This window comes from Schistocerca cancellata, chromosome 3, assembly GCF_023864275.1.
Source record: "Schistocerca cancellata isolate TAMUIC-IGC-003103 chromosome 3, iqSchCanc2.1, whole genome shotgun sequence".
Taxonomy (NCBI): domain Eukaryota; kingdom Metazoa; phylum Arthropoda; class Insecta; order Orthoptera; family Acrididae; genus Schistocerca; species Schistocerca cancellata.
Window position 1 is genome coordinate 839,073,017 of NC_064628.1, and position 576,716 is coordinate 839,649,732.

General features: G+C 42.4%; 1 protein-coding gene across 1 annotated transcript; it reads left to right on the top strand.

The window, feature by feature from the left end:
* The first annotated feature begins 111,463 nt into the window (after nt 1-111,463).
* On the top strand, nt 111,464-472,690 carry LOC126175891 (arylsulfatase B-like). The gene is made up of 11 exons (XM_049922945.1): nt 111,464-111,593; nt 248,945-249,080; nt 337,894-338,051; nt 366,156-366,315; nt 380,325-380,551; nt 405,774-406,023; nt 419,622-419,779; nt 433,112-433,260; nt 455,215-455,357; nt 457,887-458,178; nt 470,680-472,690. The coding sequence occupies exons 1-11, from the start codon at nt 111,567-111,569 to the stop codon at nt 470,843-470,845; spliced, it is 1,866 nt and encodes a 621-aa protein (XP_049778902.1). The 5' UTR covers nt 111,464-111,566; the 3' UTR covers nt 470,846-472,690.
* The last annotated feature ends 104,026 nt before the right edge of the window (nt 472,691-576,716 follow it).

The following is a 576,716-nucleotide window of genomic DNA, read 5'->3' on the forward strand; positions in this document are numbered from 1 at the left end:
ATCACTAGTTTATACAGGGTGTCTCAAACCTTTTGGGTCAAACTGAATGAGGTGGAGTGGGTCCACAACATCTTGTATTAATATAGGGAACCAATGGTCGCAAATGCATATTTATTGTATTATGGAAATACACAGAGTACACCGCATAACAACGACGAAGCTCACAGTAATTGTTCAAAGTGACGACCGCCAGTATTCAGGGATGCATGGCATCGGTGCATGAAATTTTCAAACATCCCTGGTCTCGTACCAGAAGAGAGGCAGCTTGGACCCTAGCATGAATGTCTTCATTCGTTTCTACGGGGTTTCATGCACCACGGTCTTGACGTAGCACAAGAGGAAAGTCCAGAGGTGTGACATCACGCGATCGTTGTTGGTCATGGGACAGGACTTCCCCTTCCAGTCTAACGATGAGGATACGTGTTGATCAGGTGCTCGCATCATTGACATCGAAGCGGAATGGTGCACCGCCGTGTTGAAGCCACGGCCTTTGGTGGACAACTAGGCGTACAGTCTCCGAGAATTGTGGCAGCACATCTCGCAGCTGCGCCAGGTAAAGTGGACCAGTCAAACGGGGAGGCTGCAAATAAGGCCCTATTTGGTGATCTTGGAAATTGCTGCTGTACGTTGACAGAGAATTGTTCCTAGTGGCTAGATGTGGGTGGCGTGGAAAGTGTTCTCTCTCGTTACCATAACGGGTAACTGAGTCGTCATCCGTGAACAATACCAACTGTGCGAAGTTTGGCACTATAGCATTGCGATAGGTAATCCATTAACAGTAGTGAACTTGGGGCTCAAAATCCGTTGGTCACCGTTCCCGCACATGTGGTTTATGATAGGGGCGTATTACCTGTTACACCAGTACTCTCCACACTGCGTCTTTCGAGGTGTGCATTTCACGGGCAAATTGACGGGTGCTTGTTGCTGGATGGTTGGCCACACGATCCAACTCTGACTTCGCAATGTCTGGTGTTCGGACATGTCTTTGGCAGGTAGCTTGGCCGGCTCTCTGTGGCGTGAACGTCTTTCGTAAGTTGGTATCCACGGAGGTAAAGTTCTCCCATTTAGGATGACGCCTGCTGGGAAAGTGTTCTCTGTACGCTCGTGCTGCTTTATGGGCACTACATCCTACCACACCGTCCATAAAATGCATGTCTGCCAACTCTCGTGACGAGTAACGTTCCATCTTTGATTACGTGTCATGCGCTGCACACAGTAACTCACTTCATCGTGGGCACCTCACAAGATGTCTGATGCAATGGACGACTAACACCAGGGATGGCGGCGTGCATGTGGCACAGGTTAATGCAGCGGTGCGATGTTTGCGGTCGTCACATGAGACACATGCTATGAGCTTAAGTTGCGTGCAGTATGTCCGCTTGGTGGTCGGGGGATGTACGCTGTTTTTATCACCCGCTGCCTGTTACAGAGTACAACAGACACTCGGGATCATTGCGAAAGTGCTACAGAACTCCATGCGCCGTTGCAACACATGCACTGAAACTGACGGTCGTGGCTTTGAACAATTACTATGAGCTACGTTGTTGTTAGGTGGTATACGCTGTGAATGTGCATAATACAATAAAATAATAAGCATTTCCGACCATTAATTCCCTATTTCTATGTAATAGGTTGTGGACTCACTACCACATGTTTTAATTTGAGCCCGAAGGTTTGAGACTCTTTGTAGTGAATGGTTATAACGGTGGCAACGACATCCTTCGGCTGCTGATAACTGTATACTCGAACTGTCGGCAACTGGAAATGGAACTGCAGCTGCGACTGGAACAGGCCGGATGTGGTGTTGCATATCCATGTATATGCGACTGGCGGAGCGATGTTCATCTGACCTGTGTTTTGCAAAAGTGGGAAATAGTTCCAAACACCAGCGCCTTCTGCGGCGGATGGACCAGACTATTTGAAAGTGTCGTGATCTAAGCGTAAATACCAGCGCCTTCAGTGGCGGATGGAGCTACTTGGAAATATGGTGATTGAAGTGTAAACTGGTTCCGCGTTATGAGCGCCATGTGACAAGAAACCGCTTGAGTTCAAATGGTTCAAATGGCTCTGAGCACTATGGGACTTAACATCTGAGGTCATCAGTCCCCTAGAACTTAGAACTACTTAAACCTAACTAACCTAAGGACATCACACACATCCGTGCCCGAGGCAGGATTAGAACCTGCGACCGTAGCAGTCCCGCGGTTCCGGACTGAGAGCCTAGAACCGCTAGACCACCGCGGCCGGCCACCGCTTGAGTGCAAGGCTGTAAGTCCAGTCTTCATTGAGGCTCATTTGAAAGTGTTGTGTTAACAGTTATGGCGGGAAAATTTATTAGCTGCTAATGACATACCAAGCGCATCAGGAGGGCGACAGAAAATGAAGGCTCAGGAGAGGCAGAGATCAACTTTCTGTGGGATTTATGTCACAAAATGGACATCTTAGACATTCAAGAATTTTCAAAACAGACCATTAACTTGCATCAGGAACACCCAATGAAAACTAGCGCGTCACAGTGCTCATAAAGGTCCGCACCATCGAGATCAAGGGAATTACAAACTGGAGCTACGTATCCACTGTTAAAGAATGCATGTAGAATCACATTGGTGCAATGGGGTGATGAGAAGTGACGGAATGTGATGGCATGCAACTGAATGCGAAACAGTACGTCATGGAGGTTATCATGGAAATGGCCATATTTTATAGTGTAGCTGCAGGTAGCCCAGTAATATGTTTTATGGGCACACGTTTTTCAGGACGGACAATTTGCTCTAAAGGAGCATTATTTTTGTACGCAGACCAGGAAGCAAGCAAAAGCAAGTTATTTTGATCAGCTGTTGGCCAAAAGTTCTCATACCATAGTTGTAGTTCTCTTACGCCCAGTTTCCTACTCCTGTTGTGACGTAAATATCCCCTACTGCCCTTGCAAGATCACGCTCACTAGGAAAAAATCGTTAGGGGCAGCGCACCTCAAACTTCTCGCAGCACGATAAATAACTTTCCTGTCAATTTACCATCCAGATTAACAGAAGGCATCATTGTACAGGAATGAGTTAAGGCCTTGATGTTAGCTGATCTTGGTACCTCTAATAACCAGGGTTGCTTTCACACTCATTTCCTCTTCAGATCTCGATTGGTCGGACTTGAAAACAGACTCCTTACTGAACGATGGGATACGTTTGTTCACATCTATAAATTTTCGGGTAGATTCCGCATTTTGCTGTGCATCGTCAAGTTGACACTTCGTTTGAAATTATGTTCTCTTACGTCTTCCAATTCCGTAGCACAGCTTGAAAATATGCAACCATCCACTGCTTCCGTTGAAATCACTGTAGTCTATGTCGCGCGCAGTTTGATTTGTATAACGTAAAAGGTCAATATAATGTACATCTTGTAAACTGGATCTTCATACGTGCAAACATCAGTTTCTGTAAGAAGTGCACCTTGTCCTCCCTTCTACATCGTAGTTTTTCTTATGCACTACACGATCATATTGCTACGGACTTGTTGGAAATCTGTCCATCATTTTTTTTAATAGTATTCTGCGGATGGACTTCCATTTACGTAATTATGTTTAGTACACGCTCCTTGGATAACTATTGTCCTTTACTACGTTTCACTGGAGACCGGTTTTGTGGCTCCCTGTCCGACTAGGATGACAAAGTACCTGGCTGAGCACCTGTTTTGATATCACTTTCATTTGTTAAGCACGTATCGTCATCATTGAACTCCTCGTGTACATTGCGTGCACTGCCGAGTGTATACTACACTTCACATCCCACTGACCCAACTTGCAGAAACGGCAATAATTCGTCACTTCTTTCTCATTATGCGAAATTTCTTCGGTTCCTTTCTGACGAACTGTCAACTTCGCCAACTGTTGTTCTACATATAACGCAATTTTTTCTTTGTTTATGACTGCCATTACTCTGCTTTCGATAACACCACTAGCACTGTTGTGAGTTACTCGTCGAATAAGCAGCTAAACTAACCTTCGTAGCCTCATACTGTGTTCACCATTGCACACCTCCAGTCCTGCCCCCTGTTACCATTAGCGACCAACATGAGAAAGTAAAATAATAAACAAACTATATCAACGTATTTTCATGCTTCAGTAGAATAGGCACACTGATCAAATACGTTTTGAGAGACTTCAGCGAGTGTGAAATTCGTCTATATCGAAGAATGTTGTAGAAGCGGGACTGACAGGGAAAAATTTAAGGCGTTCTGTTTACGAAAGTGGTAGACAATATACAGGGTGTTTCAAAAATGACCGGTATATTTGAAACGGCAGTAGAAACTAAACGAGCAGCGATAGAAATACACCGTTTGTTGCAATATGCTTGGGACAACAGTACATTTTCAGGCGGACAAACTTTCGAAATTACAGTAGTTACAATTTTCAACAACAGATGGCGCTGCAAGTGATGTGAAAGATATAGAAGACAACGCAGTCTGTGGGTGCGCCATTCTGTACGTCGTCTTTCTGCTGTAAGCGTGTGCTGTTCACAACGTGCAAGTGTGCTGTAGACAACATGGTTTATTCCTTAGAACAGAGGATTTTTCTGGTGTTGGAATTCCACCGCCTAGAACACAGTGTTGTTGCAACAAGACGAAGTTTTCAACGGAGGTTTAATGTAACCAAAGGACCGAAAAGCGATACAATAAAGGATCTGTTTGAAAAATTTCAACGGACTGGGAACGTGACGGATGAACGTGCTGCAAAGGTAGGGCGACCGCGTACGGCAACCACAGAGGGCAACGCGCAGCTAGTGCAGCAGGTGATCCGACAGCGGCCTCGGGTTTCCGTTCGCCGTGTCGCAGCTGCGGTCCAAATGACGCCAACGTCCACGTATCGTCTCATGCGCCAGAGTTTACACGTCTATCCATACAAAATTCAAACGCGGCAACCCCTCAGCGCCGCTACCATTGCTGCACGAGAGACATTCGCTAACGATATAGTGCACAGGATTGATGACGGCGATATGCATGTGGGCAGCATTTGGTTTACTGACGAAGCTTATTTTTACCTGGACGGCTTCGTCAATAAACAGAACTGGCGCATATGGGGAACCGAAAAGCCCCATGTTGCAGTCCCATCGTCCCTGCATCCTCAAAAAGCACTGGTCTGGGCCGCCATTTCTTCCAAAGGAATCATTGGCCCATTTTTCAGATCCGAAACGATTACTGCATCACGCTATCTGGACATTCTTCGTGAATTTGTGGCGGTACAAACTGCCTTAGACGACACTGCGAACACCTCGTGGTTTATGCAAGATGGTGCCCGGCCACATCGCACGGCCGACGTCTTTAATTTCCTGAATGAATATTTCTATGATCGTGTGATTGCTTTGGGCTATCCGAAACATACAGGAGGCGCCGTGGATTGGCCTCCCTATTCGCCAGACATGAACCCCTGTGACTTCCTTCTGTGGGGACACTTGAAAGACCAGGTGTACCACCAGAATCCAGAAACAATTGAACAGCTGAAGCAGTACATCTCATCTGCATGTGAAGCCATTCCGCCAGACAGGTTGTCAAAGGTTTCGGGTAATTTCATTCAGAGACTACGCCATATTATTGCTACGCATGGTGGATATGTGGAAAATATCGTACTATAGAGTTTCCCAGACCGCAGCGCCATCTGTTGTTGAAAATTGTAACTACTGTAATTTCGAAAGTTTGTCTGCCTGAAAATGTACTGTTGTCCCAAGCATATTGCAACAAACGGTGTATTTCTATCGCTGCTCGTTTAGTTTTTTATTGCCGTTTCAAATATACCGGTCATTTTTGAAACACCCTGCATGAGCGTCGAATGCCGTAAACTTCATAGGCCTTTTGCGATCTCGCACTTTAGAGGTTCCTTGTGAAATGCGACTATTATGAGCTTTGAAATGCCAGGCGTGAAGAGTGCCTGGATGGCGCCTTCTATGGTGCATATCGCTGTGTATCATGGTTGTGCGGGCACAGCATATTGCTTCTTCAAGGTGGCTATTGCCGAAAGTCTGATGAACAATAATCCTCTGAAACAGGAAGCACGAATACAGCAAATCTAAAAACGAAGAAACGGAAAGGCGATGAAGAAGAGAATACACGGAGCAGAAAATCATTTCAGACACTGCTGCCACTGCCCAAAGAATATGATGTGCTTTGCAGCTGGGAGATATGTTTAGCGAAACAAAACAAATCAAAGGGCAGAGCAGTGGCTTGTCAGACCCTGACAAATGTGAGGTGTTGCGAAAGTAGCTCTTGTTTGGTTCACTTATAGAATGAAATAGCTTTCAGCAGTTTAATATTGTACATGATTTTACTATTTCGTAATTACTTTTAAGGTAGTTTTTTACGTTTTAGAACGTTTATTTACATTTTTTTATCTTAATAAATGTCCACCCCCGGTAGCTGAGTGGTAAACGCGACAGAATGTCAATACCAAGGGCCCGGGTTCGATTCCCGGCTGGGTCGGAGATTTTCTCCGCTCAGGGACTGGGTCTTGTGTTGTCCTAATTATCATCATTTCATCCCCATCGACTCGCAAGTCACCGAAGTGGCGTCAAATCGAAAGACTTGCACCCTGCGAACGGTCTACCCGACGGGAGGCCCTAGTCACACAACATCACATCACATCCTAATAAATGACAGTAATGAGACAACATTCAACACTGTTGTTGATTTTACAGCATGATAAGAGGTTTGTATTATATATTGAAATTCAAATGGACTAGTACTTATTTTTATGCCTAATTTGTCTTCTAACCTGATTTATCATACATGATTAACTGCTAAACGATGTTTAAACTTAAAAATTTGTGTTATATTCAATGGCGCCATCCGATTCAGATGTCATTTGCTTCACTTTACTTTATAAATTTATCATTATATATTGGTCTAGAATCATTCAAAGGGAGTCTACACTCTGTATCGCAGACGTACCGGGATCATGCTATATTAGTCGGAGGCGACTTCAACCTACCTAGTATAGACTGGGATGTCTATGGATTCATTACAGGTGGTACAGACAAGCCGTCGTGTGAATTACTTTTGAATACATTATCCGAAAACTGTCTTGAGCAGCTAAATCGGCAGCCAACGCGTAATGGAAATATTTTAGCTCTGGTAGCCACGAACAGACCAGACTTCATCGACGGTGTCAGTGCTGAGACAGGGATTACTGATCAGGATGTTTTCAATACGACTATGGTTACGAAAGTTAAAAAGTCGGTCAAGAAGGCTAGGAGAGTATTCTTACTAGAAAGAGCAGATAAGCAGTTGTTAGCATCCCACTTAGTAAATGAATCGATTTCATTTACTTCCAGTACGATGGACATGGAAGAATTATGGACAAATTTTAAACACGTTGTAAATCACGAATTGGAGAAGTATGTGCCGAAAAAGTGGGTTACGGACGGAAAAGACGCACCGTGGTTTACCAGCGCTATTCGGAGAACACTCGGGAAGCAAAGACCGTTGCACTCGCGGTACAAGAAAGATCGGGAGAATGAGGACAGGCAAAAGTTAGTAGAGATTCGTGCTGCTGCAAAAAGAGCGATGCGAGAAGCATACATCCCCTATCACCGTCATATCTTAGCAAAAGATCTTGCTGAAAACTCAAGGAAATTCTGGTCTTACGTAAAATCGGTAAGCGAGTCGAAGGCTTCCATCCAGTCACTCACTGATCAGTCTGGCCTGGCAACGGAAGACAGCAAAACGAAAGCTGAAATTTTAAATTTAGCATTTGAGAAATCTTTCACACAGGAGGATCGTACAAATATACCGCCGTTAGAGTCTCGTACAGATTCCAGTATGGAAGACATAATGACAGACACTCCTGGGGTTGTGAAGCAGCTGAATGGGTTGAAAATAAATAAATCGCCAGGTCCTGATGGGATTCCAATTCGGTTTTACAGAGAGTACTCTACTGCATTGGCTCCTTATTTAGTTTGCATTTATACCGCGAATGTCTTGCCTAACGTAAAGTCCCGAGCGACTGCTAAAAAGCGCAGGTGACGCCTGTATATGAAGGGTAGAAGGACGGATCCTTAACATCGGTTTGTTGCAGGATTCTCGAACATATTCCCAGTTCGAATATAATGAATTACCTTGAGACAGATAAGTTGCTGTCCATGCATCAGCACGGCTTTAGAAAGCATCGCTCCTGCGAAACGCAACTCGCCCTCTTTTCACATGATATCTTGCGAACCGTGGATGAAGGGTATCAGACGGATGCCATATTCCTTGATTTCCGGAAAGCGTTTGACTCGGACTCCTAACTAAGGTACGAGCATATGGGATTGGTTCCCAAATATGTGAGTGGCTCGAAGACTTCTTAAGTAATAGAACCCAGTACGTTGTCCTCGATGGTGAGTGTTCATCGGAGGTGAGGGTATCATCTGGAGTGCCCCAGGGAAGTGTGGTAGGTCGCTGTTGTTTTCTATCTACATAAATGATCTTTTGGATAGGGTGGATAGCAATGTGCGGCTGTTTGCTGATGATGCTGTGATGTACGGGAAGGTGGCGTCGTTGAGTGACTGTAGGAGGATACTTGGACAGGATCTGTGATTGGTGTGAAGAATGGCAGCTAACACTAAATATTGATAAATGTAAATTAATGCAGATGAATAGGAAAAAGAATCCCGTTGAAATGGTTCAAATGGCTCTGAGCACTATGGGACTCAACATATTAGGTCATAAGTCCCCTAGAACTTAGAACTACTTAAACCTAACTAACCTAAGGCCATCACACACGCCCATGCCCGAGGCAGGATTCGAACCTGCGACCGTAGCAGTCCCGCGGTTCCGGACTGCAGTGCCAGAACCGCACGGCCACCGCGGCCGGCAAGAATCCCGTAATGTTTCAATACTCCATTAGTAGTGTAGCGCTTGACACAGTCACGTCGATTAAATATTTGGGCGTAACATTGCAGAGCGATATGAAGTGGGACAAGCATGTAATGGCAGTTGTGGGGAAGGCGGATAGTCGTCTTCGGTCCACTGGTAGAATTTTGGAAAGATGTGGTTCATCTGTAAAGGAGACCGCTTATAAGACACTAATACGACCTATTCTTGAGTACTGCTCGAGCGTTTGGGATCCCTATCAGATCGGATTGAGGGTCGGCAAAGAAGTAATTCAGAGGCGGACTGCTAGATTTGTTACTGGCAGGTTCGATCATCACGCGAGTGGTACGGAAATGCTTCAGGAACTCGGGTGGGAGCCTCTGGAGGAAAGGAGGCGTCCTTTTCGTGAATCGCTACTGAGGAAATTTGGAGAACCAGCATTTGAGGCTGACTGCTGTACAATTTTACTGCCGCCAACTTATATTTCGCGGAAATACTACAAAGATAAGATAAGAGAGATTAGGGCTCGTACAGAGGCATATAGGCAGTCATTTTTCCCTCGTTCTGTTTGGGAGTGGAACAGGGAGAGAAGATGCTAGTTGTGGTACCAGGTTCCCTCCGCCACGCACGGTATGGTGGATTGCGGAGTATGTATGTAGATGTAGATGTAGATGTACACTGAATCACGAATGAGACGGGCCACACGCAGGACGTCAGTTGATGTACCTAATGCATCTGAGCAACGCACCGCATCTGCACTCTGCACCCGCTTCTGTCTCAGAATCGTGTCAGCGATCGCCCTGTGGCACACAGTGTTCCTGTCCGCTGGGGCCTTCTCGCCTACAGACGCGTGTTGTTCTGTTGTTCGGTGGAAAGGCGAGCGTCGGCTGCCCGCGGTACAAACAGGACGGCCGCAGAGGGCAGGCAGCAGGAAGCTCGCGCTTCTTTGTAGCACCGCACCTGTCTGTCTGTGGGAATCGCTTTGCGCCGGCGGGGCGCGCAAATTGGCCGATGGCATTCAGCGGAGCTCCTGCAGAAAGAAGGGCGGTGCCCGCGCTACTGTGCTGCCTGCAGCACGGCGTCTTCTGAGGAAGACTTCGCAAAACGACGAGAATGTCAGCCACAGACAAGTGTAGCCTTCATGTAATGTACCGAGACATCTGATGTAGTTATCCATCCCATAACGTGGAACATATTACAAAGACGAGAGACTACGAAAGCAGCTGACATATGTTCTGTACGCTGTGAAGATTTTACCACAATCCTGTCCGCGTCACAATTTTAATTTGCCAGATGATTCATATCAGCGCACACACTACTGCAGAAAAAAAACTCGCTCTGGATTATAACTTCTGTTATATTCTGAGATATAGACGCGCTTTGTTATATACCAATAGGTAGTTACATGGAACAGCAATAAAAAATCTGGGGAGATGCATTATGTTTATGTTGTGTCTAGACAAGACAGTCTAGACACAGGGTGAGGTTACCGAGGGGCACGCGTCAACTCACACCGACTGGCGTGAAGTCTGGAACAGGATAAGTTGTGAATGCTATAGTGAAAAGTATGCAGCTTAGGTTATACTTAACTTTTATTCCATCATTGTGGTACATCGCTCTTGACTATACAAATTAGACTCTCTCCAGATAGGGTTAATGGCGCCTTGCTAGGTCGTAGTCATGGACTTAGCTGAAGGCTATTCTAACTGTCTCTCGGCAAATGAGAGAAAGGCTTCGTCAGTGTAGTCGCTAGCAAAGTCGTCGTACAACTGGGGCGAGTGCTAGTCCGCCTCTCTAGACCTGCCATGTGGTGGCGCTAGGTCTGCAATGACTGACAGTGGCGACACGCAGGTCCGACATGTACTACTGGACCGCGGCCGATTTAAAGCTACCACCTAGCAAGTGTGGTGTCTGGCGGTGACACCACAGTTTACATCATGGTCGTAAAACTGGATTTCGTAATCCGATTTCTTAATACCGCTTGTGCTTGGTGACGTGAACACTACAGTACTGGTTATAGAAATGCGGTTCTAGCTGCTGAATATCTTACTCCACAATCGCTTTTCGCTTCCATGTAAAAGCACAGCAGTTTTTTTACACATGGTTGGGTTTACAGGCTGGTCACGTTTTTAAAAATTCATGGCTAATCTACACAGAGTTTCTTTTTGTGCACTCAAGGGGAAGTTGAAATATTATACTGATCATGAAGTTGTCCGCGTACTTAATTATCGAGTGTGTCCCTATGAGGTCTGGAGTCTAGCTGACCTAGTACACAGTACTGCCCACAGAGGGCGCTGTCATCCCTTCCGTGACCAAATACAAGGTCGCGGTGAGTGGGAAAAATGGCGGGAAAAGGACTCAGCCTGTTCTGGGCTGCTGGAGAGAGGAAGGAGTATACTTTATTTATTTTGGAGCAATTTATTTAGGGATGAATTCCACATAGTTTATTTATTACAAAACACTCCGATGTGCTTGGGGTCACAGTACACAGCCTGCTGTCGAAAAACGTTCATTGTGCTCACTGAATAGGAAACTGAAACGCCTGATGTCCAGACGCCACTCGTGTAAAACGACTGACTATCGGAAAACCGATATTTGACTGGTGTTGCAAAACCGTCTCAGACCAGAAAACGGTTTCCAAAATTCGGTTTCCGTCTTCTGGAAGTTGCTTCATGTAAATGTAGCAATGGCAGTTAGTAATCGTTGGGTGTGAGAGAGCCATGGCACTTGAATGGTAACCACGTGAGATAATGTGAATTATTCAGATGTGAATCATTGATCTGTGAAGTAGGGAATGTCCTAAGAGTGTGTAATAGGAACGTTGATGTTCGTGTTATTCATCAATGACTTAGCGGACTGTATTAGTAGCACTGGCATACATTCTCAAAATACCAATCAAGCATCGAAGAATTCTACTCCTAATTTGAAACCTCTATCACTTGTGATATATAGAAATGATGTTCTACGTGCTTTGTTAGAAGATGAAAATTTTGTTGATGTGACTGATACGACAGGAACAAAAGTGGTACTAGTCACCTTACTGAAAATGCAGCGAACAGAACGTTTGAATACATGAACAGGGGGTTTAAAGTATATGAATTATCGTTAAATTTGGACAAGACTCTGTACTTTCAGTTCAGCACATCTCGAAAACTCCAAAAACTATAAAAATGTATACAATACAATATATAAATCGAATTTACATCCATGGTTTATTTATATATCCCAGAGTCGTCTCCTTGCCATAGCCATGGAATACACCAAGCGTAATTTACACTGATGTTGTTCTTTTTTTCTTTCTCTAGTGGTGTGTTCTGTATCAACGCTATAAATAGGAAGCTGTACTTAGAATCGAGGGAAGCTTTTAACAGTTCGTAATTTCACAAAGAATGCATTTCGTTTTCTTCGGCCTCTTCCTTTCGGTTTCTGATATTGTTTTCCTGCAAATGTCTGCAGTCATATTTATTGCAAAGTAATACATATCTTCCACATATGTTGCCTTCAGACACCTAGTAACGATCTTTCGTAGTAACTGAGGCCACATGTACTCTAAATTATACCCTACAGGTAAATATGTGAGTATACTGACCAACGTCAATGACGGAGTAAGTCTTAGACTTGTTGCGCCTAATGTAAACTCCGTCTATCCACTTTATATATCTCCTTACTTCTTTAGTACAATAAATATCATGCTAATCTGTCATTTTCCATTCGCCTGACATATGACAACCATTTTTATGTGCAATTCGTTATTCTGACTTTAACTGCAGTTTTCTTGTTTGTGCATCCACACTCAGCAAATCAAACTTTTCTACGCTGCAAACGAATAATACTGAATAACTTTCAGTATTCGGTACCTAGTTAGAGTTACTGTTGTCTCTTTCAGTTTAAAAATACGCGTAAACAGGCAGCCTTAAGTTGTTCCCTGTCAGACCCGCTTCTACAACATTTTTAGATGTAGACGAATTTCAAAATCGCTGCCAAGAAGAGCCTCAAAACGTATTTCGCCCGACTGTCTACTGAAGCATGAAAATGCATTGCTGTAGTTTCATTATTATTTTAGGTTTCTCATAAGCCCTGCACTTCTACGAGCAGATCAGAAAAGGTTTTCGCGAACATGCACAAATTTAGAATCAGTGAAGTTCATTTCGTCGATGGTGACGCTCACCCAAAAATCGTAGCTTCATAACACTGCTAAAAAACAAAGCTATAATCGTTCCGTTCCATTGTGGTTCAGCCACGTGCAATTTTCTCTTGGCAAGCGGAATAACTCTCTAAACAAATGCTAAAGTCAAAGGTGCAACGTAAAACACGTCACTATTCCATCAATTCCGGGCACTTGCGATGTATAGTTCTTAAAGTCTGAACACTAAGACCGACTATTTACACGTTCCCAAAAACAAATCATCGACGGTAGAAAAGTAAGTCATTTAAGGTTAGACACTTCCTACCGCATATAATCCTACCCGTGTCCGCCGGAAGCAATAATTTCAGATTCCGAAATCCACTGTTCGCATTAAACTCAACCGACATATTGTTTAAGTCAAGGGAACCCAAGAACAGCCTTTCTCAAGCCTATTTAGAGGTTGGGATTGGCTACATAAACTGGCCAATCACAGGTCCATGTTTCTGGTTTGGATGAGCTCTAGTCGATATCTTAAAGGATTCCCCGTTTCAAAATCTAGCAACCCGTAGGATTCTTATTTACATAGACACGAAAATTTATCTACAGGTCATGCTCCATATGTTCAACTATAAAATCATAAAAGACTCAGTTTTTAAAATAGGTTATAAATGGGACTTCTCAATGTACTCTATTTATGTTAAAAATTCCTACATCTACAGGTTTTTTTAGATACAGTCTTTATATTTGTTACATGTTCTTGATTAAAGCGTACGGTATCCACTGTGTTATTTCAAATTACCGCAGCTTTATTAAAAATTATGTGTTATCCAATATTTTTAGTAAATTTTTAACATGATTTGCAACAAATTTACATATTTGTGTATGAAAGTAAATGTAATATTAGGACCTATAGCGTTCAGAGTTATTTGTTTATGCCAATGTTCAAAATTTATGTCTCAAAAACTTGCGAAAATTTTATTCTGTAATGTTCAGTTTCTGAAAGGAAAACCATTGCATGGATTTATCTTGAATTTGGTAAAAATAAATTTCTAAACACTGTGAAAATAAAATAAAATTTATATCACGTCATACAACCTAAAATTACCAGAAAATATTCTGCACTACACTTGCTTCCTTATTTGGAAAATGTCCCTACTCATTATCTCCGTCCTCTTATAGGCTCTTAAATTCTGCGTGCACAGGAGTACCAACCAACTGATTCCTTCAAAGTTGTATATAGTTGTCTTCTGATACATCCGTTTCCCTGTCGATAATTTCTTCATAAAATTTTTTAAATCATTTTAGGGATCTTATCTGATGTGTTGTGCACTGTTTCTTGGTTCACGTCATTGTCCCAAGTCAATACGTCAATGTTTGTATAGCTATTGATTTTTAGAATTTCTAAATTGCTCCATCGCGTGCATTATTTTTTAAATGTTTAGTTTCTGTATCACATACTTGTTAGTGATACATAAACTAAACATTTAAAAAATAATGCACGCGATGGAGCATACTTGTTAGTATGTTCCAACTGTTTTCCCTGTTCCACCGCCTTGAATATTAGAGATGTGATAACGCAAGTGTAAAATTCAAGACTAGTTCGTGAACTTTACAGTACTATTTTTTAGCTAACTGTTTTCGCATCTTGGAATGCTATTATTTTTGTTTTTGCTGCAGATATTTTACGGTCACATTCTTTCAGAACAATAGAGGTCATCTTCTTCACAAAAAGGACTTCGTCTTCGGCCAATATAAGAGCATTATTAAAACAATTGTTATTACTTCTCACATCCAAAGGCGCTGTCTTCCCCATCTTTAAACAGAGTCGATGTATAAACTGAAAAGTATCGGTGATATGCACCAACTGAAACACTAAGCGTTGTGACACTAAGGCCTACCTACCGCTGTTTGTGATCACCATAGCTCGTGCAAAATAATTTAATTCCGGTGCAGAAATGCATTTCTGAGAGCTTTTCGAGTTCACCCGTTTGTTCCGTAGAGGCGTAGCGGTTTTCGTATTTAATGGGCTTGAATGATTGGGTTTAAGTAACAACTATCCCAACTTCACTCTCCCGAGAACTTAAGTCAGTTTTTACAAATCTAACTCGGGTGAACCGTCCATTAGACAGCGGCCTAACACAAAGCTCCCCTATAATTCCCAACAGATAATTATCCTTCTTCATGCAGAAAATTTCCATATGACGGCTTACACTCGCGTAATTCCTGCAATGACCATGACAGTGGCAATGGTAATGGCAATGGCAATCAGTTTCAGAGTATAAATATCAGAAGCAAAGGGTGATTATCTCTCCCTTGAACACACCTCAGACTTTAAGTGATTTTCTACTGCAAGAAATTCAATCGAGGTTCATCTCTCTCTCTCTCTCTCTCTCTCTCTCTCTCACACACACACACACACACACACACACACACCCTTATTGCATATATTCTGAAATATTAGTTACACTCAATTATCTCAGTAACATCTAGCAATCTTTTGAAAGATACATTCAGTATTGGTGTTAACTCCAAGAAAAATCTGTCCAGGCGCAGTGAAAGACTAACATCAGTCTCAAAGGAACACAGTACTACTAGTGATGCTTTGCCACAGTCTAACATAAACTGTCGCGACATTAACGGCTGTGAAAGTTGTTAACTTCTGACAGTTGGAGCGACATTAGTGCCCCTAGCAGCGAGAAAGACAGTTTTAGTTACTTTTATACTGAATTATTGAAACAGTTATTGTATTTTTGTATTTCGGGAATTAGTTAACTATCAGAAAAGAGGAATGATCGTGAAATAAATGTAAAAAACAGGCGAAACTCACTAATACATTGTCAGTGACATAAGCTACAAATCGTTCACAGAGAAATTTTTCGACTATAAAATGCCAGCTCATTCCTCTGAAAGCAAGAGAATATAAACAGCTATTTCGTGTAACTCTTCAGTCTTTCCCGGCGATCTAATGACATCTTGGGTTGTCGGGTGTTCTTACGGATATCAGCGTCGTACTTGCACGATATTTCGGTCACGTAGCTCGAGACCTTCATCAGGTGCGACCTGAGACTGCTCCTCGAGTGGACCTGGTCCAGTATTTATGCCTATGGCCTTCCCCATCCACCAACGGCTGCAGGCGCTTCCTCTGTGGTCCGCGCCCATTTCCTGCGACCTGCTGGAGCGTTGCTGCTCCAGAGACATGGAGATGGTAAACGAGCCACTGACGGACTGGGAGGCGCACCAGATCGAAGATAGAACACCCAGAAGTGGGACTGGTGGGCGCGGACCGCAGAGGGAACATCCAGAGCCGCAGCGGACGAAAAACGGAGCGGCAACGCTCCAACAGGTCGTGGTGAGCGGGCGCGGACCGCAGGGGGAACGCTTGGTACCCCAGACCGTAGATGAAACCCCCAGGAGCGGGTTTGGTGGGCGCGGACTGCAGAGGGAACACCTAGAACCGCAGCGGACGGAAAACGGAGCAGCAACGCTCCAGCAGGTCGCAGGGAATGGGCGCGGACCACAGAGGAAGCGCCTGCAGCCGTTGGTGGATGGGGAAGGCCATAGGCATTAATACTGGACCAGGTCCACTCGAGGAGCGATCAGAGGGTTGGATCCCCTCATTCGACGGCGTCAGATTGCAACGCCTGGGCTACTCTCAGGTTGTAATCTCCGTCTTCGAAGATTGTGTCCGTCTGTCTGTCTGTCTGTCTGCCTGCCCGCCGCTTACTGCTGTAGCTGTTCGTCCGTCCGTCCGTCCGTCCGCCTGCCTGCTCGCTGTCCGCCGCCGCCGCTACCGCTGCTGCCTGCTGTCCGTCCGTCCGTCCGTCTGTTCGCCGCCGTCCGTCTGTTCGCCGCCGCCGCCGCTGCCGCCGCCGCCGCCGGCCGGTGCTCGTCGCCGCCGCCGCCGCCGCCGTCCTGACCCTGGTCTACGGCCGTCTTCGTCTTCATCCGTCTTCGTCTTTGTCTGTCCCCAGTTTGTGTCCTTTCCTTTTCGTTCTGTTCGTTATTGTTTCTCCCTCTCGTCATGTCCGCCCCCACCACCACCGCCACCGCTACCACCACCGCCATAGTTTATACTTCCCCTTCCGCCGCCTCCACCACTATAACTTGGTGTGCCCAGTCCCAACCCCCTCCTTCCATCCCTCCTCTTCTTACTTTCCCTTCGCCCTCGCTCTTTGTCGCCCCCTCTCCAGCTTCTTCCTCCCGCTCCTCTCGTTCTGATCCTTTCCCCCCACTCCCCCAGCCTGTCACTGCAGCTCCGGCTCGGGTGGTGGCCCGTCGGGCCACTGTCCGTGCACAACTCTCCCCGTCGCCTTCGCCATCACCGCCGCCGCCGTCGCCGTCGCCGTCGCCGTCACCGTCACCGTCACCATCTCCGGCGCCGCCTGCTGCGTCCACGCCGGGACCTGTCCCTTCCCACCACCTCCCTGTAGCTCCCGTCCCTCTTGTCACCACCCGCTCTTCTGCTGCCGTGAAGCGCCCTAGTGGCACCGCCACCTCCTCCGCCCCCAAAAAGGCCCCGCCCCGTCCTCCTTCCCCCCCCCCCCCAGGGTGCCATGGATGTCTCCCCTCCTGGCCCTGCTCCATCCGCCCCTTCCTCCTCCTCCTCCTCCCCCCCTCTTCCTACAAAGACCTCCTCTCCCGTCCCGATCCTTCCCTTCTTGAGGCCCGGAATCTCTCCCTCCTCCTCCGCCAACACTTCCCTGGTGCACGCATCTCTCTCCTCACCCCCAGACGGGATTCCATTCTCATCTCCTCCCCCAGTCCCACCCTCCATACTGACATCCTCTCCCGCCTCCCCATAACCTGTTTTGGCCCCAACGCCTCCCTCACCCCTGCTCCTTCCCCGTATCCTACCCGCCAACCCCAACCCCCGCGTCGCCCGCCGACCCTCACCGCCGTGATCACTCGGCTCAGTCCGTCGATCACGGAGGAGGAGGTGTTGGCGGAGCCCATGCTGGAGGTGCGGGCGGTCCGCCGCATTTTCAACTCGGCTTGGCCCCACCCGCCTTATGCGGGTCTTCTCTGAGGACGCCCCCTCCATTGACCATCTCCTAAAGGAGGGTGCCCTCCTCTTCAACCAGCGCTACAAGGTCGACCCCTCCCGTTCCCCTCCTCAATCCCTGCGCTGCCAGAGGTGTCTGCACTATAACGCGCACCCCACAGCTGAGTGCCACGAGGCCCCCACCTGCCCGCATTGTAGGCAAGCGCACTTCCTCCGGCAATGCCCTAACCTCCAATCCCCTCCATCCTGCAATACCTGCGATCTCCCCCATCCCACGTACTCCCAAAAGTGTAAAGCCCGACCCCCTCCGACCACTCCTGAACTCACCGTCCCTGTCCGTCCTCTGGACGCCCCCACCCCTCCTGGCAATTCCCTTCGTCCCCCCCCCCCCATCGCTGAGGACATCATCTGGTTCCTCACCATCGTCCTCCAGAATGTCCATTCATTCGAGCGCCCCCACACCCTTCAACAGGTCTCCCTCGCCGCCCGTTCCATTTTCCACCTCAAAATGAACGCCACCTATTCCAACAACCAGGCCCATTTCACCTTCTCCCGCCTTGACACCCTCATCTAAATCCCTGTCATGGCGCGACAGCAACGTATCCTTTTCAACAACATCCGCTCCCTACCCGCCAACAAGAACCTCTTCCTACACACCCTTGCCACCCACCGCGTGGATACCTTCCTCCTTAATGAAACCTTCCTCCAACCCCACCACACCATCCACACTTCGCCCTATCTCCTCCACCACTCCGATAATCCCCTCCCAATTGCGCGTGGTGGAGTTGCTATTGGTCACCACCGCCAGATCCCCGTTCGGCTCCAACCTCTCCCTCCCGACCCCAACGAACACCTGATCCTTAGTCTCTTCTTCCCCGGCCTTACCGTTACCTGCGCCACCATCTATGTCTGCCCCAATGCTCCTCTTCTTTTCGACTTCCTCTCCCACGTCGACCGTACCTTCTCCTCCTACGTGATCGCCGCCGACCTCAACATCCATAGTCGTTTCGCTGCCCAGTTACAGCGGTGGCATCGGTTCCGCTCTACCCTTCAAGGTGACCTCATCCCCATCCCCCAGCACACCCGTCCTGAATCCAACTCCACTCCCGATGTTATTCTCTCCTCCCCCAACCTCCTTGGTCGCATAACGGTGGATGTCCTGGAGCCTATTGGTAGTGACCATCTTCCTGTCCTTCTCACCATTTCAGACGGACGTCGCCCCCGACCCGACCCCCGTAATGACCCTCCCCCTAAGTCCGTCCATGACTATTCCCGTGCCGACTGGAATGCCTACCGGGATACCCTCTCCACCCAGGTCAATAGCCACCCTTTCACCTACCACCACCCCGATGATGTCACCCATGCTGCCTCCTTTCTCCAGCGGACCTTGTCTGAGGCCGTGGAGGCCCACGTCCCTACTGTCGCCATCCACCCCCACCGTCCTACCTTGCCCCCACAGGCCGTCCTCCTCCTCCGTGAATCCTGCCGTCTCTACCGTGCCTTCCTCCACACGCGTGACCCGGACACACTACGACGACACCTTCGTAATTTGCTCGCGGCTAAGAAACGCCGGGACTGGCGACAGACATGCACCCGTTTAACTGCTACCCTACCAATCAACTCGTCCAAGTTCTGGTCAGCCTTCCGTCGCCTTACCGGAACTAAACCCTCCCCCTTCTATCCTCTTCTCCACGATGATCACCCCTTCCCTGACACCCTTAGTAAGGCCAACCACTATGCCTCCTACCTCTCTGATGTATTTTCCATCCCCGATGATCCCCAGTTGGATTACTCCCTCTTCCCGGATATCCGCGATCGAACTGACACCTCTGTCCCTCCCCTCGCTCCTGGTTTCCAGTACTTGGACAACATTCCACACACGGAACTCAATGCCCCTATCACTACACGGGATCTCATTGATACACTCCGCACAAAACGCACCACCGCTCCTGTTCACGATCGTGTCACCTACCGTCACCTTCGTGAAGCTCCTGTCTCTTTCCTCTCCACCCTGGCCAGGCTCTACAATGTAGTCCTGTCCACCGGTTACTACCCCGACCTGTGGAAAACCTCCCGTATCCTCATGTTCCTTAAACCTGGCAAACCGCCGTCCGCCGTCTCCTCCACCGTACCATCAGCCTTACCTCGGTCTTCAGCAAGGTCCTGGAATCTATCCTCACCCGACGCATCCACCAGCATCTCCGCCAGCACCGCCTCCTTCCCGTTACCCAGTGTGGCTTTCGGCCGTCCTTCTCTTCTGACGACCTTCTCCTTCACCTCACTCATCTCCTTTCTGAACAGCTTAATTCCCGTCGCTCCGCAATCTTCCTCTCCCTGGACCTCGAACGTGCATATGACCGCGTATGGCATTCCGGTCTCCTCTTCAAGCTCCAAACCTTCGCCCTTCCCATTAACTACGTCCGTCTGATCGGCTCCTTTCTCTCCCGCCGTCCTTCCTATGTCACCATCCATAACACAGATTCCTACACCTTTTTCCCCTCTGCCGGTGTGCCCCAAGGCTCCGTTCTCTCCCCCCTTTTGTACCTTTTGTACACGGCGGACATGTCGCCGCCGTCAGCCCCCGTCCACCTTCTCCAGTTTGCCGATGACACCGCCTTCCTTGCCCTTGCCCCCACCCTACAGCGCTCCCAACACCTTCTTCAATCCCATCTTGACAGGTTCACCGCTTGGTGCAACCAGTGGTTGCTCAAGGTCAATCCCTCCAAAACCCTGGCGATCATTGTAGGCAAAACCACCCCTTCCTTCCGCCTCCTTGATTTCTATCTCACCATCTATGGCCGTCCTATCGCCCTCACTCCCACCCTTAAGTACCTTGGCGTCACCCTCGACCGTCGCCTCTCCTGGGCTCCCCACCTCCGGACAATCCAAGCCAAGGCACGCGCCCGACTCAGTCTCCTCAAGCTCCTCTCCGGCCGTACGTGGGGTCTGGACCCCTCCACCATACTCCTCACCTATAAATCCCTCATCCGCCCTATCCTCTGTTAAGCCCAACCTGCCTGGATCTCCGCCCCCCCCCTACCTTTTACCAATCCCTTCAGATCCTTGAATGCCATGCTCTCCGCCTCGCCTATCGCATCCGTCTCCCCTCCCCCACGCGGATCCTGTATGATCTCATCCCCTTCCCCCACCTCCTCCTTTTCCTTGAAAGGATACGGATCCTGTACACCTCCCGCAAACTCGATCCTCCTCACCTGCTCGTCTCCCTCTCCCACCCCCGCCCACTGCCACGCCTGTATTCGCACGTCCCACCCGGTCTCCATCTCTCCACCCTCCTTACCCTCTCCCAAGGTGGCTTCCGCCAGCTCCCCCTCCCTGATGATGTCCTCATCCCCTCCATCTACCCCTCCTATCAACTTTAACCCTGCCCCACCCCCCACCTCCTGTGTCCTTTCCTTTCGGCACCCTCCCTCCCTTCTCTTCCCTTCCCTTCTCTTTCCTTTTCCCCTGTCCCCTCCCTCCACCCCCCTTCCCCCGGGCTTCCCCTCCCCTTCCTCTCACCCCCCTCTCTCCCCTGCCTGTGGCATCTCTGCTCTCCTCTCTCGCTCTCCCACTCCCCCTCCTCCTCCTCCTCCTCTCTTGGCAGGTCCCCGGACTCTCACACGCGTAGTGAACATTCGCGCGCCGGAGATCACCGCCATCAGTGTTTCGTGTGTGCCGTCGTGTTTAGTGTTCAGTGTTCACCGTCACACTCCCTCGTTCACCAGTGCCATCGTCATCTTCAGTGTTTGTGCGTCGTCTCATCAGTTAGCAGTGTGGATTGTCGACGAGTGTGAACGGCCCCGTGTTTGTCTCTATGTGTCTCCTGTTTTATTGCCCACCGTTCTGTAACTTATATGTCTTCTCATGTTTTTGCTGCTTGTATGTTCTATGGCTGAAGAGCAGCGTAGTGTGCTGCTGACAGCCTGCCTGTTCACTGGCTTTAAAATAACAATAAAGAAAAAAAAACACTCGAGGAGCAGTCTCAGGTGCACCTGATGAAGGTCTCGAGCTACGTGACCGAAATATCGTGCAAGTACGACGCTGATATCCGGCAGAACACCCGACAGCTATTTCGTGCTTGACAGGCAATTATTTCTGTTCTTATCTGTTATTATTATGATAGGCAGTTTCCTTGACACGTAACAATTTTGTATGGAGTCTAATGATTCGCACATTCTTCCACGTCATTCGGCTTTCTAAAACAGGAATGTAATTATTTTTGCTTCAAAAGCAAATATGTTCAATATTCTGGCCGCTTGACTCTCAGATGTACCAATAGTTGTGAAATAAGTTTCGTGTGTGTTGTAAAAGGGTTACGCTGTTTTTGACGTTTTGTTGTCATGTCTGCGCGCTTTACCCTTTAGCTACAGGTGTGGTGGCTTATTTGCTATGTTAAATACTGTAAGCATTGCATTCCATGCAAGTTTCCTACGATCGATATTCACTGATTTGATTGGAAGTGTAGCGAAGAAAATTTCACGTTGTTGAAGAGATACACGTCTTTCTACAAAAGGTCAAATTTCCTGCCATTTACTTGTCATTTGTTTTGTTAAAAGAAAACGTTGTTATTCAGTAAGTACGGATGTATATAGATTACAAAAGATCGTAAATAAACTGTCCTGTAATTTACTGTTTCGTACCTCCTATGCACCTTAGGAAACTAAAGAAACAAAAATTAGTGTCATTTTTCAGTTGTCTCTTTTTATGGCTCTACATACGCCCCCAATTGTAAAAACTATATTACGACTTAGTGTAAATGATACTACTCGCAATCATCGGATATCGTTTTGAGAAGTGTAGATTCCTGTCCGCTTGGAGCGCTGCTGTCGCAGTGTATAACGGAAATGGGCAGGAGTGTCGTGAAGAAGTTGCTGTATCATTACTCTTAGCTCTTCTATCGATGGTGGTTCTGTGTCTACTGCATCATCATCTCCATCCACCTCTTGTTCTTCTTCAGTTTCTTCTCTAGCCCCTCCATTTCTCTCTTCACTTACGATGCGTCTGTTTGATAGTTTGACAGTAACACTTCAAAATGTTGTGCCCATGTTTCTATTATTTTTTTTCCTTTCCAGCCCGTCTCATCTTTCAGCATGTCCATCCTTGGCTGATCTCTTTACTTGTCCCGCACCATAAAAGAATTTCCTCCCCTGCTTATTTTCAAAGTTCTTCTGTATTTCATCCATCCTTCCCTTTCCTCTACTCTCTTTTTAATCCGCGCTAAATTCTTAGCTACCCTTCTCTTCTCTTTAAACATAGCCACATTATTTCGTGTAGGTCTCTGTAACATTCTTTGTCGAGCTTGATTTCTATCACCTATCGCCTTTGACATCTCCTCATGAAACCATCCATTTCTTTTCTGTTTTCCTCTTTCTACAAGTACTTCTTGAGCTGTTGTATTTAAAGTTATCTTAGTTTCCTCCCAAAGTTCGTTGATATCCTTTCCCTCCATCCCGCTGATCTCTTGCAACTTCTCTTGCACTTTGTTCCTACACTCTTCCTCTTTCTTCTGATCTTTGAGCATCTCCACATTGCAGACATTACTTTTCTCCAACCCAGCCCTTCTGGCTTCAACTACAATCCTTTCTAAGGTTTTGATCCTTACTAAAATATGATCTGAGTCAATACCGCTCCTGGGCGGCTAATCACATCCAAAATATCTGAGGCATGCCGTCCATCAATCAGTACACGATCTATCTGATTTCTCGTCAACCCATCTGGTGATATCCAAGTCTTATGAACTCCAATAGAAGAGCTAAGAGTAATTTTAAAGCAGCTTGGGAATAACAAAGCTCTTGGACACGATCTGGTAACGGCGGAGATGATAAAACACGCAGGTGTAATATTAGTACGGAGGATACATAAAATAATTACAGTGGCCTGGGAAATAGTAAATGCCAGAGGAGTGGACGTTAGCAACCATCAGCCCTATACATAAGGAAGGATAACGCATGCAGTGTAAGAACTAACGAGGAGTATCTCTACTTAGTATCGTCAATAAAATCCTTTCTACGGCTATAACAAGGAGAGTGGTAGAAGAGCAGAAAATCTTCTAGGGGAGTACCAGGAAGGTTTTGGAGCTGGGAGGTCTACAGCTGTCCATATCTTTACAGTCTGTATGATTCTGTAGAAGGCTTACGAAAATAATGTAAGATTAGAACATCTCTTTATAGACTTTAAACAGGCCTATAACAGAGTTAAGAGATCAACACTGTGGGAAACAACACAGAGATTCAAATTTCCTAAAAAGCTAATAAAATTAACTAAGATTGATGGCTCTCGATCTTCCACCATAATCGAGTCCATCAACATGAGTTGGCAAATATGAGGTAGCCACGGAGGTAGAAACTTGGGTTCTACTATGCCAAGACTGCTTGGTAGCTACAACAGGAAAACACAATTAATTAGCACGAGTAAAAAATAAGAAAGTATTTATTACTTAACTTTGCTGTAGTCCATGATCAGTTGGTTGACAATTATAGAAGACGCGACTAGACTAAGCGTCTCTAGAATTCTTGCAGTGACGAATTAATCTTTCGTAATCTTGAATGTCGAATCCAGTGAATTTGAAGACTAACTTGGAGCGGAGCTACAAATGACTGAGCTGCAGGCGATGACTTAACATCGGTGCTGGCTGACCACTGAGCGCGGATACGAACTGTAGACTGGCACAACTGCACTACTCTCCTGCTACACATGAAGTGGCCTAGCGGCGCCTGGCGGCGAGCTAAGTACTGCAACTGGCTGTGTACTCTCTGGCTGTTCCGTTTATCGAGAGAATCGCATCCGGCGGATCGATCTCTCAGGCGGCGGTGTGGTCGTATGAGTGACGACATCACAAAGATGACCCTGTAAAACGGCAAAAGCCAGATTAAAGTTCAGGGATGTCTGTCGAGATCGTTCCCACCGGCAAAAAGACTAAGACAGGGAGACCCATTATCCCCAGTACTATTCAACTTGGTATTAGAGAATTCAGTAAGATCAATAACCACAAACCCAGGAGGCAATATTTACAATAGACTTCTGCAAGTCTTAGCCTATGCAGATGATGTAGTAATAAGTGCTGGAAGTATGTACGCGCTCACATCAGTCTTCAAAGAGTTTGAAGCTGCAGCCAAGAACCTTGGTTTAGAAATTAGTGAGACAAAATCTAAGTATATGGTAACTGAGAGAGATAGAAGAAACACAGATGATCTACAGTTTGAAAGGTACAACTTTTAAAGGGTAGATAGCTTTATTTATCTTGGCTCAGTAGTAACAGAAAACAAAGTGGAGGCAGATATAACAAACCGAATTAAGCCTGCCGAGAGATCATATAGAGCACTATATACCATGCTCAAAAGTAAGAACCTATGTAGGAAACTAAAGCTGACACTCTACAAAACAGTGATCAAACCAGTTCTTATGTATGGCAGCGAGGCATGGATACTGACGGAGGCTTTGGAGAAGAAACTAAATATATGTGAAAGGAAAGTGCTGAGGAAGATTTTGGTCCTGTAAAACAAGGTGAGATATGGAGAATTAGGACTAATGAAGAAATAAGGGCTCTGTGCAAAAACATGATTTGGTAACGTCAATCACAATAGGAACTCTAAGATGGTTAGGACATGTCCAGTGTATGACAGAAGAAAGGCTCCCGAAGAAGCTGATGATGGGACATCCTGGTGGTAGAATAAGGAGAGGACGACCGCGTGTGAGATAGCTGGAAGATGTGGAAGCCGACCTGAGAGCAGTGGGAGTGAGGTGGCGGCGCAGGCGTGCTGAAGACCGAGACGACTGGAAGTCTGCGATTGAGGAGGCCAAGGTCCTCAGAGGACCGCAGTGCCATGGACTCAGTCAGTGAGTCAGTCGTGAATAATTGTTCGACTGTGACATTACAGTATGATTCATTTATCTTTTCAAGCATTAAAAGGTTCTGAAGGGTCTTTGCTGTCCGCATTGTAGTTGCTGTCACCGATCACGTCGCTTCCGACCAAATACTCGGTGCCCTGGTGGACTGAAATACTGCGTGGCAGCTCTTTACTCACTTGAAACGATCTTCCGAAAGAAAAAATTAAGAAAATGATTATCTTCTATTCGCAGCTCTAATTCCGTCACTCGGCAAATATCTTTACAACATCGACCTGACATTACCGCCATGCTGGGCGAATAGAAAAGATGATGTACAGCCAGTACTGTCATACCATTGCAGGGGTGGCCACATCAGTTGACTGTCGCCTGCGCTACAGTCTGGAACCGCGTGACCGCTACGGTCGCAGATTCGAACCCTGCCTCAGGCATGGATGTGTGTGATGTCCTTAGGTTAGTTCGGTTTAAGTAGTTCTAAGTTCTAGGGGACTGCTGACCTCAGAAGTTTAGTCCCATAGTGCTCAGAGCCATTTGAACCAACTGTCGCCTGCTGACCTCCACACTTGGAGCAGTCTCGTTGCTATCTCTTCCGTATGTAGCGTGATAACGCAATCTTTGCGCACTGTAACACCAAGAAAAGTTCTTTATAACCTAGCACATGTGATTTTATGCAACTAGGGAACCCAGTAATGCTTCGCAATTGCTAAATGTGTATGGTAATTGGATATATGTTCTAATATCCGTCTCGTCCTCCTCCCTCTCCTCCTTTGCCCCTTCGTTATCCATCTCCTTCTCCTCCCCCTCACTTTTTCCATCTCGTCCTTCCTCTTCCCTATGTCCAATTCCTCCCTCTTCCTGTTTCCGTATCTTCTTGCCCCATCCCCCTTCCCTCACCCCTCCCGTTGACCTTGAGCCTCCTTTAACGTTATTTTGAACGAAATCTCGCTTGGGTGCTGAATTCGCTTGAAATAAGTGGGTAAATCGGTTGGGATTACACTATACGGCTATGAGAGAGACCACTCCTGCTGCTAGATCTATGAGGATTGTAGCTTCAATCACAGTATTTCGCAGATTTTCTCTGTAAAGGCACATTTTTAAAAATCTCAATAAATGCGGACGTCTGCCACCTAGGCCAGTGCGGAATTGAGGGGGAGATGTGGGCATAGAAGGTCACTTTGTATTCAAGCAGTACCCCTTCGTGAACACGCCACAGGTTGGCGTGAACCATGAGCACTGAGAAATCATAAGCATCTTTTGCTGCTTCGGGTCACGTTTTGAACGGTCCCTAGTGGTTCCACTCTGTATAACGGAGCAAAAATTGTCGTTGCACTGCACTCCAAAGGGATGAGGTTCCGTTCAATGGAGTTGCAGGCCCATGACGTCCGTCGGAAAGGGCTGAATCACCCAGGAGGTGTCAGTAGTACCAAAGATTGTCAAGAAACTGTAAACTGTTGTTCTCGACCCAAAATGTGTGGAAATCAACATTCCAAGAAAATGAATGGTTTCATTGACGTCCTTTATGCCACCACCTGAGGCATTTTATCGTAGATTCTGAGCGGTGAGTGTGTCTGAAATGCTTTGCTGCGCCACTTTTTGGGATCACAAAATGTCGAACGATTTAAATTCCTTAGTAATATACCTCATTAAGCCGTAAATACGACTTTCCTGTTTTCTATTAAACCCGACTGCGAGGAAGTAAAAAAACAGCTCATAAGTCTGTCGACAGGTTTCGTTGAAAATTATGTATAAGGATAAAGAATATACGTTGCACAACATAATTAAAGGATCACTTTTTCGAAACTCCGTAATTGTGTCCCATTTCGAAGAACAAGTTTAAAAATTGGCTGAAAGGTGGCTACAACCTTCTTCTGTAGCTGCGGTAAAGCGTGGCGCCCTGTAACGTCACCCTCTGGCTCGACAATGCTCCAAACAGCAAAGTGTCTGCTCATACGAAAAAAATTCCAAAGCTCAGAAGTTCATTTGATGTGTAATGTGAATTAATGATGTCAAATGTACAAACGTGTGTGAATTCCTAACTACTCAGGTCATCGGTCCCTAGACTTACACACACGTTAAACTAATTTACGCTAAGGAAAATACACCCACCCATGCCCGAGGGAGGACCCGAACCTCCGGCGGGAGTGGCCGCGGCTTAATGATACATAGGCACAAAATTTCACCACAACGCTGCCCATCGCCGCCCTGGACGTATCAAACGTTGGGACGGTCGTCACAGCTCCTCTTACCCACTTTTCACCCTTTCTTTTGCCGCCTCAGTGATAGACGTCAGAACCGCGACGCCCAGTGAATCCTGCTGTTTTCTTATGACTGGGCGAGGAAAACATTTCAGACACACTGTCGCTCAGAATCGACACGAAAAGGTCTCAGAGGGTGCCGTAAAGGACGTCAATAAAACCACCCCATTCCTTGGGACGTCGATTCCCAATCATTTTGGTGTCGAAAACTACAGTTCGCAGTGTGATGAGCAAAAACGTTCTTGACAATCTTTGACACCTCCTGACCGATTCAATCCTTCCCGACGGGCATCATGAGCCAGCAGTCCCACGGAACGTGATGACACCGCTTTGGTGTGCGGTGCAACGACAAGTTTTGGTCTTGTGCGGAGGGTGGTACCACTATGGACCGTTCAAAGCGTGACACGAACCAGCAAAGAATGCTTATGATTCTTCAAGGCTCATGTTTTACGCTCTCCTATTGAGTGATCACGGAGGGTGCGACATTGACTCATGCGTTAATACAGTGGCAAAGTATGTGAAATTTATTCACAGTTGCGAATATGGACAACCATCAGATGTACAATGAAATGACGATAGTGAAAATTTGTGCCTAACGGGGACTCGAACCCGCTTATTTGCGAGCTGTAGCCTTACTATTTTATTTATTTATTTATTTTGCATTTCTTCGTTGCATTTGGTCGTCACATGACATCCGTTGAAGTTCGTTTGTTGATCCTTTCTCTCAGTTTTTCATTACAGAGACCAGCCAGCTCTCTGACCGAACACGCTGAACTACCGTGCCGGCGACTATTTGGCCTCCAAGCATGACTCAAACTTCTGCATGTCGTCAACCATGTCCCTACATATGGTAGTTTGGTTCTGTCAATGAGTCGTGCTCGGATAGCCGAATGCTAAGGCGACCGCTCGCGATAAGTGGGTAATATTGGTTCTAGTGCCAGTCCAGCACAAATTTTTATCGCCATCATTCCATTGTACAGCTGTTCACATTCACAAATGCGAATACATTTCATGTATTTCATAACGACTGTCGTTGCTGCAGTGCTTGTTCCATCGGACATGCATGCATGTCTGAACGAACATTGCATCGTCATCTGGAATAGCATAGGCACTGCAGTATTGTGCACTGTCGAAGGGTCCCTCTGAGGCCCTCAGTTCGACAATAGCCTACGTGGCACCTGCCCACGTTTATTGAGAATTTTCAAAATGTGCCTTTACGGAGAAAACCTGCAAAGTAGTCCCAGGCACATGCAGAGAGGCAATTGGTACTGGACTTGTTTCAGGTGACTGCCTACTTGCAGTGCACCTAGGCCTACTTCACAGGTTTTCACTGTGAAGGCACATTTTAAAATTCTCAATAAATGTGGCCGGTGGCATCGAGGGTTTTGTAAACATGATAGTCTTTGCTTGAAGGCAGGGGTCTTTAATTGAGATGTGATGTGAGCAAGGTGGCATAATCATTAACATCTCTGGCTGGCACCCTGTGAGTCACTAGTTTAAACCAAACCATCAGCGATTATTTCGTATTTATGAGTTCTGTAAAGCTCATGAAGTTTCTCATGTCACCAGTCTTCTGACTGGTTTGATGTGACCTGCCACGAGTTCCTCACCTGTACTAACCTTTTCATCTCAGAGTAGCACTTGTAACCCCTACGTCCTCAATTAATTGCTGGATGTATTCCAATCTCTGTCTTCTCCTACAATTTTTGCCCTGTACAGCTCCCTCTAGTACCATGGAAGTCATTCTCTCGTGTCTTAACACATGTCCTTCTCCTAATCAGCGTTTTCCACATACTCCTTTCCTCTCCGATTCTGCACAGAACCTCCTCATTTCTTACCTTATCAGTCCACCTAATTTTCAACATTCGTCTGTAGCACCACATTTCAAAAACTTCGATTCTCTTCTGTTACGGTTTTCCCACAGTCCATGTTTCATTACCATACAACGCTGTACTCCAGACGTACATTCTCAGAGATATCTTCCTCAAATTAATGGCGATATTTGATATTAGCAGAATTCTCTTGGCCAGGAATGACTTTCTTGCCACAGCTGGCCTGCTTTTGATGTCCTCCTTGTTCCGTCCGTCATTGGTTATTTTACTGCCCAGGTAGCAGAATTCCTTAACTTCATCTACTTCGTGACCATCAATCCTGATGTTAAGTTTCTCGCTCTTCTCATTTCTGCTTCTTCTCTTTACCTTCGTCTTTCTTCGATTTCCTCTCAATCCATACTCTGTACTCATTAAACTGCTTATTCCGTTCAGCAGATCATGTAATACTTCTTCACTTTCATTCAGGATAGCAATGTCATCAGCGAATCGTATCATTCATAACCTTTCACCTTCAATTTTAATTCCACTCCTGAACTTTTCTTTTATTTCCATCAATGCTTCCTCAGTGTGCAGATTGAACAGTAGGGGCGAAAGTCTACATCCTTGTCTTACACTCTTTTTAATACGAGCACTTTGTTCTTTGTTGTCCACTCTTATTATTCCCTCTTGGCTGTTGTACATTTTGTGTGTGACCCGTCTCTCCCTATAGCTAACCCCTACTTTTTTTCGGAATTTCGAACATCTTGCACCATTTTACATTGTCGAACGCTTTTTTCAAGCCAAAAAATCCGATAAAAGTGTCTTGATTTTTCTTTAGTCTTGCTTCCATTATTAACCGCTACGTCAAAATTGCCACTCTCGTGCCTTTACTTTTCTTAAAGCCAAACTGATCGTCATCTAACGCAACATCAATTTTCTTTTCCATTCTTCTGTATATTATTCTTATAAGCAACATGGATGCATGAGCTGTTACGCTGATTGTGCGATAATTCTCGCACTTGTAAGCTCTTGCCGTCTTCGGAATTGTGTGGATGATACTTTTCCGAAAGTCAGATGGTTTGTCGCCAGACTCATGAATTCTACAGGGTAATGTGACCTTATGTCCTCCAAAGCTCTTTTAAATTCTGATTATAATACTGGATCCCCTATCTCTTCTAAATCGACTCCTGCTTCTTTTATCACATCAGACAAATCTTCCCCCTCATAGAGGCTTTCAATGTATTCTTTCCACCTATCCGCTCTCTCCTCTGCATTTAACAGTGACTTCCCATTGCACTCTTAATGTTACCGCCCTTGTTTTTAATATCACCGAAGGTTGTTGTTACTTTACTGTATGCTGAGTCTGTCCTTCCGCCAATCATTTCTTTTTCGATGTCTTCACATTTTTCCTGTAGCCATTTCGTCTCAGCTTCCGTGCACTTCCTATTTATTTCATTCCTCAACGACTTTTATTTCTCTATTCCTGAGTTTCCCGAAACATTTTTCTACTTCCTCCTTTCATCAATCAACTGAAATATTTGTCCTGTTACCCATGGTTTCTTCACAGTTACCTTCCTTGTACCTATGTTTTCCTTCGCAACTTCTGTGATGGCCCTTTTTAGAGATGTACATTTCTCTTCAACTGTATTGCCTACTGAGCTATTTCTTATTGCTGTATCTATAAGCATAGAGAAATTCAAGCGTAACTCGTCATTCCTTAGTACTTCCGTATCCAACTTCTTTGCGTATTGATTCTTCCTTACTAATGTCGTAAACTTCAGCCTACTCGACATCACTACTATATTGTGATCTGAGTCTACATCTGCTCCTGGGTACGCCTTACAATCCAGTATGTGATCTCTGTCTGACCATGATGTAATCTGACTGAAATCTTCCCGTATCACCCGGCCTTTTCCAAGTATATCTCTTCCTCTTCTGATTGTTGAAGTAGGTATTCGCTATTTCTAGGTGAAACTTGTTATATAACTCAATTAGTCTTTCTCCTCTCTCATTCATTGTCCCAAGACCATATTCTCCTGTAACATTTTGTTTTATTCCTTCCCCTACAATTGCATTCCAGTCCCCCATGACTATTAGATTATCATCTCCCTTTACATACTGTATTACCCTTTCAGTATCTTCATACACTTGATCTCTTCATCTTCAGCTTCGGACGTCGGTATGTGTACCTGAATTATCGTTGTCGGTGTTGGTTTGTTGTCCTTTCTGATAAGAATTACCCTGTCACTGAACTGCTCACAGAAACACACTCTCTGCCGTACCTTCCTATTCATAACGAATCCTACTCCCGTTATACCATTTTCCGCTGCTGTTGGTATTACCCTATACTCGTCTGACCAGAAGTCCTTGTCTTCTTTCCACTTCACTTCACTGACCCCTACTGTATCTCGACTGAGTTTTTTCATTTCCCTTTTCAGATTTTCTAGTTTCGCTACCAGGTTCAAGCTCCTGACATTTCACGCCCCGACTTGTAGAACGTTATCCCTCCGTTGATTATTCTCATGGTAACCTCCCCCTTGGCAGGCCCTCCCGGAGATCCGAATTGGGGGACTATTCAGGAATCTTTTGCCAATGGAGAGATGATCATGACACTTCTTCAATTACAGGCCACATGTCCTGTGGATGCACGTTACGTGTCTTTAATGCAGTGGTTTCCACTGCCTTCTGCATCTCCATGCCTTTGATCATTGCTGATTCTTCCGATTTTAAGGGTATTTTTGCACCCCTAGGACAAGGGAGTGCCCCGAACCTCTGTCCGCCCATCCGCCCTCTTACAAGGCTGTTGGCAGAATGAGGGTGACTTCTTATGCCGGGAGTCTTCGGCCGCCAATGCTGATTATTTCGATCCCGAGAGCGAAGACGTTTTGATTATGAATCAAAGACGCTACCATTGTTTTTTTTCTTTTTTTTCGTTGCGTTTGGTCTGGGCGGACGTCACAGGACATCCGTTCAAGTTGATGTCAGCGCCTCTGACCGAACACTCTGAGCTACCGTGCCGGCGCCCCTAAGCCACTAGACCATAGAAGCACTTGTACCATTTTTATATATTACTCCGAAATACTCAATGTCTCTACAAATATCGGCAGTCTTTGTTCAGTAGGTCAGTTCCGTTCTCTGTCTATGTTCGTAATAAATGTGCTTGCAACACAAAGTGTTATTCTTCATTGACGACCTTGCTTTCGAATATGGACATGATTCTGGTTACGACGTGACATTGTTTGGTGAAGATGCTGAATACTTCGAAACATCTACATTATCGTAGCTCCAATTAAGCAAAATAAAAGCCTTCACCAACATGATCAAGAACAAGACTATAAGCACGCCTCCTCCCAAGTCTTTATATTCAGGAGACAGATGGATTTTAAAAAAGCAGCAAGTCATCTGCACCCCAGAGATCAATCAGTGTTTTCTGCAGATGCTAGTCAGAGCCCGACGCAATGGATAAAAGCTTTCAATCTATTCGCAAAGTACAGTAGGTAAGATGACATGATCTGTTTGGCAAATGTATACTTTTACCTCGAAGCTAGAACCCACCAATGGTTGGACAGCGACGGAGAGCAGCTTAGTAACTGGGATAAGTTTCAGGCTCAACTGAAGAAGACATTTGGTACTTGTCGCTTAGCAGAAGAACAAAATGGTTCAAATGGCTTTGAGCACTATAGGACTTAACATCTGAGGTCATCAGCCCCATAGAACTTAGAACTACTTAAACCTAACTAAGCTAAGGACATCACACACATCCATGCCCGAGGCAGGTTTCGAACGAGCGACCTTAGCGGTCGCGCGGTTTCAGACTATAGCGCCTAGAACCGCTCGGCTACACCGGCCGGCAGCAGAAGAACAACTGAACAACAAGGTCCAGCGTCATGGAGACTGTACACATTTTTACATACCAGTTTCTTTACCCTATTCTGCACTGTGACTCCGAATATGATAGACACTAATAAAATCTCACACTTAATGAAATGAGTCACTGAAGACTTGTGCCGAGCTCTTTTGTTAAAGGACGCCGTGACAACATAGGAATATCAGATGGTGTCAGCGTATCGAGGAAGTTCAGCAGAAAGGTTTCGGATGAAAGAAGTATGACCGACTCCCGAATGTAGTCCCTATTGCAGTTGTGCGAAAGCATGACGACCTCATCTCTCTCAAACGCCAGGCAGCAAAAGAAACATAACAGTTTTTGGCAACCAGAACTGTGCAACCAAGTAAGCATCAGAACCAGCCATGAATGTCAAGAGGTAAATCGATCTGTTACACCAGTCTCCGCCACCAGTCGAAAGCGCGAGGAAGGATGGACTCCGCGAACTCTGACATATGCCGCATCCATCAAATGGCAGCCCTACACCCGACAAAAACAGGTAGATCTCCTCCACCTAGTACCACGCCTCGCAAAAGAACAGATATTTGGAGGATAGAGAACAACATGCAGATGTGAATCCACAGTGGAAATTTTGTTATTGCAGAGAAAGAAAGCGAGTTTTCGACGACTACTACGCCGTCGGACGTCAATCATCACAACAGTTCTACACATGCCAGTCACCTGAAGACGATAATAATCGATCTGTGGGACGAAGTCCACCACCGTACGCAGGACGTGGTCCTACACCAACGTGCCAGAGCTGGCTCTTGTAACTGTACAGTGGTGCCAACCGCTCTTCAAGCCACCGAATTCAGGAAACTAAATGAGGCGACCATCTACAGAAGTGAGATCGCCATAGACGAAAATACTTGACGGATGACATTAACTAAGCTGTAAGGAAATCTCTCCGACGTCATCATCGACGGCTCGTCTATGTGGTTGCCAGAAGACTTAGGGGCTTCATTTCCGTGGCGTCAAATGGTTATCATCGTCAGCCAACAGGAATACGTTCGATGATACAAAAGCGACTGCGCTGAAAGTCACAAATGGGAAATACGTCCAGCCAACAGGAATACGTATTGCTAGAATAACTATGAGTAACAGAACACAGCCCTTAGAATTTGTTGTTTTAGCAGAATGGAGTCATAATGTTCTCTCATGGGACTCTGCATGCAGCACAAGCGGTAACAGGTTGTAGAAAATCGGAGCTCCCGACTGGTAAAGTCCTTTTTTCGAAGGCATTTGAAGAAAATCTAAGCTGTTTGACTACCATTTTGAGGTGTGTTGAGACAGCAGGTCTTTTTTCCGCCCAAGAAATAAAATTTTTTGGACACGTAGTGAATGGCGGCAGAGTGTGTCCCAATCTAGAGAAAATAAGAGCAGTCACAAATTTTGAAACTACTCGGCACATTCACGATGTGAAAAGTTTTCTCCGAAAGTGCTCGTACTACAGGCGCTTCATAAATGACTCCTGTATCATGGTGCGTCCCTTGCAAGAAGTACTGCAGAGAGAAGCCAAATTTTCTTTTTACGTGGTGCAACAAAGCTCTTTCCGTGACTCCATTTAGGTGTTAACGTCTCTTCCAGTCCTAGCATTGTATGAGGAGAATGCAGTGACATAACTGCACATCATCGCCAGCGGTTCTGATTTAGAAGGTGAGTCTGAAAAGTTCGACAAGACTTACAAACAAAATACTCTACTGGTCTTCAAAGTAATCCTCACTGGTTACAATACACGTTTCTTGTGGAATCACTCGAAGCGCCATGATGTGGAGTTGTTGGATATTCGCATCATTACAGGAGATGAGGCGTGGTGCCAGTATACGATCCGGAGACCAAGCGACAACCAATGGCATGGTGATCAGCGCTTCCCCACCTCCCTCAGGTAGAAATTCATGATGCATGAAGCTCTTGAGCCGAGAAAGGCGACCAGTCGACTTGGGATTTTTTCAGCCTTTTATTGTTTTTTGGGAGGGCGAGAGGCGGGGTGGACAATGAAGAAGTGTGTCGTAGCCAATGGTCATTACTAGAAAATGGTTCAAATGGCTCTAAGCACTATGGGTCTTAACATCTGAGGTCATCAGTCCCCTAGACTTAGAACTACTTAAACCTAACTAACCTAAGGACATCACACACATCCACGCCCAAGGCAGGATTCGAACCTGCGACCGCAGGAGCCGCGTGGTTCCAGACTGAAGCGCCTAGAACCGCTCATTACTAGAGACCGGATTATATGCATCATAAAAACCTTAAAATATGCATGCAAATATCCATGAAAAATGCTTAAAATGCATGAAAAGCGTCGAAATATACAATGTCAAATAATAATAAAAATAACAAGGTAGTTACTGCGTCCATTATATCTCAAAGTTGAACCTGTGTCCCAGTCTAGAGAAAATAAGAGCAGTCACAAATTTTGAAAGTACTCGGCGCGAGGGAGAGTGCCGGCCACGCGAAAAATTTACGGCACATTTGCAATTCTTATCACTTTCTGAATACTTTCTGGTAGAGGTTAGGAAGGGCTACTTTCTGGGATTATTTTCTAAAAAATTGCAAAATGGGGACGCATATCATGTTTCAAGAATTGTTCTTTCTTTGCTATTTTTATCGGTAACAAGCGGAGCGATGCGAGTGAGTCGCAGCGAAAAATCTATATGTACAGGACCAACTTCGAGATGCATTGCACGCAGAGGGGCACGCTCAAAACCTCTGTAATGTTTTATTTAAAAAGTAACATACAAACGTGAATTTTTTTGAACAGCATTAACTTTTAATTAATGCTATTGGACCAAAGCATCGTTTACAATTTATTTTACATTTTTTTTACTATTGTAAACCTAAATGACCAAGTACTGTTCCAGATGTTCGGTAGTAAGATTGTGTCTTCGATCACTCAAAACATTTTTACAAGCACAAAAGGGCCGTTCTACAATAACTGAAGTAACTGGGCAGTATTTGAATTTGGGTGCTATGTTGGCACTTGTTTCTGGTAAAATTTCACACGTCCCATTAACAAAGCTATCAATTTGGCACAAGGGTTCAAAGCCTGGGTTATTGTTTAAAATGTTTTCAAACTTTTCTTTAAGTTTTCTCGGGAATACCTCCGGCAATGAGGAGTTCACTAGAATCATTTTATTCATTAACTGAATAGATGCATTCAACGCCAAACCTTAAGTTTCAAGCTTCTTAATACTTGCAGGTATACGGGAAAAATTAGTGCTAATCACAGCAATGTCTTTTTTAATGCCGGAATCATTAAAAGCTTCCTTGCACTGGCAAATTGCCAAACCCTCTGCCCTATCGAGGTCGTTTACTACCCCTATAATGGCCTCGAAATGTTCATTGTAAAACAACAGATCTTCGACCTAAGTACCCCAACGAGTTGTCACTGGCTCGGGAGGTAAAGGCACATTTGGTAGTTTTTTTTTGTAGGTCCTGATGTGAGCAGGAACCTTTAGATACACTTTCTTTGTGGATGAAATCAGTTTATCTACATTCAGGAACGTGGAGCGCACTTCTTCAGCAAGGTGATGTGCTCCATGAGCAAAGCACGTCACATGAATCAAATTGGGATAAAATACTCTAAGGGCCTTTCTTGCTTTGAGGACACAGGGAGCAGCATCTGAAATAAACACAAACACGCTTCCTCTGCAGAAGATTCTGGAAATATTTTTTTCTAATACCGTTATTCACAAATCTGCCGATCGTAGAATGAATTATTTTAAGTTCTCAACAGGCAGCTAAATAGGAAGAAGAAGGCTCTTCTTTTAAAGCACCAACAATTAAATTTTCAATATAACGGCCACAAGTGTCTGTAGTTTAGTCAACTGAAATTCAGATAATGCTGTCCTTGAGTTCATTGCGTATTTCTTACACAACATTTACGTAAATTGTCGGTATGTAATTTTTACGCAATGTTGATTCATCTGGTATACTTTGATTTACGCAGTATTTGCGCAGGGAGAATTTGAGGATATGGTTTGTGCTTGCAGTGAATGATTCACATAGATTCATGTTAAACGAACCTTTTTTGATTACCTTTGGAGAAATCCCTGATACTGCAGCTTGCTGTTGTCAGAAGTTGTTGTCGTGGTCCTTTCTTCTGCATTCCTGCGACATGAAGACTTGTCTTGACATGCTGGTCTATTTGAAAGTTTTTTTTTTTTTTTTGCGCGAAACGTTTTCTCGCAAACTCGACACTATAAAACAATCCTGTCACGTGTAAATGTTCCAGGATGGTCAGCTATCCACGAAACGACGTTTCTTTTTTTCGGGCGACATGACGCAGAACACGTTAGACACTACACATCGTAAACGTACACGTTCAATTGTGTACAAGTAAATAGAAACCTAAAAGGAAACAATGGACGTGCAACAAAAAGCTTGCGTAGTTTAATTTAATTGTTGCCAACGCGAACGGTATGACAGCGGAGAGGATTAACTCTGTCTGTTCCTATTCCTTTTCTGTAATGATTTTGCTAGGCAGTGGCCTCTCGGTTAGCGATTGCACGCAGTTCTAGATCGCGGTCAATCTGTGAGACATCAAATCTAGATCGAGCTAGAGACAGCCCGTCTAAATTTTTAAAATACTGTAAACACTCATTTTTAGTTAAAATATGCAATAACCGGTGAAAAGAAACGAAATATGCAAACGCATATACAACATGCAAATGCATATAATCCGGTCTCTAGACTGACTGCTTTGAAGGCCAGTAAAAGTATTTTATTTGTAACTTATTTCTGAGGCCATTCACCGAACTTTTCAGACATACCCTGTATGCGCAGGTCTAGTGCAAATTCAGATATGTGCGGAAAAGGTGATATGCTACCAAAGTATCTCCAAGTCTATGAACTACACTTCAGTCTAAACAGAATACCTTACAGTTGTTTGAGCCATCAAAATGTCACAGTCGCAATTGTTTGGCAAACCATTCAGCACTGTGACGGACCACAATTGTCTATGCTGGTTGCCTAGCCTGAAGGGTTCGGTAGGTCGATTTTGGGTAGGTACTGAGGCTTTGGAGTAGCATGATACAGTGGTCTACAGAAGTGGACACAAACAAAAGGTCGCCGACTGCCTTAGAAAGAATCCTTTGCCAGATATGCTAAAGTATGATCCTACATTTAATCACCTGGACATCTTAAAGACTCGGAATCAGAAGCAAATATTATTCTAATGGTTCAAATGGCTCTGAGCACTATGGGACTTAACACCGGAGGTCATCAGTCCCATAGAACTTAGAACTACTTAAACCTAACTAACCTAAGGACATCACACACATCCATGCCAGAGGCAGGATTCGAACCTGCGACTGTAGCAGTCGCGCGGTTCCGGACTGAAGCGCCTAGAACCACTCGGCCACCGCTGCCGGCCAAGTATTATTGTCCAAGTCCCTACTGACCCCTTAAACACTACGTGAGTCACTGTAAGGAATCCTAGCGATGGAAACACACGCCCCAGTTACCTCCGGGACACGTGCCACCAATTCCGCCTGCAAAAAAATGGTTCAAATGGCTCTGAGCACTATGGGACTCAACTTCTGAGGTCATTAGTCCCCTAGAACTTAGAACTAGTTAAACTTAACTAACCCAAGTACATCACACACATCCATTCCCGAGGCAGGATTCGAACCTGCGACCGTAGCGGTCTCGCGGTTCCAGACTGCAGCGCCTAGAACCGCACGGCCACATCGGCCGGCATTCCGCCTGCAGCAGTGCCATTACACCGAATTTGAAACGTTCTCTTGGGAGGATTCCCTAAGTTGACAGACGGAAATCGGTGGAGAATAGCCTGTACTGACTATCTCAGCTGCTAGGCTGTCGCAAAAACTGTGCCGACTTCTTTTAGAAGACATTATATCGAATCATGAAGCACCTCCTGTAATGATCTATGGTTGTAGAAAAGTTTGCCAGTCGAGACTAGTAACAGACGTAATTTCACAGTGAGAAATAATCCACAGGACGACATATGCCTATCATCCACAGACGAATGGCCTCACAGAACGCTTTATGAGATGTTGGCAACTATGCTTTCTATGAACTTTGACGTTGAAGACAGACATTGGGATACAATACTGCCCGTCGCATACGACACAGCGAAGCAAGACAGAACAGGATTGGATTCTGCTCCATGGTCCTGAGGCCGAAATACGGTGTACACACTGTTCCTGTTTACCGGACGATACTCAGGATGACCATATGAAGCGTCTCATCACTATGACTGAAGAAGCAAGACAAGTGGCTCGCATGAGGACCTTGGAGAACAAGGAGAAATACCGAGAACGCTATAACACCAAGCACCGATCAGTGGGATACAGTCTACAAGACGTGGTATCAATTTTTAAGCCAATGTGAAAAGTGGCACCATCAAAAATGTTATTGAAGTGCTACTTAGGACCGTATCGTGGTCCTCGTCGCTTGTAGGAAGTCACATGCGAAGCATTATGACTCTTCGTCAAGAAGACAAAAGCGCAGAGACGCCGTCCACAAAACACTGCTACAGTCCTGAGGCGTAGATCGACGATGTGGCTTCTCATTCGAGGAAATCGAAGATTTGCTCGACGATCACGGAGCTTCGGCGGGGGATACTCATCATACTAAAGAGGATGTGGCGACACGACCAAAACGCGACTACACGTCAGAGGTGCTCTACAGAGGACCATTGACACAATGAAGATCCAGGCTGCTGCACTAGCGCTTTGAGTTTGGAGTTGCGCTTAGTGTCGCTAGCTGGTGGTCTATTGGCTATGTAATGTTGATGCATTAAATTGTTCTGAAAGCGGTGCTGATATTCAAGACAATAAAATCGGGTTAAAAGTTGTGAGCTATGTGGGGAAGTTAACCTTGCATTACTGTGCAACTGTTGCACCAGGTATCCTGTCTAGCTTACCAAATTCCCAACCAGACTAACATTAATTGTAAATAGTCATCTTACAACAACCGTTGACATATATATAAAAAGAGAATTTAAATAAAAAGAAATAAATCAATTTATATTTGGACATTTATTTTTACATTGATCAGTGTTACGTTAAAATTTCAGCATATTAAACTTGATTCATAACTAAACTGGTGCCTTATTTAGGATTGTGGAAATGTGAGTTTGTGATCTTACAGAACACCAAATATGGAGCCAAGATTGGGAGACTGCATACAACACTGCATTCATAAAATAACACACGAAGAACGTTGAAACATATGCAAGAGGAAATTAACAACAACCAACCGATTCAATTTTCACCCAAAGAAGTTACTTTCATAGCGCAATCCTGTCCGTCATGAAATTACCACACGCTGGTATACTAAATTCATACTAACTCTCTGTGAAATCTTCCCGAAAAGAATAGCTGAGGGCTACTTTGATGATTACACTACATGCTTTACGCGGTCAACTTGGTTTACACAGATAATTTTGATAATTAAAATAAATTACATCGAAACACAATTTACAAAAGAAAAACCTCAAACTGGTTACTATCGTCTTACTATTAACCTGATGGGTCAAACAATTGTATAAACACGTGGTTCCACTTTACTCACAAAGTAGTGACAAAGCAACTACTGGAAGATATTCAGAACATCATACTCGAATTACACTGCGTTCCAATTTAAGATAACATTAGATATTTTAGATCTAAACCTGAAATAAAGGTGATTAAATTTTCAGTTAGGCTGAACTTAAGAAATCCATTGCCCCACAGACTTAGCAGAGACGCGCTTAGCCGGAGATCTTACCACTTCAGACGCTCGCCACAGACAGACTGGCGTGGGCCCCTACTGAGGGTGGGTGCTTCACAGATACAAATGGAAGTGACCAGAGAGGCAGCTTCCTATACCAACACGCCACAAGGCGGCATCCAATAGCGAGCCAGGCAGTAGTCATAATGTTATGGCTAACCAGTGTGTGTCAGTACGACAGATAATATGTCAAAAGTAGACGTTCAAAGTAAATATTTTTTTTTAGACTAACGCAAAAGAAGAAGTTGCACAAACAAATATTAACCAAAGCAAAGCAGATAAAAAACAGGTGCAAAAATGTAGCGTAGCAGACAACGTCGCTAACTACAATACTGACAATGTAAAATAATGAACATATTTCACGCGGAAATTATGTGTTAGCGTCGTGACTAGAATCAGATCCAAATCCGCATCGAAGGTCGTCCAAGATGTAAGACTTTTAGCACTGACAGAACGTTTGTTACAAATATCATTGTACAACCAGAACAGAACTGACCTCCTTAACGGAGAGAGCTACTGCTTATGCAGACATCGAATATTCCAGGTTATTTTAGTATTTATCCATCTTCAACAACTGTAGTTGTACATGTCGAAATAATCGGTAACCAGTGCTGTGAAACCAATTTAATTTCTTAACAGGTTTCAGGCATTTATAACTATTGCATTATTTGCGAGTGTCAACAATGCGATGCATGCAGCCCACTGCTTGCATCCTACTGTTGACACTCGCAAGTAATATGATAGTTCTAATGTCCTGAAAAAAAAAAAAAGGAAATGAGCGTTTGGCGTCATTGGCCGGGAGGCCCCTTACGGGGCAGGTCCGGCCGCTTTGGTGCAGGTCTTATTACGTTCGGCGCCACATTGAGCTACCTGCGCGCCGGATGGGGATGAAATGATGATTCCCAGCCGGGAATCGAACCCGGGCCCCTTAAGACGGCAGTCTGTCACGCTGACCATTCAGCTATCAGGGCGGACAATCTCCTGAAGAAGGGCACTAAGTACCTGGAACGAGTTAAGAAATTAAATTTTTTTCATGCAACAGATTGTTGATTATTTCGATATATTCCATAACATACAAATATTACAAACATGAGAACATTCGAGAGCCTTCCAGAAATGACAGATACTAAATAAAAATTAAGTGCTGGGTGCCAGGTTTGAAATGGTAGCTGAAAGATCTCTGTTGGATTCCTTTCATGTCAATTTCGTAAATCTGTTGTCATTTACGCCATACATTCCACTTCTAAATTTACTGTGGTGTTTCTGACTCTATCTGGGAGGAGACTGAGCAGTGGAACGTGTTACTTTTAACACATAATCAAGAACGATCTGTCACACTACTACACTTTAAAGCACAGTTTATATGTAATTCATATCACACAGTCTCATACGGAGCCTACATCTGCTTTCTTTTATATAGTGTGGATAATAAGATACTGTCATCCCCCTTCCCTTCATTGTGAAAGGATGAATGAGCAAATGTATTTCTAGTTTCATGCTTAATGGTAGCAGACAAAACTGTCTGCTAGAGAACAGTAGGACCAGCGTCGGAACAGGTAGCTACACTTTCTAAAAGCAAAGAGGTTTCTATTCTTAGTATGGTAAGCATATAAGCGTAGCAGACAAGGACGGGAGATCACCCTAGCGAAGACGTGGGCTGCAAGTGGAGAAAACCATTTAGATAAGCGACTTTGACAAAGGGCAGATTATTATTACGCACAACCTGTGGACGAGTTTCTCTAAAACGACAAATCTGGTCGAATGTTCACGTGCTACTGTCGTGAGCATCTACGGAAAAAGATATATGGATACTGAAACTACCACTAGGCGCTAAATGCTCGGAAGTACACGATTCTTCACACAACGTGGGGTTCGGAGGCTTGTCTACTCTATAAAGTAAGATAGATGGTGATCTGGGACATCTCTGCCGAAAGAACACAATGTTGACGCACGCAAAAGTGTTTCGGATCACGCCTTTCATCGTACATTGTAGAACATTGTAGAACGTGTTCACATATTGTCCCAAGGACATCGTCATTTACGACTGCAGTGGGCACGGGGCCATCGGGATTCGACCGTCGGTCAACGGAAACGTGTCGGCTCTTCGGGTGAATCCCATTTTTGCTACACTAGGTCGATGGTCGTCTCCACAAACGCCGTTATCGAGGTGAACGGCGGCTTGAAACGTGCATCGCAACACGGACGCAGGATTATGCTATGGGAGACATTCTCCGGCTCTTGCATGGGACCTGTCGTAGTATTCGAACACACTTTGACAACTGCGAACTACCTGCTCCCCTTCATGATTGATGTCTTCCCCGACGGCAATGTTAATCTTTTAAGAGTATAATGCTACAGTTGTTTCAGGAGTGTTATGGTGAAATCATGTTGATGTCTTGGCAACCAAACTGGCCTGATGTAAATCCTATGGAACAGTTCTGGGTCTCTATAGCGTGCCACCACCGCGTACGCAAATCAGCGGACCTTTAGAATGAGATTTTCACTCTGCAGCGGAGTGTGTGCTGATATTAAACTTCCTGGCAGATTAAAATTGTGTGCCGGACCGAGACTCGAACTCGGGACCTTTGCCTTTCGCGGACAAGTGCTCTACCAACTGAGCTACCCGAGCACGACTCACGCCCCGTCCTCACAGCTTTACTTCCGCCAGTACCTCGTCTCCTACCTTCCAAACTTTACAGAAGCTCTCCAGCGAACCATGCAGAACTAGCACTCCTGAAAGAAAGGATATTGCGGAGACATGGCTTACCCACAGCCTAGGGGATGTGTCCAGTTCGAGTCTCGGTCCGGCACACAGTTTTAATCTGTCAGGAAGTTTCATATCAGCGCACACTCCGCTGCAGAGGGAAAATCTCATTCTGGAAACATCCCCTAGGCTGTGGCTAAGCCATGTCTCCGCAATATCCTTTCTTTCAGGAGTGCTAGTTCTGCATGGTTCGTAGGAGGGCTTCTGTAAAGTTTGGAAGGTAGGAGACGAGGTACTGGCGGAAGTAAAGCTGTGAGGACGGGGCGTGAGTGTTGCTTGGGTAGCTCAGTTGGTAGAGCACTTGTCCGCAAAAGGCAAAGGTCCCGAGATCGAGTCTCGGTCCGGCACACAGCTTTAATCTGCCAGGAAGTTTCAGCGGAACTTTATTTACGCGAGTTACATGACCTGTGGATTGATATCTAATGCCACATACCTCCACAAACCTATCAACAAACTGTCTGATCCCTGATACGCACAATCAGTGCCGTATTTCGTTCGAGAATCGGACGAACACGCTATTAAGCAGGCGGCCATAATGTTTCGGTTCATCAGTGTAGCTTGTGAATGCGATCATTTCAGAATTGCTACTTGCAGCTGGGTGATGACTGGGTGTTGTTGTGTCGTGTTCATCATCATTCATCCCCATTACGGTCGGAGGAAGGCAATGGCAAACCACCTCCACTAGGACCTTGCCTACTCGGCGGTGCGGGTTTCCCGCATCGTCCCCTACGCTCCTCGGTGTATGGGACATCATCATCATCATCAAATGGTTCAAACGGCTCTGAGCACTATGGGACTTAACATCTATGGTAATCAGTCCCATAGAACTTAGAACTACTTAAACTTAACTAAGCTAAGGACATCACACAACACCCAGTCATCACGAGGCAGAGAAAATCCCTGACCCCGCCGGGAATCGAACCCGGGAACCCGGGCGTGGGAAGCGAGAACGCCACCGCACGACCACGAGCTGCGGACCATCATCATCATCAATTGCAGCTGATACGTTTAGTGAGATACGAGTTTATGCGACAACCTCAGCTGCCAAACTACACCTCCCCTTCGACGGGGTGATCGAACATAATCCATTGCTACCATTATTCCCTTCGCTACTGCGCCGTCTCTGCAGGTAAGGGCCAAGTTATTTTGCTCGCACTCTACAGACAGTAAATGTTCGCATGGCGTAATTCTGGCTCTCATCGTCTGTATCCTACCACCTTATTCTGAGCTTTCTGTTCCTTTGTCATGTGTTTATGAAATTTGAATGGGATTAGGTAAGTTTTGACCTACTACTGGAATCTAGTTTTTCTTGGCCACCAGATGAAGAATAGCGTACATAAACATCTTAGTTCCTTGTTGCGTATGTATTGAACTGAAAAACTTTCCAGTTTCTACCGTTTTCTTCTTGCGAAGCAACAAAACTCCATACACTGTACCAGTAGAATCTTAGGTAGGCTAGCAAAGTGGCTGCGGCTGGCTGTATTGTTGTATAGTCACAGACATATTATTTTGCATATTTTTTGTTGAGCATCATGCGACACTGGCCAATAAATAGATAACAGAGCACTAAATAATATTGTAGTTCTATTTCCTACCTCAAACCTATCTTCTATTCAACGTATTAAGTTAATTTCTTCTGCTGGGCATATACACTCCTGGAAATGGAAAAAAGAACACATTGACACCGGTGTGTCAGACCCATCATACTTGCTCCGGACACTGCGAGAGGGCTGTACAAGCAATGATCACACGCACGGCACAGCGGACACACCAGGAACCGCGGTGTTGGCCGTCGAATGGCGCTAGCTGCGCAGCATTTGTGCACCGCCGCCGTCAGTGTCAGCCAGTTTGCCGTGGCATACGGAGCTCAATCGCAGTCTTTAACACTGGTAGCATTCCGCGACAGCGTGGACGTGAACCGTATGTGCAGTTGACGGACTTTGAGCGAGGGCGTATAGTGGGCATGCGGGAGGCCGGGTGGACGTACCGCCGAATTGCTCAACACGTGGGGCGTGAGGTCTCCACAGTACATCGATGTTGTCGCCAGTGGTCGGCGGAAGGTGCACGTGCCCGTCGACCTGGGACCGGACCGCAGCGACGCACGGATGCACGCCAAGACCGTAGGATCCTACGCAGTGCCGTAGGGGACCGCACCGCCACTTCCCAGCAAATTAGGGACACTGTTGCTCCTGGGGTATCGGCGAGGACCATTCGCAACCGTCTCCATGAAGCTGGGCTACGGTCCCGCACACCGTTAGGCCGTCTTCCGCTCACGCCCCAACATCGTGCAGCCCGCCTCCAGTGGTGTCGCGACAGGCGTGAATGGAGGGACGAATGGAGACGTGTCGTCTTCAGCGATGAGAGTCGCTTCTGCCTTGGTGCCAATGATGGTCGTATGCGTGTTTGGCGCCGTGCAGGTGAGCGCCACAATCAGGACTGCATACGACCGAGGCACACAGGGCCAACACCCGGCATCATGGTGTGGGGAGCGATCTCCTACACTGGCCGTACACCACTGGTGATCGTCGAGGGGACACTTAATAGTGCACGGTACATCCAAACCGTCATCGAACCCATCGTTCTACCATTCCTGGACCGGCAAGGGAACTTGCTGTTCCAACAGGACAATGCACGTCCGCATGTATCCCCTGCCACCCAACGTGCTCTAGAAGGTGTAAGTCAACTACCCTGGCCAGCAAGATCTCCGGATCTGTCCCCCATTGAGCATGTTTGGGACTGGATGAAGCGTCGTCTCACGCGGTCTGCACGTCCAGCACGAACGCTGGTCCAACTGAGGCGCCAGGTGGAAATGGCATGGCAAGCCGTTCCAAAAGGACTACATCCAGCATCTTTACGATCGTCTCCATGGGAGAATAGCAGCCTGCATTGCTGCGAAAGGTGGTTATACACTGTACTAGTGCCGACATTGTGCATGCTCTGTTGCCTGTGTCTATGTGCCTGTGGTTCTGTCAGTGTGATCATGTGATGTAAGGAATGTGTCAATAAAGTTTCCCCTTCCTGGGACAATGAATTCACAGTGTTCTTATTTCAATTTCCAGGAGTGTACTTTCGCGCCTGAAGCTTGCGAGTTTGGAAATCAGTTAATTATCAGTCTTTGGTACCAAGCTATTCAGCGGCAGCACCTTGAACACTTTAGTGAGAGAGATAAATAAATTGTAGGTCCTTGTAGTTCTTATCAAGATATTATAACTACTTAGGTTTTCCTGCGTAGATAAGTGGCAATTTCATTCAATATCTGAAACGAAATTGAAAAAAGAGGAGCAGACATGTTTATATCTGATTTGCGGCTGGTATATCCAATAGATAAGAAAGATTAGAAAAGAAAGGAAGATAAGCAACCTCTCGACTGCAAGGTCAGTTAGAGATAGTGTGTTGTGCTACACTTGCCGGAGTCACCACATCACGCAAAAAATTAAAGCGGATTCTATCACGCGTAGCCTTGGAAAATCGTAGTTTTTCCTACATACAAGCTTGAATCAAGCAGTCAGCTGTAACACTGCGTAACCAAGGTTAATCATGGGGGTGTAGGTGAGCAGAAAAAGCCATAAAATAAAGAACAGCCCAAGTTTGTTGACTCGCTAATTACAACAGGACAGCAAGTCAAAATGTAAAGGCTGTTATCTATAGATACTTTTAATTGGGAAAGCAACATTGTAAGTAAAACGATTTCTCTCAAACACTATGTACATGGTCCATCTCTTGACAAATTTCATAATTCCATTCTGGAATAATTTCTGTGGCGTCTTGCACATTAACTCTTCCACCGCCTCCACGTCCTCGTTATCCGAACGAAGACTTGGATTCACGCAGGCGCTTCTTCTCCGTAGACAAAAGATGAAAAACGCTTGGAGCTACTTCAGTTGTGTATGGTGGGTTCTCCAGCAAGTCAAAACCAAAAATTTCCCTGCAGAAACATGTTCCAGAAGTAGCGGAGACTAGGATAGAACCAAATATCTTAACTTTTAATTCATATAAATTATATTCAGTGATCATTAAGTTTGCAAAATGAGCTTAGTCAGATCTCTTGCATATTCAAACACGTAAGAGTAGTCCGGTATCACCTTAAAAGAAAGTATATGAGCATAAGAAATAATAAACTCATTAGGTACAAAGTACCAGGTTTGGATCCACGTGCGAGGTAAAATGGGGTAGACTCCTCATTTAAATGAATGGTAGCACTTGCAAACAAGAAACAGTTTTATCCTACTGCACAAAATATATGAAAACGTACAGAAATCCTTAAAGTTACTACCAAGGGATACCATTAATTTATTTCAAGCAAAGCTGGTTTTCAACAAAGGACTTCAAATTTTCAGAATGTTACACTGATGTAGGTGAAAGTCTCAATAACTGGTGCTAATTAAAAACGAAAACACCCGATTTTAAGAACAGTAACCGCAGTAGTCACCTTCTTCTTCAGCTTTGGAACATTGTTGATGAGCACAGCGCAACAAGATAGTCACTGGGCCCATCTTTTGTTCGATAATTAATCTGAGTATACCCTACTACAAAATATGCATGCTTCGTCTGGATCTTCTTCGCCTGATGAAGTCGAATAACATTTTATTTAGCTAGTCTAGTCCTTCAAATTGTCGTATTCAACTTCTCCGCCTTCTTAACGGCTTGACTCTTTTGATTTTTCCCCATAAAAAGTTTTCATTTTGGGTTTTTCTTTTCTTCTTCCTATTTCCAACCTTTCCTTTTCAACATCCAAATCATTTTTGTATCGCAAGGAGGTCAGTATTATTGTTTTGCCCTTGTTCCTGCTGGCGATTTTCTTTGCAGTTTTTGCCAAATTAACATTTGGATGAGGCGTTAGAATCTTTGGTGACGTAGAGAATGACTATGTCGCACCAGAAGTTCCAGCAACCGCAATCAGTCTGGCCAATGTCATTTCCGAAATGCGAGAAACAGCTACTAATTCATTCTGCGTTATGGAAGTTTTTCGATTGCAGATTATTGAAAAAATTTGTCCTGGAGCACATTCTTGTCATCTTAGAATGTCTCACTTTCAGAAAGCTCTCCTTGTCGTGCTTTGACTTTTTCTTTAAAGCGCGAGGCGAAACAAGGTCGGCCAGGTTTTACACAAGCTGGTGTAAGCAGTTTTGCCCCGCAGTGTAAAACTGACCAAAACAAGATATTGGAAAGTTAGCATTCGCGTTATGTGTGTCATACGAATATTGAAATACACTGAAAATACGCTTAGTTGAAATAATTACGTACCTATTTGTTATCAGGTAATGTTTCTCTTCATATCACTGGTCCAAGAGGCGCCAATATCAGGAAAAAAATTTAACCAAAAGCTTTAAAAAGGGTACAGGGGAAAAAAAATGGTAAGGGAACAGGCGTCCCCTAATTACAGTCACCTACAACTCCCCGAGTGGTATCAGACCAATGGTAGCACTATGTACGCAGATTTGAAGTTACCCAGTTTGACCCCTCTACTTCATTCTACCCTATGCTCCTCCATTCAGGTGTAACAAAAATGTGCAGTGCAGATTGCAAGACACATTCCTCATAATTAGACGAGAAAGTTATGTCGTATGAACATTGAGCCGCGGCGACTCTTTTCGCTATCGATAACTGCGGAGCCGCGGTGGTCTCGCGGGTCTAGGCGCTCAGTCCGGAACCGCGCGACTGCTACGGTCGCAGGTTCGAATCCTGCCTCGGGCATGGATGTGTGTGATGTCCTTAGGTTAGTTAGGTTTAAGTAGTTCTAAATTCTAGGGGACTGATGACCTAAGATGTTAAGTCCCATAGTGCTCAGAGCCATTTGAACCATTTTTTGATAACTGCGGATGACTTCCTTGTGCGGTTATCGCTGCCTCGCCTAGTCTTCGAAAGTGGCCGCTGGAGTCGCGTCTAAAGGAAGAGAGGCCTCCGAAGAGTACTCCGCAGACGACAGAGGGATATAGAAGCAATTAAAATCACTCAAAAAGAGGAAAGGCCGCTGGACCTGATGGGATACCAGTTCGATTTCACACAGAGTACGCGAAGGAACTTGCTCCCCTTCTTGCAGCGGTGTACCGTAGGTCTCTAGAAGAGCGTAGCGTTCCAAAGGATTGGAAAAGGGCACAGGTCATCCCCGTTTTCAAGAAGGGATGTCGAACAGAAGTGCAGAACTATAGACCTATATCTCTAACGTCAATCACTTGTAGAATTTTGGAACACGTATTATGTTCGAGTATAATGACTTTTCTGGAGACTAGAAATCTACTCTGTAGGAATCAGCATGGGTTTCGAAAAAGCGGTCGTGTGAAACCCAGCTCGCGCTATTCGTCCACGAGACTCAGAGGGCCATAGACACTGGTTCACAGGTAGATGCCGCGTTTCTTGACTTCAACAAGGCGTTCGATACAGTTCCCCACAGTCGTTTAATGAACAAAGTAAGAGCATACGGACTATCAGACCAATTGTGTGATTGGATTGAAGAGTTCCTAGATAACAGAACGCAGCATGTCATTCTCAATGGAGAGAAGTCTTCCGAAATAAGAGTGATTTCAGGTGTGCCGCAGGGGAGTGTCGTAGGACCGTTGCTATTCACAATATACATAAATGACCTTGTGGATGACATTGGAAGTTCGCTGGGGCTTTTTGCGGATGATGCTGTGGTATATGGAGAGGTTGTAACAATGGAAAATTGTACTGAAATGCAGGAGGATCTGCAGCGAATTGACGCATGGTGCAGGGAATGGAAATTGAATCTCAATGTAGACAAGTGTAATGTGCTGCGAATACATAGAAAGATAGATCCCTTATCATTTAGCTACAAAATATCAGGTCAGCAACTGGAAGCAGTTTATTCCATAAATTAGCTGGGAGTAGGCATTAGGAGTGATTTAAAATGGAATGATCATATAAAGTTGATCGCTGGTAAAGCAGATGCCAGACTGAGATTCATTGGAAGAATCCTAAGGAAATGCAATCCGAAAACAAAGGAAGTAGGTTACAGTACGCTTGTTCGCCCACTGCTTTAATACTGCTCAGCAGTGTGGGATCCGTACCAGATAGGGTTGATAGAAGAGATAGAGAAGATCCAACGGAGAGCAGCGTGCTTCGTTACAGGATCATTTAGTAATCGCGAAAGCGTTACGGAGATGAAAGATAAACTCCAGTGGAAGACTCTGCAGGAGAGACGCTCAGTAGCTCGTTACGGGCTTTTGTTGAAGTTTCGAGAACATACCTTCACCGAGGAGTCAAGCAGTATATTGCTCCCTCCTACGTATATCTCGCGAAGAGACCATGAGGATAAAATCAGAGAGATTAGAGCCCACACAGAGGCATACCGCCAATCCTTCTTTCCACGAACAATACGAGACTGGAATAGAAGGGAGAACCGATAGAGGTACTCAAGGTACCCTCCGCCACGCACCGTCGGGTGGCTTGCGGAGTGTCTATGTAGATGTAGACGTAGATATTCTTCGCCAGGACTGGACAAAGGCGAATGTCTGATTCGCTTACGTTGTGGGCAACTAGTTGTTCAGCTCTGTGCACCGATTCCCCGCCATGCAAGCTGGAATAGGGTGTTGCTCTGTCTGCTCTGTGTGCTTTTGAAGTAACTTGTTTTAATCTGCTGGCCAGCGTTTTATCTCGAATAATCTGCTACGGTTAACGTTGCTATGGTTGTGCAATTTTCCCAGGTGTCACGCATAGCTATATCAGGAGGCTATTCCTTATCTAGTTGTTGGTTTTGAAACTATTATGCAAGAAATCCAGCTGGTCCAAGGTTTGATGTTTTAGAAGCAGCTGGGCTCTGGTATCACTATTTTTCGGACCTTTTGAAAGTTTTTTGAGTTCCAGTTAATGGTAAGACCCGAGCGTGTTGTTTTATACCTTCCTGGAAGAAATTGCAGCTTTCTTTCTATAGTTCTCTGCTAGCGAAGCTAATTTCCTAGTGTGTATGAATTTTTTGGAAACGTTCTATACGTACAATCATGGTTAAACTACACTACTCAAAAAAAGTTTTGCATCACGCCGGTTCCCAGAACTCCTGGAGACAGATGTTGACTGTGGATATTGTATCACAGACACAGTCCCTTTGACTGTTCAGAGATGTCACTAAACCCGCCCAAAGATGTAAACAACCATGCATGAGCAGCGCCTATTAGACGCAGGGGATCCGACAGCCGATCAGTTCCAGTCATTCCACCAGGAAGGAGGTACACGGCTCGTGTTGTCTGTAGTTCTATCATGCCTAGAAGGTCAATACCGCTGTTTGATCGATTCCGCGTTGTTACTTTGTCCCAGGAAGGGCTCTCAACAAGGGAAGTGTCCAGGCATCTCAAAGTGAACCAAAGCGATGTTATATGGACATGCAGGAGATACAGACACACAGGAACTGTCGATAGCATGTATCGCTCAGGCCACCCAAGAGCTACTTCTGCAGTGGATCACCACTACCAACGGATTATGGCCCGGAGGAACAGTGACAGTGACAACAACGCCACCATGTTGAATAATCCTTTTCGTGCAGCCACAGGACGTCGTGTTACGACTTAAAATGTGCGCAACAGGCTGTATGACGCGCAACTTCACTCCCGACGTCCATGGTGAGGTCCATCTTTGCAACCACGACACCAAGCAGCGCGGTACAGGACTGGCATCATATTCTCCTTACCGATGAGTGTCGCATATGCCTTCAACCAGACAATCGACGCCGCAAGGCGTTCGATACAGTTCCCCACAGTCGTTTAATGAACAAAGTAAGAGCATATGGACTATCAAGCAATTGTGTGATTGGATTGAGGAGTTCCTAGATAACAGGACGCAGCATGTCATTCTCAATGGAGAGAAGTCCTCCGAAGTAAGAGTGATTTCAGGTGTGCCGCAGGGGAGTCATAGGACCGTTGCTATTCACAATATACATAAATGACCTGGTGGATGACATCGGAAGTTCACTGAGGCTTTTTGCAGATGATGCTGTGGTGTATCGAGAGGTTGTAACAATGGAAAATTGTACTGAAATGCAGGAGGATCTGCAACGAATTGACGCATGGTGCAGGGAATGGCAATTGAATCTCAATGTAGACAAGTGTAATGTGCTGCGAATACACAGAAAGATAGATCCTTTATCATTTAGCTACAAAATATCAGGTCAGCAACTGGAAGCAGTTAATACCATAAATTATCTGGGAGTACGCATTAGGAGTGATTTAAAATGGAATGATCATATAATGTTGAGCGTCGGTAAAGCAGATGCCAGACTGAGATTCATTGGAAGAATCCTAAGGAAATGCAATCCGAAAACAAAGGAAGTAGGTTACAGTACGCTTGTTCGCCCACTGCTTGAATACTGCTCAGCAGTGTGGGATCCGTACCAGATAGGGTTGATAGAAGATATAGAGAAGATCCAACGGAGAGCAGCGCGCTTCGTTACAGGATCATTCAGTAATCGCGAAAGCGTTACGGAGATGATAGATAAACTCCAGTGGAAGACTCTGCAGGAGAGACGCTCAGCAGCTCGTACGGGCTTTTGTCAAAGTTTCGAGAACATACCTTCACCGAAGAGTCAAGCAGTATATTGCTCCCTCCTGCGTATATCTCGCGAAGAGACCATGAGGATAAAATCAGAGAGATTAGAGCCCACATAGAGGCATACCGACAATCCTTCTTTCCACGAACAATACGAGACTGGAATAGAAGGGAGAACCGATAGAGGTACTCAAGGTACCCTCCGCCACACACCGTCAGGTGGCTTGCGGAGTATGGATGTAGATGTAGATGTAGATGTAGACGTGTTTGATGGCATCCCGGTCAGGCTGAACGCCTTAGACTCACTGTCCAGCGAGTGCAGCAAGGTGGCGGTTCCCTGCTTTTTAGGGGTGGCATTATGTAGGCCTTTATGATACGTGAGTGCCATCCTCCGACCGATAGTGCAGCCATATCTCCAGCTTACTGGCGATGCATTCGTCTTCATAGACGACAATTCGCGCGTCCCTCATGCACATCTTGTGAATAACTTCCGTCAGGATAACGACATCGCTCGACTATAGTGGCCAGGATGTTTTCCAGACATGAACCCTATCGAACATGCCTGGGCTAGGACGACGTGACCCACCAACCACTCTGCGGGATCTACACCGGAACGCCGTTGAGGAGTAGGAAAATCTGATCTAACAGTGCCTTGATGACGTTGTGGATAGTATGCCACGACGAATACAGGCATGCATCAATGCAGCAGTACGTGCTACTGGGTATTAGAGGTACCGGTGTGTACAGCAATCTGGACCACCAAACCTGTGAAGGTCTCGCTGCATGGTGGTACAACATGCAATGTGTGGCTTTTATGAGCAATAAAAAGAGCGGAAATGATGTTTATGTTGTGTTCTATTCCAATTTTCTGTACAAGTTTCGGAACTCTCGGAACTTCTTTTGATGTGTGTATAACTTTACTTGTAGTATAATCTAGTCACTTATCTTTCTTGTTTGTTGACAGCTCTTACTAAGTTGCTGGAAGAGTGTTTCGTGTCGATGGCTTCTCGCCACGTGGGCCTGGCTTAGTTGCAGCCGTATGCACTGCATTTCCTCGAGCGTTTCCTAGCACTGTTTGCAGTCACGCGTTCTGGCTGTCTGTGCTCAAGCTGAGTATCTTACGTTATCTGACTTGCACTGCAAAGAAATTTTGCTGTCGACCAAGAGGCCTTTGATTAACAGGCTTCGCACAAGAAGATTTCCCTTTAGTGTTTAATACATATTGTAACCTTGTTTTAAGGTTTATTGTAAGCATTCGACATTAACCTTTCTGCGGGTCTGCCTAAGGTTTTGAAGAGATTTATCCAGAACTGTTTCAATTATTTTAATTTGCTGGTTTATTTAAAAAAGTTTAATTTAAAAATTTTAAAAGGGTCAATATTGTTAACGTCTTATTTCTTGGACTGGTTTGAGATTATTATTAATTATTATTGTAATTCAATGGCTGTCTTATTCACCATTTTGAACGCCTTCATCTTTGTAATGTCAAATCAGCTTTGATTTTCTTAACTGTTTTTCAAGGAGGATTTATTATTACGCAAAAAATATATAAAAATACATGCTGTTGTCAATGGTTGAATGATGTTAGTTAATGGGGGTCTAGTCCTTCCCTTCTCATTTCCTTGATCCTGGGCTACAGTTTGGAGCCGCGCGACCGCTACGGTCGCAGGTTCGAATCCTGCCTCGGGCATTGACGTGTGTGATGTCCTTAGGTTAGTTAGCTTTAAGTATATCTAAGTTCTAGGGAACTGATGACCTCCGAAGTTAAGTCTCATAGTGCTCAGAGCCATTTGAACCATTTTGAACCTGATCCTGGTAATTCTAGATTTCAGACATGGGTCTCAAAACGCTTTTTTTTTTTTTTTTTTTTACTCGTCCCCCTTCTCATGCGACGTACGTCATCGCTTGTTTGCAGGTGACATCAATTTTTCCAGCGATTAGTACGACTGTTGCAAGCACACAGGTTTCTACATAGAGTTAATCATAGACTTGGCTCGTGCAATGGCAGCGTACACAAAAGATTCAGAGGTGGCATATGCCCATTTGATGTATGGATTAGCTGGCGGCAAAGGCGCTCGCCTTCATCGTTTGTACCGGGAGAGATTTCCAGGAGGAAGGTGCCCCAACAGGAAAACGTTTGAAGCCATTGATTGTCGACTTAGGGAACATGGGGCACTGAAGCCTGATATCCGCGACCTTGGGGCCTAGAAGAACGAGGACACCGCGGCAATTATTCATGCAGTTGACGATGACCCTGGTGTCTGTAGAAGACGTGTAGCTGCAACACTGAATGTTGACCACATGAATTTCTGGCGAGTGTTACACGAAGATCAGCTGTGTCCGTACCAGTTACAGCGTGTGCAGGTGCTATCAGCGGCTGATTTTTCTGCGCAGGTACTCTTCTGCGAATGATTTATTCAACAATGTGTCAAATGGTTCAAATGGCTCTGAGCACTATGGGATTTAACATCTGAGGTCATCAGTCCCCTAGAACTTAGAACTACTTAAACCTAACTAACCTAAGGACATCACACACATCCATGCCAGAGGCAGGATTCGAACCTGCGACCGTAGCAGCAGCGCGGTTTCAGACTGTAGCGCCTAGAACCGCTCGGCCAACAGAGCGCGGCCAACAATGTGTCAACCCTAATTTTAGTGCATCGGTGCTGTTCAAAGATGAGGTGCCGTTTCAACGAGATCAGAGTGTAAATTTTGACAGTCGGCGTGTATGGGCAGACGTCAATCCTCACGCAACTTTTCCTCATATTCTGTAAGGCCACCTCTCTTATGTTGTGTCAACAAAGAGTTTCTCTCAGTTTTTGGGCCTGCATTGTTGTTGACAGGAAGGGCATCACTTTCTTTCACCCAAGCTCAACGGAAAAAGTTATCATGATTTCGTAGAGAATGTTCTACCTTATCTGTTATCAGATGTGCCTTTAGCTGTGCGACATATCATGTACTTCATGTACGATGGAACACCACCTGGTTTTATGCTAATGTCTGCCAGCTTCTAAATAACAGATTCGCCGATGATGGATGGGTAGAGATGGACCAATTTCCTGACCTCCACGCTCTCCGGACCTGAGCCCACTGGACTTTTATTTGTGGGGACATTTTAAGGCTCCTATTTACGGAACCCCAGTACAAGGTGTTCAGAATATCCGCGCCCGTATTGTCGAAGGCTGTGAAACCATATGCAATACTCCAGGGATATATGAGCGCATCCGAGATTCACTACTACGTGAGAAAGAGCTGCATGTGGTATGCTAGTGTGTTCTGTTCGTGTGTGTTTCCTATGATTAATGAGGTGGAGAAAATGGGTTGTAGCATGGAAAAAAGCGTTTTCAGGCCATGTTCTTTTAACATACCGTAATTTCTTCGTCTACGTGTGAGGGATGAGTCCTGCAATTTCTGCTCATTTTTGTTACATCTTGTATAACAACTATTAGATGCGTTTGTTGGGACTTGAGATGCACCATTGTTTTAAAATGATTCCGTAAGTACGGCTTAAAACAAAAAAAAATGTACAGTCGGATGGACTGGGAAAAGTATAATAACATAAGAAAAAATTATTTCTGGGGTTTATATTCTACATTTCAAACTCAGAATTTACAGTTATTCCGTAAAGCAATTATTTTAAATCCAAAAGTTTATTTACGCAGCCTGTTTCCTTTATTTCAGGCAACAGTTTGACACTTGAGCTGGAAGACATAACTGCAGCAAACAAAAACCTTGAACAGAAAGATCACTTGATATGTCAAAGAAATTCAGAGACTAATTGACTGTTAGCAATATATAAGGGGACGCCACAGTGAGTCCTCAACCGATGAGAGAAACCTGTCCTTTGAAGGGTCAGAATTGTTTCTGACATTGCTCTACACTGGCATCAGTTTTTTTGTCCCTACTGGAGCCTCTAGTTTGCTGGAGACACGTGGTTAGTAGTAGAGCAGTCCAGAGACAATCATCTCAAATAAAAGCAACACCTGCTCGAAATTTCTCTAGATTTGCCACAATAACTTCGGATCAAGTTGAAAAAATTGTTTAATATTGCTACATAATCCGTTGCTAGCTTTTCCTCATATTCTGTAATGCCACCTCTCTTATGATGTGTTTCAGAAGATTTGAGACTGCGTTGATAGTTTTGCACGTAAATCTTTCCTACGTTTCACAACTTTAGCAACTAATTCATCTTCTTAAGAAAATATTTTACTCTCCTTCAGCACTGCCTCTACATTAGCTGAAATCACAGGAAACGTTAATTTGTTTTGGACAAAGCAGTACTCTGCTTCTACTCGAGTTACAGTCTCTTGCGTAGATTTCAGTTATCTCTTTCAGTTTCTGCATGTCTCACACTCTAGCACCGCATCGTGTTCGAGATGGAAGTTTGAGTGTGACAGTTGATAAGCAGTGACTGTGATTTTCTTAGTCTCCAGTATTTCATGGAAACATGGCTGAACTTCAAATATTTAATTATCTTTATGGCTAGACGGTTAAGTTCGCGAAGTACTTCTAGGCTACAACATCTTATACCAGTAGGATGATGCTGTGCGCTGCGTAGTCTGTGCTGGCGATATGCAGATATCGGCAGTGAAAAATGTTTCTTGCAGCCCGAATATTTCGAGCCTTGCCTGTTACAGTGATAACGAACTTTTCACTGTCTAACTCATCGATAACATCGAGGACGAATGCTGTCGTAAAATTCTGGATCCGGAGTGGTTATTATGAAATTAACCACACTGGGACCTCCAGCAACCAGCCATCCACAATTAATGCGAGCGAATGTGACTTTTGGATCTTCTGCATAGTATTCAGCATTTAGGAGGCCTCCTCCAAGTGCATGACGAATTGGTGGCCAATATTTAGGTCCTACCTTGCGGAAGGCATCTTGCCAGTATTTGGTTCCTACAGGTGTTACATTGTCTGCTCCAGCAATACTTCCGTCAACTTATTCACCTTAGAAAATATAAAAAGAACGGAGACAATGATATGGGCAACGGTACATCACGACGTGTTCGCTGATGTAGCAGGCGTAGACCCAGCATCTTTCTTTCAGTTCCTATTTGCGACTGTCTCTGTTTTCATCTTGTCATAGGCTGCGATTGTTGAAAGATTGTTGGCTCACCTGACATTCTTTGACATGCTGGAGCAGTCGTTTGGTCCACGAGGCTTGATAACTACGATGGACATGGACACTCCCGCAGATTTATGTACCTGTGTAGCGAGTAAGCAAACGCATCACTGGACCGAATGTTCTATTTCCAGCATCTTCTAGCTCTTTCAGATTCCCTAACAAGAGTTTCCCCTTTTACGACTGCTTCGCTACCTCCAACACACATCTGTATTGCGGGTTGCACCAATTCAAGCAACCAGCTAAATCCGTTATACACAAAACCCTTTAAACCACGACTATTGCATTAAAACAATGGTCGTTGTCCGCTTCCAATGGTGAGAGGCCAGCGCGGTAGAGTGCCATGCGAGGGGCCCTGGTTCGATTCCCGGCAGGGTCAGAATTTTTCTCCGCTCGAGGACAGGGTGCTGTGTTCTCTTCATGATCATATCATCCTCACCGACACGCAAGTCGCCGAAGTGACGTCAACTAAAAAGACTTGCACCAAGCGATCCGTCTACCCGACAGGAGTTCCTAGTCACCCGACATTTCACTTCATTGGTCGTCAAACTGCGGCCCGTGGGCCGCATGCGGCCTAAGTCGAGCATTGGCGCGGCTCGCGGAATTTTAGGAGCATTTTATGATAAAATGCATCCAGTAGCTAACAGCCGGATCCAGAAACGTCAACCAACGTTAAGAGCTTCTTAAGAGTGCAGCTTTCTGCTCAGTAACAAATAAAAAATAGATACAAATACTGTAGTTTTTTTAAGATGGGCTTAATTTTAATTGACGCTGGCGAATTTGGCCGTGAACTGAGTAAAGTCGGCGGCCTAACTCAGCCACAGAGGGATAAGCAGCGTTGCCCTTGCCGAATTAGAACGTGTGAGATGAGATTTTTTTATTGTTTGTCTTCAATTACCGGCTACTCGTGGGCTTGCACGGCTAGTACCGATCAGCTGCTGTTGTATAAATTTTGACACTGAAGGGACATGGATTCGTGAATCCAGATTACAGACATGGTCGTTTTCAAATGCGGTTCATGTTTGTAGCAATGAACAGTTAATTAAGGCTGTTGTAATACAATGCAGTGAGTAGAAGGCAACTAGTATTTAAATTCTAATAAAAATTCGTAATAACACTATTATTCATCAAAGTCACTCGTACACACAGTGAAACCAACAACGCCACGCTTCTATAGTGTCACGATTATTAGACAGCTCAGGTTTGCAGCAATCTGAACAAAGTGTTCGGAATGGTACCGACATGTAGCGATCAGTCAGGTAAAATGTAATTTTAACCGCAATATAATGAGAATGTTGTGTCACTCGATACTCAAAATTTATCAGCCCCGGTGTGAACGTGTTAAATGTAAGTACCATTACTGTTATTAATCACTTAATCATCTCCTCACGCCAGCCGGGGTGGCCGAGCGGTTCTAGGAGCTACAGTCTGTAACCGCGCGACCGCTACGGTCGCAGGTTCGAATCCTGCCTCGGGCATGGATGTGTGTGATGTCCTTAGGTTAGTTAGGTTAAAGTAGTTCTAAGTTCTAGGGGACTGATGACCTCAGAAGTTAAGTCCCATAGCGCTCAGAGCCATTTGAGCCCATCTCCTCACAAAGACAGCAGAACCACACTTCGTCACACAATTTCATTGTCAAAACCTTAGGTCGCTGAGTGTGGCAGCAATCTGAAACACAGAAAAATTGACACGTAGTGTATCGTATGGTGCCTATGGGACAAACTACAGGAACTTACTAAAGGACGCGGCACGTGAAAAAAATGAAAATAGAGTTGCGAAGCCAGGTTATTTAATTTACAAGAAGCGATCGGAAAGTTTCCATTCGAAGGCCGTGCAAACCACAAACGCTATGCCAGTCAGCCAGATTCGCCGTGAGCACTGCGGCAATTACCGGACCGGCGCACCAGATTGAAGATACCCCTTTGGGAAACACCGTGTCTTGCTGCATGAAGAAGTCAACTGACTACCTGCCGCCCATACTCGTTCGATTTTAAGGGGCCGAAGGCGTAGTAATCGGATGGGGAGGGCTCAGGACTCTAAGACGGATGCTCATTATCTCCCACTTGAGTTGGCGTAACTTCGGGCCTCCCAGATGGGCCGGCGTCTTGTGTCGAATCACAGCCAGTACGGAACTTGGCATACCATTCCACAACGTTGGTTTTCGACAGACACTTTGCTCCATACACACATTCACCGATAGATGTCTAGTAGTGTGTCCTCCGGGAGTCAAGAAAAGAATAACAGCGAGTCGGTTCTGTTTGGACGCATTTCTTAATAACGTCGCCATAGCTCACGTTTACGCATTTACCACATGTACGTCGGGAAGACACGAATCCACAGTAATACACACTAATCACTTGTATGGTTTGGAGGTCAGAACAACAACTGTGTAAGCTGTGAATAATTTTGTTTTAATGTTGCAATCTTATCACAGAAATACACGCATTTACACAGTTTATAATGTGATAATGTGACGACAGTTGCCAAACAAACACATCTCGTCCTCAGAAAGTAAAATAATCCTAAACATAACAATAGTAAATTTTAACTAGAAGATTCCTTACAAAATTATTCTTACGACTACGTCATGATGTTGGCCAGTACTACGATAAATCATCCGCTTCCAGTTCAAATTTAGGTACTATTTAGGAGGGCAATCAAGCCTACAGAAGATGGTTAGTTTTGTGACATGTTGAGCAACAGATTACCCAAGGTCGCTCGAGTTTACAGTGGATGCAAGCTGGTGAACCAACAAGATCACACCTCTGCTCGTGTTATTTACCTTAGCTGCGAAGAGGTGTCGTCTGCGTGGCTGCTCTCGCCCACTGAAATTCCTTTAAAAACTAATTAAGCCTTTGCTGATTTTTCCAGCAGAAACTCTCCCTATGTTTCTCATGATGCAAGAAAACATGTACTCATCCCTAGTCTTGGAATATGGTGATATGCACGCGTATGGCTGGAGCAGTGTGAATATTAAAATGCCTTCTCAGTCCTCTCAAGGACAATTGACCAACTGGCTGGTTCGTTTCTTCACAGTTGGAGCTTAACGACGCTTCAGCTAATATCTAGCTGAATGTCAGCCGCAATGAACGCAGTGTTCTCACAAATTTCTCCTCTGAGTCGTACAGAGCGTTATGCGCCCGGCTCAGCACTTGATGCCATATCAAGAGTCCACGAAAATTTCGGTCTTGCCTTTCTCATAGCCGCACTGTCTCCCCACCTACGTTCTTTCGTTCTTCACGTCACGGCTTTTTTCGACCAATAAGAGCGTTCCTCTTATTTTGTGGAAACACACTCTGCCAATCGCAAGGGCCCTGCCATTGAACTGCATCGAAATCTCGGCATTTTAATCCTTCCTAGTTAGTTTCCGCCAGTCGGACGTTTTGTGTCCACTACAGACACCTAAGCGTACATCACAAGTGTACCATTCGCTGTTCACATGATCAACTGCGTCACTGGATTGGTTTTTATCCATTTGGAATTTCAAAACGTAGTTTTTTAAAGCTTCTTTCTGTCCTACTTCTGGTGGCCCATTACTTGCTCTCCAGTATGCATCACCTGTCCAGTTGCTGACTCCCGCCATGGGACGCCCCCTAAGAGCTTTTCGTGGTGCCTCCCATGGTGCGGCCTCTGCTTCTGCCCGCACTCACTTCCACAAAAAACGTTTCCTCTAGCTGCTTGTTTCACCTTCTGCTCATTGACATGCATTATATAGGAGCAGTGTGTTAATACCATCGATTGTGTGTCATCTCTTTTGCATTATATATTTATAGGCAAATCTGCTCATTACTGCTGAAGTAAGTTAGGTGCCATATTAACCTTCCTGTTACAATGTAACTTCTCTTATGTAAGGTGCGAAACTGACTTTCACTTATTCTGCCACCTTACACCCTTGCCTACATTTTGCTGCTTATACACCCGTATCAGGGTCGCGCTACATTGCATATAATATGCTGTAGCGACGCCTTCAAGCGGAAACTTTTTCGTCGCACCTTCTAAACGCCTAAAAATGCATTTTAACGAGACGCTAATGTGTGTTCCGAGCTTCTGCTTTTTCATTAAAGGCTGGTAATGTGGGAGGCGGCACGAGATTTGCCCCTAAGATCTACCTACTGCGGCGTTCTGTATTGCGCAGCCTCACAGTGCTAATCATGTATGAGCGCATGGCATCAGTGAAGTGATCGAAGAACTGCTCAGTGTCACGAAAGTAAATACATAAAAACTACAAAGTTGGCATGATATCATGAAACATCTCAATTCCTGACCATGTCTGTATGTTATTCCTGTGGCTGTGGGAAAGGGTCTTGTTCTGGTGGAGGAGGCCTTCTTCAGGCTGGAGCTCTTAGGCTAGTCTTTCCCTAATCCTCCTAAATGGACTGTGGTCGGAACCTATATGACTGGCTTACAGGGCGGTAAATTTCCCTATGACGGCCGGTGTTGCCAACATACCTTACAGAGAATCTCATGCCAAAAAGTAGCAGCACCTTAGAGAAGCGCTGCTAGTGGCAGCAGGAAATGGCCAATGAAAATTCCTACATTCTTCTAATTGGCCGAAAGGTCTAAAGATTAAATAATATCATGGAGCATTTTGGGAACGGGGAAAACCGGGATGATGGCCAGCAGCATTCTTGAGATGCAAAGGTTGTGAGCTTCTCGTGTGTTTCTGTAGTCGGGTGTGATCCGGAATGACCGTCCAAGCAATTCTTTCAGTACAAAAAGGCTACAAGATTCCGAAAAGCGTACCCATCTGCGAATTGTGATACCGACTTGAACCATCCCAGTTTCTTCTGGGTGAGCGTTGCCGTCTAGCGAGTGTGAAACCACTCAGTAGGCAGAGACGTCAAATAAAATTGTGGCGGTACGTAGCCAGCTGTACTCTTTTTAAGTGAACTAGACGGACTTACTGTTGTGGCGTAGCAAAACTGCCACGTCACTTTGAGGTAGCCGAAAGGCACGCGTACACACTCGCCGGCTGGCGTGAATTCTGGAACAGGATACCTAATTAATGCTATAAGAAAAGTGTGCAGCTCCTTGAATACTTAACTTTAATTCATCCTTGTGGTACATCGCTCTTGACGATACAAATGAGACTATCTCCAGATACGGTTAATTACAATCACTGTAAGGCTAATGGCGCCTTGCTAGGTCGTAGCCATGGACTTAGCTGAAGGCTATTCTAACTATCTCTCGGCAAATGAGAGGAAGGCTTCGTACGTCTAGTCGCTAGCATTGTCGTCCGTACAACTGGGGCGAGTGCTAGTCCGTCTTTCTAGACCTGCCATGTGGTGGCGCTAGGTCTGCAAGTACTGACAGTGGCGACACGCGGGTCCGACATGTACTAATGGACCGCGGCCGATTTAAGCTACCACCTAGCAAGTGTGGTGTCTGGCGGTGACACCACACTTACCTGCGGTTCATTCACACCAGTAAGATTCGTTCATTTCCGTGCAAATTTGCAAGAGATGTTTTTGCGTGATTCTTTCTATTGATTTTGATCTGTGTTGCTGTTTTGTCGGTGGGGTGCTTATCGGCAATCGTCGCTAGTGGCCAGTTGGAAGCCGTGTACGATCTGTTATCTGTTTGCGTATTATCGTCTAATGGTTGGATATTGGAACGTTTCTGAAAGTAGAACATTAAGTAATTGACATTTCTGTAGTGGGGAGCTTGAGCCTGCCTCGCGGGTCAAAGCGAGGGTGGCGGCTCTTGCTTAGACTATCTGGCAGTGTAACAGAGCACGTGATTCATCAGGCCCACCAATAAACGTTTCAGATTAGACCTGACGAGCAGTATGTCGCGAATTTTGCCTCGTGGTCCAACTATTCATATTTCTTTACGTACTACACGAATATGTAATAAAAAATTGGGGTTCCTCTTTAAAAAACGCAGTTGATATCCGTTTGAGCTATGGCAGCGCCATCTAGCGGGCCAACCATAGCGCCATCTGGTTTCCCCCTTCAAGCCAGGCAAGTTTCGTTCTTTGTAGTTTTTTCGTTTGACGCTTATTTCGTGAGATATTTGGCCCGGTCACGATCAATGGACCACCCTGTATATCGTATGTTTCCTGGCCGGAGGCAGTTCGCTCCGCGCTCTTGTATGTGCAAGTGCTGAATAAACCGTCGTAAAGTGAAGTTAGTGTTCGTCATTCATCTACTTAAACCCTCCTCTACGTGACATTTTTCAACATTGCACACATGGAACTCAATGCCCCTATCACTACACAGGATCTCATTGCTACACTCCGCACGAAACGCAACACCGCTCCTGGTCACGATCGTGTCACCTACCGTCACCTTCGTGAAGCTCCTGTCTCTTTCCTCTCCACCCTGGCCAGGCTCTACAATGTAGTCCTGTCCACCGGCTACTACCCCGACCTGTGGAAAACCTCCCGTATCCTGATGTTCCTTAAACCCGGTAAACCGCCGTCCGCCGTCTCCTCCTATCGTCCCATCAGCCTTACCTCGGTCTTCAGCAAGGTCCTGGAATCCGTCCTCACCCGACGCATCCACCAGCATCTCCGCCAGCACCGCCTCCTTCCCGTTACTCAATGTGGCTTTCTACCGTCCTGCTCGTCCGATGACCTTCTCCTCCACCTCACTCATCTCCTTTCCGAACAGCTAAATGCCCGTCGCTCCACAATCTTCCTCTCCTTGGACCTCGGAAGTGCCTATGACCGTGTGTGGCATTCCGTTCTCCTCTTCAAGCTCCAAACCATCGCCCTTCCCATTAACTACGTCCATCTGATCGGCTCCTTTCTCTCCCACCGTCCTTCCTACATCACCATCCATCACACGGATTCCTACACCTTTTTTCCCTCCGCCAGTGTGCCCCAAGGCTCCGTCCTCTCCCCCCTTCTGTACCTTTTGTATACGGCGGACACGCCGCCGCCGTCACCCCCCGTCCACCTTCTCCAGTTTGCCGATGACACCGCCTTCCTTGCCCTCGCCCCTACCCTGCAGCGTTCCCAACACCTTCTCCAATCCCACCTTGACCGGTTCACTGCTTGGTGCAACCAGTGGTTGCCCAAGGTCCATCCCTCCAAAACCCAGGCGATCACTGTAGGCAAAACCACCCATTCCTTCCGCCTCCTTTATTTGTATCTCACCATCTATGGCCGTCCTATCGCCCACCCTCAAGTACCTTGGCGTCACCCTCGACCGTCGCCTCGCCTGGACCCCCCATTTCCGGACAATCCAAGCCAAGGCACACTCCCGACTCCACCTCCTCAAGCTCCTTTCTGGCCGTACGTGGGGTCTGGACCCCTCCACCATACTCCACACCTATAAATCCTTCATCCGCCCTATCCTCTGTTACGCCCAACCTGCCTGGATCTCCGCCCCCCCTACCTTTTACCAATCCCTTCAGATCCTTGAACGCCATGCTCTCCGCCTCGCCTATTGCATCCGTCTCCCCTCCCCCACACGGATCCTGTACGACCTCATTCCGTTTCCCCACATTCTCCTTTTTCTTGAATGGATACAGATCCTGTACACCTCCCGAACACTCGATCCTCCTCACCCGCTTATCTCCCCCATCCGCTCCCACCCCCACCTGCTGCCGCACCTGTATTCCCACGTCCAACCTGGTCTCCATCTCTCCACACTCCTTACCCTCTCCCAAGGTGGCTTCCGCCAGCTCCCTGATGATGCCCTCCTCCCCTCCATCTACCCCTCCTACCAACTTTAATCCTCCCTCCCTCTTCCTGTGTTTGCTCCTTTGGGCACCCTCCCTCCCTTCTCTCCCCCCTTCCCTCCCTCCTCCATTTCTCCCCACTCCTCCCCCGGGCTTCCCCTCCCGTCCCTCAACTCCTCCTCCCATCCCCTCATCCGTTGGCATCTTTGTTCTCCCCTCTCCCCCCCACCCCTCACCCTTCTTCCCCACTTGGCAGGTCCCCGGACTCGCACACGCTATGTGGACATTCGCGCGCCAGAGATCATCGCCATTAGTGTCTCGTGTGTGCCGTCGTGTTCAGTGTTCAGTGTTCACCGTCACACTCCATCGTTCACCAGTGCCTTCGACATATTCAGTGTTTGTGCTTCGTGTCAACAGTTTGTAGTGTGGATATCATCGTACTTTCTTTGGCTGAAGGGCGGCGTATTGTGCTGCTGCCAGCCTACCTGTTATACGGGTATTAAAATCACAATAAAGAAAAAAGAAAAAAGTGACATTATTCTGGTGGAGGTGCTGGGTATTTGGTACCCGTGTTCTAGGGGTAGCGTCTTTGATTCATAATCAAAACGTCTTCGGTCCCGGGTTCGATCCCCGCCACTCCCTAAATTTTGATAAATAACCAGCATTGGCGGCCGAAGACTTCCGGCATAAGAAGTCAGCCTCATTCTGCCAACGGCCTTGTCAAAGAGGGCGGTGGAGCGGATAGAGGTTCAGGGCACTCTCTTGTCCTAGGGGTGGGAAATTGCTCCTAAAGGCGGAAGAATCAGCAATGATCAACGACATGAGGATGCAGAAGGCAATGGAAACCACTGCATTAAAGACACGTAACGTGTATCCACAGCACATGTGGCCTGTAATTGAAGAAGTGTCATGATGATCTCTCCATTGGCAAAAGATTCCCGAATAGTCCGCCATTCGGATTTCCGGGTGGGGACTGCCAAGGGGGAGGTTACTATGAGAAATAGATTGAATAATCAACGAAAGGATAACGTTCTACGAGTCGGGGCGTGGAATGTCAGAAGCTTGAACGTTGTAGGGAAACTAGAAAATCTGAAAAGGGAAATGCAAAGGCTCAATCTAGATATAGTAGGGGTCAGTGAAGTGAAGTGGAAGGAAGACAAGGATTTCTGGTCAGATGAGTATCGGGTAATATCAACAGCAGCAGAAAATGGTATAACAGGTGTAGGATTCGTTATGAATAGGAAGGTAGGCAGAGGGTGTGTTACTGTGAACAGTTCAGTGACCGGGTTGTTCTAATCAGAATCGACAGCAAACCAACACCGACAACGATAGTTCAGGTATACATGCCGACGTCGCAAGCTGAAGATGAACAGATAGAGAAAGTGTATGAGGATATTGAAAGGGTAATGCAGTATGTAAAGGGGGACGAAAATCTAATAGTCATGGGCGACTGGAATGCAGTTGTAGGGGAAGGAGTAGAAGAAAAGGTTACAGGAGAATATGGGCTTGGGACAAGGAATGAAAGAGGAGAAAGGCTAATTGAGTTCTGTAACAAGTTTCAAATAGTAATAGTGAATACCCTGTTCAAGAATCACAAGAGGAGGAGGTATACTTGGAAAAGGCCGGGAGATACGGGAAGATTTCAATTAGATTACATCATGGTCAGACATAGATTCCCAAATCAGATACTGGATTGTAAGGCGTACCCAGGAGCAGATATAGACTCAGATCACAATATAGTAGTGATGAAGAGTAGGCTGAAGTTCAAGACATTAGTCAGGAAGAATCAATACGCAAAGAAGTGGGATACGGAAGTACTAAGGAATGACGAGATACATTTGAAGTTCTCTAACGCTATAGATACAGCAATAAGGAATAGCGCAGTAGGCAGTACATTTGAAGAGGAATGGACATCTCTAAAAAAGGCCATCACAGAAGTTGGGACGGTAAACATAGGTACAAAGAAGGTAGCTGCGAAGAAACCATGGGTAACAGAAGAAATACTTCAATTGATTGATGAAAGGAGGAAGTACAAACATGTTTCGGGAAAATCAGGAATATAGAAATACAAGTCGCCGAGGAATGGAATAAATAGGAAGTGCAGGGAAGCTAAGACGAAATGGCTGCAGGAAAAATGTGAAGACATCGAAAAAGATATGATTGACGGAAGGACAGACTCAGCATACAGGAAAGTCAAAACAACCTTTGGTGACATTAAAAGCAACGGTGGTAACATTAAGAGTGCAACGGGAATTCCACTGTTAAATGCAGAGGTGAGAGCAGATAGGTGGAAAGAATACATTGAAAGCCTCTATGAGGGGGAAGATTTGTCTGATGTGATAGAAGAAGAAACAGGAGTCGATTTAGAAGAGATAGGGGATCCAGTACTAGAATCGGAATTTAAAAGAGCTTTGGAGGACTTACTGTCAAATAAGGCAGAAGGGATAGATGACATTCCATCAGAATTTCTAAAATCATTGGGGGAAGTGGTAACAAAACGACTATTCACGTTGGTGTGTAGAATATATGAGTCTGGCGATATACCATCTGACTTTCGGAAAAGCATCATCCACACAATTCCGAAGACGGCAAGAGCTGATAAGTGCGAGAATTATCGCACAATCAGCTTAACAGCTCATGCATCGAAGCTGCTTACAAGAATAATATACAGAAGAATGGAAAAGAAAATTGAGAATGCGCTAGGTGACGATCAGTTTGGCTTTAGGAAAAGTAAAGGGACGAGAGAGGCAATTCTGACGTTACGGCTAATAATGGAAGCAAGGCTAAAGAAAAATCAAGACACTTTCATAGGATTTGTCGACCTGGAAAAAGCGTTCGACAATATAAAATGGTGAAAGCTGTTCGAGATTTTGAAAACAGTAGGGGTAAGCTGTAGGGAGAGACGGGTCATATACAATATGTACAACAACCAAGAGGGAATAATAAGAGTGGACGATCAAGAACGAAGTGCTCGTATTAAGAAGGGTGTAAGACAAGGCTGTAGCCTTTCGCCCCTACTCTTCAATCTGTACATCGAGGAAGCAATGATGGAAATAAAAGAAAGGTTCAGGAGTGGAATTAAAATACAAGGTGAAAGGATATCAATGATACGATTCGCTGATGACATTGCTATCCTGAGTGAAAGTGAAGAAGAATTAAATGATCTGCTGAACGGAATGAACAGTCTAATGAGTACACAGTATGGTTTGAGAGTAAATCGGAGAAAGACGAAGGTAATGAGAAGTAGTAGAAACCAGAACAGCGAGAAACTTAACATCAGGATTGATGGTCACGAAGTCAATGAAGTTAAGGAATTCTTCTACCTAGGCAGTAAAATAACCAATGACGGACGGAGCAAGGAGGGCATCAAAAGCAGACTTGCTATGGCAAAAAAGGCATTTCTGGCCAAGAGAAGTCTACTAATATCAAATACCGGCCTTAATTTGAGGAAGAAATTTCTGAGGATGTGCGTCTGGAGTACAGCATTGTATGGTAGTGAAACGGACTGTGGGAAAACCGGAACAGAAGAGAATCGAAGCATTTGAGATGTGGTGCTATAGACGAATGTTGAAAATTAGGTGTACTGATAAGGTAAGGAATGAGGAGGTTCTACGCAGAATCAGAGAGGAAAGGAATATGTGGAAAACACTGATAAGGAGAAGGGACAGGATGATAGGACATCGGCTAAGACATGACTTCGATGGCACTAGAGGGAGCTGTAGAGGGCAAAAACTGTAGAGGAAGACAGATATTGGAATACGTCAAGCAAATAATTGAGGACGTAGGTTGCAGGTGCTACTCTGAGATGAAGAGGTTAGCACAGGAAAGGAATTCGTGGCGGGCCGCATCAAACCAGTCAGTAGACTGATGACAAAAAACAAAAAAAAAAAGATATCGCATATTATCGACAACACAGTGGCTCCCATCAGGCCACGACAGAGACGCCGCCGTTTACGTGGTGAGAAACCCGAGTTCGAGCCATCTTCAACAGATCGCAAGATCGCAAGCTATCGGAGACATAAGAAGAAGAGGACGTCACGATGACAGCAACTGTGTGCCACCACGTGAGACATCCTTCCGGGTTCTCTGGTGACGATGGCCAAGATCCAAACAAGTGGCTGAAGGTATATGAGCGTACAGCCAAATTTAAGAAATGGGATGACACCGTGAGTTTGGCTAACGTATTTTTCTACTTGGAGGGTAGTGCCAAGCAATGTTATGAGAACAACGAGAAGATCACAAGCAGGGACGTATTACAGGCGGAACTGCGACGCACAATAACAGAAGTGCACGGCTCAGGATAAATTAAAGTGCAGAGCACAGCGTCCAGGAGAAAAGACAGCATCCTACATTCAAGACGTCTTGGAGCTGTGTAAGATAGTGGATCCTTGAATGAAGGCGGAAGATAAGGTTGCACATCTCATGAAGGTTGTTGCTGAGAACATTTTTCAAGCCCTACTACTGAAGGAGGTTTCAACAGCAGAATATCGAGACAATGCATCAAAAAAGAATTACACGCAAGAAGTTTGAACGGTTTCCAAACGTCGTATCGATGTCTGTGAGGGAGGAAGAAGTGTTCTTCGTCAGATAGTGAGAGAGGAAGTTCAGAAGGCATTTCGACTGCACGGCGAGCAAAAAACCGAGACGCTTCAAGAGGTCATAGGGAGGAAGTGGAAGAGACATTGAACCCAATCTCTCGTCCTTCATTTCCCTTTAAAACGGTAAAAAAAGTCGAGACCCAGGCGAAGTTACGTTCCTACAATGTCGCATGAGGAACCTGTTTGGTCCCCAAGGAAGACTGATGTCTGGAGGACCCAGGATAACCAACCAGTATGTTTCCACTGCGGACGACTGGGACATGTGGTGTGCTATTGTCGAGAAAGGCGGCGAATATTTGACGACGCCCGCGCCAGAAGACAGCAGACCGATCTTAACCGATGCCAACTCCGGGACGACGAAGATGAACAAGAAGATGTGGGTGCAGGATGACGTAGGTCACCATCGCCGCAAGCTAGCCGTCGGAGAGGACGCTCCCCAACACGCCGATCAAGGTCTCCATCGCCGTTTAGAAGCTACAGCCTATCACCTAGCCGCCGCAACCTGGAAAACTAAAGGGTGCGATCTTCCTTGGAGGTGAGGCCGCCGAGGAGAAAAATCCTCCGCCGTCGATCGCTACAAAAATGGTAGGAAACTACATCCTTATGGATGGCCGACCAGCCCAGGCTCTTGTGGACTCTGGAGCATCATATTCAGTCATTACGGAGAAGTACCGTCGCCAGTTGCAGAAAACCGTATTCGTCGACAACAAAACATCTCTGCTGAAGGTGGCTAATGGGAAATATGTAAAACTTACAGGAAGATGTGTCATTCGTGTGGGTATAAGTGGCCATACACAGCCCTTAGAATTCATCGTCTTACAAGAGTGTAGTCATGACGTCATTCTCGGATGGGACTTTTCGACAGCTTCTCAAGCAATTATAGATTGTGGTCGCTCTAAGATTATGCTAGACGAGATGAGATACTGTGCATAGGAAGATGCTCATCCGAGTTTGAAGAGACTATGTGTGCTGGATGAAGTGATCATTCCTGCAGTCAGCGCTAGAAAGGTAACTGTCACGTGTAATGCCATGCATCAAACCACGGATCTTGTACTGGAATGTAAGAGAAGCATACCACTGAAGAATAACTTGGTCATTCCAGCCTCCATCATCTCGTTTACGAACGGGTTCGGTGAATTGTGGATAGTTAACTGTCGCCGAGAACCGCAGATCCTTCCAAGACGCACGTGCGTAGCAAACGCTGAGCCGTTAATTGCAGAACAGCTGAGCGTCATAGAAACCTCCCATGTCGAGTCTGTGGACGAAATTAGCGCTACCACTACGAGACAAGATATTCTAGCTCTGCTATCACAATATCTCACTGAGGAACAACAGAAGAAGCTACTTGCCATTCTTCAAGAGTTTCTCTGAATGCTTCAATCTCAGGTGAAGAGCAAATTAGACAAAACGACGGCGAAGCACCGGATTAGCACTGGAGACCATCAACCAATAAGCCAGAGAGCATACCGTGTGTCAGCAACGGAACGTCGAATAATTCGCGACAAGGTAGAGAAAATGATGAAGAATGACATCATTCTGCCTTCGCAGAGCCCATGATCGTCAACAGTGGTTCTCGTCAGGAAGAAGGATGGCAGTTGGTGCTTTTGTATTGATTACAGGAAGCATAATAAGATAACTAAAAAGGACGTTTATCCTCTGCCACGAATTGACGATACACTAGATCGTCTGAAGGGGGCTAAGTTTTTCTATACCATGGACAGGTACTCGGGATACTGGCAAATCGAAGTAGATGAGGCTGATCGTGAAAAAAACTGCACTCATCACCCCTGAGGGCCTGTAGGAATTTATGATAATGAATGATGGATAATCTTCTAAGGCACCTGAAGTGGACGATGTGTCTTTGTTATTTAGATGACATTATAGTGTCCTCAGAGACATTTGATGGACACATAAAAAGACTGAGGGCCGTTCTTAGGCATCTCCAACAAGCCGGAATGAAACTTAATCCAAGAAAGTGTGTCTTTGGAGCAAAAGAAATCAAAATACTTGGACACCTTGTGTCAAACGAATGTGTGCGGCCAGACCCAGAAAAGGTGAGATCTATAACGGAATTTTCTATTCCTAAAAGTATTAGATATGTGAGAAGCTTCCTCGGACTGTGTTTTTATTACCGTCGTTTTATCAAAGACTTTTGTATCAAAGCCAGGTCACTCTAAGAGCTGTTAAAAGTCGATGCTAAATTTATCTGGGGTGGTGCTCAACAAGATTCTTTCGGTGTGCTGTGAAAAGCACTGACGACTAACCCTGCACTTGGTCTGTATGATGAGAGAGCACCTACAGAGCTACACACAGATGCCAGTGGGTATGGGATCAGTGCCGTTCTGGTGCAGATTTCAGATGTGAAAGAGGAGGTTATAGCCCATGCTTCTAGGACACTTACAAAAGCCGAGAGAAAGTACTCAACTACAGAAAGAGAATGTCTTAGTGTGATGTGGGCCATGTGCAAATATCGACAGTATCTCTATGGAATGCCATTCACAGTTGTTACAGACCATCAATCACTTTGTTGGTTGACAGCTCTTAAGGATCCAACAGGGTGACTTGCCAGGTGGGCACTACGTCTTCAAGAGTATGACATTACCATAGTGTACAAAAGTGGAAGAAAACACCAAGGTGCCGACTGTCTCTCAAGAAACCCTGTGCAAGGCCATCAAGACTTTGATGAAGATAGTGACTGTCTCGCTGCACTCTAGGATCTCTCTGCTGAGCAGAAGGACGCCAACATAAATTATGTTTGCCTTAAATCGGTCAGAGGATGTGAAAGGACAATTTAAGGTAGTTAATGGATTACTTTTCAAGAAAAACTTTGATCCATTTGGAAAGAGGTGGCTACCAGTGATTCCTAAACATATGCGCTTAGATGTTCTACATTAATTCCATCATACACCTGATGCCGGACATTTAGGATTTATTAAGACATACGATCGGATCGGCAAGAGGTTTTTCTGGCCAAGTTTATCTAAGAGTGTCCGTCACTATGTGTCGCACTGTCGAGAGTGCCGATGCCCCAAGGTCGTTAATTACGGATCGAGGGAAAGTTTTTCAATCGAATCTTGTGACAGAGATAAACCGTCGGTGCAACATTACTCATCACATGACGACTGTCTACCATCCGCAAACTAACGGTCTTACTGAACGGCTTAATAAGACCTTGTCCGACATGCTATCAATGTTCGTCAATGTTCAGCAGAACAAGAGGGATGAGGTGCTACCTTTCGTGACGTGTGCCTACAACACCGCCAAACAAGATACCACAGGATTTGTGCCATTATTTCTCGTGCATGGGCATGAGGCGACGACGACGATAGACACTGTGTTTCCGTTACATCCTGATGACGTGGACGACGACTACATCGCCAGGTGTTACCCAGAGCTGAGGAAGCACGGCAGTTAGCTCGACTCCGCACGATGCAGGCTCAAGAAAACGATCGCCGAAGGTATGACGCGAGCCACTGCCCTGTTGTCTACCAGCCTGGTGACCTCGTCTGGATCTTCACTCCTGTTCGGAAGGTAGTGCTCTCTGAGAAGCTCCTCAGGCGCTACTTTGGACCTTATAAGGCTTTAAGACAGTTGTCTGATGTTACTTATGAAGTTGAAAATTTCGACCCCGACACAAGACGACGAAAGATCAGAGATACGGTCCACATCCTTCGAATGAAGCCCTATAAGGATCCTGCAACCCAGGGTAAATTCGAAGCTCCAGCGACAGGCAACTAGCGGAAAGGTAACGAAGAGCGTAGCGGCAAAAGAAGTTCTAAGAAGATCACCACCAAGGCGAACATCAGTCATCGGGAGTCGGAGTATGCAGGACCGATGACTCATTCCTGGACTAGGACAACGTAACACCGAGATCCTGTTCTCTTAAGGAGGGAGCAACGTCGCAGCAGAAACCGACTAGCTCAGTCACCGTAGTGCAGTGCTTATGATACTAGATTGTTGCATGGATCAACTCTCACATAAACTGAAATACTTTCATTTCTGTCTTCGGTTCGAGTACTTTCTAGAAGAATCCACAAATGGCAAGAATCATTATACTGCAATGTTCTGCAGCTGTATATATAACGCATGTGTTCTGGCCGGAGGCAGTTTGCTCCCCGCTCTTGTATGTGCAAGTGCTGAATAAACCTTCGTTAAGTGAAGTTAGTGTTCGTCATTCATCTACCTCCTTCTACGTGACAATATACAACCGCGAGGGGTTAGCCGAGCGGACTAAGGCGCTGTAGTCATGGACTGTGCGGCTGGTCCCGGCGGAGATTCGAGTCCTCCCTCGGGCATGGGCGTGTGTGTTTGTCCTTAGGATAATTTAGGTTAAGTAGTGTGTAAGCTTAGGGACTGATGACCTTAGCAGTTAAGTCCCATAAGATTTCACACACATTTTGACAATATAGTAGTTTTCTTTATATTTCACAATAGCAGGAGAGCACGACAATGAGTTTGATGCAAAATTAAATAAATATAACTTCATCTTCAGCGTAAGCGAATAGTGAAGTTCGATGCTAAACTGGGGGAGGTTATATATGGCAACGCGTGTGTCGGGTTTTGATTCCACAGCAATCTTCGGAGACGACGGAGAAGAGAACACAGCAAACGGTGAGTCAGCAGTATTTCAGCTGAGCAGCTCATACAGTACCACATACGCTTAGCTGACGATATTCCTGTGCGATAGTCTCCTTATCGCCTCTCGCCACTCAAAATGAAAATCCTGAGACAGAAATAGGGGGGGGGGGAGGGGGGAGGCATTAGGCAGTCTCCCTACGCGTCACCGATTTTTCTCGTTCCTAAAGCTCAGGGCCAGGACTACAGGCTGATGGTCGATTACAGACTCCTTACCAAAAAGGTTATGCTATAATCTTTCCCATTGTCGGATCTTCACAAATGCTTTACCTGGTTTTCGGGGGCTAAGTGGTGCAAGGTGCTTCAGCTCAAGCAAACTTATTGTCAGATTACTCTTACGACGGTGACTAAACATGTCACCGCATTCTGCAGTGATTGGAACCTCTATGAGTACAACGATGTGCCGTTCGGCTTGTCGACTTGGGCGGCGGTTTTGTCTCGTTCGTTAGACCATATCCTGGGCGACTTGTGTTTTTAATTACCTTGATGATGTTGTCATTTAATGGAGTGTGTACGATTGTGAGCTTCTTGCTGTGTACAAAACAACTAAGTACTTTCTCTTACTGTTGGAGGCAAGAGAGTTTACGATTTTCACTGAACACAAACCGCTCGTCTATGCCTTTCGATAGAATAATGATAACTGCTCTCACCGGAAATACAATTAGTTGGAATTTATCGCTCAATTCAGCACTGACTTGTCAGGAATTGATAGCATAGTAGTCGACTATTTATCCCGCGTAAACAGCTTATCGAATGCAGAGGATTTTGCTCAATCGCTAAAGCACACGTGTCTGAGTAGGGGCTTCCGGACTTTCTGGGAGATGCTTCCTCCAATCTTCAGCTGTAACTGATCGACGTTCCTGACACTAAAGTAAAGTTTTATTGCGAAGTGTTGAATGGAAGATCTTGTCCATACTTACCTTACTTATTCCACAGACACGCTTATGGTTAAATTAATCTTACACACCACGATAAGTTAACATTATTGATTTATAATTCTGAAGAATTAATTAAGGCAATAACCTTCGAGCACCTATTGTAGTGTGTGGAAACAAACCATCACAGTAAATAAATTGAGTTGGTTCCACCTAGTTCCTTATGCAGACCAATGTCTGTTCAGTGGAATGGACTTTGTCAAGACAAAAGCAGCTTACTTCCCAAAATCAGAAACACAGTGCCTCTACAGCTTTACCACACCAAGTCCAGACAAGAAGTGACCAAGTACACAGAGACGACAAAAGTCATACGACAGCGACATCCACATGAACAGATAGTGCCAGTATCGTGTTAACAAGGTATGAAAGGGCAATTATTTACACTCAAGAGATTCATGCAAAAAAGGTTTCCGACGTGATTATGGCCACAAGACAGGAATTAACAGACTCTGAACACGAAATAGTAGTTGAAGATAGTTGGATGGGACATTGCATTTCGGAACTCGTAACGGATTTCAGTATTCCTAGATCCGCAATGTCAATAATGTGCCAAGAATACCACATTTCAGGCAATTCTTCTCACCATGGAGAACGCAGTGATCAAAGGCCTTCGCTTAACGACCGAGAGCAGTGACGTTTGCGTAGAATTGTCGGTGCTAACAGGCAAGCAACACTACTTAAAAAACCACAGAAATCAATATGGGACGTATGGAGAACGCATCCTTTAGGATAGAGTGGCAAAATTTGGGGTTAACGGGCTATGGAAATATATGACCGATTGGAGTTCCTTTGGTAAAAACAATACGTCACCTGCAGCACCTATCATGGGCTCGTGACCACATCAGTTGAATCCTAGACAACTTGAAAATTGTGGCGTGTTCAGATGAGTCCAAATTTCAGTTGGTAACAGCTGATGGTAGGGTTCCAGTGTGACGCAGACCCCACGAAGGACCTAAGCTGTCAACAAGGCACTGTGCAAGCTGGTGGTGGCTCCATAATGACGTGAGCTGAGTTTGCATGGAATGGATTGGGCCCTCTGGTGCATCTGAACCAATCATTGACTGGACAAGGTTATGTTCGCCGACTTGGAGACCATTTTCAGCCATTCATGGACCTCATGTTCCCAAACAACGATGTCATATCACCAGGCCACAGTTGTTCGCGATTGGTTTGAAGAACATTTTGGACAGTTCGAGTGAACGATTTGGCAACCCAGACCACCCGACATGAATCTCATCGAACATTTATGGGCTGTAATCGAGACGTCAGCGCGTGCACAACATCCTGCATTGGCAACACTTCCGCAGTTACGGACGATTATAGAGGCAGCATGGCTCAACAGTTCTGCAGGGGACTTCCAACTTGTTGAGTCCATTCCACCTCGAGATGCTGCGCTATGAAAGGCAAAGGAGGTCCGTCATGATATTATTAGACGATATCCCATGACTTTTGTCATCTCAGTGTAATTTCAAACGAGAAAGCCCACAGTTTCTGTACCTGCAAAGAAATACTATTGGCGGGAAACAAAACCGACTCGCCAAATACTTGTGTCACAGTGGTCAGGTGAAGAGGTTGCTGAAAAACTTGTGTCAATATATAGAAACTGGTTAGAGCAAGATCTCATAGATTACAGGAAATATAAGCAGTGTGACACACGAAAAGACGAAATATACTGCGGGAGAATTAAATTGTTAAGTAAGAGGCACCTTTCAACCAGTGCTTTCAAGTGGGAAGTCGGTCTGCACCGATATCGCCCACATGTTTTGTGCCGACAAAGACATTCGGGCGAAAAAGAAGCCGGAACACGTAAACTTCGTGCAAAATACATGTCTGTGTCCTAATTGAACTGAGGTCATATCTCTTTGACATCTGAAGTAGAGACTCTTGTAAGATGAGCAAATGTAAAATAATAATAATAAATGAAATATACTGCACTTAGAAAAAGTGCAGGCCGCAAAAAACACCGGAAGAAATTGGAACGAAAATAAAGACACATCATTCACGGTACTTCCGAGAACGATAAACTATTGAGACCTCAAAGAAAAGGGGTGCTGACAGATTATGTTTTCATATAAAAAGTTTGGTTGTTTGAGAGACTTCGTTTTCTGGGCTCAGCACTGCGTGTAACATACAAGTAAGATTGGATTTGTGAATAAACAGAATCGTTTGTATACATTAGAGACTGTATGTTTACGTATATTTAATAATTTTTTTTTTATTACAGTACTTCATTGGTACTTCTTTTCGACGAAATGTCAAGCTTACTTATTCTCCTCTCCTGGCTGCTCATCCATCTTTCTTTCTACCCTTAATGACGTTTTTCTTTTTTTTCGTACGTTCACTGCTACAACGTATAATGCAACGTATAATAACGTAAGAATTGCTGATTTGCTTTTACTACTCGAGGCCATGATTGTTTGCTCTGAGCGTGCAGTGCCGATGTTCGCTCTGTGGTGGGTCTAACCACTTTAGCGTGCGCCTTGTGCCCTTTAAGCAAAGTGTAAATGGGCGCTAATATACAGTACATGACACCAGGAATATTTTCACATTTCCAACATTTTCCTGCTGGCGTCCTCAAGACATTGCGAACGTCTTTCTATGGCTGAGCTGAACATAGTGCCATATATAGCTCATCTCCTGATAACAGAGAATGATAGTCATCATACCACACTCGCTCAGAGAGTGAATATTACTTAAAACTTAGTTCCGACTGTCACGAGTAAACAATTTAGCAAGTCGTTTCGTATGCTTCAAAAAGAACTGAATCATGCTTCTACAGTAATACATGCTACATTGTTTTCTTATTATGCTCCTATTGAGTGCTTCTCTCAGACAGGTCCTATGCGCGAAAGATGAACTCGCCTTTTCGCAGGCATCCTAGAAGAGTATGTAAGCGTTGGTAATCTAGCTTCAGGCTGCTGCGGGGGAAGGAGAGGACTAAAGTGAAACAAGCTCCGTCATTTTCCCGCAGGACAGGCACCACCCTAGAGTCAACATCGTATTCGCAGTGTCTACAGCGTGTTGTATTGTTAGCTAAGTAAGGTTGGTAACGAGAGGAAACGTATCAGCCTGAAATCATCCGACTTTCACTGATCCCTTCGCTCTCAGAAAAGGACCAAGCTAAATGAGTCGTATAATAATCGTAGGCTTACGGACGTCTAGCATGATACCGGCTTTAGCAGGGCATATTTTATATGACGCCAAGTAAGATGTTTTTAAGTATCAGTATCAAATACATTTAAAGTATGCTGTTAACTATATATTGTAACACCACAATAAGATTATCTCAATGTTAATATCATTGTTAGACATGAAAGAGTAATGAATTCCTTATTACAAAAAGGGATAAGTCAATGAATTTAACTTTTGAGATAATGAAAGAAAATGTTTTGTCTTTCAGTAATTAAGTAATATTTTAGCGTTTTTCCCATACTTATTTTAGTGTTAAACAACCTTAACTGTGCATGCTTGAAGACCGAAATATCAAACAAGTTTTCAGAATATTCTGTAATCTATCCTAGACTTATACCCTTCCCACAATGAAGTGTCAGATATCTAATAAGAATCTATTGAAATATGATTATGTGTTTTTAACATTTACTATTAAATAAGGCTAAATTACAACAGAACATATACAAATGACATAAACTCCACACTATACTGCAGTTTATCAGTCTTATTTCTCCTAAAAAGGAATATGTAAGGTACTGCATACAAATAGAATTATGTTATTGTTTTCCTGTAAAATAAAAAGATTATACAATGCAATAAAACAGAACATGCATGAAATGCAGGAACACCAGCCGTGACTCCATGCTTGGTGCGAGAGTGACAGTTGACTCTCAACATAAATAAGTGTTGTGTACTGCGTACACACTTAGGTGACAAAATTCGTCAGATATCGCCTAATATCGGGTCGCACCTCCTCCTGCCCGGCGTAGTGCAGTAGCTCCACACGGCGTGGACTCAACGAGTTGTTGAAAATCCCCTGCAGAAATGTTTAGCCATACAGCCTCTATATACGTCCATAATTGGAAAAGCCGATTCAGGTTTCTGTGGGCGAACTGATCACTCGATTACGTCCATTAAATGATCGATGGGCGGCCGAATCATTCGCTCGAATTGTCTAGAATGTACTTCATACCAATTGTGAAGAATTGTGGCCAGGTGACATGGTGCATTGTCATCCATTAAAATTCGGTAGTTGTCTGGGAACCTGAAGTCCATGCATGGTTGCATATGGTCTCCAGGTAGCCGAACATAAGCATTTCCAGTTAACGGTCCATTCAGTTGGACCAGAGGGCCCATTCAATTCCATGTAAACACAGCCCACACTGTTATGGAGTCACCACCAGCTTACACAGTGCCATGGTGACAACTTGGATCTATGGCTTCGTGGGTTCTGGGCCACAATGGTACCCTACCGTAAGTTCTTACCAACTGAACCTGTTGTGCAGGGTCCAGACCAGACGAGATGCTGCGGGCGATGTCGTGCTGTTAGCAAAGCCAATAGCTTCAATCGTCTGGTGCCATAGCCCATTAAAACCGAATTTCGCCGCACTGTCCTAACTGATACGATTGTTTCTACGGTTATTTCACGCAGTGTTGCTTGTCTGTTAGCACTGACAACTCTATGCAACGCTGCTGCTCTCGGTTGTTAAGTGAAGGACGTCGGCCTCTGTGTTGCCTGTGGTGAGAGCTAATGCCTTTAATTTGGTATTCTCAGCACACTCTTGACCAGCGGTGTCCAACACGCTGCAAATATCAATGCAGCCCAAAATGCGAGCATCTGTCCTGTGATCAGTAAAGAAAAAAAACAATTAATGTGAAGTTATGATAAATTGAAACATAATTCTATAGACGAGACGAAATACGGAGCCATACTTTTCGATCTGATGCAAAAATTTGAAAATTGATTTCATGATTTTCGAAAAAGTAATCAAAATTTTTGTATTTATGCCACACCTTTTTACAAACAATAGACACGTTGCCTAAAGATTTTCAGATGGAATGCGTGGACTTGCAATCTACCTTCTAAATAAAAGAAAAATCTGATCCTGTATTTTTGTTGGAGTCTTGCAAGTCATACATGCCCAGAGACGAATATACCTTGCAGCAAAGTCATGCGTTACATACTCTGTTGTCTTTGTATGGAAGCCCGTACGTTTGTGAACACTCATTTTAAAGAGCGTGTAAAAACAGAATAAAAATCTCAGGTCAACAACTTGAAAACACGCTGATAATTGCAATGTCTTCGATCGAACCTGGTACTGATCCTTTACGTTCTCAATCTCAAAAATAAATACGACATTAATACTAAGATTTGTAATTAATTAAATATAAAATTGTTAATGAAGTCTTCATATATAAAATATCAAATTAATCTCATCTTGCTTTATTTATAATAAAGAATCATATATCAATGAATTCTAAATTACTTAAATGTGTTAATTATATACCTCCGACTGTCACTATTTTTGGCCCACCTGTTAGTGTTAAGGATATTACGTGCAGCCGAAAAATATTCGTCTTCTTCCATAGTGGTCCAGGTAAGCTAAAAAGTCGAAAACCCTCCACCCCCTCCCGACTCGATCGAACCTGGTACTGATCCTTTACGTTCTCAATCTCAAAAATAAATACGACATTAATACTAAGATTTGTAATTAATTAAATATAAAATTGTTAATGAAGTCTTCATATATAAAATATCAAATTAATCTCATCTTGCTTTATTTATAATAAAGAATCATATATCAATGAATTCTAAATTACTTAAATGTGTTAATTATATACCTCCGACTGTCACTATTTTTGGCCCACCTGTTAGTGTTAAGGATATTACGTGCAGCCGAAAAATATTCGTCTTCTTCCATAGTGGTCCAGGTAAGCTAAAAAGTCGAAAACCCTCCACCCCCTCCCGACACTGTGGATCCCAGAATATGGAATTCCCGAACGACTTCTGACATGAAATGTCCCATGCGGTTTTAGGCGCTCAGTTCGGAACCGCGCTGCTGCTGCAGTCGCAGGTTCGAATCCTGCCTCGGGTATGGATGTGTGTGATGTCCTTAGGTTAGTTAGGTTTAGGTAGTTCTACGTCTAGGGGACTGATGACCTCAGATATTAAGTCCCATAGTGTTTAGAGCCATTTGAACCATTTGTCCCATGCGTCTAGCTCCAACTACTAATCCGGGCGCAAAGTTTGTTAATTCCGGTCATGTGGCCGTAATCGCATGGAAAACCTTTTCACATGAATCACCCGAGTACAAATGACATCTCCGCCAACGCACTGCACTTTTATAGCTTGTGCACGCCATACTACTGTCATCTATACAGGGTGGTCCACTGTGACTGGGCCGAATATCTCACGAAATAAGCATCAAACGAAAAAACTATAAAGAACGAAACTCGTCTAGCTTGAAGGGAGAAACGGCGCTATGGTTGGCCCGCTAGATGGCGCTGCCATATGTCAAACAGATATCAACTGCGTTTTGTAAATAGGAACCCCCATGGGGAAAGTTGAAGGATATTTGCTATCGTGATCCACCGACAAGGCGAACTACTCTCTGTTGAGAGGAATGTCGTTACACGTATTGCCAAATGTATTGAGGTTGACGGACATGATTTTGAGCATTTATTACATTAATGTGGTATTTACAAGTAATCACGCTGTAACAGCATGCGTTCTCAGAAATGATAAGTACACAGAGGTACATGTATCTCATTGGAACAACCGAAATAAAATGTTCAAACGTACCTAAGTTCTGTATTTTAATTTAAAAAACCGACCTGTTACCAACTGTTCGTCTAAAATTGTGAGCCATATGTTTGTGACTATTACAGCACCATCTATCACAAAGCGAAAAAAGTGGTCCAACTAAAACATTCATATTTCTTTACGTACTACACGAATAAGTAATAAAAATGGGGTTTCTATTTAAAAAAAACGCAGTTGATATCCCTTTGACCTATGGGAGCGTCATCTAGCGGGCTAACCATAGCGCCATCTGGTTTCCCCCTTCAAGCTAGACAAGTTTCGTTCTTTGTTGTTTTTTCGTTTGACGCTTATTTCGTGAGATATTTGGCCCAGTCAGTATCAATGGACCACCCTGTATGTGCTCATATCGCTATACTGTAACAGCTCTGCTAATGCTTGGGCACTTATCATGAGAACAGTACAACTTCTTTGTCATTACAGCCAATGTCTTCTTCTTCTTCTTCAGTCATCGTCAAACTGAATGATAGATGAAACTTTCCTGTGTTTATGTACATAGCTATGAAAAGATGTGGGTGGACTAATTCTCTTTGATCAGAATGTAGTCATTGTAGCTCTGTTGGTAAAAGTTATTGCACTACAGCGGCTACACATATTACTACAAGTGTTTTTCTTTCTATAAAAGCTCATTGCACACCAATACCTGATGTGGTTGGTATCATGGCGGTCTGGGTGAAGCAGCTGGTCCTGTGATGGTATGGAAGACCAGAAGAAGAAGAAGAAGAAGAAGAAGAATGGGATAGTCCTTCCTGATAACATACGAGCGATAACTATGGCTCCATGCAACTGTAGCAAGATACATCTTCTCATGTTATTGCTAACACACCTATATGGAGTCTGCCTTGAGCATGTATGTGTATTTTCAAAAGTGCTATTTCAGCCCAAATACTAACTATTAAAGGATAAATTGCTGCGTGTCGATGGTGTGATATATACAGCATTCTGTGAAAAGTAAAGCCAAACACTGTGTTCATATTCGACGATGTTGCCATTGAAAAATGGGATCAAATTCGAAGATATTTCTGTTTTGGTCGAGTATTTTGCTCGAGTCAGACATATTCCAGGATCTCAAAACAGTTGGTGCAAACCTCTTTATAGCCTTCAAACAAGACATGCTGAATTTAAAGTAAATTTACTAGGAGATGTAGGAACTGATATGTCATCCAACGAATTCATAAATATATGTGGCGGTTGCTGGAATCACACACAGTACTGGCTTCTTGTTATTCATAAAACAAAAAAACTGAATGATGGTAGATATATACAAAACGTCCAAGAGATTCTGTATACATAACTATGATCAGAGATGACTACATCAGTATACATCACACCATGGACTAGTTCGCATGCATGTTGAGTACTCGATCTGAGAGGTTGGGTATACATGGACAGAACATTTGCTTGCACATGGATGGAAAAATTTTGGCTCTCAAACGTAAAGTTGGGAATGTATGCAAGGGACTACTAATGTATTATGAGATTGATGACTATGTTAAATGATACTGTTAATGTAACTGAAAAGAAAGTAAATGACCTAACTGTAAAGATCGATGCAATTGAAAACAGTGTATATAAGATGTACCCCACACAGAACTCTGCTCAGTATATAACAAGATGCCGATTAAACATTAAGTCATCGAGGCAAGGAAGACCACTGGAGAGAAATTATGGCTGCTAAGGTTATCACATTTGGAGCAGGAGCAGACGCTAAGAGATGGTGTATGAATGCGTGGTATCTGTTCCAATGAAAGAACAGACACCACGCAGATCCTACACTATATGCAAATGGAAGGGGGATCACTGTTGTCAGCTGCAGCGGGATATTAAACGGAATCAGCGGTGACAAGTGAAAATGTGTACGGGATCAGGATTCGAACTCGGAATCTCCTGTTTACTAGGCAGGTGTGGTAACCATTGCGCTATCCTGGCCTCAGCGTTGTCGCAACTGCATGGACTATCTCGGTATGCCTCACTTTGTGTGCATCAGATGTGTGGCACACTGAGATAGTCCGTGCAGTTGCGACAGTTCTGTGTCCCAGATGGTGCAGTGCTTACTGCACTTGCCTAGTTAGCAGGAGATCCCGGGTTCGAATCCACAAATTTTCGCTTGTCGCCGTTGATTCCGCTTAATGTGCCGCTGCATCTGACAGTTACTAAGAGAAACCTGTATGTCTGCCACTGACTCTCTTGGTCAGCTCTAGGCAAAATTACATGATGACAATGATGCCATTGGCGATTTCATTAAACGTCACAACGATGCTAAGACAGAATATACGGTGTTAGCAAGGTAAAACCATACATGCTGGGCTCGCAGCCTATAAGTTTAACAGATAAAATAATACAGATGCGTGATAGGGAATTACAAAGAACACCAGGCCTACTGAACCCTATTTCCCTAAGACCTTCAAAAAGTGTAAATCATTAATCAACAGATCTAGAAATGTATGGTCAAATATTAAAATTGACAGAGGTACATAACAAAGCAAATGGAGTACCAAAAACCCAAAGGAGCACGAAAAATAAAACCACTATAAAGCCGATATTAGTTGCTGAACATAGCAGCGGTGATAGTATTGACATTCAGCATAATTGAGTGAAGTGTGGTTGTGTGGTTTTGGATCTGATTGGCGCCCAACGGCGAGGTCATCACCGCCATTACACTTATGAAATCAAACGAATATGGAGATGAACTAAAAGTGTTGTACACGCATGCACTCGAAATGACCACGCAGTCGTCTGCATCACATGCCCTCTCACATGCACTAAAACCAATTAGGAGGGAAGACAGCTAATCAAGAAATTAAAACACGGAGAAAACAAAACACAGAAGAACTAAAAGAAAAGCACTGGGAAATGTGACTGGCTGACCACTTATAAAAAACTTGGGTGAGCCAGCTACCCTTTGACACATTAACAACATCTCCCTAAAATCTTGTTAAAAACGTTGGACAGTTCACAAAACTTTAAAACCCAAACACATTCGTTTGATCATCACATAAAACAGACGGCATATCCGCCGGCAAATCCGCCGTTGTTCGCCAAATAAAATACAGTACAATAAAATGCGGCGCATCCTCTCGATGGAGTAGGAATCCCTGTGTCATAGGACTGTGGCCTGTGTGAAGACGAGTAAGGACCTCGACCCGCCGATGTAGGTGGAAGGAAGTACTCCACGGTTGAGTTGTGGGCTTGAAGACACGGAGCTTGTTATTGGCCACTTCCAGCTATTCGTCTTCCCATCGACAGATGACCTTGTAAGTCAACAGCGAGGTGATAGCATGCAAGGGGGTAGCACACCGAAATACCAGAGGATCACGACACACCTCCTTGGCTGCTCGATCCGCCCTTTTATTCCCCGCAATTCCAATGTGCCCCGTTACCCAGCAGAATGACACATCCGTCCCCAATCGTTTTAGCTGTAGGAGGGCATTCTGGATATTCTGGGTTACCGTATCTGTTGGGTGCAAAGGTTGGAGAGAGTAAAGGGCACTCAGAGAATCTGAGCAGACGAGAAATCTAACACCGGGAGAACGTGTCATCTAATCCAGTGCTTACAAGATCGCATATAATTCCGTGTCGAAGACAGTAAATTCTGGAGACAGTCTCACCTTGACACGATCCAGGAAAAAGACAGAGCAACCAACAGAGTCCCCCTGCTTAGACCCACCTGTAAAAATAGCTACATGATCGTGGTAGTCAGGTAAAAATCAGAGAATATCGCATTAAAAACGGAAGCAGCAGTGCTGTCTCTCCTGTACCACACCAAATCTAAAATCTGTGCCTCTCCAGTAACCAAGGCGGCAGACGGTTAAAACTCTGGATTTGGGATCATACTGGCTCCACAGCGTGAGACTCCAGCACACAATGCTTGCGGATCCCAAATGGCATCACGACATTCGGACGGTTGGAAAAATGGCGTACCAGAGGTAGACGAGCAACAATATGGTGTGCGGGTGAAGTTGGAGCGCCAAGAAACTTTCATGCCTGATGCACCGTGAGGAGCTGGCGCCGGATGATAAGTTGCGTTGCCCCCGCTCAGCACAGATGACACGTATGGGACTGGTCCAATAAGCACCTGGCCAGCCGAAACTCCTCATGATGGACAGCGTCAATGATCCGCAAGGAAGAGAGCCTCGCTGACCCTTACACCGTGCAACCATAGTCCAGCTGCGTACACACAAAAGCCCTGTCCGCTCCCCTAGACCTGTGGCTAAGGCACTTGCCTTCAGTGTTCTGACTTTCAGGTCTCGCAGCTGTGGTAACCACGATAATCGGGAGTCAAAAATGAAGCCCAGAAACCGCACTGTGTCTCTAAAATGTAGGATGGTGACCGCATATTCAAGGCAGGCAAATTAAAATGACGACGAGAACGATTAAAATGAACAAACACACACACACTTATCTTCAGAAAACAGGAAACCCATATTTCCAGCCCATTCCTCTAACCTCCGCACTGTAAGTTGCAACTGAGGCATCCTACTTCTTAATTGAAGATGACAGCGTTAAAAAGACATTTAAAACTTTGCCTCTATCTTTACTGCAATTACGTTCACAAATTAAGTTACATAAGAGTGGTCACCCAGTTAGATTGATAGTAAATCAATTGCTCATCTCCAGATTTTAAATTAAGTGACGAATGCAACACGAAAATAAAAGCGGTGCATATGTTCCAAGAATTCTTTAATGTTGAGAAATGCCACTACTTGGAAACTTTTGTAAATGAAACTGAAATCCCAGAAGGGACAATGCTGGCTTCATGTCATATCATAAACTTCTGTACAACCTCATTAACAATTCTTATCGAGTAATTACAGAAAGTTTACTGAAGTGTCAGAAGATTAGTAAAGACGAATGTGTGGAAGTAACAGAGCCTCTGTAATTGGTGCTTTCTTTTAATTGCTTTAAGTTTAATGAATGTATGAGCAGAAAGATGGATTAGTAATGGATGGTAGTTTACCTGAAACAATAGCAGAGATTTTTATAAGCGACTTGAAGAACAGATTCCTTTAAGTGAACCAGGACGTAGAACAATTATATATTATAAGAGATATGTCGATGACATTATTTTATTACACAGATGTAATGCCGATGTAATACAAGAAGTCAAGAGGAATATCAGTGGCATGCATCCGAAAATTACTTCATGGTGGAGTCAAAAAAAGATAAAAGGATAACCTCTTTGAACCACGTTATTACTAATATTACTAATAATAAAATAGGAATTCACGGGAAACCAAACAACACTGACGCGATCATAAATAGGAAATTATGTCATCACTAAAGGTATAAGTATGTCTTCTTCAGGTTTATGTTATACAGAATCCTGAAGTTACTGTCGGAGTATGCCAAGACTGAGAAACATCTTCAAATAATTATGAAAATGGGTCGTGAAAAAAGATGCAGGAGTCATCAAGATGTACAGGAAATCAAAATACAGAAAAAGTACTCGACCACTGATACATCAGAATAATACAAGATATTCAGTGTTAACACTTAACAACTGGTCTTCTGAAGCACTGTTTAGTATTTCAAGAAAGCTAACGTTAGCATAGGCTTTGAAACCAGGTTTCGCCACAACTGGGAGTAAACGTGACAAATACAGTGTCTCAGAAGTGTATAAAATTAACTGCAACTACTATGGTAAATTTTATACAGAACAAACAGGGAGGAAGTTCATGACAGCGTGTAGAGAGCATTCCTGTTCGTGCAGATGGTTGTTGTCTTGCAAACGTCCCTATCTGTTGACTCAGGGATCGAGACGTGGCTGCACGATCCGTTTCAGCCAAGCGGATAAGATGCCTGTTATCTCGACTGCTAGTGTTACGAGGCCGTTGGGATCCAGCACGGCGTTCCGTATTACCCTCCTGAACCCACCGATTCCATATTCTGCTAACAGTCATTGGATCTCGACCAAAGCGAGCAGCAATGTCGCGATACGATAAACCGCAATCGCGATAGACTACAATCTGAGTCTTATCAATGTCGAAAACGTGATGGTACGCATTTCTCCTCCTTACATGAGGCATAACAACAACATTTCATTAGGAAACGCCGGTCAACTGCTATTTGTGTATGAGAAATCGATTGGAAACTTTCCTCATGTCAGCACGTTGTAGGTGTCGCCACCGGTGCCAACATTGTGTGAATGCTCTGAAAAGCTAATCATTTTCATATCACAGCATCTTCTTCCTGTCGGTTAAATTTCGCATCTGTAGCACGTCATCTCCGTGGTGTAGCAATTTTAACGGCCAGTAGTGTATTTCCTACGGACAGGTGAACATCCGACAACAAGCCGATATAGTGGACATCTCCTGGGAGCGTGTAAGTTTCATTATTACAATATCCAATATGCGAAGGAGCCTGTAGTGAGCTGGCTGCCCAGACGCTTGAACAGTGGACAGAAGAAAGGAAGAGTTAAAGCATCCTCCGTTGTTTTGGCCACTACTGAAGCTACAAAGGAGTTCATGTCTACGTTAGTGACTGAGAATGAAACCTGACCCGCCGTTTACGACCCCGAAACGATGGAACCGTCCAAATAATGGTGCCGCAGTGGGCCCTCACCTGGGAATCGGTCATAAAAGTTCTGGCGTCCGTTTTCTGGGACAAAAGCAATACTGTGCTTGAGGATTGCTTATCTCAGGGCCGTAGGGTAATCGCAGAGTATTAAGCCAATCTTTGTGAATATCTCTAGGAGGTGATTAAGAGGAATCATAGTGCTAATTTAGCTAAAAACACCGTTTTGTTGCAGGAAAAAGCACCTCCCTCGCGCTTAAAGTGATGTCTGCCAAATTGAAGGGCCTAGGTGTTGTTCGTGCTTAGTATTCACCCCTCCGTAAGAGCCCGAATTTCTGACCGAGCGAGGTGGCGCAGTACCTAGCACACTGGACGCGCATTCTGGAGGACGACGGTTCAATCCCGCGTTCGGCCATCCTAATTAAGGTTTTCCGTGATTTCCCTAAATCGCTCCAGGCAAATGCCGGGATGGTTTCTTTGAAAGAGCACGGCCGACTTCCTTCCCCGTCCTTCCCTATTCCGATGAGACCGATGACCTCGCTGTCTGGTCTCCTCCAAAACCCAACAAACCCTGAATATCTGTTATCTTAACTTCGCAGTCCTTACGTGACATATTGCAGCTGCGATCTAGGAGCAGCGCCTTTGATTAACAATCAAAATGTTCTCCGGACTAGTCCCCTATTCGGAACTCCGGGTGGTGACTGCCAGGGGGGAAGGAGGGAAGTGGGGGGAGTGGTTGAGGGGTCGGTGTGGTCATGAGAAAAAGATTGAATAACCAACGAAAAGATAACGTTCTACGAGTCGGGGCGTGGAATGTTAGAAGTCTGAATGTGACAGGAAAGCTAGAAAATCTGAAAAGGGAGATGCTACAGGTTAATCTAGATACAATGAAGCGAAATTGAAGGAAGACAAGGAGTTCTGGTCAGAAGAGTACCGGGTAATATCAACAGCAACAGAAAGTGGTACAACAGGAACAGGATTCGTTATGAATAGGAAGGTAGGGGAGAGTGAATGGTTCAGAGATAGGGCTGCTCCCAATAGAATCGACAGCGAACCAACACCGACAACGCTAGTTCATATATACCTGTCTACGTCGCAAGCGGAAAACCAAGAGATAAAGTATATGAGGATACTGAACGACAATTCAGGACGTAAAGGGAGATGAACATCTAGTAGTCATGGGGGACTGCAATGCGGTTGCAGGGGAAGGAGTAGGAGGAGGTGTAGGGGAGCATATGGGCTTGGCTCTAGGAATGAGAGAGGAGAAAGACTATTTGAGTTCTGCAATAAATTTCAGCTAGTAATAGCGAATACTCTGTTCAAGAATCACAAGAGGAGGAGGTGTATTGGGAAACGCCGGGAGATACGGAAAGATTTCAGTTAGATTACATCATGGTTAGGCAGAGATTCGTCAAGCAGAGATTCCGAAATCAGATATTCGACTGTAAGGCGTACCCGGGAGCAGATATAGTCTCACATCACAATTTGGTAGTGATGAACAGTAGGCTTAAATTTAAGAGACTAGTAAGGAAGAATCTGTGAGCAAAGAATTGGGGTACGGAAGTACTAGGAATGAACAAATACACTTGTAGTTCTCTGAGGCTGTAGGTACTGAGATAAGGAATAGGTCAGTAGGTAGTCCACTTGATGATGAATGGGCATCTCTAAGAAGTCACAGAAGATGGAAAGAAAACCGTAGATACAAATAAGGTAACTACGGAGAAACCATGGGTAACAGAAGAAATACTTCAGTTGATCGATGAAACAAGGAAGTACAAAAATGTTGGAATACAGAAACACACGGCACTTAGGAATTAAATAAGCACGAAGTGCAGGAAAGCAAAGCCGAAATGGCTGTAAGAAATATATAAAGAAGTAGAAAAAGAAATGATGGTCGGAAAGACTGATTTAGCATATAGGAAATGAAAGCAGCCTTTTCTGAAACTAAAACCAGGGCGGTAATACTAAGAGTACAATGGGAATTCCCCTGTTAAATGCAGAGGAAAGAGCGCATAGGTGAAAATATGTAACTGGAGTCCTCTATGAGGGGGAGGACTTGCTTGATGACGTAATAGCAGAAGAAATAAGAGTCGATGGGGAAGAGACAAGGGATCTGGTATTAGAATCAGAATTTAAAAAAAGCTTTGGAAGACTCTGGAGGAAGTGAAAACAAAACGACTACTCACGTTGGTGAGTAGAATGCATGAGTATGGTGATATACCACCTGACTCCGTAAAAATCATTATCCACACAAATTCGAAGATTGCAAGACTCGACATGTACGAGAGTTATCGCGCAATCAGCTTAGCAGATCATGCATCCAAGTTGCTGACAAGAATAACAGACAGAAGAACGGAAAATAAAGTTGAAGATGTGTTAGATGACGAGAAGTTTGGATTTAGAAAACGTAAAGGCACCAGAGAGGCAGTTCTGACGTTGCGGTTGATAATGAAAGCAAGACTAAAGGAAAACCAAGACACGTCATCGGATTTGTCGTCCTGGAAAATGCGTTCGACAATGGAAAATGGTGCAAGATGTTCGAAATTCTAAAAAAAGTAGGGGTAAGCTATAGGGAGAGACGGGTCATATACAATATTTACAACAGCCAAGAGGGAATAATAAGAGTAGATGACCAAGAACGAAGTGCTCAAATTAAAAAGGGTGTACGAAAGAAATGTAATCTTTCGCCTCTATTGTTCAATCTATACATCGAAGAAGCAATGACGGAAATAAAAAAAGGCTCAAGAGTGGGATTAAAATGCAAGATGAAAAGATGTCAGTGATAAGATTCACTGGCGACATTGCTGTCCTCGGTCAAAGTTAAGAAGAATTATAGGATTTTCTGGATGGAAGAACAGTCTAATGAGTACAGAATATTGTTTGACAGTAACTCGAAGAAAGACGAAAGTAATGAGAACTAGCAGAATTAAGAACTGCGCGAAACTTAACATCAGGATTGGTGATCACGAAGTAGATGAAGTTAAGGAATCCTGCTACGTTGGCAGTAAAATAACCCATGACGGAAGGAGCAAGGAGCACATAAAAAGCAGACTATCACTGGTGAAAAGGGCATTCCTGGCTAACCAAGAGAAGTCTACTAGCTTCAAACATAGTTCTTAATCTGAGGACGAAATTTCTGAGAACTTAAGTTTGGAACACAGCATTGCATGGTAGTGAAATGTGGACTGTGGGAAAAACGGAAAAAAGAGAAGCAAAGCTTTTGAGATGTTAGTTTTCTAGCAGTAGAATCGTTTTGCAATCAGCCGCAGGTGCCGGTTCTCTAATGTTTGTCTTTGGTGTTTAGCGGAAAGACGTCGTCTTCTCTCCATGGATTCCCATTTGAGTTCATGAAGCAATTACGTAATAAAAAATGGTTCAAATGGCTCTGAGCACTATGGGACTTAACTGCTGTGGTCAGCAGTCCCCTAGAACTTAGAACTACTTAAACCTAACTAACCTAAGGGCATCACACAACACCCAGTCATCACGAGGCAGAGAAATGACGTAATACTCACGGTCGAACATAGCAGTAAAAATTTAGCAGCACTCATCTGAATTACTTCGATGGATTCCTGTAAACCGAGATGGTGGTGACCCCAAACACTCGAGCCGTGCTCGAAAACGTATCGTACAAATGTTCAATACGCGGTCTGCTTTGTATATAAGCCACCCTTTCCTAGAAATCTCCCAATAAACCTAAATCGACCACTAGACTTCTCTAGTACCGACGTTGCGCTCTCGTTCCAGCAACTGAAGCAGCAACACTACATAGAATCTCTGGTTAGACACCCATGATACGTGCAACTGAGAACTGGTTTGACCGCCTGTCATCTCTCTCAAAGTACTAAGAGAGATGCAAAAACATTAGAAATCCCACATATATATTGTTGTGGCGACGTATTACAATGAAAATAGTCTAGAGACAATAGTTGAGATGGCTAAGAGATTCACTGCTGTTGTTTATTCTTTATAATTCACTGGTTGTCACAGATTAGAGTTCGTTATGTCGAAGCCAAGGTAGCCCACGAGGGCCGGTAACCCTTATTACACCACAGAGGACGAGGTTGTCTATGCCCAAGGCGTACCAAAAGCACCATGGTAAACACCAGCTATTTACATACATGATAATGGAAACAGACATTCCGCGCACTACTTCCTGCAGGGGGATCTCGAGCCACGGCCTGCAGGAAGTATCACTACGCCAAAACCTGACTGGCTGGAAACAGCTATATAGGGGCTACGAGCCGAAGTTCAGTTCACGCCGGATGCCAACCTCGTGTACTGCGACCGTCGAAGAATACGTCTTCGTCTCGGAATTGGACTGTTACTAGTGTGTGAGTGTGTTACCACGAATCTTTGTGGAAAATTAGAAGTGGACTTTTGTTTGCAGCAATTAGGAGAATTTTTCGCTATTGTTACCTTTCGTTTGTCTGTTCAGTCATCAACCTTGTGAACTTACACCAGTAAAAGTTGTGTTTGTGAAAAGTTGCAAATTGTCAATCACGAGAGTTTCTGAGAGTAATAATTAATATTTGGTGTTTGGGTTCGACACTAATCTATTAATTCAGTTATATCGGAGAATAACGAGCGGCTGTGAAGAGCGGCACTGACAAACTAAGCTAGATCAAGAGCTAGAAAAGGTAGCACGAGATCTCATAATAAAGCCAGTTCATGAGCAATCGTATGAAGTTTTTAAAGAAAAAGTCATGAACCGCTTAGTATTGCCCAAGGAACAACGCGTGAAGTGTGTTTTGTTTGAGGAAGCAATCGGAGATTTACTCCGTCGGAATTACTGCAACATCTACGAAACTTTGCAGGACATAGTCTATTTTCGGACGAAACATTACGTACTATTTGGCTCAACCGTCTTCCAATAAGTATCGGATTACTACTGACAGCCCATGAGAACTTGTCGCTACCAGAATTGGCAAAAAAGCGGCTACATCATTAAGGACATGTGCCGCAGTTAAGGAGGAATCTAAAGCTATACCTCAAGAGGACAACACAGAAGAGAGGAAGGTGGAAGCTGCGCGTATAGACTAAAAACGAAGAAGAGTACAAATTGCGTGGAGCCTTGAGAGACCTACAGCTCTACGATACTGGAAGACTAACTCATCGCTAGTTGGCGTCCAACGGAGACATGGTTTTCTCAACTGTACGACCACAGGCGACGTTCGAGAAAGGAAAATTCGGTGGAGTGGCGCTGGTATTACAGCAAGATAGGTTTACGGGCTAATAAGAGTGAGCAACCATGCGGGTATCCAAATGCCAAGAGGGCCGACAAGGTGCGTTATCGTCCGCCAAAAAAATAACGATTTTATCGCCCCACATATGTCAGTAAGAGACAGGAACAGCACAACGTGTCTGCAGCGCGAAGTGCTAATCAACAAGTCAACAACACCAAAGACAGGTGTATTTTTGTCAAGGACACTTCGCATGTGAAAGAATATCTTGTCAACAGCGAATCAGATATTAGCATTATGTCGCAACAGTGTATTGCGATGATGCAACCCAGACAAATGATTAGACTGAAAGCAGTGAACGAGACAAAGATACGGACGTTCGAAATAACTCGAACGTCTATGACACTAAGTCCAGAGATTCAGGGAACATGGAATTTCGTCGTGGTTGTAGTCCCATCTCAGGGACGGACAAACTAGAACGTGTCAAGTTACTAATTGATATACATAACAACAACTAATTATTAGCGATTTCTCACACAAGATTTCTGGAATCAAACTGGTGGGATTTCAAACAACAATAACTAAGGAATACGACAGATTTCTACAGATAATGCATGACTACCCGGAGTTAGTAACTCCTACGACACGACGGAAGCAGAGTCAGCACTCAACTATGCACTACATCAGAACTGTACCTGGTCCGCCAGCCTCCGCCTGCACCCACCTCCTTGCACCAGAGAAGTACGCAGCAGCCAAGCAACACTTCGATAGATTGTTAGACACAGGGATTGTACCTCGTTCGGACAGCCCCTGAGGATCCCCTCTACATCTGTTGAGTAAGAATGATGGTACCTATAGACCTCGTGGTGATTTCAGGGCGTTAGACGCCAGGAAAATGCCAGACTGTTACGCAGTCCCAAACATTCGGGACTTTACTGGTATGTTACAGGGGGCAGTGGTATTCAGTGCCAAAGATTCTATAAGGTATACACCCAGATCATGATGACTCCCTGCGATATCCCAAAAACAACGGTTATAACTCCTTTTGGGCTATTTGGATTTCAATTTATGTCATTTGAGCAACGAAATGCTGCGCAAACATGGCAGCGTTTCACAGACGAGGGCTTCCATAGATTAAATTTTTGTTTCGCCTATATCGATGATCGTTTACAAAATTTTGCCATTCTTTTAAACTCAAATAAATGTACATTAGGAAAAAGGGAGATCAAGTTTCTGAGGTACAAAGAACGGCAGAAGGTATAAGACCCTTCCAGAGCGTGTACAAGCAATAGTAAATATGCGCCAACCAGAAGCATATCAAGAGTTACATCGTTTCTTGGGAGTGATAAATTTTTACAGACATCACTTACCATATGTCGATGAGATTCAAGAGCCGCTTAACACTGTGCTACAGGGAAACATACCATTGGTAAACGTTAGGAGCTGTGGTCTCAGCAGATGATAAGTGATTTCTCTAAACTCAAGGATTATTTGGTATCGGCTACTCTGTTGTGTCATCCAAGTCATATTACAATCGTTGACGAAAGCCAGAGCGCCATTGGTGCAGCAATGCAGCAGCTGGTAGCATTGGCATTCTTTTCAAGAAAGCTCACGCCAGCTTAAACTCTGTGGTCAGCTATCGACAGGAAGTTACTGGCAACGTACGAAGCGGTAAAATATTTTCGAACAAATTTAGAGGAAAGACCCTTCTCTATTAATACAGACCACCGCCCACTAGTCAATGCCTTAGAGAGGATCCACCGAGACAATTCCCCACGTCGCATCAGACATTTGGAATTCATAGGACAAATTACTACAGACAACTGTCACATCAATGGTTATGAGGACATTGTAGCGGACTATCAAGAGCGTGTACAGTGATTCAAGGAATTTCATGGCCAGCTATTGCGTCGGCACAAAAAGTGGACGAAGAACCGCAGAGAGGACGACAAAAATTCGAGTTATGAATTGAAAGAAATTTATAAAACCAGCCACGCAAACGACATTGTGGTGCGACACAGCTGACAGTCAGATTCGTCTCTGTTCACGACCTTTCGCATCCAGGAATTCCCTCGTCGGCACGCTCGGTTATCAGCATGTTATTTGACGGAACGCAGACAAGGCAAAAATTTTATAGTGTCAACAATGTAAGGTCGGACGGCATGTTTTGGCACCTATTGTTAATATCAGTATTTCAGCAATAAGTTTTATCCATATACATGTATACATTGTGGGACCAAAGCCCTTGTCGGGACGATATAGATACCAACTTGCAGTGATTGACCGCTCTGCACGTTGACCTGAAGCTACCGATTACGGACATCCCGGCAGAGACGGTGGCAAGGAAGTTTTCCAGATGGAGTCCCAACCAAGGTGACAACCTACCGGGGACATCAGTTTGAATGTGAACTTTTTCAGAGCTTACGAGATGATAAGGAATATTCCATTTGCGAACTACAAGTTATCTTCCTGCCAGCAATGGCATGGTAGAGAGACTCCACAGAACTCTTAAAGCTGCACTGAAGTGTCGGCTTTATCGGTAGTGCTGGTTGGGCTACGAACAGCTGATCAAACAGATATCGACTTACCAACAAGTCAATTGGCTATTGGCCAGCAGATACGTATTCCCGACGATTTAATAGAGCAACGAAATACAACGACCCCTTCAGACAGGGTGCTACATGAGTTCTCACAAAACTTACAATGTTCAGTGCAAAGACTTCGCCCACAGGCTCCTCTACGTCACGGTACAACACTTATATTTATTCATAAAGATCTTCATCAGTTCAAAAATGGCTCTGAGCACTATGGGACTTAACTACTGAGGTCATCAGTCCCCTACAACTTAAACCTAACTAACCTAAGGACATCACATACATCCATGCCCGAGGCAGGATTCGAACCTGCGACCGTAGCGATCGCGCGTTTCCAGATTGTAGCGCCTAGAACCGCTCGGCCACCCTGGCCGGCGATCTTCATCAGTGTTCACATGCATGGTTACGAGTAGATGCAGTGAAACTACCACTGTCCTCGCCATACGTGGGTTCAAATGGTTCAAATTGCTCTAAGCACTATGGGACTGAGGTGTACTTCTAACGGCAGTGGTGCAACGGAAACAAGTTACTTGACTCTCACAAGGGAACCTCCCCATCGCACCCCCCTCAGATTTAGTTATAAGTTGGCGCAGTGGATAGTCCTTGAAGAACTGAACACAGATCAATCGAGAAAACAGGAAGAAGTTGTGTGGAACTATGAAAAAAATAAGCAAAATATACAAACTGCTTAGTCCATGTGCATGACATGCGACATCAAGGTACGTGTATGCTCAGGAAAGCCGTTGTCCCGTGGTTAGCGTGAGCAACTGCGAAACGAAAGGTCCTTGGTTCAAGTCTTACCTCGAGTGAAAAGTTTAATTTTTTATTTTCAGACAATTATTATCTGTCAGTCCGTACGATGCGAGGTAACTGCGCCGTAGTATGGGGACGCTACACCTAAACAAACATCGAAAGGTAGAAGAATCTTTTTACCCATTCGTCACATGTACAAGTTAGGTGGGTCGACAACATATTCCTGTCATGTGACGCACATGCCGTCACCAGTGTAGTACAGAATATATCATACGTGTTTTCCTGTGGAGGAATCGGTTGACCTATGACCTTGCGATCAAATGTTTTCGGTTCCCATTGGAGAGGCACCGTCCTTTCGTCTGCGAAACGAGAGGTCCTTGGTTCAAGTCTTACCTCGAGTGAAAAGTTTAATTTTTTATTTTCAGACAATTATTATCTGTCAGTCCGTACGATGCGAGGTAACTGCGCCGTAGTATGGGGACGCTACACCTAAACAAACATCGAAAGGTAGAAGAATCTTTTTACCCATTCGTCACGTGTAAAGTTAGGTGGGTCGACAACATATTCCTGTCATGTGACGCACATGCCGTCACCAGTGTCGTATAGAGTATATCAGACGTATTTCCCTGTGGAGGAATCGGTTGACCTATGACCTTGCGATCAAATGTTTTCGGTTCCCATTGGAGAGGCACGTCCTTTCGTCTACTAATCGCACGGTTTTGCGGTGCGGTTGCAAAACACAGACACTAAACTTATTACAGTGAACAGAGTCGTCAATGAACAAACGGACAGATCATAACTTTGCGAAAATAAAGAAAGTAAAATTTTCAGTCGAGGGAAGACTTGACCCAAGGACCTCTCGTTCCGCAGCTCCTCACGCTAACCACGAGACCACGGCTCTCCGGAGCTCGTGCTCTCCTTGATGTTGGCTATGTTGCACATGGACTTCTCAGTTTGTATATTTTGCTTATTTTTTTCATAGTTCCACACAACTTCTTCCTGTTTTCTCGATTGATCTGTTTTCAGTTTTTCAAGGCCTATCCACTGTGCCAACTGATAACTAAATCTGAGGGGGGGGGGGGTGCGATGGGGAGGTTCCCTTGTCAGAAGAAGTTCCATGCTGTGACCATAGCCACGTTAGTCGTTTGGAGAGAAATCAGCATGGAACCTGTAGAATTAGAACTACATAAACCTAACTAACCTAAGGACATCACACACATCCATTCCCGAGGCAGGATTCGTAACTGCGAACGTAGCAGCTGCGTGGTTCCGGACTGAAGGGCCTGGAACCACTCGGCCACGGCGGTTTTGTCAAAAATCAAGAAGACTAGACCACGACAGTATCTGTAGAGAAACTAAAAACCAGCATATGTAGCGCAGGAGGAGGATTCAGTGCAGCCTGCAATACTCGGAACCACGAAGAATCGACATAGTGGAGAGATATTAACATCTGACAGTACACCAGTCTTTAAGAGCGAGCAGAAAAGTAGTTCACAAACGTGTCAGAAGAAGAGGACGAGCTGCCAGTTGAGCACACAGACGAAGCGGAATACAGAACGCGGGCAGGCAGAAAAGTCGTACCTCGACGCCCCTACACTCCAGACATTTCGGCAGCCCGTCAACCGCAGCCACGGGAACAGCAAAGAAGGCCATGGGACCGGCCACGGTACCCAGTGAGATACCTTGATCAACAACAGAACAGCACAGAGAAGTGTTCTCCCGAACTGAACGTCGCTTTAAACCTACATGTCCATAAGTTCCAGGCGCACTAGGGTAGCAGAAGGAGATTTTTAGGGTCGGAAGAGAAGAAGACAAGAAATAACAGCCATATTCTCCAGAGAGTCGCCACACGATAGTACCTGCTTGTCCCACATTAAAAAAAAAAAGAGGGGGGGTGGGGGGGAAACTGTGGCGACGTATTACTATGACGATAGTTGAGGGGGGTAAGAAGCTCATCGCCGTTGTTTATTCTTTGTGATTTACTGGTTGTCAAACTTAAATGTTTATCAAATAACAATGATTTGTTTTTTGGATTAGACACGAATCTATTAATTCAGTTACACTACTGGTCATTAAAATTGCTACACCAAGAAGAAATGCAGATGATAAACGGGTAATCATTGGACAAATATATTATACTAGAACTGATATGTGATTAAATTTTCACGCAATTTGGGTGCATAGATCCTGAGAAATCAGTACCCAGAACAACCACCTCTGGCCGTAATAACGGCCCTGATAGGCCTGGGCATTGAGTCAAAGAGAGCTTGGATGACGTGTTCAGGTACAGCTGCCCATGCAGCTTCAACTCGATACCACAGTTCATCAAGAGTAGTGACTGGCGTATTGTGACGAGCCAGTTGCTCGGCCACCATTGACCAGACGTTTTCAGTTGGTGAGAGATCTGGAGAATGTGCTGGCCAGGGCAGCAGTCAAACATTTTCTGTATCCAGAAAGTCCCGTACAGGACCTGCAGCATGCTGTCGTGCATTATCCTGCTGAAATGTAGGGTTTTGCAGGGATCGAATGAAGGGTAGAACCACGGGTCGCAACACATCTGAAATGTAATGTCCACCGTTCAAAGTGCCGACAATGCAAACAAGAGGTAACCGAGACGTGTAACCAATGGCACCCCATACCATCACGCCGGGTGATACGCCAGTATGGCGAAGACGAATACACCCTTCCAATGTGCGTCCACCGCGATGTCGCCAAACACGGAGGCGACCATCATGATGCTGTAAACAGAAGCTTTATTCATCCGAAAAAATGACGTTTTGCCATTCGTGCACCCTGGTTCGTCGTTGAGTACACCATCGCAGGCGCTCCTGTCTGTGATGCAGCGTCAAGGGTAACCGCAGCCATGGTCTCCGAGCTGACAGTCCATGCTGCTGCAAACGTCATCGAACTGTTCGTGCAGATGGTTGTTGTCTGTTGACTCAGGGATCAAGACGTGGCTGCACGATCCGTTACAGCCATGCAGGTAAGATGCCTGTCATCTCGATTGCTAGTGATACGAGGCCGTTGGGATCCAACACGGCGTTCCGTATTACCCTCCTGAACCCAGAGATTCCATATTCTGCTAACAGTCGTTGGATTTCGACCAAAGCGAGCAGCAATGTCGCGATACGATAAACCGCAATCGCGATAGGCTATAATCCGACCTTCATCAAAGTCGGAAACGTGATGATACGCATTTCTCCTCCTTACACGAGGCATCACAACAACGTTTCACCAGGCAACGTCAGTCAACTGCTGTTTGTGTCTGGTTGGAAACTTTCCTCATGTCAGTACGTTGTAGGTGTCGCCACCGGCGCCAACCATGTGTGAATGTTCTGAAAAGCTAATCATTTGCATATCACAGCATCTACTTTCTGTCGGTTAACGTTTTCGTCTGTAGCACGTCATCTTCATGGTGTAGCAATTTTAATGGCCAGTAGTGTATATCCAAGGATAGTGAGCAGCTACATTATATACTGAAAAGCCAAAGCAACTGTTACACCTGCCTAGTATCGTGTAGGGCCCCCGCGAGCACGCAGAAGTCCCACAACACGACGTGTCATGGACTCGAATAACGTCTGAAGTAGTGCTGGAGGGAACTGACACCATGAATCCTGGAGGGCTGTCCGTAAAACCGTAAGAGTACGAGGTCATGGAGATATCTTGAGAACAGCACATTCCAAGGCATCCCAGATACGCTCAATCAAGTTCATGTCTGCGGAGTTCGCTGGCCAGCGGAAGTGTTTAAACTCAGAAGAGCCATCCTGGAGCCACTCTGTAGTAATTCTGGACGTGTGCGGTGTCGCATTGTCCAGCTGGAATTTCCCAAATCCTTAGGAATGCACAATGGACATGAATGTATCCAGGTGATCAGACAGGATGCTTACGTACGTGTCACATGTCAGAGTCGTAACCAGACGTATCAGGGGCCCCATATCACTTCAACTGCACACATCCCATACCATTACAGAGCCTCCACTAGTTTGATTAGTCCCCTGCTGACAAGCAGGGTCCATGGATTCATGAGGTTGTCTCCATACCCGTACACGTCCATCCGTTCGCTATAATTTGAAACGAGACTCGTTCGACCAGACAACGTATTTCCAGTCATTAACAGCCCAATGTCGGGTCCATGCGAGGCGTAAATCTTTGTTTTGTGCAGTCACTAAGGGTACACGAATGAGCCTTCGACTCCGAAAGCCCATATCGATGATATTTCGTTGAATGGTTCGCATACTGACACTTGTTAATGTCCGAGCATTGGAATCTGCAGCAATTTGCAGAAATGTTGCACTTTGTCACGTTGAATGATTCTCTTCAGTCGTCGTTGGTCCCGTTCTTGCAGGATCTTTTTCCGGCCGCTGCGATATCGGAGATTTGGTGTTTTACCGGATTCCTCATATTCACAGTACACTCATTAAATGGTCGTACGGGAAAATCTCTATTTCATCCTACCTCGGATATGTTGTGTCCCATCACTCGTCCGCCAGTTATAACACCACGTTCAAACTCACTTATATCTTGATAAGGTGCCACTGTAGCAATAATAACAGATCTAACAACTTTGCCAGACACTTGTCTTATATAGGCCTTGCCGACCGCAGCGCCGTGTTCTGCCTCTTTACATATCTGTGTATCTGAATACGCATGCCTATACAAGTTTCTTTGGCACTTCAGTGTAAATTCGAGAGGTTGAGTGTGTGTTTGTTACTGCTTTACGCTGTAACGGCGGAGGGATTTGGAGAAAATTTGAAATGAAATTAGCGTATTCCCTGGGCTACTAGTAAAAGTGTTTTTATACAAGATATTTATTGATTTGAAGAATATAACGGGAAATGTTGAACAATAGCTGTAAAATGGCTCTAAGCAATATGGGGCTTAACATCTGAGGTCATCAGTCCCCTGGACGTTTTTTTTTTTTTTTTGGTCATCAGTCTACTGACTGGTTTGATGCGGCCCGCCACGAATTCCTTTCCTGTGCTAACCTCTTCATCTCAGAGTAGCACTTGCAACCTACGTCCTCAATTATTTGCTTGACGTATTCCAATCTCTGTCTTCCTCTACAGTTTTTGCACTCTACAGCTCCCTCTAGTACCATGGAAGTCATTCCCTCATGTCTTAGCAGATGATCTATCATCCTGTCCCTTCTCCTTATCAGTGTTTTCCACATATTCCTTTCCTCTCCGATTCTGCGTAGAACCTCCTCATTCCTTACCTTATCAGTCCACCTAATTTTCAACATTCGTATACAGCACCACATCTCAAATGCTTCGATTCTCTTCTGTTCCGGTTTTCCCACAGTCCATGTTTCACTACCATACAATGCTGTACTCCAGACGTACATCCTCAGAAATTTCTTCCCCAAATTAAGGCCGGTATTTGATATTAGTAGACTTCTCTTGGCCAGAAATGCCTTTTTTGCCATAGCGAGTCTGCTTTTGATGTCCTCCTTGCTCCGTCCATCATTGGTTATTTTACTGCCTAGGTAGCACAATTCCTTAACTTCATTGACTTCGTGACCATCAATCCTGATGTTAACTTTCTCGCTGTTCTCATTTCTACTACTTCTCATTACCTTCGTCTTTCTCCGATTTACTCTCAAACCATACTGTGTACTCATTAGACTGTTCATTCCGTTCAGCAGAGCATTTAATTCTTCTTCACTTTCACTCAGGATGGCAATGTCATCAGCGAATCGTATTATTGATACCCTTTCACCTTGTATTTTAATTCCACTCCTGAACCTTTCTTTTATTTCCATCATTGCTTCCTCGATGTACAGATTGAAGAGTAGGGGTGAAAGGCTACAGCCTTTTCTTACACCCTTCTTAATAGAGCACTTAGTTCTTGATCGTCCACTCTTATTATTCCCTCTTGGTTGTTGTACATATTGTATATGACCCCTCTCTCCCTATAGCTTACCCCTACTTTTTTGAGAATCTCGAACAGCTTGCACCATTTTATATTGTCGAACGCTTTTTCCAGGTCGACAAATCCTATGAAAGTGTCTTGATTTTTCTTTAGCCTTGCTTCCATTATTTGCCGTAACGTCGGAATTGCCTCTCTCGTCCCTTTACTTTTCCTACAGCCAAACTGATCGTCACCTAGCGCATTCTCAATTTTCTTTTCCATTCTTCTGTATATTATTCTTGTAAGCAGCTTCGATGCATGAGCCGTTAAGCTGATTGTGCGATATTTATTGCACTTGAAACTCTTGCCGTCTTCGGAATTGTGTGGATGATGCTTTTCCGAAAGTCAGATGGTATATCGCCAGACTCATATATTCTACACACCAACGTGAATAGTCGTTTTGTTGCCACTTCCCCCAATGATTTTAGAAATTCTGTTGGGATGTTATCTATCCCTTCTGCCTTATTTGACCGTAAGTCCTCCAAAGCTCTTTTAAATTCCGATTCTAATACTGGATCCCCTATCTCTTCTAAATCGACTCCTGTTTCTTCTTCTATCACATCAGACAAATCTTCACCCTCATAGAGGCTTTCAATGTATTCTTTCCACTTATCTGCTCTCTTCTCTGCATTTAACAGTGGAATTGCCGTTGCACTCTTAATGTTACCATCGTTGCTTTTAATGTCACCAAAGGTTGTTTTGACTTTCCTGTATGCTGAGTTCGTCCTTCCGACAATCATATCTTTTTCGATGCCTTCACATTTTCCCTGCAGCCATTTCGTCTTAGCTTCCCTGCACTTCCTATTTATTTCATTCCTCAGCGACTTGTATTTCTGTATTCCTGATTTTCCCGGAACATGTTTTTACTTCCTCCTTTCATCAATCAACTGAAGTATTTCTTCTGTTACCCATGGTTTCTTCGCAGCTACCTTCTTTGTATCTATGTTTTCCTTCCCAACTTCTGTGATGTCCCTTTTTAGAGATGGACTTAGAACTACTTAAACCTAAATAACCGAAGGACATCACACATATCCATGCCCAAGGCCGGATTCGAACCTGCGACCGTAGCAGCAGCGCGGTTCCGGACTGAAGCGCCTAGAACCGGCCGGCCACAACGGCCGGTGAACAATAGTTACTGTCAGATTAAGCTGCTTATTCTTTGACTTGTGGACTGTATCATATTTGTGAAAATTCTTTTACTGTGTAATATGTCTTACATGATAAGTTCAGCGTAAAGACTGCCGAGTGAGGTGGCGCAGTGGTTAGCACACTGGACTCGCATTCGGGAGGACGACGATTCAGACCCGCATGCGGCCGCCCCAATTTAGATTTTCCGTGATTTCCCTGAATCGTTTAAGGTGAATGCCGGGATAGCTCCTTCGAAAGGGTGCGATCGACCTCCTCCTCCATCCTTCCCTAATCCAAGCTTGTTCTCTGTCTCCAACGACATCGTTGTCGACGAGTCGCTAAACACTAATCTTCTGCTCTTCCCGTAATGAATACAAGTCTCACACGATCTTCAAAGTATTTAATCCATGATCCATACAAACTCTTGCATTTGAGCGCTTGGAGACCCACAACAACGGTGTCAATTAACTGCTGTACGATAAAGAGACGTCGTGCCTTTACATATAGAACCTGTTAGGCTTTTAGTATGGCAGCATTTTATTATGATACACTCGCACCATCCTTCTGTGATAGGCATGTCGCAAAGAGTCGCTAAATTACGAGGTGCGACAATAAAGTAGTGGCTCTGAGCACTATGGGACACAACATCTTAGGTCATAAGTCCCCTAGAACTTAGAACTACTTAAACCTAACTAACCTAAGGACACCACACACACCCATGCCCGAGGCAGGATTCGAACCTGCGACCGTAGCAGTCCCGCGGTTCCGGACTGCAGCGCCAGAACCGCTAGACCACCGCGGCCGGCAATAAAGTAGTGAGACTGATGTGGAAAAAAAATGTTGTTTATTCAAGTATAGTGTTGCCACCATCAAACTACACTACCGGCCTTTAAACTTGCTACACCACGAAGATGACGTGCTACAGGCGCAAATTTAACCGACAGGAAGAAGATGCTGTGACATGCAAATGATTAGCTTTTCAGAGAATTCACACAAGGTTGGCGCCGGTGGCGACACCTACAACGTGCTGACATGAGGAAACTTCCCAACCGATTTCTCATACACAAACAGCAGTTGACCGGCTATGCCTGGTGAAACGTTGTTGTGATGCCTCGTGTAAGGAGGAGAAATGCGTACCATCACGTTTCCGGATTGTAGCCTATCGCGATTGCGGTTTATCATATCGCGACATTGCTGCTCGCGTTGGTCGAGATCCAATGACTGTTAGCAGAATATGGAATCTGTGGGTTCAGGAGGGTGATACGGAACGCCGTGCTGGATCCCAACGGCCTCGTATCACTAGCAGTCGAGATGACAGGCATCTTATCCTAATGACTGTAACGTATCGTGCAGCCACGTCTCGATCCCTGAGTCAACAGATGGGAACGTTTGCAAGACAACAACCATCTGCACGAAGAGTTCGACGACGTTTGCAGCAGCATGGACTACCAGCTCGGAGACCATGGCTGCGTTTACCCTTGACGCTGCATACAGACAGGAGTGCCTGCGATGGTGTACTCAACGACGAATCTGTGTGCATGGATGGCAAAACGTCATTTTTTCGGATGAATCCAGTTTCTGTTTACAGCATCATGATGGTCGCATCCGTGTTTGGCAACATCGCGGTGAACGCACAAATGGTTCAAATGACTCTGAGCACTATGGAACTTAACATCTGAGGTCATCAGTCCCCTAGAACCTAGAACTACTTAAACCTAACTAACCTAAGGACATTACACACATCCATGCCCGAGGCAGGATTCGAACCTGCGATCATAGCGGTCGCGCAGTTCCAGACTGAAGCTCCTAGAACTGCTTGGCCACACCGGCCGGCCGTGAACGCACATTGGAAGCGTGTATTCGTCATCGCCGTACTAGCGTATCACCCGGCGTGATGGTATAGGGTGCCATTGGTTACACGTCTCGATCACCTCTTGTTCGCATTGACGGCACTTTGAACAGTGGTCGTTACATTTCAGATGTGTTACGACCCGTGGCTCTACCCTTCAGTCGATCCCTGCGAAACCCTACATTTCAGCAGGATAATGAACTACCGCATGTTGTAGGTCCTGTACGGGCGTTTCTGGATACAGAGAATGTTCGACTGTTGCCCTGGCCAGCACATTCTCCAATTGAAAACGGTTGGTCAATGATGGCCGAGCAACTGACTCGTCACAATACGCGTCACTACTCTTGCTCGACTGTGGTATCGTGTTGAAGTTTCATGGGCAGCTGTACCTGCACACGCCATCCAAGCTCTGTTTGACTCACTGATCGGGCGTATCAAGGCCGTTATTACGGCCAGACGTGGTTGTTCTGGGTACTGGTTTCTCATGATCTATGCACCCAAATTGCGTGAAAATGTAATCACATGTCAGTTCTAGTATATTTGTCCAATGAATACCCGTTTAAAATCTGCATTTCTTCTTGGTGTAGCAGTTTTAATGGCCAGTAGTGTAGTTCCCTTCTGATTGCACACACTTTTTCCAGCGCTTCTGCCATTGATGGTAACATTTCAGGAACTCATCTTCTGTAATATCCTCCAAGACCCTCGTCACAGCTTTTTAGACATTATGTGTTGTTTGAAAATGGTGTCCCTTGAGCGCCGTTTTGACTCTTGGGAAAAAAAAAAAAAAAAAAAAAGTCGCACGGAGCGATATCTGGTGAATAAGGTGGCTGTGGTAGTACTGAAATTTGCTTTGAGGTTAAAAATTGCTGTACTGACAGAGCAGTATGGGATGGCGCATTACCGTGATGCACAATCCAATTATCAGCAATGTTGGCACGGACACGAAGAACTCTTTTATGAAGTCTTTCTAAAATTTCTTTGTAGTAATATTGGTTATCTGTTTGTCCAGGAGGCACCCACTCTTTATGAACAATTCCCTTGGAATCAAAGAAGCACACAGGCATGCATTTCACTTATGACTTTGACATGCGAGCTTTTTTTTGGTCTGGGTGATCCCTTTGAGTACCATTGCGAACTTTGGCTTTGTCTCTGGATCGTACTGAAAAAAAGCAACTTTCATCACCAGTGATAACACAGCTCAACAATTCTGGGTTGATTTCCGTTTCCTCTAACAGATCGGCTTCCCCATTTTTCCGTGTTTCTCGCTGTTGTGGTGTGAGATTTTTGAAGATCATTTTTCCACAAACCTTTCTCATACCAAGACCTTCAGTTATTATTAGACGAACCGTTTCTCGATTGATGTTCAGTCCTTGTGCAATCATTTTCACGGATAATCTTCGATCAGAGTTCACGCACCCTGAACAAGTTGACATCCGTCTGTGAGGCTGATGGTAGTGCACTACGGTCTTCATCTCCAACGTTCGTTCTGCCTACACTACACATTTTGTGGCAACGAGAAACTTGAGCTCTTGACATAACCTCCTCTCCAAAAGCCTTCTGACGCTTACTGTAAGTTGTCGTCGCGTTTTCACCCAATTTAACGCAAAAAGTTGAGCAATATTATGCGGTTCCATTTCCGTGATGAGAGACACAAACATGTGTTAACTTGTAAAACAATAAACTGGTAGCCAAGATTGCAGGAATTCTTTTTATTCCATAATTACTGGTTTCGGAGAAACGAAAGCCGCCATCATTGGATCTTAGGACACATACAGGTTACAACATCAAGGCAAACAATGGTGATATTACTAGTTGCCTATAACACGCAGGCCTTACAAAATTGTCGTAAGTGTTAACTTATTACAGCACAACCCACGATTGAACAGTTGCATCGATGTGCCGCTTGGACTAGAAGCAGCTTATGACCAAGGTCAAAGATATTATGCCTACGCAAGCCTACAGGGTTGCCACATCATGCAAAGAAAATTAGTCTCGTTAGTTTATTGTCGCGCCTCGTATGTACTCCCTTTCCTGGCATATTTCGTAATTTGCCTTTCGGTCGCTTAAAATTTTTTTCCCTTAAGTGAACGAGTGAGTTTTGAGCAACATGATTTCTCTCAACTTCTTCCGTCGTCTCAGAATATGGTTTTTTCCTATATCGTGGAGTATGCTGGACCTCAAGTGGCTCACACATCAAAATCTCCAAGAGGTAACTCTTGTGATGGCGCATACGCATGGATAGTGAGTTTCGGCATTTCCATTTCTTTCTAAAGAACTGTTTAATGTCAGGTAACACTGTGGTATATACAGGGTGTTACAAGAAGGTACGGTCAAACTTTCAGGAAACATTCCTCACACACAAAGAAAGAAAATATGTTATGTGGACATTTGTCCGGAAACGCTTACTTTCCATGTTAGAGCTCATTTTATTACTTCTCTTCAAGTCACATTAATCATGGAATGGAAACACACAGCAACAGAACGTACCAGCGTGACTTCAAACACTTTGTTACAGGAAATGTTCAAAATGTCCTCCGTTAGCGAGGATACATGCATCAACCCTCCGTCGCATGGAATGCCTGGTGCGCTGATGCAGCCCTGGAGAATGGTGTATTGTATCACAGCCGTCCACAATACGAGCGCGAAGAGTCTCTACATTTGTTACCGGGGTTGCGTAGACAAGAGCTTTCAAATGATCCCATAAATGAAAGTCAAGAGGGTTGAGGTCAGGAGAGCGTGGAGGCCATGAAATTGGTCCGCCTCTACCAATCCATCGTTCACCGAATCTGTTGTTGAGAAGCATACGAACACTTCGACTGAAATGTGTAGGAGCTCCATCGTGCATGAACCACATGTTGTGTCGTATTTGTAAAGGCACATCAAGACATCACCAACAATGCCTGCCCAAACGTTCACAGAAAATCTGTGTTGATGAGGTGATTGCACAATTGCGTGCGGATTCTCGTCAGCCCAAACATGTTGACTGTGAAAATTTACAATTTGATCACGTTGGAATGAAGCCTCATCCGTAAAGAGAACATTTGCACTGAAATGAGGATTAACACATTGTTGGATGAACCATTCGCAGAAGTGTACCCGTGGAGGCCAATCAGCTGCTGATAGTGCCTGCACATGCTGTACATGGTACGGAAACAACTAGTTCTCCCGTAGCACTCTCCATACAGTGACGTGTTAAACGTTACCTTGTACAGCAGCAACTTCTCTGACGCTGACATTAGGATTATCGTCAACTGCACGAAGAATTGCCTGGTCCATTGCAGGTGTCCTCGTCATTCTAGGCCTTCCCCAGTCGCGAGTCATAGGCTGGAATGTTCCGTGCTTCCTAAGACGCCAATCAATTACTTCGAATGTCTTCCTGTCGGGACACCTTCGTTCTGGATATCTGTCTCGATACAAACGTACCGCGCCACGGCTATTGCCCCGTGCTAATCCATACATCAAATGGGCATATGCCAACTCCGCATTTGTAAACATTGCACTGACTGCAAAACCACGTTCATGATGAACACTAACCTGTTGATGCTACGTACTGATGTTCTTGATGCTAGTACTGTAGAGCAATGAGTCGCATGTCAACACAAGCACCGAAGTCAACATTACCTTACTTCAATTGGGCCAACTGGCGGTGAATCGAGGAAGTACAGTACATACTGACGAAACTAAAATGAGCTCTAACATGGAAATTAAGCGTTTCCGGACACATGTCCACATAACATCTTTCCTTTATTTGTGTGTGAGGAATGTTTCCTGAAAGTTTGGGCGTATCTTTTTGTAACACCCTGTATAGCTAGTACTTCAATAAGGGGCAGTGGCGCGGGGGAGGGGGGGGATATGTCGGATAACTGTGTGGTCGAAGAGCTCTGTGTTTTCGATGCAGAAATGGAGCTCTTCAGCCCCCTCTCGTATCTAGCTCTGCATACATTCGAGCGGCGCGGCGCGACCTCCTCCACGCGGCGCGTCTGCTTCCCCTCCCACCCCCCTCCATTCTCCCCGCCCTGCCCCAGCCCCCTCCACTGCCGGCGTCGCCCACGCGACGCTTTATTGAGTCGGCTCAGAGGCAAAGCGCCAGTTTGGCGCGTGACGGCCGTGCCACCAGCAAGCACATCGGCAGCAGTAGTTCCGTGCTGTGCCGTCAGAACCGGCGGCAGCGCCACAGCCAACCCGGCGCCGCATGACGCGTTCCCAGCCGTCGCCAACGGTGAGTGGGCCGCATGCACAGAACTTTCCTTGCATTTTGTCAAACTGGTCCATCTTCTTCGCTCATCTTCTCTCGGCAAACGAAACGCAAAAACTGTGGAGTTTAGACCAGTGGTTGCGAGCTTAACAGTAATATGCATCTAGCAATAACAGCCGAAACCAAAACTGTCAACTAAGGTTAAGAGCATCTCCATAGATTTCATGCTCAGTAACAATCAAAAATACAGTAAAACGACGGTTAACGGCACTCGGATCAACCAAAATTCGGTTTACCCGAGCCGACCGTTGTGGCCGAATGGTCCTAGGCTCTTGAGTCCGGAACCGCGCTGCTGCTACGGTCGCAGGTTCGAATCCTGCCTCGGACATGGATGTGAGTGATGTCCTTAGGTTAGTTAGGATTAAGTAGTTCTAAGTCTAGGGGACTGATGATCTCCGATGTTGTCCCATAGTGCTCAGAGCCATTTGAACCATTTTTTTCGGTTTACCCGAAACTCCTCCGAAAATCCGAAATTAAGCTGTTTCTGTCCGTTGCGTCCGTATTTTTGTGATGTGTCGATTAAAAGCTGATTTATAAGCTGCTATCAATGTAATTGGAAAAGAAAGTTTATTGAAAACGGTCGCAGCTAATTACGGAGTTGACGTTACTATCGTTACTATCTAAATTTCCAGAGCAAACTGTAAAAAATCATCATAGAGAAACACTGAAACCTTTCGACAGAAATAGTGGGCGAAGTTCACCTATCAACTATAAAAAGGCTTGCCTTTGACTGGACCAATACTGGAAGAAAAAGCTTAAATGATGACTGAGTCGTTAAATAAGGGAGGAAAAGATTTTCCTTCACGTTCTGATGCGAAAACTGATACGGCATTCGGCAAATCAATGTATGTGGAGAAACGCTATCTGCAGACCCAGACGCAGTTGATGCTTTCAAAACAGAGCTTAAAGAGTACACCCAAAGCTATACAAAGGATCGCATTTATAACACCGATGAAGCGGGAGTTAACTTCAAGATGTTGCTAACAATATTCTTAGCATCTTCAAAAGGAATATCTGCCCCAGGACAGAAAATGATAAAAGAACGGATAACTGTTCTTTTGGCATTAAACCCTTCTGGCACACACAGAATGCATCGGGAAGTCCAAGAAACCTCTAGCCTTGGAGAATGTTGCCCAAGTCACTCCATAAGTTTTTTATAGAGTCCAAAAAAGTTCCTGGACGTCTTGTCTTGTTTGGTGATCAGTTTGTAACGGAAGCTGAAAATTTTTTAATTGAGAAAGGTCTGCTTAAAAAGCCCCCTTATTAAGTGACAGAGCGCCTACACATCCTTGCGAGCTGAAAGGTGGCGATAATGTTGTGCGTTCCTTCCTCCAAATGTTACCATTCTAATTGAGGATATTCGTGGAAAATCTGGATAATCCTCTAATGTAAAAAAGTGTTGCCATCTGTTGCTGGGTACGAGAACTATCAAAACTGACATTAGTTGGCCGGCCGGTGTGGCCGTGCGGTTAAAGGCGCTTCAGTCTGGAACCACGTGACCGCTACGGTCGCAGGTTCGAATCCTGCCTCGGGCATGGATGTGTGTGATGTCCTTAGGTTAGTTAGGTTTAATTAGTTCTAAGTTCTCGGCGACTGATGACCTCAGACGTTGAGTCGCATAGTGCTCAGAGCCATTTGAGTCATTTGACATTAGTTCAAATGGCTCTGACCACTATGGGACTTAACATTCGAGGTCATCAGTCCTCTAGAACTTAGAACTACTTAAACCTAACTAACCTAAGGACATCACACGCATCCATGCCCAAGGCAGGATTCGAACCTGCGACCGTAGGGGTCGCGCGGTTCCAGACTGAAGCGCCTAGAACCGCTCGGCCACCCCGGCCGGCAACTGACACTATCTTATTCCTAAATGTTCTGACGTGATATTTAGGGGTGAGACCAATGTCAATGTTGATAATTCCCGTACCCAGCAACAGATGGCAACACTCATCTCTGAGGTTTTACATTTGAGAGTTAGCCCGTTTTTCTGCGCGTCTCTTCAATTGAACCACTGGATCAGGACGTAACAGCGACATTTACAGGGCGCTACCGATGGCTGTTTTTGAGAACAATTCCTCAAGATAGTAACATGCAAAACAAAAACATGAACGATGCGCTGAAAGCAGCATAAATGAAACACGTGATTTATTGGTATGCGCAAGCCTGGCATAACATGAAAGCAGAAACTCTTCAAAGTGCTGGAGAAAACTGTATGACGAGTCAAGACATGAATACGTCCTAGGTGGAAGAATGGGTTGTCGCGGACGACTTGCAAGAAGCCAGGAACAACTAAATTGTAGAAACAATGTTGCTGTCAAATGCTAACACGGTCAAAGAGGACTCAATAGATAACGTGGGTGACAGAGTGACAGCTGACGAAGGTTTTCGAGCACTAAAGGTAAGCCTACATCACGAATTTGTCTTTCGAAAACATCCTGGGTATGGTTTGCAGTACGAGTGTTGTTTTTATTGTAGGTTGCCCTAAGATTTGTTAACAATGCAGATTTTTTAACAAAGCCGGCTGACGTATTTCTAATGAAACGACGGCGGGACGTCGCTGCTCAAAAACATGTGGAGCAACACAAGAAACAAACAAAAATTACTGTTTTTTAAAGAAATTCATGTGCTAAAGATGATTAAGTATTGCACTGTAATCCCAAAAATTTAATTTTAACTTTAATGAAAAACGTAAGCGCAGTCCACGAAAAGATTTTGGAATTCGTTAGACCTTAAAAAATTTTCAATGTACGTACTGTCATTACAGTACAAAATATTGTAGTACGTGTTAGATGTTCATGGGTTTACCCAAAAAATTGCTATCCGAAACGGCTTCCCCAATCCCTCCCCCCTCCACCCGTTTTGTTCGGTTAATCGGAGTTGTACTAACGGATACAGAAATATTTCAAGATGAGATTAATTTTAATCGGCAGTGGTTAATTCGGCTGTGAGCTGAGTATTGTTGGCCGCTCACCTCAGGGGCTGAAGGGCAAATAGCAAAGCTACTGCGGTTTCGAAGGATATGACAAGGAGGAATGTTTTGTAGTTTGTCTTCCAGTACTGACAACTCAAGGTCGTACGCGAACGTACCAAGCAGCTGTTATGATATAAATTTTACATGTCAGTAACAAGAAATCGTGAATGCTCATTGTAGAGACGATCATCTTCAAATGCGGCATATGTTTGTGACAAATGAGTGTTCAAATGTGTATGAAATCTTATGGGACTTAACTGGCAAGGTCATCAGTCCCTAATCTTACACACTACTTAACCTAAATTATCCTAAGGACAAACACACACATCCATGCCCGAGGGAGGACTCGAACCTCCGCCGGGACCAGCTGCCCAGTCCATGAATGCAGATTTCTGGCAAGGAATATGGAACTAAATTAAGGTTGTTATAATACAACGCTATGAGCAGAAGAAAAAAAAAAGACACTCAAAACATTTAGTAAACATTTGTGAATGTGTGTCATGCTTCATAACGGACTTACTGTTATGAATCAGTTAAATTATACGCTCACACGGACAACGCCGCAACACAAGGTCAGGAAACTAAAGTGTCACAAGTATAGGGTCGCTGGCAAGCAATATGAAACAGAGAACAGTAGACACGAGCTGAATCCAATGGTGCCAACCTTTGACGATCAGTCCTTGGAGCCGGCGGCCAACTTATTGAGCCATTATTATAGCTAGTCTGTTGGGAATTCATAACATACTAACTTATCCGGGTTACGACTTAATAGTAAGGTCAGTACATATGCGGCCACAGATGCCATCCCAAGATGTCAGTATTGGCTCTTGAGGGAAAAGTTTGACGACCGCTGTTTTAGACCATAAAGAGTGTCTCTGTCGAGCTGAACTTGAGGGGCAACTTCAAATGTCGCGTGACAGGTGGAGTAAAACAGATCCCTGTCATTAAGCGCTGAGCGAACAAATTATCTCATTTGTGGCTGAAATCAAACTCAGATTTTCACATTTGAGCGAGCTTCAGTATTAGCATCACATCATTAAATCTCCACCCACAATTCAGTGAAGAATCGAAGTCCCGTGTATAAAACGTCATATATGATATGAAATGATATAATTTTGCAGCTATGTTAACTAGTACATTTCGATACTGTCCGAAAACAGTGTTACGAATGGAGTTGGTAGCAAAGAAGTAATAAAACGTCTTGCTTGATGCTGCAGTTTTACTGCATGAACAGCGAAAATGTAGTAAGCGAAAAAAGATTTCCTTTCATTATTTTATAGAGAACGTCAGCGGGAAAAAGTCAGCAAAAATTTGAAATTATATGCAAAGTTTCTCTCCAGACATATAAACAGTTTCTGTTCGTAATTCTTGACTTACGGTTCTAAACCTTTAACATAAGTGTAATGAGTAGACGATGACAATATTCTAAATTTCTATATTCCCTCAGTAACTCCTACTGAAATCAAATTTTTGTTGCCCCCGAGAGACGTTAGTAGCCAACCTGTTACTCGGACAGTGCACCGGCTTAGGTGTTTGGGAATACGCAGAAGGCGAACAAAAATACAGAAACGCCAAAATCACAATCCATTAACATGATTAATACAGTGTACGAAAACAGCTGGCGTTCAAAACAGCGTCCAGTTATCTCGGAATGAGGCACCGTATGGTTTTCAAGGGAATCTTATGCTATCCTAGTGGCAAAATAGTGATAAGTTCAGGTAACGATCACGCAACCTTGTCTCCAAAGTAGACCGCAAAGACTGCATTATATTGAGACCTGGTGACTGTGGTGACAAGTGCAGATGCGACAATTCATCGTCGTGCTCACAAAACCAGTCCTGGACGATGCAAGCAGTAAGAACAGAGGCCCTGCCGCCTTGGAACACAGCCAAACCATTAGAGAACAAACACTGTACCATGGTATGGATCTGATCAGCCAAAATGGTCACACAATCCTTGGCGCTAATGCGATCTCGCAGAGTAACCATGGGGTCTGTAGAATACCACGATGTGGCTACCAAATCATCATCGAATCGCCGCTATGTTTCACTTTTAGGACTTAAACTCGTCCAGCAGTTGGAAACAAACAGGATTCAACTGACCGAATTGCATCCTTGCTTTGCTCCATAGTCCAGGCTTTGTGGCTTCGGCTCCGCGTTATCCTGTTAGGGCCGTTAGCATCACTGATGAGTGATTTTGAAATTCGAGTTCTCCCTGCAGTTACCTGCTTATGGAGACTCCGTCGTGTTTTTTGATCCTGACAGGGTTCACGTGTGCGATATGCAGTTTTTCAGTGAGTTTTGCAGTTGTCTTATTTTTCGTCACAATACTCGCCAATGACCCTCCGTCACGATCACTCAACAGCCACTTTCGTTCGCGTTGTGACTCAGCAGATGATGTTTTTCCGCTTTCCCTGTATGCGATGTAAATCTTCGACACGGTCCCTCTTAAAACACCAACACTTCGGCTCCCTCGATTAGAAAAGCACTCAACAAACGGGAATCAACAATTTGCTCACCCGAAATCGCTTAGCTCCGGCTTACACCGAACACTGTTCTGACCACGGCTGACACTTTCAGCCGACCACTGGTCATCGGGGCAAGACTATCACTGGAGACAATTCTACTCACTCAATAAGATTCCAGGCTGAAGACGAGTCTGGAAATGCCACAGACAGCGGTGGTATATCAACCTGACTGTGCCCCACCATGCGGCCAGACAACCAGGACTGACCGCCTGCGGAGCCATTCCTTTTCATTGCAGAAGCCCTTTGGTTATAATTTGCGGCATCAGTACCGCGGTACGCCGATGATATTGTACGCCCCGTTTTGCTGCCCTTAATGGCAAGCTGCCCTGCGGTTACACTTCAGCAAGATAATGCCCGCCTGAACACGGCGATAGTTTCTACTGCTTGTCTTCGCTCTTGCCAAACCTTACCTTGGCCAGTAAGGTCTCCGGATCTCTCAAGAGCTGAGAACGTTTGGAGCATTGTAGGCTGGGTCCTCCAACCAGGTCGAGATTTCGACGATTTAACGCGCCAAGTGGTCATAATTTGGCACGATACCCCTCAGGAGGACATCCAACTCTGTCAATTAATGCCAGGCCAAATAACTCCTTGCATAAGGGCCAGAGGTGGACCAATACGTTACTGACGTCCTCAATATGTGTAAGCTCTTTCTCTTGAATAAATCATCCATTTTTTCTGAAATTGTAATCGTTTGTTTGTCTTTACATATACATCACATTTACCGATTTCCATTCGGATAATTCCTAGTGGTGCGTAGGTCGATTTTTCCTTTTTTTGTCTTGAAGTGTATAGCACGTCTGTGTGGTTACTATTGGTTACAGGATGTGCTTGAAGCCAACAAGTCCATGGTGTTGCTGCTAAAGAGCGGCCTCTCCGCTTTGTTGTTACAGTTGTGCATCCAATACTTTCCGGAGGGAGAGTTCCCATCATTTTACTTTTTTTGTGACTAATTATGTCAGTGAAGACAATTCTTGCCTTTACTTTTTTTTAAGAATGTGATATTTATGCGATATACACAGTTAAGTGAAATTGAAAACGCTTTTCCAACATTTTGAAGAAGGGTGAGTAGTTATGTAGGTAGTCGGTGTTCCGTACAATAGCCAGTGTACTAGCCATAATGACAAGGTAAATGCTATTGACCGTTATATCGACTGCTCGTAGTCCCAAAGACGAAAGGTTCTTCAGTAGGAAAAACAGAGGTGGTACATCACCTCACCTGACGATGACCAGAGAGGAGCACAAAGGGGTGATGCAGACATTTTAGCACACGAAAGCAATAGATAAGAATTAATTACACATACAGACACTGCAAACAGCCGTTAAGTAGCCATAGCCACTTGTAAAATTTTGTAAATTCTAACCTTTGGATAGTTCAAAAGTTTTACACAATTTACTGCTTATTCTCTTACTTTTACGGTTTCCACTCTATTCCCTCATAAAATGGTTCCCTCAGTTTATTCAGAGTCCACGTTGACATGTATGTGACACAAAAAATAAAATGTAAATTGTAGGGGAAAGCTACAAACATTAACCTACTCACTACGCTTCCTACAAACAGTCCAACCATTATTATAGCAATACAGGATGTAGAACTGAATTCCACCCTGAAAGGAGTAATTATTATGAGTTCAGGAGACTGTTACGAACCATTTCTGTCCTATGTGTAGCATGTCTCCGTAGGAAGTTAGTAATCTATTCCATCCCGATATTTCTTGGACTGATTGTACGTACATCAAGGACGCCACGTCGTGAAAGACCACCGCATTTTGGACGTAATTTCTGCTCACTTAGCAGTGATTGGTAGGTTTCTGTCCCGTTAGGGAATACCTTGGACTCACTTAAATGATAATCATCATCCTAAAGTTAGATTCAGAAATCGGTGACATTCGGTGATACGTGTGCTAGTATACTTCACTTCGGTGAGGTTCTACGTGGACACCATTTAACTGTGTCAGAGTGAAAGATGTGTACTAAACGGTCAAACTGTTTCCCACGGTGTAAGTGTGTGTCGAAGGGTATTTCTAATATCACTATATTATCCTCCTTTCCTGTTCCATTCGCGAATAGTGATTGCGAAGTCTCCGCATGACCTTACAGATAACTTTACTGATTCTTTCACTTGTGTTCATAGCCGGCCGTTGTGGCCGTGCGGTTCTAGGCGCTTCAGTCTGGAACCGCGTGACCGCTCCGGTCGCAGGTTCGAATCCTGCCTCGGCCATGGATGTGCGTGAAGTCCTTAGGTTAGTTAGGTTTAAGTAGTTCTAAGTTCTAGGGGACTGATGACCACAGATGTTAAGTCCCATAGTGCTCAGAGCCATTTGAACTTGTGTTCATTTCGCGTAATTTATGTGGGAGGAAGTAATATGCTGAGCAGCACTTCTTGTAACGTACGCTCTCGGAATTTCAAAGGTGTGCGTCAAGCACAACGGCTCTCTTGTAACTTATGCCTTTGGACATTCCTTACTCCCCTATTAATCCTACCTGCAGAGAGTCCCAGACTGCCAACTAATATTAAGAGTCGATTGTACGAGTGTTCTGAATGGCCCTTACTTGCCGGATGAATTACGTTTCCTAACGATTCTTCCAATTAGTCCACGCCTATAACCCACTTTACCTACAATTAGTTTTATTAACGGTATGCTTCAGGCTCTGTTGCCGAATGGTTGATTCCATTATGAGCATAATATTTCGACGAGCAATCCAGCCGTCTTCTGGTGGTCGTCGGAATAGTGTGCACGAAACGGAAACAACGATTCGGCAGAACACTTCCCAGCACACCATTAATTAATCAAGCCGCGAAAAGCAACTAGTTTTAAGTGGTCATTCCACTGCATGTCATCCCAGGCGGTTACTCCCAGCTATTTTACGGTTGTTACCGTTTACAGAGATTCACTGAAGTGACAAAGGTCACGGGATGGCGATATGCATATACTGAGTTGCCGGTAATATCATGTACACAAGGTATAAAAGGGCAGTTCATTGGCGGAGCTGTGACTTGTGTGGTGTCACCGCCAGACACCACACTTGATAGGTGGTAGCCTTTAAATCGGCCGCGGCCCATTAGTATACGTCGGACCCGCGTGTCGCCACTATCAGTGATTGCAGACCGAGCCACGCCACACGGCAGGTCTAGAGAGACTTCCTAGCACTCGCCCCAGTTGTACAGCCGACTTTGCTAGCGATGGTTCACTGACAAAATACGCTCTCATTTGCCGAGACGATTGTTAGCATAGCCTTCAGCTACGTCATTTGCTACGACCTAGCAAGGCGCCATTACGTTACTATTGATGCTGTAAAACATGTACCGTCAAGAGCGATGTTCACCATTTACGGATTAAAGTTAAGTATTCCAACAGCTACGTCCTTTTTTGCTAAAGTCTAACTTCCTTGTCCTGTTCCAGACCTCACGCCAGCCTGCGTGAGCTAAAACGCGTGCCTTTCGGCTTCCTCTCATAGTGGGTTGGCTCTCTTGCCAATCCACAACAATTTGTAATCAGGTGATTCATATGAAGAGGTTTACGACGTGTTTTTAGGCGCACGACAGGAACTAACAGGGTTTGAACGCGTAATGGTAGCTGGTGCAAGACGGATGGGACATTCGATTTCGGAAATCGTTAGGGAATTCAATATTCTGAGATCAGCAGTGTTAAGAGTGTGCCGAGAATACCAAATTTCAGCCATTACCTCCAACTATGGACAACGCATGGCCGATGGCCTTCACTTAACGACCGAGACCAGCAGAGTTTGCGTGGAGTTGTCAGTGCTAGTAGACAAGCAACACTGCGTGAAATAACGGCAGAAATCGAGTGGGACGTACGATGATCGTGTCTGTTAGGGAAGTGCGGCGGAATTTGGCGTTGATGGCTATGGCAGTAGACGACCGACGCGAGTGCCTTCGCTAACAGCACGACATCGCCTGCAGCGCCTGTCGTGAGATCGTGACCATATCGACTGGATCCTAGACTGATGGAAGGCCGAGGCCTGGTCAGATGAGTACCGATTTCAGTTGGTAAGAGCTGGCGGTAGGGTTCTAGTGTAGCGCATTCCCCACGAAGTCATGGACCCAAGTTGTCAACAAGGCACTGTGCAATCTGTTGGTGGCTCCACAATGGTGTCGGCAGTGTTTACATGGAATGGACTGCGTCCTCTGGTCCAAATGGTTATGCTCGGCGACTTGAAGACCATCTGCAACCATTCATGGACTTCGTGTTCCCAAACAACAATGGAATTACCTCGAACGAAACGGTCTATTGACACACAGTCAACATGGGTTTAGAAAACATCGTTCCTGTGAAACACAATTAGCTACTTTATTCACATGAAGTGCTGAGTGATATTGACAAGGGATTTCAGATCGATTCCGTATTCCTCGATTTCCGGAAGGCTTTTGACAATGTACCACACAAGCGGCTCGTAGTAAAATTGCGTGCTTATGGAAGATCGTCTCAGTTATGTGACTGGATTTGCGATTTCCTGTCAGAAAAAAATGGTTCAAATGGCTCGGAGCACTATGGGACTCAACATCTTAGGTCATAAGTCCCCTAGAACTTAGAACTACTTAAACCTAACTAACCTAAGGACATCACACACACCCATGCCCGAGGCAGGATTCGAACCTGCGACGGTAGCAGTCCCGCGGTTCCGGACTGCAGCGCCAGAACCGCTAGACCACCGCGGCCGGCTTTCCTGTCAGAGACGCCACAGTTCGTAGTAATTGACGGACAGTCATTGAGTAAAACCGAACTGATTCCGGGCGTTCCCCAAGGTAGTGTTATAGGCCCTTCGCTGTCCCTAATCTATATAAACGATTTGGGAGACAATCTGAGCAGCTGTCTTCGGTTGTTTGCAGATGACACTGTCGTTTATCGACTAATAAAGTCATCAGAAGATCAAAACAAACTGCAAAACGATTTAGAAAAAATATCTGAATGGTGAGAAAAGTGGCAGTTGGCCCTAAATAACGAAAAGTGTGAGGTCATCCACATGAATGCTAAAAGAAACTCGTTAAACTTCGGTTACACGATAAATCAGTCTAATCTAAAAGCCGTAAATTCAACTAAATACCTAGGTATTACAATTACGAACAACTTAAATTGAAAAGAACACATAGAAAATGTTGTGGGGAAGGCTAACCAAAGGCTGTGTTTTATTGGAAGGACACTTAGAAAATGTAACAGACCTACTAAAGAGACTACCTACACTACGCTTGTCCGTCCTCTTTTACACCGAGCGAGGTGGCGCAGTGGTTAGACACTGGACTCGCATTCGGGAGGACGACGGTTCAATCCCGCGTCCGGCCATCCTGATTTAGGTTTTCCGTGATTTCCTTAAATCACTCCAGGCAAATGCCGGGATGGTTCCTCTGAAAGGGCACGGCTGACTTCCTTCCCCCTCCTTCTCTAATCCGATGAGACCGATGACCACGCTGTCTGGTCTCCTTCCCCAAAACTACCAACTACCGTCCTCTTTTAGAATAGTGCTGCGCGGTGTGGGATACTTTCCTAGTAGGACTGACGGAGAACATCGAAAAAGTTCAAAGAAAGGCAGCACGTTTTGTATTATCGCGAAATATGGGAGAGAGTGTCACAGAAATGATACAGGATTTGGGCTGGAAATCATTAAAAGAAAGGCGTTTTTCGTTGCGACGGTATCTTCTCACGAAATTACAATCACCAACTTTCTCCTCCGAATGCGAAAATATTTTGTTGACACCGGCCCACATAGGGCGGAACGATCATAACGATAAAATAAGGGAAATCAGAGCTCGTACGGAAAGATATAGGTGTTCACTCTTTCCGCACCCTATACGAGATTGGAATAATAGAGAACTGTGAAGGTGGTTCGATGAACCCTCTGTCAGGTACTTAAATGAGATTTGCAGACTATCCACGTAGATGTAGATGTAGAATCCTTACGGATGTCGCCGGGCCACGACAGTTCGCAATTGATTTGAAGAACATTCTGGATAATTCGAGTGAGCTATTTGGCCACCCGTATCGCCTGGCATGCATCCCATCGCACATTTATGGGACACAATCGAGAGGTCAAATCGTGCATAAAATCCGATACTGGCAACGCTTTCGCAATTAGGGACGCCTACAGAGGCAGCATGGCTCATTTTTTGCCGCAGGGGACTTTTAGTGACTTGTTGCGTCCATGCTGCGTCGAGTTTCTGCACTATGCTTAGCAAAAGGAGGTCCGAAACGATATTAGGAGGTATCTCACGACTTTTGTTACCTCAGTCTATGTCGTCATTCCACTGTATGTCGCTCCAGGTAGTTGCTCCTAGCTGTTGTTACTCTTTCCAGAGATATATCGGCGTTTAATCGAATAGTGATGGGTCTTCCCGCCTATTTATGGGCAATGCGTCACATTTATTTATCATACATTAAGGCGGCTCAACTGCCACTCCATACTCCAAGCTTCCACACTCCGTAAATCTTCCTGCATTTCGCTACAGGTTTGTGGTGTTGCATCTGTCATATATACTACCACATCGACTGCGAACAGCCTTCGAACGATAAGCCCTCCTAGAAGAATTCAGAAGAAAAGTGAAAGAGAGGGGGTATAACTCACAGGAATGCATCCTTTTGAGCCAACAGCTAATAAAGTTGTAGTCACTATGATTAATTGTTGAAAATACCATACTCATTATATCTGGAGTTGCTCTAATTTTTTTTTAAAAGAAATTGTCTTGTCCCTCATTGACCCATACGGAGGGTACAAAGCCACCTTCTTGCCGTCACTCTTAAATATGTCCACAGGACATTGCGCGTTGCAGATGATCGCCGTTAATCTTGAAATATAGTTGCTATAAGCAATATCTTTTCTTTAACCCACTCATTAGACCAAAAATTTTGAGTCACGCATATTTCTGAAGTAATATCGTAATTCATTTCCGATATTCGGAGTACATTAGAAAGAATTAATTAGAAGTTTTAAGGGTAAATCTTCCGTGCAGTATTCGTATACGGTGTTATTGTTTGTGTTATCAAATAACAGTATGCCTTATGACAGTTATGTAACATTCGTGGGTCATCTATCTTGCCTCTCCTGGATAAAAACGATGTTGAAAGCCATTATCTAAAAAATTTTAAGCGTGCAGGTACCTGTTCTGGCTCGTCAATACGAAGTTCCCTCCATGAAGAATGGCGGTATTACATCATATTGCGAAATCGACTCGGGCATTGACCGGTTTCGTATGCGGGGCATTGACCGATTTCATATGCGGATGTTTCTTTCGCAACTCTCAGAAGCAAAAATGAAGTAAGATTAGAGTTTAACGTCCGTCGACGACGAGATTATTAGAGACGGAGCATATGCTCCGTTTGGGGTAGTGTTGTAAAGAAAAACGGCCGTGGTCACTCAAGAGGATAAAAAACGAGGAAGGACGGGAAACCTTAGTCTGGATGTTCAGACGGGGATTTGAACTGGCATCCTTCTGACTACGATTCCATTCTCTTACCACTGCGATACTTAGATCGATTTTATCACAAGCAGGGGAAAAGGAAAACTTAGCTTCGCGATCAAGTCTCTGAATCAGATTTCTGTTCGTCGCCATATCGATCATGAAGTGTCATTATATCAACAGTCTTGTGCAAACAGCAGATACTGTTTTTTTCTATAGGACCGTTTTAAAGTTGAACGATAGATATAGGCTCTGTTCACATGACTTACTAACAGCTGATTCTGCACACAGATAAGGCAAAGTACACATGGAAAAGTGTTCGTCCCCGTAGCGTTTGAGTAAAGTTTCGGCACTGATACGTTAAATAAGTTCCAGCGTCCAAGTGAACTGTAATGACAACGCAGATCTCATAGCGCAGTAAGGTAAAACGCAACATATAGAACGTACACTATCTAGTCGCAAGTATGCGGAGTCATCAGTCTTCTGACTGGTTTGATGCGGCCTACCACGAATTTATCTCCTGCACCAACCATTTCAGCTCAGTCTAGCACTTGCATCCTAGGTCCTCGATTACATTTTAGATGTATCCTAGTCTCTGTCTTTCCCTACAGCTCTTACCCTCTACAGCTTCCTCTAATATCATGGAAATTATTCCCTGATGTCTTAATACAAGTCCTATCAGGCAGTTCATTCTTCTTGTCAGTGCTTTCCACGTGTTTCTCTATTCGCCGATTGTGCGGAGACCCTCCTCATTCCTTACCACATCAGTCCACCAAATTTTTAACATTGTAGCACCACATCTGAAACGCTCCGCTTCTCTCTCTCTTTTTTTTTTTTTTTTTTTTTTGTTTGTTCGTTTCCCAAAAAATGTTCAAATGTCTGTTAAATCTTATGGGTCCACGACTGCAGCGCCTTAGATCGCTCGGCTAATCCCGCGCGCCGTTCTTTTTCCCATAGGCCATGATTCACTACCAAACAATGATCTGCACCAAATGTACATTCTAAGAAATTCCTTCTTCAATTTAAGCCGCACGCTTCATACCAGTAGACTTCTCTTGGCCAGTAATAAATGCCCTCTTTGCTTGTTCTAGTCTACTTCTTACCTCCCTCTTGATTCGTCAGTCATGGGTTATTTTTCTCCAAAGATAGGAGAATTCCTTAACTTCGTCTACTTCGTGATCACCAATTTTGATGTTAAGCACCTCCGACTTCTCATTTTCGTCCTTCTTCGGTCTACTACCCAATACCCAATACTCAATAATCAATAGACTGTTCGTTCCATTCAACATACTCTGGAATTTTTCTCCACCTTCACTAATGATAACAATGTCACCAGGTATAATGTTATCTGATAGCGCAAAGAAGAACACCAAATTAAGGGTGAAAGGGTATCAATGGTCTTCTTTCCTCCTGAATTTTAATTCCACTCTTGAATCTTTCTTTTATTTTCGTCATTCCTTGACCTATCTGTAGATCGAACTGTAGGGGCGAAAGACTATCTGCCCCGTCTTACACCTTTTTAATCCGAACACTTCGTTCTTGGTATCCAATCATTTTTCCCTCTTGGTTCTTGTACATATACTATTTTACCCGCCTTCTCCTGTAGCTTACTACAATTTTTCTCAGAATTTCGAACATCCTGTACTATTTTGCATTGTGAAACGCTTTCTCCAGGCCGACAAATCCTATGAACGTGTCTTGATTTTTCTTCGATATTGGTTCCATTGTTGTTGTTCTTGGTAGTGGTGGTGGTGGTGGTGTCTTCAGTCAAAAGACTGGTTTGATGCAGCTCTACATTCTACACTATCCTGTGCACGACATCTCTTGGTTTCCCTCTACGATTTTTACCCTCCACACTTCCCTCTAGTACTAAATTGCTGATCCCTTCATGCTTCACTGGACTCGCATTTGGGAGGACGACGGTTCAATCCCGCGTCCGGCTATCCTGATTTTAAGTTTTCCGTGATTTCCTTAGATCACTGCAGGCAAATGCCGGGATGGTTCCTCTGAAAGGGTACGGCCGACTTCCTTCCCCATCCTTCCCTAATCCGATGAGACCGGTGACCTCGCTGTCTGGTCTCCTTCCCCAAACAACCCAACCAACCTTGATGCTTCATTATGTGTCCCACCAACCAATCCCTTCTTCTACTTACGTTGTGCCACAAATTCCTCTTATTCCCAGTTCTATTCAGTACCTCCTCATAGTTGTACCCATCTAATCTTCAGCATTCTTCTGCAGCACCGCATTTCAATTCTCTTCTTCTCTAAATTGTTTATCGTCCATGTTTAACTTCCATACATGCCTACACTCCATACAAATACCTTCAGAAAAGACTTCCTGACACTGTATCTATACTCGATGTTAACAAGTTTCTCTTCTTCAGAAACGCTTTCCTTGCCATTGCCAGTCTACATTTTATATCCCCTCTACTTCAACCATCATCAGTCATTTTGATGCCCAAATAGCAAAACTCATCTACTACTTTAAGTGTCTCATTTCCTAAGCCAATTTACTTAGCATCACCTGATTTGACTCATTCCTTTAGCCTCGTTTTGCTTTTGTTGTTATCATCTTTTATCCTTCTCTCAAGACACTGTGCATTCCGTTCGACTGCTTTTCCTAGTCCTTTGATGTCTCTGACAGAATTACGATCTCATCGGCAAACCTCAAAGTTTTTGTATCTTCTCCCTGGACTTTAATTCCTACTCCCAATTTTTCTTTTGTTTCCTTTACTGCTTACTCAATATATAGATTGAATAACATCGAGGATAGGCTACAACCGTGTCTCACTTTCTTCTCAACCATTTCTTCCCTTTTCTGCCCCTAGACAGCCCTTCACTCCCTGTATTTTACTCCTGCCACCTTCATAATTTTGGTTCCATTGCCAAAGCCAAAGTCAGGACTGCCTCTCTGGTGACTTTACCTTGGCTAAAGTCGAACTGATCGTCACTTAACATATCCTCAGTTTTCTTCTCTATGCTTCTGCTCATTATTCTTGTCAGCAACTCGGATGCCCGAGCTGTCAAGCTGATTACGTGGCAGTTCTCGCACTTATCTGTTCTTTCTTTCTTCGGAATCGTATGGATGATCTTCCTTCGAAAGGCTGATTGTATGTCACCTGTCTCATACACTCTACATGCCAAGTTAAATATGTCCGTTTACCACTTCCCTCAGCGAGTTTAGAAATTCCAGTGGAAATAAATCTACCATTCTGCCTTATTTCATCTCAAGTCTTCCACAGTTCTGACAACTTGGGGTGATGCCAAACGTAAAATGAACATGTTACATAACAAAAAAATCCTTAAGACCTGAAAATGACAGGAACTGTCGAAACCGGTTGTTTTAAATAAATAAATAGTTATGCGATCTTAGCTGTTGAATGTTTTTGGAAGTAAAACAAAAAACTCCTTCGGTCTTCTCAAAATGAAAAAAATCAGTCTGATTCTAATACTTGATCCCCTGTCTTTTCCATATCAACTCCAATTTGTTCTTCCATCACGTCATATTGGCCCTCACACAGGCCATTAGTGTACTCTTTACACTTGTTCTCTCTCTCCTCTGTGTTTAACACTGGGATTCCCATTACACTCTTAATGTTGCGGCTCCTGCTTTTCATTTAACTGAAGGCTGTTCTGACTTTTCCATGTGCTAGATCCGACGATCATTTCCTTTTTTTTTCGATTTCTTTGCTCTTTTCCTCCAGCCATTCTTCCTTGCTTTCTCTGCACTTCGTGTTTATTTCATTCCTGCCTGTCGACAGGTGATGTTTGAAGTGATCGCCGTCTCAAAAATCTACAGGTACCATTCTTTGAATGCTGGCTCATATTTTGACTGTACCAAAGGTGGGAATTTTCCTACACGTCGGTCAGGGGGCCTGAAGATGGCGTAATATATCGCCGAAACTGGTAGTCCAATAAAATAATAATTTGGAAATTAAGACGGCTGAAAGGTGTTCTGTCTTGCACTTCCTTCTTTCGTCGATCAATTGAAGTATTTCTTCTGTTACCCAAGATTTCATCGCAACTACCTTGCTTTACCTGTGTTTAGTGTCCACTCCTCTTCAAATGAACTGCCTACCGTGGTATTTCTTAAGGCAGAATCCTCATTTTAAGCGAAGTTCAAGCGCGTCTCAGTAGTCCGTAGTATTTCATTATACCACTTCCTTCCAGAATGGTTGTTCCGGACGATTTTCTCAAATTTCAATGCACTCTTCATCATTACTAACTGTGATCTTAGTCTGTATATGCTCCTAGGTCACCATACAATCCAGTATCTGCTTTCGGCATCTCCGTATGACCATGATGTAATCCAGTTGGAATCTTCCAGAGTGACTAGGTCTTTTCGGAGAATCCCTCCTCTTGAGATCCTTGAACGCAGTACTTGATAGTATTAAATGAAATGCGTTACAGAACTCAGTTATTCTTACTCCCCTTTCATTCCTACTACGAACTCCGTATTCTGCCGTACCTCATTCTTCTACTACAACAGCATTTCAGTTCTCCACGCACATTAGATATTGTTCTTCATTTGCATTCCGAAGTACCCGTCCAGTACCCTGATATATTTTGTTTATGTCTTCATCTTCTGAATGCGACATTTGCTTGTATACATGAACTATTGTTGTCGTCGTTGGTTTGCTGTCGAACCTGATCAATAAACTGTTCCCTGTAAGTTAGTTTCTGCGCTACCTGCCTATTCATACTGCATACTACTCCCAATTACCCTTTTATGCTGCTGTATTCATCTGACTAGAAATCCTTATCATCTTTCCACTTCACATCACTTACTTTTTATATCTAGAATGTGCCTTTGGATTTTTATTGCAGATTTTCTAGCTACCCTACCATGTATTAGCCGGCACGGTAACTCAGCGTGTTCGGTCAGAGGGACAGCTGCCCTCTGTAATAAAAAAAACTGAGTTAATGGATCAACGACGAACTGAAACAGTTGTCTTGCGACGTCCGCCCCGACCAGATACAACGAACAAAAACGAACAAAATGAGATAAATAAAAAAAATAAAAAAAAGAGTGGTCAGCGTGACAGAATGTCAATCCTAAGGGCCGGGTTCGGTCCCCGGCTGGGTCGAAGATTTTTTCCGCTCAGGGACTGGGTGTTGTGTTGTCCTAAACATCATCATTTCATCCCCGTTGACGCGCAAGTCGCCGAAGTGGCGTCAAGTCGAAAGACTTGCAGCCGGCGAACGGTCTACCCGACGGGAGGCCCTAGTCACACGACATTATTATTATACTGAATTGTGTCCACCCTTCGCCTTTATGATGGCTTGAACTCTGCTGGGTGCTTTTGGGGTGTCCGAATTTCTGTGGAGGAATGACAGCTCATTCTTCCTAAATATTCGAAAACCAAAGAAGAGGGTTGTCAGACGGTGGGACCTGGAGCGAAGACGATCTATCTCATTCCTAAGCTATTTAATTAAGTTCAGGTAGGGACTTTAAGCAGGCCAGTCCATTTCAGGAATGTTACTGGCCACAACCATCACTTCAGACACTGCTTTATGACAGCATGCATTGTCATGCTGATATAAACAACCACCATCTCCGAACTGTTCCTGCCGGCCGCGGTGGTCTAGCGGTTCTCGGCGCTCAGTCGGGAACCGCGCGACTGCTACGGTCGCAGGTTCGAATCCTGCCTCGGGCATGGGTGTGTGTGATGTCCTTAGGTTAGTTAGGTTTCAGTAGTTCTAAGTTCTAAGGCACTGATGACCACAGATGTTAAGTCCCATAGTGCTCAGAGCCATTTTTTGAACTGTTCCTCTTCTGTATGTAGTACGCAGTGGTGTAAAATGTGTTCAGATTCTTCCGCACTTAGAGTTTAGTTAAGCGCAATAAGTGGACCACACACTAACCTCGAGAAACCGCCAAACCGTAGCCACATTGCGCATCAATGTTAGTACTGCACGTGATGGGGGCTAACGTTCTCCAACCATTCGCCAAACCCAAACCCTTCCATCGGATTGCCAGAGGGTACAGCGTGGTTCATCACCCCCAAAACACTCGTTTCGAGCCATTTATGTCCAGTGGTGTTGCTATTTACGCCACCTCAAGTATCACTCAGCACTGACGACGGAAATGTGTAGCTTATGAGGAGTTGCTAGACCACTGTACCCCATTTTTAAAACTCTATGCGCACAGTGATTTTACTGGCTGGACTGGTGGTAGCATTTACAAGTGATTCTTTCCACTGATTTCATAGGAGTTTTTACAACCAGCCTCAGAAACTCTCGACTGTCCGTCAGTACTCGAGGTCTGCCAGGTCATGGTTGTTCCTTCGCGTTTCCACTTCACAATTACTTTACCAATAGTCGATTTGGACTTCTTTAGAAGGGTTATAATCCCATGATGGGCTTGTTACTCATGTGACCTGCAATGACCAATCCACGTTAGAATTCACTGAGCTCTTCTGATCGACCCATTTTTCCATTGCTGTTTTTCTGCTGACAACACATTATTCCTCACCTTCATTTATTATGGTCCACCTCTAATGACCTCGATGTCGACGGGACGTTAACGCCAATCTTCCTTCCTTTTATACTGGCGGGTCCGTCACTCGTGACATGTACTGGTAAATTCTGCGTTACATAGGGGAGTCTGAATACTTTTGATCACTGTATGAGGTGCATTCAAGTTCTAAGGCCTCCGATTTTTTTTCTCCGGACTGGAAAGAGATAGAAACATGCGCATTGTTTTAAAATGAGGGCGCATTCATTGTCAATACGTCCCAGAGATGGCAGCACCGTACGGCAGATGGAATTTTACCGCCAGCGGCGACAATGAGAACTGTTTTAAATACTTAAAATGGCGACGTTTTCCTTACTTGAACAGCGTGCAATCATTCGTTTTCTGAATTTGTGTGGTGTGAAACCAATTGAAATTCATCGACAGTTGAAGGAGACATGTGGTGATGGAGTTATGGATGTGTCGAAAGTGCGTTCGTGGGTGCGACAGTTTAACAAAGGCAGAACATCGTGTGGCAACAAACCGAAACAACCTCGGGCCCACACAACCCGGTCTGACGACATGATCGAGAAAGTGGAGAGAATTGTTTTGGGGGATCGCCGAATGACTTTTGAACAGATCGCCTCCAGAGTTGGCATTTCTGTGGGTTCTGTGCACACAATCCTGCATGACGACCTGAAAATGCGAAAAGTGTCATCCAGGTGGGTGCCACGAATGCTGACGGACGACCACACGGCTGCCCGTGTGGCATGTTGCCAAGCAATGTTGACGCGCAACGACAGCATGAATGGGACTTTCTTTTCGTCGGTTGTACAATGGATGAGACGTGGATGTTTCAATCCAGAAACAAAGCGCCAGTCAGCTCAATGGAAGCACACAGATTCACCGGCACCAAAAAAATTTCGGGTAACCGCCAGTGCTGAAAAAATGATGGTGTCCATGCTCTGGGACAGCGAGGGCGTAATCCTTACCCATAGCGTTCCAAAGGGCACTACGGTAACAGGTGCATCCTACGAAAATGTTTTGAAGAACAAATTCCTTCCAGCACTGCAACAAAAACGTCCGGGAAGGGCTGCGCGTGTGCTGTTTCACCCAGACAACGCACCCGCACATCGAGCTAACGTTACGCAACAGTTTCTTCGTGATAACAACTTTGAAGTGATTCCTCATGCTCCCTACTCACCTGACCTGGCTCCTAGTGACTTTTGGCTTTTTGAAACAATGAAAGACACTCCCCGTGGCCGCACATTCACCAGCTGTGCTGCTATTGCCTCAGCGATTTTCCAGTGGTCAAAACAGACTCCTAAAGAAGCCTTCGCCGCTGCCATGGAATCTTGGCGTCAGAGTTGTGAAAAATGTGTACGTCTTTAGGGCGATTACGTCGAGAAGTAACGCCAGTTTCATCGATTTCGGGTGAGTAGTTAATTAGAAAAAAAATCGGAGGCCTTAGAACTTGAATGCACCTTGTATGGAGCGTGCTATGGATAACAGACAAGAGAATCGTGCGGCTACCAAGCACAGCAGCCCACCGAACAGGCCAGCTCCCGCTTATTGCCGGCGTTAGCTGCAATTGGTCTCTATTGGAGGAGACCATCGTGCGTTACGTGACGACACACTGCTTGCTGCTCGTGGCCAGTGGGGCTGGGTGCTGTGGTCCACACGTGGGAATCTGGCTTGTGAGGCTTACAGTGGTGCACAAGCTAGAAGACGGGTGTGTCCGCGTTCTGGACCGAGAGAGACGGCAAGTAAGTTGTGGCGTCGCCACTGTACTCCGACTCAGATCACGCCCTGCAGCTTCTGCTTGGCAGCGCTTGAGGAAGCGCCACATTGTCCCACTGTTTCAGCTTCTGACTCTCCCCAGAAAATTTTATATGCTCTTGAGCCTACTGTTGTCACTTCTTATCGTAATGGTTGTCGTGTTTGATATATGCTACCCACGATCTACATCTACACACATACTCTGCAAACCATTTGGAAGTGCATGGCAGTGGGTACTTACAAGGGAACCTCCCCATCGCACACCCCTCAGATTTAGTTATAAGTTGGCACAGTGGATAGGCCATGAAAAACTGAACACAGATCAATCGAGATAACAGGAAGAAGTTTGTGGAACCATGAAAAAAATAAGCAAAATATACAAACTGAGTAGTCCATGTGCAAGCTAGGCAACATCAACGACAGTGTAAGCTCAGGAGCGCCGTGGTTCCGTGGTTAGCGTGAGCAGCAGCGGAACGAGACGTCCTTGGTTCAAGTCTTCCCTCGATTGAAATGTTTAATATTTTTTTTATTTTCAGACAATTATTATCTGCTGTCCGTCCGTCCGATGCGAGGTAACTGCGCCGTAGTATGGGGACGTTGTACGAAAACGTTAAAAACATATGTTTTGACAGAGCACAGGGAAAACTTTGCGACTGTGAAAGTGTTGTATTCATTTGTTGCAGTTTATGTGACAAACTCTTATGTTTTGATCACTTTTTTGGGAGTGATTATCACATTCACAAGAAAAAGCTAAACCGGGCAAGGTAGAAGAATCTTTTTACCCATTCGCCAAGTGTACAAGTTAGGTGGGTCAACAATATATTCCTGTCATGTGACGCACATGCCGTCACCAGTGTCGTATAGAATATATCAGACGTATTTTCCTGTGGAGGAATCGGTTGACCTATGACCTTGCGGTCAAATGTTTTGGGTTCCCATTGGAGAGGCACGTCCTTTCGTCTACTAATCGCGCGGTTTTCCGGTGCGGTCGCAAAACACAGACACTAAACTTATTACAGTGAATAGAGACATCAATGAACGAACGGACAGATCATAACTTTGCGAAAATAAAGAAAGGAAACCTTTCACTCGAGGGCAGACTTGAACCTAGGACCTCTCGTTCCGCAGCTCCTCACGCTAACCACGGAATTACGGCGCTCCTGAGCTCACACTATCCTTGATGTTGCTTATCTTGCGCATGGACTACTCAGTTTGTATATTTTGCTTATTTTTTTCATAGTCCCACACAACTTCTTCCTGTTTTCTCGATTGATCTGTTTTCAGTTTTTCAAGGCCTATCTACTGTGCCAACTTATAACTAAATCTGAGGGGGGTGCGATGGGGAGGTTCGCTTGTTAGCATGATACCACGTGTTAGCGGTTTCTTGCCATCCCAATAGCGTCAGAAGAATGACTGCTTAACCCTTTCACAATTAAAATTTATTTTGCCTATATTTGAAAAATTTAAGGTCACAAAACTGTCTTCCTCTGTGAAAAATAATACACTTTAACAACCAAAAACATTTTAAGCTGACCGATTTTGAAGATCAGTGAAGCGGGACGCACGTGTCCTCTGAACCAAACTGCGTACACGTTTTCATGTGAATTTAGGTTTTTCAGAGTTAATTTTTTTATTTTTAAAATATTTTAGCTGGTTGGAAATTATGGAAAGAATTACAGCAAATCGGTACCAAAACACATTTATTCTGCTGGAAATGAAAACCATGAAGTATCTCACACAAGTTTTCAACATAAATTTGAAGATGGCTGTAACGTAACATACAGCAATGTTTTCTGCATTCTATGAGGTTTTCTATGGCGTCTACATACCACTACATTAAAATTATGTACAAACCAATAATATTACTGAGGTGTGTAGGAATATCTCAAAAATGGCTCTGAGCACTACGGGACTTAACATCTATGGTCATCAGTCCCCTAGAACTTAGAACTACTTAAACCTAACTAACCTAAGGACAGCACACAACACCCAGCCATCACGAGGCAGAGAAAATCCCTGACCCCGCCGGGAATCGAACCCGGGAACCCGGGCGTGGGAAGCGAGAACGCTACCGCACGACCACGAGATGCGGGCAGGAATATTTCAAAACAATGTCTATGACGCATAAGAAAACACAGTTACTTCAGACATTCTTGGAATGGAGAAGATAGTGATTCGATCTGATCTTCGTGCCTATAAACACACGCCGCCCCATCTGATCACACAGCATATTTCTTCAAGTTCCGAAAGCATCTCGCTAAATGCTAGCACTAGACGGAAATGAGATACAGACGCCCCAATGCTCGCAAGTGCATATTACTTTAGTGGGACATATGTATCCTATCAACCACGAAAGCGTTAAATGTGTCCGTGCGTACTGTGGTTCAAATGGCTCTGAGCACTATGCGACTTAACTTCCGAGGTCATCAGTCGCCTAGAACTTAGAACTAATTAAACCTAACGAACCTAAGGACATCACACACATACATGCCCGACGCAGGATTCGAACGTGCGACCGTAGCGGTCGCTCGGCTCCAGACTGTAGCGCCTAGAACCGCACGGCCACTCCGGCCGGCGTGCGCAGTGTGATTTGTATAATTTTGTCTTCACAATCCTTATGAGAGCGATACGTAGACTGCTGAAGAATTTCCCTAGATTCATCATTTAGTTTAGGTTCTTGAAATTTCGTGGGATAATTTTGCGTCTAATACCGTTTGCCAGTTCAGGTTTTCAAACTATGTCTGTGACGCTCTTCTTTGACTCAGATTTGTGATCACTCGTATCGCCTCCCTGTATTTAAGTTCAGTATCTCCTGTTACTCCCATCTGGTATGTGTCCCTGGCATTTGAAGACAATGAACATGGCTACATACCCTCACGATATGTAAACTAACTCGTAAATCAAAGTTAAGTATTGCACACACTCCGCGAAGTGCACGCTACAGACAGACTCAGCAAAATGTCGCTTCTAGCAGGAGCGTCACATGGGACACTGCGCATAGCCGCTCTCCCCCCCCCCCCCCCCCCACGGGTTCTTAAAAGCGGGCCACTATAACAAATAAGCTCCATCAAAAATTTCAACACATCAGCAGAGATAAAAGGCCAAGAACAACGTAACAAATGTGTCAGTATGTGTAAGACGAACTCTCACAGTTCTTTTATGATGTTTGCAATTGTTTTACGTGTCCACCTTTGGTCACACATCAAACACCTAACTGGTACACTAATTCTCTTCCTACCTTACCCCGTGTATCAGGAGCAACGGTAAGAACAGCTGCTGCGATGCACTATCGCATGACTTCGACGTTCAGTGGTAGGTGCGGAACATAAACGCTATCTTTGCTGTAACTCCACAAGGAAAAATCGCAAGGCATCAAATCCAGCGATCTCGATGCTCACTCGAGTAGCGCCAGGTCAGTGGCCGCAGAATGACTTATCCAGTGATGCGGCAATGACACATTCTGTTATGTATCTCTGTTTTTAAGATCTCTGTACTTCTTGACCTAAGATCTTTGATCATAATCTCTCTTTTTCAATGCAAAGAAATTGGGTGTTGTGAGTTCATGTGCTCTGAAGTTATCAAATACATAATATGGAAGCATCAGTTATTAGCGTAGTGACAAATATACAGTTATCAGTAAAAAACGAAATATTTTAGTTAATGTGTGATGAATGTAATGTGAAAAAGATATAGGTACTCCAGCAGTATGTAAGCACTAGAATATTTTACAAAACACACATCGCTTAGTTATTCATTTGTGCCTATTTAATTGTCATCGCGTTAAACCACGTGAAATTGGGCACAAACCCGAAACTGCTCGTGTGATAAATAAAATCACTTTCATTGTCACTGGTAGCCGTTATTATTCTGCAGCCAATAAAGGTAGTCACGGAGTTGAACTGCTTCCATCATAAACAAAATTCAGATTCAGTTAATCCCTTATACAATTTTGGAAATATGAAGGTGCGCTATATTATTGAAAAATGAATCAGTGCAATCTTAGTTCATTTCATTTTTTTCTTTTTTTTATTCATCAGTCTTCTGACTGGTTTGGTGCGGCCCGCCACGAATTCCTCTCCTGTGCCAACCTCTTCATCTCAGTGTAGCACTTGCAACTTACGGTCTCAATTATTAGCTGGATGTATTCCAATCTCTGTCTTCCTACGCAGTTTTTGCCCTCTACCGCTTCCTCTAGAACCATGGAGGTCATTCCCTGATGTCTTAACAGATGTCCTGTCATACTGTCCCTTCTTCTTATCAGCGTTTTGCACATACTCCTTTCCTCTCCGATTCAGGGCAGAACCTCCTCTATCCTTACCTTATCAGTCCTTCTAATTTTCAACATCCGTCTGTAGGACCACATTTCAAATGCTTCGATCCCCTTCTGATCCGTTTTCCCACGCTCTGTGTTTCACAACAATAAAATACTGTGTGCCAAACACACATTCTCATAAATTTCTTCCTCAAAAGGCCTATGTTTGATACTAGTAGACACATCAAAAAAAGTTTTTCATCATCCCGGTTCCCAGAATTCCTGAAGATAGACGTTGACTATGGATATTGCATCGCAGACACAGTCCCTTTGACTGTTCAGAGATGCCACTAAACCCGCCCAAAGATGTAAACAACCATGCATGAGCAGCGCCTCTTAGACGGAGGGGCTCCGACAGCCAATCAGTTCCACTGATTCCACCAGGAAGGAGGTACACGGCTCGTGTTGTCTGTAGTTCAACCACGCCTAGACGTGGTTCTATCGCGTCCGCATTGTTACTTTGTACCAGGGAGGGCTCTCGACAAGGGAAGTGTGCAGGCGTCTCGGAGTGAACCAAAGCGACCTTGATCGCACATGGAGGACATACAGAGAGACAGGAATTGTCGATCACATTCCCCGCTCAGGCTGCTCAAGGGCTACTACTGACTGCTGCAGTGGATGACCGCTAGTTATGGATTATAGGTCGGAGGAACCCTGACTGCAACGCCACCGAATAATGCTTTTCGTGTAGTCACTGGACGTCGTGTTACGACTCAAACAGTGTGCAATAGGCTGCATGATGCGCAACTTCACTCCTGATGTCCATGGCGAGGTCCATCTTTGGAACCACGACGCCATGCAGCGCGGTATCGACGGGCCCAACAACATGCCGACTAGATCGCTCAGGATTGGCATAATGTTCTCTTCACCGATGAGTGCCGCATATATCTTCAACCAGATAATCGTCGGAAACGTGTCTGGAGGCAACCCGGTCAGGCTGAACGCCTTAGACATACTATCCAGCGAGTGCAGCAAGGTGGAGGTTCCCTGCTGTTTTGGGGTGGCGTTATGTGGGGCTGAGGTACGCAGCTGGTGGTTATCGAAGACGCCGTAACGGCTGTACGAATGCTATCCTCCGACCGATAGTGCAACCAATCGCCAGATGTGAAATATGGAAGTGTTACTTCTAGTTTCACTTGAACCAGAACTGTGTCTTTAATCTGACTATCGGATTTTTTCAATTGATCTCGAATCATATGTCTAAAAGTAGGGGCTTACTCGTAATCTGTTTTGATCAATTTATTTGAAGTTGAGCAGACATATCAATTAACCTTCAGTGGCTGTCATTCAGCATACGAGTGAAAGACAAACATAAACTTTAGAATAAGATACTGTGAATACCTAAAGCACTGAAAAGTGGAAACACATACGCACACCATATTTTAAAACCACTTCATGTAACAGAATCACCAAAATTCTGGTGAGTAAGCAGTAATAATAATTTCATGACAGCTAACATCTACCTACCACAACCCAGAAAGATCTGCTACAGTAATTTTAAGCATAAGATACGCCATCCTTGTCCTTGAAAAAATTACTTTTCGAGGTTATGATCCACACTTCAAATTTCCGATATGATTATGCCTACTTCTGGCTTCCAATAAACACTCGATTTCAGTCCACAGATTCCGAATGATATGCCAATTATGATACTTTTTATGCTCAGGATTCCATAAACGCCTTCTCGGACTAATCTTATCAGTTTCTCGTAGTCCATGTTTCGTGTCATGTTGGACATTACGTCCGATGTCACCCGAAATCTGTATGTTCAGGCGATGAGATCGACTACGTTGTGACGACGCATGTACTGGCGTACTGATTTGGAAAGGTCGGCCGTCTTCGGCCGATATCGGTCGTAAGATTCGGTTTAACGTCCCGTCGACATCGAGGTCGTTAGAGACGGAGCACAAGCTCGGATGGTGTCAAGGATGGGGAAGGAAATCGGCCGTGCCATTTTGAAGCAGCCATCCCTGTATGTGCCTGGAGAGATTTACGGAAATCACGGAAAACCTAAATTTGGATGGCCGGACACGGGTTTGAACCATCGTCCTCCCGAATGCTGGTCCACTGTGCTAACCACTGCGCCATCTCGCTCGGTGATGTCGCTCATCGGTAAAATCAACCGGTATTTGTGCCACTGTCACCGCAGCCTAAGGCGGTGCAGATAACATTCCGTCCAAACTTCTGGTGTCACTGGGGCAGTAGCAACCAAACGACTGTTTACGTTGATGAGCAGGATTTGCCCGCATCTCGTGGTCGTGCGGTAGCGTTCTCGCTTCCCACGCCCGGGTTCCCGGGTTCGATTCCCGGCGGGGTCAGGGATTTTCTCTGCCTCGTGATGGCTGGGTGTTGTGTGCTGTCCTTAGGTTAGTTAGGTTTAAGTAGTTCTAAGTTCTAGGGGACTTATGACCACAGCAGTTGAGTCCCATAGTGCTCAGAGCCATTTTTTTTGAGCAGGATTTTTGAGACAGTAGATATATCATCAGACTTTCGAGAAAATGTCATGCAAACATTCCCGAAGATAGCATGATCAAGTAAGTGCAAAAAATATCGGATGTTAAACTGAACAGCTCATGCATCCAAGAATAATATACAGAAGAATAGAACAGAAAACTAAGGATGTATTAGATGACGATCAGTGTCACTTTAAGGAAGGAAAAGGCACAATAGTGGAAGTTATGACGGTGCGATTGATAATGGAAGCTTGACAAAAGAAAAACAAGACACATTCAAAGGATTTTTCAACCTAGAAGAAGCATTAGAAAATATGAAATGGCGCAAGACGTTAGGAATTCAGAGAAAAGTAGGTGTAAGCTGCAGGGAAATACTGATAATATACAGTATGTTACAAAACTAAAAGCGACCAATAAAAATGACAAACGCAGGACGAAGGGCTCGGACTATAGACGGTGTAAGAGAGAGATGGGAGCTTTCGCTGCTACTATTCAATCTGTGCATCGAAGAACCAAAGACGAAACAAATATAAAACTCCAGGGGTGCGAATAAAATTCAGGGTGAAACTATTTCTATGATAAGATTCGCTGATGACACTGCTATCCTCGCTAAAAATGAAGAAGAACTATTGGACCTATTGAATGGAGAGAATAATGAAAAATAGTATACAGTAAGAACTGAAATACGAAGAAAGACGAAAGCAATGAGATGACCACCCTGGGAGCAAAATAAAAGATGATGGGGGTAGCAAGGTGGACATAAAAAGCAGACCAGCACCGACGAAGAGGACGTTCCTTGGCAAAAGAAGTCCAATAGTATCAAACTTCGGCCTGGGCTGGAGGAAAATTTGTGAGAATGTATGTTTTAAGCGCATGAATGTGTGGAAGTGAATCGTGGAATACGGGAAACGGGGAAAGAAGAGAATCGAAGCTTTCGAGATGTGGTGCTATAGAAGGAAATTGAAAATGAGGTGGACTGCCAGGATCCGGAATCAACGTGTTCTCCGCAGAATGGATGAGAAGAGGAACACGTGGAAAACATTGAAAAGTGAAAGTCCAGGACGACAGAACACGACACACATCAAACCAGTCAGAAGGCTGATGAAAAAATGTGTCGATCTCTACTGCTTTTAAGAATGCTTCCAGCTCTGGCATTTTGTTGTGGATGCATCGGCATTCGATCATTTGTGTTCAGTAGTATCATATGTGGGGTATTTCATAGGGTTTGTAATACTTCGGGGTTTCGTAGTTTTACAACTTTCAATTAAAAAGTGAATTTGATTGGGAAGATTCAAAATTATACAACAGACAATAGTGGAGCGGGTGATCAATAGACTAAAATTGCGTGAATCAGCCACACACATAACATCCATCCTAGAAATTTCGTCTGCGGTCTGATGCGTTATTTCTTTTGAACTGCAAATTCCTTAACCTTTAGTATAAAGGGAGTGGAAGGACTTGACCCACACAGTGACCATTTGATTTCAACACATTTATTTGCAACATAGATAAGTCATTAAGAGAATTACAATCATAAATCAGATAATGTCATTAAGAAACGCCACTCAGGCAAACTTTACAAACTGCTTGTTATAAAACCACAAATGAATTAATCTCTTTGAAAACATTTAAAAACCCGCCACTCAGGAAAATTTTACAAACTACTTGTTATATGAAACCACAAGCGAATATTACCAAACAACTTTCCCAGGTTATAGACAGTTCGATCAGTAATAACCCAATTATTTCCCCATCAAAACTGACATACGCCACTAAGGCTGGATTGCACCACAATTAAAAAAAAAAACGGTTTCAATTAAGACACATTCCAGAAATCCCTCAAAATTCTTCAGACAAATATTTAAAACATTTAACCCGGGCAACCTTGCAGAGCCACCACAAGTTTAAAAAAACTGCAACTTGTACAATAACTGAGGCCAGAGATTGTGAAGCCGCGGCTTGGCCACGAACGGTGGAGGCGACTGAGTACTTATCTTCGAATTAAGATGTGGACTTCGTTTGTACTCCCACCCCGTTCAGAACGCCGAAATCGAAACCAAACAGCACACGCGAACTCAGGCGAAGTCCACCGCCCGTACGCCAACTAGTAACTTAAAGGGTGAGGCTCTGCACTTCGGTTGCCCACTGCTTCCGATCTCTGAAACATAAATCAGAAGCGACAACAGGGCACCAAACAAACCTTCCTTCACCTTAATACTCAAACTTATACAGAAGACTACTTCGATAAAATTAACAATAATAAAACTGTCATTCCTTTAAGCAGAACCACGTACGCTAATGATGCAAACGAAACTGGCTCATTGAAATCCAAGCATCACATGGAGTACCTTATGTGGGCCAGCTGAAGTAAGACCAATATTATTAAGAAGCGAAGCACACACTTAATAAGAGTCATGAAATATCACATCACAGTCGTTGCGAAACTTTGCTGCCTCAAGAGCAGTCATCATCATATTTCACTAATCGTTGGTAGGACTTGAATTACTTAACTTGATGCCAGCTGCTGGATAGATGTGGCGAAGACGCCAGACGTTGCTTAGTGCGATAGTAACAGCTTGATCCTTCACGGAAGCGAGCACATGCATAGCTTCACGAGGTTGCCACGTGCCGTGCCCGAAGTTGTTGTTCCTTACCACTCCGTACTGCCCGCTATATCCTGAGCCGGCTCAGGCTCCAAAGACAAACTTTGCCAGAGGGAATCGATAGTGCCTAACCAAAGATAGCCCTGGCAGCAGTCCCGCCACGGCTCAGGGTCCAGTCACTACACAGATATTGAAAATCGTCACGACACTCGTCTTCTCGTCAACTAAAATAGGGGGCAAGTCCTCAGTTACTTTCACCCTCCGTCAAGATATGAAATACACTCAGTTAAAAGGTGTAGTTATGTGATTTATAAGCCACAGGAATATGAAGCTATGCGTTAGTGGACAGTATCCTAATTGGAGGCAGGTGAGTATAACTTCACCCTCTCTTACGAGACAAGGAACGGCGCAGCAGTTGGCGACACTAGAGCTTGTTGCCTCCCACTGGCATACACTCTACTGTTTCTTAGCTCTCTGACTCTAACAGAGAGATGACAGTCTGCAGGGAATGTCACATTTTGTCAAGCTATGTTCCCTGCAGCCCTCCTGTGCTGCTTACTTGTTACCATAGATCCCCTCTTGCACTGCTTCCTATCTGAATTATACGAGAGGAGTTCAATGAGAAATACAACCTATTTTAATTCAGCCAGTTTCGATTTAAAAAATGCGGGATTGTTATGAGACATCGTGGAAAATTCCCGCTTCAGCCCCTGTAGTCGCGTGAAGTTCCGATAGGTGGCGGCGCTGTAAGTAACCTTCAAAATGGCATCTGTAACATTCTGGCATCTGCGCGTTAGAAGCAGAGAGCAGTAAATGAGTTTCTTTTGGCGCAAAACCAGAGCATAGAAAATATTCATAGACGCTTGCAGTGTGTCTACGGAGACCTGAGAGTGAACAAAAGCGCGGTGAGTCGTTGGGCGAGGCGTGTGCCATCATCGCAACAAGGTCGTGCAAACCTGTCGCACCTCCCGTGTGAAGGCCGGCCGCATACAGCTGTGACTCCTGCCAAGTTGGGACGTGCGGACCCTCTCATTTGAGGTGACCGACGGATGACAATCAAACACATCGCTGCACAAATAGTCGTCTCCGTTGATAGTACTGACACACCTGTGCTCTAGTTGGGGTTCCTCACCGCCTAACAGAAGACCATAAAGAGCAACGAAGGACTGCCTGTGCGGAATTGCTTGCGTTACGTGGCTGATCATGACAATTTTTGTCGAGCATCGACGCTGGAGATGAAACATGGGTTCATCACTTCGAGCTGGAAACAAAACAGCAATCCATGGAGTGGCGCCGCACCAAATCTCGTCGAAAGAAAACCTTTAAAGCCGCATCATCAGCCATTAAGTCATGGGACGGTCTTCAGTGGATCTCAAGGGGCTACTCTGTTTGATTTCCTCCTTCATGGTGCAACAATCAACTCTGAAGTGTATGGTGCACGCCCTCAGGTAAATGAAGAAAATGCAAACGAACTTCTCCTTCTCCATGACAAGGTTTCACACAAGTCTGAGCACCCGAAAGGACCTCACAAAACTTCACTGGACTCGTCTTCCTCGTCCACACTCCAGCCCGGATTTCGCACCTTCCGACTTCCGTCTGTTTGCCCCTATGAAGGATGCTCTTCACGGGAAGCAGTGCGCGGATAATTGTGAGGTTATTGATGCAGGATGACATTGGCTCCGATGCCGATCAGTCGGCTGTTACCATCCCTCCCAGTGACGTGACGTAAAGACGTGGCACTAAATGGAAATTATGTTGAAAAATAGGGTTTTGTAACCAAAAGGAGTAGCGTATAATACACTACTGGCCATTAAAATTGCTACACCAAGAAGAAATGCAGCTAACGGGTATTCATTGGACAAATATATTACACTAGAACTGACATGTCATTACATTTTCACGCAATTTGGGTGCATAGATCCTGAGAAATCAGTACCACCTCTGGCCGTAATAACGGCCTTGATACGCCTGGGCATTGAGTCAAACAGAGCTTGGATGGCGTGTACAGGTACAGCTGCCCATGCAGCTTCAACACGATACCACAGTTCACCAAGAGTAGAGACTGGCGTATTGTGACGAGCCAGTTGCTCGGCCATCATTGACCAGACGTTTACAATTGGTGAGAGATCTGGAGAATGTGCTGGCCAGGGCAGCAGTCAAACATTTTCTGTATCCAGAAAGGCCCGTACAGGACCTGCAACATGCGGTCGTGCATTATCCTGCTGAAATGTAGGGTTTCGCAAGGATCAAATGACGGGTAGTGCCACGGGTCTAACAGATCTGAAATGTAACGTCCACTGTTCAAAGGGCCGTCAATGCGAACAAGAGATGACCGAGACGTTTAACCAATGGCACCCCATACCATCACGCCGGGTGATACGCCAGTATGGCGATGACGAATACACGCTTCCAATGTGCGTTCACCACGATGTCGCCGAACACTGATGTGACCATCATGATGCTGTAAACAGAACCTGGATTCATCCGAAAAAATGACGTTTTGCCATTCGTGCACCCAGGTTCGTCGTTGAGTACACCGTCGCAGGCGCTCCTGTCTGTGAAGCAGCGTCAAGGGTAAACGCAGCCATGGTCTCCGAGCTGATAATCCATGTGCTGGAAACGTCGTCGAACTGTCCGTGCAGCTGGTTGTTGTCTTGCAAACGTCCCCATCTGTTGACTCAGGGATCGAAACGTTGCTGTACGATCCGTTACAGCCATGCGGATAAGATGCCTGTCATCTCGACTGCTAGTGATATGAGGCCGTTGGGATCCAGCACGGCGTTCCGTATTAACCTCCTGAACCCACCGATTTCATATTCTGCTGACAGTCATTGGATATCGACCACGCGAGCAGCAATGTCGCGATACGATGAACTGCAATCGCTTTAGGCTATAATCCGACCTTTATCAAAGTCGGAAACCTGATGGTACGCATTCCTGCTCCTTACACAAGGCATCACAACAACGTTTCACGAGGCAACGCCGATCAACTGCTGTTTATGTATGACAAATCGGTCGGAAACTTTCCTCATGTCAGCACGTTGTAGGTGTCGCCACCGGCGCGAGCCTAATGTGAATGCTCTGAAAAGCTAATCATTTGCATATCACAGTATCTTCTTCCTGTCGGTTAAATTTCGCCTCTGTAGCACGTCATATTCCTGGTGTAGCAATTTTAATGGCCGGTAGTGTATGATGTACTGGAATTCTACATAAAATCAGCTTGCTTTGAGGCGGAAAAGTGTTGCCGTACTTATTGTACACCCCTCGTACATATCTCCCTCATGTTGCAGGAGTGCATTCTTTACCTTTCCTAGTAGTTGCTTAGTTGGATATACATGCTACAATGATTGTGCAGCACTAAGAGAAACTTTTTGCTTTTAAGACGTCTCATCAACTGCTGTGTCCTCAGCGTCAATAATTGACACGCAAATTTTCCATATAGAGCCAGCGTGATATTAAAAGTGGCCCCATTAGACGTGACTGGTTGTACGGCGCCTGTCCGTACTGTCAACTGTGCCTGCTGCACGGGACGTCAGAGCTGAGCGGCTGGGGTCCGCAGCTCTCCTTGCCGCCCCCGACATCCGCCCCACGCAGCCCATTATCGCTTGCTGGCCTCGCCTCGTTGCCTGATACCGTATTTCGCCACCACGCAGCCTCCACATCGGCTGCTCGGGCTGTCAAGTTTAGAAAGCATGTCTAAAGTGGGCTCCCGCAAAGTGTTTTGCAGAATTCCACCAGACTGCTTACACTGAGTCCAAAGATAACTATTGAGTGCAGCCACAGTCCAGAACCTCGTCAATTTTCGCACGGGTCCATGCTCGGACTCGTCGTTGAAGGTCGTTCTTGTATTCAGCAGCCAACAGAACAACGTCAGGATACAGTGTTTTCCAATGTGCTAATTTCTGAAGTTCTCTGGTGGCCGCGTTCATTATTATGATCAAGAGGAATAACGAAATCCTGGTAGACACACACAGAAGCAGGATGTCACCTGACGCCTCAGCAGCAGATAGCACTCGACTCTAGGTTCGTGGTAGAACAGCTGGACTCATTCAGTTAATTCTTCAGATATTTTATGCCTCTTCTCCGCAAATCAAAATACCAGTGCTGACAGTGGGTAACCCCACTTTACATCTCTCCTGATTTCAGTGTCTTGCACCACTGATCCTGAGATATACGAAAGTTAAAAAGTACTTTCTGGTGACTCAGTCAAATGAAGCAAGTAATGAATAAGTTTCTAAAAAACAAATATTCGTGAGATAATCACCGAAGTTAATTCTTCTGTAAAAGAAACCAAAACCTCATTTATCCTGTTTCACACTGACAAAAATAGCGTAACATCATTTATATTAATTTTGTTACTTTTTTTAGATATAATACTTTCAAGTAGATACAAAAACTGCAGATTTTGAAAGTGAATATCATTATTTTGCAAGTTGAATGCAAATTACGTTATATGTCCGCGACATTAATTATACACTGAGGTGATGAAAGTCATGGGGTACCTTCTGATACCGTGTCGAACCTCCTGTTGCCTCGACATGGCAGGGATTCAAAAAGTCCTTGAAAGTCCCATGCAACAAATATTCAGCCACGCTGCATCTACAGCCGTCCATAACTACAAAAGTGTTGCAGATGCAGGATTTTTTGCATGAACTGACCTCACTACTAAATCCTGTAAATGTTTGTTGGAATTCACGTCGGGCAATTTGGGCGGCGAAATCATTCCCTCTAATTGTCCAGAATGTTCTTGAAACCAATCACGAACTGTACTGAGCCTGTGACTTGGTGCACTGTCATCCATAAAAATTCCATAGTTGTTTGGGAACATGGAGTCTATAAATGGCTGCAAATTATGTCCAGGTAGCCGAACATCATCTTTTCCAGTCAATGACCGGTTCAGTTGGGACAGAGGACCCAGTCCATTCCACGTAGACACAGCCCAAAACGTTATGGAGCCGGCTTGCACAGTTGACAACTTGGGGTCCATGGCTTCACGGGGTATGTGCTACACTCGAACACTACCATCAGCTATTACCAACTGAAATAGGAACCTGTCTGGCCACGGTTTTCCAGTCGTCTAGGGACCAAGCGATATGGTCACAAGCGCAGGAGAGGCGATGTCGTGCTGTTAATAAAGGCACTCGCGTCGGCCGTTTGCTCCCGTACCCCATTAACGCCAAATTTCGCCGCACTGTTCTAACGGATACGTTCGTCGTACGTCGCACACTCATTCCTGCGCTTATTTCACACAGTGCTCCTTGTCCGTTGTAACTGACAACTCTATCCATACGCGACTGTTCTCCGCCATTAAGTGAAGACCGTCGGTTACTGCCGCACTGCGTTGTCCGTGGTGAGAGGTAGTGCCGGAAATTTGGTACTTCCGGCACAGTGTTGGCATTGCGGATGTTGGAACGCTGAATTCCCTAACGATTTACGAAATGGAATGTCGCATGCGTCTAGTTCCAACTACCATTCAGCGTTCAAAGTTTGTTAATTCCCATCTTGCGGCTATAATCACTTCGAAAACCTTGCACATGTATCAACTAAATGCAGATGACAGTTCCAGTACCTTATGTACAGGGCTATTACAAATGATTGAAGCGATTTCATAAATTCACTGTAGCTTCATTCATTGACATATGGTCACGACACACTACAGATAAGTAGAAAAACTCATAAAGTTTTGTTCGGCTGAAGCCGCACTTCAGGTTTCTGCCGCCAGAGCGCTCGAGAGCGCAGTGAGACAAAATGGCGATAGGAGCCGAGAAAGCGTATGTCGTGCTTGAAATGCACTCACATCAGTCAGTCATAACAGTGCAACGAAGTTCAACAAAGATCCACCAACTGCTAACTCCATTCGGCGATGGTATGCGCAGTTTAAAGCTTCTGGATGCCTCTGTAAGGGGAAATCAACGGGTCGGCCTGCAGTGAGCGAAGAAACGGTTGAACGCGTGCGGGCAAGTTTCATGCGTAGCCCGCGGAAAATTGGCTCATGCAAGAACTGGAGACCGACAGCGCCGACTTCATCTTTCAACAGGATGGTGCTCCACCGCACTTCCATCATGTTGTTCGGCTATTCTTAAACAGGAGATTGGAAACCGATGGATCGGTCGTGGTGGAGGTCATGATCAGCAATTCATGTCATGGCCTCCACGCTCTCCCGACTTAAGCCCATGCGATTTCTTTCTGTGGGGTTATGTGAAAGATTCAGTGTTTAAACCTCCTCTACCAAGAAACGTGCCAGAACTGCGAGCTCGCATCAACGATGCTTTCGAACTCATTGAAGGGGACATGCTGCGCCGAGTGTGGGAGGAACTTGATCATCGGCTTGATGTCTGCCGAATCACTAAAGGGGCACATATCGAACATTTGTGAATGCCTAAAAAAACTTTTTGAGTTTTTGTATGTGTGTGCAAAGCATTGTGAAAAAACACTCCTGGAAATGGAAAAAAGAACACATTGACACCGGTGTGTCAGACCCACCATACTTGCTCCGGACACTGCGAGAGGGCTGTACAAGCAATGATCACACGCACGGCACAGCGGACACACCAGCAACCGCGGTGTTGGCCATCGAATGGCGCTAGCTGCGCAGCATTTGTGCACCGCCGCCGTCAGTGTCAGCCAGTTTGCCGTGGCATACGGAGCTCCATCGCAGTCTTTAACACTGGTAGCATGCCGCGACAGCGTGGACGTGAACCGTATGTGCAGTTGACGGACTTTGAGCGAGGGCGTATAGTGGGCATGCGGGAGGCCGGGTGGACGTACCGCCGAATTGCTCAACACGTGGGGCGTGAGGTCTCCACAGTACATCGATGTTGTCGCCAGTGGTCGGCGGAAGGTGCACGTGCCCGTCGACCTGGGACCGGACCGCAGCGACGCACGGATGCACGCCAAGACCGTAGGATCCTACGCAGTGCCGTAGGGGACCGCACTGCCACTTCCCAGCAAATTAGGGACACTGTTGCTCCTGGGGTATCGGCGAGGACCATTCGCAACCGTCTCCATGAAGCTGGGCTACGGTCCCGCACACCGTTAGGCCGTCTTCCGCTCACGCCCCAACATCGTGCAGCCCGCCTCCAGTGGTGTCGCGACAGGCGTGAATGGAAGGACGAATGGAGACGTGTCGTCTTCAGCGATGAGAGTCGCTTCTGCCTTGGTGCCAATGATGGTCGTATGCGTGTTTGGCGCCGTGCAGGTGAGCGCCACAATCAGGACTGCATACGACCGAGGGACACAGGGCCAACACCCGGCATCATGGTGTGGGGAGCGATCTCCTACACTGGCCGTACACCACTGGTGATCGTCGAGGGGACACTGAATAGTGCACGGTACATCCAAACCGTCATCGAACCCATCGTTCTACCATTCCTAGACCGGCAAGGGAACTTGCTGTTCCAACAGGACAATGCACGTCCGCATGTATCCCGTGCCACCCAACGTGCTCTAGAAGGTGTAAGTCAACTACCCTGGCCAGCAAGATCTCCGGATCTGTCCCCCATTGAGCATGTTTGGGACTGGATGAAGCGTCGTCTCACGCGGTCTGCACGTCCAGCACGAACGCTGGTCCAACTGAGGCGCCAGGTGGAAATGGCATGGCAAGCCGTTCCACAGGACTACATCCAGCATCTCTACGATCGTCTCCATGGGATAATAGCAGCCTGCATTGCTGCGAAAGGTGAATATACACTGTACTAGGGCCGACATTGTGAATGCTCTGTTGCCTGTGTCTATGTGCCTGTGGTTCTGTCAGTGTGATCATGTGATGTATCTGACCCCAGGAATGTGTCAATAAAGTTTCCCCTTCCTGGGACAATGAATTCACGGTGTTCTTATTTCAATTTCCAGGAGTGTACATATCGCCGTCTCATGACTTTTGTCATGTCAGTATATAATCTATATTGTAGAGCAGTCTGGCCAACGAGTCATTGCACAATTCTCAGTGCGCTCAGTCGTGCTGATTTGAGGAAGGCACTGAACAATACGAGCTAGTACGTACCCGCGCCCGACCCTGGCACTTCTATGCAGACGGCGATGCGTGCAGGGCGTGGCCTGGCCTGGCCTGCTGCCTCACTTTCGCCACCTGCTGCTCTGCGCACTTTGCCTTGGTGCCTCTTTCCATATCGATCACAGTCAGGGACTTCATACGCCTTAGAAATATTTTTCAACCACAGAAGACGATAACCAACAATATTCAATGGGGAATGCAGGAACATCAGTCTTTATCTTTGCAATATGTCGTTATCAAAGCATATTTAATCAGATTCTTCTATCTCCAATGAGTTCTTATGTGAACGATTATGTGTATCGCTGCTTGAAAACTGGTAAGATACGTGAGAAATGATATAGTTGTGGATCTGTTGTCGCTACTTTGTAGTGGAAGTAACTTCATTGTTAGTTAACCGGTTCAATATTGTCTGTACTTTTATTTGCTATAATGCTACAGTAATTATTTGGCTGTTGAATTCACAGTGAGTAAACCAATGTTCATTATTTTTTCCCCATACGTTTTAGAGCTAAATCATTATTTCATGCGAGACACATCTTTAGACTCGAGATGGGATAAATTTAGGGGACCATTTGAATTGGAAAGGGGATTAAATAGTCAAAAACGTAGTAATATTGAATAAATAAGATCTACTAACTTAAACTGTTAAGATCTATGAAGTTTTTCAGCGTGGGGCTAGGTACCTAGTAGCATTTTCCACCGTATGCATGTGTTATTAGTTCCTGTCCCTTGTGCTCCATTGTCTTCACCACCTCTGTGCGCTCTTTGTGCTTCTCCTTATTATAAGGGGAGAACAAGAATTTTTCTTAAATCATCCACAATTCTCTGACAGACTTTCATGGTAAAAAAGTTATGTGGGTGACACAAAATCATCCATATAGTAGGAAGTGGGCTTTAAATTTAACTCAACAGTTTTTATCGTTTCTCATTTAGTACACTCAAAACAAAAAATGCGATGCACCTCGAAGGAATTACCCGAATGGGACGGAAATCGGTAGGTGTGACGTACATGTGCAGACAAACAAACGATTACAGTTTCAGAACAGTTGGATGATTTATTCAAGAAAAACAGCTACACAAACTGAGCAAGCCAATAACGTCTTGATTCACCTCTGGCCATTATGCAAGCAGTTATTCGACTTGTGATTCCTTCATAAAGTTGTGGGATGTCCTCCTGAGGACTATCGGGCCAAATTTTGTTCAATTGGCGCATTACATCGTCAAAATCTCGAGATGGTTGGAGGGCCCTGTGAATAATGTGCAAAGATTCTCATTTGGGGAGAGATCTGACAGCCTTTCTAGCAAAGGTAGAATATCGTGCCAATTTTTTCTAAATTGGTGCATTACATCGTCAAAATCTCGAGATGGTTGGAGGGCCCTGTCAATAATGATCAAAGGTTTTCATTTGGGGAGAGATCCGACAGCCTTTCTAGCAAAGGTAGGGTTTGGCAAGCACGAGCAGTGCAAACTATCGCCTCGTGCGGGCGGGCATTATCTTGCTGAAGTGTAAGCCTTGGGCGGCCTGTCATGAAGGGCAACAAAATGGCGCGTAGAATACCTGCGACGTACCGCTATGCTATAAGGGCGCACCTGACGACGACCAAAGAAGTCCAGATATGAAAAGAAATGGGACCCCAGACAATCACTCCTCGTTGTCAGGTCGTATGGTTGGCGACCATCAGTTTGGTATCCGAGTGCTACCTGGAGCGTCTCCAGACGCGTCTTCACTGGTCATTGGGGCTCATTTCGAAGCGGGATTCATCACTGCAGACCTAGTCCAGTCAATGAGATACCAAGTAGAAGGCGTGAATGATGGAAACGCCCAGGACAGCGGTGGCATAACAACCTGTCGCCCCTGTCAACAACTAAAAGTGATGGCCTTAGGTGACATTTATTTTCATAACAGGACCACTTTCGTTGACATCCGCGGCAAAACACGATGGTACGCCGGCAGTATTCAGCGCCTCTTTTTCGTTTCCCTTCATAGCGAGCCATTCAGGCTTTACATTTCAACAAAATAATGTCCGCCTGCACACGATGAGAGATTCAACTGCTTGTCTTCGTATTTGCCAAATCCTACCTTGACCAGCAAGGACGCCAGATCTCTCCCCAATTGATGTGAGGACGTCTGGAACACTGTGGGCAGGGCCCTCCAACCATCTCCGAGGGTTTTGACGATCTAAGCCGCCAATTAGACAGAATTTGCCAAGATATCGCTCAGGAGGCCTTCCAGAACTCCGTCAATTAATGCCATGCCGAATGGCCAGAGGCGGACCAAGAAGTTATTGATTTGCTCTGTTTGTAGAGCTGTTCTTCTTGAATAAATTATCGAATTGTTCTGAAACCGTAATCGTTTGTTTGTCTGCACATGTAAATCACATCACTCGATCTCCGTCCAATTCGGGAAGTTGCTTCCTGCTGCGTCTTTTTTTCCGCTGCTCGGAGTGTATGAAGAATGGCTAAAAATTACAGACGATAAGCTGTATCTAGTAACAACAATGCGGCCGTGACTTTCTTCCAACCGCACCCGACGAGACGAGGACATAGTCCTATGACGTTTGGACTGTTGGTCCAGCGAAAGGACCATCCAATGTGTAGTGCTTATAGGGTGCAGATCGTAGTTCTCCACGTTTAATTTGACTGTTATTTTCAGGTAAAAGGGCAGCTGCTAAATTACCTGCAGATTTGCCGTTTACTTCAAACGAAAACGAGACGAATGTGGCAAAAATTTTAAGGTCCTGTGAAATGTCCGACTTGCTGACTGAAATGTTAGGAAGTAGTTTTCAATCTGTTATCAGCGTGGGTGGATGTCCATGTTTCTTGTAAGTGATCATGCATCCACATTCTCGACTCTCCCTATTTTAGCCTTCTTCTTGTAATATCTCCGTTTAATAGAACATTTATTTATTGTCACTTTAAGTGACACTTTCTTTTCTGTTTTAGATGTATTAACCTCATTTCTTCCACTTACTTCAATAAGGAACAGCTGGTAACCTACTCGTTGAGCGATATATCCTGCTCATACCGTACGGTAAGTCTCTCTCGACCCGCAGTTCATTTCCTAGGCCCATCCAGTCCTTTTCCTTAACCCTTATTCCTTCCCTTGCCTGAAGAAGGAGCCACTGGCTCCGAAAGCTTGCCAATCACAAAAGTCTTTTATGTGTGGTTCTGTCGCCGCTTAGTTAGTAGATTCTTTTATCTATCCTATTACACGATGTTACTGTCTCCCAGCGAACTCAACAAGACTTTGATAAATTTAATACAACATATTGATCGATGCCTTAAATGAAAGAGTGAAGGCGACAACGGTGCGCAAATAGAAACAGGCCCTCGCTGCTCGAAGGGACTATCTGTTGGCGCTCTTATCACAGAATGTGTGGAGCTCGCTAGTGCGTGGCGCCCACCAAGAGATAGGGGAAACACGCCGGAAGTCAACGGCCGCGGCGAACGACTGAAAACGAGGCAGCTGATTCGTTATCTTAGAGCGATCGACGAAATTGCTATTTTAGTTGACGGAGGTGCTGTCTTATTCGTCTCTTCTTTCTCTCGTCTCCCACGGCGTAAAATCGATGACAGATATTTTGCGATCAAAATTCATCAACTGTTAAGACACTCCTGGGTTAATCAAACACGTACCTACCTGAAAGGATGAAACTGTGTGCCGAAATGGCATTCGGTTGGATTAGATTAGATCCGCATTGACGAGATCCTCGTGGACGTGGAATATTTCAGAGTTTTTCATGTTAAATAAAAAAATATAGTAATAATAATGATAGTATCAGTGCATACGGTACATCAACTGGTTATGTTTAGAAATTCTTGATTGAAGTACAAGGAGTTAGCTACAAGTGAGCCTTTCAGATTCCTGCTAAACTGAACTTTATTTGTAGGTATTTGTAGGTAAGTTTTTTATGGTTGCTGGCAAGTAATCGAACATGTGTATTGCTGAACAGTGAAGCCCTTTTTGGAGTAACAGAAGTGCCGTTCAGTCTTTATGCAGATTGTTCGTGCTTAATACGGAGCTGATTGTTGGGAGAGGGTTTCATTATTTATGTGTTGATGTTGTGGTCTACAGTCCGAAGACTGGTCTGATGCCGCTCTCCACGCTGCTCTATCCTGTACAAGCCGCTTCATCTTCTAAAAACGACTGTAGCCTACAGCCATTTGAATCTGCTTACTGCATTCATCTCTCGCTCTCGCTCTACACTTTTTACCCAAACGCTTCCCTCCAGTACTAAGTTGGTAGTATCGTAATGTTTCAGAATGTGTCCTGCCTACAGATCCCTTCTTGTAGTCAGGTTGTGTCACAAATTTCTTTGCTCCCCCATCCTACTCAGTAACTCCTCATTAGTTGCGTAATCTACCCATCTAATCTTCAGCATTTTTCTGTAGCATCACAATTCAAGAGCTTCTATTCTCTTCTTGTCTAAACTGTTTATCCTTCATGTTTCATTTCCATACATGGCTTCACTCCATAATAATAGGTTCGGAAAAGGCTTCCTGACAAATCTATCTTCGATGTAAATAAGTTTCTCTTCTTCAGAAACACTTTTCATGTCATTGCCAGTCTACATTTTATATCCTCTCTACTTTGGACATTAGTGTCTCGTTTCCCAAACTAATTCCCTCGCTATTTATTAATATCCAAGAAAATTTCATTTATAGCCCTTTCTAAGGCTATGCTCCACTTGCTATTTATTGCGATACTTGTATCACCTGCAAACAAGGGACTTTTACGTTTCTCGGGCAAGTGCTCTGCCGACTGATCTACCCAAGCACGACTAGCGACCCGCTCTCACAGCTTTACTTCCGCCAGTACCTCGTCTCCCACCTTCTAAACTTCACAGAAGCTCTCCTGCGGAACTTGTAAAACTACACTTCTAGAAGAAAGGACATTGCGGGCACATGGCTTAGCCACAGCCTGGGAGGTGTTTCCAGAATGAAATTTTCACGCTGCAGCGGTGTATGCGCTGATACGAAACTTGCTGGCACATTGAAACTTTGTGCCAGACCGAGAGGGAACTCGAGGCCTTTGCTTTCACAGGAAAGTGCTGCACCGGGAAGTTTCATATCTGGTGATAGGTTATTAATTTAATTTATGTCTGAAAAAGCTGTAATCCTAAAATAGACCCAACTTATCTCTGGCAGTGTAACTGATGGGGGGTTATTAATTTACTCAAGAAAAAGCAGTGACCTGGAAGTGGTCCTTTGTGAGATAGCACACGTAACTACTTCAGAGTGTGACTGTGACTGATAGCTTAGTCCATTGGTCTCTTGTACTGGCGCCCTTTGTTTCCTATTTGTGCGACATGGCTTGAACCATTTTGTGGCACACGTAGTGACACAATAGTATCGTACAATTTCTGACGAAAAGAGTGAGGCACCCAGAAGCGGAGCAGCAAACAGAATGAAATTTCACGGGTTGACAGGGTATGTGATGTTATTGCAGTAATTACGAAATTGAGTCAAATCTACAACGAACTTGGCAGCATGAGGCCACCTGTCAGTATGATACTGGACCCCTTCTGGTCTAGTTGCATGCATTGATTCGGTTGGGAAGGGTGTCAAAGCCGTTGCATCTTCTTCTGATGGAAACTGGCACACTACTTTTGTAACTGATTCTTTACATCGTGGATACCGGCGTTGGGACGAAGTTGATGTCTGATCAGGTCGCACACTTGTCCTATTGGGGAGAGATATGTGGATCTTCCTGGTCTCAGGAGTACCTCAGTATCACGTAGACAGTTCCATGAGTGGATGAGAATTGTCCTGTTGAAAAATCGCACCGCAGTGCTATTGTATGAGGGGTGACATATGACGCAGGTTGTGTGTGACGTACCACTGTGGTACCCTCAACTACAAGTCATGACCTAAAGTCATATCCTATGGCCACCCGCGCCATCGCCGTGCCTCTCTACAACGGTGAAAGAATGGGATCTCTCCCCAAGTCGCCTCCATGCTTGCCGAAGATGGTCATCCAGGGTAGGGCAGAACCACGGTTCATCGCTAAATTCAATGCGACTCCTTACACGAGCAGTCCATGCCTCCTGGCCACAACGTCACTCCAAAAACACTCGTTTATGTTGTGATGTTAAAGGTAATCTGTGCATGTGACGGCATTTCCCTGTTCCGACCGAGCGAGGTGGCGCAGTGGTTAGACACTGGACTCGCAATCGGGAGGACGACGGTTCAATCCCGCGTCCGGCCATCCTGATTTAGGTTTTCCGTGATTTCCCTAAATCACTCCAGGCAAATGCCGGGATGGTTCCTCTGAAAGGGTACGGCCGACTTCCTTCCCCATCCTTCCCTAATCCGATGAGACCGATGACCACGCTGTCTGGTCTCCTTCCCCAAAACAACTAACCAACCAAGCCTGTTCCGACTACCGTTAGTCTTCAGTGTGTGGTATGACAGAATGTTGCATGACGTCCATGATTTGTTCTGAGACGGCAGGCTTGCTGTACAGTACGGTGATCCTGCCTTGTGGTAGTCTGCCGTGGCCGATCAGAACCTTGGCGACGAGTATCTCCGCCCTCACACTCACATACACTCCAACATGGGGCCACTTTCACACCTGAATGACCAGAAATCCGGATATTGCACCATTCGACCAGGCGGCCACACATAGAGTCCCTTACAAACGCTGTCATCTGTTGATAACACTGTCCCACACGAGTATGCGGCGTATCCGTTTTTCTTCTCTGTGGTGAATCAATATCTGACGCTGTTCACGGCCCTTATATACCATACCAGAACTGGTAACAACATTAAACACAATTCACCTGTGCCGGCCGCGGTGGCCGAGCGTTTCTAGGCGCTCAGTCCGGAACCGCGCGACTGCTACGGTCGCAGGTTCGAATCCTGCCTCGGGCATGGATGTGTGTGATGTCCTTAGGTTGGTTAGCTAGGAGACTGATGGCCACAGATGTTAAGTCCCATAGTGCTCAGAGCCATTTGAACCATTTTTTTTTTAACAATTCGCCTGTCACAGAGAATTACAACTCTAATCATTTACATACCCGCTGACAAAGTTACATGTGCTCATGTTGCTTCTTTTTTCTTCTTTCTTTCTTCGTTTGGGTCATCTAAGGACCACGCACCAATTTCAGTGCTTCCTTCTTTCTTGTTGTTTCTTTTTCCTGCAGTATTCTTTCATCTTTTCACTATGTATCCGTTTTCTCTCCTCGGACCATTTTGACCCCGTCTTCTTCTTCTCCCTCCTGCCTTGTAATCCTTCCAGTTTTAATACCTACCTCTTGAAACTCTCTCTTTCTGTTGCACCTTTTTCACTTACGTTCTTTCTTTCCAAATCTTTCCTAACTTCTTGAATCCAGGCTATAGTTGACTTATTGTCCCAAAGATATTTAAAAATCTGTTTGGTTAACCTGTTGCTGTTCATTCTGTATAAGTGTCCAAAAAATAGCAGTCGCCTTTTTCGTAATGTTTCATTTATGTCTTCTATGTTGCGATAAACTTCTTTATTGCGTCTTAATTTCCATACCTCTGTATTTTTTGGTGGTCCAAGTATTTTTCGAATGATTTTTCTTTCTACGACTTCAAGTTTGTGTAATTTGTAGTTCTTTTTTATTTAATAATATATTAATTTTTTCACGCAGTGTAATTCATTAAAATCGATTTTGTGCTTCATACAGTCAAAAGTCGTTGACAGATCACAAAAAATACCTTCAGTTTGTAATTTATTATGTAATGAATTAAGTACGCCCTAATGACTGAGGTACCTAGGGCGCTACTCGCGACGGCGTCTCGCAGTTTTAATTATACCAGTACCTCTACCTAAAGGAACTCCGCTACATACCTCGCTGGTCTGGCACTCCACGAAGAAACGTGTGCCAGTCTAACGAGGTATGCAGGTAGCTTCTTTGACGTCTGGAAAGTACGGGAGCGGTAGTCTATTGACAGAATTAGGCCAGGCGCGCACTGGGACGCAGGCAACGCTAGCGCAGCGCGTGCCTTTGTGTGAGTCACAGGTTTCTTTCTGTGCAGCAGCGCGAGATGAGTCGTAGTGTAGGACAGCACAGTACTGTGCGCCTGCTTCCGCCTGGGACACGCAGTGTACGAGTCACGCACCACAGTACGCGCTCGCCACAGAAAATGGAGCGTCGAAGAGTCGGACCCGTTCGTTCAGAGCACTCAGGCTCGGTATCCGAAACACACTGATTTTAAATTAAAAAATTTCCTTGTCATTCTATATAAGACCGGTTAGTCCTATGACACATTCTACATAACCCCATGGAAGTGCGTGCAACTGCTAGACCTCACGCTGAACTCAAATCTTGTCAACAGATTTCCTAACTTTCTGAAGATACATTTTTTGGAAGGGAGAGGTCATCAGATTTCTGGTTGATGCGCATGTCACGAATTCCTCTCCAGTAAAAGCCCTTCATCTCAAAGTAACCCTTGCACCTTACATCCTCAATTATTTGCTGCATGTATTGCAATCGCTGTCCTCACTACAGTTTTTTAAATGAACACAGCCATTTGACTGTATTGTTGTTTATTTAATTACGACCCATGTTTCGGCCTTTTACGTCATTTTCAAGTGACTGAATTTAAGTCATTAACGTGTTTTGCAGGACTGGCCGAGCGGTTCTAGGCGCTTCAGTCCGGAACCGAGCGACTGCTGCGGTCGCAGGTTCGAATCCTGCCTCGGGCATGGATGTGTGTGATGTCCTTAGGTCAGTTAGATTTAAGAAGTTCTAAATTCTAGGGGACTGGTGACCTCAGATGTTAAGTCCCATATTGCTCAGAGACATTTAAACCATTTTTTTAAAATTGGCCATAAATTAAGTAAAATATTGGCACCCCACGAAATGCCAAATGTACAATCACCATCTTGTAAAAAGTGCTCCCACTATTATTTACTGATATACGAGACAGACGCCACAGCCTAAGTGACAAGTAAGAGCGCAACGCTACAGTTTCGGCGGATAATATTGACACGCACGTGAAATTGTAGTGAGGGCCGCGCGGGATTAGCCGAGCGGTCTCAGGCGCTGCAGTCATGGACTGTGCGGCTGGTCCCAGCGGAGGTTCGAGTCCTCCCTCGGGCACGGGTGTGCGTGTTTGTCCTTAGGATAATTTAGGTTAAGTAGTGTGTAAGCTTAGGGACTCATGACCTTAGCAGTTAAGTCCCATAAGATTTCACACACATTTGAACGTTTTTGAATTTGAAATTGTAGTGAGCGGACGAAAATACGGAAACACCAAAAACACAACACATTACCGTGCCTAATACAGTGTAGGAAAACCAATGGCCTTCAAAACAGCTTCCGGTTGCCACAGAATGAGGGCTGGTTTGGTTTTCAAGGGAATCTTATGCCATTGTTCCTGCAAAATAGGTAACGATGATCGAGATACATAACGCTCACGCACCAATCTCTCCAAAGTAGACCACAAAGGCTCAATAATACTGAGATCTGGTGCCCCTAGTGGCCAGGGAGTTGCGACAATTCATCCTCTTACTCACAAAATCACCCCTGGACGACGTGAGCTGTATGAACATGGGGCTCTATCGTTTTGGAATACAATGCCACCAATGGGGAACAAACATTGTACTGTGGTATGAACTTAATCAGCCAAAACGGTCATACAGTCCTTTGCACTAAAGTGATCTTGCAGATTAACCATATGGCCTATGAAGCACGAGGTTATGGCTGCCCAAATCATCATTGAACCCCTGCATTGTTTCACTCTTGGAACGTAAACTCAGCCAGAGGTTGGAAACAGCATGAAATAAAACTCATCCTACCAAACGATTTTCTTTCATTGCTTCAAGGTCCAGGTTTTATGACTTCGGGACCAGGTTTCCCTGATACGGGCATTTACATCGTTGATGTGTTGTTTTAGAATTGTTCGTCGCTTCGTGTGAGTTTTTCATCTACCGTCCCCTTATTTTTCGTCACAGTCTTCTTCAGTGACCGTCTGTCTCGATGAATCGACACACACTTTAGTGTGCGTTGTGACTTAGTGGGTGATGTTTCTCCGCTTCAACTGTATGCGGCATAAGATCTTCGACACACCAAAAACTTTTGCTACTTGGTTTCAGAAGCACTCACCATTCAAGCACCACCAATTTACACACATTCTCCTGCACTCACAACTACGCTTACCCGACTGCCACTTGTAACACACTGAGGAAACTGCACAGGTGTCATTCGTGGTCAAATACGGCAGCGCAACGGGCACGCTTTTCTAGTATCTGCAAATGTGGGTCTCACGGGGAGCGTGCAAGGGATAAATACCTGCAGTCGCACTATCCTCTGTCCCCTCGGTGGCTCAGGTGGATGGAGCGTCTGCCATGTAAGCAGGACATCCTGGGTTCGAGTCCCGGTCGGGGCACACATTTTCAACTGTCCCCGTTCATATATATATCAACGCTTGTCGACAGCTTAGGGTATTGATTTAATTAACTATCATTTCAGCCTATAGCTGAGGTGCGGTCCAAGCAGAGAGCTGTCACTGAGTTTCATTTGGCGGAAAACCAGAGCGTCGCAGATATTCATAGGCGCTTGCTGGACGCCTATGGAGACCTGGCAGTGAACAAAAGCAGGTTGACTCTTTGGGCGAGGCGTCTGTCATCATCGTAACGAGGTCTCTCCATGAAGTGGTACCACACCATCTCTCCTCCGAAGGAAAAGTTCAAAGCCACACACCTGACCGGTAAAGTCATGGCGAAGATCTTCTGGCACTCTGTTTGACGCCCTCCCTCATGGTGAAACTTTGAAATGCTACCCTCATGAAATTGAAGAAACGACTTCAGCGTGTTCGTCGCCACAAAAACAGAAACGAAAATCTTCTCCTCCATGGCAACGCAATGCCTCACACAAGTCTGCGCACCCGAGAGGAGCTCACAAAACTCCACTGAACCGTTCTTGTTAGCCCACCCTACAGCCAGGATCTCGTGCCTTCGATCTTAGCGGTACCATGTCGGGATACAGGCGCAGCCAGCAAGGTGGCGTAAGGCCGTCGCACTGAACAGAGATAGCCGCGCGGAATTGGCCGAGCGGTCTCAGGCGTTGCAGTATGGACTGTGCGGCTGGTCCCGGAGGAAGTTCGAGTCCTCCCTCGGGCATGGGTGTGTGTGTTTGTCCTTAGGATAATTTAGGTTAAGAAGTGTGGAAGCTTAGGGACAGATGACCTTAGCAGTTAAGTCCCATAAGATTTCACACACATTTTTTGAACGGAGATAGTGTTTAAAATAGTGTTCCGTAATTAAAAGAGTAAGGAATAAAACGGTGTATTCGAATCTTGAATTATACCAAACTGCTTTCAGAAAAAAATGTGTTCCATTACTTATTGAACGCCCCTCATACAAATATGCAATGGAGGGGGCATGGATGGTAGCGCTGTGGTGGAGTAACCCGTGCCATATACGGAAACTTAGCAACCACGTTGTTCCTCTTTGTAAGGGGTTCTCAGGGCCTAGTTAAAGCTTGAGACACTGCGCCGAGGCTGTCGGTGGGTGCAGTTCCAGGCCATGTGTTCCATGGCGTCATCAACATTAAGGATACTGTATACAACGCTGCTCTGTTGCCTTCATTCTGCGTATTTCCTTATGTGCAGTGTGGAGAAACTTCAGTGTGGAGGGGGAGGGGGCGTGTAGAGTGGGGAATAAGCACCCAGCATTCAGTTTCGTCTATGGCTAACAATAACATACCATCAGTAGCGTTAAGAATGTGTCATAATGAAAAATATGTGTCTTATGCTGGCTCTGCGGCGTTTGGCTGGTGCTCCAACCAAACCCGCTGGGTGGTAAACCGTACCCTAGCCAGCAGTGGACCACGGTCTGTTTATGTTGCTACTTTGTGCGCCATAATTGGGAAATCGTTAGGGTGTGTCACTGATTGGCGCCTAGGGCAAAGCAAAGTACTTTGTGCCTGTCAAACCCTGCTTCAGGGCAGCAAATCAATCAGAAAAGTGTTTCCGAATTTGTGCTGTTCCGTGGGACTGTAGTGGATCTCGCAGTTACAAATGGTTCAAATGGCTCTGAACACTATGGGACTTAACTTCTGAGGTCATCAGTCCCCTAGAACTTAGAACTAGTTAAACCTAACCTAAGGACATCACACACATCCATGCCCGAGACAGGATTCGAACCTGCGACCGTAGCGGTCGCGCGGTTCAAGACTGTAGCGCCTAGAACCGCTCGGCAACCCCGGCCGGCTCGCAGTTACAGTTACTAACAAACAACTCTCACCGTTGCAGCCGATGCGCCTTCTTATGACGATGTTTCGAGTGCGGCTTGTAATCAGTTATCAGATGAAACTTGTTCCCATAGAGATATATGTGATACTTTTTTACGCTGTATATGATAACAAACGCCTCTTTCTGCGCTTAAGAGTAATTTTACTGTGGCGCATTCAATGTTGATGCAAACCCGGTTGGCTGTTCTGTGGGGTCAGCGTGTCTGTATGACAGCACTGCAGCGATTTGATGTATCAACGACCAGCGTTAAGCATTTGTCCAGAGAGGAAGTTGTTTAAAAGGGGTTGACCTACCGAAATTTTTAAACTGCAAGGAAGTTTTCTGGCTTGCCTCTGGCAACATGAATGTAGCACCTTTTTTATGCAGTTGATTAAGCGTCAGGAAGTCTGTGACACATTGGCAATAAATTTCACGTAGCAATTAACTTTGTCAGGAACGATTGCCGTTCTTTGAGGTTGATAATTTATTGATTGTGTCCAGAGAACGCTGTCTGGGCGTATATGATCTAGGTACTTTACTCTTTGCCCAAAGAAACTACATTTGTGAAGGTGACAATGCAGACTGTGTGGTTGAAGATGCTCAGACAACACCTGTAGATTTTCAGGTCCTAGGTCTCATATGAGCCCAGTAATTAGTAAGTCATGTCAAAAATTAACACAATTGAGAGATACTTTGTATGAGATGCTCAAAGTATCTGAAATATTGTGAGAGACTTTGTGAGCCCAAATGGCAGCGTGTTATAACGGTACATGCCTAATGGTGTATTAACCGCTAAACACTGTTCAGCATAATTACATATAGGTAAGCCAAAATAGGCGTCTGTGAAATCTGTTTTAGAAAAGTAATGGCCCCCTGCTAATTTTGGCAACAGTCCCTCTGGGTACAGATCTACGTTAGCTTGAGCATTAATGATGGACATAAAATTGTCACGAAACCTTAGTGGCCCATTCGGCTTCTCTGCTAGTACTAAGGACATTGGCCATTGGCTAGACGACACAATGGCGCGTTTAAAATCAGTTGCGCCTTTTAACGTTTGGCTCATCAGACGGGGCGCGACGCCGTTGCCCAGCTAACAACAGCGAGCCGGCTTTCCCTACCACACCGCCACAGTTCGGTAGGTAAAGCGCCTCACTTGACAAGCCGTGGATAAACAGTACCATGTGAGGTCGCGCAGTAGATCTATCTACGTTCGTTAGCTCTCGTTATCAAGTGGTATTTTCTGACTTTGAAGTGTTCTTCAGTGATCAGGTATTGGGAACAAGTGTTTTATGATGTTGTTGCATTAACAATAACAGTGCAGCACGACTGAACACGAAATTCGCGTTAAAAGTGGTCGTCCAAGAACACGTTCACAGGCTGTGATATATAACGGCAGAACTTCATCTCAGTTAATCAGTAAATGTATTATTCTTTAAAAACCAGAACGCACAGAACCAGGACCCAGCAGAATGATACAATCGAAGGGAACTATCGACCGACAGTTACATTTCAAACGAGAACAGTTCCATACGTTTTTGAGTGGGGTCCGCCTTTAGCAAAACACAATTTTTTTTCCAGACATGTTTCACCGCAGTTGCAGCATCATCAGTGGGCTTTTTATTATTATGACGTCTTACCACATGGTGCAGCAAAATATTCCTCCGAATTCTTTACTAGTAATGGACAATGCGCCATACCTCTCCGTTATGACGGGTAAAGCTCAAATAATGCAGCGGAGGAAAGCGGATATTTTGCTCTAGGTACAAAGAAATGTTCCGCCGTATAAAGCTGAACCTAACATGTATGAGCGGGAGTTAGTGGAACTTTTAGTTCTGCACAAGCCAAAAACTACACGCTACCAGCTCCACGAACTGGCTAACGCTAAAAGGCATAGTTGGATCAGGCTTCCTCCGTATCATGCAATAAGAAATTTACTCTCGGTGAGATTGAAGTGCTGACAAAAGAAGCCATTGCAAATGTTACGCCACAGATCTGGTCTCGAGTCAGCCATACCAAGAAGATAGTAGAGGACACCTGGGTTCATGAAGGACTATGACGAGTTTTAAGTGATACGTAACTTACCTTGTTCCCAAGTTAAAGTCTTTCATCTTTCGCCAAAATACAGCAGAGATTACAAATATCGTCTTACTAACCTTCTAATGCAGTTGAAACTGTGACAGAATCCTGAAACAGTCTATTATTAAACTAGCTACTGAGGAGAAAACAGGTCAGTAGCTTTGAAGAAGCCCATTCTCAGTATAAAAATAAATGTGTAGCTTCTTGTTTTATATTGGTGCAAAACGCACAGCAATTCTCATTTCACCAGCTATCGATGCTTCTTAAAAACTACGTTATTTCATTGAAAAAAAAAACTTTAGTTCCTTAAATATCGCGGTAGATATAGAAGTTTCGCATATTAATAATATGGAAAAAAACTCTCCACTTTGCTTAATATTATTTACCAAAAGCATCTTTCGATATCTCAGACTGTTGATGAGATACGAGGGATTTATGAATATTTCATTCTGGAGTTTTCACTGGCGCTTGTGTTCGTACTGGCAGCTACGCCTCCCTCCACTAGCACCGTACCGAACTGTCAAAAATCGCAACTAATTTTAAACGCACTATAGCGATATTAACCCTACACTTTGCAGTCTGTCTACTTCCCCTATAGTTTTATCACACGCGGTGGTAGACACTGAAAGTGCTCTACAAAAATTAGGCACTGTACATTGCTTTAAGTGTACGTGGACTTGGTAACTGTTGCACTAGCTAATGTGGGTTCAAACCGTTGCTTATATTACAAAAATATCGTTTCAGGTTCTGTGAATGAAACCGCAGTTGACTTGGTAACTGTTGCACTAGCTAATGTGGGTTCAAACCGTTGCTTATATTACAAAAATGTCGTTTCAGGTTCTATGAATGAAACCGCAGTTGACTCTATGTTCACTTAGTCTTTAACCTTTCCAGACCAGAATTTTCTCTGGAGGAAGAAACATTTTTCTTTGTGTCGTAAAGGTCTTTAGTTGCAAGATTTATAAGAGGTTGGGTTGTGTTCCAAAAATGAACAGCATAGAGACAGAAGTGATGACACTTTCTGCAGGACCTGAGAATCATTTTGCAGAATAATGCACAAGCACGTACAGTGCAAGCTGTTACTGATTTGTTTGACGGATGGTCTGCTAAGTGCTATATCACCGACTGCACTCCCCTGACGTAAGCCCACGTAAGTTGCAACTCGATTTCTAAACTGAAGGACACGTCACGGCATTCGCTTCAGAACTGCTACAAATTCGACGGGCAATAGACCGCGCCACTCGAACTGTCAACACAACTGGGATTGCTAAGAGTATCCTACGACTTCCACATCGTTGGCAACGGGTTATACACAATTCTGGTGACTACTTTGAAGGTCAGTAAAACTTTGAAACACGTATCTATTTTGTACGAGCTGTAAATAAATAGTTGCCACTGTTGAAGTTCCAACCCTCGCATAAAAATATGCACCCGTTTTAGAAACATATTTTGTGCACTTGGTTTCATTTTATGGACTGAAATAAATAATTACGAAATATTCTCTGTTGTAATAAGTAGTAAAACGATCATTCAGTAATTAGCATGGAAAATAACAATAACAATTTTTAATTGTATAATGGGATGTAGCGAACTAACCACATCTGTGTATTCTGGTGGTCACTGACCTGGTGATATTTTCATAGTGATGCCCAACAGCTGGTAGTACAGGGTGTTTCAAAAATGACCGGTATATTTGAAACGGCGATAAAAACTAAACGAGCAGCGATAGAAATACACCGTTTGTTGCAATATGCTTGGGACAACAGCACATTTTCAGGCAGACAAACTTTCGAAATTACAGTAGTTACAATTTTCAACAACAGATGGCGCTGCGGTCTGGGAAACTCTATAGTACGATATTTTCCACATATCCACCACGCGTAGCAATAATATGGCGTAGTCTCTGAATGAAATTACCCGAAACCTTTGACAACGTGTCTGGCGGAATGGCTTCACATGCAGATGAGATGTACTGCTTCAGCTGTTCAATTGTTTCTGGATTCTGGCGGTACACCTGGTCTTTCAAGTGTCCCCACAGAAAGAAGTCACAGGGGTTCATGTCTGGCGAATAGGGAGGCCAATCCACGCCGCCTCCTGTATGTTTCGGATAGCCCAAAGCAATCACACGATCACCGAAATATTCATTCAGGAAATTAAAGACGTCGGCCGTGCGATGTGGTCGGGCACCATCTTGCATAAACCACGAGGTGTTCGCAGTGTCGTCTAAGGCAGTTTGTACCGCCACAAATTCACGAAGAATGTCCAGATAGCGTGATGCAGTAATCGTTTCGGATCTGAAAAATGGGCCAATGATTCCTTTGGAAGAAATGGCGGCCCAGACCAGTACTTTTTGAGGATGCAGGGACGATGGGACTGCAATATGGGGCTTTTCGGTTCCCCATATGCGCCAGTTCTCTTTATTGACGAAGCCGTCCAGGTAAAAATAAGCTTCGTCAGTAAACCAAATGCTGCCCACATGCATATTGCCGTCATCAATCCTGTGCACTATATCGTTAGCGAATGTCTCTCGTGCAGCAATGGTAGCGGCGCTGAGGGGTTGCCGCGTTTGAATTTTGTATGGATAGAGGTGTAAACTCTGGCGCATGAGACGATACGTGGACGTTGGCGTCATTTGGACCGCAGCTGCAACACGCCGAACGGAAACCCGAGGCCGCTGTTGGATCACCTGCTGCACTAGCTGCGCGTTGCCCTCTGTGGTTGCCGTACGCAGTCGCCCTACCTTTCCAGCACGTTCATCCGTCACGTTCCCAGTCCGTTAAAATTTTTCAAACAGATCCTTTATTGTATCGCTTTTCGGTCCTTTGGTTACATTAAACCTCCGTTGAAAACTTCGTCTTGTTGCAACAACACTGTGTTCTAGGCGGTGGAATTCCAACACCAGAAAAATCCTCTGTTCTAAGGAATAAACCATGTTGTCTACAGCACACTTGCACGTTGTGAACAGCACACGCTTACAGCAGAAAGACGACGTACAGAATGGCGCACCCACAGACTGCGTTGTCTTCTTTATCTTTCACATCACTTGCAGCGCCAGCTGTTGTTGAAAATTGTAACTACTGTAATTTCGAAAGTTTGTCCGCCTGAAAATGTACTGTTGTCCCAAGCATATTGCAACAAAAGGTGTATTTCTATCGCTGCTCGTTTAGTTTTTATTGCTGTTTCAAATATACCGGTCATTTTTGAAGCACCCTGTACTTGCCCATGATGAACATGCACAAATCTATATCTCAGGTTTCCATTGGGGAAAAAAATACTTCTGTTACAGCTAAGATACAGTAAATGTTAATATACAAATTATAGCCAGAAGGTCTGGAAGGGTTAATTTGGAAACCATAAATCTCAAAAGCGTCTACGTCAAATGCGTTAGTTACTGTCCAAAAAGTACTTACAAGTTTGTTCTTAACTTGGCGTACAATATGACCTAGCAACAGGATCGACTGCAGTGAGAAAAAAGTCTATAAAAATTGGCAATTTTAGTCTAGTTCTCTCTCTCTCATGACCACCACACTCCCTTCACACCCATCCCCCGTGGATAAATTTCTACAGGTATCCATGAGTTCTGGGAACGTTCTCCATAATCAGGCGCATGTGAGCACATGCAATGCCACAAAATTTCTGTGGGAAAAGGCAAGTGAGGAAGAAAAAAATCTCATTAAAAGCTGAGAGGGTAGCAGCCTGAAGGAACCACTAGCTATTCCCATCACTCAATTAAAACAATCAAACATAAATGAAAAAAAACTTCATATGTCTTCCATTATGTTGGAAATATGGAGAGAAGCAGAAGAAGAATATTTTTGGGCAATATTGCGAAATAGTCAGGGGACACGAGATAAATATTATTTACTTTACATTGTCAATATCATATAAGTGACATTGGCTGCCATACTACATTTTAGCCCGTTTTTTGAGTTTTGTGCCGGTAAAGACTAAGCCTTACAGGATCACTTTATTATACGTCTGTCTGTCTGGCTGTTAACAACTTTTTCTCGGGATCGGGTAGACATATCAAGTTGAAATTTATGTCGCATACTCAGGTCTATTGTCCCTTGGCGCAGTAATAAATGTAGGCCTCTGACTCAATGCAATCAAATGATACCACATAACTTCATACTCAAAAACTCGCTCATAAAAACATATAGGGTACTTTCTGTTGATGAAGAAACATGAAATTTGCTAAGAAAAAAGATTTCATAGCGAAAGTCAAGGAAAAAATCAGAAAATTGTTAATCTGTAATTGTATCACACGAAAAAATTATTTCTTTTGTCATTTGCTATCCAGTTTTCGGGCTATCCAATAAGAAAACGAAATGATGGTGTGGCCTTCAACTACGTACCCTCTGACTCAGAGTTGAAATATTAAAAGTTTTGGCTGGTTTTGTTGTCTAGGGGCTGGGATACGTAGTTGCCGCATTACAAGCCAAATACTGCTGAGTCTACAGTATACAATATGAATAGACACATCAATCGAATGGTCGAAAGTTCCTATCACTCGGCAATTGTGAATTTTGAATGCAACATAGTAATTTATAAATGAAAGATTGCAATTAAATAAAATCTGCCGGTACTATCTTAACGACTCTAAATGATGAGTACGATAGCAGAAGTACCTTTTAGAATGCCGTTTATTACTGCAAAACACTTACTGGAGTCGATGGTCCAGCAATTAAATAAAATATAAGTTGAATAACAGGAAAACAATAGATTCCTACTTCACGTAATTAGTTATGAACAACAACATAGCTCGCGAGATATTCACTTCTAAACGCATACTGCGTCTTCACTGCAGAAGCCACGGAAATCTCACAAGTGCACAAGTCGGCCCTACGAAATATTTCTATCTCCCGCTACCACGCGCAAAACTGCTACACTCTCCAAGTCTTTCTCGCGACTGTGCGTCCGTCGCGCTGTACTGTTTGAACTCCCCCTCCATTCACTTCGGTAGTCGCCTCCCTTAGTAACGAGCGCTGTGATTGGCGATAGCGCTCCCGTCATCTCTCCAAGCCAACGCACACTCACAAACATTTTGAAACACATTCCAAATACTGGATTTACATTTAAATAACCTGAAATTAAATAAATAGTCCTATGGCTGGACCATAAACACGCTCTAACACACATTATTAAATACATAAACATATATCAAAGGAATAGAACAGAAGTAAGCCAGTAGCCTAATGTCTCTGTGCTTTCTAAAACACAGTACATAATTGTTCAATTTCTTCATGAATCGTATATATCGGATATAAACAAAGACATAGATGAATAAATACAGGGTGAGTCGCGTAAGACGTAACACCACCATTATTCCGTTGGCGATTGCACGTATCGACAAGCGGTGTTCGGCGAATCATAGCCGTCTATGAGGCACTTACTTTGGTACATGCACAATAATCAAAACGTTTATATTGACCGAGATAATGAGGCAAGTACATGTTTTTTAAATGGGACGCTATACTTTTTGTACCATCATTCGAACGCTCTGGAAAAGACGCGTATAGTGATGCAACGCATGTTGCTATTGTTATTCAAACTTCGCTTAAAAGCCGCTGGGAAATATTGTACGATTGAAGGTCGAGGCGGCCGGAAGCGGCTGCAGACTGTAAACACACCTTGCGCGACCCGCAGGCCGAGTTGCCGTGCTCTATGCAGCTTGAGCGGCCTACGCTACGTAGGTAAACCCTCATCCGCCCTCTTTTAAGCAAAGTTTGAATCACAATAGCAACATGCGTGACATCACTATACGCGTCTCTCCCAGAGCGCTCGAATGATGGTAAAAAAGTTATAGCGTCCCATTTAAAAAACATGTACTTGCCTCATTATCTCGGTCAATATAAACATTGTGATTATTGTGCATGTACCAACGTATGTGCCTCATAGTCCGCTATGATTCGCAATACGTGCAATCGCCCCCGGAATAAAGCGGGTGTTACGTCTTACGCGACTCACCCTGTATATTTATAAGCATGCTGCTACCGTTTTTTCGTGTAACTGTGGAGTGCCTATGGCCTGACGCGATCGCTAGTACTTGGCCACATTGACCTCCAATAACTCGTGCAATATTCAAGTTACATGCCTGTAATTTATATCAGTTTAGGCCACTCGGTCGGCTAGCAACCACATGGTTCAGCTATTGTGCGACATCACGCAGTTGCCAACGAGCCGCGGCTTTGACGAGCGTCCTGTACGGCCGCCCCAACTCCGAACATAGAATATTTCCAGGGCGACACAACTCGCCCGTTACCTCATAAGTCACAGACATGAAATCAAAAACTTTTCGAAAATCTGAGCATCCCTGCCATCAATAACTTGCCAGCATCAATGTCGATAACAGGCAAAATTCGCCGAGATTCTCGACTCCCAGAATGAATGAACTGTTTAGTTCTAGTGGTCGGGATGGCGGCCACGCTTTTGCCTCTGTTATGTACAGCATCCGAATTGCAGCTCTCTTCTCTGTGGCAGAGAGACAACGTTCTTCCTACGCTCAAATTACTTAGAGCTATCAAAACACACGAACATTGTGCTATACATCCATAAGCCAGCGTTCTGAACAAACCGCAGCAAGTTGAATCTGCTGCGCACGCAACGTGTATTAAGCAAATTGCTTGGACTACAATGTTTAACAGAAACGCCGTAGTGACTTTCCAGTTTTTGTATCCACAACAAAACAAGTTGAATCGTCGGATATTTCTCATCTTCGAAATCATCTATTATATCTTTGAATGCCTCCAAAAATATCGTGCGTTAGCTTTCAGTATCGTTGCTCTGACCATGAAATTTTTCATTGACCATCTTTTCTGCACGTATTTGCGTGTCATTCGTACTACATAACTATAGACTGTAGCACTTTAAGGGGAGGTTTACTATCCTTTGGTTCAAAAAATCGAATTTTTAAATTGCATTTTTGGATCCATAAAAGTGTTTAGAATCCACCCCTGAAACGGTTTTTCCGAATACGGAACGGAAATGTTTGTAATTCGAGGCTGAACAAAAAAATGCACCTGCCTGAAATCAACCTTTTTCACGCACAAGTTTTTTTCTTTCTGAGGACGAGTTTTTTTACCGGTGCATGGGAAGAAACACACAAAATTCAAATGAAGGTGTGAACGCGTGTGTTTGGAAGTTAGCCCCCAAGCGTTTGCATTCTGGTGCGAAGACTGTGGAGATTGCTACTTCCTGGGACTGAGCAGCTTCAACGAAGGGTATTCAGCAATTCTGAAGACCATGACAACAATGGATGTCACGCTGGGACTATTCGACGCAGTTCGCCAAGCATTCGGACGACCACCGGATTCAAGCGACCGAAAACCGCTTGTCACCGGCAGCGGCTCTGGAGTGCAGGATGGCTCAGATCGAGCAGAGCGCCCTCTATGAGGAAGAGGAAGGACTAGTTTATGGACTCGGAACAGCAGATTGATCGTTCGTTGCATAATATTGCTTTTACATGTAGTCAAAACTTCAAATCCGTTTTTCTCGAAAAGACTTTTTTTTATCTCGCGGTATGGTAACTTCAAATGTACTGAACCGATTGGCGTGATTCTTTGTTTCCGACGAAGCTAACTAAATTGTCTAGGAGTTGTACCACTTTTATTCCGATCCATTAACTATAAATATTTTTACTTGGCCGACGAAGTCGAAAAATCTATGAAAAACCCTATTTTTTAAAAATGGCCGCCATTTTGTTTCCTATGGTCCAGATAACTTAAGCGAGGTACAACTCCTAAAGAATCTTATATGCTTCGCTAACGTCAACTCAATTTTGATTTCAGACGAGCCGGCTGACCTTTCACATACCGCGCATGGAGGTCTACATCGAAATTTTGTTTCGTCCCGAAGGCACTTCCACCTCTGCTCTTCGACATTTCCCGTCGAAAAAATTCCAGTTTGTAGAGGAAATATTAATAAACATTTTGACCAAATTTGAGATTGATATCTGTAACATATCCCGAGGAAAAAATTCTCAAAGAACATGCTTTTTTTCGGGACAAAGATAGTAAAGCTCCCCTTAAGTAGGCTGTTCTACTTACTGTTTCTTGCTTGAAAATTTTGTATAACGTCACCACTTTTCTTCGTTAAGTGGAACAGGATCTTTGGCAGCATAAATCATAGAAACAACTATTTTAGCTTAATTTTTCAGATAATTTCCACCAAAAACGTATGCATAATGCCGAAACGACTGCGTTGCCCTCATTGTATATAAGCGCATCTGTCAGCAACCAATAAAGTACTGCCTGCAGAGGCTTTACTCCTAAATTCAGGTGTGTTTTAGTTCAACTGAAAGACAGCGAAGCGGGGCACAGACAACAGTAGACGTAACGAACAGCATTTACTACCTCATTTGTTGCTAATGAAAATCTTCTCCAAACACTATTACTACGAGCACCATCTTTCACATTCAGAACATACTGGAATCTAGTTTCGTATGATCATGCAGCAAGAAACTGAGGATCGATCGGGTAACTGGACGAACACGTTATTCAAGCACGGAATTCCCGAATGATCCAGAGCAACCACAAGCGCCGAGGAATTCGTGCGAGCACAACATGTTCAGCATGTCTTACGCAGTCAGTCCCACAGGAAAGGTGACTGACGTGAAATAAAACACAAGACGTAATTTACTTCTTATTTATATGACTTTTTATTCGAAATATGTTCTCTGCAAATCAACACACCACTGGAAGCATTGGAAAAATTATTCGGAACAATTCTGATCCCCTTAGAAACTGCCTGCAGTATCATGGTCGTAGCTTATAAAATGGCTTTTATCTTAATAATATGAGTATTTATATATGTGTCTGGCGAGAGAGAGATCGATTTTTTATTGAGACTTTAAGTTGTAACTGGTACCTGAATTTTGGTTGCTGCCTCTTTAAATGGTCAGCCGGTGCACCAGTTGGTGACGTATTATAATTTGGAGGAAGTTATTGTTCCTTAAGATTTAAAATACGACTCTGTTGGTTACTTGGCCGTATTACGGATAACTGTGAGCCCAAGGTTTCGTAGCTTTTCATACCTAAGGGACCACTGCTGTAAGTAAATAAGATGAAACAGCAATCTGGTTTTCGTGGGAAAAGGAGATTGCTTGGCACACAAACTTCCTTCAAACTACACGTCCTGTTGCATCAAAATTGGTCAGTGGAGTTCGGCTCCATACTATTATACAAGAACATAATGCAATTATTGCAATTAAGAAATGATGAGAGGTTGTCAAATACTGAATGAACACTATAGAGAACGCATTTCCTTTCCTGTATTTTAGTGAACTTTGTACACTTACAATTCTATCGATTGATAGCCGGCGACGACAGTGAAGTTCACTTCCTTTTCCAAATACAAGATATTTCTATTCTTCACTTCCAGAAAATTTGTATACATAAATGTTTGGCAACTCTTACACACACTTTACTCGGTTTTATCACTGAAATAGCAACTTTCATTAAATGTACAAATACGTTCTGAGCGACGGCCTAGCAACACGTCCTCTTTCCACAGGATACAGATTAATAGTCCCCCCTTTTCCTTTAATAAATCGTCTTTTTTTTAGAGTCCATACTCAAAAAAGAGTCACAACTACTATCGTTGCGGGGACTGCTCGCTAAAGTGTTTCTTGCTCTCCAGCTGCCTTCACTTGACGTCCAGTACTTTTTGAATCAAATTTACATTTACGGTATTTACATACATTACTGAGCTTCTCAGAATAAAATCAGGTACAAACTAGTTAAAAAAAAAGGGCAGTGAGGCTCACATAACATTACAAGCTATCTAAATATCTGAAGTCCCATCGAAACGCTTCCCTTTCTGTGGCGTTTTCAGATTTGGAAATAAAGAGAAGTCACACAAACCAGACGATTAAGAGGGTGTACGAGCACCAAACATTCTCACCCAATGAACACAACGTTCCTTCATTCCGGTATTCAGGTCGAACCTGGACAAATCGTGCCCATAAAAGATAAAACAGCCTATTAGTACTCTGCATTAGCAATTTGATCTTCTGGAACGGATTCTTTACGGATAATCCCTTCTGAATCAAACAAAACAGTGAGCAGTGTCTCGATATGGCTAGTCTGTGTTAGCACTTTTTCGGTCTCAGAGATTGTGGACCTTCCCATTCCGGGCTACAAAGTGGCTCGTACTGAAAACATGTTTCATCGTTTGTTACGATGCAAGACATAAAGTCTGGTTTCCTGGAGGGCGATCTTTTCATGTTTACACTGTTCCGATTTGAAATCGTTTTGATCGTCAGTGAGTGGGTGGAACACAAAGGGACAACACCAATTCTTTTCGCCCAAGTTTGCAGATGTTGTCGATGCACAGTTGTTTTAGGAATTCTAGTAAACTCCACAATTAATGTGGTACTTGTTCAATGACTATTTCGAAGAATTTCAGACTCTTTTTGAACATTTTCTTCGGTTCTAACTGTCGATTATGCTTACGCGGAACGTCTTCAATGCTCTTTCTACCATCATGAGTTCTTGCATCCGCTTAAAAACATTTTTACCACTCATTAATTCACTATCATAAACAGTCTGTTTTATTTGAAAAGCGTCTGTAGCACTTCCACCCAATTTAAAAGAGAACTTGATGTTCGCTCGTTTGTCCATTGCGAAGTTGGAAACATACTTTTAAAGTTTGGGTTATTACGAGCAGTCTGTGATTCCAGAGCTGTTAAGTATAAAACGGAAGGTAGTCGAAATACCATGCTAGTTAATTCATTGTCGCCCTTCGCAAATGGCATTAGTACGAGGCGTGTTTATTTAGGTAAGTACCGTTTTGGAATTTAAAAAAGACGTGATAAGATACCTCAATAATTTTATTTTTGCGTGAAATCCTGTACCTTAATCTACTTTTCTGCATAATTTCCGTCAATATTGAGGCACTTGTCATAACGTTGTACCAGTTTTTGAATACCCTCATCATAGAAGTCTGCTGCCTGACTTGTTAACCATTGCATCACCACTGTTTTGACTTCGTCATCGTCTTGAAGACGCTGACCGCCCAGGTGTTTCTTCAAATGCAGGAACAGATGGTAGTCACTGGGCGCAAGATCGGGGCTGTACGGAGGATGATCTAGAGTTTCCCATCGAAAAGATGTGATAAGATCTCTGGTCTGATTCGCCACATGCGGACGGGCACTGTCTTGCAGCAAAACGATGCCCTTGCTCAACTTCCATGGACTGTTGCTTTGATTCTGGTGTGACGTAGGCCACCCATGTTTCATCGCTAGTAACAATTTGGCTTAATAAATCATCAGCGTCGTTGTGGTACCGCTCAAGGAAAGCCAATGGACTGTCTGAACGTTTGGTTTTGTGCACATCCGTCAACATTATCGGTACCCAACGTGCGCACAATTTCCGGCTATTCAAGTGCTCGGTCACAATGCCATACAAAAACATTAGGAAAGTCATCCCGCAAGGAGGAAATCGTAAATCGTCTGTTTTCTCTCACCTTATTGTCCACTTCCTGCACCAAACTTTCATTAACGACCGAAGGACGCCCACTCCGTTGTTCACTATGCACATTTGTGCGGCCATCTTTAAATGATCTCACCCACTTTCTTACTATTCCATCACTCCTAATGTTTTCTCAGTAAACTGCATAGATCTCTCGATGAATATCGATCGCTTTTAGGCCTTTACCACTGCGAAATCTTATAACAGCCCGTACTTCACAGCCGGCGGGACTCACGATTATAGGAGGCATCTTAAACACTCAGTACACAACGTAAACAAGGAAGAATCAGACTGTAATGGCGTGAGTGCGTAGGTTAAGGTATAGGCTTTCATGTAAAAATAAAATTTTTGAGATATCCTAGCACGTCTTTTTTTAGTTTCAAAACGGTAGGCCTACTCTCCCAAATATGTGAGTGGCTCGAAGACTTCTTAATTAATGGAACCCAGTACGTTGTCCTCGATGGTGAGTGTTCATCGGAGGTGAGGGTATCATCTGGAGTGCTGCAGGGAAGTGTGGTATCTCCGCTGTTGTTTTCTATCTACATAAATGATCTTTTGGATAGGGTGGATAGCAATGTGCGGCTGTTTGCTGATGATACTGTAGTGTACGGGAAGGTGTCGTCGTTGAGTGACTGTAGGAGGATACAAGATGACTTGGACAGGATTTGTGATTGGTGTAAAGAATGACAGCTAACTCTAAATGTAGATAAATATAAATTAATGCAAATGAATAGGAAAAAGAATCCCGTAATGTTTGAATACTCCATTAGTTGTGTAGCGCTTGACACAGTCAAGCGTAACACTGCAGAGCGAAATGAAGTGGGACAAGCATGTAATGGCAGTTGTGGGGATAGGCGGATAGTCGTCTTCGGTGCGTTGGTAGAATTTTGGGAAGATGTGGTTCATCTGTAAAGGAGGCCGCTTACGAAACACTAATACCACCTATTCTTGAGTACTGCTCGAGCGTTTGGGAACCCTACCAGGTCGGATTGAGGGAGGACATAAAAGCAATTCGGAGGCGGGCTGCTAGATTTGTTACTGGTAGGTTTGATCATCACGCGAGTGTTGCGGGAATGCTTCAGGAACTCGGGTGGGAGTCTTTGGAGGAAATGAGGCGTCCTTTCGTGAATGGCTACTGAGGAAATTTAGAGAACCAGCATTTGAGGCTGACTGTAGTACAATTTTACTGCCGGTGACTTACATTTCGCGGAAAGACCACAACGATAAGATAAGAGAGATTAGGACTCGTACAGAGCCATATAGGCAGTCATTTTTCCCTCGTTCTGTTTGGGAGTGGAACAGGGAGAGAAGATGCTAGTTGTGGTACGAGGTACCCTCCGCCATGCACCGTATGGTGGATTGCGGAGTATGTATGTAGATGTAGATGTAGATGTACTTGCTTAAAAAACACGCCTCGTAGTTATTCTAATATAAAATCAGCCACCTTTCCCGTCGGACGGCCTGTGTATGCAGAGAAACAGTCACACGGAATGGAATACGTCATCGCATGATAGACTTCCACACAAACTAAGTACGCTATTCCACTTCACAGTAGGCTGCAGGTTGCGGGGGATGTACAGGATCGGTTCTCGCGAGAATGAGGACGTCGCGTCCACTGCGCCGCGACCGCGCGCACGCGGCGCTGCGCTGGGCACGGGGCCAAGGCCAGCCGGCGCCGGGCGTCAAGGTCGCCGGTTGCCAGGGAGACGGCGGCCGCGCTTGTTTACAAACAGCTGGCCTGCTGCCGGCTGCAGCTCGTGCTCTGCAGCGCGCTCCTTCTCGCGAGAATCTTTCCTGAAGCTCCCACTCTCGACTGTCCCCCCCCCCCCCCCCCCCAATTACAAGCAACGACTATGTGACGATATTGAAATTACGTCCTTAGCCGCAATCGAGCACTGAAATAAATCCACTGCAACAAGTAATATGTCCGAAGTAACACACACTTCTATTGGATTTTTTATTATGGAGAACTCAAGTTTAAGCTTTAATTACAAGCGAATCAATATGTCTGTTGCAAAATGAGTTATACCAATATTTTCCTCATTTTATTCTGCTTTAGGCTATAGTAATTTGGTTTTTAAGGTCAAATTATATTTTTTTATTTTAGGTTGTAGTAAGGATTTTCCGGTTTTCGCCGTTTTCGTTACGATCTGCCCATTTCAAAACTCTATATCTTGAAATGTATTTCTCCGATGTTAATGAAATTGTAATAGGTTATAAGAACGTATACTGGTAGTGGAAATCTCAAGTCACAGAATTTTTCAGTCACCCACAAAAAAGTTCTTACGGTTTTTCTAAAGCAACTTTTTCTCACAAGGGAACCTCCCCATCGCACCCCCCCCTCAAATTTAGTTATAAGTTGACACAGTGGATAGGCCTTGAAAAACTGAACACAGATGAATCGAGAAAACAGGAAGAAGTTGTGTGCAACTATGAAAAAGATAAGCAAAATATACAAACTGAGTACTCCGTGCGCAAGACAGGCAATATCAAGGATGCTGTGAGCTCAGGAGCGCCGTGGTCCCGTGCTTAGCGTGAGCAGCTGTGGAACGAGAGGTCACTGGTTCAAGTCTTCCCTCGAGTGAAAAGTTTAATTTTTTATTTTCGGGCAATTATCAAAGTTCAGGCACTCACACATAATCAACTTCGCTCTCCAAAATTCCAGGACATGTTCAGATTTGCATGGACATATGCAGGATTTGACGGTCTACACACGGAAAAATTTGAAACCGTTAAAACATATGTTTTGACAGAGCACAGGGAAAACTGTGCGACTGTGCAACTGTTGCATTCATTTGTTGCAGTTTATGTGACAAACTCTTATGTTTTCATCACTTTTTTGGGAGTGAATATCACATCCACAAGAAAACCTAAATCGGGCAAGGTAGAAGAATCTTTTTACCCATTCGCCAAGTGTACAAGTTAAGTGGGTCGTCCTGTCGTGTGACGCACATGCCGTCACCAGTGTCGTATAGAATATATCAGACGTGTTTTCCTGTGGAGGAATCGGTTGACCTATGACCTTGCGATCAAATGTTTTCAGTTCCCATTGGAGAGGCACGTCCTTTCGTCTACTAATCGCACGGTTTTGCGGTGCTGTCGCAAAACGCAGACACTAAACTTATTACAGTGAACAGAGACGTCAATGAACGAATGGACAGATCATAACTTTGCGAAAATAAAGAAAGTAAACTTTTCACCCGAGGGAAGTCTTGAACCAAGGACCTCTCGTACCGCAGTTGCTCACGCTAACCAAGGAATGATGTGGCCTATCTTGCGCATGGACTACTCAGTTCGTATATTTTGCTTACTTTTTTCATAGTTGCACACAACTTCTTCCTGTTTTGTCGATTGATCTGTGTTCAGTTTTTCAAGTCCTATCCACTGTGCCAACTTATAACTAAATCTGAGGGGGGTGCGATGGGGAGGTTCCCTTGTCAGCACAGTCTAAGCATGTAACAAAAAAAAAAAGAGTTTGTTTTGAAGGTCTCTTTAGTAGTGGCAAGAAGTTACAATCACTTTGACCGTACAGTGTGATGCGGAATTTGTAAAGGATGATTTTAAGACCGGTTCTACGCGTGCTGAACCGTTGGCGGCGGTAATCAGGTGCTACGTATCCAGTCACAGGCAAACCGTATTCCAACAACCCGAGGGTCCGTGGCAACGACGCGTTCATTTTCAGAGCCGTACACGCTGTTAATTGCGAGGTCCAAGCACGCACAGAAACAGTCTTAAATATCACTGTTTATAACATCCGCATCACACTGAACGGTCACAGTTGTTGCAGCTTCTTATAACCACAAAAGATATTTATTTTTGCACAATTAGTATGGAGTACAAGACGTGATTACATTTGCACAAGCGGTTTTGAGGTATCAGGTATCTATCCATGCTGCAACACGCATATTAGTATAAGTCTGTCTGTAAACTCAAGAGTGAGCAGCGCTTTTGGTGGGGGAAGTGGCCTTTCCCGGAAGAACCCTGCCACTGGCCTACAGGGCAACCCAAAATCTGTTGCCCCTTGCCCGTTACCTGTGTAGCGGTTATAGTTCGGCGTGCAGTGATATACTTCGTTCCTGTTCGTTGGATCTTAGTTGCCAGTGTCAGTCAGTTGATTTTGTGTACTCACTGATATACTTCAGTATCCGGATGTGTGGATAATCGCCCTGCATTGCAAGAAAATGTGCAGAATACGAAGGAGATACTTACGCAGAACGAGCGTTCGATCGTCTCTAACGTTATTACACACGAAAAGAACTGTTGGCTAATATTACCAGTCCCAATCAAAGGACTGCAGTTTATGCAAACGTCAGCCTCGCCACAGTAGGAAGCACAAGGAAGGAACGCGAAAACAAGGCGCACGGTTTACTGGAATCGCCGCGAAGGAAAACTAATTTAGGGAGGAAACTCATCGTTATAGACGGTTTCACAAAATCGGTCATTCGACAAACGACGGAGGACTTTTACATAAACCAAAGAATAGTGCGCACATTACGGAAATTACTTACTGCCGTGAAACAAAAAATACATTTTCCTTGGCACACAAGACATTGCGTGAAATGGGATTCACCTGGAAATACTTTTCAGACATGTTTACGAAGACAGTGACAAAAAAAAGCAGTGCGAATCAAACTAATACAACACTCGAAATTATAAATTTATGGTTACTTCTTAAACACTTCGTGTTGCAAGAATTGTTAAGTTTCAATGCAGCCCTTCAAAGAAAACTTTTACCTTTTAGTAGAAACACACAGTAGGAACAAGCCTTAAATTCTACAGATTGATTGCACTTTATCTGGTTCGTCTTACGAATAGAGGAACATACATTCACATGAACAGGCATTCGGTTCTATGTTTGTAGTAGACTCCTGACGTCCGTTAGTATTATTATATGTTAATCTTATTTACTCTATAATGTTTCGTTTCGAAGAAGCTATCGTCTTTTTTTCCTTATATTCTTAACGCATTTGTCTAAAAATAAACGGCGTCGCCTCAGATTTAAAGCGCTCGCTGCGGCAGGGACTGCACTACGTTGTGAAACAGCCTGTAGAAGCGCCCTGTGACGTAGCAGGGTAGGCAGAGTGGGGACTCGTTCGCTCGCTCTTCAGTTTACCGCAGACTATACGTGTCGTAGCCTCCACGGGCGGCAATACAGGCGCTGAGTCTGACATTCAGTCGATCGTACAGATGGCGAATACTGTCCTGGGATACGTTATGCCAAGCCTGCTCGACCTGTTCACGTACTTCTGTAAAAACTGTTGCTTAACTAATCGCACGAGTCGGCTCTCGTCCCATCATATACCACACGTGTTCGGTTGGAGTCTAGTCTGGAGGGCGTGCTGGCCAGGGAGGTCTCTGCACGTCTTGCAGAGCATGTTGAGTTTCACGGTCAGTGCATGGGAAATTATTATCCTGCTGTATCAACACATCACCTTCCTGTTGCAAGAAAGGACGGGTCTAACAACATTCTGCGCGTGCTGGTCGCTGGTTAACGTCCCCTCCAGAAACACTAAAGGTGGACGAAAGTTGTAGCTTATCGCACCTCAGACAGTAAGCCGTGGGGTGAACCAGTGTGTCTTGGATGAATGCACTCTTCAAGAGAGTGCTCAGCAGGTCTACATCGTACAAGCAAACGAACATCACTTGCTGCAGACAGAATTCGCTTTCATCACTGAAGACTAGGCACGCCATTCCAAGTGATCCGCCGGGCGGGGGGACAGAGCGGTTCTAGGCGCTACAGTCTGGAACTGCGCGACCGCTACGTCGCAGGTTCGAATCCTGCCTCGGACGTGGATGTGTGTGATGTCCTTAGGTTAGTTAGGTTTAAGTAGTTCTAAGTTGTATGGGACTGATGACCTCAGAAGTTAAGTCCCATATTGCTCAGAGCCATTTGAACCATTTTGAACCAAGTGATCCTCTGATGACACCCGTCGAGCCGTAATGCTGTGACCTGAGTGGAAGGTGGCCTAGACGTGAGGGTGTAGGTAATCCCACTGTTAATAATCGGTTCGCAACAGTTCGTGTTGAGACGTCTGGCCTCGAAAGCCCTCTTGTCTGTGCTTAGGTAGCTGTACGATTAGCGACTGCAACCCTCACAATAAGACGCTCCTGATAGGCGTCTATGCTGCACGAACGTCTACGGGTGTGAGAATGTTCACGTGACTGTTGGTAGCAGCACTGAAACTTCCTGGCAGATTGTGTGCCGAACCGAGACTCGAACTCTGGACCTTTGCCTTTCCCGGGCAAGTGCTCTACCACCTGAGCTACCCAAGCACAACTCCCGCCTCGTCCTCACAGCTTCACTTCTGCCATTTCGTAGGAGAGCTTCTGTAAAGTTTGGAAGGTAGGAGACGAGGTACTGGCAGAAGTGAAGCTGTGAGAACGGGGCGTGAGTCGTGTTTGGGTAGCTCAGATGGTAGAGCACTTGCCTGCGAAAGGTAAAGGTCCCCAGTTCGAGTCTCGGTCCGGCACACGGTTTTAATCTGCCAGGAAGTTTCATATCAGCGCACACTCCGCTGCAGAGTGAAAATCTCATTCTGATAGCAGCACTGTTCCACAACTGACGCAACAACGTTCAGCTTCTATACCAATTCTTCGAAAGGATCATCCCGCCACTCGGAAGACCTCAATTTGACTCTTTTCAAACTCGTTGAAGCACGAGTGCGTCGCCATGGCAAGTGTGCTTGCTTGCTTCACACGTTCAGCTTCACAATGAGGCTTGTGGCTGTGAGCATTCCCTATTAAAGGGTAGACACAGATGGCGATCTAATAGCTATGACACTACGCTATCTGTTGCCGGACGACGCTGAAACCAGTATCAGTGGATTTGCTATCCTCCAGGGTGGCATATGCCGTCACTGGATCAAAATCGATGTCGTCTTTCCAGGTACACTTTTTCTTGTGGCAGTGTATTTTGTGTGTTACACCTACTCTCCCTCTCCATGTCCTCTTGCCTTAGCAAGTAAACGCAGCAGTAACCGTATAGGCCTTCTACAACTACGTCTACATAAATTCTCTACAAACCACCGTGATTGTGCATGCCACAGGCTACTTCTCGTTGTACCAGTTATTAGGTCTTCTGTTTTCATTCGATTATGGAGAGAGGGAGTATAATTGCTTAAACGCCTCTTTGCGCGCTGCAATTAGTCTAAACTTGTCCTCGTGATCCCTGCAGAAGCGATAAGTAGCGGGTTGCACTATATTCCCAGAGACGTCATTTAAAGCTGTTTTTTGAATACTTTAATACAGGGTTAATACAAATGATTGAAGCGATGTACAGCTCTACAATAACTTTATTATTTGAGATATTTTCACAATGCTTTGCACACACATACAAAAACTCAAAAAGTTTTTTTAGGTATTCACAAATGTTCGATATGTGCCCCTTTAGTGATTCGGCAGACATCAAGCCGATAATCAAGTTCCTCCCACACTCGGCGCAGCATGTCCCCATCAATGAGTTCGAAAGCATCGTTGATGCGAGCTCGCAGTTCTGGCACGTTTCTTGGTAGAGGAGGTTTAAACACTGAATCTTTCACATAACCCCACAGAAAGAAGTCGCATGGGGTTAAGTCGGGAGAGCGCGGAGGCCATGACATGAATTGCTGATCATGATCTCCACCACGACCGATCCATCGGTTTTCCAATCTCCTGTTTAAGAAATGCCGAACATCGTGATGGAAGTGCGGTGGAGCACCATCCTGTTGAAAGATGAAGTCTGCGCTGTCGGTCTCCAGTTGTGGCATGCGCCAATTTTCCAGCATGTCCAGATACACGTGTCCTGTAACGTTTTTTTCGCAGAAGAAAAAGGGGCCGTAAACTTTAAACCGTGAGATTGCACAAAACACGTTAACTTTTGGTGAATTGCGAATTTGCTGCACGAATGCGTGAGGATTCTCTACCGCCCAGATTCGCACATTGTGTATGTTCACTTCACATTAAGAAAAAATGTTGCTTCATCACTGAAAACAAGTTTCGCACTGAACGCATCCTCTTCCATGAGCTGTTGCAACTGCGCCGAAAATTCAAAGCGTTTGACTTTGTCATCGGGTGTCAGGGCTTGTAGCAATTGTAAACGGTAAGGCTTCTGCTTTAGCCTTTTCCGTAAGATTTTCCAAACCGTCGGCTGTGGTACGTTTAGCTCCATTCTTGCTTTATTCGTCGACTTCCGCGGGCTACGCGTGAAACTTGCCCGCACGCGTTCAGCCGTTTCTTCGCTCACTGCAGGCCGACCCGTTGATTTCCACTTACAGAGGCATCCAGAAGCTTTAAACTGCGCATACCATCGCCGAATGGATTTAGCAGACGGTGGATCTTTGTTGAACTTCGTTCTGAAGTGTCGTTGCACTGTTATGACTGACTGATGTGAGTGCATTTCAAGCACGACATACGCTTTCTCGGCTCCTGTTGGCATTTTGTCTCACTGTGCTCTCGAGCGCTCTGGCTGCAGAAACCTGAAGTGCGGCTTCAGCCGAACAAAACTTTATGAGTTTTTCTACGTATCTGTAGTGTGTCGTGACCATATGTCAATGAATGGAGCTACAGTGAATTTATGAAATCGCTTCAATCATTTGTAATAGCCCTGTAGTAGTATTTCTCGGGTTACATTGGGTATCCTTTGAGGCGTCTGCCGATTCAGTTGTTTCAGCATCTCCGTGCACTCTCCCAAGGGTTAAATAAACATGTAATCGTTTGTTCGTTGTATATGTTCAATTTCCTCTGTTAGTCCCATTTGGTACGTGTCGCACATACTTGGGCAACATTCTGGGGCGAGTTGCACGAGTATTTTGTAAGCGCTTTGCTTTTTAGACTGATTGTGTTTCCCTGGTGTTCTGTAAATGAACGGCGGTCTGCCAACTGCTTCAGCTACAACTGAGGCTATATGTTTGTCCTACATCATACCTATAGATACTGTTGCACCCAGGTATGTGTATGAGTTCACTGATTCAAATTGTGACTCGTTGTTATTACAGTCATAGGATACTAAGTTTTCACCTTTTCTGAAATGAGCAGTTTTATATCCATGAAAATTTAAAGAAAGTTTCCAATCTTTGCACCATTTTGAAATCTTACCAACACCTGAATATTTGTGCAACATTTTTCAGGTAGTGCATCATTACTAAATAATCGCACCATCTGCAGAAAGTGTAAGGTTATTATTAATACTGTCTGCAAGGTCTCCGCTCCACGACCAGCAACTAACGATCTGTGAAATGTCAATTTTTTGTGCATACATTGCAATTATTTATTCGTCGTGTTATTTAGTGACATATTACTGTCTAGAGTGAATTTAGAATAAATGACCACACTTTTAGGATACAATCTCTTCTCTGGTGTTGTGTCTTCCCAGAGGAGAACCGAGTACGTTATTCAAAGTACAGCTGACGCCTAGACTTTTGCGACATACTGTATCTGATCGAAACTATCCGGACGAAACTATGTAGCCGGCCGCTGTGGCCGAACGGTTCTAGGCGCTTCAGTCCAGAACCGCGCTGCTGCTACGGTAACACGTTCGAATCCTGCCTCGGGCGTGGATGCGTGTGATGTCCTTAGGTTAGGTAGGTTAAAGTAGTTCTAGGGAACTGATGACCTCATATGATTAAGTCCCATAGTGCTTAGAGCCATTTTTTTGACCCTATGTAACGCGGAACTGACTGATAGATGTCACGTGACGCGGACCCGACAGTGTAAAATGAGGCGGGGTTTACTGTGTTCTCAGCAGGGAAGCTGTAACAGCAGGTTGGGTCAATAAGGAGAGCTCATTGACTTCGAGCATGGGTTAGTCATCGCATCACACCTAACAAATCCTTCGTAGACAAGTCAACAGTTCTGAAGCTGCCAAGGACAACTATTGGCGACGTGATTGTGAAGTGGAAAGGCGAAGAAGAACCACAGCTAAAGCAAGACCAGGCAGATCTGATTTACCAAAGAGCAAGGACTGTCGAGCATTGCGAAGGGTGCTTGTAAAATAATCCCATGAAATTGACGGAAGGAATCACTCGTGAGTTCCAAAATGCTACCAGCAGTCGAGCTTGCACAATGACTGCGTAACGAGTTGAAAAGAATGTGGTATAATGGTCGAGCAGTTCCTCATTAGACACACTTTTCTGTAGTCACTGGTAAGTGATGGCTATGTTGATGTAAAGAATGACGCCACTGGCAGTGAATGTCTACATCTACACCTACATTTATACTCCGCAAACCACCAAACGGTGTGTGGCGGATGGCACTTTACGTGCCACTGTCATTACCTCCCTTTCCTGTTCCAGTCGCGTATGGTTCGCGGGAAGAGCGACTCCCGGAAACCCTCCGTGCGCGCTCGAATCTATCTAATTTTACATTCGTGATCTCCTCGGGAGGTATAAGTAGGGGGAAGCAATATATTCGATACCTCATCCAGAAACGCACCCTCTCGAAACCTGGACAGCAAGCTACACCGCGATGCAGAGCGCCTCTCTTGCAGAGTCTGCCACTTGAGTTTGCTAAACATCTCCGTAACGCTATCACGCTTACCAAACAACTCTGTGACGAAACGCGCCGCTTTTCCCTGGATCTTCTCTATCTCCTCTGTAAACCCGACCTGGTACGTATCCCACACTGATGAGCAATACTCAAGTATAGGTCGAACGAGTGTTCTGTAAGCCACCTCCTTTGTTGATGGACTACATTTTCTAAGGACTCTCCCGACGAATCTCAACCTGGCACCCGCCTTACCAACAATTAATTTTATATGATCATTCCACTTCAAGTCGTTTCGCACGCATACTCCAAGATATTTTACAGAAGTAACTGCTACCAGTGTTTGTCCGCTATCTTATAATCATACAATAAAGGATCCTTCTTTCTATGTATTCGCAATACATTACATTTGTCTATGTTAAGGGTCAGTTGCAACTCCCTGCACCAAGTGCCTATCCGCTGCAGATCTTCCTGTATTTCGCAGCAATTTTCTAATGCTGCAACTTCTCTGTATATTACAGCATCATCCGCGAAAAGCCGCATGGAACTTCCGACACTATCTACTAGGTCATTTATATATATTGTGAGAAACAGTGGTCCCATAACACTCCCCTGTGGCACGCCAGAGGTTACTTTAACGTCTGTAGACGTCTCTTCATTGAGAATAACATGCTGTGTCCCGTTTGCTAAGAACTCCTCAATCCAGCCACACAGCTGGTCTGATATTGCGTAGGCTCTTACTTTGTTTATTAGGCGAAAGTGCGGAACTGTATCGAACGCCTTCCGGAAGTTAAGGAAAATGGCATCTACCTGGGAGCCTGTATCTAATATTTTCTGGGTCTCATGAACAAATAAGGCGAGTTGGGTCTCACACGAGCGCTGTTTCCGGAATCCATGTTGATTGCTACAGAGTAGATTCTGGGTTTCCAGAAATGACATAATACGCGAGCAAAAAACATGTTCTAAAATTCTACAACAGATCGATGTCATAGATATAGGCCTATAGTTTTGCGCGTCTGCTCGACGACCCTTCTTGAAAACTGGAACTACTTGTGCTCTTTTCCAATCATTTGGAACCTTCCGTTCCGCTAGAGACTTGCGGTACACGGCTGTTAGAAGGGGGGCAAGTTCTTTCGCGTACTCTGTGTAGAATCGAATTGGTATCCCGTCAGGTCCAGTGTATTTTCCTCTGTTGATTGATTTCAATTGCTTTTCTATTCCTTGGACACTTATTTCGATGTCAGCCATTTTTTGGTTCGTGCGAGGATTTAGAGAAGGAACTTCAGTGCGGTCTTTCTCTGTGAAACAGCTTTGGAAAAAAGGTGTTCAGTATTTCAGCTTTACGCGTGTCATCCTCTGTTCCAATGCCATTATCATCCCAGAGTGTCTCGATATGCTGTTTAGATCCACTTACTGATTTAACGTAAGGCCAGAACTTCCTAGGATTTTCTGTCAAGTCGGTACATAGAATTTTACTTTCGAATTCTGGCAATGAGTCACTGGTACGATGAATCACACTATGCCCTTCTGATGGGAGGGTTTGGGTTTGACGAATCCCTGGAGAATGTTACCTACCACGTGTGTATCACCAGCAGTGAAGTACGGCAGAGGCGGGGTTACGGTGTGAGGGTGTTTTTTTTGTGGTTAGGGTATGACCCTCTTACTGGGCTTAGAAAACGCGAAGACGCCATAAGGGCGGATGGTAGACACGTCCCATATGGATGCCCACTAATAGCTGTCCGGATACTCTTGATCACATGGTGTACTTCAGGGGTGGCAAATAATTCGGCTTGCGGACTGTGCCCAGACCCCGAGAGCCAAAGCAGTCAGCCTCGCTTCACATTTTCTCCACCGCCACGCCGCGCTGTCGGAGCCCCAGGAGGGGGAAGAGGGGAAAGCAGCGAATGCGCCGCATTTAAACACTCATACTGTATACGACTTGCTTTTATATTTTACATTTCTCAGCAACGTGGATCACAAACAAAACAAGTTTTCAATATTAATTATTTCTAGCGTGCTGAAGACATAACATAATTTGCATCACTAACCGAAGGTATTTTCCCAGACATATTAAAATAAGCCATTGCCAAGCCTCTCTACAAAAAAGGGGACACCACATGTGTCAATAATTACTACCCAGTATTCTCGCTTACAACGTTTTCAAAAATCGTCGAGAAAGTTATGTACTCAAGAGTGGTTAGTCATCTCTACAATAATGGGATACGTAGTAAATCACAGTTCGGACTACAAAAATGCTTTTCCTTTGAGACAATTTCACTGTCCACGCAACAGACTCTTTAAATAGTAAAATGTCACCAACAGGAATTTTCTGTGACTTCTCCAAAGCAGATGATTGTGTGAACCATGACATTATGTTACAGAAATTACGTTTCTGTGCTGTAAATGAAACAGCATATGACGGCTTTAAGTCGTATCTATAGAACAGGAAGCAAAAAGTTTTATTTACATGGTTTAAGTGGTATAAGGAAGTTTGCCACTTCATGTAACTGGCTTGAAATTGCATTCCACAAGGTTCGAACATAGGTCTCCTTCTGTTCTTGATACATGTGAATGACCTCCCTTCTTATGTAAAACAAGAAGCTAAACTGACACTGTTTGCTCATGATACAAACACCGTTATTAATCCAGTAAAAGAAACTCCAATAGAAAATGATACAAATAATGTCTTTGGAAAAGTTATTAATTGGTTTTCTGCGAATGGGCTTGCTCTGAACTTTGAAAAAGCTCAGTATATCTAATTTTCTGCTGCAAGCAGTACAGTTCCTTGAATAGCCAGGGTAGAACATACAAAGTTTCTGGATGTACGTATAGATGAAATTCTTCAATGGATAGTTTATATTTTGGATCTCCTAAAGCGACTAGGTTCAGCAACTATTGCAATCAGAATATTTGACAATTTTGAGGATATAGAAATTAGTAAGAACATACTCCGCATACTTCCACACTCTGATGTCATACGGAGTAATATTTTGGGGTAACTCAACACTTGGGCAAAAAATATTCGCTGCTCGGAAGAAAGTGGTTAGAATAATGTGTGGGGCTCATAGTCGCACATCTTGTAGGCAGCTGATTAAAAGGTTAGGAATTCTTACAACTGCCTCACAGTACATTTCCTCAGTATTGAAATTTGTTCGCAACAACATGGACCAGTTTAAAAACGACAGTGACATATTTCATTATAATACCAGAAGAAAGAAAGACTATCCTCTGCTTAACCTATTTTTCGGCACAGACTGGGGTAAAATACGCTGCTACAAAACTTTTCGATAAATTCCCATATGAAATAAAATGTCTGACAGAGAGCAGTAATAGTTTCAAAAATAAATTGAAACCATATTTCCTTGACAACTCCTTCTATACATTAGATGAAGTCTTGAATAAGACTAAATAAATCTGCAGGTATAATATATGCAGTTTGTGCCATCTAAGGGAATGGTGTAGATAATAAAACTTTTAGACTTAAAAAAAAACGACCTTGATTCACATGAGCATTTCTTATGCACTTGACACGTTCCACATCATAACGGTTACTGCGAGATGGATTAATGGAACACGTAACTAACTAACTTTTTATCAGGTACAGACTGTCGTCATATACTGACGAATATCACAGCATACTTTTCTAAGCAGGCGTTTACCGTGCGTGTCTATTTTCAACTGTTTATTTTCCTGCCAAAGTAATTATTTTGATTACTGGAGTACGTAAATACATTAAGCAGTTGTACTACGATGAGCAGAACTACAAAAATATTGCATGCAGGCATTTAACATTACGTAGTGATATTTATGAACTTATAGCCTTTCGGCTTTTTAATATGTAACAATTCTGGAACAAAGGTTCGTGATATAGTCAAACACATGGAGTTACACAGATTATAATCTATTAAACCCGAATATTGTAGAGATTTCGTCAGTTTCATAACTGAAAAAAAGTTCACGCAAATTGTTGAACCAAACATGAAACATTGAAATGACTTCAGCGCAATGCCTGTGCAATCGAGGATATTGCTCTTGGGGTAAAGTTTAACAAAAGCCTCTTAAATTCCTGGACTGGTCAAACAGGTCATTGAGCTGGGCGCTCCACAGTACATCCATCACCTCAAGTCAAAACTAATTGGTTACATTAGCGGCGAAAAGCAAAAATGGTCTGACAAATTAAATGAAATCCATCCTGAGTGATCCAATGTCTTGCGATTTCTTTTGGCACTCGTGATGAAATGCTTTTATTTATTTATTTATTTACACATCAAGTTCGTAGGACCAAATTGAGGAGCAAATCTCCAAGGCCACGGAACGTGTCAGTACATGAAATTACAACATAAAATCAGTAAGAGATAAAAATAAATGTTTATAAACCCAAAAATGTCAGTCCATAAATTTTAGTAAATGCAATCAACAACACAACAAGAATCAGCTTAATATTTCAAGGAAGTCCTCGACAGAATAGAAGGAGTGACCCATGAGGAAACTCTTCAGTTCTGATTTGAAAGCGCATGCATTACTGCTAAGATTTTTGAGTTCTTGTGGCAGCTTATTGAAAATGGACGCCGAACTATACTGTACACCTTTCTGCACATCAGTTAACGAAGTCTGATCCATGTGCAGGTTGGATTTCTGCCGAGTATTACCTGAGTGAAAGCTGCTTCTTCTTGGGAATAAGCTGATATTGTTAACAGGAAATGACAGTAAGGAATATATATATTGAGAGGCCAGTATCAAAATACCCAGACTCGTAAACTGGCGTCGACAGAAGGTTCGTGAACACACATCACTTATTGCCCGAACCGTCCGTTTCTGAGCCAAAAATATCCTCTGAGAATGGGAAGAACTACCCCAAAATATAATATCATAAGACATAAGCGAATGAAAATAAGTAAAGTCGATTAACTTTCGTGTCGAACGATCACTCACTTCTCATACCATTCGAATAGTAAAAATGGCAGCATCAAGTCTTTGAACAAGATCCTGAACACCTAGAAATTTGAATTATTCAGTTTCACTAATCATATGCCCATTCTGTGAAATTAGAACGTCCGGTTTTGTTGAATTGTGTGTAAAAACTGAGTCTTACTGTGGATTAGCGTTAGTTTATTTTTTACAAGCCATGAACTTAGGTCATTAACTGCACTATTTGAAACCGAGACAATGTTGCACACAACATTCTTTACTACCAAGCTAGTGTCATCAGTAAACAGAAATATTTTAGAGTTACCCTTAATACTAGAGGGCATATCACTTATATAAATGAGGAACAGGAGTGGTCCCAACACTGATCCCTTGGGCAAGCCCGACTTGACTGTATCCCACTCAGATCCCACATCAAAGCCATTCTCAACATTGTGAGTAATGACATTTTGCTGTCTGTTGCTAAAGTAAGAAGTGAACCAACTGTGAGCCACTCCCCATATTCTGTGATGGTCCAACTCCTGAAGCAATATTTTGTGATCAACACAATCAAATTTCTTAGTTAAATCAAACAATATACCTAACGTTCGAAACCTTTTATTTAACCCATCCAGTACCTCACAGAGAAAAGAGAATATAGCATTTTCAGTTGTTAAACGACTTCTAAAGCCGATCTGTTCATTTGATAGCAAATCGTGTGATATAAAATGATCAATTATCCTTACATACACAGCCTTTTCAACAACTTTAGCAAACACTGATGGCATAGAAATAGGTCCAAAATTATCTACATTATCCCTTTCTCCCTTTTTATAAAGCGGCTTTGCTACTGAGTACTTTAATCGCTCAGGAAACTATTTCCAAAGGAAAAATTACAAATATGGCTAAATACAGTGCTAACATATACAGCACATATTCTGCTAGGCACTCCACCATAACCATGACAGTCCTTAGTCTTCAGTGATTTAATTATTGACTCAATCTCCCTCTTGTTTGTATCATAGAGGAGTATTTCAGACATCAATGTCGGAAAGTTATATGATTCCATGTAGAAATTAAATTTTTATTTAATTCACCAGCAGTGCTCAGAAAATGATTGTTAAATACTGTACATATATATCTGATTTATCAGTAACAGAAATATTTTTACTGCGAACTGACTTTATATTGTCGACCTTGTGCTGCTGACGAGACACTTTCTTGACAACTGACCATATGGTTATAATTTTATCCTGTTAATTAGCTATTCTATTTGCATACCACATACTATTTGACTTCCTAATAACCTTATTAAGCACCTTACAATACTGTTTGTAATGGGCTTGATTGTGACTACTTTTAACATTTTGATGTAACTCCCGCTTTGTTCTACATGATATCCTTATCCCACTACCCAGCCACCAAGGTACTGCAAGTACCACGTTTAGAACGTTCTAGCGAAAAGCAACTCTCAAAGAGTAAGCAGTTACTGAAACGTATTCAATCATGTCTGGTGCCCGAAAGACTGCCTTGAGATGTGGGAAAAGTTTTATGGCAAGAACCTGAAACTGTTTTTTTTTCCACTGGATTAATTTTTGTTTGATAGCATCGGTTTTGTCTGCCAGATTCAGACACTTAAAGAATTCAAATAATTTTTGATGTCAACAATAAAAGATTTTGACGATTCTACTTACAATTAACTAAGATTTATTCACTAATGGCGACGTTCAGTTAAGCTAGCATTTACTGTCGTTCTTCAGAAAACAATTGCATCGTATCGTCTTTATGGTTGGTGTTGTAATGACGTTTCAGTAAACATTTTTCCTGCTCAGAACAGTGCGGCAGCATATTAAGCCCTTTGCTTGGCCTTTAAACGATAAAAGGAGTAAGGCACTTCCCATTCGGCATTGAATAAGAAGCTTCTCCACTTTCTGTTTTGGACAAGTCCGTAGACGCCATAGCACTCCTAACGCAGGAAGTAAATCTAATTTAACGCAAGTGGAACCGTCAGTAAGCTGCTTGCTGTCTGACAAGGCGGCTGACCAGCTTAAGCAGCTTCCGGCTGCAGCAGCCTTCATTGTCCTCTTCCTCCCTCTCTTCCCCCCTCCCCCCCCCCCCACCAACAACAACACTCGCCCCTGCGCTCGGAGTGCTGGCATGAGCGTGGCTGGAGCGAGGCGTGGTGTAGAATGTGAACAGTATGGATCCCAACACACTTTCTTCGGACACACCTGAATGTAACTTACACATATGTCGATAATTTTCCATACAAGATAACCTACTGCTTCCACCCTAACGAGCAATCCTCAGTTTAGTTGCAACCTTCATTTGATACTCCACACGTCCCTGTTCTCGCAACCACACGAAAAGAATGTGTGCTCACCGGGGCACGTCCTGCCCACCCAACCACTGTCTGTAGCCTTCATCCCCAGGATCCACGACCCCGCCCCCATAATTCTGCATTCTGCCCGCGCGTGTGCAGCCACGCTGCCAGCAGCCCAAATATTCTGCCGAGGGCGCGCTGCTTTCTCTGTTTTGCATAGCTGATAACACAGCTTACGACATATGGTGGTCACTTACTTCACCTGCCGCTGTCCTCACCCGCCACTGGTCGTCAACGTGTCTGAGACCAATACCAGAAAATGTACTGTTCGTTTATATGCGTTAGAAGGAGTCAAAACACGTAGTGCGCATTGGTAATTTGTTTTGCGACAAAACGAAAATGTATAATAGTGAAACCCAATCTCCGTATGTGCGATAAACAAGAATCATTATGCCACATTGTTTTACATACTATCATAAATGGTGTACGTTTAATAGATAAGTGTCTAAGTTGTCGATTGTAGTATTACGCACCTTAAAAGTATTATTTCTTTAGGCACAATGCAAAAGAATGTGCAGTCCTCGTTAGGAAACATCACAGACAGCTTGATTACATTCCATTCAAAAGAAAAAAAAATTGGTCGCTGTCGAATTTTCGGAAAAGAGAAATATTTGCCGCTTTCAGAAATGAACAAGTTCGTTTAAGATAACGTAATTCTTTTGGGTCAAACTGTCATGATGTCTTCACCAAATGACGTACACTCTAAGAAAAAAACAAGACGTACTGCGAATAAATTTTCGCCGGCCGTTGTGGCCGAGCGGTTCTAGGCGCTGCAGTCTGGAACCACGCGAGCGCTACGGTCGCAGGTTCGAATCCTGCCTCGGGCATGGATGTGTGTGATGTCCTTAGGTTAGTTAGGTTTAAGTAGTTCTAAGTTCTAGGGGACTGATGACCTCAGATGTTGAGTCCCATAGTGCTCAGAGCCATTTGAACCATTTTTGAAGAAATTTTCGAATGGGACGGAAATCGATAAATGTACAGACAAACCAATTATTACATTTTCAGAGAAAGAGCTTCACAAAATGAGCAAGTCAATAACTCGTTAGTCCACCTCACACCCTTATGCAAGCAGTTACCCTGCTTGGCATTGATTGACAGAGTTGTTGAATGCTCTACACAGCGTTATCGTCCCAAATTCTGTCAACTGATGCGTTAATCACTGAAATCCTGAGCTGATTGTAGGGCCCTGCCCATAACCTCCAAACGATCTCAATTATGGAGAGATCTGGCCACATCACTGGCCGAGGTAGCGTTTGGCAAGTGTGCGGGCGGGCATTAACTTGCAGAAATGTAAGCTGAGGATGGCTTGCAATGACGGGATCGTAGAATATCGTCGACGTTCCAATGAAAAGAAATGGCACCCGAGACCATCACTCTTGGTTGTGGAGCCGTAAGGCTGGCAACAGACGGGTTGGTATCAAACCGCTCGTTGACACACGACCAAACACGTCTTCGGCCTGGAATCTTACTGACTAGAGTAGAATCAACTTCAATGATGAGTCCCGCTTCGAACTGAGCCCCGATCACCAGTGAAGACTTCTCTGCAGATACCCCAGACAGCGGTGGGATACCAACCTAAGTGTCGCCAGCCATACGGCCCTCAATCAGGAGTAATGGTCTTGGGTTCCATTTATTTTCACTGCAGGACCCATTTGGTCGTCATCCGCGACAGTCTTATAGTACGGCGGTACGTTGACGATATTCCACTCCCTCGTTTGTAGCTCTTCATGGCAAGCCATCCTGGACTTGTGCCTGCCCAGACAGCCGCACAGGGCGACAATTTATACTGTTTGCCTTCGTGTTTGCCAAACCCTGCTTTGGCCATCTAGGTCACCGGATCTCTCCCTAATTGAGGTTTGGGACATTGTCGGCTGGGCCCTCCATTCATCTCGGGGTTTTGACAATCTGACGCGCCAATTAGACAGAATTTGGGACGATATCCCTCAGGAGGGCATGCAGCAACTCTGTCAGTCAAGTCCAAGCCGAGGAACTGCTTGCATAAGGGCCAGAGGTAGCCCAACGAGTTACTCACTTGATCATCTTGTGAAGCTCTTTCTCTTTAATAAATCCATTTTTCCTGAACCTGTAATGATTTGTTTGTCTGTACATTTACATCACAGCTACTGTTTCCGTGGCATTTGGATAAAACCTTCGTGGTGTGTATTTTTTTTTTCCTTAGTGCACTTCATTTAGTGAAGACTTCCCCACTATTTGATCCAAAAGAATCACGGTATCTTAGAAGAACTTGATCATCTCTGAAACCGGTAAATATTTCTCTTTCCTGCAAATATTTTCTTTTGAATGCAATATATTCAAGCTGTCTCTGATCCTTCGGAACAAGTGCTACTCAGTCATTTGGACTGTGCCTAGTGGCGCAATACTTTTAAGGTACGTAATACTACAATCGACAATCTAGACGCATATCCATTAAATGTATGTTAGTATGTGAAGTAGTGCGGCATAATGATTCGTTTATCTTTTTTATAGAACCTGATGATGATATGGTTCTGTCGAGAAGCATGTTTTAATTAAATAAATCACAGACATCGACAACTGGTGCGTCATAATCTATGTACTGATTCGTGATACGATTGCACTATGGCTTCACAACGTATGTCCTAGAACAGCCTTCATATCCCTCTGTGGCAGCTTTCGCTAATTACGTAAGTGTCCTCTATTGCCTCAAACGAAAAAGGGAAAGCGTTCCCGTTGGACAGCTACAAATAAAATCAGGCAGTTAGAATGAATTTGCAATAGTTGTTGAAGACCAGGAAGAAGAGGATGTCTCTTGCAGGCGTCAGCAACGTATTTATGCTCTGCAGAACACTGCAAATTGCAGAGTACGGGTCGGGATTTTGTCTAAAGGTAAGCAAAGTGGCCCTGTTAATAGGACATAATTAAATATTCCCCTCCAAAATAATGAATAACGAAGTCGGTATCTACGAAATTGAACAAGAAGCACAATTAATTCAGTTCATTACATTAAAAGTGCTTGATAAATCATCTGACAGTACATTGACAATGTTAAACTAATACTTTGGCTAGTCTGGTTAAAGAATCTGGAGTCTGATTCTAATAATCGCGAATCAGTACAAAACAATTACATTCGCGAAATCGTACAGTGATTGCCAAAATGTACATATTAAAAGGCAGATAGCGCTAGAGAAGGGTATACGTTTGCATCTGTGTCAAAAGTTGAATGCATACTCATCGTAAAATATGCAAGGAAGTTTTCCGAATTAAATTTAAAGTTACTGAAAATCTTTAAAGTGTTTTGACTTCCCCTACGGCTCATCTCCCTGTTGCGGCTAGGTCTCACCATGTTTATCTGTAGGTGGAAGCTTAACTGGCTGCAGAATCAGTCATTGGTTGCTTCTGCAACTAAGTTCAGCTCAGCCGAAAAATTTTGTTAAGTCCTCCACTCATGTGATTGGAGAGGCGCCAGGCTGCAAACATGCTCAGCTGATGCGGTGCGCAAAAGAAGTCGGGCGGTGAAGTGATTTTGTATCATCTGCTACCTACAAGAGATTCGTGTTTTCCAGTTTTTTGTTCGTCACATAATTTCTATTGGCTGAGCTATGGATATTCCGATGGCCGACCAGTAAAAAATATGTCTTAATAGAAGCTAGTCCTCTTTCCTGTCTCCTGTTTCAGACAGCTAACAAATAATGTGCTCCCAACACTTGTCAGCTCTCTTTCTGTCTCTATCAGGCAGAACCTCGTCGGCACAGCTCTAACCTCGTCGGCAGAGCTCAAACTTCTAACTTATTTATGTTAGTCAGTCCTGGCTGTTCTCAAATTGTGTAACGCGTTTCGTTTCTGTAGTGCCTGAATTCGCTGGCATCTCTCATCTTCAAAAGTGGCCTAAGTCACGAGTCCTCGCTCCACTTTCTACGTTATCTGTTGCATTTGGTACATTTCGAAGAATCTCTGCTTTCTCTGTTATGTTTACAATCCCGTTTTTCGGGGCTTCACCAAAAACAACACTTCTCCTCCTTCCACTTTCAGGTCTGTTCAAAACAGACTGTCGATGGCCTGCATTACGGGAGATCACATCTGCGTTGTGATTTCAGTACTCTCGGGGGCGGCTTTCCCTGTCTACCTGGGTGACCTGCTGTGCGCTCCATCACTTGCAGCTCATCTCAGTATACCTCCATAGTGGCCTCTTATCTAAGTGAACCATGCAGTTCATTAATCTACGTTAATATACTGGCAATCAATGTGTGGTACTGATATACGTGTTATTTATCAGTGGGGATCGATTGTACCAATCTGTCTTTTTACCTCTGGTGTTACATCAGTTACAGGACAGTTTTGGGAAAAACGGTCAAGTAATAACATTCAAGCCAACACTGTGGTAATCCGCACGGACAACTTCGATTATTGTTGCCACGTGTAACCTAGATAAACGACAATTGCAATAAACTGTGACAAAAGTCATGGAATAGTGGTATGCACATATGCAGATGGCGATAGTATGGTGTACACAAGGCATAAAAGGACAGTTCATTGGCGGGGCAGTCATTTCTACTCAGGTGAATCATGTGCAATGGTTTTCGACGTGATTATGCCCACAAGACGGGAATTAACAGACTTTGAACGCTGAATGGTAGTTCCAGCTAGACACATGGGACATTCCATTTCGGAAATCCTTACGGAAATCAGTATTCCACGATCCGCTGTGTCAAGAGCGTGTCGAGAATACCACATTTTAGGCATTACCTCTCACCACGGACAGCGTAAGCAAATGGCTCTGAGCACTATGGGACTTAACATCTATGGTCATCAGTCCCCTAGAACTTAGAACTACTTAAACCTAACTAACCTAAGGACAGCACACAACACCCAGTCATCACGAGGCAGAGAAAATCCCTAACCCCGCCGGGAATCGAACCCGGGAACCCGGGCGCGGGAAGCGAGAACGCTACCGCACGACCACGAGCTGCGGACACAGTGCCGACGTCTTTCACTTGACAACCGAGAGCAGCAGCGTTTGCTTGGATTTGTCAGTGCTAACAGACAAGAATCCTACGTGAAGTAACCGCAGAAACCAGCGTGGACGTACGACGAACATATCCGTTAGGACAATGGACAACATTTGGCGTTAATGTGCTACGGTAGCAGACGACCGACTTGAGTGCCTTTGCTAACAGCATGTGATCGCCTCTCAGGGCTCGTGACCATATCGGTTGGACCCTAGACTACTGACAAACCGTGGCCTGGTCGGAAGAGTCCCGATTTCAGTTAATAAGAGCTGTTGATAGGGTTCGAGTGCGGCGCAGACTCCACGAAACCACGGACCCAAGTTCTCAACAAGGCACTGCGCAAGCTAATGTCGGCAACACCGATCAACTTTATTCTGATGTTGTACTTCTTCCCCATGTGCGTCTTTACAGAGGAGCATTCGGTCCTGAAACCATTTGTCTGGATGACAATCAGCTACCGCATCGAGCTGCGCAGGTAGAGGAGCCCTTGGGACGATGGGATATTCGGCGAATGGACTAGTTTGTAAGGTCCCCCGAATTAAATCTAATGGAGCACCTTGGGATGCGTTGGAGAAATGTATTGCAGAACTTTCACATGTACCAATGACCGTACAGCACTTGTCAACAGCGCAGGTGTAGGAATGGAACGTTCTACCACAAAAACTCCTTATCAACCTAGTGGCCACCATGGGAGCCCGTTGCAGAACATATTTTTCCGTCAGCGGTGATCACACACCCTATTAAGAACCATGTCCCAGCTGTTGTGAGATCGAGGTGACCATCCCAAATCGCCGTAACTTCGCTTTAATTATTATCTTTGAATAAATGTGTCATTTCTGTTCGTCTCATTGCGTATTTCTTTCAGTCGCCTTCTGTACTACACTGAAGCGACAAAGAAAGTGGTATAAGCCTGCGTATTCAAACTCAAGCAGAATACGACGCTGCGTTCACCAACGCCTATATAAGACAGCAAGTGTCTGGCGCAGTTGTTAGATTGGTTACTGCTCCTACAATGGCAGGTTATTAGATTTAATTTAGTTTGAACGTGGTGCTATAGTCGGCGCTCGAGCGATGTGACACACCATCTCCCATGTGGCGATGAAATGGGGATTTTCCCGTACGACCATTTCACGAGTGTACCGTGACTGTCAGGAATCCGGCAAAACATCAAATCTCCGACATCGCTGCGGCCGGAAAAAGATCCTGCAAGAACCGGACCAACGACAAGTGAAGAGAATCGTTCAATGTGACGGAAGTGCAACCCTTCCACAAATTGCTGCAGATTTCAATGCTAGGCCATAGGCCATCAACAAGTATCAGCGAGCAAACCATTCAACGTAACGTCATCGACATGGGCTTTCGGAGCCGAAGGCCTGTCAACACCGACCTTCCACTGTTCATTACTGTAAACATGTCTGGTCTGACGAGTCTGATTTCAAATGGTATCGAGCGGATGGACGTGTACGGGTATGGAGATAACCTCATGAATCCATGGATCCTGCATATCCACAGCGGACTGCTGGTGGAGGTTCTGCAATGGTGTGGGGCGTGTGCAGTTGGAGTAATATGGGACCCCAGATACGTCTAGATACGATTCTGACAGGTGACACGTACGTAAGCAACATGTGTGATCAGCTGCAGCCATTCATGCCCATCGTGCATTCCGATGGACTTGTGCAATTCCAGCAGGACAATGTGACATCCCACACGCCCAGAATTGCTACAGAGTGGCTCCAGGAACACTATTCTGAATGTAAACACTTCCGCTGGCCACCAGACTCCCAGATATGAACATTATTGAGCGTATCTGGGATGCCTCGCAACGTGCTGTTCAGAAGAGATCTCTACCCCTCGTACTCTTACGGATTATGGACAACCCTGCATGGTTCATTGTGGAAATTCCTTCCAGCACTACTTCAGACGTTAGTCGAGTGCATGCCACGTCGTGTTGCGGCACTTCGGCGTGCTCTCGGGGACCGTAGACGATTTTAGGCAGATGTATCAGTTTCTTTGGCTCCAGTTGTTTCTATTTATGGTCCAAGTTTCATAGAACCATATTACTAGACAATGACACGTCATGTGAGACACGCTTTCGTCTTCACATTTTGCACACCGGTGTAGATGGCGTTGCTTCATGCAAAACAGCGCCTCTGTCAGCACGATGTCTGTTGTGTCTAGACAAGACAGTCTAGACACAAGGCGAGGAAGCCGAAAGGGCACGCGTCAACTCACGCCGGCTTGCGTTAAGTCTGAAACAGGATACGTAATGAATGCTATAAAGAAAAGTACGTAGCTGCTGGAATACTTAACTTTAATCCATCATTTGTATACAGCATTCTTGATGATACAAGTGAGACTCTCTCTAGAAATGGTTGATGGCGCCTTGCTAGGTCGTAGCCATGGACTTATCTGAAGGCTATTCTAACTATCTCTCGGCAAATGAGAGAAAGGCTTCGTCATTGTAGTCGCTAGCAACGTCGTCGTACAACTGGGGCGAGTGCTAGTACGTCACTCTAGACCTGCCGTGTGGTGGCGCTCGGTCTGCAATTACTGACAGTGGCGACACGCGGGTCCGACATGTACTAATGGACCGCGGCCGATTTAAAGCTACCACCTAGCAAGTGTGGTGTCTGGCGGTGACACCACAATGTCACCTCTGTGCGGACAGATGCTGGAGAAGTCGCAGCCACCGCCACGTGTATCTGAGCCCAGCAGCTGCAGTGACAGTTAAGTGACGCTTTCCCTCAATGCGGCGCGTTTTTACCGCTTCGGTATCTGGAATGTGGTTAACGCTGCTTGCATCATGACACCGCCGTAGTGCCCTCTGAGGCTGCGTCGGCCCGCGCAGAATCTCAAAGTTATGACACCGCACTGAGTTACGGCTCTTTCTTGGCAGCTGGCGGAACTTGTTATGACTGTGCCGTGGGACGGAGGCCAGCCGACGGTCTGCTACGCTAAAGGGCAAATTTCAGGCGCCGTATCGCCCGCATCTCTGCGGTGAATCCGAGGAAAGTAAGAAGTACTTTGACCATGCAAAAAAACACTGATTATCCAAGCATGACCACTTTCTACAGCGATAATGATTGCAGGCACGAGACACGATAAGGAGCGATAAGGAAAATGTGCAAGGTGGTGAGAAACAGTCTGAAAAGCTTATAAGTGTTTTGCAGTCTAAGTTGTGCTGAGGAACAATTCTTAAGAAGGAAATTCGATACATTGTCCCGTTTCCGTGTTAATTAGCACTGAAGTTAGCCAGTCAGACTAACGTAAAATTCTCGCGGTTCGCCACAGAAGGTGTCGCCAAACGTGTTCTTAGTTTGGTTTCCCAAAACCGAACAAGGGAGCGATACAAAAATTGGAGATGGGACGGCAGTAAGGATCGAATCCGAGCCAAAGGCTGAACAGCCTCCTGCGCTGTCATCTACGCTGTGAGAACAACTGACACTTTTTGTATCTGGCGGACCGCTTGAATTTTCGCGCGCAACGGCCGGATCAGTTAGCCTCAATGCTAATTAATTAGGAAACGCATTGAATTTTTTTCTTAACAGTTATTTCTCAGCACACCTAATCTGCAACACCCTTTCAACATTTCCATACTGTTCCTGCCACCATGTATAAGCGGAGCAGAGACGAATGCGGACTCATTCTGGTGACTTTACGGGCCGCAGATGGGGAAGTCCACTGACGTGAGTGGCTTTTACAAAAGGCAGATACCTATGTCCCAGCACCTGGGTACAAGCGTCTTGGCTTTTCGCTGGCTACTGTCGTTAGTGTCTACGAAAAGTGACTCGAGTTGTAAAACTGCCATAGGCTACGGCAGACTATCGTAAGTAAGCGTAGACTACATTAGTTTTCCCATTAACTTTGGTCACTTAAGATCGTAACCGCGTTATCATTTCGATAGCTTTGCTTGCGTTTGCGACCATTGTCTTACAAGATTCCCCTATACACCGGAAGCGCTGATGTGTCTGGAAAGAGCGAAGATAGGCTCTGCATGCATGGCTGCGTTAACTACGGAACATATTTCTTCTACATAGTTATCATGTTGCCTGTTACTGAAAAACAAACAGTATTTATAGCGAAATGAAAGTCGTCAACATTTCAGTGTTTCTTCGATAATTTGTACCGTGAAACAAAGGGATGTAGTAGTTAAAATTAAAAAAGTAAAGATTTACCACATAGAGCTGGAATACGCAATTTTTAAAAAAAAAGGCAAACTAAAAAAGATAGAAAACAAAAATGTACTAAACATCGCTTCGATATTTCGTCGAATATATATCAAACATGTTTCTGCTATCTTTCTCATTTTTCAGTAAGAGCAGGAAACTCTTTGATGAGGATGAAGAACGTTCTATTGAGCACAAAAGAACAACAATTATATATGTGTTTGTGTGTGTGTGTGTGTGAACGTACATCAAAAGCAGTATTGGCTTTAGTCACATAAAAGCGCAGAACATATGTGGTCAACTAATTTTTGTTAGAGCTTTTCCTATTTGATTGTCTACAGCTATTAAATAATTTAGAAAAAGCGTTTTTCTGCCATCAGGTGTACATTTTTATGTTTATTCTCTACCGGAAATGTATGGTTGATCCACTGATGTACACTATTTTTCTCTTCGTAGACGACTGTAACAATCAAAACCGGTCTGGAATAACCACAAAATTGTGCAGCTGAAGGCACAAACATGCTTTTTCCAAATTTTACTGCTTGTAAAAACAGTTTATATTTTGTAAGGATAGAAAATACATAATGGAATAACGCTGAACAATGTGCGGTTCTAATTATGTGCAAAACTAGTAAGCCAGTAGATAAAAAACAAAGAGAAGTCGTCGAAACCCAGTTTCTCTGCCTCACGTTCATTTCATTTTCTTTCTCTATAAACGGTACCAACACTACCGCTCATCCTACCATTTACTACGTCTGTTATGTACTGTACCACAATTATTTTTGGTAGTTGTTGTTGTTGTGGTCTTCAGTCCTGAGACTGGTTTGATGCAGCTCTCCATGCTACTCTATCCTGTGCAAGCTTCTTCATCTCCCAGTATCTACTGCAACCTACATCCTTCTGAATCTGCTTAGTGTATTCATCTCTTGGTCTCCCTCTACGATTTTTACCCTCCACACTGCCCTCCAATGCTAAATTTGTGATCCCTTGATGCCTCAAAACATGTCCTACCAACCGAGCCCTTCTTCTAGTCAAGTTGTGCCACAAACTTCTCTTCTCCCCAATCCTATTCAATACCTCCTCATTAGTTACGTGATCTACCCACCTTATCTTCAGCATTCTTCTGTAGCACCACATTTCGAAAGCTTCTATTCTCTTCTTGTCCAAACTAGTTATCGTCCATGTTTCACTTCCATACATGGCTACACTCCATACAAATACTTTCAGAAACGACTTCCTGACACTTAAATCTATACTCGATGTTAACAAATTTCTCTTCTTGAGAAACGCTTTCCTTGCCATTGCCAGTCTACATTTTATATCCTCTCTACTTCGACCATCATCGGTTATTTTACTCCCTAAATAGCAAAACTCCTTTACTACTTTAAGTGTCTCATTTCCTAATCTAATTCCCTCGGCATCACCCGACTTAATTTGACTACATTCCATTATTTTTGGTAGAGCACAACCCTAAAAGTGGCTGAAGGACGACGAAACTACGAGTTGGTGACAAGGTGTTGGATATCCACGCCTCGTCATCCACGCCTCGCCACACACCGCGGGGGGTCGGGGGCTCTCCCGCTCAGTGATGCCGGATAGCTAGCGACCTGTAGCAGGCCGGCCGCTATGACCGAGCGGTTCTAGGCGCTTCAGTCCACGTGACCGCTACAGTCGCAGGGTCGAATCGGGCATGGATATGTGTGATGTCCTTAGGTTAGTTAGGTTTAAGGGGCTCCGGAAAGGCTCAAAATCATGAAAAGTTCAATTTTTACTTTTTTGCGTTTTCTGAATCTGCAGACTATTACCTTTTAATAGATATATAATTTATTCAATTCCGAAGACTACAACTATTTTTAAATTTTTTTTGAAATGTGTTCTACATGGGCGTGACCCACTGTGGCGCTGTGCGATATGTTAATTACCCTGGTGACAGTGATTCTAAAAGTTTCAAACATGTTCAAGGACTGAAGCCCTATGGTGATGATGTTGTAGTGCAGAAATTTGAGTGTATTAGACACGTACAGAAGCGAATGGGAACAAGACTTCGGCGACTGAAAGCTTCGTACAAAAAACAAAAACTCAGTGTTGGTAAAGGGTTGGATGGGAAGGGAAGGTTAACTGACAGTGTAATTGACAAAATACAGAACTATTATGGAATGGCTATTAGGCAAAATACACAAAGTGTCGACGAAATGAAGAAGGCTGTTTGGGCTCTTTTTTTTCATACTTCTTCAACCGATGAAAATCCCCAACATAGCTTGTGTCCCGAAGAAGAAGACAGTTGGTGTAAATATAACAAAGGATTGCTAACTGGCGAAGTGTACACTCATAAGCATAGTCTGCCTCATGCAATAATGGAGGTGATAAAACCTATTTTCAGAGACTTAGCAGCACCTGAACGGTTGAAAAAGTGTATTCACGGAAAAACTCAAAACCCCAATGAAAGTAAGTGTAAGTAGTGTTATATGGTCGAGAATCCCCAAGACTGTATTTGTTGGAATAGAAACACTTCACTTTGGTGTGTATGATGCTGTTGCGACTTTCAATGATGGCAACATTGTAAGGTGCAAGGTATTTAGAAATATGGGAATGAAGATAGGTTCTAACATGGTACGAGCAATGCTTGCTTTAGACAAGGAACGCCTTCGGGCTGCAGACAGGGCTGTAAAGAGTCTAGAAATACAAGCAAGAGTAAACAGGAGGAGGAACAAGAGGAAGCTGGAGGAGGAGTTTGCAGAGGATGAAGATAATCCATCCTATGGACCTGGAATGCACTAAAAAGTTAATCCAATCTTTGTCGCTCGATTCCCAAAACTTTTATTTTCTCATACTAATTACATGTTTTGTAAGGATCTTCCAAACATATTTGTTTCAAACTTTCAGTAAATGTTACACAGTACCTTCTGCATAATTTAACACAGCCTTTTTCCAAAAAACTGTATATTTTTGAAAATATAAATAAAAAATTGCAAAAAAATGTTGTGAATTTTCATTACAATTGAAAAAAGAATCATCTTTAATAACTGAACTAAAATTTTGTAAAATCCCTGTGTTAAGTTGTAACTCATATTCCAATAAATAATCTGTAAAAAGTTCAACTTCTATCTCAAATACTTTGTGAGGAAAGATGTAATTTATAAGCGTTATTTTAACATTGCAAGTATAGGGCGTTCCGGAGCCCCTTAAGTAGTTCTAAGTTCAAGAGGACTGATGACCTCAGATGTTAAGTCCCATAGTGCTCAGAGCCATTTGAACCATTTTAAACCTGTAGCAGAGCTGACGACAGGGTACAGGGCTGGTGCTGGTCCGAGTGTTTCGGAACACACCGTTCCGCGCACACTGTTCACCACTGGGCTCCGCAACAGACGATCCCTACGTGCAGCCATGTTGGCCCAGCGACATCGTTACGACTGCAGTGGGATCACGTTTACCGAGGTTCGAGGATCAATAGACACAAGTCATCTGGTCGGATGAATCACTTTTCTTGTGACAGCAGGCGAACGTTTTGAAAACATGCACCGCAACGACGCGTGCCGGTGGGGGCACTATTGTGTTATGTAGGGTCATGCACATTGGGTTCTATGGGACGCGTGGCGATAAGAGTAGGCAGTACAGCTTACGAGAACGTCATTGCGGACCACCTACGTCCCGTCATGCTTGGTATCTTCCTCGTCAGCGATGGATTTCCTACAGGGTGGCGCACGAAATGTGTTACCAATCGTTTCTTTCACAATTTACGACGCACATTAGATATCCCGCTAGGATCTCTACAGCAGTACCAGCAGAGCTTGGAAAAACAAATGAGTTACGAAATGACGTGTAGTTCACAATACTGCCGCTGGTAGACTAGTAAGCAGCAATGGCTGACAATGGAAGACTGACGACGCAGCAACTATCGGCAATTGTGTTACTTTTTCATGAAACGTAAAGCCTTGTTGTGACTCAGAGGCGTTTTCGACAACAGTTTAACACACGATGGGTCCCTTGCAAGAAGACCATCCGCAGGTTGTACGATAAATTTGTACAGCAAGGAACAGTATTGGAAGCGAAGCGACCTCGGCCTAAGCCTGTTTGTTCGGCGGAGAATATTGACGCGGTACGAGTTGCTGTACAGAGAAGTCCCGGGAAATCGTGTAGAAAGGCAGCAGTGCAACAGGGAATATCCAGACGCTCCGTTCAATGCATTCTTAAAAGTGACCTTCATATGTACCCATACAAATGACCTGTGCACAGAAGCTCACTGAAGAACACAAGCAGCAGAGACTACTGTTTGCTCAGTCGGCGGAGGATAGGGAAGAAACTCTCAACAACATTTGGTTTTCAGACGAGGCGCATTTTCATTTATACGGTGTGGTTAACAAACAAAATGTACGCTTTTGGGCCACTGAAAACCCACAAGTGCTTCATGAACGACATCATTATGCTCCGAGGATTACAGCGCGGGCAGCAATTTCCAGTCACGGACTTATTGGACCCTTTTTCTTTGAATGAACTGTGAACAGCGAGCGTTATTTGAGTATGCGTCGCAATAGCTTCATTCCCAGCTTCTTGCCACTGCCTTGCCCTTCAACACGCAGTGGTTCATGCAAGATGGAGCAAGGCCACATACTGCAAACACTGTGTTGGTATTTTTACACGAGCATTTCGACATGCGGATCATTTCACTCAGGTTTCCAGGTCGCTTCAATGACGGACAAAATTGGACCCCCAATAGTCCAGACCTCAATCCATGTGACTTTTTTCTTTGGGGGTACCTAAAGGAAAAAATGTTCCCGAAACATCCACGTGATTTAATGGAGCTCAGAAGACTTATTCTTCAAGCTTGCAGTGAAATTACGGAAGACATGTGCCGTAGGGTAATCACTAACTTCAGTGTTCGTTTGAAGGAAGTCAGGAAACGAAATGGTGGACATATTGAGCATGTGCTGAGTTAGAACTAATGTCCATGGACGGCTCTTCATTGTAGTATATGTTCCTTTCGGATTGTATTGACAATAAAGTTTATATTCAAAAACAAAATGGTAACACATTTCGTGCGTCACCCTGTAGCTGTCAGGTCAAGAAACGTACCACATGCTAGTGAACCGACGTTGTTCTCTCGGTTACTAATTTCGCATGATCGGAACCCGATAGACCACATCCTGGACGCTATCTGACGCCAGCTCCGTACGCACAAACCATTGGTCCGTAATTTACGGAAATTGTGTGACCTGTACGTAGACATCTTGTGCCATGTACCTCGAAAAACCTACCCAGGACTTGTCGAAGCCTCACCACGCAGAATCGCTGCTGCGTTGTGTTCCAAAGCTGGTCATATTACTTTCGCTCATCAGTGTGTATTCGTTAGACAAAAGCTTTTATTAGTGCTCTTGGCTTCTTTATATCCTATTTCAGTTTTCCATGTAATAGTTGTCTGCCTTCAAGCACTTTTCGTGACGCTGCATTTGGTTCTTCAACTCTGTGCATAAAATACCTCAAATTCGAACTGAATCAGTTAACAAAGGTGGTGTTTAGGCGAGTACCTCTTCACCTCCAAATCGTTGCTTACCAAAATCCTCAATTTCAAGACCAAATACTTGTTGCTGTATGCGAATTCTGGACTGTAGATTGCGTGCTTTAAAAGCGTCCAGTGGAAATTCTGAATCCTATGCTTGGTACGGCGCCGTCGATTTTGTATCCTACGGCTCATTTTGGTGCGCTCGCGTCAGCTATAATTGTTCCTGTAAGTACCCATCATTGCTTGATTCGAGTAAGGAGAAAGATTGCCTTTTTTTAGGTTTGTCGAATTTGAATGGCTCCACTGCGCTGTCTATTTTTTAATTCTGCATTGATGTAGGATATCCACACACCTCCTGGCCCTTTACAGAGTAGGAAAACAAATCATTTCTATGCTGTAGATAGCGGTCCACAAAAGCTCGTACACTTGACGTTCTTTCGTTATGTTGATCGATATACTTTCCTGTACCCACTTTGGACACAGGTTGTAGTGTGTGAGCTTTTCCGTGACAGTCATTTAAATAGCGGTGCGACCAAATTGAGAAAATTCCTCAGACAGAGCACAGATTGTCAAGTGCAGATCAGTTCGATTTGTGGTCCTCTGCGACCTCTACGCTTCGCCATTCTTATCTTCATAATGTGCGGCCACTTTTAAAAAGAAGTATCCACGCCATTATTTAACCTTTCTTTCATTCGCTACTGTAGCTCAAAACCAAACACTACTGATGAATTTGAGTAGCTTTAGATTTTTCTGCATACAGAAATGGAATTACACCACGTGGTTCTGAAATGGCGGAGCAATGATTTTCGTAGACATTGTGTTTTACTTTCACCCACATTCGAAGCACTACTGATGAAAACAATAAAGTGTGTGATTTCGTCTGCACTTAATAGATGGCATTGTATTCGTTCAACATTACTCTGAGCTGTCAACAACATAAAACATATGAAAACCTGCCTTAATTTTTTAATACACCCCGTGCGTACTGTGCAATGCGTTGATGAGAGTATTTCGTACCAGTACAAGACAGAGTTGTTAGTCTAATGTGATGCACCTGGATGGAGTTCAAATTTTCATAGACACAGAAAGATTTGACTCGGATCAAAATTGATATCATTGCAGAACGAAGGTTCAGTCTGCCTCTCTGAATTACTCATCTCTGTCATGATGAGATACACTATAAAGAGTTGCGAGCGTAGGGGCAAGTGGATTGATACTGGCGAAAGAAAAATCATTTATGGTGTAAACGCGACGAGACATTCTACGTTCATCGGATGTATTTGTTACAAAATTATCTGAGGCTTTGTAAACAGTGTTTGAAATTTTGCCTCTTGATCTGCATTTACATAAAAGTTGGTTCCTACTGCGTGAATAAAAGCTGATCACATAAAGCAAATGAAATAATTGGAACATAAAAATATTATCGCATCTCCGTCAGAGAATGTATTATGAATTTAGGGGGAGGCAGAAATGCCTCCAACTGCTAATGGAAGGCAAAATATTGCTTCTTCCAAATGTCAGGTATAATCTTGATATGGTTCACATAGCACCAACTGTTGGTCTTTTTCACTGTTTGACAGGACACTTCCTTTACGTAGAATACTTATAAAACTGTAGCTATTAAAGCTGCAATACCAGTAAAGACAGTAAATGACGAAATTTTGCCTAGTAGAAAGAATACATGATTGAATTTGAAACGGTCTAAGGCGCTGCAGTCATGGACTGTGCGGCTAGTCCCGGCGGAGGTTCGAGTCCTCCTTCGGGCATTGGCTGTGTGTGTTTGTCCTTAGGATAATTTGGGTTAAATAGTGTGTAAGCTTAGGGACTGATGACCTTAGCAGTTAAGTCCCATAAGATTTCACACATATTTTTAAATTTGTAACTCATTTGGGGTTATACAAACTGCAAAATGTCATACACAGAGCTGCCACATTGTCTCTATCTGGGGAGGACATTCAGCCTGAGATCGGATGACAGGTGTGTCTTCCCATGCGTGCCAGGTTCTCGGCGACCCATGACCAGAAGTTTTAGCGGATGAGAGATGTGTAGAACGTGACTGCCAGGGCAACAGTGCTACGTTGTCTGTATCCGTGTAGGTCACTATAGCACGGGTAACATGTGATTGGTGGCAGATATAGAGGTTAACACACCAAAAATGTAACGACTGTTGCCCGAATTACCGGCTGTGCGAATCCGAGGTGATCGTCTTGTAAACTGTGATGTGGTCTTTCAATAAAGGTTATATTTCCAATAACGTACCAAGTTTACATAAATTTGTCATTTTGCCTGATACGTAATTCGTTGCAATTTGTCAGTTTTACAGTTTTTGTTTGCTACTTGACAGTTTTTTCACTTTTTCCGAATTAAACGTTGTACGATCCTACGATCCTCAAGCTTTCAGCTAGTTTTAAAATATAATTTAATATCTCTCTGTGATATTCTGTTACAACACCACAGCATTCTACGGGAGACTAGAATAGATAGTGCCGACCCGTTCACATTCCTGTGATTTTTTGGAAGAATGTCTGAGATCTATGAAAATTGTGGGATACAAGCACCTCTCTCTGAAGAATGCGTCCGTTGATATATTTTCTCTGACTGTATGTTCTCTTTCGAAGCGAAAGTAAAAATCTTTGCTAGGCACTATTCTCCGAATAAGAAGACCTTCCTTTTCCCTCTGCTGTTACTTTACTAAGTACGTATTTAGCTAGATTCTTTTTATGGTACAAACGTGTGTGTGTTGTTACTTCGAGCGCAACTCTCCTGCGATTATCAAATTTAAACTAGATTTTACCAATTCGACTGTTAACTAACATGTCAGCGTTTGTCTACCGGTTCTGTCATACACAAATACGAGTACTTAATAAATTTAAACCCGGCTGGACTCGAGAACGTATCTTCGATTCGTAGCATTGTTATTCCTTTATTTGTTTGCCTCCGCTCTGTGAGCTTAAATGTCAAGGCCAACAGGATATCCAAACACACGTTCTCTTATGTAAAACAAAAACGGAAATCATAACTCATTTCCTCGGGGGTTATACTGAATCTCTTTTAAACCTACAATACATAAATCCGTCAGTAATCATCATGACGCAGTGAAGATCAAGCAGATGGATTTACTAGAACAGCTGCAAATCTATTTACATGAATTCAAGCAGCCAGCAAATTTGACGAATTCAAGACTGACATCTACAGCTAGGCCTTTTCCAACAAGTTTTATACTTGTGGTGAATGCTTAATCTTGTGTTAAGGGGCAAGATTGCTAAATATATATAGTCATGAATGAAGTTTGTGAGTTCAACAGGAATGTTTGTACCCAAATGTGTAACAATTTACATCCTCTGGAAGACCTTCGGCACAGAACGGGCCAGCCTCCGACCTGCATGTTCTGTGCTGAAACTTGGACGTCCAACATCTTGTCGCCTTTTCGTGGATTCACCGTCCTGAAATCACTTACCACAAATGCTCACGACAGTAACACGCGAACAACTGACCATCTTCACCTTTTCCAAGATTCTCGTTCTCAGACACCGGACCATAACAACCTACCCTTTGTCAAGTCCACCAAGAAGTGATCGAGATCAAAATTTCTGCAAACACCCTCAATGAAGCGAGCGATCTGCAGATCAGCACTTTTGGGACGCGGCCGTCGGAAGGTTGAAGGTGCCGGGGCAACCAAAACTATCTTATACGGCGGTGGGCTGGGGATAGTTGGGTCACAGGCGGTAGCAGCAACAACATGACGTCATGTCGCTACTCGAGAGTGGCCGAGGAGTGTTCAGTCGAAATCTCGAGGGATTTAATCCACCTGACGCGACTGGAATTCCGAGAGAATTTTATTAGTGCCTTCCTTTTATTTTTCATTTCTGACAATCAACAACTTTCGCAGTTCTTTGGCTTATTTCGTGCCTACATCACTGCAGCGGAGAAATAGGCAACAACAAAGTGTGGTGCATCTCTTGGACGTGACCGCAACCATAAAACCTGCCGTCCTCATCCTTCAAGCTCTATTTTGGTCTTCACTAGTACCACACCTGTAGTCGATGGAATATTCCCCCAGTCTTCGATAGAATTTTAACGGCAATAAACTCATGTACTTGAAATGGTTGCCAATTGTGACTTAAGTGTCCACGTTGATTTAGGTCATTGCGCTACCACCGTATGTCCTCTGCTCAGTAACTGACATAACATTCTCTTTAAGCTCCATGTTTCATTAAGAACGGCATCTACTTCGCAGCGTGATCAGATCTGCTCCAGATTGCTCAGGCTGCAGCAAAATACAGTCCACTGATGGTTTAAATGGTTCTAAGCACTTAACATCTGGGGTCATCAGTCCCATCGACTTAGAACTACTTAAACCTAACTAACCTAAGGGCATCACACACATCCACTCCCGATGCAGGATTCGAACCTGCGACCGTATCAGCAGCGCGGTTCCGGACTGAAGTACCTACACTCCTGGAAATTGAAATAAGAACACCGTGAATTCATTGTCCCAGGAAGGGGAAACTTTATTGACACATTCCTGGGGTCAGATACATCACATGATCACACTGACAGAACCACAGGCACATAATCACAGGCAACAGAGCATGCACAATGTCGGCACTAGTACAGTGTATATCCACATTTCGCAGCAATGCAGGCTGCTATTCTCCCATGGAGACGATCGTAGAGGTGCTGGATGTAGTCCTGTGGAACGGCTTGCCATGCCATTTCCACCTGGCGCCTCAGTTGGACCAGCGTTCGTGCTGGACGTGCAGACCGCGTGAGACGACGCTTCATCCAGTCCCAAACATGCTCAATGGGGGACAGATCCGGAGATCTTGCTGGCCAGGGTAGTTGACTTACACCTTCTAGAGCACGTTGGGTGGCACGGGATACATGCGGACGTGCATTGTCCTGTTGGAACAGCAAGTTCCCTTGCCGGTCTAGGAATGGTAGAACGATGGGTTCGATGACGGTTTGGATGTACCGTGCACTATTCAGTGTCCCCTCGACGATCACCAGTGGTGTACGGCCAGTGTAGGAGATCGCTCCCCACACCATGATGCCGGGTGTTGGCCCTGTGTGCCTCGGTCGTATGCAGTCCTGATTGTGGCACTCACCTGCACGGCGCCAAACACACATACGACCATCTTGGCACCAAGGCAGAAGCGACTCTCATCGCTGAAGACGACACGTCTCCATTCGTCCCTCCATTCACGCCTGTTGCGACACCACTGGAGGCGGGCTGCACGATGTTGGGGCGTGAGCGGAAGACGGCCTAACGGTGTGCGGGACCGTAGCCCAGCTTCATGGAGACGGTTGCGAATGGTCCTCGCCGATACCCCAGGAGCAACAGTGTCCCTAATTTGCTGGGAAGTGGCGGTGCGGTCCCCTACGGCACTGCGTAGGATCCTACGGTCTTGGCGTGCATCCGTGCGTCGCTGCGGTCCGGTCCCAGGTCGACGGGCACGTGCACCTTCCGCCGACCACTGGCGACAACATCGATGTACTGTGGAGACATCACGCCCCACGTGTTGAGCAATTCGGCGGTACGTCCACCCGGCCTCCCGCATGCCCACTATACGCCCTCGCTCAAAGTCCGTCAACTGCACATACGGTTCACGTCCATGCTGTCGCGGCATGCTACCAGTGTTAAAGACTGCGATGGAGCTCCGTATGCCACGGCAAACTGGCTGACACTGACGGCGGCGGTGCACAAATGCTGCGCAGCTAGCGCCATTCGACGGCCAACACCGCGGTTCCTGGTGTGTCCGCTGTGCCGTGCGTGTGATCATTGCTTGTACAGCCCTTTCGCAGTGTCCGGAGCAAGTATGGTGGGTCTGACACACCGGTGTCAATGTGTTCTTTTTTGCATTTCCAGGAGTGTAGAACCGCTCGGTCACAGCGGCCGGCCAGTCCACTGATGTTCTGAGAACAAACAAGTTCGCACCGCATTTGCTACACACAATTTTTCTATAGGTATTATTTTTTTGTTTGAAAGTTATTCGGTTGTTGTGTGTGTCATGGAAACTGTAAAATATTTCTGTGGGCAGCTGCTCGTTACCTTCAGATGGGACAGAACCTGAGAATGAGAACCAGACGCCTCGAAGAAATACGTCCGACGCAACTGCCGAGGTACTTTCAAGCAAGTATTACGCCGGGAAGGCCTTAGGGAGCACGTTTTATTTCTTGCTACAACATTCTTGACTATAGATTCACAGTGGTTCTCGAGCTGAGAGTCAACGATAACGGTGGAATGTCAACGTATCTGAGTATTTCTTAGCAGCTGGGATTCCCGCGACACATTAAGTTTTTATCGTGCCGATCTTGAGGCGAAATCGAAGGCACAGACTTCAAACTTTGAAGGAGAATGGGACTTCGTAGTCTTATCTTAAATGTTCGAATACTAAGATCTACGGTCACTTGGCGGTGTAAAAAATTTAAGCTTCTAAATGAATGTAGTTACAAAATATGGCCATTTATGTCATAGCAGACTGACTCAGCAAAACCTTTAGATGAACTATCTGTATACATAAGCAAGTTTGTTCGAATCCTCAGATCACGAGTTCAGCATAGCAAAAATCTTGAAAAAAACGGAAGATCGGAGAATCTACAAACGCATCCGGAAGATACTAGATCATCTAAAATTGGCCAAGGATGCTCACCAACTGTTGGAAAAAGCAGGAATTTATAGGATTCCGTGTAACTGTGGAGAAGCGTACGTGGGTACTACAAAGAGATTGGTCAAAAAACAACTACAGGAGCACAAGGGCAATTTCAGAAGAGGGGAAACTTCAGGTCAGCTGTTGTGGAACATGTTTTGCACCATCACTATATTCATTTTGATAAGATTTAAGTACTGGCAGCCTTAAGGGGAGGTTTACCATCTTTGGCCTGAAAAAAGCATGTTCTTTAAGAATTTTTTTCTCTGGATGTGTTATAGATATCAATGTCAAATTTTTTCAAAATGTTTATTGATATTTCCTCTACAATCTGGAATTTTTTCGATCGGAAATGTCGAAGAACAAGGCGGAAGTGCCGTCGGAACGAAACAAAATTTCGATGTAGACTTCCACGCGCGGTATGTCACGGGTCAGCCGGCTATTCTGAAATCAAAATTGAGTTGGCGTTGGCGAAGTATATAAGATTCCTTAGGAGTTGTACCTCGCTTAAGTTATTTCGATCATAGGAAACAAAATGGCGGCTATTTGAAAAAATACGGTTTTTCATCGATTTTTCGACTTCGTCGGCCAAGTAAAAATATTTATAGTCGATGGATCGGAATAAAAGTGGTACAACTCCTAGACAATTTAGTTAGCTTCGTCGGAAACAAAGAACCATGACAATCGGTTCAGTAGATTTGAAGTTACCATACCGCGAAATAAAAAAAAAGTCATTTCGAGAAAACGCGTTTGAAGTTGCATATAAATGAAGTTGCATATAAATGCAATATTATGCAACTTACGTTCAATCTGCTGTTCCGGGTCCATAAACTAGTCTTCCCTCATAGAGGGCGTTCTGTTCGATCTGGGCCATCCTGCGCTGCTCCAGAGCCTCTCGTACGGTCGGTGAGAAGCGGTTTTCGGCTGCTTGAATCCGATGGTCGTCCGAATTCTTGGCGAACTGCGTCGAATAGAGTCCCAGGGTTACGTCCATCGTTGTCATGGTCTTCAGAATTGCTGAATACCCTTCGTTGAAGCTGCTCACTGCCAGGAAAGTCGCAATCTCCACAGTCTTCGCACCATAATGCAAATGCTTGGGGGCTAACATCCAAACACACTCGTTCAAACATCCGTTCGAATTTTGTGTGTTTCCTTCCAAGCACCGGTACAATAACGCGTCCTCCGAAAGGGCCTTTTAGATCGGGTGAATCACTTTTTGTACTTCTTTGAGAGCGGCTGGTCGTGTAGATATTCATCCAGATGACCGGTAGCGTCTGCAGTGCGCCGCTTGCACCAACTAGTTTCCCCAGCCGAACAATTTTGGTGTTGTGGGTGTTCATCCGTCGAACACTTGTGGAAAAACTTTGCCCAAAGTGCCTTCTTCTTCTGCTCCACCGTACTCGAATGCCATCAGATTGCCAAGCCGTAGTGCGTCGTAAGCTCCTTGATCACTTTATCAGTTTTAGTCATGGGCAAGCACATAGAATAATTTTTCGCGACTACAAAGTCGAAATTTCCGAAAAAAATGGTGCGTGAAAAAGGCCGATTTCAGGCAGGTGCATTTTTTTGTTCAACAGCGAATATCAAACATTTCCGTTCTGTATTCAAAAAAACCGTTTCAGGAGTGGATTCTAAAAACTTTTGGATCCAAAAGTGCAATTTAAAAAAATATCGATTTTTTGAACCAAAAGGTAGTAAACCTCCCCTTAAGCGGGTCCATTAAAGGCTACACAGAGAGGCGACAGAGTCTGTAAAACATCCCAGGGGGAGGAGGGCGTGAAATTGAATGACATCTGGATTCTGATACTGAAGAAGATGTGTACCAATCTTTCACCATGGGTGATAGCAACAGCGGACGACAGTAGTCGACAAAGGCCAATTGCGCCAGGGTATTCAAAACATCTGACGTCACGCCACTGCACGGAAACGGAATTTTGCTGCAGTCAGTAGAGAACCATGTTGTAAATCGGACACTAGAAGAAGCCACGATCCCTCTTAAAAATATCGTCCGCAGACGGGGACAAAACGTTGAGTTTAAATGTGAAATCCATTCGACTGCAGCGCAATACCCCGTAACATTTTATTAATTGTGACATTTCCGGCCCTGAAAGTTTACATTTTACAATTATTTATTTTTTCCTCTATTCGCAGATGCCACCCCTATGAACCATGGCCTTGCCTGTGCGAGGTAGCTTGTATGCCTCTACGATACAGATAACCATACCGTAGGTGCAACCACAATGAAGGGATATCTGTGGAGAGTCTGGACAAACCTATGGTTCTTGAAGAAGGACAGTATGCCTTTCAGTATTTGCAGCGGCAACATTCTCAATGATTGACGGATGTGATCTTGTTATATTAGTGAACATGGCATTGCTATGTTTGAACTGTGAACTATTGACAGCGAGTGAAACTACAACCGTTATTAGTCGTATCGTTTTAGGACTGCAGCTTGTAATGGTCGCCTGGTCGTAGATATTGCTAATTGCTATAATCGCACTATTTCACTCCCATTTACGGAGCTTGTTAGCACTTGATGTTAGGTTGGCGCCATTAAAATGCATTGTGTTGTAGTAATCGCTGCTACTTGCTGGATCGCTGCTGTCTCTCGATGCTGATGCTGGCTCTACATCTGGTTGTCTAGGGTTAAAAACATGAGGTCCCGTGTTTTTTATGTGCTTTTGATGATAAAGAACGAGCGAAACCAACAAATATGTAAACTTCAAATATTTATTACTCTGGTGGCCATCTTAATTCCACTGTCCACCAAAGACCATGACTCAACACAAAGTAGTACTTCTGTTACATGTTCTTTGCATTGTTTATCCACCTCAAACAATAACACACAAACACACTTTACCAAAGTGACATTCCGACTGCCTCTTGACCCTTCTTGCTGCTTGTATTTATAACATTGTCAAAGAACTACTAAAAAGAGATATAGTTTATAAGTCACATGTACATCTGTTATCATAATTTGTGCAGAAAAGTTATTAATTTGCATCGAGTGACATAATTTAACATGTTATTAAAATGACAGAGAGATTTGTTGACTTGACAGAATAATTCTTTGTTACAAAAAGGCCGTTTTTTAGAAGTTTGTCAATTGACTTCTCTAATTTGCATAAATAAGTAAATAACATGAATTATTAAGAATTACATTGGTTTTCGTCTAAAATAGGATTGCTTACGTGAATACCGAGTGAAAACGCTCCTAGTGAACAAATAGGTTTCACTGGGTGATTTTTATTCAAGGAGATCCAAAATACCTAAGTTGGCCACTATTTTTCGTACTTCATATTAATTATTTAAGATGAACTTAGTGTTTTTACATGATGACATTTGCTGTATCAGTGATCAAGTGATATAAACTTTTGTGTGGGTCAGTTATTCAGTATAATTTAATGGTTTGACTGTTTATGGAGACATGTTATGCAATCATTGTTAACACACACAATAACTTTTCTATAATCATAAATACTCGTTAAACTGGTTGAATTTGGAGGGTATCGCATACTTCGGTAAAGTAAAGCCTTTAATATGTTCCGTTACAATACCCCCCTCGGGTAATATCATTCACAGAACGTTAATGATATTAGCCGACTAGGACAAATGTGTCAAATGGTTAAAATTTGGAAAAGTACTACTTTAATAATTTTTTTGTTTTACTATGCATAATGTGTATGTATGCAATGACCGTTACACCGTTTCAAAATGACTTTTTCCTGCAAATATTTTAGTTGTGTTGTTTCAAATGCACTTTGTGTTATGCTTCTCAGTATGACAGCATAATAAAAATATTTAGTAATATATGAAAGTAAAAAAAAATGTTAATATTAGCTCCCAGTGAGCCACATGGAAAATGATCAAAAACAGACACAAATATATCACCTGCGATTTTAAGATATATAAACAATATATGTAAATTATTTCAAAGTCAGTTCTCATTGAGTCACAGATTAATCAAGATAATAGAAGGAGCATAAATATATTACACAGATGGACAGGTCATATGTCCATAGGAAAATATTGTAATTGTCTGCTCTTTTTGAGCCACATGAAAGAAATGAAAACAAAGAACATAATTATAAGTATGGACATGATATATAAACACAAACATTTGAGAAGTCACATGTATGAATATAATATGCATTTGCAAAAAAAGGAAGAGTTTTTTAAATATTGTCTCCAATTGAGACACAGTCAAGATAGTACAAGAACATATTAATACTAAAATTGGACACTTAAATTGGTCACAACATAACACAAATATCAAACTTGGTGGACAACTGATTAGCTGTATAAAATTGTATACAAATCTTATGCGTAAGAAAACAATAGTAACAAAATGATGGGTTTTGCACAACAATTTTTACATTGTCTTTTATTTGGTGCAAGTATGTCCCATATTCAACAATACAAAAAGAAAGTAATAAATGTTTGTCACCTTCTTGCCCGTTGCAAGTAAGGAAGATGTCTCAAAATTTAATATTCAATAGTGACAATACAAATATAAAAACATTCTCTCAGAGATCTGGAACTTTTCCATGGTCTGTAGGATGAGTGGTTCAAATGGTTCAAATGGCTCTGAGCACTATGGGACTTAACTGCTATGGTCATCAGTCCCCTAGAACTTAGAACTACTTAATCCTAACTAACCTAAGGACATCACACACATCCATGCCCGAGGCAGGATTCGAACCTGCGACCGTAGCAGCAGTGCGGTTCCAGACTGTAGCGCCTTTAACCGCTCGGCCACTCCGGCTGGCCTAGGATGAGTGGTAGTTGCTATCTGACACACCCAGTAAAATTCTTTGCTGTTAACATACTTTATGGAAAATGGGTAAGTAACTGTATTCAAACAGGGAAATGTGCTTAATTTTGTTTATATAGTTTCAATTCAGTGATGTTTCATAATCCAAATAACCTTCTTGATCTGGGAAAGATAAGTCTATACGCATTAGGATGTGGGCTTTCTTTTATTTCAAATGGACAAATGTCAATGTTTACTTTAACATATGGACAACCTAGCTCAACATCTTTGTCCATTTCAGCATTTTCAAACAATAGATCATTTTCAATTTCTTTAGTTCCTAAGTCTAATGTCTCTTTCCTACACTTAAGACACATCCCTCTCTGTTTGCAAAGCATTGACATTTAAACATAATCCTTTGTTTTCATGTGTTCCTTTTAACACTGTGTTGTCACTTAACAAACTACTGTTTTCACCCCATTTTTTATAAATTCCACTACGGATTCTTGTCCACCATGTAGGATACAAGGTTGCACTTACCTTTGCTAATTCTTTCCAAAAGGCATCATTGTTTATACAGTTTCCATAGTTTTTCCACAAAACTTCTAAAAACTTTTCCCCTTTCTCTTGAAAACACACATTTACATTCCATCCCTTTATATTTTCTTTAATATTATTATTATTACCATTCTCATAGATTAGTGTTTCATAGTTCCCAATAGGCAATAGCTTGTCCTCAGATACACATTCCCTAGTCTGCATTTCAATTAAATTAACCTCATTTTACCCATGTTGGTCACTTCACTTACCTTTACCACATAATCACTTTTCAATTCTACAAATACTTTTATTTCTTCCTCCACACTCTCATCAATAACATCACTTGATTTAGGATCATTATGTAAATGTCCCTCTATTACTTCTTCCTCCTCCTCCACAACAACCCCATCTTCTGTTTCCCCCCTATGTATCTGAATCTCAGCAATTGAGTCTTTGGCTCCATTAAACACTTCGTCATCCCCCTTCTTATCAAATAAACCCCCCAAAATAGATTCTATTTGTGGTGTGTCTGACTTGTTATTAACACCAGTATCTTTTTCAGCCCAACTATGGAGCTCTGCAATACCTTCAACTTCTGCACTTTCACTAACTACCTGTGCTTGAACACTGTTTTTATTAACTGTATCACTTTTACTCATAGTATCCCAAAATCTTTTATTAAATTCTAATTTATTCATTCTAACATCATCAGTATTTTCATGGTACTTACTCTTTACATTGTATCCTCTCCTTTTCCAGTTTTGGTTATGTGTTGTCCTGACATAATATTGTCTAGCCCCAAAACTACGGACATCTAGTGGGACTATCCACCGTTTCCCGGCTGGTTCTCTCGGTCTGTCCATATGTAGTTGTCGTTTTGTTCACTAGTTTCAACAAACCCCCTTCTATCTTGTTCTCTTCCCCAATACCTATTTCTATCATTCCTGTTATCTCTCATCCATCCTCCCTCCTGTGTATTGTTTCTGAAATCATTTTCATATCTCCTATCTCCCCTATTTGGAGCATTATTTCCAGAATTTTCAAAGTCTCTCCTCCCATAATAATCTCTATTTACATTCCTGTTCCACCCCCCATACTGGTTGTTGCCAGAGCCAAAACTTTGGTTATTTTCTCTTTGCAAGGCCCTATCTAATCTATCTACAAATTTCAGGAACTCTTCCATTGAATCGTCTGGTCCATGGACCAATTCCCACTGCAGTCTCTCTGGTAACCTTCTTTTTAAAACATCAATTTGTGTCATAATATCAAAAGAGTTATTCAAGTGAGCAAGCTTTTTCAATTGATCTCTGCAAAATTTTTGCATTCCCCCTACTTTCCCTCTATACACTGGTCCATTTAGAAATTCTGACTTTAATCTGGCTTGTATGGATTGTGACCAAAATTTGCAAATAAATTTAGCTTCAAACTCTTCAAAAGTATTCCAAGAATCATTATTCTCATTTGCCCAGGATAGGGCCTCCCCTTCTAGAAGCCGTTTTACTAACTTAATTTTTATGTTATCTGACATTCCTACAACAAACATATCCTTACATTGGTGAATAAAGTCAATAGGGTGCAGATTTTCACCAGGAAAGCATTTCACTTGCACGTGCCCATACATTGTATTTTGATTGTAAAACATTTGTTTAGACATCAATGCATCTTCCAATTGTGTATATTTAGTGTGTATATTTTCTACTTTTGTATCTACATTAGTGGTATACAGGTTGTATTCATGTTTAAGGTGTTCTGATGTTTTGTCTATTCTCTGACCTAATCTTTCAACTTCAGTATCTACTCTGTTGCAGAGGACAGCAATGCTGTCTGTGTTAGCTTGTATGTTTTCATTTAAACTTTCAACTTTAACTTGAAATTCTTTTCTGAACTGTATCAACTGTTCTCTAGTGTCCTTACTGAGGGTAGTTTTAATTTCCTCACACTTCACATTGAGATGAGTACTTAATAGATCAAAATTCAAACTTACTTGTTCACTCGACTGTTTAAGTTGCGAGCTTATTTGAGTTGCAAAGTCTGCTAGCCACTCTGTTAAGTTTAACTGTTCACCATCCCCTGGTTCAATTTTTTCATTTCCTACGATCTCATCCCTCTCAGGTAGAGACATGTTAACAATTAATTATTTTAAATGACAACAACAACAAAATACCTTGCTTTATGTAGCTATGCTATGATGTCGTGGTCGGTGTTCCTGTTGGCTTTCTTCACTTCTATTCGGTTTTATCGAAGCTGAAGTCTTGATTGATGAATTCCATTGACATAATCCAGACGTTAATCTTCCGAGCGGTGTGACGATAGTTTTTCGTAGTCGCACTAACACACTATATTTATTTATTTATTTTTGACATATTTTCATTGTTGCCACACTGCACAAATAAACTTTTTTGGAATGCTAATCACTTACGAAATTTATCGCTGCACTATTATCATCGATGCACTTTAAGATCCCGGACGAGCCCCCACTTTTGTAATGGTCGCCTGGTCGTAGATATTGCTAATTGCTATAATCGCACTATTTCACTCCCATTTACGGAGCTTGTTAGCACTTGATGTTAGGTTGGCGCCATTAAAATGCATTGTGTTGTAGTAATCGCTGCTACTTGCTGGATCGCTGCAATCTCTCGATGCTGATGCTGGCTCTACATCTGGTTGTCTAGGGTTAAAAACATGAGGTCCCGTGTTTTTTATGTGCTTTTGATGCAGTTATAAGAGTCGAGGGACATGAAAGAGAAGCAGTGGTTGGGAAGGGAGTGAGACAGGGTTGTAGCCTCTCCCCGATGTTGTTCAATCTGTATATTGAGCAAGCAGTAAAGGAAACAAAACAAAAATTCGGAGTAGGTATTAAAATCCATGGAGAAGAAATAAAAACTTTGAGGTTCGCCGATGACATTGTAATTCTGTCAGAGACAGTAAAGGACTTGGAAGAGCTGTTGAACGGAATGGACAGTGTCTTGAAAGGAGGATATAAGATGAACATCAACAAAAGCAAAACGAGGATAATGGAATGTAGTCGAATTAAGTCGGGTGATGCTGAGGGAATTAGATTAGAAAATGAGACATTTAAAGTAGTAAAGGAGTTTTGCTATTTGGTCGAAGTAGAGAGGATATAAAATGTAGACTGGCAATGGCAAGGAAAGCGTTTCTGAAGAAGAGAAATTTGTTAACATCGAGTATAGATTTAAATGTCAGGAAGTCGTTTCTGAAAGTATATGTATGGAGTGTAGCCATGTATGGAATTGAAACATGGACGATAACTAGTTTGGACAAGAAGAGAATAGAAGCTTTCGAAATGTGGTGCTACAGAAGAATGCTGAAGATTAGATGGGTAGATCACATAACTAATGAGGAGGTACTGAATAGGATTGGGGAGAAGAGGAGTTTGTGGCACAACATGACTAGAAGAAGGGATCGGCTGGTAGGACATGTTCTGAGGCATCAAGGGATAACCAATTTAGTATTGGAGGGCAGCGTGGAGGGTAAAAATCGTAGAGGGAGACCAAGAGATGAATACACTAAGCAGATTCAGAGGGATGTAGGCTGTAGTACGTACTGGGAGATGAAGCTTGCACAGGATAGAGTAGCATGGAGAGCTGCATCAAACCAGTCTCAGGACTGAAGACCACAACAACAACATTCTTATATGTTATTATTATATCAGTTCTTATATTTTATGCTTATGTTTATTCTACAGGAAGGTTTATTGCATTCTCTTGTGTGATTCCGATCGTAGAAACATTGGAAACAGAAATTCCGAACACCATAAGAATCACACAAAGGCAGGTTTGCCATATGGACATTTCTTCGAACGAATCTCGCCCAGAAAAGAAACGTCTTTAATATCACTGAAGATTTCAAACTTTGGAAATAATTTCGCAGTGAACCGAGCACAACGGATCACTTTACTGAAAACTGGGGCTTACAATTGATTATGAATCAAGGTACACTATAGGAATTTCATCGAAAGCAGTTTCAAATAATTTTGTCATTCGTTTATTGTTTTTTCATCTTTTTTAAAAAAAATTCATTCACCAGACATACGATAGACGAATAAGGACAACACTGAAAATTAATAAACGTTGGAGAACATTCGTGTAGTAATCTTGTACGGATATGTGGTAGACAAATGCAAAAGCAAAAATAAAAATAATAATCGGGTTTCGAACACAGGACACTGAATGTTGAGGTCGCGAAGCTAGACACTGTGCCACCATCTCAACTGAACTGCTTACTCTCTTAAAGGTACATAAAGTAACTTGAGAACCTTGACCGTCGTTTTGTGAGACACGGTCGAATAAGCCGAGACACGTGTTCAAAAATGGTTCAGATGGCTCTGAGCACTATGGGGCTCAACATCTGAGGTCATCAGTCCCCTAGAACTTATAACTACTTAAACCTAACTAACTGAAGGACATCACACACATCCATACCGGAGGCAGTATTCGAACCTGCGACCGTAGCGGTCGCGCGGTTCCAGACTGAAGCTCTGAGAACGGCTCGGCCACTGCGGCCGGCGACACGTGTTCGCTTATTTTGGCTCCTCTTCCATTGAGTAAAGTTCACGGAAATTCGGCTTATGACGCCGTATTTTCCTCGTGAGTCCCCTCTATAATCCCTAGAAGTCTCTAATAGGAATTGTGAAAACTCTGTATCGTTAGTCTATTGGTTTGACGAATCAGAACCGAAGGACAAGCGCAGGTTTGGTGAGAATATGTCTGGATTAATGACCCAACGTACTTAGCGTCCGTAACCACGGAGGTTATGGCAGGCATATGGCGCATGGGTATCCGAATGGTTTCTACTTACAACTGCATACTATAGAAATGTCGCACTTCTCGCCAAATGGTGGAAACACTTTCCACATACCAGAGAAAACTTGCTGCCTGGAGTGGGTCGGTTAGGAAGACATGTCGCGGACGCCGAGTGTCTTCGGCGGCTCTTACACTCTTCTGACTGCAGTTCATACCTGGCTGGCACACGCGGGCGCTGGCGTAACGCCACGCACGATCACTCGGTGCAGTCCACATGAGTGCGCCGCTACTCAAGACCATAATGCACGCATCCCATCCAACTGCCAACACGAGATTCTAGCGGAGTCCCGCCGTGCCACCCTCCAGAAAGCAGAAGAACTTGACAGGTGGCGACTATTCATTGATCACGGATTGTCCATTGTTACCATTTATTTGACGTTAAAAATGCTGCTCACTAGAAAAGGTGTAATAGGTTGGTTCTTAGAAAGAACACTGCCGATATCCTTGCCCTTCCTTCTCCAATCCGTGGTCACGCTTCTTCTGTTAGTGAGGTGGTCGTCGACTGGATGTTAAACGCTAACCTTCTTTCTGTCTTTTCTGACTAAAAATTGAGATATTTTTTGTTATTTGCCTCAATACTGTCTCGACTGTTCCCACTTTTTCCATATGTATTAGGTTGGTTCGTAAGTCCGTAGTGATTTCCCATAGGTTTAGCAAACACAACAGATACACATAATAGAGACTTTAGTCATCAATAATATATTATCTTTCGCTATATACAGTCTGCCAAGGCTGAGGTAACTTCTCAATTCCACGAGGTAGGGATGACATGGTTTTGATGCGAAGAACTCGACAAACGATGTTCGGATTGTACGAGGGTTGCCCAGAAAGTAATGCACCGCATTTTTTTATCCAACAATTCTTAATTGAACATAATGAAAATTACACACACGAATGAATGGTGTATTATCTACACAGCCTATTTTTCTACGTAATCTCCATCCCGTTCTATGGCCTTCCTCCAGCGTGAAACAAGGGCGTTTATGCTACGTCGGTGTCAATTCTTGTCGTGATGGCGGAGCCAGTGCTTCACTGTGTGAAACACCTCCTCGTCGTTCTCAAAATGGCATCGTTCCACGAACGACATCGTTAAATGGCCAAAACAAGTGGAAGTCCGAGAGAGCTAGGTCAGGGCTGTAAGGTGGTTGGGGTAACACTGTCCAACCCTGTTTTGCGATGTGTTCAGCAGTCCTCAGACATGTGTGGGGCCGAGCGTTATCGTGTTCCCTGGACTGCTGTGGCGCCGAAGTCACCAGAAGTGTATTTTGAGTTTTGTTGACGTCTTGACATATGATTCTGAATTAATGATACCGCCTCTTCGCATCACATCAATGGAAATAACACCTACACAGTCCCAGAGCATGGTGATCATGACCTTACTGGTGGAAGCAGTTGCTTTGAATTTTTTCTTCTGTGGGGAGTGGGAATGGCGCATTCCATCGACTGTTATTGTGTTTCGGGCTCAAAATAGGGATTCAGATTTCTTTACCTGTCACAATCCGGGGCAAAAAGGCCGCCCCCTCAACTTCAAAACGTTGGAGGAAATCAAATGCTTTTTTCCGCGCGATTTGTCATACACTGTTGGACACCGCGGGTCCCATCTTGCACACACTTTTGAATATCGGAGAGTGAGGATAATTGCATCCACACTTCCTTTGCTGACTAACAGATGCACCGCCAACTGCCGAGTCGTAATGCGTCTGTCCTCGCGAATGACAACATCAGCTCGCTGCAATGTGTCAGGAGCCACAGCCGTGGTTGTCTCCCCGACCGCTGCAAATCGTGGAGCTCCGCCGAACCGCCTTCTGATGACCTCGCCGTCCGTGCCCGGTTACTAACTGTACATCTGTCGACAGCAGATGCTGCATACACTTTGCACAAGCGTTTGTGAATATTCCACACAGTTTCTTTCTCTGCAGTGAGAAATTCAATGACGGCAGGTTGCTTGTAACGTACATCACCTACAGCCGCCATTTCGAAACTGTCCTACAGCTATGCTATCTGTGGAAGTGACGGAAACTTGGCGCGCTCACACAGGAGACTTCATATAATACACACATAACGTTTGGCATTCGTAGCATTGTATTCGGCTGAGAAAAAAATACGGTGCACTACTTTCTGGACAACCCTCGTATTTTCATCCGGAAAGAAAGTTCCTTGAAGATTGTCCGATAGAGAGCGGAAATGGTGAAACTCTGAGGGCGCACGGCCGTGTGAATAAAGTGGTTGCGAAATGAGTTTCCAACCTAACTCTTGTGTAGTGTTTTTTGTGAGTCTAGCAGAATGCGGGCTGGCATTTTCGTGGGGTACCATCTCCTCACTCAGTCTTCCTGGTCGTTGTTTTCGGATTACATCTGCAGACTTCTCAGTTGTCGACAATAAATGTCAGCAGTGACGGTTACAGCTCGGGGAAGCAATTCGTAGTATACGACGCCATCGCTGTCCGCCAGATGCATAACATCATCTTCTGTGAATGCAGAAGATGTACGGGGAGTTACTGCTTTGTTTGAGCTCAATCATCCTATCTTTCCCTTAGGTTAGCATAAAGACATTATTTCTCGTCAGTAGTAACGATACAGGACAGGAATGGTCTCTGTTGTTCACGAGCCAGTTCACGACGAGCTAGCAGGTATTCACATATGTCCACTCTCTGATTTTTATGAGTTTGGCTTAGAGCATGAGGTACCCAAACACCCGATTTTTGAACCCTCAACATTGCATGCAAAAGTCACACGATGATGGAATGATCGCATCTGCCAGTTCTGAATTGTGGGTTCATGCATTTAAACGATCTTCATGAAACCACGAAGGTCTTCCTGAATATCGAGTCACTGATGTCAAAACTATTCTCCTTAAAACATTTTCTTGCTATGCTTTGTCCAATAGCATTATCCCCACACGTGGCGCAACTGTTTCTGGCCGCTTCCGCTACTGTCATCCCTCTACTGAAACCAAACAGAAGAATATGCCGGAAATGTTCCGATTTCTCCACACGGCACACCATCACTCCATTTTCTAGCGTCCATAGCTCCATTCATCATCGCCTAATGACAGAATGACAATATGTAATCTCAGATAGGAGCAGTCAACTACAAATTAAAAATGGTGATCGATAAATAAATTCATAGCAACCGGAATACGAACGTGCAAAACAAAAACGCAGCGAACTTATGCACCAACCTAACGTTATATATTGTGAGAAAGCCGGGAAAGAAGAAAATCTAAGCGTCTGGGATGTGGTGCTAAACAAGATGTTGGAAATTAGGTGGACTGTTAATATAAAAATTGAAGAGGTCGTCCTGACAATCGGTGAAGAAAAGGACATATGAAAACACTGTCAATTAAAAGGGAGAGGATGATAGGACATGTTGTGTCACGGAGTAACTTCCATTGTACCGGTAAAGATTAAAACCTAGAGAGAAAGACGGAAAAGGGGATATATCCAGCAGATAACTGATGTTGGATGTAAACGACATTTTGAGGTGAAGAGGTTGACACAAGAGTGGAATACTTAGTGGGCTGCATCAAGCCAGTCACAAGACTGATGACCCAATAAAATTACAATAACGAATTTGGGACATGTTCTTACGTAAGGTTGAATGATTACTTGCAGTATGTGTCTGTAAGTTCAAGCCAATAACTTTCAGTTTTCAAGCTGAAGTCTGGAAAATATAAATCATTTCAGTTGTTTGCACTTTACGTATAAGACCGCTAAATGCAAGTATTCACGAAACGGAGACCCTAAGCTAATGCAGTTCTTCACAACTTTATTTAATCACGTAAGTTTTGCGCAATTAGTATTTTAGTTTGAACCTGTGTGGAGACTTATATCGTGTTTATTCCGATACTGTGTTTACACCTCTCTTGGACGCGACAACTGCTTGGTGGGAAACTTGCTCAGTGTGACAAAGCGTATATACATCAGCTGCAGGTATCGCTTGAGCGATTTTTTTACCTGGCATAAAAGTTTGCTCAGTTGTCATTGTAATGGCCTGGAACATCGTGGTGTAAAATTAAATGCATTTTTCCTGCTTTGGCAGCAGTACAGTGGCATTTGTTTAATTTTTTTCATTGGTGGAATGATAATACTAACTCTTCTGATGGGTAACTGATAATTTAGGGCACGAAAAACATTCACAGAGCCGGCCACTGTGGCCGAGCGGTCCTAGGTGCTTCAGTCCGGAACCACGCGGCTGCTACGGCCGCAGGTTCGAATCCTACCTCTGGCAGGGATGTGTATGATGTCCTTAGGTTAGTTAGGTTTAATTAGTTTTCTAAGTCTAGGGGACTGATGATCTCAGATGTTAAGCCATTTGAACCATTCACAGAATGGACGCCCTCTGCACTTTGTATACACATCTAACGGGTTCTGTTCACAGCAGGATCACTTTGGCCTCTGCTTCCAGGGAAAAAATTTGGGGTTCTGCTTTCAGCAGAGACACTGCAGATTCGCGAGCCATTGGCACCGCCCACAGCCAACTCATTCACACTTCAGTGGATGGCGAGATTTACGAGCAACACCGGCAGTATACAGTGAGGTGACAAAAGTCATAGCATAACTCCTAATGTCGTGTCGCGGCTCTTTGGCCCGGAGTAATGCAGCATCTCGATGTGGCATGAATTCAAAAATTGGATGTCCTCTGCGGAAATATTGAGCCGTGCTGCTTCTAAAGCTGCCCATAATTGCTGAAGTATGGCTGGTGCAGGATTTTGTGCACGAACTGACCTCTCGATTACGTCCCATGAATGTTCAGTGGAATTTATGTCGAGCGACCTCGATGGGCAAATCACTAACTCGAATTTTCCAGAATGTTCTTCAAACCAACTACGAACAATTTTGGCTCGGTGACATGTTTGGGAACATGAAGTCCTTTAATGACTGCATATTGTCTCCATGTAACCAAACATAACAATTTCCACTTCTGCTGCCACAGCCCATTAACGCGAAATGATCGGTTCAGTCGGACCAGAGGATCCAGTCCATTCCTTTTAAACACAGCCCATTCCATTATAGGGTGCCTTGTTGACATCTTAGGTTCATGGCTTCGAGGAATCACACCCGAACCCTACCATCAGCTTCGTGAGGCCACACTCGAACCCTACCATCAACTCTTACCAACTGAAACTGGGACTCATCTGACCAGGCGACGGTTGTCTAGTCGTCTAGGATACAACCGAAATGGCCACGAGCGAAGGAGAGGCGCTGCAGGTGACGTCGTGCCGTCAGCAAAGGCACTGACGTGGGTCGTCTGCCGCCATAGCCTACTAACGCCAAATTTCGCTGCACTGTCCTAACGTATACATTCCTCGTACGTCCCACATTGATTTCTGCGGTTATTTCACGCAGTGTTGCTTGTCTGTTAGCACTGATAAATCGACGCGAGTGCCGCTGCTCTTGGTCGTTAAGCGGAGGCCGTCGCCACTACGTTGTTCAAATGGTTCAAATGGCTCTGAGCACTATGGGACTTAACATCTGAGGTCATCAGTCCCCTAGAACTTAGGACTACTTAAACCTAACTAACCTAAGGACATCACACACATCCATGCCCGAGGCAGGATTCGAACCTGCGACCGTAGCGGTCGCGCGGTTCCAGACTGCAGCGCCTAGAACCGCTCGGCCACACCGGCCGGCCACTACGTTGTGCGTGGTGAGAGGTGGTGCCTGAAATTTGGCATTCTCGGCACACCACGGATGTCAGAGTAATGAATTGCCTAATGATTTCCAGAATGGATTGTCCCTTGTGTCTAGCACCAACTACTATTCCGCATTCAATGTCTATTAATCCCCGTCGTGCGGCCATAACTACGTCGGATATCTTGTGTAGATGATACTACTGGCACCTGTATGCATATCGCTGTCCCATGATATCAGTACAGGATGCGATGAATTTAGTAACCCTCCACAATTTCACGGTTTGGTTCAACTTGGCCACTGATGAAGGCATAGTTGCACGACTTTACTTCTCTTCTAAGCATGATAAACAATCACTATTGTCCAGTCACTGATTTTGGTCAGTCAATTTTTAATGTGTTAGGAAGCTGAATTTACCATCACGTTCTTCCATATCATAAACTTTGCAAACAACAGGTCATTCCAATTTTGTTTCCTTCTTTTTATTATTCGTGTTTGTCACACCAGGAGTAAGCTTTTACTGAATGATTTGACAACTTTTAAAGAAAATGAATTATTGTTAGCAAATTCAGTGTATGTTAATTCCATTGTGCACAGTTTAATTAGTATCTTTTTTTGGACAGAAATCTAGGTAGGCGGCTAACTAGCATCATTAATCTCTGTATCACAGAACGAGGGTTCCGCCAGGTTTTATAAGCGTGAAATTACCTACCACTGGAAATCCACAAGCCCGGCCGGCCAGGAACTTCAAATTCGTCAGACAACAATTTAGCCTGTTGATAAACTGAAGTAGGTCATTTAGTGAACCCTTACTCTAATAAGAAGGATGGTATGGCGTAAAAAATGAAGATACTACTACTGAAACGTATATTTAGCTGGTTAATAACATAAAAACATGGATGAAGTAACAAAGACTCCGAACTAAGAGTTTTAGCTTGAGTCCACATTTTGAAACAGGTACCACATTTGTCACGTCGCCACATATACTAGAAAACAAATCAATTCTGAGAATATTCTGCTCCAGTGTCGAAAGTATTTGATTTATTTAACACATGTGTCGCGACTACGTTAGCCCTTTGTCACGTTCTTAAAGTAAAGATGCCATTGCGGGTTAATTAGTCCTGAAACATGTTGTGTTAAATGAAGAATACATTTTAGACAACTACTGCGTAATATTCTCAGTACTGATCCTTGATACAGCTGAGCGATGGCTTCATAATAGATAAATAGAAAACAAGTCCCTGCTTACATTTAATGTTGCCTTCATTCTCTAAATGTGTTATGCACTTTTTTTGAAGGTTAAAACCGTTTTGTCACCCCAGCAAGTTTAAAATACTGGAAATAAGTTTCCTTACTTCTTCATTCAGCTATCCACTATCAGGTGAGCGCGTGCCCACTATCAAAAGCTCCATCTGCACTTCACGGCCTGTGGAAAAACGTGGGAGTGTGAACAAAGCTCTCCACCGCAAGTGCTGCATCTCCCACTACAATGGTTCATCTAATATAGCACGTGTGGTGCAGAGTGTTGTTTACAATCTACATCTAAGGGTAGGCAAAATAATACTGACCTCAGAAAATATTTCATGCACCTTAAAATAAGCAATCCAATTTACAACATCCGCATCTGGGGCGTATGATACAAGTTGGGTTGCCTTTTAAGGTGCACGAAATATTTTCCGGGTTAGCGGTATTCTGCCCACCCTGTGCAGTGCGTAGCACAGGTTACTTTGTGTAGCAAATGCTGAATTCAAAGCGTTCACGACAAGACAGTGTAATTCTAATAGCAATTCTTTCAAATTGTCACTTATGCGGAACAAGATTATGGGATGAGACATGCAGGACCTTCAGAACCAGATATAATGAACACCTCAGAGCACTGAAAAGCAATAGCACACACTCAACATTTGCAGACCACCTGGTAGCACACAACCACCACCCAACAAACATTGAAACTGACCTTCACATCCTAAAAACTAGCAGCAGCCTATACCAAAAATTAACTATAGAAGAAAACTACCACATCCAAAAATCAATAGCCCAAGGAAAGAAAGTACTCAATGAATACACATCACTGTGCAACAAAACTCTCTTCGCCACAATAGAAGAACTATACAAGTAAAACACATACACACATAAACCTCTCTCTTTTCTTTCTTTCTTTCTTTCTTTCAGTCTCTCTCTCTCTCTCTCACACACACACACACACACACACACACACACACACACTCTGCCCCAGTACTCATCACACACAGACAAACCCACATAAACCATACACAACTAACACCAAATACAATTCAAACTCGCGCGCCTCAGCCAACAGAACACGCTACGAAACAAATGAACGCCACACAACCACAACAACACGTAATGGCAGCGAAAACTCCGCCTATGTTTTGAATAATCGAAAAACTGCACTGCCACACGAACACAGGCAAAGAAGTAAGCCCATTTACTTCGCCAACAAAACAGGAAAACGTACCACAACTTCAAAACTGTAAGTTACAGAAAGAAAACGTGATACAGTCTTATTTCCGTTCGTAAATACATAACAAATAGAAAATAAATTACGTTTTGCTGTTTGCAGATGACATGTTGTATATTGTGTAGCATAACAGCTACCAAAACAAGAGGACAATAATATAATGTAAGGTATGTTACTTTTCGCCAATTAAGTTATAAATGCAACTTTTACATAATGTTGTAAACGACGAAAATGTTAATATGTTAACAACAAATTTACAGTTAAAAATATAAATAGAACCCACTGATGATAGCACAAAAGTGCTGAAACATGTATGGGTGAAACAAAAGAAAAAAGGTGTCTTGCATAAGGCGGAACCTCTCATCCCATTTTCTTAGCAAGCACGGAGACAACAAGAAGAACTGCACCACAAGATGATTATCGGAACAAGATTATTTGTGGAGTACATTTGCTGTAATGGCCTGTAAATGGTGAAATATTTCCCGACTGTTGACTTCCAATACAAAATCTGAGACAGCCATAGCGTAGTGGGTTTGGAATTTGATTCATAAATGAGAGCTTAATATGGCGAGTGCCGAAGCTATTACGTAAATGGATTACCTTGTACCATGGAGACATGGTCTGCTGACAGACTGTTCTGAATATTGCCTATCATTTAATTGAAATGTAAATAAATGAAACGTGTGTCGGTATATTTCACTTTGTAGCCAAAACTATTCACTGCAGACCAATGGCGTTTATGCATGGGAGTAGCCTTAAGTCTCGCATTGTGCACTATGGTGTTTAGGTCACGGTGGATGGAAGCGGGTGGTTGGGGTTGGCAAAAATTGTAATGCTAACTTAATTAAGACTCGACGCTCTCAACACAAATTGCGTGGTGTAATCTGCCTAGCGCGTCTCAATATTAAGTATAATAATCGCAGAAAAAAAGAAAGGGAAAACTGCTCGCCAAAACTCTTATTCAGTTCCAGTTCAACATGTAAAGGAGGAGTAATTAATACCTGTGTATAATAATAAAGAACAAGGTGATGGATTATCACCTCTGTTATTTAACTTAGTTCTGGATAGAGTCATGGCAGAATGGGAAAAAGAACTCAAAAAAGAAAAGTACTGGAAACCAATATCACTGGGAACCAAAAAAGATGACCTACAAATCCCCTACTTAGCCTACGCAGACGATCTTGCAATAATGGCAGATTCTAGTGAAATGGCAGTCAAACAGATAGAAACCTTAAAAGAGTGTGCAGGAAAAGTTGGCCTACAAATATCTTTTGAGAAAACGGTGTTTACAACAACAAATCTAGAAATTTCTAAGTTACAAACCAAATATGGAGAAATTAAGAGGGTACCATACTTTAAATATTTAGGAGAGATAATTTCTGAAAAATACTCACAACAAGAAAGAATATTAAAAGCTCGTAGGGGTCTAGGGCTGGTCCAAAACATTTACAATAAAAAATGTCTATCTATAAATATAAAAATTAAACATTATAAGTCGGTAATTAAACCAATAATGCTATATGCCAGCGAAACCTTGACACTTAAAAGAAAAACAGATATGGAAAACCTGAAGAAAGAGGAAAGGAAAATCATTAGGAAAATTCTGGGACCAAGATGGACCAAAGAGGGGTATAGATTACAGAAAAATTCTAAAATTGAAGAATATTCTAACATAGAGATATACATGAGGAAGAGGCGTCTAAAATTCTATGGCCACATAATGAGACTTCCCGATCACAGACTTACAAAAAGAATAGTAAGATACGTAGCATCCCTTGTTAATGGAGGAGAATGGATCAAAAATGTAAAGAAAGATATGGAATTAGCCAACATTACTACTGAAGACATGAACAAAAGAAACAATTTCAAACTTAAAGTTGACAAATGGGAGGTCAAACCAGAGACAAAAGTGCCGAGAACTGGAACAAAATGGAGCGAAGAAAGAAAAGCTGAATTCTCGCAAAGAATGAAGACCTGGTGGGCAAACAAGAAGAATAAGAAGCCCCAGAAGTGAACCATCTTTACTTAGCGTCTTCCATGTTGGGAGCTTTACGACTAATAATAATAATAAAGAACATGAAAATATATTGGAGCAAAATGCTAAAACGAAAACGCAAATTTGATTTAATCTAAAGACTTTATGTGTAACGCATTTGTCCGGAAAAAAGAAAGAAAGAAACGAAAAGGTCTTTCGCTATATTTCTTTTGTCAATTATTACATATATAAAACTACTGAAAGAAAACTAAAAGCCCAGCGAAGCGAATTATTATCAGGCTAGTTTGAATATAAAAACGTAGCTAATTTGAATATGAACGTTTCGCGGAATGAAAGGACGTGAAGTAAACGGCTTCGACGCTTATCAACCTTATCTATACAACTCAAGTCGAAGGTAATATCAGGAACATTACATATACATGTAGAACAGGCATACTTTATGAAATCCGTAAAGTTTACAATACTCTGGTTTATTATTAAATATCAGAATACATTTATAAACTGCAGTGTAAGCCGATTCAAACCTGCCCGGATAGCCGTGCATATTAAAACATCGCTGCAGGGACGGGGAGGTGCTCCAGCCCCGGATCGAATCTGCCAGGCTCATTAACGACAACGGTCTGTGTGTGGTTTTAGGCGGTTTCCCACATCCGACTAGGCGAATACCAGACAGGTAGCCAAGTCGCACCTCAGTTACACGATTCGCAAACGTTTAGAAAAAAAAAATTTCCGCTTTCACATGAATAACACTGCACACAGACAGTTGGGTTACACACTTACTGTCCCAGTGAGTAATGGGATGGTGACAGCACAGGCATTCGGCTACCCCTTAAAATTAACCATGGCAAATTCTTTTCTAACAATGCCGATCATGGGTGAATATGAGACAAAAGCACCAGTAGAATAAGAAATGTAGGCGCACACAATAAACTGCCAAGTGGCACAATATGATGGATCCAATATTATGTTCCAGAGGATGGAGGTGGGAGCTATTTTGTTCCTGTTTCCTGTTCCCCCGGTCGCCAATTTTAGCAAGCCATCATCCCATCCTTTAACATACCACAGATACCTACGATTTTAATAATAATATCAATATATAACTTTGAACATGGCTGACGTTTGCAGCAACCGTATACACAAATTTGAAAAATATGTAAAAATCAGCCAACCGGTTGCATAGGTTTTCTATATACCTTGACCAGGTTTCGTCACCTCTAAGGGTGTCTTCATCAGAAGGTAAGGTAATTACATGAAGAACATATCGTCAAAGATGTACAGTAATTTAAGAGCTGAGTTGCTCAAGTCATACATTAAAATATAATCCATAATGTTCTTCAAAAAGTCAAACATTAAAACATAAGTAACACCGGCGTTGTGTGAGGAGTCTCCTTCTGATGAAGTCACCCTTACAGTTGACGAAACCTGGTTAAGGTATACAGAAAACCTATGCAACCGGTTGGCTGATTTTTATATATTTTTCAAAAATCAATATATAAGATATTTCAGTAGCATAATTATAGTTATAATTAGTGCACCACTTTAGGGAACTTCCTAGAAATTGCAGTTGAGAGATACAAAGCATTTGAAATGCGCTCGTCAGAAAATTTGAGAAATACTTATGGTGCGAAAAGCGGTCATGAAAGAAAGATTTCGTTATTCAGTTTTGTAAATTGTAATATCAAATTTGCTAGAGCTTTTTTATTCTTAAATCAATTGCAGGACACATCTAGTTCATCTGCATTTACATATCAACGTTGCAGTTCACACTTATGTGCCTGGCAGAGGGTTCATCGAACCACTTTCAGACTATTTCACTCTCGAATATCGCGCGGTAAAATATAACACGTAAATCTTCCCGTGCGAGCTCTCAATTCTCTTACTTTATTATGAAGGTCATTTCTCCCTATGTAGGATGGCGCCAAAAAAATTCTTTCACATTCAGAGCAGAAAGCTAGTGACTCATATTTCGTGGAAAAAGTCTTGCCGCAACGTAAAACGCATTTGTTTTAATGATTGCCACCTTAACTTTCAGTCATATCCGTGATACTCTCTCCCCTGTTTCGCGGTAATACAAAATGAGCTGCTCTTCTTTGAACTTTTTCCATGTCCCCCGTCTGGTACGGATCCCATACCGCGCAGCAATATTCTAGCATATTGCAGGCAGTGTCTTTAGTAGGCATGTAGCATCTTCTAAGTGTTCTGCCAATAAAACGCAGTATTTGGTTCGACATCCACACAATATTCACTATATGATGGTTTCAATTTAAATTCCTAGTAATTGCAAACCCAAGTCTACCGACTTGCCAGAAAATCTGAAGAAGTTTTCATGTTAAACCAGTAAACGGATCGAAGCTGTCTGTCCAGACACTCTGACCATAATGGCACTGAAACGAAGAATATTTCGCAGAGGAAGATTGCACTGTGTAAGGTGTCGGGCAAATCCAACACCTTCCATGAAAACCCTGACATGATAGCAAATCCGGCAGTATGTCACATAGCTCCGAATAAATCCTGATATTAAATTAACCAAAGTAATACGATCAACGAGTGAGCAAATGGAATACCACCGACTAACACAAGAACGCCTAAATGCATATCATACCTTCCCACCGTGAAACAGACGCAGTTCCGATGGGAGAAACGATAACAGAAGCCGAGAGCAGAACCGTGTAGGCTAGAAGGCCCTACGATAAGGGACGGACACCCACATCGCCGGCCGATCGCCAAGAGCAACCCCCAGCCCATGTTAAAAGATAGAGCCCTCCAGAAAAACAGTATAGATCTTACGATAACACTAAAAGGGTCACACCAGCTGCAAGTTTTAGCGTGAGACTATACGCGCCTCTGTTACGTAGCAAACATTAAAAACATTGCCCCACCACGAAAAGTATAACGTTTCACATTAGATAGACAGAATTTTTGTAGGCGGAGCTTAAGGTTAACATTGAGACCCTGATTGGTCAGTTGAAAATACAGCCAGATACCTTTTTCTTAAACCCACTTCAGTAAATTGTAGTAGAGAGAAATGTGAGAGTTGCTACGGAGACAGCGAGGCGTGTGGAGCTGCGCCGCCCGCCGTCCCCTGATGCTGACTAATCACCGGCAAGGTAATGAACGCTTCACTCAGAACTGAAGAAGTCTCATCGGTGTCATCCCCTTTTTACGTAATACTAGTGTCGATCGTCAATTAAACTTCGTAGTATTCACATTTGGCATTTGCTTCTTGAAGTTAAAATCTGAAACGCGATGATTTTTCTGTAATTTACGACAAGTTAAATAAGGTCACTATAGACCATTTTGATAGTTTTCTCTTTTATGAAACAACTTAAACCTAGATTATAGATGTGATATGGCATAGGTCATCCTTCGATCCATTATAGAACTTGGAAACCCATTCAGGGAATATTCGTTCACATTTTTGTTGAACGCAGTTGGCTTTTATCGTCCTGTATTAAAATATTTCCTTTTATCAATAGTGCAAATTATAAACAATGTTTTGTGAGTAGAATAAAAATTCCAATGGTAAACTTAACTGCCTTTTTGGACGTTATTTTACCAGCTAACTAAAAATAGGAAAGCCTTGAACCCCTTCCACTAAATTTAGTTAGTATTAAGATTCTTTTACAGGGAGTGCAGTGGAGCTGACGCTGAAATCATTAAGTATTTGATTATATCATCGCTAGTCTCACTGAACTCTTCTGAACTCTACATGTCATGTGTGGTCTGGCGTCTCCTTACCAGCTACAGGTCCCAGGTTCAAACTAGTCAATTCCCTAAAAAACACGCTCAGAGCGTCGTTGCGCGAAATTGGTAGGGAAACACGACTCAGAACAAACAGACACCACGCAGAATGTTAGAATTGTAGTATACACCGATCAGCCAAAACATTACGACCAGTGCCCACCGCGACGCTGAATGCCGCTTGGTGGCGGCGTTGCGGGCATGTGACGCGGTAACAAACATATGTAAGCCGACCAGACACGGACTGAAGATCACCCCAGCGATGATATGGTCTGCAAATGCGGAAATCAATTGACATAAGTGACTTCGACAAAGGACAGATTTTTAGTACGCAAAGCCTGCGAACGAGTATCTCGGAAGCGGCGAAGCTGGTCGAATGTTCTCGTGCTAATGTATCTACGGAAAGAGGTAGAAGGGCAGCGAAACTACCACTAGGCGCAAAATGGTTTGACATCCACAACTTTTCACAGAACGTGGAGTTCGATGGCTTTATGCTTTGGGAGACATTCTCCTGAACTTGCGTGGGACCTGTGGTAGTAATCGAAGACACGCTGACAGCTGCGAACCACCTGCATCTCTTCGTGCTTGACTTCTTCCCCGAAGGCGATGTCATCTTTCGACAGTGTAATTGTCCATGTCTCGGACCCAGAACAGTGTTACAATGGTTTGAGGAGAATTATAGTGGACTCACGTTGATACCTCGGCGGCAAATTTCACTTGATGTCAATCCTGTGGAACCCACCTGGGTCGCTATAGGGTGCCAGCACCATACACGCAAATCAGCGGCCCGTTATTTACGCGAATTACGTGAAATGTGATGGTTCAAATAGCTCTAAGCACTATGGTACTTAACATCTGAGGTCATCAGTGCCCTAGACTTAGAACTACTTAAAACTAACTAACTTAAGGACATTAAACACACACACATCGATGCTCGAGGCAGGATTCGAACCCGCGATCGTAGCAGCAGCGCGGTTCCGGACTGAAGCGCCTAGAACCGCTCGGCCACAGCGGCCGGCGTGACATGTGAGTAGAGCATATGGACTATCAGACCAATTGCGTGATTGGATTGAAGAGTTCCTAGATAACAGAACACAGCATGTCATTCTCAATGGAGAGAAGTCTTCTGAAGTAAGAGTGATTTCAGGTGTGCCGCAGTGGAGTGTCGTAGGACCGTTGCTATTCACAATATACATAACTGACCTTGCGAATAACATCGGACGTTCACTGAGACCTTTTGCGGATGATGCTGTGGTATATCGAGAGGTTGTAACAATGGAAAATTCTGCTGAAATGCAGGAGGATCTGCAGCGAATTTACGCATTGTGCAGGGAACGGCAATTGAGTCTCAATGTAGACAAGTGTAATGTGCTGCGTATACATAAAAAGAAAGATCCCTTATCATTTAGCTACAATATACCAGGTCAGCAACTGGAAGCAGTTAATTCCATAAATTATCTGGGAGTAGGCATTTTAAAATGGAATGATCATATAAAGTTGATCGTCGGTAAAGAAGGTGCCAGACTGAGATTCATTGGAAGAATTCTAAGGAAATGCAATCCGAAAATAAAGGAAGTAGGTTACAGTACACTTGTTCGCACACTGCTTGAATTTTGCTCACCAGTGTGGGTTCCGTACCAGATATGGTTGATAGAAGAGATAGAGAAGATCCCACGGAGAGCAGCGCGCTCCGTTACAGGATCATTTAGTAGCCACGAAAGCCTTTCGGATATGATAGATAAACTCCAGTGGAAGACTCTGCAAGAGAGACGCTCAGTAGCTCGGTACGGACTTTTGTTGAAGTTTCGAGAACATACCTTCACCGAGGAGTCAGGCAGTATATTGCTCTCTTCTACGTATATCTCGCGAAGAGACCATGAGGATAAAATCAGAGAGATTAGAGCCCACACAGAGGCGTACCGACAATCTTTCTTTCCACGAACAATACGAGACTGGAACAGAAGGGAGAACCGATAGAGGTACTCAAGGTACCCTCCGCCACACACCGTCAGGCGGCTTGTGGAGTATGGATGTAGATGTAGATGTAGACATAGACATCTAATGCCACATACTTCCACAAACATACCAAAATAGTGTCGGGTCCCTGATGCGCAGAATCAGTAATGTATTTCGTTCCAAAGACGCATAAACAAGCTATTAAGCATGTGGTCATAAGGTTTCCGCTCATCAGTGTATCCTTTACATGATCGCACGAACCACAAAATGACTATATCGAAATAAACTACCATGAGATAGTAACAGAAATCTCTCAACAGAGGCAAAGGCATTGGACCTGACGCGACACGAACACGATTCCAACCAGAGCAAGAGAAGGAACTTGCCTCACTTCCAGTAGCAGGATACCGTAGGTCTCAAAATGGTTCAAATGGCTCTGAACACTATGGGACTTAACTTCTGAGGTCATCAGTCCCATAGAACTTAGGACTGAAATCTGCAGCAATTTGCGCAAGGGTTGCACTTCTGTCACGTTGAACGATTTTCTTCAGTTGTCGTTGGTCCCTTTCTTGCAGGATCTTTTTCCGGCCGCAGCGTTGTCGGAGATTTGATGTTTTACCGGGTTCCTTATAGTCACGGTACACTCGTGAAATGGTCGTACAGGAAAATCCCCATTTCATCGCTACCTCGGAGATGCTGTGTCCCATCGCTCTTGCCCGACTATAACACCACTTCAAACTCACTTAAATCTTGATAACCTGCCATTGTAGCAGCAGTAACCAATCTAACAACTGCGCCAGACACCTGTTGTCTTACATAGGCGCAGCCGACCGCAGCGCCGTATTGTGCCTGCTTACATATCTCTGTATTTGAATACGCATGCCTATACCAGTTCCTTTGACACTTCAGCGTACATTGTAGCGAAATGCAGAAAGACCTGCCGTGAATCGACGCTTGTGGAGGGAGTAGTAATTCATCCTGATGTAACGCATTGCGCATACGTAGACAGAAAAAGTCGTTATTGTAAGATTATACGATTACGTCACTGGAAGCAGTTACTTGCATAAAATATCTAGGAATCTGCGTAAGGAGCTGTGAACAAAAACAGAAAGTTAATCGCAGGGAAGACAGATGCTAGATTGCGATTCATTGAAGGAATCCTCAGGAAGTGTAGTCAATCAACAAAGGAGGTAATTTACAAAACCTCGTTCGACCAGTACTTGAACATTGCTCGTCAGTATGGAATCCGTATCACGTCAGATCGATAGAGGTTATAGTATCCAAAGAAGAGCGGCGCTTTTCATTTCAGTTTCATTTAGTAAGTACGAAATCGTTACGAACTCAGGCAACTCCAGTGGCAGACGATGCAACAGAGGCGTTGTGCAATGCGGTGTGGGCTCCTGTTAAGGTTCCAGTAGCGTACATCCCTAAAGGAGTCAACAAATATATTGCTTCTTTCTTCGTATATGTCGCAAAAAGAGCATGAAGATAAAATGAAAAAGATTCGAGGTCGCACGTAGACTTGCCAGCTATCGGTATTCCCGTCAACCATTTGCGACTGCAATAGCGGAGGGGGATCAGACAGTGGTGGACGAGGCACTGTCCGCCACAAACTGCAAAGAGGTTCTCGGAGTGTATATGTAGGTATAGTCTTAGGTACACTACTGGCCATTAAAATTGCTACACCACGAAGATGACGTGCTACAGACGCGAAACTTAACCGTCAGGAAGAAGATGCTGTGATGATTAGTTTTTCAGAGCATTCACACGAGGTTGGCGCCGGTGGCTTCCAACCGATTTCTAATACACAAAAAGCAGTTGACCGGCGTTGCCTGGTGAAACGTTCTTGTGATGCCTCGTGTAAGGAGGAGAAATGCGTACCATCACATTTCCGACTTTGATAAAGGTCGGATAGTAGCCTATCGCGATTGCGGTTTATCGTATCGCGACATTGCTTCTTGCGTTGGTTGAGATCCAATGACTGTTAGCAGAATATGGAATCGGTCGGTTCAGGAGCGTAATACGGAACGCCGTGCCGGATCCCAACGGCCTCGTACCATTAGCAGTAGCGATGACAGGCATCTTATCAGCATGGCTGTAACGGATCGTGCAGCCACGTCTCGATCCCTGAGTTAACAGATGGGGACGTTTGCAAGACAACAACCATCTGCACGAACAGTTCGACGACGTTTGCAGCAGCATGGACTATCAGCTTGGAGACCATGGCGGTAGCGTTCTCGCTTCCCGCGCCCGGGTTCCCGGGTTCGATTCCCGGCGCGGTCAGGGATTTTCTCTACCTCGTGATGACTGGGTGTTGTGTGATGTCCTTAGGTTAGTTAGGTTTAAGTAGTTCTAAATTCTAGGGGACTGATGACCATAGATGTTAAGTCCCATAGTGCTCAGAGCCATTTGAACCATTTTTGGAGACCATGGCTGAGGTTACCCCTAACGCTGCATCAGAGACAGGAGCGCCTGCGATGGTGTACTCAACGAAGAACCTGGGTGCACGAATGGCAAAACGTCATTTTTTCGGATGAATCCAGGTTCTGTTTATAGCATCATGATGGTCGCATCCCTGTTTGGGGACATCGCAGTGAACGCACATTGAAAGGGTGTATTCGTCATCGCCATACTGGCTTATCACCCGGCGTGATGGTACGGGGTGCCATTGGTTACACGTCTCGGTCACCTGTTGTTCGCATTGACGGCACTTTGAACAGTGGACGTTACATTTCAGATGTGTTACGACCCGTGGCTCTACCCTTCATTCGATCCCTGCGAAACCCTACATTTCAGTAGCGTAATGTACGACTGCATCTTGCAGGTCCTGTACGGGCCGTTCTGGATACAGAAAATGTTCGACTGTTGCCCTGGCCAGCACATTTTCCATATCTCTCACCAATTGAAAACGTCTGGTGAATGGTGGCCGAGCAACTGGTTCGTCACAATACGCCAGTCACTACTCTTGATGAACTGTGGTATTGTATTGAAGCTGCATGGTCAGCTGTACCTGTACACGCCATCCAAACTCTCTTTGACTCAATGCCCAGGCGTATCAAGGCCGTTATTACGGCCAGAGGTGGTTGTTCTGGGTACTAATTTCTCAGGATCTATGTACCCAAATCGCCTGAAAATGTAATCACATGTTAGTTCTAGTATAATATATTTGTCCGATGAATACCCGTTTATCGCCTGCATTTCTTCTTGGTGTAGCATTTTTAATGGCCAGTAGTGTATTTGGTTGAAATGGCAAACTTTAAATTTGTGTGACCAGATCTTATGTGGAGGACATGACAGTTATCACTGATTCATTCCACTTTTCACACCACCCAAATTTCTTCTCTCTTTTTAATTCGTTTTGACCTTCTGAAGGCTTTATTAGGCAATCAACGACAGCGTCGTCTCCAGAGAATCTAAGAGTACTGCCAAAATTCTCTCCAAGATTGTTTACAGAATTTGAAAACAGCAGAACGTCTATAACACTTGCTTGGGGAACCCCAAATATCACGCTGGTTTCATGACGTCCCGCCAGACACCGCGAACTGTGACCTTTCTGACGGTTATCACGAATCCAGTGGAATAACGTAAAGGATAATCCGTGGCAGGCGATTAGATTAGAAGTCAACTGTGATTAACCGCGTCGACAGCGTTCTGGGAATCCAGAGATTTAACTCTTTAATCACACTAAGTAATGTGCTATCGACAGAGGCTCTCAAGATGCCGATAGTACATTACTTCTTGAGAATAATGAGCTAACTGTGTTTCTAAAGACCGACATTTTCTCAATCCATGCTGGTTAAGTGTTTCGAGGTATTTCGTAATGTTAGAACACAGTGTATATTCCAAAATCCTACTAAAAATTAATGTCAGTGATACACTACTGGCCATTAATATTGCTAAACCACGAAGATGACGTGCTACAAACGCGAAATTTAACCGACAGGAAGAAGATGCTGTGATATGCAAATGATTAGCTTTTCAGAGCATTCACACAAGGTTGGAACGGTGGCGACACCTACAACGTGCTGGCATGAGGAAAGTTTCCAACCGATTTGTCATACACAAACAGCAGTTGACCGGCGCTGCTTGGTGAAACGTTGTTGTGATGCCTCGTGTAAGAAGGAGAAATGCGTACCATCACGTTTCCGACTTTTATAAAGGTCGGCTGGCTCTGAGCACTATGGGACTTAACATCTGAGGTCATCAGTCCCACAGAACTTAGAACTACTTAAACCTAACTAACCTAAGGACATCACACACATCCATGCCCGAGGCAGGATTCGAACCTGCGACCGCAGCGGTCGCGCGATTCCAGACTGCAGCGCCTAGAACCGCTCGGTCACTCTGGCCGGCTATAATGGTCGGATTGTAGCCTATCGCGACTGCGGTTTGTCGTATCGCGACATTGCTGCTCGTGTTGCTCGAGATCGAATGACTGTTAGCAGAATATGGAATCGGTGGGTTCAGGAGCGTAATACAGAACGCCGTGCTGGATCCCAACAGCCTCGTATCACTAGCAGTCGAGATGACAGGCATCTCATCCACATGGCTGTAACGGATCGTGCAGCCACGTCTCGATCCCTCAGTCAACAGATGAGGACGTTTGCAAGACAACCATCTGCACGAACAGTTCGACGACGTTTGTAGCAGCATGGACTATCAGCTCGGAGACCATGGCTGCGGTTACCCTTGGCGCTGCATCACAGACAGGAGCCCCTGCGATGGTGTACTCAACGACGAACCTGGGTGCACGAATGGCAAAACGTCATTTTTTCGGATGAATCCAGGTTCTGTTTACAGCATCATGATGGACGCATCCGTGTTTGTCGACATGAACGCATATTGGAAGCGTGTATTCGTCATCACCATACTGGCGTGTCATCCGGCGTGATGGTATGGGGTACCATTGGTTACACGTCTCGGCCTCCTCTTGTTCGCATTAACGGCACTTTGAACAGTGGACATTATATTTCAGATGTGTTACGACCCGTAGCTCTAACCTTCAGCCGATCCCTGTCAAACCCTACATTACAGCAGAATAATGAAATCCGCATGTTGCAGGTCCTGTACGGACCTTTCTGGATACAGAAAATGTTCGCCTGCTGCCCTGGCCAGCACATTCTACAGATCTCTCAGCAATTGAAAACGTCTGGTCAATGGTGGCCGAGCAACTGGCTAGTCACAATACGCCAGTCACTACTCTTGATTAACTGTGGTTTCGTACGCCATCCAAGCTCTCTTTGACTCAATGCCCAGGCGTATCAAGGCCGTTATTACGGCCAGAGGTGGTTGTTCTGGGTACTGATTTCTCAGGGTCTATGCACCCAAATTGCGTGATAATGTAATCACATGTCAGTTCTAGTATATTTGTCCAATGAATACCCGTTTATCATCTGCATTTCTTCTTGGTGTAGCAATTTTAATGGCCAGTAGTGTATATACAACGGATTACTTTTATTTCGTTACTTGTTTTTTGGTGTAATCTGTGCAACTTTCCAATCTTTAGGTATTGTTCTTTCGTGGAGCGAACATTTGTATATTGTTGCTAAAATTGAAGCTATCTCATCAGAATTCTACAAAAGGAACCTAACTGGTATAAAGTCAAGGTTTTTCACTTATGCTGCTCCATCTTTTTTGGTGTTTAGTAACTCTTCTTTAGTGGCACTGATAGAGTAACATTTAGCATTGCTATCACAGAGTGAAGATATTGATTCAGTCTTGCTGCTGATATACTTTACAACCAAAATTCTTTTCGATTTTACGACATATTTCGAGACGGAGTTCCGTTGTGGAAACTTCTGAAAGCTTTTCGCACTGAAATTTGCACTAAGTAACAACCAGTTTTCGGCTATATTCGTTTTTTTCACTCCAGCTTAACCTGACTGTTAAAATCGCTTAAAATAACATGTTTCTGAAATAGACAATTTTCGGTTTTTTTATTCCCATTATTTCCTGTAATAAAGTACAAATCGAACCAAGATTGAAAAATTTTAACTCTCTCGGTTTCAAGATATATAGAGTCAAAATATTAAATTAAATAGGCACGTAAAAGAAAACTTAGTCCGTCCACTCACTCAGTATTTGTCCTATTCATTCCAATTTCTTAAAATTCAGTTCAAAAATTATGTTGTGATGGGGGATCCTATCACTTTTTGGGCATTACGAACAGTCGGCGATAAAGCGTGGAAACTGGGAGTGATGATATCTGTTTTTCGGGTTAATTTGTCTGTTTTCGAGGGCTGCGAGCAAATAAAGGCGTTTTATCTAGACACACGCGACAGATCAGTGGTTTATATTTTTATTGCGTACTATGAATGATACTGTCAGAGACAGCGAAGGACTTGGAAGAGCAGTTGAACGGAATGGACAGTATCTTGAAAGGATGATATAAGATGAACATCAACAAAAGCAAATCGAGGATAATGGAATGTAGTCGAATTAAGTCGGGTGATGCTGAGAGAATTAGATTAGGAAATGAGAAACTTAAAGTAGTAAAGGAGTTTTGCTATTTGGGCAGCAAAATAACTGATGATGGTCGAAGTAGAGAGGATATAAAATGTAGACTGGCAATGGCAAGGAAAGCGTTTATGAAGAAGAGAAATTTGTTAACATCGAGTACAGATTTAAGTGTCAGGAAGTCGTTTCTGAAAATATTTGTATGGAGTGTAGCCATGTATGAAAGTGAAACTTGGACGATAAATAGTTTGGACAAGAAGAGAATAGAAGCTTTCTAAATGTTGTGCTACAGACGAATGCTGAAGATTAGATGGGTAGATCACATAACTAATGAGGAGGTATTGAATAGAATTGGGGAGAAGAGGAGTTTGTGGCACAACTTGACAAGAAGAACGGACCGGTTGGTAGGACATGTTCTGAGGCATCAAGGGATCACAGATTTAGCATTGGAGGGCAGCGTGGAGGGTAAAAATTGTAGAGGGAGATCAAGAGATGAATGCACTAAGTAGATTCAGAAGGTTGCAGGTTGCAGTAAGTACTGGGAGATGAAGAAGCTTGCACAGGATAGAGCTGCATGGAGAGCTGCATCAAACTAGTCTCAGGACTGAAGACCACAACAACAACACTATAAATTAATTGTTAAGTTTTTGATTTATTACTCTTCTCGTAATTTCCTCCTTTCTTATTTGACAGAAGTGGCAGCCAGATCTCTAAGCTTTTAAAGCAAATGGAACGTTGTGCTTCACTGCTAAGTCACTTGGTAAAAATATTTCAAGACTAGAACTGGTGCCATTCTGTATTACTACGGATGTCCGGAGAAGACAGCGAGAAACTATCGTATAGACCACGCGGGGGCAAGTCATGAACATTCCACGTGCAGGCGTGATCTTAACCCACGACACTGCCAACAGCAACAAGCAGTGCTGCACCAATTCTTATGCCATGTGTTTGTTGTTCGTTTCTGTCACCATTGTTATTAAAACATCATTGATAGATGTTCCCATTTTCTAATTTAACGTAAATTTCAAAAATGGTTCAAATGGTTCTGAGCATTATGGGACCTAACTTCTAAGGTCATCAGTCAACTAGAACTTAGAACTACTTAAACCTAATTAACCTAAGGACTTAACATCTGAGGTCATCAGTCCCCCAGAACTTAGAACTATTTAAACCTAACTAACCTAAGGACATCACAAACATCCATGCCCGAGGCAGGATTCGAACCTACGACCGTAGCGGTCGGGCGGTTCCAGACTGTAGCGCCTCGAACCGCTCGGCTACCCCGGCCGGCCGTAAATTTCAAATCAACGCAAATTTTACGAATAAAATTACGTCCTTCTTTAACAATGTTTACTTAGTAACACATAATTTTAGCACTACTGCTATGCCTAACTGATATTTCGACTTTTTACTCGGTTATTAGCAAAATAAATAAATAAATAAAAGGCACCTATTGGTTCAGAGACCAAATAAATACCAGTTCTTCAAAGCCAGAATATCGGTATCGGTTTTACTTGGTGTATTTTTCGCATCCCTATGCCGTGGCCTGCAGATATCAGAGCTGGCTGTGAGCCACGCGGTGAGCCGGGTACTGGCGCGCAGCTTCTGATGTCGGACTGTTTGTTTCAGGGATCCACGGCCGCACCGGAACCGGAAGCTGACTCCAACTGCTCGCCAGTGCCTGAAGCTGACAGCAGGTGCTCGCTAGTCCCTGAATCTGACACTGACAACCCGCCAGAACCTGCAGTGACGTCACTCACTTTGGGTAAGTGGCTCCACATTCCTAGGAGAAACTCTTTTGGAGAGAGGCAGGAGTCACCTGCTCGAATACGCGTAACAAGCAACTGCACTTGTAACCTTCCCACAATGTGTCATATATGCTACGCTGAAGAGCCAAAGTAACTGGTACACCTGCCTAATATCATGCAGTGACCCCGCGAGCACGCAGAAGTGGCGCAACATGACGAGACATGGACTCGACTAATGTCTGAAGCAATGCTGGAGGGAACTGACGCCATGAATCCTGCTGGGCTGTCCACAAATCCGTAAGAATACGAGGGGTGGAGATCTCTTCTGAGCAGCACGCTGCAAGGCATCCCAGATATTCTCAATAATGTTCATGTCTGGGGAGTTTTGTGGCCAGCGGAAGTGTTTAAACCCAGAAGAGTGTTCCTGGAGCCACACTGTAGCAATTCTGGACGGGTGGGGTGTCGTATTGTCCTTCTGGAATTGGCCAAGTCCGTCGGAATGCACAATGGACACGAATGGAATCAGGTGATAAGACAGGATGCTTACGTATGTGTCACCTGTCAGAGCCGTATATAGAAGTGTCAGGGGTCCCATATCGCTCCTACTGCACACAGCCCACACCATTACAGAGCCCCCACCAGCTTGAACAGTTCCGTTCTGTCATGCAGGGTCCATGGATTTACGAGATTGTCTCCAGACTCGTACACGTCCATCCGCTCCACACAATTTGAAACGAGACTCGTCCGACCAGGCAACATGTGTCCAGTCATCAACAGTCTGATGTCAGTGTTGATGGGCCGAGGCGAGGCATAAAGATTTGTGTCGTGTAGTCATCAAGGGTACACGAATGTGCCTTCGGCTCTGAAGGCCCGTATGAATGATGTTTCGTTGAATGGTTCGCACGCTGACATTTTTTGATGGCCCAGCACTGAAATATGCACCAATTTCAACGATTATCTTCAGTTGTCATTGGTTCCGCTCTTGCAGGATCTTTTTCCGGTCGCAGCAATTTCCGACGTTTGATGGTTTACCAGATTCCTGATATTCATGGTACATTGTGAAATGGTCGTTCGGGAAAATCCCCACTTCATCGCTACCTCGGAGATGCTGTGTCCGACTATAACAGCACGGTCAAACTCAAGTGAGTGGTTGGACACAGCATCTTAACAACTTGCCATTGTAGCAGCAGTAACCGATCTAACAACTGCGCCAGACACTTGTTTTTCTTACATAGGCGTTGCCGACCGCAGCGCCGTATTCTGCCTGTATACATGTCTCTACAATCAAATATGCAAGCCTATGCCTGTTTCTTTGGCGCTTCAGTGTATAAGGGGCAGTCAAATAAAAATGAGATAAATGGAAAGAAGGAAGTAAATTGCTTCTTATTTCAAAAGTAATCGCCATAACTGTTAATTCATTTATCCCAGTATGAGACAACACGGTCAATGCCTTCATGAAAAAATGTTTGCGATAGCCCTGGGAAGCATCATTGTATCCTGGCGTGTACCTCTTCGTCCAGAACAAATCAACGGCCACGAATGTTTTTTTTTTTCGTTGCACCAAAAATATGGGAATCGTGTAGGGAGAGATCGGGACTGTATGGAGGATCTGTAATGGCTTCCCATTTGTTGCCAACGTTGTTCCTAGTACGCTGCAGAAGTTTCACTGGGAAGCCGTTGCAGTCCCTCCACACAATCCTCTTCTTCCCTCGTGTAATTTCCACATTTCGATTCACTCAAAAACGATAATCGTTGTCGTCGATTCGCTTGGCACGAAGAGGTGCACATCTGGCTACAATCATGATTCCGCCAGCAACTGGAAACAAGAAACTTCCTGGCAGATTAAAACTGTGTGCCGAACCGAGACTCGAACTCGGGACCTTTGCCTTTCGCGGGCGAGTGCTCTACCAACTGAGCTACCCAAGCACGACTCAGGCCCCGTCCTCACAGCTGTAATTCGGCCAGTACCTCGTCTCCTACCTTCCAAACATTACAGAAGCTCTCCTGCATACCCAGCCTCTGTGCTGAGGCGAGCCGCTATTTAATTTCAGTACAAGACATCTGCCTTCCTTAATGTCCCCCGACCACTAGAGACATTACTTATAATTAGAGCTGTAAACTGTCGTACGCTTCGGTAGACTGTCATAAGTAAGCATATATTACGGTAGGTTTTTTAGTAGCTTTGGTCAGTTAACATTGTAACCGCGTTATCTGCACGTCCGGTGTGTTGCATAACTGTTGCATAACTTCCCCTAGAAACCTGGAGGGTTGAACTGTCTAGAAACTGAATGACGATATGTAAAAGGCCGCATAACCAACGTAACATTTTTGTTCTACTTAGTTATCCTCCTGTCTGTTACTTAACAATAACAATATTTACAGCAAAATTGAAATTGTCAGTGTTTAATTCTGATTTTATTCGAAAACTTTTGATTCGTAACGTAAAACAGAGGAATGTTGTAGCAGCAGAAATAAGATACATACTCGTATGTATTTATTACATAGCGTTAGAAAACACAATTTCCTAAAACGAAGGTAAAATTGACATAAACGCAAAACAGTAACATATACATCGCTTCAATACTTCGTCGATCTTATATAAAACATGTTTCTGTTTTTCGTCGACAAATTTCGCACGTATCAATAATAACAGGGAAGTCTTTCCTTTGATAATGATGGAGAAATTTCTATCGAGAACAATAGTTATATAGATTTTCTATGTTTGTGCATGTAAACTGTAAGTACATCAAAACCAATTGCTTGTCTTACGTAAATGCGCAGTAGATACGCGATCATCTAATTTCATTATTTATAAAATGCAAAAAAATGGCTCTGAGCACTATGGGACTCAACATCTTAGGTCATAAGTCCCCTAGAACTTAGAACTACTTAAACCTAACTAACCTAAGGACATCACCCACACACATGCCCGAGGCAGGATTCGAACCTGCGACCGTAGCAGTCCCGCGGTTCCGGACTGCAGCGCCAGAACCGCTAGACCACCGCGGCCGGCTATAAAATGCAGTAAATATTTTATAAGGATATAAAATACTCGGTGGGCTAACACTAACAATCAAACAAAAGACAAAGACATTTCGTCGGCTCCCAGTTTCTTTCTCACACATTCGTTAATGTTACTTTCCCCCTTCAAAGCTACGAATTCTACCTGTGATCGTACCATTTAGTAGGTAATTTACGTATTGTACCAAAACTACCGAACCACAGTTTTGGTAGAGCGCAACGCTACTTCTTTAATAATCGTCTTTAAGCAAAGAGTGTTTTCGTGATACGTGCGATAAATTGCGTCTCAGGGAATGGAGTGACTCATTTCTCAGCTTTACACTAAGGCTGTTGCCGATAATCACCTGCGCTTCGTTAGAGACAGCGACTTACTTGCGACTGCTGAAAAATTAACTGTTTATAGCACTTAGGTCTTTATTTGACAATGTTCACTCTGCATGTGCTCAAGAAATATATTCAGTAGGTGACAGTGTTGTACCGGGAGGTTAGTGAACCTAGGAACATATGACGTTTCCTGGACGACATTTCTATGTAATGCCTGATGTTAGAATCACATGCAGAAATGCGTGGAATAAACCGCCTTGGGCAGTTTCTGGCATTTTCTACTGTTTTTGTTGTTGTGAGGCTTGAGGTTGTGTTTTGTGCATCGTTTGTAAATATTACGAGCTATTCATATTTCACTGCTGTATAATAAACACAAACTGTATGGAGAATATGGTTTATTCTTCAGTTACAGAGTTCAGTAAATTTTCAAAACTAGTCACATAATGTGTGGGCGGTTAAGCTTTATTTCATCGTCCTGGACCATCTTATACCTTCAAACGGAAGGAAGTCTGCTACCATGAAACACGTGATGTTTCCAAATGAACTTAGTTGTTTTAACTTTCTGCCAATTTTACCTATCTTGAAAACAGGAATTTGTGTTACTTGCCTATAACTTGAATTTCAGATTGTTTTTAACTTGTAATTGATTTTTAATAACACTTCTTCTTAATCTGGTATCACTTATTGATTACTGACGTGTAGTAGAGTAGTACTGAAACTACTTTTAAGTTTGAATAGATTATTCGTTCCTGGGTATGACCATGTGCCTTGTAACAGTTTTTCACATTTGGATAAACCTTTCTCTTCCGAAATAATTTTTGTAATTTTCGAAAAAGACTGCAGTATACATACACTGAATGCTATCACTTCAAAATGGAATATGGAAATATGTCTATCTTGTATTAAAGGGATGGCTAGGTTCAACACTTTCCCCTTTCTCTGAACGAAATTAAGCGCCCAGGTTATCGTAAAATTTTTCAGGCGAAGTTTGAGGACACAAGAACGAGCCTCGTCACATAAGGTCATGTCGGACGTTTTTCTTCAGTATTGTTAGATGTGAAGTGAAAGGAGGAGACGACAGTAACAAAAATTTGCAAGGCATGCTGAAAAGTTATGTCTCCGAATTTTTATGTGAAAACACTTAAAGCTTTTTTTAAAAAAAAACAAACGTTATTAACATTCAACATCTTTATCGTTCATGTGTACATATTTGCAACCCTCTGTCACTAAAGGTCTCCGAATTGCAGCGCGTAACATGGTGGTGTGTAACGTAACTATTTCGGTGCCTGAGAAACAGCGTGCTGTAATCGAGTTTTGGATCCGAAGAGTTCATCCATTAATGGAGCATCCTATCTTTCAGCAAGACAATGCCAAACCACATACGAGTACTGCGACATCTGTAACAGTCCGACGCCTTGGGCTCCGATCACCCTCCATACAGTCCCGACTTGGTCCCATCCGATTTTCGTCTGTTTCCAGAACTTAAATAACACCATTGAGGATATCACTTTGATAGTGATGACGTGGTGCAAACAGAGGTGAGGTTGTGACTCCGGCAACAAAGTCAGACATTCTACAGCAACGGTATCAAGAAGCTGGTCTCTCGTTGGGTTAAAAGTGTTCGTCCCCGGGGTGACTCTGTCGAGAAATAAATGTACAGACATGAAGAATAAAGTTGTTAGTAACGTTTCTATTATTTAAAAAGCTTTGACAGTTTTCACACAAAAAATTCGGAGGCGTTATCTCTCAGCACGCCTACGTACTTCGTGTGTTGGGTGGCAGTGAAATGACAAGCACTCGTGATACTCCCTGACATGTAGACCGCCCGCTGAACGCATCGGTTGTGCCGGTAAACTACCGCTCGGTGCCCTGCTGTCTGCTTAGCTTGGTTTCAGATTCCTTTCGAACAAAGTGCCTGAGAACAAATATACTGTAACAGCTTCATAGACAGTCTAGGTCGGCAACCCTGAATTTGGTTACATGCAGCTCTCAAATTTCCGTCGTTTGCTAGTTACCGTTTCCACATCAACCATACCCCACATCATCTACGATCTACCTTGTGCATGAAGATCAATGTAAAACTGGCCCAGAAAATATTTCGTGTTCCCTAAGGCAGGCAACGCAACTTACAGCATCCGACTTGGGGTGTGGATGATGCAAGCAGAATTGTCCATCATAAGGTGCATGAAATATTTTCTCGGCTATTTTCATTTTTCACGTTCTCTATCCTTGGCTGTCGTTACTATAATTTCCTTCCACCAGCCCTTAAGCAACGACTCATGTCGTAATATAATCCTAACCACGAATCTCTTATTTTGGTTTTGTTTTTTACTAGCTACTTTTTCTCGTTGAATCGTTGTAGAGTTTATTAATTTTAACGTCTGATATAAGGAACACAGTAGAGAAAGCGAAAATAATCAGGAGAGCTTGTTTCTACACTTGAAAATGCAAAACCACATTGCTGATACAGTCGAAAATACACTCTAGATTCTGTACAGAATACCAAAAAGATTTGCAGTGAACGTTTTTGAAGGATTGGAAAACCAGGTACACACGACAAAATACCCACGAGAAATATTAAACGAATATGCATAATTTAGCCGCAAGTACTACCTCAAAAACTTAATCGAACTTTTAGAGCACGCAAATGGATAAATCTGAAGTAATATTTGCAACAGCCAAAGAGAATCGTGACAAATTCTAGTTAAGAAAATAATATCGCTGTTCGTCTGCATAATCTTTGTATACATATAGCGTCGTAAGAGTTGAACTGTCAAACAACTGTCAAACCATTATAAATACATTATTTCAAAATAAATACATAAATTATTATCTTATCAAACCAGTGACAGTTATAAGACAGTTCACTAACGACGTCAGCCTAGACGTAAGTAAAATATAGTCATTTTAATAAATGACATTTACATTTATACACGGTCTCATCATTATTGTATTCGAAAGTACTTGACAGTGCTGATAAACGGCAAAACAGGCTGTCGTAAATAAACATTAGTTATCATGAGCAGCTATTCTGCTGCATCTTTCTAATAATCCTGTCATTATCTGACATATATTATGCTGCTGAAGAAAGAAGAAAAATCGTTGCTGAAGTCTTCATTTCTTAGTCGATCAGTGCGTATTGACTTCAACATACTGCTGTAACACATTTTAAAGTTTTGTGTTCGTGTAATTTCTGATTTCTCCATTTTCCAACTTTCGCATCCATAGAGCTGCACTCCAAAGATAACTTTCATGGATCTTTTCTTGGTCTACAGATTTATATTTTTAGGTGTTAGTATTTTTTTATATAAAACTCTTCTTTCCTTCTGCTATCCCAACTACACCGTCTTTTTTGCATCTCCTTTTGGTGTCTATTGTACTTCTGGATCCACCTCTTCGATTGTATTACTCTAGTTAGCCATCCAGGATATCCACATGCTGCTTCTTGTTGAAATGTACACTCCTGGAAATGGAAAAAAGAACACATTGACACCGGTGTGTCAGACCCACCATACTTGCTCCGGACACTGCGAGAGGGCTGTACAAGCAATGATCACACGCACGGCACAGCGGACACACCAGGAACCGCGGTGTTGGCCGTCGAATGGCGCTAGCTGCGCACCATTTGTGCACCGCCGCCGTCAGTGTCAGCCAGTTTGCCGTGGCATACGGAGCTCCATCGCAGTCTTTAACACTGGTAGCATGCCGCGACAGCGTGGACGTGAACCGTATGTGCAGTTGACGGACTTTGAGCGAGGGCGTATAGTGGGCATGCGGGAGGCCGGGTGGACGTACCGCCGAATTGCTCAACACGTGGGGCGTGAGGTCTCCACAGTACATCGATGTTGTCGCCAGTGGTCGGCGGAAGGTGCACGTGCCCGTCGACCTGGGACCGGACCGCAGCGACGCACGGATGCACGCCAAGACCGTAGGATCCTACGCAGTGCCGTAGGGGACCGCACCGCCACTTCCCAGCAAATAAGGGACACTGTTGCTCCTGGGGTATCGGCGAGGACCATTCGCAACCGTCTCCATGAAGCTGGGCTACGGTCCCGCACACCGTTAGGCCGTCTTCCGCTCACGCCCCAACATCGTGCAGCCCGCCTCCAGTGGTGTCGCGACAGGCGTGAATGGAGGGACGAATGGAGACGTATTGTCTTCAGCGATGAGAGTCGCTTCTGCCTTGGTGCCAATGATGGTCGTATGCGTGTTTGGCGCCGTGCAGGTGAGCGCCACAATCAGGACTGCATACGACCGAGGCACACAGGGCCAACACCCGGCATCATGGTGTGGGGAGCGATCTCCTACACTGGCCGTACACCACTGGTGATCGTCGAGGGGACACTGAATAGTGCACGGTACATCCAAACCGTCATCGAACCCATCGTTCTACCATTCCTAGACCGGCAAGGGAACTTGCTGTTCCAACAGGACAATGCACGTCCACATGTATCCCGTGCCACCCGACGTGCTCTAGAAGGTGTAAGTCAACTACCCTGGCCAGCAAGGTCTCCGGATCTGTCCCCCATTGAGCATGTTTGGGACTGGATGAAGCGTCGTCTCACGCGGTCTGCACGTCCAGCACGAACGCTGGTCCAACTGAGGCGCCAGGTGGAAATGGCATGGCAAGCTGTTCCACAGGACTACATCCAGCATCTCTACGATCGTCTCCATGGGAGAATAGCAGCCTGCATTGCTGCGTAAGGTGGATATACACTGTACTAGTGCCAACATTGTGCATGCTCTGTTGCCTGTGTCTATGTGCCTGTGGTTCTGTCAGTGTGATCATGTGATGTATCTGACCCCAGGAATGTGTCAATAAAGTTTCCCCTTCCTGGGACAATGAATTCACGGTGTTCTTATTTCAATTTCCAGGAGTGTATATTGTAGCAGTTAGCTGGCAGACATTCTGTTTCATTAAGCACTCGACCCAGTTCCTGCTCATTTACCATGACTTCTCCTTTATCATGGGCGTAACGTATAACGCTGATTTTCTGTCATCGACAAACAACTCCAACAAAGAGATATATTTTCACTCACATCACTGCTTCATCAATTTGCAAACTGAACATCAATTACACGTTTCCTGATTTTCTTCTTTTAATCATTTCGTCAGCCAGTTAATTTCGCATAAACAGAGAGGTTAACCCCTTTGTCCCTCCAGTTCAGATCACACTGGCTAAGAATGGAATTGATTTTATTCCATTGGTCGTTATCGAAAGCCTTCCACGTATCGACGTATGCAAAATACATTTTCCTGTTTTTCGTAAATCTGTCCTCTTCCATTAATCGCTAGTGCTCCTGCTTCTCCTGAACCAAACTGGTACTTTCCTAATCTACCTACAATTTTCCATTCCGTTCTCCTATTATACTCTTGCCAGTACCCATGCACTCCATTCGGGTATGAAATAAGTTTAGCTAGATCGTAAGCCTTGTATAGTAACAAGGGAAGCTACAAAGTGGCGACAATTGTCAGCTTCGATTTTCACCAGTTTCACACACTTGTGTTACGGCCGACGCTTTTTTAGTTATTCTTGATCCGTGCTACTTGAAAGCAGATGGAAAGATGGCTACACCGACATATCATTACGCATGCGTTCCTTCGAAGCTCTCATTCGCTAATGACGTTTATTTATTAGGAGTAGTCAAATGAAAAGGAGACATACTATATAGCGTGTATGGCGCTGACGTTTCTAACCGCAGATGGAGCAGCCCCTCCTTCAGGATGACAATGTCAGACGATACACAAGCGCTGCGACATCTGCAGAAATCAAACGCCCTAGGCTCGCTGTCATCGATCATTCCCCATACAGAAATGGTTCAAATTGCTCTGAGCGCTATGGGACAACTTCCTAAGGACATCACACACATCCATGCCCGAGGCAGGATTCGAACCTGCGACCGTAACGGTCGCGCGGCTCCAGACTGTAGCGCCTAGAACCGCTCGGCCACTCCGGCCGGCTCCCAATACAGACCCACCTTGGCTCCATCCGATTTTCATCTGAGTTCAGAAGTTGAAGACCACCTTCGAGAACTTTAATTTGATAGTGATGAAGCGGAACAATCAAAGATGAGATTGTGGTTGTGTCAACAAACAGTCTGCAGTGTCGCCATCGACAAACTGGTCTCTCATTGGGAAAATTGCATTCGTCAGGGTGACGACATTGAGAAATAAATATGTAGACATGAAAAATAAAGATGTACAATGTTAATAAGGTTTGTTTTACTTAAAATCTTAAAGAGTTTTCACATAAATAATTATCAGGCTTCCATTTTCAGCAGGCTCTCGTTTATGAGGCAGTGTGTTGTACAGGGAGGATAGTGTTCCTACGAAAACATGACCTTTCTTGGTCAGTGTTTCAAAATGATGAACGATTTTAGAATCGTATGAAAGAATGTGCACTAGAGACCGCCATAAGCAGTTTCAGGTATTGTCTTCTTTTTTAGTGTTGTGACATATGAGGTTGCGTTTTGCGCAGCGCTTGTGAATATTACGAGTAATGGATATTTAAGTGCTGTATAATATACTAAAGCTATTTTCAGGATGCTGTTAATTGTTCAGTTATAGTATTTTATGGTGACGAAAATTCTTTGTATTCTTAAAACTACATTCATGCTCATAAATTAAAGATAATTGCAAAATGTGGTGCCACACAACGTGGCACTACACAAAACTGGCGCTAACAGCATAGGCACATAGGGAACACACACGACACAGATATGGAAGTCCACGGTATTGGTGATACGTTCAGCAAACCGTCCCGAAACACGTGCTGCAAAATACCACTGTTTCCTCCGTATGTACACCGACATCAACTTGGGATATGATCACCATGCACACGTACACAGGCCGCACAACGGGTTCGCATACTCTGGATCAGGTGGTCGAGCAGCTGCTGGGATATAGCCTCCCATTCTTGCACCAGTGCCTGTCGGAGTTCCTGGAGCTCCTGAAGTGTCGTAGGGGCTTGAAGACGTGCAGCGATACGTCGACCGAGGGCATTCCAGACGTGCTCGATGGGGTTTAGGTCTGGAGAGCGGGCAGGCCACTCCATTCGCCTGAAATTTTCTGTTTCAAGGTACTCCTTCACGATGGCAGCTCGGTAGGACCGTGAGTTATCATCCATCAGGAGGAAGGTGAGACCCACTGCACCCCTGAAAAGGCGGACATGCTGGTGCAAAATGACGTCCAGACACACTGGACCTGTTACAGATTCTCTGTCAAAGACATGCAGGGGTGTGCGTGCACCAATCATGATGCCACCCCACATCATCAAACCACGACCTCCATACAAGCACCTTTCAAGGACATTAAGGGGTTGGTATCTGGTTCCTGGTTCACGCCAGATGAAAACCCGACGAGAATCACTGTTCAGACTATACCTGGACTCGTCCGTGGACATAACCTGGGACCACTGTTACAATGAACACGAACTGTGTTCTTGACACCAGGCTTTACGGGTTCTCTTGTGACCAGGGGTCAGTGGAATGCACCTTGCAAGTCTCCAGGCTAATAAACCATGTCTGTTCAGTCGTCTGTAGACTGTGTGTCTGGAGACAACTGTTCCAGTGGCTGAGTACCTGCAGTACTCCGTGGCCGTCTGCGGGCACAGATGGTGAGATATCGGTCCTCTTGTGGTGTTGTACACTGTGGACGTCCCGTACTGTAGCGCCTGGACACGTTTCCTGTCTGCTGGAGTCGTTGCCATAATCTTGAGATCACACTTTGTGGCACACGGAGGGCCCGTGCTACGACATGCTGTGTTTGACCAGCCTCCAGTCGCCCTAATATTCTACCCCTCATAACGTCATCAATATGTGTTCTTTGAGCCATTTCCAACACACAGTCACCATTAGCACATCTGAAAATGTCTGCACATTTACTCGCTGCACCGTACTCTGACATGCACCAACACACCTCTGCGTATGTGGACTGCTGCCAGCGCCACCGTGCGACGACCGCAGGTCAAATGCACCGCACTGTCATACCCCGAGGTGATTTTAAAAAAATTGTTCAAATGGCTCTGAGCACTATGGGACTTAACATCTATGGTCATCAGTCCCCTAGAACTTAGAACTACTTAAACCTAACTAACCTAAGGACAGCACACAACACCCAGCCATCACGAGGCAGAGAAAATCCCTGACCCCGCCGGGAATCGAACCCGGGAACCCGGGCGTGGGAAGCGAGAACGCTACCGCACGACCACGAGATGCGGGCGAGGTGATTTAAACCCGCAAACCGCCCACCAGAGCATTGTTTGACCATGTATCAGCATTATCCTTAATTTATGAGCATGAGTGTAGTTACATAACGTGTGGACTGTTAAGCCATCCCATATCATGCGTGCGCCATCATATACGATGCTTGGTCTACAATTTGGAAACATCGCAAGAAATGCATGCTTGAATATAAATTCATATTCTAGCCAATTCAATATTATCCGTAACGGATATGATGGATAGTATTTAATTATGAGTGCATGGCGACGCATTGAGGTTTGTGAATAAATATAAAAATCTAAGACATAACTTGCTAGCGAAGCCTACAAATTGCGCGGTTGCACTTGACCACGAACGGAAGTGAGCAGTGTACTCAAAACTTTACAAGCGTCAGTGGTGGTTAGAACAGCGTTCTGGGTAGATCTGTGTGCACTGTGTCGCAGGTTGGTTGGTTGTTGTAGGGGAAGGGACCAAACAGCGAGGTCATCGGTCCCATTGGAATAGGGTAAGGATGTGGAAGGAAGCCGGCCGTGCCCTTTAAAAGGGACCATCCCGGAATTTGCCTGATGCGATTTACTGAAATCACGGAAAACCAAAATCAGGATGGCCGGACGCGAGTTTCAACCGTCGTCCTCCCGAATGCGAGTCCATTGTGCTAACCACTGCGCCACCTCGCTCGGTGCATAGGGTCGGAGATACGTGAATTCGAACGTGGGGAAATCGCTGGTGCTCCCATGATGGGTGCTTCCGTAACCAAGGTATCCGAAGTAGTTGGTGTTTCAAGAGGTACCGTATCGAAAATTTACACCACATACAGGGAACGCAGAAAAACGTCGTCCGCTAAGTCAGAACGCGGACGAAAGAGTGTACTAAGTGATCGTCACAGACGTTAGTTGGACAGGATTGTGACGAAAAAAGGACGACAGCTGCAAAGGTCACTACAGAACTGAACGTCGCACTAGCAAACTCTATCAGCATCAAATCAAGACGAAGGGAACTTCATAAGCTGGGAATTGCAGGGTGAGATGAAATTCCAAAACCCATCTTCAGTGATATTAATTCTTGTAACAGGAAACGTGTTGTCGTAGCGATCAACCGAGCACCATGGACCAACGGAATAAAGCCATTTGGTTGGATGTGTCTTGTTTCACACTGTTCCAACTTTTGAGTGAAACATAATGGAAGTTCTGTGATGATTTGGGCAGCAGTAGTAATGGTATAAGATTCCATTAAAAACCATACAGGACCTATATTTATCTGTCCTGAGACGAATTGGAGCTGCTGTGAATGCCAGTGGTATTCCTACACCGTATTAGGAATGGTAATATGTTGTGTTTCGGGTGTTTCCAAATTTTTGCCACTTCCTGTTCGTTTGCCCTACTGCGCTCTGCCTGACGTGGTCCTCGGTAGGCTTTTGCGTTCTCCCTCTCGACAGATGTGTTTCAGTTTCAACTGTACGGTGTGATTTTCGTACAGAGTACGGTACTGCCCTTCTACAGTACAAAGCTTTCAACGGGGGCGAGCGGATCTCGCAATGCAACATTGGTCTCCAACGTCGCCTGCTCTTACGTTGCGTGCAATCTTTCCGTGGCGTTTCTGAAAGAGTGAATCTATGTGCCGTCCTTTCAACAACCTTGGATGAACTGCGACATCGCATAGCAGCAGCAGCGAATGCAGTAACACCAGACATGCTCGCAAAAGTATGGGACGAGTCTGACTATTCTGTGGACGTTTGTCGTGCGGCTGTAAGAGGGTAAATTAAGCATCTGCCACAAGTAAACGAAAACTTTGACTCTAAGTGTAATTTTAAAAGTATCACAAGATTGTGTAGTGCAAACATTTAAAAGAGACTCCTTTAAAATAAGATGGTTCTTCTGAAAATAAAAACTTTTCAGTCATATACTTAAAGTCAATCCCAATCTTATATGAAATCGGCCGGCTCTTTTTGAAACACTGTGGAGGAGCACAATTGCAAGAACGGCGAAAATGACAGATATTGAGAAAAGAGCTCGCAGAAAGGAAAATTCAGCGAAATATATGGGAAAAGAGTTCGTGGAACAAAAAATTCAGCACAAATCGCTCAACAGACGAGGCGCAACTGGACCACGTGAGAGGCCGCTACGATTCTACATGAATTATGCAAAAGACCTTGCAGCCACTGAAAAAACAATTTACCGTAGTTCGCCGGAGCAAGTAAATGGTTCCAAGTAACTGCAAAAAGGGGCTGCCATGCCCGTTTTCAAACAGCACCGTCGCAGAATTGAAGGTGCACGTAATTATAGACCTATATCGCTAGCATTAATCAGTTGTCGAATTATGGACATGTTTTATGCTCTCGTGAGGTGATAATTTTAAACGACCAAAATTTCCCGTATAGGTATAAATATGGATTCCGCAAACAGACGTCTTGTGAATCTCAACTTGCTCCGTTCGCCTATTTGGTCTAGTTAGTTGAAAGGGGTGCCCAGCTTGATGCCTGTTCCCGTATTACCAGAATGTTTTCAGTGCAGTTTCACACTTCCGCATAATAAACAAAGCACGTGTTTAGCGAACAGCAGGAATAACCTGTGGCTAGAATTAAAACGTTCGGACGTACAGAGCTCATAACGTTATTCTTATCGAGGTGAAGTCATTATTAAAAATAATTTTGGATGTACACCAAGGGAATGTTACAGTTATCGTTTACGACATATGCAAACTAGCTTTATGCTTATGCTTCGTAAACAAAGTTAAAGGAGCGCCTATACCTGCCGGTGGTTTTATTAATTGGAAATTGATTGCTGGAGTAATATTGGCTCATGTATTGTAGGCGGATAGCCAGAAAAGGCCTATGTACTGTATAGCCATATAAGGAGAGCAACGGCAAATATTTTGGAACTTCTGATAGCCATTTATTGACTACTTCCCCTATTTAGTGTTGTACGGTCAAAATGGTGCAAATGGCTCTAAGCACTATGGGACTTAACATCTGAGGTCATCAGTCCCCTAGACTTCGAACTATTTAAATCCAACTAACCTAAGGACATCACACACATCCATGCCCGAGGCAGGATTCGAACCTGCGACCGTAGCAGCAGCCCGGTTCTGGACTGAAACGCCTAGAACCGCTCGGCCACAGCAGCCGGCAGTGTTGTACGTCTCAACCTAGTTTTCGCTCCATCTCACGGCTCAGTTTTCTGATCACGAGTAAGAGGAATTAGTGGAGGTTAAACGTAACTATCCCAGTTCATCAGACCATTTAAAACGTAACCAGGTTCAGAAGCCCAGCTCCAACGTCAAATCTGACATAACTTCTCACTCCAGCTCCTTTCACCAAATCTAACGTATCAATCCCATCAATTCAGATTTGACATAGTACAGCTGATCGTACCATGTTTTTCCATTCTTAGAGGTGATAACTTTGCTGCAGAAAGTAGTGGGTAGCTACCAGACGTACACTAATTGATCTGTTGACAACACTTGTTTATTTTCACACATATATACAACAGCTGACTTTCCCAATTTTACAGGCACCAGAACCCACCAGCTAGTCCTCCAACCGCACACCCACAAAGGCTTTGGACAAGGTGTGTTTATACATCTTTTAACAATTACATTCTTTGACATTGTTATGTTATGTCATGTTTGATGCTACAGTTGCAGTAAATTAATGCCGCAAAAACTGACGATACAGAGTTTTAGTAGAAATTAAAACTAGTACAATGATAATGCATATTTCCGAAGTTAACGATCTTTTACAACTGCAATGTTGAAACAAACATACAGTTAAGAATTGAGTTCTTATTATTCAGTCCAGAACATTCTCGAATATCTTTACATAATTTAATTAAGTATGCTATTTTATGAAACAATTTTGAGCTAGTAATATTTCTACAACATCAAAATTACAATTAAAACGTTCAAAATGACTTTTACGCCATTTGAAGACTAAAATTCGGAATTATTACATACATAACAAAATCTTTAAATCGTGTTGCAAAAAATTAATGAATCGTTCTTCTAACATTATTTATGATACAAATTGTCTTTCCGAATCTGGTTATGTCTTCAGTTTAAACGAATATTCTCCAGTTTTCGTAATATGTGAACATTGTACTGAAAATCTCTATAGAATGTTCCAGTAACTTTAATTACAAGTTTACAGATTTTTACTTGGTGATTTCCGTAAGAATATGTTGTCCTGACTTGCAAAGATGCATAAATGTTAAGCTTTTCCAAAATTAATGGTTTACACAGTTAATTTGCTTTACGGTAAACAATGAATTTTACTAACTGAATTACAATTACAAAACTGAATGAAGAAGGTTACTTACATTTATACACTATTAATACTGATTCTAGAACTTGTTCTTTCTCTTCAAAACATCCAGAAATTCATATCAAATTGATACTGACTTATTTTAACTGTACATTACTTTACCTGATTAAGAACATACATTAATTAGTCTGTGACACAGTTTAACATTTTCGTTACAACTATTTCACACTGTTGCACTAAGTGACCTTATTCACTAAGTGTCCTTATATACTACCCACATTTGTTTCGCATACTTCGAAACCTGCTGTATCGGTTACTCCACATGACCCAATACAGCCTGTTTCGTTACAAGGTGCACAATGGAAGCCTAGTAATACAAACACACACACTGGATCATGAACTTTAGTGCTTTGTTGGTGTATGCGAATATCGCTTTGTGTGTTCTTCTCTGTAAATATTTTAACTTTCAAGAGGACGTCTTTCCTCATTCCTGTAGTAGCCACTCTTTAGAATCTTTGTTGTGTAAATTACTTTTCTCTGACGGGCCCCAGAGAAACTGCTATTGACAATTAGCACTCCATGGCGGGAAATGAGGAACGGAATTTTCTATACCCATTTAATACCTTATTTACATGCTTAGGTACTCAATTTTACTTAACGTTTCTTCATTAAGGTCAGCTATCACGTTACTCGCTACTACGAGAGTGACTAACGGACTGCTAACTGCAACGCACAGATTCATGAAGGCGACAAGAAGCTTGCGCGTCTACAGTGCTGTCAAGTCGACAAGAACCACATGCTTCTTCCGAGGCGCAATGTGGTCACCCCTTCATCATGTCGTCAATGAAATGTGGCTTTTTGGACTGTGCCTTCCGCACTGTTGTAGTGGCTTACAGGGAAGAAGACTGGTGGGCTGGTGATACAAGCGTTTCCAGACCGAGTTTTCAAAATTCACCCGTAACAGTCAAAAATAAATACCCGAAATGATAGCATTTCGGCAACTTTTACTCAAATATCTTAAACCGAACTGTTCCTTTAAATTATTACTTATTATTAGTGTTGGTTGAGTATAGATTTAAGTGTCAGGAAGTCGTTTCTGAAAGTATTTGTATGGAGTGTAGCCATGTATGGAAGTGAAACGTGGACGATAACTAGTTTGGACAAGAAGAGAATAGAAGCTTTCGAAATGTGGTGCTACAGAAGAATGCTGAAGATAAGGTGGGTAGATCACGTAACTAATGAGGAGGTATTGAATAGGATTGGGGAGAAGAGAAGTTTGTGGCACAACTTGACTAGAAGAAGGGATCGGTTGGTAGGACATGTCCTGAGGCATCAAGGGATCACAAATTTAGCATTGGAGGGCAGTGTGGAGGGTAAAAATCGTAGAGGGAGACCAAGAGATGAATACACTAAGCAGATTCAGAAGGATGTAGGTTGCAGTAGATACTGGGAGATGAAGAAGCTTGCACAGGATAGAGTAGCATGGAGAGCTGCATCAAACCAGTCTCAGGACTGAAGACCACAACAACAACATTAGTGTTGGCAGGTAGGAGGTGGAAGTATGTGTTCAGAATCGTAAAATTACCATACATATCAAAAATTGTTATACACAAAAAAATATTTTTAATTTGTAAGCAAAACCAGTACCTGACCACACAAATAAAAAAATCTACTCTAGGGGCGTCACATTGTCTTTCTTCAGGCTTGTTTTCATTGTTTTATTGGTTATTATTAGCGCACTACCTACATCTTACTTCTAGGGTTGCCCGACTAAATCGACAAAATTACGGAATAGTGTCTGGCGAAAGTATTTGCTGAGTTGAGGGTGAACATAATAAAACATTAAAAATACGTTTATTATTGCTAGTTACAGCTTTTTTGAACAAATTTTAGTTACCTTTAATTTTTTGTAAAATACGTTCTATCTTGCAAACTTCAGATTACAGCAAATGCATAATTCTCCTTTTACCACACCGCTGATCAATTTGTTTCTAGCGTCAGACCACGAATGATTCAAGTGGCTGGAGACTGAAGACATACGCATTGCTATATGGAACCGCCATAATCCTTTCGCTATTTTATTTTTATGTTAGGTGTTTCTTCTCCAGTTAAAAACGTTTTTCACGAAAACGAGTTTGCGGACGTATAAGCTTCACTTTGTAATTGTTCCAGTTTTATTTCGTGAACAGATCCTTTCACGTAAACTATCAATGTCGTCTTCAATACCCACCACCTTTGATTTTATTCATATTTTCATATGTAGGAGTTACCAAATGTATATAGATTTGATTTTGTAAATCAATAAATAAATTAGTGATATGAATGGAATTCTAAAAATATCGAACCACTCATACTTCGGTACTGAACACGGGGCTGCAATACCAAGCTCACCTCACAACTCGACACCTATATCCTCTACACTGCTGTAAACACATAAAATCCGTGCCTGTCTTTTTAAGTAACACCTCCTGAAGGCTCTTAACCGACATCTGTCACCAACTTACGTCTAAATATAAAAAAATCGTACGAATACCGACTCATTTTCGAGAGAGGCTCAATAGTTGGAACAGCATTTATTATAGGTTATAAATCCCGTCAACTATAAGCTTCAAGTAAAACGACGAAATCCAATATGGTGTTACCTCAGAACTCAATAAGACCGCGAAAGTCGATAGACATCCCCAACTGTCAAAACTGGGCACATACACGTCATTGTGACGTCACAGGGAGGTATTACCGCGGCATGCCTAACGTCCTCCACAAAAGGGAAGGTGTATCGATTGATCTGAATAGGATGACATCTAGTAAATATCCAGAAAAGTAAGTATTTTTGTCTGAAGTAAAATTTCAGAGTGGGCATAAGTAGTAAGGCTAGGCAGATGACAAATTTCCTAAATTCCTCAGTACCGAAATTCCCCTCCCCCAAATTTTTACAAGGTTTCCTTTCACAAAAAGTTTTCCCAAGAAAATATTTCCCCCCAAAACTGCGGAACAAAAGAAAAAAAAAAAAGAAAAAAGAAACGACTCTGGAGTCGCTGGGCGATACGCAGCAGTGTAGCGCACCGCAGCACGTGACATTCCAACTAATAGCCTCATTCTATCGCTCCTGTTTGTTGCTTGTAATTCAGGCTACAGGGAATGCATACGATCTGTATATTGCAAGCTGCCCGATTGTTTGGTGCGGAGAGGGTGGGCAGTAGAGGAAGCAAGCCCAAGATCCACAAAAACCGCCACGAGCTGTTGAGGACCCGCTTAGGGAGAACAAGCCCCGGTTGCCTCCTACACTGTAGGGACCCTGTGGTTCGCGCTTCCGCGAAAAGAAAAGTCATACACGTAAGCAACAATCGCTGATATGGTGCTCATAATGGTAGCTGAAATCGCTCAATGTATTGACGTGTTTAATAAATATCCCAACTGCAACAATTTTACACACTAATCACGAAGAAAGGAACACTATGCAGTAGGGAAAAGAACAAAACAGTAACACAAAAGACTGGATTGGCTACCTCACATAGTACTGTCAACTACATAAAGCTAGCTGCAAACAAATACAAATGACTACAGGTCGATGACCTCCGACTTCTGCCGATCCACGTCTAGGGACCTGAATGGCCAACTTACAGTTAGCACGCTAAAGAACATTTAGCGTTAACTTTCATGCTAGTTTAAGTATGGTGAAGATAATCAGCACTGTAGCGTTCGTTATGGGTAACATAAGGCACACACATCAAATATTGCCGGCCGCTGTGACCGAGCGGTTCTAGGCGCTTCAGTCTGGAACCGCGTTGCTGCTACGGATGCAGGTTCGAATCCTGCCTCGGGCTTGGCTGTGTGTGATGTCCTTAGGTTAGTTAGTTTTAAGTAGTTCTAAGTCTATGGGACTGATGACCTCAGATGTTAAGTCCCGTAGTGCTTAGAGCCATTTGAACATCAAGTATTACGCTAACAAGCGATAGCGAAAGTCTTACGATTATACAGGATGTTCATTTTAGCTTCAGTTAAAGTGAACACACAGAAATATTTCGAAGACTACTCATCCGATCAATAAAAGCTATAGCTTTAGTTTATTCGCCTCGGAGGGGGACATCCGGTGATACCACACTCGATCCCCGACCCACTCAGTGGTGGTTGGCGGGGGCTGCAACTTCGAAATATTCAATAGGAAACCCTTGTTCTTTACTGTAGATTACGATTCTACGGCAAAATCTACATACGTTTTGACTCAAGCATTTTCTTTGTTTCACCACAGATGGCGCTGTAATCGGAGGAATAGGAATGGGTACACAGTCGTAAATTACGAAATGATATTCAATGGCCCGTCAATAACCAATGACACGTCAAACTCCACTTCCATGTTGCGAGGTTACGACACGCCAGTTTTTCGTAATTTCTAATTGAAAAACCCCTTCGCGTCGCTGTGTTCCTCCGAGAGGAAACTACTCGACGCACCACTGCGGTCGTAGCTCGAGGCGAACGCTGTCTACTTTTCCAGTTAGAATAAGTGTTCAAAGCCGGCCGCGGTGGTCTAGCGGTTCTAGGCGCGCAGTCCGGAACCGCGCGACTGCTACGGTCGCAGGTTCGAATCCTGCCTCGGGCATGGATGTGTGTGATGTCCTTAGGTTAGTTAGGTTTAAGTAGTTCTAAGTTCTAGGGGACTGATGACCACAGTAGTTAAGTCCCATAGTGCTCAGAGCCATTTGACCCATTTTTTTGAATAAGTGTTCAAACATAACACCACCAACTTCAATACACTTAGTGATCCACTTTTCAAATGACCATACTCAGGACAGAAGCATAGCTGTAGGAATGTAAACACAGGCGTTTCTGATGCAGCTGACCACGTCTTCACGTCCTGTTGACACCTTCTGGTACACCTTATCTTTTAAACATCCTCATAGGAAGAAATCCGGCGGGCCAATTAAGAGAGCCACCTCTGCCGATCCACCGAGCAGTCTAAACACGGTCTAATACCTCCCATGCTGCAATTGCTTACTGCGCTGAAACCACACACGCTGTCGAACGTCCAGAGGAACATTCGGAAGTAGTACCAATAGTTCCTGCTCCAAAAACGTTCGACATTTGCATCCATAGAACGTGCCGTCGAAAAATACGGATCAATGAGTTTTTTCCCCATGATCCCACACCATACGTCAGCCGACCAAGGACGTTGACGGTCAACTTACCATAACCAGTGGAGATTGTCTGCACACCAATAATGCACGTTATGCCAGTTAACGCTGTCGTAGTTTGTGAATGTAGACTCATCGGAAAATAGTACCTCGGTAAAGAACGTGAGGGTCGTTTGCATCTGTTGACGTGCACATTCACAAAGCACTAGCGGTTGCGGAAATGGGTGCCATGAAGTTCTTGATGCACTGACACGTGGCATGCACGATACTTATGACGATGCAATATTGTTGCATTACTACTTACGAACATGCCGGGTGCTTATCCGTGGGTTGTGGTGCACTGCCGCCAGTACAGATACTTCATTAGCTTCTCCCGTAACACGTTTGCTTCGTTCAGCCGGTTTGTACTCTGCCTTCAGACATAAAGGCATTCACAACCTGGTAAAAGAACGAACGACAACCAGCTTTCTCTGGAAACCGCTCGGCACAGAAGCCAACAGTAACCTCAACATTTCTCCTACATTCTCCATAATTCAGGATCATTTCAAATTTTCATATGTAGTTGCTACATTCATCGCCCGCTTGCACGTCTGTTCTCCAAATGATAGGTACGTAGGTGTGCAGGCGATAAACACTGAGGAAGTATTGTAATGTTTAGGGCCGCTATCTATTCTGCGTCTGTACGATATGTGAGCTTGGTCACAGTGTACTGCCTGTTGTGATACGTCGTACTTCACTACGCGGCCACAGTGGCGCATCGAGTATTCCCCTGATCGATATGTCAAAGGACGACTTTGTGACTGTGGTTTCCAATTAGAAGTTATGAAGTACTGGCGTGCCCTACACTCGCAACATGGAAGTGGGGTCCCACGTGTCACTGGATATCCGAGGGGCTTGTAGCAGGTCGTAAATTACAACTGTGTACCCATTTCTATTCCTCCGATTACAGCGCCGTCTGTGGCGAAACGAAGAAAATGCTTTAGACAAAACGTATGTAGGTTTTGCGTTGAATCGTGATCGGCAATAAGAAACAGGGGTTCCTACTGAAGATTTCGAAGTTCCTCCTCCCCCCCCCCCCACCTCTCCCCCACTGATTCCCCCTACCACTGAACGCTGAATGAACAGGGTGGGGTGGCGGGTCAAGTAAGGTATCGTGGGGGGTCCCCCTTCGAGACATACAAGTTGGTAAATTGGTATTACAACTATATTTTTTTGATCCGAGGTGTAGTTTTCGAGATATTTCAATGTCTTCAATTGAAATGAACACGCTGTAGGCGGGATAGATTGTTCGACAGAAGTGATGGGACAACTTGCCGGTTTTAACAACAGATTGGACAGTCGACTGTGTTTTCGTTCAGTCGGTTTTTTTTTCAGTGGAATGAAACAACCGAATTAAACTAGTGTCTGCGGCCATATCAGCTACGCCAGTGCTTTTCACTCACTCTGCGGGTTTGAGTGGTTTTACTTTGCATAATACAACTTTGTGACAGTTACAGCAGTTTTATGAATGTTTTCTTTCAGTCAGTGCGTTTGAGCCAGATCACTTACGTACTCTTTTAGCCTTTTCGGTTATCCTTGATGACTTACGATCTTAACTACACTGAAGCGCCAAATAAATTGGTATAGGCATGCGTATTCAAATACAGAGATATGTAAAAAAGCAGAATACGGCACTGCGATCTGTAATGCCTGTGTAAGACAACAAATGTCTGGCGCAGTTGTTAGATCGGTTACTCCTGCTACAATGGCAAGTTGTCAAGATTTAAGTGAGTTTGAATGTGGTGTTATAGTCGGCACACGAGCGATGGGACACAGCATCTCCGAGGGGGCGATGAGGTGGGCACTTTTCCGTACGATCATTTCACTATTGTACCGTGAATATCTGGAATCCGGTAACCACCGCGCGGGATTAGCCGAGCGGTCTCAGGCGCTGCAGTCATGGACTGTGCGGCTGGTCCCGGCGGAGGCTCATGTCCTCCCTCGGGCATGGGTATGTATGTTTGTCCTTAGGATAATTTAGGTTAATTAGTGTGTAAGCTTAGGGACTGATGACCCATAAGATTTCATACACATTTGAACATTTTTGAATCCGGTAACATCAAATATTCGACATCGGTGCGGCCGGGAAGAGATCCTGCAAGAGCAGGCCCAACGATGACTGAAGAGAATCGTTCAACGTGACAGAAGCGCGACACTTCCGCAAATTGCTGCAGATTTCAATGCTGGGCAGGTGGATGTGTGCGGGTATGGAGACAACCTCACGAATCCATGGACCCTGCATGCCAGCAGGGGACTGTTCAAGCTGGTGGATGGTGTGGGGCGTGTGCAATTGGAGTGATACGTCTAGATACGACCCTGACAGGTGACACGTACGTAAGCATCCTGTCTGATCACCTGCATCCATTCATGTCCGTTGTGCATTCCGACGGACTTGCGCAATTCCAGCAGGACAGTACGGCACTCCCACACGCGTAAAATGGCTGTAGAGTGGCTCAAGGAACACTCTTCTGAGTTTAAACACTTCCGCTGGCCACCAAACTCCCCCGACATGAACATTATTGAACATATCTGGGATGCCTTGCGACGTGCTGTTCAGAAGAGATCTCCACCACCTGGTACTGTTGCGGATTTATGGACAGCCCTGCTGGATTCATCGTGTCAGTTCCCTCCAGCACCACTTCAGACATTTGTCGAGTTGCTCGCGGGGGCCCTACGCGATATTAGGCAGGTGTACCAGTTTCTTTGATTGCTCAGTGCACTTTAGAGACAAAACACGTATGCTAGTGCTCAATAAAAAGCATACTTATAAAAATGAAGTATTTTCAAAATTTGTGTACTCAACTAAATAACAGTATTTCGTACTTCTGGCATTGAATATGATTTTTGGTTGGTTTTAAAAGATTAACTGCTAGTGCTACATTATGAATTACGTTGAAATAAATGAACAAATACTTTTTTATTTAAATGTATTGACGCTCTGTCTCTCGCGTCCCGCTGGCTTGCACTCGTCACCGATAATTCTATTTTGGTAACTGTGGAGGTGACGTAAACAGAAAGCATAAAAGATACAATTTTTTAATTGTTTCCTGACTTTAAACATATTATGACTTGTCGGAAGCATTTTTTGTGGGAAATCATTCACTGATCTTCTTTGAATTTATTAAATTAATGTAGTGGGTTAGAGAGAGAGAGAGCGTAGGAAGAAGCACAAGGCGCCACCGCGAAGTATTCTTCGTCTCCGTGCGTGCAGAACGCGTCACGCACACGCCGTATTATTAGCGCACCACTACAGCAGATGTCATTTCGTCCATCATCACCCTACAATACTCCGAAAGTCCTCCGACACTTTTTTGTAATTAAAATGAACTCTGGCTAATTTATCGATGACTCTCTCCGCTTGTCTTTGTCAGATAGCTTCAGAATCATTTGATATGCAGTCGCCCACACACTTGACGTGTCAGGGTCACACAATGTCCCTACGTGACGGCTGCGGAATGCCCCGCCACGAAACGACGCGTCGCTGACGCCATCGCATCTTTGCGGCGCTGTGCCCCATCAGGAGTACAGTCAGAGGCCTGACCAGTGTGTGGTTCCTCAAAGAGCGTAGGCCACGAACAAAATCACAGTTCGCACAAACAAGTCTCTTCTACTTCTCCACATATAAATGACGAAATTTCCTAGAGGTGTCTTATTGGTAGCAAGTTTTTCGGTTCCCAGAACAGCCTCTAGTCTAGTGAATCAGACTAGTTTTGATACGACTGATTCATGTGCTGTCTTCCATCCCTGAGAGGAAGATTGCATTTTTGTGGATCGGAAGCTGACTTGATTCCTGCAGACTGGAGTGTCTTTTGGAAGTAGGTAATGTTTCAGTTAACTTTCAATTTCACACAACATAGTTCCGACATGCCATAATATTTTAATAATCGTTATTCCGTCGACAGTTGGCGACTAGAACGGGAGAGGAGCGAAGTAATAGTGTTACACAGAATACCCCCGTCACACACTACAAGAAGGCTTGTGGAACATAGGTTTAGATCGTGGTTTCGTAAACTGTATACCGTTGAATAATGGTGTTTTGGGAAACTGAATAAGTGCTCCGCAAGAAACCGCTAATAACATGGCGTTTTTTGTCGACAATTATCTTTTAAATTTTATTATGATTTATGTGTTCTTAATTAAAATTTAAAATTGATCACACACTAAAACAAGTTCAGCATTTTTCTAAATTTTATTAACATTCAAAACAAATAAGTTCTTCCATCAAAGTATCAGGATTCTCAAAGTGTTCCGTAAGAGGAAAAGTTTGAGAACCCCTGATGTCGATGTAGATACGTGTCCAGTTCTCAGATTTGTGTACATTCCAAATAATAATGACATTTTGTTGATAGGGAACCAGAAACTTTTTTAGATTTCATAAACCGTTTGTTAACGAGTCTGTCAACAGTTGCCTTACTTATAATTGGTGACTAGTTTCAAAGCTTACAGGTTCATTTTCAAACGTGTCCTACTGAGGATGATTATTAAGATCAGGCACTTTCAGTGCAGCCTCAGTTGGTCAGGCCTGAAAATGAACCTATAAGGTTTTGAAACTAGTCGCCAAATATAAGTACTGCAACTGTTGACAGAATTGTTAATAAATGCTTATGATACTAACATTTACTGGAAGACAAAGTTAATAGTGACATAACAAGGTTCTTGTCTTTTTTTCTGTTTTCCGTCTTTCCCTTAGTTGCTTCAAATTCGTGGAGATGTACCATCTATGCTATTAAGTGAAGGCAGTGTTTAGTTGCCATCCGCGTCTCGCTTCTTTTATTTGGGAAATATCGTCAGTGGCCTGTAATACATGTTTCCTTTTATACATACAATAAACGTATTATGTGGTGGATATAATATGCTGATGTATTACATTTTGTCGTGTCTTTCTCCTGTTTTTAGGTTAAAATTAAAAAAAAATTAAAAAATTAAAACACAGCTAAAGAAAAATCAAAACAAGCAGAGAACATAAACACCAAAGAACCCCACAGATACTACAGCACACACAGAAACACAAAACGATAGCACTCATAAGGTGAATAACAGAAAAAATAGTACACTCGTACATACAAACACAAAGCAACACACAAGATAGCAAATATACTGAAGAAACAGGGATTACATATAGCTTACAGAACAAGAAACACACTCCAGTTACATTTACAAACAACAGACAAACTAGATAAATGCCAATGAGCAGGTTATACCAGCTAGAGTGCCAAGAATGTAAATCAGTATATCTGGTGATGACAAGCAGGAATTTCAAAACTAGATATGAAAAACATATAAGAAGTTGGAAATATGAGAATAGCCATTCTACCTTCGCCGAACACCTGATAAAACTTGGGCATGAGCCATCCAACATGAATCGTGACATGACAGTTATCAGAGTGAATAATCACAAGAAAAAGCTACTGACATTGCAAGAAAACGTTCACATACAAAGAACCATTGCAAGCAAAAGAAGGTACTCAACGACGAAATCCATATAAGCAATAACTCTCTGATCATGCTAGCCACCAAAACAATAACAAACCGAAATGTAACCTGGATAAATAATTCTCTCTCTCTCTCTCTCTCTCTCTCTCTCTTTCTCTTTCTCTTTCTCTCTCTCCCTCCCCCCAACACACACACACACATACACACACACATTATATATATATCGAAAAATCCGCCTCAGTTGCGAAAATTTTCTTGTCTTAACCCAGGTTTCGGCTAGAATAATCTAGCCTTCTTCAGAAGCATAAAATTACTGCAACATACCACAGTAACACACAGTCAACATTAAAAATTAAAACCTATAGTACCGTGGTACCAAGTCGAATTAAAACTACTTAACTAAAGTTCAGCCCCGGCATCATTTCACCACGCGGTCGGTTGGCAGCGGCAAATATATATATAAAACAACACATACCCACACATATATAAATATATGATATAACACATTTACATACAGCAAAATACACACATACACACACAGGCGCGCGCGAGCGCGCGCAATATCCAAAAAAAATCAAATCACCCTCTCAGGAAATACACACAAACACACACACAACAAATAAAAATATCAAACCACAACACAACACAAACAAAAGACAGACACACAACAACAGTTGGCAACACTACACACCGAAAACACACATATGTTGATCACAAAAATGGATAGTGCAAGTGACTTATGCGATGTGACAAATGTGGGGGAAAGAACGCCAGAAATCGGCCAGCTGGAGTATGGAAAGTAACGAATACATCTCCAGGACCACACACGTGAGTTAACAGCGCTGGAAATCGTAACGCCGAACGATAAGTTCACACTACGAACGCTGTGCTACAAAAGTTGATTTTAGCGTAAAAACAAGAGAAAGGCACGGCACGGCAAAATGTAATACAGCAGCATATTATATCACCATTAATACTTTTATTATATGTATAAAAGGAAACATGTATTAGAGGCCACTGACGATTCTTCCCAAACAAAAGAAGTGAAATGGATGTGGCAACTAAACAAACTGCCTTCATTTAGTTGCATAGACGGTATATGCCTCCACGAATAACACGGTTCGTACCGAACTATTTTGTTTCACTGACCCAACACTCCTGACATGTAGCGATCCGCATAGTTCACACGGCATCATTTGGATTACATCACGTATCATAGTGACTAGTGCAAAAGATGCGGGGTTTCAAACAACGTCTGTAAAGGAATCAATAAAAGGCTACATTTTCCTTAATAATGATTTAATTAATGTAGTTACATTAAATCAGGGGTGTCCAAACTGCAGCCCGCGGGCCGCATGCGGACAAGAGCAGGTGTCAAAGCGGCCCAAAAACTCAGCATATATGACATGACCGATAAAAAAGAAATCATAAAATTACGTTGATGTAAAGCTATGGTAAAATGAATACCTACAACATCAGACTCCCGCTACACGATGCTATTCTCTCATTGGTCCATCCCGTTATTTTTTCTCAGCGGTTATTGATGGTGTTAAGTATATTATGTGTGGCTCAAAAATTCATGTCTTCTTCCAGTACGGTCCAGGTAACCAAAAAGGTTTCACCTTCCTGCATTAAATAATTTATTTCCTCATAAGCTCTCAACGCAGGAAGAGTTGAGTGGCAGAAACAATCGAATGGATGACATGAGCCAATAACTTTATTTCAGTTTTACATTTGAAGTGACTAGTAGCTATTTATATTTATTAATCTTATTCATATTGCCTTCTTCTTGTAATTTTAGTTCAGTCACTTAATTAAAAGTCATGATTGCAACGAACCTTCCTAGCAGATTAAAACAGTGTGCCGGACCAACACTCGAACTCGAATGTCCCGAGTCCGAGTCTCGGTCGGGCACACAGTTTTAATCTCCCAGGAAGTTTCATATCAGCGCACACTCGGCTGCAGAGCGAAAATCTCACTCTATAATCATGATTGCAGATCAATATAACGTATTCTTGAGGTACACCTTCTGAAACTGTACTCTGTTAATTTGTATGTAAATGTGGGTTCTGCCACAAATAATGTTAGACAAAACGACTTTTAACTCATGAGTAATTACGCAGTGCTGTCTTTAAATATAGATGCTTGATAAAAGTATTTCACTACAAGCAGTCTTGATCGCATGTAATTTATTTAATTCGGCGAGCCGTTTCGGTCTCTTACAGGTTCATCATCAGGCCATTTTACCCAGTGGTTAAGGCAGAGGATGGTGGCGTGGAGCAGGAATTTCTGGACAGACGTGAAGAACATTGCTCAGTATTCTTCACGTCACTCCAGAGCGGCCTGCTCTACATCACACTCTCCTGCTGTCACCACGGGGCACAATGGTAGAGATCAAAACCGGTTGCCGAATGAAATAAATAAATTACATGCGCTCAAGGCTGCTTATATTGAAATAATTTTATTACATTTTTGTCGATCGCTGTTTTTTCCACGGACAGTGCTCCAAAAAATTCTTACTGACGGTTGAGACAGAATGGCGCCTCTTGACTGCCACAAGAGCCAGACCAACTATGGAGCACTTTTTGTTATCGTTTCTGAGGTTATCACTAGTGTTAGCTGGTGGTTAATGGATGGTGTTGCTTTTGCTAATGAAACAAACGCGTGTAAAACAGTTTCTTTACATTAGTGGCTGGACGTCCAAGAACAGAGTAATTCAACAGACCTGAGAAGATTCGACTCTACGGAGTGAAATAGTCATCAGTGTGCAGCTGGACGTTGCTGCACTCGTGCAATTTACCAGATGTATTTGGACGTAAGAATGTACTGGGGCTGATCAGTAACATCAAATAATCGGGACTCTATTCCATCAACCCAGCACACCTTACTCAGGCAGCGATAAACTGTAAAACAATCGCTGGTGTCATCTAAAGAAGAGGAATACCCTTGGCCCATTCCTCGAAATATTGTGCGTAAAACTGAAATCTTCGCTTGAGTCGACAATACGTACCAGACTTTTCTGTTGATATAAATACTGACTCGCGATAACGAGTACGGGGAGGGGCAGTTGCTTTTCTGTAGTAATACTTGAGATTATCAGTCTCACCTTCTATTACATAACAAGCCAGCACTTGAGATAAATTTTCCATGTAAACAGGCTGCAGCAGCCACATTATTAAAGCGAAACACAATCCACTAATCCAATGTACACAGGAGACAACACATTTAGGTATAAAAACCTCCATTGTCTCAATACTTTAATCCATTTACTCTCAACGTTATTTCTTATATATACTATAACAAGTGAAAAAAGTACTGCGTTTCAGAAGGATACATCTAATTCATTTTAATTACACTAATGACCATTAAAAGTGCTACACCAAGAAGAAATGCAGATGATAAACGAGTATTCATTGGACAAATATCTTATACTAGAACTGACATGTGATTACATTTTCACGCAATTTGGGTGCATAGGTGCTGAGAAATCATTACCCAGAACAACCACCTCTGGCCATAATAACGGCCTTGATACACCTGGGCACTGCGTCAAACAGAGCTTGGATGGCGTGTACAGGTACAGCTGTCCATGAAGCTTCAACACGGTACCACAGTTCATCAAGAGTAGTGACTGGCGTATTGGGACGAGCCAGTTGCTCGGCCACCATTGACCAGACGTTTTCAATTGGTAAGAGATCTAGAGAATGTGCTAATGTGCTGGTTAGGGCAGCAGTCGAACGTTTTTGTATCCAGAAAGGCCCGTACAGGACCTGCAACATGCGGTAGTGCATTATCCTGCTTAAATGTAGGGTTTTGCAGGGATCGAATGAAGGGTAGAGCCACGGGTCGTAACACATCTGAAATGTAACGCCCACTGTTCAAAGTGCCGTCAATGCGAAGAAGAGGTGACGAGACGTGTAACCAATGGCACCCCATACCATCACGCCGGGTGATACGTCAGTATGGCGATGACAAATACACGCTCCCAACGTGCGTTCACCGCGATGTCGCCAAACACAGTTGCGGCCATCATAATGCTGTAAACAGAACCTGGATTCATCCGAAAAAATGACGTTTTGCCATTCGTGCACCCAGGTTCGTCATTGAGTAAACCATCGCAGGCGCTCCTGTCTGTGATGCATCGTCCAGGATAACCGTTGCCATGGTCTCCGAGCTGAAAGTCCATCCGTTACAGCCATGCCAATGAGGTGCCTGCTGTCTCGACCGCTAGTGATACGAGGCCGTTGGGATCCAGCACGGCGTTCCGTATTACCCTCCTGAACATACCGATTCCATATTCTGCTAACAGTCCTTGGAACTCGACCAACGCGAGCAGCAATGTCGTGAGACGATAAACCGCAATCGCGATAGGCTACAATCCGACCTTTATGAAAGTCGGAAACGTGGTGGTACGCATTTCTCCTCCTTAAACGAGGCATGACAACAGCGTTTCACCAGGCAACGCCGGTCAACTGCTGTTTGTGTATGAGAAATCGGTTGGGAACTTTCCTCATGTCAGCACGTTGTAGGTGTCGTCACCGGCGCTAGCCTTGTGTGAATGCTCCGAAAAGCTAATCGTTTGCATATCACAGCATCTTCTTCGTATCGGTTAAATTTCGCGTCTGTAGCACGTCATCTTCATGGTGTCGCAATTTTAATGGTCAGTAGTGTATGTGTCGTTACATGATTAGATACAAATGATTTCACCCGATTTGTCCAAATGCGAAACACGTTTTGCGTTCTCCGTTTCAACAACTGCTACTCAATTACAGCTGTGAGGTGTGGTTTTCTTCAAGAGTACTGACATAGATCTTACGTAATTGAAGACAGTTTTTTTAAAAGAAAAACCGAAAATCACCAGGATTAGATGCAAAAAATTCCGAATACCTGAAACATGGAGGAATTCACTTACAACAGAGAATGTGACATCTCTTCAGCATGTGCTGGGTTAAGTATGAGATTCAGGAGGAATGGAAAATAGAAAATTGTAACACAAAAAATAATTAATGTAGAGTAATGAAAATTTCGGCAGTATATTTCTGTAGGCAACATTTGTAAATGATTAACATTGCAAGATACGGGTTAGTATAAGCGCGAGCTATGCCGTTCAAACTGTGAAATGCTAATACATTAATAACCGATGTAATGGCCAGAATGTTAAACGAAAATGTGCATTCATTGTGTTGCACGGTGCCGAACGTCAGTTTGTGGGATGGATTTCCATGCTGCTGGTGAATACAGGGACGATTAAAGCGGGTTGCGGATGGCGCTGGAGTCGTCTTCCGATGGCGTCTCATATGTGCTCGACTGGAGAAAGAACTGGTGATCGAGTAGGCCAAGGCTGCATTTCGACACTCTGACGAACATGTTTGGTTACAACAGTGATATGTCAGCACCCATGGACTGCTGTTCATGAATGGCAGTTCAACAGGTCGGATCACCAGACTGACGCACAAATTTGCAGTCAGAGCGTGTGGGATAACCACCAAAGTGCTCCTCCTGTCATAAGTTCGCACCCTAGACCATAGCTCCAGGTGTAGGTGCAGTATGCCTAAGACGCAGACGGGTTGATTGAAGGTGCTCACCTGGCCTCCACTGTCACAGAACCAACTTTCATCAGACCTTCACCCTGCCCTCCAATGAGCTCTCGCATGACACCACTCGGGTCACAAATGACGGTGGTTTGGGGTCAGTGGACTCCACGCTACAGAGCGTCTGGCTCGGATCTGTCCACGAAGTAACCGATCTGTAACAATTCGTTGTCTCACTGCGGTGCGAACCGCTGCTCAGATTGCTGCTGCAGATACAGTACGATGCTCTACAGGCGTACAGCGAACACGATGGTCTTCCGTTTCGGCAGTGTCATGTCATCATCAGGAGCCCCGTGTTCTTGCATCAGTGCATTCTCGTGACCACCTCTGCCAGGAATCATGTACAGTGGCTACGTTCCTACAGTATCTTTCTGCAGCATCGCAGAATGGATATCAAGCTTCTCGTAGGCCTGTTACACGACCTCGTTCAAACTCAGGTGCTGATTATGGTGCCTTTGGTGTTTCAAAGGCATTCTTGACTAACATAAACACACCATATCCAATTTCAAAGGTAACCATCGCTCACAACCATTACTAAAAGCAAACCTGATCTGCATCCTCATTGTGACGCTGTTATGGCACTATTATGTGACTGGTGCGAAATTTCAACAGACGTTACCTTCCAGATGTGGAAACACGCCTACCATCTTTAGTTTATGTCGCACAACTAAAAAAGTGGTTCAAATGGCTCTGAGCACTATGGGACTCAACTGCTGTGGTCATAAGTCCCCTAGAACTTAGAACAACTTAAACCTAATTAACCTAAGGACAGCACACAACACCCAGCCATCACGAGGCAGAGAAAATCCCTGACCCCGCCGGGAATCGAACCCGGGAACCCGGGTGTGGGAAGCGAGAATGCTACCGCACGACCACGAGATGCGGGCTGTTGCACAACTCCTTTTTAGTGTTGCAATTTTTTTCCGTTAGTGTATAAGAAAGGCGAAAGGAGTAATACATCTAACTACAGTGGTGTAGTGAATATTGCTTACAAAATCTACGGAAAAGTAATAAATGAAAATATACGAAAATCTTGGATGTAATTTTAATGGTGTAACATGCAGGTTTCCGAAAGGGAGGATAATGCATAGACGATGAAGCAGATAATACAGATGAGACGAGAATTTAATCTGGAAACATCAGGAAAAAACATTTGACAGAATTTATAGAGATAAACTATGGGCAGTAATGAAAAAAAAACATTTTATACAAGTTGCAAAAAGCCTATATATGAACACCATAATTAGAAGAGACGTGAGTAAAGAGATAACACCTGAAAAAGAAACAAATCAAGACGTAAAACAAGAGTGCAGCTTGTTACCAAAATTATTCAATATCTACAAAGACTACATGATCAGGGGATGGAAAGTTATAGAACACCATCGGGCATAAATACTGGAAGGAGTAAATACATTAACATGGTGCTATTCGGAGATGATCAAGTTATCACACGCGACAGAGAAAATAAATTACAAATGACATTACATAAATTAAATGAGATATGCACAAGCTACAGTCATACTACGTCTAGAAATAAAACTACAACCATGGCATTTGTAGGTATTCATCCTGTACGAATAAAAATAGTTCTCAATAAGAAACCAATGGAAGAGGTAGTTTATTTCAAGTAGTTAGGATGGGCATATTATATGATCAAATTGGCCATACAGAAAAAATGTAATACTTACCAGTGTATATATCGCACAAAAAGGAGAACACATAAGGATAAAACAAGGTAAGAGACACAACTGAAATTTATTAAATTGTGGTAATTCCCATTTATTATAAAGGACGGAAAATTGGAAGCTGACAAATAAAGTTGTACGGCAACTAGTAGCATCAAAAATGAAATTTCTAAATCTGTGAAAGGCTGCAATAGGGAAAACAAAATCTGAAACAAAGTAATAAGGGAAGAATTAGAGACGCATCCAAAATCCCAAAAGGCAGTCCAAAACAAACAAAAACGGAGAGAACATGTACTTGGTAAGCCGCCACAAAAACTTCCTAAACTAGCGACGGATTATAAACCATGAGGCAAGAGAAGAGTGAGAAGACCGAGTAAGATGTGGGGAGACGGGAAAAGGCCCCTATAACATTAGCGAGTCAGTTCTGGAATCGGCCAATTCATACAAATACATGGGTGTACCACGTACTACGGACATGAAGTGGAACGATCACATAGGCTTAGCCGTGGGCAAAGCATGTAGCAGATTCGGTTCATTGATCGAATATTAAGAAATGCAGTCAATGTGCAAAGGACATAGCTTACAAATTCTAGAATATTGCTAAAGTGTATGGGACCCGTGCCAAACAGGACTAACAGGGGATATTGAACGTACACAGAGAAGGGTAGCAGTAATGGTCACAGGTTTGTTTGCCCTGCGGTGGAGTGTTACAGAAATATTGAAAGAACTGAACTCCAAACTCTTGAAGATAGGTGAAAACTATCCCGAGAAAGTCCACTAACAAACTTTCAAGAACCAGCTCTAAATGATAACTCTGGCAGAATACTACAACCCGTGTGTAGATCGCTCCCGTAGGCATCACGAGGACAAGATTAGATTAACTGCAGCAGGCCCTGAGGCATTTAAACAGTGGTGCTTCTCCCACTGCGTACGTAAATCGAACAGGAAAAACCCCTAATAACTAGTACAATGAGACGTGCCCTCCGCTAAGCACTTCACAGTGCTTCGCAGCGTACAGATGTAGATGTAGATCAACGAATTTGGGTGTCGTCTGGATGTTTGTCGTATGTCCGGTGGAGTGCACATTCAACATTTGCAAAAAGTAAATGAAAACTTTGATCTGAAACGTAACTGTAAGATGTAGCGCAGGGTTGTCTGCATACATGTAAAACATACACTGCCCACCTCGAGATAAAATGGCACTTCGTGGCATGAGGACACAACGCGCTTTAAGGACAAAAAAAAGGTTCAAATGGCTCTGAGCACTATGCGACTTAACTTCTGAGGTCATCAGTCGCCTAGAACGTAGAACTAATTAAACCTAACTAACCTAAGGACATCACACATCCAAGCCTGAGGCAGGATTCGAACCTGCGACCGGAACCGCACGGACACTCCGGCCTGCCTTTAAGGACAAAAACGGAACAGAGACTAATGCGGAATCATTATTGCGACGATACAGATCGCTAGTGGGAAAATCCTCTGACGTAAGCGTCTTTCACAAAGGGCAGATTCTTACGTCATGGAGCCTGGGAACAAGCGTTTCGGAAACGGTGATGTTGTCCGGCTGTTGGCGTGCTACTGTCGCGACATTCTGCGAAAAGTGGTTGAATAAGTGAAACCACGAGTGGGCGACAAGGCGCTGAACGCTCACGTAGCAGACGACGTCTACTTAAGTTCGCACAATAAAGCCGTCAATTACTACAGGGCTATTACAAATGATTGAAGTGATTTCATAAATTCACTGTAGCTCCATTCATTGACATATGGTCACGACACACTACAGATACGTAGAAAAACTCATAAAGTTTTGTTCGGCTGAAGCCGCACTTCAGGTTTCTGCCGCCAGAGCGCTCGAGAGCGCAGTGAGACAAAATGGCGACAGGAGCCGAGAAAGCGTATGTCGTGCTTGAAATGCACTCACATTAGTCAGTCATAACCGTGCAACGACACTTCAGGACGAAGTTCAACAAAGATCCACCAACTGCTAACTCCATTCGGCGATGACATGCACAGTTTAAAGCTACTGGATGCCTCTGTAAGGGGAAATCAACGGGTCGGCCTGCAGTGAGCGATGAAACAGTTGAACGCGTGCGGGCAAGTTTCACGAGTAGCCCGCGGAAGTCGACGAATAAAGCAAGCAGAGAGCTAAACGTACCACAGCCGACGGTTTGGAAAATCTTACGTAAAAGGCTAAAGCAGAAGCCTTACCGTTTACAATTGCTACAAGCCCTGACACCCGATGACAAAGTCAAACGCTTTGAATTTTCGGCGCAGTTGCAACAGCTCATGGAAGAGGATGCGTTCAGTGCGAAACTTGTTTTCAGTGATGAAACAACATTTTTTCTTAGTGGTGAAGTGAACAGACACAATGTGCTAATCTGGGCGGTAGAGAATCCTCATGCATTCGTGCAGCAAATTCGCAATTCACCAAAAGTTAACGTGTTTTGTGCAATCTCACGGTTTAAAGTTTACGGCCCCTTTTTCTTCTGCGAAAAAAACATTACAGGACACGTGTATCTGGACATGCTGGAAAATTGGCTCATGCCACAACTGGAGACCGACAGCGCCGACTTCATCTTTCAACAGGATGGTGCTCCACCTCACTTCCATCATGATGTTCGGCATTTCTTAAACAGGAGATTGGAAAACCGATGGATCGGTCGTGGTGGAGATCATGATCAGCAATTCATGTCATGGCCTCCACGCTCTCCCGACTTAACCCCATGCGATTTCTTTCTGTGGGGTTATGTGAAAGATTCAGTATTTAAATCTCCTCTACCAAGAAACGTGCCAGAACTGCGAGCTCGCATCAACGATGCTTTCGAACTCATTGATGGGGACATGCTGCGCCGAGTGTGGGAGGAACTTGATTATCGGCTTGATGTCTGCCGAATCACTAAAGGGGCACATATCGAACATTTGTGAACGCCTAAAAAGACTTTTTGAGTTTTTGTATGTGTGTGCAAAGCATTGTGAAAATATCTCAAATAATAAAGTTATTGTAGAGCTGTGAAATCGCTTCAGTCTTTTGTAATAACCCCGTATTTCAGTGAGCACGGGAATGACGAGATTACATCGTGGGTCAATGCAATCGCGACGCCTGGTCGGAAGAGTCACATTTGTTGTTATAGCAGGTCGATGGCCGTGACCGTATACTTCGCCACTCAGGCGAAACGTGCAGCTCGAAACATGCACCATGTGATAACGCAGGCCGGTGGGACCAAGCATATGCTATAGGGGACGTCCACCCGGGCTTCCACGGGACCTGTGATGGTAATCGAAAGCACCATGACACATGTGGACTACGTGTACAATTATTGCTGAGCCCCTGTATCCCTTCTTTCTTATTGTCTTCCACGAAGGCGATACCGTACCCACGCAGGATAACTGAGGGCGTGACTAGGCCAGAATCGTGTTACGCGGTTTGAGGAGATGCTAGTGAACTTATGTTGACGTCTTAGCCACCAAATTCGCTTGATCTTATCCATGTGGAACACGTGTGGGACGCCGTAGGTCGCGATCTCCACACCCACAGACCACCGGCATGTAATTTACGGGAAGTTTCCTTTAATTTACGTCTATGGTCACAAACTTTTTGTTAACAGATTACCGGTTTCGGTCTATAATGACCATCATCAGATCTGCAGCAAAAAATGGGAAAAATATTAATATATGACAAATAATGCAATAAGTAATAAACACCTTTGATAGTGTTCGGAATAATATTAAAAAACTATAAAACAAATAGCCGAAGAAGCTCCAATGAAAGAAAACATAGTGCTGCAGATAACAGCGCAAACAGAGGGCGCTGATTATGCGCAGCACTATGTTTTCTTCTGTGCACTATCAAAGGTGTTTATTACTTATGTCGTTATCTAGAATATTGGCACTTGAACATATATCAACTACTGCCTCTTAACTCTTCTTCTTTTTAACAATCTCACATTTATCGTGTTCTATTTCATCGCTTTTTATTACTGTAATGCCTTTTATACGTTGTAAGCTCATTACAGACTTCAGCTATTGTATCCCCCTTTGTTTTACGCTGTTCAATTAATTATTGAAAACTAGTGTATACCTACATTAGCGACATCTGGTGAAGTTACAACACAAACATCTTGTGGCTACTGTACGGCAGCTTGTTTTGAACAGTAATGCTACTGACAACATGACTCGTGCATATGATGTTATTTGTGTATATTTGACGATGCTGGTGCTGATTTTCATTTAAAATTTGACGATGCCACTATGGCTGCAGTACATTAGAAAACGCACAAATGCATATACATGTCAGTATGTACTTTTCATTATGATCTATTTATTGTTTTTAAGTTGTAGACAATCTGCGAGTGTATTTATGTTTTTCCCAAAAAATAGACCGAAACCGGTAACCTGTTAACAAAAAGTTTGTGACCATAGACGTAAATTAAAGGAAACGTATTGTACATACGCGTCACTGTTTTATTCGTGACAATGTCGCAGCTTGTAATTTACGGGAAATGCGTGACCTGTACGTAGACGCCTGGTGCCACATTCCTCCAGAAACCTAGGGAGGACTTGTTGAATCCATGCCATGCGAAGATGTCGACGTATTCCGTTCCAAATGTGGACCAATATCCTATCAAGCAGGTGGTTGTAATGTTTTGGCACATCTGCCGTACCTTGTGTGTTCGGATGGTTATTATGAAAATAAAAAGTTTATAGTCCTGTGCGTAAGTTAAAACTGATCCCAAGTTTCTATCTTCATTCATGTAGAGGATATACTTCACCATCTTAATAAGCTGATCTTCACGGGCGCCACATCTGCTCGTGGGCGACTGAGTCTTCTACAAGTCCCCAATGGAAGTTTAATACCAGTCGGCACATCGTCTTCCAGTGGCTACGAGCTTTGAGGTTGTATATTTGGCTGTGACAAGAGAGTCCTTGATTTTAACCGTTGTGGTTCAACAAAAGTGTCTTCTGCTCCATACAGCACATCTGTTTCATCAAACAACTCCTTGAAATTCCCATTGTGTGTATCCGCTGCTCGTAGGATTATAGAAGCAGAAGTGCCTCCTATTTTGCGCAGTTTGTCCAAATAAGCTGTCTTCATAGACTAGCTATTCTGTGTCATGTTTCACTGAGAGTGACACTTAGAGGGGCGTTCGACAAGCAATACAACAGCAAATGAATCCAAGACAGACAACCAGACGCAACAAAAGGTGGTTTTATTCATCGCTTTACCAAGGTTTAGGCGGATATAAACCCGTCTTCTTCAGAAAGTCATGTAACAAAATATCACATGAGAAAACCAAATGATGAAGCGATCTGAAATTATTATTTGGACTTCCAAAGTGCAGTTTTGTTACATGTGTTTCTGAGAAGACGGGTGTACATTCCCCGAAATCACGGTAAACGGTTGAATAAAACAATCTCTCGTTGCAGTTGGCTGGTTCCTTTGGATTCATTTATTGATCTCCAACCGTTGCTGAAGCGCAGCAGTGTTCGGGCTATTGCGGTAATGCAACACAAGCAGGTTCGTTTTATTCAGGATTCCGATATGCCATATTATTCTCCACTCTTTTGGCTACAAAGCCACATTTTTCAGCATAATCATTGTCCAATGCGACGGTCCTACGCCACCTTACTGGGAGGGCCCGTATGCTCGCGTCGTACCACTCTACTGGTCCATGTCGGAGGCAACGTCTTGTTGCATCTATGTCCGCCCCATCGCCCTTATGTACTGCTTCCTCGAGGAGTGCATTATTCATCGGCCAAACGGAAGGTGCGAGATCCGGGCTGTAGCGCATATGAAGGAGAATAGTCCAATGAAGTTCTGTGAACTCCTCTCCGGTGCGCACATTTGTGTGAGGAGATGGACAGGTTTTCGCAACCTTGTTACGATGATGACAGGCGCGTCGCTCAACGACTGATCATGCTTTCGATAGCTGACAGGTCTCCGTAGACATTTATCGAAACTTCATGAAACTATAGGGGTTGAAGCGGGTATATTCCACTATGTTCCATAGCAAATTCCGCATTTTTGCAACCGAAACTGGCCGAGAAAAAATGTGTTGCATTAATTATTGAAAACCGTCGGGCAGTTTTTGTGTTGGCAAAGTTGTTCTGCACTGGACAGGCATAATCGGCTACAGAGAAATCCAAGCCATTGGTTGCTGTTCTGACAAGAGGATTTGCGCCATATTTTCTGCACACCAGTTTTATTATTATTTATTTCTGCTACTTTCTTGGCTGTTTCTTACAGTGGTTGCTGTAGATGAGAGATCTGTTAATGTTGACGCGCAGACATCAGGCTGTATCATGATATTTTGGCAGCTATATTTTAGCAGCTTATCATCCCATGAAACATTAAGTTTGTGTCGTACTAGGAACAACCTTCGCCGCAAAATGCAAATCGATAACACGGATCAAGAAATAATTTTTTCAACTTAGTATATTAGGCGAAAGTAATTATTTTTGTTCTTAAATGCCATCCACCTTGATTTCGAGACCACTATAAGCAGTAGGTAACTGGCTGGCTGGCTGGCTGGATAAGACAGTTCGAAAAACGCAAGGGCTTGCGATCTCCGGTACAATCATGGTTTGTAAAGCATTGTGGAATCCAGTTCAGGCTTCTGAGGACAGCTTTAGCCATATCGTCTTGTTGCTGCAAGCTTAGTTCAGTCGAATGTTTATTAATAGCGATTCCAACCAAGAGAACTGGTGTTCTGTTAGCGACAGCCACCCTTTAAAATTAAACTCCATTAATTTCTGAATGCCTATCATCCCCAGTCAATTGTAATGTTAGTCGAAATGCATTTTGCCAGACAGACAGTACAAAATAGAGGCGCTGAAGACAGAAACAACAATATTTCCTGAGCCGTCTGAAGAAACCGGCATGTGTCTGCTATCACCGACTGTGGACAGTATTCTGTAATATGTTGTATGTTAGATTGGCTTCGGATTGTCTTTGCTATTTATGAAATCATGCATATAATTGTTTTTTGTTTTTGTTTTTTTAAGTGCTGTAAGATCCCGGCCGAGGTGGCCGAGCGGTTCTAGGCGCCACAGTCTGGAACCGCGTGACCGCTACGGTCGCAGGTTCGAATCCTGCCTCGGGCATGGCTGTGTGTGATGTGCTTAGTTTAGTTAGGTTTAAGTAGTTCTAAGTTCTAGTGGACTTATGACCTTAGAAGTTAAGTTCAAAATGGTTCAAATGGCTCTGAGCACTATGGGACTTAACAGCTGTGGTCATCAGTCGCCCAGAACTTAGAACTACTTAAACCTAACTAACCTAAGGACTTCACACACATCCATGCCCGAGGCAGGATTCGAACCTGCGACCGTAGCGGTCGTGCGGTTCCAGACTGTAGCGCCTTTAACCGCTCGGCCACTCCGGCCGGCAGAAGTTAAGTCCCATAGTGCTGAGAGCCATTTGAACCATTTTTTGAATTCTAAAAACAGCGAATCTGAGGACATTCGACAATGGCGTACACTATCGCTGGCATACAACAAGCCTGGCTCAAAAAAAGGGGGAGGGGACAATTTATTAAAAGCATATGTAGTCTTACGTGTATCAATTTACAGCTTTCTTATATAATTTACGGAAAATAAAGCAGCATGAAAGCAGTCTAAATACGGCAAGGACTTCTAGAAGATTACAGTCTTTGTTTAACAGAGGGCCAGCGGCCTTGTCGCAGTGGTAACACCGGTTCTCGTCAGATCACCGATGTTAAGCGCTGTCCGGCTGGGCTAGCACTAAGATGGGTGACCACCCTGTCTGCCGAGCGCTGTTGGCAAGCGGGGTGCACTCAGCCCTTGTGAGGTAAACTGAGGAGCTACTTGACTGAGAAGTAGCGGCTCCGGTCTCGGAAACTGATATATGGCCGGGAGAGTGGTGTGGTGACCACATGCCCCTCCATATCCGCATCACGTGACACCTGTGGGTTGAGGATGACACGGCGGCAGGTCGATACCGTTGTTCCTTCCAAGGCCTGTTCGGACGGAGTTTAGTTTAGCTTAGTTTAGTTTAGAATAACCAGAACGCTTTTCAGTTGCTCCTTTGACACAGAACGGTTCCGTCAGGAGAGCTCAGTGACCTCGGACACGGACTAGTCGTTGGGTATCACCGGTGTAACAAATCCATCATGGACATTTTACCGTTTATTAAACTTCCAAACTCGGCTGTTGGTGATCTGATTGTGGAGTCGAAACTAGAAGGAATAATCACAGCTAAACGAAGACCAAGCAAATCTCATGTACTGACGGACAAGGACTGTTGAACGTTACGGAGCATGGTTGTAAGAAAATCTGATGAAATCAGCGGAAGGAGTCATTCGCGGGTTCCAAAATTCTACCAGCAGTCCAGCTGGCACAAACAGAAAGACTGTGCGTGGGCAGTTAAGAAGAACGAGGTATAGTGGTCGAGCAGCTCGTCACAAGCTCCACATTTCTATGGTTAGTGCTAAGCGGTGCTTGAGGTGGAGTAAACAGCGACGGGGGCCGCTGGAAACAAGTGATCAGGAACGGTGAGCCACGGTATACCCCATGGCAATCCGATGGGTTTGCGTTTGGCGAATGCCTCGGAAACGTTACTTGCCGCCTTATGTAGAGCCAACATGTAGTATGGAGGAAGTGATATTATGGTTTGGGGCAGTGGTTTCGTGAATAGGCCGTGGTCCCCTTATTGCGCATTTTATTTTAATTAATTAATTTTTTTTGAGTTATCACTCTTCTAACTGGTTGACGTTGCCCGGCACGAATTCCTCTCCTATGCTAACTTGTTCGTCTCAGAGTAGCACTTGCATCCTACGTCCTCAATTATTTATTGGATGCATACAAATCCCTGTCTTCCCCTACAGTTACTACGCTCTACAGTTTCCTATAGTGCCACAGAGGCTATCCCCTGATACCTTAATACAAATCCTATCGTCCTCCCCCTCCCGTCAGTGTTTAATGTATGTTCCTTCCTTCGCCGATTTTGTGGAAAACCTTCTCATTCCTTATCAGCTTACCTCACCTTCACCATTCTCAGGCACTTCGAGTCTCTCCTGTTCCTGTTTCCCCACTATTATTATTCTTAACGAAACGCTAAATGGTGAATGATCTTCTTTTTCCAGGCCCTTATACCGCATTTTCATTGGGTCCGCACGTTTGTTATAGGATTTGGCGATGTTAGTGCTAGAGCGCGGCCGGATGCCGTTCCCGTCGCAACCGTCTAAACGGACGGGTTATATTCAAAAGGATGCGAATACGTTGGACAGCCCTTTGTACTGCATTCGGTAAGGGAACAGTTTGCAGATTATGATAGCATCAGTGTGACAATACTTCCTATCATCAAGTAGCATATGTGAGTTAGTGTTTTATGAACTACAGCAGTCCTGAAAGTGGCTGTCCTGGCTAGAGTCCAAGACCTGAAACTGAACCTAGCCTGTTTGTATGCTGGCAGCGCTATAGGCTGTGTTGTTATCGCTGACAGCGCTCTGCGCCCTCGGCAAGAGAGTGTGTGGTTGGACGGACTAGCAGTTAGCGAGTGGATAGGGATGTGTATGGACATGATATTCTTAGTGGAGACTGTGTTGGTAGGACATGTATTGTAAAGTGAGGTGAAATGATGTCTTTATAAGAAAATATTCAAAGAAATGTATGATGATGGATAAAAAAATTGGTTCAAATGGCTCTGAGCACTTTGGGACTTAACATCTGAGGTCATCAGTCCCCTAGAACTTAGAAATACCTAAACCTAACTAACCTAACGACATCACACACATCCATGCCCGAGGCAGGATTCGAACCTGCGACCGTAGCGGTCGCGCGGTTCCAGACTGTAGGGCCTAGAACCGCTCGGCCACTCCGGCCGGCGATGATGACAACTATATAATTTTTGTAACTGGATGTCACACGAATAAGGACAAATTTTCTAAATACATTGCTTGCTCTTCAACAAAATCTTGCTTTTGTTAACCATATGCCTCCTAGTAGAGTCTATAGTAGACACAATATTTTTATTTAGCTGGCTGTTGTTTCTACTTGCTGTAATTGCTATAGTTCGTGTTATGAAGATTTTCTGTGAGGTAAGTGATTTATGAAAAAGAATGGGGTTTCCACTATCGGGGTTCGTGACTGAAATGAGTTTAGGCATTTAACGGAGTTGGAGGTAGTTTCATATTTCTTTAGTTTCATATTTTTTTGGGTTTATATTATTGTTAGGATTTCTTGTAATTCATGGCCATTCTTTTTTGTTAATTATTGGAGGTCATGTTCTCAATGTATAGCAGTCAGATTATATTGGGCATGTATATTGTAGCCGCTAGGTCTGGAGCGTCTTGTCACGGTTCGCGCGGCTTCCCCCCGTCGGAGGTTCGAGGGCTCCCTCGAGCATTGGTGTGTGTGTGTGTGTGTGTGTGAGAGAGAGAGAGAGAGAGAGAGAGAGAGAGAGAGAGAGAGAGAGAGAGAGAGAAAGAGAGGCCTAGGGACCGATGACATCAGCCGATTGGTCCCATAGTCCTTACCAGAAATTTCCAAAAAAATTTATGTTGTGGGTAATAAATTAATAGATTAAGTTTGAGTTGTCTTTGATGATGATGAAGAAGACACAACAACACCCAGTCATAGCGGGGCAGGTGAAAATCCCTGAGCCCGCCGGGAAGCGAACCCGGGACCCCGTACTCTGGGAGCGAGTACGCTACCACAAGACCACGAGCTGCAGACATCATTTAATTTGGTTTCGTTAATTTTACTTTTGTTAATCTTAATCTTTTAAGTCCTTTTCATAGCACGAACCATTGCGTTCACCTGATCTTCCAAGTCCTTTGCCGTATCTGACTTTATTACTGTCATCGACAAAGTCTTTGCCACCTTGCCCTTAACTTCAGTTTTCTTTCCAAATTTCTCCATGAATTCCTTTACTGCTTGCTGTATGTACAGAATGACTAACATGGGATATAGGCAGCTATCCCCTCTCACTCCCTTCTTAACACAAGCCACCTTAAGGCGTGTGGCAGAGGGCGCTTCTGATACTACTATCATATTTATTTTTACAGTGTCCGCCCCGATAGCTGAATGGCGCCGGCACGGTAGCTCAGCGTGTTCGGTCAGAGGGCTGCTCGCCCTCTGTAATAAAAAACTCAGTAAAGTAATTAACGATCAACTTGACCGGATGTCTTGGGACGTCCGCCCAGACCAAACGCAACGAACAATACCGAACAAAATGAAAAAAAAAGAATGGCCAGCGTAACGGACTGCCGTCCTAAGGGGCCCGGTTCGATTCCCGGCTGGTTCGGGGATTTTCTCCGCTCAGGGACTGGGTGTTGTGTTGTCTTCATCATCAATTCACACCCATCCGGCCCGCAGATCGCCCACTGTGGCGTCGAATGTAATAAGACCTGCACCAAGGCGGCCGGACCTGCCCCGTCAGGGGACTCCCGGCCAATGACGCCGAACGCTGTTACTGTTTATAGTAATTTGTTACTAGTAGTGTAATCGAATAGCAATGGGTCTCCCCTTCTTGACCATTACGGACTCATTATACCGTTCCTGACAAGCGGCTTCAAATCAAGTTGCTTGGCTGTGATGAGTCGTCTCAGATGTGCGAGCCGATTCGTAATTTCCTGTGAGAAAGGTCACAGTTCGTAGTAATCGACGGAAAGTCATCGAGTAAAACGGAACTGATGTCCAGCGTTCCCCAAGGAAGTGTTATAGGTCCTCTGTTGTTCTTGCTCTATATAAGCTATTTAGGAGACAATCTGAGCAGCTATCTTAGACCGCTTGCAGATGATGTTGTCACTTATAGTCTAGTAAAGTCATCTCAAGATCAAAACCAACTGCAATATGATTTAGATAAGGTATCTGTACGGTGATAAAAGTGGCAAATGATCCTTAATAATGGAAAGTGTGAGGGCACCCACATGAATTCTAATAGGAATCCGTTAAATTTCTGTTACACGACAAAAAAAATCTTATAGCTGTCAATTCAGTTAAATACCTAGGGATAACAATTACGAACATTGTAAATTGGAACGATCATGTAGATCATGTTGAGGGGAAGGCGAACCAAAGATCGCGTTTCACACTTAGAAGATTTAAGAAATCCACTAAAGAGAGAGGCTACACTACGCTTGTCCGTTCTGTTCTCGAGTACTGCTGCGCGGTGTGTGATCTTCAAAGAGACTGACCGAGGACATCGAAAAAGTTCAAAGAAAGGCATCTCGTTTTGTATTATCCCGAAGTAGGGGAGAGCATGTTGCGGATTTGATACGCGAGTTACAATGGCAATAATTAAAACAAAGTCGTTTTCCGTAGCGGTGAGATCTTTTCACGAAATTTTAATGTCGTTTTGCTGGCCTTGGTGGCCGAGCGGTTCTAGGCACTTCAGTCTGGAACCGCGCGACCGCAACGGTCGCAGGTTCGAATCCTGCCTCGGGCATGGATGTGTGTGATGTCCTTAGGTTAGTTAGGTTTAAGTAGTTCAAAGTTCTAGGGGACTGATGACCTCAGATGTTAAGTCCCATAGTGCTTAGAGCCATTTGAACCATTTCTTTTAATGTCGTTTTCTGTAGCAGTGAGATCTTTTCACGAAATTTTAATCAACGACATTCTCTTATAAATGCGTAGCTATTTTGTTGAAGCCCACCTCCATGAGGAGAAATGATCATTTGGAAGGATTAAACCGTTCGTTTTTCCCATGCGGAGTTCGAGAGTGGAACGGTAGAGAAATTGTGCAAAAGTGATTCGATGAACCGTCTGCCAGGCTCCTAAGTGTGAATTGTAAAGTAGTCATGTAGATGTAGAGAATTATGGAAACGAAGGGAAGAAAAAACGTGCGCCATACTTGTTGGGCTGCAGAGAAAGTCCATTATTTTGACCTCGCGTCAGTAGAATTTCCAATACTAGGAAAAAGCAGAGAAAACACAGTTTCTTGTAACGCTGTCAAAAGAGTGCTTCCTCCAACCACGTTGTGTACGCTAATCGTCGGCGCCGACTGGATTCGCTGTTCGAAAAAAGAAAAACCTTAGTAATGAAGGGAGTAACTTCCCTAAATGAGTCTACAAACAGTTTGTATAGTTGGGGATGAGGCCATCTAGATCGCTTAATATATTTTCATTTATATCGACGTTTTTCCCACTGACACCATATCAAAACACAGAAGTAGTAAAACAGAGAAAAATGTCAGCTGCAATAAAACAGTGCAACTACGAGTGTTTTGTTTTAACTGACGCTGAAATTGTGTTTTACGATAGCTTTGTTTTGATCTGATGATGTCAGCAGCCGAAACGATCTAGACACCTTTATTCGCAAAAGAAAGCAACGATCTTGACAAGGCAGTGACAACACGGCTTCATTTGTCGCCCTCCGGCGAGTGCTGCGTCATCCCTTCTGCGAACTCGGCCCTGTAAGTTCAGACGTTAACAGCTGTCCGGCAGTGAACAGCGAGGGCCATAACCGAGATATATATTTCCATGGGCGCGCGTGACAGTGAAAAAGAAGAACAGGGCGTGAGTTCCCGGGGGTTGACGTAGGCGCCCAAGCGCAGCGATCACAGCTAGAAATACCTGTGACGTCACAGCGAGGGCCCACCCCCAGGCGAGGGGCTGGCTGTCCGTGCCTCCACCAGCACAGCGGAGGCATTGTGCGTTGTCGTAGCAAGATGTAGCGGAGGCTTTAAGCGGATTAGGTCTTACGTCAAGAGTATCTAACAGTGTACTGCATAAAAGAAACGATCCTGATCAGACGGAGATCCTGATTAATGAGAGCCGCATAAACAAGATTCCACTGTGGACACGAAGCCAGCACCACCCACCACTGTACTGCTGGTTTATATGGCTACTTGTTCCGCAGATGAAGAGAACGAAAACTGTACGATGAAATAAAAGGAACTCTTCAGATCGTTAAGGGAAACGAAACTTAAATTATGATGTGGGACTAGCATATGCTGGTAGAAAATTGTGTAGGATAGCATGGTCTGAGGGAAACGAATGAAAGAGGAAGCCACCTGGTAGAATTTTGCACAGAACACAATTTGATCATTGCTAAAACATAGTTTAAAATTTATGAAAGAAGATTGTATTCATGGCTGAAACTTGGGGACACTGTAAGATTTCAGATTGATTACATAATGGTAATACAGAGATATGGACAACTTAAATTGGAAAGAACACGTTGTGGGGAAGGCTAACCAAAGACTGCGTTTTATTGGCAGGATACTTAGAAAATGTAACAGACCTACTAAGGAGACTGCCTACACTACGCTTGTCCGTCCTGTTTTAGAATACTGCTGCGCGGTGTGGGATCCTTACCAGGTACGAATGACGGAGTACATCGAAAAAGTTCAAAGAAAGGCAGTACGTTTTGTATTATCGCGAAATATGGGAGAGAGTGTCACATAAATGATACAGGATCTGGGCTGGAAATCATTAAAAGGAAGGCGTTTTTCGTTGCGACGGAATCTTCTCACGAAATTCCGATCATCAACTTTCTCTTCTGAATGAGAAAATATTTTGTTGACACCGACATACATAGGGCGGAACGATCACCACGATAAAATAAGGGCCGGCCGGAGTGGCCGAGCGATTCTAGGCGCTACAGTCTGGAACCGCACGACCGCTACCGTCGCAGGTTTGAATCCTGCCTCGGGCATGGATGTGTGTGATATCCTTAGGTTAGTTAGGTTTAAGTAGTTCTAAGTTCTAGAGGACTGATGACCTCAGAAGTTAAGTCCCATAGTGCTCAGAGCCATTTGAACCTTTTTTTATATAAAATAAGGGAAATCAGAGCTCGTACGGAAAGATATAGGTGATCATTCTTTCCGCGCGCTATACGAGATTGGAATAATAGAGAATTGTGAAGGTGGTTCGATGAACCCTCTGTCAGGCACTTAAATGTGATTTGCAGAGTATCCATGTAGATGTAGATGTAGATATAGCCCTTGAAACCAGATTTTAAACTGTAAAACATTTCTAGGGGAAGTTGCGGAATTTGGCCATAATTTATTGGTTATGCAACGAAGTTAAAACCGAAAATTTTTTGGAAAAGTAGGAGATAAAAGAGACGAAATCTGAAAAAGATGATAGCAATAGAAATTGAGACTTTCGAAGGAAAGGCTAAACAACTATTGACTGAAACATGGAAAGGGGGCACATTAGATGACCAACAGGTAGTTTTGGAGGCATGATATACTGAAGGCAGCAGAGAATCAAATAGGCAAAAAGACAAAGCCCAGTATAAATCCTTCGACATCACACGAGCTATTAAAATTACTTGATGAAATGTGAAAATATGAAGATGCAGCAAGTGAAACAGGCAAAAGGGAACACAGAAGTATTGAAAAATAAGACTGACAGGAACTGCAAAATGGAAAAGCAGGAACGGGTAGGAAACAAATGAAAGGTGTAGAAACATGCATGACTATGCAAAAGAAAGATGCTGCGCAAAGGAAAATTTAAGTAATCTTTGGAGAAAGGAGAAGAAGCTGCATGAGTATCAATAACTCTGATGACAACACAGTACAGCAGAAAGGTGGAAGGAATATATAAGGTGTTCCGGAAGTAAGGGCCAATATTCAAGAATATGACAATAACGATCTTTAGAAACAAAAATGCCTAATAAACGTGGACTCAAAAATATATACCTTAAGAGCTATAACAGTGAGCACTTCTACGTCTTCGATACTGTGAAACAAATCTCTTCCACTGCAGGCGCTCTGTTTTCCATATTTTCATAGGTCGGTGTATTGATCAAAACAAGAAAAAAATGTCCACTAAACATGGGTTCTAGAATGCATACCCCTTGAGCTATGAACACTTGTTCACCTTCGCTACCGTAAAATACATCTCTTCTACTGAACAGTTGTTCATAGTTCTTAAAGTGTGCATTTTACAGCCATTGTTTACTAGATTTCTTTTGCTTCGAATTATCGTTTCATTCATATCCCCGAATATTGAACATTCCTCCTGGGACACCCTGTATATAAGGGATGTAGAGGAAACACACTTGAAGACAGTGTTTTGGAAAGAGGAAAGAAAGTAGAAGCAGAGGAGATGGGAAGTACGATAGTGCGAGAAGAATTTGACAGAACATTGAAAAACATACATGGAAACAGCGTATCTGGAGTAAACGACGCTCCCTGAGAACTGTTGAGATTCTTGAAGCAACGTCCATGACAACACTATTTCACTTGGCGTAAGTAACATTTGAGAGAGACGAAATACGCTCACATTCAGGAACAAAGAAGACAGGTGCTGAAAGGTGTGATTATATCATGGTTTGCAAAGTAGTGACACGGATAATTGACAGAAGAATAAAAAATCTCGTAGAAGCAGACCTTGGGGAAGATCTGTTTGGTTCAAAAATGGCTAACCTAAGGACATCACACACATCCATGCCCGAGGCAGGATTCGAACCTGCGACCGTAGCGGTCGCGCGGTTCCAGACTGACACGCCTAGAACCGCTCGGCCACAACCGGCCAGCAGATCTGTTTGGGTTCCAGTGAAATGTAGGAACACAGGAGGTAATACTGTTTCTACGACATATCTTCAAATATAAGTTACAGAAAGATCAACCTACATTTAGAACATTTGTAGCTTTAGAGAAAGCTTTTGGCATATGTAGAACAAAAACCATACAACAGCCGTATTTCAATCCGTTCTTATTTATTTTGTGCAGTGTAGCGATGTTTGCCGGTCTTGCTCTGTATCTACATCGGCATCAATTCTCAACAAACGACCGTCTGTCTGTGAACAAAGCATAACGTGCAAGCAGACGAAGTGCTACAGTCTACTGTAATGAAGCTTGCCTCCAGAAGACTTTCGTACTTCAATTGAAATGTTCGATTCCGCATACATTTCAATCTGACTTCATTCAATTTTGATGCTTAAATATGAATATATTTTATCATCAAAACACTACAGTTCTGATAATATAATTTACTTTTCATATTAGTCCATTTAGCGACATCGATCTTGAGCCATGAAAATTAGTAATCACAATTGTTGACTTAAATGAGTTATAAAGCTCTTTACAGTGAAACTAATATTATTACGCATTAGTTTTCATGCAAACAAAATTAATGTTTTTATTTTTAATTTTATTGACGATAATTCAATCGACAATTGTACAAAGACAGAAAGCCGATAGTTTTTATAATGTCAAAATTCGCAACTAATTATTAGGTGTATAAATCTTTATATAAGTAATTATTTTCAGAAAACATTATGTAAATTATACCTGAATAGTAATATCAACTAAGACAGTCATAATATAATTCATTTGAACTAACCCTATTCTAGAAGAATCTGGAAGCCAGACGTGCTATAATAGTTTCAGTTGTTGTCAAGATTGGTCAGTGTAACGATCAAGTTTGTGGTGTTGTGTTGTGTTGAGTTGAAATGTTGCACAATACATTTACTTAACTAGAGGTGTAGTAGAAAGTGTCAAGATTAATATTTCAGCTATATTTACTGAAACAAAAAACGTTGGAAAGCATAAACAGTAAACGACACCCTAGACAACGAGGCAGCCATAGCAAGATAAGTAACGTTTATCTATTAATATAATGTTTCTGTCTTTACGAAATTATATAAACGTTCACAACGCGAGAACAGTTAGTTCAGAGTAGAATATTTACTTTCTGTACATCTACGAACATTTTGGTAGTAAAGGAGATGTAACGCTATACTATAGACATGAAATCGAAAAACTATCCGAACACTTTCAGACCGTTTTAGATAATGTGGGAGACTAGATTGCTGCTGATTTATTTACCACTTATGTTCATCTGCTGTGTTCTATAAACTAACGAAAAAACGCTATTTAGCATGCACTGTACTAATAACAAATAAATTATAACTTACCATGATAAAATTGCGAGAAAGTTCGTTTTTAACAAATTGTCACGCATTAGCAGGATAATATGCAATTTTGGCTTCGAAACGGTCTGTGTGTACGTTCAGTCCACAGTCATACCGAAGTATTGTTACAAGACTACCACGGAAGTACGCAAACGTAGCGCTGGGGGACTATACATAATAAATTTCAGTTAATAAGTCATTCTGTGCCACCACTACGTCAATGCAACCGACAGAAGCAGAAAGTGTGCAATTCAGCAAGTTTGTCATATTTAGATCCACGGGGTACAGAATCAAGGTAGCGACAAAACTTATGATGGAGAATTTGTCTTACGATTTCTTTATTGATTGTCGTTATGACTGCTAGTCGCTCTTTAACAGAAAAAGTAAAAATATTGACTCCAGCGAGATTAGAATCGATAACTAACTCACTTTTCCGGCTTAAAGGCGAACACTTTACCGCTATACTAACATACAACTGCACGAGGTAATACTCTCTTCCTTTCCCAGTGATGGCGAATACAGAGCCTACACACAGTAAGTGGCGAAGTAAGCTGCAGTTTTCGTTAGAACGACCTTGCAAAACCCGTAACCAAAAATTTGCTACCTCTTTGTCGTCTCTCAAGTGAGGATAATTCAGAATATTTAATCAAAATGACAAGAAACTATCGAGTGAATTTATCAGAATCATCTTGAACCAAACCACGAAGTAAACCGATGATCACATATCGCCAACACGGCTGCTTGGCCGATGTGAATCCTCAGTTGCCTGGCACTGGGAAAGCACACCTTTGTGGAAGCAGTATTGCTTGTCGTCACTGTGCTGATCGAGAGCGGAACTACACTACTGTCCATTAAAATTGTTATACCAAGAAGAAATGCAGATGACAAACGGGTATTCATTCGACAGTTATACTAGAACTGACATGTGATTATATTTTCACGCAATTTGGGTGCATAGATCCTGAGAAATCAGTACCCAGAACAACCACCTCTGGCCGTAATAACGGCTTGATACGCCTGGGAATTGAGTCAAACAGAGCTTGGATGGCGTGTACAGTTACAGCTGACCATGCAGTTTCAACACGATACCACAGTTCGTCAAGAGTAGCGACTGGCGTATTGTGACGAGCCAGTTGCTCAGCCAATATGGACCAGACGTTTTCAATTGATGAGAGGTCTGGAGAATGTGCTGGCCAGGGCAGCAGTCGAACATTTTCTGTATCCAGAACGGCCCGTACAGAACCTGCAACATGCGGTCGTGCATTATCCTGCTGAAATGTAGGGTTTCGCAGGGATCAAGTGAAGGGTAGAGCCACGGGTCGTAACACATCTGAAACGTAACGCCCACTGTTCAAAGTGCCGTCAGTACGAACAAGAGGTGACCGAGACGTGTAACCAATGGCACCCCATACCATCAAGCCGGGTGATACGCCAGTATGGCGATGACGAATACACGCTTCCAATGTGCGTTCACCGCGATGTCGCCAAACACGGATGCGACCATCATGATGCTGCAAACAGAACCTGGAATCATCCGAAAAAATGACGTTTTGCCATTCGTGCACCCAGGTTCGTCGTTGAGTACATCATCGCAGGCGCTCTTCTCTGTGATGCACCGTCAAGGGAAACCGCAGCCATGATCTCCGAGATGATAGTCCCCATCTGTTGACTCAGGGATCGGGGCGTGGCTGCACTATCCGTTACAGCCATGCGGATAAGATACCTGTCATCTCGTCTGCTAGGCATATGAGGGCGTTGGGATCCAGCACGGCGTTCCGTATTACCCTCCTGAACCCACCGATTCCCTATTCTGCTAACAGTCATTGGATCTCGACCAACGCGAGCAGCAATGTCGCGATACGATAAACCGCAATCGCGATTGGCTACAATCCGACTTTTATCAAATAAAGAAACGTGATGGTACGCATTTCTCCTCCTTACACGAGGTATCACAACAACGTTTCACCAGGCAACGCCGGTCAACTGCTATTTGTGTATGAGAAATCGGTTGGAAACTTTCCTCATGTCAGCAAGATGTAGGTGTCGCCACCGGCTCCAACCTTGTGTGAATGCTCTGAAAAGCTAATCATTTGCATATCACAGCATCTTCTTCCTGTCGGTTAAATTTCGCGTCTGTAGCACGTCATCTTCGTGGTGTAGCAATTTTAATGGCTAGTATTGTACCTCTATACCGGGTGTAGTTAGTCTAATTTTGTATTTTCCTACGCAGGTGATACGTAGAAAACTGCAGTATATTGCTCACTTAATATCAGTTCTTTAAACTTTGTAAATCGGCTCCTGTGGGATAGCTCGCATCCAGATTCTGGATTTTGTATAACGTTTTTCAGCATCTCCGTGACACACTCCCGCGGATGAAACAAAGCGCCCACCATTCCTGTTGCCCTTATTTGTATAAGTTCAATATCTCCTACTAGACCTATCTTATTAAGATCTGACAATATTCTTTGCAGCTTCTTTTCTGATAGTATTTTATTATTGAGAACTACATTATCCACAAAAAGTATGACGTTACTATTGATAACGTCTGCTAGTCCGATAATATACAACGTGAACCACAAGGGTTCCAACACACTTCCTTGGGACGTGTCTCATGTTACTTTCTCCCTCTATCGATGAGACCACCAATCATGAAATCATCAGTCTATTATCAAATCTCGTTTTATAACGTGTGTGAATGTTCTTTCGTTAACAGGTGTTGTGAAAATGTTTTTCCGATGCAAGAATTACAGCATCCAGTTAACTGCCGTGATCCGTTTGTCATATGAGAAAAGGGCGAGCTGTGTTTCACATGACTCATGTTTTAAGAATAGATCCTGGTTGGCATGGAGGAGGTTATACATCATTACATTTCATTTCAGAATAAGTTCTAAGACTGTACGACACATAAATGTCAACGATATTGGAAGACAGGTTTATAGATCGCTTCTGCTGTCTTTCTTGTAGATGAGAGTAACCTGTACTTCATGCTAACTACTGAGCACAATGTATTCTTCAAGCGATCTACGGTATTGCATTGGTAACAAAGAGGCTTACTCAGTCACACATTCTGTACCGAAACTGATCGACACTTCAGGCCCTGAGGCCTTGTTCAGTTTTACTAGTTTCAGCTGTTTCTCCACACCGCTGACACTAATAACTGTATGTTAGAAAGCAAAACGCTTACCACCTGGAGTGTAACTTCATTGTATTTATTCAGCACAATCGCAATTTAGTTCTATTATGCCATTTTCAAGTGGCAGTGCGCCATTGCATCTTTTAAGAGAACACTGACCTATTGTCAGCCATCTTTATACAGGGTATTACAAAAAGGTACGGCCAAACTTTCAGGAAACATTCCTCACACACAAAGAAAGAAAATATGTTATGTGGACATGTGTCCGGAAACGCATACTTTCCATGTTAGAGCTCATTTTATTACTTCTCTTCAAATCACATTAATCATGGAATGGAAACACACAGCAACAGAACGTACCAGCGTTACTTCAAACACTTTGTTACAGGAAATGTTCAAAACGTCCTTCGTTAGCGAGGATACATGCATCCACCCTCCGTCGCATGGAATCCCTGATGCGCTGATGCAGCCCTGGAGCATGGCGTATTGTATCACAGCCGTCCACAATACGAGCACGAAGAATCTCTACATTTGGTACCGGGGTTGGGTAGACAAGAGCTTTCAAATGCCCCCATAAATGAAAGTCAAGTGGGTTGAGGTCAGGAGAGCATAGAGGCCATGGAATTGGTCCGCCTCTACCAGTCCATCGGTCACCGAATCTGTTGTTGAGAAGTGTACGAACGTTTCGACTGAAATGTGCAGGAGCTCCATCGTGCATGAACCACATGTTGTGTCGTACTTGTGAAGGCACATGTTCTAGCAGCACAGTAGAGTATCCCGTATGAAATCATGATAACGTGCTCCATTGAGCGTACGAGGATGAAACTAAAATGAGCTCTAACATGGAAATTAAGCGTTTCCGGACACATGTCCACATAACATTTTTTCTTTATTTGTGTGTGAGGATTGTTTCCTGAAAGTTTGGCCGTACCTTTTTGTAACACCCTGTATATTCCATGTGTATATTAAGACAGCAGTCTTCGTTATTTCTATAAAACGACGTAACACTTCGTGTGATAATTGCTATCGTGCTATGTTCTAGTATACAAATGATGAAATCTGTCTCACTACAGGCTATGCATGGAATATATATATATATATATATATATATATATATATATATATATATATATATATATAGGTGACCTGAGGACGGTGTCCTCTTAAAACAAATGGTACCTCATGGGCCTAAATCGCGATCTTGGTGGATAAATACGAGGTTTAACACTCAAAGCTAAAAATGTTGTGCTATCTGAACTAGCAGAACTGAGGACATGAGTAAACAGAATATAATACTTGTATCACTCATCTTTGCAATGGTACTAAAATAAATTTCGGACTGTACTCATAGATTTTTCTTTGTAAAGGATCGTTTGAAGACGGGGTCCAGCGTTTCTACTTTTGCTTTCCTATCATCGAATACAGTTCCTCTGTCATCCAACTTCGCTACCACTGACGCCCTTTACAGTTGATCGGAATTTCTTTCGGTTTTACGAGAGTTCTTCGTATGATATTCTGTAGCGATAGTCATTGAATGATTCATGCGTTGCCCTTTTGACTCCCTAGGCATGTTTTTTTCTCCAGAGACCGCATACCAGGAGGGCTCCTTCCATCTCGGAGTATTCGGCTAGTTACATTTATACACTCCTGGAAATGGAAAAAAGAACACATTGACACCGGTGTGTCAGACCCACCATACTTGCTCCGGACACTGCGAGAGGGCTGTACAAGCAATGATCACACGCACGGCACAGCGGACACACCAGGAACCGCGGTGTTGGCCGTCGAATGGCGCTAGCTGCGCAGCATTTGTGCACCGCCGCCGTCAGTGTCAGCCAGTTTGCCGTGGCATACGGAGCTCCATCGCAGTCTTTAACACTGGTAGCATGCCGCGACAGCGTGGACGTGAACCGTATGTGCAGTTGACGTACTTTGAGCGAGGGCGTATAATGGGCATGCGGGAGGCCGGGTGGACATACCCCCGAATTGCTCAACACGTGGGGCGTGAGGTCTCCACAGTACATCGATGTTGTCGCCAGTGGTCGGCGGATGGTGCACGTGCCCGTCGACCTGGGACCGGACCGCAGCGACGCACGGATGCACGCCAAGACCGTAGGATCCTACGCAGTGCCGTAGGGGACCGCACCGCCACTTCCCAGCAAATTAGGGACACTGTTGCTCCTGGGGTATCGGCGAGGACCATTCGCAACCGTCTCCATGAAGCTGGGCTGCGGTCCCGCACACCGTTAGGCCGTCTTCCGCTCACGCCCCAACATCGTGCAGCCCGCCTCCAGTGGTGTCGCGACAGGCGTGAATGGAGGGACGAATGGAGACGTGTCGTCTTCAGCGATGAGAGTCGCTTCTGCCTTGGTGCCAATGATGGTCGTATGCGTGTTTGGCGCCGTGCAGGTGAGCGCCACAATCAGGACTGCATACGACCGAGGCACACAGGGCCAACACCCGGCATCATGGTGTGGGGAGCGATCTCCTACACTGGCCGTACACCACTGGTGATCGTCGAGTGGACACTGAATAGTGCACGGTACATCCAAACCGTCATCGAACCCATCGTTCTACCATTCCTAGACCGGCAAGGGAACTTGCTGTTTCAACAGGACAATGCACGTCCGCATGTATCCCGTGCCACCCAACGTGCTCTAGAAGGTGTAAGTCAACTACCCTGGCCAGCAAGATCTCCGGATCTGTCCCCCATTGAGCATGTTTGGGACTGGATGAAGCGTCGTCTCACGCGGTCTGCACGTCCAGCACGAACTCTGGTCCAACTGAGGCGCCAGGTGGAAATGGCATGGCAAGCCGTTCCACAGGACTACATCCAGCATCTCTACGATCGTCTCCATGGGAGAATAGCAGCCTGCATTGCTGCGAAAGGTGGATATACACTGTACTAGTGCCGACATTGTGCATGCTCTGTTGCCTGTGTCTATGTGCCTGTGGTTCTGTCAGTGTGATCATGTGATGTATCTGACCCCAGGAATGTGTCAATAAAGTTTCCCCTTCCTGGGACAATGAATTCACGGTGTTCTTATTTCAATTTCCGGGAGTGTATGAATTCAGTCCTCCATCAATTATTTTGGTAAATTTAAGCGACATTTCTTGACATGTTTCTGTCCATATCTAAAGGTTTCCAGTTCCTCCTCGGGGTATGATACTACTGCATCTTTATCTAGTTTACTAAGCGCGTAAACCTTATAGTTATTTTAGTTGCGCTTTCTACATTGATAATTGTACACTGTCTATCCAAAAACGTCCGAGACATTTTCTTCCTGGCGTAGAAGCGACGCCAGCGCGGTAACTACGGTGGCAGCCTGAGCTAAAAAATTTAAACAATAGCTGTGTGCATTCAACCAGTCAGGATGACTTAAGTAGTGCTCATGCACCCGTAGTGCGTCAATATTGTGATGGCACAAATCACAATGGAGGAACGTCTCTAAATCTAGTGTTCAAGACGTTCCCCAGAATGTTTTGAAGAAGAGAAAAATGAGTGCAAAGTCTATCCCGCACACCTTGACTCCCAACAAAAACGATGACTTGTGGAAGCTTGCCGCGACTTGATTCAGATGCAAAATGTGCATTGTTCTTTCCTGGAAATCATAATTGGTGACTAATCCATCACAAAACGACAAAGAGCAGATATTCGCATGAAGCGTCAATGCTTTGGTGACATAATCGACACTCAAGTAAATGTGACGCGTAAGTTCAACAACATCTGAAAGGACTATTTTTGTGACAGTTTCACACAGTTTATGAACGTTCTGCACGTTGCATTCCGGTGAGGAGAGATTTTTTAGAACACCTGAATCAGTAAAACCAGTATATTAACTTCTGTTTTTTACTAATGCAGTCTCAAAAAGTTTTGGACTGCTACAACTGCATCATGATTAGCGATACCAGTTTCAACGTGGATATCCTCAGTGAGGTTAGGTCTGTTTGTTGCAGTTAGGGGAGAAAGAGAGACAGAAAGAAGGAGCGAAAATCACCTCCTCCGTGGCAACCGTTTTGGATTCCGTAAATAGCTTGCGTTTCTCTCACATGTCGTTCTGAACGTCGTGAATCAAGGAAACCTGGTAGATGCAGCATTTCGTGACTCCCGAAAAGTATTTGATCCGGTACCATATTTTGTGACTTCCGAAAAGCGTTTGACTCGGAACTACACCGGCGTTTGTCAACAAAATGACAAGTACTTGCGATATAATACAAAATTTGTTACTGGGTAGCATGTTATCGTCGAGTTGTTAACAGAAGTAGAAGTAGAAAGATGTGTCCCCAGACCACTGTTGTTCATACTGTATATCGTTGACTCATCCAACAATGCCATACCCTCATTTCTTTCAGCAGACTATATTAATAACAGCCTCAGACTATTTCTAATGATACAGTATTCCATAATGACTACTAACTGAAAAAAGCCTCCAGAAACATTCAGTCGCATCTTCATAAACTGTCAAAGTGGTGCAAAGATGACAGTGTGTTCTAAGTGTACATACGCTACTGGCCATTAAAATTGCTACATCAAGAAGAAATGCAAATGATAAACGGGTATTCATTGCACAAATATATTATACTACAACTGACATGTGATTACATTTTCACGCAAATTGGGTGCATAGATCTTGAGAAATCAGTACACAGAACAACAACCTCTGGCCATAATAACTGCCTTGATACGCCTGGGCATTGAGTCAAACAGAGCTTCGATGGCGTGTACAGGTACAGCTGCCAATGCAGCTTCAACACGATACCACAGTTCATCAAGAGTAGTGACTGGCGTATTGTGACGAGCAAGTTACTTGGCCACCGTTGACCAGACGTTTTCAATTGGTGAAAGATCTGGAGAATGTGCTGGCCAGGGCAGCAGTCGAACATTTTCTGTATCGAGAAAGGCCTGTACAGGACCTGCAACATGCGCTCGTGCATTATCCTTCTGAAATGTAGGGTTTCGCAGGGATCGAATGAAGGGTAGAGCCACGGGTCGTAACACATCTGAAACGTAACGCCCACTGTTCAAAGTGCCGTCAGTACGAACAAGAGGTGACCGAGACGTGTAACCAATGGCACACCATACCATCAAGCCGGGTGATACGCCAGTATGGCGATGACGAATACACGCTTCCAATGTGCGTTCACCGCGATGTCGCCAAACCCGGATGCGACCATCATGATGCTGTAAACAGAACCTGGATTTATCCGAAAAAATGACGTTTTGCCATTCGTGCATCCAGGTTCGTCGTTGGGTACACCATCACAGGCGCTCCTGTCTCTGATGCAGCGACGAGGGTAACCGCAGCCAAGGTCTCCGAGCTGATAGTCCATGCTGCTGCAAATGTCGTCGAACTATTCGTGCAGATGGTTGTTGTCTTGCAGACGTCCCCATCTGTTGACTCAGGGATCGAGACGTGGCTGCGCCATCCATTACAGCCATGCGGATAAGATGCCTGTCATCTCGACTGCTAGTGATACGAGGCCGTTGGGATCCGTATTACGCTCCTGAACCCACCGATTCCATATTCTGCTAACAGTCATTGGATCTCGACCAACACGAGCAGCAATGTCGTGATACGATAAACCGCAATCGCGATAGGCTACAATCCGACCTTTATGAAAGTCGGAAATGTGATGGTACATATTTATCCTCCTTACACGAGGCATCACAACAACGTTTCAGCAGGCAACGCCGGTCAACTGCTGTTTTTGTGTGAGAAATCGGTTGGAAACTTTCCTCATGTCAGCACGTTGTAGGTGTCGCCACCGGCGCCAGTCTTGTGTGAATGAAAAGCTAATCATTTGCATGTCACAGCATCTTCTTCCTGTCCGTTACATCTCGCGTCTGTAGCACGTCACCTTCGTGGTGTAGCAATTTTAATGGCCAGTAGTGTAAATATAAAATTACGCAATCAACAATACGAAAAAACGTACGAGGAGTGTCGAGAAAGTAAGTTCCGATTGGTCGCGAAATGGAAACCATTGTGAAAATCCGATAAAGCTTTACAGTGTCTCTAGTATGCCCGTCGACCGCGTTACGTTACACTTCGCAGTTCTGAGCCACAGTGAGCGCGCAAAGATGCTTAGAAAATAGTGTCTCCCGCCAAGGTTGTGTGCCTGCTGAGAGATTTCCCCTGATTTCATGCAGTCCCACAGAACATAACTGCCATGCACTTCCTTCTCCGTGACAATTCTCGGTCGCACACTGCAGGGGCAACGAAGACGCTCCTGCAGCGTTTTCGATGGGAAATGTTACATCGGCTACCAGTTAGACCGAAACTGTCTCCCTCCGATTTTCATCTCTGCCTACATGAACCACTGGCTGTGAGGCCAACGTGTTGGCACAAACAACGAACTGCAGCCCTGCGTAGAGAATTGGTGGAAAGCACAGGAGGATGCCTTCTATGACGAGGGTATTGGAAAGTTCTTACAGCATTACGACAAATGTATCAGTCGGTTCGGTGACTATTTAGGGAAATAGTTGGAAGATGTAGGTAACTGTTGCAAACAAAACATTTCTGATTTTAACTGTGGTTTCCATTTCGCAACCGATCGGAACTTTCTGGACAACCTTCGTCGTAACCTATGACTATAGTATCAATGGCTGATAATTAAAAGCAGCCAGCTCTTGTAACTACCAGAAAGTAACAGTAGGGATATGAAATGGAAAGACAACGTAGCCTCAGGCATAAGAAAGGTAGGCGACAGTCCGTCTACAAAGGAGAATGCTTACCAATAACATTAGCGTCACATCTTCGAATGATAATACAGCGTGCGGCACCAAACAGGACTAACAGAGTATATTGAACGTATTCAAAGAAGGACGGTAGGAATGATCCGATGTCCGTTTTATAGTCATGGGAAAGCTTTACGGAAATGTTGAGAAACTGAATTGGAGTCTGTCTCACCAAAACCTACTTCTAAATTTCAAGGATCAGTGTTAAGAGAAGACTCTTCAGCGCCTAAGCTCCCGCAGGGAGCGCGACGACAAGATTAGTGTCGTTACAGCACAGACAGAGCTATTTCAGCTGTTATTCTTCCCGCGCTCCATATGGAATTGGATGTGATACCATGGTTGACAGCGGTTTGCAAAGCATGCATCTAGATGCACACTGAGGTGGCAAAAGTCGTGGGATACCTCCCAAGGTCGTGTGGGAACTCCGTCTGCCCTGCATAGCGTAGCAGCTCGACGTGACATGGATCCATTACGTCGTTGGAAGTCCCCTGCGGAAATATTGAGCCATGCTGCCTCTATAGTCGTCCATAACTGCTAAAGTGTTGCCGGTGCATGATTTTGTGCATGAACTGATCTCTCAATGATTTCCAATAAATGAGCGATAGGATTCATGTCCGGCGATGTGGGTGGTCAAATCATTCGTTCGAATTGTCCAGAATATCCTTCAAACCAATCACGAACATCTGTGACATGGTGACATGTTCGGGAACATGAAGTCCATGAATGGTTGAAAATGGTCTCCAAATAACCGAACATAACCATTTCCAGCCAATTGTTGGTTCAACTGGACCAGAGGACCCATTCTGTTCCATGTAAACACGACCCACATCATTGTGGAGCCACTACCACCTTAAAAGATGCCTTATTGACAACTTAGGTCATGGCTTCTTGCGGTCCGCTCCACGCTCGAAACCTACCATCAGCTCTTTCCGACTGAAATCGGGACTCATCTGTTCAGGCCACGGTTTTCCAATCGTGTAGGGTCCAACTGATATTGTCACGAAGCCAGGATAGGCGCTGCAGGCGATGTCGTGCTGTTGGCCAAGGCACTCGCGTCGGTCGTCTGCTGCCATAGCCCATTGACGCCAAATTTCGCCACACTGCCCCAAAGGATACGGTCATCATAAGTCCCACATCGATTTATGCGGTTACTTCACGCAATGTTGCTTGTCTGTAAGCACTGACAATTCTAGACGGATGCTGCTATTTTTGGTCGTTAAGTGAACGCCGTCGGCCATTGCTTTGTCCGTTGTGAGAGGTAACGCCTGAAATTTGGTATTCTCGGCTCACTCTTGACAATGTGGATCTTGGAATACTGAATTCCCTAACGATTTCCGAATGTCCCATGCATCTAGCTCCAGCTTCTTTTAACCTGAATCACCTGAGTACAAATTACAATGCACTGCCTCTTTGTACCTTATACAGGGTGGTCCATTGATCGTGACTCGGCCCAATATCTCACAAAATAAGCGTCAAACGAAAAAACTACAAAGAACGAGACTTGTCTACCTTGAAGGGGGAAACCAGATAGCGCTATGGTTGCCCAGCTAGATGGTGCTGCCATAGGTCAAACGAATATCAACTGCGTTTTTTTAAATAGCAACCCCCATTTTTTATTGCATATTCGTGCAGTACGTAAAGAAATATGAATCTTTTAGTTGGACCACTTTTTTCGTTTTGGCGCTGTAATAGTCACAAACATATGGATCACAATTATAGGCGAACAGTCGGTAACAGGCAGGTTTTTTTCAATTAAAATACAGAACGTAGGTACTTTTGAACATTTTATTTCGGTTGTTCCAATGTGATACTCGTCCCTTTGTGAACTTATCATTTCTCAGAACGCATGCTGTTGCAGCGTGATTACCTGTAAATACCACATTAATCGCCTTCCGTAATGTTCGCACATGCATTGACAATGCGCTGACGCATGTTGTCAGGCGTTGTCGGTGGATCACGATAGCAAATATCCTTCAAATTTCCCCACAGAAAGAAATCCGGGGACGTCAGATCCGGTGAAAGTGCGGGGCATGGTATGGTGCTTCGACGACCAATGCACCTGTCATGGGATATGCTATTCAATACCGCTTCAACCGCACGTGAGCTATGTGCCGGACATCCATCTTGTTGGAAGTCTATCGCCATTTTGTCATGCAGGAAAACATCTTGTAGTAACATCGGTAGAATATTGCTTGGGAAATCAGCATACGTTTCACCATGTAGATTGCCATCGATAAAATGGGGGCCAATTATCCTTCCTCTCATAATGCCGCACCGTACATTAACCCGCCAAGGTCGCTGATGTTCCACTTGTCGCAGCCATCGTGAATTTTCCATTGCCCAATAGTGCATATTATGCCGGTTTACGTTACCGCTGTTGGTGAATGACGCTTCGTCGCTAAATAGAATGCGTTCAAAAAATCTATCATCGTCCCGTAATTTCTCTTATGCCCAGTGGCGGAACTGTAGACGACGTTCAAAGTCGTCGCAATGCATAGAAATATGGTATCGGTGCAGTCGATGTTGATGTAGCATTCTCGACTACGACGTTTTTGAGATTCCCGATTCTCGCGCAATTTGTCTGCTACTGAAGCACGGATTAGCCGCGACAGCAGCTAAAACAACTACTTGGGCATTATCATTTGTTGGAGCTTCCTGTTTCGTTAAATAACGCAACTATCCGGCGAACGGTCCGGACACTTGGATGATGTCGTCCAGGATACCGAGCAGCATACATAGCACACGCCCGTTGGGCATTTTGTCACAATAGCCATACATCAACACGATACGACCTTTTCCGCAATTGGTAAACAGTCCATTTTAACACGGGTAATGTATCACGAAGCAAATACCGTCCGCACTGGCAGAATTGTACGTGATACCACGTACTTACACGTTTGTGACTATTACAGCGGCATCTATCACAAAGCGAAAAAAGTGGTCCAACAAAAACATTCATATTTCTTTACGTACTACACGAATATTTAATAAAAATGGGGGTTCCTGTTTTAAAAAAAACGTAGTTGATATCCGTTTGACATGTGGCAGCGCCATCTAGCGGGCCAGCCATAGCGCCATCTGGTTACCCCCTTCAAGCTAGACGAGCTTCGTTCTTTGTAGCTTTTTCGTTTGATGCTTATTTCGTGAGATATTTGGCCCGGTCATTATCAATGGAGCACCCTTTATACGCGATGCTACTGCCATCTGTATACGAGCGTGTCGCTGTCAGATGACTGCTGGCGCCTCAGTGTAGACGAGCGAGCAGCAGCCTGCGCGACGTGCCGGCATGCCTCTCTGCTACTCTCCGGCCCGGTGCTGTACAAATCGAATGCCATAACAAATACAACAAAAGCGATGTTTATTTAGGAATATGTCGGAAACTAATGGGCAGCAGCTGGTGCCTCTCCATTGCCCCTCGCAGCTGACGCAGACCTCTGGCGGCTTCCCTGAGTGCTCGGGCAGATGCGCCCATCTCAGTCGCCGATCTTCGCCGGCGAAGTGCGAAGCTGTTCCGGTCCACTGGCGCCATCTGCGTCCGCGACAGCCATCGGGCTGGGCCCATTCCAGCACAGCGTCCTGAAAGCCTTCCCAGCAGTTGAGTAGCCGTAGCTGCCCGACGTGTCCTTTTCCTTCCCTTTTTTTTTCCTTTGGTTGTTTTTCTCGGATCGGAAAGGCGCTACACGAGAAGGCTATTGACAGGCGTTCAGTGGACAACTTGCGGGCAAAGCGCTCCCGTTTGCTGTACCCGCTTCGGCTGGTTCTCGAATGCGACGTTGTATTTTCCAGCAAGCAAATAAATTATTCTCCCTACTTCTGTAATAATCGTTCGCCGGTTTCTTAAGTGTATAGTGAGATAGTTAATTTATTGTACCTTCCCTCAACAATTATTTTACGAGTAGACCATCGAATCTTTAAAGAAACTTAATAATGTTTTCATAATGCAGGGCCACAGTCATAATATATTTCTTTAAACTCAGCAGCCCGCATCTCGTGGTCGTGCGGTAGCGTTCTCGCTTCCCACGCCCGGGTTCCCGGGTTCGATTCCCGGCGGGGTCAGGGATTTTCTTTGCCTCGTGATGGCTGGGTGTTGTGTGCTGTCCTTAGGTTAGTTAGGTTTAAGTAGTTCTAAGTTCTAGGGGACTGATGACCATAGATGTTAAGTCCCATAGTGCTCAGAGCCATTTGAACCATTTTTTTAAAAACTCAGCACCGTCATTAGACTGTTGTTTATTTGCAGTGTTACATTTACACTTACACAATCATGATTTCGGCTTCAATGTGCCATTATCAAGTGTTTTAAGTGTTATACAGTGCCTAAAGTGGCATACTGTCGTATTTAAAATACACTATTAGACACTAAGGGTAAAAAATGGTTCAAATGGCTCTGAGCACTATAGGACTTAACATCTGAGGTCATCAGTCCCCTAGAACTTAGAACTACTTAAACCTAACTAACCTGAGGATATCACACACATCCATGCCCGAGGCAGGATTCGAACCTGCGACCGTAGTAGTCGCGCGGTTCCGGACTGAAGTGCGTAGAACCTCGCGGCCACCGCGGCCGGCTACTGCCTTTACTGCCTAGGCTTTAACAGAAATATCGACCCTCAGACAATGTGTCTAATAGTGTATTTCAAATACTACAATATGCCATCGTAGGCACTGTGTAACACTTAAAACACTTGGTAATGTCACTTTGAAGCCGAAATCATGATCGTGTAAGTGTAAATGTAATGCTGCAAATAAACAACAGTCTAATGGCGGTACTGACTTTAAAGAGTTTTAAAGAAACAAACAGCCGTGTATAAAATAACTTCAAACGTCTCATTACTTTACAAATAAGTTAATCCCTTAAAGATTTCACGTTAAGCACGCAAATGAGAAAAAGTTTACACTAAGTTTGAAATTATGCTTAAAGTTTGTTGGTTCAAAAAATGGTTCAAATGGCTCTGAGCACTATGAGACTTAACTCCTGAGGTCATCAGTCCCCTAGAACTAAGAAATATTCAAACCCAACCAACCCAAGGACATCACACACATCCATGACCGAGGCAGGACTCGAACCTACGACCGTAGCGGTCGCGCGGTTCCAGACTGTAGCGCCTAGAACCACTCGGCCACTTCGGCCGGCAAAGTTTGTTGGAAGTCGACAAGTGCTCTTATTATGGAACATCGGATTTTTTCACGAATCTCAATCTTTACGGCATATTTCGGAATTGCGTCTCGTACAATGATACAATTGTACAGGTACATTCAGAGATAAATGTAGGTACCGTCTGCAAAGTGTGTTGCGAATAGTGTTAGTAATAAAGAAGCGATAAATTAAAACGTCATGCCTTCTGTTAAAGTTTTTTTGCGCTATTTTGAGCAGAAGCTAGTTTTCCAAGCGTCCACATATACATCTAAATCCTCATACATACTCGGCAAGCCACAGTATGCGGTGCGACGGAGGATGTCCTACACCCCTATTACTCGTTTCCTCTCCTGTTCCACTCGCAAATAGACCGAGGGGAAAACGCCTGTCTATGTACCTCCGTAAGAGCCCTAATTTCTGTTATCGCGTCTTCTCGGTCTTTGCGCGAAATGTACGTTGCCGGCAGTAGAATCGTTCTACAGCCAGCTTCAAATGTCGATTCTCTAAATTTTCTCAACACTGTTTCTCGTGAAGAACGTCGCTTTCCCTCCAGAGATTCCTATTTAGGTTCCCGAAACATCTCCGTAATACCTGTGTGTTGTTCGAACCTGCCTGTAAAAATCCAGCAGCGTGCCTCTATAACATCCTATCTCCTGAATTGCAGTACAATGATACTATTTTGCAGGAACATTCAGTGGTGTATGTGGATACTCTCTGCAAACTGCGTTGCGAATAGAGGTCAGTAGTGAAGAAGCAATAAATTGAAACCTCATGTCTGGTGTTGAAGTTTTACTGCATGAACAACGAAAATTTGGTAACAAGGACCGTAAGCCATCCTTTATACAGCGTGGTCCACTGATAGTGACCAGGCCAAATATCTCACGAAATAAGCATCAAACGAAAAAACTACAAAGGACGAAACTCGTCTAGCTTGAAAAGGGTAACCAGATGGCGTTATGGTTAGCCCGCTAGATGGCGCTGCCATAGGTCAAACGGATATCAACTGCGTTTTTTTTAAAATGGGAACCCCCATTTTTTATTGCATATTCGTGCAGTACGTAAAGAAATGTGAATGTTTTTGTTCGACCACGTTTTTCGCTTTGCGATAGATGCCGCTGTAATAGTCACAAACGTGTAAGTACGTGGTATCACGTAACATTCCGCCAGTGCGGACGGTATTTGCTTCGCGATACATTACCCGTGTTAAAATGGACAGTTTACCAATTGCGGAAAAGGTCGATATCGTGTTGATGTATGGCTATTGTGATCAAAATGCCCAACGGGCGTGTGCCATGTATGCTGCTCGGTATCCTGGACGACATCATCCAAGTGTCCGGACCGTTCGCCGGATAGTTACGTTATTTAAGGAAACAGGAAGTGTTCAGCCACACGGGAAACGTCAACCACGACCAGCAACAAATGATGATGCCCAAGTTGGTGTTTTAGCTGCTGTCGAGGCTAATCCGCACATCAGCAGCAGACAAATTGCACGAGAATCGGGAATCTCAAAAACGTCGGTGTTCAGAATGCTACATCAACATCGATTGCACCCGTACCATATTTCTATGCACCAGGAATTGCATGGCGACGACTTTGAAAGTCGTGTACAGTTCAGCCACTGGACACATGATAAATTACGGGACGATGGCAGATTTTCTGCACGCGTTCTATTTAGCGACGAAGCGTCATTCACCAACAGCGGTAACGTAAACCGGCATAATATGCACTATTGGACAACGGAATAACCACGGTGGCTGCGACAAGTGGAACATCAGCGACCTTGGCGGGATAATGTATGGTGCGGCATTATGGGAGGAAGGATAATTGGCCCCCATTTTATCAATGTCAATCTAAATGGTGCAATGTATGCTGATTTCCTACGTAATGTTCTATCGCTGTTACTACGAGATGTTTCACTGCATGACAGAATGGCGATATACTTCCAACATGATGGATGTCCGGCACATAGCTCGCGTGCGGTTGAAGCGGTATTGAATAGCATATTTCATGACAGGTGGATTGGTCGTCGAAGCACCATACCATGGCGCGCACGTTCACCGGATTTGACGTCCACGGATTTCTTTCTGTGAGGAAAGTTGAAGGATATTTGCTATCGTGATCCACCGACAATGCCTGACAACATGCGTCAGCGCATTGTCAATGCATGTGCGAACATTACGGAAGGCGAACAACTCGCTGTTGAGAGGAATGTCGTTACACGTATGCCAAATGCATTGAGGTTGGCGGACATCATTTAGAGCTTTTATTGCATTAATGTGGTATTTACAGGTAATCACGCTGAAACAGCATGCGTTCTCAGAAATGATAAGTTCACAAAGGTACATGCATCACATTGGAACAACCGAAATAAAATGTTCAAACGTACCTACGTTCTGTATTTTAATTTAAAAAACCTACCTGTTACCAACTGTTCGCCTAAAATTGTGAGCCATATGTTTTTGACTATTACATCGCCATGTATCACAAAGCAAAAAAAGTGGTCCAACTAAAACATTCATATTTCTTTACGTACTACACGAATATGTAATAAAAATGAGGGTTCCTATTTAAAAAAACGCAGTTTATATCCGTTTGACCTATGGCTGCGCCATCTAGCGGGCCAACCATAGCGCCATCTGGTTTCCCCCTTCAAGCCAGACAGGTTTCGTTCTTTGTAGTTTTTTCGTTTGACGCTTATTTCGTGAGATATCTAGCCTGGTCACGATCAATGCACCACCCTGTATAAGAGGAGATTTTCTTTTAACAGTTCTGTTATGTGAACTGTGGTGTCACCGCCAGACACCACACTTGCTAGGTGGTAGCCTTTAAATCGGCCGCGGTCCGTTAGTATACGTCGGACCCGCGTGTCCCCACTATCAGTGATTGCAGACCGAGCGCCGCCACACGGCAGGTCTAGAGACACTTCCTAGCACTCGCCCCAGTTGTACAGCCGACTTTGCTAGCGATGGTTCACTGACAAATTGCGCTCTCATTTGCCGAGACGATAGTTAACATAGCCTTCAGCTACGTCTTTTGCTACGACCTAGCAAGGCGCCATTACCAGTTACTATTGATGCTGTAAAACATGTACAGTCAAGAGCGATGTTCACCATTTATGGATTAAAGTTAAGTATTCCCCAGCTACGTCCTTTTTTGCTAGTCTAATTTCCTTGACCTGTTCCAGACCTCACGCCAGCCTGCGTGAGCTAAAACGCGTGCCTTTCGGCTTCCTCTCAAACCCGGGTTGGCTCTCTTGCCAATCCACAACATGAAGCTTACTCCAAAAAAGAGATAGCGTTTTACTTCGCTTACCCTACCAGGATAGATACTTTAATACGACCACCCCCACACATCCATAAACAGATACATTTTAATGAACTGACCCTGACAGCGTTCTCTTCTTTTCGTATGACCTCTGAACCAAGTAGTAGAAACGCTTCAACAGTAGCATGCAAACAGTTGGCCACCTTCGCCATTTGCTAGATGCTCGTTCCCAAGAACAGGCCATAACAACCTGGCCATTGTCAAAATCGCCTCTGCCAGTCGATTTCCCAATCGGCGGCCCCTATGGACCCAAGAACGTTTCCCCAGTCGCCTGTGCTCTGCTTATACACTTCTCCCACCGCGGCACGTGCCCGCAACGCCAACAGCCAGCAGTCAATCTCCCGGCGGACGGCTTTTATATTAGTTTTGGCTTTCAGTGTGTATAAATGATGCGTAGGATAACATCGGAAACTCCGTGAAAAAGATGAAATGCATCCGCAGCTGCCAATATGGACAACTGTAAACTGTGTGACGGAATGACGACAGGGAACATTCGTGCCGGACCGGGACTCGAACCCGGATTTCCCGCTTATCGTGAATGGAAGCTTACCATTAGACTATCTGAGCACGGCTTAAGGTCAGACCCAAACTCCTACATGTAGTCGACCATGTGTGTGCAACCTGTACTCCTACCTCCATTATGTGTATTCCCGTACAGAGGAGACATTTTAATTAAAAGTCGATATGGCAGCGACTTTCAAGTAAAATGTCTCTCCTGAACGGGAATATACATAATGGAGGTAGGAGTACATGTTGTATACACATGGTTGACTACATGTAGAAGTTTGGGTCTGATCTTGAGCTGTGCTCGGATAGTCAAATGGTAAGCATCCATTCACGATAAGCGGGAAATCCGGGTTCGAGTCCCGGACCGGCACGAATGTTCTCTGTCGTCATTCCGTTACACAGCTGACGGTTGTCCATATTCTCAACTCCTCATAGATTTCATGTAAAGGGGCGCTTGAAAAGTCCGTTCAAAAATAAAAACTACTTACATGTTTGGGGAAAACCTTTTTTATTTTTCGACATAGTCTCCTTTTAGACTTATACACTTCGTCCAACGCTGTTCTAATTTGTTGATCCCTTCCGAATAATAGCAACTGCCCAAGCCTGCAAAATAGCTATTAGTTGTTGCAATCACATCCTCATTTGAATAAAATCTTTGTCCTACCAGCCATTTCTTCAAATTGGGGAAGAAATAGTAGTCCGAGGGAGCCAAGTCTGGAGAACAGGGGGGATGTGAAACTTGTTGGAATCCTATTTCCATCAATTTTGCGACCACAACTGCTGAGGTGTGTGCTGGTGCATTGTCATGATGGAAAAGGACTTTTGTGGTCCAATCGCCTGCGTTTTTCTTGCAGCTCGGTTTTCACATGGTCCAATAACGATGAATAATATGCACCTGTAATAGTTTTACCCTTTTCCAGATAGTCGATGAGGATTATCCCTTGCGAATCCCAAAAGACAATCGCCATAACCTTTCCGGCCGAAGGAGTGGTCTTCGCTTTTTTTGGTGAAGATTCGCCCTTGGTAACCCATTATTTAGATTGTTCTTTGGTCTCAGGAGTATAGTAATGTATCCATGTTTCATCCACAGTGACGAAACGACGCTTAAATTCCTGCAGATACTTCCTGAACAGCTGCAAACCATCCTTGCAACACTTCACACGATTCCGCTTTTGGTCAAGCGTGAGCAATCGCGTAAACCATCTTGCGGATAACTTTCTCATGTCCAAATGTTTATGCAAAATATTATGTGCTCGTTTATTCGAGATGTCCACAGCACTAGAAATCTCACACGCCTTAATTGTTCTGTCATCCATCACCATATCATGGATTTTATCAACGATTTCTAGAGTCGTAACCTCCACGAGGCGTCCAGAACATTCAGCATCACTTGTGCCCATATGGCCACTCTGAAAATTTTGGAACCACTTATAAACTGTTCTAATCGAAGGTGCAGAGTCACAGTAATGTTTATCAAGCTTCTCTTTAGTCTCCTGAGGCGTTTTGCCTTTCATAAAGTAATGTTTAATCACCACACGAAATTCTTTTTCGTCCGTGTTTTGACAATCACTCGACTCGCTTGACTCACACGAATGCCAAACACAGAGAAATAGACCAATATGGTTGAAACTTGGTGTGCGTTCTTTCCAAAGATGCTACTAACTAAACATGACCTCGATACGCGCCGGTGGTGCCATCTCTTGGACTTTGCACGGACTTTTCAAACGCCCCTCGTATTTCATAACGGCTCAGTACGAGACAGACGCACGGATGCTCAACAAACTCCAGTGACATCGTGCACCACAGAGATACTACGCCCCAAGAAGAGTGAAGCAACATTTTATTTCCTCATATATACATAAGTTGAAATGACTACGAGCGAAAAGTCGGAGAAATTAGAGCTGATACGGCGGCTCACAGGCAGTCGGTGTCCCCCACGTGCCGTTCAGAAATGGGAGAGAAGGATATAATGTAACAGACGTATCCAATTGACAGGGCACGGCGGACATGCCGCCGCCGTCACCCCCCGTCCACCTTCTCCAGTTTGCCGATGACACCGCCCTTGCCCCCACCCTGCAGCGCTCCCAACACCTTCTCCAATCCCATCTTGACCGGTTCACCGCTTGGTGCAACCAGTGGTTGCTCAAGGTCAATCCCTCCAAAACCCAGGCGATCATTGTAGGCAAAACCACCCCTTCCTTCCGCCTCCTTGATTTCTATCTCAACATCTATGGCCGTCCTATCGCCCTCACTCCCACCCTTAAGTACCTTGGCGTCACCCTCGACAGTCGCCCCTCCTGGACTCCCCACCTCTGGACAATCCAAGCCAAGGCACGCTTCCGACTCCGTCTCCTCAAGCTCCTTTCCTGCCGTACGTGGGGTCTGGACCCCTCCACCATCCTCCACACCTATAAATCCCTCATCTGCCCTATCCTTTGTTACGCCCATCCAGCCTGGGTCTCCCCCCCCCCTACCTTTTATAAATCCCTCCAAATCCTTGAACGCCATGCTCTCCGCCTCGCCTCTCGCATCTGTCACCCCTCCCCCACGTGGATCCTGTATGATCTCATCCCCTTCCCCCACCTCCTCCTTTTCCTCGAAAGGATACGGATCCTGTACACCTCCCGCAAACTCGATCCTCCTCACCCGCTTGTCTCACCCATCCTCTCCCACCCTGCCCGCTGCCGCGCCTGTATTCCCACATCCGACCCGGTCTCCATCTCTCCACCCTCCTCACCCTCTCCCAAGGAGGCTTCCGCCAGCTCCCCCTCCCTGATGATGTCCTCCTCCCCTCCATCTACCCCTCCTATCAACTTTGATCCCCCCCACCACATCCTGTGTCCTTCTCAATAGGCACCCTTCCTCCCTTCTCTTTCCTTTTTCCCCATCCCCTCCCTCCTTTCCTCTTCCCCAAGGCTTCCCCTCCCCCTTCCTCCCTTGCCCCTACCTCCCCTGCCCATGGCCTCTGCTCTCCCCTCTCCCTCCCCCCCCCCTCCTCCTCTCTTGGCAGGTCCCCAGACTCGTACATGGATAGTGAACATTCGCGCGCCGGAGATCAACGCCTCGTGTTCTGTGTGTGCCGTCGTTTTGTGCTTAAGTGATTCAGTGTTCTTCGTTTTGTGCCCCTACGTTCACGTGTGACAATTTTCGTCTCTGTGTGTGTCGAAGTGTCTGAACAATTTTATCTTGGACTCTACGCCCGTGAACGGCACCTTGTATTTTAAAAAGTGTCTCTGTTTATATGTCCACCATGTTTTTCCTTTAAATGTCTTCATTTGTAACTTTGTGTTCTCTGCGGCTGAAGAGCGGCGTCGTATGCTGCTGCAGGCCTGCCTGTAATACAGGTTTCAAAATAACAATAAAGAAAAAAAAATTGACAGGGAGTATAAATGCACACGTAAATAGTTTAATTTTTCGTCTTGACAGCTTTACTTTTTTTTAACTTAGCATTTCGGCTTAAGCTGTCATCACAATCACATCTGCAGAATGTCGTTACACTATCTCGTCAAACTGACTTGTACGACAGTACCATAGACTAGTCTATGATTCAGTCGTGTATGTTCGTTCAAAGCTTTCCTCGGGGACACCTATTCTCTTTCCCAACAGGATTGTCCAGCCACAAATCGCGCTGCGTTGTCCTTCAAAGTAGTCACCAACACTGTGTACAACCCATTGCCACCGATGTGGAAGTCGTAGGGTACCCTTAGCACAGGCAGTTGTGTTGATAGAGTTTGGCGGTCTATGGTCCGACGAATCTCTGCAAAAATTCTGAAGCGAATGACATGAAGATCTTCTTTCGATTTAGGAATCAACTTAAAGTCATAAGGGCTTAAATACAGGGAGCGTGGTGCGTGGCACAGCACTTCACTGTCTACAGCCAACTCGAAGTAAGAAGCGACGACAATGTGCTGATCCACCCATCATTTTGCAGAACAATGCTCAGGCGCATATGGCGCTGACTGATTTGTTCGTTAGATAGATCTGGGAAGTGCTGTACAAACCTCCACACTTCCCAGACATAGCCCTTATGACTTCAAGTTCGTCCCTAGACTGCGGGAATCATTGCAGGCCTTCGTTTCAGAACTGTTACAGAGATTCGTCGGGCAACCGACCGCTCCACCCGCATATCAACACAACTGGCGCTGCTAAGTGTATACTATGACATCCAAATCGCTGACAGCGGGTTATACACAATGCTGTGACTACTGTGAAGGACAGTTCAAAAATGGCTCTGAGCACTATGGGACTTAACTGCAGTGGTCATCAGTCCCATAGAACTTAGAACTACTTAAACCTAACTAACCTAAGGACACCACACACATCCATGCCGGAGGCAGGATTCGAACCTGCGACCGTAGCGGTCGCGCGGTTCCAGACTGTAGCGCCTAGAGCCACTCGGCCACTCCGGCCAGCTGTGAAGGACAGTCAAACTTTAAAACATGTATCTGTTTTGTGTAAGGATGCAACTCTCGTAACATGAAAACAAAGATCGATAGAGAAATGTAACAAAATCTATAGAGGAATGTAGAAAACAGTACACTTATTTGAAAGCTGATTACAGATGGCGCTGTAATCACAATACGTAACTTTTATAAATAGTACTTCGAATCCTAGAGGTAACATACCAACCGTTGAAATGTGAACGAGGTTAGCACACCGAACAAAAATTTCATACCATGTGAAGTGTGTTTCAGGTATTGGAATATAACGGGTTAGAACACACTATTACAACAACAATGCGCAGTTTTTAAACATGATTATATGTTTCAAAAGGATCTGATGCGAAAACTACTCACAATCCCTTCGCCAAATTCGAACGGATGGATAAAATGGTTCAAATGGCTCTGAGCACTATGGGACTTAACATCTATGGTCATCAGTCCCCTAGAACTTAGAACTACTTAAACCTAACTAACCTAAGGACAGCACACAACACCCAGCCATCACGAGGCAGAGAAAATCCCTGACCCCGCCGGGAATCGAACCCGGGAACCCGGGCGTGGGAAGCGAGAACGCTACCGCACGACCACGAGATGCGGGCACGGATGGATAATGTGATTACGATCTACTGGGGAAAGTGCCCTCAGACCAGAAAATGACGCTATACTTTCTGAACTTATTCAACAAAATCTAGGAAAAACTATCTGAAGAATTGTAGCAGAGACCGGTTTGAAGCTTCCACAACGTGTTCAATACTGAGAAAGAGTCTATAGTTTTCACTCAAAATTCGACGTCACCGTGTCATACCTGTGCCAATTCTGCACACTTTGACACCCAGATTCTCACAGTGACTGATAATGATATTTGATGTTGTCTGCTCGTGGTTCACGCCTCCACCTGAATAGATTTGCGAATAAACAAAACTGGAGATTTTCTAGTTCTGAAAATCTTCAAAAAAGTGGTTCAAATACCTGTAAGCACTATGCGACAACATCTGAGGTCATCAGTTCCCTAGACTTAGAACTACTTAAACCTAACTAACCTAAGGACATTACACACATCCATGCCCGGGGCAGGATTCGAACCTGCTACCGTAGCAGCAGCGCGTTTCCGAACTGAAGCGCCTAGAGCCGCTCGGCCACAGTGACCGGCCTAAAGTCTTCCTTTGTGTGCATTCGCCAAACGTTTGGGCTGCGGTGTGCAACACTATCGGTATTTTTTCATGCGAAATTTGATAACTAGCGAACTCCATTACTTAGCTATGATGGGACAATATGTCGCTACTCAAATGGCTCTGAGCACTATGGGACTTAACAGCTGTGGTCATCAGTCCCCTAGAACTTAGAACTGCTTAAACCTAACTAACCTAAGGACATCACACACATCCATGCCCGAGGCAGGATTCGAACCTGCGACCGTAGCAGTCGCGCGGCTCCGGACTGCGCGCCTAGGACCGCGAGACCACCGCGGCCGGCATGTCGCTACACAGCAAGTGTCGGCGTGGTACCGAGTGGCTAATGTAGGATGGGAACTGACCAGATCGCACCCGTGTTTCTCAGTGAATACTACGGGAAATTCGTTATGTTAACCTAAATCTACTGACATAGTCATGGACTGGTCTCCATATTCACACGATATGACTCCCTTTGACTACTTTTTGGGGTTACATTGAAAGACATTGCCTTCCGGAACTATTCCACCACGCTGGACGAGCTTGAATCTTCAATCTGTGCAGCAAAAGAATCTATTTCTGTTGAGACACTAAAAGACGTCAAGCGCAAATTTAACTGTCTGTTTGCGCCACCTCTCTACTGCGAGCGATGGCCAGCTCGAAAAGGTTATGATGTGACTGCAAAGACAGCTTGCAGTGGGCGAATTTATTAATGTAGGCTGATACGAGCTGTACAGCGTACAGTGCCATCTCTTAGCAGCTTTTATAACTGCAGCCTCGAAACTTATATGTACATTTCTCACTTCTTTCACAGTAAACGTATCGTTCCTTTAGTTCGTCGATCTTTGTTTTCGTATTATTTAATTTCAAAATCAGGGAGTCCTTTGTTGGACACCCTGTAGGTAACGGCCTTACGACATCTCTAAACACATACCGAGACAATGAAACAGCAGAAGTCATTTGGCGTTCTTTAGTTGAACGACAGTGAAAAATACTTTCTCGGAAAGGGTAGCACGGGAACTTGAAGAATTGCCAGTGAGCGGATCCTGTTGCCATAAGGTAGGTGCCGAGTGCTGGCGACATTGTGCGTGACCCTGAAACCGGCAGCTCGGCACGCACCGTTGTGTAGGGGTCACTGGGGCGACAGTGCGTGCCTCTGCTGCGTGCACCGTTCGCTTTCTCCGCAGCTGCGTGAGCCGACACCACAAAAGCGCTGTGAGCAGAGCATAAGGTAAAAGTATCTCCCATTAGCATGCCAGTGAGTAGTTCTTCTCCGCAACATACACTGCTTGTCAATTTAACAGTGGCGGCTTGTGAGTATACGTTCTGGGGGCACACAAATTTTTTGATTCAGATAAATTTGAAAGTGTGAAATTAATAGCCTCTGCTGTATAACAGTTATGCTAATCAACAAGTATATACAACTACTGTCACTGCCATTAATAATAATAATAAGATGCGTAGCTTATTAACTAAAGAAAGAATTCTTTTGGTGGAATTTTGTTGTTTTCTCACAATTAAGTACAGTGTAGGGCAATAACGAAACAATATGTACGCTACTGGCCATTGCTACACCACGAAGATGACGTGCTACAGACGCGAAATTTAAGCGACAGGAAGAAGATGCTGTGATATGCAAATGATTGGCTTTTCAGAGCATTTACTCAAGGTTGGCGCAGGTGGCGACACTTACAACGTGCTGACATGAGGAAAGTTTCCAACCGATTTCTCATACACAAACAGCATTTGACTGGCGTTGCCTGGTGAAACGTTGTTGTGATGCCTCGTTTAAGGAAGAGAAATGCGTACCATCACGTTTCCGGCTTTGATAAAGGTCGGATTGTAGCCAATCGCGATTGCGGTTTATCGTATCGCGACATTGCTGCTCGCGTTGGTCGAGATCCAATGACTGTTAGCAGAATATGGAATCGGTGGGTTCAAGAGGGTAATACGGAACGCCGTGCTGGATCCCAACGGCCTGGTATCACTAGTAACGGATCGTGCAGCCACGTCTCGATCCCTGAGTCAGCAGATGGGAACGTTTGCAAGACAACAACCATCTGCACGAACAGTTCGACGACGTTTGCAGCAGCATGGACTATCAGCTCGGAGACTGTGGCTGTGGTTACCCTTGACGCTGCATCACAGACAGGAGCGCCTGCAATGGTGTACTCAACGACGAACCTGGGCGCACGAATGGCAAAAGTCATTTTTTTTCGGATGAATCCAGGTTCTGTTTACAGCATCATGATGGTCGCATCCGTGTTTGACGATATCGTGGTGAAAGCACAATGGAATCGTGTATTCGTCCACGCCATATTGGCGTATCACCCGGCGTGATGGTATGGGTTGCCATTGGTTACACGTCTCGGTCACCTCTTCTTCGCATTACAGCACTTTGAAAAGTAGACGTTACATTTCAGGTGTGTTACACCCGTGGCTTTACCCTTCATTCGATCCCTGCGAAACCCTACATTTCAGCAGGTTAATGCACGACCGCATGTTGCAGGTCCTGTACGGGCCTTTCTGGATACAGAAAATGTTCAACTGCTGCCCTGGCCAGCACATTCTCCAGATCTCTCAACAATTGAAAACGTCTGGTCAATGGTGGCCGAGCAACTGGCTCGTCACAATACGCCAGTCACTACTCTTGATGAACTGTGGTATCGTGTTGAAGCTGCATGGGCAGCTGTACCTGTACACGCCATCCAAGCTCTGTTTCACTCAACGCCCAGGCGTATCAAGGCCGTTATTACGGCCAGAGTTGGTTGTTCTGGGTACTGATTTCTCAGGATCTATGCGTGAAAATGTAATCTCATGTCAGTTCTAGTACAATATATATTGGTCCAATGAATACCCCTCTATCATCCGCATTTCTTCTTGGTGTAGCAATTTTAATGGGCAGTAGTGTAATATGTAAGCTTTCGCTACTCCCCATTTCGCATTTTCGTGTAAGTGGGAGTTTTCGTGTTTTTCCGCTGCACTCACATAACAACTTGCGCTAACTGTACATTTTTTTGTTAAATGTCCGTTTGTATTCATGCTTATTTGATTTCGTCACTCTCTCAAAGGATCTGTTCTCGGAGGCCGTGGTACCATTGCGGCTAACTGTTCCTGGTAATTTACTTCTCTGTTCCCAGAATGAGATTTTTACGCTGCAGCGGAGTTTGCGCTGGTATGGAACTTCCTGGCAGATTAAAGCTGTGTGCCGAACATAGACCCGAACTCGCGAACTCTGTATTTCGCGGGTAAGCGCTCTACCGACTGAGCTACCCAAGCACGACTCACGACCCGTCCTCACAGCTTTACTTTTCTGTTAGCATTTAAAATAGATTCAGCACAGTCCATGTTTACACTGCACACGAAAGCCAGTTCCCTCACAATAAACAACCAACTCCAAAACAAAGCTTCGTTTGTACAATTGATTAAACTCAAGTAGTAATGTCTAGCAACATGATCACTGGACTAGAATACAAATGAGGCGTTGAGATCCACAAGGGCCTAAAGTACACTGCCGTCGCACCCACATTTAAATGAATATCAGAGAAACCAGTAATACAGTTTTTGGTGAATTTTTATATATACAATGTAGGCCCACAGCGCAGGCAAACCTGATTCACCATAAGATCAACAGATTTCGGAAGTATGTATAAATGGTATTATTGTAGCATCGATGGTGATGTGCTTTAGGTCCTCATATGCTCAGTGCCTCAAATGGATTACTGTATGATAAAATTCATTAAGATAATACACTCTAACTCGTTCAGAAACCCACAAAATAGATTTTATGTCAGCACGACTTTAGTATTTACTAACATCCTATATAATTTTACTGCAGTATATAGTGAGTGAATCAGCATATCTGACGAGTGCGCTATCATCTAGCAGGATTTATGCCCAGCATATGGGGATAAAAGTCTGGTGCAATATGCTACCACATGGTGGCTGCACAGCATGAACTGTGCACATTGTTTATCAAATCCGTATAAATTTGGCCTGTAAGAAAATTACGTCACGCGAGTTGCGCATGCGCAAAAGCTCCTTAAAACGTGCACAACTGAAGGTGTGCTCTCGACCCTGATGCCAAATTTCACATACTCTAGAGGAGCAGTAGCGTGGTAGATTTAAGTGCTGTATCTTTCAGACTGCAGCATCTATGTTACGTTTAACAGCAATCAAAGAAAAATAGCCAATAAATAGGCAAGGTGTCAAAAGTTAGGGTATTCACGTGCTCTTACACAACAGCTGCCACTGGTGAGTTCGTCTACAAACACACCATTGGCGAGTATGCAAATGATTAGATTTGCAATTCTCTATGATGGGTAGAACGACCACCAGAGATCATTAGAGTTGTTCCTGTTTAGCGTTTCATCCTGGTCTGATAACGCATGTAATGAGCATAAACAACGTCAGGTGTTGGGTGAAAGTGTAAGTAGGCTGTTTAGGTTTTTATATTGGTAACGACTCGTAGGGCTCTGTATGAAAATCACTGGCTGTGTGCGTAGCGTTGCGCAGTTGGAGGTGAGCCGCCAGCAGTGGTGGATGTGGGGAGAGAAATGGCGGAATTTTGAAATTTGTAAGACTGGATGTCATGAACTGCTATATATATTATGACTTTTGATGACTATTAAGGTAAATACATTGTTTGTTCTCTATAAAAATCTTTCATTTGCTAACTATGCCTATCAGTAGTTAGTGCGTTCCGTAGTTTGAATCTTTTATTTAGCTGGCAGTAGTGGCGCTCGCTGTATTGCAGTAGTTCGAGTAACCAAGAGCATTGTGAGGTAAGTGATTTGTGAAACGTATAGGTTAATGTTAGTCGGGACCATTCTTTTGTAGGGATTTTTGAAAGTCAGATTGCGTTGCGCTAAAAATATTGTGTGTCACTTTAGTGAATGTTTGAGTACGTTGTTTTGCTCAGCTGTTTGAAAAGCAAATAATGTAAGAGGTTTATCAGCACAGTAATTCATAAATTTTTCTAAGGGGACGTTTCAAAAGACACGGAGAGCCGCCTACTCGTGGCAGACAGCGTTACTCACAGCTGAAAGTTTGAAAAGGGCGTTATTGTACACTATGTGACCAAATGTATCAGGACAACCCCAAACACAAACGTTTTTCATATCAGGTGCATTGTGCTGCCACCTACTGGGAGGTACTCCATATCAGCGACCTCAGTAGTCATTAGACATCGTGACAGACCAGAATGGGGCGCTCCGCGGAGCTCACAGACTTCGAACGTGGTCAGGTGATTGGGTGTCACTTGTGTCATACGTCTGTACGCGAGGTTTCCACTATACTAAACATCCCTAGGTCCACTGTTTCCGATGTGATAGTGAAGTGGAAACGTGAAGGGACACGTACAGCACAAAAGCGTACAGACCGACCTCGTCTGTTGACTGACAGAGACCGCTGACATTTGAAGAGGGTCGTAATGTGTAAGATGAGGACCCACTGTAAGTACTATGACACTTAGGCGGGAAGTGAGAAAACTTGAATTTCATTGTCGAGCAGCTGCTCATAAGCCACACATGACGCAGGTAAATGCCAAACGATGCCCGCTTGGTGTAAGAAGTGTAAACATTGGACGACTGAACAGTGGAAAAACGTTGTGTGGAGTGACGAATCACGGTACACAATGTGGCGATCCGATGGCAGGGTGTGGGTGAACGTCATGTGCCAGCGTGTGTAGTGCCAACAGTAAAATTCGGAGGCGATGGTGTTATGGTGTGGTCGTGTTTTTCATGGAGGGAGCTTACACCCCTTGTTGTTTTGCGAGGCACTATCGCATCACAGGCCTACACTGATGTTTTAAGCAACTTGTTGCTTCCCCCTGTTGAACAGCAATTCGGTGATGCCGACTGCATCTTTCAACACGATCGAGCACCTGTTCATAATGCACGTCCTGTGGCGGAGTGGTTACACGACAATCACATCCCTGTAAAGGACTGGCCAGGACAGGGTCCTGACCTGAATCCTATAGAAGACCTTTGGGATGTTTTAGAATGCCGACTTCATGCCAGGCCTCATTGACCGCCATCGGTACCTCTCCTCAGTGCAGCACTCGGTGAAGAGTGGGCTACCCTTCCCCAAGAAACCTTCCAGCCCCTGACTGTACGTATGCCTGCGAGAATGGAAGCTGTCATCAAGACAAAAGGTGGGCCAAAACCATATTGAATTCCAGCATTACCGATGGACGACGAACGTGTAAGTCATTTTCAGCCAGGTGTGCGGATACTTTTGATCGCACAGAGTAGGTGGCTGGTCGAATCGTGTAATATCCTGGTTTCTGGGGCACTCCGGATGAGACAGTAGCCTGATATTGGTCTCCATGATAACGTGATAATATTCGTCGTCAAGGCTCCAATCGACTACGTCTGTGTACCACATGGAAGATCACCATATTGTAAGCAGAGCACATGGTAACATCTTCATATCTGCGCCCACCATTCTAGAACAGGTAACAGATTTGCTGCAACATTGTGTATCATTCGGCACCATTGCTCGGAGACAGGCAGCAGGCGGTCTGAAAAATTACCATACCTTGCGTTGGCGTTGGCTGCCGTTAACACCGCACCACAGACTTCTGCACGTGGACTGGTGCAGTAACCGGGACGCATGGACTGCCGATGAGTGGCGTCGCAGTATCTTCAACAATGAATCGCCGTTCTGCGAGTATGGCAGCGACTTGATGAGAGGTCCCATTCTTCCAGTGTTTTTGGGAGGTACAGCGGTATTACTACAGGTTTCATGGTGTAGGAAGCCACTGAGTTTGGTTTCCGGTGACAGCTTGTAGAGGTTGAGAGAACTCTGACGGCACATCCTACGTTACCTCCCAACAAAAGCATCGTGATGCCATTTTCCAATACGACAACGCTCTTTTACACTTACCACATCCTCTATGAACAGTCTGTTTGGTTTTGAGGTATTCCCATGACCAGCAAGATCGTCAGATCTGTCTCCAACAGAACATCGGTGACACCGGCTCAGATGGCAGCTCTGCCCCAGTGCCAGTATTCAGTATATAAGGCCGGTAACAACAGCTGTGGGCTATTGCCTCAGGAGAGGATGTGATGGCCTTACGACACCCATCACAACCGAATCATTGTATGCATCCAGGTCAGAGGAGGTGCAACGCCAGAGTAATAAGTGGGCTCATACTGCCAATGTAAATTTGGTTCGATATCGTAATCCCTGAAATAACATCATACATTCTCTTCACCTGTGAAGATTCATTTCGTTTCCTCCTCCCTTTCTGGGTGCTTCAGATTTTATTTTATTTTATTTTTTTGTGCAGTGCACATTGCCACCCAGATCACGTGACCTTTGGACGGTGTTGCTTTCCTCATAAAGCGCTCTTCAGATTTTGAAACTCGTTACATTGCTACCCCATCACGTCACATGAAAATGTATCTCGTGTCTTGCGTACACCTTTTATAAGTTTCTTAACAATACGAGTTTCGTTTTGGGAATACTTCTGGCTTCTTTGAAGAGCGGATTGCAAATCATTACTCTTGTTTTCGCTAGTTCTCTTTAAGTCCCGATCTTTTATTTCCTATATGAGAAACTGCTGTTTATAGATTTTGTATTTCCCTTGATAATAATGCTGTGACGGTGTTGTGAAATCTCTGTATAATACGCCAGTGTCACTGAAAATACATAACACTGCTTAAAGTTGTGCGACAAACCTTGCAGAAAATACGTTTTGCTGTAAGTATTCATAGCAAGTTCCTAAAAGCTTTTGTTTCATTTTCTGCATCTCTTTTCGACCTTATGGTACAACATTTAAAACTTCGAAAAATTTTAATCGTTCTACCAGATGATGATGCCCATGTCAAAAATGTTCCAGAATAATAATTAAAAAAACTTTTAGCAGCCTGGTGTGGCTATTTGAAAAAAAATGTCATTGCAAATGTCTCAGAATAATCGCATTTGGAGCTGGTAATATTAACACTTTGGAAGAGTGATGGGTGGAAAAAATGCTTAGTTACCTAAGTAATAAAGTACGAAACTACCGAAAAGCCTACCATTCACAAGAGGTACATAGCGGGTACATTGTTCTGATCTGAAACTAGATGTGCGAATTGTACATACACTATGTGATCAAAAGTAACCGCACACCTGGCTGAAAATCACTTACAAGTTTGTGATGCCCTACATCGGTAATACTGGAATTCAATATGGTGTTGGCCCATCTTTAGCCTTGATGACAGCTTCCACTCTCGCAGGCATACGTTCAGTCAGGTGCTGGAAGGTTTCTTGGGAAATGGCAGCCCATTCTTCACGGAGTGCTGCACTGAGGAGAGGTATCGATGACGGTCGACGACGCCTGGCACGAAGTCGGCGTTCCAAAACATCCGAAAGGTGTTATATAGGATTCAGGTCAGGACCCTGTCCAGGCCAGTCCATTACAGGGATGTTATTGTCGTGTAACCACTCTACCACAGGCCATGCATTATGAAAAGGTGCTCGATCGGGTTGAAAGATGCAATTGCCATCCCGGAATTCCTCTTCAGCAGTGGGAAGCAAGAAGTTGCTTAAAACATCAATGTAGACCTGCGCTGTGATAGTGCCACGTAAAAAAACAAGTGGTGCAAGCCCCCTCCATAAAAAACAAGACCACACCTTAACACCATCGCCTCCGAATTTTACTGTTGGCAGTACAAACGTTGGTAGATGACGTTCACTTAGCATTTGCCATACCCACATCCTGACATCGGATCGCCACATTGTGTTCCGTGATTCGTCACCCACACAACGTTTTTCTACTGTTCAATCGTCCAATGTTTACGTTTCTTACACAAAGCGAGGCGTCGTTTGGCATTTACCTGCGTGATGTGTGGCTTACGAGCAGCCGATCGACCATGAAATCCAAGTTTTCTCACCTCCAGTCTAACTGTCATAGTACTTGCAGTGGATCCTGATGCAGTTTGGAATTCCTGTGTGATGGTCTGGATAGATGTCTGCCTATTACACATTACGACCCTCTTCAACTGTCAGTCAACAGACGAGATCGGTCTGTACGCTTTTGTGCTGTACTTGTCCCTTCATGTTCCACTTCACTATCACATCGGAAACAGTGGACCTGGGGATGTTTAGGAGGTGGAAAGCACGCGTACAGACGTATGACACAAGTTGCACCCAATCACCTTACCACGTTTGAAGTCCGTGAGTTCCGCGGAGCTCCCCATTCTGGTTTCTCACGATGTCTAATGACTACTGATGTCGCTGATATGGAGTACCTGGCAGTAGGTGGCAGCACAATGCACCTAATATGAGAAACTATGTGTTTGGAGGTGTCAGGATACTTTTGATCACATAGTGTACTACGCTGGTCATCACGTGTGATCCGGCTTGACTCAGTTTCATCTTCTATTTTAAAACTGAATAGCTCACAACACAGCCACGCAAACTAGCAAACACATCTACGACTATGCCTAACGTCTAACTCACGACTTAACATGAATTTCAACACAGATCATGCCACCGTATCGGTCGGGCAGTCGCAGTGTGTAGGAGTTTGAAAACGACAGTAGTACTTGTCTCTCAGGCGGTTAATGTTCAGTCCATGTGAATACTTACTATATGAAAATTTTAGTATGTTTTGACATCGGTTGGTAAGACGAGAAAAAACATCAGCTCTAAAGGAGACAAATTTCAGGGTTTGTAAAACAAGAAAATTAACTTATTATATAGACACCGAAATCGACGAAGGTAATGAACTTAAATAGAGCTGTGACGCACAGAACACGGAGTCGTAAACTGAACTGTTGAATGAGTGATACTTGAATAACAGGTAAAAGCAACAATGCTTGGCGCTTTAAGACATTATTTATTATACTGCAGCTAGCTTAAATATGTCACTATCTTTTGACTGTAGTTTAAATCACACTCCTAAGTTACGTTTGAAAGTTTATCATTGCACACGTTTTTGTATTTAATACCATTTTCCTGACACAACTGTTATATGAAATTGGCAAGTTTACGTAACTTATAGTTGACTGCTCTTTCAGACATTTAAGTACTTTTAGTAAATATCCTCCCGTTAAATTGTCGCCTTTTCTTCCGTGCATTAACCATCACGCATCTCGTTAATCAGTTCAGTTTCCAACATCACGTTCTTCAAGATTAACTGCTTACTTGTTTTCTCTACGCGTAATAGGTTCATGCTTCAATAATTCAGAAATGCTATTATTAAATTTCCCTGTTATAGATTTCACGTCTGTCAATTATTCACTTAATTTTGCGGTCGAAGTTCTTTTCCTTATCCGTATTTTCTACTTATTATGTTATTAGAAAATGTGGTTCTGCCTTCAAACATTATTTTTCTAGAATGAGATTTTCACTCTGCAGCGGAGTGTGCGCTGATATGAAACTTCCTGGCAGATTAAAACTGTGCGCCCGACCGAGATTCGAACTCGGGACCTTTGCCCTTCGCGGGCAAGTGCTCTACCATCTGAGCTACCGAAGCACGACTCACGCCCGGTCCTCACAGCTTTCTTCCATGCATTAAGTTTGGAAGGTAGGAGACGAGATACTGGCAGAAGTGAAGCTGTGAGGACCGGGCGTGAGTCGTGCTTCCGTAGCTCAGATGATAGAGCACTTGCCCGCGAAAAGCAAAGGTCCCGAGTTCGAGTCTCGGTCGGGCACACAGTTTTAATCTGCCAGGAAGTTTCATATTATTTTTCTAGCCATTCATTTTTCCGTTAAGTTTCTCTGTCTTCAGTGGGTTTTATTTTATTATCTCTTATTACGCACTAGTACCCGCCAGGTTAGTCGAGGGTGCTAATGCATTGTTTCCTGGACTCGGGTAGGCGCGCCAGCCCTGGATCGACTCCGCGCGGCGGATTAACGACTAGGGCCGGTGTGCCGGACAGCCTGGATGTAGTTTTTAGGCGGTTTTCCACATCCCCCTAGGTGAATACCGGGCTGCTCCCTACGTCTCGCCTCAGTTTCACGCCGCGCAGACATCTGCAACATTTTCGCACTCTTTCGTGATTTACATTAGACGCTGACAGTTGGGGTGCACTGATTCCATCCCACGGGGTTTGGGGTGGTGGCAGGATGGACATTCAGCCACCCCTTCAAGATGCCAAATCCGATTGCAAAACTACCGACTCTGCGAACTTGCGGGACAAAGGAAGCAGTAAAAGAAGAAGAAGATTATTACATACTGGTGCTCACAAGTCTGTTTGGTATTTGGAGCACAGTTATAATTACTACGTTCTAGTGCAACACTTATTTCTCCTAACACTCACAGCGTGTAAATGTATGTTAGGCAGCTCCACTCTAACAACAGGTAGATGTATCATAGAAGCACGAAAACGCGAGAGCTACATAATATGGTGTATTGGAAGGCAAGAACTACAGCTGTGCTGCAAATATCAAACAAACTTGTGAACACCAATATGTAATAATAAGAGACAATAAAATAAAACCCTCTGAAGATGGAGGAACTTCTCTGAACTGTGAATGGGTAGAAAAACAAGAGAAATTGTGTTTTCTCAAGGCAGAACCACGTTTCCTTATTACATATTCAATTCATGTAGATATCAGAGTTACCTTCAAAGATCCAAGTGGCATTTCACAAAACGTTGTCTCCACAAAAGAGCTTTCTTTCTTTTTTGGGGGGGGGGGAGAGGGGGGGGGGGACGCGGTTCCATCAAATTTCTTTTCTGCCTGGTTTGATCTCGCCCGTCACTATTTCCCCTCCTGTGCCAACATCTTCATCACAGAGTAGCGCTTACAAAAAAAATGGCTCTGAGCACTATGGCACTTAACATCTGACATCATCAGTCCCCTAGAACTCAGAACTACTTAAACCTAACTAACCTAAGGACATCACATACATCCATGCCCGAGGCAGGATGTGAACCTGCGACCGTAAATTCCAGCCTTCATCACTGATGAATAGCAGCCAGTATGTGTGCGTGAACCAGGCGCCTGCTGCGGAGGCCCATACAGAGCAACATTCACCGAACGGTCTATAAGGCGACGTTTTTGGTAGCCCCTAGGCTCAACTGGGCGATCAGTTGCTCAACAGTTCCACACCTGTTCGCCTCTACACGTCTCCGTGGCCGTCGGTCGTCCTTGTTTATCTACCCTTTGGTGTTCCACAGTTGCCACAGCACCGATTTTAGGTAGAGCTATTTTGCCATGCACGGTATACTTGAACAACAGCGGCATTCAGAAATGCTTCTACCCGATTCCCGAACGGCAATGATCACGCCCTTTTGGACTGTAGATAACTTGCTCCGTTTCCTCATTACGACAACGACTGCACTGTTTTCCACGTCCCCACGACATACTTTCTATAGCCTCCACTGCTAGTTTCGCCACCTGCCGTCTGTGAGTGTTTATTGCACGTTGACGTCGAACCTAGACGGTGGTCACGTTAACGTGACGGGATTGTGTATATTACTCATATTTCCATATAGCTCACATCGATATTTCGCTGAATTCCAAACCTTCCACCAATCTACACTGTTGTACGCCCTTTCTAGGTAGCTTACTAACACTAAAACTCCAACTAAACAGGCCTCGGAAGATACAGCGGTACCGACCGACCGTCGGGTCATCCTTAGTCGATCGACATCACTGGATGTGGACTGGAGGAGCATTTGGTCAGACCGCTGCTCTCCAGGTCGTTGTCAGTTTTCGTTAATTCTCACTCAGATAGTTCCCCAACAGCCAACAGCACTCGACAGACCCGGACGGTCACCCACCCCACTGCTAGTCAAGTAGGTAGCTTATTGATGTCCTTATAACTCAGTGGATAGCTGTTGGACTGTACTAGGCACAAGCAGTAAGTGCTATCGCAGCGCAGACTGAGGTGTGACGGTGTGGTGTGGTGTTGCAGAGCGCAGGATGCGGCCGTGGGCGTGCCTGGGTGTGTTGCTGTGGGTGGCGGCGCTGCTGGCCATCTACCCGCTGGCCATCATGCCCGCCAGCGCTTCCCCCACCGCAGACGACGCTGACTCCCGGCCGCACATCATCTTCATCATGGCCGACGACCTGGTGAGTCCACAGCAGAACCGAGGCGGATGGGTTGAATACCCTCCCCCAAAAATTTTCTGTGAAGCATAATTTTTTTATATATTTAATACGTAAATTTGGGTCTATGTAGTTTCACGGCATATTAACTGATGATCTTCTTGTCGGGTCTGCAGCCGGATCATAAAATTATCTGGACCAGGCGTTCCCAGACGGTTGTGCAGTTACCACCGGTAGTACGAGACATTTCATGTGGTGCGCACACAAGTAAACAAAACACGTACCGATATAAATGATACGCTACTGGCCACTAAAATTGCTACACCACGAATTTGACGTGCTACAGACGCGAAATTTAACCGACAGGAAGAAGATGCTGTGATATGCAAATGGTTAGCTTTTCAGAGAATTCACACAAGGTTGGCGCCGGTGGCGACACCTACAACGTGCTGACATGAGGAAAGTTTCCAACCGACTTCTCATACACAAACAACAGTTGACAAGCGTTGCCTGGTGAAGTGTTGTTGTGATGCCTCGTGTAAGGAGGAGAAATGCGTACCATCACGTTTCCGACTTTGATAAAGGTCGGATTGTAGCCTATCGCGATTGCGGTTTATCGTATCGCGACATTGCTGCTCGCGATGGTCGAGATCCAACGACTGTTAGCAGAATATGGAATCGGTGGGTTCAGGAGGGTAATACGGAACGCCTTACTGGATCCCAACGGCCTCGTATCACCAACAGTCGAGATGACAGATATCTTATCCGCATGCCTGTAACGGATCGTGCAGCCACGTCTCGATCCCTCAGCCAACAGATGGGGACGTTTGCAAGACAACAACCGTCTGCACAAACAGTTCGACGACGTTTGCAGCAGCATGGACTTCCATCTCGGACACCATGGCTGCGGTTATCCTTGACGCTGCATCACAGACAGGAGCGCCTGCGATGGTTTACTCAACGACGAACCTGGGTGCACGAATGGCAAAACGTCATTTTTTTGGATGAATCCAGGTTTTGTTTAGAGCATCATGATGGTCGCATGCATGTTTGGCGACATCCCGGTGAACGCACATTGCAAGCATGTATTCGTCATCGCCATACTGGCGTATCACCCGGTGTGATGGTAGGGGTGCCATTGGTTACACGTCTCGGTCACCTCTTGTTCACATTGACGGCACTTTGAACAGTGGACGTTACATTTCAGATGTGTTACGGCGCTTGGCTCTACCCTTCATTCGATCCCTGCGAAAACCTACATTTCAGCAGGATAATGCATGACTGCATGTTGCAGGTTCTGGATACAGAAAATGTTCGACTGCTGCCCTGGCCAGCACATTCTCCAGATCTCTCACCAATTGAAAACGTCTGGTCAATGGTGGCCGAGCAACTGGCTCGTCACAATCCGCCAGTCACTACTCTTGATGAACTGTGGTATCGTGTTGAAGATGCACGGGCAGCTGTACCTGTACACGCCATCCAAGCTCTGTTTGACTCAATGCCCAGGCGTATCATGGCCGTTATTGCGGCCAGAGGTGGTTGTTCTGGGTACTGATTTCTCAGGATCTATGCACCCAAATTGCGTGAAAAGTAAAGTGATAGAAAACTGATTGACAAAAGTAGCATCTGCATAACGTTAAAGAAAATGGATTTACTGCGGAATATGTGTTTCGAACAGTAGGCCTACAAAGGACACAGAAAGGTCGGATTGTACCGTCCCCATAACTCTTTTCGTTAGTCGTAGCTTCCTTGGCTGGGAATGATTCAGCTTGTTTTGGCTTTGGTGATATTTCGATCGGGTCTTTTCGGTGATTATTCCAAAGTTATAGTGTCTCTTTGCAACTGCTGCCAACTTACGCGGTGTTTTAATGTGCCGCGTTGCACTAGCCATTACGCAGTGAATATTGTTACTTTCACTTTGTGGGGCGTTTCGTTTAACGACATAGTGATACAGCAAATCATGCCTTTGCTCTAATTTACTTTAAACCATGTCCAGTTTATAACTGTCTTGCGCAGTTGGTTTATATTACTTCTCATGTAAAAGGTTAATAAGTATTGTAAGTGCCGTTCGTTTCTTACTCAGTGAATATTTGTATCAGAAGTGGCTTAATTTAATTTCATATTATTTGCTAAAAAATAAGTACCACACGTGAACATTAACTACTCTAGAAAAGTACTTCCACCAAAGTTTATTAAGTGTGTATGTCACATTTCTACCATTCTTACTAGCTGATCGTCAGGACGCAAAACTGTCTTTGTGTTGTCCCCCCCCCCCCCTCGTACCATTCCTCACCCTTGTGGTAGTCGTCACTCAATCTTCCGCCCTTCCCTCCCACACTTCAGGTTTCGTTCAAAAGTGCACAATTTATATCAGGACGCCCAAATATCGAAAACTGTCAAGCGTTACGCAGGGACAAAAGGTGAGGGAACCCCTGATACAGACATAGTATTTCAGCGGCCCATACGGCCCTATCTCCAGGTGGTCATGCTGTTTGCTAATCGCACCGGAACTGATTGACATCGTGAGCGACGGCTGTTTTACGCGCCAAGGAAAAACAAAACCGAGTGCACCAGAAACAGTCGCTGCCGCCCCGTAAAGCAAACGAAGCTACAGCGCCCTGGTCGTGAAAACTGGCAGCAACGATGAATTGCTATCGAGTAATTCTGTCAATGCATTTTTCCAGCCCAGTCAAAGATCTTTGTCTTTCACATCACATAAAACAGAAACACATGTTTTACTTAAAGGATCCAAATTTTTGTCACTTTTTCATCATTTACAATTTTATTTAGAAGCAAATCATACAACTTCACATAATATCAGGTTACATAGTTGAAAATGGTTGTTCTCTACATGCATACTAAATGTCAATGAATTATCTTGAATAGTTTTTCAGAAAAAGGGATTTTTCAAGTAAAAAACTTTACATCTGGGAAATCGCTTTTAAACAAAATGAGCTGAGATTGAACACTGATTAAAAGCAGCGTGATGCATATGTTTCGTCTTCTTCTGCCTCTAGCGTGTTTTTCTGCTTTGTTTTGCAACATCTACTTAACAAACTTGCATTCTTTTAACATTACGGTCACAGTTCTGTCTGCATTTTACACTCTACAGTTCTCAGAATGGCGAAGACCTTTCCCTTCATTTTTGTAATACTCATACTTGACAATATTTCCACAGCTAGATGTCAAAACAGCATCTTGGACTAATGTCTGCATATTCCTATGAACACAGTTTTTGGTATATGTCAAATCAAGCTGTTGAAGCTATCATTTGAAATTTGTGTTCACCTATGCAATCACTTCTTCAGTAGCTCAGGCCTGTCAAGATCTCTAAGCAAAAAGTACAGCTGCTGTAAAACTATGCTCAGGCGAATAATATGGGCCTACTGCTGATACTTTTGCACTGTTAAACTTGTACCATCATGAGTTACCGTTTGGACAGAAACCATGACATGGACTTTCATCCGTAGAAGATTTAGAAATAAGGCGCCCAAAAAGAGTTGTAACTATATTTAAGAAGAATCTATAGCTCTGGTTGAAAATATATTAGCAAGGTTGTCATTTTATGCAAGGTGCCGACAAAGCCATTCGTGTCTCTGTGTGTGACAAGTGTCCGCTCCTTTGGATATGCGTGTGACGGACGCCTCCCAAGTACACAGTTACCTGTCCAAGGCGCCTGCATCAAATCGCTATTAACTGTGATTCTAAGTAACAGAATTAAGTGAAAAAGAAATGTTGAACGTCAGATCTTAGCATAACAGAAAATTCGGGCATGAGTGACAAATACATGATGTTGAATAAGATAAATGTCCTAAAAACAATTTATCAGGAAACTCCTTTGGAGGGCATGTGAACAAAATCCTAACGATTCAAAATCCATCAAAAATTTTTCATTTTTTAACCACTTGGTTAGACTTCCAAGGGAATCAGAATAATGCATAGTGAGACACAAATAGTTACCCCTGCATCTTACTATTGGGGCCGTGTCTCAAAGGAAACCACTGTTTACAACTTGCAGCTGTGAAAGTTGATTTTCGACTGTAATAGCAATGAAACCAAAAGTAAGGAAGCTATCAACAACGAGCTTGAGAAACGTGTCAAAGGTGGAAAACGTATAACACGGGACTCGTCTCGTCATCACACCAAACACATGGCAGTCACTGGGCTATCGAGTGTCAGCGGCAGGAGCGGCGATGGAGCTGCTCACATACACTCTGCGCAGACCTTGTGTGCTCATGGAATTCCAAATCTTTAGGGGCGAAATTATTTGCGCAGCAGAAGACACTTAACTAAGTACTGTCCGTTTCTGAGAAGAATGCGCGTGATACGAAAAGCAGCAGCCATTCGGATGTGCATTGTGACGCGATCTATTAACAATATCAGGAATCAGAGTGCGTCAGCATACGAGTAACTAACTTGATGAGATTCCGGCGACGAAAATGTATTAAGTCGCCACATCTTTGTGAGCATACTGCTGTTCGGGTATAGCCTTCTTACCTTTGAAACTTTCGAATTTACGCTTCTAAACCTTTGAATGCAGCTGCGCATCCTCACCGCGTTCTTAATTTTGTTGCCGATTACGCAGTACCTGTGTGGGTCAATAACGCGTTACTCCTCTCTCTCTGTGTATAAGTTAATTATAGTTCTGATGTAGCGTAAGGTTCTCAATTGAGACGAACAGGTTAATTTAATGACAATTGAACTATCGAAATTCTTTGTCAAGCAAATGCAACCATCGCCAGAGAGACCAACACATCGTTTAGATGGTTGGATAATGGGTTGACTAAGGCACTGCTGTTCTGCGTGGTATTTACCACGTAGTATGCTTAGCCAAAGATATTGGTATGTTACTAACAAATGCCTGATGCAGTTTTTATCAGTGACCATCCACCAGTATTATGTAGTGGACCCTATATCTGACGCGATCGAAGCCCACGGTGTCACTGATCATTCACAATAATGTGTTGCGCATATTAAGCGCAAGACAGATTAAAATGATAGGCATCTAGTCTCTGGCCCACGATTTGCTACTAGCGGTAACAAATAAATCATAACAAATTAATGACTGAACGCAATGCCCGTTCCGTCATTACCTCTCTATGCAATGATCTGCCGAGTTCGTAATTTCAGTCAAAGCGATGTGAACCAGCGTTAATTGGTGCACAAACATGTAAATATCTACACTAGGAGAACTTATGATAAGAACAATAACAAAGGGTTTTTTACATCTGTTTCATACTTAATTATTAGAACAAAGCCAGTAAACATGTAAACACTTACAATATGCGTCTGTCCTCAAGGGAAGACCGAGGCAGAGCAACAAAGAGATGAACAAATTCATACATGTGTTTTGTTTCAGCCACAGGCTGATTTTATATCGCTGATTTTCCTTAGCTATTAGTTTTACATTAGATGGTTCTTGACTGACAAAGATTTATGCAAATGTTTCGTGACAAACAGGTTCCTACTGAACATTACAGGAAAAATAAATTATTTTGATAAAGTAATACTTCAGTCACGGTACTTCTAAGTGTATGTTATGCGAATGAACGACCGCAACTTACAAGCATCGTATCGTTACTGTTACAAGGAAGTGTTTTTATAGTGTAAAGCATGTGACTCATTTTACAAAAGTGTACTCTAAGACTGTCCAGTGGACAGAAAGTGACTGACTGTAGTCTTAACTATTTTCGTAATATGATCAGACAAACAGAAATTGTGTTTTCAACTGCCCTCGAGACAGAATTTGACTGTATGAGTTTATTAATTAAAAATGAAACCTCACGTAACTGACGCTAAATATGAGGGACTTTTCTGTTTCGTTCTATTTTCCTTATTTATTTATGTGCTGAGTCATCAGTCTACTGACTGATTTGATGGGACCCGTCACATATTCCTCTCTTGTGCCAACATCTTCATCTCAGAACAGCACTTGTAACTTGCGCCCTCAATTATTTGTTGAAATGTATTACAATCTCTGGCTTCCCATACAGTTTTTACCCTCTACAGATCCCTGTAGTACCACCGAAGTTATTCCATGATGCCTTAACACATGCCCTATCATTCTGTCCCTTCTTCTTGTCAGTGTTCTTCCTATCTTCCTTTCTTCGCCTATTCCGTGGAAAAGCTCTTCATCCCTTGTCAGTCAGCCCATATAATTTTGAACATCCTTCTATACCGCCACATCCGAAACGCTTCTAAGCTATTATTTTCCGATTTCCCCACAGTCTATGATTCATTACTATACACTGTTGTTCTCCAAACGTTCATTCTCAGAAATTTCATCCTCAAATTAAGACCTAGTTTGATACTAGTAGTCTCCTTTTCGCCAAGAACGCTTTCTGTGCTTGTATGAGTCCACTTCTTTATATCCTCCTTCCATCGTCCGTCATGTGTTATTTTGCTTCCAAAGTAGCAGAATTCCTTAACTTCGTCGACTTAGTGGTCACCAGTTTTCATGTTAATATGTCGTTGCTCTCTTTTATGCTACTACCCGTTGCTTTCTTCTTTCTTTGGTTTACTCTGTATCGAGATTCTGTGTTCATTAGATTGTTGATTTTATTCAACAGGTTCCGTAATTCTTCGTCACTTTCATTGAGGATAACAATGTCACCAGATGACTATTACTATTGATATCACTTCACCACAAATTTTACTCCTACTTTTGCTTTTTCTTCCGTCATTCCTTCTTCGATGTATAGATTGAACAGTGGGGGCTAAATACAGCATCCCTATCTTACTCCTTGTTAATATAGGCACTTCGGTCTTGGTCTTCCGCTGTTTGTGTTTCCTCTGGCTTCTTGTACATATAATTTACTCCAATTTTTCTCATAATTTCGGACATTTCACGGCATTTCGTATTGCTAACCGCTTTTTCTAGGTCGACTTATCCAATGAGACTGCCTTGATTTTCTTAAGCCTTGCTTCCATTACCAAGTGCAGGGTCAGAACTCCCTCCGCGCTGCCTTAACCTTTCCTAAAGCCAAACTGATCCTCATCTAACAGATTCTCAGTTTTCTTTTCCATTCTTCTGTACATTATTCCTGTCAGCAACTTTAATGCATGGGCTGTAAACCTGATTGTGCGATAATTCTCGCACTTATCTTTTCTTGCTATTTGTCGAGACTGTATGGGTTATATTTTCAGAAAATCTGATGGTATTTCTACTGTCTCATATATTCTACGCATCAACTCGAATAGTCATTTTGTTGCCACTTCTCCCAATGATTTTAGAAGTTCCGTAGGATCGTTATCTATCACTTCTACCTTATTTCATCCCACGTCTTCCAAATATTTGTTAAACTTTCACTCTAATACCGCGTTCGCTATGTCTTCCATTTAGACTTAAATTTCTTCTTCTATCACATCATGAAATAAGTCCGCTTCCTCATAGAGGCCTTCAATATACTCCTTCCACCTACCCGCTCTCTTCTCTGCGTTTAATAATGGAATTCCTAATGCATTCTTCGTGTTACCGTTCTTACTTTTAATTTTACCGAAGGCTATCTTGACTTTTTTATGTGTTTCATCAGTCCTTCGGACGACCATTTTGTTTTCGAGCTGTTTACATTTTTCCTGCAACCTCTTCGCCTTAGCTTCTCTGCCGTTCTTATTTATTTCATTCCTTAGTCACTTATATTGCAGTATCCTGTCTTTCCCCGAGCTCTTTTGTTCTTATTTCTTTCCTGCCCGCACTTTTGTACTTGCTTCTTTCCTCGATAAGGTGAAATATTTCATCCGTTACCCAAGTCGTCTTCACAGTTACTTTCCACGTACCTATGTTTGTCCGTTCAACTTCTGTGATTTCCCTTTTAAGGGATGTCCATTCCTCTTCAACTCAGCTGCCCCATATGGCATTCATTGCCGCAGTATCTACAATTTAAATAACTTCAAACATCTCGTGGTTCCTCCGTAGTTCAGTCTCCCATCTCTTACCACATTCTTCCACACGATTTTCTTAGTCTGCTCTTCATCGTCACTAAAATGTGATCTGTATCTATGTCTGCTCGTGGATTCTCTTTACAATCCAGTATCAAACTGCTGAAGCTCTGACTAAACAGGATGGAATCGTTGGAATCTTCTCGTGTCTCCGGGCCTTTTTCAAGTACAGTTTCTGCTCTTGTGATGTTCAAACAACGTATTCGCTGCTACAGCTGAAATATGTTGCAGAGTCAATTAGTTTTTCTCCACTCTTATTCCCACTACTAAGCCCATATTCTCCCGTAACACTTTCTTGATAAGTTTCCCCTGCTGCAGCGTTCCAGTCGCCTATGATTATCATCTAATTTTGCATATTGAATTATCTCATAGAGACCTTCAATATACTCCTTCCACCTACCCGCTCTCTTCTCTGCGTTTAATAATGGAATTCCTAATGCATTCTTCGTGTTACCGTTCTTACTTTTAATTTTACCGCAGGCTATCTTGGCTTTTTTATGTGTTTCATCAGTCCTTCGGACGACCATTTTGTTTTCGAGCTGTTTATATTTTTCCTGCAACCTCTTCGCCTTAGCTTCTCTGCCCTTCTTATTTATTTCATTCCTTAGTCACTTATATTGCAGTATCCTGTCTTTCCCCGAGCTCTTTTGTTCTTATTTCTTTCCTGCCCGCACTTTTGCACTTGCTTCTTTCTTCGATAAGGTGAAATATTTCATCCGTTACCCAAGTCGTCTTCACAGCTACTTTCCACGTACCTATGTTTGTCCGTTCAACTTCTGTGATTTCCCTTTTAAGGGATGTCCATTCCTCTTCAACTCAGCTGCCCCATATGGCATTCATTGCCGCAGTATCTACAATTTAAATAACTTCAAACATCTCGTGGTTCCTCCGTTGTTCAGTCTCCCATCTCTTGCCACATCCTTCCACACGATTTTCTTAGTCTGCTCTTCATCGTCACTAAAATGTGATCTGTATCTATGTCTGCTCGTGGATTCTCTTTACAATCCAGTATCAAACTGCTGAAGCTCTGACTAAACAGGATGGAATCGTTGGAATCTTCTCGTGTCTCCGGGCCTTTTTCAAGTACAGTTTCTGCTCTTGTGATGTTCGAACAGTGTATTCGCTGCTACAGCTGAAATACGTTGCAGAGTCAATTAGTTTTTCTCCACTCTTATTCCCACTACTAAGCCCATATTCTCCCGTAACACTTTCTTGATAAGTTTCCCCTGCTGCAGCGTTCCAGTCGCTTATGATTATCATCTAATTTTGCATATTGAATTATCCTTTCAATATCCTCATGTACTTTGTCTTTCTCTTCATCTTCTGCCTGTGACATCGGCATACATCCCGTCCCATTGGTTTGCTGTCGCTTCTGATGAGAACAATCTTATCATTGAACTTTCCTCAGCAACTTATTCTCTGCCCTGCCCTCCTGTTCACAACTAATCCCGCTGCCGTTATACCACTCTATGCTGGTTTTATCCTATAGTCCTGTGACCAGAAATCCTTACCATCCATCCATTTCACTTCACTAACTACCCTTTATCTAGACTGAACCTTTGCATTCCCTTTCCAGATTCACGTTCTGAAGTCTAACATTCCGTGCTGCAGTTGACAGAACATTACCCTTTCGTTTTCGTTTGCTTATAACTACAATAATGGCCTATCAACAGAATGGCATGCTCACTAGTAAATCAGTGCTTATACATTGCGTGCTAAACAATTGTCTAGGAGTTACAAACACAATTTCATAAATACTGAAAGTACTTTATCCAAAGTACTCAGTTCATTGATATACTTCTGACTCGTAAATGGCGACAAAGAAGAAAACGTGGCTACGGAGCCGAGCTGCACTCTTGTGGGCTCGTAACCTGAATTAATGTTCCAAGAAAAGGCTACATTGGAACAACAGTGTGCGTTCAGCTTTTCAGCCTCGTACATTTCGGGAATAATATCGATTAAATTTTTAATTTGTGCGGCCATGTTACCAGTAGCTGCTGTACAGTTGAACCCGAACTCAACAGAGAACATTTCTGAGGTTGTTCAGCGTTAATTTCTGAGTAGCCGTTTATTTGAACTCTTTGGTGTATAAAACTCGAGAAGGAACTGAAGAGGAATTAGTTTGTAGGGTTCTAGCAGCCTTCCTACTTGAACAACAATCAGCAGTGACGTTTGAGGAGTGCACCACAGTTTTATACATCTTTGTTATAAAAGCATTGAGGCTGTCGTCATTACACAGATGCTATGTACGTAAGTTGTTAGTTACTTACGCCAATAAGAAATTATATATTCATTTCCGTCCGCTGGTTCCTTATCTCATGGTGATCACATATCAACAGCATCCTCCAGGTTATCCGTTAGCAGATAGTCCGATTTTTTTTTTATTATCCGTGCACGGTTCGGTGATTTTTGAAGAAATAAAAGACGAAACCTGAAGTATTATGTTATACTTAGATCGAATATTTTCGCTTAGAATACTCTATTACTCATGTAACTCACGTTTTACTGCTGGAAGATGACAAGGGTCATACTCCGCAACCTGATAATTGCGAGCTTACAATATACAGATGTCCGATTTGTCTTGACCACCCCAAATAACATTTTGTCCAGAAGCAAGATAAAAAATGTGTGAAGCAGCTGTCGTTTGGGTACCATGTGGACGCTAACCGGCATGATTTCCTTTCCTGAAATTTCTCTCTTTACGAAGATATGAGCAGCAGTACGTCTTTTTGAAATAGCAGTTTTGCATCCTCCACCGCCCAGTAGACGACATCCCTTTGTACAGCGCGGTGTCACTGGTTGCATAATCAGCAGGCGCGTCCATTCTTCAAGCCTCATAGCGACCGCTGCCTCAAGAGGCCACCGCAACCGCTGGAACTGCATTACCACGCCTTCCGCATACGCCAGTTTACCGCCAGACATCATGTTACGTGGAGAGGCAATGAGCAAGCAGCCTGTCATCACGGCCAGTGGCAGCTAATCATGCAGATCGAGAGTACTCATTCGTGTGATAACATAACCAGCGCCGTCGGGCCTCTACTGTCATTCTAAGTTCAGCCCACAGCAAGTACATGCGTGGACAAAACGAGCGAGACCCCTCGCCTTTTCGTTATGCTGATCCGCACAGCTTTAAAGTCTGCTACACAGCATAACAGGCAAGGCGACGAAGTGCTACCAACATACTACGTACAGGCGTGAAATTGAAAAACTATCCGAACTTTGTCAGACTGTTTTCAGTCATGTGTAAGACTATATTAATGCCGATTAGTGTGTTAAACACAACACATAAATATAAGATATAAATAAAAGAAGAAACGCTAATTAGTATGAACTGTACTAATAAAAATAAATTTCAGCTTATCGAGCTAACGTAACTGTTTTAGTAAGACGAAGTACCCCAGAGTGCTACGAATTAGCAAAATATTATGCGCATTCGGCTGCGAAACGGTTTGTATCAACGTCCAGACCAGTCATACTGGATTACCTACCATGAAAGTGTGCAAATTTAGCAATGCGTAAAGATTCATAACGAAATTCAGTTAAAAATTTTTCAGTGTCACACTTAAGCCAATTCAATTATTGACAGAAGCGGAAAAAGTAAGCAATAACAAGTATGAAATTCTATAAATGTTTCATATTGACATCCACAGGGCGCCGGAATAAAGGTAGCAATAAAACGTATTGGGGACGCGAGAATTTCTTAAAACTGCTTTAATGATAGTCTATCTGCCTCCATCGAGATTAGAACCGAAAACAAACCAGACCTCCCTTGCAGTAGCAAACACCTTTCACTACGCTAGCAAACAACCCAGGCAAACAGCCCTTTATTATCACCCCAGATATGAATAAGCCTGCAATTTCGCAATGAAAATGGCAAAATGATCTGCAGTTTCTGTTGCATAGAGCTTTCTGGACTCAAAAACATGAATTTTCTACCTTTATGTCATCGTTTATGTGACAATCATTCGGGATGTTTATCGAAATATCAAAATACCGTTATTAACGAGTAAATTTAGTAGGATAATTCTGTACCACCCCAGGAAATAAACGGTGACATAGCTGCCAAACGTATTCTACAATGTTTCGAGTTCTCCATTAGACTCGCCACAGCCAGAAAACGTTCATTAGCCGAAGTGATTCTTAAGCTAGCTAACAATGGGAATGCTCGCACTTTTAAAACGCGATGGCATTAATACTGGGATCTGAATTACCACGTGTATAGGCAAATGGATTTTTTCTGCATTCCAGTAAACGTGATTTGGATCGAAAGCGTAGCTACGATTAATATGCTGATGTATCGACTGCAACTGGAACATTTCGAATAAAGAGTAGGGCGAACTATTTATGCGGCCCTCATCATCAGTAGCTGTCGTAGCTGTTTTCGTTGTTAGGATTTCGTCACCTAAATCGGTAAAATTGGGACCCTGCTAGTCTCACTTTCTTGACCGTCTATCTGCCTACCCAGCCCTTAAAACCCGTTTACCTCGAGTACGGGTAGACATAATAAGAAGAAATTTGTCGCACTTCCTGCGGTATACGGTCCCATGGTGGTGAAAAAAATGAGCCTCTATGTCAAAGATATAGCTGTTTATGTAAAGAAAATTTACGCGGAAGGTCAAGAAATGGCTCTAAGAACTATGCGACCAAACTGCTGAGGTCATCAGTCCCCTAGACCTAGAACTACTTAAACCTAACCTAACACACATCCATGCTCGGGGAAGGATTCGAACTGACGGCGCAAGCAGCCGCGCGGTTCATGACTGAAGCGCCTAGAACAGCTCGGCCACCGAACCCTGTGAAACCCTTTTCAGCTAATGTATAATGATAACATATACTGTCTAGTGAGAATATACTGTATTTGCCAGCAACTCAGATCGTTTGATCACGTTTACATTCAAACGATCGAGTGTCTGCATATAAGCCGAAACACAGGTTCGCTTATTATGTCCTCTCCATCACTGAGCAAAGTTTCCGGCCAATCAGCGTATGGCACCTGGCGAGTTCACCTCATTAGTCTAGTCGCTTCTTACACCCGGCGAAAACTATGTATGCCTCAGAGTAAATTGCGCTACTTTGAAACACGGCGAGCGAGGATAAACACGTTTTCCTTCTTATAAGGCAACCTTCTACAACTAAAAGTGTTCTTCAGGTTGCCTCGGATATTTCAGAAATGTTTCTTGCGTTAGGCCTGCCGTATATGCAAAACGTAAACATAACGTAGGATAAGACATGACAAGGTAAGACATGACAAGAGCGGACCAGTCCCTTCTGCGGAAAATTACAGATTCTAAGTTGCTCCACTATGTAATGGCACAGGTACGGGCATGCGATCTCTCGTTTATGCAAACGATTTCCGTGTTACGCATACTTGGCCATCGCGTTGTATCTGCAGTCGTGGAAGAGGCAGTCTGTTTCCTACTAGCGCTGTTTTCGTAGCAGATGTCAACCGCGACGAATCATTTAGTCAACGCTAAATGGCCCATCTGGCTGAGGCAGAAAAGGGCGCTATAATAGCACTCCATGCAGAGGGATTTTCAAATGGCTATATAGCAAGAACTATGGGTCTTCACAAGTCGGCGGTAGCCAGGTGGATTAAACGAAAGGGTGGTAACCTGAAAGGAACGCCTCATGGCCGCCGCCGCAAAACAACAGCAGCTCAGGATCGGCAGATATGCCGTTTCAGTGAGAACCACCCATTTGTCAAATGGCTCTGAGCACTATGGGACTTAACATCTATGGTCATCAGTCCCCTAGAACTTAGAACTACTTAAACCTAACTAACATAAGGACATCACACACATCCATGCCCGAGGCAGGATTCGAACCTGCGACCATAGCAGTCTCGCGCCTCCGGACTGAGCGCCTAGAACCGCTAGACCACCGCTGCCGGCCCACCCATTTGTCAACGCACGACAAATTCAGCAGACTTTGGGTCTCAGTGTTAGCAGTAAGACGGTCACTCGTCGTCTGATGCAGATAGACTACCATTTAAAAAATGTTAAGAAATTCTCGCGCCCCCAATACGTTTTATCGCTACCTTTATTCTGTACCAGCGCCCTGTGGATGTCAATATGAAACTTTTTTAGAATTTCATACTTGTTATTGCCTACTTTTTCCCCTTACGTCAATAACTGAATTGACTTAAGTGTGGCACTGAATAATTTTTAACTGAATTTCGCTATGAATCTTCAGGCATTACTAAATTTGCACACTTTCATGGTAGGTCAGCAACGGTAATCCAGTATGACTGATCTGAACGTAGACATGGGCCGCTTCGCGGCCGAATGCACATAATATTTTGATAATTCGCAACAATCTGCGGTACTTTATCTTACGAAAACAGTTATGTTATCTCGATAAGCTGAAATTTATTTTTATTAATACAGTTCATACTAATTAGCGTTTCTACATTCATTTATATCTTATATTTACGTGTTGTGTTTAACACACTAATCGGCATTAATATAGTCTTACACATGACTGAAAACAGTCTGACAAAGATCGGATAGTTTTTCAATTTCACGCCAGTGCGTAGTATGTTGGTAGCACTTCGTCGCCTTGCCTGTTATGCTGTGTAGCAGACTTTGAAGCTGTGCAGACCAGCATAACGAAAAGGCGAGGGGTCTCGCTCGTTTTGTCCACGACTGTACATCGAGTTCACGGAAGTCTACGGCTGGAGTCCACTCCCAGAAACCAGGAGCTACGTCCTGCGGCTTTTATCAGTGAGCAGTACCACCACCAGTACGTTGCACCTCCAGGACGCCATCTCAGAATACAACTTGTAAGAGGAACTATCAGACTTCAGCTGCATTGTCAAGTTGTTGACTTAGTTACTGGAAGTTACCGGTTCCAGAAAGTTATTTGTGTTCGGTTATACCAGAGTTCTATGGCTTGTGTCAGTGTTCTAATAAATGTAGTTTTGGTACTTGGATTATTTATTTATGTAGTGGCCTTCCCCATTACACTGGCAAAGTTGTATTGAGGTGACGTGCTGGTAGACAGATAGCTATGTCAAAATAAGCAGGCTATAATATTTATATGATGATGCATCTCCTCTCCTCAGGACCTGTTGAGAAACCCAGGGCCGGTCCGAGAACATTTCTCCAAACAAACGACAAATTATTTGGCGTCTCCTCCCTGTGTCGGACGCTACTCGGCTTTCCCTTTTTCTTCCCTTTGACTCGTTTTATGCGGCCCGTGACGAATTCCTCTTGCGTGCCAACCTCTTCATCTTAGTCTTCCCATGTAGGTTTTGCCGTCTTCGGCTCCCTCCAGAACCATGGAAGTTATTCCTTGATGCCTCGACACGGGTTCTACCACCCTGTCACCTCTTTCTCATGTTTTCCACATGTTCCTCTCTTTGCCGATTCTGCGGAGAACCTGTTCATTTTTTACCTCATCAATCCAACTAAGTTTTATCACACAAGAGTCAGTCAGATGAAAACAGAACACCCGCCATAACACACAACCGCGTGACAGGTGGCCCCACTGTTACGTTTCGATATTGTCACTGCTGTGGTAGGGGAACGGTATAGTGCCACAACACAGGTGCACGCAGTTGTTGGGTTATGACGTTGGTTGTTAGCGGCTTAGTTTAGTGCGGTCGTCGAGCTGTTACGCAGCTGTAGGGTCGTACAGCTAGCGCCTACGATCCGACTATCCTTCATACGGCTGTGTAGCAGACGTGGCCTGCATTCCACGTCCACCCGCTACACAGACTCCTCCGATTTATAGACCGAAGTTGCTCGGGCGTGCAACCACAATCGGACGACGCTTATGATTTGGTGATCTGGTTGGCAAACACTGCAACATCCTCCGTACGGCGCAGATATTTCACCGTGTGATTTTCACATCTTGGGCGATCAGAAGAAAGATATGCGTGGACGTTGGTTTGATTCGGATGCGGTTGTGCAAGAGTGGGTGCGTTTGTGGATCCGTGGCCGACCGCGTTCAACGAAACAGGAACTGATCGTCTTGTCTACCCCGTGGGATAAATGTCTCAACGCATATAGTGATTACTTTTGTGACTTGTGCCTGGTTTCCATTTCACTGCCCCTCGTACTTCTGTAGCGATTACTTTTGTGACTTGTGCCTGGTTTCCATTTCACTGCCCCTCGTACTTCTGTAGCACTACATGTCAAACTCTTCAGCTCTGCTCTTTCCTGGTTTTCCCACAGACCATTACTCACTACTACCATACAATGCTTTTCTCCAAACGTGCATTAGCAGATATTTCTTCCTCAAATAAGACAGATGGTTGATACTAATAGACTTCTTTTGGCCAGAGACGATCTCTTTGCCTGTGCCTGTCCGTTTTCTAGATTTTCTTTGCCTCATCCGCTACGTGTTATTTTGCTTCCAGGATACCAGAATTCCTTCATTTCATTTACTTTGTAGTTTGATATTAAGTTCATCGCTAATCTCATTTCTGCTACTCCTCATTACTTTCGTCAGTTTTACTCTGAACCCATATTCTGCGCCGAATAGACTGTTTATTCCATTCAGTATATTTCGTAATTCTTCCTCGTTTTGACAGAAAATAGCAAGGCCATCAGCGAATCCTATCATTGATATTTCTCCATCCCGAATTTTAGTGCCACTCCTAAACCTATCTTTTGTTTCCATAACTGTTTCTTCGATGTACAGATTGAATAGTAGATAAAAAAACATTACGCCCCTTTCTTATACCTTTTCTAATCCGAGTCATCCATTCTCAAATTTGCTCTTAGTTATTGAACATATTTACATTAGTGCTCTCTTTCCAATAACATACACCTATTTCCTACATATTTCAAACATCTTTCACAATTTTCCACTGCCGAATACTTTTTCTATGACTACAAATCCTATGAACGTGTTTTAACTTTTCTTAAGCCTTGCACGGCGCCTGGCAGAAGTGGAGGTGGAAGTGGCGCAGTGGTTATCACACTGGACTCTCCTTCGGGAGGACGACGGTTTACATCCGCGAACGGATGGTTTTCTTTGATTTCCCTAAATCGCTCCTGGCAAATTTCAAATTTCAGGATGGTTTCTTCTCCATCCTTAACGCAATCTGTCCGAGCTTGTGCTCTGTCTCTAATGACCTCGCTATCGTCAGGACGCTTAATACTGGTCTTCCTGCGAAACTTTAAGCCTTGCTTTCCTCATTATGCTGGTGCCTCTACTTTCTTCTAAAGCGAAGCAGATCGTCACCTAACACATCAATTTCCTTTTCCATTCTTCTGCATACTATTCCTGTCAGAAACTTGGGTGCAGTTCTCGTACTTACCTGCCGTTCCTATCTTCGGGATTGTGTGGATGATGTTTTTCCGAAAGTCGGATGGTATGTCTTCAGACTCACAGATTCTATACACTAAGCTGAATAGTCGCCTGGTTGTCACTTCAACCTTTGACTTTAGAATTTCTGAATGAGAGGTATCTTTTGGTAAGGTAAGACATTTAAAACAGTGGCCGCTTGTGTTGACTGGGCATTAAACCGACCATGAGTGTACCAGTCACGTAAACATAATGTATTAAAACCGTAACATAAAAATGACTTTGACTAGCTCACAGTGCAGGAACACGGTGTAACTCCACTTGCTGGGACGGACAACACACACTCATGCTCATAAATTAAGGATAATGCTGATAGATGGTGAAACAACGCTCGGGTGGGCGGTTTGCGGGGGGAGGGGGGAAGGGGGCGACCATGCGGTGCATTTGACCTGCGGTCGTCGCACGGTGGCGCTGGCAGCAGTCCACATACGCAGAGGTGTGTTGGTGCATGTCAGAGTACGGTGCAGCGAGTACATGTGCAGGCATTTTCAGATGTGCTAATGGTGACTGTGCGTTGAAAACGGCTCAAAGAACACATATTGATGACGTTATGAGGGGTAGAATATTAGGGCGACTGGAGGCTGATCAAACACAGCAGGTCGTAGCACGGTAGCACGGGCCCTCCGTGTGCCACAAAGTGTGATCTCAAGATTATGGCAACGACTTCAGCAGACAGGAAACGTGTCCAGGCACTACAGTACGGGACGTCCACAGTGTGCAACACCACAAGCAGACCGATATCTCACCATCAGTGCCTGCAGACGGCCACGGAGTGCTGCTGGTAGCCTTCCTCGGGACCTTACCGCAGCCACTGGAACAGTTGTCTCCAGACATAGTCTACAGACGACTGAAAAAGTACATTTTCATTGGAACAGTGGTGCCACGTTATGTTCACGCACGAGTCCAGGTATAGTCTGAACAGTGGTTCTCGCCGGGTTTTCATCTGGCGTGAACCAGGAACCAGATACCAACCCCTTAAATTCCTTGAAAGGGACGTACATGGAGGTCGTGGTTTGATGTTCTGGGGTGGGATTATGATTGGTGCACGTACACCCCCTGCATGTCTCAGACAGAGGAACTGTAACAGGTCAGGTGTATCGGGACGTCATTTTGCACCAGTATGTCCGCCTTAGCCTTCCTCCTGATGGATGATAATGCACGGCACCACCGAGCTGCCATGGTGGAGGAGTACCTTGAAACAGAAGATATCCGGCGAATGGAGTGGCCTGCCTGTTCTACAGACATAAACCCCATCGAGCACGTCTGGGATGCTCTCGGTCGACGTATCGCTGCACGTCTTCAAGCCCCTAGGACACTTCAGGAGCTCCGACAGGCACTGGTGCAACGATGGGAGGCTATAACCCAGCAGCTGCTCTACGATCTGATCCAGATTATGCCAACCCGTTGTGCGGCCTGTGTACGTGTGCATGGTGATCATATCCCATATTGATGTAGGGATACACGCGCAGGAATCAGTGGCGTTTTGTAGCACATGTGTTTCGGGACGGTTTTCTCAACTTATTACCAATACCGTGGACTTACAGATTTGTGTCGTGTGTGTCCCCTATGTGCCTATGCCATTAGCGCCAGTTTTGTGTAGTTTTACGTTGTGTGGCGCCACATTCTGCAATTATCCTTTATTTATGAGCATGAGTGTAGAAGGAAACAGAATGAAAATGCACACCGGTCATTCAGTCAACTGTCTTTATTTGAAGATTTTTGTGAATACAATGTATAGCAACGATAAGATGCTAGAAATGTAGTTCATTTATGCAGAATGTAACTTAGCCGAATTTAAGTTAGAGAAACATTATTGTAATTACAGTCACGTTAACTCCTGTTTTCAAGAGTTTTAGAAACCCACTGAAAAGTACATCATTCCATACATACTTGCTCCAATATCTCGGTTGATGCAAGATTTAAGAATACTACCCATGCAACAAAATTACGCTCTCGTGTGCCTATTACACTTTACCGAAAACGTCATTTCAGTGTCTTGAATCGTTCACGAAATAAATAGGATACAGGTTTTAGGTCACTCGACCTGAATAGTGGTACTTACTGTCATATATTTATGTCTATTACACCTGTGGTGCACAGCCGTCGTATTCCAGCTCCAGTGTCTGGGAGCTTCTGTTCGAGACGACGCTGGGTCGATATCTGACACATTTGTGAAGACAGCCGCTAGTGCCCTACTGCTGCCCCTGCGGTCGCCACCGCCATCACTCAGTGTTCGGTAAACTACGCTTCCTAACTGGAGTAAAACAGTCCGTCATTGTTCCGAAAATGTCTAAAAGGCGGAACGCATAGAATAAGAACCTAGGCGATGCTATCCTCGGTAGCTCTAACGATACAGGCAATGTGATCTAAGGTTATTCATTTCAAATTACTTATTCTCCGAATATTTTTACATTCAATTCTACACTCAGTAAATTTCATTATGTTATGTGCCGGAAAATACTTATGGTTTCATTATAATTTCCTCACTTCGCTGCCCAAATTGCGAATGGTGTGTGTGTAAGGAGCGACTCTCAGTTAACCTCAAAATTCTCTGATTTTCCCGTTTCGGTCATTTCGCGAGCTGCATGTGGGAGGAAATAATATGTTGCCTGAATCTACGTGGAGCGTACGTAATGGAAATGTTTACAGTAAATTACTCCCTCCTGCAAAATGCTTCTCTTGTTGCGTCTGCCACAGAGGTTCATGAGCAAACCTGGAACCCTCTCGCGCTTATTAATTAAGCTGCAACAATATTCTTAGCTCTTCTGTGGATTTTCTCTATATGCTCTTTTAATCCTACCTGATATCGATCTCAAACAGGCAAATAGATCGAATAAGCCACTTCTTTTGTTCATCAATTACGTTCCCTTAGCACCCCTGGATGTTGTATATTTATTTCGGTTTCCAGTGATTGGTTGCCAATAGCATCATATGCCTTTCGATCTATTTATACGCATTACTTTACATTTGTTTGTTTTGATCGTCAGCTGCCAGTCTGTGCACCAGTCGTAGTTCCTTCTCACGTATTCTTGCTTTCCACTACAGCTTTCTGGAGTTATGTCTTTCCTGCCCACAGCAGCATCATACGCCACCAGCCCTGTAGCTCATCTGTAGGCTGATATCTACTCTCTAGTCGTCCAATTACGGCATAGGACTGCATCTTAATTTTTATTGATCCTTCCTTTACAGTCGGCTTAGTTTTCGAGAACATTCTGTCCGATCAGTCTGCATAACAAAACAACGTGTGTTTTCTATATTCATCAAGGATATATTGTCATGCTGGAGGGAACCTGCTTCTCTTCCAATCTTCTCACTACAGCTTCTCATCTGCAAATGACTGAGTTGGCCAAACACCGGTTTTAAAAGTTGGAGTAAAAATTACACATCTTTTTGACTTCAATCTACCTCTCTTACAAACGAAGAAGCGCTTGTCAGTTTTGAAATTTTGAGAATATTTTTTGTACCTCCTATCGCAAAATGAAAACATGGCGTTTTTCTTATGTTTTCTTAAGCTCCAATCTAGTAATTTAACAACATAAACATAATAAATTACAGAGCACTGTATATTGTGAAAGCCATATAGTATGTTTAGTGACATACGAGAAGACAAAAAGAATAGAATTAAAAACGTGTTAACGATGGCAAAGCTTTTTTGAAACCTTTTTGCGTAAGACAAACACAATGCCTTGCATGAAAGCGGAGTGAGTGTGAAAGGGTGCTGTTCTGTTGTGAAAGTCGGTTCGTGTCGTCAAATGACGTAACCACGTTACGATGTTTTCCTTTTGCGTATGAATTAAGGAGGGTGACGAGTTTCAGGGTCTATCGATGTAACAGCTGTCAGTGTGATCAACAGTCCTTTCGCTAGGTCTATTTCCACAACATTCGTGACAACTGAATCCTGGAGAGATAACCTGGAATCGATGATGACAACGGAGGCTGTTGGCAGGCTTAAGAAATCAGTATAGCGCTCATTTAACGTTACTACGATCATTTGATTATTTTATCATATTTTTTTTGTTTCTTTGCTATTCGTCATACGTGACATTACTCTGGTACTATTATCACCAAGTGAATCACATACTTATTTTTGCTTTTTGCTGGCCGTGACTTATTCCCAAGATTTTATTAAGATTCTTCAGCGTGGTACTTTTCCTGTCTCAAATACGTAGTTTACGTTTGCCAATTTTTCATCTCTTTACCCATTCAAATTCCAAGCTGAGGGTACAAATATTCTTTTGAATTGACTCTCTTTGATTTACTTCTGACGGTAAAAACTTACAGTTCTTGCACTTCATGACACGTTCCAGTCCATTTCTGTTTTGTCTGTTTCCATTCACTGCAGTTTCGCAACGGACTAGTAAAGAGTGAATCTTAATCGGATCCTTTCAGAAATTTTTATATGTATATACGTAAGAGGTATATGAAGTTGCATTTCAGGGGAGATGAATTATTGAACTGACTTGTAACTTTTATACACGTTACATATTTACACTGTCTATCTCTGATTTACCAGGTTTTTAATTCAGAATGGTTCCTTAGAAAGATTACGCTTGTTTTCATGCATTTCCTTTCTGAAACTGAGCAAATATCACGTTTCGAACGACAGTGACGTCGAAGAAGCTTTTAATTCAAACCTTTCTTCCAAGCTGTGTAAACGGAGTCATTGAACAAAAGATCTGCATAAATGGACGCATTCGAGCATCGGGATGATATTCCCCAACGATAATTCAGCTCGTAACTTCCCACCACTTAATCTCGCAATAAAACTCATGTAACTGAGTTAGTAGTTTTACAAATTAAATATGCACATCTTAGTTCACTTCGCGAAATGTTTCATGTAGTTCAAGGCAGTCTTTTATTCCAAAATATAATAATATGAACTAAAAGACATATTTACCTCAGTGCTTAGCTTGTATGCGAGGGAGTGCTGAAAAGTAACGGCTCCGAATTTTTTATGTGAAAACTCTTAAAGCCTTTTTAAATAACACAAACGTTATTACCGTTCTACATCTTTACTCTTCATTTCTACATATGTATTTATCAACATAGTCACCCTTGCGACAAACACATTCCTCCCGACGAGAGACGAGTTTATTGATACCATCACTATAAAATGTCTGACTTTGTTGACGAGGCCTCAATCTCACCTCTACTTGCACCACTACATCATTACCAAAGCGAAGTTCTCTAAGCTGTTCTTTAAGTTCCGGAAACAGATGAAAATTGGATGGGGCCAATTCTGGACTGGATGGAAAATGATCGATGACAGTGAACCCAAGGCATCGGATTGTAGCATCTGGCAGAAGCAGAGGGTGCTCCGTGTGTGGACGAGCTCTCAGAATTCGAATTCAAAACTCGACTACACCACGTTGTTTCTCACGCACCGACATAACTACACACAGCATTGTTACACGCTGCAATTTTGAGTCCTCTAGCGACAGAGGACTGCGGATATGTAGCCATGAAGAATAAGGATGTATAATGTTAACGTTTGTTTTATTTAAAATGCTTCAAGAGTTTTCACATAAAAAATTCGGAGACATTACTTTCCCTCGTAGATAAAACAGTAGTTGTTAAATATTTTTTACTTCTTCAATTCTTTTAAGCAGATTTTTCGTTGCTGCAAATACTCATCTTTGGAATTTTCTCTTCACAAAATAAACCGGAAGATTCCTTTCAGTAATGTACTACATTTAGTCATTATTAGTGTACACACCGTTCACATACTGAGATCTGTACGAACTGACTGCCTTCTTTACCACTACTAATAATACACCGGTGACCTCTACTACTACTTGTTTCAGCAGAACTGGCTATTACACCACTGGGGGTACTAAAGGAATCGCTAGTGTATTTTAGAAACCATAACTCTGAAATTTCCTGGAAAATTAAAAATGTGTTATACCGCGACACAACTCGGAATCTTTTGCGGTGGTAATGGCGTAAGTCATACCTAGGTAGCCCAGTCGGTCACGAATTTGCCCAAGAAAGGCAAAGGTTCCAGGTACGTCTTCTAATCCAGCACACAGTTTCCATCTGTCAGGGAAATGGCACACTCCGCTGCAGACTGCAAATTCATTCTAAAAATGTATTACTTGTTATCACTTACATGTATTATAGTGGATATTACTTTTAAAAAATCATTTGATCAGTGTTTAGTAATTCGTTTTAAAAGTCACAAATTACAAGAAATTTGAATAAAATATTTAGACTGACAATTGAATGTTAATAATTACAGTTTCACGTTACAATTAACTTAAAAACAACAACAAAAATTCATTCACACAGGATAATGAGAAAAGATGTTATAAAAAAAGGTGTGAGTAGTATGTCTATGAGGTTTGTGGCTCACAGTTTACATCCTTAGTGCCGTTCCATCGTTAGTACTGTCTCTGTGCACACGCCCTGGTGGCCTAGGTAAAGACCGCGCGGTCTTGTCATAGTTCGCGCGGGTCCCCACGTCGGAATTTCGAGTCCTCCCTCGGGCATGGGTGTTTGTGTGTTGTCCTTACCGTAAGTTAGTTTAAGTTAGATTAAGTAGTGTGTAAGCTTAGGGACCGATGACCGCAGCAGTTTGGTCCCATAAGACCTTACCGGAAATTTCCAAATTGCTTAGGTAAAGTAGCCCGTATCTCGTGGTCGTGCGGTAGCGTTCTCGCTTCCCACGCCCGGGTTCCCGGGTTCGATTCCCGGCGGGGTTAGGGATTTTCTCTGCCTCGTGATGGCTGGGTGTTGTGTGCTGTCCTTAGGTTAGTTAGGTTTAAGTAGTTCTCAGTTCTAGGGGACTGATGACCATAGAAGTTAAGTCCCATAGTGCTCAGAGCCATTTAAACCATTTTTTTAGGTAAAGTAGGAGTGCGGCGAGTGTAGCGGCAGGATGGCAGCTGGCGAATTCATGAACACACACACACACACACACACACACACACACACACACACATTTTATTCTTCCAATCACAGCTCAGTGTTTCATCGTCTCTTGATATTGTGACTGGCAGAGATGCACACAGATAACTATCAAATGCATCACAAATTTCCTCCTTTAACATTACAGACCATCCCTTCTCTAATTGTTCTTGGCAGTTCACTTGCAACAATAACGTTGTCACAAAACTGTTTTGAGAGCAAGACAGACACTTTGGGTAGAGAGATCAAACTACTAGACCAAGACGGCAGCTACAGTTTTCGTGCAGATTTGCTGTTTTTCATTATTTACTGTGATAAAATACTGGGATGCGATGGGGAGAACAAAAATGTGTGTGTGTGTGTGTGTGTGTGTGTGTGTGTATGCGTGTGTGTATGTGTGTGTGTGCTCCGACTCCCATCCTGCCGTCACTCTTGCAGTCCTGCCCCTGCATCTAGGCAACCCAGGAGTGTGATGTCATGGAGATGGTACTAAGAATCGTAAGGCACTAAGCTTATAAACAAAGAGCCGGAAGCCCCATAGCCTTACTACTGCTGTCTATGCAAATAATTTGATAATACATCCTTACACTGATGCCCCGAAACATTATGACCACTGTCCACCGCTAGTTTGTACGCTGCCTTGTTGTGGGTTGGCAGGAGAGCCAACACCGTGATATTAGAGGAAGCCGAAAGGCACGCGTTTTAGCTGACGCAGGCTGGCGTGAGGTCTGGAACAGGTCAAGGAAATTAGACTTTAGCAAAAAACGGACGTAGCTGGTGGAATACTTAACTTTAATCCATAAATGGTGAACGTCGCTCTTGACGGTACATTATTCATAATATCAATAGTAACTGAACATGGCGCCTTGCTAGGTCGTAGCAAATGACGTAGCTGAAGGCTATGCTAACTATCGTCTCGGCAAATGAGAGCGTATTTTGTCAGTGAACCATCGCTAGCAAAGTCGGTTGCACAACTGGGGCGAGTGCTAGGAAGTCTCTCTAGACCTGCCGTGTGGCGGCGCTCGGTCTGCAATCACTGATAGTGGCGGACCGCGGCCGATTTAAAGGCTACCACCTAGCAAGTGTGGTGTCTGGCGGTGACACCACATGCCTGGTGGCGCTCAAGATACGTGACGCGGTGATAGAAGTATGTCTGTGGAGCAGAGACGGACGGGGAATCATTCTAGCGACGATAAGTGGTGCAAATGCGGAAATCCGCTGACTTAAGCGACTTTGATAAAAGCCAGATTATCGCGGCACAGAGACTGGAAGTGAGTATCTCGGAAACGGCGAAGCTGATCGGCTGTTCGTGTGCTACTGTCGTGAGCATCTATGGAAATTGGTTGAAGAATGCTGAAACCAAGACTAGGCGTCAAGGAGCTGGACGTCCATACCTCATGACGGAACAGGGTTCGGAGGCTTACCCGCTCTCTAAAGCAGGATAGGTGGCGGTCCGTGGCTGGTCTGACGACAGAGTGCAGTGCTGGAGCAGACACAAGTGTTTTGGAGCACTGTGTTGAACATGGTGTTACGTAGCGGAGAACGCCTACATGTTCCCTTGTGGACCCACCAACGTGGTCAGTTATGATTACAGTGGGCAAGGGATCATCCAAATTGGACCGCAGATCAATGGGATCGTGTCGCTCGGTCGGATGAATCCCGTTTATTGTTAAACAAGGTCGATGGTGTCATGTCCAGATCGGGCCAACGGCTGCTCGAAACATGCAGCGCGACACGGGCGTAGGTCGGTGAGAGCAGTGTTATGTTACGGGGGATATTCACCTGGGCTTCCACAGGGCTGCGGTAGCAAACGAAGGCACCACGGCAGCTGCGGACTACGTGAACATTATTACTGATCACCTGTAACACCATATGCTTGATGTCCTTCCCAAGAGCGGTGGCTTCTTCCAGCAGGATAATTGTCCCTGTCACAACAACAAAATCATGCTGCACTGGTTTGAAAAGCGTGATACTGAACTGACGTTCACATCTTGGCCATCAAATTCGGCTTATCTGAATCCGATGAAACCCAACTGGGACGCTATCGCGCGCCAGAACCGCGCTCATAAGCCAGACGCCCGTAAATTACGGGAAGTGTGTGATTTGTGCGTAAGCATCTGGTGCCACGAACCCCTGGAAACGTATTAAGTACTCGTCAAATCCATGGCACGCGGAATTACTGCTCAATTACGTTCCAGAGGTGGACCAACAAGCTCTTAAGTAGGTGCTCATAATGTTTTGACTCATCATTGTATAAGTATTCTTATATATATATAAGAAAGTCGGGTTAGTTACACTATTTATAACTCAAGAACGGCTGGACCGATTTGGCTGAAAATTGTTGGAGAGGTAGGTTAAAACCAGGAGGCGGACATAGGATACATTTTATCCCGTTCGTCCGCTATAAAACGTGGTAAAACAAAAACGCATCTGGCATGGAATAACAAAACGCAAATGTCACCTAAACGACGGCTGGACCGATTTGGCTGAAAATTTGTGGAAAGGTAGCTTAGAACCAGGAGACGGACATAGGATACTTTTTATCCCGTTCGTCCGCTATAAAAGGTGGTATAACAAAAACGCATCTGGCATGGAATAACAAAACGCAAATGACAGCTAAAGGTCTATGGATAAGTATCAGTATATATCATTAATTAAAAATTTAAAGAAATAATTTGTATTTTCTTTGAATCATCATTAACAATGTCGCGACCAAGACGATCGAATATTTCTCTACAAAGCCGTAATGCGAGAAGGATACAAAACATTGCGAATGAAAGGACTGAGAAGAACGCCGCGTTAGTATGGCTCGACTTCGTGCTTCTCAATCACAAGAGCAAAGTGAGGCAGTCCGTGAAACGGCTCGGTTGGCAATGCATTCTTTGGCGGAGGAGCCTAAACCATGAACAAATATTTTTAAAAAATATAAACTTTTGAATTGAGTAACGTCTTTTTTTTAAGTTGATTGAAAATGACAATATGTTTTATTTTAAAAAAGAATTTTCCCATATGTAAGAGTAACTGTAAATATTGTCACATCAAAAAAATAATCTCTTGAAAAATAAGAGTCCCGCAGTCCCGCGTCTTATCCATATTAAGCATAATGTTTGAGGTCATTCACTCCAAATTGCACTACCTAATCCTATCACTGATAATTATAAAGGGGTGAAGACAAATTATTTAAAATCTTTTGCCAGTCATTTGTCCAATTTTATCTACACAAACAACTCCTAATCGTTTCCTTGTAATAAGCAGTGAAATTGGTCTTTTATTGTAAAACAAAACCAAACAATGTAAAATGTCTTGAAAGTTTGTGGTTTAAATCTTCAATATCCATGTTTTTCACACGGTCAGTTATATGTCGCATGTTCACGTGTCGGAAGACCATCTGCGTTGTTTGTTCTTGCGCCTGATAATAAAACAAAAAATGTCGTGTATCACAAGGTACTTAATTGAAGAGTGGAAGCTATGCACCAGAAAACATAAAGAATAAAGAATCATTAAAATAATTTTTTATTTGTATTTCCTAATAAAAAAATTGAACTTAACATCCAAACTCTGATTATTTATTAGCTTTAAGGCAGAACAGAGTTCGCCGGGTCAGCTAGTCACAAATAGTTTTGTAGCTAGTTCTTCATCATATGTTAGCAACTTTTTGCAATTTCTTTTCACTTAGTATAAAATACATGATTTTAAGCTAACTGTATTTAGAAGGCGAGTTTCTTTCCATGTATTCCACTTTTACAAGCTCATTTACTCAAAATTAGACCTGTGAGCAATATATTTGCGATTATCTTTATTTAACTAACTGATAGTTCAACTGCATCAACAATTGTTGTGACCAATCGCAGTCTTTGGTGCTGCCAGTCCGTTACTTAAAAAGTGACAGTGTTCTGTTTTTGTGTGCTTTAAGGAACACGTTACTGTAATAACAGTGTTTTGTGCTACAGAGAAATCTTTCCTTGACAGGGGTTCAATGACGTGGGCTTCCACGGTTCGAACCAGATCCCGACGCCGAACATCGACGCGCTGGCGTACGCCGGGGTCATCCTGAACCGCTACTACGTCACGGCCATCTGCACGCCGTCGCGAAGCGCGCTCATGACCGGCAAGCACCCCATCCATACAGGTGAGTCGCGCAGGAGCCACCTCTACATCTGCATCCAAGCACTTACCCCCTTAAATGAGTATACTGGTCGCTTTGGAGCACTGGTACCGTTGAAGTACGTCATGTTAGTGAAGCAATGTACATGTGCCACTCGGTTGCTACTTCAGGGCTCCTGGAAAATCCCTATTTCAGTTGGTAAGAGCTGGTGGTAAAATTCGAGTGCAGCGCCGACTTCACGAACTCATGGACTCAAATTGTCAACAAGGCAGTGTGCACGTTGGTGGTAGCTCCATAATGGTGTGGGCCGTGTATACGTGGAACTGACCGGGACTTTCGGTGCAACTGAACCGATCATTGACTAGAAATAGTTATGTTCGACTACTTGGACACCATTTTCATCCATTCATGGACTTCGTGTACCCAAACAACCATGGAATTTTTATGGATGACAATGCGCCTTGTCATCGGGCCACAATTGTTCGCAATTGGTAGGAAGGATATTCTGGACAGTTCGATCGCATGATCTGGCTAACCAGATCGCCCAACATGAATCCCACTGAAAATTTATTGGATGTAATCGAGAGGTCAGTTCGTACACAAAATCCTGCACCGGCAACTCTTTCATTGTTGTGGACGGCTATAGAGGCAACATGGATTAATGTTTCTGCAGGGGATGTCCAACGACTTCTTGAGTCCATGCCACGTCCATTTGCTGATTACGCAAGGCAAAAGAAGGTCCGACACGATATGAGGAGGTATCCCATGACTTTTTTCGCCTCAGTATGAAACTGCTCGTCTTCAGTGGGCCAAACAACACAGAAACTCAACAGTAGCCGTATACGCGTGCACTGCGGTCCGAAGAGCCACCATTTTTCCTCTCTTCAAATTGTGTAAGGCGTCGAGTGCGCTCCCGGCCCGGTGAGGCGTTTAACCCGTTAGGTGTGGCGGGGTTGTCGTTCAGGCTGTATGTGGTTATTGGGTGTTTTATGTGTGGCTTTTGGACCATGATACGTGCCTATTCATTCATTTTACCGTGAACATGAGCCAGGATGTTTACTTCAAAATTGTCGTTAGTTGATATTCTTAAAGTCGCTTTGCTGCAGAATTCTTGAGCATATTGTGGTGTCACCGCCAGACACCACACTTGCTAGGTGGTAGCTTTAAATCGGCCGCGGTCCATTAGTACATGTCGGACCCGCGTGTCGCCACTGTCAGTGATCGCAGACCGAGCGCCACCACACGGCAGGTCTTGAGAGACTTACTAGCACTCGCCCCAGTTGTACGGACGGCTTTGTTAGCGACTACACTGACGAAGCCTTTCTCTCATTTGCCGAGAGATAGAATAGCCTTCAGCTAAGTCCATGGCTACGACCTAGCAAGGCGCCATTAACCATTTCTAGAGAGAGTCTCACTTGTATCATCAAGAATGCTGTATACAAATGATGGATTAAAGTTAAGTATTCCAGCAGCTACGTACTTTTCTTTATAGCATTCATTACGTATCCTGTTTCAGACCTAACGCCAGCCTGCGTGAGTTGACGTGTGCATTTCGGCCTCCTCTAAATTAGTGTGCGTTGTGTTGGCTAATCTGCCGACGCAACACATATTGCAAGTTGACATACACTGATGGAAAAAAAAATCACATCGCCAAGAAGGAGTCGGATGACATAAATGAAAATAGGCAGATGTGGTTCTACATTTGAAAGATGATGTCTAGTGGCATAAGAGTGGCGCTAGTAACGCCACTGTGACGATACAGATCACGTTTGCTTTAAATACACGCTGTAACGGTCGTTAGAGTTACTACCTTTCAGAACGGACGTGGTGAGTTGATTTAGGTCAAGAATGTCTTTAAGGCGAGAAATAAGCCATTGTCAACATGCCACTGAGTTTCAGCGAGGTCGTGTAATAGGGTTACGAGAAGCTGGATGTTTCTTCTATGATGTTGCAGAAAAGATATGGCAGGAATGGAGCCACTCTACATGATTGCTGGCAGCGGAGGTCACGAGAATGTACGGCTGCAAGAAGTCCGGGCTCGGGACGTCCGTGTGGCACTACCGGGAGGGAAGCTCGACGTGTTCGGCGTACGGCTGTGGCGCATCGCATTAAGTTTGCAGTAGCAATTTTGGCAGCAGTTGGCGCCACACTGACACAACGAACACTTTTTTTTTTGGTCATCAGTCTACTGACTGGTTTGATGCGGCCCGCCACGAATTCCTCTCCTGTGCTAACCTCTTCATCTCAGAGTAGCACTTGCAACCTACGTCCTCAATTATTTGCTTGACGTATTCCAATCTCTGTCGTCCTCTACAGGTTTTGCCCTCTACAGCTCCCTCTAGTACCATGGAAGTCATTTCTTCATGTCTTAGCAGATGTCCTGTCATCCTGTCCCTTCTCCTTATCAGTATTTTCCACATATTCCTTTCCTCTCCGATTCTGCGTAGAACCTCCTCATTCCTTACCTTATCAGTCCACCTAATTTTCAACATTCGCCTATAGCACCACATCTCAAATGCTTCGATTCTCTTCTGTTCCGGTTTTCCCACAGTCCATGTTTCACTACCATGCAATGCTGTACTCAAGACGTACATCCTCAGAAATTTCTCCCTCAAATTAAGGCCGGTATTTGATATTAGTAGACTTCTCTTGGCCAGAAATGCCTTTGTTGCCATAGCGAGTCTGCTTTTGATGTCCTCCTTGCTCCGTTCGTCATTGGTTATTTTACTGCCTACGTAGCAGAATTCCTTAACTTCATTGACTTCGTGACCATCAATCCTGATGTTAAGTTTCTCGCTGTTCTCATTTCTACTACTTCTCATTACCTTCGTCTTTCTCCGATTTACTCTCAAACCATACTGTGTACTCATTGGACTGTTCATTCCGTTCAGCAGATCATTAAATTCTTCTTCACTTTCACTCGGGATAGCAATGTCATCAGCGAATCGTATCATTGATATCCTTTCACCTTGTATTTTAAATCCACTCCTGAACCTTTCTTTTATTTCCATCATTGCTTCCTCGATGTACAGATTGAAGAGTAGGGGCGATAGGCTACAGCCTTGTCTTACACCCTTCTTAATACGAGCACTTCGTTCTTGATGGTCCACTCTTATTATTCCCTCTTGGTTGTTGTGCATATTGTATATGACCCGTCTCTCCCTATAGCTTACCCCTACTTTTTTCAGAATCTCGAACAGCTTGCACCATTTTATATTGTCGAACGTTTTTTCCAGGTCGACAAATCCTATGAAAGTGTCTTGATTTTTCTTTAGCCTTGCTTCCATTATTAGCCGTAACGTCAGAATTGCCTCTCTCGTCCCTTTACTTTTCCTAAAGCCAAACTGATCGTCACCTAGCGCATTCTCAATTTTCTTTTCCATTCTTCTGTATATTATTCTTGTAAGCAGCTTCGATGCATGAGCTGTTAAGCTGATTGTGCGATAATTCTCGCACTTGTCAGGTCTTGGCGTCTTCGGAATTGTGTGGATGATGCTTTTCCGAAAGTCAGATGGTATATCGCCAGACTCATATATTGTACACACCAACGTGAATAGTCGTTTTGTTGCCACTTCCCCCAATGATTTTAGAAATTCTGATGGAATGTTATCTATCCCTTCTGCCTTATTTGACCGTAAGTCCTCCAAAGCTCTTTTAAATTCCGATTCTAATACTGGATCCCCTATCTCTTCTAAATCGACTCCTGTTTCTTCTTCTATCACATCAAACAAATCTTCACCCTCATACAGGCTTTCAATGTATTCTTTCCACCTATCTGCTCTCTCCTCTGCATTTAACAGTGGAACATTTACAAATGTGTTACTTCAAGGACAGCTCCGAGTCAGACGGCCTGTAGCGTGCATTCAACTGACCCCAAATCACCACCGTTTGCGACTTCAGTGGTTTGAAGCAAGAGCCGATTGGAGGGCAGAGTGGAGGTCTGTTGTGTTTTCTGATAAAAGCTGCTCTGCCTCGGCGCCCGTGGTGGCCGTGTGTTGGTTAGAAGGCCAGTTGTGGGCCTGCAACCAACCTCTGTCTGTTCGTATGAAAGCAGGAGCGCCCTCGTTGCTGTGTCGTGCACCATGAATGCATATTTCCACGTCGATGTGGTGATTCAATCTGTTGTACTGCCATTCGTGAAAAGCATTCCGACAGGATAACGCTCGCCCACATACTGTTGTCGTAACCCGACGTGCTCTACAAAGTGTCAACATGTTGCCTTGGCCTGCTCGAGTCAAGTGTATGTGGGACATCATCGGACGATAACTCCAGCGTCTTCCACAAACAGCATTAACTGACTGTTGACTGACCAAGTGCTACAGACACGGAACTCCATCCCATAAACTGACATCCGTCACCTATACGGCACAATGCATGCACATTTGCATGCTTGCATTCAACATTTAGGCAACTACACCGGTTACGAATGTCCCAGCATTTCACACTTGCAATGGCTCATCTCGCACTTACTTTAACTTGCGATCTTACAATGTCAATCACTTTAATATCTTACCTAGAGAAATGTATTTCCGAAATTTCATAAGTCTACATTAATTACTTTTTGGATTTGCTTTTATTCCCATCAGTGTATAATAATTTTCCTCGATAGGGGCCGGCCACTGTGGCCGAGTGGTTCTAGGCGCTTCTGTCCGGAACCGCGCTGCTGCTGCGGTCGCAGGTTCGAATCCTGCCTCGGACATGGATGTGTGTGATGTCCTCAGGTTAGTTAGGTTTAAGTAGTTCTAAGTGTAGGGGACTGATGACCTCAGATGTTAAGTCCCATAGTGCTTAGAGCCATTTGAACCTTGAGAGGGAAAATTTCCTATGCAAAATGAACACGGATTTAGAAAGCGTCTCTCGTGCGGAACTGATTTGCCCTTTTCTGTTACGACATTCTGCGACCCATGGATCTGGGGCAAAAGGCAGATTACATATTCCTAGATTTTTTACAAGCATTTCAGACAGTGACACAGTGCAGTTTGTCAACGAGCATGCGAAATAGATTTTCAGATACGTGAATGGCTTGAGGACTTTTTAACTAGGGGAACGCAATACGTTATCCTATACGGCGAGTGCTCGTCGGAGACAAAGGTGTCCTCAGAACCGACCATTGGGAAGTGTGATAGGACCGCTCTTGTCCTCTATAAACACATCTGATGGATAGGAGAGCAGCATATCAACGACTGTTTACTGATGACGAGTTCAAAATGTGTTCAAATGTGTGTGAAATATTATGGGACTTAACTGCTAAGGTCATCAGTCCCTAAGCTTACACACTACTTAACCTAAATTATCCTAAGGACAAACACACACACCCATGCCCGAGGGAGGACTCGAACCTCCACCAGGTACTAATGACGCAGTAGTGTACGGAAAATGCTGTCTTTGAATGACTGCAGGAGGATGCAAGATGATTTTGGCAGAACTTCTGCTTGGTGCGATGAATGACGGCTTGGTCTAAATGCGAAAAAAATGTAAGTTCATGAGTAGGAAAAACAATTTTGTAATCTTCGGGTACAGTATTAGTAGTGTCTTGCTTCAGAGTCACGTCGATTAAATATCTAGGCGTAATGTTGCAAAGCGATGTGAAGTTGAACAAGCTCGTAAGTCTATAGTAGGGAAGGCGAATGGTCGAATAGGAAAATGTGGCTCATCTGTATGGGAGGCCGCATACAGAACACTAGTGAAACCCATTCTTGATATCTGCTTGAATGTTTAAGATACCCTTAAAGTCGGATCAAAGAGAGATATGGAAACAATTCAGAAGTGTGCTGCTAGCTTTGTTGCTGATAGGTTTGACGATAATGCGAGTATTACGGAAATGCTCCGTGAACTCAAATGGGAACACTGGAAGGAAGATGATGTTCTTTTCGCGTAACAGTATGGAGAGAATTTAGAGAACTAGCATTTGCGGGTGAGCGCAAAACGATTATACCGCCGCCAACGTATGTCTCACATTAGGGTGGTGAAATCAAGAAACAAGAAATCAGGGGTCAAGCGGAACACAAAGACAGTTGTTTCTCCATCGCTCCAGTTGCGAGAGGATCAGGAAAGCGAAAGATCAGTAGTTGCGCAAGATACCTTCCGCTATGGACAGAGTGATGTCTTGCACAGTATGTATTTAGATGGAGATGGAGATGTAAATTTCTCGTAAAGAAACAACATTCAAATGAGAGTACTGAATGAGAAATTTGTTGCTTAATCTTTTGTTACATACATCATGTAAATGGCGTCACTCTTAGCTATTTATCCAAGTCCATAATTCACTTCATGCCAGTTGGAACTATGCAGCATGTCGCTTTCATGGCGTTGCAGTCTTAATCGCCAGCAGGTGTCAAACATTGATTTATCCTCTGATCATTGAAGAAATCCCTTAGACCCAAGTCAGTAAAGCCTTCAAACTACCTAACACCACTTCAGTTTCAACGGTGGAACCAGTGGCAATTTTTACAGCCTCAAATTTGTATCTTCAGCTGCCATCTTATAGATATTAATCGTGTCGTACTCACAGTCTCGATAAAAATATTCAGCACCACTAGGTGAAAAAAATAAGCAGTCGTTATATATTGAATGTGGTACTGAAACATGTTCGCTGTAAACGAAAGCGTCAGACATTCTGTCTGCTGTGGGTGCATTCCCACGCTGGCATCCGCAACAGAGAGGAAGTTGAGGTTTCAGCGACCTAAGCGGCACATATAGGAACTGTCCTCGATTTAAAGTGGCTCATTTTAACCGATCAGCGATTTCCACCGTCATTCGACTTCAGATTAACCATGTCTCTTTTCCTCTGCATCTGCAGAGAATCAACATTTACGGTTCTCCTGTATGTGAATGTGATTCTGAATCACAAGCTGAGCGTAAATCATATCTTGTTTTCGTGTCCCAGATTTGCCTGTAAAAGATCGGAGTGTTTGTAGACACTGGTGAATATGAGATACCACCTCCCTCAATGAGCTTCTTATATTTTATTTGTTACAGACATCCCATTTATGAAGTGATTGTTAATTTTATTAATAGTACAGGGAAAATGTGTAGTTTTTAATGGTGTTCATAGGCTATTTTCAGTTATCTGTATCGCTTATGATTAAACTTAAGGTGTAGTGTGAACTGATAACACAAAAATGTCTACTTTACTTATCACCCTATTTGTTAAAAATGTGTGGTAAAAAAACCTGTGACAACTCTAGGTTTTAATTCTGTAAATATGCATTTACCTACAATGGTTCAAATGGCTCTGAGCACTATGGGACTTAACATCTATGGTCATCAGTCCCCTAGAAGTTAGAACTACTTAAACCTAACTAACCTAAGGACAGCACACAACACCCAGCCATCACGAGGCAGAGAAAATCCCTGACCCTGCCGGGAATCGAGCCCGGGAACCCGGGCGTGGGAAGCGAGAACGCTACCGCACGACCACGAGATGCGGGCTTACCTACAATGATTGGACAAAAGTAAGGATACATCAAAAACATGACACTTTACCCTGGCTAAAATGGTGTAGGAAACCCGTTGGCATTCAAAACAGCTTCTAATCGTCTCGGAGAGAATAAATACCGGACTCTTACACCATTCTTCCTATGAAATAGTGGTAAGTTCAGATAAGAATGATGGAGGTGAACAGTGATCTCCACAGAAGACAACAAAGGCTTCATAATATTGAGAAATGGTTACTGCGGCGGCCAGGGGAGATATGTCATCCTCGTGCTCCTGATCAATGCGGACTGTATGAACAGGGGTCTGTCGTCTTTGTACAAAGCATTACCACTGGGGAACAAACACCGTACTATGAGATGAGCCTGATTACTCAGAATGGTCACATAATCTTTGGCAGTAATGCGACCTTGCAGAGTACCCGTGTGGCCCATGGAATACCACGATATGAATGCCCAAATCATCACCGAACTCCCGCCATATTTCACTCATGGGACGTAAACACTGCCAAAAGATGGAAACAAGGTGAAACAAGACTCATTCAATCGAACGGGTTTCTTCCATTGCTCCACAGTGAACGTTTATGGCTTCGGTGCCACGTTTTCATGTTATGAGCAGTTCCATCACTGAACTGTGGTTCTGTAATTCTGGCTCTCCCTGAAATTTCCAGCTTAGGGGACTCCCTTCGCCTTGGTTTGGTACTGGCAGGGTTCGCGAGTGTGACATTCAGTTCTGCAGTGACAATTGCAGCTGCCATTCTCTTATTTATCGTTGCAGTCCTTTTCAATGACCGCCATCCATCATCAGGCAATAAACACTTCCGTCCGTGTTGCGATTTATCAGTTGTAACGAAATTAATTGTTACATGGGGAAGGCAGTGAAATTTTGCTGGGGCGAAAATTTACAACATCGAATAGAGGTTATTTGATTTAAACAAAAAACCTCAAAAATTGGTTGTTGTTCTTGTGTTCCATAGACATCAAGAAAAGTGTGATCATGGGGGTGTTTCTTACTGATCACATTGGCCTCCACCACTCAAAGAATTACATTGAGACAAGTGCAAATGTTTACTGCTAGAACAGTTTCCAAAACATTACACTGTAGTAATTAGTTCTGCAGTGACATTTATATAGTTCAGTTGATTTCTTATACGTATCTTAGTTCGATGTAACTCGGAGTAATCTGCTTCCTGCTGCTGCTGAAGTAGTCGTTGCCTCGGTCCATTTCATCTGCTAACTGGATCAAGTTGCGTGCATTCCATGAAATAATCCAGGTGCCAAGTCGTTTTTATAGCGGTTTATTTATGACAAGTTGCACCATCTCTTCTTAGTGGCCGGCCGGAGTGGCCGTGCGGTTCTAGGCGCTACAGTCTGGAGCCGAGTGACCGCTACGGTCGCAGGTTCGAATCCTGCCTCGGGCATGGATGTGTGTGCTGTCCTTAGGTTAGTTAGGTTTAATTAGTTCTAAGTTCTAGGCGACTGATGACCTCAGAAGTTAAGTCGCATAGTGCTCAGAGCCATTTTTTTCTTCTTAGTTTGAGCCCACTCCACATAACAGGTTATATAATCACAATACTGTATTAAAACAATTACATTATTGCACGAACAAGCGACACAGTGGTTGCGTCTCAAAACTGTTTCCAACTGTGCATTCTTGAGTCTTGTGCTCCTCCTATTTATACGTTTGTTAACAATCAAAACAACAAAACTACAGTGTATATTTATTAAATTAACAATTAAAAGTTTAACAGTTTTATGAGTAACTATCCACAAAATCTGGCTTATTTTATGCCGAAACTGTCGTGTACAATAGAAAAGACTTTTACATGGGATGTACATCATGTTATACAAAATACTGAAAAATAACAATGCTACCCTAAATTTTCTTAGTTATGGCTTAATTTGTAAATGCAAAATATTGCGAACATACTTTGGACAAGCATGACCTACTAGTAACCAAATGGAATAATAAATTTTATGAGATTTAATGTATTACGTGAAATCACTTATTAGATACCATTGGAACTGCGGAACTTTCAAAAAGGAAAGTAAAACAAAAGGGTTGTTTTATTTCACTGTTTTTCCACTTTCGTTGCATGTGATATACATGTTCCATACGGTGCCTCCTGAAACACGAAACGCTTTGGGTACGTTGGCTCCGGAGGCACCCACGATAAGAGCGCCAACAATTTGTCCACGTTAGAATTCACTTGCCTCCAACATAATGCACTCACGACTACACAGGGCACTCTTCTCACTCCGAATTGCATTTGCGACGTATTGAGGACACTGCACGGGTGCCGTTCGTTGTCAAATGCAACAGCGCAACCTGCTGACTGGCTAGCATCTGCATCTCGGATGAGACTGCAGCAATTCCAGCAGCCCACCTTCGATCAGCTTTCTGCAACTTGCTGACCAGGGCACAAAAAGGCCAAGAGAAAAATGATGATCGGTTTCAACATCTGGTATAATCAGGTTAGTATCGTATTTCCAATCCTCTGCTGTGTTTCCTTGTACCCTGAAACTCTGTTCTCCGGGCCACTTTTATTTGGCGCACCCCGTATTTAAGGCCTGTAAAGATGTTGTTGTTGTGGTCTTCAATCCAGAGACTTTTTTGATGCAGCTCTCCATGCTACTCTATCCTGTGCAAGCTTCTTCATCTCCCAGTACCTACTGCAACCTACATCCTTCCGAATCCGCTCAGTGTATTCATCTCTTGGTCTCCCTCTACGATTTTTACCCTCCACGCTGCCCCTGCTTTTCTGTTAGCATTTAAAATAGATTCAACACAGTTCATGTTTACACTGCACACGAAAGCCGGTTGCCGCACGGTAAACAACTCCAAACACAAAGTGCCATTTCTAGAAATGATTTAGTAGTTCGTTATGAAACGCAGAAAAGATAATGTAAACGTTTGGCTAGAGTGCGATATTTCTCCTCCATCCCCTCCCCCTCCCCACCACTCCCTCCTGAAATACTGGTTGTGATGACAGACTGATCTGTAGCGTAGCCCTACGTCAAGGTTAGTTCAGATCGATAAAATTCGCAGCCTTCCCTAGTACGGAAACCACGGGCCACGTGTGACCAAATTACGGTGTGATTCTTCACTTGAAATCACTCTTGTCCCATGGTGTCGCTTCTTACACGACCTCAAGCGTCGGTTAGTGTGAATAGTGATGAGCTGATCGTCCATTGTATCCCAATCACTACTAAATGTTGTTGTTCTGATCTTCAGTCCTGAGACTAGTTTGATGCAGCCCTCCATGCTACTCTATCCTGTGGTTGCTACTTCATCTCCAAGTAACTACTGCAACCTACAGCTTTCTGAATCTGATTAGTGTATTCATCTCTTGGTCTCCCTCTACGACTTTTACCTTCCACGCTGCCCTCCAATACTAAATTGGTGATCCCTTGATGTCTCAGAACATGTCCTACCAACGGATCCCTTCTTCTAGTCAAGTTGTGCCACAAATTCCTCTTCTCCCCAATTCTATTTAGTACATACTCATTAGTTATGTGATCTACGCATCTAATCTTCAGCATTCTTCTGTAGCACCAGATTTCCAAAGCTTCTATTCTCTTCTTGTCCAAACTATTTATCGCCCATGTTTCACTTCCATACAAGGCTACACTCCATACAAATACTTTCAGAAACTACTTTCTGACACTTAAATCTATACTCGATGTTAACAAATTTCTCTTTTCCAGAAACGTCTTCCTTGCCATTGCCAGTCTACATTTTACATCCTCTCTACTTCTACCATCATCAGTTATTTTGCTCCCCTAAGTAGCAAAACTCCTTTACTACTTTAAGTGTCTCATTTCCTAATCTAATTCCCTCAGCATCACCCGACTTAGTTCCACTACATTCCACTATCCTCCATTCGAGACACTAATAATTTCGTTCAGCTGCTCTTCCAAGTCTTTTCCTGTCTCTGACAGAATTACAATGTCATCGGCAAACCTCATATTTTTTCTCCATTGATTTTAATACCTAATCCGAATTTTTCTTTTGTTTCCTTCACTGCTTGCTCAGTATACAGATTGAATAACATTGGGGATAGGCTACAACCCTGTCTCACTGCCTTCCCAACCACTGCTTCCCTTTCATGATCCTCCACTCTTATAACTGCCATCTGATTTCTGTAAATTGCCTTTCGCTCCCTGTATTTTACCCCTGCCACCTTCAGAATTTGAAAGAGAGTATTCCAGTCAACATTGTCAAAAGCTTTCTCTAATTCTACAAATGCTAGAAACTTAGGTTTGCCTTTCCTTGAGCTATCTTCTAAGATAAGTCGCAGGGGCAGTATTGCCTCACGTGTTCCAATATTTCTACTGAATCCAAAGTGATCTTCCCCGAGGTCAGCTTCTACCAGTTTTTCCATTCGTCTGTAAGGAATTCGCGTTAGTATTTTGCAGTCGTGACTTATTAAACTCATACTTCGGTAATTTTCACATCTGTCAACACCTGCTTTCTTTGTGATTGGAATTATTATATTCTTCTTAAAGTCTGAGGATATTGCGCCTCTCTCATACATCTTGCTCATCAGATTGTAGAGTTTTTCATGGTTGTCTCTCCCAAGGCCGTCAGTATTTGTAATGGAATGTTGTCTGCTCCTGTTTCGACTTATGCCTTTCAGTGCTCTGTCAAACTCTTCACGCAGTACCATATCTTCCATTTCATCGTCATCTACATCCTCTTCCATTTACGTAATATTGCCCTCAAGTACATCGCCCTTGTATAAACCCCCTACAGGGTGTTACAAAAAGGTACGGCCAAACTTTCAGTAAAACATACCTCACACACAAAGAAAGAAAATATGTTATGAGGACATGTATCCGAGAACGCTTACTTTCCATGTTAGAACTCATTTTATTACTTCTCTTCAAATCACATTAATCATGGAATGGAAACACACAGCAACAGAACGTACCAGCGTGACTTCAAACACTTTGTTACAGGAAATGTTCAAAATGTCCCCCGTTTGCGAGGATATATGCATCCACCCTCCGTCGCATGGGATCCCTGATGTGCTGATGCAGCCCTGGAGAATGGCGTTGTATCACAGCCGTCCACAATACGAGAACGAAGAGTCTCTACATTTGGTACAGGGGTTGCGTAGACAAGAGCTTTCAAATGCCCCCATAAATGAAAGACAAGAGGGTTGAGGTCAGGAGAGCGTGGAGGCCATGGAACTGGTCCGCTTCTACCAATCGATCGGTCACCGAATCTGTTGTTGAGAAGCGTACGAACACTTCGACTGAAATGTGCAGGAGCTCCATCGTGCATGAACCACATGTTGTGTCGTACTTGTAAAGGCACATGTTCTAGCAGCACAGGTAGAGTATCCCGTATGAAATCATGATAACGTGCTCCATTGAGCGTAGGTGGAAGAACATGGAGCCCAGTCAAGACATCACCAACAATGCCTGCCCAAACGTTCACAGAAAATCTGTGTTAATGACGTGATTGCACAATTGCGTGCGGATTCTCGTCAGCCCACACATGTTGATTGTGAAAATTTACAATTTGATCACGTTGGAATGAAGCCTCATCCGTAAAGAGAACATTTGCACTGAAATGTGGATTGACACATTGTTGGATGAACCATTCGCAGAAGTGTACCCGTGGAGGCCAATCAGCTGCTGATAGTGCCTGCACACGCTGTACATGGTACGGAAACAACTGGTTCTCCCGTAGCACTCTCCATACAGTGACGTGGTCAACGTTACCTTGTACAGCAGCAACTTCTCTGACGCTGACATTAGGGTTATCGTCAACTGCACGAAGAATTGCCTCGTCCATTGCAGGTGTCCTCGTCGTTCTAGGTCTTCCCCAGTCGCGAGTCATAGGCTGGAATGTTACGTGCTCCATAAGACGCCGATCAATTGCTTCGAACGTCTTCCTGTGGGGACACCTTCGTTCTGGAAACCTGTCTCGATACAAACGTACCGCGCCACGGCTATTGCCTCGTGCTAATCCATACATCAAATGGGCATCTGCCAACTCCGCATTTGTAAACATTGCACTGACTGCAAAACCACGTTCGTGATGAACACTAATCTGTTGATGCTACGTACTGATGTGCTTGATGCTAGTACTGTAGAGCAATGAGTCGCATGTCAACACAAGCACCGAAGTCAACATTACCTTCCTTCAATTGGGCCAACTGGCGGTGAATCGAGGAAGTACAGTACATATTAACGAAACTGAAATGAGCTCTAACATGGAAATTAAGCGTTTCCGGACACATGTCGACATAACATCTTTTATTTATTTGTGTGTGAGGAATGTTTCCTGAAAGTTTGGCCGTTCCTTTTTGTAACACCCTGTATATCCTCCTTCCACCTTTCTGCTTTCCCTTCTTTGCTTAGAACTGGGCTTCCATCTGAGCCTGTAAAGATATTTTGTAAAATAAATTAGTTTCTTCAGTTCTGTCTTATTTTATGCAGAACTTTTGAAATTAGCAATACAATGTACATTTCTGTTTTAGATCTCTCAATGGGGTACAAGATCTAGAACCCAATTTGAAAGAGATAAGCATTGCAATAATCCAGGAGCCGGGTGTCGTGAGAGCTGAGGCGCGCCGTGTCTTGCAGGCATGCAGCACACGGTGCTGTTCGGCGCGGAGCCGCGCGGGCTGCCGCTGTCGGAGCGCCTGCTGCCGCAGTACCTGCAGGGCCTGGGCTACCGCACGCACATGGTGGGCAAGTGGCACCTGGGCCACTACCGCCGCGTCTACACGCCCACCTACCGCGGCTTCGAGTCGCACCTAGGCTTCTGGACGGGCCACCACGACTACAACGACCACACCGCCGTCGAACAGGTGCGCCGACTCCAACTGTTGCCAGGCATGTGCTGTGTCCTGTAAACTGTGCCCCGTCAGAGAAGGTCGAGGAAAGATCCACCAATCCCGTTGTCCAAACTCTGCAACTTGTCCGCTAGCTTTAAAAGCAGATATATACAGGGTGGTCCATTGATCGTGACCGGGCCAAATATCTCACGAAATAAGCATCAAACGGAAAAACTACAAAGGACGAAACTCGTCTACCTTGAAGGGGGAAACCAGATGGCGCTATGGTTGGCCGGCCCGCTAGATGGCGCTGCCATAGGTCATACGGATTTCAACTGCGTTTTTTAAAATAGGAACCCCCATTTCTTATTACATATTCGTGTAGTACGCTTTGTTATAGATGGCGCTGTAATAGTCACAAACGTATAAGTACGTGGTATCACGTAACATTCCGCCAGTGCGGACGGTATTTGCTTCGTGATACATTACCCGTGTTAAAACAGTCCGTTTACCAATTGCGGAAAAGGTCGAAATCGTGTTAATGTATGGCTATTGTGATCAAAATGCCCAACGGGCGTGTGCTACGTATGCTGCTCGGTATCCTGGACGACATCATCCAAGTGTCCGGACCGTTCACCGTATAGTTACGTTATTTCAGGAAACAGGAAGTGTTCAGCCACATGTGAAACGTCACGACCACGACCTGCAACAAATGATGATGCCCAAGTAGGTGTTTCAGCTGCTGTCGCGGCTACTCCGTACATCACCAACAGATAAATTGAGCGAGAATCGGGAATCTCACAAACGTCGGTGTTGAGAATGCTACATGAACATCGATTGCACCCGTACCATGTTTCTGTGCACCAGGAATTGCATGGCGACGACTTTGAACGACGTGTACAGTTCTGTCACTGGGCACAAGAGAAATTACGGGACGATGACAGATTTTTTGCACGCGTTCTATTTAGCGACGAAGCGTCATTCACCAACAGCGGTAACGTAACCCGGCATAATATGCACTATTGGGCAACGAAAAATCGACGATGGCTGCGACAAGTGGAACATCACCGACCTTGGTGAGTTAATGTATGGTGCGGCATTATGGGAGGAGGATAATTGGCCCCCATTTTATCGATGGCAATGTAAATGGGACAATGTATGCTGATTTCCTACGTAATGTTCTACCGATGTTACTACAAGATGTTTCACTGCATGACAGAATGGCGATGTACTTTCAACATGATGGATGTCCGGCACATAGCTCGCGTGCGGTTGAAGCGCTATTGAATAGCATATTTCGTGACAGGTGGATTGGTCGTCGAAGCACCACACCACGGCCGGATATGACGTCCCTGGATTTCTTCAAATGGCTCTGAGCACTATGGGACTTAACATCTATGGTCATCAGCCCCCTAGAACTTAGAACTACTTAAACCTAACTAACCTAAGAACATCACAAACACCCAGTCATCACGAGGCAGAGAAAATCCCTGACCCCGCCGGGAATCGAATCCGGGAACCACGAGCTGCAGAGAACTTTCTGTGTAGAAAGTTGAAGGATATTTGCTATCGCGATCCACCGACAACGCCTGACAACATGCGTCAGCGCATTGTCAATGCATATGCGAACATTACGGAAGGCGAACTACTCGCTGTTGAGAGGAATGTCGTTACACGTATGCCAAATGCATTGAGGTTGACGGACATCATTTTGAGCATTTATTGCATTACAGGTAATCATGCTGTCACAGCATGCGTTCTCAGTTCTCAGTTCAAAAGGTACATGTATCACATTGGAACAACCGAAATAAAATGTTCAAACGTACCTGCGTTTTGTATCTTAATTTTAAAATATTACCTGTTACCAACTGTTCGTCTAAAATTGTGAGCCATATGTTTGTGACTATTACAGCGCCATCTATCACAAAGCGAAAAAAGTGGCCCAACTAAAACCTTCATATTGCTTTACTTATTACACGAATATGTAATAAAAAATGAGAGTTCCTATTTTCAAAAAACTCAGTTCATATCCGTTTGACCTATGACAGCGCCATCTAGTGGGCCAACCCCAGGGCCATCTGGTTTCCCCCTTCAAGCTAGAGGAGTTTCGTTCTTTGTAGTTTTTTCGTTTGACGCTTATTTCGTGAGATATTTGCCCCGGTTACGATCAATGGACCACCCTGTATATGCAGGGTGTTTCAGTAAATGTGTTTGCCTCCGTAAGTTACGAAGTAATAGGCGACGGAAATATTTATTGTGGTAGGTCACCATAACAAACGTTACACTGTCTGCGGAGCTAAAACACAGTTTATTGTGTTATTAAATCCAATTACAGCAAAAAGATACAATTTTTTAAATGGAACAATAGTTGTTTCTATCATGCATTGGAATCAGTACCACCAGCTGTGTATACATCAATTTAAATTACATTCCTATCACTTTTAGTTTGGGAGCTACAACCCTTCAAAGTTTCAGGGGCAGATACCGCTCGCTGTTCATAACACATAGCTGTGTGGTGGGTGATGGATGTTCTGGCGGTGGGGAGTTTATTTAAATGAGATGTTCAAATGTGTGTCCATTTTCCTGAATGCACAATGCAATGCGCCTTCTAAAGGATCTGCGGACGAGATGTAACATCACCGCTGTCATGGAGCAACATGCGTCCTCGATGCGCCGTTTTAGATCATCTGGGGATGTGGGCTCAGTGACATAAACATGATCATTTAGATATACCCACAAAAAGAAATTTAATGGTCTAAATCGGGCGAAATTTCGGGCGACGAATGAGAACCATGGCGCCCCAACCACCTTTCTGCAAACCTGTTGTTAAGTTCTTCCACAACAGCACGCGCAGAATGGGCTGGGTGACCATCGTGCTGCATCCACATATGGACTCTCGTGTGTAGACACACATGTTCAAGAAGACCAGCCAAACTGTCGACTATAAACGCGCGGTACAACTCACCTGTCAGTGTGCCTGGGAAATAGTGTGGACCGATGATTTCATCCCCAAGGATTTCACACCATACATTAATAGACCACCTAAGTTGACGGTCGACAGGTCGTACCCACCGATGAATGTCTGCGGTCCAGTAGTGCACGTTACGGCGATTCACTGCACCATAATTTGTGAACGTGGACTCATCATAGAACATAACACCTTGTAGCCGGCCGCAATGGCCGAGCGGTTCTAGGCGCTACAGTCTAGAACCGCGCGACCGCTACGGTTGCAGGTTCGAATCCTGCCTCGGGCATGGATGTGTGTGATGTCCTTAGTTTAAGTAGTTCTAAGTTCTATGGGACTGATGACGTCAGAAGCTAAGTCCCAAAGTGCTCAGAGCCATTTGAACCATTTTGAACGCCCTGTAATAACTACACCATGAAATTACGCATGGCCCATTCACAGAATGTAACTCTCGCACGGAAATCGTTCCCATGCAGCTCCTGGGTCACTGACAGGCGGTAGGGGTGAAACCTGTGGGCGTATACTATACGCCACACAGATGTGAGACTGACACCAGCGAATGTAGCAACGGCTCGTAAGCTGACATAAAGATCGTGGTGAACTGAAGATATAACAAACACCTCCGTCTCCTCACTTCTTGCAGTTCTTCGTCTGTTACTGCGGCGCATTACCAAGCTCCCTGTTTCCCGAAGTCGTTGTTCGGAACGTAAGAACGCAATGGCTGCCGGAGCTCTTCGCCTAGGATATCTCACGAAGTTCGCCACGGCTGCTTCAGTGGCATCGTGTCGGGACTCGCCGAGCATCAGCAACATGTCAACGTACTCGTTGTTCGTGTACGCCATCTTCATCCGACGTCAGTAATTGTGGTATTTTGAGCCCCGTTTGCTTGTGTGGCTCGAACTGTCGGGTATAAGGCCGTGTGCGGCGACAGTCGGCAGTCGAACAGCGCATCGAGGAAGCTTCTCGTTCCATGCCACCGGCGACTTTAAAACTCGGCCGCACCACATTTAGAAGGCGCATTGCGTTATGCGCAGCGTGTGTGGTATCTGGCCCTGAAACTTTGAAGGATTGTAGTTCCCAAACTAAAGGTGATAGGAATGTTATTTAATGTATACACAGCTGCTGTTAATGATTCCAGTGCCGGCCGCGGTGGCCGTGCGGTTCTGGCGCTGCAGTCCGGAACCGCGAGGCTGCTACGGTCGCAGGTTCGAATCCTGCCTCGGGCATGGGTGTGTGTGATGTCCTTAGGTTAGTTAGGTTTAAGTAGTTCTAAGTTCTAGGGGACTTATGACCTAAGATGTTGAGTCCCATAGTGCTCAGAGCCATTTTTTTGAACTGATTCCAGTGAATGATAAAAACAACTATTGTTCCATTTAAAAAAATTGTATCTTTTTGCTGTAATTGGATTTAATAACACAATAAACTATATTCATAGCCCCGCAAACAGTGTAACGTTTCTTATGGTGACCTACCGCAATAAATATTTCCGTCGCCTATTACTTCGTAACATAGAGGCAAACACATTTAGTGAAACACCCTGTATACAAGACACAATCGCAAAATCGGTTTGCACCGGATTTTCCGGGCTCCATTGGTGATAAATAGGTGGAAAGACATATTTTGGGTAGCCCTTGGACCATTTGTACACCCAACATGTACATAATGTGACTGTACTACGGTACAGGGTCAATCTATGAATATTACACACTTCCTCCTGCTTCGACAGATGGAGCAAGCATTTGGTTCTGTTTGTACTTTATGTGCTTGATGGGACTTATGGAGGCGGTTCCTCGTAAAACCATATAAAAAAGGTTTTTTTTGCTATGTTTTCGCCGTCAACAGCAGACCAAAACCCATCCGAGAATGGGCTATGCACAGTAAATGCCTGAAATTTGTACGACGTATTCCTAAGATACAGATCTCGAACACCCTTGAAAATTTTGTTGCTATCTTTATCCGTTTCCAAGATATAGAGGTTCAAAGTTACTCTATGTCTACAATTAATATCCGCTACGAGGCGAAATCTGAATAATAATAACGGCAGAAAATTGCTCAGTTTTTAACGGTATATTCTCTAGACTTATATCTGTTTCCAGAAATCTTCATCCATTATCGAGAAACACCGTAAAAACTTCTTTTTTGGATAAAAAACTCCAGCCGCGGATTCCGAAATGGCTATGCACAGCAAATGGCTGTAATTTTTCCGATGTATTCATAATATTGGTTTTTTTTTCACATAAAATCCGGACTGAAGTTATTTCCGTTTCACGTAAGTAAAGTATCTAAATTTTACTGACCACTACACTTCTTTTCATATGAATTGCACGTCCTGCTGCAGCAGCGAAAAGAAGGGAAGCAGTGAATACATGGTACTATCAGTGCACAAAAAGTACGAATATGTTCCTGTTTATTTAAAACACTCAGAGTGAAAAGTGGGGTACTATCTGCCTCATTCTACCTTGCTCAGCACTTTAAAAGTTTTCCCAAAAACTTCAGCATGTGGACATACTCGCCGATTTTTATACTGAGAGAGGAGAAGACGGTGGCAGCGGGAAAGAGATGGAAAAGTGATAAATACTAGAAAAGTGATAAATACTAGAAGGTAGTAGACAGTGTTTGTGTTGCGGAAAGAGCAAAAGAGACAATGGCAGTGTGGGAGAAAGAGAGGGACGCAGTGGCAGTGGAAAGTAGTAGACAGTGACAGAACAAGAACAATGCTAGGAACAGAGTGAAACAGACAGTGTTGTGTGTGTGGGGAGGGGGGGGGGGAGTATAAGGAGAAAGAGAAAGTGGGTGAGAGTCAGTGATAATGAGAGAATGACTAGATGACAATGACAGCAAGGAAGAGAAAGATAGTGAGACAGAAGGAGTAGGAAGGAAGGAATGAAATGTTAGCATTAAGAGCCAGCACGAGTGAGACGATGGCAAAGAGAGGAGCCTTTACTAGTAGGACAGAACAAAGAGGACTGTAGCAGTGACAGAGACAATAACAGAGAGACACAAAGAGATAATGACAATGGCTTGGACTGAATGAGTGAGTGAGGAAGGATAACTGGGAGTGGATGGGTATGAGCGACTTGCACCGATAGACTGCTGGGTGGGAGTGAGCTGCATGTTAAAAAGAGCACGAATATGTTTGCGTAGTAAAATTTTTGTGGAAATTTTTAAAGTTCCTGAGGGAAGTAGAATGAGGCACTGGTACCCTAGTTTTCAGTCAGAGTCTTTTAAATAAACACGAACGTATTCGCATTTTTTGTGCTTCGATAGGAGCATTTTTTCACTGGTCTTACGAGCGCACCTTCAGAAGCTACAATCGAAAACATAAAAACTAAATTACAACAATGGTATTTAACAATTGTTTAGTTCTGCTTGACAAAGCATATTTTAAAAGAAATATGAACACAAATATGGGAAAAACTGTGAATCATCATATGGTACGCATAATGAATAAGGAGCGATCAAAAAGTTTCCGTACGAAGGCCGTACAGTCGAGAATCGTTATGCTAATGAGGAAAACGTGACCGTTGAGGCAATCATTCCACCGATGCGCCAGGTTGAAGACACCCGTTTGGTAAAACACTGTGTCCTATTGCATGAAGTTCGTAACTGCCTGTGTAATAGGAAGGGTTCTCGAGTGTCTTTCATTTCTCTGTAATGGATGAGGCTGGTCTCCCACATCGACCAGCGTCTTGTGTCGAAACGCGACCAGCCCAGAACTTGGCGCACCATTCCTCAGTGGGGGTTTTTGACAGACATGCTGGCTATACACATTCTTCGTTCTCCGATGCATAACTACCGTTGTTCGTCCTTCGAATAACAGCACGTTAGTACTGTTTCGAAGCATTGGTAATAATGTCGCCATAATTCACATCTCTGCATTTGCCGCATGCACATCACAAGGACCCCAATGCCACAACCATCCCTTTCCTACATGTCGGTGCTTCTATACCCGCATCAGAGACGCCCTATGTCACATATACGCTGCAGCAATGCTCTCAAACGGAAACTTTTTGATCGCCCCTTACACATAACATTCATAGTCAAACTAACTGGAAGGCCAAGAATATTCATCTATATAGGGGACATAGGCTGTATGTACATAGTTTCCCCATGCACTCCTACTATTATACGAGTATGCATGCGTCCTCTGTACGTGATTTCAAAACATGAAATCAGTTTTCGTTATTATTATAATTCTGCGTATCATTATCATTATTTGTAGGTGGAAGATATATGAGCATTTCAGAATTGTATACAAGTTGTCTCAAACCTTTTGGTTCAAATTTAAACTGGTGTTAATGGATCCACAACTGTTTATAATAAGATAGGGAGCCAATGATCGAAAATATATATTCATTGTGTTATGTACATACATAGCATACACTGCGTAACAACTATGTAACTTACAGTAACTGATCAAAGCGACGACCGCCAGTCTCAACGTATGTACTGCAACGGCTCGTGCAGTTCTGCCGCTCTCTCACAAGGATCCTACGTGTCTGTTGTACACTGGAACAGTGAGCAAGTGACAAACAGCGAACAGCCTGGACCAACAAACAGACATACTGAACACAACTTCACACATAGCACATGTGTCATGTGACGACCGCATGCATAGCCCTGGCGCATCAACATGTGTTGCACACACGACACTATCCCTGGTGTCAGTTGTCCATTGCATGGCGCAGCTTGTGACCTGTCCATGGTAAATTGTGTTACCATGTACACTGCACGATGTGTAATCAAAGATGGAACATTACTCGTCATGAGTGTTGGCAGATCTATATCTAACGTACAGAGCGGCAGGATATAGTGCCCATAAAGCAGCATGAATGCAAAGAGAACCATTTCTCAACAGGCGTCATCCTAACTGGAAGAAGTTTATCTCTGTGGATACCATACCATCTTACGAGAGACGGGGTTGTTCACGTCACAAAGGGCCGGCCAACGTTCCCACCAAAGACATGTTGGAGCTTGTGGCTGACCACCCAGAAATAGTAAGCACCTGTCATCTTGCCTGTGAAATGCTCACTTCAAAGGACCCAGTATAGAGAGTACTGGTGGAACAGGTGTTACACCCCTATCATAAAGAACGTGTGCAAGCAATGGAACCAACGGATTTTGAGCCCCATGTTCACTTCTGTCAATGGATTATCCATCGCAGTGCTGTAGTGCTGAACTTCACACAGTTTGTATTGTTCATAGATGAGCCCACATTCACCCATGGTGGTGTTTTCAACAGCCATGTCTGGAGTAGGGACAATCCCCATGCCACCCACATCAGTAGCCACCGGAACGCTTCTCTGTCAATGTTTGGGTGAGCATTGTCCGCATTGCCGAACAGGATCTTATTTGCTGCATATCCATTTGATTAGTTCACATTATCTGGTGTTTATGCGAGATGTGCTGCCACAGTTCTTGGAGACTGTACCTCTTGGTGTCCGTAAACGTGTGTGGTTTCAATACGACGGTGCACTAGCCCACTTCTTGGTCCGTGAGCATCTCAAGGGTATCATACAGTGATTGGAGGGGGAGGTCTTGTTCCATGGCCAGTGCAATGGCCGAATCTCATAGCTCTGGACTTTTTCCTTTCCTTTGGGGTTACGTAAAGACGTTGGTGTATGAAACCCCCGTAGAAACGGATGAAGACCTGCTTGCTGGGGTCCAAGCTGCCTGTCTGCTGGTACAACAGGCACCAGGTATCTTTGAGAGAGTGCAGCAGAACTTGATGCGCCGTTGCCATGCATGCACTGAGACTGGTTGTCGTCACTTACAAACAATTACTATGAGCCACGTTGTTGTTAAGCATTGTACGGTGTATATGTCCATAACACAATAAACATGCATTTCCGACCATTGTTTTCCTACCTCATTATAATGGATCGTGAACCGACTATCTCCTGTTTCAATCCGACCCAAAAGATTTGAGACACCCTATATATATGGGATGTTCCAAAGCATTTGCATCAAACGTGTACGGATGATACGTCACGTAATAGGGAACAACTTTTTTGTTTGAGAAAATGATCTCTGACGCTTCCCGGCGACGCTAGGCGTCCTTTAGCGTTCGTCGGCCCTGGGACAACGAGATTTCACCAAACTAGCAAATGCGCTACATACTATCCACTGCAGTAAATTGGGAGACTGATTTTCAACAAGAAAACCTTAACAACGAATGTCTCTAAGCGGAGACAGATGTTTTATAAATAAATCAGGAACTTTAATTTCGCTGTTCCCACTCTTTCATATTGAGCTGATGACTGCATTACAAGCAACACACAAGGCATATTCACGCCGCAGGGAACGCACGCCCTGCCATGTCCCTGGAGCGTAACGAATACAAAAGGACGCCGAGCGTCGTTAGAAAACGACAGCAAATATTTTGTCTCTAATAAAAGCTGTTCCCCATGATGTGATCTACCACACCTAGACATTTAATGCGAAGTCTATGACATACGGCAAATATTAAGTAAGCTGTTCTTTTAAAGGACAAAGTATTCATAGTGAAATAAACCTTGTAATAAAAACAAAATTTCCAAAATGAGATTTTCACTCTGCAGCGGAGTGTGCGCTGAAACAAAATTGTTGAATCCTGCCTAGACGTCGAATATGGGGTGTCTAGGAAACGTGATTTCTCGGATCGCCAAACAACAATTCAAGAAAATGGTATTAACGAGTTTTTTTTACGAAAAGTAAGTGACAATACTTAACTTTGAAGCCTAGTTTACATGACGACATTGGGTTGCGCCACTCGTTGCGTGGAATGAGCTGCACGCTAGTGGTTTCATATATGACTGTAGACACGGTGACACCAGTATACACTTCAATTTCATCGTTTTGTCGGTCCCTGAGTCGTGTCTGAAATGAAAGTTTTGGCAGCTGCACGTCACACGAGTTTCGATTCGTGACTGGATGAAGAAAAGACGTCAGCTCGGCTGCTTAGCATCACTGCTGAAATAATTTATAACGAAAGATCGAAGAAGTTCTTTTAATTATCTTAGAATGTCAGCAGAACTGTTCACGTTTCTTCTAAATAGATTTAATTATGCAATAAGGAATAAAGGTACTGTAATGCGTGAAGTACTGTCGCCAGAACTGAAATTACATATCATACTGTGTGCATTACAATCGAGAACACTCGGCATGCTATAAGATACGGTTCTAGTTGGTGATGACGCTATTTCATTAACACCAATAATTATTACTATCAACAGTAATAACTATTAACATTAGCAACAATAATTATTCGAAGCAGGCCGCATTAAAAGACAGATCTATACAGTGGTAATATTTCAAAATTCTAACATATGTGAATGGAGAGCACTGCAGCTACGTTTTAAATAGATGAATATTGAATAAAGAATGCAGCTTCTTGAATTTGTATAGCCTTCCCTCCTGTCAACAATATTCCTTAACAAAGAGCTGAGTTTGAGTTACGATGGGATTTTAGTCTTGTAGACGAGGGAATTGCCACAGCTAGAATTACACTTGCTTGTAATTTTCTTAATTCTGTTGTATATGTGCTCCTAACTCAATAAATTTTGCCCTGCAGCTAAGATATTGTCAAACTGTGTTATGATCACACATAACGGTCTCAGCGGCAGCAATATTCTGGTAATCAGCATCACTGAAATCCCACAAATACACTCCTGGAAATGGAAAAAAGAGCACATTGACACCGGTGTGTCAGACCCACCATACTTGCTCCGGACACTGCGAGAGGGCTATACAAGCAATGATCACACGCACGGCACAGCGGACACACCAGGAACCGCGGTGTTGGCCGTCGAATGGCGCTAGCTGCGCAGCATTTATGCACCGCCGCCGTCAGTGTCAGTCAGTTTGCCGTGGCATACGGAGCTCCATCGCAGTCTTTAACACTGGTAGCATGCCGCGACAGCGTGGACGTGAACCGTATGTGCAGTTGACGGACTTTGAGCGAGGGCGTATAGTGGGCATGCGGGAGGCCGGGTGGACGTACCGCCGAATTGCTCAACACGTGGGGCGTGAGGTCTCCACAGTACATCGATGTTGTCGCCAGTGGTCGGCGGAAGGTGCACGTGCCCGTCGACCTGGGACCGGACCGCAGCGACGCACGGATGCACGCCAAGACCGTAGGATCCTACGCAGTGCCGTAGGGGACCGCACCGCCACTTCCCAGCAAATTAGGGACACTGTTGCTCCTGGGGTATCGGCGAGGACCATTCGCAACCGTCTCCATGAAGCTGGGCTACGGTCCCGCACACCGTTAGGCCGTCTTCCGCTCACGCCCCAACATCGTGCAGCCCGCCTCCAGTGGTGTCGCGACAGGCGTGAATGGAGGGACGAATGGAGACGTGTCGTCTTCAGCGATGAGAGTCGCCTCTGCCTTGGTGCCAATGATGGTCGTATGCGTGTTTGGCGCCGTGCAGGTGAGCGCCACAATCAGGACTGCATACGACCGAGGCACACAGGGCCAACACCCGGCATCATGGTGTGGGGAGCGATCTCCTACACTGGCCGTACACCACTGGTGATCGTCGAGGGGACACTGAATAGTGCACGGTACATCCAAACCGTCATCGAACCCATCGTTCTACCATTCCTAGACCGGCAAGGGAACTTGCTGTTCCAACAGGACAATGCACGTCCGCATGTATCCCGTGCCACCCAACGTGCTCTAGAAGGTGTAAGTCAACTACCCTGGCCAGCAAGATCTCCGGATCTGTCCCCCATTGAGCATGTTTGGGACTGGATGAAGCGTCGTCTCACGCGGTCTGCACGTCCAGCACGAACGCTGGTCCAACTGAGGCGCCAGGTGGAAATGGCATGGCAAGCCGTTCCACAGGACTACATCCAGCATCTCTACGATCGTCTCCATGGGAGAATAGCAGCCTGCATTGCTGCGAAAGGTGGATATAGACTGTACTAGTGCCGACATTGTGCATGCTCTGTTGCCTGTGTCTATGTGCCTGTGGTTCTGTCAGTGTGATCATGTGATGTATCTGACCCCAGGAATGTGTCAATAAAGTTTCCCCTTCCTGGGACAATGAATTCACGGTGCTCTTATTTCAATTTCCAGGAGTGTACCTATCAAAGCACAGATATCCAAAAAGCGAACATTATTCTCAGTTCCCTACTTCATATTTCAATTTGTCTACACTCTACGAACACACATAACCTCAAAACTCATGCAACTAGTGTCCCCAAAGTTGGAACACACCGAAAGTATTTAGTTTCACCAACGCGCGGCGCGCATGCGCAGTGGGCGGTAGTGCAGTTGCCTGCAACCTAGTGTCGTCGTGTAAACTAGGCTTAAGAGGTCGCAAGCAAAGGGCGGCATGCGAAATATTGAATGTCCTTCAGTATAGGAATTCCAAGTTTGAGCTATATAGAATGTACAAGCAAAGTAACAGAGTGTTGACGCTTCTATTCAGGTCGCTAGTCTTGAAGCTTCTCCCACTGGGCCGCAGCCAGTCGGTCGCGGCGCTTATGTTCTCTTCGCATAGAGGCCACTATTGTCGTGTTGTCGTCCTGGAGAGGGGTCCGGGCAGCGTGCAATTGGCTGAGGGTGTCAGCAGCTGTTTCCGACAGGGAGCGAGTAACTGTTTTAGAAGAGCTTAATAATTCTTGACTGCGCGTCGATAGCACACGATAAAGTTTAGACCTTTATCAGGTACCTTTCCAATTACACACTGATTTCCCGTGGGCCCTGCTCGGAGCCGTGCGTTCGCAAAGTGTGGAGGATAAGCCGACTAGGGTGATGTTACAAGTTCGTTGCGGCGCCCTATTTCTCATGAGCCGTGCCGTAGTGAGCGAGTATTTTCCTGGAATAATGGGCGCAAATTTCGCAGACCTTTTTTCGGGCGCAAATTTCACTGCCAAACAAACGTCTACCTCATGAAGCTTATATCCAGCATGTACAAACAACTCAAACGTCTACCTCATGAAGCTTATTCACTATGGACAGTTTAGAGCACGTGCTTGTGTATTAGCTCAATACAAATATAGATAACTGATGTCAGTAATTTTACAATTATTTATTTATTTCCATTAACTAGTTCTCCGAGCCTGAAAGCTGTTAGTTACCTATTTTCGTAATGTGATGCTGGCTAGTGACTTGCTACAGATGGACAGTATTTAGTTAATATCCGTATGACCGCCTCCTTTTTTATTCCCAATTAGCCACACAATTAATCGCTTTCCACTGTAAACATAGGTTGTCACCATAAATCCGCTACCATCCAGCATGTTATGAGTTGTACAGCACATGCTGGGTTATCGCGGATTACAAAATATGCTTATAATGCATGATGATAATCTCTGTAACCAATAGGCATTGTGCGCGGCACCTGTGTTTAAAATAACGGACGCGAGCGCTGCACTTTCAGTCTGTCAGCTCGATGGAATACGGCCGAAATGTATACGGTCGAAATATCACTCCAAGGAATGGAGCTTCTGGAGCTGCACGCCCGGATGTTAATGGATGGTTCTCTATTGTTCCATTCCCGAATATCACGGAGGGAAAAGTCAGTACCTAAATCCAGCCGTGCGAGCTCTGATGTCACCATGTGCACACGGGAGTAATAATGTTTTGGAACTCGAAGGAGAAACTTCATGATTGAAATTTCGTGAAAATATATCGTCTGAACTAAAAACAACTTTCTTTAATGATCGCCATCCTAACTTCCTATTTCCCGATAGTGCAAACGAGCTGCTCTTCTTAGAATTTTTTCAGTGTCCTCTGTCAATAGTAGAGAACGAACAGGCGTAGTCTGGGCTGTCTCTTTAGTGGATCTGTAATAGCTTCTAAGAGTTCTGCCAATAAAACGCCCCCCACACAACATTTTGTATGTGCTCGTTCCAATTTGAGTGGTTCGTAGTTGTTATCCCCAGATTTTTAGTATAATTGTCAGCCTTTAAATTTGCGTGATGTGTCGTGTAGGCAAACTGAAATTTAACAGATTCCTCTTACTACTCATGTGAATCACCTCACATTTTTCATTATTTAGAGTCAATTGCCACTTTTTGCACTTGTCTAAATATTTTGCAATTGGTTTTTACCATCTGATGACTTTACGAGATGGTAAATAACATCTTCATCAGCAACAACTAATTGTAAGAGGGCTTTCAGATTGTTTCCTAAATAGTTTACATAGACCAGGAGCAGCACTTCCTTGGGGAACACCAGATATCATTTCTAGTTTACTCATTCACTTTCCATCCCTTTTTACAATGAACTGTGACCTTCCTGGAGGAAATTACGAATCCAGTCGCACAACTGAGATGTTACTCCGTAGGCCCAAAGTTTGATTAAAAGCTCTTGTGAGGAGCAATATCAAAAGCCTTGTGTAAATCTAGAAAGGATTTGAGATTATTTGTCTAAAGAACTCATTACTTCATCAGAATAAAGATTGGTTGTGTTGCACAAGAACGATATTTCCTGAATTAGAGCTGACTAGTGACAGGAAATCATTTGCTTCCACATACTTCATAATGTTCGAACAAAGTAGACTGTGTTCCAAATACATACTCCAAATCGAAGTTAGTGACGTGGTCTGTAATTCAGGGGATTATTCCTATTTCCTTTCTTCAGTATTGGTGTGACCTGTGCAACTCTGCACTCTTTAGGTAAGGCTCTTTCATCGAGTGAATGGGCTGTATGTTGTTACTAGCAAGGGAAACTCCCTCTCCCCCCCCCCCCCCCCCCCTTAGATTTAGTGGTAAACTGGATCAGTGGGTAGCCTGACAAAAACTGAACGTAGATCTCGCATGAAAACAAGAAGAAGGTGTAATGAACTGTGAAAAAAGAAGCAAAATAGAAGCAGTGAACGGCCCAAGCTCATGATATACAGTATTAAGCAAACACTAAAAACAATTACGTCGTGGTCCTGTGGTGACGGTGTTGGACTGCGAAGTGGGTGGTCTGTGGTCAAGTCTTCTTAATGCTCCATTATTTTTTTCCCTCAACATTATCAACTTTCCACTGAGTCATTGATCTGTCCGTACTCCTTCTGTAGTCATATTATACACTGGTTATAGAATACGAGTCATGTGGTAAGAACGTATTACCGTTGCAAGTAAATGTGATGAATAGAAAGAGCAGGCGAGATGCCACATAGACCTCTCACAGAACTACAAATAAACGGGTGTAAACTATGTTATAACAAAGAAATTCAAGAGTCAAAACTTTCAAAACGGAACATAAGAGTCATAACATGTGGTTTTTGCGTAGAACAAATAGGAGGTGTGTACGTGTGGAGGTTCCTTCTTTACACAGACAGTAATTTGAATATAGCGAACAGACACATCGATGACAGGATGGACAGTTCATAAATTCGTTAAAAAATAATGTAAATGGGAGATCTGAATCGTTCAGTGTTTCGATTTTGCTTCGTGTTTCACAGTTTAGTACATCTTCTATCTGTTTCTATGCTTGAACTGTGTTAAGTTGTTGATGGGCTACCCACTGAGCCATCTTACTACTAAATCTGAGGGGGTTGCCATTGGAAGGTTCTCTTGTAAGTATTTATCTATTTCATCAGTATGCTCTGAAAGGGACCAAATTGGTATACAGTGTGGAACGGTAAACTTGTCTTTATTAAATAATTTGAACTGCTTCACTAAATCAAAGGTATCTACTTCTAAGTTACTCATGTTGAGAATCTGTTCTTGATTCGATTTCTGGAATATTCACTTCGTCTTCTTTGGTGAAGAAATTGCAGGAAACCATGTTTAGAATCTTCGCTTTAGCGACACTGTCATCAATAGCATCACTGTAGGGCCTACCACTGTTGTCATATTGTGGATGTAGTGGTTGTCTCTTGCTGCTGGTGTAGTTTACATATGGCCAGAATCTCTTTGGATTTTGGGCCAGATATTGAGGCAGTTTCGTTGTTGAAACTATTAAAAGCATTTCATGGTCTAACGCCCATGCAACAAAAATCACCATATATGTAAATACCGACCACAAAACCCTGCACTATTAATTGTGTTGTCATTACAGTCTTCACTCTGAAGGCTGCTCTAGTATGACTCTCTGCACCACTGTATCTTGTGTAAACTTCTTCATCTCTGTGAAACCACTGTAACCGACATCCATTTAGACCTGTGTACTGTATTCAGGCAATCCTCTCTCTCTCTCTCTCTCTCTCTTTCTCTTTCTCTCTCTCTCTAAACGTTACCCCTCACACTTACCCTCATTAGCAAACTGATGATTCATTATGGTTAAGAGGGTTTTTTTTTCTGCAGTGGAGTCTTTGCATAAAATTTGCTCGGTTTACTTGCTACGTCAAATTCGAAAAAAATTCCCAGCTTTCGATAATATCCACAATCATCTTGGTCAGGTACTAAAACTGACTGATGATTTGTGGTTAAATCTCTTCCAAGACCGAGCGAGGTGGCGCAGTGGTTAGACACTGGACTCACATTCGGTAGGACGACGGTTCAATCCTACGTCCGGCCATCCTGATTTAGGTTTTCCGTGTTTTCCCTAAATCACTCCAGACAAATGCCAGGATGGTTCCTCTGAAAGGGCACGGCCGACTTCCTTCCCCATCCTTCCCTAATCCGATGAGACCGATGACCACGCTGTCTGGTCTCCTTCCCCAAACAACCAACCCCCTCTCTTCCAAGATAGGTTACCAGAAAGACTTAAACAATTATCGCCGAGTTTTCTTACTGACATCTTTTCCCAAGATATTCGAAAAAGTAATGTACTCAAGAGTGGTCTCACATTTAACAATTTACTTCGTATTCTAGCAGAGGTGCTCGACTGAGAATGGTATTTATTCATTCTCCCACCAAATATTACAAGTCTTAAATAATAAAATATCTCCAGTTAGTATTTTTTTATCTTTCCAAAGCGCTTGATTGTGTGCATTATTTGCTCTTAGAGAAACTTACATTTTATAAAATTGATGCCTTCATACACAAATGCTTTCAAACATGCGTAGCAAACAGAATGCAAAAGGTTGAGCTCAAGAATTCAGAAAATTTTGGGGAAATAGAAAATTTTAGTGAGGGGGGGGGGGGGGGACAAATCACAAAGGGAGTCCTATAGGGTTCAATTTTGGGCCCACTTCTGTTCCTTATGTATGTGAATGGCCATCCACCTAACCTTCAACAGCTAGAACTGCTACTTTTTTTTTCAGACAATACCATTGTTATGATAAAACCAATAAGAGGGAAAGCAACATAAAATATTGTTAAAGATGTTTTTCAAAGAATTATTGAGTGGTTGTCTGAAAATTGACTCTGCATTAATTTTTATAAAAAGCAATCATACACACACGCACACACACACACTCAAGCAAACGCAACTTACACACACGTCTGCAGTCTCAGAGAGCTGAAACTGGTGTAGTTTCAGCTCTCTCAGATGGAAGACATGTGTGCAAGTTGCGTTTGTGTGTGTGTGTGTGTACTGCTAACAAAGGCCTTTATGGCCAAAAGCTATGTTTGTGTGAATCTTTTTATTGTGCCTATCGCGACTCAGCATCTCCTCTATATGGTGAATAGCAACTTTCCTTCTCTGGTATTGTTATAATAAAAATGTGTTTGATTTTCCAGTAATTTTCCTAATATATTCTGCTGCTCATTTTGAAGCTTATGGCTTCATCTTCAGGCAGAAGCTGATACAGAAAAACCTCAAGGAGGGGGCACTAAACATATCTTGAGCTACCTTTACTTTTACCGTAATAAAAAGTAATCAAGTCACATGCAAAGTTAAAGGAAGTTTTATTTAAACTGATTGTACATACATACAAGAGAATGCCATCTTATGATATAAAATTTACATTGTGGTTCTCTTCCTTAAATGGTGAATTATATGTGCCTATTCTTCCTGGCAAATTGGTTAATTGCATTGTCAATAGGACAATCAATGTCAGGGTGAGTGATCAATAGAGCTAAGCCATTAAGTCGATTCTCCTTCATTGTCAACCTCAGCCATGTCTTTGTACACCACAATGTTGAAAAACGTCTTTCTACTGAAGCAATAGATGCAGGAAACAAGCAGATGTTTTGTACAATGTGTGCAAAGTAGGATAGTCAGATATAGGACAGACAGACATCCCTTGCATAATTTATTTATTTATTTATGTATTCATCCGTAAACAAATTTCTTTGTATGGATGTCGTCATTATACGTACAGGTGTACATTATTTTGTCATATAAGGTAATGAATCCAAGCTATATATAATAAATTCATAATATATATATATATATATATATATATATATATGTATATGTATATTACACACACAATTTATCATTGAATTGCATAATGCAGAAGAACCTGCTTCAATCAAAAGAAATATATCACAAGACTCCTCTAATACTGGTATGGGTAAATTACAATCTAGTATGTCCACTTTATAATTTTTTAACCTGATTATTTATTTATGCCAATTTTATGCTGCATGAATCCTCTAATCAAGTAAAAACTATATTTTAATAAATATTATTTAAGGAATGCTTTAAATTTACAGAGTTCCTTTATGCTTTTGATTTCTTTTGGCAATTTATTGTACACTCCTGGAAATTGAAATAAGAACACCGTGAATTCATTGTCCCAGGAAGGGGAAAGTTTATTGACACATTCCTGGGGTCAGATACATCACATGATCACACTGACAGAACCACAGGCACATAGACACAGGCAACAGAGCATGCACAATGTCGGCACTAGTACAGTGTATATCCACCTTTCGCAGCAATGCAGGCTGCTATTCTCCCATGGAGATGATCTTAGATATGCTGGATGTAGTCCTGTGGAACGGCTTGCCATGCCATTTCCACCTGGCGCCTCAGTTGGACCAGCATTCGTGCTGGACGTGCAGACCGCGTGAGACGACGCTTCATCCAGTCCCAAACATGCTCAATGGGGGACAGATCCGGAGATCTTGCTGGCCAGGGTAGTTGACTTACACCTTCTAGAGCACGTTGGGTGGCACGGGATACATGCGGACGTGCATTGTCCTGTTGGAACAGCAAGTTCCCTTGCCGGTCTAGGAATGGTAGAACGATGGGTTCGATGACGGTTTGGATGTACCATGCACTATTCAGTGTCCCCTCGACGATCACCAGTGGTGTACGGCCAGTGTAGGAGATCGCTCCCCACACCATAATGCCGGGTGTTGGCCCTGTGTGCCTCGGTCGTATGCAGTCCTGATTGTGGCGCTCACCTGCACGGCGCCAAACACGCATACGACCATCATTGGCACCAAGGCTGAAGACGACACGTCTCCATTCGTCCCTCCATTCACGCCTGTCGTGACACCACTGGAGGCGGGCTGCACGATGTTGGGGCGTGAGCGGAAGACGGCCTAACGGTGTGCGGGACCATAGTCCAGCTTCATGGAGACGGTTGCGAATGGTCCTCGCCGATACCCCAGGAGCAACAGTGTCCCTAATTTGCTGGGAAGTGGCAGTGCGGTCCCCTACGGCACTGTGTAGGATCCTACGGTCTTGGCGTGCATCCGTGCGTCGCTGCGGTCCGGTCCCATGTCGACGGGCACGTGCACCTTCCGCCGACCACTGGCGACAACATCAATGTACTGTGGAGACCTCACGCCCCACGTGTTGAGCAATTCGGCGGTACGTCCACCCGGCCTCCCGCATGCCCACTATACGCCCTCGCTCAACGTCCGTCAACTGCACATACGGTTCACGTCCACACTGTCGCGGCATGCTACCATTGCTAAAGACTGCGATGGAGCTCCGTATGCCACGGCAAACTGGCTGACACTGACGGCGGCGGTGCATAAATGCTGCGCAGCTAGCGCCATTCGACGGCCAACACCGCGGTTCCTGGTGTGTCCGCTGTGCCGTGCGTGTGATCATTGCTTGTACAGCCCTCTCGCAGTGTCCGGAGCAAGTATGGTGGGTCTGACACACCGGTGTCAATGTGTTCTTTTTTCCATTTCCAGGAGTGTATATCTTGACACCTTGGTAAAACATAGTGATTTGGGTTTTAGTTTTATTCATTCTGTCTAGCTACAAGCAATGACTGTTTCTGGTTTGGTGATCATGTATGCAGCTGTTTGCTAAGTATTGCTCGATATTTTTGTGAATAAAAACTCTAATTTGCAAGATATATTCACTTGGGATTGTCAGAATACCCCACTTTTTAAATAGCTCACTGCAGTGTGCTCTTTTGTGACTCTTGCTCATTATTCTGATAGCTCGTTTTTGCAATCTGAACACATATTTCGCATTTTGGGCATTTGCACCGCAGAATATTATGCCATAACTTATTATAGAATGTATATGTGCAAAGTATGTCATTCTCTGGCATGAACTATTGCACACAGTGACTAATATTCATAAGGCATAGCATGCTGTGCAGATTTTTTTTTCCCAAGCGTCCTCATATGTTCATCCCATTTTAATTGTTGATCAACATACATACCCAAAAATTTTGTGCTGGCTACACACGGTACAGTTTCATTTTGAACTTTAAGTTTTGTCACATTCGGTTTTTTCTCTATATAGTAGTTTATGTTATTAGTCTTCTTAACATTAAGGGTTACTTTGTTGTTATTTGACCAGTTGTGAACTTCCATAAGTGCCTTTTCAGCTTTTACATTTAACATTTCTGGTGTCCTGTTTGTAATTATTATATTGCTGTCATCAGCAAACAACACTGTTTCTCCTTGCGTTACCCACTGTGGGAAGTCGTTAATATAAATAAGAAATAGTATTGGGCCTAACACACTTCCTTGAGGTACTCCAATGTTCAAATATTCTTCATCTGAAAGATGTTTCACTAAATAATTTGAGCTACTTGCAATTTGAGATATCTCCACTCTCTGCACTCTGTCTGCAAGGTAAGATCTAAACCATTTATTTACAACCCCCCTGATTCCTAGTGCTTCAAGTTTACCTAGCAGTATTTCATGGTCAACTGCATCAAATGCTTTGCTGAGATCTAGGAAAACGCCTGTTATTTGTTCTCCTTTATCTAGGGCTTCTAGAACTACTCTTGTAAATTTTTCTATAGCTGCTTCTGTTCCCTTTCCAGTCCTGAAACCAAACTGTTCTTTGGATAGGAGTTGGTATTTATTTAAGTAGTCTGTTTTTAATAATAATAGTTTCCATTATTTTGAAAAAGAAGACAACAATGAAACTGGTCTGTAATTCTCTATATTTTCTGTATAATTTTTCTTGTGTATGGGAAGAATTTTTGCATGCTTTAGATAATTAGGGAAGCAACCTGATGAGAATGACTCATTTATAATGTCTGCTAAGGGTTCTTTTATGCTGCTAATGTAGTCTTTTAGTATACACATTGGAACTGCATCTAGACCTGTGGATGATTTATTCTTGAATTTATGTACAATGCTACTGATTTCATCTCCATTGGTGGGTAGTAGTAGCATTGTGCGGAATACATAGTTCTTTGCCATTGTGTGTTGTGTTTTAGGAAGCTTTTCTTGCAGTTTTATTGCTATATTACTAAAGTAGTTGTTTATAAAGTTTGCCAGGCCCTTAGGATTATCTATTAAATTACCTTTATTTCTAATTTTTATGTCCATCTGCTTTGATTTTGAGTAACCAGTTTCTTGTTTTACTATATTCCAAATGGCTCTGCTTTTATTGTTTGAGTTCTGTATGGTCTTTTCATTTTGGATTCTCTTTGCTTCCTGCAACAGTTTTCTGTATGTCCTCTTGTACCTGAGAAAAAAACTGTAAGAAGGCTGGGTCACTCTTATCATTTTTGATAGATCTCAGATGTTTGAGTGTTTCAAAGGATTTTCTGATACCTTTTGTTACCCAAGTCTTCCTACTAGATCCCCCAACAGAAAGTACTACTTTAGGAAATGTTTCCTCAAATTTTAACTTGAATATATTCATGAAATTGTTGAATTTTTCATTTACATGTGTTCCTGAATATACTTCTGACCATATGTGGCCAGTCATCTGTGTTGCAAATTCATGCCTTTTTGATTCAGAAAAAAACCCTTCTGTAGCTAAGCACTTTTGCTTGTAACTTTGTAGACATTTTAAGTTTTGCACTTTGACCAAAGTGGTCTGATATCCCAAGGTTTTTAACCGTTACTTCACAGCATTTATGGTTAATATCTGATAGAATATGGTCAATTATTGAAGATGAGTGTTTGGTTACTCTTGTGGCACTTGCTACCCATTGTGAGATACCATAACTGTGCAAGATATTCAAGAGCCTGGTGCTGACTTCACCGATTTTCAACATATTGATATTTAAATCTCCACAAATAATAATATGTACTTTAGGATTACATATTTTGTCCAACACTTGTATTAATTTAGTGAAAAAGGTTTCGATATCACCATTAGGAGACCTATATAAACACAGTATATACAATTTTTAAGGGTATTTTGTTCCTTTAACTCTACTACTGAAAGTTCAAAATGTTTTTCTTCACTCAAAGAAATCATATCACTCCTAACTATGAACTGTAGTCCTTTTTTCACATAAATACATGAGCCCCCACCCCTGTTTAATGATCTGCTATAATAACATGCTAATTCATAAGAAGGTAAAACTATGTATTCAATTTCAGATCCTTTGCACCAGTGTTCAGTAATGCAGACTATCAAGCTATCTATGGCTTCTAGTTTGATTTCTAACTGTTGCACTTTGTTCCTTATTGACTGAACATTCTAATGAAATATTGTTAAGTAATTATAGTTACTTATCTTGGGCGCTTCTTCTTCCTTCCTTCTAGAATCATGATGATTGAGGGCGTTTATGCTCATTTGCTTGTATTGAAGAGTTCTCCCATTAGTTTTATTTTAATTAGAAAGAGTGATTCTTCTTCAAAGAATGGTAGTTCAGTTAATCACTGATTCAGTTACTATGAATTACTACTATTAATACTCTACAATCAACTAACCATTCTCACTCTCAACTAATCTTCATACTTGCACTTGCTACAACTACGAATTTTTACTTATTCATTCTTCAGTCTTAATATATCTGTTTCTGAATGTAAACTATCTTCATATTTGGCAAATAATCCATATTTATAACACCACATATAAAAGGTTCTCAGTACAAGAAAACAGGAGAATATTCATGACTTTTCTCAAACAAATGCCAGATAGAATAACGTATCGAGATCACTAGAATGGCTGTGACTTTTGTTATACGTATGTGTTACCCATCTATGTGACAGATGAAAGTCAACTCATGAAAGAAACAAACGAATAGCATGCAAGCTGATTGGTGGGGCCAGTGCAGATGGCAGTGCAGGTAGTGCTGCAAGGGGGAGAGGGGGCACCTTGTGTGAACCCCATACGAATCTGCCACTGTCTTCAGGTGCCGCCAACTCTGAACAAGGGGAGGTGCTACTAACATACAAGTGCTGTGGGATTGACATACTAAAAAGTGGTGTACTCACATAGTTATGAGAACATAAATGTGTGGCAATAGGGCCAGTCAGTTTCAGGGGATCACACACACATCGAACAAACAGTTCAGACTGCAACAAAAACATTAACTTTGTGGATGGTTCTGGTCTTAAATGAACGCAATAATACTGTAATAAATAAGTACCTGATGTCACACATAGGACCAGCAACGACAGTGCCTGGATGGACAGCACAACACAGAAGTGACTGGTGTAGATGGTCCCAAAGCCAGTTGACCACATCAATAGAAGTAACTGACGTAGGGGCCAATGAGGTGGGGAACCAAAGTAAAAGGCTGCAAAAGAGCAGGAAATGGGGGTTGACTGGTACATCCACTTGCGTAAGTGTGATTCATAAGGTTGGCACAATCTGGAACTACAAATGTAAGAATAATAAACTGACATATAAACATGGGAGGTCTGCAACAATGCCTAAAAGCCAACATAAAAAAGTACACCAGGTTAAAGAGACAAAAGATAAAAATATAACTAAAACTGCTGGTATGGATAATATATAAAAATATACCTAAAAATCAAGCAATATGACAATGAGAGGTGAGGTGTGGTGGGAGAATAATGCTAACTGTTGGGATTGGTACCTATATATAGGCTCATTCTTACACAGCAGAAAAATCTCATTAGCTTCTATGACAGTTGCTTCTGCTGCTGCAGTCAAGTGGCTTCTACATTGCCTGCACTAGTCACTTCCATATCCTGCTGTCCAGGTGGGCACTGTGGACTGAGTTCATTTCTGCCTGGAATCCTCCCCAAATTTACCATTTTTTTCCCAGTCCCATGAGTTTGTTTAATGTAGCTGTGATTGCCCATGACCGAATGGCCTGACCGCCATACATTTATGTTCTCACAATTATGTGAGGACACCACTTTCCACAACTGCAGCTTTTATTTTAGTATGTCATCCTTGTAGTTTTTGTAAGTTAGTAGATCCTACTCTTATTCATCTTGGTGGTACCTGAAGATGAAGCTTTAAGTTTGAAACTGATCATGGGATAAATTAAGAAAATTACTGGTGGATTTTTATCATATAAGTATGTTCCACAGTTGTGGATGTTCACCTGCCCAATATTTTTTACCTGTTTTATGATATCAGGGAATATCTTTCATGGTACTACAGGCAGCTGTAGAGCGCAAAGGCTGTCGAGAGCGAATGGAGTAAGTCAAACGTATAATTAAGGATATGGGCTGCAAGTGCTACTCTGAGATGAAGGTGCTGGCAGAAGGCAGGAAATTAGTGGTGGATTGCATCAAAACCAGACAGAAAACTGATGACTCAAAACAAATTTTTTTAATAAGGAAGTGAAGAGACAGAGATGAAGGTGATTGTATTACATATATTATGATTGGTATTTTTTTTAGAAGACTGATGACTCAAAAAAAATTTTTAATAAAAAGTTAATAAAAGGAGATGTAGCTGTCAGTTATATGTATAGCATATCAGTATTTTATTGGTAACTGGCTTTGAACCCAATCCTCCTATTCCAGTAATTGTACTTTTTCATGTTCGTTAATGTTTTTGCAGTTTGCCATCCAGCTCTTGTCATATTTATGTGTGGAAACTCAGTCTGTATTTTAATGATAATGTTTTACTAGGTATTTAATTTGAGAAACCTAATATTGCAAGAGGATTACACTTCTATAGTGTATCGAGATTGTCTTCTTTTGTTGTATGTCATTCTCCTGTTAAATAGTTTCATAGATGCATCTGTGACTTTTAAAGGAAAACTTGAAAATGGGCATGAGACCTAAAACATGTTGAGCTTGATGGAATGTGAAAGGGGAATTAAACTGTCAAGGTGGATTCATTATTTCTTATATTTTTTGTAGTAGTTTGAACCTATCTTTTCCACCTTGTTATGATTTACTCATCTCTATTGAGTGTACTGCCTTCCTCAGGAGTACTGGGGACTAGACATGAGACGTGGCATGGAGCCTGCATGGGACTTGCACGGCCAATACTCGACGGATGTGTTCACCTCGGAGGCGGTGCGGCTCATACAGAGCCACAACGCATCACGGCCCCTCTTTCTGTATGTGGCCCATGCTGCTGTCCACTCAGGCAATGCTTACAACCTACTCCCTGCACCTGACAAAACCATCATGAAGTTCGACAACATAGCTGACTACAACAGAAGGCGATTTGCAGGTAAACCCTTAAATTTGTTACTGTTCCTCAGGTCAATGATAACAATGATCACCAATATGAAGTCTATTCTTACTGAACTCGTATAAGAGTGGAAGACTGAGAGAGATATGCTCAATATGTACAGGATTTGAGGAAAATAAGAAGGCTGATTCCACTACTGTTGATCCTGCCCTGAGGGAAATGGAAAGTGCTGTCCAACAAAACACCAATCCCATATTTATCAAATTTTGCGGTGATGCTTATTGCATAATGGATACTAAATCATTAATCTTTCATACCATTTTGAACTGATGTCCATCATCACCATCAGTATGAGGTGTGATGTCTACAGGCACAAATACACTCGTTTGCATTGTGGCATGGAAGCACACAATCTCCAAATATCATCTTGAGGAATCCCTTGCCATTCCTGAAACACACCTTCTGTCATTCCATGAAGAATCTTGCTGGAGACTAATATAGAAGTATACGTCATCTCGTCACATTCCAGACATGCCCTAAGGGTAACAATTCAGGAGACCATTCACATTAGTCAAGGATCCTGCATTCTTCAAGGCATTTGTAGTGTGAATTGTGGTGTGGGTCCTGCACTGTCCTAATTGAATGTGCCACTTGGTTACCTGGTTATGAAAGGTATGCAGCAGGCTTCACCATTCTTGTCACATACTAGGAGCATTCAACCTCCTTTTAACAATTATCAAAGCTATTCTGTTGTCATATCAAATAATAACTCTCACTATGATACCAGAAGTTGGAGAGGTATGTGTTCGAGAATCACTGCATCCCGTAATCCTTCACCAGATCATCTAAGGACTCACTGATATCATTCTGACCATCAGAATGAGAGGTGAGATTCACCACTGACCACCATAGCATCGCATTCAATGTACCAGATGACTCTGGGTGAGTACCATGCAAGCCTCTGTTGTGTGTGATACAGTGTCAGCAGTAAATGACATGTGGTAACTCGAGATCTCAATCCAGCTTCTGGTAATATGTTTCCCTCAGTATCAGCAGACACCGTGCCTGCAACTCCTGTCCAGATTCCATCTGTTGTCATCAGTCAACTCGTCAGAGCCAGCTGAACAAACATATGATCTTCTGCTAGGACCTATTCTTGCCCCACTCTTTTGCTTGAAGACAAAAAAAATGGTTCAAAATGGCTCTGAGCACTATGGGATTTAACTTCTGAGGTCATCAGTCCCCTAGAACTTAGAACTACTTACACCTAACTAACGTAAGGATATCACGCACCTCCATGCCCGAGGCAAGATTCGAACCTGCGACCATAGCAGTCGTGTGGTTCCAGACTGTAGCACCTAGAACCACTCAGCCACCTCAGCCAACCTGCTCCATCTCGTAACTACACCTTCTACTGTCATTGCGCTACAGCCAATTGTGTATGCAGCCTTTTGGTATGCTGTTCTCAAAACTCTCATACCAATGATCTGACCTTCCTCAAAATCCAAAATATGGTGATGAACTACACATGTGTATGTGTCATTTTACCTAAAAAGTTCCAGTTATAATGTACCATTCAAATTTAGCATGCAGCTAAAATTTGATATTTGTTGGTGATCTGATTGTATGAACTCAAAATACATCACCAAGAGTTAAGACAATTCGATGGTAAATAAGAATTGAAACTGATTTATTTTATGAAATTTACTTATTTTTGAGGACAGAATTAACTGTTGCCTAGGTACATTCTTCAATGATCAGTAATGCAACTCCAGATTCTGTTTAACTTTTCGTTTATTGCTTTAAAAGAATACCAGACTTTCAAGTCATTCTTCAGTTACTCATTTCATAATTATTATTGAATGTATATTTCATTTTATCATATTGCACAAAACTAAGAGTGAAGTGTCTACCAAAGGCTCCCCATAAAAACTGCTCACAAAAAGCTTCCCATGGGCAGTCTGGTTGTAATGTTTGAACAATTAAAGTTTTACATAGCACTATTATGTCATTTACAGAACTGAAGTTGCAATTAGAAGTTTCATATAGTGTAACTTTTTACAAGATCAAAGAAATCTTTGACATAATTACAGTGTGGGTTAGATGACTTTTTTAACATGAACATCTAAGAATTAACATAGTCAGACAACCACTTAACAATATTTCTTAATTGTGTTTTATTTGTTATGACTTTTTACTAGCATTTACTAAATGTCCCTGTCTACTTTCAAATATTATAATTCAACATTTTTAAGATAAGCAAATAATAATAATGCCTGATTCCAGTAACTGATGATGAAATGGTTTTTGTAGAATGTTGTATCAAAGTGAACATGTATCAAAATTAATAAATTAATTAATAAAAAAACAAAATTATGCTTATATGGCCCTAAAGAAGATATAAGGTTCACATGCAAGTGGAAACAAAGATGAAATGTATTCACAGTTGAAAATATGATTAGACTTCAGCTGCACAATTTATCAGTGTCATATGAAAATTTGTGCTACACTGGTACTTGAACCCAGATTTTTCTCTTTATGCCAGCAGTCACCTTAGCCTATTCAGCTATCTGAACATGCCTTCTTGAACAACCCAAACCTCCATATGTCACCATGTGCCACGGCCTGTACTTGCACAGTTGTTCCGATTCCCACACAGGCAGAGACTTACACTCTACAGCAAGATTTAATGCTGCCTGATGATGCTGTGGGGACATGACAGTCTAAGGAATGCATTTAAGCAGACCGTAGGTGAATGGGGAATCATTCTAGTGACAATATAGGCCGCAAATTGGGAAATCAGCTGACATAAGTGACTTTGACAAAGTACAGGTTATGGCCTGGCGCCTGGAAAGAAACATTTTGAAACAGCAAATTTCATTAGCTGTTCATATGTGTTGGAATTGTGTGAACAATATATTTCATGTGTGACGGGGCAAAGTGCACTGTGTAAAATAGACCTCTTTGGCATTGCCTAACACTCTTTGTGTGCGCTGATTATTGTGTTGTGTTCGCTGGAATCTTGTTTTGTTCTTGAATGTGCAAATATAGTTATTAGTAAGATGTCCCTTTTTCTCCTTAATACTTATTCATCTGCGCAAATTCCAATAGGTTATGGGCCCAGCGTGCATTTGGAATAAGTATATCAACAAAATAGTAAGGAGGATTACTCACGATATACTCATGTTTATTTTCTTAGTTCCAAAGACCAAGTGAGTGATATCTTTGAGGAATATTGCAATATGGTTGAAAGATGGACAGGAAAGAAGATCAAGATCATCAGGTCTGATAATGGGAGAGAATATATTAACCAGAAATTGAAGAAACTTCTGGCAGAAAAGGGAATCAGGCATCAAACTACCATAAGGTACAGCCCATCTCAAAATGGGGTTGCTGAGAGGGCTAATAGGACCATTGTTGAGAAAGCAAGCAGCATGATGACTGACGCTGAATTATCCAAAGATTTTTGGGCAGAGGCAGTGTCAAAAGCTGTATATTTGAACAATAGATCACCTACAAAAGCATTAAAGAGTAGAACCCCTTATGAAATATGGGTAGGAAAGAAACCTGATCTAAGCAATATAAGGGTTTTTGGGTGTGATGCAATGGCACATATTCCAAAACAGCTAAGAGGAAAGTGGGATCCAAAAGCTAAAAAGTATATTTTTGTAGGCTATTGTGAAAATTCAAAGGGCTACCGATTAATGGATCCATTGACTAAAAGATTGTCACAAGTAGAGATGTAATATTCTTTGAAAATAGAAAGGACTCAGAAGAGAGCAAAACCACTAAGTCAACTGCACCTAATTCAGAAGGTGAAACCTTGTGTGAGGAAATAGGAAGTGAAGAAGAGGAAGATGACAGCCAAGGACAAATGGAAGCAATTTATGATGACAATGAGTTAGAGGATGAAAAACACAAAGAAACCAATGTAAGGCGTTCTTCTCGTGTACCAAAACCGAAGGAATATCCGGATTTTGAGATGTATACAGCACAGTCCTTTAATGATGAGCCAAGAACAGCAGAAGAAGCAATGAGTGGCCCAAACTCTCAAGAATGGAAAGAAGCGATGAAGAGAGAATTAGAATCTTTATATCAAAACGAAACCTTTGAATGGGTAGATATGCCAGGAGATAAGAAACCACTGCAGGCAAGATGGGTATTCAATTTGAAGAACCCTGAAAGCTCATCACCAAAATACAAAGCAAGACTTGTGGTAAAAGGATATTCACAAAAACAAGGGGTAGATTACGAAGAAACTTTTTCACCTGTAGTCAAGTATGCATCATTGAGATATCTTTTAGCCTTGGCAGTAAAACGAAATTTAATAATTCATCATATGGATGTTAAAACGGCAAATTTAAATGGGAAATTGGAGGAGGAGATATATGTCATTCCACCAAGGGAAGCCAAAAAACCAGGTCAGAAAGTAAAAAGATTTGGCGTTTGAGAAAAAGTATTTATGGACTTAAACAAAGTGGACGTTGCTGGAATCAATGTCTACATGAAACTCTAATAAATATGAATATGAAGCAATCCAAGGCAGATCCCAGCATTTACTATAAAGGGAGTAAAGGGAGAAAAGAAGAAATAATAATAATGGCGATATGGGTGGACGATTTCTTTATCCTGACTGAAAGTGAAGGCCAAATGAGAATTTTCAAGAAACAGCTGCAAACCAAGTTTAAGGTGCATGATTTGGGAGAAGTTAAACGTTATTTAGGTATGCAAATTACTAAGGATGAAGAAAGACAAGAATTGAGCATAAGTCCATCATCATACACGGAAAAAATATTAAAGACATTTGGCATGAGTGATTGCAAACCCATAAGTACTCCAATGGAAGTAGGAGTGAAGATAAGTGTAAATGAGACTGATGTGAAATGTGACAAGAATGTTCCTTATTTAGAAGCAGTAGGGAGTCTGTTATATTTGTCTCAAACATCACGACCAGACATTGCTTTTGCCGCCAATGCAGTGAGCAGATATTGCAGAGACCCAAAGGAAAAGCACTGGAAAGCTTTAAAGAGGATATTCCGATACCTAAGAGGAACCTCAAACTATGAGCTAAAATACCATAGAGATGGTAACGCAAAACTAGAGGGATATAGCGATGCGGACTGGGGGAGTGAATTGGGAGACAGATACTCCACCACTGGCTGCTGTTTTAAATTAATGGGGGGCCTCACATCATGGTCCTGTCAAAAGCAAAAAACTGTTGCATTGAGCACCATAGAGGCCGAGTATATGGCACTATCCTACACCACACAGGAAGCATTATGGCTACGAACATTAATAAGTGAAATAGAACCCAATTTAATTGAGGAACCTACAACCATCTTCTGTGACAATAAAGGAGCCATAAACCTAGCTAAAAATGATGTTACTAGTGCTAGGACAAAGCATATTGATATACGGCACCATTTCATTCGGGACCACATAGAACGACAGAACATTGCCGTGGACTATCTGCGTACAGAAGACATGTTAGCTGACGTTCTGACCAAACCCTTGGAAAGGGAGAAGTTTGAGAAGATTGTGGGACTATTTGGTTTATCTTGTGGAAGCAACACACAAAATATAAGTTCAAGAAGAGGTGTTGGAATTGTGTGAACAATATATTTCGTGTGTGACGGAGCAAAGTGCACTGTGTAGAATAGACCTCTTTGGCATTGCCTAACACTCTTTGTGTGCGCTGATTATTGTGTTGTGTTCACTGGAATCTTGTTTTGTTCTTGAATGTGCAAATATAGTTATTAGTAAGCTGTCCCTTTTTCTCCTTAATACTTATTCAGCTGCGCAAATTCCAATAATATGTTACTGATGCAAGGATCTGTGGAAAGCAGTTGAAGGTTAATGAAGCCACACGTAAGTGGAAATGTCTTGGAAGTCCATGCCTCAGCACAGAACATGGAGCTTGAAGTTTTCCCTCTCCAAAAAGCTAGGTAGGTGACGATCTGCAGCAAATTTGATGGCAGAGTACAGTTCTGATGCAGGCAAAAGTGTTTCAGAGCACAGTGTTCAGCGCACATTGTTGAACTAGGGGCTCTGCAGCAATGACTGCATGTGTTCCCATGTTGGCCTAACAACATTCCCAGTTATAATTGCAGTGGTCAATGGGATCATTGAGTCTGAACAGTGGAGCAATGAAATCTATCTGGTCAAATGGCTTATGTTTCTTGTTACACTAGCTCGATGGTCATTTCTGGATAGGCCATCATCCAGGCTAATGACTGCTGGAAATCTGCAGTGCGCCAGACATAGAGGCTGGTGGTGGCATTATTACTCTATGAGGGACATTCAAATGGGCTTCCATGGGGTCTGGGCAGTAACTGAAGGAACTATGACAGCTGTGGAGCATGTAAACATTATTGCCAACATATCACTTCATGCTTAATGTCTTCTCCCAAGAGGATGGTGTCTTCCAGCAGGATAACTGTCAACATAACAAGGCAGTAATCATATTACAGTGGTTTCAGGAACATGTCAGTGAACTCACATTGCTGTCTTGTCAACCAAATTCCCTTGAACCACACCCAATGCAACACAAAAAAACTGGGCACTATCAAATGCCAGTTCTGCAGCAACACACCACTGGCCTGTAATTTATAGAAATTTTGTGACCTGTTTGTAGGCACCTATAACACGTACTTCCATAAATCTACCAATTCAAACACAGGTATTGCAAAATAGAAATGAGTAAATTAGCAGTTATTTGTGCTGTATGTGTACAACATGCAACTAAAGGATCATGTTGATCATCAGTCCTGATAACAGTAATGGCATAATGTTGTTTCTTGGTGTGCCATGTTACACAATTCAGCAGCCATCACACACTCATATTTCTTCATCAATAGAGATGGCCTTTTTTGTATTGAAAATAAGCTTGCATAAGGATGAAATTTTATCCACATGTCCCACAAGCATGGCTCCTGGAATATCGGTTTGCTAACCTTTGGTCAGGGTATTCATAGTGTAACACTTTCAATCACTGTCAGTGTATGTATTGAAGATGTAGTGATGGTTCGGAAGTTTAACAAAAATTCACTGTGAAAGGATATCGGTGATAAGATTGGCTTATGATATCACTATCCTCCATGAAATTGTGAAAGGATTAAAGGACCCACTGAGTGAAATCAAGTCTTCTGAGTACAGGGTATGGTTTGAGATTAAACTAAAGTAAGACCAATGTACTGAGGAGTAGCAGAAATGATATTAGTCTCAACATAAAAAACTGGGGACTGCATAATGCACAAAGTGGAGGAATTATGCTACTGTGGAAATAAAATAATGCACGACAGGTGAAACAAGGACGAGATGAGAAGAAGATTAGCACAGGCGAAGAGAAGAGAAGTGCTATAGAAAGATGTCGTGTATTAAGTGATCTGATAAGACAAGAAACAAAGAAGTTATTTGCAGAATTGATGAGGAAAGGAATATGTGTAAAAACTAATTAGAAAAAGAAAGAGCATGAGAGAAAATTGTGGTGGGTGGGCTGCACCAAATCAGTCAAACTACTGATGGCACCCTTCCCCCTCCCTGCACTCAAAATATCTAAATCCATTGCCATCATCTAGTACATGGGTGAGGCCTGTTTGATCCATCAGCTCACCTATTCCTTGGACTTTCGTAATGTCTTTGCCTTTAGGTCTATGGTCAGTAGCTTATGTTGGTAGCTCCTTACTGTCCATTCAAAGGATATGGTTAAATCATTTTTGCTTGTATTTTTCTGATTTTCAGAAGGCTATTTGTCTTTTGGTCTATTCATTGTGCATGTGATCTAGCCTGTTTCAGCTTTCCATTCCCCTTTGAAACTTCATTTCTATGGTTCAAATATCATCAAATCAGAGAGAGGAAATGCTGGGATTGGTATTCAGAGAAGCTTCATCCTGTAGGAAGTAAACAATTTCTCTAGTACTTACAGCTGGCAGAAAACAAGGATATGGTAAAGCAACTATGATGCTATCTGGCATGGACGGCATAACTTTAATGGCTGCAGTGCTGAGATGTGGAAGGCAATAGAAAACCACTGCATTCTCTTTTCCTACTACATATGGCTCTCTGCTAAAATTTCTTGATCACTTTTTCACAGATAAGCTAGTCCCCATTTGGTTTACAGGATGATGTCTATAGGGAAGAGCTATTAGACAAAATGATAATGCTAATAATTAGGGTGGCCATGTACAATGTTGTATCACTAAGCCAGTGTGGAAAACTCTAAAGATAGCAATGGAAACAGTGTAAACAGGCATTCTGGAACCAGTGAGATGTGACAGATGTGATGGAATTCATAAACTGAGGATGATGGCTTTATTCATAAGCAGTCAAATAATGGCAGAACGGGAGCAAGAATAATAATGAATAGGGAAGCAGGTAATACAGTAAAGTGTTATAAGCAGCAAACAGAAAGAACAGATTCTGCAATACATACAAAAACAGATAACAACCACAGATGTGGATGAATGTTAGATTGAAAAAGTATATAATAATGGCAATGAATATCACATTGAGATGAGAATTAAATCATAAGGGGTTAGCAATATGTAGTTATTTGTGCAGATAAGGAACAGGAAACAGTGGGAGATTTCAATCTTGCTGAGTAAACTGAGAGGGAAGAAAGATTAATAGAATTTTATGCTAGGAATGAGCCTTCAAATAGACTATATTTTGGTAAAACAAAGATTCAGGAATCAAGAAAAGAACTGCAATAGTTATCCAAGTGCACATTACAAACATAATCATACCTCATTTCTGTATTGGATGATGATTTTCAATGCACACTGTGCCCAATTCTCATCATTCCTTGTATCCAATACATCTAGAAAGAGCAGCTGTTGATCCTTTTCTACCTCAATAGTAAATTTAATGTCAGCTTTGAGGCTGTTCAGATGTCTTAAAAGTCATCGAGCTGTTCCTCACCATGGCTCCACACAGTGATGTCATCAACGTACTTGTACCACACCTTATATTCGAAAGATGCCAAGACCATCATCTGTATTTTGAAATGCTCCATAAATAAATTAGCAACCACTGGACTAAGTGCACCAGGCACTGCAACATGTAGTTATTTGTGCAGATAAGGAACAGAAAACAGTGGGAGATTTCAATCTTGCTTTCATATGAACAGCTGGAAGGCATCTGATGGTGAGAATTCCTTCATGGATCATTTTGAATGGCATGTGCTGGATTTGGCACCTTGTAATCTTAAGACATGGAGCAGGTATATCAACAACACAATGACAATGTAGAGCAATAGCTTAATAACTTCATAAGACACCTGGAAGTTCTCCATCCCCAATTAAATTTGTTATGGAGATAGAAAAGGATTAACAGCTATCCTTTCCTGATGTGGTGTCTGATATACCCTTCCACCTACAGCTAAATGTACATTGGCAAAAGTGCCATTAATTGAAGATAATTATTTTAGAATGTGAGGTTATAGCAGGAGGAGAACATCAAATTTATTAAATATTAAGCAGCTGATTGCTTGGGCTGGCGAGAGGTTTAGATCATAATTCGAACTATGGAAAGATACACCATCTTTCCTGTCATGTAAACTTATACTTTTGATTAGCAAACACATCATCAAAAGTGCACACTCACTCATTGAAATCTAGTACATATATGGTTGAAAATCTGCTATGTGACTGATACACATCATCCACTTCCATTACTTCTTCTAGTACAATCTTGGCACTGGTCATGATGCAAACAAGTAACAATTGAAGATAAATAATTCAGCAATGAATATTTAGCAAATTTTAAATGTGACAACATGTTCTATATAAACAAACAAAATATCTGAAATAATACTTTCTGTTAAACATAACTTTCCTGTACACAAATTCACTGACATAAGAGATATAAAAATCATCAATAAATAAATTAACCAATTTTGTTACTTCCACTTACAGATGACTCAGTATTGAAATACTTAAATATGACTTGATAATCATGTTACAGATTATGAATGTTTGAAATGTTTATATTTTGGCTGACTGATTATGCAACTTTCCAGAAATTTCTATCTGGTGTATTTACTTATTATATACAAAAATATCACTGCATAAAAGAATTTCTTAACTGAACAGAAATACATATACAGGAATCTTTGATTTGTATGATTTCATAATTTTGCATATGAAATGAGATGATGAACTTTGCACCATTTAGTTACTGTAAATGTTCCTAAATAAAAATATGTGTGAAAAAAAAATTCAAAAGTAACACAATGTGGCAAAATTTGCAGTGTGTCATATACATCACTTGAAATGTGTTATCACCTACTCCTATAACAATGTGGTATAAGGTATTTCATTACACACTTCTATCACCAATTACATCCTAGATGTTTATGAGAAATGGTGAGAACCTAGTTCACAAAATGTATAAAACTGGCAAAATGCACAAATACCAGCACAAACTTTCAAATCACCATGCATTTCTCAAAATAGGTATATCAATGAAAATTTTGAAAATACAGGATGCATCAAAGAGAAACATCAAATTCGTCTATATTTCTGAAACTAATAACCATATACAATGAATTTTGTTTTTTGATGAACATAAAACTCAAAAGTTCTTTTTTTTTCATATCTTTTCATAGGTGTTCGATTGCCAACATGACATTCAGATTGTTCCCACACTGCAGCAAGTATTTCTTGAGTTACAGCTTCCATAACTGCTGATATGCAGTGTCTGAGTTCATTCATTGTTGTTGGCAACAGAGGCACATAAACAGTCTTTTATAGCCCCCACAAGAAATAATCACATACTGTCAGGCCCTGTGATCTTGGAGTCCAGTAATATAAGGCTGAATCATTTGGTCCAACGTGACCAATCCATCATTCAGTAATCCTTTGATTTAAAAATAAATGAAGTGGTTTGAATTAGTCTCTAACTGTAGAAAATAAAGTTCTCAAGTACATTCAGATATGTGCTTCGTCGACAGTATTCTCAGCAAAGAAAAATGGACCATGCACCTTTTCCTATGAAACACACAAACCATATTAAATTTTGGAGAGTCCCTCTCATATTGTACAACTTCATGTGGCTGTGCCATACCCCATATCCTCACATTATGACAGTTTACCTATTCATTTAAATGGAATGTTGCCTTGTCACTAAACACTAAGTGTGGAATAAAATTGTCATCCTCCATTCTGCCAAGAATGAAATTACAGAGCTCCACAGGTTGTTGTTTGTCACTTTGAGGAAGAGCTTGCAGTAGCTGAATTTCATATAGTTTCATGAATAAAAGTCGATGCAACACATGCCAGATGGATATTGGGAGAATGTTGAGTTGTCAAGCAACATTGTGCTGTCAAACTGCATGGTGAACAGGTTCTGCAGACTCCTTGTGAAACTATGGTGGATGCAACCAGTGTCTGTGTCAGACACTCAAGTATGGCCCAGTTATTTGCCTTTACACAAACAATCTGTTTCTCATTATTGTCCATGCCATCATCTAATGCTCTGTGCTGTAGGAGGACCCACACCATACATAGAAAGAAAGACAAACTGCACAGTTATTACTGAGCTGCATTACACAAAATGTAGATCACAAAATGTTTTCTGTTGCCTTGACACCATTTTTACTAGAACTGAAGTGGATGCACAGTGCTACTACCTAGTAGGAACCATGTAAAACTCAAGAGTTTGCACTTTTCGACAGTACACTGTCATGCACATACCTCAAATATCATAGTAGTTAAAATTTTTTGAAATCGGATGATTCTTTTTGATACACCCTGTATAACATAATTGGATACATAAAAAAAAATCTACTCACCAAATGGCAGCATGAGAAAACACATACAAAAGTTAAAGAAGAATAGTGCAACCTTTTGGAGACAGTAACTCATTGTTCTGGAAGAAGGGTTGAAGGGAAGGAAGAGAGATGAAGAAAAAGGACATGTGGGATTTAGGAAATCCAGATAGTTTGGAAAAGCTGCCCAGAACTCTGGGTCAGGGCAATCAGTCTTTGCTTCTAATACCATCTGGTAAGCCTCCCTTGACTCAAGGCTCTGGGTGTTTCTTTCAATCTCTCCCAATTTCCTAAACCTCACCAGTTTCTTTCCTTCATCTATCTTCATCCCCCCTCAACCCTTCTGCCAGAAGGGGGAGCCACTGGCTCTGAAAGCTTGCACTTTTCTTTAACTTTATATTTGTGTTCTCCTGCTGGTGTTTGATGCATAAATCTTTTATCTACAGAAAACAGGCATGATTGATATGCTTGTAATGCACACAAGACGAAAATGTGACCTTCAGCAACATGGCTGCAAAATGCAATGCTTGGAATGTGTTCTCAGGAACTGTGGATATTCTATCAGTTAAATAAGAATTATCATGACGCAAAACACTTGGCCAAGTGACACACCAGAAGAGTATGCTGCAAACTGTGTATACGTGGAAAAGTTGATGTTGTAGTGACCTGATAAGTCAACAATACTAGGATCATCAAACTTCAGGTTGGGACAGCTGGATAAATCAGGCATAACCCATCATACACTGTATGAAACCAACCACATAATAATATTTGCTGACATGTAGGTTTTCACTGTGAAGAAGAGCTGGGAAGCCAGTGAAATTCATAAACATGACAATAATTGTCGCAAGAAAGAAGAAATCGTAAAGATCAATGGATCCTGGAATCCTTTGCTGCAATGAGTTACCATTTCAGTAACAATGGAGGAGCCACAGCAGCAATGACCAGGGAAATGCCTCCGATGGATTTTAATGTCAAGAATACATATAACCTGTAGCCATGGGCTCAACTCCATTCTGCCACATGAATCTTTGAGAACCCATTCACTCACACTGCTGAAATGTCAGAAAAATGCCAGAAAAATAACTAAATAAAAGTTAGCGAAAGCACTAAGATGAAAACTGCAAGGTAGTACTGAAATGACAATTCAGTATTTCTCTTTATTACATCTAGCTGTTTTTCAGATGGAATATGGAAGGAGCCTTTACAAAGAATATTTTTGTAAGGTGTAGCTGTCCTCTGTCCACAGATTGGTTTCAACACATGCTCTAAGGAGCCTACAAGCTTAACACGAACTCCAAACCACTAAATGACTTAGAATGTTTTAAAATATATAAATCATAGCCAGAGGTTAAAGAAGCACTAAGTAACGGAAAACAAAAAATGGATAGACCACTTGACTTTTAGACATATAGTCTAACATTTGGGCCATAAGACAGTAACTACTAAACCAGAGAGGTTGAATTCTTGTTGCAAAGACCAGTTAGAGGAGCACTCTGATTACATAACCTAGGTAATTTTCTGTTCCAGCCTAGTACATATAATACATGTGTGTGTGTTTTGTGTAATTCACATGATTACATAATGCAGAAAAATATGTACCTTACATTTAATGAATATATCAGAAGTTCCACACACAGATGTCAGAGCTCTCTGTAAAACTTCAGTCCTGACTGGTGAAATCTTAACCCTCCCTGCAAAACATTAAACAAAAGGGATCATATTCTCTAATTTTTTCTGTAAATTCCAAATGTTGGCTGCAATAAATAAATAAATAAAATAAAATAAAAAAATAAACATTAAAAAGTATGCTGTATTTGTGTAAACAAATATAGTACTTCTAATAATCCCTTATTTAAACATGTTATAGGAATCCTCTCAAAACTGGACGATTCTGTGGGAGAGATAGTAGATGCTCTCTCCAAAGCAGAAATGCTTAACAACTCAATCATCATATTCTCAACAGACAATGGTGGTCCAGCAGCTGGATTCAATGGCAATGCAGCATCAAACTGGCCATTAAGAGGTGTAAGTGGTATTTAGCTTTATTTTCAATCAGAATGGACAGAATAATAAGCCAGCTAACCTACATGTCAGTAGACTTGTGTTGATATGTTTGTTTCATAAATCACAATTCCAACTGAATTAGTGTTCAAGGAGGAGGCAGTGTTCCAGAATATATATTTATGTAACAAGTTACATATACATATGCATACATACTCTGCAAATGACTGGAAGTGCATGGCAGAGGGTACTAACCATTGTACCACACATTATGGTTTCTTCCCATTCCTGTTGCAAACTGAGTGTAAGAAGAATGACCACTTTAGTGCTACTGTAATCAGTATAATTTTGTCTTTGTACCTTCAATTGGAGTGAGATGTGGGGGGCTGAAACATATTTCTAGATTTTTCACTGAACTGCAATCCTTGAAACTATCTAAGTAGGCTTTTGCTGAATAATTTGTGCCTGCCTCTAGCATCTGCCATTTCACAATTATCCACATTTCTATGCCAGCCTTCCATGAGTCAAGCAAACCTGTGACCATTTGAGCTGCTCTTGTTTCTGTATGTTCAGTTTTCCCTGTTAATCCTACCTAGTATGGCTCCCATGGAATAGAGCATTATTCCAAGATAGGATGCACAACTGGTCTCCTTCATTGACTGACTAGATTTTCCAAGCATCATGCCAATGAACTACTTGTTACCATAATGAAATCTAAATTCATTTGTTTATTTCAATTATTTATATGAACTGTGTATAAGGGTTGAACTGTGTATAAGGGTTCTTGAAGAAAAAGAGACAAATACAGTGTTTGTGTACTTTCATTTCATATTGTCCGCCACTGCAGATATTATCCAGTGGTTTCTAACATTCCTCCTATTCTCTCTCTTTTTAAATGACTATACTAAATGACACACTTTTTGTAAAATACCTTGGGATCCAGCTGGTTAGCCAGGCTACAACTGAATCAATAAGCAGATGAGCTAATGTAGAAACTCAGTTCAGCATGTTTTTCACTTAAGATTATCTCTCATTTTGTTGATTTTAAAAGCAGGCAAATGACTTATTTTACACACTTCCATACACTAGTTGCTTAAAGAAGCATCATCTGTGGTGACACAACTAACCTAAAGAAAGTATTCATTTACAAATGAAAGCAGTAACAATACTTTTTAAAGTAGGCAAATGAACATCTGCAAGAGATCTCTTCAAACAATTTTGTTCTCTTAGACTCATTTTGAAATACTTTTTCTGCTTAACACTATTTTTCCCTAATATTAAAAAGTAGTATCAGTGAACTGTGATTTGCATAACTGCAACACAAAATGGAATAATAGTTAGCATGTACCTATAATCTCCTCCTTCTTGTCTAGGATTCAGACAGGGATTCAGGCATAAGGCAAGATATGGGAAATCCCTATAAATTCTAAAGAAAACTAAAACTATTTCCCACTCTTTTTTACAAATAACATGATTACCTAGATTCAAGGATTTAAAATACATGTTAACTGCAAACATGTCCTTGTCATCATCAGTTATCTGCTATATTAGCAGGTCCTTTGCCTCTCCATTTTCTGCAATCCATTGCTTCCTTCTTAAGGCTGCTGTATGTTGCACCATCCATCATGTCATCCAGTATCTGGAATCTCTTCCTTCCTTGCTTCCTTTTCCCTTCTACATAACCTTCTAAAACTGTTTTTATCAGTCCGTCATTCTTTCTTAATATATGCCCAATCCAATTTCTTTTTCTTCTCTTTATTACATCTAGTAACTGTCTTGTCTCTCCCACTCTTCTCAGTACCTCTTCATTTTTTACTCTGTCCATCCAACTTATTCTTTCCATCTTCCGCCATGTCCAGATCTCAAAAGCCTCCAGCCTTCTCTGTCTTTTTTCCTCATAGTCCATGTTTCAGCGCCATATAGAAGAACACTCCATACAAGACATTTTATGAGTCTCTTTCTGAGTTCTCTGTCCAGACCGCTGCAGAAGAGTCTACTTTTCTTATAAAACGCCTCTTTTACCATTGCTATCCTTGTTTTAATTTCTGTGGTGCACTTCCAGTCGGTGTCTATCCTGCTTCCAAGATACTTAAAATTTTGCACCTGTTCTAGTGTTTCTCCATCCAGCACAATTTTTATTTCCTTATTTCCTCCTATTGCTAATACTTTTGTTTTATTTGTGTTAATTTTCATTCCATATTTTATTCCGTTAGTTGCAATGGTGTCCACCAAATCCTGTAATTCTTTTTCCCAGGTGGCTAGAAGGACCATGTCATCAGCAAATCTCAAGCACCCTACTCTTCTTCCTCCAATTTCTACTCCTTTGTCATCTAATGAGCATTGGTCAATCATATTTTCCAAGTACAGGTTGAAAAGAGTAGGTGATAAACAGCATCCTTGTCTTACTCCTTTCCCTAGTCTGATCTAGTTTGTACTTTCTCCTCTCACTTTAACTGAAACTTTTTGATTAAGGTATAATGATTTTATAAGTCTTCTGGTTTTCCAGTCCACTCTCTTTTCCCTCATAATAGTCGCCAGCTTGTCCCAAACCACATTGTCAAATGCCTTTTCTAAATCGATGAAGCACGTCACAATCTTCCCATCTCTGGAGGACATCGTCACAATCTTCCTTTTTCAATAAACCTTTCTCCCAAGGTTCGTAGGAGCCCTATTGCATCTCTGGTGCCCGTATTCCGTCTAAAGCCAAACTGCTCCTCGCCGAGATTCTCCTCTATTACTTTTTCAAGTCTTTTATTAATTATTCTTAACATCACTTTGGCTGCTTGTGAAATGAGGCTGATTGTCCTGTGCTCGCTGCATTTCTTGGTTCCTTGTTTTTTTGGTAATGGAATCATTACTGTTGTCAAAAAGCCCTCAGGCCATTCACCACTGTCATATATTTTATTACATAATCTCAATATTTCTCTTATTCCATTGTGGTTCAAGCATTTTAGTATTTCTTCTCGTATTGTATCTGTACCTACTGCTTTGCCATTTTTCATTGCAGCAATGGCAGCCTTTACTTCTTCCATTATGATGGTCGGTCCTTTCTCTTCATCACTTACACTGTTGTGTGATTCAAGCTCCAGAGTTTCTGGTTTGCTATTTGTGTCATATAGCTCTTTTATATATTCTTCCCATCTCTGGAGGACATCGTCACAATCTTTGTCCTTGTACACTGGATGAAGAAATGCTCCCACTGCAGTTAGACAACTGTTGTTCTGAGATACCTTGTGATCTGTTCATGCAGATAATAAACTAGCAGTTGGAGATGATAGCCAGTGTGTAAGTGAATAGAGGAAGAATAGCTGCTTTCAAAGTAACAGATATCCTGCTAACTTTACTGTGTAACATTTAGCCTGAGTAACCGTATATAGTCTACTATAATTCAATGATTGTTAATTATTACTGTACCTCTTAACATAGGTTTCTCTTTACTGATTTTACTTTGACTCATTGCACATTACTGGAAGTCCTTCTTCATGACGTGTGTGAAACTCAATGGATGAATGATTGACTCATTGCACTATGTCATGTTTACATACTTTTCAATATGGAATGTGTACAGATCAGTGAGAGGACTACCATGTGTTACATTCAAACACATAATTCTGCACAAATATCAGTAATGAAGACCACTACTGTGTGCCAATTTTCCTGTTGAGCTTAAGTTTAATTCTTGTTATTCCAAAGTTACCTTCTTTACCTTTAGAGATTCTGAGTAATGTTTGCATTTTTCTGCAACCATTAACAAGTTACAATATGTAGCAACAAAACAAATGCTTAAGATAATCATGTAAATGATCAGAAAGTTACCATATTTTTAACTGATAATGTTTATTATTATTGTAAAACTTACTTGTCTACATCCCAGTGAGAGGTGGTAATTATGAACCATAGAAAATTAGAGCCTAACTAAAATAACCTGTACTTCTCAACTGCTCCCTCTGTTCTAAAATGGCATAAGACACAAGCCTCTGTTTACCATTTTATTTTGAGGAAAAGGAAGAAAAGCAGGTCCATGCCAGAAAAAAGGTCCCCATTCTACATATACACTCATTGTGGATAAAATGTAATAATACATAACTTCATTACAAAGTACTTCAAAACAAAAGACCTCTTGGAAGAATATACAAAGTACTTCCTGTAACCATTAACACTAATACATTCTGCATAGATTAAATTACAATATCTTATGTTACCATATCTCTGCTATTTATGCTGGTATGTGTAGTAACTTTAGCTGCATACCACAGTCAATAAATCCACCACCAGTTAAAAGCTCTTGCATTTTAACTGCATTCTATCCATCAGTAAGTATCTTATGTACTCACAAATAAAATGAAATTAAGTTTGATTTATAAAACAGATGAGGTTCATACCAGTTAGTACTAATAAGCAAAGCTGTGGATACACATGACACAAAATGCTTGACTAGTTTACATCAGAGCTCAAGAAATCTATTCTAAATCAAACCCTACAAGAACTAAAAACGTATTTGCTTATTTGACCTTCACTAAACTAGCTGTTACCTTGAATAATGTATTATTTTATATGTAAATTTTGCATATCTTTTCAAATCTTGAATCAAATATTAGGGTTCCCATTTTTATAAAATCACTTTAACCTTGAAAATCACACTCAAGGTCACGACCGTTAGTAGCAATGCATCACCCTCTTTGCTACCTACAATTTTTGTCTAAAGCATTTTGCTATAGTCTCATCTCCATCCCAAGTTATTTCCCATTATTGATTAAAATGGTCCATCCTATTTGTAGTTTGAGAAATCTTGTTGCACATTTTAAAATGCAACTGGAATTTGTATAGTGGTAGTATTCTATGCTATTTCACAAGTGTTTCACTTGATTTTCAGTTTTTATGTAAAGTTATAGCTTGTTTTGGTGCCTCTTTCACAGTTTCTCAAATATCACTTGCAATCAAGATAAATGAGTCAAATTTCGTGTGGTACTGTATAGACCTCTGATGTATTGAGAGCTCTTGAGCCCAGTCAAATTCTAATGTCACTATTAATAAGTGTATTCAAAAATTCAGGAAACTTACAAAATAAACTGTAAAACATTTCTATAATCTATGTTCAGAGGTATGTACATTCTGAACTTTCTGTCTTATATCTAGAGGCAACTATGTAATAACCCTTGTGGCTGAATTTTAGTTCTGTGTTTTGGGACATGATTTTATAGCCATTCTAACAGTTGTCCTTATGTTGTGACTGGGTATTTTCCACGTCACCCAAAATTTACATTTTTTTAGCTCCAAGTTGCACTGAGAAGTTTATTTATTGGCATTTAAGCATAAAAATCTGGATTCTCATATTATTCTTGATTAATGAGAATGATTATGGTTGAATTACAACAATCTCATTAGAGATTAGTATGATTTTCTGTTACACAGACTTTGTGTCTCAAATTGAAGAATCTTAGAATATATTCTGTGGTATTCTGGGAACTGATGTCCCAATGACATATGAGACAGTTCTGGTACAATGATACTTTATTAATAGCATGCAGTATGAGACACATCTGAATGGTAGTGAGGTCTAAACTTGACTGAAGTCCACACATATCACACTATTCAGTTGGCGGTCCCTAGTCAGAGATATTACCACAGAGCACCCTGCCAGGAGTGCAAAGGACTGTAGGATGTGGTGGTTGGCAGGTGTCAGTGTATGTAGATGCATGCAACCAATCATGTCATGGCAGGCATGTGTGTGAGATACAATCAGGCCCTTTCTTGAAGAGGCATTGCACAGATGCACCTCACTGGTCCTGTCATGGTTAGCACTCAAGTGAGACACAGTTGGACTGTTTCTTGGAGAATTTGCAATGTTATCACAGGAGTAGCTTAACCGAGGTCACACAAGGAAGGTAGGAGATGAGTTACTGGCAGAAGGAGAGCTGTGAGTACCGGCCGTGAGTCGTGCTTCAGTAGCTCAGATGGTAGAGCACTTGCCCGCGAAAGGCAAAGGTCCCGAGTTCAAGTCTCGGTTGGGCACACAGTTTTAATCTGCCAGGAAGTTTCAAGGTCACACAAAGTGCAGTATGATGTAGTAGTTGTTGCTGCTTGAATCTGGTGTGCCAGGGGTTGTGCTGTTCCATCATGTAGAAGGCCATTTTGGGATTTGCGTGTGGTTCAGTGCAAGTCACACAACTCATTGATGTAGTGTACACAGCGGCCTGTAGTTCCACGCAAAAGTGTCAAATTGTATGTGAAGCCAGAACAATCACACCTGGTGTGATGTGTTGGAGCACAAGGTGATGTTTGTTTTGGCTGGCATGAAGCTAACACCCTGTGGTGAGAGGGAAATGGCTCAATCAGCAGTGATCACACTGAATTGACTCATGATTGTTTTGGCTGGCCTGAGGCTAGCACCCTGCAGAAAGAGTGTGTTGGCTTGATCAGGTTGAGTCAAGCCATCATGACTGGCCACTGTGGTGGGGATGGGGTGCCATCTCCTTTGACGGCAGTTGGGTGAAATTGTGTCGTCTTCATTTCTTGCTGCCACACACTGTATTGGGAATGCAGTGAAGCAAATGGCTGCCATTGTTCAAAAAATGGTTCAAATGGCTCTGAGCACTATGGGACTTAACATCTGTGGTCATCAGTCCCCTAGAACTTAGAACTACTTAAACCTAACTAACCTAAGGACATCACACACATCCATGCCCGAGGCACGATTCGAACCTGCAACCGCAGCAGTCGCACGGTTCCGGACTGAGCACCTAGAACTGCTCGGCCACCGTGGCCAGCGCTGCCATTGTTGATGATTTTGTTAACATAGTGTTGATGATGCCAAACTGTAGCATGAACTAAACTGTCCAAACACCATTCAACTGGTTGAATCACGTGCTCCAGGTATATTGCACAGCATTGATCTGGCGTGGCTGAGACCTTGGAGTTAAACTGCCCATCTATTTACATAGCATGGATCTGTCCAACACTGCATTGACTCAGAGCACTTACATGGTTATTTCATGGAGAGTGTTGGGAACATTGTTCCACAGCAATGAATATTTTGATTAAGTATTCTACGTTCAGGTAAGCCATTTCCTGAGTACTAGTGTATGGTGTAACAACAAAGTTGCACTGCATTGTTGGTTAACTGTTGTCAGCATTGGAGCAATGTTTGTAAACATTAATGGTAATGTTTACATGTGTAGTGCATTTGGTGGTGTCACTGCAGTAGGAAGAGTGGACTATGATGTGACAGGGACTGCTATCCCAATTATGTAAGAGATGGTTTCACTGTAATGATACTTTGTTAATAGTGCACAGTACAACACACATCAAAATGGCAGCAAGGCCTAAACCCAACTTAAGTCCACAGACATCATAGTACTCAGTGTGTGGTCCATGGTCAGGTGGTCAGAGATGTTACTTCACTGGTGTCCCCACAACTTCTTTCATGTCAAACAAGGAGAAATTTGGGAGAGAACTAATGTAGAGGAAGAATAAATAATTTGGGGCAAGGTGATGTCAAAGGACTCTGAAGAACAGTTCAGCTGAATGGATGGCATGATGAAAAGAAGTTATAAGATGAACATCAATAAAAGTAAAACAAAGTCAATGGAATGTAGTTAAATTATATCAAGTGATTCTGAGGGAATTAGCTTAGGGAATGAGACACCAGGAGAACTTTTTAAGAAAAGCACTTCTGCAAAAGAGCCATTTGTTAACACTACATTTAAGTGTTATGAAGTCTGTTCTGAAAGTATTCATCTGGACTGCAGCCTTGTATGGATCTGAAACATGTCCAATACCAATTCAGACAAGAATAGAATAGAAGCTTTGCAAATGAAGAAGAATCATAAAGAATAAATGAGTAGATCAGATATCTAATATGAGGTGCTGAATTGAAATTGTCCATGAAGTAACAGCAAGAAGTGTGTGTGTGTGTTGGAGGGGGGGGGGGGGGTGAAAGTTGTAGACAGAGACTAAGGTTTTGATAGAGTTAAAAGGTTCAAATGGATGTTCATTGCATAATTATGAATACATCAAGAAGCTTGAACAAGATGAACTAGTGTGGAGTGCTGCATCACACCAATATTAAGACTGAAGACCACAGCAAAAGCATCAACACAGAGGAATAGAGTCACTAAGTACAAATGAAAATGAATCCAGTTCTCTGCATAGATCTTGTATCTGTTGTTGTTGTTGTTGTTGTTGTGGTATTCAGCCCTGAGACTGGTTTGATGCAGCTCTCCATGCTACTCTATCCTGTGCAAGCTTCTTCATCTCCCAGTACCTACTGCAACCTACATCCTTCTGAATCTGCTTAGTGTATTGATCTCTTGGTCTCCCTCTACAATTTTTACCCTCCACGCTGCCCTCCAATGCTAAATTTGTGATCCCTTGATGCCTCAGAACATGTCCTACCAACCGATCCCTTCTTCTAGTCAAGTTGTGCCACAAACTTCTCTTCTCCCCAATCCCATTCAATACCTCCTCATTAGTTACGTGATCTACCCACCTTATCTTCAGCATTCTTCTGTAGCATCACATTTCGAAAGCTTCTATTCTCTTCTTGTCCAAACTAGTTATCGTCCATGTCTCACTTCCATACATGGCTACACTCCATACAAATACTTTCAGAAACGACTTCCTGACACCTAAATCTATATTCGATGTTAACAAATTTCTCTTCTTGAGAAACGCTTTCCTTTCCATTGCCAGTCTACATTTCATATCCTCTCTACTTCAACCATCATCGGTTATTTTACTCCCTAAATAGCAAAACTCCTTTACTACTTTAAGTGTCTCATTTCCTAATCTAATTCCCTCAGCACCACCCGACTTAATTTGACTACATTCCATTATCCTCGTTTTGCTTTTGTTGATGTTCATTTATATCCTCCTTTCAAGACACTGTCCATTCCGTTCAACTGCTCTTCCAAGTCCTTTGCTGTCTCTGACAGAATTACAATGTCATCGGCGAACCTCAAAGTTTTTATTTCTTCTCCATGAATTTTAATATCTACTCCAAATTTTTCTTTTGTTTCCTTTACTGCTTGCTCAATATACAGATTGAATAACATCGGGGAGAGGCTACAACCCTGTCTCACTCCTTTCCCAACCACTGCTTTCCTTTCATGCCCCTTGACTCTTAGAACTGCCATCTGGTTTCTGTACAAATTGTAAATAGCCTTTCGCTCCCTGTATTTTACCCCTGCCACCTTCAGAATTTGAAAGAGAGTATTCCAGTCAACATTGTCAAAAGCTTTCTCTAAGTCTACAAATGCTAGAAACGTAGGTTTGCCTTTTCTTAATCTTTCTTCCAAGATAAGTCGTAAGGTCAGTATTGCCTCACGTGTTCCAACATTTCTACGGAATCCAAACTGATCTTCCCCGAGGTCGGCTTCTACCAGTTTTTCCATTTGTCTGTAAAGAATTCGCGTTAGTATTTTGCAGCTGTGACTTATTAAACTGATAGTTTGGTAACTTTCACATCTGTCAACACCTGCTTTCTTTGGGATTGGAATTATTATATTCTTCTTAAAGTCTGAGGGTATTTCGCCTGTCTCATACATTGTGCTCACCAGATGGTAGAGTTTTGTCATGACTGGCTCTCCTGAGGCCATCAGTAGTTCTAATGGAATGTTGTCTACTCCCGGGGCCTTGTTTTGACTCAGGTCTTTCAGTGCTCTGTCAAACTCTTCACGCAGTATCTTATCTCCCATTTCATCTTCATCTACATCCTCTTCCATTTCCATAATATTGTCCTCAAGTACATCGCCCTTGTTCAGACCCCCTATATACTCCTTCCACCTTTCTGCTTTCCCTTCTTTGCTTAGAACTGGGTTTCCACCTGAGCTCTTGATATTCATACAAGTGGTTCTCTTTTCTCCAAAGGTCTCTTTAATTTTCCTGTAGGCAGTATCTATCTTACCCCTAGTGAGATAAGCCTCTACATCCTTACATTTGTCCTCTAGCCATCCCCGCTTAGCCATTTTGCACTTCCTGTCGATTTCATTTTTGAGACTTTTGTATTCCTTTTTGCCTGCTTCATTTACTGCATTTTTATATTTTCTCCTTTCATCAATTAAATTCAATATTTCTTCTGTTACCCAAGGACTTCTATTAGCCCGCGTCTTTTTACCTACTTGATCGTCTGCTGCCTTCACCACTTCATCCCTCAGAGCTACCCATTCTTCTTCTACTGTATTTCTTTCCCCCATTCCTGTCAATTGTTCCCTAACGCTCTCCCTGAAACTCTCTACAACCTCTGGTTCTTTCAATTTATCCAGGTCCCATCTCCTTAAATTACCACCTTTTTGCAGTTTCTTCAGTTTCAATCTGCAGTTCATAACCAATAGATTGTGGTCAGAATCTACATCTGCCCCAGGAAATGTCTTACAATTTAAAACCTGGTTCCTAAATCTCTGTCTTACCATTATATAATCTATCTGATACCTTTTAGTATCTCCAGGGTTCTTCCATGTATACAACCTTCTATCATGATTCTTAAACCAAGTGTTAGCTATGATTAAGTTATGCTCTGTGCAAAATTCTACAAGGCGGCTTCCTCTTTCATTCCTTCCCCCCAATCCATATTCACCTACTATGTTTCCTTCTCTCCCTTTTCCTATTGACGAATTCCAGTCACCCATCACTATTAAATTTTCGTCTCCCTTCACTACCTGAATAATTTCTTTTATCTCGTCATACATTTCATCTATTTCTTCATCATCTGCAGAGCTAGTTGGCATATAAACTTGTACTACTGTAGTAGGCATGGGCTTTGTGTCTATCTTGGCCACAATAATGCGTTCACTATGCTGTTTGTAGTAGCTAACCCGCACTCCTATTTTTTTTATTCATTATTAAACCTACTCCTGCATTACCCCTATTTGATTTTGTATTTATAACCCTGTAATCACCTGACCAAAAGTCTTGTTCCTCCTGCCACCGAACTTCACTAATTCCCACTATATCTAACTTTAACCTATCCATTTCCCTTTTTAAATTTTCTAACCTACCTGCCCGATTAAGTGATCTGACATTCGACGCTCCGATCCGTAGAATGCCAGTTTTCTTTCTCCTGATAACGGCGTCCTCTTGAGTAGTCCCCACCCGGAGATCCGAATGGGGGACTATTTTACCTCCGGAATATTTTACCCAAGAGGACGCCATCATCATTTAATCATACAGTAGAGCTGCATGTCCTCGGGAAAAATTACGGCTGTAGTTTCCCCTTGCTTTCAGCCGTTCGCAGTACCAGCACAGCAAGGCCGTTTTGGTTAATGTTACAAGGCCAGATCAGTCAATCATCCAGACTGTTGCCCCTGCAACTACTGAAAAGGCTGCTGCCCCTCTTCAGGAACCACATGTTTGTCTGGCCTCTCAACAGATACCCCTCCATTGTGGTTGCACCTACAGTACGGCCATCTGTATCGCTGAGGCACGCAAGCCTCCCCACCAACGGCAAGGTCCATGGTTCATGGGGGGTATCTATTCTGACATAACATTCAGTGTAATTTTTCATTTTCTTCAGTTGCACATCTTTACTGTACACATTTTTTCACTTGATTCCAGTTGGCTCTTGCTCCCACTGCTTTTAAAAAATTTGGAACTGAAAAGTGTTTCAAGAGGTTTTTTATTTGTGCTTCTATCAAAACAACTCCAGTTACTCCTTCCTCATAAATTGGTAATAAAGTAGTCCCTTTGCACCCCAAGTAGTGTTTGAATTATTACATTTGTGGCTGCCTGTATAATGGAACACAAGAAGCAGTACTGACCATACAACATATCTATCTTAAAGGGTAATATGGTTATAATAGAAGGAAACATTCCATGAAGGAAAAATATACCTAAAAACAAAGATGATGTGACTTACCAAATGAAAGTGCTAGCAGGTCGACAGACACACAAACGAACACTCTTTCCTGATGAAGCAACCATTTGTTGCGAAAGCTTGAATTTTGTGTGTATGTTTGTGTTCGTTTGTGTGTCTGTCGACCTGCTAGCACTTTCATTTGGTAAGTCACATCATCTTTGTTTTTAGGTATATATTTAAAGGATAATATTGAAGAAAATCCAATACCATTCCACCAGCATCCATTATGGATAAAATTAGCTTGTTTATCATAAAGGTTATGGTGAATATGAAAAAAAAATTATAATTTTTTCTATTTACAACAAGTTTTGATAAATATAGCTGGAAACACTCTTTGAAATTCTGCAGGTCACTGAGATAAAAAATAAATACTCAGAAAGTGTATCTACAACTTGTACAGAAATCAAGCTGGAACAAGTTAAGAAGAGAGTGAGTAAGGGATCATACAGTGGGTATCCACTTTAAATCAAGGAGAGAGGCATGTCAGGGTAATCCATGCAGTTGTGTGAACTGCTGTGCCAAGTTGGCTTACTTGCTAATCCACCTGCCTAGTAAGCTGGAGGTCCCAGTTTGATTCCCAGCCTTGGTACCAATGTTTACTCACTGCTCTATATTCATAAAAGCTTTATTTCAATTCCATGAATAGTTTCAGGCCATTAGGTCCGTGTTCAGGTGGCTACACTACTTTATCACACTACCATTTTCATCAGCAATATATCCATCATGGATAGATAAAATAATTTTAAAACAAAAGACACTCTAGAAACAGAAAATGAAAGCTACGATGTAATGTTTTGAAAACAGAGTGACCAAATGAAAAACTGCAAGCTTTCAGCCAGTTTTCCATAAGAAAGAAAGTCGGGTGTCTTTTTTGAAAGTACTTACCTGGACTGTAGCATTGTATAGCAATGAAATGTGGACAGTCAATGTTACAGACAAGTAGAGAACAGATATTTTGAAATGTTGTGTTACAGAAGAATGCTGAACTGAAGTTAGATATTCCATTTAACTAATAATGAAGTACCATTTGATTATTAAAAGGGTACGTTGATAGGATGCATCCTGTGGCATCAATGAATGTTTAATGTGATAATGGAAGGAGGTGTTGAGAATAAAAACTGTAGTAGGAGATTAAAGCTTTCATGTGGCAAGCAGGTTCAAAACAATGTAGGCTGCAACAGTTCTGCAGATATGAAGAGACAGGCACAGGGTCAACTAGTGTGAGGATCAGCATCAAACCGTGAGGATCAGTATCAAACCAGGCTTCAGATTAAAGACTACAACAACAGTATGTAGTCTTATTATTAGGCTAGTTTTCAGTATGTAAGAGGGTGCTTATCTCCCATCCTGAAGGTGTCAGAGAATGATACACACATTTGAAAAATGTCAAAATATGTAGATAGAAATAAAAGGCAGCATATGCAGAAATAATTACTCTTAATCAGTAAATTAAAGTAACCACAATAAATCATTTAAAAGTATGACTCAGTCATTATTCATTTTAGGTAAAGAATACATTATGGGAAGGTGGAGTAAGAGGAGCTGGCCTCATATGGAGTCCACTACTCTCCAAGCCTAAACGTGTGTCAACTCACATGATGCACATCACTGATTGGTTGCCTACTCTGTATGCAGCTGCAGGAGGAGATGTTTCGTAAGTTTCTATCTATTTTATTTATTTTCATTTATTTACTTATGTTTATTTGATCAATAAACAATATACGTTATATGGGTCAAATCAAATATGTTGTGATGGAAGTTGGCAATTTCAGTGTTCTGAGGAGCCAAATGTTACATCCTCATCACTAATGATAAATGGTTGGAAGGTAGCCAAAAGGATCTGTCATCATAGATATATGGATAGCCAAACAAAAGATTAGTTGTCACAAGTGCACTTTAAATAAATATATTTTACTCAACTTGTTACTGAAGAGCTGCTACACTGTTAAACCTGTGAAACCTCTGGACAGCATTATTTACATCCAAATTGACTTTTATTACCAGATTTTCTGTGTCATTATCTATGAATAGTGTTGAAACATCTTCATAAATAGCTATACTGCCATTATTAACAATGTCTGAGTCGTGATTTATGTACAAAAAGAGAAGCAAGTTGTGAATAGTGAAAAATCACTGAAGGAGATGTTATAGTAGTTAACAAGGGTTTAATTACATGATCTAGGAACAGACAATAGTACAGAAACTTTTTGTAAGTTACTTCAGACAATATTATTAGGATAATGGAAGAGCCTGGTGGAACGTAAATGGTGGAAATGATCTAGCACTTCCCATATGCTTAAAATCATGCAGGGATATCAGCAGTGAATAAAATCATCTCTCCAGTCCAGTAAATGGAGTAAACAGTTTTCGATAATAAAGTGAAAACAAATAAAGTTAAATTTCAGTTAAAGCACATTGTCACAGAATACTTTAATGATGATTTACATATAAGAAGTTCTGTTATCAATGTACAAAGAAGTCTGAGTGACAGTTTCTCCCTGACTGAATACAGGCAACTTATTGAACTCAGATATGTCTGACTGTTGACTGCCTGTGGCATTGTTCATAGTGACTATTTACAGACTTGCATAGGAAGAGTTTTTCACAATGTTGAAATACAGAGCTATTACATTTTTAATAACAGCATAAAAGGCAGGAACTGTAAACAACACTTTCACGCTTTTGATGATGAAGTTATTTTGATAAACCAGTAGCAGTATGTTCTTTATATGCATTTTGTACTGGGTAGTTTTGTTGTAAGCTAACTTTTCAGTGCACCCTTTTATCCCCATTTGTTATGAAATCAGGCCAATAAATTTCCAGAAACCCAATTTTATGCTTGAAATATTTCTCTATGGTAACTAACATGTTTTCTGTAATAAAACTATATGTAACTGAGTAGAGAAGAAGAATGATTAAAAGACAATAATGTTAGACATGTAAATTTAGACTTTCTGAGCATTTACTATTGGTGAAAATCTCAGTTTCCTGCTGGGTTGTATCATTAAGAGATCACTGGAAAATTATGAGCATAACATTCATTGACATGTCATGGTATCTTAATGCTACCACCTGGCCACAAACCCAAGAGCTTTTCATAGTACCAGGGCATTTGTGAAAGGCTTGTGTTCTGAAATTTGAATGAATAAGTAACAGAATTTTTGAGTAGTTATAGTTACCGAGTTATAAGATTAAAAGAAGAAAAAAAATACTCTTTATACCACATAGAAATAGGGCTTTCAGATTAGATAGGTCAGTCCTAAAACAAGGAGAAGAGGGGGAGTGGGGGGGGGGGGGGCAGTTGGATTTTTAAGCACTCATGGTTTTCATGAGTCTTCATCTGCTTTGTTCACTGTAGTGTGGTTAGGCCTCATCTTTTATGAAGGGTTCTGATCCGATATTATTTTTGATCAAATCAGTGCATTATCAAAATAACACCCAAAATTTCAGGACAAACTTTTAAAAACTAGGACTCAGCAGAATCACAGTTATCATGGGTTTAACAATAATAACATATTTTCACATAATCTATAATGCCACTGATGAGAAGTTAACAGCAGTATTGCACATACTGACTGTTCAGACTCATTGGTACCAGAGTAGTCAATTTTAGTGGTGAATTGAATTGAACTGAATTTTGTTTGATGCTGTATGATTACTTGGTGTACAGTAATGTACATGTAATACAGGGCATGCTATAAACAAAAAATTATCATTACCATGTGTTTCTTAAACATTTTGACTATATTCTAACATCTTTGATTATAAATAGAATGTGATAACCACCCCTACACTGTAAAGTTCCTTTTTCACCACATAGTTTTTGAGTTTGGAAATTTGGGGTCATGTACACTATCATGTAGGTTTTTAGACAGTCTTATTAATAATGTGATACCTGAGTACTGGGGTCCTTTCTCAAACACTGTCATCTGGTGGGGTATGCTTTGTACATCATTCTTCCAGTGTGTTGTCGGTGTGTACACTAGCATTTGTAATACAGTCTGCACATAATTTTTGAGGTGTACTGTTGCTTTTTATATGAACAATAATGTAAAAGTTAAGAGTCCTAGATTTTTGAAGCATATTCTGCAAGGTCCCAAGTTTGAGTCTCGGTCTGGCACACAGTTTTAATCTGCCAGGACATTTCACATCAGCGCACACTCCACTGCCAAGTGAAAATCTCATTCTGGCATATTCTGCATGCTTCAGAAGTTGTTATTCTTAAAATGTTCCTGTGCACACAATCTGTTCATCTGCACACTGCGGTAGCTGCTTCATTATGAATGTGATGGACCTGAGTCCATGCTTTTTCCATTTCAGCTCATTTCTGAGGCAATGCCTAGGATTCTAGTGGATTCTACTGCTTGCAGCCTTGTGTCATTCACCTATAAATCCATGTATACAGCCATTTATTTGTTTCAAAATGTTGTTTTTTATGTTTATAACCAGTCCATTTTCCAAGAGCTCCTGGGCTATGAAGTTAGCAGAAATGTATGCTCTTTTCTCAAGCTGTTCCTTATTTTGGTCACTGTTCAATATTCTCATGTCATCTGCATACAACATTTTCTTCTCTTTCTCTTCAACAGCCATGTCATTAACTAACAGATTAAATATTAATGGCCCCATTACTGATCCCTGTGGCAATCCATATTTGATGGCTCTGGTTTCTGACTGGTATGTGTTCCCTGAGCCGTGGTAAAAATTGCTGTTTAGAAGAGCACACCACAGTGTGTTGTGTGAAGCAGTCGCCCTCCGTTTCTGGCGGTGGGGCCGCTGTGGCAATCACAGCTTTGGTGTCTCCCTCTGGTGGGAAAGGGGAAAGGTTGCCTGTTCACGTGCATTTAAGGGGTGCTATGAGCTCGCCAGTTGGTCAGTCTGGGTGAGTCTGGAGTCAGTCTGGGGTCAGTCTCTCATCCCCAGCTTGCTAGTCTGTCTCTCATCCAAATTTGTGGAGCAGTGAGAGAACTCAATGAGTGGTCGCCCAGTCGGGGGCTTAGTTCCCGCATCTGAGTCTGCAATTTAGGCCTCCAGTCTGCTCGAGTTGCTCAGGCAATGGTCATTGGTGATTGGATCGATCGGTTGGTCGGTCGCGCACTGAGACACAAGATGACTTGTCTACCTTGAGTGTCGGCGCATGTGAGGTCACCACATGAGTCAAGTGGGCCGTATAGCAAAGGGTAGTGACTTCACGGCTGACATGAGAGCAACAGGAGTCAACCCACGACATCAGTCTGGCCGGTGTGAGCTGCGATGCCGTAAGATGGGAGATTGTCGTGCCTTCCTGCGTCCGTTGAAGCGGCTGGCAGCGGATGGTTCGGGAGAGCGATTTTGGGGTGCTGCACCAGGTCTTCACCATAAATTGCAGTTTATTAGAAGTTAAGTGATTGGTGATATGTTGTTTCATTTACTTGGTAAATTCTACTTGTTTTCTCTGAGGTCACCAGCCACTTTGTTTTGGGGTCATCCCACCATTCTTCTCTGTTTACCTACCCGCAGGAAGGTGGTTATTTATGAATTGGGTGGTCTGTTTTTCCCCTTGTGGAGTAGGGGTGGGTTAGAGCAACCTGCAGTTTGGGTTGTTTGGTAATCTCCCTATCAATCTGCCGTACGTTAATAGCTGCCTCTGTCATATTTGTCGGATTCAGTGTGTTAACAGATTTATTGCTTGAAGTGTAATGGCCTAATTCCTGAAGTATGTTTTTATCTTGCCTATCATGTTGAGAGGCACTATATGTGTACTGTAGAGAATGTTTGGCCAGCCTTGTATAATTTTATGTAAGATTGCATTTCATGGGCTTTTATTTAAATGGTCATTTTAGTATATAAAGTTACCACCCTTCCACTGTAAGACTTTTCTTAAAAATTAAAGTCAAGTTGCACCTTCGGTGGCAAGTTCATCTTTTAATTTTAGTGGTTTGTATCATTTCCATCCCTCGTACGGGGTGCATAGTGTGTGTGCTTGTGTGAATTGTTAAAACTTTTACTTTAAGGTAATCTGGTGTGTTGCAGATTTGCACCTGTGTAGTCTTTCAGAGGTTGCTGTGAGCCCTGGCAACTACTTCCATAATCACATAGTGTGATTAAATGTGTTAATGTTCTTGATGAATTGCTAGTAAATAAAGTAAATTCTTAAGAAAAAGTAAATTCACGGTTCATTCCCTGTTGATACATACTGTTTATTGTTGCATAAGTATAACAGTATCCGCTCTCCTGCTTGTCATCAAATGCCACAGTTTTCCAATTTTTGTATGAGTATTTCATAATGAGTGGTCCTGACACTTTGGACAGATCCAGAAACATTTCCAATGTGATTTTTTTCCTCATCTAAGTACTGTATAATGTAATCTGCCACACTGCCAGTTGCTGATTCTGTAGATATACTCTTTCTGAAATAATGCTGTGACAGCACAAGAAAATTACCTTCAGTTAATCAACAAAAGTATTATACACTCCTGGAAATTGAAATAAGAACACCGTGAATTCATTGTCCCAGGAAGGGGAAACTTTATTGACACATTCCTGGGGTCAGATACATCACATGATCACACTGACAGAACCACAGGCACATAGACACAGGCAACAGAGCATGCACAATGTCGGCACTAGTACAGTGTATATCCACCTTTCGCAGCAATGCAGGCTGCTATTCTCCCATGGAGACGATCGTAGAGATGCTGGATGTAGTCCTGTGGAACGGCTTGCCATGCCATTTCCACCTGGCGCCTCAGTTGGACCAGCGTTCGTGCTGGACGTGCAGACCATGTGAGACGACGCTTCATCCAGTCCCAAACATGCTCAATGGGGGACAGATCCGGAGATCTTGCTGGCCAGGGTAGTTGACTTACACCTTCTAGAGCACGTTGGGTGGCGCGCATACGACCATCATTGGCACCAAGGCAGAAGCGACTCTCATCGCTGAAGACGACACGTCTCCATTCGTCCCTCCATTCACGCCTGTCGCGACACCACTGGAGGCAGGCTGCACGATGTTGGGGCGTGAGCGGAAGACGGCCTAACGGTGTGCGGGACCGTAACCCAGCTTCATGGAGACGGTTGTGAATGGTCCTCGCCGATACCCCAGGAGCAACAGTGTCCCTAATTTGCTGGGAAGTGGCGGTGCAGTCCCCTACGGCACTGCGTAGGATCCTATGGTCTTGGCGTGCATCCGTGCGTCGCTGCGGTCCGGTCCCAGGTCGACGGGCACGTGCACCTTCCGCCGACCACTGGCGACAACATCGATGTACTGTGGAGACCTCACGCCCCACGTGTTGAGCAATTCGGCGGTACGTCCACCCGGCCTCCCGCATGCCCACTATACGCCCTCGCTCAAAGTCCGTCAACTGCACATACGGTTCACGTCCACGCTGTCGCGGCATGCTACCAGTGTTAAAGACTGCGATGGAGCTCCGTATGCCATGGCAAACTGGCTGACACTGACGGCGGCGGTGCACAAATGCTGCACAGCTAGCGCCATTCGACGGCCAACACCGCGGTTCCTGGTGTGTCTGCTGTGCCGTGCGTGTGATCATTGCTTGTACAGCCCTCTCGCAGTGTCCGGAGCAAGTATGGTGGGTCTGACACACCGGTGTCAATGTGTTCTTTTTTCCATTTCCAGGAGTGTACATAAGCTTTTCCAGAATTTCTGAGAAACCTGATACAATTGAAACTGGCCTGTAGTTATTGGGATTATTCTTATCCCATTTCTTGTGCACTGGCATTACTTTGCTTACCTTTGGCTTGTTTGGAAAATTTTCATCTCTGAATGAACAGTTTGCTTTGTCCAATAATGATGTGATTATTTGTTCATTTATCAGATTTATTATTTGATCTGATATTTCAACATCTCCAGCTGATTTCTTGGACTTCACTTTCTGTATGGTATCCTTCACTTCATCTTATGTTATTGGCTTCAAGGAGATGGTTTTTCTTGTCTCTTTACTTCAGGGAATGTTACATTAAGACAAATGTTAACTGTTATAATAAATACTCCATACTTTTCATTTACATTCTACAGTTGTAGGGTTTCATCACAGGTTTCTCCACTTAATATTCTTCTAAAACCGAGCGAGGTGGTGCAGCGGTAGCACACTGGACTCGCATTCGGGAGGATGATGGTTCAATCCTGCTTCCGGCCATCCTGATTTAGGTTTTCTGTGATTTCATTAAATTGCTCCAGGCAAATGCTGGGATGGTTCCTTTGAAAGGGCACGGCCGACTTCCTTCCCAATCCTTCCCTAATCCGATGAGACCGATGACCTCGCTGTTTGGTCTCTTCCCCCAAACAACCCCTACACTCTTCTAAAGATGTAACTATTTTGCTTATTGATGATCCTGATTTGTTTGGTGTTTATTTTTATTCGGATACTACATCATTTAATGACGTAGTATAAGAATTGACTACATGTGACTCATAGTTACACCTACTGATATTAGGAATGATGTTGTCAATAAGAGTCTGACTTTGAGAAGTTGCTCTTCTCGGAGCAGATAATGTTGTCTCCATGTTAATCTGTAATAACAATTCTTATCATGAAGTCTTCAAACATATCAATGTTTCCCTTTACATTCACTACTAGCAAGTTTGATTTTTTTTTTTTTTTTTTCAGAAAGATGTTAATCTTGCCACTTGTGATCTGTACACACCAGTACACCAGTCACTACACCAGTAATTTCAAAGTCTTATTCTTCAGCTATATGTAATCTTACACCTTTACTGTTTATAGGCTGCAGTAGATTTCCTGTTTTAATATATATAGGCAATCCACCACCTTTATGCCAGATCTTTTAGGAATAACTGGATAAGATAGAGTTCTTTATTGTCAGGTTATTTACTTGACTTTCAGTTAGCCCATATTCACTAATGCATAGTATATCTGGTTCTATTTTCTTGTTATCACTGTATTAAATATTCTGATGCAGTAGTTTTATATAATTTTTCTTTTACTGCCTTACATTTTGTGAGCCATATTCTGTAGTGCCTCCATTTTGTGCGGTGCTTATAATTTTGCCTTTTCACCAAGGGTATTTGCTTTTCAACTCCCATCAGGCCATATTAGTTTTCCTTGCTTCCTTGATTAAGAAGACATTTGTAAAAATTCTGCTGGGCGTTTGAGTTGGAGACCTCAGTCTTTTTAAAGGCATGCCATCCTTTCCTGGGAGTTTTCACATAGAAATTAGTTTGGGACTATGAAAACCTTGAAGATTATCACATTGTTTTTTGATGGCACAATTTATTTTGGAGACTCACTGAACTTCTTTTCTGATACCAATAAGTATCAGCCAGGATCATGCATAGGCACTTTCTGCCAAATGACTCTGTTTCTTATTTTGTTATTCCATCGAGTATAGAGACACCTCTCTTACTATGTTTGTTTTCTGAAACCAGTCTTGTAGCTGCTTGTTTTTCATTTACCATATTTTTAAAATGTTTGTTGCATTGTAATTCTCAGTTGCCCATCAATTTTGCAGTTGGAAACAGTGATATTTTTCAGCAATGAGTCACCAATTACTAGAAATCAATTTTCACTCCCTTGCATAGTTGTGGTCTTGTCTCATCTTTTACTGTATGTCACCATCTTCCATTTATATTTATCTACAGATGTTTGGCTTGTTGAGTTTTTCATGAAATCATCGGAAACACTGGACGTGTTGCTGTTTTTGAAGTTTGTACGTGCACTCATATTTTTGTGGTCATGTTGTTTTTCTGTTTGATGGATTTCACACACACACACACACACACACACACAACACAGGACTGCTTTTCTCATATTAATCTATCATTTTCTTTTGTTATAGTCAATATTTTTGATTTTAATGCCTCAGTGTTATTTCTTGTTTTCTGAATTCCCTGCACTTACAAGGTGAGCCATTTCATCATTTAAACAGCCATAGCTTGTCCACAGAAAATCATCATTGATGAATTTTAGGTTTACTTTCATGCACTTTTTGTGTAGCCAGTAGCTACACGTGACACACAAAACATCTTTCAATACTTTCTATTCACATTCTCTCTGCAAAGAAATGTTTATTTCTTGCTTTTTTAATGAGAGCAAAGTGTCACTGTATTTTTCCTGCTGATGCCATCTTGCAGACATGTGTATTTGCTTTAGATTATTATTTTTATTATGTAAGCTCATACAAGGGAGAATAACGAATGAAGTTTTTATTACTGTCACAGCTTTTACTGTTTTTAACTTGTGTCTGTTTTTGTCCTCTGCCCACAAAGCTTTAATCACTGAAAATACTCCTTTCAATAAACAGAAAGGTTTAGGTATTTGTTTTTCCCGTGTGTTGTTCAGGAGTGGAATGGTAGAGAGATAGTATGATTGTGGTTTGATGAACCCTCTGCCAAGCACTTAAATGTGAATTGCAGAGTAATCATGTAGATGTAGATGTAGATGAAGTGAAAATTCAATCAAGCTTCTAATATATTTTCATCACACTCTCTCATTGTGAGAAAGAGTAAAAGTTTCCTGCCATTTTATCTATATTCCATTCCAGCAGTTTATCATCACACTATTTACTAATACAACAGTACTTATTAAGCAGTTCTTCCTGGATGGAACAACACACAAAATATGGGAAAGGCAACCACTCACTTATAGCTGACTATTGTGTGAAGCATAGAAACATGTAACAGAAAACAGTATTCACACTAGCTTTTGAGCACTTGTGGTTTTTCTAGTAACAGTACACACATTCCCACACACAGCTACACAGTCACCCAAATGCACATTCACACAGTCATGATGAGACTAATTATTGATCATCAATTACTGAAAGCAGTTGCTTGGGCTAATGGAGGTAGTCAGGGGTGGAGAAGAATACACAAGACAAGGAGGCAGCAGCAAGATAAGGCAAGGCAGGTCTTTCTACAGATGACTCAGTGGCTGCATAGCAAGCTGAAAGGATTTCAGAGGGTACAGAAATAAGAGATATAGTCAGAGGGAGAAGGGGGAGGGTGGGAGTGAGGGAGGGAGGAGAGAAAACGAGAGGAAGGTAAATGCCCCACATAATGAAACAGCTTCTGAAATCATTTTTGTTGTGGTGTGTATGTTCAGCAACTTGATGGTGAAGTTTGTAGCTTGCTGCAGGTTAGCAGTAACCATTCACATGAGTATATGGTTGTTTATCACTATGCCCAAACAGAATGCTGTACAGTGATTACAGCATAGCTGATATATAACATGCCTGCTTTCACACAAAGCCATGCCTTTTAATGGGTAGGAAATGCCTGCGACTTGACTGTAGTAGGAGGCAGTGCATGGGTTCGTGGGACAGACTTGCACCTGGGCTCACCACAAGGGTATTATCCACAGGGTGCAGGATTGGAAGCAAGATTGGAATAGAGGTGTACCCACTCAATCTACAGAAGATTCTTGTCCACGAGTCTGTTTCACAAATTTTTCATTTGTGAATTTCATAAACTTTTCAGACTACAGTTATTGCATCCTAGAGATGGACTACAGATATTACTCACATTCCCACTGAATCTTTAATCAAATTATACATTATTTACTATTTCACTGTCCAGAATTGGTGCTTGATTAACTGAGTCATCTTGATTTTCAGTTTTGAACAACATAAAATGAAAGAGAAAAAGGAAAAGAAATTTCACATGAGCTAAACTCTACAGTATATAAGGTATAAGAATAATATGTGTAAAACAGAGTACTTAACTTTTGTTCTCTGTGATGATGAGGTCCAGGTTAAATTCAGTTACAAACTTTGTTTCTTTCCTTGTCCTTTGTGGATTTGTTTCCTCAGCTAGTAATGTAGCAGTTTACATCCATAACTGCTTCCTTTGATCTTGCCACAATAGAACAAAGTTATTATGATGGATGCAGCTCTGAAATTAAAAATTTGTTAAAATGCCAGTTTTAATATTTTCAGATGGATCCCAGTTCTGACCACTGGCTGAAATGTGAACTTGCCATGTTTCCTTAACTTCAAGGCTGCAGTTGATCTTGAACACTGAGTGTACATCAGTTATTCCAAAATCAGTTAGTTGTTTAACAAAATTTGTTGCCTGCAGTTCTTCATCCAAGCATCTCAAAACTTTTGTCTTTGTAAGCTGACTAAATACGTAATAAACAGCTCAACACATCTGACTGAAATCATCCAATATATTCATGAATTCAACTGGTAAAAAAACTGGGACAAGAATGACCTACAAAAACTGGGACAAGACTGAGGCAACATGGATTCTGCCTTGTAGCTTATACAGGGTGAGGCAGCTAAGTCATAACACCCCTTGTATCTCCCCAACCATAATAGATACAAAGATGCTGTTTGAACAGTGAATTACAGGGACAGGGGCTACTTAAGTACATCACATTTCATGTTTGTGCTATTTTTTATTACAGAGATATGGAGCCATCTTTGTTGTTTTTTTAAATGGAACCCTATGTTAAATTTTAGCATAACATGATGGGCTTAAAAAGACGGTTTCAAACATGTGTATATCATAATATTTAGACAAATAGTTTTTGAGACACCGATATATATGTTCTTGTATTGTGTTCATCCTTCAAAGTGGCGTTGTCCAATGTGACCTTTCCTGTCGACCACTGAGGAATATAACAGGGAAGGTGTTGTTTTCCTGCTTCTTGATAACGCCGCAAGGTGACCCATGAGGTAGCTGCAGAGAAGGGTATAAATGTGCTGCTGGGGCAATGAGACATCCCATTTCCATCACAGTTTCTTGGAGCAGACATGTACACCAATGAAGAAAAGTTAGATATGCTTATAGTGCATGGTGAAAGCAGAAGAAATGTTAGAGCAATAAAGCAGTATGGAGAGCTGTATCCTGATTGTGAGCTTCCTATGTGCCAGCTTCTTGCACGTATTTGCAAGAAACTACTTGAATCAGGATCATGGAACACCATACGGAGGACAAGGCAACTGGCAAGGTACATGAAGAGGGCATTCTAGTGTTGGTGCATATTGACCATAATGACCCAACTGTTTTGTCATGACATTGCCTCGGAATGTGTTATAAGTAAGAGAAGTGTTCTACGCATATTGCACCGGCATAGATTTCACCAGTTTCACCTCTCATTGTATCAAGCACTCTCTGGTGTGGATTTCAAATGGCGCTAGGAATTCTGCCAGTTTGCTCTGCAGCGCCTACAAGATGATCCAATGTTTTTCCGATGGGTGCTTTTTACTGATGAAACGACTTTCACCAACCACGCTAATGTGAATTTGCATAATATGCATTACTGGTCAATAGAGAACTCTCATTGGCTTCGACAGGCACAGCATCAGCAACCATGGAGTGTTAACATGTGGTGCAGCATCGTCGGAAATGTCATTGTGGGGCTGTACGTCATTCCAGGTATACTAAATGGCAATAACTACGCACAGCTCCTGCAAAATGTTCTGCCCATTTTGCTGGTAGAAGTACCACTAACTATGCGTCAGTGCATGTGGTTCCAACATGATGGCTGTCCTTCCCACTCTTCCCGTATGGCTACAGCACTTAAATGAAAAGTTCCCGGATTGTTGGATAGGACGACGTGCTGAAGTGAAGTGGCCAGCCTGGTCTCCTGATTTGACCCCTCTTGATTTTTTTCTGTGGGGAGCAATCAAACATAAAGTGAATGCTCAAATACCACCTTTGCCAGACAATATGAAGCAACATATCATCGAAGCATGAGCTGATATCTCATGTGACACCCTCGCAGCCATTCACAAATCATTTGAACGGCGACCACAAATGTGCATTACAGCAGAGGGGAAGCATTTTGAGCACATGCTTCAGTAAAGTTTTGTATCATGTACAGTATGTATTTTGCATCTTCATGTGTATTTACTTTGTATTGTGATCAATAGTAAATATTGTCAAACAAAAAACAAATACGTATGAAATAATTGTGACCAATAAGGGCCTCCTCATTTACATTTGTATTTCTGTTACTTAAAATGTATTAACATTTTGTAGTATTTTAATACTATATGTTTTGGTATCACAGTTGTCAAATAATTCAATAATATTTGCGTGACATCATCAGTTAATTTTTGCGCAAAATATCACAGTACGTATTACTATTGTTGGGTATATGAGTGTGTTTGTGTAAGAACGGACTCACGATGTTTGCCATGTACTCTACACAACAGGAAAGGTTGCATTGGACAATGCTGCTCCAAAGGATGAACACGATCCAAGAACATATCTGTGTCTCAAAAACTATTCACCTAAATATTATGATGTACACATATTTGAAACTGAAGCCCATCATGTTATGCTAAAATTCAACAGAGGGTTCCATTTTAAAAAACCAAAGATGGCCTCATATCTCTGTAATGAAAAATAACACAAACATGAAATGTGATATATTAAAGTAGCTCCTGTCCCTACAATTCACTGTCCAAACAGCATCTTTGTATCTATTATGGTTGGGGAGATACCAGGGGCGTTTTGACTTAGCTGCCTCACCCTGTACAATAATTTAACAGTCACAATCACAATTGGCATCTACAGCTACATATATACTCCACAAGCCACTATATGGTGCATGGTGGAGGGTACCCTGTATCACTATCAATCTTTTTTTTTTTCCTGTTGCACTCACAAATAGAACAAGGGAAAAATGACTGTCTCTATGTCTTCATACTTATCATAATCTCTCTGTTCTGTTCTTCATGGTCATTGAATGAATATAGTGTTATTAAAATTTTATGAATTTATACATGTCACTCATGCTGAAAATTGCAGAATGAGATAAACAATATTTTTAGGTTGCTATCATGTTTGTTATGTGAATGAAACACCAAAAATTACATAACATTAAGTTTATTAGTAAAGAAAATATTAGGAAATTATGGTGAGTCAAAAGATGGTAACTTACTTTAAATATTCTTGTATTAAATGCTTCTCATAGAACAAATAACTGTGACAGAGCAAAACTGTGGTGCCTTGAGTCTAGAAATAAATGTACTTTGAAGTTTCTAGATTTTTGTAATCAATTAATTTCATAATTAAATTGTCTTTATGGTACAAAATTATCTAAATGTAACATATCAAGCTAATTACAGTCAATTCAGTAACAGTTACAAACACAAACAACGATTTGGTGTTCACAGTAAATTAGTATAATATGCAACATTAGTATTGATCATTGCAGTGAGAAGTATTCCACTATTAAGTATTCCAGAATCATTAGATACAGAATGCATGGTCCCATTGTGCCATGTTACAACATCCAGTTATGAAAAAAGAAATTGAGAAAGCCATAGAAAATTTAGAACAAATACAGCAATAGAATCTAAAGAAATTCCAATGAAACTCATTAATCATCCATCAAAGATTATTTGAAAAATATGAAAAATTCATTGGGGAGACACAGATTGGGTTTAGGTACAAGGAAAGTAATAGTCACACTACAAGTTCTAGTCCAAAACTGCTACCATAAGGATAAAAATGTAGGCCTTTTTGATTGATTTGAAAACTTGACAAAGAGGTTATCAGAGCCTTACACAAAATTTTTAACAAAATTTATGATGCAGCTCATTACCCTGCCTAGAGGCCATTATTAGTTCCCTCATCAAAAATTAAGAATGCAAGAAAATGTAAAGATCATAGACTCATTAGTCTTGTGAGCCATTCTTTGAAAATATTTCTGAAAAATCATCCATCAAAAGTTATTTGAAAAATGTAAGAAATTCATTGAGGAGACATAGATTGTGTTTAGAGAAGGTTTAGGTACAAGGAAAGCAATAGTCGCACTACAAGTTCTAGCCCAAAACTGTTATGATCAGGACAAAAACGCGTGCCTTTTTTATTGATTTGAAAAATCCTTTGATGGAGGCAACACCATAAAGTTATGAAAATTCTTAAACGAATAGATATAGATCAGAAAGACATCCACTGTATAGAGAACTTGTATCAGCATCAGACAGAGCAGGTTAAGTTTGATAATGAGTTCATGAATTTAGTTAATACCTGTAAAGAGGTTCAACAAAGATGCATTCTGTCACCCTATTATTCAGTTTGTACTTAGAGAGTATTTTTCAGGAAGTCCCTGGTGACACAGAAAAAGGTATAAAGGTTAATGGAGTTTTTCTCCAACAACATTTGCTATGCTGATGACACACCAATGACTGCTGGTAATTTAGATGAACTTCAACAACTCACCAACATAGTAGGAGGTTACAGCAGTAATGTAAGTCTCAATATTAATACGAAAAAACACATTTTATTATTGTCATGCAACAGCCTGACTCCTTTACAAATGCAAATCTACAATTCAATGCTCCTTAATACAAAGAATAGTCAGGTTTAAGTCTGTTGGAACATGGCTCTGTAAAAGATTGGAGACCAGACATGGAGATGAAATATCACATGGAGAACACTTGTAATGCCTTCATAAAATTAAGAAAATTCTCACAAGTACAGACCTAGATCTAAATCAAAGAGTTCAATTTATAAGATGCTACATTTGGTCTGTACTTCTATATGGTTCTGAAGAATGGACACTGAATATGACAACAGTAAGCAATATCAAGCCCTTTGAGTTGTGGATTTACTACAGAATGCTTAAAATAACATGAACAGCAAGAATATCTAACAATGAAGTATTCTAAAGAACATACAAACAGCAAAAAATGTTAACAATGTTTATAAGAAGAAAAACTGCATACCTAGTACATATCTTGCAGGACATCAAATACATGTTTCTGAAGTTGATAACAGAAGGGAAGAATGAGGCTAAAGAAAACAATTCTTAGTTAGATAACATAAAGCATTGAACAGAATTGCAAAGTGCAGATCAACTACTTCATACTGTGGTTCATATAATAAAGATGCATCATGTAGTCGTCAACATCCATTAATGTATTGGCAGAAGAAGAAGAAGATTGATATTTGTAAAACTCTAGTCTATGGCACCCTATCTTACCTGCAGTTGGGCTAAGCCAAATAGTTTGAAAACAGCCACAAACACAGAAGAGCAAGACAGGTCATCCACAGACAGTCATGATGAAGTTTGCATTACTGAGATTTTTCAGAGTGTCCAGGATAGTACAGAACCTTGTTCCACTGCAGCAGTGCATATTTTTTATGAACAGCCAAAACTCAGACACCTGTTGAGGAATTTCATAGTGAAACACAATGGACATGGAAGTAAACCAATCTCACAATCTCCATTAGGTCCTATGTGATATTTTTCTCTTTCTGACTGTTCTAGCATGTAAAATGTTCTTAAACAACTCATCATGAAAGCATATTGTGGACTTTTCATTAAGTTATCTGAGAGAATCCATCAGTATGTAAAACTTTAGGGAGAGTGCTTTGAAAATGTGTAAAGGAAAACTTCTATGAAAGTAGAAATTTGCATAGCGTCCTTAAGACTTTCAGAATGACCATATCAAACACTTTTTTCTATAAAATATTAAATCTATATATTCACTCCTCAAGCCAGTGGAGTGAATTATTCATCACTATTAGACACTCACTGTCTAATTCCATTTGTGTATGGAACAAGAGGAAAATGCCTTTCTGTATACCTCAATATGTGGCATTATCTGTTATGATTGTCACTAGGCAATATATACAATGACAGACCACAATTTATAGTGTAATCTCTCTTCAGTACCAGTTCTTAAAATTTATCTAACATGTTTCATGAGAACAGTGCATCTTTTGTCAAGTGACTCCCATAGATGAGTAAGCATCTCTGTTACATCACCACTGTGGCGACATTTACCTGTTATGGTCCTAGTAGCCTATCAGTGAATTATTTTGACATCTCTTGTCATATAAAGATGTAAGAACTTCAAACATGGGAGCTGTTCTCTATAATAGATGACACAGACAGAATGAGATCTACATTTTCCATCTGCCCCTTTTTCACCTGTATCACAATAGTGAAACACTTTGTTTTCTGATTACGTATTTCCACGTTTTGATGTCAAGTCACATACTTCCACATACAACAGCAATCAGACTCTTGTTCAGAAAAGATAAATCCTAAATACTAAATATTGTAATTAGTATGAAACTAGTAATTGAATTTTGAAGAGTGAAAGCCCGTTGAATTTGCCTGTTTTAGAACTATGACACTAACAACAGAAATTATTATAATTCTAATTGAAAAACCAAAGCTGATACCAGTCTTTCTGTAATTAACATACACTGCCTGACAAAAAAAAGTCAATCACCAAGAAGACATCTGACTAAGATGGTTAGCTCTCAATGTAACTTCGTACACACACACATATGCCATCAATAAGTTTGTAAACGATTAGAAGACTTGATATTAATACTTGTTAAACAGATCATGAATATGACACTTCGTGATGATGTGGAACATGTCAGTTTAACATAAGTTTCCTTTACATGTATACTGTTACTACTTCATATCTAAAAATTTTCTACTGAATATATGAAGTTGTCATTCAAAAATTCTTTTAATTTGTTTTTAACTAGTGGTTGACTATCTGTCAGACTTTGAATGCTATTTGGTAAATGATCAAAGACTTGTGGCAGCATAATTCATCCCTTTCTGTGCCAAAGTCAGATTTAACCCATAACAGTGAAGAACGTACTTTCTTCTAGTGTTGTACCTTTGCACTTTGCTATTATTTTTGAATTGGGAAGGCCTATTAATAACCAATTTCATATCTGAATATATGTATTGTAAAGTTACTGTGAATATCCTGAGTTCCTTAAATAAATGTCTGGCAGGTGATCTTGGGTGGGCTCTACTCTTATTCTGATGACACATTTTGTGCAGTGAATACTTTTTCTCTTAATGGTGAATTGCCCAAAAATTGATGGCATATGAAAGCAGTGAATGAAAATAGGCATATTAGACTAATCTACTGATATTTTTATGACCAAAATTTGCAATAACCATAATAACATAAGTAGCTGAACCTAACCATTTCAGCCAGATCATCAGTTTGTTTCTTCCAATTTACCTTCTTCTCAGTGCACACACATAGAAATTTTTAATATTCTGCCTTAGCAACAGATATCTGTTAAAAATCTATATTTATCAATGGTGTTATGCTATTTACTGTACAGAATAGCATATACTGTATTCTCTCAAAATTTAATTAGAGCCAATTTGCAGAGTATCACTGGATATTTTTCTGAAAAAAAAAATTACAATCTCCTCAGCTAATTTTTGTTTGTTAGATACAATACCTACACTTGCATCATCAGCAAAAAGTACTATCTTTGCATCTTCAAAAATATAGAGGGGCAAGTCATTGATATACAGCATAATTATAATTAAATTTAAACTTCCAACACACTATAGAAATAACACCACATGTCAGAAGGATGTCAAATTGCAATGGAATATCATCAGAGAAAGCAGAAAACGTATGGCAGAAGATAAAAATTAGTGTAAAAGTTGATCAATAAATGGTGCTGTATGTGTCAGAATACATAAATGAAAACATCTGTCATGCACATGACCCATTGAAGTTGGAATAACCATACTGGGTACACAGCTTTTCCTCCTTTCACATCTGCGATGTTCACCGTGACTGTCTCAATGCAGGATTGCCCTCTGCTTGTACAGCAGTATTGCAGGAATGATGACTGTGCACATATTGCTCTGCAGAAGTACCAACACTGAAGGGTTTGTAAACAGGCATTGGTCCAATGACTGCCATGGGTCTGGAAAAAATGATTCAGAAATTTGAAAAGACAGGCAACCTGGTAGGGGGAGAAAATTAATTAATTTGACCTCAGTGGAAGCAATGGCCACAGCAATGCAGGAGGAGACAAGTGGTGGTGTGCAAACATGTAATGCATGGAGAATTGCCTGAACATTGGACATACCCATGAGCAAGGTGCATGAAATCCTACGAAACATCCTTCTTTGCTATCCATTCAAAATTACCCATGTGCACAAGTTGCTTCCTGTTGACCTGCCAGCAAGAGAGACCTTTGCTTTAGAATTTCTTGCTCACACACTGCACACTGCACACTGCACACTGCAAATCCAGTTAAGCAGCTGCTGAAGTGCCATTTTGGAAATGCTAGAATTATCAGCCACCATTTCCCTATAGCCTTGCCATCCCGATCACCTGATCGTGTTACAATTCAGTGTTACAATTGCAAACTTAGCTGCACTAAAGGCATGTATTGCGCAACACATTCTGAACATGACACCAGAAACACTTCAGCCAGTTGTGGAACATGCTGTTTCTCAATTTCAACTTGTCGCAAAAAATGGTGGACAGCATATTGAACATGTTTTGCGCCAGTTACATGGAGATTAATACTCCAATTTGATTGATTTTGACTGATGCTTTTTATGAAATTTTTGGACTCAGGACAATTAAAAACCAATGTGATTGATGCTTTTTATGGAGCTTTTGGCCTCAGGACAATTAAAAACCGAATTTTGCCATTCATAGTGATATGATCTTGCCGTGGTGGATGGGCTTACGTAACTAACAGCACCACACCTGTACGCTCATGCACACTGAGTAGTACAGCTTGTTTAATGTCAAATGTACACCTTAGGCATTGGTGAATGATTCATTTGTCATTTGTAGTTGACCACTATTAAATTATGATGCTTACAGTGCCAACCATTGCTACATTTTGTAACTGTTTATTTTCCTTCCACCATACATTTTCCGCACCTCTGATATTATTCTGTCACAATTTGATGTCCTTCTGACCAGTGGTATTATTTCTACAGTAGTTTGAAAGTTAAACTTTAATTAAGAACAATAAGGGCCCAAGACTGAACCTGGTGGACACCATTCTTGATACCTCCCCAGTTAGAGGGCTCTGCTGACTTTTGCAGACTGTTAATTTCACCCTTCTGCATTATTCCAGATATATATAGATTAAACTATTTGTGCACTGTCCCACTCACACCACAAGACTTAAGCTTATCTAGAATTATTTCATGATTCACACAGTCAAAAGCCTCTGAGAGATCACAAAATATCCCAAAGGGTGACATTCAATTATTCAGAGTATGTAATATTTTATCAGTGAAAGCATATATAACATTTTCTGTTGAAAAGCCTTTCTGAAAACAAAACTGACATTTTGTTAGTAGTTCATTTTTACAAATGTGAAGCTACTCTTGAATACATTACTTTTTCAAGAATTTTGGATGAAACTGTCAGAGGTGAGATTGGATGGTAGTTGTTAGCAACAGACCTATCTCCTTTTTTATGCAATGGTTTAACACTAGCATATTTCAGTCAGTCTGGAAAAAATGTCCTGTTGCAGTGAGCTGCTATATGTAGCAGCTCTGAAAATCTGACTTATCTGTTGGGTAAAGCTTTTAGTACTCTGCTGGAAATGCCACCAGTTCCATGTGAGTAGTTACTTTTGAGTGAATTTATTATTTTCCTAATTTCAGTAGATGAGGTGGGTTCAATTTCAATTCAATCAAACTGTAAAGGTATTGCCTCTGCCATATACAGTCTTGCATTTTATCATGAATAGCTGGAACCTGTGACACTTACAAAATGCATACTAAAAATATTTTCTACTTCTGACTTTTTGTTAATAAACTTTTCATTAAGTTTGACAGAAATGCTGTCTTGATGTGCTACAGGTTGCCCTGTTTCCCTTTTAACAATATTCCAAATTGTTTTAATTTTATGGTCAGAGATGCTAATCTCAGACATAATTCACGTACTTCTGGACTTTTTAATTACTTTTCTTAATACAGTGCAGGAGTTTTTATAATGTTTGACTGTTTCTGGATCATTACTTCTTCTAGCTATAAGATACAGTTCCATTTTCTGTTTACATGATCTTTTTATCTCTTTAATACTCCATGGCTTTTTAGATGGTTTCTCACAATTACATCTGACTGTTTTCTTAGGGAAACAGTTTTCAAATATATTCACAAAGCTATAATGAAACAGATTAAAATTTAAATTAGCAATAGGTCCCTTGTACACCTCATCCCAGTCTAACTGTTGCAAGGTTTCACTAAAATTTGCAATTTATAGATAATTAATTGAAAGCACAATTTTGGAAGCCTGTTTGGTATTACTGTACGGAGCTATGTGATGTACTGTAACTAGCTGTGCATCATGATCAGACAAAAAAATTTTTCATTTGATTAAATTTATCTTGGTCTATAAAAATATTACCTACTAATGTGCTGCTTTGCTGTCCTACCCGAGAATGAAAATCAATGACTGATGTCACATTGAAAGAACCAAGTAATACTTCAAGGTCAACCTTTCTACCAGACTCTTTCAGAAAATCTACATTAAAATCTGCTCTACACAAAAAATTTTATTTTCTAAAATTTTCTCACTATGATAAATTTTAACATATATGGGAACTCTTTCTCTCTCCATAGTGTCTCTGCTCTCATGTGCTGAAAGCATATATACTCCTACATTTACCTGTTCCATATCTGAGATTATACGATGTTCAGACAGGAATAGTACATCTATGCCACCCTCAATTTCTAAATCTTCTAAACAAATAAGATCATCTATTTTTTAATTCTCTGATATTATGATGCAATATACTAACATTATTTTTCACTGTGACATGTAAAACAGCCACAAGAGTGCATTAGTGTTGTTACTATTTAATGTTGTTACCAGGCCTGCTGGGTACATAAGGGGCATGAACAGCATTAGATGTTGAGTGACTACTTCTACATTTACACTCTGCAAAGCATTGTGGAGTGTATAGTAGAGGGTATGTATCATTGTACCAGTTTTAGGGTTTTTCCCACTCCATTCATGTATTGTGTGTGAGAAGAATGATCCTTTAAATGCCTCCATATGTGCTGTAATTAATCTAATCTTGTCCTCATGAACCCTACGGGAGTGATACACAGGGGGTTGTAGGATATTCGTAGAGTCATCATTTAAAGCCTGTTCATGAATCTTTGTAAGCAGGCTTTCTTGGGATAGTTTATGACTGTCTTCAAGGATCTGCCAGTTCAGTTTCTTCAAAATCTCTGTGACACTCTCCCTCAGATCAAACGAACCTGTCCTTCTCTGTATATTTTCAATGTCCCCTATTAGTACTCTTTGGTGTGGGTCTTGCACACCTGACCAATATTTTAGGATGATCCATAGTAGGCTGTACAAACATACACTTTATTCATTCTGTGATTGGCCAATTTTAATAGTAAGTAATTTTCAGACAGTTATACATATGTGTTATACAATATCTGGCACACTATCAAAGAGTCATTTCATACATACATACAATCAAAAGTCATTTCATACATGAAATAATTAATCTATATTAAATCTAAGTACAAAAAAATTAATTTACTTTTAAATCTCATCTATGTCCTTATGACTGCTCACTAATATCCACTGGAATTTGAATCCTTGCTTTTAGCGCATTGCTACTCTTGACTCCTTTCCTGTACTTTCTGTCTCTGCATCTTATTCATTCTCTCTGTTTCCTTCTACTTTCCACATTCTTCTGGTGAAGAAACTGCCTAAAGCTCTGAATGTTGGAGGTTCAACATTGCTTTTAATTAAGAAATCTCTCAGCCTTGCTCCAACTTCTGCAGCGTCTAACTTGATTCCTATTTAATTATTGTAAAAGTTCCTGGTGGACAGTTTTCATACCATATAACAACACTAAAAGAGCAGCAAGTAATTAATATTGTGTCTCGCTTTGATTTAGGAATCTGGGAGACATTGATGGTATTAATGTCTGGGAATCTCTATCTGATGATACTCCATCCAACAGGACACAGGTGTTGCATAACATAGATGATATTTATGGAAATTCTGCACTGACAGATGGTGACTGGAAACTCGTAAAAGGTAAAAGCACATAGATAAAGACTGAGTGACAAGTACTATCAGTGGTTGTAAATAAACATCTGTATTACTGTCTTCTCATTTGTTAATGTATACTTTGGCTTTTCCATTTCCTTGAAGATTCTTCATAAATGAGATGTATATAATCCATTAAATAATATTAATAAATAGAATCTATTAAAAAAGTTAATCAAAAAGTGGCCAAATAATTTTTATGCAAATGAATAGTTGGACTAGAAATATTAAACTATATTTTAAATCTTTTAAAAACACACTCATTCCCATAAGCTACAAGACTGACAATGTCCATAAGGCCACATGAGGAACAGAAATGTTGTACATACAAAAATATGCATTAGCAATATTGTTACATTTGACATAGTGACACAGATGCAAAGTATATCTGATGCTCAGAGATAGGCTGCACTTGCTGTGAATAGTGTTAACCTGCCAGTGGCATACAGAATAACACATGGGATATGATACATTTCTATGGCAGCACAAAATGCAATGTCCCACCACCTTGAATATCAGGATGTTCAGCAAGGATCATGGTAATTCCTACTATTGACAGACAAGAGCCCTCTGGTTGATCACTGGCTTGTGGTGACAGTGTTAGTGCTACAATACTTTGGCTGAGAATGCCACATTTAGTAGTAGAATAGTTCATGTCATCAGTAACAGAGTAAACAGGGAGTCAAAAACACCTGAGAACAGAGAATGTAATGGATAAGTGAAGTCTGTACTTACTAACCGCAATTCAAAACAAGTCAAAACCAGCAAGGTTGGTAGTACATCTTATAGATTATCTGGCGCATAATGGTTAGCTTCATTACACAACATATAGTGTGTCTCATACAGAAGTTAACCTTGTTTCACAGAATAAAAGTTACAAAATTAATTTTAAAAATGGTATAGTTTTCAGTGCTGCATTAGTTGTTTCCCATTTCAGTAACTGGCTGTTAGTATACAATTGAGAAACATAAGTGCTGTACTGCTTTAAAAGTAATGCTGTTAGGCAAAAAGCTTAAGCTTTTGAAGTGCCAATGCATTATAAACTGAATAATAACTTAAATGGAGGTTACAACATCTGTTATCAAAATATTTTCTGTTGATAACCTTACGAATAAATTGAAAATTCACAGAAAGTAATGCTGCTGTTTATATTATCCTGTTGTTCTGGCACATTATTTGTTTCACAGGTGAAATGCACCTCATTACTAAGGGATTCTGCACTAACACTATGAGTATAAAATTAAATTTCATGGCAATGACTCCCCTTCTCATCCTCATCTCCTTTGGGTAGTAGGGTTATTTTACTTCCACACTACTTATATACAAAAAATGAGTCATCTAAATACCAAATTTTGCTGAAATTTCTCCAGGGTTTTTGAGTTATGAATTTGTGTCACATCTTTTCATTCTCACCCTCAACCATACTGGTGCTGTGGATGTCTTAATGTCACAGTAATTTTTTTTTTTCTATGTTGCAATTGATATGTGCGCCAAGTTTGGTAAAAATCGCTTCATGTGTTAAGAGATGGGTTGATATGGCACTATCTTTGTGCCCCACCCCACCTTCACACACACACACACACACACACATACACACACACACACACACACACACACACACACACACACACACACACACACACACACACACACTGTCCCTCTTCCACCTGCCTCCTCACAACCTCTTCCTTTTACACCTGTCCACTACCTTTCTCCACATTCCAGCTGCCTCCTACATCTTCCCCTCCCCCTCCTCCATCCATCTCCTCCCCATTTCCCCCTCTCTTTGTCCATCTCTTCCCCATCTCTCTGTCCATCACCTACATCTCCCCTTTCGGTCCACCTCCCCCTCTCACCTCTCTCTGTCCATCTCCTCCTCCCCAATGTTTCTGTCATCTCTTCTTCTCTCCCTCTCTGTCCACCTCCTCTTCCTCCATCTCTCTGTCCTTCTCTTCCACCCCTTTCTCTCTATTCATCTCCTGCTCTCTCCCTCTCTGTCCACATCTTCCTCCCTCCTCCCTGTCTGCCCATCTCCCCCTCCCCTTCTTTCTGTCCAGCTCCTCCTCTCAGTGTCCAGCTCCTATGTCACTCCCACCCAAATGGGAGCCAGGTGGTTCTTATTCTCCCGGTGCTTACTTCCAGACAGTAAGTGTTACTTGTACCAAATTCAGTTGAATTCAATCCAGAGATTTAGGAGAAGATGTGGAGTATATGCTTATGCATATATACACACATTTTATATAAGTATACATGACATAGACTATTCTGCTGCTCCATAATTTTCAGTATTGTTTGATTGCTATGAAATTAGACTCATCATGCGCTAAATTATGTGAACTAAATCCATAAGTAAGGTAGTTACAGAAATACTTTCTCCTCTTATATTAAAATGGTTCTCCTCTTCTGAAAGTTAATGGAAAATTCAATTTATAAACAAGAAGCGATAAGTAAAGTACATGTTTTTAAGTTTAAACTTTTAAAACACATCCTAAAAAGTATGTTGCTTCTGATTTCTAGGCACAACATATGATGGTGCATGGGATGGTTGGTATGGACCATCAGGAAGAGAAAATGCCCCAGCAGCCTATGATGTTGGTCAGGTGCTTGGCTCCAAAGCAGGCAGAGTGTTATATAGAGGAGGCTATTTGACTACTCGAACAGAAGTGCTAACTGTTAGGACAAGTGCTCTAGTTACATGCAATCCTAGTGGTTCTACATCCAATGTAACCATTAACTGCAAACCTTTAGAAGCTCCTTGTCTTTTTAATATACAGTCAGATCCTTGTGAGAAACGAAATTTGGCTGACAGGTAAGAATAACACCTTTTATAATTTAAAGTGTAAATATATCATTTATATTTCCAGAAATTTATACTATTAGCTGCATATATTTCCAGAAATTTATACCATTAGCTGCATATCCATCTTACACATTGACCAAGTCTTTTGCAGTAGTTATGTATCAATATTCATAACCCTGAAATCTGCTTTTATATCTTTTATTGCAAGTTAATGGCTTGTACTTTCATAAATACTAAACTCCTGCCTGCTCCACATCATCCAATGATGTAAGTACTTCATTCAACTGGTTTATCTGTTGCACATATAAAGGTGCATGCTGTACTGCTATCAGAAAAAGTGACCTCGTGACATTAATTCATTCGAGATCAGAAACATTACAATCTCAATGCCCCACAAAAGTGGCTCAATTTGAGGCAAAGGTAGCCTGTTTCAACGGTATTTCACACTGTCTATGAAAAATTTACAGTTGTCTGCAGCAAGATGGTCCAGTATGTTCCAAAGAAATGCCCTCTAAAACCTTGGTGGACTTCCTGCTCTGCATGAGATTGTGAACCATGCACCTTTTTCCCTTATAACCCATGCAACATCCTCGCAATCAGCAACATCTTATTTCCCTCCTTTAAATCTAAAGTATGCCTCTAACTCTCTGAAGAATCCGTTTAGGATGCATTTCTATTAGGAGTAAAAATATGTGGTATTCACCTATGGATGTCAAGTAGGCAGCCTTTCAATGAGATGGGGATTCTAACTGTGCTGTCAGAATATGTGTTTTTGCTAGTGAAATTTGATATAAATAATCCATCACAATTTTAGAAGAACCAGGACGTACATACCTGATACACTAGAGGGAGAAATGATCTTATTTACACCTTGTTAAAGATACCAGTGGCTCACAGAGGAGTTCAATATGCAGCAATAAAAATTTTTGATCATTAGCTCAGTAAAATAAAATGTCTGACAATCACTGAAGCAAGTTTTAAATTTATTTTTTTAAAACTCATTACACCTGGACAACTTGTTCTGTTCCATTGATGAATTTTTTCTTAAAAACTGGTAGCCAGTTAAAAATAAATAAATAAATAACTAAAAAACTTGTTTTTGAATGTAATTGGTGTAATTGCATGAGTAGGAATAAAATGACAATGTGTTCATTAATGTTAACCTTAATCTAATAATGTATTTAATCCTGTAAACTGGATTTTTCCACATCCTTTAGATAAAAGGATTGTTCAAATGACCTAGGGAACTAACTAACTAAAATGTCCATATCTTGGCAACAGAATATCTACTGCAGACATTACTTGAAGGGCTTCTGTTACTTCCATACATAACCTAGGCACATGGCCAAAAAATTAACCACTGGAAACATCATGCTGATACCAAGTAATGCCACCTAATTGCTACATTGCACCCCTCTTCTTTTTCGAGGGAATGACTAATATTTTGTCCAGTGAGCTTATCATCTGTGTCACAAGAATCTCCTTTTGGTTTTTCTTTTCACCCTACCCCACGTAACATTAATTAGTGCAGGGGCCTTGTGAATTTGATGTGCATTGTCAGTACTCTTTCTCTGAATCTCACTCACACTTTTGTAATTATCTACCGCTCTCTTTTTTACACTGAAATATGCTCACATTGTCACTACTACCTTTCCTTTGTTTCATATGTTTTCTGTGTGAAATTACGACACACATTGTTTATTTCTTCTAGCATTACTTTCATCTGTTTATCAAACTTTTTATTAGTTTCTTTCCAGAGTTCTTTCACATTTTGGACCAGATCTTTTCACATCCCTACAAACTGCAAATGCATATGCTCTAAATCTTTCATTATAACATTTCATTGAATGATGTCTTATGAAGATCTGCAGCTCCTATTAACACCATGAAGAACTTCATTCTCATGTTTTTTGCTATTAGGTTTCTGGATGGACTTAGATCCCCTTGATTTGTGTATCTGTTGTTTCCTTGCTCTTTGGGACCCTGTCAGGATACTTACATCATGATCTACTATTGAACACACTGCAACTGTTTCTGCCGGAATTGTGTGAACAATGTATTTCATGTAAGATGGCGGCAAAGTTCATTGTATGAAATATAATAGACCTCTCTAATGCTATTGTATGCTCTGAGTTTTATGTGTGTAACATAATGTTCCTTGGTTGTTCTGTTCAGTGTATTGTACCTGAAAGTGCAAATAAAGTTAATGGCACTGAATGTCTTTTACACACTATTACTTATTCAACTGTGTTGACTCTAATAGTTTGAGGGCCCAGTGATGCATTTCGTATTAGTACATCCATAACACAGTAGTGAGACAGTATTGGAACAGTTCCAAGTAGTGCACTTGCGTGAAGTATGAGTTATAATTACAAGATGAATGCTAGTCTTTTGTATTATTCTTCACTATTATTCTTTATGTTAAGACAGATAAAAGTTACAGTTAAAATGAGTGTGGCACAAATCCTGCAGATTGAAAGGCTTATGGGTCATGAAAATTGTGCATTATTGAAATTTGCAGTAGAAGCGTATTTACGTTTGGACTACCTATGGGATGTGGTGGATGGGACAATGAAATCCAAAGATCAGTATTATTCAAGTAAGGATAGGAAATCAAAATCAAAGTTGATATTACTGGTTGACTCAATGAATTATGTTCATGTTGAAAAAAACTGTGACAGTGAAAGAATTCTGGGACAAATTACAAAGTGCTTTTGAGGATGAGGTCTTACAAGGAATGTAGGATTATTAGGTGAGTTAATTACCACTCAGCTGGACAAACGCAAGAGTGTAGACGAATACATCAACAAAATAATAGTCATGTCAAACCGACTGAGAAACAATGGGTTTGAGATCACTGATGAATGGTTAGGAACATTACTGTTGGCAGGACTGCCTGAAATGTATGCGCCTATGATTGTGGGACTGGAAAAGCATAGGTATACCAATCATGGGTGACAGAGTTAAAGTAACAATCCTACTGGATGTAAAGAGTACTTCAAGCTGTCACGTGTTGGAGAAGGAAACTGCATCTGCTCTTTATTCAAAACACAAAAGGAAGAAATCAGTGAGGTGCTATAGATGTCAGAAGAAGGGGTGTACTGCATCTCAATGCAGAGAAAAAGTAAACCCCAGGTCAGACATGCAGCAAAAGAGGTATGTTGCTGATAGCCCAGAGAGAGGGACCAATAATAATGATGAGGTGCTCTCATGTTTTTATTCTTTTGGAGATGTGGGTCATCATCAACTGGAATGGATTTTAGAATCAGGTGCATCTGGGCATATTGTTAAAGACAAATCTCTTCTTTATGATGTTAAAGATAAGAGTCATATGGGAACATCTACTGTTGATGGTAGCAAGCTCCAGTGTTCTTTGGCTGGGAAACTAGACCTACGTGTAAGTGTAAATGGTGAACTCAATATGGTTACAGCACATGATGTTCATTATGTAAAAAATGTTGTGACTAACCTACTGTCTGCAGGGAAAATTGTCAAGAAGGGAAATACAGTCACTTTTGACATGCACAGAGCAAGAGCAATCAATGAAAATGGTGAAGTTATAACTACAGCAAGTAACAAAATGGGTATTTTTAAGATGCATATCATTGGCAGTAAACATAGAAATATATACTGAGTGGAAGGTGTTTTATGGCACCGCAAACTTGGACACCTAAATAGAAAGAGTATGTCTTTATTAATGGATATGGAAAGGGAATACAGAATTATAATGTATCCGAGGACCCTTGTGAGATATGCATAAAAGGAAAACAAGTGAGGCTACTTTTTAAGACTAGTAAAAGTAAATCTGCAGAGGTCTTACAGTTAATCCATACAGATGTATGTGGCCTGATGGAGTGCGAATCCATAGGTGGGAGTTATTATTTTCTTATGTTTATTGGTGACTATTCATGATATACTCATCTTTATTTTCTTAGTTCCAAAGACCAAGTGAGTGACATTTTTGAGGAATATCGTAGTATGATAGAAAGGTGGATGGGAAAGAAGATTAAGGTCATCAGGTCTGATAACAGGAGAGAATATATTAACCATAAATTGAAGATACTTCTGGCAAAATGGGAATCAGGCATCAAATTACCATAAGTTGCAGGCCATCTCAAATTGTAGTTGCTGAGAGGGCTAATTGGACCATAGCTGAAAAAGCAAGAAGCATGATAACTGATTATCAAAAGATTTTTGGGCAGAAGCAGTATCAATGGCTGTATATTTGAACAATAGACCACCTAAAAAAGCATTAAGGAACAAAACATTATATGAGATATGGGTAGGAAGGAAACCTCACCAAATCATTATAAGGGTTTTGGGGTGTGATGCAATGGTGCACATTCCAAAACAGCTGAGAGGAAAATGGGACCCAAAAGCTAAAAAGTATATTTTTGTAGGAAATTGTGAGAATTCAGAGGGATCCATTGAATAAAAGGATAGTTACCAGTAGAGATGTAGTATTCTTTGAAAATAGAAAGGACTCTGAAAAGGGCAAGACTACTAAGTTAACTGCACCTAGTTCTGAGAGTGAAACCTTATGTGAAGAAAGAGAAAATTAAGAACAGGAAGAGGACAATCAAAGTCAAATGGAGACTATTTATGATGACAATGAGTTTGAGGATGAACGAAATGAAGAAAACAATGTAAAGTGTTCTTCTCAAGTACCAAAACCAAAATAATATCTGGATTTTGAGATGTATGCAGCCCAGTCTTTTAATGATGAGCCATCAACAGCAGAAGAAGCAATGAGTGTCCCAAACTGTCAAGAATGGAAAGAAGCAATGGAAAAGGAATTGGAATCTTTATCTCAGAATAAAACCTTTGAATGGGTAAATATGCCAGCAGATAAGAAACCATTACAGGTAAGATGGGTATTCACTTTGAAGAACCCCGAAAATTCATCACCAAGATATAAAGCATGACTTGTAATAAAAGGACATTTGCAAAAACAAGGGATCGGTTACAAAGAAACGTTTCCACCTGTAGTCAAGTGTGCGTCATTGAGATGTCTTTTAGCCTTGGCAGCAAAACAAAATTTAACAATTCATCATAAGGATGTAAAAACAGCATATTTAAATAGAAAACTGGAGGAGGAGATGTATGTCATTCCACCAAGAGCAGTCATGAAAACCAGATTGGAAAGGGAAAAGATTTGTCATTTACGAAAAAGTATTTATGGACATAAACAGGGTGGACATCTCTGGAATCCATTTCTATGTAAAACCAATAAATATGAATATGAAGCAGTCTATGTCAGATCCCAGAATATACTATAAAAGGGGGAGAGAAGTGGTGATGATGATAATGGCAATATGGGTGGACGACTTCTTTATCCTGACTGAAATTGAAAGCCAAATGAGAATTTTTAAGAAACAGCTGCAAGCCAAGTTTAATATGCATTATTCTGGAAAATTTAAACAATATTTAGGCATGCAGATCACTAAGGATGAAGAGGGACAAGAATTGAGAATAAATCAATCATCATATACAGAACAAATCGTAAAGAAATTTGACATGAGTGATTGTTAACCCATAACTACTCCAATGGAAGTAGGAGTGAAGTTAAATATAAATGGCTGAGATGTGGAATGTGGTAAGAATGTTCCATATTTAAAAGCAGTAGGGAGTCTGTTATATTTGTCTCAAACACCATAACCTGACATTGCTTTTGCCAGCAACACAGTGAACAGATATTGCAGAGAATCAAAGGAAAAGCACTGGAAAGCTGTGAAAAGGATATTCCAATATCTAAGAGAGACTTCAAACCACAAATTAAGATACCATAGAGAAGGTAATGCAAAAATAAAAGGCCACAGTGATGCAGGCTGGGGGAGTGAATTGAAAGATAGGCACTCCACTACTTGCTGCTGCTTTAAATTAATGGGGAGCCTCATTTCATGGTCCTGTTAAAAGCAATTTTATATCAACAATAGAATCAATGTCTTGAAGCAGCTCTCCTACTACAGAAAAAGAAATTGATACATAATGCGCAAAATCACAAAAATGTAAACTACAAAACTGAATGAAAAGATATAGGCCACAGAACTGAGATACACCATTCAAAGTCCGCCTATGGTGGTGCAGACTAGTTGTTTAGTTTTTTGCCATCAACTTGATCATTTAGTTATCTCCAAAATTTGGAAGTGTGAGAATATCTCCAATGTTACAAAGCAATGTTTTTCTCCAGACTGAGTAGCTGTTAACAGGATTTTGAATGTAAATCTGTTGTATATTTCTATTTAACTGTATGGCAATTAATGTAGGAGCTCTGGTGATTGGAATGAGCTTCTGCTGTGGTGTTGTATTTTTTGAGGATGGACTAATATTTCTTCACCCTGCCATTGTGACAGCTAGTTGCTGGGAAAACATTTCTGAAAACCAGAAATGAGGGTGGCATCAATCATCAGGAGCCAGAAAATCAGGATATAATACTTTTAGTACAGGATTTTGTCTACGGTCTTTGTGGAGTTCAGAATGCTATTTCAAGGCATACATCTCTTCAGTCAGTCATGTGTAACATCAGAACACAAAGTTTATGAATATGCAATAACAAATCAACCATATGTTTCTGCAGGTGCATTAGTATTCATTAAGATGTTAATATACATATAGAGCCTCTCCTGACATTACATTATGTAAAAATTTGGATCATAGGGATTAAGACAAAATAAATAGTGAAACAAAAATCTATAATCATATCTAGTGTTTAAATTATCAAGATGCAATTGTTAACAATTCATCTTATCACGACTTAAGCTCTTCCTGCATATATGAAAATTCACACATGAAACATCTCACAATGAAATGCAGATCGGGGTGCTATCTGTCGGAAAGCAGTCATTCTCCCAAGCAATGTATCTGCTTACCTTGGGTTCACATGCCATTCTCATTCTTTATTTTACTTTTTTTTTATTTTTTACGTGAACTGTCTTCCATTGTACAAGAATTATCAGTTCACTTCAGTATCATTATTGGTCACCGCACACAGCGTTTCCCCATACCAACAATAACTGTCTACCATGTCATCATTGTTACTGCTTAAAATTCACCAGCAGATTTAATGCATTGTGTGAAATGTGTGTGAGATCTGCACCATATGGTCACATATAGCATAACTGGCACCTCTATAGTGCAATATCCAACACACTGTCCAACACTTACAGCAAATCAGTGTAGTGGTAATCCCATGCAGTTAAGTACTGCACATCAATGCAATGAGATATATGATTATATCATTCCCTTCCTACTGAGTAGCAACAAAATTTACTATATGATTATTGCTAACTCAGAAATAACTTTGCATTTTTATAGGATGCCTATTGCTAACTCAAAAATAAGTTTGTATTTTGTCAGGCTATCAGACCACAATCACATTCATTCAAAATGTAAAAACAAAACTGTACTAGACCCAAAATGTTCTAAATGAATCTATACTTTCCCTGGTCCACATACCTTGATATACACAACAGGAGCTCCAAATCAAATTTAACTAAGTTGTTTTATGGAAACCATAACTTATGGTTTATCATTATGACATCTCCAGTCTGTCTTAGTGAACAAAAAACCTGATTCAACATCCTACCAGCTGAAACATGCATCAACTATAACAAATAAGAATGCACATAATTCCAAACAAAAATATATGTAATTCACAGGCTGCATTAACTTGCAAACCTATTCAAAACTAAACTTGCATATGTATGTAGTTATCTTATGGCAGCAAAACTTGGTAGATATTCTATTGCGTTAATGCAAAATCAACTTATGTTGGAAAAAAATTAGTTCTAATTTTGGCCTCCGGGTATAAATCTGGTGCTGTGAATGCAAGAAAGACATACAGAAATGTTTCCATATGTAATGTATTAGGAACAGAATGTGGGCAGAAAAGTCAGGCAAGTGAGAAAGGCCTAATTTTGACTTTATTATTAACCACCACTAACACAATTTGTTCGATATGAGCACTGGATACATCAACAGAATTTTGTATAGTGCCAGATTTGCACCTGGTGGCCAACATCGGTTCCATATTAATAAATTTGCATATCCACCAAGTTTTGCTGCTATATGATAATTGCAGCCCACACTGGCCCTCCATGAGAAGCTGCACTTTAATGATAATCACTCGATAAATCTAGATTTGCCGTCAGTTCCTTCTCTTGTGTTTCGTGTCATTCTAAAGGAGTTTGGGCTTATTGGTTATTTCAATTGTCGAATTTCTTCTAAATCAATTGACAAATTTGTAATCATTTTCTATAATTCACTTTCAAGCTGGTTATTAATAGCTTTCTCTTGTATTTTAAAACTTTCAATCAGTATTTCATTTTCACTTTTGGATAAACTGGCCACTTCAGATGATTCTGCCTCCAATTTTGCCCTCCTTTTGGCTAAATAATTTTATCCCTCTTGGGCTAAAATAGCCACCCTATTGGTCATGTCTTCATTGTCAGCTGTTATTTTCTTAACTGCCACCGACACTGCCTCTAATTTTGCATCTTCATTAGCAAATAGCTTACTAACCATTTCTGACAATGCTTCTAATTTTGCTTCTTGGTTACCAGATGTTGTTTATAGGCCCCCTAACTCCGACTTCAGAGCATTTTTGCTTAAGCTAGAGAAGGTTCTTGATTCACTTTGTAGGAAGTACCAGAAAGTAGTTCTATGTGGTGACTTCAAAATTAATTTTATACATGATTGTGCAAGAAAAAGGATGTTGGTAGATCTCCTAAATTCTTATGATCTGATGCAAACTGTGTTTTTTCCAACTAGGCTGCAGGGGAACAGTAGCACATTACTAGATGGGCATTCTGTTAGTAAAAGGGTGAATGGCCTTTCAGACCAAGATGCACAAATTTTAACACTAAAAGGTTTTTGTGCTCTAACCAATGTTGTATTTAATTACAAACTATGTAGGACAGTTAATCCAACAGCAATAGAGAGTTTTTCAAAACTTGTCAAGGAACAAGAGTGGCAAGATGTTTATAGTGCCGATAATATAGATGATAAATACAATGCTTTACATAACACATTTCTCATGCTCTTTGAGAGTTGCTTTCCATTAGAACATTCTAAATGGGGTACTAGCAGTAATGGACAGCCCGGTTGGCTGATTAGTGAGATAAGGATATCATGTATAACAAAGCGGGAATTATATCAAAATGTTAGAAGTAGTCACAATCAAGCTACAGTAGCCCATTACAAACAGTATTGTAAGGTGCTTAAAAATGTTATTAGCAAGGCAAAAAGTATGTGGTATGCAAATAGAATAGCTAATTCACAGGATAAAATTAAAGCCATATGGTCAGTTGTGAAGGAAGTGTCTGGTCAGCAGCACAAGGTTAACGATATAAAGTCAGTTTGCAGTAATAATATTTCTGTTACTGATAAATCAGATATATGTACAGTATTTAACAACCATTTTCTGAGCATTGCTGGTGAATTAAATAAAAATTTAGTATCTACAGGAGATCATACAAATTTCTCAGCAAATGCCTTTCCGAGATTGACGTCTGAAATACTCCTCTGTGATACAGACAAGAAGGAGATTGAGACAATAATCAAATCACTGAAGACTAAGGACTGTGGTGGTTATGATGGAGTGTCTAGAAGAATATTAAAGTACTGTGCTGCACATGTTAGCCCTGTATTTAGCCATATTTGTAATTTTTCCTTTAGGAATGGTCAGTTTCCTGAGCGATTAAAGTACTCAGTAGTGAAGCCGCTTTATAAAAAGGGAGAAAGGGATAATGTAGATAATTTTAGACCTATTTTTATGCCATCAGTGTTTGCAAAATTTATCGAAACGGCTGTGTATGTAAGGTTAATTGATCATTTTATATCACACGATTTGCTATCAAATGTACAGTTCGGCTTTAGAAGTCGTTTGACAACTGAAAATGCTATATTCTCTTTTCTCTGTGAGGTACTGGATGGGCTAAACAAAAAGTTTCGAATGCTTGGCGTATTTTTTTTATTTAACAAAGGCGTTTGACTGTGTTGATCACACAATATTGCTCCAAAAGTTGGACCATTACGGAATAAGGGGAGTAGCTCACAATTGGTTCACCTCTTACTTTAGCAACAGGCAGCAAAAGGTCATTATTCACAATGTTGATAACGGCTGTGATGTGGGATCTGAGTGTGGTACTGTCAAGTGGGGGGTGCCCCAGGGATCAGTGTTGGGGCTGCTCCAGTTCCTTATTTATATAAATGATATGCCCTCTAGTATTATGGGTAACTCTAAAATATTTCTGTTTGCTGATGACACTAGCTTGGTAGTAAAGGATGTTGTGTGCAACATTGACTCGGTTTCAAGTAGAGCAGTACATGACCTCAGTTCATGGCTTGTTGAAAATAAACTAACGTTAAATCACAGTAAGACTCAGTTTTTACAGTTCCTAGCACACAATTCAACAAAACCTGACGTTTTAATCTCACAGAATGGGCATATGATTAGTGAAACTGAACAGTTCAAATTCTTAGGTGTTCAGATAGATAGTAAGCTGTCGTGGAAAGCCCACGTTCAGGATCTTGTTCAAAGACTTAATACTGCCATTTTCGCTATTCGAACGGTATTGAAAGTGAGTGATATTTTGACACATAAATTAGTCTACTTTGCTTATTTTCATTCACTTATGTCATATGGTATTATGTTTTGGGGTAACTCTTCACATTCTAGAAGGCTATTTTTGGCTCAGAAATGGGCGGTTCGGGCAATAAGTGGTGTGAGTTCACAAACCTCTTGTCGACCTCTTTTCACGAGTCTGGGTATTTTGACATTGGCCTCTCAATCTGTATATTCCTTATTGTCATTTCTTGTTACCAATATTAGTTTATTTCCAACAGTAAGCAGCTTTCACTTGGTTAATACTCAGCAGAAATCAAACCTCCATTTGGATCGGACTTCCTTAACTCTTGTGCAAAAAGGTATGCAGTATACTGCTGCATCCATTTTCAATAAGCTGCCACTCGAATTCAAAAATCTTAGCAGTAATCTACGTGCTTTCAAATCGAAACTGAAGAGTTTCTTCATAGGTCACTCCTTCTATTCTGTCGAGGAGTTCCTTGAAAAATTAAGATGATTCTCATTGTATTGATGATAGCGTTTGCTTAAACTTATGGACTGATTTTCTTTCAGGTTCATGAACATTTATTTTTATCTGTTATTACTTTTTATGTTGTAAGTTCATGTACTGACACGTTCCATGACCTTGGAGATTTGCACCTCAATTTGGTCCTATGGAACTTGACATTTAAATAATTAAATAAAATAAAAGATAAATATATTGTTAACAATATCTGATAATGTATCTACTGGAATAGGCAGAGTTTTCCCCAATTCAATTACACCTCTCGCAGCTTGTGGAAGCATTACTAACTGGACTAGCATGAAATCAACTTGATCTTCTGTTACAGAAATTGCAATGGACTGACCTATACTTTGTTTATAATTTTAATTGGAAAGTACAAAAACATTCATGTGGCACTCCATATACTTGCATGAATACTTAATATATCAAATCAAACAATATTTTGGTGCAGTAGTGAGAAATAAACCAGAAGCATGATAACAATAATGAACATATCAGAGTCAATATGATTACTTATGTCTATTTTACTCACTATGTATTTACATCCCAGCCTTGAAAATTAAATAAAACTTTCATGCATTACTTTTGAGGTAAAAAATTTAAAACTAAGGACTGGAAGAGACATAACTGACTAAAGTGTGTAACTGGCATCCAATGTCCAACATTGATTGTCATGGTATGATTAGAACAGCATAAAAAACTTCATCCTGTAATTCACGAAACTCATTCTAAAAATTATTCTACTTTAACAAATCCAAACATGCAGGATACAGTATATGTGAGGTTCCCAACTATAACACATCCCTGTTACTTTTATCCATATGCCATGTTCTTTTTTGCCAGTAATAATGGAGCAGGGTTAATGTCACTCATACCTTGTTAAACAGAAACATTTACAACTGCAATGACATAAGATGATTAAAATTAATGAAGAAAATGAAACACTAATTACATAAACAGAACACAAACATGACCTCATTTAAAATAACAATAAAATAACTGCTTACAACACTTTTAGCAGTGCAAATTAAGGGAATCAGGCATGATCCTACCCTCCATTTTCTTATTGTTCATAGACTCAAATAAATTTTGACCTCCACTTTCTTTTGTCTTCATGTTCTTGCGACTTCAGAATGTTACACCAACAGTGGAATTATGTCTCAAGTGAACCCTCTTATTAGGGAATGAGATACATATAATTAATGAGAATTAGTTTAAAGGTCCAAATTGGATTACTAACTGGAATGATTTATGTCATCAGAGGAAGGATATGACATTACACCTTGTGTAATTACACATAGTCCACATATTTGGTGGCTGGAAACTTAAACATTTATTAATGAAGGTAAACTGAAAACTGAGATTCAGATTGCTCATAGCATTTTGAAATAATTTTTCATTTTCTCTGATTACTTTTCAGACACCCTGAAATTGTGCAGCGCCTAGAGTCAATTCTAAAAACTATAAATGCAACAGCAGTGCCTCCGGGAAACCTTCCATACGATCCTCGAGCAGATCCTCGATTTTGGGACCACACTTGGACCAATTTTGGTGATTACAGCATACTTAATAATGCTGTCAGCTGATTAAAATAACGTGCACTTTGCAAACAAAATAACTTTCAACTGCTCTATTGTCAGTTACTGCTGAAATGTACCAATGAGAGACATTTCTTTCTGTGTTCAACCTATGAACAAATTTTGTATATATTTGCTTGATTAATGTCACTCTAGTTCATCTATAAAACTGAAGTATGTGTTTTTTGTCAATGTGTTGCATATTTTGCTACTTTCATCAAGAAACTTTATAGCTATTATTATTATTTATGTATCGAGACCCTGAACCAGTAGTGCACCTCAACTTTATTTATAGCAACACATATAGTTGATGTGAAATAAAAATTGACATTATAAGATACTGACAAGTGAACCTTACAGCAAGAAGATAGAATGAAGCTGATGAAGTATGAAAATTAATTAAAATATTTTACTACAGAATTTAGAAAATTTGAAAACTTTATCATAGTGTTTCCTTTCAATTTTTACTTGAAAAGGGGAGAGTTGAAGATGTTCCAGTTATTAAAATTTTGTATACAATGAGAATTAAGACCTGCTGACTCCATAATGGACTTTTCCTTTCAGTATATAGTGAATTATTTTTGTAAGATGTGCAACTATGTTCCTTAATATTTAAACTCTATTTAGAACCAAAAAATAAAATCACCTTGTAATTTCCAAGTGCTGAAATTAGTATAAGTGAGCCCACTTAACAGTGGTATTAGACAGCCAGTGATAATGAATTTGAAGGTTTTAGAACCTTAGTACCCTTCAATGGGCACCAAAAGAAATAGGTGAACAGAATAGTTGTGAAAGGGTTGGAGAAATAGCAGGGGTAAACTCACACCCAGAGCTACACTGGGACAGAGCATCATTTATTATCATGGCTGAGATCCAAAGTTATTCAGACTTCATTGTAATAATGAGGTCTTAACACTAATTATTCAAATTTATAATACCTAAAGATGCACTGATTCACTTAAACAGATCATAAAAAATTAGTGTAAAGATAAACAGAATAAAATATGAGGTGGTGGGTGGCAAGAGTATGAGGAGGAGGAAAAGAGGGAGAGGGAACCAGATTGATAGAGAGGGAGAAGGGAAAAATTAGGAAAGAGATAAGGAAGGAGGTAAAATAGAGCTTAAAGAATGGCAGAAAACAAGGTAGTGATACAAATCACCAGTTATTTGCACACTATCTGAACTGAACTGTATCACATTCATTCTTTTCTCACATTTGTTTTCCTCTCTCTCTTTTGTTGGTTGTGTCACTACAAATTTGTACTCCCCTTTCAGTCTTACACTGTATTGTGTTTCTGTGTTTCTGTCCCCCTGCTTTTGCAACTAATTTACTTTCATGAGTTCTTTGTTATGTTCATATTTCAAATAATATGTTATTTTAGTAAATGTAGCTCACAGTAATTTATTTCACCCTTACTACTGAATTGTATATTGAGTATTTTGTAGTTTACTGAATAGCATCATCATTAAAGGTTCCTCCTCATCACTGTATGTACAATATGATTTTTCAAAAACATATTGATGGTTTATGAAGCAGTATTAATATCTCTAAAAATAATTATGTAAGATTTCTATATTGAGATTCCCATTAACACAGACTGATATTTTCCAAAGATTAAATTTTAATGTTTAAATATCTCCAGTAAGATTTTCATACAAGGCAGACAGTAATGTCAGGTAATATTCATGATTTCATATATTTTCTTTTCGTTTCTTGTCAGGCTGCTCATTTTGGTAGCAGTAGACTTTCATAAGAAGGAAAGTTAAATGTGTTTTTGGCAAAAAGGTCTTGTTCTGGTATTCTACTGTTGAAAAATTTGTGTCTTCAAAATATTTTACAGTTATGCTAACAATCCATATATTTTCTTTTCTTTTCTTGTCAGGCTGCTCATTTTGGTAGCAGTAGACTTTCATAAGAAGGAAAGTTAAATGTGTTTTTGGCAAAAAGGTCTTGTTCTGGTATTCTACTGTTATCTTTTCCATTAATTATGCTCTGGTTTTTAATAAATAATTGTTCTACACAAAATGTACAAATTGTTGATTTATATTTAGAATTTATGTAGTGAGAAGGAACTCTGTATGCCTAAATATGCCTCCTATATTTTCAGTCCTCTTTGTAAAAATGTAGGTAGTACAGTGTTTTTTATGAATACACAGCTATTTTAATCAAGCTGCTAAAAATTATGCGTCATCCTTAATTGAGATATAATCCTTCTATGGCTCATGATCAATTTAGAAACTGGTACAGACATGAAGCTCATTTAACTAACTGACTGTTGAGACTAAGAGAGTAAAAACTTGGTTTTTAAATTATAGTGTATGATAAATATAGCGTTGTTGCACATCTTAAGAATTGCTTCTGATAATATTGAGCTTATCCAACAGATGTCTGTGAGTTTCAAACAGCTGTTAATTGATATTATGGCCTACCCATCAACTTGACTTGCCATTTATATTTTGTACTCTGTTGTTCATAATGCATATGTAATAATTGTTCATAATTATTGTGTATTTATTATTAAAGTATTATTTTTCACTAAATGGCATTATTTTAATATTTCTTTGCATTCTTCCTTGTATTTCTCTACTACTTCCTTGTATATCTCTATTCAACAGAAACATCTTGTGAATTTCAGAGCAGTGTTGAAACTAGAAGCAAAATATAAAGATAGTACAGATGGAATTAAACTGCCATCTGAATGGAGAACAGTTCTATTCAAAAAGATCGTGAAGTTTATCAAAGAATATAATCTTTTAGAAGCAATAATCCCCAGAATTTCCAATAAGTCAGAAATATTACTTTACAAATATTAGCAGGAGGTGATGGTTTGCTGGTTGGTTGATTTAGTGGAAGGGACCAAACAGCAAGATCATAGGTCCCATTGGATAGGGAAGGATGGTGAAGGAAGCATCCCAGCATTTGCCTGAAGCAATTTAGGGAAATCATGGAAAACTTAAAGCAGGATGGCCGATTGCAAGTTTGAACTGTCATCCTCTTGAATGCAAGTCCAGTATGCTAACCACTGTACCACCTCGCTTGGTGGAGGAGGTGAGAATTCAAACTTTGACTTGTGCCTAATCCATCATTCCCTCTCAAAATCATTATACCATGCTAAAGAAATGCTCAGGCCATAAGAATGCAGCCCCAATAAACCCATTTTCTATGAGGCAAGATGGTTATTTCGTTATTACAGTACCATCCTTTGAATCATCTGATAAAGTTTCAAAAGACAGAATTATATATCAAGTCCTTGGCACCAGCAATAGACTTGTATATATTTTTGGATATGAATGAAATGTTTGCTGAGTGTATAATATTTTTACATAATCATCAGACAAAGTTTGCATTTAGAATAAAGAATCAGATATTATCTTGATACTTTGAGAATGATTAATTGTTAAATATTCCAATCTGCCTCCCTCAGTGTGAAGTATGACAGTCATAGAGATTCATCTCTTGCTCTTGCTCAAAAATTTTTATCCCTCATACTTTGCCTCCAATACTAAACTGGCAATCCCTTGATGTCTCAGAATGGGTTCTATCATCCAATCCCGCTTTTAGTCATGTTGTACAGCAAATTTCTTGTCTCCCCAACTCCATTCAGTAGCTTGTCATAAATTACATGATCTACCCATCTAATCTTCACCATTCTTCTGTAGCACTTTTTTATGGTAATTCAGGACACTTATTTGTCCCAGATTTAAGAATTATGAAAAAATTTTTCACGAATTAGGTATTTATTTCACCTGTATTGGGGTTTTTTATTATTAGTTTTTGTTAAGCTGGTAAAACTGTTTGACAACAAGATGCTACCATTAGCAGCAGTCCTCCTTCAACTTAGAAGGTACTAATAAAATGTAAATAATGTACTTTTTCCAACAAATTAAAGTGATATTTTGCATTTTTCTATTGTCTTCAGTCTGAAGACTGGCTTGATGCAGTTCTCCATGCTAATGTATCCTGTGCAACCCTCTTCATCTCTGAATAAATACTGCAACCTACATCCTTCTGAATCTGTTTACTGTATTCATCTCTTGCTCTCGCTCAAAAATTTTTACCCCTCATACTTTGCCTCCAATACTAAACTGGTGATCCCTTGACGTCTCAGAATGGGTCCTATGAACCAATCCCATGTTAGGTATGTTGTACCACAAATTTCTTGTCTCCCCAATTCCATTCAGTAGCTTGTCATAAACTACATGATCTACCCATCTAATCTTCACCATTCTTCTGTAGCACTTTGTCTCAAAAGCTTCACTTCTTCTCTGTCTAAACTATTCATTGTACATGTTTTGCTTCCATACATTGCTACACTCCAGACAAATACCTTCCGGAAAGACTTCCTAACACTTAAGTCTACATCTTATGTTAACAAATTTCTCTTCTTCAGATATGTTTTTCTTGCCATTGCCAGTCTACATTTTATATCCTTTCTACTTTTACCATCATTAGTTATTTTGCTGCCCAAATAACAAACCTCATCTACTGTTTTAAGTGTCTTGCTTCCTAATCTAATTCCCTCAGCATCACTTGATTTAATTTCATTACCCTAATTTTTGTTTTTCTTGATATTCATTTTATATGCTCCTTTCAAGACATTGTCCATTCCATTCGACTGCTTTTCCAAGGCCTCTGCTGTCTCTGGCAGAATTAAAATGTCATCAGCAAACCTCAGACTTTTTATTTCTTGTCCCTGGACCGTAATTCCTACTCCAAATTTTTCTTCGGTTTCCTTTACTGCTCACTCAATGTACAGATTGAATAACTTTGGGAATAGGCTACAACCATGTCTCACTCTCTTCTCAACCATTGCTTCCCTTTCATCCTCCTTGACTCCTGTAACTGCCCTCTGGTTTCTGTACAAGTTGTAAATAGTCTTTTGCTCCCCGTATTTTACCCCTGCTACCTTCTCAGTTTCAAAGAGAGTATTCCAGTAAACATTGTCAAAAGCTTTCTCTAAGTTTAAAAATGCTATAAATGTAGGTTTGCCTTTCCTTAACCTATCTTCTAAGATAAGTTGTAGCATCAGTATTGCCTTACGTGTTCCCACATTTCTCCGGATTTGAAACTGATCTTCCCCAAGGTCGACTTCTACCAGTTTTTCCGTTCTTCTGTAAAGTGCTTGTTTTAGTATTTTGCAACAAAGGCTTATGAAAATGATAGTTTGGTTATTTTCACACCTATCAATAACTGCTTTCTTTGGAATTGGTATTATTACATTTTGCGTGAAGTATGAGGATATTGCAACTGTCTCACACATCTTGCACACCACATGGAGGAGTTTTGTCATGGCTGGGTCTTCCAAAGCTGTCAGCAGTTCTAACAAAATCTCCATTTGTTTCAACTCAGGTCTTTCAGTGCTCTGTCAAATTCTTCTTTCGGTATCATATCTCCCATCTCATCTTCATCTACATCCTCTCCCATTTCTATACTATTGCCTTCAAGTTCATCTCCCTTGTATAGCCCCTCTATATAGCCTTTCCATCTTACAGCTTTCTCTTCTTTGCTTAACACTGGTTTTCCATCTACGTTCTTGATATTCATACATCTATATCTCTTTCCTCCAAATGCCTCTTTAATTCTCCTGTAGGCAATTTCTGTATTTCCCTTAATGAAATATCATTATCATCAGTGGAAGGCAATGGGGAACCACCACTGGAATCACTTCCCAAGACACTCATGTGGAGGACCCCTCTGATGAGGCTCTCCCATGACAAGACCTGCCATAAGGCAGAACACAAAGTTTAGTTTTTTAATGAAATATGCTTCTAAATCCTTACATTTGTGCTCTAGCCATTCCTGCTTAGCCATTTTGCACTTCTTCTCAATCTCATTTTGTATACATTTGTATTCCTTTTTGCCTGCTTCATTTGTTGTAGCCTATTTCTATATTTTCTCCTTTTATTGTTTAAATTCAATGTCTCCTGTGTTATCAAAGGATTCCTACTAGGCCTTTTCATTTTACCTATTTGATCTTCTGCTGCCTCCCCTGTTCTAGTCAACTATTACCTAATGCTCCCTCTGACACTCTTGACAACTTATTCTTTCAACTTATCTAGGTCCCATCTCCTCGATTTCCCACATTTTTGCAATTTCTTCAGTTTTAATCTACATTTCATAGCTAATAAATAGTGGTTAGAGTCCACATCTGCCCTTGGAAATGTCTTACTATTTAAAATCTCTGTCTTACCATTATATAGTCAATCTGGAAGCTTTTGGTGCCTCCAGATCTGTTCCACGTATACAACCTTCTTTCATAATTCATAAACCATGTGTTAATGATGATTAAATTATGCTCTGTGGAAAATTCTACCATGCAGCTTTTTCTTTCATTCTTTTTCCCCAGTCTGTATTCACCTACTAGTTTTCCTTCTCTTCCTATAGCTATTATGAAATTCCATTCCCTTATCATAATTTATGAAATTTTCATCCCCCTTAACTATCTGAATATTTTCTTCTATCTCATCACACATTTCTTCAATCTCTTCATCATCTGCAGAGCTAGTAGGCATATAAACTTGCATTACTCTCATAGGTGCAGGCTTTGTGTCTATCTTGGCTACGATAATTCATTCAATGAGCTGTTCATAGTAGCTTACCCGCATTTCTAGTTTCTTATCCATTATAAACCCACTTTACATTTAAAGCCTTGTTTTCACCTGACAAGAAATCTTCTTTCACCTGTCTCTGAACTTCACTAATTCCCACTCTATGTACCTTCCACATATCCATTTACCTTTTTAAATTTTCTAATCTACCTGCTTGATTAAGGGATCTAACATTCCATGCTCAATACGGAGAATGCCAATTTTGTTTCTCCTGATGATGAAATCTTCCTGATTACTCCATGTCTGGAGATCAGAATGGGGGGGACTATTTTACCTATGGAATATTTTATCCAAGAGAGTGTCATCATCATTTAATCACAATCAATCATCCACACTGTTGCACCTGCAACTACTGAAAAGTTTGCTGTTCCCCTTCAGGAGTCACATGTATGTTTAACCTCTCGAGACACTTCCCTCAATTGTTGTTACACCTAAGGTGTGGCTACCTGTATCACTGAGGTGTGCAAGCCAACCCACCAATGGCAAGACCCATATTTCATGGCAGGCGTGAGGGGAATTTTTTTCTATGACTGTAAACTTTCCAAGTGGTCACTGCATGATAACAGCTTTCAGAGCTTCAAACAGATGCAGATCCCTTGTATAAAATCTACTTCTGATAATGAGATCTAGTAAAGTTCTATTCCTGTATCACTGTCTTTGTTGCCTCTCACAGGTAACACTACCCAAGTGCCACTCACCAGTTCCTATACACTTCGAGTATGATGTAGCCTAGGTCAAAATATAAGACACATATTTTTTACATGTGCTCCTATGACCATTGAAGTGGTGAAACCCTCCCAAAGAAAATGCCTTTGTTATCTTTCTGAGCATGTATGGTCAAAACAGTAGGAGGTATAACAAAAATGTTCAAATGTTATTTCCATGGTTGCTACTGTACTTTACAACTATGCAATCACATCTTTAAACAGAGAATATCTTGAAATCGTCCCTTCACATCAAAATTTTTGAAATGGTAAAAAGCTTGTGCACAGTAAATCTAAGAGTATATTTAACAAGCAATTGAACCATATATGATTAAGTTACATCCTGAAGTCACAGAACTCACATATAAGTTGAAAGTACCCCTATATGCATGCTCTGTCCACTGTAAGACGCTTGTGTTGTTTGCAGTTTCACAGTTCAAATGCAATCATAAAAGACGGGCTCTTAAAGGATTTAATTGAAATAACTTTGTTTTATTTGTTTGTTGTTTGTTTTGTTTTATTTCTTTGGTTGTTTGAATTTCAATTTTATGTTTGAAATCTACTTTGTTATTTTACAGTATTTAGGTGTTGTATTAGCCATTGCAAAGAAATGCTGCATACGCATACACATCATGCACCACACACATCTGATTATTGCAATATATTGCACAATTTACAGCATGTGTCACAATTTTTAAAGCAATAATTAACAGGAGGTTCACATTTATCAGGTTTTTCTGTGATGTATACACTCATGAACCATGCATACCTAAACATGTTCACAAATTTAGGGGATGAAAACTGATTATGAATCAAAGACTGAATTTTCAGGATGTTATTCCTCAGGTGCAAATTTACATCACAGCCACATTGTAGGATTACATCAGAGAACTGGTTCAGGAAATTCTTCCACGGTCTGAATGTGTAAACATCGAGTTGCTGAATTACGATAGTTGTTCGAGCAGGAATTGTCATACATTGTATGTCCTTATTACCTTTTTGTACGTTGTTAAATTTCTTTTCCATTTGTCCTGTTCAGGAATCGAATCACAGAACAGATTCTTCACCAACAGTAGGTAGGTAAACATCAGCAAACATTTCATAGTGAGATATGATGTTAATTTACCAGATCTTAAACCAAATGCAAAAATATTATTGGCTTTGTACATAGGTTGTAGAACAATGGGTCCAGACTGGCCAACTGTTTCCTACAGAACTATGAGCAAAAGGGATTGTAAAATACCACTTTAAGATAGGATTGGCTGTATCATGTAGTTATGGGTTAACAAATTTATTTGAGTGAGGCATTCAATTTTTAGTGTTCATTTAAAGGATAGGGTTTGGCCTGCATTGTCTCCAAATTAAATCCAGATTGGTCCAAATTGTAAACATTGTTCTCTCTTAATGAATTCAATTGTAAAAGTGTTAAAAATGATATGTCATGTGCAGCTGTCGAACATAAGGTATGCCAAAACAACCTAGTAAATAAGTCATCATTGAAATTTATGCTCCTGCACCAAAATGTACAATCCTTATCAAATAAAGTTAGTGAGATAGAAATATTGTTATCAGTTGAACTAAAAGAAGTGTCAGTTATATGTGTTAGTGAGCACTGGTTATCAGAAAATATGTTACATCACACAAGGATAGAGGGCTTTACCCTTTCATCTTTTTTTTTGTAGGAATACCTCCATGCATGGAGGAACATGCATTTATGTTAGAGAGGACATCAAACACAATAATTTAAAGTTCACTAACCAGCTAGGAGAAGGGCAAAACTTCAAAATTTCTGCTACATAACTGACAAATTTAAATATAATTGTTATTTGCATATATATAGAAGCCCAGATGGAAACGTAACTACTTTCATTGAAAATCTTGAGAAGGCACTTAACAGTATAAAAATAGTTAGTAAAACAACCATCATATGTGGCGACTTTAATATAGATTTCAACAAGAACTCAAAAGACAGATTAAACCTTGAGGCCTTATTAAAAACCTACAATATACATACAACTATCAAATCCCCCACCAGAGTCACCAAATCATCAAGCAGTGCTATAGATCAGATACTAATAAATACAGATAAATATTTATACAAATCTGGAAATATGAATACAGGTTTCAGTGATCATTATGCACAGTTTATTGAATTCCCAGTAGAGACTGCAGGAAATACTGAACAACAAATGACAAGAAAAGGTAGAAATTTTAGCAAGCGCAACCTAGAACACTTAAGGCACTTACTAAACAAAGAAACAAGGAATGATAAGACAACTATGAGGACACATGTAAAAAGTTTGACATGTTCAGGGAAAAATTCTTCGATTATTTCAATATTTCTTTTCCAGTTAAAAACCAAACATTAAAAACTAGAAAAAGAAATGTTACATGGCTGATGAAAGGCATTAAAATATCATGTGCTGAAAAGAGGAGACTTTATGAAATCTCAAAAACACAAAATGTTACAGAAGAATTTCTGGTGTATTTCAAAAATTATAAGAGAGTGCTTCACAAAGTCATAAAAGAAGCTAAAAAAACAACAAATGATCACCATATAAAAATGGCCAGGAATAAAATGAAAGCCATGTGGAAGATAGTCAGAGAACAAGTAGGAAATGAGACCACCCAAAATGTAAATCTCCAGGTAATCCAAGGTGGCAAAAAAATTACAAATCCAGAAGAAGTAGCCAATGCTTTTAATACATATTTTGCAAATATTAGTGAAAAATTACTCTCTGACATAAAATCTTCAAATAAAAATCCTGCTACAACACCATCAAATCAAAATAGAAACTGCAACTCCCTATTTCCTACTATCAATTAGAGAGTTAAAAACAAAATGTTCAACAGGTGTGGATGAGATTCCAGATTATGTCATTAAAAATGTGGGTGACCTCATTGCAATACCATTAGCCCACATTTTCAACAGTTCATTAACAAATGCAGTCTTTCCTTCCTGCTTAAAGACAGTGAAACTGAAACCACTGTTCAAAAAGGGTAAGAAAGAAGACATAGCCAATCATAGACCTATTGCCTTGCTATCTACATTTTCGAAAATACTAGAAAAAATTTTTCATAATAGGTTGCTAGATTTTCTAGAAAAGTGCAAAATATTATCCACAACCCAACATGGCTTCCGGAAAGGCCGATCAACAGAAACAGCAATATATGAATTTCTGGGTGAAGTACTCGAAAAAATTGATAGCGGACAAAAAGTAACTGGCATATGCCTTGATCTGTCTAAGGCTTTTGACATCATAGTCCACACCCTATTGCTGCAGAAGCTTGAAAGAATTGGTATCAGAGGTATGCCTAACAACTGGCTTAGATCATATCTTACTGACTGTAAGCAAGTAGTAGAAATACATTTTCACAAAGAAAATAAATCAACAAGACACTATTCTGATTATAGAGCAGTAAAATATGGAGTACCACAGGGCTTGGTACTGGGCCCCATCCTATTTTTGATACATATAAATGACCTAACATCAACCAACCAGTACCATAGCACTATCCAGTTTGCAGATGACACAAGCATACTAGTCAGTGGGAAGACTGGAGAGATACTACAGACAAGACTGTCTGAGGCATTAACAAATGTTGTAAACTGGTTCAACCAAAACAAACTAATAATAAATAAAAGTAAAACAGTAGCATTAAATTTTCATAAAGTCAAGAGAAACACTGAAGAGGATATAAGAATTCAGATGACAGACACAGATATTGCAAGTGTGCCTAATACAAAATTTCTGGGGGTCTGGCTACAGGATAATCTTAGATGGGAAACTCACGTTGACAACATATAAAAGAAGCTAAGTACCATGTGTTATTTAATGAGAGTGCTAGAAAACTGCTGTCATAAGGACTGTCTAATGACAGTTTACTATTCTAATACACATTCTGTCCTAAAATATGGGATCACTTTCTGGGATAACTCGCCATACTGCCTTAAACTCTTCAGGATGCAAAAAAGAATAGTGAGAATCATGGCTGGAATAAAAAGGAACATACCATGTAGACCATTATTTAAAAGGATGGGGATTCTTCCCCTTCCATGTATTTTCCTATTTGAAAGTGCAATGTTTATAAAGAAATATACAATAACAAATCCTAGTATCCTCCCCAAAAATGAAAATGTTCATCATCATAATACAAGACAGAAAACTGACTTTCATGTACTCCATACAAAAACCAGTTTGTGCCAAAAAGGAACATTACATGGAAAAATTATCTACAATAAATTGCCAAGAGAAATTAAAGTAAAGACTGAGGTAAAAAAATTTTAAAGAAGCATTAAAAGAATATCTGTTGACACATTGCTTTTATAGTGTGGAAGAGTTCCTCCAAAATCCTCGAGAGTCTACGTGATGATTATGCACATACTGTAACCATTAATACTGGCCTATAAATACATTCAGATGTAATTCTCAAGTTTCTAATGGGGTTCAAGTATAAGTTGTATACCGACTTGCCCAGTATATGAAGTAAAATTCTGTGAATGTAATTCTCTAGTGTACATGTCAATTCATAGTGTAGAAGAGTTCCTCAAAAATCCTTAGAGCTTAAGTGAGGATCATGCAAATACTGTAATCATTAATATTGGCTTATACATGTATTCAGTTGTAAACTTCAAGTTTCTAATGTGGTTTAATTATAACTTACACATTGACTTGCCCAGTATATGAAGTGCTGTAAAATTTTGTGAACATAATTTTCTAGTTTCTAAAGTGTGTAAGATATACTTTGACCTGTCCAATATCTGATGTGCTGTACTGTACATGTAAGATTTACTGGACCAATAAATACAATACAATACAATATTCGATTTTACATCTGCCACAAACGCATTAACTCACCCTACTAATTGTTCTTTATTGGTTAATTGTTTTTAAGTAACAAATTTAGTAATCTTACTGTAAATAATTCTGGATAATTAAAATGGTGAACCCATTTTGTAGATGTAAACAAGTGGCATGACAAAGTAATTTCATATCTCACTCTCAGATTCCATTGTTTCAGGTCCAAGTCATGAATAGGTAGTGATTTATGTGCATACCTTCTGGAATTGTTCCAATACATATTTGGAAATCTGTAATAATTTCTCGCAGTGTGTCTCACCTTCAGTGACTTGTGTTTCCCATCTATATAGTGATTTTGTATCCTTAACCTTTCTAAAATAATGTTGGACTGTTTTTAATCTCTTAGTCCTCTTCTTTCCATGACAAAACATGACTGCCTTTTTTTATATTCCAAATCTATTACTGTTTCAATCTTCTTACTGTCTTCCACAACATCCTCATAATCTTCTTCAAAACCTCTTCCACTGCAACAGCCTCAGGAAATAGATTTTCGTCATCATAGGTCAAAGTACTATAAATGTACAAATACATCAAGTGTTGATGGACTCTTTAATCAGATTTGCTAAATGAATTGTGAACAATGTTTCTTCACCTTAATGATAGAGTCAGTATCATACTGCAGATGATCGAAGCTTTTGAATAGGTGTAATATATTGTTTGGGTTCATCATACCGTATTTGGAATAAATGTATATAAACTCAATCTGTTACACTCTGTATGCACTATTCGATTTCAGTCCAACATTGTCTGCAAATTCTGGCCACCTGTTTATGGGATAGATGATTACCAAATGACAGTACATGCACCTGGGGGCACACATTTGTTGTGCATGCATACATTAATGCATACCTATCCTGCTGTTCAGCTGTCCAACATTTTGTCATCATCATGTTTCTGCCGAACAATTTTATGTCCATACCTGCCCTGCTGCATGACGTGTATTGGTGTAAACACAATGTGGCCATGCATGCATATGTGGAGGTCTTGAGTAGACTGACTGAGGGCATCATTCTCTCATTCCCACCCTCCCTCCATAGTCACAATGTAGTTAGCAATATACATGTGGCCAGAATAGGTTCATATTATTGCTTCTTATATGCTCATAGTTACCACAGCCTTTGTAATAATTTATAGGATAGACTGGCCTTTCCTGTGATACCCTCTTCTGGTGATCTAACACAAATATATGGAATAAGCAAATAAGTACCTATAATGTATGATAATCCAGCCACTTGTTGTTAACTCATTCAGACTGTGAAAAAATTTTCTGAAACATTTCTGTGATGTACTGCTACCATGTGACTGTGATGTAAATTTGCACCTCCATCCTCTAAAGTTGTGAACATGTTAGGTATGCATGGTTCAAGAGCAGATACATCACAGAAAAACATGATAAATGCAAACCTCCTGTTCATTATTGCTTTAAAAATTGTGATACATGCTGTAAATTGTGCAATAATTTTGCAATAATCAGACTGTATGGTGCACAATGTGTATGTGTATGCAGCACTTATCTGCAATGGATAATACAGCATCCCCTCATTATTGCACTGACTATCAAAGATAATGCATCACAACTTACATAACATAAAATAACAAACAAGGTGTCAAACATAATATCCAAAACCAAACAACCAAAGAAATGAATCAAAACAAACAAATAAAACAAACCATGAAAAAACAAAACAGGAATAGCCTCTCACCACCTCCATGTTGGTTATTCCCAGACTTAACAGAAAGCGAGACATTATTGTTTCAATCAAATCCTTCAGGAGTCAGTAGTAGTAGTAGTAGTAGTAGTAGTAGTAGTAGTAGTTTTATTCATCTGTAGATCTCTTTTTACAAGGATATAGGACATGTCAAAGTGTTTACAAATTTAGATCAATCTAAAATAAGCTAATTCATATACACATATATTTACAAACTTCTAGTTAGAGACAATCATTAGATTTACTCCTGGTATACAATACTTTTTTTACAAATAACTTATTAAATAATGTAATGCCACATTGTTCAGTCATATCTCACTATCAGTCACTGCACAAGCTATACACACATTGTTTCATAACACTTCATTCACTACCTAGACACACACACGCACACGCACACACACACACACACACACACACACACACACACACACTGGTGATATCTGGGCCGTTTTCTGTACTGCAACTTCCCATTCACTATCCTGAAAAACTGAGTCAGCATCCCTCCATAATGAGTGAGATGTTAAGCTCAGAAAGAGGAAGAGGTGTTAGTATTGTGCTATGCATAGCTTGGGGGTAAGTATTTCTAGAAAGGAAAAAGAAAACACATAAAGTGAAGGTGTTATGTGGAATGTTGGATATTTTATAATCATTATTATTACTATTTAATTGTATAACATTCTTTATCAAACCCCTACTATGTTTTAAATAAGTAATCCTTCAATGTATAAAATGTATTGCATAACAGGTACTTTTTAGCTACCTCTTTAAATAAGTGTATTTTGGCAATTTCTTTAATCTCATTTGGCAATTTATTGTACAGTTTTATTCTTTGGCAGAAAATGCTGTTTTGAGTTTTATGTTTATTTTTTCTTGGTAAATGTAAGTTGAATCTAGCTCATGTTGCATGGTCATGGACAGAGCTGTTTGTGCAGTAATTACCAATGTTATTTTTGATGTGCACAACTGACTGGTAAATGTATTCATATGGAGCAGTTAAAATCCCCAGATTTCTGAACATATCTTTACAATGAGCTTTACTAGAATTTTTGGCTATTATTCTTATGGCTCCTCTCTGGAATTTGAAAATCGTGTTCATATTTTGTGCATTTGTTCCCCAAAAAAGAATTCCATAGCTAATAACTGAGAGTACAAATGTAACTAAAACACGCTGCCTGTTACACACTAATGATAGGATTCTAAGGACATAACATGCTGATGACATTCTATTTGCTGCAAGTATCTTTGTGTGTTCACACCACTTCAACTGAGAATCAATATTCATTCCTGGAAATTGTGCATTTGTTACACAGTTTATAGAGGTTAATTTAACATTGTAATTTTTCCTCTTCAAACTGAAATTCATGGCATTAGTTTTCTTTAAGTTCAATGTCACTTTATTACTTATTGACCAATCCTAAACTTCCTGGAGAGTTTCATTTGCTTTCTCAGCAAGGAGTTCTCTTTTTTTCTTGGTGACTATAATATTGCTGTCATCAGTGAAGAGGATTTTTTTCACCATGAGTAACATTACTGGAAATGTCATTGATGTAATCAGGAACAGTATTGGTCCTAATATGGTACCCTGCGGAACACCTATATTAATGTATTTTGGTTCTGATAAGTGTTTTACTAAATGTTTAGTTCTATTTGAAGTATGTCTTATCTCTACTCTTTGTATCCTATCTGTTAGGTATGATCGAAATGAGTCGTTAGCTACCCCTCTTATTCCTAATGCTTCTAATTTTTCGAATAGAATCTTGTGGTTGACTATATCAAATGCCTTTGAAAGATCCAAAAATATGCCTGTGATACACTCATCTTTATCAAGAGCATCAAATACAACTTTTGTGAATCCTACTATGGCTGACTCCGTATTCTTGCCACTTCGGAAACCAAACTGTGATTCGCTTAAACAATTGTATTTATTCAGGTAATTAATTAATCTGTCTTTCATAATTGCTTCTATTATTTTTGAGGATGCTGGGCTGGTAATTTTCTATGTCTTCTGCATTACCTTTCTTAAGCAAAGGTACAACTCTTGCCTGTTTTAACTGCTCTGGAAATGTCCCTGATGTGAAGGATACATTTATTATATTTGTTAAGGGGCCTTGTATAATCCCTATGCATTGTTTCAGTACACACCTTGGTACTTCATCTAAGCCTACAGACTTTTTATTTTTTAGTTTTTGAATTGTTTTACTGACTTCATTCTCGGTGGTTGTAAGTAACGTCATAGTATTTAGTACAACATTAGTTACAGGTGTCATATTTCTTTGAGGGAATTTTTGCTGTAACTTCTCTGCAATACTTGAAATATGCTCATTTACATAGTTTGCTAAGTGCTGTGGATCATTTATTACTTTATCCCCCTCCCTCAGCAGTATGTTATTGTGTGTTTGTTTGCCTCTCCCATTTCCTTTTTTATAACATCCCAGACTGCTTTGCTTTTATCCTCTGCATTATATATTATTTTGTCATTAAATGGCTTTTTTGCAGCAATCTGCACCTTCCTATAGATCTTTTTGTATCTATGATAGAAATTTAAGAATTCTGGATCATTGCAAATCTTTTTCATGGAACTGAGGTGTTTAAGTGTTTGGGAGGACTTCTTAATACCTGTTGTTATTCATCTGTTTTTGTGAGAAGTTGATACCTGACATGCATACTTTTGGAAATGCCTTTTCAAACAATGTGGAGAATTTAGAGAATTTCATATGCACATTGGTTTCCTTATACATTTCATCCCAGCTTTGTTTTTCTAGTTCTTTTGAAAATCTTTTATTTTGATTTCTGATAGATGTCATTTATAGGCTTGTAGTTTAGGGAATGATTCGATGCCTGACTTTACTGTTGTTATTTGACAGAGATGGTCTGATAGTCTGAGATCTTTTACAGCTACATCACATTCTTCCCTGTCCATATTTGTGGCCACATTGTCATTGTGGTAACCCTCGTTGCACTATTGACCAATAGGGACATGCCAAAGCTTTGAAGGATGTTTATGAAGGTGCTGCTGAATTCATTTATGATGTTAGTGTTGATGTTAATGTCCCCACACAGAATTATGTTGACCTTTGTACTTGAGACTTTATCTAGAACTTCTCTTAACTTACAGAAAAAAGTGTCCACACTACCACTGGGAGATCTATGCATACACAGAATGATTAATTTCTTGGTGATATCAAGCCCTGTTAATTCAATAGCTGTGTTTCTCTCCACTTACAGTACTAAGGCCATGTCTTGATTTGAACTGTATTCCTTTTCTGATATAAATGCATGATCCTCCACCCCTTGAAGTAGTTCTGCAGTAAGAGTTTGCCTTTTCATACAGTGATAATGCTACTTGTTGTATTTCTGTGTTTCTACACCAGTGCAGTTCAAAGATTGGAGCTCAACTTTTAATAGTTGTATTTTATATTTTATTGATTGCATGTTTTGATGGAGGATTGTTAAGTCTGTGAAATGCCCCAAGTTACTCTTTCCAATGGTTTGTTTTTCTTTGTGACATCTGGTATATGTGATGTTTGATGTGTTAAAATTTGTCTTGTGAGTGATTGTTCCAGTATATTTTAAAGTGCTGGAAATACTCTTTAGGCAGGGAAACCTGTTGTCTGTATTTATCCTAAAAAAAGACCTACCTATGACAACAGGTATTTGACCATGTGTGGCCCAAGATCAGCCCCCTATACTTTCATGAATCAGCTGTACCCATATTCCCTCCCCAGTCCTGTTTAGGTCTAGGTCATGCCTAGTGAAACCTCATCTGTTGATAGTCCCAACAGGTACCAGAGAAACATGAGCAAAGATGGCTGTCCTTAGAGCCATCCCTAACCCCACATTTCTGTCTTATGGTTGTACTGCAAAATTGCAAACAACACTATCACCATGTATGACAAGTGTCATACAGCAGACAGAACTTCTTGTTAAATATACTATTAGATTTACTACACATAAATTCAATAGTTGTGAGATGAGGGAAGAATTTTGAAATATGGGGTGATTATGATTAAAGTAAACTTTCAAACCACTGTAGAAATAACGCCACTGGACAGAATGGCATCAGTTTGCGACAGAATATTATTGGAGAAGTGGAAAAACATATGGAAGCAGAAAAATAAATACTTACAAAATGTAGCAATAGAAGGCACTGTAAGCATCATAATTTAATGGTGGTCGACTACAAATGACAAATGAATCATACAACAATGTCTAAGACATAAGTTTGACATTAAACAAACTATATTACTCAGTGTGCATGGGTGTGCAGGTCTGATACTGTTAGTTATGAAAGCCCATCTACCATGGCACAAATGGCTAAAATTGGTTTTTAATTGTCCTGAGGCCAAAAACTGCATAATAAGCATCAATCACATCAGTTTTTAATTGTCCTGAGGCCAAAAATTCCAAAGAAAGCATCAATCAAAGTCAAATTGGACTATTGATTTCCATGTGATTGGCACAAAATGTGTTCAATATGCTGTCCACCGATTTCTGCAACATGTTAAAATCGAGAAACAACATATTCCACAACTGATTGAAGTGTTTCCAGGGTCACATTCAGAATGTGTTGTGCAATACGTGCCTTCAATGCAGCTAAGTTTGCATTCAGAACACTGAACTCAATGTCTTTCAGATAGCTCCACAGCCAGAATTCACATGGATTAAGATTAGGTGATTGGGACAGCCAGGCTGTAGGGATATGGCAGATAGTAATTCTGGCACTTCTGAAATGGCTCTTCAGCAACTGCTTGACTGGATTTGCAATGTGCGGAGGTACACCATCTTGCATAAAAATGATCCCATCCACACATTCATGCTGTTGGAGAGCTGGAATGGCATGATTGGGTGAAAGACTTATGCACTTGCCAGTGACGGTACGGGTAAGAGGACCAGAAGCACCTGTCTCTTCGAAAAAATATGGCCCTATGATAAATGATGCTGTAAACCCACACCACACCTTTTTAGGATGAAGTGGTACTGTTTGATTTGCGTGTGGATTTTCCATTTCCCATACTCGACAATTCTGTGTATTGACATATCCTGTTAGATGGAAGTGGACTTCATCTGTCCAGAAGAATCTTCCATGGCCAATCATTGTCCACTTCCATGCGAGCAAGAAATCCTAATGCAAAGGTCTTTCTTGCTGGCAAGTCAACAGGAAGCAACTCATGCACATGTGTAATTTTGAATGGATAGCAAAGAAGGATGTTTCGTAGGATTTTATGTACTCTGCTCATGGGTATATCCAACGTTCAGGCAATTCTCCATGCACTACATGTTTGCACACCACCACTTGTCTCCTCCTGCATTGCTGTGGCCACTGCTTCTACTGAGGTCAAATCAATTCGTTTCCTCCCTCTATCAGGTTGTCCATTTTTTCAAATTTGTTTACAGTATCCATGATTAGTAGCAAAAATCACACAGATGAAAATATGAAATACAATCAAAAATATTCCAATGAATATGGGTCTGCAAACAAGCCATATACAAGAGAATTGCAAATATGCGGTTACAAGCTGCCACTGACTTCAGTATCAAATATTGTCTTAGCTGGTATAAATGCATTTGAAATGTAAACTTGTTGATCAAGTTCTCATTAATTAGGCTCAAATTTTACAAATGGCTTACTTTTACAAGAATTATAATACTATTCAAGCACATTATGTATTACGATTTACTGTACATTCATACTTGTTAAAGGAAATGTTCTGCATATCATTCTCACATTCAAACCCTCTACTACCACATCTCTGCAGTGACTAATGCATTCTATCAGACACCCTGGATCACTTCATAAATCTTGACAATACTATACAATCAGCTGTTCCAATTCTTCAGGCACATCAATGCTAGTGCTGTGCATTTCACTTTAGAGATGTCCCCAGACAAAAGTTCGGAGGATTGAGGTCAGATGACATTGGTGGCAAAGTTACAGAGTGTGCTGGACCTATGTTTCTTGGACCATATTGTGACATTAGATGTTGTCATATACCAGCAGCAAAATGTGTCTCTGTCCCATCATATGTGTACCACATTCCTATCTTTGTGCAAGATAGCCATTGTTTGAAATTTGATCCAATTAAATGGGGACTTAGTCAAAAATTTACTTTTCAAACACATTTTCACTAACTAGAGCAATATTTCATTCTGAAGCCAGTAGTGTTTCATAAACACATTATTGCAGTTTCCTTGAAAATGTCTTGTTTGCAGACTCTGCGTGTATAATAACACATTTTATTGTAATGTTTGCAGATAAGTAAAAACTAAATCTCATGTGGCTCACAGCGCAATGTTCATATTTTCATCTGATGTCAGTTCAGTGACAGCCCCGTTAGTTTAAATTGGTACTGTTACCAGTAACCAAACCTAGGTCCATTGGGTGAAATGCGTGAATGCTAACATTCATCTACAGAGAAAGATTACTATGTTTATGACATGAAAGTCCAATGAAAGGTGAGTAATATGGGAGGAGGGGGGCAAGGAAAGGTAACTAATATCAGAGGGTTGAATAATGATTTCAGACCAGCACTTGGAATACCCACTCCACAGCTATGCTGAAGTCCCTTATTGTTTCATATAGCTTATCTACTCCCCTTCTCACAATTTACAAAAAAAAAGTTATGGCAACCAACTGTGCCTTATTACTGATAACATTTCTACAGGTGCACTGATATTGCAAAGCCATTGTATAAATACTTGTAGTTTAATTTCAAACATTGTAGATTATCAAGACTGAAAAAGGCTTGACAAATGTAGTTAAATGTTAATGTTATGATCACTGTGTTCTCTTTTAATGGCACAGTCCACCATGAGTTCTTGCAACAAGACTGAATAATCAATACTTCCAACTTTGACACCATTTGGGTAAAGCAACCTGAAAAAAAAACTTTGATTTGTGCCATGTTAATGACTTTTGCATCACAATAATGCCCCACCTCACACTTCATTGCGTAGCTGAGAGAGCCAGCAGCTATCCTAAGGATCATGTTCCAGAAGTGTTCTAGGGATTGGAAAAAGGGCTGGCACAAGTGTATGGTATAGCTAATATCTAATGGGGATCATTTTGAATGGGATAATATTCATGTAGACAAATAAATAAAATTCTTTCCAAAAAAAAACCAAAACATCTGTCCTTTTTAATATACCTTGTAAAAGCTTCTATGAAAAATCTGGCTGGCATTCATAAGCCCTTACCCCCTCTGATGTATCCTTGCCTGGTTAAAATGAAATCTTCCCTCTGTCAAAATATATGACTGTAGCAGTGCTTTTTTGGTAAAAGTTGAATTTTTTGATGCAAAACTGTACTATAGATGTCCTGCACCCCTGGTGGAACTGACTTAAATGTGCAGCCTCCCTCCCCCAAAAATTCTACGCATATACAACAAATTTTAATCTTGAAGGGAGCTTCATAAAAGTGAGGCACAGTGAAGTGGACAGTTGAGTGAGATTTCATACAAGAATTATATAGGTTAAGCATTTAACAAAGAGATTAGCAACAAATTTGAAGATTTTTTATGCTTTGGCATGAGTCAAGAGAGTTGGCACTAGAATAATAACAAACAGTTGATACGTAAGTAAGGCCAGCTTTCAGTGGTCTGGCTACATCAGATGCTTGACCATTCCAATCGATGAACAATGGCAGGATGTACTTTTGTTTATACAAGGGTTCAGTGTAGATGAACAAGTACAGCTGCCATAGGTACCACGACTAACAACTCCTATAATAATTTTAATCAGTCTAGAAGGCTTATTGCTGAATTATTTTTTTATTTAGACAGTAGTTCATATCAACTGAAGAGCAGCAAAGGTTCTGGCTGGAGTAGAGTTGCCGTATCTAGCTGTGACCTCATCAGAACACTCCAAGATGGAGGCGTAGAAATGAAAAAAATTATTTAAGATAATTACTTTTTATTTAGAACACAATTACTTGGAACATGTTGTGACAGAAGTAGCTGGTACACCACACTTTTTGGAATATTTCACCTTTTTCAGCAAGGTTTTTTTTTTTTTTTCCTTTTGCATATTTGTAAAACTCCATGCAAGTTAGCTTGTAGTTAAACTGGCATTGTAAGATTGATTCCACAGTCCCTGGCAGCAGTATTTTTTATCAGTACACTGGGCTGACATCAGCAAAAATACTCTTTACACAATGGCATTGTGTGTGGGAATAGAAAATACTCACATAATTTTAACAGTTGGTGTTTGCACTCAGGTTTTCCAGTTTCCTTAAGAGAGTAAATCCAACTTTCTTCCACAGAGTTTAGACTTCCATTCTTTAGAATCACACTTAGTTTCTAAAAACCTCTTCAGATACATTCTATTCTATTGTTTATGCCTTTATCCCATGGTTGCACAGGGTCAGCATGGTTAGAGATGAATTTGGCAACATTAATGTTAAGGGCAGGCCGAATGCCCTTCCTTCCACCATCCCGTACCCCCTGGGATGGAAGAAGTGTACCCCACCTGTCTGGATCTAGTGTAATTCATGGAACAGTGCGAACATATTCCAATGTCTGTGAGTCATGTAACTGAGGTGGGACATGGCGACAAGCCTGATATTCACCTAGTGGGACATTGAAAACCACCTAAACACCACAACCAGGCTGGCCGGCACACCTGCCCTCATCATTAATCCACAGGACAGATTCAATCCGGTGCCGGCATGCCTACCCGAGTCCAGGAAGCAGCGCATAAGTGCTCTCAGCTAACACAGTGGGTCTCTTCAGATACAGGATGCCCATAAAGTAATTATCCAGTTTGCGGAAAACGTACATGTGGATTATTTCTGTTACAGGTACCATGAAGAGACGTAACAATGTTAACTACTGGTGAAAGAATCACAATTCTGGAACATCATTTATGTGGCAAAACCTATGCTGAGGTCCAGAGACTGTTTGAGAGAAAGTATCAGAAGGATGCCCCTACAAGACTTGCCATTCGGAAGCTTGTCAACAAATTCCAGCGTACAGGATCTTTAACTGATGAGAGATGCATTGAGCGACCACTGGTCAGCCCACAATCTGTACAGTGAGTGAGGGAAGCTATCAAAAGAAGTCCAACAGCAACTACCCACCAGCTGAGTCGTGAACTATCCATGTCAAAATCCACAGTGTGGAAAGTGCTTATTACACTCTTAAAAAGAAGGCATATCATATCCAGGTGCTTCACCAGCTAGAGGATGAAGACCATGTGGCACAAACAGCCATGTGTCATGATCTGTTGGAGGCTGTAGCCAAGGAGGACCTGATGAATCATGTTATGTCCAGCGACGAGGCAACATTTCATGTCTGTGGCAGTAGTGGAACAAGGGCAACCTCAGTGCATTTTGTTAGTGTGGGTTGCCTACATCAGGGGCAGGTATACACCCAGGGGCAAACCTATTGTTCACCTTTGATTGACAGGTACTTAACTATAAACACTGAGATTTGTTCTAGGTGCACAGCCATCAAGAGGACACATTACCCGTACATCGATCGGTGTCAGACTGCAGCAGCAATTATAATATTTAATTGTAATTCCACTGGTAAATATGTTCCTGGCTCCCAATATTCTTGTGAGTCTTGTATGTATTTGATGATCTGTGGACAACTTTTGTGGGGTTTAACTGTCAGTGCAATGTAGCAATCTGTACAAAATAATTTTGCCACTGAAAGTCTCATCTGCAGAAACAATGGCAGACAGTGCTCCCACTCTGACAGCAGTGGCAGCTTGATGGGTAAATTCAGTGAAGAATGGGCTGTTCCATTAGGATCACTAGGAAAAAAAGCACCCTGTGCTATTCTGGGAAGCATTGGAAAATCTCTCTTGGCGCTGAACCCATACAACAGCTATGTGTCGTCATGCCAGCAACAGTACCTAGGTGAACACATATTTTGACAGGAATTTCTCAGTTATCAAGTATGAAAGACATGCTGCTGCTTCATCCTTGTGGGATCCAAACTAATACCTACGCATCACTTGGCAGCTGACGATTGCGTGGTCACTTCGTGGGGACAACCGATGCATTGTGATTCCTGGTTACGTGTTTGCAGTCGTCAGCATTGGGCATCGAGTGGCAGGATGTGTTTTTTACTAGCAGTCTTTTGTTTAATCTATGTTCCATCGATTTCACCGACCAACAGGATGCTGCGAATTAAAAAAAAAACTACCCCATACATGTGAAGAATATCAATTCAACTAATCTGCATAAATTTTTTATATCTATGTGGTGTTAGCAGTACAGTAGTTAAGGGGACGTTGTGTGTGAGTGGGTGACATGGAGCAGCAGCAGGTTAGGTGCAGAGCAGTAGGTTAATTTGCATAATTTTTATGTAAAATGCAGTGCAATAGTTTAAGAGGGTGGGTAACGAAGAAGAATGCGCCAGAAATGGCGTTTAGAAGGATGTGAAATTCGAAAAGTGTACCATAAAATGGTGGGAAGGCATAACTAATTACTTAATTTGGTATCAAAGGAGGTACAATAGTTTAAGGAAATGGGGATGACATGGAAAACCACATAACAGAACAATTGGTTAGGTGCTGACAAAGGGCTGAACATTGGGTTAAGACACCCAGAGTACAGTGCCGAACAAGAGGTTATGCAACATGTTTGCTCCATGTAATTACTTCTTACGAGACCTACATGTTTCCAAACAGCAGAGAATGATGACAAGAGAAATCCAACCCCCACAAATTGAATATTTTATAAATAAACAATGTACCCTTGAATTTCCTGTTATGAGTTCCTTCCTCTCCACCAAAGAGCTACCAATTTATACATATCCATACACTGCCTAGAATCCCCTAAACTGTTGAAATAAACAATATTACACACATTGTCTAAATTGTTTAAACAATATTCCATGCACAGTAATTGATTTCCCTCCAAATGACCGACCAACTGATTCTTTTTTTTCCGCCAGTTTCTGGCGGTGAGGGTGGGAGGGGAGGGCGGTATACAGGAGGGGGATAGGTTAATTAATTGATAAATTTAATTAAGTAGTCAATCAAACTGATAAAAGTGACAGGAGCTATTCCAATAACTCAGACCTGAAAGTGTACCTGTAGGAGCAAGGGGGAGGGGTGGGTTGGAGGTTTCATGAGGGGGAGGGAAGTGGGAGGAGGTGGGGAACAATATGTTAAGTGCCTGTCAATCAAAATGAAGGATCCTTTTAGCAGAACAATAGGTTAAGTAACTGTCAATCAAAGGAGAACAATAGGTTTGCCCCTGAGTGCATACTTGCCCCCGATGCAGGCAACCCACACTAACTTAGTGCACTGAACACTCCTTTGTTCCAGGGCTTGCAGTGTCGTCAACAAACACAGTTGCTCGATATGGGCAGAGGAGCAGCTCCATGAATGCATCGAAAGGCAAAGGGACTCTCCCAAAGGCAATGTGTGGCTTGGTGTCATGAAAGATAGGATCTATGGGCCAAAAAGACAATTACTGGAGCAATCTACCTGGGCATTCTGCAGTTGTTCTTGGAGCCACAGTTGCAACAGGATGGTATTATTGCTATGTCATGAATCAACAAGATGGGGTACCACCCCACTATGCAAGCATTGTCCACTACCTGTACGAGACCTAACAGGTGGATACGAAGAGCCGCAGATCACATGTGGACTGCTCGGTCCCCCGACCTCACGCCCCTGTACTTTTTGGCGTGGGGTTTCCTCAAGAGTTTATGCTACCAGGGTGCCACATTTGAATTAACTGAAACGGCATAAAAAACCATTGCTTCTGCCTCAGATTTTGAAATCAAATTAATTATTTCTTGGTTAGAGTCCTCATTCCTTAATTTGTTCAGATTTATCTTGGTTTGCATGCTAACAAAAATTGCCCGTCATTTCATGGAGACTTCTTTGAGTGTCAGTTAATATATTTCTTACTTCAATTATCGGGACTTTATTCTTCTCCATAAACCTGTTGACATAAATAAAACTAACTAAGGCTGCATTTTCATGTTACACTAGCACATGTCGCTATTTTAGTACTTGAGCCACACCAGTAACAGTATTCAGCTGAATCGGAACAAAATTTGGTCTTGGGATGTCGCAACAAGAAGGTCCAGAATGGTGTGATCCCGATACATCGGGACAGATGGCAAATCCATGCTGGAGGGGACAACTGAAATACCAAATTCTGTTTGCTTCCTCCACGATCGCTTTTCATTCGAGTCTACAGTAATTGGAAAAAATTGGAAGCTTTCAGTAAAATAACACACCTATTTGCTTCAGCACCGGCACGCCAGCCTTTGTGATCCTACAATACCGTAGCAAAATTGTAAAAAGAACTCCATTGTTGAACGTCAGTGAACTGTGCAGGCGGCAGCTGTGTGAACCAAGCGCACTGTTGCCACACAAATCATGTTGGTGATAGATGTTTCTTCAGTAGTAGTACTGTAGAAATGACACTGTGAGTTTACAGTCGCAGGCCGAAGGAAAAGCTTCTCCTCGTAAGCAGAAGATAGGAACACTGAGGTAGGAAAACTCACATATCTCTCCTGGTTAATTCTTAGCCTTCTTTTTTTCTGGTCAGTTTTTGTGCCCCTTATGTGCCTGCGCCTCTGGCGGGGGACTGGAGTTTCCAGGTCCTCTGAAATTTCAGAAGGTCCTCCAGAATTTAATTACTCCAGAAAATACGAAATTTTGTATGTCTTGAATTTCCCGGTCCTCCTGAAATTCTGTGTGAATCTCCCGAAATTTTCCGATCTTCCATCGTCGGTAGGACATGTTGCTACATAAAGGTGCGTTTACACCGCCATTTGTATCGGCACATGTATGAGATACATGTATATGCGACTTTGCGACATGTATCGCTACTTGTATGAGTTGACAAGTATCAACCTCATACATGTATGAGCGTGCGTTTACACTGGTTGATATGTATCACTGTGCGATAGCTTTCAACGACGATTTGGAAGATTTCACATTTTTATGTGCTGGTACACTTGCTCTTTTGAAAGATGATAGGAAGAAAAGGCGGAGGAAGCGTAGATGGTGGCAGAGAGAGTTTCTCGCGAATTAACGCTAAAGGATGGCGCATATTTTAGAAATTATGTTAGGATGAGTATGGAGGATTTCCGCGGTTTGTTATCACTTGTGGCTCCTCTTGTGTCTAAAATGGGTTCAAATGGCTCTGAGCACTATGGGACTTAACATCTGTGGTCATCAGTCCCCTAGAACTTAGAGCTACTTAAACCTAACTAACCTAAGGACAGCACACAACACCCAGCCATCACGAGGCAGAGAAAATCCCTGACCCCGTCGTGATTCGAACCCGGGCGTGGGAAGCTAGAACGCTACCGCACGACTACGAGATGCGGGCCTTGTGTCTAAAACCAACACAAACTTTCGGGAAGCGATTCCACCAGAGGATCAGTTGGCAGTAACACTCCATTTTTTGGCCACTGGGGATTCCTCTTGAAACGAAGATTTCATTACAAAACATTTGCATTGTCGCACGATTGCTAATGCCAACGTCTCACACACGATTGTCGGCATCCGTTGTCAACATTATCACGTGAGGCCGCCGGAATAATAGCAAAAAATGAATATACGTGCCAGATGCATGAAAAAATTATAGAATGTATTACATACTCTGATATATATAAAACTTTTACCTTCACTTCTTGGAATAAAACTTGCACAATGGCCTCGCAAACACGAAGAATAATGTTGCATATGGCACTTTTTGATGTTCTATGCAGATACATTAATGTCGAAACGATAGTCGGCACCTCCAAAACTCAAACAGCCGCCAAAGAGCCTGGTACTACGCATGCGCTAATCGTCAAAATAAGTGGCAGGCGACAAGACGACAGGAAATGATAGTACTGTGCATGCGCGAGTTCAAATGTCGCTCATACATGTCGCGTATATGGCCAAAAAGCGATATACAAAATGTATACGCGACATGTATGAGCTCGAGGGTCCGCATACAAGTTCCGTGAATTTTTGTATGAGGTGATGTATCACGACATGTCAAATTAACATGTCGCTCATACATGTCGCGATACATGTATCCCAGTGTAAACGTACCTTAACACATAACAGTTTGATCACAATGAACCAATGTGTTAACAATGTGTACCGCTGTATTATTACAGTACTGTTTGAATGCAAGGGCGTAGTGATGGGCTAAACTGCAATTTTCCGATATCAGTGATTTCTGTGAATGCTACTTTTCAGTATCTGTTATTCTTAACTGTGATTTGTCGCAGTTAAGAGTCGCAGTTAAGGAACATAGTTCGTGTATCCCTCCGCCACTGCTATTTCTGCGATTTCTGCTACTTCCGCGATTTCTGCTACTTCTGCGATTTCTGTGACTTCTGCTACTTCTGCGATTTCTGTGATTCCTGCGACTTACCACCGTATGAAAAAGTTACATCTGTCAACACAGAAAATTGCATCTCAACAAACCTGTCATTGGCAAGTATGTTTTACGTTTTTTCTTCCGTTGGCTTTAATTTTGTATTAAAGAAACAACTGGGAAAATATTAATAGTGTAATTAATATGTAAGTAGCGTACAGTACCGTAATAGTTCGTATTTAGAAAATGAATTCTAACATATTGTTATGTTCACAGGTACCTGAACTACATTTCAGTCACTCAGTAAAGTGATAACTCAAAATATCATTGTCAACAGATCTGAAGAAATTGCCACAGCGTCTTTAGACTGTTTTCGTCAGACGAGAGGTTAGTTTCTAAGCGTTTCGATGGACTTAATTACTTCAGTGAGATCGTTCTTGCAAATGTGATATTCATTATAGCAAATATTAGCAATCTACTCTGTCAATTATATTGCTAGTAATTAATGACAGCAAAAATTGTTTAATAATCCTTGTGTTTTTGCAGACACAGTTCTGACTCTGATTACTGGTTGCTGTACGTATCTATCCACACCAAGGCTGTTTTTGAGAGAGACTCTTGAAGATTCAAGACAGCTCTTAGACGATTTGCAGTTTAAAAGTGAAATAATTGTGAAATAAGTGTGTGAATGATTAAACTGTGTTTTATTGAAGTTGTGCGATTTTAAAGGAATAATAAATGTCAAATACAGTGAGTGAATTATAAAAATCTCATTTTCCACATGTTTAAGCCGTCCTATACCCATAATTTTCCGCCACTTACTTATTGGTAAACACTTATTGGAGAGTGACATGCCGCCCCCCCCCCCCCCCCCTTTTCTCCACAATCTTGGTGTGACACTGACCTGTAACATATCCCGAAGTCTACAATATGCATTTTGAGGCTGTTGATATGAAAGTGGGAAGTACAGATCTTCCAGTTAAATCGGGAATAGCTTAAGTGCATTACTTGAAAGTAACACAGGAAAAGCTTACTTATGTAGGTGGTATTAGTGTCGGCAAAAAGTTCTTGTGTGTGAAGTTGCCATGTAGAACACCAGGTGTAAAACTTTTCTCCCGAGTCTTGAACTGTATCGGAACAAAAGTGAGGCATTCATATGACTGTTTTCATTTCTCTACACTTATACAGATGTCTGAGTTGTGCTGTGTTAACATTGCAAAGTCCTGTAGGCATGTGGAGTATTCACTAAAACTGTTATATTGGAAGTAGAATCAAACACATTTGTTACGTTACTTGATATTTTCAGGAGAAAAAGGCAATGTTGCTTCTTATTAATATAATACATTCAGAGTCACAGCAGTATTTGACCAATCATAACTGATGCTGAATGTGCATGTTGTCATATAATATGAAGGGCTTATTTCAATAGTGGTACAAGTCCATTAGCTCCACTTTTCTGTCTATAATGCTTCTGAAATTAGTGATCCAAACAAACATAAATAAAGGTTCATCTCTAGCAAGAAGCCATATGCTTGAATATTTCTGGTATCTCAAATGCAGATTTGTCAGCGCTCATTTAACTTTACGACTCTGTATCTCAAAATGAACAAAAATGGACTTGTACCACTATTGAAATAAGCCCTTCATATGCACACACAGCACATCGAACTCGTGAGGCACAAGGCTCTCATAACGAAGTACGTACGTCGGTCAACAGATGACACTAGGAAAAGTATGTTAACTGCGCTTTTTAGTTGCTACTTGCGACTCTTAGTTGCGATTTGTCACAGAAATCGCAGTTTGACTCGGTAGCGAATAGCGTAGTATGAACTTTGCTCAACAGATGGCAGTGCTAACTGCGCTTTTTAGTTGCTACTTGCGACTCTTAGTTGCGACTTGTCACGGAAATCGCAGTTAGACTTGATACCGCATCGCAGAGATGGACGTAGTACGAACTTTGGCCAACAGATGGCACTGTTAACCGCGCTTTCTAGTTGCTACTTGCGACTCTTAGTTGCGACTTGTCACGGAAATCGCATTTAGACCCGATACCGTATCGCAGAGATGGACGTAGTACGAACTTTGGCCAACAGATGGCACTGTTAACCGCGCTTTCTAGTTGCTACTTGCGACTCTTAGTTGCGACTTGTCACTGAAATCGCAGAAAGCAGTGCTAAATTCGACCAATAGATGGCTCACGTCTTTGAATATGAAATACTACTTGCGACTGCTAACTATGACTGAAATCGCAGTTACATTCTGTAAAGTTGCTACTGTGATATCTGTGACTTCTCAGTCACTGTGATTTCTAACAGATACGCGATTTCCTGCCCACCACTACAAGGGTGGACAAAGCCAAGAAATACAAACATGGCCGATTCAAGAAAGGAGCATATGGGCAATGAAGTGCTTGTAAGGCCCTGGGAAGTTCGTGACTGTCATCAGGTGACACCATAAGCGTACGTAAAGTAGTGGAGTGTTGTGCTTGTTTAGATATGAGTTCCGAAGTCGTATTTTGAATCTGTGGTGACAGCGCCCAAAAGCATAAATATCCTGCGAAATGATATAACTGCCAGTTGGGGAAAAGAAACAGCGTTCAGTGGTTGGCTCGGAAGCAGCAAGAAAGGTCCTACAATGATACCGTCCGCCTCCTTTGCTGAGGGGTCAACGCATCTGACTGCCAGCGTTCGATTCGGAGACTTTCTCCGCTCGGGGACTGAGTATTGTTTCGTCCTCATTGTCATTGACACATAAGTCGCCCAGTGTGGCGTCATCTAAACAGACTTGCAACGCGGTGGCCGAACTTCCCAGGAGGACACTTCCTGCTATCAGTGACGTACGATCGTTTCATTAATTTATCTTTCTTTTTTTCGCCCATGTTGTGTCTGTGACTATGATCTAAAAATTACGTTTGGTAAGAGAGTTGTAATAAATCACACGTGTGGTAACAAACATGTAATTAATTGTGGTGCCCAGTAAACGCAGCCTAAGCTAACCGATGTGCCATCAGTTGTGGCAACTCAAGATTACATGACTCAGTTAAGGTCAGCGCACTACGCCTTGCTTATTTTGTTGCAGAGCATGGTTTAACATTTTGGCTTATAGAACATTAACCGAAAATCATACAGGCAGTGTGTCCTGATTCACAAGCTGCAAAACACATTCACTGTGGCAGAACAAAAGCAGCTGGAATCATAAACGATATTAGAGGCAAGCCAAGTTTCGTGAAACTAATTAACACATTTAAGACAAATCTATTTAGCCATTTTGTTCACCACATTCTCTGGCTAGTGTGGAAAGAGTAGTTTCGGCAATAAACGGGTACAGACTGAACACTAGAACGATAACCGGACTTCAGATTCCAAAACAGGGATACGAGATTTGCGCCCTGTTTCGATTTCCTATTGGCACTGAATTTCTACGGCTAATGACTAATGACACTTCCAAGGATGGTGGGGAGGAAAAAGAAGACTAGATTGGTGAAGCTTCCAAATTTTTCGCTAATCCTACAAAAATTTTAAGCCACATCTTCCGAAAAAAAAAAATTCGGCTTTGGCAGCACTGCGGGGGAGTGTGAGATGTAATTTGGTGCGACAATTTCGTGGTACTGATATCCACCTGAATGTAGCATTTTCTGTCCACATCATATTACGCCTGTAATACACAATGACGAAATGTATTTCCTACATGTGTGACAGAAAGCAGTCCATGGTGAGCAACACAGACATCTCAGCACCTCTTTCGCAATGTTAGTCGCGCACTTGAGCCTACCAAAGAAAGACAAAATAATTGAGGAGTAGTACAAATAAGATTAGCGATAAACTTAAGATCAAAATTGGGGACAACGTGGTACAGACAGTGAAACACCGCTGTCCCATTGTGCCAGTTATTACGGTTTCTTGTCGTACCAGTCACGTATGGAGGGAGCGAGGAAAGAATGATTGTTTGAATGCCTCTGTTCATGCAGTAATTACCTAATCATATCCTCACGATCCCTATGTAAGCAACACATAGGGGATTGTAGTATATTCCTAGAGTCATAATTTAAAGTCAGTTCTTCAAACACTGTTAATAGACATTCTTGGAATAATTTACGTGCATCTTCAAGAGTCTGTCACTTCAGTTCCTTCAGTATCTCTGTGACACTCTCCCATGTATTTAAAGTCAGTTCTTCAAACACTGTTAATAGACATTCTCGGAATAATTTACGTGCATCTTCAAGAGTCTGTCACTTCAGTTCCTTCAGTATCCCTGTTTGGTATGGGTTCCACACACTTGGCTTGTATTCTAGAAGGCGCTGCACGAGTGATTTCTTTGCAGTTTCCTTTGCAGACTGATTGCACTTCCGCAGTATTCTACCGATAAACTGAAGTCTACCACCTGCTTCACCTACAACTGAGCCTATATAATCATTCCATTTCATTTCCCTGCAAAGTGTTACAAGCAGGTATTTGTATGAGCTGGCTAATTCCAACTGTGACTCACTGATATTATAGTCATAGGATACTCCGTTGTTTATGAACATTTAAAGCAAGCTGCTAATCTTTGCACTATTTTGAAACCTTATCAATATCTGACTGAATATTTATGCAGATTCTTTCAGATAGTACTTCATTATAGATGACTGCATCATCAGCAAAAAGCCTGATTACTATTAACAGCGTCTGCAAGGTGATTAATATACAATATGAACAGGAAGGTTCCCAACACACTTACCTGGGGCACACCTGAAGTTACTTTTGCATCTGACGATGACTCTCCATCCAAGATAACATGCTGCGTCCTCCCTACCAAAATGTCCTCAGTCCAGCCACAAATATCACTTTATACCTCATATGATCGTACTTTTAAGGATAGGTGTGGTACTGACTCAAATTCTTTTCAGAAATCAAGAAATACTGCATCTACCTGACTGTCTTGATCCAAAGCCTTCAATACGAGGGGCATTTGAAAAGTCCGTGCAAAGTTCGAGAGATGGCACCACCGGCACGTATCGAGGTCATGTTTAGTTAGTAGCATCTTTGGAAAGAACACACACCAAGTTTAAGCCATACTGGTCTATTTCTTCGTGTCTGACATTCGTTTGAATCAAGGAAGTCGAGTGATTGTTAAAAAATGGACGAAAAAGAATTTCGTCTGGTAATTAAACATTACTTTACGAAAGGAAAAACGCCTCAGGAGACTAAAGAGAAGCTAGATAAACATTACGGTGACTCTGTACCTTCGATTAGAACAGCTTATAAGTGGTTTCAAAATTTTCGGAGTGGCCATATGGGTACAAGTGATGCTGAATGTTCTGGATGCCCTTTGGAGGTTACGACTCTAGAAATCGTAGATAAAATCCATGATGGTGATAGATGACAGAAGACTTAAGGTGCGTGAGATTGCTTGTGCTGTGGGCATCTCGAATGAACAGGTACATAATATTTAGCATAAACATTTTGACATGAGAAAGCTATCCACAAGATGGGTTCTGCAATTGCTCACGCTTTACCAAAAACGGAATCGTGTGAAGTGTTGTAAGAATCGTTTGCAGCTGTTCAGGAAGAATCCACAGGACTTTAAACGCCATTTCGTCACTGTGGATGAAACATGGATACATTACTATACTCCTGAGACCAAACAACTATCTAAATAATGGGTTACCAAGGGAGAATCTGCACCAAAACAAGGGGAAGACCATTCCTTCGGTCGGAAAGGTTATGGCGACTGTCTTTTTGCATTCGCAAGGGATAATCCTTATCGACTATCTGGAAAAGGGTAAAGCTATTACAGGTGAATATTATTCATTGTTATTGGACCGTTTGAAAAGCGACCTGCAAGAAAAGCGCTGGAGATTGGACTGCAAAAAAGGCCTTTTCCATCACGACAATGCACCAGCACACACCTCAGCAGTTGTGGTCGCAAAATTAATGTAAATAGGATTCCAACTCGTTTCACATCTCCCCCTCCCCCTATTCTCCAGACTTGGCTCCCTCGGACTACTATTTGTTCCCCAATTTGAAGAAATGGCAGGCGGGACAAAAATTTTATTCAAACGAGGAGGTGATTGCAGCAACTATTATCTATTATGCAGACTTGGACAATTCCTATTATTCAGAAGGGATCAACAAATTAAGACAGCGTTGAACAGAGTGTATAAGTCTAAAAGGAGACTATGTTGAAAAATAAAAATGGTTTACCCCAAACATGTAAGTAGTTTTTATTTTTGCACAGACTTTTCAAACGCCCCTCGTATGTCATGTGAGAAAAGTGTGAGTTGGATTTCACGTAATCGATATTTTCGGAATCCATGCTGGTTGGCACTGAGGAGGTCTTTCTGTTCCAGAAACCTCATTATGTTTGAGCTCAGAATATGTTCTAAGATTCTACAATAATTCGATGTCAAAGATATTAAACGGTAGTTTTGTGGATCACTTCTACTATCTTTCTTCTACACGGGTCGGACCCACGCTTTTTTCCAGGAACTGGGTACGGTTTGTTGTTTGAGGAATCTACGATAGATTATAGTTAGAACAGCGGCTTACTCGGCCGCAAATTCATTATAGAATCTGATAAGAATGTCATGGGCTCTTGGATCTTTGTTCAATTTTAATTATTTCAACTGTTTCTCAACATCACTGACACTAATACTGATTTCACTCATCTGTTCAGTGGTACGAGAATTAAATTTGGGCAATTCCCCTGTGTTTCCCTTAGTGAAGGAACTTTTGAAAACGGAGTTACACATTTCAGCTTTTGCGTTACAACCCTGTCTTTGCTTTGCTGTCTCATTCTTTATGGACTGGACACTAACGTTGGTGCCGCTAATAGCCTTTACACATGACCAGAATTTCTTTGGGGTCTGCGAAAGATCTTTTGACAATATTCTGCTACGGTAGTCATTGGAGGTATCAAGCATTGCTATCTTGACGGCCAAATGCGTTTCATTCAGCATCTCTCTGTCTATAGCCCCACGCTTTGTATTACGCCTGTATGCAGTAGTCTCTGTTTATTTAGAAGTTTCTTTGCAGTGACTGTATACCGTGGAGTGTCAGTCCATGAACTGTTCTACTGGTTACATATTTAGCCAGTACATGGTCAACTGTTCTTTTGAACTTGATCTAAATGCTCCTGCCCTGTGCTGGAAGTTCAAGTTTCTAATGTAGATATGACACTTTTGATTTTTTATCTGAATAAATGCGAGGAATAAAATTCTGGGAACGTACGCCTGGAGAATTGTTTTGTGTGCAGGAGAGTCGTGGACAGTGGGAAAGTTACTTGACTTAGCATCCCTGTGGCAGTTTCGCGCTTGCTAAACGAACTGGTAACGAAACGTGCTTCTGTTCTTTGGATCCAATCTCGTGTGGATCGCAGAGTGACGAGCAGTATTCAAGTACTGGTCGAATGACTGTTTTGTAAACAGCATCCTTTGTGGATGGACTACGTTTCCTGAGGATCCGATCTAGCATCTGCATATAACAATCGTTCTCTCTGTTCAGAATGACATGCTGTGTTCTGTTTGCTAGAAACTCCTCAGTCCATTGTCCGACCACACAGTCGGTCTGATATTCCGTGCGCTCGAATTTTGTTCGTTCGAACGCAGTGCAGAATTGTATCGAACGCCTTTCGGAAGTTCCCGAACCTGGGCGCCTGTAATCACTGCCTTTTGAGTCTCACGGACGAACAGAGAGCTGGGCTTCACATGATAGTTTTTTTTACGGAACCCATGTTGATCTTTGCAGAGGAGATTTTTCGGTCTCCATAAACGTCATAATACGAGAGTGTAAAACAAATTCCGGAATTCTACAACAGGTAGCCACCAGAGATATAGGCCCATAACTTTGTGCGTGTGCTCGAAAAACACTTCTTGAAAACGGGAATGACCTGCACTTTTTTGCCAATAATCAGGAACGGTTCAGTCCTCTAGAGACGTACGGTATGCCGCTGCTAGAAGAGGGACAAGTTCTTTCCCATACTCGGTTTGAATAATTATCATTCGGGCACAGTGGCCTTTCCCGTGTTGAGCGGTTTCAGTTGCTTTTCTATCCTTTGGTCACTTCTTTCGGCACTGTCATTTTGTCGCTAGTGCGGCGATTTAAAGGAGGAACTATAGTGCGATCTTCCTCTGAGAAACGGTTTTGGAATAAGGCGTTTAGTATTTCGGTCTTTCCTGCGTTAGCTTCTGTTTCAATGCCACTATGGTAGTGTGTGTGTGGAGGCAAATGACTTCGATCCATTTCCTGATTTAACGTAAGACCAAAATTCCTTAGGATATGGTGTCACGTCGGTAGATAAACCTTCCTTTCCCTTCGTTTAGCTTTTGCTCGTGAGACTTTGGCTACGTTCATATTTGCTGTTTTTTTAGCAGCTATCTAACACGGTTTTCGAACCGCAAATGGTCTTTCCCATCCCTCGGCACGTACCTGTATAAAACGTATTTTACAATGAACTTGAACTTTGCCAACTGATGATTACATCGTCAGGCAATATGAAATCTCATTCAGGTAATATGAATCTCTTGACGCTCTTGCCAAACAGAAACATCTTCCTATCTTTCTTGGTATTCTTATCTGCAGCTATATTCAGGCAGTATGATCATTTATTCCATATTCTACGCCATGTGATCACTAATTTCCTGGCCGGCTGCGGTGGTCTAGCGGGTCTAGGCGCTCAGTCCGGAACCGCGCGACTGCTACGGTCGCAGGTTCGAATCGTGCCTCGGGCATGGACGTGTGTGATGTACTTAGGTTGGTTAGGTTTAAGTAGTTCTAAGTCCTAGGGGACTGATGACCACAGATGTTAAGTCCCATAGTGCTCAGAGCCATTTGAACCATTTTTTTAACTAGTTTCCTATTCTACGCTGAGTCGAAAAGTTCAAGTATAAGATGTTATCTTCACGAGTCGGTTCGCTGACTAACTGATTAACAGCTCGAGGCAATTTTAGGATAAAACACTCAGAAATTCTCTGTCCTTTCTCCCCAAAACTAATCTCTTGACCCTAACAGTCTATAGTTGGTAGAACAAAACCTTCTCTATCTAGAACATTTAAGCGAAATAAGCTCCTATATTTCCCTCAGATGTTCCGCCACTACTGTTGCTGAGGCAGGGGACTATAAAAGCGCCGGCCGCGGTGGTCTAGCGGTTCTGGCGCTGCAGTCCGGAACCGCGGGACTGCTACGGTCGCAGGTTCGAATCCTGCCTCGGGCATCGGTGTGTGTGATGTCCTTAGGTTGGTTAGGTTTAAGTAGTTCTAAGTTCTAGGGGACTTATGACCTAAGATGTTGAGTCCCATAGTGCTCAGAGCCATTTTTTTTTTTACTATAAAAGCATCCGATGTCAAAGCTTGATCCACCCTTAACACTTATCTCCAGCCACATTATTTAGCGTTCTGAGTATAAGGCTCACTAGATACTGTCGTATTTTTTAATGCTATAAACTGGGCTCCATTACCAGCGTCCAATCTTTCTTTGCGATATACACTGAAATGCCGAAGAAACTCATATAGACATGCATATTCAAATACAGAGATAGGTGAACAGGCAGAATACGGCGCTGCGATCGACAACGCCCACATAAGACAACAAGTGTCTGGCGCAGTTGTCAGATCGGTTATTGCTGCTACAATCGCAGGTTGTCAAAATTTAAGTGTGTTTGAACGTGGTGTTATAGTCGGCGCACGAACGATGGGACACAGCATCTCCGAGGTAGCGATGAAGTGGGGATTTTCCAGTACGGCCATTTCACGGGTGTACCGTGAATATCAAGAATCCGTTAAAACATCAACTCTCCTACATCGCTGTGGCCGGAAAAAGAACGGGGCCTACGGCGGTCTGACGAGAATATTTCTACGTGACAGAAGTGCAACAATTCCGCAAATTGCCGCAGATTTCAATGCTTTCAATGCTGGGCCATCAACAAGTGTCAGTGTGCGAATCATTCAACAAACATCATCGATAGGGCTTTCGGGGCCGAAGGACCAGTCGTGTACCCTTGATGACTACACGACACAAAGCTTTACTCCTCGCCTGGGCCCGTCAACATCTACACTGGCCTGTTGACCACTTGAAACGTGTTGCCTGGTCGAACGAGTCTCGTTTCTAATTGTATCGAGCGCATGGACGTGTACGGATATGGAAACAACCTCAAGAATCCATGGACCCTGCAGAAGATTGTTCAAGCTGGTGGAGGCTCTGTAATGGTGTGGGGCGTGTGCAATTGGAGCGATATGGGACCCATGATACGTCTAGATACGACTCTGACAGGTGACACGTACTCAAGCGTCCTGTCAGATCGCCTGCATCCATTCAAGTCCATTGTGCATTCCAACGGACTTGGGAAATTCGAGCAGGACAATTCGGCACCTCACATGTCCAGAATTGGTACAGACTGTCTCCAGGAGCACCTTCTAAGTTCAAACAGTGGCCACCAAACACACCAGTTATGAACATTATTGAGCATATCTGTGATGTCTAGCAACATGCTGTTCAGGAGAGATCTCCAACCCCTCGTACTCTTATGGATTTATAGACGGTCCTGCAGGATTAATGGTGTCAATTCCATCCAGTACCACATCAGACGTTAGTCGAGTCCATACCACGTCTTGTTGCGGCACTTCCGCGTGCTTGGGGTGACACACGATATTAGGCAGGTGTACCAGTTTCTTTGGCTCTTCAGTGTACATTCCAGTCAGAGTTAAGAACTTTACTGCTACTGATGTCTGATCTCAGTCCGCTTTCAGCTTCTAGTACTATGTGAATATTTTTACCGTTTATAAGCGATGCTAGTTCAGACCTTTCCATGGATACTTCTACAGTTAACTAACACTATATTAACGTCGCCTTTCTGCGATCTGCTACGACTAATAATACCCTGTCTGGATTTAGAATGCATGTTTTCGAGCCTGTGGAGTGACTTCTCCATCCTAAAACGAGTTCTCATGTCTTCACATAAACACGAGTAGTCACGGCTTGTAATGAGTGATTATTTAAAAAGAAGACAAGAAGACCTTTAATGATGGGCAACGAAATTCCGTTGCCGGGCAACGACCTCGAGCCGCGACTATAACAAGCGGCAGATGGTCTGCGGTAATAAGAGCAATCAGAATCCAGCAGTACATCTGCTGAGATAGTCTGCGGTAGTAAGGGCTAGAAAAATTTTTTGCTACAGCGGTCGTTATGGGATGGCGCTTACGGAAGCGGGCAGGGAAAGGACGAAGCCGTAATGTGAGGCGAGAAGGGGGCGGCAGCGCCCCCTGCTTTATCAACTGCTTCCGGCAACCGCAGCAGGCGGGGGAGCAGAGGGAAGACAACGATCACTTGGATCTGAAAGAACTGGATCACCTGAATCTGGAAGAGGAGGGCCATCTAGAAAGGGAGGAGGAAGAGACAAACCGAAAGCGGGGTGAGGAGGAGGAAGTCAAGTTTCTGCGCATGCGGTGGGTCCCGGTAAAACAGAGGCGGCGTCTTGACTGTGTCCGACGCCTCTGCTGCTGCCTCCGATCGTCACAGGAGGACGAAGAAGAAGAAGAGGACGAAGAGGTAATGGTCATGCAAAGTAGTTAACACTGTAGAAAGCACTTACTCCAGTCATCTGCCTGGTAGACTTTTTAAAACTGAACTCATAGGTTTAACAAAACAATTTAGCAAATAGCTTGCTCCTCATGATTTGCGAAAAGTTTGGAATCGCGCACCTAAATCCACCTTTCTGCTATAAGCACTATATTACAGCTGTTGGTTTGTATAAAAGGGGGTAAATTTTCTAGACGCACCTTTTCCATGTCCCGTTGATTTCTTGCAGGATGAATTTCAAAGTCGTTCGTATGGACATCAGTATTCCAAAAATTATAGGTTCACTGCTCATCACGTTTCAGGAAGGATGGAAACAAATCCATCTCCAGTACCTCAGAACTTGGGGCACGATTTTACCCGATGGTCCTACACACAAATATTTCTGTATATCTACAGGCTTTCTTGATGAAAGGTCCTTGCTCAAAGACAGGAAAGTTGCGCAGGTTACATCTGTACTCAAGGAAGAAAATAGAAATGATCCGTTGAATTACAGACCCATATCACTAACGTCGATTTGCAGTAGAATTTTGGAACATATACTGTTTTCGAACATCGTGAATTACATCGAAGAAACCGATTTATTGACAAGTTGCATGTATTCGGAAAGTATGGCTCTTGTGCTCTTGTGAGACTCACCTGTCTCTTTATTCACACGAAACAATGCGTCATATCGACATGGGATCTGACATTGAGTCCATTTTTCTAGATTTCTAGAAGGCTTTCGGCACCGTTCCTCACAAGAGACTTCTAATCAAATTGCGTGCGTACGGAGAATCGTCTAAGTTGTGCGACTTGATTCGTGATTTCCTGTCATTAAGGTCACAGTTCGCTGTAACTGAGAGGCTGTCGCCTCGTAAAACAGGTGATATGTAGCGTTCCCAAAGGAAATGTTATAAACGATTGAGAAGAGCCGGCCGCGGTGGTCTAGCGGTTCTAGGCGCTCAGTCCGGAACCGCGCGACTGCTACGGTCGCAGGTTCGAATCCTGCCTCGGGCATGGATGTGTGTGATGTCCTTAGGTTAGTTAGGTTTACGTAGTTCTAAGTTCTAGGGGACTGATGACCACAGATGTTAAGTCCCATAGTGCTCAGAGCCATTTGAACCATTTTTGATTGAGAAGTTAATCTGATAAATTCTCTTAGGTAATACGGCTATTTACCGTCTCATAAAGTCTTCAGATGATCAAAATCAATTACAAAGTGATTTATACAAAATGTCTTTATGGTGCGAGAATCAGCAGTCTACCATAAATAATGAAAAGTGTAAAGTCATCCACATGAGTAGTAAAAGGAATGCGCTAAATTTTGGTTCACAGATGTGGTGGCTTTCAATTCATCTAAATTCTTAGGGATTACAACTATGAATAATTTGCTTGCTCTGTTAGCTGCGCAGTCTAACGCACGGCTTTCCGGATTGGGAAGGAGCGCCTCGTCCCCGGCACGGATCCACCCGGCGGACTTGTGTCGAGTTCCGGTAAGACGGCCAGTCTGTGGATGGTTTTTAGGAGGTTTTCTGTCTGCCTCGGCAAATGCAGGCTGGTTCCCCTTATTTCGCCTCAGCTACACTATGTCGGCAATTGCTGCGCAAACAAGTTCTCCACGTACGCGTACACCACCATTACTCTACCACGCAAACATAGGGGTTACACTCGTCTGGTGCGAGACGTTCCCTGAGGGGGGGGGGGGGGGGGGTCAATGGGGGCCCAACCACACGATAACCCTGAAAGAATGGTTCGGTGTAGGGCGGCAGAGTGGTGAAGTTGACTGCGGTAGTCGTCGTGGGGCTTAGGACCACTGCAGCTGCGGCGGGGACGGAGCTCTCCGTCGTTTCTAGGCACCCGATTAACATACAATACAATACAATACAATACAATGAATAATTTAAACTGGAACGATCACGTAGATGATGCTGTGGGGAAAGCTAACCAAAGACTGCGATTAAATATCAGGACACTTAGAACATGCAAGAGGTCTGCCAAGGAGAATGCCTACACTACACTTACGTGTCCTCTTCTAGAGTATTGCTGCGTGGTGTGGAATCCGCACCAGATAGGACTGAAGACGAACATCGAAAAAGGTCAAAGAAATGTAGCTTGTTTTGTATACTCGTGAATAGGGTAGAGTGTGTCGCTGATACGATATGTGAGTTGGTGTGGCAATCATTAAAGAAAAGATGTTTTCCATTGCTGTGAGATTTATCTCCAACTTTTCACATGCGAAGGGGAAAATGTTCTGTTAGCGCTCGCATAAATAGCGAGAAATTATCATTTTAATAAAATAGAGAAATCGTGGCCAGCTAGTAAAGATTTATGTGTTTATTTTTCCTGTGCGTCGTTCTAGAATGGAACGGCAGAGACATAGTCTGAAAATGGTTCGATGAACCCCCTGCAAGGCACTTAATTGTGAATTGCAGATTTAGAAGCACATGCTGCAAATTTCTTTGTGGGGAATGGAAAGTGCATTTTGCGTTATTTGCCTCCTTTCCCATCGCCATCGAGATTGTAGCATAGAAACGTCAGTCATTTCTCTGATTCTAGCATTGTGATCGTGCCCATATATGTAGTACTTGAAGCAGTTGTGTCACTTGATTGTTTATGTACCGTACGCTCTAGGAAGTTTGACTGTTAACGTCTCCATGACAAACAATGCCTGTCGGTAGCGCCTGCGACTTTTATGTGATGAATATCTCCGAGACACTGTCGCGCTTGCTGAACGAAACCAGGACGGGACGGGTTAATGTTCTTTGGATCTTGTTTAACCCATCATATAACCCAGTGTGGTAAGAATGCACACGGACGAGCAATTCTCAAGAATTGGTCGAGCGAGAGTTTTGCAAGCTAACTTTTTCGTAGACGAATTATACTTCTTTAGGATTCTCGCGACGACTTTCAGTCTGGCACTTTCCTTTCCTGCAACTAGTCTTATGAGGTCGTTCCTCATTAAACCGGCCTGGATCCTTTGGCGTTGCAGCTTCTCTATATATCGGGTGGTTATAATTAAAGTGCAGTTACTCACAGGGGTCCAGTGAGGACTGTAATTATCGTATGGCAGCGAAATTTGGCAGGTGTTCTAACGAATTAATACGAAATCGATTTACGCTGGAAAAAGTATTTCCGATTTAGGCCACCAGGTGCAAATCTGGCAAGAAGAACGTATAGATATGTTTCCATGCGCAAATGATTAGGAACGGGACGTGGGCAGAAAAGGTCAAACAGGTGACAAAAACATAATGTTGATTTTATTATTAACCATCGCTAACACAATTTATTCAGTATGAGTACTGGAGACATCGACTTGATCAACAGTTACTCGCAGCAGTACTGGTGGAATATGGGCAATCTGTTCCTGTATACTGGCCTTCAGATCAGACAGAGACTGAAAGAGTCCCTGGTAAATGCGTTCTTTCAGATTTCCCCAGAGCCAAAAGTCACTTGGATTCCGGCCGTACATCTGGTAAACCTCTGAAGATAACACGTTCATGGAAGGTTACATTAAACAGATCTTTAACTGGGCCAGCGACATGAGGTGTTCCCCCATTTTCCACGAAAACAGTAGTTTCCACAGAGGTGCAATCTTTCAGAGCAGGTATCACATGCTGAACAAAGTGATCTTGATAACGTGCAGACATCACGGTGTATCTGACAGACCTTCTGGGTTTATTCTCTTCAAAGAAGAATGGACCGAGAAGAAAGGTGCTTGCAAATCCACACTTACAGCAAGTTCAATGGCTCTTCATGCACAACACGTGGTTTAACACTATTCGAAATTCTGCTGTTCCTTGTGATCACTGCACTCTATAGCGCAAAATGAGCCCCAGCCACATAAAGGCAACTTCGATCCGTGCCAGAAATTAAAAAGCAAATTCAGAACATTGCTGCAGATCGTGAGGATTTAGTTGCTGCACCGTCTACATCTTGTACGGGTACCAGTGTAAAACAAAATGCCAAGACTTTCCACACTGTTGGCCATGGGATGGACAATTCTGACACTGCACGACGCGCTAGCACTATCGAGGCCACGTGCTGCAAAGTCAGTTACAGCATCAGCAACCTCGTAAATACACACATCAAAAAAAGTTTTGCATCACCTCGGTTCCGAGAGTTCCGGAACCTGTACAGAAAACTGGAACAGTGATCAACATAAACATCACTTCCGCAGTTTTTATTACTCATGAAAACCACACATTACATTTTGTACCACCATACAGCGCGACCTTCAGAGGTGGTGGAGCAGATTGCTGTACACACTGGTACCTCTAATACTCAGTAGCATGTCCTCTTGCATTGATGCATGCCTGTATTCTTTGTGGCATACTATTCACAAGTTCATCAAGGCACTGTTGGTCCAGATTGTCTCATTCCTCAACGGCGATTCAGCGTAGATCCCTCAGAGTGGTTGGTGGGTCACCTCGTCCGAAAACAGCCCTTTCCAGTCTATTCCAGGCATGTTCGATAGAGTTCATGCCTGGAGAACATGTTTGCCACTCTTGTCGAGCGATGTCATTATCCTGAAGGAAGTCATTCACAAAATGTGCTTATGAAAGCGCGAATTGTCATCCATGAAGACAAATGCCTCGCCAGTTTGCTGACGATGTGGTTGCATTATCGGTCGGAGGATGGCATTCAAACATCGCACACCCGTTACGGCGCCTTCCATGGGCGTCATCGGCGTACGCCGGCCGCATATAATCAAAACATCAAGGGACCTCCACCTTGCTGCACTTGCTGGACAGTCTGTCTAAGGCGTTCAGCCTGACCGGTTTGCCCCCAAACACGTCTCCAGCGATTGTCTGGTTGAAGGCATATGCGACACTCATCAGTGAAGAGAACGTGGTGCCAATCCTGACCAGACCATTCGGCATGTAGCTGGGCCCATCTGTGCTGCACTTCATAGTGTCGTGGTTGCAAAGATGGATCTCGCAGCCGGCCGGTGTGGCCGTGCGGTTCTAAGCGCTTCAGTTTGGAACCGCGTGACCGCTACGGTCGCAGGTTCGAATCCTGCCTCGGGCATGGATGTGTGTGATGTCCTTAGGTTAGTTAGGTTTAAGTAGTTCTAAGTTCTAGGCGACTGATGACCTCAGAAGTTAAGTCGCATAGTGCTCAGAGCCATTTGAACCATTTTTTTGGATCTCGCATTGGACGTCGGGAGTGAAGTTGCGCGTCATGCAGCCTATTGTGCACAGTTTGAGTCGTAACACGACGTCCAGTGGCTGCACGAAGAACATTATGCAACATGGTGGCGTTGCTGTCATGGTTCCTCCGAGCCATAATCCGTAGGTAGCGGCCATTCACTGCAGTAGTAGCGCTTGGGCGGCCTGACGAGGCATGTCATCGACAGTTCCTGTCTCTCCGTATCCCCTCCATGTCCGAACAACATCGCTTTGGTTCACTCCGAGACGCCTGGATACGTCCCTTGTTGAGAGCCCTTCCTGGCCCATAGTAACAATGCGGACGCTACCGACCCGCGGCATTGACTGTCTAGGCATGGTTGAACTACAGACGACACGAGCTGTGTACCTCCTTCCTGGAGGAATGACTGGAACTGATCGGCTGTCGGACCCCCTCCGTCTAATAGGCCTGCTTATGCATGGTTGTTTACATCTTTGGGCGGGTTTAGTGATATCTCTGAACAGTCAAAGGGACTGTGTCTGTGATACAATATCCACAATCAACTTCTATCTTCAGCAGTTATGGGAACTGGGGTGATGCAAAACTTTTTTTGATGTGTGTAGTTTCCACCGGGAAAGACGCCTACCTGTCCCAGTTACCACACCAAGCTCACCCGTGGTTTCAAATTTCATTATCATCTTCTTTGAACCATTTAATGACATCGGGCCTCTCTCAGACCTTTCTGTTGGCGATACTATGACAGCGCAGCTCTGTAATTGCTGTAAAACGTAAAACAGTGTCGCTAATAGCGCAAAGTCTGTCTTCTCGATGGCCACACTGTTCACTCACGTTATGGCTTGTCAGATGATAACGTAGATGTCATACCGTCATAAGAAATTGTGTGAAGCGCCAGATTTGCACTTGGCGACCAAAATTGGAAGAAATTATTTTCAGCTTAAATCGGTACTACATTAACACATTAGAATGTCTACCAAGTTTCGCTGCCATACGATAATTACAGCCGATACTGGACCTCTGCGAGTAGCTGCACTTTAATTATAATCACGTCGTACAATAGCATGATTTGCAAATAGCTTCATAGAAATTCCGAACCACTGCCAGTACCATCTGGCTCATTTGTGTAATGCCTCCTGTTAATTTAGCATTAATTAAATTTGGTCACCACTGTCCACGACTTCTATGTCTCTTAGACGGACAGAGCAACCTGAGATTCACAAGATACTTGATGATTCCTGCAGACGACCTTTTATGTCTAAAAGATGTCATAGTATACGAGCAATGAACGTGTTCCACAATTTCATAAATTAACGTATGTTATGTCTATATTACTAAATAGCTAACCCAGTTCATGGTTCATGATGCACAGTCACAGTTGCAGACGATCCACCTAACAGCTTGCAAGGACAACAAAAATTTGGTTTTCAGTATGTCATATAGTAATTGGCTACATTTACAAATTTAAAATGCTGTCATAATGTACTCATTAAGATATATGATCTTATGTTCAAAGTTTAACTCTATACAACCAGTATTACACTTAGAAACTGTTACGAGGTCTGTTCAAAAAATTCCGGGACTTGGTCTTCAAAATTTTTCTGCGTTTACCTTTTACTTACTGCGCATGGTCTCCTTCGAAATACTCTCCTCCACAACGCCGTTTCCACTTACAGAAGCAGTCTTGGTACCCCTCTTGCTGGATCATACGAAGTGCCGTCTGCGAATTTTCTTTTATTTCGTCTATCATTGCAAATTTTCCTGCTTTCACCGGAGTTTTAAACTTTAGAGGTAAAAAAAGCCCGCAGGGGCCAGGTCTGGAGAGTACGGAGGAACACAGTGATTCCGTTTTTTGTGCGACAGTCATGCACCAACAAGGATAAATGTGCGGGTGCGTTATCGTGATGGAAGAACCATGGATTGTCTCGTCACATTTCAGACCGTTTCCCTTGCACATTTCACGCAGTCGTCGCAACACGTCCCGATAGTACCCTCGAATAATGATTTGTCCCTGTGGCATGAATTCATTATGAACTAATCTTTCAAAGTCAAAGGAAAGTATCAGGATGGCTTTGACATTTGACCTAACTAGACCTGACGAGCTTTTTGTGGTCTTGGGGAATCTTTCCAGGCCCACTTGATCTCAACATCATAACCGCAGAGCGACGTCTCATCACCTATGATTCTCTTAAGGAACATTTCGTTCTCATTTGCGCCATTCAAAGGCTCATCACAGGTTGAGAGGCGAAGGTCTTTCTGTCTTGACTCATCAGCCGTGGGACGAACTTGGCAGCAGCACGAAGCATTCCAAAATGTTGTGTCAAGATTTCATGACAAGGTCCAATTGAAATGTTACATTCTTCCGCAATCTCTCGGACAGTCAGTCTTCGACTGTCACGCACAATTTCGTTGACGTTCCTGACGAGAGCCTCGTCAGCAGACGTCGAAGGGCCTCCGGAACGAGGGTCATCCTTAACTAAAGTCCGGCCGTTTTTAAACCGTGTAAGCCATTCGTAACACCGAGTACTGCTTAAACACTCATCACCGTAGGCTTCCTGCATCATTTGGTGTGTCTCTGTAAAGTTTGTCTTGAGTTTCAAGCAATGCTTAATGCAAATGTGTTGTTCCTCTAGGTCTGACTACCGAAATTCGCAAACTGTGCGACACATCTTGCTCAATACAGCACTGAACAACAACTAACAGACATACAACAGTGAAACTTCCAGCCGTTACACAGTAAACACGGGCACGTGCAGGGATGCCAGCTGCATATCGCTCCAACACACCGTTGGCGCGAAATAACGAATGTTCTGGGATTTATTGAACAAACATCGTATACGTGTAGAGGCAGTATAACTCACAACGTGCCAACTGCCATGACGGCGGTCAGGGCCGATTTTAGGCCCACTAAGCAGAAGTTTCCGCTTGGGCCTCCAGAGGCGCCACAGAAGTTTCCGCTTGGGCCTCCAGAGGCGCCACAACGGTAAGTTTCCTATACAGGACGTATTATAGTCTGTAAGGAAAACTGACACGATTGCAAATAATGTACCTTTGAAAAAGGATGGTGGAAGGGATGCCAAATAATAAGTCACTTCTGAGGGAAAATTTTCTCGATTCGGCCTTGAAGGTGAGTCATCCAGTATTTCAGAATAAGACCACCTGGCGATTTCCAACAAACTATACATAATTTCAAAATTTCGCAAACATTTTTCTCGCTGACATCCCCATCAGAATGATGAAAGGAAAAAAGTTTTTCACTTAGAAAATTTTCGCAGTTCGTCCAGTGAAACTTCAGCATCCGACAACAAGTTTTAACTTACACTACTGGCCATTAAAATTGCTACACCACGAAGATGACGTGCTACAGACGCTAAATTTAACCGACAGGAAGAAGATGCTGCGATATGCAAATCATGAGCTTTTCAGAGCATTCACACAAGGTTGGAGCCGGTGGCGACACATAAAACGTGCTGAAATGAGGAAGGTTTCCAACCGATTTCTCATACACAAACAGCAGTTGACCGGCGTTGCCTGGTGAAACGTTGTTGTGATGCCTCGTGTAAGGAGGAGAAATGCGTTCCATCACGTTTCCGACTTTGATAAAGGTCGGATTGTAGCCTATCGCGATTGCAGTTTATCGTATCGCGATATTGCTGCTCGCTTTGGTCGAGATGCAATGACTGTTAGCAGAATATGGCATCGGTGGGTTTAGGAGGGTAATACGGAACGCCGTGCTGGATCCCAACGGCCTCGTATCACTAACAGTCGAGATGACAGGCATCTTATCCGCATGGCTGTAACGGATCGTGCAGCCGCGTCTCGATCCCTGAGTCAACAGATGGGAGCGTTTGCAAGACAACAACCAATTGCATGAACAGTTCGACGACGTTTGCAGAAGCATGGACTATCAACTCGGAGACCATGGCTGTGGTTACCCTTGACACCGCATCACAGACAGGAGCGCCTGCGATGGTGTACTCAACGACGAACCTGGGTGCACAAATGGCAAAACGTCATTTTCTGGATGAATCCAGGTTCTGTTTACAGCATCATGATGGTCGCATCCGTGTTTGGCGACATCGCGGTGAACGCACATTGGAAGCGTGTATTCGTCATCGTCATACTGGCGTATTACCTGGCGTGATGGTATGGGGCGCCATTGGTTACACGTCTCGGTCACCTCTTGTTCGCACTGAAGGCACTTTGAACAGTGAACGTTACATTTCAGATGTGTTGCGACCCGTGGCTCTACCCTTCATTCGATCCCTGCGAAACCCTACATTTCAGCAGGATAATACACGACCGCATGTTGCAGGTCCTGTACGGGCCTTTCTGGATACAGAAAATGTTCGACTGCTGTCCTGGTCAGCACATTCTTCAGATCTCTCACCAATTGAAAACGTCTGGTCAATGGTGGCCGAGCAACTGACTCGTCACAATACGCCAGTCACTACTCTTGATGAACTGTGGTATCGTGTTGAAGCTGGGCGGGCAGCTGTACCTGTACAAGCCATCCAAACTCTGACGGCCAGAGGTGGTTGTTCTGGGTACTGATTTATCATGATCTATGCACCCAAATTGCGTGAAAAAGTAATCACATATCAGTTCTAGTATAATATATTTGTCCAATGAATACCCGTTTGTCATCTGCATTTCTTCTTGGTGTAGCAATTTTAATGGCCAGTAGAGTAATATTTTTTTTACTGCTAAATGTATTCGCATCAAATTTTGCGGATAGTATCCACATATAATAACAAGCTTTCGCTTAAAACGAAGCGCAAATTTCCCAGACTATACTCATCCAGGGGTTGACAAGGAGATCACTTAACAACTTCTGACAAATTGTGAACGTAACATCAAACCTTTCCTGAACTTTTTCTCGCTTTCGTGCTTACCATCAAAAATTTGTAAAGTAATCAGACGTTTGAAGCTGTTTTTTACATGGAGCTCGAGTCTTTAAAGAATCTGGTACTAACTGGTATTCATAAAACGTATAACTGTCCAACGATCCTTCTAGAAAATGTGAATAATTGGCGCCTTTTTGCGGTCACTTTGAGCGGTCTACGATCAACTACTGCCACAGGCTGCGACAGCTTTGGAGCACCTTCACGCAATTGTCTCGCGTCACTATGTTGTACAATGTAATTCGTATAAAATAGTATTAATATCAAGTCATGCTTCATTCGCATATGAAAAGAATCATCCTCTTTGAAATAGCTAAAAATGTGCTTATGTCCCGCTTTAGCACCTAGCTTCGCACGTATTAACAGGGGTGGCTGATGAACTCTCTGTGGCAGAGTCCGACATTCACAGTAATGGGGAACTTCACAACAGCAAGGCCTCGTCATACCGGTACAGCTCAGTTGACTTCAGAACGAGAACGCTGTAACAGAAACTAAATTCAGTTATTTATTCACCCAAAAATCTGTCCAGACTATGGTGCCGGACTTTTATCACTCCTATCACGTTGTGGAAGAACACACAGTCACACACATGTAGACGTAGTCTTACATCACATACAGAAAATTTATCACTAATACTGAAGTGAATACATTATTTTTAACTTTATCCACAAAATAACTTGTTCTACTTGCAGTAATAGATTCTGATCTTCGTTGTTTCAAGTCCTTTGTATCTCACATTTTCAAAGAATTCCTGAACTGAATAGAAGTAAATGTCCGCGTCGCTGGTGTTTAATCCTCATAAGGCCAAGGGGGCTCAGGGGGGCGGGGGGGGGGGGGGGGGGTTACTTTATGCCTACTTCTTAAAAATATTGTGATCTAGTCAGTTACTTTACATTTTAAAATTTGAAAAAAATATTTATTGTTTTTCATAAATTCTTCTACCAAATTCCATACATGTTTTTATTTTCCAGTTATACTTAACCTAAAAATTTAAGCATTTCTTATCAGATCTCACTTTCCTCAATGAACGTTGTATTGAATATTTTCAGGTTCAGGGCCTTACACATCAACATCTCTTTAAAAATTATGTTGAAAGTAAAAGTCAACAGCGACGAAATACACTTGCATTTTTAAACTTTTCTTGTCGTGGTCATGAAGTCGATAGTATACGTTATTGAAAGTGCCTTGAAATTGCTAAGAGTGTGCTAAAAGGTATTTTCAGGTTCAGGGCCCTACTTACACACGAGTAGTTCTTTAAAAAGTATGTTAATATAATTCAATAACAACTAACGAATTTTATTTTTTTAAATTTTTTGGGGGTGTACCTTAAGGAAACCGCTCCCCCCCCCCCCCCCCCTCAAACCTGTAATGCACATTAACGAAAATGTCTTGGTATTGCAAGAGTTAAGTGTGTATTATACTTTATCAATTGTTATATTTTGTAACTCTGTTAATGTACAGGTATACGTCCTAACTTTAGACGGTCTTTTTATACGAAATGCTCTAAGAGAAGAACTGTTGGCATGCAGCACTTTTGGTTTCACAACGACTGCCAGCTAATTGTTTTCGTAAAATAAAATGAAGCCGAAGCAAGATATAGACCAGTCCCATGTACTTATGCAAAGACATTTAGAAAACAAAAAGAATATTGCGAATAGCCTGAAAAATTAATTTGCGTTTTGGTCACTGTTCTGATATTTTTATATCGATATAACGTGTATTGTCTAGAACAGCGCTTCCCAACCTTTTCAGCTTCAGTCAAAAATCCATGGCGGACCCCTAGTCAGTCAAGAGCACAGTAACTTTAAATTTCAGAGCGAAACCCATGGGAACTGAAAGCTTCTTAATGCAAGTTCCATGTTCCCAATGACCTCCCCCTCCCCCCCCCCCTCCGAAGTATCAATAGTATTTGGTTTAGAGATAAATGAAAACAACTTGAAGGTCAAAAATCGACTTATGAATATATAAGTTTAACATTTAATTATGCCTGGAGCCGCATACGTGCTGTGATTTGTTGACAAAGCTCGCTCCGCGCATGCGTAAAAGGTTTCAGCGCATCTACCGCCGTGAGCCGGGGCACAAACGACCCCCGTATTGCTGCTAAACAATCGATCAGAGAAGCCGCATTCTCCCGCATTAAACTGTGTATGCGTTCTCACTTAGGAACCGCAAAGGCTGCTTAGGAATACGACCTGAAGTGAAAGTACACATGATTTTCACACGAAAAGAAAAAAATAGTGATAAATTTGATTGTCACATTTTTATTTAATAATTTTACTCATTATTTTACACGATTTGGTGAAGGGTGGCCGCGGACCCCCTAGAAAGAGCCGGCGGACCCCTAAGAGGTCCACGGACCACACGTTGGGAAGCCCTGGTCTAGAACATCGGTCGGCAACTGGCGGACCGCGCTCCGGTCCGCGAAAGATCAAAATCTTACTCGCTAAAAATGTTTTGAAAATATAAGTTACTCACTCAAATTATTGAAAAGAAATATTTTTCTGTAGATACCAAATAGTTTGAGCGCCATCCTTATTGTTTTTTCTAGTAACCTACAATTAGTTGCTGAATACTTAGCATCCTTAACGGTTAATTTCATGTAGATTAAACACAGTTGCTACGCTGTGAATGCGCTGAAGAGCGGGGGCGCAAGGAAGCGAGCTGCCGGTCGGCGCAGCGTGTCATGTCGTTCCACGTAAAAGCTGCAACAGAAGAATTCTATTTAATGAACAAGGAAATTTTACAAATCGGTTTCAGGGTCCGACAACCTCCGAAACCTCTGTTAAATCAGAGAAGGCGTATTCATTTTAACACCGTGTTTATAATAATAATAAGTAATAAAGGAAGAACCGAAATTTTGACTGCTGACAAAAAAAGTAGTTTGTTCGAACTTCTGCAGAAAGCGCCTTGCTACTCCATAGCACCAGATGAATCATGCGAGGTTGTCAATGATGAGCAGATGTCCATTTTCGTGCGATTTTTGGGTATTGAAAGTAAATAATTTAGGTAAGAATTGCTCACAATATTGCCGTTGAAAGACAAGACTCGCGGAGAAGGTTTATTCAAGGCTTTTGATGACTTCATGTCAAAATCAAACATTAGTTACGATAAAATGGTGTCTCCTTCAACTGACGGGCCCCAGAGATCATCGGCAAAGGAAAAGGACTGGTAAAGAGAATCGAGGATAAGAATCCCGGGCTACTATCTTATTACTGCATAATTCATCAGGAAGCCCTTTGTGGAAAACTTAAGTATGAGTCTGAAAGAAGTAATGGACAGATTGATGGAGTTGATTAACTGTATTAGGTCTCGTTCTGCTCCTCAGCACAGACAGTTCAAAGAGGTTCTTCCTGCGTATGTTTCGGCGCATTCTGACGTACTGCAGTGCAACAACGTTCGTTGGCCAAGTAAAGGTCAAGTAATTGAACGTTTTTGGTAAATGAAAGAAGGAACATTCTTCTCAGAAATTTGGATTCATAAGAAGCAAGAAAACATTTGGAGTTCCTAGCAAACAAACGCAGTACGCTAATAGTGGATTCGTGAAAGACATTCTGAAACATTTGAATGCTCTTAGCACCGAGGTACAAGTAAATTAGTATGTACTCTGATACAAAGTGTGTCTTCTTTCCATCGCAAGCTGGACATCTTTAAAAACGACAGTACAAGTCAAGAATTTATTCATTTCCAAAACTTTTTGAATATAAAAATAATTCTGAAATAGACACTTCAGTGCGCTCAGATCTTATAACCGATATTAAGAAGGAATTCGCAAGAAGGTTCCAAGACTTTCCAGAAATAGGGAAGCTGTCGCGATTCTTAAAACTGCCTTTTGAAGTTTCTGCAGAGGCAGAATGGACGGCTGTGGCTGTGAAGTAGTTCTACCTTTCAAAGCCTTGACTCCACTTCGAGGTGACAGACGTGCAGGAAGACATTTCCTTGCAAACGTATGAAACTGCATCCACTGAAGAATTTTGGAGTAAACATGTTTCGGAAAAATATGAAAACTGCAAAAAAATTGCGATAAACCTGGCTGTTATGTTTGGCTCCATATACGTTTGCGAAATTTCATTTTCAACATTGGATTTTTTCTAAAAACATCTATTGCTCAAGATTAACGGCCGCCAACTTTGAAGACAACATTCGCGTAAGCTGCTCCCTACGTGAACCTAACTTTAAGAAACTGGTTCGAGACCGCAAAGGAAATTCTCCATTTGATTTTTCAATACAAATATGCCTGTTGCATTTCATATTTCGTGAGTGAAAATTAAAGTAAAAAGTTAGCAAGGAATACGACCTTTTTCCTGGATTTATGAATACAAATATGCCTATCTATTGTGTGTTCCTTATTATTTTCTAGCGAAAATTAAAACAAAAAATTAGTAAGGAAAGTGAGGTTTTTGTTCTGGACCTCGATAGTAATTTTCAAAAATATCGGATCCCAGCAAAAATTACTAGCCGATCCCTTGTCTAGAAGCTTATTTCATTACGTGTAATTAAAACGAATCAGAAGCAACAACCTCAGAAACACTTGAACATTTGTCAGTTGTTTGCATGATATATACAAGGGCGTTCAATAGGTATTAAACACTTTTTTTCTGAGAACAGGATTGTTATACTCGGAATTCGAACACCACATTATTCCCCTCTCTTTTGGCTACAAAACTCTCTTTTTCAACATTATCTCCATTCAGTGCAACAGACTTACACAACCTTTCTGGGAGGGCCTGTTTGCCCTCAGCTACTGTTTAATGTCGGAGCCAACGTCCTGCTGCATCAATAACTTCCCCATCATTCACGATTACCCGCGGAGTGCATCCTTCATTAGCTCAAAGAGATGGAAGATGGAAGATGGAAAGGTATGAGATCCAGGCTGTAAAGTGGATGATTAACAACAATCCAATTAACAATCCTATTAACAACAATCCAATCCTCTTAGGTGTGCCGATTTGCGTGAGGTCTTGGCTTGTCATGAAGAAAGAGAAGTTCGTTTGCATTTTTGTGGTGACAGACGCTCTGAAGTCGATTCTTCAGTTTCCTGAAGGGTAACGCAATGCACTTCAGAGATTATCGAGGCACAGTGAGGGAGAACATGAAACAGGATAACCTATTCAGAGTCCCAGAATACGTTCAGGGTGTGGCTTTGAACTTTTCTTCTGAGGTGAGATGGTCTGATGCCACCCCGTGGATTGCCTTTTTTCCGGTTCAAGGTAATGAACCCGTGTTTCATCGCCTGTGACGATGTTCCACAAAAACTTTCCGCCATCCGCATCTTAACACGCAAGCAGTTCCGCACAGATGGCCCTTTGTTGCTCTTTATGGTCTTCCGTTAGGCGGCAAGGAAACCAATAGGCACACACGCCTTTGAATACCCCATCTGGTGGGCGAGTGTGTCAGCACGACCAACAGAGACAGCCACTGGAGCAGCGAGGTGTTTCATTGTTATCCGTCCACACCTAGAATGAGAGTGTCGGCACGTTCCAAAATTGTTGCTGTCATAGCTGTGTGCGGCCGGTCGGCACCCCGGGGGTCGGACACATTTGCGCGACCTTGTTGCGATGATGACAGAGGCCTTGTCCAATGAGTCATTGTGCTTTTGCTCACTGCCAGGTCTCCACAGACGTTCTACAAGCGCGTATGAATATCTGCGATGCTCTGGTTTTCTCTGCTTGGAACGCCCCTTCGTTACAAACGCCATTTTGAAGGCCACGTATGGCGGCCACCACCTATCGAAGCTTGGTATCGGGAATATTCCACTATGTCCCACAACAAATTCTGCACTTTTTTACCGAAATTAGCAGAGGAAAAAAAGTGTTGCTTTACTTATTGAATGTTCTTCGCATATTTACAACAGTGGCTGAGATACGACTCTCAGCTCTGAGGAGCATCAAGACTTTCTGACAAGTACAGTCACCGAGACTAAATTTGATCGAAATTACTTGAGAATTCACACATCGTTATGATCCAGACGTGTACGCATTCAGCTTTTAACCTGTCCATGCGTGCCTATTAATCACTCAGGCCAAGTGCTGCACGTTATCAGCAGAATGGACAGGCTTCTTTGCTCCCATCCAAGCCAAGCTATGCCCCAGCCAAGCAGGGTAAATGAATCTTGCTCGCCAGCCCGTCTTCTCTCTATGCTGCACTGTTAGCATTTCATTCTGTACACTTTCACTGTAGCATTAAGAGTAGGGTTCGACAGCTGATGAAAAGTGTTTTTTAGCCGAGTAACACAAGACAAGACTCAATAAAATTCTTTTTTGGTCATTGTAGGTCAGAAAATGATGGATTTTACTTGCATTTGTTTACTTTTGGGCGTATTTCGCGCTTACTTATTTATTCCGATATGAACGGTTTAATCTGCAACATCACCCTCTTTCGACTAGCACTGGTAATTCGCAATTCTAACCATCATAAGGTCACCTCTGAAACATGTTTTCCATAGTAAGCACAACCATCTCTGTAAGTCGAGATCCTTGGTACCTAAGAACCTGAAAGTGTCTATTATACTGCAGCGTCAACAACTAAAATAAGGTTTTGGAAGTCTAGTTTCTGTAACCTTAGTGTGTTTCAGCCAACTATGACCACATTTATACCAATTTTAATAATTTTTTTCCACAATATGTATTGTAGGTTTACTGAATTCGTTCTAAGTGGCCAAAATAGTTCATTGTAAATGCCCCAATTGCATTTTAGCAGACATCAGATGATGTTCCTAGCAAGGCATCCATGCCAAAGGCTTGAATTTGTTTGATTTTAATTTTTCACTTTAGCATATCTAACTTAGCGGTTTCTTAAAATTTCATTCTGATGAAGACATACTTAGAGGTGTCGAAACCGAAGTCAATGTACCAAACAGTTATTTGTAACCGGTTGGCTGCGTGGTTCCTATGCTGAGATTTTATCTCAGACGCCAACGTTAAACTGTCTGCCTCCTTTGCTGCCTCGAACACAGCTGCACCTTCAGGCGATCTCTTTGCGTTCTCCAGAGCTCTGTCCAACGGCGCCCATGCGCTAGTTTGTAAGGGGCGAGGGACGGCCTTGGCTCTCCCTGGACGTGGCCATGTACCTAACTGGCTAACTCATTTCCTTCTTCTACCCACTCAGATTATTGTTCGTGCTTGTTCAGCATTTTGTACTGCCCACAATTTTCACGAAAGGAAAGGAAGTCCACAGGCCGACTTTACTGCATCCGAAATTCCTCCAAGGCCCCACTGCATGTCGCCAACTGAGAACGGGTGTCCTGTGGACTCATCCATCACCTCCGCTCCTGCATCTGCTAACACCACCTTTCATTTCATACTGACAGCGTGTATCTCAGTCAGCGATCGTTCCTGCACTTCTGTTTTAACAGCAGAGGACAAAATGCAGATGTTAAAAAAGAATGTTAAAAAAGAATGAATTACGAACATCAGCTGTGTACGGAACGTTGGTAGAAATCAGCGGGAAGAGCTGAAAATGTGTGCTCGGACGGGATTCGAACCCATGATCTGCTGCTTAGTAGGCAAGCGCTCTGACCCCGAAGCCACGTTTTTTTTTTTCTAATCTCATTTTGTTTGTTGTTGTTCGTTGCATTTATTCGGGGCGGATGTCCCCTGTCACCCGTCGAAGTTCATTGTTGATCCAGTCACTCAATTTTCTTGTTACAGCGGGCAGTTAACCCTCTTTTTTCCTTAATCTCATTTTGTTCGTAGCTGATCGTTGTATTTGTTCGGAGCGGACGTCCTACGACACTTGCTCAAGTTAAGCGTTGATGCATTTTTATTTATTTTTTTAATTACCGGAGGCAGCTAACCCTCTGAAACCTACATTCTCAACTTACTCCACACACTACGAAAGTAGTGCTCCTTGCCCGCTAATCTCAATGCTCGTGGCAAGGCCTATTCCCACATGAGTTCGAGAGTATGTGTATCCGAAAGAACAGACACCATACACATATTGTCAAAAGAGACCTTCATGGTGAGCGTTCATTTTCAAGGCAAATTGTAAATGCCTTCTTAGCTTCAGTTTTACAGTGTGAGCCCGCGCCCCTTCGCCACATCTCAACAACAGAGAACCGCTTACCAGGCGACATACACTGCTGGCCATTAAAATTGCTACACCACGAAGATGACGTGCTACATACGCGAAATTTAACCAACAGGAAGAAGAGGCGGTGATATGCAAATGATTAGCTTTTCAGAGCATTCACACCTACAACGTGCTCACATGAGGAAAGTTTCCAACCGATTTCTCATACAAAAACAGCAGTTGACCGGTGGTGCCTGGTGAAACGTTGTTGTGATGCCTCGTGCAAGGAGGAGAAATGCGTACCATCACGTTTCCGACTTTGATAAAGGTCGGATTGTAGCATATCGCGATTGCGGTTTATCGTATCGCGACATTGCTGCTCGCGTTCGTCGGGATCCAGAATATGGAATCGGTGGGTTCAGGAGGGTAATACGGAACGCCGTGCTGGATCCCAACGGCCTCGTATCACTAGCAGTTGAGATGACAGGCATCTTATCCACATGGCTGTAATGGATCGTGCAGCCACGTCTCGAACCCTGAGTCAACAGATGGGAGCGTTTGCAAGACGACAACCATCTGCACGAACAGTTTGACGACATTTGTAGCAGCATGGACTATGAGTTCGGAGACCATGGCTGCAGTTACCCTTGACACTGCATCACAGACAGGAGCGCCTGCGATGGTGTACTCAACGACGAACCCAGGTGCACAAATGGCGAAACGTCATTTTTTTGGATGAAGCCAGTTTCTGTTTACAGCATCATGATTGTCGCATCTGTGTTTGGTGACATCGCGGTGAACGCACATTGGAAGCGTGTATTCATCATCGCCATACTGGCATATCACCCGGCGTGATGGTATGGGGAACCATTGGTTACATGTCTCGGTCACCTATTGTACACATTGACGGCACTTTGAACAGTGGACGTTACATTTCAGATATGTTACGAGCCGTGGCTCTACCCTTCATTCGATCCCTGCGAAACCCTACATTTCAGCAGGATAATGCACGACCGCGTATTGTAGGTCCTGTACGGGCCTTTCTGGATACAGAAAATGTTCGACTGCTGCCCTGGCCAGCAGATTCTCCAGATCTCTTACCAATTGAAAACGTCTGGTCAATGGTGGCCGAGCAACTGACTTGTCACAATGCGCCAGTCACTACTCTTGATGAACTGTGGTATCGTGTTGAAGCTGCATGGGCAGCTGTACCTGTACACGCCGTCCAAGCTCTGTTTGACTCAATGCTCAGGTGTACCAAGGCCGTTATTACTGCCAGAGGTGGTTGTTCTGGGTACTAATTTCTCAGGATCTATGCACCCAAATTGCATGAAAATGTAATCGCATGTCAGTTCTAGTATAATATATTTGTCCAATGAATACCCATTTATCATCTGCATTTCTTCTTGGTGTAGCAATTTTAATGGCCAGTAGTGTACAATAGCGAATTCGAGGTTGCAGCAGAGTTGCCTCGCCTGTGGGCGCAAAGGTACGTAGGTATATTCTGTCAGGGCTTGCATGGCGTATATCTTACACCGAGCTGGTGAGATCTGGAGGCAGTCGGGCCCCTTTTGTTGTATCAACTGCACGATATCTAAAGGTAAATACGTCACACGCCCTGCCAAGATTTTTCGATGAAGCACAGCCCTCCAGTCTTCAGGAGTCACTTCCCTAACAGCTTAGATGCTGAGTTACTCGACTGCGTACAGTATACTTTTTTTCTGTAACATAACCTTAAATTTGAGCCCATACAATTCCACTGGGTTGAAATGGCAGTGACAAGGTGACACTCTAACGACTGTACATATGTCTGTATGTTTTTGCTAGCTCGCCCAACTGTGGATTATGGACATATTTCGATCCACATACTCCACCTTTTTAAAGTTAATATTTACTTCGGCATTTCGGCACTGAATTCAGTTATTTTCTCCATTCCATTTGCCACGGAACAAACCTATCAACAACAACAGCATAGTTGGGAGCACTATCAAGACCGGTTGTTGACAGTGTATGCACGAAAAACACTAACCATTTTGTGTCGACTTACCTTATGTGACGACACCTGGCCGAAAGAGTAATGTCGAACATTTCCACTTCAATAGTATAACGTTGATCACAAGAACCAAAAGCTCTGCCCAGTGAGTAGAAAAAGTCAAAGGCTGCACCTGCCTAAAGAAGAGTAATAGAAGTAATTCATAAGATTACCGTCCATTCTCATTGATGTTCATCTGGTGTAGGATCCTAGAACATATTCTGAGCTAGAACATGTTGAAGTATCTCGAACAAAATGAAATCCTCCATGCTAACCGGCATAGATTTCGAAAACATCGGTCTCCCAAAACACAACTCGTGCTTTTCTCAATTGACATAACGAAAGCCATGGATGAAAGCATTCAGTTAGGTGCATTACTTATTGACTTCTGAAAAGTATTTCACTCGGTACTGCAGCTACGCTCACTATCGAAAATACCAATGTATGTGGCATCAAATTACTGGATTGTGAATTTCTTTGTAGGAAGAACATACCATGATATCTTGGATGGAAGTAATGGACAGATGTAGAAGTAACTTCAGGTATGCACCAAGGATAGATACGTTTCCACTGAGGCAACAAGCAACATGTAGCATGCTACGCGTGTTATTTCATTGCTAGTTGTTAGCATGCTTCTTCATACTGTATCACAAGTAAAATGTCACCCAAGAATCTGTTGGCAATTCTAAGTATGGCTTCTTGTTGCTGCTGCTTATAGCATGAGGCAAAAGCATTTCACGTTTTTCCGTACCAGTTTGTCAATAATGAGCGTCATGTCATTGGAAGCAGTGGCAGTTTCTGCTTTTTTGATCCTCGCAAATGGCATTAAAAGAAGAAATCGGAAGAAGCCCTGATGGTGGATCAGAGATTTATTTGTTAAAAATACTGAAAATCATAAGGAATTTTTCGAAAAACTTATTTCAAATGATGGTTGTTCAAAAATTTGACTCGTATGAGTAGGCAGGATTTTGACTACTTAGTCGAAAAGCTCATTCCTTTGGTGGCAAAAGCTGAGACCAACTGTCGTAATCTGTGCTCATGATGCGATATCAGTTCAAGTGTGAATATCATTGACTTTGAGATACCTGGCTACTGGAGACAGTTAAGTATCGTTTACGCATCTCTTCAGAATTTTAATCCCAAACATTTTCACATAAAAGTAGTTGTTATTTATGTATTCAATAAAAGTACATGTTAAACAGACATTGACCAATACATAATGACATGGTAAACTTTTGATTTGTTTATTAAAGTGTCAAATATTTTGTTAAGTTCTGTAAACTCATAACCACTTGGTTGTTCTTCGTCATCAGTTATAGCTCATACTCCCCTGATGTGAAGTGTATGGCCCACCATCGTCGTACGTTTCTACACCTGCTTCGAACAGTATGTTGTTGACAAGATGTTTCACAGCGGTCCTTGCTCTAGGCTGGGAATCACGCAGTTCGTTACCGACAAGTTGGTCATTCATCTCTTTCCATTGCTCATTGTAATACAGCATATGATTCTTCTTCACGTTAGAATCTGGACATTATATCTCTTAGCTCTATTCCTGAAATTGTTTTACACTTCCTTCATTACTTAAAATCATCAGATCGTATCTGTAGGCTGGGACTTGGTAAGGTAGCAAGCTGACTTGCAGGTGTATCAGACACCAAATTGTCTTTTCCTAAAAAGGGAAGAAATACTAACTAGTGCTAATTCGTTTCCATAAAATAAGAATGTGCTGTCTTTATTTATGTAGCAGATTCCACCAGGCTAATAATTTTGAGGAAACCTGGTACTACCCACAGTATTGGAGGCGTGGATGGAAAGCAGAGTCCTAAAGAACACTGGCAGCTTGTTCTATAATTCCAAACAATCCTGCAGCATTGTTTTTATGGGGATCGCATATGCTGCTATTGTTCCTTTTATGGGAATATTGGTTGTCAAAAAATGGTTCAAATGGCTCTGAGCACTATGGGACTCAACATCTTAGGTCATAAGTCCCCTAGAACTTAGAACTACTTAAACCTAACTAACCTAAGGACATCACACACACCCATGCCCAAGGCAGGATTCGAACCTGCGACCGTAGCAGTCCTGCGGTTCCGGACTGCAGCGCCAGAACCGCTAGACCATCGCGGCCGGCTATTGGTTGTCAAGGGAGAATATCTAACAAAGGAGTGTTTTGCCAAACTTCATTTTACCAAAAAGAACTCATATTACCAACTCCTCAATCTCTACCTGGAAGTGAAGTTACATTTTAGCTGCTGATGGCACATTTCTCTTACAGGTACACAGTGTGAAGCCTCATCCAGAACATAAAAAAAAAGTTGTAAGGATAGAATATGCAGTTACAGAAAAGCATGTGCATGAAGTGCAGTGGAAAATACATCCGTATTACTAGCAACAGTGTTCTGTGTGTTCGAAAACCCCAAATGGAAAATATTGAAAATGCATAAATATCACGTACGCAAGTGTATATATATCTATGCAATTTTTTAAAGAAAAGCTATAATTCAAGAAGTCTCTATGCACTGTACGCAACTGTAGATATTGATACACAAGATGGCAGTGTTATTCTATGATCATGGAGGTCAGTAGTCAAAGATGACACAGGTTGCTGAATTTATGGCGCATACCACAAAAATGATGCAGAAGGCGCCCGGTATGAATTCGTTAGGTATTTTGTGTAAAGAGAAGCAAAAGTATTTTGAGAAGATAAATACTAACAGACGAAACTCTACGAAAGTAAAATAAATGTGTTTGGCTGTGTTACTATTTTATGACTTAATTTCTTTCAATCACACACAAGTATCGAAAGTGGAAGGTCAATTCAAGCAAAGTTTTTTAAATTTTTGTTTACTAGAATCTAAGTTGGGAAATTGAGTTTTATTTCCTAGCATACTTTTGTATGCAAGCTGTAAATAAAGCCTATATTAATTTCACATAGGCTAAGCTGTAAATGTCGCTTGTACATTTATTTTATCATACTGCTGCAAAAACATATAAAGAAAGTTCTACTGTGAGTGAGTGTGTGTGTGTGTGTGTGTGTGTGTGTGTGTGTGTGTGTGTGAATAGGGGTCTAGCACATGTCCTATCTCTGGATCCGTCACTATTTAAATTATTCTGTTAAAAATAATAAGTTAGAAATGCTGATTCACCTACCTCATATTTTTCTGCAATTGTAAAAGTTTATCTTGGAATGCCAACTCTAACAAAAATGTGAGGAGATTATAAGCAAACCATTTGTCTTTTTTTAGATAAACCACTCTTCAGTTTAGTAAACCTTTTATTTTTCCAATGAAAATCAGACCTGCAATTCTTAGTTTTCTTTTTATTTCATCTACTGAACATTCATACTTGTTAGCAAGTTTTCTTTTTATTTCATCTACTGAACATTCGTACTTGTTAGCAAGTATTGTTAATTTGTTATTTTTCATATTTGTGTATTCATATGAAGCACTTTTATTGTTCCTGAACTCCAGTGAAATATGATAGACTTCAGTAAGTGAGGTTGCTTTCTGTATATTCCACTCCATGATAACCATTTTCTTCCACACTCATTCACTACCATTTGGATAACGGCAACATCATATGACACGCTGTATCTTTGTTGTAAAGTGGGCCACTGGCGACATGGCCGAATGTGTGGCATGTGTCATTGTTACTTGCCACTTGTCACAGAAAGTTTCTCCGCTTGAAATACTTCTTGCCGAATGCCACATATTGCTTAGAAGTTACCTCAGTGGAACTCACCTTAGGCTTTGTATATTAAGTAGCAAACCCTTCACTGTTTCACAGTTGCTAAATATGTAAGGGAACTGAACAAATGCCCCAATCTCCTTCTGCTTCCTCTCTCTATCCATCATCTCCTCGCCCTTTTTTGTACATCTCCTGCTCCTCCCACTATCTCTTTTCTTCTCATCTCTCAATCCATCTCCTCGTTCCCCTCTATACATCCATTCCCCCCCCCCCCCCCCCCCCCCCCCTCAATCTCCTTTTCCTCCTCTCTGACCTTAGCCTTCTTTAATGTTGTTACAAATTCAAATTCAGTCGTAGTATTACAGTCAAATGCCAATAAAGCAGAGAAACAACTTTCTGGTTTTTGTGGAAACCAACTGTGAGGAAGAAAACAAAACAGCAAATTGTTGTGTGCTTGTACCCTTCAAAAACTACTCACAATAATTAAGAAAGGTTAATAAAAATCAAGAGACCTGCACATAAGTCCAGAATCCAGTGCTATATGGAAGGTAGGGAAAAGAGAGACAGGACAACGGCCACAGAACAAGACATCACTTTGGAACTGAATGGAAAGGCTATAAATGATGAGTCACATGTAGCAAATGCATTTAAAAATCATTTCTTAAATATAGTAGAAAGTATAGGGACAAATAGTTGAAGAGCAAAATCACAGTAGTGTATTGAAAATGTGACTCTCATAAATTTCAATCATACAAATGTATCACCAAGTTAATCATCTGAATTTAAGAAAATTATTCATTCTCTCAAAAATAAAATCTCATCTGGTCTTGATGGCATTTCCAATAGAGTTCTAAAAATATGTTACCATGTAATAATCCCAGTCTTAGCTGAAATATATAATGCGAGACTAACTCAAGGCATTTTTCCTGAGAGACTGAAATATGCCACTGTTAAATGCCTCTAAGAAAGATGATAAGAGATTTTTCAATAACTACTGACCTGTTACACTGTTGACATCATTCTCCAAAATTTTTTAGAAGATGGTGTATTCTAGAATAGTCTCTCACCTTAGCTACAATAATATTCTTAGCAAATCATAGTTTGACTTTCAGAATGGTTACTCTACTGTGAATGCGATTTACATGTTCACTCATCTATGTTTCAAGCATTAAATAATAAAATAGTGTCAGTTGGTATTTTCTGCAACCTCTTGAGGCATTTCATTTTGTGACTCACAGTATTCTCCTAGGAAAAGTGATATCGATGGATAATGTCATACATAACCAAAAGAACACAGTAACTTGTACTTAGTAATTGCTCTACTGAGAATGCCATTTACATGATCACACACCAAATTTTAAAAGCATTAAATAATAAAATAGCGCCAACTGGTATTTTCTGTGACCTCTCTAAGGCATTCAACTGTGTGAAACACAGTATTCTGCTAGGTAAATTGAGGTCAATGGCTAATATCATACCTAACCAAAATAACACAGTCAGTTGTACTTAGTAATTCCATAAGTATAGTCCGGGGAAATAATACTGACTGGTGAGAAATCATGTATGGTGCTCCCTAAGGCTCAGTCTTAGGTCCTCATATGCGTAAACAACCTTCTTTCTAATACACAACAAGCAGAATTAGCTTCTTTCGCAGATGACAATAGTACTGTAATCAGTCCAAACATATGTACAGAAACAGAAGAAGTGATAAACAAAGTTGTTGAAAGTGTCATTGACTGGTTTTATGTGAATGGTCTCACCCTCTATTTAAAAAGACGTAACATATTTAGTTCTGGACATCTAGGGCTACTACACCAATGATAAGTGTAACACATAATGCGGAAGTAACAAATGTCTTCATTCAGTAATGTCATATGGAATAATGTTGCACAAAAATGTGCTGTAAGAATAATATGTGGTCCTCACTCATGATCTTCTTGTAGACATCTGTTTAAGTTGCTGGGCCATCTGACTACTGCTTAACAGTACATTTATTCCTTCATGAAGTTTGTTGTAAATAATACACTACAATTCAAAATGAACAATAGTATGCATAATTACAATACCAGAAGCAAAATTTGAAAACAAACTGAGAAAACTTCCCCTCGACACCTCCTTCTATTCTGCATGAGAATTTCTATTGCTGTAATGTGTAAAAGGTACATCTTCTTTTTTGTAATGCATAAAAGAATGAAAAATGATAAAAATAGAAATAACATAAAATCTTTAGAATGTAATTGTAAGCATAAATTAATTTTCACTCAGAATGTAAAATGACTCATTCCACATCATTATTATCTATCATCTAAAATGATCCATGGAACATGCAACAATTGCTAACTACAATTTTTATGATATTCTTATTGTGCTTTGTGCAGACTGCCAGAAAAAAGTTGAGTGGCTTAGCAAACATGTCCAAAATAAAGCAAGGCAAGGCAGGAGAATGGACTTAATATAAAAGAACAGCATGAAGCTCTGTTTGTTGTGTAGAGATGATGCTAATATTACTTTAGTTGAAATTATTTTTAAAATTTTGACAGAATGTTGGAATCTTAGCAATTTATTACTTTATATGAGAATAAAAAGCCATGTGGCAGACACTCCCTCCTCAAAACCTTGAAGCAATTTGCAGTAGGTAGGAAAACTCATGGAAATAATTAAACAAACTCTTATAAACACAGTAAAATTTCTAGGAGAAATTTCTATTCTCTTCCAAATTATATCAGGAGTCAGACAAGGAGACAGTTTGTCATCACTACTATTCAGTTGTGTGCAGGAAAAAGTTATAAGAGATTGGAAAATAGGGGACAAAAGATTGGCTTTTACAGACAATCTTATAATAATGGATCAAATCTTAAAGAATACAAATAAGTGACTAGAACTTCTGGGGTAAACAGCTTGAAAGACAAATCTACAATTACCATTTGAAAAGACGAATAAATTATCAACGAAAACTGTGAAGAAAACTCACCAAAAATTTTAAAAATTTAAATATTTGGGTGAAAATATAAACATAAAAAGTGAAGAAAGAGCAATAAAACTCAGAAAAGAAAAAAAAAAAATGAACACAGTACAAATGAAAATGACAAATTTTTACAATTAAAATGTTTTTTAAAGATGTTAATTAAAGGCATCATAAACTGTAAAATCATAAGCTCTTTATTGGTTGAAAACACTGCTTTTATTTGGTTGCAAAATGGCATTAGAAAATTAGGAAAAGATATAAAGAAGAATCTTGAAAAAAGTGTTATCCAACAAAGAATGAAGTTGGCAATTAGTTTTTGAGACCAAATAATGAAATATGCTCACTCTGATCCAAAATAACAGATGGGATCAGGAAAAGATGTGTTACACACTATGGACATCAAGAGAGAATGAAGGAAGATACATTCTTCAAAACACAAAAATAGACAAAGAAAATGGGTGGCGAGGCAAGAAGAAAAAGGGCTTAGTGGAAACGCAGACTGAATAGGAGACCTTACTCAACAGAGCCAAATTCAGACTAGAAGCCAAGAAATTCAAAGGCTTCCAGGAATATAAAACATACAGAAAAACAATGGGAGTCAAATGGCTAGATGAGAGTGGAAGAGCTCATTCTGAGAAAATGAAAGAGTTTTAGAGAAAGATGAAGAAAAAGAAAAACAAATAGTTATCAAGATGTGGTGCTTAGATGGCATGAATTGAAATAAAAAAAGTAACAGTCTAAAACACAGTGTCTTTTCTTTCTTTTGGTGGTGACCAGTTTCAGTTATCATCTGTCCAAAGGAGAAGCCAGTGCTCAGAGACACTTCCTTCTTACACCAAACTTTCTAATTTTTAGTTAGTGTATTTTGTAGTAAAACTGGATGTGTTTCTTAGGAAATGACCCAGCTGAGTGGTTTGAATTTACTTGTGAACACAGAGTTGTATAAGGCAAATGAAGGCAAATGTGGTCTTGTGTTACTTGCAGTCTGACTGATAATTTTCTGTGACATGCAGAACAACCACCAAGTGCATTAGAACTGTTTATGTTTAGTGTTGTTGCCAGTCTTGTTAGGGTATATAAGATGTGCAAACAGCATCATGTGCTGAGTTATCACTGTGAAGCACATGGAGCTGCTGCAGGCTCATTTAAGACATCTGTCAGAGTTTGAAAGGGGCCTCATTGTGGGTCTCCACTTGGCAGGCTGATGAGGCAGTATCCAGATTTTTGGCTGAATTGGATGTCACAGTAGTCTAGTTTTGGAGTGCATGGGAATGTGAGCACAGGCATACTCCTCTTAAAGGTTCCGGTTGACCACTTCTGACCACCATGAGGGGCGGTCACCCGTAATGTGCACCATACACTTTGTATCCCCTTTACATCTTTGCCTGCCATCTGAGAAAAATTATTTATCGACACTGTCCACTGAGATCTCCATAAAGTGAATATTCATGCATGAAACCATTAGTGGGGACAACCAACACAAACGAGCATAATACATGGTGTCAGGACATAAATCCTGGACAGCTGATCAATGGAAACATGTCATATGGTCCAATGAGTCAACATTTTCGTTATTTCCTACATCAGGGTGGATTTATGTCCAGAGAAAACCAAAAGAAGCCTACAAGCCTGATTGCTTTATTCCATCGATTAAGCATGGATGATGATGGATGCTTTTGTATTGTGTTCAGCAATGAATCACAGTTCTAAACTACCACAGATGACCATCATTGATGGGTAAAGGAGTGACCTGGTGCGGCACACTGGTGTTACTCCTAGCACCACGCTGTGGGAGACATTCGAGTGAGACTTCAGGTGACATCTGGTAGTGACTCGGGGAATTCTGATGCACAGTGATATGTCACGGACATCCTGTGGCCTCATATGCTACCTCTCATGTGACAGTACTGTTTATCATTTTTTAACACAACAATGTTCAGCCACATGTGGCACATGTCTCTTTGAACTATCTGCATGATGTTGAGGTCAGCAAGATGCACAGACATGTCCCCAATAGAACATGGGCGGGAGTAACTCAGATGTCAACTCTGTCCCAGTGACAGTACCCAGGCTATCAAGAACCAGCTGCAACAGACAATAGTTTTGGGCTAGCTTGCATCAGGAGAGGATTCAGCAGCTTTATGACATACTTCCCTACCAAATCTCTGCATTCTTCCAGGCCAGAGGGGGGCCCACCATCATACTGTTATGTGGGCTCATCCTTCCCAAGTTCTTTGTAAATTTGAATCAATTTTGTAATCACTGAAATAACATCACATACCTTCTCAACTCATGAAGATTCATTTTGTTTTATACTCCCTTCTGAGTGCTTCACTTTGTTTGTCAGGCAGTGTACAAAAGTGTAAAAATTATTTAGTCATCTTCAAGAATTGTTGGTTTCTTCCTCGTAGAGAAAAGAAAAAAGCAAGTTGTCACTCAGGCAATAGGATGACAGGGAGCCAGAGCAGGGGGAGAGGCTTTTTTAGTAAATTTTTTAGACTTCTTTGGGTTTAGTTATAGGAACAAGCAGTGTGTCTTGTGAAATACCATGCAGACAGGTAATGGTTATGTTTTCAAACACTCTGTGGTATTATGTTTTACAAAATTTGCACAATTGTCAGAGCAAACAACAAATATTCTGTTAAATGAAAAGTCAACCACTGTTGTATCAAAATACTGTGTGAGTTTAGTCTTTCTGTTGGATAATTAGATTCTATTTTTTTTTTCAGGAATATTTCAGGAAACTCTCTGGTGTATGGAGCCGTAGGAAAAGTGACTCAGACTCCATTCGTAAGTAGACTGTTTTGTTTCATTGACTAAACTAAGTGAGCAGTATATTTATCATTTTTGTATTTTTGTACTTCCCTGAAAATGGAAATGCCATGTGGCTAGGGCTGAAAATGGAAATGCCATATGGCTAGGGCCTCCCGTAGGGTAGACCATTTGCCTGGTGCAAGTCTTTCGAGTTGACGCCACTTCGGCAACTTGCGTGTCGATGGGGATGAAAGGATGATGATAAGGACAACACAACACCTAGACCCTGAGTGGAGAAAATCTCCTACCCAGTCAGGAATCGAACCTGGGCTGTTAGGTATGACATTCCATCATGCTGACCACTCAGCTACCAGGGGCAGACACTTCCCTGAGAAAGCCTACTTACAAAGTTTCAACAACCACGTTGAAATGATGATTCTAGGAATATACCACAACCCCCTACTTATTGCTCATATAAGCATCACAAGGACAAGATTAGACTAATTACAACTCACACAGAGGCATTTAAATAATTTTTCTTCCCAATCTCAGTATGTGAATGAAACAGGAAGTGTACAAATCATGCATAATGATTGTCGTGTATTTGTGGTTTTCAGTCCAAACCAGGTTTGATGCAGCTCTGAGTTGACCTGTGGAGCAGCAGGTGAATCAGTGTATAAATCTCTGTCATCATCAAGAGCGTGAAAACTATTTTTGTGGTCAGCAAGAAGGAGATGGAGAACATACTGATTATAATCTCCAGTCTAAAAGTCCACATTATTCTTGTGCTCACTGAAAGAAAATGTTCATACTTACTATTTACTCAGTGGGTTTAGGAACTATGACTGTAATTCAGCAAAAGTTCACATGCACAATATAAAATAATATTTTGTCATAATGATAATGTTGCTATCTGAAACTGCACTACTAAGAATCCAGAGCTGATCTTCGAATAAAATGATCTATCATCCTGACTTCTGATCATCAAAGTTAATAACTCTCTCACTTCTGTATGTCTCACAGAGATATAACACTTGTTTTACCAGAAACTAACTCCTACTTTTAGTCCAGTTGTGCCATAAATTCTTTTTTGTCCAATGTGTTTAAGTATTATATCATTAGTTATTCAATCTATCCATGTAATCTTCAACATTCTGTAGCACAATATTTCAAAAGATTCTGTTCTCTTCTTCTCTGAACTGCTTATTGTCCATGTTTTACTTCCATATGTTTCACACAAATACCTTCAGTTAAGACTTCCTACCACATAAACAGATATTAAATGTTAACAAAGTCCTTCTTTTCAGAAATACTTTTTTTTATTATTTCCAATCTGCACTTTATATCCTCTCTACTTTGGCTGGCAACAGTTTTTTGCTGCCCAAATTCATCTGTTACGTTTAGTGTTGCATTTGCTGATCAGTTCCCTCATTGTCATCTGACTTAACTTAGCTACATTCCATTAATCTTGTTTACTTTGTTAGATGTTCATCTTAAAATCTCTTTTCAGAATGCTATCCATTCTGTTCAATCACTTTCCCAAATTCCGGAACTACATATTCATTGGAAAACCTTAAAGTTTTAATTTTTTCTTCCTGAACTTTAATTCTCTTACAAAATTTCTCCATGGTCAGTGCACAGACTGAATAAGATTGGAGATACACTATTCACTCCCTTCTCAACCATAGCTTCCCTTTCATGCTCTTCAACTCTTAGCCCTGTCTTTTATCCCTGCTACCTTCAAAATTTCAAAGAGTGTAGTGCAGTCAGCTTGGTCAAAAACTTTATCTGAGTCTACAAATTCTACAAATGTAGGTTTTTCCTCCTCCAGTCCATCCTCCAGGTTAAGCCACAGGGTTAGGACTGCCTTGTGTATTTCTGCATTTCCCCAGAACCCAAGGTTATCTTCCCTGAGGTCAGCTTCCATCAGTTTCTCCATCTTTCTGTAAATAATTCATGTCCATGTTTTGCAACCATGACATATTAAACTGATGATTCAACAGTATTCACATCTACTTTCCTTGGCATTGGAATTATTACAGTCTTCCTGGAGTCAGATGATATTTCACCAGTCTCATATACCTTGCACACCAGACTGAAAAAATTTGTCATCACTCCAAGGATCTCATTAATTATGAGGGAAAGTCGTCTATTGAAGGGTCCTTGTATCCACTTAGATCTTCCAGTGTCCTGTCAGATTTTTCTTACAGTATCTTATCTTCCATTTCATCTTCTTCACCTACCTCCTCTTCTCTAATATTGTCCTCTGGTTTGTTTTCCTTACACAGTACCTCTACATATTTCTTCCACATTTCAGCTTCCCCTTCTTTGCTTACTATTGGCCTGCTATCTGAGCTATCAATATTCATAGGGCTACTTCTCTTTTCTCCAAAGGTTTCTTTAATAGTTCTACATGCAGCACCTATCTTTCCTCTAGTTATACATGCTTCTACAGTCTTATATTTGTCTTCTAGCCATTTTTGCCCAGTCTTTTGTACTTTCTGTCACTCTCATTGTAGAGACCTGTAGTCTCTTTCAGTTGCTTTATTTTTATATGTTCTCATTTTGTTAATTAAATTCAGTACCTTCTGTGTTATTTGAGAGTTTTTCAAGGGCTTTTCTTCTTACTTATACAATCCTTTGTGCTGCCTTACCTGCCTTCTCAATCTCTTCCCATCTGAGGAGCTTGTCAGCATATAAACTTGTATTACTGTGGTGGGTGTGTGGCTTCATGTTTATTTTGGCTGCCTTCGTGTCTATGTAGGCTATAATAATAATCATATTATTAAAAGGATGGATTTCTACTCACCATATAGTGGATATCCTGAGTCACAGACAGGCACAGCAAAAAGACTGCTAAACAAGTAAACTTTTAGCCACTGAAGCCTCAGCAGCCAGAGACAGTGGTCATGTGTGTGTGAGTTGTGTTTGCTTGAATATTGTTTTGTGTGTTGTGTGTGTGTGCGGGGGGGGGGGGGGGGGGGGCTACTTCAGAAGAAGGCCTTTGGCTGAAAGTGTACTAATTTGGGAGTCTTTCTGTTGGGCCTGTCTGTGACTCTACATCTCCACTATATGGTGAGTAGCAGTTTATCCTTTTCATAATATTGTCATTATTCCATCCCGGATTTTCCATTGTTTCGCTATGTTCATTATGTTCTTCATAGTTGCTTACCCACATTCCTATTTTCTTGTTAATTATAAGGCATACTCCTGTGTTATTCTATCTGATTTTGTGTTTATAACATTGTACTGACTTGACCAGAAGTCCAGTTCATCCTGCTACTGTACTTTACTGTTCTCTTTTTCTCTTTATATTTAACTTCAACCTATCCATATCCCTTTTTAAATACTCTAACCTGCCTACCTCATTAAGGGAGTTAACATTCCACAGTTTGATATGTAGAATGCCAGGTTTGTTTTTCTGCTGACATTTCCTGAGTAATCACCAGCCACAGATCCAAACTCAGGACTACCTTACCTCCTGAATATTTTACCCAGACGTATGTCATCTGTACAGTAGACCTACATGCACTTTGGAAAAAATAAAATAGCCAACAAAACCTTCCCATATTGGTACTGTTGAACTGCCTTTTTTTATTCCGTAAGTCATATTTTCAAAGACATGCAGTCCTGTTGCATGTTTAATGACAATGGGTTCACCTTGAGTAAAATATTCTGGAAGAAAAATGGTCCTTCATTCAGGGCTCTGGGTGAGACTACTCAAGAGGACATTGTTATAAGAAAACAACATATTTGACATTCTATAGGTTGTAGCACTGAATGTTAGATCCCTTTCTTGCTTATGTGAATTAGGCAATTTGACAAGTGGAACTGAGCGATTGAAGTTAGATGTAATACATATTAGTGATAAGGACACAGGTGAACTCTTATGAGCAGTATAATGAATGCACTGTTATAGGTAAGAGAAACATAAAGCCAAGACTCATCACAAGAGGACAAGTATATATGCCTAGTATTCTGCATATAACGGGTAAATTGCAAACGTAAATGAGGTAAAAGAAATTATTGTCACTTTGGGAGAAAAATATGTAACTTGTTGTGATGGTGGACTAGAATTCAATATTAAGTAAAGGAAAGGAAGGAAAAACAAGAGGATAACATGGGCTGGGATAATGGAACAAAAGGGGAAGTCCTCTAGTAGTATTTTGCACTGATCACAATTTAATCAATACTAACACTTGTTTTTAAGTGCCATGAAAGTAGTTTGTAGACATGGGAAGATGTGGAGGCAGTGAAAGGTGTCTGGTAGATTATATAATGGTAATTTAATCATTGCTAACACTTTGTTTGAGAATCACAGAAGGTTGGCTACATGAAAGAGAGGTGAAAACACAAGAAGGATTACAGTAGTGTGGATGATTCACTGGTCTGGCCTTGTAAATAGCTAACATGGCCATCTCATGTTGGTACTGTCGAACAGCCAAAAGCAAGAGGAAACTCCAGCCATCATATTTTACAGAGATGTAATGTTGTCACAGTTTTTTTCAAAACTGTATTTTAAGCTGCAAAATATTTCTGGGGCAGTATGGACCCATAATTTATTGATTATGAACTGCAGAATAAAACTATGTAAATTGCAGAAAGGTAGAAGGTGAGGATAAACTGAAAAAATAATAGGTTGCTGAGAGTTTCAAAGGGAGCATTAGGATTCTTTGAGAGATGGACTATTGCAGGTAGCTGTAGACTGAATTGACAGAAAGACAAATGTCTAGAAATCCTTGGCTTACACATGTGATACTGAAATTAATTGATGAAATGATATAATATAAAAATGCAGCATATGAAGCAGGCAAAAGGAAATAAATATGTTAAAAAAATTAAATTTACCAGATGTGTAAAATGGCAAAGTAAGAAAGGTTAGAGGAAAAATGCAACACTGAAGAAGTATTCACGACTATGGGAAAGGTAGGAGAACTGTATAGGAAACATAGAAAACTTTTGGAGAAATAAAGAAAAAACTGTGTGAGTAGCAAGAGCTCTGGATGCAAGCCAATACTAAGCAAAGAAGGGAAAGCTGAAAGATGGAAAGAATGAATAGAAAGTCCATGCAAAGGAAAGTAACCTGAGGATAGTATTATGGAAATGAAGTTGTATTAGATGGAGAGGTGATGGAAGAGGTGATATTAGAAAAAGCATTTCACAGAGGATCTAATTCTAAACAAGGTGAATGTAGTAGATTATGTTCCCTTAGAATTAGAATGACTGCTGTAAAAACCAAATGTGAAAAAATTATTTTATCTGATGTATCATACAGACTAAATACCAGAGTCTTCAAGAAGAGTGTAATAATCCCAGTCTCATAGAAGACAGGCATGAATAGATGATATTATGGATCCATCATTTTTAATAAGTTATGACTGCAAAATACTAACATGAATTATTTAAAGAATTATGGAAAGACTGGAAGAAGCTAAGCAAATGGAAAATCACTCTGGCTTCTGGAGAAATATAGGAGGACCTGAGGCAGTACTGACCTTTGGACTTGCCTTGACAGGTGTATTGTAAAAAGGCACTCCCTACACTTATGGTCACTGTAGATCTAATGAATGTAGAGCAAAATAATTGATGTTGGCGGAAGTAAGGAGGATGTAAAATGCATACTTAGAATAGTAAGAATTCTAGAAAAGGAAAAGTAGTATAATGTTCAATACTATAAATTTAAATGTTAGAACATCTTCCCAAAAAAGGAATTATGTGAAGTGTAGCCTTGTATAGAAATGTAACATGGACATTATGGGTGTACATCACTATGGTGATGTCCTCTTGTGGAACTAGGTCTTTTGCATTCACAGTCCCAATTGTTTATTAATGCTTCCTTGAATTGGATTATGAAATATGTGTTTCACATCCTATCATAACTGCCTGTGGTTATAGGTTTTTCCCTAACTTGGCAGCCATTTCATTTTCATGGATTTTCACCTTAGATGATCTTGAACACAAGGGAGGGGGTGCTTTTCAGAGATTGTTTGCAGTGGTATTTAGTCACTGGTAGTGTTGTTTGAGTGTGTGACAGTACAGTTTGAGTGTGTGACAGTACAATATGTAAGTGCTGTTAAAATTACTGTTAGTTCTATTATAACTGAGGTCTCTGGATACAATTCATATTATCCTGAAGCTCGTGAAGTGAAATTTTGTGCGTCCACACCCATTATATAAAATAGGACTTTTTGTATGAAATGCAGAGTGGATGAACTAATGCTGAAACTGTGTTTGACACGTTCTTCGGCAAATATATTGAAGTTTGGTTTACTTGTTCACCCCTAAGAAAAACTAAGTTTAAATGTAAGCCTGAAACAAAGTTAACAAATCGATATACTAAAGAGCTTGAAAAAATTAGGGAACAAATGTTGTTATTGCGAAATGCATATAAAAAGAACTATGCGAGTAAGACTATACAAGCTGATATAGATTATAGGAAGTATCTGAAGTATATTTTTTTCATAAAACTAAGCTGCTTAATGAGAAAAAATTAGCATATGAAATGTTTACAGAAACTGTACCAAACAAGTGCAAAGCTGCATGGCAGATTATCACACAACAACACTGTCTGCCCCCGGTAGCTGAGTGGTCAGTGTTACAGAATGTCAATGGGTTCAATTCCCGGCTGGATCAGAGATTTTCTCTGCTCAGGGACTGGGTGTTGTCCTAATCATCATAATTTCATCCCCATCGCTGCACAAGTTGCCAAAGTGGTGTCAAATTGGAAGACTTGCACCCGCCAAATGGTCTACCTGCAGGGAGGCCCTAGTCAATCATCATAATTTCATCCCCATCGCTGCACAAGTTGCCAAAGTGGTGTCAAATTGGAAGACTTGCACCCAGCAAACGGTCTACCCGCATGGAGGCCCTAGTCACAAGACAATTACATTTTACCCAAGAACACTCCCCCCGGTCACACATGGAAGTATCACTTGAACCTGAGCAACTGAATGAGTTCTTTGTGACTTCAGTGAAAGAAATTGGACACAGAATAAACTTGACCAACACATCTGTAAGTGAATGACTTTGTAAGCAGCTGTCTGTGAAACCGTCTTTTCAGTAGAAAATTATCACAGTCACAGGTGTAATAAAAGCAGTAAAAAAATTCACCAACTATAAAACTATGGATAATTACTGGCTATCCAATTACATTATCAAGAAAACTACTCATTTTATCTGTGAACCTTTAGCCTTCATTTTTAACAAATGCCTTCAGTTCAGAATTTCAAAAGTTATACCAATTTTTAAAAAAGGAGATAAAAATCCACCCCAAAATTATCACCCAGTTTCAATAGCTCCCGCAATTTTCAAAATATTTGAAACTCTTGTATATAATCATCTAAGTGAGCATTTTGAAGAAAATAATCTCCTTTCAAACAAATAAGTTTGGTTACAGACAAGGAAACAATACCACCTCAGCAGTTCCTGACATTGTAAACCAGATAATCACTGCTTTTAAAAATAGGGATAAAGCCTCACTGGTTTTATGTGACCTAAGTAAGGCTTTGACTGTATCCCTTACAAAAAATTGGATGAGGAACTTGAATATTATGGAGTACAAACTATAGCACTAAAAATAATTGTTTCATACATAAGGCACACAAAACAATATGTTTAAGTGAGAAACAGACATTCTCTTATTAAAACTGTAGACACATGGGTACCACAGGGCTCAGTGCTTGAACCATTCTTTTTCGTAATTGCCATCAGTGGTTTGCCACATCATGTCTCTCAACTTGTGGTCTGCTATGCAAATGACACAACAAGAACTGCAACTCACCAGGACACTTCAGCATTACAAAAATGTCACTGGAATCAGTAAATGCTGCAGTAAAATGGTTCTCCTCTAACATACCACAGTGTAATCCTGAAAATGCCTAGAATTTTCTGTCAGGACTATCTAATGATATAGAAATTAGAACAGTTAAACTTTTAGGATTCCATATTGACTCCAAATTGAGTTGCAGAGAATACATCAGTCAGATTTTCAAAAGAATATCAAGGGTAACATACCTAATGTGGAAACGAGATATTTAGTTACTCATGACTATTTAAGACAGACATATTTTGGCCTGCTCCAGTCCCTCATTTCTTATGAATGGCTAATATGGGGCTACTCCACACATATAGGTGATATACTGCAGATACAAAAGAGTTGTAAGAGGTATGTGTAGGACTGGACCGAGAGATCACCACTGACCTCTGTTTAGAAAACTCAATATAATTGCAATTGTAAATTAAATGAAACAATGGAAAATCCAGGATGGAATGTAACAATATAAGAGAAGGAAAGTTGCTACTCACCATACAGCGGAGATGCTGAGTCGCGATTGTGCCTATCGCGACTAAGCATCTCCGCTGTATGGTGAGTAGCAACTTTCCTTCTCTCGTATTGTTGCAATTGTAAATTTGTATATATATGTCTCATCACCATACATTATAGCAAATATGAAATAATTTCATATAAGAGGAGATTTACACCAACACAACACTAGAGGAAAAATGAAAATGGATATTCCGGGACACAGACTAGTAAAAACAGCCCATTCACCCACAGTCAGCTCCCTAATAATCTTCAACAACCCTCAGCATGGTCCATGCTTTAAACTACTTCAAAGAAAACTGTACAGCTGGCTGGCTGAAAATCTATTTTATAATGTAACAGAATTTTTTGATGAAAAAAATGTGAACATATGTTAACATTTAAAATATGTGGCTAAATGTTTTTAGTTGTGTAGGTAATTCAGTATAAACCCTCGTAATTGTGTATATAATTAAGTATGAATATCTGTCATTGAGCATGTAATAAAATATAAGAAACGTGTTAAAACTTAGAGTGTATAGAACTAAACATATCAGTATTACGTACGTATAAGACATAAAGCCTATTCCGTTATGTTAATGGTCAATGGCAAATAAAGATGAGTACCTCTGGTTTCTTTTGCTACTACTCCATTGCTCATTGAGTTATGGGCTGCTGCTGCCCACTACTGTAATAGGCCATTAACGTTGTTCCATCTGTTAAATGTACATCTAAATCTGTACTCTGAAAAGCCCTGTAAAGTGCGTAGCAATAGTGTGTTTCCCATTGTACCAGTTTATCATCTATCAGTTTAACATCCACATCTAGCTCACTTTTGGTACAGAGATCCATTCACTCTAAAACCCCTTATCATCTAGAAAAGTTTCCCTTTGGAAACTGCCACTTATTCCACACCACACACAGTTTGCTCAGTTTGAGATGGTCTTGAAAGTTTTCTCAAGGCACATGTATATTGATGAATTATCTCTCTCTTATACCCCTTTCATATTGGCAAGACAGTCACAAAGCTGTATCACATCCATCACTATAACTAACTTAAAAATACATGTGTATGCCTAAGTTCTTAACTCAATTTGAAGTTATGAGAGGAGAAGTATTTATTGTAATAATTATGATAAGTGAAAAAGGGCAGAATCTGTTCTCTGTGAACAGTTGTGTAGTATGTGTATAGTAGAGGAAAATCTACCTTAATACTTTTGTATCTGATAATAACGTAAAAAATACTAACACAATATTTTCTTTTCTAACTGTTTTAGGTGAAAATAAAGAGGATGAATCTAAGAGGAAGAACAGTGGTGGAGATCTGACTCAGCAAGAATGCCAAATATCACTCGAGAAGTAAGTAGTAACACCACTTTTAACAGTGTGAAATTTATAGTGAATTCAATGAAGAAGCTTAATTTCATAACTGTGTTCTATTCTTAAGTCTACTGCTTCATGTCACTTACATTTTTACTTTGATTTCTCTCTCTCACTTTTTGCCCAGTGCTAGACACCTTCTATATTGCTTCAGACTATATGAACATTTTACTTACTGAGGAACTTACTTCATGATTAAAATTACTTCTTTGGTTGGATGTGAGCGAGAGAAAGGTTACACAGTGGCATGTCACATGCTTCTAGGTTGTGACCTTCCATGCTCTCTTTAAGGAAAGCAAGAATTCTTTTTCCTGTTTTGCTTTCCTATCATCATTCTCATATGTTGTGGCGAGGAAGAGCAATAGTGGGGTGGGGGGGGGGGGGGGGGAGGAGTGGATGTACCCCATGCTATCATAAATACATGCCTACTCTAAATGCACTGCTGGACACTAAAATTGCAAAAACAGGAAGAATTGAAAATAACAACATTTTACTTATTGTGTATGTACAGTGTAGTGGGGAGAACACACAACTAAATTGTTAGATGATGTAGAGGCGTACAGGTTGCAAAATTTAATACATAGAGCTGCCAGCTGTGGCAACCACAGTGGCCCTAATTTGACCGAGCATCAAGTTGAATAGTAGATAGGGGCATGTGATTCCATGTTGTTCCAACTTTGTGTTCATCAAACATAATGGTTGAGAGTGGTGGCTTAACAGCCTCTCAGGAACCCACAACTAGATGCTTTCAGTGGTTGAGAGATCTGGAGGACCAGGCAATAGTCGAATACAATTTGTAATGATGGTGGTCACAACAGCACAGGCAACACACATTCTTGCATTATCTTGTTCAAAGGTAACATCTCAGAGACCATGCAGATAAGGTACAGCTACTGGCCTTAAAATCCTTAAAATGGTAGAAATATGATGACTGGTGCCCAAATTACCAGCTTTGTGAACCAGATGTGATCATGTTGTGAACTCAATGGCATCCCATACCATTACACTAGGTGGTGGACCTGTATGAGCATAACAAAGTTAATCACACATGGATATGTCCATTATGATGCTGCACTCAGGCTCTGTGACTTGTCTGAAAAGACAACATGGTACACTCAAATGTCTGGTGATGTCACTGAGCTCACCATTGTATACATACCTACCTCTGCTGCAAATATCTCTGCCCCCTAATAGACTGTAGTGATCCACACACCATTGCACTGCCTATGTGGATACTTGTCTTGATGTAAATGAGCCTATTTTGTGACTCATACATGATAATACTGTATGATCCTGCACAATCAAGGAAACAATATATATGTCTTCTCAGACATTAATCAAACAATGGAAAATCCAGGATGGAATGTAACAATATTAGAGAAGGAAAGTTGTTACCATATAGGAGATGCTGAATCGCAGATAGACACAACAAGAAGATTCTCACAATTATAGCTTTTGGCCATTAAGGCCTTTGCTGACAATAGACACACATACATACACACTCACTCACTCACACACACACTCACACACACACACACACACACACACACACACACACACACACACACACACACACAAATGCAACTCGCACACACAACCTCTGGCAACTAAAACCACACTGCGAGCAGCAGCACCAGTGCAAGATGGGAGTTGTGACTGGGTGGGGTAAGGAGGGGGCTGGTGTGGGGAAGGGAAGTGATAGTGGGGATGGCAGACACAGTGAAGTGCAGCAGTTTAGATGGAAGGCTGGGAAGAGGTGTCGAGGGGCGGGGGGAGTGGCGGAAGAGGAGAGAAATAAAAAGAAACAAAAAGACTGGATGTGGTGGGGAAATGATAACTGTGTAGTTCTGAAATGGGAATAGGGAGGGGCTGGATGGGTGAGGACAGTTACCAAAGAAGGTTGAGGGCATGGGGGTTATGGGAACATAGGATGTATTGCAGGGAAAGTTCCCACCTGCACAATTCAGAAAAGCTGGTGTTGGTGGAAGGATCCATATAGCACAGGCTGTGAAGCAGTCATTGAAATAAAGGATATCATGTTTGGCAGCATGTTCGCCAACAGGGTGATCCACTTGTTTCTTGGCCACAGTTTGTCGGTGGCTGTTCATGTGGACAGAGAACTTGTTTGTTGTCATGCCTACACAGAATGCAGCACAGTGGTTGCAGTCTAGCTTGTAAATCACATGACTGGTTTCACTGCCTGACTGTGTTACATGGCTGCCTTTGATGGGATAGGTGATGTTAGTGACTGGATTGGAGTAGGTGGTGGTAGGAGGATGTATGGGACAGGTCTTACATCTAGGTCTATTACAGGAGTTTGAGCCATGAGGTAAGGGGTTGGGAGCAGGAGTTGTATATGGATGGACAAGTATATTGTGTAGGTTCAGTGGATGGTGGAAAACCACTGTAGGAGTGGTCAGGAGGATAGTGGGCAGGACATTTCTCATTTCAGGCCATGACGAGAGGTAATCGAAACCCTGGCGGAGAAGGTAATTCAGTTGTTCCAGTGAAAATGGCCAGCGACGAACTGTGGCCAAGAAAGAAGTGGACCAGCCTGTTGCCGAACATGTTGCCAAACATGATATCCTTCATTTCAATTACTGCTTCACAGCCTGTGCCATATGGATCCCTCCCACAAACACCAGATTATCTAAACTGTGGAGGTGGGAAGTTTCTCTGGCATTAGTCTTATGGTGTTGTTGAGATCCTGCATGGCATGGATGGATTATGAGCCTCTTGAACCTATTAATTATATTCATTAGACAATTGTGAAATCCTCATCAATAGAAAGATAAACTGCAGTCTTGATAGATCATGACATGGTCTGGTAGATGTTTCTTCTTCTTACACAAGGCATTACACTCTGCTGTTGAACCAGTCGATGTTCGAATGTGATTTTTGGACTAAAAACTCACTGCATAATTTTTCCTTATATACAGAATGTAGACTGTGCTACTCCTTCCTACTTTGTGTGGTTGTGCTGAAATGCTAATCTATTCCATCTCCAAGCATGCAGTATATTTAGTGTCAATTTGACATCTATTGCATGCTGCCTTGATGATGTTGCAATTTTAATGGACAGCAACCTATTATATACACTAAGTTGACAAAAGTCATTGGATAGTGATATCCACATAACAGATAGCCAGATAGTAGTAGTATCATTTACAGAAGGTATGAAAGGGCAGTACATTGGTGGAGCTCTCAGTTGTACTCAGGTGATTCATGTGAAAAGGTTTCTCATGTGACTATGGCCGCAGAGCAGAAATTAACAGACTTTGAGCTAGACACATGGGAAATTTCATTTTGGAAATCGTTAAGGAATTCAATATTCTGAGATCCACTGTGTCAAGAGTGTGCCAAGAATACCAAATTTCAACGGTCTTCACTTAATGACTGAGAGCAGTGACGTTTACATAGAGTTGTCAATGTTAAGAGATAAGCAACACTGTGTGAAATAACCACAGAAATCAATATGGGACTATGTAGAACATATCCATTAGATCAGTTTTGTGAAATCTGGTGTTAATAGGCTATGGCAGCAGATTATTGACACGAGTGCCTCTGCTAACAGCATATCACCAGCCTCTGCTAAGAGCGTATCACCAGCAGTGCCTCTCCCGGGCTTGCAACCATTTCAGTTGGACCATAGATGACTGGAAAACTCTGACCTGGTCAGATAAGCCCTGGTTTCAGTTGCTAAGAGTGGATGGTAGAGTTTGAGTGTGGTGCATACTCCAAGAAACTATGGACCAACAAGACTCTGTGCAAGCTAGTGGTGGCCTCGTAATGGTGTGGGTTGCATTTATATGGAATGAACTGGGTCCTCTGGTCCAACTGAATGGATCATTTACTGGAAATGGTTATGTTCAGCTACTATGAAACTATTTGCATCCATTCATGTATGAGGGTCATCCATAAAGTAAGTTCTGTTTGGTTATATGAAACAAACATGTACAGATACAGAAAAAATATTTAGTGTTCAAAAATCTACAACTGTTAAACTACTTTTCTACATAGCTTCCAAGAAATTTTGTAGGCACCCGTGTATTCAACCATGTGTTAACATGTTCTTTCAGCTCATCATCATCGTTGAAGTGTTGACCACCAAGAAGAGATTTTAGGTGTAAGAAGAGATGAAAGTTGCTAGGATAGAGGTCTGGGCTGTATGGAGGATGATCAAATGTGTCCCAGTGAAATTCCCGTAAGAGTTGTTTGGTCACATTCACTGTGTAAGGTCAGGCATTATCGTGGAAAAAAACACCACCTTTTGACAGTAATCCTTGGTGCTTGTTCTGTATTGTGCAACGCAATTTCTTAATGGTCTCGCAGTAATGATGTGCATTGATTGTTTGGCCTCATGGTAAGAAATCAATCAGCAAAATGCCTTTTCTGTCCCAAAAAATGGTGCACATGACTTTTTGAGGTGTCAAGATTTGCTTAGGTTTAACCTTCGTTGGGGATGAAGTGTGCCTCCATTCCACTGATTGCCGTTTTGTTTCAGGGGTGTTGTACGATACTCAAGTTTCATCCCCTGTGACTATCCGAGAAAGAAAACCATTGCTTCTTCATTGTAGCATGACAAATACTGAAGTGCACTGCCATCCATTGTTTTTTGTGTTGTTCAGTAAGAATTATGGGTACCCAATGTGAGCAAAGTTTTCGATATTTTAGTTTTTCAGTAACTCTTCATTGTAGCATGTCAAAAACTGAAGTGCACTGCCCATCCATTGTTTTTTGTGTTATTCAGTAAGAATTGTGGGTACCCAATGTGAGGAAAGTGTTCGAAATTTCAGTTTTTCAGTAACAATTTCGTGAATCAGTAATTTTGAGATTTGCAGAACATCCGTAGCAAGGGTACTAAGTGTAAACTTATGGTTGTGCTTAATCTTCTCTTCAGTTGTGTGAACCAGTTCATCAGTAACCACAGACGGGTGTCCACTTCATTCTTCATCATGCACTTGATCATGTCCTTCATTGAACAGTCTTGACGCATCTTCTAACCATTGAATCTCTCATAGTACACTCCTGGAAATGGAAAAAAGAACACATTGACACTGGTGTGTCAGACCCACCATACTTGCTTCGGACACTGCAAGAGGGCTGTACAAGCAATGATCACACGCACGGCACAGCGGACACACCAGGAACCGCGGTGTTGGCCGTCGAATGGCGCTAGCTGCGCAGCATTTGTGCACCGCCGCCGTCAGTGTCAGCCAGTTTGCCATGGCATACGGAGCTCCATCGCAGTCTTTAACACTGGTAGCATGCCGCGACAGTGTGGACGTGAACCGTATGTGCAGTTGACGGACTTTGAGCAAGGGCGTATAGTGGGCATGCGGGAGGCCGGGTGGACGTACCACCAAATTGCTCAACACGTGGGGCGTGAGGTCTCCACAGTACATCGATGTTGTCGCCAGTGGTCGGCGGAAGGTGCACGTGCCCGTCGACCTGGGACCGGACCACAGCAACGCATGGATGCACGCCAAGACCATAGGATCCTACGCAGTGCCGTAGGGGACCGCACCGCCACTTCCCAGCAAATTAGGGACACTGTTGCTCCTGGGGTATCGGCGAGGACCATTCGCAACCGTCTCCATGAAGCTGGGCTACGGTCCTGCACACCATTAGGCTGTCTTCCGCTCACGCCCCAACATCGTGCAGCCCGCCTCCAGTGGTGTCGCGACAGGCGTGAATGGAGGGACGAATGGAGACGTGTTGTCTTCAGCGATGAGAGTCGCTTCTGCCTTGGTGCCAATGATGGTCGTATGCGTGTTTGGCGCCGTGCAGGTGAGCGCCACAATCAGGACTGCATACGACCGAGGCACACAGGGCCAACACCCGGCATCATGGTGTGGGGAGCGATCTCCTACACTGGCCGTACACCACTGGTGATCGTCGAGGGGACGCTGAATAGTGCACGGTACATCCAAACCGTCATCGAACCCATTGTTCTACCATTCCTAGACCGGCAAGGGAACTTGCTGTTCCAACAGGACAATGCACGTCTGCATGTATCCCGTGCCACCCAACGTGCTCTAGAAGGTGTAAATCAACTACCCTGGCCAGCAAGATCTCCAGATCTGTCCCCCATTGAGCATGTTTGGGACTGGATGAAGCGTCGTCTCACGCGGTCTGCACGTCCAGCACGAACGCTGGTCCAACTGAGGCGCCAGGTGGAAATGGCATGGCAAGCCGTTCCACAGGACTACATCCAGCATCTCTATGATCGTCTCGATGGGAGAATAGCAGCCTGCATTGCTGCGAAAGGTGGATATACACTGTACTAGTGCCGACATTGTGCATGCTCTGTTGCCTGTGTCTATGTGCCTGTGGTTCTGTCAGTGTGATCATGTGATGTATCTGACCCCAGGAATGTGTCAATAAAGTTTCCCCTTCCTGGGACAATGAATTCATGGTGTTCTTATTTCAATTTGCAGGAGTGTATGTTGTCATAAACCTCGCAGGTTTGCTGATGAATTTCCTTTAGCTTAACTGTCTTTCCATTTAGAAAACAAATCACAGATCTGATTTCACACGTGGCAGCATTTTCAATTACTGCTGACATTATAAAGAAGCACTTCAGAGCACACGTTGGCAGCAGCAATCTGAAAATGGCGTACATGTCTTCTCCTTGAGTCAGAGTAACTGCCGAGCATGCTCGGAACTGTGATCATAGTGCTGCCACGGATAGAAATAGAAATGGAACTTACTTTCTGGATGACCCTCGTATTTCATGTTCCAAAATGGTGGAATTTTTAGGATAACAATGTACCATGTCACCAGGTCAGTTCACATTAGTGTAACATTATCATTGCTCATATGGTTGGGTTGGGTTGTTTGGGGAAGGAGACTAGACAGCAAGGTCATCGGTCTCATTGGATTAGGGAAGGACAGGAAAGGAAGTTGGCCATGCCCTTTCAAAGGAACCATCCCAGCATTTGCCTGGAATGATTTAGGGAAATCATGGAAAACCTAAATCAGGATGGCTGGACGCGGGATTGAAACGTTGTTCTCCCGAATGCGAGTCCAGTGTCTAACCACTGCGCCACCTTGCTCGGTGCTCATATGGTGACAATTATTTGTGATTGGTTTGAAGAACATTCTGGACAATTTGAACAAATGATTTGGCCACCCTTATCGTCCATCATGAATCCAAGTGAACATTTATGGGACATAATCGAGAGGCCAGCTCATGCACATGCACAAAGTCCAGCATCAGCAACGCTTTTGCATTTATGAATGGCTGTAGAGGCAGCATGACTCAGTATGTCTGTAGGGTACTCCACTGACTTGTTGAGTCCTTGCCATACTGAGTTGCTGCAACTACAGCAAGCAAAAAGGAGGTCTGGCATGATATTCGGTGGTGTCTCATGACTTCTGTCACCTCAGCGTACAAGGGGTTCACACTGACTCGGTGCCACAAGGAACAGGTTGCACTCTGTTAGTGGAGAACATACTTTATTGTATCATCCTGTTGATCTGTCTCTCACTTTCAGATATTGTGTGCATGACAGAAGCATTAAGTGGGAACATGGGCCTTCTTTACTCCCTGCTGATTTTTCTGCACAACACTACACAAATCTTACAAACTGGACAAATCAGTCAGTTCATGGAGCTTCTGAAAGAAGGTTCTCTCATTCAGTTGTCTCATTGATTTCATTGTTATTTTAATCTGTGTATACCTGTGACACTTTTGTATATGCTCTGCAATAATGTATCAAAATCTTTATTGACACAGACTTCATTCACCAGCAGGTCACAAGAAGCTGTCTGTTCACTAGCTTCTTATGTAAAGAATGCAGCACTTAAATTACAGCAAGAAAAGTCTCAACTTAGGAGGGTACATTATGAACTTCAAAATATTGAGGAAATCTGTAAACAGGTGTGTACAATATTCATAGTCTCTTTGTCAGTAAGTTAATTTCCTGGTCGAATGAATTGTATAAATTGTATGTAATTTAATAAGCTCATGGCAACAGCAGGAATTCTGTTTTCCAATTTTTTCAGAGAGCTCCTCAAGATTCCTCGTTGTTGTCACTCACATCACTTGACCTATGCAAGCATCTTTATTGCTGAAGTAGTTTGAAACATGAATACACTGTCTGTGTATTATGATTTTCTTTCCATACTGAAACCACAAAATATAGAGGAGGATTGATGCAAGAAGTGCAGAAATCGGCCACTGTCTGAAATTACAGGACAATGGAAAGCAGAATGAATTCATTCAATTCCATCCTGTAGTGATAGTAAATAGGTAATTAGTCATGAATTTTCAACTTTGTATATCTACTAAGTTAAAATTGATAATGATGGGCAATAAAAATGTATTCTTTCTCTGAAGAGATGTCCACATTCATTCCCATCAAGGATCTGAAAATCTTACACTATTTTTTTCATTAAACACACAAAACAAATGATTGCTACAGCACTACAATACTGTTTCACCATGGGAGCTGATGAAGTTATTATCTGCCTAAAATTTTGTGGTTTCAGTTCAGTATAAATAACTAAAATATACACACATCAAAAAAAGTTTTGCATCATCCCAGTTCCCAGGACTCCTGGAGAGAGATGTTGACTGTGGATATTGTATCACAGACACAGTCCCTTTGACTGCTCAGAGATGTCACTAAACCTGCCCAAAGATGTAAAAAAGCATACATGAGCAGCTCCAATTAGACAGAGGGGTCCGACAGCCTATCAGTTACAGTCATTTCACCAGGAAGTAGGTACACAGCTCATGTTGTCTATAGTTCAACCATGTCTAGACGGTCAATACCATGATTTGATCATGTACGCATTGTTACTTTGTGCAGGAAGCTCTCAACAAGTGAAGTGTCCAGTGTCTCAGAGTGAACCAAAATGATTTTGTGCGGACATGGAGGAGATACAGTGCCAAAGGAACTGTCGATGACAGGCTTCACTCAGGCCATGCAAGGGCTACTACTGCAGTGGTTGACCGCTACCTACTGGTTATGGCTCAGAGGAATCCTGACAGCAATGCCACCATGTTGAATAATGCTTTTTGTGCAGCCACAGGACGTTGTGTTATGACTCAATCTGTGTACAATAGGCTGCATGATGTGATACTTCGGTCCTGACATCCATGGCAGGATCCATCTTTGCAACCATCACACCATGCAGCGTGGTACAGATGGGCCCAACAACATGCCAAATGGACCGCTCAGGATTGGCATCACGTTCTCTTCATTGATGAGTGTCGCATATGACTTCAACTAGACAATCATCAGAGATGTTTTTGAAGGCAACCTGGTCAGGCTGAATGCCTTAGACACACTGCCCAGCAAGTGCAGCAAGGTGGAGGTTCCCTGCTGTTTTGGGGTGGCATTACATGAGGTTTACGTACGCCACTGGTGATTATGGAAGGCGCTGTAACTGAAGTATGATACATGAATGCCATCCTCCAGCAAATAGTGCAACCATATTGGTAGCATATTGGTGAGGCCTTCATATTCAGGGATGACAATTTGCACCCCCGTCGTGCACATCTTATGAATGACTTCCTTCAGGATAATGACATCGCTCAGCTAAAGCAGCCAGCATGTTCTTCAGACACGAACCCTATCAAACATGCCTGGGATAGATTGGAAAGGGCTATTTATGGACAACATGACCCACCAACCACTCTGAGGGTTCTACGTCAAATCGCCTTTGAGGAGTGAGACAATCTGGACCAACAGTGCCTTGATGAACTTGTGAATAGTATGCCACAATGAATACATGCATGCATTAATGCAAGAGAACATGCTACAGGGTATTAGAGGTACCAGTGTGTACAGCAATATGGACCACCACCTCTGAAGGTCTCACTGTATGGTGGTACAACATGCAATGTGTGGTTTTCATGAGCAATAAAAGGGCGCAGAAATGATGTTTATGTTGATCTCAATTCCAATTTTCTTTACAGGTTCAAACTCTTGGAACTGAAGTGATGCAAAACTTTTTTTGATGTGTGTATGTTGTGCATATCCTTAAATTTGACATTCTTAACGTGACAACTTATGACTTTTAAAAAACTTTTAAAATTACATCTGTGCTTAACTTTCATTAACCTGCTCACCTCTACACCTCATGTTATTATTCATTCTATGATTGTGTTCTCTAGATGGTGAACCCAAACACACACACACACACACACACACACACACACACACACACAGATAGATATATATATATATATATTTTTCCCACGTGGAATGTTTCCCTCTATTATATATATATATATATATATATATATATATATATATATATATATATAATAGAGGGAAATGTTCCTAAACAAAGATGATGTGACTTACCAAATGAAAGTGCTGGCAGGTCGACAGACACACAAACGAACACAAACATACACACAAAATTCAAGCTTTCGCAACAAACTGTTGCCTCATCAGGAAAGAGGGAAGGAGAGGGAAAGACGAAAGGATGTGGGTTTTAAGGGAGAGGGTAAGGAGTCATTCCAGTCCCGGGAGCGGAAAGACTTACCTTAGGGGGAAAAAAGGACGGGTACACACTCGCACACACACACACATATCCATCCACACATATACAGACACAGGCAGATATATATATATATATATATATATATATATATATATATATATATATATATATATATAAGATGATGAGACTTACCAAACAAAAGCGCTGGCAGGTCGATAGACACACAAACATACACACAAAATTCAAGCTTTCGCAACAAACGGTTGCCTCATCAGGAAAGAGGGAAGGAGAGGGAAAGACAAAAGGATTTGGGTTTTAAGGGAGAGGGTAAGGAGTCATTCCAATCCCGGGAGCGGAAAGACTTATGTCTGCTTGTGTCTGTATATGTGTGGATGGATATGTGTGTGTGTGCTAGTGTATACCCGTCCTTTTTTCCCCATAAGGTAAGTCTTTCCGCTCCCGGGACTGGAATGACTCCTTACCCTCTCCCTTAAAACCCACATCCTTTCGTCTTTCCCTGTCCTTCCCTCTTTCCTGATGAGGCAACAGTTTGTTGCGAAAGCTTGGATTTTGTGTGTATGTTTGTGTTTGTTTGTGTGTCTGTCGACCTGCCAGCACTTTCATTTGGTAAGTCACATCATCTTTGTTTTTAAATATATTTTTCCTTCGTGGAATGTTTCCTTCTATCATAACCATATATATATATATATATATATAGACACACAAGCAGACATTTGTAAAGGCAAAGAGTTTGGGTAGAGATGTCAGTTGAGGCGGGAGTACAGAGGCAAAGATGTTGTTGAAAGACAGGTGAGGTATGAGCGGCAGCAACTTGAAATTAGCGGAGGTTGAGGCCTGGTGGATAACGAGAAGAGAGGATATATTGAAGGGCAACTTCCCATCCCCGGAGTTCTGACAGGTTGGTGTTAGTGGGAAGTATCCACATAACCCGGACGGTGTAACACTGTGCCAAGATGTGCTGGCCGTGCAACAAGGCATGTTTAGCCACAGGGTGATCCTCATTACCAACAAACACTGTCTGCCTGTGTCCATTCATGCAAATGGACAGTTTGTTGCTGGTCATTCCCACATAGAAAGCTTCACAGTGTAGGCAGGTGGCTCTGCCTTTGATCGTGTACGCCTTCCAGGTTACAGGATTGGAGTAGGTGGTGGTGGGAGGGTGCATGGGACAGGTTTTACACCGGGGGCGGTTACAAGGGTAGGAGCCAGAGGGTAGGGAAGGTGGTTTGGGGATTTCATAGGGATGAACTAAGAGGTTACAAAGGTTAGGTGGACAGCGGAAAGACACTCTTGGTGGAGTGGGGAGGATTTCATGAAGGATGGATCTCATTTCAGGGCAGGAAACCTCCACTTCTCTTTCCAGCTTTCCTGCTCTTCACACTGCAATTACGATTCTGTTTTCTTCTCTAACAATACACCATAGTTAATAGATAGTACATATGTGATTATCTGTGAAATTTTTGTTGAAATATCATCTCAAATAATTACTTTGTCAAACATTTATTCCTTTCAAGTGTCCAGTCAGGGTTTGAAGATTATGAGGATAGTTCAATGCCCAAAATTTTGAGTCTGGTTCTCTAGTCTTTATACTTTTGTCCATCTGAATCTGAATCTACTGATCCACAAACAACTGTATGTCATATGCTAAACAAAAAATGGTTCAGATAGCTCTAAGTGCTATGGGACTTAACATCTGAGGTCATCAGTCCCTTAGACTTAGAACTACTTAAACCTAACAAACCTAAGGACATCACACACATCCATGCCCAAGGCAGGATTCGAACCTGTGACCATAGTATGCTAAACATTCCCTTGCTATTTCCAGTAGTGAGACTGGCTAGCACCATTGCTTTCAGGTTGGCTTTCTGGTAACTGCAAAATGTCCTTAATATAATGGATGGAATCTTTCAATTACTTTATCGTTTTCAATACTATTCCTGTGACTTTAAACAAGAACTAAGTCTCCCACTTTGCACTACACAGAGGTCCCATGTTTCCATGTTTCCTTCCGTTTCTCTCCCTCCTCAACTAAATATTCTTTTTTATATTTGTTGTCTTATTTCTGTTCCAAGTACATCTAGATGTCAGTCTACTTATTTTGGTAGTGAGTGTCCTTCATGCTGTCGTCCTACTACCTGCATAGGGGCTAATTTCGTAACTGAATGGTGCAATTCACTTAGCAATCTCTCACATTCTTGTAGTCATTTCTACCCACCTAGAATGCTTATTTGGGCAACAGATTTTACAGAGGCTACTTAGTTCACACCTGATTCCAACAACTGGCTTTGCTTGTGGGTGGTACCTGGAAAACAATACTGATATTATGGGGTATATACTAGTATGACTACTTGAAGTAAGTAATTTCACTTTCTAATATGTGTCCCAATTCTTAGTATTTTCCTTACTATTTGAAATATTTCTTAAAGTAATAATATTTTTGCATATGCTGTACACACTTCTCTGTAGCAAAATTAGCACTTCAGTACTATTTGTAAGTATGCAAAATAAACATCTACTTGCTGTTGATTTATTGATCCATTTCATCTACAGCTGTACAATGTCTAAGAGGTATTTGGATTTTTATATTAATATTATGTTATTCTTATGGAAAAGAACTCATTGTATAATTTCCAATGTTCATTTTTCCTAGCATAATTGTTTTGTTGTTGTTATGTATAGACTTTGAATGAATCATCTTCACATTGGGGATGAGATAAATGATTCAAAACATTTGATGTATGTCCTGTATTTATTAATTTTCAGGAAAAAAAAACCAGCAAAGTGTCCTCTTACCTTTACATCCTGTTCAGCTGGTAACCCTAATAAGAAATGAGATAATGTATCTGGTACCACATTGTCTTGGCCTTTCACATAAACAACAGAAAAATTCTTGTAATAAAAGAGCCAATTGAGTATGTCTGCTGTGTGATCATGTACTTCACAATAGAAATAATTATCCACTGTGACTGATCTATACTAATGTTTTACATATTTACAGCTAATATGTATTTAAATTTCTCAAATATGGCTGGGGACTGCTAAAGGCTTATGGAGTAAACCCTGTAAGAAGGAATGAGGAGGTGAGGAAGACAGCTGGAATGAAACACACCTTTTACACAGAATCAGCAAATGCATAATACATAATAATAATGAGGTTTGAGAGTGTAAAAACAGCCCTAATAAATTTGGAAGTGAAATGGAAGGAAAATGCCCCATAGGAAGACACAGAATCTGTTGGCTGGACATTATCAAGGAATACCCACTGCCAAATCAAGGGCAATGGATTATGTTATCTGTAACAGGTTATACATGGACAGAAAAAAGTGAAAGAGGCTTGTAAACAGTACACTGGATATTGCAATGATAATGATTATGATGATAAAATGACTGTACTATTCGATATCAGTTATTTCACAGTTTCTCTTATGATGAGGTAACAGGCAGCTTCCATTGCTAATGGGGCAATGTCCTGTGGTATTTTTGTTATCTACGGCTTAAAAATCTGACAACACAGACCACAGTGAGAGGCATTTATTTGGTGATAAATGAAATAAGTAGCAGGAGTCTGTTTGGAAGAGTAATGGAGTATTTGCTAAACTTTTTAATATTTAAATTTTATTCTGCATTCCAAAGTCCACTTACACTCTGTTGCCTCCCCCCCCCCCCCCCCCCCACCCACTAAGTACTTCCTGGAAAGGCTTATCATACCTAACTAATGTTTTAATTATTTTTTACATGTTGTTTCTGGGCATAAGTTGATCACATCTAATCAGTATGGAGTGTTAACAATCTGCCCTAACCATTTTAGTTCTTCCAAACTCTGATTTATAATAGTTTTGTAATGATTACTTGAGAATGCAAAATGAGTTAATAACTGATCTAGTGTATCACAATGCTTTCTTTCTGTATTTTAGGCATTACAACTATATCATCTAAATAGATTAATCCTAGCATTATCAAGGTCATGTAATACCAATTTCGGGGGTGGGGGCACAGATGCCCAGAAAGAAAGTGCCAATTTAATTTGTCATAGTGCAAGTTTATCTACTTCTGATGCCACTGGGAACAATTAGAACTCCATAGACATTACTTTTGTGTACCGGATAGCAAAAAATTAAATTATAATAGTAACAAAACCAACAAATCATTAAATACACTTTGTATAATTTTTTCCAGTAACATTCATAATTGTGTTCTCTTACAAAAATAACTAATTAATTTCAGTCCACTACATGAAGTAAATAGATTTTACTGTCTCATTGTGAAACACATTTTTCACACAACGCTTACTTCTTGCTGTGTTTTCCACAGACATGTTAGCAGCACTGAGAACAGGTAACAGTTGATTTTCCCATTGTGTTGTACTTGATCTTTTTTGATGTGGCTTTTTGGCAGGACAGGTGGCACCATCTACATATTTCTGGCTCTGCTGTTGATGGTGAAGGTTCCAGAGTGCAGCTAGGCTTCTGTTGAATGATGCTTTCCATTACCATTATTACTGGCTTTTGAAGCCCATACAAATTTTGAGTCCATTTATCTACATGAGACCTTGCTAGTTCAAGACCTAAATTAATGAGATAATTCTTCCATGATTGAGCAAAGTCTTTTTACAATTTGGAAAATTGAGAAGGGAGATTAAATGTGCATTTATTGCTACTATATTAATAAGTATGTAGAAGAGGGACATAATCCATCTTCTTGTTATCCTCTTCACACTGTAATGTCTTGCCATCTGGTATGTGATGTCCATCCACACCTCAAAAATGGTTCAAATGGTTCTGAGCACTATGGGACTTAACATCTGAGGTCATCAGTTCCCTAGACTTAGAACTACTTAAACCTAACTAACCTAAGGACATCACACACATCCATGCCCGAGGCAGGATTCGAACCTGCGACCATAGCAGCAGCGCGGTTCCGGACTGAAGCGCCTAGAACCGCTTGGCCACTACGGCCGGCTCAACACCTCCGTTTGTAGAATTAGAAGAAAGATTTATGCTAGTCTTTTTATGAGTTTTTATTAATCAACATTCTGCATGATAATTTGAAAGCAGCAACAGCAGTCCATTTAGTTTCTCAAGGACTAGAGTTGATGCAAGAGTGACTGGTGGCTTCTTTGTCTGAGAGCCAGTATATATGCAAAGATGGATGAGCATACATTGCAGCCAGTTGTAGTCTTCAGCTCTTCAGCTGCTCATCCACAGGGTGTGAACAAGTGCGAGGAGATAATCATTCCACAGAGTCTCAGCAAGCTCCACTGAAATGTAGTACTGATCTGTGGCAACAATACAGCCTGATTTCTCATTGGATTTTATTAGTCTCTTTACCATATCCATTGGTCCATTTAGATGCTGTGCATTTCCAGACTTTCCTTTATAGACATTCATGCTGATGATGTATCTAGTCTCAGAATCAGACAGAATTCTAATTAGAATGCTGTATTTTCCAGATTTTTCTTTTCGAAATGCCTTGAATTGGCTGTGATCATGGAACAAAGACAACAGCTCATCTACTGAGGTGCATAGGCTGCGAATGAAATGCAATGAAAATGGAAGAATTTGAGCTTTCAAAAATTTCCCTCATCGGATAAAACTCTTTAGACTGGCAATGAATTTCTCTTGTGTTCTTATCATCAAATCTCAGTATTTTAGTCAGTTTGAAAAACTAGGTCTGACTCATGGGTTCATAGTACACTTGTCAGCCATGATGCATAGACTGTAAATCTTTGACAGGTATCTTGTCAGGATTTGAACTCATGATTAGTAAGAGTGCTACATAACAAAATAACTCATATTCATCACTATGTTGAATACCTAGTTGTGAAGCCTCTTCAGTTCAGTGTAGTTTTATTAGATTCATAACATGAGATGTAAAAAAGAGCAATATAGTCTCTTATGAAGGCTCAGTTTTTCCTTGTTGTCTTAGCCCTGTTCTTTCCCACACTATGTTTCATACAGAATGCTGATATTCTCAGAATGGCTTCATAACATACTTATGTCCACTTTTGGCAATGAATTTATCGTAGCTGGTGTCATCAGCAGCTGGTGGGTTGGATTGGTTCAAATGGCTCTGAGCACTATGTGACTTAACTGCTGAGGTCATCAGTCGCCTAGAACTTAGAACTAATTAAACCTAACTAACCTAAGGACATCACACACGTCCATGCCCGAGGCAGGATTCGAACCTGCGACCGTAGCGGTCCCTCGGCTCCAGACTGTAGCGCCCAGAACCGCACGACCACTCCGGCCGGCAGTGGATTGGATTGTCTTCATTATCAGATAGTTAAACAGTTCCAGTTCTTCCTTATTATCATCCATGTCACTTTTATCTAAATCTGATTCATTCAGAATTTCCTTAAGCACTCTTTCAATAGAAGTATAAAGTACACAAGGTCCATTCATGTTACTTGTTAATTAACAACAGAAACAATGAAAATAAAAAGGGCCAACTTCATAAAAATATGTTTGATGACAACAATGCAAAAGTTTGTTTCATTTTAAATATTTAAAATCAAAGTCCTTTAGTAAATTCTAAAATCACTCAATTGTAAATGCAGTAATGAACAATTAGCTTTGATTTCAGGTTCATATATCAAAGGACATGGATACAACAGATAAATATTGAGTCAGTGGGCCTACAAAGACCTTCCCCCCCTCCCCCCACACCATCGCAGCCACTTGTACCCCCAGCACTGAGCACATCATGAGGCCAGCAAGGCCTGAACTCCGTACCAGAAGATATAAATACCACTAGCATGCAGCTGACACTTCATTCCATGAGCATCACATGATAACAGGGGAACAGTTGTTCACCAAAATTTTGTGGATCTTCAACAATTGGATCCAGCAATGCACTCAAAAACCTTGGAAGCATAATTCGTATAACTTGAATATTACAGTGTTAATCAATTTAGAAATCTGACACATATATTACATAATTTTTGTTTATCTGTAATAAATAATTTTATTATTACAACTTGTTATTGTACCTTACCATATTCCTCTTTCAATTTTTTTTTTTATTTCTATGAACATAACATGACCTGTCTTTTGGATATTGTATAACGTAAGATTCTGGGACCAAAATAAACAAATACATTGTTTTCTCAGTAGAGAAGCCTTTCTAAAAACTAAAACTAGCTGTTGTTAAGAGGTTATTTCCAGGAAGATGTTTCAATACTCCACTGTAAACTACTTTCTAAAAGATTTTTGACTACACACAAAAAGGAATGAGATGTATCTATACTTAGATATAAGTTGCTTATCTTCACTTTTATAAATGGTCATTGATATCCCATACTTCTGTCTTCCAAGAAATACAGATTGACTGTTTATAAAGGTAACTCAAAGTGCCACTACCAGGTCAGAAAAATATTTTAGTACATTAATTGAAATACCATCACAATTAGAAGAATTACTGGTTTTCAATGACTTAATTGGTTTTGTGACCTCTCTTACTGTTGATTTCGCAAAACCAGAGTCATGTGTGTGTGTGTGTGTGTGTGTGTGTGTGTGTGTGTGCGCGCACACACATGCACGCAGGTCACACATGCTTGTGCATGCATTAATGTGTGCATGTGTGTGTTTGGAAGAAGCCACTGAATTTAGTAGCTTATGATTTGAATTGAATATTATCTGCCTCAGTGCTACTGTTATCAGGGACTTCAATATAAATCGTCTGACTGATATATTTGTCTCATGCCTATTAATATTCCAAATTATCCTTCCCTTGGATTTTGAGTTTGTGAATTAATTGTGCACAGTACACGGATTTTGCCTTTTTGATGAAATGCTGAAAAATTTTGCAATATCAACTGTAGTCAATTTTTAACCCCTGAGTATAATTATTTCTCTGCATTAAATAGGGATTTCTGTCTTATGTATTTTGATCTCAGATGTTAGCCACACCTTATCACAGCTGCCTCTTAATTGCCTCATTGTAAAGAAAAACTTCTTAAACACACTCTTCATAAATGCATATTATACCATACACCACATTACAGAGCTAAAATATGTAGTTTAATTAAATTTCAGTTTCATACTGTTTATCTACTGTTGCATTCTTGAATAGAACATAGGAAAAATGAGCACATCTGAGTCCCTTATTTTATTATGATGATCATTTCTCACTGTATAAGTGAGCATCAAGAAAATATTTTGGCATTTGGACAAGAAAGTATTCAATTGCAACTTCACTAAAAGATCTCACCACAATGAAAAACACCTTTGTTTTATTGATTGGCTCCCCAACTACTTTATCATATCCATGACACTCTTCCCCTATTCTGTGACAGTACAAAATGAGCTGCCCTTCTTTGAACTTTTTCGATGTCCTCCTTGAATCTTATCTGACAAGGATCCCACACCATACAGCTGTACTCTAGAAGAGAACAAACGAGCATAGCATAAGCATTCTAGTAGATTTGTTACACCCCCTAAGTGTACTGCCCTAAAATGCAGTCTTTGGTTTTCCTTGCCCACAACATTTTCCATGTGATGGTTCCAATTTAAGTTGCTTGTAATTGCAATCTCTTGGTATTTATTTGAATCAACAACCTTCAAATTTTGTGTGGTTTATTATGCAGCCAAAATGTAACAGATTTTTTGGTACTCATGTGGAAGACTACAAACTTTATTGTTGGGGGTCAGTTGACACTATCTGCACTATGTAGCTATCTTGTCAAACCATTTTGTAATTTTTTTAATTTTCTGATGCTTTATTAGACAGTAAATGGCAACACCATAGACAAACTACATAAGAGAGCTACTTAAATTGTCTCCAAAACCATTTATATTTATTAAGAGCAGCAGAGGGTTATTAAGAGCAGCAGAGGGCCTATGGTGTTTCCTTAGGTAACCCCAGATATTACTTCAGTTTCATTAGATGATGTCTTGTCAATTACTATAAACTGTGACCTTTCTGACAGTAAATCACAAATCCAGTCACATATTTGAGGTGGTACTCCTGTGGTCTCTTAGTTTATCCAGGAAAATAATTTCACATAGCTTCTGAGTGTACAAAATTAACTTTAATTCATGAACATTAAAATACAAGTGCATTCAGTGAGGGAAGATAACTGAAAGCATAGAACATATGAACAAAGGCAAAGCTAAAGGTTCACATCAGAGGGATCACCTGCCAGACACACACACACACACACACACTCTCTCTCTCTCTCTCTCTCTCTCTCTCTCTCTCTCTCTCTCTCTCTCTCTTCCCTATAGTGTGGAACATCCAGAATGTCTTCGTCTACCTGGCAACTGGCTCCTGTGTGGGTTGGATGCTATGACAGCATCAAAGTTGCCAGCTGTGGTACAGATGCAGCCACAGGCTGTGACTTGGTACTGATCAGCATGGAATTGTGATCTGGTGCAGCTCTGCGTGCGTGTAGTGAAACAAGTTATCTGAATGAGGTGCGAATGTCTTCCTCAGAGGCATACACATTGGCGATTCTGTGTAATGCACCAGAAACATGGTAATCTGTGGTCCCTTGTATTGCACACTTGTTGACTGTGTTTAGTAATCATGCTTTGTGCTGATCAACTACTAGCACAAAGTGTGCAAGGAAGCCAGCACCCAAAATAAGTTCATTGACATCAGCAACTATAAATGACCAACTGAAAGATGAACACTTTATGGCTGTAAGTGTTGATCATGGCGTTGTTACCCACTTTCAACCATGATTGAACATTCAATTCATTTTGTGGTGTATAGCTGGCAGGCGATGTGCTGATGTTAAAGCCATTGTATATCAGGAATGTTGTGCCTGTCTGCTTTGTGAAGGCTTTCTGATGCAGTGGAATATGTGTTTAGAAATGGCTGTTGAGCATATTGTGTAGATACTGCACTGCTTCCATGGATGCACTGGCTGTTTGGGTAACCACTGTGAAGTACACTGTGCAGGATGTTGGATGAAATGTTAGTGATACAAGCATACTCCATTGGTGTTGTTCCACTGACTTGTTATTTCCATGGTGATGACTCCTGCTTGAACTGATCCTGAGTTTGACTATTGGTACTTCGTTGTTGCTGCTGCATGCACATCTATGCTACCAGAGCCTCCACTGTATTTCACAAGTTTCAGATTTCCTAAGAAATGCTCAGCAGGCATCACATCATGATGGTTGTACAGTCAAACAGCTGTTTTTGCATTTCACACAGTGAGGAATCAACTTATTTTTCAGATTTTTGTAAGCTATGTCTGGTGTGGGTGCACTGCAACACCCAGTGCCAATGCTCTGTTTGGTGGCACAAACTGCTTATCACCAAAGTAAATTTCTTGTGGTCATTGATTACTTGTTTTATCAAAATATGTCCCCCCATTACTATGAACCAGGTTTTCAGTTGGGTGGGTGTAAATTGCAAAGGCCAAATTACAGGCACAGTATGGATGAACTGCTGGATCTAGCAGACTAATAGCTTATTGCTTTGAACTGTGGCAATGACTCTACTACAGAACTTGTTGTTATATAAAGTTTCAAACCAATCTGAGGTAGTATATTGTTTAAGTCTGGCTTAACTTCCTCTTCTGTGTCAAACAAAAATGTTTACTGTGCTATGAAGTGTGTGTGTTGCAGAATTAATGCTGTGTTTGTTGTACTGAATGTAGTTCATATCCAGAATTGCCAAGGGAGCAAGCTCCAAAATCTGTACATCATCACATAGTTTATTAATCTTGTGAATGATGGTTTGGAATAACCTGTCGCATCTGTTTGTTGAATTTGTGTGTATTTCCGCAATTTGTTGAAAATGCCGTTTTTGCAAAGGCTCAAATTTCTTAGGTTCACCAATTACATGGCCTCGTAGTTTGTCCACATAAATTATTGCACATAGCTTAAGAACAAATAGAATTAACTTTTATTTTAGAACATCAAATTACAAGATCATTCAGTAAAGGCACATAACTGAAAGCATAGACCTAACAAATTATGGAAAGGATAAAAATGTATATCAGGGTGGTCACTGTAAGAACCACTAATCTCATGTCACATGAGCACAAAAATGTATCACTGCCACACTTCATAAGCCTGTAGATTAATTAGAGGCATGTGTGAGAAATGATGTCAAAAGTCTTTTGCAAGTGTAAAAATATTGAATCATCTGTTGAAGGTGTAATGGAAAAGTTAATGTGAATGTGTCTCTTGCATAATATTTTGGAACTGTAATATCAACACTGGCAAAATAACAGTAATTCCAATAATGAATATGGATGGAAGAATTGTGTATAAAATACAGTTTAATTATTTCAGACATAAATTCTTTATAAAGATATTACTTGAGTTTGATTGTTGGTAATACATTTGTACTTCCTCAGCTGGTCCAGTTCATTGTCGAAGACAGAGGGGCTCATTGGAGAGATTATGAGGCCTTATTCTTGCTATTCATGGTAATGGTTAAACCACTGTTCCACCGAGTTTTGCAATATGAAGAATGCCCAGTTATGATCAAAGCAATTAAAAAATTGAAAGAATATATCGATGAAATACTACTCCATGCCAAGCGCATTATAGGATTTTTTTCAAAGGGAGAACATGAAACACTGGAATTTTTTATGAAGACTAGCAAGGTAAATTGTGCAATTTTTATCTGTGTCATAATGATTTTATTACAACCATTTTAATATTTTATTTTGCAATGTCTTTTCAGCATGAGGTTCCTACCTACCTAGTGACTGCATTTGCTACTGTTACCATCCTTATTTATCATCATGTAAATAACTTAAATTTCTGTTTTTATTTATTTTCCCACTTTCATTAAATGATGAAAATGAACACTTAATTCAAGATTCTTAATTACATAAAAGTACATCTTGAAGCTTCCTGGCAGATTAAATTAAGTACTAGACTAGTATTCAAACCTGGGACCTTTAATCTTTGTGAGCAATGGTTCAGCTGACTAAGCTACCCAAGCACAGTTCATGACACATCACCAGTACCTCACTTCCACCTTCCAAATTTCATGGACATTCTACTACATACCTTGTGGGACTAGCACTCCTAGAAGAAAGGATATAGCAGAGAATTGGATTAGCTGCAGCCTGAAGGGTGGTTTATACAATGAATTTTCATTCTGCAGTGTAGTGTGCACTGACATGAAGAAAATTCCAGGTAGATTAAAACTCTTTTAATCTGTTAGGAAAATCCACATCAGCATAAATTCTGATGTAGAGTGAAAACTCATTCTGAAAACTTTGTCCTGTTTAAAGTATCAAAACTGTTGCTGTGGTGGAAATAAAAAAATCAGGCTGTGAAACAATTTTTTGTCATTGAAAATACACACATTAACTGATATTGTACTGTAAGGAAGCAAATAGTGCTTCCAGCATCTTGAGGAATCTGAGATGCAGTTTACATGTGCCAAGTTAAGTGCTTCCCTGTGTGGTATGCTAGGTTACACTCGCTACAGCCATGCATATGTTTAGTTTTATGCAGGCCAATCACCTATCTACAAATTTTTTTATACTTTACCTATACGTGTTTAAATATCATTCTTGTAACCAATTGAAACATAAGGAATTTGTGCTTGAGTTTGAAGCAGGTGACATTTTCTGTTTTCAAAATGTATAAGGTGACTACAAATGATAGCTACATACATAATTCTTAAAGTTTTCCCAATATGCAGAATACTCCGCCGTCTTTTGGGCATACATCCTGTTGTATTTTATAAGTTTGAGATCAATAAAAAATTAATATATGAGCCCCTATTTAGTGACACACCAAATGCTACTTTGTGATTTCATTAATAACAAATGATGAATGTAACTGGCTGTAGTCCATTCCAGGAGTCTGGCCCCAGAGTTCATATATGCTGTATAAATATTACTATTACAAACCATTCTTACATACCACAATATTTATTTTGTAAACACCATGAACAAAGGTGTCTCAGTAACAACAGGCCTTGGCCATGTTTTCTAACTGTTAGCAACCTACTTTTGGATGGGATTCGTTTACCTTGACATCATCTCACTCTGAACTGCCTTTTGTCATCTCTCTAAAATCTGTTTACAGTCATGTCTCTCCCCACCTATTTAAGGAATGTGAGGTCACAAGAACAAAGTACTTTGTAGTAATATTAAACTATCTAAAGGCTAGTACTATTTTAATTTATGTCAGTTTTAACTCTAAAGAGTTTTTACATTGTATATTAAATTAGTTGGAAGTATGTTAATCCAGTAGCAACCATATTTGATTGCATTATTCTTTCCACAACATGGTCTGACATATTAGAAAACCAAAATAAGCAGAATTTTTATAAATTTTAAAAAACTGTGAATTTATGTGTAAATATCTCATCTTAAGGGAATTTTTGTGCTTATTTAAAACTGATCTTCAATTTTGCATGTCTACAATATTTCTGAAATTATGGAGAATGTAATATTATGATTGATTTTTAACAGTAATGGAAATTCCTTCGTGCAGCAGTATGTAAAATAAGGGAAAGGCAACCACTCACATATAGTGGATCAATGCATGGAGCACAGCCAAGATACATAACAGGAGACAGCATTCACAGTACCTTTTGAGCACTAATCGTTTCTGACAAAAGTATACAACCACACGGACATCCGAATGCACACTCCCAAGACCTCAGCAAGGCTGCTTATTGATATTTGATTACTGAAAGCAGCCGCCTGAGCCCTGAGCTGATGAAGGTGGGGAGGGATACCAAAGGATGGAAGAAGGATATAGCGTTAAAGAGGCAAGTCGTTGGACAGGTGACTCCGCAATCATGCAATAAGACAAAAAGGATACTGAGGGTGGAGCAAAAAGAAGTGTAGGAGGAGAGTGACAGGGCAAAAGAGAGGGAGAAAGAGGGAAGGTGAAGATGAAGAGGCAGAAAGGGAGGGGAGAGACAACATAGAGAGGTTGAAAAGCAGCAGGAGAGAGGGAATGAAGTAGGGAGAGGAGAGGTGATGAGGGGCTAGAGAGGAAGAGAGAAATAGACAGAATGCTTGCATGAGGGTATGGGGAGGGGGGGGGGGGGAGAGGGAGGAAGAGTGGCAGGGGAGAATGCAGTCTATGATCAGTACAGAGAAGGAGTAGTGTGGATAGAAGAGAGAAGGTAAAAGGTTAGGTGAGGCAGAGGGCACAGGTTAGCAGAGGTTTAGGCCATGGGTAATTGCAAGACCACAGAGCATGCTGGAGAGGCAATTCCCATCTGTGTAGCTCAGAGAAACTTGTGCTGGAAAGGAGTATCCAAATGGCCCATATAGTGAAGTAGTTGTTAAAAGTCATTTGTGTCACATGTTCAGCAACTGTTTGTATTTTGCAGTTTGCCACAGGTTGACAATGGCCATTCATGTGAGCAAACAGTTGGTTACTTGTCATACCCACATAGAATACCACGCTGTAATTGTAGCATAGCTGATATAAAATATGGCTACACTCACATGTGGCCCTGACTTTTACTTTATAGGAAGTGCCTGTGACTGGCCTTTGGTAGTAGGTGGTGTATGGAGAAGATTTCGCACCTGGAACAACCACAAGGGAATGACACATGGGGTGCAGGACTGGGTAGGGATACAGGTAGGAATACAGTCCGACAAAGATATTCTGTAGGTTGTGTGGGTGTCTGAACACTGCTTTGTGGAATGTGGGTAAGAGTTTGGGTAAGTTATCCTTTAGCTCAGGACACAGTGACAGGTAGTCGAAGCACTGGTGGAGGATGTGATTGAGCTTTTCAAGTTCAGGGTGATACTGGGTGAACAGAGGAGTGCTGGATGGTGACTGATTAATAGGTTTACTGGTGTTGAATCAGCAGATGGCACAGGACATCTGTTTATGGATGAGCTGGATGGAGAACTGTCTGTCAGTAAACGCTCTGGTAAGGTTATCATTATAGTTCAACAACTCCTGCTTTCCACTATGGATGTGGTATTCGTGGATGGTGAGGCTGTAAGGAAGAGACTTTCTGCCATGGAACAGGTGACAGCAGTCAAAGTGGAGATACTGCTGGTAGTTGGTGCACTTGATATTGACAGACAAGTTTATGGAATGATCAGTGAGGTCAAGGTTGATGTCTAATAAAGGTGGCTCAATGACTTGAGAAGGACCAAATGAAAGGGATTTAGGAATGGGTGTTGAGGTTAGGAACAGAAGAGCAAAGGTTGTCATTGTCATGAGCCCAGATCATGAAAATGAAATCAATGAACCTAAACCAGACAAAGGGGTTTTAAGTGTTGACTGGATAGGAAGGATTCCTCCAGATAAGCTGCATAGGATGGTACCATGGATTTGTTTGCAGATTTGGCCTTAAAAGACAAAATAATTGTGGGTCAGGATGTGGTTGGCTAGGAGGATTTGGAAGGAGGTGGTGGGTATGGCATCAGGAGGATGTTGGGAAAGGTAGTGTTCCATGGCCGCAAGGCTGTGGACATGAAGGCTGTTGGTTTACAAGAATGTCACATCCTCAGTGACCAGCAAGGTGTCCGGTGGTAATGGGACAGGAACTGTGGTGAGGTGGTGAAGGAAGTGAGCAGTCTCTTGGATGCAGTATGGAAGACTATTGACAATAATTTGGCAGTACTGGTCAACAAAGCCAGAGGTTCATTCTGTGTGTGGGAGCATTGTACCCAGCCACAATGGAACGAACAGTAGAGTGACTTGTGGGGGTGGGTCTGTGGAGTTTGGAGAGTAGGTAAAAGGTAGGAGTGTGAGGGGTTGTGGGCGTGAGGAGGGATATGGAATCACATGTCAGATTTTTGGGTGGACATAAGACCTTGAGGAGCTGCTTGAGGTCATTTTGGGCATCTGGGATGGAATCATGGTTGTAAGGTGTGTATGCAGAAGTGCTGGAAAGTTGGTGGAGACCCTCAGCCACATAGTCACTATGATTCACAACCACTGTGGTGAAACCTTTGCCTCCAAGAAGGATGTTGGGATCTGGACTGTTTTTCAGGTTTTTGATAGCAGTGTGTACCATAGCAGTGATGTTGCACACATTGGAAGGTGGTTTATGAAAAGAAAGTGAGGCCAAGTTAGAAGAGAGGACTTTCTGAAAAGTTGCCAAGGGATGGCTGGGTAGAAGGTTAGGAGAATCAAATTTGGAGGGAAGTCAGAACTGTTTTACACAAGGTTCTGTGTGGGGTTTTGGTTGGCTGTTGTTAGTAGCATGCATGGTGAAGAAATGTTTCCACTGCAAAGAGTAAGTAAAGGAAAGATGGTGCTTTACAAGTACAGTGTGGTTGAAATGAGGTTTGGTGATAAGGGGAGGAGGGGGGAATTAAGATAGTACTGAAACTTCTGCAGAGGTTAGAGCTTTGGTTGAAAGATTGACAGCAGTTTTATAGGATGGGTGTTCAAGAGTAGTGTGTTTTATGGAGGGTGGGGAAAGTTTTTGAAGATGTGGAAGGCAGAGTAAGTCAGAAAGTCATGGTATGGGCGCTGTGAGGGGTAGACATTAGTGTTAGATCAGAGGGGTAAGCATTTTCTTGGCTGTAGATAATCCTATGTGGGCTTAAGATAGGAGTAGCTGGGATAGCTTCCTCAGGTGCTGCTGGGAATTCTGTTCCAACT

Coding starts and splice junctions, on each gene's coding strand:
- LOC126175891 (XM_049922945.1), top strand. CDS start 111,567: ATGACGCGTTCCCAGCCGTCGCCAACG. Junction 366,316..380,324: donor CAAGCACCCCATCCATACAG/GTGAGTCGCGCA, acceptor CGTGTCTTGCAG/GCATGCAGCACACGGTGCTG. Junction 406,024..419,621: donor CAACAGAAGGCGATTTGCAG/GTAAACCCTTAA, acceptor AACATGTTATAG/GAATCCTCTCAAAACTGGAC.